General features: G+C 40.0%; 17 protein-coding genes, 1 long non-coding RNA gene and 2 pseudogenes across 40 annotated transcripts; 10 read left to right on the top strand and 10 right to left on the bottom strand.

The window, feature by feature from the left end:
- The first annotated feature begins 12,894 nt into the window (after nucleotides 1-12,894).
- LOC110986919 (uncharacterized) lies at nucleotides 12,895-70,147 on the top strand. 2 transcript variants are annotated; one of them, XM_022249245.2, is made up of 21 exons: nucleotides 12,895-13,148; nucleotides 20,895-21,070; nucleotides 26,733-26,751; nucleotides 32,189-35,745; nucleotides 36,283-36,411; nucleotides 37,024-37,075; nucleotides 37,426-37,502; nucleotides 37,683-37,806; nucleotides 38,283-38,360; nucleotides 43,213-43,310; nucleotides 43,961-44,114; nucleotides 45,467-45,607; nucleotides 46,197-46,310; nucleotides 47,811-48,758; nucleotides 50,278-51,237; nucleotides 51,528-51,764; nucleotides 52,297-52,413; nucleotides 52,920-53,056; nucleotides 58,132-58,312; nucleotides 61,273-61,374; nucleotides 67,096-70,147. In XM_022249245.2, exons 2-21 carry the CDS (start codon nucleotides 21,036-21,038, stop codon nucleotides 67,240-67,242), a joined length of 7,407 nt encoding a protein of 2,468 aa, XP_022104937.2. In that variant the 5' UTR covers nucleotides 12,895-13,148; nucleotides 20,895-21,035; the 3' UTR covers nucleotides 67,243-70,147. The 2 variants fall into 2 exon arrangements, with proteins under 2 accessions (XP_022104937.2, XP_086990192.1); XM_087134066.1 differs by having other exon boundaries at nucleotides 12,896-13,148; nucleotides 51,531-51,764.
- Nucleotides 70,148-71,161: 1,014 nt separating this feature from the next.
- Nucleotides 71,162-73,500, top strand: LOC147799581 (uncharacterized; annotated as a pseudogene). The gene is made up of 2 exons (XR_015424642.1): nucleotides 71,162-71,864; nucleotides 72,189-73,500. The product of XR_015424642.1 is annotated as an uncharacterized LOC147799581 (transcript).
- A 6,610-nt stretch (nucleotides 73,501-80,110) lies between these two features.
- LOC110986465 (uncharacterized) lies at nucleotides 80,111-97,448 on the bottom strand. The gene is made up of 7 exons (XM_022248353.2): nucleotides 92,995-97,448; nucleotides 92,291-92,509; nucleotides 91,914-92,036; nucleotides 90,981-91,083; nucleotides 86,812-86,933; nucleotides 84,965-85,093; nucleotides 80,111-82,089 (listed from the first exon to the last, which is right to left on the bottom strand). Exons 1-7 carry the CDS (start codon nucleotides 94,097-94,099, stop codon nucleotides 82,082-82,084), a joined length of 1,809 nt encoding a protein of 602 aa, XP_022104045.2. The 5' UTR covers nucleotides 94,100-97,448; the 3' UTR covers nucleotides 80,111-82,081.
- A 139-nt stretch (nucleotides 97,449-97,587) lies between these two features.
- LOC110986889 (tumor necrosis factor receptor superfamily member 16-like) lies at nucleotides 97,588-121,665 on the bottom strand. 2 transcript variants are annotated; one of them, XM_022249173.2, is made up of 5 exons: nucleotides 121,146-121,665; nucleotides 103,521-104,025; nucleotides 102,637-102,844; nucleotides 102,221-102,357; nucleotides 97,588-100,831 (listed from the first exon to the last, which is right to left on the bottom strand). In XM_022249173.2, the coding sequence occupies exons 1-5, from the start codon at nucleotides 121,212-121,214 to the stop codon at nucleotides 100,539-100,541; spliced, it is 1,212 nt and encodes a 403-aa protein (XP_022104865.1). In that variant the 5' UTR covers nucleotides 121,215-121,665; the 3' UTR covers nucleotides 97,588-100,538. The 2 variants fall into 2 exon arrangements, with proteins under 2 accessions (XP_022104865.1, XP_086990896.1); XM_087134770.1 differs by lacking the exon at nucleotides 121,146-121,665 and adding an exon at nucleotides 104,160-104,300.
- Nucleotides 121,666-127,786: 6,121 nt separating this feature from the next.
- Nucleotides 127,787-144,984, top strand: LOC110986553 (uncharacterized). Its single transcript, XM_022248502.2, has 4 exons — nucleotides 127,787-127,994; nucleotides 133,499-133,556; nucleotides 138,217-138,310; nucleotides 141,654-144,984. Exons 1-4 carry the CDS (start codon nucleotides 127,952-127,954, stop codon nucleotides 141,798-141,800), a joined length of 342 nt encoding a protein of 113 aa, XP_022104194.1. The 5' UTR covers nucleotides 127,787-127,951; the 3' UTR covers nucleotides 141,801-144,984.
- Nucleotides 144,985-156,202: 11,218 nt separating this feature from the next.
- LOC110985176 (uncharacterized) lies at nucleotides 156,203-161,306 on the bottom strand. 2 transcript variants are annotated; one of them, XR_015424822.1, is made up of 5 exons: nucleotides 160,795-161,306; nucleotides 160,404-160,561; nucleotides 160,170-160,217; nucleotides 159,338-159,619; nucleotides 156,203-157,504 (listed from the first exon to the last, which is right to left on the bottom strand). XR_015424822.1 is itself a non-coding variant. In XM_087134771.1 (4 exons), exons 1-4 carry the CDS (start codon nucleotides 160,800-160,802, stop codon nucleotides 159,456-159,458), a joined length of 378 nt encoding a protein of 125 aa, XP_086990897.1. In that variant the 5' UTR covers nucleotides 160,803-161,306; the 3' UTR covers nucleotides 156,203-159,455. The 2 variants fall into 2 exon arrangements, 1 of the variants encoding a protein (XP_086990897.1); XM_087134771.1 differs by having other exon boundaries at nucleotides 156,203-159,619.
- A 4,735-nt stretch (nucleotides 161,307-166,041) lies between these two features.
- Nucleotides 166,042-207,204, top strand: LOC110985143 (uncharacterized). 5 transcript variants are annotated; one of them, XM_022245977.2, is made up of 15 exons: nucleotides 166,042-166,168; nucleotides 167,078-167,211; nucleotides 179,526-179,697; nucleotides 179,989-180,132; nucleotides 184,350-184,434; nucleotides 188,718-188,854; nucleotides 190,364-190,467; nucleotides 191,950-192,114; nucleotides 192,821-193,117; nucleotides 193,724-193,845; nucleotides 194,576-194,959; nucleotides 195,936-196,230; nucleotides 197,126-197,265; nucleotides 197,924-198,215; nucleotides 198,594-207,204. In XM_022245977.2, exons 2-15 carry the CDS (start codon nucleotides 167,158-167,160, stop codon nucleotides 198,975-198,977), a joined length of 2,775 nt encoding a protein of 924 aa, XP_022101669.2. In that variant the 5' UTR covers nucleotides 166,042-166,168; nucleotides 167,078-167,157; the 3' UTR covers nucleotides 198,978-207,204. The 5 variants fall into 5 exon arrangements, with proteins under 5 accessions (XP_022101669.2, XP_022101660.2, XP_022101676.2 ...); XM_022245968.2 differs by having other exon boundaries at nucleotides 166,052-166,260; XM_022245984.2 differs by lacking the exon at nucleotides 166,042-166,168 and adding an exon at nucleotides 166,342-166,360.
- Nucleotides 207,205-209,206: 2,002 nt separating this feature from the next.
- Nucleotides 209,207-223,653, bottom strand: LOC110985912 (uncharacterized). The gene is made up of 5 exons (XM_022247372.2): nucleotides 223,408-223,653; nucleotides 219,911-220,816; nucleotides 217,175-217,240; nucleotides 215,454-215,533; nucleotides 209,207-214,821 (listed from the first exon to the last, which is right to left on the bottom strand). Exons 2-5 carry the CDS (start codon nucleotides 220,743-220,745, stop codon nucleotides 214,681-214,683), a joined length of 1,122 nt encoding a protein of 373 aa, XP_022103064.2. The 5' UTR covers nucleotides 220,746-220,816; nucleotides 223,408-223,653; the 3' UTR covers nucleotides 209,207-214,680.
- A 3,650-nt stretch (nucleotides 223,654-227,303) lies between these two features.
- On the top strand, nucleotides 227,304-229,198 carry LOC147799580 (uncharacterized; annotated as a pseudogene).
- Nucleotides 229,199-241,372: 12,174 nt separating this feature from the next.
- On the top strand, nucleotides 241,373-315,227 carry LOC110986744 (electroneutral sodium bicarbonate exchanger 1-like). 5 transcript variants are annotated; one of them, XM_022248935.2, is made up of 24 exons: nucleotides 241,373-241,745; nucleotides 245,231-245,377; nucleotides 273,755-273,839; nucleotides 276,943-277,113; nucleotides 278,137-278,275; nucleotides 278,899-279,059; nucleotides 284,137-284,349; nucleotides 288,745-288,792; nucleotides 293,690-293,853; nucleotides 295,179-295,521; nucleotides 295,995-296,139; nucleotides 296,891-297,065; nucleotides 297,702-297,835; nucleotides 299,318-299,530; nucleotides 300,101-300,341; nucleotides 301,351-301,464; nucleotides 301,855-302,019; nucleotides 302,901-303,079; nucleotides 304,575-304,647; nucleotides 304,894-304,962; nucleotides 306,128-306,301; nucleotides 307,072-307,221; nucleotides 308,006-308,223; nucleotides 308,890-315,227. In XM_022248935.2, the coding sequence occupies exons 2-24, from the start codon at nucleotides 245,342-245,344 to the stop codon at nucleotides 309,077-309,079; spliced, it is 3,600 nt and encodes a 1,199-aa protein (XP_022104627.2). In that variant the 5' UTR covers nucleotides 241,373-241,745; nucleotides 245,231-245,341; the 3' UTR covers nucleotides 309,080-315,227. The 5 variants fall into 5 exon arrangements, with proteins under 5 accessions (XP_022104627.2, XP_022104635.2, XP_022104601.2 ...); XM_022248943.2 differs by having other exon boundaries at nucleotides 241,373-241,845; XM_022248909.2 differs by lacking the exons at nucleotides 241,373-241,745; nucleotides 245,231-245,377 and adding an exon at nucleotides 263,581-263,996.
- Nucleotides 243,252-257,268, bottom strand: LOC110986772 (uncharacterized). Its single transcript, XR_002599189.2, has 3 exons — nucleotides 256,931-257,268; nucleotides 244,258-244,332; nucleotides 243,252-243,594 (listed from the first exon to the last, which is right to left on the bottom strand). It is a non-coding gene; the product is annotated as an uncharacterized LOC110986772 (long non-coding RNA).
- A 990-nt stretch (nucleotides 315,228-316,217) lies between the features above and the next one.
- Nucleotides 316,218-323,373, bottom strand: lrrd1 (leucine rich repeats and death domain containing 1). Its single transcript, XM_022248566.2, has 3 exons — nucleotides 323,256-323,373; nucleotides 319,574-321,863; nucleotides 316,218-319,186 (listed from the first exon to the last, which is right to left on the bottom strand). Exons 1-3 carry the CDS (start codon nucleotides 323,301-323,303, stop codon nucleotides 318,891-318,893), a joined length of 2,634 nt encoding a protein of 877 aa, XP_022104258.2. The 5' UTR covers nucleotides 323,304-323,373; the 3' UTR covers nucleotides 316,218-318,890.
- A 1,200-nt stretch (nucleotides 323,374-324,573) lies between these two features.
- Nucleotides 324,574-334,050, top strand: LOC110986903 (uncharacterized). Of its 2 annotated transcripts, none has more exons than XM_022249207.2 (2): nucleotides 324,574-324,740; nucleotides 329,129-334,050. In XM_022249207.2, exon 2 carries the CDS (start codon nucleotides 329,151-329,153, stop codon nucleotides 331,209-331,211), a length of 2,061 nt encoding a protein of 686 aa, XP_022104899.2. In that variant the 5' UTR covers nucleotides 324,574-324,740; nucleotides 329,129-329,150; the 3' UTR covers nucleotides 331,212-334,050. The 2 variants fall into 2 exon arrangements, with proteins under 2 accessions (XP_022104899.2, XP_022104890.2); XM_022249198.2 differs by having other exon boundaries at nucleotides 324,575-324,734.
- Nucleotides 334,051-335,091: 1,041 nt separating this feature from the next.
- Nucleotides 335,092-349,074, top strand: LOC110986477 (tRNA (guanine-N(7)-)-methyltransferase non-catalytic subunit wdr4-like). Of its 2 annotated transcripts, none has more exons than XM_022248364.2 (10): nucleotides 335,092-335,277; nucleotides 338,196-338,345; nucleotides 339,558-339,692; nucleotides 340,980-341,136; nucleotides 341,864-341,976; nucleotides 343,166-343,226; nucleotides 343,759-343,916; nucleotides 346,225-346,423; nucleotides 347,311-347,395; nucleotides 347,541-349,074. In XM_022248364.2, exons 1-10 carry the CDS (start codon nucleotides 335,204-335,206, stop codon nucleotides 347,732-347,734), a joined length of 1,326 nt encoding a protein of 441 aa, XP_022104056.2. In that variant the 5' UTR covers nucleotides 335,092-335,203; the 3' UTR covers nucleotides 347,735-349,074. The 2 variants fall into 2 exon arrangements, with proteins under 2 accessions (XP_022104056.2, XP_086990952.1); XM_087134826.1 differs by lacking the exon at nucleotides 335,092-335,277 and adding an exon at nucleotides 335,302-335,608.
- Nucleotides 349,075-352,763: 3,689 nt separating this feature from the next.
- LOC110985778 (acyl-CoA 6-desaturase-like) lies at nucleotides 352,764-383,130 on the top strand. 2 transcript variants are annotated; one of them, XM_022247086.2, is made up of 13 exons: nucleotides 352,764-352,911; nucleotides 353,631-353,882; nucleotides 357,873-358,019; nucleotides 359,068-359,214; nucleotides 361,704-361,805; nucleotides 366,484-366,543; nucleotides 367,067-367,205; nucleotides 369,364-369,440; nucleotides 371,190-371,287; nucleotides 372,039-372,135; nucleotides 374,954-375,033; nucleotides 375,441-375,566; nucleotides 376,622-383,130. In XM_022247086.2, the coding sequence occupies exons 1-13, from the start codon at nucleotides 352,891-352,893 to the stop codon at nucleotides 376,683-376,685; spliced, it is 1,410 nt and encodes a 469-aa protein (XP_022102778.2). In that variant the 5' UTR covers nucleotides 352,764-352,890; the 3' UTR covers nucleotides 376,686-383,130. The 2 variants fall into 2 exon arrangements, with proteins under 2 accessions (XP_022102778.2, XP_022102788.2); XM_022247096.2 differs by lacking the exon at nucleotides 352,764-352,911 and adding an exon at nucleotides 353,035-353,281.
- Nucleotides 383,131-383,262: 132 nt separating this feature from the next.
- On the bottom strand, nucleotides 383,263-412,316 carry LOC110985404 (cyclin-Y-like protein 1). 6 transcript variants are annotated; one of them, XM_022246431.2, is made up of 9 exons: nucleotides 411,914-412,316; nucleotides 409,127-409,370; nucleotides 402,856-402,924; nucleotides 401,968-402,130; nucleotides 393,956-394,043; nucleotides 393,126-393,245; nucleotides 392,100-392,266; nucleotides 391,662-391,824; nucleotides 383,263-390,161 (listed from the first exon to the last, which is right to left on the bottom strand). In XM_022246431.2, the coding sequence occupies exons 2-9, from the start codon at nucleotides 409,320-409,322 to the stop codon at nucleotides 390,042-390,044; spliced, it is 1,086 nt and encodes a 361-aa protein (XP_022102123.2). In that variant the 5' UTR covers nucleotides 409,323-409,370; nucleotides 411,914-412,316; the 3' UTR covers nucleotides 383,263-390,041. The 6 variants fall into 6 exon arrangements, with proteins under 6 accessions (XP_022102123.2, XP_022102131.2, XP_022102139.2 ...); XM_022246439.2 differs by having other exon boundaries at nucleotides 411,918-412,316; XM_022246447.2 differs by having other exon boundaries at nucleotides 411,996-412,316.
- LOC110985385 (2',3'-cyclic-nucleotide 3'-phosphodiesterase-like) lies at nucleotides 399,265-427,027 on the top strand. 3 transcript variants are annotated; one of them, XM_022246371.2, is made up of 6 exons: nucleotides 399,265-399,394; nucleotides 400,862-400,989; nucleotides 415,107-415,328; nucleotides 422,471-422,632; nucleotides 423,269-423,641; nucleotides 425,348-427,027. In XM_022246371.2, exons 1-6 carry the CDS (start codon nucleotides 399,313-399,315, stop codon nucleotides 426,004-426,006), a joined length of 1,626 nt encoding a protein of 541 aa, XP_022102063.2. In that variant the 5' UTR covers nucleotides 399,265-399,312; the 3' UTR covers nucleotides 426,007-427,027. The 3 variants fall into 3 exon arrangements, with proteins under 3 accessions (XP_022102063.2, XP_022102073.2, XP_086991286.1); XM_022246381.2 differs by lacking the exons at nucleotides 399,265-399,394; nucleotides 400,862-400,989 and adding an exon at nucleotides 412,415-413,028; XM_087135160.1 differs by lacking the exons at nucleotides 399,265-399,394; nucleotides 400,862-400,989 and adding an exon at nucleotides 415,721-415,835 and having other exon boundaries at nucleotides 415,217-415,328.
- A 960-nt stretch (nucleotides 427,028-427,987) lies between these two features.
- On the bottom strand, nucleotides 427,988-441,591 carry LOC110985398 (acyl-CoA Delta-6 desaturase-like). Its single transcript, XM_022246394.2, has 11 exons — nucleotides 441,209-441,591; nucleotides 439,843-440,058; nucleotides 439,026-439,121; nucleotides 436,061-436,258; nucleotides 435,790-435,891; nucleotides 434,793-434,979; nucleotides 433,497-433,573; nucleotides 432,309-432,406; nucleotides 431,712-431,888; nucleotides 430,580-430,705; nucleotides 427,988-430,196 (listed from the first exon to the last, which is right to left on the bottom strand). The coding sequence occupies exons 2-11, from the start codon at nucleotides 440,041-440,043 to the stop codon at nucleotides 430,145-430,147; spliced, it is 1,314 nt and encodes a 437-aa protein (XP_022102086.2). The 5' UTR covers nucleotides 440,044-440,058; nucleotides 441,209-441,591; the 3' UTR covers nucleotides 427,988-430,144.
- Nucleotides 441,592-444,145: 2,554 nt separating this feature from the next.
- LOC110985906 (acyl-CoA Delta-6 desaturase-like) lies at nucleotides 444,146-456,395 on the bottom strand. Its single transcript, XM_022247359.2, has 11 exons — nucleotides 456,177-456,395; nucleotides 454,359-454,565; nucleotides 452,908-453,000; nucleotides 450,900-451,097; nucleotides 449,570-449,671; nucleotides 448,706-448,895; nucleotides 447,828-447,904; nucleotides 447,144-447,241; nucleotides 446,229-446,405; nucleotides 445,636-445,761; nucleotides 444,146-445,368 (listed from the first exon to the last, which is right to left on the bottom strand). The coding sequence occupies exons 2-11, from the start codon at nucleotides 454,557-454,559 to the stop codon at nucleotides 445,317-445,319; spliced, it is 1,314 nt and encodes a 437-aa protein (XP_022103051.2). The 5' UTR covers nucleotides 454,560-454,565; nucleotides 456,177-456,395; the 3' UTR covers nucleotides 444,146-445,316.
- A 615-nt stretch (nucleotides 456,396-457,010) lies between these two features.
- Nucleotides 457,011-480,610, bottom strand: LOC110985855 (fatty acid desaturase 2-like). Its single transcript, XM_022247275.2, has 11 exons — nucleotides 480,404-480,610; nucleotides 473,646-473,889; nucleotides 471,893-471,988; nucleotides 470,185-470,382; nucleotides 469,681-469,782; nucleotides 467,531-467,717; nucleotides 465,802-465,878; nucleotides 465,561-465,658; nucleotides 464,182-464,358; nucleotides 462,336-462,461; nucleotides 457,011-461,543 (listed from the first exon to the last, which is right to left on the bottom strand). Exons 2-11 carry the CDS (start codon nucleotides 473,844-473,846, stop codon nucleotides 461,492-461,494), a joined length of 1,314 nt encoding a protein of 437 aa, XP_022102967.2. The 5' UTR covers nucleotides 473,847-473,889; nucleotides 480,404-480,610; the 3' UTR covers nucleotides 457,011-461,491.
- Nucleotides 480,611-481,199: the final 589 nt, after the last annotated feature.

The raw sequence follows: 481,199 nt of genomic DNA, 5'->3' as shown, positions 1-481,199 counted from the left end.
CAACCTACGACAAACATACTCGATCACATATATTTGGCCGTTTATAGGTTTATCGAATCTCAAGAGTCTAATCTCCCGTCTAATACCGTAAACGCCTGCAAAGCCAGTCGTGATATCAATGAATTGAACAAGATCGAATATGAAGTTAAATCACCTTACACGGCTAAAAACCAACTGTATGTTAAAAAAGATCCCTATGCCTCTCTATTTGATCACCAAAAAAGACCCATCGACTCGTCAAATATCGATAAATTTATCAATAAGAGATGCGACGCGCAATCATTTATTTGTCCAAAAGACATATACTACGGTACCCGCGGTTCGTTGTCTTGCGGCGCCAGCGTTCGGTATAGAGTGACAGCGGCAATGTTGAAAATTAGAAACGACGGACTAATTTCAAAGAATTCGGCGTTGCAAGCGTTTAGCATATCTGAATCTTCCGTGGAATAAGAAGTCGATTCAATTACAAATGAATTGAATTTTAATTTCTCGTGTAAATAAAAGTCGACTTAACCTCTGTTATTTTTCGGAATAACTGGGGTTGTTTTTACGTCAGTCTTTCCTTAAATAAATAAACAACATATAAATAACAATGACATACGCAGAGATTTGCCACCTACTCGGTTACCAGAAAAAACGTGCGAACACGACATATTTGAAATAGGCGAAAGATATGTATGACGACATTGCGGTCTAATTTTTGAGTGGGTTCCTTCATACACCCCTGAAGAGATGGGATATAGATATTACTATCATCAAGTTTGGAAAAAACCCTCCACGAAAATCAGAGAAGATTTTGAGAGAAATAAACATTGAATTGCCCAGTGAACAATCGAGCATAGAATACGTGTTAAATCGAGTTTTAGATGGTAAGATATCTAGAGGTAGACCGTTGAAGGCTTTAATTGCGGTATGTTATCAAAAGGCAACCGGGGAGGACGATTTAAAAGTAAAGGATTTGTTTCAAGTTTCGGATAAGTATTGGAAAACACCCTCGACAAATTAAACCTAGCCAAACAAGATTTTTCAAACCGTATATAATAGAATAGAGACTCCCGCATTTTACTTGACCAAAAGCGAGCAGGCGTTTATAAGGCAATAAATAAATAAAAGTCAGAAAAGTAAGCTTTCTCCTCGGTTACTTTAACATTACAAAATCCACCAAAATCGAATGGCAAAGTCAAATGGAAGGAAGCCCCGCAAAAAGAGCTCCCGATGGAGTTAGACCAGCAATACAGGCTGACTCACCAATATGTTATTAACACGGATATTATAGAAGCACTTGAGCTGATAGTACCGTTTTCAGATTTGCAGATGGATACTTTGGTTCTGTTTTACGACGTAATAAGAAACTACATTCGAGCTTACGAGGCGGGTACCTTAGAAGAATTCAGTGTCTCAATTAGTCAAAATAGGCCTTGAGAATCAAATCAGAACGTTAACAAATAAACGTTCGGGATCAGACAACAAGACAGAAAACGCGTTAATTTATTTAATACTTTTAACCCGAGGTCAAGTCGATACTTACAAAGAAGCTCGCCGCATTGCTTTACAATTTTTTCAAGAGCGATTTTTAGGCGACGAAGGGGTTTTCCAACGTGGATTGGTTTGATTTTATCTTAACCGCCATTCCGGGTGTGAGTTTTAAAGTTCACGAAAAGTCAAATTTGGTAACGATAATGATAACTGATTCAAATCTCAGATTAAAGTTGGGTAAGGAAGTCGGCAAACTTTTAAATCTGCCAAGAGGTAGACTCGTGCCAAACGTGATTTATAAGGGGAAGATAGATATAAATCCTTTTGACAAGCTTTGGATACACTGCCGAGAAATAAACGACAATTTTAACGACCTTAGTACGCGTTGTGTACCGCGTCAGACTTGAGCAAAAGCGTTAAAGGGTGACTTTGTCTATTACCAACCACAGCCTTAAGTTGCGGCTAAATAAGCAACTGGCTAACTTATTAGATCTGCCAAAGGTTAAACGTTTACCCCTTGTCATTTATGAAGGCAAGTGTGATTTAAACCCCTAGAAATTTGTGTTTGTACATTGCGCCCAGTTGAATACCGGTATCAATTTTTATAACGGCAAATCTTCGGATATGTTGAGCGTTTTCAATGCCAATCATAAAGATAAAACGCCCAAAAGTTTAAGTGACAGAAACATCAGTGAATTGACCTTTTCTTTAAAATACAAGGGAGGAGAACTAGTAGACAACAAAGGCGCTGAAATTTTAATCGGGCTAGACATTTTTTAAAACGCGTATATAATAAAAAGATGACTACTAACATTTACCCAGATTTGACTTTAAACTCGGTCGAACAATCAGAAACCAAAGTCTACAGACTCAGAAAAATCGAAGAAATCAAATCTCAAATCCAAAGAGAACGCGACGTGCGGGAAACTAGCTACAAGAAGATCAAACGGGTACTCACCGCACTCGGTTACGTGGAGTACGGGGTAGAAGTGCTGGGCGCGACCTCGGCAGCCGTCGGCGTTTCCGCAATTTTAGGCGTCGTGACCGGGCCCGTCGGACTTGTAATGGAAGGCATCGCTTTCGGTGCGTTTGGTACCTACGCAGCGCTAAAGTACGCCACTCGCCGTTTAACTCACAAAACCAAAAAGCACGATCAAATCCGCGTACTTGCCGATGCTAAATTAAACACGATCGAGGAATACGTATCTCACGCAATTGAAGACGGTGACATATAGCAAGAGGAATTTGTGTTGATCTTATCTGAACTAAAAAAGATTAACGAAATGAAAGAAAAGATCAGATCGAGTACGTCTAAAAAATTGCAAGCGAACGATGCGAGCTCGACGAATAAAGAAAAAGAAATTCAAATGTCAAGTAAACGAGAGAGCAGAAGCGCTAGCCAACGAACATGCGACGGTTTTTAAAAAAGATCTTATGAAAAAACTTGGCGAGTAAGTTTAACCAAGTCGGTTAAGTACGAAGTGAGCAAAGCGAGCGAGCCACCTGCTTATCAAGCAACCCAACCAACGGCACCTCCTTTAAAATAAAATAAAGACGTTTAAAATAAATGGGAGCCAACTTTAGTCATTTATCAATCGTAGTCGATAAGGACAACTCGCCGAGTTTCCAATTTTAATGCACGCGTATAAATTACCAAAAGTCACCACGGACAAAGCCGTCAACCGCTGGGTAACCGATTTAATTTTGCGGTCTATTGCGCGACGACGGCTTGTGGTGTGGGTTTTGATTTGCCGTCTGATCCCAATCCACACGTGTCGGCTTTATTCAATTTTCACGTATATTATACCGTACAAAAATATTTTATGACTGCATAATGCCCAATTCCGAGCGACAACGTATTTGACGCGTTACACAATTATTACGATCATTGGAAGTTTACAGACACTTGTTGTCTATTTAACGTCGATTCAAACAAGTTGTTTAAACAAACTCGTGACACTTTGTCAAACGGATTAGGCACTGCTTATTATTACGACAACGGTTACGTATCTGTCCCTAATAAAAATTATGATGCATACGACTTACACCTCTCCAACGGCAAATACGCGGGATCTACTTACATGGGCTTTGGCTGGGCTAAACCACCTTAAGGCTTGGGTCATGCGAGTACTTACACGGTCAATTGGATTTCACAGTCGGACGCGGCCACTTTGGCCTGGTGGGATTTCATCCTAAAAAGAGTAGCTCGACGGACGTGGGGATCACCAAGGTAAACGAATCCATTAGGGCTTACGTATACGAGTTACACGGTGCACAAGCTCAAACCAAGACCAGCGTTTTGGACACCGGCACCGGATTAGACGCGCAACGGCAATTTATTACGATCGTGGAATCTTTAATTAATTCAGCCCCCGATCTCGAACAGTCGATATATCAATTTCAAGATTCGTTGCTATATGCCAAAATGCCTTTAGACTTTGTCGTCGCCTCGGGGTTATATTTGGTGCCCTCGGATATGGACTTACGCATCGGTACGTATGAAGGTTACAACAGTAATGTACAAATCACGACTGCGGATATTACGACTGGTTACGTACCGAATTTAAATTTAAGGCCAGGGGTTAAAGATGATTTTGCGGGTGAAACAAGCGAAGCGAGCAAACCAAAGCAACCAGAACTTTTACCCACTCAACCAAAGCAACCAGAACTTTTAGCCACTCAACCAAAGCAACCAGAACTTTTACCCACTCAACCAAAGCAACCAGAACTTTTACCCACTCAACCAAAGCAACCGGTACCAGATAAAAAACCATTAGACATCCATAACGAAGAGAAGTTATCTTTCATTATAGGAGCTATCACCATAGGTGTCCTCCTGTATAAAGTATTAACTTAGAGTAGACGAAAAAGTAAAAGGCATTAAAAAAACGCTCTTTCTCCACGTGGAAAACAAGCGTTGAAATTTTTTTGCCTATTATAAAACGGGTTTACGTTTTTCGTATAAAAGTCAAAACTACATAACCGACCACTAAAAATAAAGTCCACAGGTGATCCGCTATCCATCCAACCGCTTTACTCAAAACGCTACCGATGATTCCAGGCAATTCAAATAAAAAATATTTGGGTCTTTAATTTCTGTTTCGTAATCAGTTTCTTCTTTAGTAGCTGCGTTAAAAATCGTTAACCTTAGGGTCGCGTAACAATTGTCTAGGCTTGACAAGTTGACTTGTATTTCCAGTTCCGTTTCGTGTAGAGGATCGACGTCTTTAATTAATTCATTGTACCGCTTTTCGATCTCTAAACCACCATATATTTCTTCTTCTTCGTTTGGCCCAACGGTAATAGGATGTGCAAAATCAGGGTCTTCTAACAACGACGTTTCATTGTAGTCAGTACAGGACGTTTCTGTTTAGGTCGGATTAAGTATTAAGTCTTCCCAAGCCAATTTCAAGTCTTGATCGGTTTCTTCTTTGTTCTCTAGTGGTATTTCCCAAAAATCAAATCCTCCTTCGGCCATTTTACTTTAACTTTAAAATAAACGATTAAAAAACCAACTTTACGGTTTTTAAGTGGTTGGTAGACTCAGGGAAAATATCCCTTGTGACACGAGCCTACCCTTGGTAGCTAACGCACCGCTAGACAGGGCGGTCAATTGTAACGCGTCTTCGATTGCAAATTTATTGAAATCTGGCGGTTTGATTTGAGCTTACTCGACAACATCGCGTAACCCATACAAAATCCTTAAAGTACGGCACCGTGATAAACCGTATTGGCGATTCCATTTAGGTCGATTGATTTAGTGTTACTCATTTTTAATATATAGTATCTTTAAATTTATTCCATATCTAAAACTTCAGGTGTTTGTTTTTTTGGTTGAACAGTTTGTAGAGGTGTTGCTTGAACTTTTATAGGCGTCGAATTATTTTTCCACATTAAATATAACGCGACTGCACCAATCGCTAAACCGCCCAGGATTAAATTTCTATTTTCGGTGACCGCTTCATAAATTTTATTTCCCGAGCTAGCTTCGCTCGTTTCATTCACTTTTAATTTCGCGAGTTGCTGCTTCATCTTTCTGTTATGCTCGGCTAGTTTCTTACCCTGTTCTACGCGTTTTGGATTTTTAACTTTAGATACTGTTGCACCTGTGTCTTTACCGGGCTGTTCGTCGGCGTTGATGCTGGGATCGCTTTGCTCGCTTCTTCTGTTGTCGACATCTTTTATAATAGAAACGTTTTTATTTATCGATAGATGCTTAGTTGTAATTGGCGTGGCTACCAAGGGCGATAAATAGACCCCGTATTTATAGCAAATCTTGCTTAGGAAATGACTCATTGTTTGACTTATAATCGGATCGTTATTTAGATTTTTTGTCAAATCTTCTTCGGAATTCAAATTGATATTAAACCCGAGGAGTTCGACTGGGGTGGCAATGCCTAGTAAACGCGCGTATAAGCTTAGAATCGCATGGCCAAGCGTATTTACAATTTCTCTGCCGAAGTGTGCTTCATACAGGTTAAAAAGCTTTTCTTGATCTTTTGGAGTTAGGGCTTCAATTTCTTTTACAGAATATTCTTTACTCAGGCATTTTTTAGATTCCCAAGATGCCACTATTGAGCACAAGCGATCTCTTACATTGGGTTTATTTTCGGTCGATTCTGTTTTTGGCTCGTTGAGAATTGATTTAAAATCTTCCATTTAAATATATGGTTTTTAAAATTGTTGAACGTATGTTTACAGTATAAATATTTAAACCTGTAATAAGTTAGATTAGCTGCGATAACTAGTTGGATAACTAATTGAACTAATTGTAACATTGCTTCTATTTAATTATAACAAAAATAAATAAAAACAGCTATAGCCAGACTGTAACAACAAAGCTATAGCAAATGAAACAAATAAATAACTAGTTAACATTAGCTTATACGTCTGTTGACTCGGGTATCATATTGCACTTACGCATTAGGTTACACCTACAGCAAGCCAACACGCAATTCCATTTCAGGTGCCCAAAATCAGTGGGTAATCTTTCGATCGTTGCCTGGTCTTCTCTTGGCTCGATATATTACAATTTTACGTTGCAGTTGTTGTAATAACAAAACTCATGAGCGTCAGCCATTTCTCGGGGATGAATAAGTTATATTTCTTATCACATTGTTTAGAAGTATACAACCAACGATCAAAAACAAATTTCGCTGCGATATCTTTGCTTTTTATGAGGGCAAACGCCTGAGCCGTTACACTGAACACAATAATATCTTTGCTTACCGTGAATACACATCCCAGCACCATTACACTGAACACAATAATATCTTTGCTTACCGTGAATACATATCCCAAAACCATTACAATCAACACAAAAATATCTTTGCTTACCGTGGATACATATCCCAGAACCATTACATTCGACGCGTGCATTGTTTAGTTTACCATGAATGCATTTACGCCGATTATTAGAAATTTTTGCTGCGGCGTTATAACTGATACATCCAGCGCAGATTTTACCACTGTCTGTAACTTTGAACGAATCCAATCCATTTAATTTATGGCAGCGATTACACGTTTTATTCTCCATTTAAATTAATATTACATTAATGCATTTTATCATTTTTACCGAATGACATAATTCACCGGCGTCTCAGTATAAAAAAATCAATTTACTGAACTTCACGTCTCGAAATGCTTTTTAATTTCTTCCCTTTTTTCATCAGGTACGACATCGTTTTCGGTTAAACAGTGGTCAAAAGCTGTTACGATCTTTCCAATGAAATAAAGCGGTCCACGCCGTATTTTCGCGGTAGTCTTTGAGAACCAAATTATATATCTGAGTTAAAAGCCAACAACTATGATTATAATGACGCCCTGAAAACGCCATCTTACTTAATGCGCATACATTGCTCCCTTTAGATCTTTTAAGATACTTAATAATTTGATCTGAAGCACAGTCGTCGATAATAAATAACGTATTTACACCGTCAAATTATTTTTGATAAGGTTCAATCGCTTTGTTTCATTATAGTCGTTCCCGATCTAAATCGCATGGAAAAACGTCGTCGTCTGTGTAAATCCATAGTCAGTCCAAATAAGTTTTATTTTAGACAACGTGGGACAAATAATTACGATAGCTTCAAATGTGAACCTATATTCGGTTTCTAGAAGATCTAATATCCAATTAGTTTTCCCGCTGCCCGTCTTACCGATGATTAAAGCGCAGTGTGGCTTCTTGTACATCTGGTTCATTTAATTTAAACGCTGCTTAATAAACCCGCAGACTTTAAAATTTCCGTCTTCTACAGTCAATTGAGCGTCCATTACTAAAAATACGTACATCATCAACGGACCCGCGGTCTCTGCTTCGCGTTCCATCTGTATCAAAATACCTCCTCCGCCCCGAGCGGCCTACCCGAGCCATGAGCAGATTTATCGTCAGAGCTCCTGAAATCGAGCCACAGACCATACTTATCTTTTAGACATTCGGCCATATCAACCCCCGTTAAATTTAGATCTTTTGCAACCGCGCGAGCCGATTTGGTGTCCGAGTCGCCGAGGTATTTGTTGACTTCGTTCCAGTGTTGGTATTCAAATAGCCCTTGTGAGTAGAGCTGGGTAGGTTTGCCTTCGACCGTGACGACCGTTTTAGTTATATTTCGTTGCAGATTTTTGACCGCGGGATCTTTGAACAAAATCAAAACGCCTTTCAAACTCTTGATCGTTTGGTCGATGCTGATGGTCCATAACGTGTCTGACTTATTAACCGCCTGTTTTTTCCAAGAATGAATTCTGTTGAATAGGTAATAGACGGGGCCTCTATGTTTGGCCCGCAGGGCCTGCGCCAAATCTCGATTGGTGACGACTTCATATTCTAAAGTCAAATCCGAAATTGAGTACTCCGCAGCCTTGTCTGACGAGTTAACCATTTGATCGTGCCCGTTAAACGTTAACTGGTACGTCAGAGGCTCTTTAAAACCCGACGGATAGAAAGGCCCGTTATCCGTATCTAAAGGAATCGCATATCGATTTTTAAAACTGTCGGCGATCGCCTTATCTTTACCGTTGTTCGCGGCTTCGTTTTTATCGCCCGCGTTCAAACGTAACTTAGTGACGTTTTCTCTTTCTTAACTAAAATAAACCATATTTTTCGTCTACGACAGAGGTAGCCAATTGCCCTTAAAGTTATGAAACACGTCCGCTCTCGGTAACTGACAATTTTATTGCCTTGTAAGCTTACATTGACTTCTGAAAGCAGGTTTCGCGCTACGTTGTTATACACGGTACGGTTATCGTCGGATGCACCGTCTAGATCGAGTTGAAAGCCAGTTTCGCGGTACCCGGCACGATGACGTCATCCATGCCTAAAGCGGGGAATTTTATGTTTAACGTGTGACCCACAGCTATGGTGCTCGGTTATGGGTGACAGTTACTTCGCGTCTTTCGCCCTTAATCACGCGAGGTACTTTGAGCCTGCGACTCAGGTTTAGTTTTTTCGTGTATTGTTGCGACATATTTCTTAATATGTACGATTTATGTTTTACATAAAAATTTTAAAGAGAAAAGAAAACGCAATAAAGGGTATGCTGGCTGCGAAAAATAGATCTTCATTATTTTGCTATCTAAACGTTTCACTCTGGTTTTTTAAACCATGTCGCCAACGTGACCGGCTTGAATTTCTACCAGTTGATTTTTAATTTCGGTATTCCTTTTTTAAATTATATATTTTAAAAATGGCTAGTATTGCAATGATGGTTGGAGGAGCTAAAGTAAACGCCCTGGCATTTACGGGCTCGATTTTTTTATTTGGCAGTTTATCAAAAAGTAAAGTCGACGAAGAATGAAAGCGTCAAGATCCTGGCGATAGAGCAATTGGTGCAGGCAAAACAAGAGTGGGAGCAAAACCGCGTTCATATGTTAGATTTTTTAAACGAGCAAATGCGACAAGAACGCGCGAGTCAGCAAACATTTGTAAACGTGGACGAAGCGTTACGAGCTTAGAGCGAATTAACCGGTAAAAAAATATAATGCCGCTGCCGCCAGAGCCTAAAATACTCGATTTTTACGCACCTTCGTTCCGAGGATCAAAAAATTCGCAAATTTATATGGATTATATCCGGGACGGCTTTAGTCGGTTTCTTATCTTATCGATTTGCGTAACTTTATTTTAAAATGGAGCGAGAATTTTCAAAATTATTTTACAGCTCACAGCGTTATTGGCGGGGTGAAAGTGCGGTCGATCATCTACACGAAAAGACGGGTGCAGGCAAATCAGTTATTAGAAACTGGCTAAAAAAGCAAGCCGTTCGGCAAAAATATTTACCCGCACCTGCGTACGTACCGCGACCAATGACTTTGCAATCGGAATCGGTCGAACCTAATTATGCGCATCAAATGGATATATTATATTTACCCTGGGATTATGTTGAAAGAAATACGTTTAAACACGCTTAGACCGTAGTAGACGTAGGTTCGCGATATAAAGAGGCAGAACCGTTGACCAGCAAAACCGCCGAGCAAATGTCTGAAGCCGTGAAACAGATTTATAAAAGATTGCCCTTCACTTGGCGCAAAATTATAATGGTAGACTCTTGATCTTTATTTAAAGGTGAGTTTAAAAAATTAATGACGAAAAATATAGAGTAGAAATTCAAGTGGGTGAGCCGGGCGTTCATAGGTCGTGGGGAATCGTGGAAAGGTTTAACCGTACTTTGGCTGAAAGGTTATTCGGTCATTAATACGCTCAAGAATTGTTAAATGTGGTCGAGCGAAACGTAGAATGTGTAGAACGTTTGCCTCAAGTTGTAAAATCGTTAAACGACGAAAAAACGCGTTCAATCGACAAAGAGCCCGCAAAAGCTATCAAATTAGACCGAGTGAAGCAAACACCTAGTACACCTCCAAGAGTTAGCAAGCGAGAATTACCTCCAAGCGTGGTCGTTCGGTACCTCTATTACGTACCCGGGTGAGCAAGAGGGTGGAACCGTCAGAAGTGCGACCGATCCAATTTGGTCCGTGGACGTTTATCAAATTGAAAAACGCACGAGGCAATTTAAACAAGTAAATGGCAGGCGGATAAAAACGGGTCCTACTTTATATTATTTATTAAACGGGCCAAATAGAAGTTTCGTCAAAGAGGAACTTCAAGTCGAACCCGAGGATACAGAATTACCTCCCGAGTCTTAACTGCGCAAAAACCGAATTTAGGACTTTTTCTTTGTCTTAAAAAATTGAGTTGTTCACCCATGGCTTTATAAAAATTTTTAAAAGTGGGTCGCAGGGGTTTGGAGTGTTTCGATTTTCCGTGGTTTAGTTTTGGTATTTTGTGCTAAACTTGGGGACGATGATTGAAGGTGGGGCGGGTCTAGTGCGTACCGCTCTGAACTACTGTTCAGGGGGCGTTTTCGAAACCCCAGTCTCCCGGGACTCACGAACAGTGTTCTTGGGTCGTTGATTACGAATGCCTAAGTGCAAATGGGGTGCAGCTGCGTTGAAAGTCAAGATAGCAGTCGCCATTTTAACACTAAATGAAAAGATGGCATGACATTTACCATCCCACATTAAATAAAATTCCTAAATGTCCATATTAATGGTCAGGGTAAATTTTATCCGATAGCCATGAGTATTTGCCTTGGGTTCAAGTTTATTTTTCTTTGTGAGTGTTTCCTATTTTATGTAACAAAACCACCATTAACTTACGGTATGTGCTTATATCCGCCATCTTTGTTCTTGATGTTCTTCATCCACTCCCCAGAAAGTGGGGAGTGAGAATCAAAGATCTTATAGCGCTGTACAATCTTTGGTGAGAATCTTGTTCAGGAACAATGTTCGCGTGTTGATCCCCTTTTGAAACCCCGTTCTTGTGTTCGTCAAACACAAGAATGGGGTTTTGAATACGCCCAGGATGAATATAGAGTACCGAAGTGAATACGCCACGCGCACAATTCAGTGTAAAAGGTATAAGCGCGAGAACCAGTGCGTGAACCAATACGTATTCTGTTGCACGTCGCGCACGCGTAAATCTGCGTCGCTCGAGCTCGTTAAAACGCTGACTAAAGTCCTTATTTATTATCCGCCCCGAGCTGAAGTGCACCCCCAATCGGCGAAAGTAGGACAGGTGGTTATAAGCGGGTTCTTGCACGCGTTCTGCACGTACGCAGAGACCATACATGCCGAAATAAATTAGTTACGCGTACTCATCGTGCTCCGCATCAAACTCGCATATACTTCCGTGCCTGATGGCGCGCCTTACCAAAATCACGCCCTCTTTTGTTCCCCTCGGAGCAGGCGCAATTATGGGGGGGGGTGCGTTCCATCAAATGGTTGTATTGCTGCGCGCGAGCTCCTTATATTTTTTGATCCCACGGTGTTTTACAATAAGACATGCCATAACCAGGAGGCATCATAGAAATATTTCTATGAATCACGAATTTTGGACTGACAGATTCCAGTTGGAGGTATTTCTTTCGCAAAAAGCCCCAAATAGCAGGCCTATTTTGGATAGAGGCGGGCGGCTACATTTAGAAATGAGCGCTTAGTTTTATGCTGTTTGGGGTATCTTCCTTGAAAGGCGAATAAAAAAGATTTTCGTGGCTAAGCCCAATAAAATTGAAACGAAAAATGATCTTCTGGCCATAATCTTGAATTTCCAGTTAAAAAAAACGGAGGCAAACTTCTTCACGAGAGTCACCAAGCGGCGCTATCTTGGTCCGATTTGGCACCACGGACGTATATAAAAAAAAAACTGGACTTGCAACGCCTTTGTATGAAAAAGAAGCCAACCAGCGGCCATTTTACCGAGCCGAATACAAAGGCGTGGGTTGGCTCCCTACTATTGACGTCAGGAAGAACAAAGGCGGGTATTACCAGGAAAGCTTTGTATTCGGCTCGGTAAAATGGCTGCGAGTGGATTCAATGACTCTATAAGCTGATTAAGGGCATTGCGAGTCCAGATTTTATTATACACGTCCGTGTTTGGCGCTATAGCATAGGCGCGTATTTGGTTTAATGCACCTGGGCCGTTTTCCAATACTCAATCCGTCTCAGTCGCAGGCTTCGTTCCCAAAACCAATTCCCCATTGTGGGCCTGAAGCGTTTAAATTACATTGAATTGCTGTAATTTTTGGCTCTCTTTCATCTTAGTTGATGCTTTGTGGCACTATTAGACTAATAACTGAGCTTACAGCTTTAAAGTCATCTAGTAAAAAACAGTTGAAGCCGGAGCCGAAAGTGAATATTGGAAGACGACCCTGGGGTTAATCGCGCAAGGCATGGTAGGAACAAACATGGCGTGCCAAGATCATTCCCATGGAAACGAGGTTGGGCTAGGGTTTTTTTACCGTGGGGACGAGGTTTTCAAGGATACCATTGATTTCCCTATTAAAATATATGGGCATGTTTCTGCACACCAGTTAAATCAGTGATACTGACTTGTACCCAGAGACAATCTGCCGTCAATGGGCCGTCTCTTACGCGCGTGTGAACAGCAAGTACAAATGCTGGGAACGCGTACGATTAATACATGCATGTTTCACACATGCAAAGTACATGTACATATAGTACAATAGTACTAGGCAAGTTACTAGGCCAGGAGTAAAGTGACCCCGTGACGTTTTGCGAATCATCGCGGCACGAAAGTGGTGAACTACCAAGTAGACCGACGTTACCGACATGTGTCCTTAAAGTGTTGTAACTTTCTTCAACAAGGCTATTCAAAATCAAGTGTAAGAAATGCTGATTAATCATGCCTAGTTTTGATGGAGGCAAAATGAAACTTTGGCCATGAGTTTGTTGGTTGTATTCTTAAGCCTAGTTTACGCTACCATATCCATGGTATGTGGGCCGGCTTTTTAACTAACGTAGTACTGGCATGACTGGGTCATGCTAATCATGCTAATCGTCAACGAGCGTAAACAAAGCGTTAACAAATTATTCAAGCATTCGTATGAAGAAATGTGGTATTTTTAATATGATGAGGCTCCTGAATATCCTATTCAATATATCACATTTATCTCAAGTAATGTTTGAATGTGGAAAGTAAGCCGACAAAGTAGGTCTTGCGCGTCGCGCTCGTGCAGCAGAACTGGCCGCCATCTTGTTTTTGAGTGGACACACAGCAAAGTGGAGTAAGAAAGATGGCGTCTCCCACATCGCAAAAAGGAAAGATTTTGCTTTAATTACCCCTATCAGAATTTGTCATGAACACCTAAATCTTTGCAAGTAATTTTCCAGTTGTGTTTAGAATTATAAAAATGTCTGCATAATCTGAACTTTTCCAGGTTTATTTCAGTAAAACTGGTAAAAAATTGGGGAGAAATTAGGCATGTTAAAATTGTTATTCATGTTATTGATTGGCTTACCTTAAAGTAAACACTTCGGCGTTAATTACCATTAGCACCCTGTTCCTAAAATAAGGAAAATGGAGTCCAATTTTTTAAATTAACTAACATTCAGACCTTTAGGATCCATTCCTTAATCCTAGTCATGCTAGTACTGAGTAGTAGCTCTAGTTTTGGTAAATTTTGACAATATTTAATTATGGCCTAAGCAAGAAAACCAGAATTTATTACCCGAGTCCGGCGAAAGACGATGGCATCATGCTATTTTGTTTCACGTCTTGTTACCTGACCCAGCCATTGTGGATACATTGAATTTCATAAAAAAAACTGTTGTAGTTCTAGGTCAAGGAACCAGACTACATGCACTGATTCACCTTCGTTCACAGCTCCTCGTTGCATCATATATGCTGATTGTTATACCCCATCATATCCCTCAAAAACAAAGCCCTTCCTTCTTGTCTTTCTTATATGAAAGAGGACATCACCGTCAACTTATTTAAGTGAGTTGTTTCCTGAAGTTAGACTTTGTCTCCTTATTATAGGAAAAGGGTGCTAATGGTAATGAATGCCGACACTTTGACTTTGGCTAGAACATCTAACAAAGAAAAATGGAAATTTCTTCGCCTGTATTGCCGGAAGATTTCCAGATGAAAGTATCGGGAAGAGTTCCATAAACAGACACCAGTCATTATTCCCTAGAGTGATCTATTGGCCATCAGAAAGCAATAACATGTCCAGTAAGTTCAGTTTAGGAGGGAAAATACCCAGTTGTTTACTTAAAAAAACCTAGAATTTTTCAAACCATTCTCATAGGGCTTTTGCACAGGGTGTCTAGTGGTGTCCGTATATGGAACTCTTTCCAAAGTATCAAAATTGAAGGTTGTGTTAGGCCTCATCACTTACACATATATGCATTGAATTCTAAACACAACTGGATTGACCCTTACAGTTAAGTGTTTTGAAGATTTTTCTATTCCTAACTGCAGTTCAGCAGAATAATATCATTGTCATCTACTAAGGGGGATCTGAAAGCATAAATCTAATAATTCTTCCTTCTACATAGGACAGGGGTCCCGAAATTTACAATCACTTTGACACTTTGCCCAGAGATTGTATGATTCATCCTGTTCATGGCATGGTTACTCATAATAGGTCAGTCTACATGTTCGACTGATTGCATGGTTTCTGTGCAGTCGGGGCATGACCTATTGATGTTTCTGCCATCAGTTGATAAGCTTTTCTTTCTAATTTGCAGCTGTGGAAGAATGCTTTAAAAAGAGGAAGTACATGTAGGTTACAGACATGACCTTAATGACAGATTTTCTACACCATATATAGTCAAACCTGATTAATGTTAATGCTATTTTTTCTTACTTTGCAGGTAACCTTGGTATAGTAGGAACCTTGTTCTGTTGGCATGATTTGGGAATGAAAACAATGAAGAACAAAGGATTGGGACCTAAAATTTCTTGATATACGTAGAATGTTGTAACAGTATAACTGGAAATGTCCAGCGCCCTTGGCCCATAATGTGGAAATTAACACTGAGGGCAGGAAAAGCTTAACACCAGGTCAATGGAGCAAACATTCATTCACATTCAAACATTCGAATGATCCACTTAAGTTGTAAATATAATTCATCTGACATGCGTGAACCAGGATAAAAGAGGCATATTCTAGGCATCTTGTCAGCTTGTGGCATTTATAGCCATGAAATATCACCTTTCAAGTTCCTTCCACGATGACCGTTTTATGGCTTAATGTGAAGTCCTGTGTGATGTCAATATTGAGCATTCCATATCATATGAATGTTTGCTCCATGGACCTGGTGAGTGATAACTTGATACCTTGAAAGGGAGGGAACATAATCAGTGATACTATCCTGACAAAAATATCTGAAAAGACAAAAAATCTTTTTGATAAAGAAGTTTTTCCAGCTCTATAGTATAGCAAATCTCATGTCATTAGCCTATACCAGTGGATATTTCCAGCTAGGGATGTAGTATTAAGGCACAATTGCAGAATATTCTGCCACTCGCATAGGGCCTATCCCACAGAGTCACAGTTAACAGCCTACATGTACCTACAGTAAATATGTCGTTCGCCATGCTCTTCCACTTAGGGACGGCATCAAAAATAAGTTTACCGTTTGCACGCGTGCGAACGCCAGGAACGCATTCTTTTGTTCGAGCCACCTCAGATGGCATGCAAGGGAACGGGCCCCCCGTTCCCTTGCGTTCCTTGACAACAAAAGGCCCGTCACGGTCTCTGCACACAGCAAGACGTCTAGGGGGGCAATAGTGGCACAAAACGTATCCGGAGAATGGTATACGCTTACTGACACTTGTCCATTGGTGTGAAATAAAATTCTTGGCAAACACCGAACAGCGGGATAGTGAAAGGTTTGGCCAATATTCTAGGTAGCACATTCCTTTTAATTCTCAGAAGCAAAACACTGTCGGTTGAGCACAAAATGATCAGGGCCTCTTATTAACAAAAAGATACACACTGTATATAGTTATGGAATACAAACACCCGCTGGGTCTTAGGTGGAGGGATTGCGATCGCCCATTATTTTATTCGGCATATGAGGCCTGCCTAGCCAACTTTTAGTTAACAAGTTAACACTAGTTGAAGTTAACACTTCTGACGTCAGATTAGAATTGGGTAGGATTATTGCCCGGCCGATGGAATTCTTTTTTCAGTGCCTCTATCAGACAGCATAAACAGCGTTTTTAACAAAAAATCCTCAACAGTTTCTGAAGACAGACAGCCGAGATAATGTAATGTGTTCCGCGGGAGACAATGAGACTAATTTATTCTTTTTAGTGGTAACGTCTTTTCTTTCTTCAGAAAAGATGAGATTTTTGTGGAAGAGGTTGTTTATAAATTTCGAGGCCTGGAAAATGTGTACTTGTATGTTAGTTTCAATAAATGTCAAGAAAAGGAGGTGAAGGAACATTATTCAATTTATCCAGGGCTGTACAACTAAAGGCAGTTATGGGCTCAGCGCTAAAAAACAAAAGCCTGGCTAGCGGCCATGCAGTGTACAAGACGGCGTGCCCCGGCAGAAGGCCCAGGATTTTCCATGGCAATACTGTTTCTTGGCAACAGTGGCATAACTCTGGGATTGCACAAGTATAACAATCCTACCAATGGCTGCTTTGCTTGCAAAGAATCAACTTGTTAATTGGCCTAGGACTTATGATAAAAAAAATGTGCCCAGCAAGTCTTGGGGCGAAAGCGGTGTCTTCAAATACAGGTGACCCAGACCCAAATTCTTAAAAATATACATTGTGTCTGACGGAACAATAGAGCTGTCAATCAATCCTGGGGAGATTTCTTTTTCGACAGAGCTGGGGTGGATTTATTCTCGAATTTTTTTCATCGGGACTTGCGGAGCCACTTGAAAATAATCATTTCTTCCCACGTATTTTCTATGTATTGGCGTAAGCAGAATTTGAGTTGTCAAGAGTTCTATGATTTAACTGGGTGCTGAAGTGTTAGGAAATGTAAAGATACTTCTGCAGCATCATTTGAAAATAAAAATTCACCCAGACGGTGTTAAATAAACTTTGTGAAAACTCAAACAATTACTTCCATTTCCATGTACACGTACATTTAGGAATTAAAGGTCGAATTTTACGTTGAATTTGCTAAACCCTTAGTAATATTTCAATTTGCCGTTTAAACGTTTGCCAACACAAACAATAAAAGCAACCCCATGTCGGCTCTGTTTCAGCCTAACAAATGAGTTTTTAATGCAGGTGTAGCTCCAAAACAATGCTTTATTAAAAATTTTATATTTAAATTCAACATTAGTTTTTCCAAACTATAATTATGTCCTTGATAACGATTTCTTTTTGAGGATGAGAAATCGCTTACGTTTGATGTTTTGAATATATTTGTCTCTCTTGTCCGCAGATAGTTGAGCCCCAGATTCATTTATTTACTACTTCAGTGAAAAAATAAAAAGTAGTTTATACAAATTGAAATCAAAGTATTAATTTATACAAAAGACATACCGTCTGAAACTGTTACGTCTTGTTCATAATCTTTATATTAATGCATGGAGCCTAGATTTCCGTTTTATAGTCTAAAGTACAGTGTTTGCATGGCACAGTGAAATTAGTGTTTAATTATAAATTTTCTATACTGACAGCCAGCTAGATCTGTATTTATTGGGCGCCATGGTGCACTTTTCTTCTGTGGTCGTCTACATCTGTCTTACTGGTGAACACATACTTGCACCGGGACTTGTTGCACCGACCAAGTGATTTTTTTAAGTACAAGGGCATGTGTTGACATGGAGGGTGTCTTGGGTGGCGCATGTAATCAGTTTATTCATTAGGAGCTTCAGACACACCGCAGATTGTTTCCATCTCTGTAATAATTCTCTTGACTTTATACAACCCTGAATTTTATTTTGTCGCATCCTTGAATTTATATTTTATCCAAAACCTGTACCACCCGGATGGGCTTTTTGACTTCCCAGCCCCATCAAATAATCGTTACTTCTACACAAACCCTCCAATAGTCCCAAAATAGTTATTTCCCTGCTCAGTACACATGTACACTGACGTTTTTGCTTTTGTTTTTATTCGTCCCCATCCCAACAAAATTATTCTTTACTCAAACCTGGACTACGTGTGGTGTCTTTTTTTTTCTTGAAACCTTTTGCAGAAATTTTATTCTGAGTGTCTGATCTGCCAAAAGCATTGTTTCCCATCTGAGCATCTATCTAGAGCCAGACAACATGGGGCTTCTTTTTTCCCTACCCCACTGAATAATTATTATTTTACGTTACAAAATGTCCTTTCCAAACTAATCATTTTATCGCCATCCTAACTTGGACCATATCTGGGGTTCTGTTTTGATCTTCAAACCAGTCAAAAACCTTTTTCAAAACTGGAGCCTCTGTGTAATCATTACATATTACTTTGTTCTTAACAAGCCTGTTAGAAGAATTATGCTCCCCATCACTCGGCAAACCTTTAACCATTTTTTACCCCAAAACACCCAAGTATGTATTCATGCTGCCAGACTGTGTAAAAATATATATTTATTGAAATCCAGACCTTGCAAGGTTCGCCTATCGTCCGACAGTTTTTGTCCCATACAGCACATTCAGCTTGCCGAAAAAATAACTTATCGGTGACCACAACCAGTGAGACTTTTTTACGTTCACCCCTGGTATCAGTACACAAGAATGTATACTATGTAAGACGTCGGTACATCAGAGGGTCAGACACTTTCAGGTTAATAACAGAAAGGCAGAAATCTTTCACATCGGACCAAACCCTGTGAACAACCAACAGTTATTCGGATCTTTTTTGTGACGTTGCCGTTCTCGCACGCACCAGAACGGCTCATTAACATAATGCCCTCTTGGCTACTCAGGCATGCAAACGGTGTGGAACGCTTTCCAAGGCACCCTTTGGAACGGGGGTGAACGGGGTTGTTTGCAGAACGGGGGGGAACGCGTGCGAACGCGTGCAAACGGTACTTGTATTTTTGATGCCGCCCCTTAGCCAGCTATAGGATAGTCTATTTAGACTGAATATTTTCCTGCAGCAACTCCTATTCATTGTAAATTTCTTTGTTCTCAAAAGCATCTGACTCTTGACATGCCATGTCCATAGCCATGTACAGTACATGTATGGTACATGTAGCATAACCCCATTGCTGTACGTACATATTACGTGTTCTCTATGCCATCTTGTAGCCAGTGTTTCTAGGGGCATAACAGGTGTTGGCAGGTGTTTGATATAGCCAGCCATTGCCTGGTCTTGGTTTCAAGACCTTCGCATTCTTCCTTTTAGCTAAAATGGATCAATTCAAACTACAGAGGTTACTTTATTTATTTTGGACCACTTATGACTTCGGGCAAAAGACTTGGACATTTTGTTCAGCAATGATCACATTTTCCATTGTTTTTCTCCTGACTTTCTAGGGGTGCCACTCGACAGCTTCATTTCAAATTTTGTCCAGTAATGTGAGGCTCAAACTGTGAAGTATTTGGTTTGGTTGAGCCAGACAGTTAACAGAATTTACTAGTACAAAATAATGATTCGAGATTAAAGATTAAGCCAAGGCAAAAGATGAAACTGAGCATTGAAAGATGGCCCTGATCATTCTAGCAATTCAGTCATCTTTTTATTCATGTACATGGTATGCTGAAGCAATCTTAGTGACATTATGATAGTACAGCATTACATCCCTTCTTGTACATTGGCATAATGGTGCTGTAATTACATGTACATGTACATCTTGAAATGCACCTACAGAAGAACATATATACATGTATATATATTGTAATATGTAACATACACGTATATGTATATTGTTATGCCATGTGATCATTATCTTTGGGTTTGCAGCAACCGTGAAATGCTTTCAAGGCCGTCACTTCATGATGCTGCTATGCTAAGCACAGTTTTTCTGGTAACACTGGAAAATTTCTGCTCAGCTGATGCCAGCAAAACGAAGTTAATGTACAAAAGAAAATAACTAGAACAAGTAAACGCTGCAGTTACCTCAAAGGACCAGCCAACATTACGAGGCGGAATTCACGCCAGTGAGAAACATTTGAAAGAGAAATTCCCTAGAGAAATACAATTTGACTTAAAGTCAAATATTAACTGGATTTTGTGTAACTTGGGTTAACCTTGTTTGTTTTAGTCAAACTTGTTCATCACTGCAGTGACTCTTCTACAGTGTGCTGCTTTTAAAAGTCTGCCTTCCTTACACCTTAGGAGGCGATACAGTGCACCTTTGATTTTTCTACATTGTTTTGTTGTGTTTTGCTTAATTATCCCATTCACTAATCCCTCATCACAAAATTTAATCTTGACCACTTGCATAAAAAATCTACTTCATTGTATGTATGCACAGTTGTGCTATTGACAGATGTGCATTCGAACCTCAACTTGCCAACCCTAAGTACATGTATGTCAGTAAGGCTCCAAAGTTTATTATCCACATTAAGTGTGCTGAAAAGTAGGATGTAAAATTTTTTCAACAAAATCATACTTTATTAATCTGTGTTCTACAGGTTTCTTTGTCATGCCTTTCACGTTTGGTTATTGTGGTTTTTAATCGAAAGTTATTTCTGTTTGTGTTCATGTTTAGGCCTGTCACATCATCCCACATGGCTTTTGTCAGAAGGATGCCCTGACTATGAAAGGGATCATTGAGGCTGACCCAAAAATGTGATTTGGAAAGGTTTCAAATGAAAATGTGGAAAAAGTAGTCTATCCTCTATTTTGGAAAATGGCTGATGAGTACGATCCAGCATTTCCAACCGAGTGAGTACTTTATTTCTAACTGTACATGTACATTTGATGTTCCATGATCAATATTTGAAAAAAAATTGGTAGTGAATGTATATGGCTTGGAGTTTATTTCTACAAAACATTCTGAATGTGTGTTTTATTTTACTTTGCACAGGACTTCTGATATCAGATTTATATCTTATCTCTTTAAAATCCTCCCTGATCTCGGTCACCACTAATCTAAAAAATGGTTTGCGTTAATGTTAATTGGTCATTTGCCTCAAAAGGTCATGTATTTTGAAGTACATTCATTTTAATTTATCTATACATTATCAAACTCATTTTAGCACAGCCGTGATGTTATCTTGCCACCAAAAAATACTTAAACAGTCACAAAACTGGTTATTAGCCCATCACCTAATTTTCATGCTTTGTAAAAGGGTTCAGAGCTTCCAAATAAACCCCAAATCAACAGAAAGATACATGTATTTTCTCTGAAGTTACAGCTGCTCAGTTTTTATCCCTTAACCCTGACTGCCCAAAACCTGCCATACTCCAACAGCAGGTTTTGGCAGGTTTGGTACCGTACCTGAGGAACCTGCTGTTGAATTTTGTGAGACTTGGGATGAATGGCCCAGGGAGATGGTGTTGGATTCTGTGTGAGTTGGGACACACATGGGTCACTGTGTGCAGTGTCTGGCTTGCTGTACCAATTGTTGGACTATGCTTGATTTTGTCAGGTTTGGTACTGTTCAATGCAAGTCATCCTATACTGCATAGATCCATCCATACCATATCACTCAAACTCCAACGGGCTCATTCTGTTGGAGTTTATCAGGTTTGGTACAGTAACCTGCATGTACAAGTACATAGACAAGTACATGAACCTGTTGGATTTTGTGAGGTTCAGTATGCTTTCTAGTGCAGGAGCCTGGGGTTAGGTTTAAGATACCTGTAACTTTTTACAAGTGATGGACCAAATATATGTAACGAGAAAAATGTAGAGACAAACCAAATCTCTGTTTAAGCTTAAATATGTTAGAGGTTTGAAGGAAATGTTCTATGCACCTACTGTTAGAAGATGTTGAAGATGTGAATGTACTTGCTTCATTTGTTCCCCTTTCACTGCTAAGAAAAAGGCATGTATTCAATAGAATGAAATAATTAAATTAACCCTAACCCCCTAGGCTCCTGCACTAGAAAGCATACTGAACCTCACAAAATCCAACAGGTTCATGTACTTGTCTATGTACTTGTACATGCAGGTTACTGTACCAAATTTGATAAACTCCAACAGAATGAGCCCGTTGGAGTTTGAGTGATATGGTATGGATGGGTCTATGTAGTATAGGACGACTTGCACTAAACAGTACCAAACCTGACAAAATCAAACATAGTCCAACAATTGGTACAGCAAGCCAGACACTGCGCACAGTGACCCATGTGTGTCCCAACTCACACAGAATCCAACACCATCTCCCTGGGCCTTTCATCCCAAGTCTCACAAAATTCAACAAGAAGTTCCTCAGGTGCGGTACCAAACCTGTCAAAACCTCACAAAACCTGCTGTTGGAGTATGGCAGGTTTTGAGTGGTTAGGGTTAATGAGTTTCCAGTTTACTAATTTCTATATGCATGTAGGTTCACAACAACACACAGAGAACTAACCCTGTGTGCATTCAGATAGAAAGTCTGCATATGACAAGATGCTTCACCTTTAGCCTGCAGATAAAATTTAGTGCCAATTTATTTTGAATATCTGCACAGATGGATTTAGTGTTGGAGACGCTTAAAGCCGATTGTCTTGAAACAAGGTCTGTTTAAAGACGGGCATACATGTTGAAGTCGAAGTGGCAAAGTAAACTGAATTTAGGTGGGTTGATTTGGATCATAAACTATTGTGTTGGCTGTCTTAAAGCGGAGAGATGAAAGTGAGATATGTGTACATGGAATCGAGCTGGTCCACGATTCGAAAGGTGAGTGAAGGTCAAAAAGACACATTGTGGTGTTGGGTGGTTTGTGTTGACGGAGGCACACAGTGAATTGCGTTTTTATGGGGATAGTCACCGACATGAAACTGTATTTACTGGTGACAAGAACAAATGGGAAAGGTTTGGAGGCAGGTGGGTTGCCACTGCATTTGAAACGTAAGACATAACATTCATTGCACTGTTTGATGTTGCGTGTAGCGCAGGCCTACACCTACTTGGCATCCATTTCATTTTCGCATGATGGATACTCGGTGAAATGTCTAGTGTGGGATCAAGATCTACATGCAAGTTAGACTTCTTTCTTTTGACTTTTTTATACCCAGTAATTTAGGAGAAGCTACAAATAATTGGTAAGTTTTTGAAGAACAAAGGTTTGGGATCACTGGTCAAACGGAACGTTTCTCTCAAAATGTCGACGCATTTTGATTTCAAGATAGTGGCGTGGGGTCACAATGGAGGTTGCGTGATGTGATGGGCATGCATAGTGCGGACTACACATATCACCTGGCAAATAGACTCAATTGTGTTGCTTGCAAGTATTCGCGGTGTGTAGGCGTACATGTACGTACATGTACATGGACATCATGTACGACGGGGGACTTCATTGAGCTGAGGTTCGTCGTTCGGTAGTGTTGCAGTGGACCTTGGACATGGAATTGTAGTCTAATGAATGGTGTGTACAATGTACTTGGTGCCTGAATCAGAATCAGTTGTGGTGAGTACGCATTGTTATTCGTGGTTTCCTACCTCCATGATAATGGCATGGCTAGGACTTAACTGCATGTTATCGGTGGTCACACGGTAGAAAATGGGAGAAATCACCTCCTTCAAAATGGGGACTGCCTCTGCAATTCATGACATTGGAGCCTGAGTTTTTAATAAGGATCATTTTTTCTGCAAGAGTTTGGTTTGATTTTACATGGAAATTAGAATGATGCTTAGGTCAGTACAACCTCTTATATCCATGAAGGCATATTCCTTTGTACTGATGCACTTTCTTTGCATTCAAAAATGAAATGTAAGATGGCCATTGTTTTGATGACATTATTAATTTGACCAGTGGGGAATTCTGTTTCGCCATGGTTTCGCATACTACGTATCATATAGGCCCCTAACTCTTGTCATTTCTATTTCACTATTGTCATGATTGTGAAAGTCTTACCGACGGCAGCAGTAATGGTAGTACAGTGTATGTGCCAATCCTCCAGTAATTTACAGTAAGCAAATAGCAAACATGTTTAGATTTTTCAATCAAGGCATGATGATGTGATACATTTCTAAAAAGTTCTGCAAAGTCGGTTACACTGTACCATGTAGCTACATGCTTGCAACACCCTGCAGGATCTTATGCAGTATTCTCTATCAAAAATGAATCACTTCACTTGTTCCCACTGTTTTATTAATTAGTAAGCCTATACGGTACTTGAAACAACCATTTCACTTGATGGCACAAGACCATGAATGGTGCATGTCTGAATAATGTCATTGTAAAACATCAAGTAAATAGTGCTGAAAATGATAAAAAGTATTGACATTTTAAATGAACCATACATGTATCTTGGCTTACATGTACTGTACATGTATGTACATGCATTTTAAGTATTTATTTCAGATGGGATTTCACGCTATTCGTGGTGACAGACAACTAAGATGGAAAGCTTGCGGTAAACACCATGCAATAACTCTTTTTTGAGTCTGTGTGGGTCTGATAAGAACCGGAGAGGTTCAACGTTTCGAACAGTGTGCTCTGTCCGTCGTCAGGAGTCTCCATGGTGTTTACCGCAAGCTTTCCATCTTATTTATTTCAGGTACCCATTGGAAGTGTCTGAAGGAGTCCAGCCAATTATAATTTTTCATTACCATTCTATTGTGTGGCTGGTCAGCCTGGCAGCCCATGCACACCGATACCAGCTACAATAAATTTTTCTTGGACGCAGTTCTTCTTCAACTTTGTATTCATCTTCAATGAATGAAAATTCTTTTGCATTTCTATTTCGTTAAATACATTGAAAAGTGCACTTTTTTAAACAATTGAAATTATCCATGCTTTTTTTCTGTTAAAATTGTGAACCCAAATGTACTCCCTGAAAACATTTGTGAGAGGGATTCATGCTACATGTAGCTTATTGCTGTGCACTCACAACAATGAATCAGCAACGAAGTGAAAACTGAGTCCAGTAAAATCTACAAAATTGGAGGACTTCTGTGTACAATGTTATGTATAGGCTTCTTCCTAAGATGACATCACAGTTTTGTGGGAATTCATGGGAATATGGAAAAATCATTAGCATAAAATCCCAAAAGTAAATTACCCTCTGACATAGTGAAACAAAAGTTGAAAATAAGGTTAACTTGGACACAAAGAATCATTTCGAAGGTTTGTATCAAAACAAACTAATTGCTGCTACCATTTAAGGATTCAGGGAAGTGCGCCATGTACATTGGGCGTGTTGGGTGCTTTTGGCCTTTACAGGCGGCAGTGTGAAAGGCTGATTTCTTATTTTTTTAGCATTGTATGCCTTAAATACACTTCTTTGAATGAATACAGATTCTCTAAATTATATTACGGGCTGCTCACTTGTAGAACAAATGTTTTGCATCATTCTGTAAACTCTTACTTGGTTTGTTATTTTCAAGACAAACATAAATGGAAATATTCTTTGAAACAAATGAAAATCTAGCACAACTGGTACATGAGTTCAGGCAAAGCACAATCAACAATGAATTACTTGTTTAGAAGTTTCATATCACTAAAAACACTACTTAATTCCTATAAAAAGTAGAAATATAAGCACATGTTGTTGGGTAATGTTGGTGACTACTTTGAATAATGCATGATTACTGAGACTTAGGCAAGATATGGACTGAAGGTGGTTTGCTTTTGTTCTTCCCGTGTACATATGTGTACAACAATCTACATGGTCCACAGGTACGGTATTTGTACCGGTACCTTTGTGAAGGGATTTTGGGTGCCTTGTCCCCAACTTGCGAATCATCGACCATTCAATTACTAATTTGATGGATTTTTCAGTTTTGTACGAAACATACACATATGATACATATTGAGAAGAATTCCCTTTGAACTAATGGATGAATCATCTCATTTGTATAGTTTTGTGCCATTTGATCTAATACCACAGAAAGTATTACCTACATGTATATATTGCACTGTGCGCATACCGAGTATGTGAATAACGGTGTAAGAAGGTATTTGTGGAGTTAGATAAGTCAATCTCATCCAGTTACATACAGCTTCACAAATAGATTTCAATCATAATTTGCAGACAGAACTCTACTATTTAACTACTTGTTATCTTGACTATCACTGCAGAGATATCACACTCACACATGGATAACATACATGTACAGGTGATACATTCCTCTTGGATCAGTATGGTGATGTGACTTGCCAAAGTGCATGTATGCTTCAGATGAAGGACATATGCTTGAGTGGCTTGCCAATGGCATCGTCTGGGATCAGTCAATAAGCCAACAGTTGTGTGTGTGTTTTACCAGTTGGTAGAACTCTTTTTAATGTCCACCCCCATACTGATGCTAAAGACTGGGTCGCAGGGGAGGGGGTGGGGGTGTGCATTCTTAAAAAATATGCAACCTTTCCCTATGCATGTAAACTTACAATTTGTGACTAGTTTTTATTTTTGATATTTCTTTCATGTACTGTGTCCTGCCATACATAATCTACAGGGAAACTGACATGCTGCAGGTAAGCTTTAATAAGCTTATGTAGAAATGGTTACTCATATATGGGTCATACTATAAATTAGGGTTCAGTTTTTTCCATGTTCCTGTTAAATCTAACGTGATTTTGTTTTTCAAAACACATTCCCTAATTTCCAAGAGTGATGAATTAATGCAAATAACCTGTCAAACAGTTTCAGAGATGTTTCCATGTAAAATTACACAGGTCAGGTGTAACGGGGACACACCCACACTTTCCTTACATACCTACTGTGGACATTCCTTTCTTTTCATGCAGTTAAGAAAACTCAGTGAAAATGCCGGTACTCATTTTTCTTGAACTGGAAACACGATTTTCAGCTGGCTTTTTGTACAAGGTTTCCTTGACTATTCCTCTTCCTTTTATGACTGATGACCCCAACCCCAAAATGCCTCTAAACTTCTTTTTCAGAGAAGGGGAAACATCCTGTGGACGTGTGTAAGTCCACAGAACGTCTTCCTTTTCTGCATCGTGTGGACATCTTTTGTTCACAAGTCCACACTAGGTATGTAAGGTTAGTGCAAAAATGTCACACTTTTGGACCCCAGATGTATAGAATTAATCATATACATGTGTAGGTTGTGACAAATTGTAAAATTGTTTTTTTTTTTAAAAGACAAGTTTAGATAATTAATCAGAATGACATGTAGATCTTCAATGATTAACACGGATATTTTCACGTTTTCAGGTGGATATTTACATTCCAGCAATTTCTATTTTTAGTTGTAGGTTAGGTATGTTCATGCACCCTTATGGCCCAGTGGTTCCTAGTGGTTTTCTATTCATGGGTCATTCCATTGGGTTGGGAAGCAGTGTAATTAAAGGGCAAGATCACCTTTGAAACTGCCTTTTGAAATTATCGGCGAGCATCTGCTTAATCAACTGCAACATACATGTATCTCAAAGAGGCAAACCTAAGCTTTGAAGCAAGACCAAGCTTGACTGCATTGAATAAAATTTCCTTACAAAATGTTTGACATGATTTACAATCAAACTAAGAGGTTTTTTGTCTCACAAAAATGAAGCTTCACAGTTAGTTTCTTCCTGCGGTTTATGTTCCAAAAGGGCCCAAACTTATTCCTAGAAAACAACTTTTGAAATTCTAAATATTTCTTTAAATACACCACCTGTGATCCGAAAACATTGACTATGACGTAACTTTGGTGTCAGTAAATTTTGTGGAATGTTACATCAAAATAAGAGGGTGGCGTAAAGAGACTGATACATTTAATGTAATTTATTGTATGCAATGTTTTCAGTGTGATTGTAATAAAAAAGGAAAATAGTTACAAAACTCATCGGTATTTGTACAAAAAATCAGTGATGGTGTCAGTCAAAATTTTGTTACATCGAGGCACGTTTTGTAAAGTAACAGCGGTATTCACCCCTTTAAAAAATTGAACCATCTGTCTTCAACTGGGGGGTACCCCCAATACAATCAGGCAACCACACGAGGCATCATTTTACAAAGGTACATGTACCTTGTTGTTAGTTGCTGATACACTCAACCTGCAGAGCAAGGCCTCGCCAAGAAAAGCTGTCGTTCTGAAGAGGCAGTCAACCACCAAGAAGATTCATGAAAATGTTTCTGGGTTGCAGATGCGGCTTGCTGAACTGAGAACAAAGCAAAGTGCAAGAGACTGAGCAGTAAAGACTTTAAAGTACAGAAATCTACAAGCTGTCCAAACGAACACAAAACATGAACCTGGTGAAATACAATGTTACTGTAAGATGCCCTCAGTAGAACTAGCAGACCAAAAGGGCGTAAGCAAAAAGACATTGCAGAAGACACAACTTTTGAATAGTGATGCAAGTAGGTGCCAAGGTTCGGGTTCGGTTCGGACACGGTTCAGAATTTTTTCGGACATGTTCGGACATGTACACACATGCACAATATGAACATGTACATGCACAATGCACATCAAGACATTGAACAGCTCGCTACAAACGTGCCGTATACAGTGTATAGTACTTCCCAGTATAAAATACAGGTAGGTAAATACAAGCAATGAATCTCCTCTCTATCGCCATCCATGTGCAACTTCGATTTGAAGTTTGAACTGCTTCCCTTATGTTTGTTTAAGTAGTTAAATTTCCATAGAAAGTTACTGTCGGAGGTGTGACAGTTTGCGACTGCAGTGTTTTACTGACTAAGAGCAGTTGTATTTGGACCACGCTTGACTCGACAAAATGATTGTAGGATATAAGAAAACAAAAACAGCATGCTCTTGTATCCTGTACAGGATACGTGTATGTGTACATGTAGCACCTGGCTAACTTGGTATTGGCAACTTCCCTCACTTGAAGGTCCAGCATGTAAAGAGGAGCTTCCTGTGCCATACTCTGGGACCAAGATGCTGACCCAATACCGACTAGACTCTTCAGATCATTCAAACTTTGTTTAAAGCGTGTTCTGAAGGAACTCTTCCTACTTCGAGATTTTGTTTGAAGCCGCTGTAAAGATCGAAGCCTGGAGTGTGCTGCCTCCTTGACTGCCTCAAAGAACGTATCAGAGTTGACCTCATAATCTTTAAACTCCAATACAGAGCCCTCATAATCACGGGCAGAACTATGTGGGCCCACCCCCACCTGACGAACTGAATCCTGGGAGGAGATTTCTTCTTGCGTTGATCAGGAATGAGTCGCCACTATCACCATCACGGGTGAAATCTTGAATATTATTGCCATGGTTGCCTCCACGTGGCAACCCAGTAACTCACAATGTATTAGAGCCAATGGAGCCCTCCACAGGAGCTGATTGCTTGTTGTGAATAGTACTACGAACCCCCACCAGGGCAGCCTACTCAGAGGAAGGGCACCTTCCCCCAAGCAGAACCTCGGAAAGAGGTTATTTCCCATGCCAAACCTTTCATCATACTTTGCATCATGTGCCGCATAAGTCTTTCAAAGTCAGAGAAACTGTGCTGGAATTCATCCATGTCAACATACTGAGTGAGTGCAAGAAGGGCTATGCTGAGACGTGTGCAATGAACGAGATGCAGCTTCATCAGCTAACCTCTGTGTGGCCTTCTCCTTAGCCTTATGGGCAAAGGAGGCCCACAGATCCAAAGACATGCTACCCATTTCCTGACGTTCATTGTAAATCACAGTGATGCCCATTAGGGCTGAAACAGCACTTAAAGCACAATACATGAGGGTCATCTACACCTAGAATTCTGTGGCATGACCTGCAAGAACAAGGTTGAGTCATTCTAACTGGTGGGATGTCGGCCAAGTTGGCATACTCGGACGACTCGGCCAGCGTCATTATAAGAGCTCTCCTCAAGAGATCAGTAGGCGGGTTGAACTCACAAAATTTATTTTTATTTACTGTCTCCTGCAGTGGCACAGCAAATCAAATGTGAATCTACAAACAACCAAGATACATGTACATGTAAGGTGTACTTATGTCCTACTGACGGGCACTTTTATGCATAAAATCTACCAGCTTCGTAGTTTTTTACAAGAGCATATTGACAACACAACTGATTGGGAAGATGCTAAAAGAAACATGAGTGCGCATGCGAGGAGTGGGTGCTCTGGGGATGGAAGGTGATCATGTGACAGGGTTGTTTTGTTCTTTAAGCACAACTCAGTGGGGGTAAAAGGAAGCATCCTTTAAGTGTGCTGAGGCAGAAGGCCATTTCAAGAGCTTTAAAATAATGTCAAAAGTTTGTTAACCTGTTTCTCAAGAAGTAATTGACTGCTTGACATAAAGTTTTAGTTCTGGGGGTTTCTCAAGGAAGCAGCACACCAAATTTTGTTTTTAATCCATGATGGTCAGTTCCAATAGCATGTTGAATTTACCTTTTTCTATTAAACTTCACGTACTGTTTACCTACATGTACATGGTTATGTGTTCTGTAAATGACATGATGTGTATAGCCCAAATTTTTCAATTTATGCCGGATGATGTAGGTAAGTGATGCTCAATTTAGTCATGTACATGTTGCACTGTACAGATATAACAGATATAACTTGGCGGTGACCAAGGTGTTGGGCGAATCTGACCTACTTCATTCACAATGGTCTAGCCCGTGCACTGCGTATAGGCCTAGTTGTGCATGCCTTCTGCTTGTGTTGTGTTAATACTAATAGTCACAATGTGTACAGGTACATGCCTCGAGACCTGTCTGCAACCCAACTCTTTGATGGGTTTGTCTCAAGGCAAGCTCGGTGGTCGAGTGGTTAAGACATCTGCACTAGTAAGCAGGAGGTCGTGGGTTCGAGTCCCACCCGAGTAAGCTTGTGAGGTTTTTTCGCAAGCTCTCGGACAAGCACTGAGCATACAGTGTTTATTAATATACGTTGGGTAAGGGCAAACCCTTTATATATAATTAGCAGTGAAAGTCATTACGGTTATGACAATACAACCCACAATGACATCCCCTTTCCACTTGTCAGTTTGCCACATTGATCATGTTTAATAAATACCAGTAGTAGTACCATCCGTGAAGGAACGCTGCAGTAGTGGACCGTTGCACCATTGGTGAAAGTTTTTATCTCTCAGTTTGTCCTGTTAAATGATGGGCTTCCACAATTTATTCATGATTCGGTCCTCGTCGCCCACAAAATTTGAATGAATCACCAGTAAACACAATAAATTTCAAGAAAGCTACAATCATTCGCTGTCTCAATCGTTTTGTATTTGGATGTTGCTAAGATGTTGCTGTAAGATGTACACTTTGTCAGGTGTTATTTAAGGGCACATGATACATTTAGATCCACTAAAATGAATCATTCATATTCTTGGAAAGCTTGCTGTTTGTGATTGGCTCCAGATACACGTACATGTAAGTTGTTGATATTCGTAGTAGTACCCAGCATACCCGTATGTCCTGCGGCCCCAGAAATTATCCAAAATGGGATGAAAAAATAAAGACAGACATTAAACCCAGATGTTACTGATCCAACAAGGCAGTCTTTCAACTCGATGGGCCATCCATGACATGTAGATGTACATGTGTATGTATGTGAATGCGTTGCACTACTGCACTGTACTGTACATGTATGTTCAGTCTGTCCACATACATTGTAGCTTATGTGAAGCCCTATAAAGTGCAAAAACTGCCTTGGACAAGGCTAAGTCTCTCTTAAAATGCAATAATGGGAATCTGCTGTATTCTAAGCCATATTTTGAAGCAAGTATCAGTAGAGCAAGTTTAACTATGCTGTACGTTGGAATCTTTTTACTTTGTGTAAATTATATTTGTTCACTCTCCTGTGTAAAGATGCATTCATGACAGAGTTGTCCTATCGGTCAAAATCAGTCAAATGGCTCCTATGTGTGTGTGTGTCTGTGTGCTGTGGCAAATCAAGTGGAAGGAACTTTTGACTATCTCACTGTTGTAACGTAAGGATGGCTAATTTTAATGTCAGTAAATATTTCATTCTCTTTTGGTACTCTGTTTCCACCCAACAGGATCCTCAAGGGATTGCCACATCTCCAGGGAGAGCTGGTAGCAGTTTATTTCCAACTATGGCACAAAAGAGTCCCCCAAAGTCAGACACAGTGTCTTCCACTGATTCAGTGTTTCCATTGAGGCCACACGACATGACAAGATCGGAAGCTGCACAAGAGAGCAGTTTATCTTCTGAGAGTAATCGGTTTCTGCCAGATATTGGGGGAAAATTTCCGAACTTGGGGTCTGTTGCCTATGCACATTCTAAACCTATGTTGGAAAAGGAAATGGAAGAGTTTGAAAAGCTCATGCACCTGGAGGTTGTCCCTGATAAAGCATCAGATGAGCCATGTCTTGATGATTCCTCTCTCTCTGATGATAAGCAGCCACATGTAAATATTGGGGATCTGTGTATACATGCTCTTAATGATCCTTTTGTCTCTGAATCAAATCCTAAAAAAGACTCGGCTGAAGTAAAAACAATTATTGATTCAAAGACAGCTGAAGAAAAACTACCTATATCAGAGAATGAACATGAAAACGAGCGATCAGAAAGAACCAGACAGGAACAGTCAGTAACAAAACCTAGCACATCACCAACTGAAGTCACAGAGACCGAAAAAAAGCCAGCATCCATCCTAAATAGAAATATGAAATCCAAGATACCAGAGAATATGATGTTGCCCAGATCTTTAAAAGTAAATAATTCTCCTGTAGACAAACTGGCAAAGGACACTAAACAACTTTATACAGTTGCAACAAGACGATTTGGTGTTGACAAGGAATCTTCATTGGCCAAGAGGTCATCCAAGCATAAAAGCAACCTAGGGAACTCAAATGGAATTGTGCAAGATCCCCCATCCTGTAAACTTCAGCCTAACAGGGAAGGAATTCAGCTTTCTGCCGAATCGGTCTCTTCCACAAAAAAGCCAGTAGTAGAGTGGATGATGGGATTTGTCAGAAAGGATACCATGAATACAGCCCATTCAGGAAATGATCTATGGGACTTGGATGTAGATATGATACGTTTTACTGAAATTCCACCAGTAATGCTTCCTCCAAAAAATTATTTGCTGCAGTGTAATTACACACCAGGTGCAGATGATAGCAAGCAGCCCCATGATCTGGCTCCAGCAGCTTCCTGTTCAAAGCCACTGCCTGAAACTTCACATCAAGATGCAAGCTTACTATCTGATTCCACACCAGCTGCTGAGTTGGATGCTGAAACGTCAGAAGTTGCAGCAGTTAGAGCCAAGGATTACTCAAAATCAGATATCCAAGGTAATGCCTCACCATTTGCTTCAGAATATGAGACATCCCAAGAAACAAGGGAAATAACAGGGCAGTTCAGTCTCCAGGTGGCTCAAATGAAAAACACTTGGTCCAGTGAACCTTCAGAACATGAAATCAGAGAAATTAAACTGCAGAGCGATTCAAACCAACACTCGACGTCTACGACATCTGTCAGTACTGAATGCACAAATTCCAAAGTACCACCATTAGATAAGCAGTCTTTAAATGAGGAGTCTCACCAACAAGATTCATTGAAGAGGGATGGGAATAATTGGTCAAATGACATTTCACCATTCCCGACCAACAAAACACAAACTGAAGTACATGTAATGTCACAGAAATTGTATTCAGGAGATTCCGTTGGTGATTGTGAAAGGGAGGTAGACAAGGTTTTGCAGAAAGAATCGGTTTGGTTTGAGGTTAAAGAGTCCAAACTACACTTACCAACAGGAATGTCTTTGGCATGCCAATCAAGCATATCAGATTCTTTCAATGAAGGATTGTTCAAGACTGTTCAAACTTTTGAGGAAGACACTAGTTCCCTACAAGATGCTCCTGAAGACAGAGAATCTCAGAGTGTGGCCCAAAAGAGTGAAACTTCTAAGCAGAAAAAGAAGTCATTGCGAGGCAGCAAGGGAAGATGTGGAACAGATGAATCAAATGTTGAAGTTGTGCCCACTCGTAGGAGCATACGCCTTCGTTCAATAGAAAAAAGAAAACTTACTGAATCACCCAAAGAATTTACAGAAACATCAGTGGTGTCAAGTAGAAAACGGCAATGGTCTTCACATAATTCAGATGGATCTCCACTAGATGATACGTCAGAGTCCTTCGTTGCCAAAAAGTGTGCCAGTTGTGACCCAGTCAAAGAATCAAAAGAGGGTCCTTCATCTAGTGAAAAAATGATAACTACATATACAGAATTGGACAAAGAGGATAGGAATGCAAAATGTGAAGCTGTCAGGGATGAAGTCCAAAAGAAGACAATTGCTGAAACTGTTCAAGATGACTCTGTTACTCAAATATTGTCAAATGATACCAAATCTCCAAACATGCCCTTGTCAGCTGTATCACCAGATACCCAGGGGCTTTCAACAGTTACTCAGGAAACCCCTTTTGCAGACACTGGTAATGATGTGGCTCCTGTTAATGGAACTGACAAAGATGTCAGTTCTTGTGATGTGACTTCAGAGCTCATTCTTTGTCATGCAGATGAAGTTAAAGATATTTGTACGTTTGAGGCATTAACCTCTGATGTGAATTTGGCAAGTCAAGCCATTGCTTCAGTAGATGTATCCAAAACAAGTCTTACATCTGAGTTTGTGATCTATGCGGATATGTCATCACCATCAAGTCCTGAAGTAACAACTGCAGCAATCAATAACCCTGAAACTACTGGGCCAACAATCTTGTCAGCTTTCATTCCATGCACAAGTAAAGACACAACCGAAAATGGCCAGTGCAGTGCAGAAGTAGATATGCTGCATAGTCCCCCGACATTGTGTACAACATTGGCAACAGTTGACAGCATTGAACCAAATCAGAATGCCGAACCAGAAAGTGTGGAAATAAGTCAAAAGACCAACATGGAAGTTCATGGTATCTTGGACAAAGACAAACAAAGCAGTCCATTGGAAGCTTCTGAAGATAAAGTTTGGAAATTAACGGTCAACAAAAATAATGATGAGTCTAAAGGACAGGATGGGAAACACATACATGCCCTGAGCAAAGATGATGGGAAAGAGGAACTGACATTGGAAAAACACTTAAATATGCCAAATATAGTTAACAAGAATCGAGTGTTGGATTCAATTCAGCCTACAGCAGTGGATATTGGTCATGTGCAGGCAAGCGGTGTGACCCCGCGAACTCAGCAACAGGAGTGTCTTGGATATGTTGATTTTGTAGCTAAGAACCCGTTTTTTAGCCACTCAGATGAATTCACTTGTGATGTATGGGAAGAGAATTTTGCAGATCCTGATGATGTTACTGTGAAACCACGACCATGCAGAAAGGAAAAAGTGGAACTTCATCAGTCTCAGGCTCCATTACAGCTTCATGAAAGTGCTACTGATAGTGAGACAAAGCAGTCATCCGATGCTACTACCACTTCTACTCAAGATGTGGATGCGAGTTTGAAGGCAGTCCTAGAGGAAAAAGTGATTGAAAGCCCATCTGAAGAAACCAAAGAACATGCAAGCAGCAGCCAATCCTGGGGCATTATCACAGGAGATGAGATCCCTGCATATGAAAATATTCCAGAAAATTGTTACGTGTCAGAGAGGTGAGGGCTACTTTGCTTGTTACACTTCTATAGTAGTTTTTCCAAATATAGTATTTGGATGCTTTGACTTAGTGCAAACCACGTTTTGTAAACTGAGTGAAACTTTACTCTCAGGAAGATTTTTCAGTTACGTGCATTTGGATACTCAAAATTTATAACTTTCTTTGTTCTAGTTCAGTTTGCTTTTGGCAAGACAGTAAGTTGAGAGTGTGTTCTGTTTCAGGAGTTTGGCATAAAATATTTTTGAGTTTTTAGATGCATACATGTCTTTAGAATTACCGTATGTGCTACCAGAGTTCCACAGTGTGAGAATCTTTGGATGTGCACTACAAAATATACATTACCACATACGACCGTATGAAAATGACTGTATGAATCCTCCAATTTTAATATGATTTTGCACTCACCCTAGGGAGTTAAGGTTAAGATCTTGTAAGGATTGTGTATCTTTTACTTTCTGTGGTCTTGTAGGGTGCTCTGTGGAATAAACATTTAAAACCAGAAATTTGTGTAACTGATTAACATTCTTGACTGCAGAAAAAAATCTAAAGCAGGGAAAGAAGCTCGTCGGATGATATGTGACTGCACAACGTCAAAGTCTGAACGTGCCCGTGGTATTCCTGCATGCGGAGACGATTGCTTGAACCGACTGCTGTTGATAGAGTGGTTAGTGCCGGTCAGCCTCTAGAGTACACATACATTTAGCCATTGAAACAAACCCTCCAACATCAGCCAAATATTTAGGTTGTCTAGATTGTCAAACTCTTTTCTAAATGGTATAAATTGTAGTTTGAATCAGACTCTTTATTTTACTTTTAAATTAAGTTCTGCTGATCGAGAGCACATGTGAAATAACTAAATTACGGTATACGACAAGGGAATCCTTTCTAATTTTGTGGTTTTTACTCCTGTGTGTGTTTTTTGCCAAGAGAAACCTCAATTGCCTCAATGTGCACCTAGAATAATTAGATTTGGTCATCTGGATGCTACTGCATTGTCTTCCTGGGTTTTTGAGCTGCAGATTTGCCCATCTTTAGAAGCAGTAAAAACATAAATGGCCTTCATGCCATCTCAACCGAAGCACATGATCAGGGCTGTATTTCAGGTCTATGAATCAGTCTAGGACAATTTAAACTTATTTCTGTCACTCAAGGTAGAGGCAGTTTGGTTCTATACATGGAATTCACTGTTTGATCTGTTGATACTGCTTTAAATGCGTGATTTTGCTAAGTGGGTACTATCAAGGGTATTATTTTAACTTATGTACTTGGTTTCCAGTACCTCAAGATGTCCATGTGGTGACTACTGTACTAATAAAAGGTTTTCAAAGGTAGGTTTTCAGTATGCTTGTGTTGAAGTTTGTAATGAAAAATAATAGCTTAGGGAGACTTTTGTTGCATGTAAATTTTTATATTCACACACCCTGGGGAATTCAAAAATTATGCAGGGAGGGATCAACATGGTTTGACACAAGGGAGGCATTTGTTTACTATAAAGATTTGCACTTACGTATATAAATATACACTTAAGGCCCTATTTTGCAGTATCTGGTAAAATTATGTCGATTGCTCTTGAACACTTGTCTTTTTTTTTATTTGAAAAAGTCACAGAGGAGGGCTTATCACATTTCTTTCATTTGGCCACACAAGCATCAACCATAGTGTTTGATTATTTCTACAGCGTCAATATGCAGATGTTGGTGTGTTTTATGCTGAAAACAAAGGACATGGTCTAAAGACGAAAGTAGATTTGAAATCGTAAGTTGACTCATTTTATTAAACCCTCTGAAGGATTAATTCATTTGTGCTTTCCAAGACCTATTATTTTATAACTTCTTGTAGTGAATCAAATTTTTGTTAAGTTTTCACGTCTCTTTCATCACCATCTGACTGTGGACTTCAGTTTTTCTGATTATAGTCAATTTTTGTTTTTTACAGACACGAGTTTGTGATGGAATACTGTGGGGAAGTGCTCAACTACACCGAGTTTAAGTCGCGTGTAAAGCGATACAACAAAGATAACCAACGGCATTTCTATTTTATGGCCCTGCGAGCTGATGAGGTAAGATTGTGTTTATAGCACAAATGTACTGTGCAGGGATGAGATTTGTCTGGATTGGTATGGTTTTCTGGACTTCTGGAAAAATGTATTCAGACTTGTGGATTTGTCTACATGGCATAGTATTGTAGGAACTAAAAGAAGTATTTTCCAAATATGCATAAAAGTGAACGCAGGACTTATGTAAGTTGAGTTTTATTAGCCCACACACTCGTGTTGTTAGTTCAGCTGGAATGCAATAGAATACTATTGAAGAGTGGGGGGTTTAGGTATTGAACTGTAATGGTCTTGCGACAAATTCTAACTGTACATGTGCCATGCATTGGACTACTCGCTGCGTTTACCAAAAACTCGGGCACCATCGTATGGTTGTTATGTGTGGTTCTTTAATTGTAACTCTGATTGATCAAAATGGCTCTTTTTTCCCTTAAAGTCATCAATTTGAGTGATCTGATTTTTCTCGTGCATACATTTATCAGATTATTGATGCCACCATTAAGGGCAACATGTCTCGATTCATCAACCACAGCTGTGATCCCAACTGTGAAACTCAGAAGGTCAGTTATTTCCCTGCTCTCTTCGTGTGACTAGCTGTGACTCTTATTCACCAGTGTACAGAATAGGTCAGAATTTTAGCCGACACACTATCAGTGAACCTGACACACTGTTCAATACACGCTTTGCGGGTTTTACCATGCATTGCTGGTCCAATGCACGATAAGCCTGACTCCGGACCTCATTACCTCTGCAAGGCTTGTGACCGCAGACTGCAAAGGTGACCGGCAACATGCAGTGAACTACTTCACACGCAGGGCCGTCACTCCAGCTTTGTGTGTGCATGTACACTGCACATACGTGTACTATACACTGTACATGTACTTTACATGTACATGAACACTGTATGGTAGTGCACAGAGTAAGTGAAATCACGGCAAGATGACCGTCTTAAGTATCGAAATGTGTATGATACAGCCGTTTTCTTTTAGTTTTGGAGTGTGAAAGTTATTCAGTCTTATTACATCTGGAAAATGTTAAATTTCATTAAAACTGGTAAAAGTCCACCGTGTGTGTTTAGATATTACAAAACTTTTTCCCAAATGTAAGCTTTGAATTTTAAACTCATGGGATCGACTGGAGTGATGACGACGCTTTTCTTACGCGAGAACTTTTTCACAAATAAACAGTAACCACGAAAGAAATGCATTCCTCAGCCAGAACTATTACAACGAGCTGATTTTACAAAGAAGTTGAGTGTTGTATTTCTTAACTTCTGAAAATTTAGTTCATGTATCAGAATTCCAGTAAATAGAAGAAAAACACTCTTGACTTGTTCATTTGCTGCCACACACCATCAGAGGTGCCGGGACCATGCCGCGACCATGCCGTGAGCAAGCAATCACGAAACTACAACCACCCCAGCGCTTTCATCCCAACCACCAATCATAAATCAAAACGAGTGTATTGCATACTCATTTCGATACAATGCCAACAATGCAAAGCTACAGCCCGTTTATGTCACATTACATTCATATTTATGAAGTTCACATCGGTGCTACTTTGTCCCTTGAGTGAGTGCAGCCGGTGCATGCACGTCTTACAATCTTTGCCGTTTAGTTTGGTCACAATTCTGTCACAATCAGAGCATTTTTTTTGGTAGATTTTCCAGCTTCAAGATTGAAAACTGATGGAAAAAATCCCCACCTCACATCAAATTTATATTCACACGATTTTGAACACACTAAGTGCGAGTACAGCAACCTATCTGTGTATGCTAGGATCGCTGCCGTGGGGCTGTCTTGAATAAAAATGGGCTAGCAGACTGGCGAAGTCAAACACTGTTTATATTTTGTGGATTTCTTACAAAATAGTTTTCTCTGATTTAGGAAATGCTTTGTCATAAAAACTGCTATTTACAGTTGTCTCGTTAAAAAATTAATTTCACACTCGAACATTTTCTGTGCCTGATTCAGTTGTTTTTGAAGCAATTCAGACATTAACCACTTAGCGCTGGTTGACCCCATTAGGCCCATATTCTTCTGACCCACACAGCTGGGTGGCCTCATGTGGGGCCCACCGACTGCTGTGAGTCACCATAGGCTGTGTTCCTCCTATTGTGAAGTACAATGGCATGAAGTACCACAGTGCTCTAGGCCAGCCTGCCCGACAGAACGTGTTGCCCAGTCTGCCCATTTTTTGTCCTTCCTGGCAGGGCTGTGGGTGAACAAAGAAGCTGTTATGTAACACCACAATAAACATAACAATAGCATTTTTTGAAAGCGCCCTGGCCATGCTTCCTTGTCTTCTGACTCTCATTACATGACATGCGTTTCTTGGGTGATTTTTTTCCTTTAAAAGTATGGTGAATAATGGTCAAAATTAAAATCATAAAACATCGCCCACTGCAGGGAATATTTTACCCATTGTTAAGTGGTTAACCAAAAATGTTTGCCTGCGTGGCACTTGATCCTGTATGGCCAAACAAAATGCTTTATCTTCAAAAATTTTGATGCCGGCTACATATAAAATAAACAACATGTGCTGACCACATTTCCCTGGAATTTGAAGATGACTTGAGCTGCAGTCAAACTAAATACTTTTCGTTTGGGAAACAAGGAAAATGACTGTTCCGGTCAACAAAGGCCTGGCTGTTCTGGGCTTTGCGTGTAGCATTTGCATGTTTATACTTGGCAGATCGGATTGCGGTGGTGGCGTTCTCTGTTATGCAGGGATTAGCATGTTTCATGTTTGCAGTTAACTCCTTTCGTGTCTGCTTGACTCGATACATGCTGACACGCTAAGCGTGTTTACTTGTCGGCTAAAATTCAGACCTTTACTGTATAATATTTCAGTCAGATGATTCTGTTTGTATAAAGTAGCCTCTTTAACCACTTCCTGCCGGGGACAGTTATCAATGTTGATGATGATGCTGGTCCGGGATAATTATAATTGTTTTCTGTTTCCAAAATTCTTTAAATATTCAAATTCCTTTTTTCATTTACTGGACACTTACAAACATGTGAAGGACTGTCTGGTGTCCACTCTTGCCTGACAGGCAAAATCTATTGATGCCTGATTATTTCAGTTAGGCCTGCAACCTTGTGAAAAAAGCCCAGATTGTGAGGTGTTATATAACTTTCTTTTGTTCACAAACCTTGCTCAGTGTGCTACTGACCTCTTTTTAATAGGGGCCAGATTAGCATGCAGCGGTGCTGTGTGGCTCATCGCAGCGGAGGGGGAGCGCTTTTGTCCCCGGTGGTAATCAGCTCACTCTAAATGCCCCATACTGTGGTATACTGTTTCAAAACAGGGCTGGATTATCTCCACATTTGAGAGTGAAAAATGTCAGAAATGCCCAGGAGCCTGGTCTTTTGTTCCGAGTACGGTCTTTTGTTAGAAGGCTCTGTCCCGTTTGTCCGGCCACGCATATTAAAGCATACGGATCTGGAATCCCCGGCAGGAAGTGGTTAATGGAGCAAGGTGTATATCAGAATTTACACGGGGAATTACACCAGCTCATATTTTGGAAATACAGAAATAATATTAGTTAGTCCTGTTCACCCTGAGCTAATTGTAGCCTCATTAGCAAGGGAGAGACAGGCTACTGGGATGTTTTTCAACTGGGCTGATGCAAGCGCTTGATGCAAGTGTGTAGGCTGTTATTCCATATCCTGTTCCAAACACTTTTAACCACTTCCTGCTCCGGAATCGGAGCCATATGGTTTATCTGTGTGGCTGGGGTCTCCGAACTCGGACAAAGGAAACAGGGCCCTGTAACAAAAGACCGTACTCCTAACAAAAGACCAGGCTGCTGGGCATTACTGACATTTTTCACTCTCAAAAGTGGTAATAATCCAGCCTGGTTTTGAAACCATATACCAGGGTTTGGGGCATTGAGAGCAAGCGGATTACCACTGGGGACAAAAGCGCTCCACCACTTCAGCAATGAGCCACACAGCACCGCTGCGCGCTAATCTGGCCCCTATTAAAAAGAGGTCAGCAGTGCACTGAGCCAGGTTCGTGAACAAAAGAAAGTTATGTAACACCGCACAATCTGGGATCTGTTGACAAGGCTGCTGGCCTGGCTGAAATACTTGGGCGTCAATGAAGGTCACCTGTCAACTGAGAGTAGTGCTTAAAGATTACTACGTTCGGCTATAAATGCCTGTTAAATGAAATGATGAATTTTTGAAGGATTTTGAAAACGGAAAAAATAAGTCATGCTGGCTCAGCATCATCAACATTGAAAAAGGCCCGGCATGAAGTGGTTAAACCTGTGTGTACATGTATGCACATGTACAGTTGAAACTAAAAGGAAGTAGATGCATCGCGACTGTGGACACATTGTAACATTTGAGTTTTGCACAATACGTTTTACATACACTACCCAAAACATAAAGTGCTAGGGAATGGAAATTAAAATGAGATAACTGCACAATTAGAATTAACTGTGATAAATTTTGATCGGATACTGCCTTACATTGATCGCATTATTAACGCGCAAAGTGGCAATGTAAAAAGTTTATTACATAGTCACTGTTGATTAGCTAAACGTGGCGCTAATGTGTTGCACAGTCTTCCAAACAATGCAGCTATCAAGGGCACCATTGGTTTCTTATAACAAAAAAATTATCTGGCAACATCTTACAATTTTACAAACACTCTTGCACCTGCCCATTTCTAAAGGTACAAACTACAGCAGAAAAGAGTGCAAGTAATGTAAACCATACCAAACAAGGGGTAGATATAAGAAAAATTTCTTGAAAAAGGCTGCTGACTTGCATTATGCTGCTTGTACTCCAACTGAACGAAAAAATAAATCAGTATTCCTTGTTCTATAAACAAATTCATGTTTGTGGAAGCACAGATGCAACATAAATGTCGGGAATAGTTTGTACAGTAAAATGAACCAAAGACGTACTTTGTGCTGAAATTAAAGAATAAACGCTGATAGTGCAAATACAGTTAATCTTGGTAAGTTAAATTTCACAGGAGATAAAGATAAATTGAAGTAATTCCAAATTTGAGTGGCATTACTGTTCCAGGCTCTTTCACAATCAGGTCCTGCGAGTACAGCAATGGTTAAACTGTGGGTCATTGATTCTTATTGCTTCATTTTATTGACATACTGTTTGAGAACACACAGGAAATGCACACAAAGGACTCATAGTTACACATGATTCCAAACTAAGTCACTTCAATATTTTTGATATCGCAGTGATTTCACTCTACTGGCTTCTGCAGAGATGCATTCTTGGTTGGCTTCTTGTAAAGATATTGTCAAAGTCTTACACTCCTGTCATTAGGTTTCCTGTGTTGTTTTTCCCCCAGTTAACCTGTTTGTTTTTGCAGAACCATTTTCATATACAGGACAATCAAAGCTGAATTAGGAAACGATTGTTTTTCTTACAGTGGACTGTAAATGGTCAAATTCGTGTTGGCTTTTTCACGAAGAAGTTTATTGCTGCTGGAACAGAGTTAACATTTGACTACCAGTTTGAGCAGTACGGGTAAGCACAAAATGTATTCCTGCAATCACAGTCAGCCTTACTTTTAGCAAACGCTTATTTTCAATTTTTTGATTATTATTAATATTGGTGTAAAGGGTTGAAGGACTTTTGTACATGTCTAAGGACATTTCATGATTGTGCACTATTTTGTTACAGAGTACTGGGATTTTAAGATGTTTCTATTAAATATTCATTGGGAAGTGATCGGTGTATTTATTTAGCATAATTGTATTATTAAAGTAGCCTACAAATTTTCTGAGTTCAACTGAGTCAGATTTCACCTTTGAGAAGATGGTAACACCTGACTACATTTGATAAGCATGTGCCAACCACAAGTGTTGATAGCCCTGTTTATGTACAGACAATGCATATTTTTGCAGACTAATGCTTTCTTTGAGGGAGATTGATGGGTGTTTGTTTCTGTAAACAGCAATGGGCAGTCTGAAATAATAATAGTTTAAATCACTCACTTCCACTTGAACATTGTTGAATCTTTTTTGAAGGGACATATGAAAACTTCAGACCCCAAGTAGTAATGATATTGACAAGCCTAATAGTATTTAAGATTTTGAGTTTTTGTCTTTTGACCAAAGTGGTCTAAAGAGGGTACTTTTTGAAATGACTGCTGTTTGTTCCACCTTTGTATATAGTGAGCATGCACAGAAGTGTCTGTGTGGTTCGACAAATTGCCGTGGCTTTATTGGAAAGCAGAAAAGAGCATCAAAAGTAACGGGCAAGGATGCAACACCTAAGAGAAAAGAAAATTTGGATCGCAGACGCAAGGAGAGCTTTGAAGATGCTTCTGTAAGTTGCTTGTGTCTCTGTAGATTTTGACTATTCAAAGAAATTTTATAAATATCTCGAGTATCCGTGTAGAGATGGCCATGTGTTGAAGAAGTGAACTTAGAGTTATACATGGATGTATGCACTTGAGACCTTGACTGCCGGCTGAGAGTATACTCGTAATCACAGCTGTACCGGATTCTGCAACTATGAGTATACTTGTAGGAAATGAAAGGCTACTGAAGTGTAAATTGAATACACTGGCATCGAGGAAGAACACAACAAATACACTGGTGGAAGTGTGGATGTTGCACATCTGTAATATGCTCATGTTCAAATACACACTTGAAAGGCACTTGTTAAATATACGCACATGCGTACAACGCTCGGCAAATGGGAACACCCCTTTTTACAGTACATTGCGATTGAAAGTTAACACCAAAATGGGGAAATCTTTTCACACTTTTTCTCTTCCAAGGGAATGTACAATTTAAGCAGTTGATTTTATTTGTCGGTAGAAAGAAACCTTTCGGTTACAAAATACTACATGTAGTATCTCAGTATTTATTATTTTTTGCATGCCAAACTACACCACAAGAATAAATAAAAAGTGGGCAGGTAACCCATGTCGCCACAGCAGAGCAAGTTAAGTTTGTTGTAATACACATATTTCATGTACTTCGTGACTTCATGCCTCCGGGATTCCCGTTTAATTACTCAAATCCAGACAACTTTTTAAAAATGTATTCTCCGACATTGAAAAGTGTTTATTGATGGTAATCCAAGAAAACAACTGTGCCACGACGTCCATTTTATGATATTTTCCTTGTACAAGTTGTCCAAAAGAATCTCCTCATATGGACTAGGTGCAAGCGTGGTTAGGCGCGTGCACACAGACTCTTGACCAATCAGAATCAATTAAACTGTCCTGTATCCAGGTGCCAGGGTGTGACTTATGCAGCAGTCATTATCACTTCTCAGCGGGCATTATCAAATTTTAATACACAGTCAGGTTGCACGTTGTTGAATAGAGAGACTGTCTTAGGTATTTATGAATTGTGCTTCGTCCTTAAACAGTTAGCAAGATGCTGATACTTGCATGAATTTAGTGGTTTTCTTGTATTACTTGGGTTGCTTTTGTTTTAGGCCAAAATGTTTTAAAGTCAGCATTTCCATTTACATGTTTTCTGGAATTTCTGTTTTCCATTTCCTCATTGATAAAGCTCTTCAGAATAGCCATATCACCATATCCACATGGACAGTATGTTGTAGATGATGACTCTGTTTTTTTTCCCTTCCTCGAGTTGAAACTCTGCTTGAAGTATGCAAGGTATTTTGCTTTAGCTAAAACCTGTTTGCTGTGTCTATTGTAGCTGGATGATGAGATTGAGCAGCTTTGTTCTGAGCTTGATGGAGGAGGCTTGAGGACCAACGATCAAACATTAACACTTGCTCGACACATGGTGCTGGCTGAAACAACACCACTTAGACTACAACTTCTTAAGATCTTAGAGGTGATGTCATTTGGTCTCATTGGCACTTGTTAGACCTAACTTTACAGATGCAATGTTTTAGTAATGACTTGCATTATATTTCTCAGTGTACAAAATTGGCTGCTTCCAGCATATTTGAACTGGGGTAATGCTATGCTATTAAAATTTTGTATCACCATTATCATTTCATATTTCTGGCAATGAAACCACAGATTCCTCAAAAGATCTATAGGTATTGTAGCTCACAAGTCTGAAGAAACCTGTAGAGAGGTAACAGTGAGAAGCAGTTTCAGTTTTAGAGGTGGGAGGAAAACCCCAGAGGAATATTCTGGGTACAACCCATGGAATCAGACAGGAACTGAAAACCCAATCCAAGTGTTGACCAAGCTGGAAAGCAAACTTGGGCTGCAGAGGTGGAAGGTGAGGGAAAAAAAACCACTATGTCAACCCAACCTGACATGTAGCTTACATTTCAGAGAGGTTAACATGCTGAGACCAAACTTATAGAAAGTGATGCTAGTAAGACCTTACTTCCTCCTGTGTTTCTCCAGGCTGCAGGCACTTCATTTGAAAATGGCGAAACTCACAGAGCATTATTATTTTCATGTAGGACACGACAGATGAGACATGCTTGAAACATTTCCTGACCCATCATGGATTGAAGCTTTTATGGAGTTGGATGGTAGACATCGGTGATAAACCTGAGCCCGAGTTGAAAATGGAGGTATTGTGATTGTTATTGTATTGTATAGTAATTTTTACCAGTGATCACATGCACGCACATTTGAGTGATTCGGTGTGGAACACAAGTTATCCGATTTTCAATGTTCCCTCTGAAAGTTTTTTTAGAATGGTAAAAGAGTGGCTATTTGTTGTTTGAATAAGCTTACACTTGTTGGGACTTGATGGAATAAACTATAGCTAAAGTAAGTTCATGGTATATCCATGCTTGTGAAATGTGTGAAATTTTTTTTTAAATATAAAAAAAGGTTTTGCAGATTTATAATCTTTGTCCTTAAATTGTGTGCCAATATCACATGAACATTTCCCATTTCAATAAAATTAGGTACATAATCAATCAGTCATGTTTTACAGTGGGGTTTAAAGACTCTGGAGAATTCAATAAGCATGTAATGAACAACCCTAAACATATAACCTGTGGTCGGCATCTTCTATAAGTCATTGGAATCCATTCCGAGTAGAATCATTGTTCCAGGATAGACTTGGAATTGATTTTGAAAATACAGGATTCGTCCAACACTAATGACCATAGTTTGGTCATAACAGATTAGGACATTGTGAATATTTTTGTTGTGTAAAATTCAGAAACCTTCCCTTGTCAATTGTCAGTCATGCTCTAAACATTCGTGAACCTCCTTTTTTCCGTCTGGCTTCTGACAAAGATATTCCCAACTTAAATGGCATGCAATTCATGTAGTTTGTCACTTCACAAATGTAAATCTGTACTTTCTGTTGTGTGCTTGATTGATTTTGTGTTGTTTTGTTTTTGAAACACCGTTTGGTTTTGTGTTATTTTGTTTTGAAACTCTGTTTGGTTTTGTGTTGTTTTGTTTCTGAAACACTGTTTGGTTTTGTGTTGTTTTCTTTTGAAACACCGTTTGGTTTTGTGTTGTTTTGTCTCTGAAACACCGTTTGGTTTTGTGTTGTTTTGTTTCTGAAACACCGTTTGGTTTTGTGTTGTTTTGATTCTGAAACCATGTTTGGTTTTTGTGTTGTTTTGTTTCTGAAATACCGTTTGGTTTTGTGTTATTTTGTTTCTGAAACATTGTGTTGTTTTGTTTCTGAAACACCGTTTAGTTTTGTGTTGTTTTGTTTGAAACACCCTTTGGTTTTGTGTTGTTTTTGTCTCTGAAACACCGTTTGGTTTTGTGTTGTTTTGTTTCTTAAACATTGTGTTGTTTTGTTTCTGAAACACCGTTTAGTTTTGTGTTGTTTTTGTCTCTGAAACACCATTTAGTTTTGTTTTGTTTTGTTTGAAACACCATTTGGTTTTGTGTTGTTTTGTTTTTGAAATACCGTTTGGTTTTGTGTTGTTTTTGTCTCTGAAACACCGTTTAGTTTTGTGTTGTTTTGTTTGAAACACCATTTGGTTTTGTGTTGTTTTGTTTCTGAAGCACCGTAACTTTAATATTTCCTACATTTAACAGTTACCAAATAAGTATAGTTTGTATTCTATTGATCATATTTTGTGTATATTCTTCAGATTCTCCACACCCTCATGAAGTTACCCATACCTCACAAGAATGCATTAGAGGATAGCAAGATCTTCTCCATGGTTGAAAGGTGGTCAAAAGCTAGACATGCCTCTAAAGCAGAAACTGAGGTAGAAGATTCAAGTGCAAGTGAAACTCTCTCTCGTTGTGCTACACCTGTCTCCCTCACAATTGCCAGTCGCAACACACCCACTGACATGGTGAAACTAACAGACAGTCTGAATTCAGAGAGTGACGGTGATTTAGACAAAGCTCCTTTGAAACAGCCAGTCATGGTTGAGATGCCTGAGAATGCTTCGGCATTTCCCATACAGTGTGAGAAGATTGAAACAGTAGCGTATGAGATTGATCAGAAAACTGAAGTTGATAGCAGTACTTCTATTGTTGAGGGAATGGATTCATCACAAAGTGTCCTTAAATCACCAGTGTGTTCGGAGTCTTCTAGTGTGACACAGTCTGAAATTGTGAGCCAGTCAGTTGAGTCTGTTAAGATAAAAGCAACAGTTGAGGTTGAAGCCATGAAGCACTGTAGTGCTACAACAGATGAGTCTCAAATGCCAGCAACCATGACCTCAGAAACACAATCAGACTCACTTGTCACCTCAGTATCTAATCCTGAATCTGATACAGTCACCAATACCAAGAGCTCTTCCCCAGAAGGCAGCAGTGCATCACAGATTGTTGGTGACTATGGAACATTGACTGAAACAAAAAATACCTCATTAGAACCACCAACCGAGCCAACTAATCTAGAAGAAGGAGAGCTGCCTTGTGAACAGACTGAGCTGAAATCAGAAGATAAGGACAAGAGACAAGCCAGCTGCAAGCAGGATATTGGATCTGATTCTGATTTAGCTGATGCTGGAACAAAAGTTGATAAAACAGCAGGAATTGCTTCAGTAGCTGGAAAATTGTTGGAAGCATGGAGGTCTTTAAAGGTTTGTTATTTTCAGTTTAAAGTATGCACATGCCATGGATAATGAATGTAACCACATGCCATCGTTTGTTCCACTTTACCATCCTTTATGTTGGGTTGTGGGTATGGTTTGCTTGATGCGGTGCAAAGGTCATCAAGCAGGGTGGTTTAAATGTCAATATTTGTAACACATGCTAACTTGCCGCAACTAAAACTTTCAAAAGATACAGTGCTTTGTTATCTCCATATGCTGCAAGACACATGTACAATGATTTGCTTTACACGTGGTGTGGGGCACTGTCCTCATATTCGCAGCCTCCTTCAAAATAGATGTATGCTTAAATCCTGTCTGAAGAACTGACTTCATTTTGTTTCCCACGCAACGTCACCAGTCAAAGTAGGAAACCAGCGTCAAAATGGTTTCATAAGCGTGCACATGTAGCATGTATCCAAGATGTCATCTAGGAATAATAAACAGACCTTAAGTGCAGCAGTTTCTCAATGTGTACAAGCATTACATGTACTTGTGATCTGATCATCGGCTGTGTTTTGGACTTCCAGTAGGCCAAAGTTCATTTTGTTGTCCATGTATTTGCAGTAGTTGGTCGTTGATATGAAGTTTAGTTTCACACTTTTGTCAGTCCTCTCAACTGTATTGTGATAGAGACCTATAGTATATCTGGATGTCAGCTGCTTCTTGCTGCTAAGTGGTGCACCTTGCTGGTTTCACCCAATACCTGTCTTTTGGAGATCAAGGCAGACATTTGGGAATGAATTAAGTTGTCAAAAAGTGTATTGGGCTCAATTTGTCATTTGCTTTTGATCGGTAACACTGAATAACAGCAATGTAAGAAAATTAGTGACCATTCTGAAGTTTCATTTGATGAACAACGGTGCTTTGGAAATGATCCATCACCCCATTTGGAGTCAAAGCTTTATAATATCACTGACTGCACAGATCAGTACTGATTAGATTATTCAGTTATTGCCCTCTTTAAATGCAACATTTTGGGTTGAGGAAAAAGCTGATAAAAATAATCAGAGGTTCAGGAATCATGATGCATGTAACATCAGCAATGCACCAATGCAGTAGTTGCCATGAACAAAAAGGCCCATGCACCACTGCATCATGTGTGCACATGATGGATGATTTGTGTTGCTACATAGAGGTGAATTTTGGGTGAGCTTTGTTTGGAGTTGGAAATTATTTTAACTTCATATCAATGAAAATTTGCTTTTAAGAATTTGACTATTCAGATTTTGAAATATGCAATTGCTCCCAACACTCATGAACATGCTCAAAATAAATTGTAAAGCTTTTCTTTTTACTTTGTTTTTTGTTCCGTGATTGGTTAGTAGGTCATTCAGTCAGTGTTTGGTTTGTTGTTTTATTTAGATGTTTGTTATTTAAAAAAATATTTGAGCTGGCAAAACTGAAACATGAAAAACTTCAAAAAACAATAGTGGGTTGTCAGTAAAGTGGCTTTAAGATCGTGCTGACCATCGAAAAGTTGATGAGTATTTAAATTTTATATTGCCAGGAAATCTACAGGATACCTAAAAACAGAGATCGTGAGCGGGATCGAGATTACACCGAGAGAGATCGGGATAGAGACCGTGATAGAGGGCATGATAGAGACAGGCGATATGGCCGGGATAGGGAGTATGATAGAGATTATGATAGAGACAGAGACAGGGACAGAGACAGACATCGTGATAGAGAGAGCAGAAGGGCACGTAGTCGGGAACGTGACAGGTACCATGATAGGGATAGAAAGCGAAGCTGGGACAGGAGAGAAGACAGGAAGAGGCGTAGTCGATCAGCCAGCAAAGACAGAGAAGACAAGCAGCCTGCCCAAACTACAGAGAAAAAGGATGCAGACACATCAAAAGGAACACTTCCAAAGCTGAGAAAGCCCTGGAAGATTGAAGCAGCAACCAAAACTGAAGGATCACAAGGGAAACAGGCCAAGACTGACAGGCCTGGGCTTTCTAAAGAGGAAAGGAGGCAACGCTTTGCGAAACAGGTGGAGCAAGCAGATATGGAGGAAGAATTGCGCAAACGACAGGAAGAGGAATTTTTGAGGCAGCATCCACATTTTATAGATGAAGATGGACAAATTCATTTTGTGGATGCAAATGGCTTTCCAATTGCACCTCCATTTGATGGAGAATCAAATCATCCCATGATGCATATGATGCACCTTAACCAGGGAGTTCCCATGGAACATACTACTGTACCTCCAGATGGGGTTTTCCCACACCAAATGAACCAAAATCATCCTGGTTATCATGACATGATTCCACACCCTCAAGAGATGGTACCAGTAGATGAGAATGGAATGCCCATACCAGTGCATGGACAACCAGCATTTGAGAACTCACAACCTGATATGGGACTACCACAGGATGCACTCATGCATCACCCACATGGATTGGAGGGGCCACCACACGTTGTACCTGCTGAGGGAATGCATGTTATAGCAGACCAAGACCTTCAGGTAGTAAACTCAACTATGTTTTAAACTAAGGAATCGGCACGTTTTTAAAATTCCTTTTTATAATTTCATAATTCTGTGAAAGTTAATTACCAATTGTCGTACCACAAGGTGAAAATCGGACTTTTTTCAACTAATACAGGACATTATTTTGACTCGTATAAACTGGCTGTAGTTAACATTTACCCAGCATTATAAAAGAATATAAAAATATATTAAACATCCATATGTGCGCCTTTTATTACATCACAAAAGCCAGAGCAGCAGACTTTAAGTTTGACGGATTTTTTTAGCAGGGTTGGGAGCCTACCCCACCTCAAGGCCATCACCCTCAGACAGTACTACCACAGTCTCAGTTCAGGGTACCTGCTCCACCAGGCCCCAATCCAAACCATATACCTGTAGTTTCTGGCGTACCTCATCCTAATTACACGGTACCTCAGCAACCCCAGTCCCAACTGCACCAGGTACAGTCAGCAGCACTTCCAGCACAGCCACATGTTATTCAGCAACAGGTAGTACAGCCACAGGTGGGTTTTGCTGCAGTACATACTTGTTACAGCATTCCTGTTGGGACCAAACTGAATTGAGCATAACCACACAGTGTATATGTACAGGTATCAAGTCCTGTAAAAAGTGGAAAGGTTACACCTGCCTCAGTCCCATTAAATTCTCCCAAGCCGCCTGGTAAATTTGGAGGGAATCTAGGAGAACTAGGAGTACTCTCTACTGTACTACAAGAGAATGCATTTTTATGGACAAAATCAGATTAGGTTCATTGTTAACTTGTATTCAGTGATCTTTTTGTATACAGAGCTGTCATTAATTGCCGTCACACAGGTTGAAGCAAAACCTTTGCTCCCTGAAGTATTGTAAATGAGAATGCTGTCATCAGATGCATTGTTGAATTCTTTTACTAAATTCAAGTACATTGTTATGCTAGGTAAAAATTACGAATAATCTACACATTTGTATTCATGTAATACAATTTTAATCACATATACTGCCACCTGGTGATATCTGCGTGAAGAATTGGTTGTGTTTGCTTAAACTTTGTTACAGCCTAAGCCCACTGCTCCAGCACAGACAGTGACCTTTGTGACCCCTGATGGAATGCTCGTCACACAGACCATTATGCCACTTAACACGGAAAGCAATGTCCAGACAAATATCCATCAGGTTTGTAGTTTGACTTTAAAACAAGGACGCAAAATGTTGAATGTTTTTGTAGCAGTGATAACGGCTTTTATAATGGCCATTTTTCTACAGTTCTGTTATGGTCACAAGCAGTAGTTGAGTTAGGTCAGTGCTTCACATTGCAGTGGCAGCTCTCAAAAACCATTCAAATCATCAATTTGGTAGATTGTATTCATTCTGTGGCATTGTTGAACAGAAAAACACACAAATGTTCTTGGGAGGAACCTGTCAATGTAAGTTCTTGTATCTAGACCCACTTGTTCGGAAACAGTGCAACAATGTAAACTTCTTCATCGTAGTAATGTATTTTTCACAATCTGAATCTCCTCACGATGTTGACCTGAATATTACTTTGTGGTAGGAAAATGCTTCTTTAGATATACTGCGTATCAGACTAACATAGAAACCCAAAAGATGAAATGTTTGGGTTTCAACAATGTTATCGAGAGTTATGGGTAATAATATTTTTTTTTTTTCTTAATCCATAGGCACAGCAAATTCAGCAGCAGTTGAACCAAGGCATTCCATCACCACCCTCCAAGCCAAAGACACAGCAGCTGCCCCCTAATTGGAGAACGGCTAGAGACCAAGAAGGCAAGATCTACTACTATCATGCTATCACAAGGTGTGTTTACCTGACGCTTCTGTACATTGATTCCTATGATGTTGCTTGTGAGCTTTATGATTTGATAGAGTACAACTGAAATCCCAGTCATCTGATTGATGGATTGTTGAAAACATTTCATTAAATACTGTGATTTTCAGAATATAGGCTAGGCAGAGTATAAAGCTGCAACATGCCAAAATTTGCAAATTAAGATGTAAAGTCGTCATGTTAGCCACACCGGCACAGAAGCCGCTCTGGGACACTGACAATTTCTAGCCACGTAAGGCACCTTTGCAAAAAGGAGGAACAGTGGTTTGACCGTGTTGGCTGCTATTTTTCCAAGCCTTGGCAGCCAGCCCTCGGCTATAAACAAAAGGCCTTATTATGGAAATTATGGAGAACGCAATGGTCACAGTGAGTGTGTGGTGAAAGCTTTCGGCTCAACACAGGAAATAACTTAAGTTATTGCCGCCGTAATGCAGCATTTACATTCCAGAGATGTGTTATTTTTGAGAAGGATACTATGTCAGCCGAAATGCTGGCTTTTTTTTGTGCACAAAATTTTCCCCTATTGGTTTCTCATTTTGGTCTTGTCTTATTGCATAAAATGAAATGTTCATTTAGTTTTCACTGAACATACATTTTAGTTATTGATGTGTTAGACCTTTGGTGAAATTATTTTAATGCCACAAACCTGTAATTAAAATTCATCAATAAAAAAAAAATATTTGATGTGGTTTATAAACATGACTTCACCTGAGAAATCACTGCTTTTCAGTGATCTCAATAAGAGTGGGAAATACCAAAACTGTGGAGTGATCAATGGCAGGGTATTAAAAGTGGTACCTAGGCCATAGGTGTATCGGTACATGTACGGGCCTACTGCTATGATACTTGCAGAGCGGACTGACAACAGTCACCAAGGTCCATAGCATTGGCGTGGGTTAACGGCTCCAATACTAATACTAATTTCTATGTAATTTTTAGAAAGCTTTTATGTAGGATATTTTTTAGAATACTGAAAACGCATCCAGGCCTGAGCAGTACAAGAATACATGTACATGCAGAGGCATGAAAAATGCTTGATGCTGTATGAGATCAACATTCAATGATCCAATGGCAACATTTGTTAAGTGCTACATGTCGCCATTTTGCCAATAAGAAAAGTTATGTACTATATCATTGGATTGTATGTTTAGATATGTTGACAAAGTGCATCGATTTCTGCTGAGCTCATTAGCATGAAAAGTTTTTTTTTTTAAAATAACATATTATTTGGCAGAAAAATGGTGGGGTTGTGTAGATGCAGACATATTAACTCCCTGGTTTCAAAAGCATTCATCTGAGAGTAGGCTGATAAAATTATGATCTGAAATATGGTCCTAAATGCTTGAGGAAGCAGAGGGATGTCATTTGAACAATGGCTATGAGTAAGGTTTGTGTGAATAACTAAAAATGTGGTCGGCTACCCAACCAAAAATTAACCAAGAATGGAAAAACGAAGGACAAGACAATAATTTCGATTTTGTTCTAGAAACTTCAGTAATGTTGGCTTACATCTTACTGAACCCAGAATTTTGTTGATTTGACGTTGTTTTGGGGCTTGAATTAGTGCACTGCACCCATAAATTACACCTGCACAATCACTGCTCTAACACTGGTTCACCTTGCCAAAATACACCTGCACAATCACTGCTCTAACACTGGTTCACCTTGCCAAAATACACCTGCACAATCACTGCTCTAACACTGGTTCACCCTGCCAAATTGCACATGGTGCTGTATACAAAGATGCCAACCAGTACAATTTTATCGTATTTAGTACGATAAAAAAAGTAAAATACGATAATACAATGTGGCCTCTTGAAAATACGACTTTCATCTTTTAAAAAAAAACACACAATATATACTTCGAAATTGCATGGAAATATCCCAGAATTTCCAACAACGTTGAACAAGGAGCCTACATTCAGACAGTGGCGACACGGAATCGACAGTAATGCGATATCGAAGCGTGCAGCTAGCTGTGGAAGTGTACAGCACTGTACATGTACATTATGGCCACTGCAAGCTAGCACGACGGCCACTACATGTACAGTATACATGAACTATGCGTAAATAAGACCCAGCCCGATGTGATCTTGTGCAAATTTTCTTTTTCTTACTGTTCATAAATATTTTCTTGTTGAAATAAAGTGGTCATTTGCCATAGAGTTACACACACCCAGAAGTGAACAGAAATTTCATGATGTCATTTCTTAACGCGCTGATCAGACAGATACTAATGAATGTGTAATGCCTCACCATATTTGGATTACTCTGTTCCTGTGTGTGGTAGAATCGACTGCGCAGCAATTCATCGTGTGCGTGCACATGTTTATGTTGCCATGTGCTGATCTGTTGTATAAACAACGTTGGTCACCTTGAGCTCAATAACATTGAACTTTGACCATTACATCGAAGGCTAGAAAACAGTCATACAAGAGGAATACACGGAAAAGTGGCTGCATATTGTGCCGCCTAAAAAGGCCACTCATACTGTGAAGTTTGAAATTTGTGGTTGCGATTTCAGCATTGCTCATGGAGGGTTAAAAGATATACAACTGCACATCGGCAGGATCAAGCATCGTCATGCTGCTTCTACCCATGAAGGCAGACTAGTATTGCCATGATGTTTAAACAGCAGGCAGATTTATCAGTCATAAGAGCAGAGACTTTGATGACTAACTTTTGCACAAATGCAAACAGGCTGCTTCAACATACAACAAAAATAAACACTGAATCAGCAAGTGACCATTTGCTGTGGACAGTGATGTGAAATTTGATAGTGTTATGCCTCAATAGAAAATGACTGAAAGAAATAAACTTCCATTGAAATTTCATGAGACTGATGAGAACATTTATTATTACTACAAAACATTTTCTGTGGAGTAATCTGATTTCATTATTAATCAAATCCTAAATAGTTGATAAAAATCTTGTCACATATTGCAATTCGTTTGATTTTTTAAATAGGGCGCGACACTTGTTTTTCTTGCAATTGATTTTATAATGTCAGCTAACAGGAATGTGGCTTATATTTCCATGAGTGTAATGCAAGTCTATACTGTAATTTTTCTCACTTCTGGCTTCAATCAAATTCTGATTAGCCCAAAATTTGCCAGCAATTTAGGTTGTACCATTTTTTCACTGCATTTAAACACCCTTTTTGCATCACAAGAATTATTACTGATGCTTCAAAATTTTCTCTTTATATGAAAGAAACATTTTTACTGGACTGGCGCCAAGAGGCAAGTGGTACTATCAAGTTTTTTGAAAATCTGATTTTTCTCTCCAAAATCTGAATTCTATAGGATATTCAGTCTGTTTTTTGGTGTCAAGAGGTTAGCATCTCTGTGTATAAGCCACCCGAAGTATAAGCCACAGGGACATTTTTCAGCATGAGAAATAACGTATAAGTCTCGACCTACATTCTGAAAATCACTGTAACTCATTCTTTCAAACAATGACCACTTGTCATTTATCATTTTGCACATGGTAGAAATGGTTACTTCTCTTCATACAATGTCAGAATAGTGGGCAATGCCAAAAAGTACAAAACAGTGTTCTGTCTTGTTTGTCTTCTAACAGATGAAGAATTTTCTGAATGCTTAAGTTATACTTACAAGAAAGAAACAAATTTCATTGTCAAATATGAGAGCATTTTGCAAGACATGAGAATGTCCTTCAAAGCATTGACTAATTCAGAACATGGGAACTTCATGTTGTGACTTTAGACTGAGAAACCATATACAGTGTCTTGTTCACACAGAGGAGATATTCAGGTATGGTAGAATATAATGAATTTCTCACATGTGCTAGGAAAACAAATACACTGTAGTTTTCATCTGATTGGGTGGTCAATTCCACTCCGCCTCTTGGAATGGAACATTCAGTCTGTCACCTCATTGACATACTCATAAATAGCTATCTCTCCAGTAAATTTTAATTGCAGTAAGCAGTTTTTAAGTTGCTTGTGCTCATTAACCAGTTTTTTATAGTTTTGCAAAGAGTGGGTCTGTAAATTAAACGTCTTTAAAATGGGGTTTTTGCGGTTAATCAGTCGTAGGTGTCACTTCAAAAATACCATTTTCCTTAAGTATATAGTTTCCAGTGAACTAAATGTTTTGTAATTTTTAAATTATACTTATACCTATCAGGGTTGTAGCTATTTGTGCATTCCAAATCATCCTCTTGCACATTGGATGATGAAGCTCACCAGCTAACCACACATTTTGCTGCACGTTATGGTGATTTGGAAGTTACCGGTATGACAAAGCAAAAAAAGCTAAAACCTCTGAAATATGACATTGTCTTACATTCTTCTTTTTTATTATGTAAGACATGCATACTTGCCAAGTGCCAAGCATTCCTACATACTTTGCATTGTCCCAAGTTTTCAGACTGCATAATATCTGAATGTTCCCATTTCAATAGAAAAGGGAAGTATTAAAAACATCTCGGCAAAAGGGCCTGCTATTTGCAGAAAAAGAGGCTGCTGTTTTCAGAAAAAGAGGCCACTGTTTGGAGAGAAGTGGCAACTATTTGCAGAAAAAGAGGGCAGTGTTTGCAAAACAAAAGGTGGACAGTATTTGCAACATCAAAATGGCAATGTTTCACATGTACATGTAAATTGCTTCTCTTACGTGGCTGCTAATTTGACTGTGGACTCGTAAAATGTATTTTGATTTCTGACTCTTCAGTGTTGGCAGGTACATGTACCGGTATGAGACATGTAGAAATGTATGTAGATGTACTCAGTGGGCCCACCCGTCATTCCTACAGCTTCTGTCCCACTTGCTCAGTCATTCGGCATGAAAACAGCCATCACTAAATTGTTTTAGCTACAACCTTGTCAGACATATAGTAGAATTTGAATAGTTAATGTTATCATGGAAAAATGGTCTGAATAGATGAATACAGGTTATGGTCAGAGGACCTCTTGAAATTGGTGAAGAAAAATATCCAGAAAACGGCAAAATTATTTGAATGGTCTGGAGTCTGAATTGTGCTCCTGTTTGTCAGTGTGATTTACTACCTTCATTTGTTTGTAGACAAACCCAGTGGGACATGCCTAGCTGGGATGGAAATGCCCCAGTTCTTGGAGGGCCTGAGACAGATATGGACCTTGGCACACCTACCTATGATGAGAAATCCAAGAAGCGGACAACTACAGCTGCTGCAGATACATCCAGTGAATTGGCAAAACGATGCAAACTGCAGTTCAGATCTAAAGTGAGTATTTAATTGTGACACAAGGCATCGCTTATAAGTCAGCATTTCAGGCTATGGTTATTAAGCCATATACTGGGAGGATCTAGTTGACTGGTCTTGCTCCATAATTCACAACACATTTGGTGGTTATTGAAACACTCTTGGATTGGTCTGCTGGGTTCATGGTTATACTGATTGAATGGCATGTTAATGTCTCCTGCCCCTCCACCATTAACAGTTTTGAGCACTTGAAGGCTCAATCATATCTGCGTACACAGTAAATGCAGTGTAGAGCTAAGGCAGCTGCTGAATGGGTTGGAAGTAAATGCAGTGTAGAGCTAAGGCAGCTGCTGAAGGGGGTTGGAAGTAAATGCAGTGTAGAGCTAAGGCAGCTGCTGAATGGGTTGGAAGTAAATGCAGTGTAGAGCTAAGGCAGCTGCTGAATGGGTTGGAAGTAAATGCAGTGTAGAGCTAAGGCAGCTGCTGAATGGGTTGGAAGTAAATGCAGTGTAGAGCTAAGGCAGCTGCTGAATGGGTTTGAAGTAAATGCAGTGTAGAGCTAAGGCAGCTGCTGAATGGGTTTGAAGTAAATGCAGTGTAGAGCTAAGGCAGCTGCTGAATGGGTTGGAAGTAAATGCAGTGTAGAGCTAAGGCAGCTGCTGAATGGGTTGGAAGTAAATGCAGTGTAGAGCTAAGGCAGCTGCTGAATGGGTTGGAAGTAAATGCAATGTAGAGCTAAGGCACTTCAGACCGTGAAGTAGGGTTCTTGTCTGCTGGGGCAATGCTGACATAAAGAAGGGACATTATAATGAACACTGCACCGAATATCCCCTTGGCTCCTGAATTTTCTGTGCACTTTTACTGAACATGATAAATTTGCCTTACATAAAGGAAACATTTAGAATGGATGGTAATAACTCAAAGTTGAGGAAACTGCTCTCACAATTGAAAAACGGCCAACACATAGCACAGTTTCTATCCTCCTTGGATAGCCAACATGCATGTTTACGTGTGTGTGTGTCTGTGTCCTCTAGAGCTATATATATAAACTAGAGCGCTGACTCATGTACATGTACAAAGTGATGCCTGCTGGGGGCGTCCATGTTTGTCCACAAACCTATGGAAAACTGGAAATTTTGTATGACTATATGCATATCTACATCTGTATTGAAAAATTATGCATTAACCACTTGCTGCCGGGGTTTTCGTTACCATACATGTACATGCCATACATGTAATCATTTATATATGCGTGGCCGGGGTCTCCGAAATTGGACAAAGGGAACTGGGCCTTGAAACAAAAGACTGTACTCAGAACAAAAGACCAAGCTGCTGGGCATTACCAACATTTTGTCACTCTCAATAGTGGAGATAATCCAGCCTTGTTTTTGAACAGTATACCACGGTTTGGGGCATTTAGCACGAGCGGATCACCATCGGGGACAAAAGTGCTCCACCACCACAGCGATGAGCCACACCGCACCGCTGCAAGCTAATCTGGCCCCTATTGAAAAGAGGTCAGCAGCACACTCTGCCCGGTTTGTGAACAAAAGAAAATTACATAACACCACACAATCTGGGCTCTTTTTACAAGGCTGCAGGCCTGGCTGAAATATGCGGGCATCAATGAAGGTCACCTGTCAACTTAGAGTAGTGCCTAAAGATTACTTGGTGTGGCTATAAATGACCGTTAAATGAAATGATGAATTTTTGAAGGATTTTGAAATCGGAAAAAATGATAGTCATGCCGGCCCAGCATCATTAACATTGAAAAATGCCCCGGCATGAAATGGTTAACCACCTCATGCCGGGGCATGAAAAACCATACATCTCCTTTCCTGGAGTCCCCGGCAGGAAGTGGTTAAAAGGAAGGATCATGTGGCCAAACAGGATAACCCTGGGCCTGGCCAGCTGGCCCTGGCCAAGCTCGCAAGCACAGGGCTGTAGGCTTTTTGCCACAGTGTTCTCCAAGTGGAAGAATTGTCACAATTTCGGTGCTCTGTTTTATTTATCAGTAGAATAGAAAAGCTTATGTACGAAAAACAGGAAATCTTGGCAAACTAATGATTTTTAGAAGATTCTTGGACATAAGGAAATAACCATATATAACGTCTCCAATAGCCACCATGGGGCAAGTGAGATTACTTGTGCGCTGTGTGTGTATTTCTGGGCAAGACTTGGGGAACTTTCATTAGCTTGAAATCCAGATACTTTGAATTTTTAATCCATTCCCCTGAGGTAGAGAGTTTACTGTACCATAGAGGGAAGATCTGTTTAATACAAAAGTACCTGTATAAAAGAATTGGAATGCATTACTTTGGTGGAAGAGCACTAGTGGACCGGTGGTATAGGGGCATTACTGCCGGGTGTGTTAATACCCTCTTTGACCAACAGGCTTCATGATTTGCCCAAAACATGAAAGGATGGTGTGCAGTTTTTATAAGCTTGCTCCTCAGGACATTGAATGCAGAGATGAGAAGTTGCTACTGATGAATTTGTTTTGTGTGGTATTTCATGATATGAACTGATTGTTTGCAGCCCTTAGAAGTGTACAGTTCATACCATAGAGTTTGAGTGAAAGGGGCTTTTGTCTGGTGATTGCTTACGGCTAATACTGGGCAATTTATTCTCATTCTTTGCAATTCATTTTACCTCCTCAGCATTGATAGGAAGTGGGGTGACAGCTTTTATCTCTTGCTGCTATAGCATGAATAAACTACAGCTTTGCCAAATGTTATTCTTGCATAATGCTCAATGCGCTCTTGTGAGCACATGCATGTGATAGGGTATACCCAATCAGGGAGCTAAATGCTCGGGAAAAAAAAGCTTCCTCTTTTGATCATGCTGTATTGACTGATACTCAGGTTATTTTCCTGACAGTCACATTAGAAGTAGGTCACTTTAATGACTTTCTAAAATATCCTAAAAAGTAATACATAAAGGCAAAGATTTCAGTGAATGGTAACCGTTGTGTTTTGCAGATGTCTCATTATGTGATAAGCTGCCTCAACACCTATCGTAAACCAGACTGTAAGGTGGGAAGAATTACTAGCACAGAGGACTTCAAACACTTAGCACGCAAGGTATGTCCAGATTACTCTATAGAATTTGGATCAGATGTGCCAGGCCTCTAATCCCAGTCTCTTGGGTCTTTGCATCATGCAGGGATATAGGTCTATAGCAAATACAACATCTCTAAGCCTTGCAGCACCGGGTGGTGGGAACTGTGAGTGCATATGTACAAGAAAGCGATACCAGTTTACCATGCTCTTCTTTTGAGATTTTATTTAAGTCAATAAACCTTTTACAAGTTATGCTGAGTCCTTTAAATTCACATGAACATTATGCTTTGAATGCTCAATACTAAAGACACTGCTATACCTCGTGATTTGGGGCAAGCTTTTGCATGGTTACATAAAGTTACAATGTTGTCAATAGAAAAGAAGGGCACAAAGGGACCATTTCATTCCAGAGATGGTGATTGATATGCAAAAGCTTGCCCTGAATCACAAGGTGTAGCAACAGTGTATTTAGTCTGTGGAATTCAAATCGTTAATGTGCCGGATAACTCGGTGTACCAGATTTTATTGAAATCTAACTCCCAAAAGGCTTTTTAAAGTGTTATGATTTAAATCTCCTTTTGAGATTTGAATCATGATTTAAATCTCCTTTTGAGATCTGAATCATGATTTAAGTAACGTACACTACAGTGCTAATATACTGAAAAATCAGATACAGCAAACATTCTCTTGGTTCCCAAATTTTCTGTAGGCTATTACTGACAGCTGAAAATTTGCTTTGAATTAAAGAAATACATTTGATAATGACTCAAGAGTTCAAAAAAATCTTACCCACGTAGGAGCAACATCCACCACAAACATGGTCAGAGTCATTCATGGGTTCATGTACAATGTACAGTACTTACATGTGTAGGATTCATGTACAATGTACAGTACTTACATGTGTAGGGTTCATGTACAATGTACAGTACTTACATGTGTCGGGTTCATGTACAATGTACAGTACTTACATGTGTAGGGTTCATGTACAATGTACAGTACTTACATGTGTAGGGTTCATGTACAATGTACAGTACTTACATGTGTAGGGTTCATGTACAGTGTACAGTACTTACATGTGTAGGGCCATTTAAACCAGACCAACTACTGTATACATGAAGAGGTTTCCAAAAAGCAATAAGCATCATTTTGGTTTCCTTCAGAATACTACCATCATGTTTGTACTGTACTTGTATTATGAATGAAAATTAAGTTGATGTGAAGTGGCCAACTCTGAATTAAACATGCAAACTGTTAAATCATGTAACAAGAATACAGGCTTTGGTTTCATCAATTAGATTGGTTTTAACTTCTGTGGTATTAGATTTGGTTCCGCACAATGAGACTTTGATATGTTTCATGGCGGCAGACAACTGGTCCTTTTGCCAGTTCTGGGCATGCATGTACAGTTCTAGGCATACACGGTAGTTCTAAGCTCGTAGTTCTAACAGGGGTGTGAAATATCCAATTCTACACTGCCCTCTGGAGTTGTGATAACAGAATTCACTGGGAGGTGATCATGCAAGCGCAGACCAGATTGCGATCGTTTCTTGAGCAGACTAGACAAACTTTTTCGAGCCCAGTCAAAGATTTTGACATTGGGTCACATTTTCAGGTTTTGCCTTTACTGAGCCAGATGGCCAAGGATGGTGAGAATGATAAAGATAATCTGGGTGCTGATGGCGACCCGAAAGACAAGGGGAAAGATGGTGAAAATTCTCAAATAAATGTTAGCTTACGCAGCAAGAAGCAAACCAGTGCTCCCGCATGTAAAATTACATGTGTGATGAAAATCTTGACAAAGTCGACTGAGGTAGCAGTCGATAAACTAAACGAGAACATCAACCTGCTAACGTCCAACTTGCTGAAATTAAGTGACGAAGTGGGTAAGCTGAAGGCTGCCAGATGAGGAAGCACATGAGCACAGATTTGGTTGGGAAAGGTCATACCATGACGAGGACTATTTTTCTCCAGCGCAATATGATACACGAGTGCCTATGCTGGTTGGCACCACGAGGATGAATATGATTATGACGATTATGGTGAGGTTGCACCGGACATGCGTGGTGACCTTTGATGAGGATTCTCAAGGCAACGGAGGCAATGATGACACAGCTGATGGCGGCCATGTTAGTGATTCTGATCATAGCAGTTTTGCCCATCATGCCACGGTTTCATTGCCCGGGACTAGTGACGATTCAGAGACCGTATCCAAATATGACAAAATATCTGAATTAACTGAACATAGCTGAGCAAAAAGATACCAGGCTGTCAATGCTCTGCTGTTGGCAAAAGGAGTGAACAAAGTGTTCACATCAGGTATGGAATACAGTTTGTTTGAGAAGACTATGGCTGCTATTCTGCACCCACAAAACTGTACAGCATTGACCACAGTTAAGGTTGATGAGTTAGTGTGGAGTTTTTTGAAGGGCCCAAAAAAGAAATTTGATGAAAGACTTCAAGCTGTTCATACAGCTGTTGTGAAGGCAGGATGCAACCTCACTAAGCTGGTTAACAATATGCAAGGCAGTTTTTCGGCTGATAAAATAATTGAAGATATTAAGCAGAGCAGCCAATTTTGACTGAGTGGCAGGGGCAAGTCATACCCCAAGGGTCCACAAAGGCTGTACTTGCACTCTGGACACTTTGATGGTTATGGCTACGCACATGGCCCATCAAGATTTGGCCCAGTCCGTTTAGAATGTGTTGGCATGTACAGGGGCAGACCACCTTAGCATTCATACACTAGGGGATGAGTTGCCATGAAAGAAACTTCCAGTTATGGGAATGCCCGGAGCTCAACACCTCAAGGTGAGGTAGGCTGTCAAATCTCAGTCTCTTTTGGTGTCACTGTGATTGATTCTGAAGTCACACAATTTCAAGCAGGAAGACTGGACCACTTTGTAACACAATGGCAAGCAATCATTTCTGATGCAGAGATTCTAGAAACGGTTACAGGTTGTACCATTGAGTATGAAGCAAGTGTCCCAGAACAGTGGATAGACACCTGTGTATTTACAGAGTTGGAAGAATGTATTCAGCGTACTGCCCCTTTAAGACAGGGTGAATCGAGGCTTTTCACATGAACACCATGTTGTAAGAACCAGTTTGTTCTGAGGAATTTTCTGCCGCTCCGCATTTCTCTTGTGTTCATGTTGAAGCACATTTTTATTTTGTTATTGGAGCTCAGTTTTAGGACTTGTTAGTTGCTCTGCTAAATAAGTGTTCTCTCCCGAGTTGTTCTGAAAGAAAATTGTTCTTGCGAATTTACAGAATGAAGCAAAGTAGAAGGAGCATGATTATCCTTGGCTTTGTTTTTTGTTGGGAAGGTGTTGTTCTTTTATGGGACAGTTCCAGTTGGCTTTGAAGTCCCATGGAATTCTGTTATCACAACTCAAGAGGGCAGTGTAGAATTGAAAACTTGAACGAAACTTACCTGAAATTGAAGTTTGATTGAAATTCTACACTGCTCTCTGAAGGAATTACATCCAGGTTCTCCCTCCCATTGAATTGTAAGCAGATCTGGGCTGGATCGGTCCCATATTTGTTAAAGTCTGGTCTGCGCATGTGCAATCGTCTCCCTTGTAATTCCTTATATCACCTTCAAAGATTAGTGTAGAACTACAATCAAACTTTAACTTCAGGTAAGTACCGCTTTTTGTTGAGTATGGCAAATTTCATTTTCTGCTTTTTTGCCATCGATGGCGGCAGATTTCCTTGTTTTTTCTTGCACAAGTGCCGAGTTTTTTGTGTCCGTTTTTCTGCCAACGCGACAGGCCATATTTTGCACGTCCTCTTGCCAACAATGAACGCTTGCGACCAAACACAGTACTGGAGTGCTGTAATGCATAGGATTGAATCTACTGTACATACGTGACATGTACAAACATGCGTACAGTGTATACAAATCTGTGCAGGCATCTTCAGTGCAGCTCTTGTGTGTAAATAGCATCCTGGGAACCATCCGGTTATTGTGTTGTGATTAGCTGCAAATGAAATATCAGTACTCATATACATGTATGTGTCAGTGGGGCTCATCACAGGTGTTCCTGCATCAGCACAAGTAGTGACTAATAATTTCCACTATAACTTGTGGTAGCACATATGTCACTGTAAATTTGCAGCTTGAAATAAGACCAGTAAATTTTTGCTTTCACCAATAGACCACTTCATGACAACTGGTACTGGGCAAAGTTCTTGTGTCATACATTATTATTCAGTTTTTACGTGCCCTATGTGCATCTTTTTGTACGAGATTTCAAACAAGATTTGGACATAAACACATCAAATTGTCTGTGCAACACAATTGCATAATTGTCCAAAGAGGCTCTGACTTGGATACAACCAATTTGACATGACTGACCCTCAAGTTACAAATCCGTGGAAATGGACATGGATGGAATACATCCAGCCCACCATAGACAGGCAGCAGTCAACAGTTTTGTGTTCGAGTACTTTTCCAGTTCTTTGCCAAATATTTAACTATTTAGGAGCAAAAAAAGCTGAAGTACGTGGGCATTTGATGGTGCATGCACAAAGGTAAAATTACATATTGAAATGATGACTTGAGACTATCACTGTTTAATAAAGATTTAGTTTTATGAGAGTACTGTTTGAAAAGTTCTCGAAAAAGTACTCGGCCAAGTACTTTCCGAGTACTTTTCTCTTAACGCCTTAAACTTTACAAACCTGGGAGTGTCCGAAGTCTTATATTTAGTTCATAATTGCTCATTTACCTTTGTGCATTTACCATCAAATCCCTATGCACTCTGTTTCTTTTCCCTCTTACCCAGTTCAATATTTGGTGTAGAACCTTGTTACTTGAAAATCTGAAAGAAAATCTAAAAACCTTGACATGCCATGTGCATTCTTTGTAACAAAGAATTGAAAAGTGGAAAATGTGGTCGAATCAGGTGGGAAAGGACCAATTCACACGTCAAACCTCGATCTTTACAGTTTTGGTATACCTATTACTGGTTCATTTTAGTCTTGAGGAAGTTCCAGGCAAAATATGAAGAAAAAAGATGAATTTAAAATATGCATAAATTGCAAGAAAAAATGACCAATGGTTGATCCTGGAGGCTGTAAAATTCACCATGGAGCATCTACATTCCAAAATGTTCTCGGGCTCCTTAGGCATGCCCCTTACCCTACACCGCATGTGCTTTGGCACTTCATGCTTGCAATTTCAGCTGTTCTCAGCTATTTTTATGCTCTATTGACACCTCTGTTCTAAGCACATGCACAAACTGTGGGAAAAAGACCGCAGTTTGTCTGTCACCACCTGGCATCATGAAGTTTGGGGATGCACTTACGAATATGGTTTGATATTTTACCAGATGTTTGCAAAGTTATATGTACATTTACATTGTAGGTCAACATCCGGGATTTTCTCATCGTTCATTTATTTGAATCTTATCTGCCTTATGTTAAGTTCACCTTTTTCAGCAAAGAAGAGACAAGCGGGTTGGAGGTTCTCAACCAAGCTCATTTACATACCTGGTACACATGCAAAGACTATTCACTCTAAGTGCAGAAATGGGCTGTACCTGCTTATTGCGCTCTGTGCCTAAAGTGCACAATTTTGTGTGTGCATGCAGTGAGTTCCTACCTGAAGGGACATACATGTATTTTCTATGTAAAATCATGCCTCTCTTGTCCCTCACTTAGGGCATATATCAGTTATTGAGTTCTTAAAAGCAAGTACGAATAATTCATCAATGTTTCTTGGCTTCTTTTTTGCAGTTAACGCATGGCATCATGGACAAGGAGCTGAAACACTGCAAGAATTTTGAGGACTTGGAAGTCAACTCTAATGTCAAGCACAAAGCTAAAGAATACATCAAGAAATACATGATGCACGTTGGTCCAGTCTACCACAAAGATGATTAGGAGTGTAAGAAGTTTGACCAGGTCCAGGCTTAATAATGCAAAGTAGTTTGTAAATGCCTGAGATGCATTTTAACACATTAAAACTTTCTAATGAGTTTTCACTCCAATTGATGTGGATTTCTGTTTGCTCTTCAGATGCACTCAATTCTTTTGACTGGAAATAAGTCATACTTCAAACTGTCATTAGGAATTATAATAGACAGTGGACCTATAGCATACCTGCCAACTGTTCCAAATTCGGAGCTGTTCCGATTTTGCTTTAGACCTAAAAAAAATTGGAACGTTCTGATTTCCATAAAGGGGAAATAAAAAGTTTTGTCAAAAGAGAGTGTTGCTTTTAAAAAGAGGGTACTGTTTGCTGTGTCAAATTTGCAGTTGTTACATATACATGTATGTACATGTAAATAATTTCTCTTGCATAGCTGCTTGTTTCATTCACCATGGGTGAGGTAAAATGAGTATACCGAGTTCTGACTTCTCCATGTTGGCAAGTATGCTACATGTATAGCCAGAAACCGGCCATGCATCAACTTGTTGAATAGTTATTGAGGATTGCTATTACCCCTGCTTTTGCCAGTAGCCAAATCATTTCAAAATTTTCATGTGAGTAAATGGCTTCATAGAGAGCAGGGGGCAATATACATGTAGTCTAATAAATGGACTTTGAGAATGAAGTGCTAGTACCTCTCAACTCGTTTTCCTTTTCAGTGCTGCAGACTATTGTTTGATATGAAGCCATTGACTGTCATGAAGATGTTTTATAGATGTTTTGTATCTGTTTATATACTGAATGGTACTCCACTTTGGCCAACATTGCATTTAAAAATCAAGCACTGAGTAGTGGGTGAAATTATGTTGATTACAGTGTTGATTACAAATGCCATTTATGCATTAATGTAATTGATGATTTCAGGAGCAATGTTGGTACTATAAATATCAACCCTATCTTTTGCTACTCTCATCAAATAGATCAATATTTTCAAGTTCATCAGAAGCCTGCAGAGCAAGGGTTGCGTCTGATGTCTTTTGTTCTACTGTGTGTAATTGTTCAATGTGGGATCCTTCCATACATGTAGTCTTATCGCTGTCCCTCGCATCTCCGCTTTGCGTGCCATGCATCCTGTTACTTCCAGTCTTAGCCTTTTGTCAGGATGTACCTGTTGATAAAGGGGTACATACAGGGTTTTTGTTTTATTTCTGAATGCCAGCCACATGGACAAGAATATTTGGTGCCATGTTTGCATTTTAGCAGTAAAATTGTGTAAATTGCAGTAGCAGTGTGGAAAAACATTTGCATCTTGGTTGTTTTTCAGGGGAGCTATGTAAAATGACATGATGCTTTGTAAATATAAATATTTAACACCAGAAGGTTGTCAAAAGCAGTACCACTGGTTTAGACTTTCACAACACTCCAATGAGTCCGTTGTATATCATTAGGTACCAATTTGTTTTGACCCCTGCATTTTTACAGTCTGAGATCTCTCTGTCATGGGTGCGAGTGATCTTACAAGTATTAGCATTGAGTGTCTCATTTTAGTATGTTCCAATGATTATTATTGATGCCAAAAAGGCACAAGCTGTTAAACTGCATGCTTGATTTTTTTGGAATTAGGTGTTAAAAATTCTGCACAAAACAGACTTTTTTCCCTCTCATGTAAAACCGCAAGCACGAAGACAATCCATCATCTTCAAATTAAATTATAAGCACTTGTGTATTGCGTCCCGGCATAGTAATGTGGAATTAATTGGATAACTTTGTTTACGCGTGGCCGTGTGACAGGAATTACCCGATCCTTCATTTTCAGAAGTTAAGGGCATTTCATCATGAAACTACATAATTTATATAGAGTATGCTTCATTGTGTATTACTCACGTTACTCATAGTACCCCGCTGCCTCGTTTCAAACTAGTGACAGCTTTTTCCATCATTGCAAATACATATTGAGGTACCTTCCAATATGCATTCAGCGTTGTGGGAAAAAATCAAGCATGTCACCATACAATCTTAGAAAACCATTTCTTAGTTTGTTTTTTTTTATTATTATTATTATGTTTATCAGTGAATGCCCTCATATTTCGGATGTGGAGATTGCGATTTACTTTGTGAAGATAGTTGGGTCCTGGTTCAATTCTGTAAAATAAATGAACCTTTCCCAGACACTCAAGTGCTCTTGTAGTGTATGCTCAGTTATGAGTAGATAAGTCGAGTTGCTCGAGTAGTGTGCCCACATCCTCACGTGAATTGCATATTTTATTTATCGTCTCGTGAAGTTGTCTTATATTAGCTCAGTACTACACATGCCTATTAAATCCTTTTTGGTTTTGTCAGACGAAATGCTACCTTGGGCCAACCTAGTAATTGAGAAGTTTTTATACCACGTTAAGTTTTAAAATATACAAACTCCGAGAAAATGGACAGTTGTCCCATGTCCGTACCCGCCATGGTTGGCCAATTTACTTTCAAAATTTTATCACCCAGAGCATAATCCCTCAGAGGAAGTGTCATTGTTGTGAGAAGTCATTCCATTCACGTCAATTTCTGCGCACTGGTCAAATGACCATTTTGTCCATAATGCTACTAGACAATTCTACTAGAATCCAGCTGGCTGTGTGGTACGATGTCATGTCATTTGTTTGCATCTTTTGTAGAATTTAGCAAATTAGATCTGATGTGTATATATGTAAATCTGTAACTTTCATCGAATTATCGTCAGACTTGTTCTTTTACCTTATCTTTTGATTTGATTTTGAAATTAGTTCTCTTTTTTACTAGTGGTTTCACGGAGGTTTATTATTTCCTAAATAGAATCTGTGTATTGCCTATATTTCTACAATTAATTTGGGCATAATACATGTACATGTTAATAAAGTCGCTTGCGACACGATTTGTATTGTATCTATAAAACCACTCGTAATAGTGTCATGTGTGTTTGACAGTCCATAGGACCGACTGATATGTACATTTGAAGCAAGATATGGGACGGAGAGAACCTTCCCCCCCGCCTTTGTGTTGGTCATTGTTTGATTGGAATCTCAGGAATTCTTTACAGACTTCGGGGGGGGGGATGTGTTAGGTAACAATAGTCTAGAGTGTGTATAGGGATTAGACAGGTAATGGGGGTACCCTCCGTCCCATATCTTTCCTGGTATAGATATGTGGTCCTTCTGTTTCTTTTTCGATAAGCCAGAGTGTACATCTTGTGGTCCTTTGCTATCTTCTCACCATCTGCTTAAAAACCACTTCCTGCCGGGGATTCCGGTACCGGACACGTATGCATTATATGCGTGGCCGGGGTCTCCGAACTCGGACAAGGGAATTGGGCCTTGTAACAAAAGACCGTACTCGGAATAAAAGACCAGGCTGCTGGACATTACCGACATTTTTTCACTCTCAAAAGTGGAGATAATCCAGCCTCGTTTTGAAACAGTATGTCACGGTTTGGGGCATTGAGAGCGAGTGGATTACCACAGCGTACAAAAGCGCTCCACCTCCGCAGCGATGAGCCACACAATGCCGCTGCACGCTAATCTGACCCCTATTGAAAAGATGTCAGCAGTATGGAAGTGTATTTAGGACGTAGTTAAAAAAATTACTATTTCGTACGTACGGATTAGTATTTCGTACGTACGGATTACTATGTCGAAGCACGTTGCAGTACACAAACAGCAATACACCTCTATATACTTGTGCTCTAGTATATGGTAAGGCAATAAACCTTGTCAGATGTTATTGATGGTGCTTTCATTTGAATGTGAAGTGCTGAAATTCATGTCCAAAACAAATGTTTCGACATGGATCGTCAAGAGATCATTACTTTGTTTTTTCTGCTTGGTTTCAGTCAGAAGGAGATACTCTCGTGCCTTGCTCTTAACCATGGAATGGTTATCAGTCAGAGACATCTACGTCGTTATTTAAGGAAATACGGATTGAACAGGAGAAAAGTATTCGGATATTCTCCAGATCGCATCATTTGTTGAAACACAACTACAGACGTCAGCTCAGTGCTATGGCAACCGCTGGATGGACTCTAGCAGCATCGACGAAGGGTTCGTAGTTTCACTGAACACCATTCGTGTGCTACAACAACTGCTGGACCCCGATGGTGTTGCTGCAAGAAGGAGACACCGTCTGAGATGCAGGATCTACGTAAGTGCTGGGCCCAACCAAACGTGGCACATAGATGGCTATGATAAGTTGAAGCCTTTCGGCATTGCTATCAGTGGATGCATTGATGGATGTTCCAGGCACTTGATTTGGTTATAAGGCCTACATCACCAATAATAATCCAAAAGTAATACCAGGCTACTACCTTGAAGCAGTTGCTGCGAGACAGGGATGCCCACATGTTCTGCGAGCAGATATGGGTTCTGAAAATGGCCACGTTGAGCAGGTGCAAATGTTTCCAAGAAGAAAACAACGACGACAACACAGCAGGCCCTAAAAGCTTTCTTTATGGAAAAAGCACAACCAACCAAAAGATGGAGGCCCAGAGGAGCTTTTTCAGGAAACACTGCACTTATACTGGATGGATATCTTGCATACACTCAAAGAGGATGGACTGCTCAGTGGTGACATGTCAGATACGAACTTGGTGCAGCTTTGCCTTTCGAGATTAGTACAGGTGAAGCATACAATAATCTTGAGTCCAGCAGTATTATCTCAATGTAACGCACGAAAAAAATCCCCCAAAGTATTTTATGGTAAAATGCATACGGTACAGGCCGATGGGTGTAAAATAATCTAATAATGCACGGGTACAAACGTTGAGAATCTGTAAAACGAAGAGATGCACAAATACCATGTTTAACATTGGAATCGAAAACGGATTTGCAGATGGCACTCACGAGTGCACGTTGATGCCAATTTTCATGAATATTGCCCTCGATTGTGTGGCACACATCCTAACCATTTGTTCCTATTGACTTTTTTATATTAATATTTATAGGATGACCCGGACCGGGTATTAACATTATGGAACAGTCACAGAATGAGACTGGATCGTAAGACCAACGGCAATGGGGGCCGTCCAATTCTTAGATATACTCTTCCGGAGCTCCACGGTGCAGAAGACAAACTTGTTGAAGTGAACATGCAGGAAGTCGAAAATAGCAGGACGCAGAGCACCAGTAAAAAGTCAATACCATGTGACCGTGACATTTTTGACGTGACATGCATTCTTATGGAGGAAAATGGATGGAACGTTCCCAGCAATGGATACGAAGCTGCTGCCCTGTATATTCGTCTGAGAAGAAAAATCCACCATGACCTTGAACTGACTTAGCCAAAATTAGTTTACAATTTCTGTAATACAATGCTGTAAATCTTTAGCTCTGAAAACTACCTCAAAATAAAAGAATTAGCAATCAAAGTTCCTCCCAGGAAAATAAGTATTCGCAAGAAAACTTCTAAACAAATGTCAGTATAAATGCCGTAATTTACCTATTCTACATTACAGTGTAAGTGGTCCTACTAACGAAGGAGAGTAATGTGAATCTGTACAAGAAAGCATGCAGTATGGTACCATAAAATTAAACGTGTGAGCATGCTTCTAACTAAAGTATGCAAAAACATATCTAAACATTTTTATGAAAAGAACAAAGCGGTATAAAATGTGATCGTGAACCTTTCTTACAAGCTACATGTATAGGACTCCAGGCCGATACATGAGATACTCAAGAGTTTTGAAACAATTGTAGCTTGATGTAAACTTTTGATTCAATGGTCTGTTACTGTACACAAATAGGTACACTGGTCTGATATCTACTTAGAAAAAGGAGCTTGAAATTTGACCGATATTTTTCATGATTTATTTTGTTATTATTTCTCGAGGAAAGATAATGTAAGGGGGGTGGATTTTCAGAAAGCAAGGCTATTAATTTGTCCATGTCTTAGTATTGTGATCTGGACAAAAGCAACTTAACAGGTTGTCTTAAAGATGCGGTCTATTAATGAACCTGCCTTTTCTTGGGTGTGCTAAAATTACTGTTCAGTGAAAATATCTGCAGATAAACACCATTCCAAAGACACTACAAAATAACGATGACTTGTAGCCCTGCTAAATAATTTACAGTCGTAAATGCAATCTCCACGGTAGCAGAATCCCAGAATAACAATAAATTTATACAGAAAGAGGAGAAGCTGTACGTAAAACATACTCCAAAGGGCTTCACATTATACAGCCGTGAATTGTAACCGATTGTGATTGTCGTTGGTGTTCATGACCATTGTTGGAAGTTCCTTCATTAATTAGGCCGAATATCCACCATGAGGATAACATTATGGAATTTAATAAACAAAAAGGAAACATATCGGACTTTGTGGTTCCTAAAGCTCAAAAAGGCTTGAAAGAACAATCATGAAAATGATACATTTCCCATAATCCCGGTTTAAACAAAGGATCTTCTGGCCATAAAAGGGCAATGTATTCATCTTCAGTTTCTTAACAGTAGACCTGTAAGATGGATCCGTTTTATAAAATATCTATCTGAAGATAACCACTTTCCAAAATGTTTGCAAACTATGCTCTTAGTTCATTGTGTGAGCAGTAAATTGATGATACGGTAACTCGAGAAGTGGCCTGCACGTAAGGGCAATGCTCTGCTTAACCCTTTTCGCACTTTGTTGAACTGGACAGTGATTTTGTCCATGCTCATGACTTCTGCTGCGGTCAAGTAACGGAGGAACTTTCTGAGATACGAAGGATCGAGACTCTTGATATGCTGCTTTAGATAGGTTAGCGAGGAGGCCTCTTCTTTGGTCAGTGGCGTACACTGTAACAGTTTCAGTACCTTTCGGTTTGTAGGTGTCTTAGCTTGCAACGTGGTAGGCTAATTGTTGCAGATGTGTCGGGCAGATATAACTGCAATAACTCGCGTGCAGTTTACGCTATGTGATCCACATCTCTTTATGGGCTGCATTCAAAAGCGATGACTTCAGCTCATCTTTTGGCGGGATGGAGCGACAGTCAACTCTGGAAAAAAGGTTTTGCAAATCTTCCTCGTCACCCTCGTTGATATCCCCCCTGCCAGTGCCTTCTCAACTTCGATCCTCTCTGACTCTGGAATAAAAGCCAAAAAGGAGTCCATCAATAATATTTCTGGCGTCACTGCTTCCTCCCCATGAACTAATGCAACTAAAAATGCGCTTGCAAGTTGCGTGGGGAAGAATCCTTGATCAGTGTATCCTTTCACCAGAATACGACCGACAGCAGCCCAATTTTGTGCTCCATCCTCAGGAAACAGTTACGGAATCCTCTCACGTTCACCACTCATTGATGTAAGGTACAACTTCCAGAAACGTGAATACGCTTCACGCGAAACGCCATCGCGATCTACGCCAGCTTCGTCAACAAAACTAAATCGAACTGGCAAGTGCAAAATGTGCGAATTCATGAATTTTGATACCATTTCTTGTTTCACCTTTATGCGATTCAGAGTTATTGTCAATTCTCCCTCAGATGGTGCAGGTTGTGTGGGTGAACGGGGTTGACGATTTGGTGAAGCCTCGTGGATGTGGGGTACTGGTTGGGGGCTGGATTGGCGTTCCTCAAGTAGTGGCAACGTATCTGACAAATTGCTGCCAGTACTTGGTCAAGGGCTGAACAGGATGTCCTCATCTGAGGCATCGAAACTGTCAATGGTGACTTCGTACGGTTGAAATAACCGTCATCGATAGCAACAAACTGTTGTCCCTACTCTGGTGCAGGCTCATCACCATCAGACCGTGTTACTTTGCAAGGGTTGGGTGTTGCCTCCTTGGTGAGTAATTTACGGACAGCGTGACCCTGTCACGCTGTCCGTAAATTACTCAGGAGGAGTTCCCCAATTCGGAGGTGGCAAGTTCGATGTCTTGGTGATTCTGTTTGCTCCTCGGAGCCACGCGCTGCATCTCGGTTTATGTTTGGCCCAGCTGAATAGACAAAAAACCTCAGAATTCCCGACATCCGTACAGCCTCATACATTTAACCGACATTGTCATCGTCAGTCATTGAACAGTGGCTAAAATCCCTAATCTCAAAGGTACAAGACGACGCTTTCATGCCTTTCCGTGAAACCCCATTCGGAAAGAAAAGTAACTGTCCCTCTCTCAACAATTCTTTCTCATTAGCAGTTTTGGCAACACACGTTTTTCGTGTTCACCCGCCATTTATTTTGCGCACCCCTGTTCAATTATGGGTGCAGTCCACTAATTCAAGTGAGAATTTCTGGCCTGCTCATTAGCATTAAAAGTGCCCCCCGCAGTATCTTTTGAACAAGGAGATTGTTTGGCCCCCAAAATGGTGAGATTGCGTAAATCCTTGTCAGGATCAACTCCCTGGGTCTTTGAGCTTTCATATGAGAGCAGAATGGCTAAAAACTACGGTTGAAAAATGGTCCAAAGTGCCCCGTAAAGTTGAGGTTTGCCACTTGAAAATGGCTGCAATCAGATTTCGGAAAAATCACTTTTGGGGGGGATATTGTTTTGCGGGAATAATTTAAAATGTAATTGGTTAACCCACAAAAAATTGAAAAGAAATTGAAAGATAAGTGACCAGACAAGAATTTCATTTGTGTTTCAGAAATCTCAGGGATGTTGGCATGCATGCTATTGGGCCCTGAACAGTGCTAATTTTACACTGTTTCCAATGGGGCTTGAATTAGTGGACTGTACCCTTATGCACCCATCCGAACTCTATTTTGCGCTCTGTCTTAGACGCATTGGCTGAGTTCGGGCGGCTTGTTCTCGTTTGTTCACGAACAGCTCGATTTGTTGTTCGTGGGTCGGTCGCTCATACCCCGGGAATGTACACCCGGTTATTAGCGCTAGTAGTTATTTGTGCCAAGCAACATGCAAGATTAAGATGGCAGCGTCCTTGAGCATTCTTCGGGAGTTAATATTGGATAACTGGGATAATTTCTTTTCCATTTTAAAAATTCATTTCTGTCATGGAAATTTATTAATGTTAATTTTGCAAAACTTTCCATTGTCTTCGGCTTTGTAAAGCCATATCGGTACTTTCTGCGGCTGTTCAAAAATCAAATCTCACGAGTTTTTCCGTGTGTTCGTGTAAAATCCTGACAAGGAGGTGGTGCGTGAACCTGTTCCGAGAACAGTGTTCTTGGGTCGTGTTCCCGCCGTTCAAGCGCGAGAACACGAAACCCCTATCAAGAACGGACCGGCGAACTCGACCATTCTGATTCTCTCGCAGCTTTTGAGACTTGTTTGTGTCGTTTTCTTCCTCTTCTTTAGTGTCTGACAATTTTCCAGATGCGAGTTGAAGTTTCTCACGGATACTCTCGTAACAGCTACACTTCTTTGCGCTCTTTTAGCATGTTTGGACTTGCGGCAAAATCGAAAAGTGGGGACTGGTCACCAAGTTGAAGAAAGCTCTCCGGGGTTTTATTATCAGGGCCGAGATTAAGTGCAACATCGAAGTCGATCTGTACATGGGAAGCCAACAATAAAAGAGGTTATTATAGTCAGCTTACGCACCGGGAAAATGACATTGTAAAAAAAATGGAGCTTTCACTTGATAAAGAATTCCCTTCTATAATATGTTTCTCCGTGTGAATTGTGCAACTGCGTCCTTTTAAAACAGGTTCAGAATTATGCGTAATAACAAAATGCTCCTCGGTGCTCAGCCCAACCTGGCTGTATAGATTACACTACTTCGCTTGTGGTCTTTAACGTTCTCAGAAACTGAGAATGAACCGCAGAGGCCAACATTCGTGCTACGTCGAGGCCATACAACAGTACAGCTACTGTGTTTGCCTCACCATTAAAGAGGGTGGATCCTATACTTTGGTATTGAGGCCCCTCAAAAAATGTGTGATTGTTATCTGAAAGCCCAACTCATGTAAAAGAACGTAACAGCAGAAATCGTCATGTGAAATTATTTTGTCTCATATACCACCATTGATCAGAATTCAATGAAAATGTGCCCAAAAATTTGAATATCCACAAGTTCAAGTTGCCTGCAGACCACTTTTGGAGATTTCAATTTAGACAATTTCAATACTGCCCTCTTATGCTAAGAATCTGCTACTGCAATGCCAGCATCTGGAGCTGATTTACAGAAGGATAGGTACAGTGTAGATCATAGCCAGAAGGCATTGACCCCTCTGTGATAATGAGGGGGAGGGTTATTCACATTACCACTATTGTGCTTTATCTTTGAGGTGATCCTGAATGTATTTAAAAATTTGGACGAAAACACTGAGACCATTTTGCTGTTTTCTCTACAAGTAGGCACCTTTATGGCACTGAAACTTTTACAGGTGACTTTTATTGTGTCTTTCTTGATATTCTGCCTTCAAATCAGCTTTCCTGAGCAAAAATGAATATATTATCCAGCCTGTACATGCACTGCCTCTCCGATAACCAACAAAAACCGAATCTAATACTCTAGAAGGCTAAATAGGCGCACAGGCTCCGGAACAAGACGTTATATGGAGTCATATGGAAAAGGAGCCTGAATTCCGACTGAAAAGAGCTGACAGTAACCCCTTCTGGTGGAATCTCGCGTGAAATGTCAAACAAATGGAGTGAAAAAAGTTTCAATATAATTCATCCAGTCCGTAAGTTCAATCTCCATGATCGGAGCTAGGGACTGAGATTTAACTGGAGTAGAGCCTACCATGGTGAAAGGACACAAGGGCCTACAGTGAATTTTCACTTTTTTGAATGTAGTGATACATGTACATATACATGTACAAACATACTACAGGTAGAATGGGTCTTACCTTTTCGGCTTTCATCCTTGACAAAGTTCCCCTCCTTCCTCCATGGTTGCATCTTCTACACCTCTCCCACTCAACTTCTGCGTGTTCCGTGGATTTATCCAAATTTGAAGCCATCGACTGCAGTTGACAGGACGAGTGATTGTGTTGTGCGGCTATCGAAACATATGACTTGAATGCAGTCATGTGTTGTGGTGGGTACGCCGTTCACTCTGGCAATGCAACACGCAGATAACTATGTCGTACGTACGAAATAGTAAATCGTACGTGCGGATTGGTAATCCGTACGTACGAAATAGTAGTTTTTTAACCATGTCCTAAATACACGTCCGTACTATTGCGCATGCGTGGAAACGCAAACTAAATGCATGCACAGTCTACAGGTTGCACTGCACCATATACGCGCCCATAGAAAACAGTGGAAAATCGGACCGAAATAGCATCGCCTGTTGACTCTCATGAAGAGACTGGCCTCTGTTTGTTTCACTGGAAAATCAAGACTATGCCAGAAGATCACTTTTCGTTTCAATTTCATGGGGGTTAGCCACGATTTTTTTTCTATTCCCTTTTGAACGAAGATACCCCAAAATAATAGTAAAACTAAGCGCTCGTTTCTGAATGTAGCCGCCCGCCTCTATCCAAAATAAGTCCGCGATTTGGGCCTTTTTGTGAAAGAAATACCCTGAACTGGGAAATATCAGTCCTAAATTCGGGATTGATAGAAATATTTCTATGATGCCTCCTAATTATGGCCTGTGTTATTGTATAAATCCTGCGGGGTCACAAAATATTAATGAGCTCGCACGCAGAATTAGAAATACAGCGATTTGGTGGAATGCACCCTATGGGGACCAAACATACGTGATGGTGGGAACCAATATGGCACGGCAGGATCGTACCCATGGGCCGAGGTTGGAGTATAAGCGTGACTTTGAAAAGTATCCGGTTCGTAAATGACTTTGTCACAAAGGGCGGACGCGCCACGATTTGCAGGCTTCCATAGGGTCGCTGAAGTTGCACCTTAACTTTCGTCCATGGTTCCATGTAAACGGCGATTAACGCATGTAACTCATTATAGGCCTAATGGAGATCAATAATGCAACTTTATGCGTAGTGCATCTGCAGTGCGCGTCGTTTAAACAAAAGTGACGTCACATTTACGAACCGGATGGGTAAACACCGTTGATCTCCATTATAATGGAGATTATAATGATCTCCATTATAATGGAGATCAATGGTTAACACAATCTCGACTCCATAGGTTGCGTGCACGTTCCTTCCCCAGTCACTAGCAAAGATTGTATAGCGCCGCGCAGCGGCGCTGCTGCGCGGCGCTATACAATCTTTGGTCACTAGCCCCTGGTCGTGTAGAATTCGAAAATGACGCTGACTGGTTATTCAGAATACTTAACGTCAAGTCAATCGCACGCGTATTTCAAAAGCTACATGCTCATGGCCTTATATTCTCCTGCACGTCATGCACGCGTAAATCTGCGTCGCGGGTAAACCAGCTAAACGCACAGATAAACGCATAGACCGCCGGTCTTACGCGTAAAACCGTGATTTTGAAAAGTATGGGCAAACAATGAGCGAAGCGACGGATGGCAGCGTGTCCAGTGTGCATTACGCTCAACGCATTTACATTGCTAGTATTTGATTACATGAGTTTCCAAAATACGTTCACCTTTTTTGCTCTTCGGTACTGCCATCTATTCTTTTCAAATGTTGCAACCGCATTGTTTCGAATCCCTATGGGCCAGATTAAGTAAAGAAAGGGTGTTTTTTACAATCAAAGTATGGCTTCATAGAATTTTATGGCTGGAATTCTTGAACTGTGCGTAAATTCCCTATACCGAGGGGTAAATTTGCCCACAGTTTTGATTTTAGTCGGGCGCCGTGCAGATCACGAAATACTCCTGTAGTTTCATAAAGGATCTGGTGGTCTATGTGTTTATATGTCTGTGGCGAGTTTGTACCAAATGACTTACAATTTCATTTAAAAACACGCCCTCCTTGGTTCCTTCTCAGAGCAGATAGGCCAATGGACTTTACCCACAAAAAACGGAACCTGTAATTTGTTGTCGTCTCTGATCGTAGGTCAGGTACCCCCCCCCGCATTATACAAAACAGTAGCAATCAACGCCAGACATTGATTTTTTAACATTTTTTTATTTAATTCAAAGGATTAAAACAGGTGTTTGGACTGTATTTCGTCAAACAAATGTACACACACAGCATCTATAAATTGCTAGGGGGCTGTAACGATTGCCGTTCCACTTCAGCTACTGACAACTGCTTCTATGAAACTATAGCTAGGACTAAATAATGAACTCCGTAAATTGGGCCAAAATATAGGTTTCCCCGGCCAATTCTGGAAAATGCGATATGCACAATCTAATTTGTAAAATGAAATTTCAATTTAGCGTAGATTTTGAAAACGACTAAAAACCTGGTTTGATTTTCGCAATAACAAGCATTCTTCTTCCTTTGCATCCTTCAAATAAATAAATGTGCATAACGTTTCATTAAAGAGGTTACAAATACGTGACTGGGATTTCGGATTGAATTATTCCTTGCTAATTACAACAAAATGTGAATTCTTATTCGCTGAAGATCTGTCTTTTACCCCGTTTCTTTGGAATTGAGTATTTATTTCCGTTTGCTATAATTTAAAATCGTAAAGCATACGTTCCATTTGATTAGAATATTAGAATAGGATTAGAATAGAATAGATAGGATAGAATTAGAATACAAGGTTACACAAATCATGACCCCACTTTTATTTATAGTGTGTTTGTTATCAAACTATAAAAATAATTAAGGTTTCTATGATTGAAACGCAGTACAAAAAGGAATGTTCCCTTAGCGCCGGTCGGTAGTTTCCATTGACAGCATGAATGGTTTATTTCAATCATGAACATTCAAACATTTAACCAATCAACTAAACACCTCTAAGAATGTAACCTCTGTTATATACAAACAAATTCTAGTTCTTGATCAGGTACACCTTAAATAACACACAGGCGAAATGGCTTGCATATTTTCCGAATTAGCTTGAGTTCAAATTAAGATGAATGCGGGATTGCAGAGGTGCATTCAATTTCGTGCAAAAATGAATGTCAACATTCTAAACCTGTGCAATATCAGGAAATTGAAGCTGACTCTATATGACTGAATGAACCCTGATTGAGACTGGTATTTGTTAAATAGAAACGGGTATTTGAATGTTGGTTCTATTTTGCTCCAAAACGAATGCTGCTATTACTGATTCATTTACAAATTTTCCGAAATTACCTAAAACCTATATTACCTGAAATTATAAGTTTCCTTGAAGGATCCATGCAATGGATTATACTGAGACTCACATCTTTATATTGTTCTTCAATGTATAAAAAATGGTTGAAATCCTTTTGGAGTTAAATGTTCTGAAGTGTGCAGTTTTAACATTAAAAACTGTTCAAGCTTTTCCGGACAAGTACTAGTGCTGTTGTGTTGTAAATTAGGGAAAGTGTTCAGTTTTCACGTTACATGTTTCCACGTTTATATTCGGAACCTCAAAGTTGCTTTCTGAAACCACTTCTGAGAAAAGGATTCTCATGATTATGCATTAGCATAAAAGCCAAAAAGGCTCCAAGGTACAGATTTAATAGCACTGTTTAGAGGCGCGCTCTTGTGAATCGCCCGTATTTATTCTTAAATGGCCAATAAAAGCATTACATGTAGTTTTCAATATTTTCCAGAAAATGCCCGAACGTACCCCTCACGGACAATATATAACAACACGCTCTTTTGCTGAAAGCTGATCCGGTCCTGATTCAAAGTCACGGAAAGACTTTGTCCATGCATGATCGAATTTTTCCGTTTCACCGTGACTGTGAGGACAAATTGTCGCGTAAGACATCACATGCCACATCGTCAGCAATTTCATAACTTTGACTCTCAAAAATACGACTAATACATACGATGAACAAAATTAATCTTCAAAAAATCTCTAGATTTATGTTTTCTATATACATGTACATGTGTAAGTCCTTTGGAATTGATAACATGGAAAATAAACTTGAATGACAAGAAAAGATGCACTTCCCTGTCTCAGATGTCAGCTCATCGTATTGGACCATTAAGGATCTGTTCGAAACAAGCAAAAGTTTTCTTATGAGCATACGATTTAACTGGAGACAACAAGACAAATGCAAAATAATAAGGGAGTGGAATTGTGCTTGACCGGTTTTAAAAGTTCGTTAAAAACTGGCTCAGGAGAATAGTCACAAATTAAATGACCAGAGCCGAATGGACGTTGAAGGGTGGATATAGCCCAATCCCTTATGAGTCAGTCTTTAATGTCCAGGCACATATTTATTCTTTTTTTTATAAAAAACTTCGTAATTTCATCCGTATACAGAGCTGGGTATTATCATAAACTATTTCATCTTATAAACAAATAAATATTTATTTTGTAAGGTTCAATGATATTAATATAAAGTCCTTTATTGCATTGAGCCGCTTTTAAATGTCCAGGCACATATGGATTCCTTTCTCTTAAAAACCTTTTGAGTCCAAAAGCCAAAACAAAATTAAAAGTTATAAATTTGAAACGATTTGTTCATTATTTATGTTTTTTGCCAAACACCCCCTTGCCATGTTATCATTTGTGCCTCTCGTGAGTAGTTGCAAACAGTCTCCTTATTTGAAGATTAGCGCACGCGTAGTGCGTTTTCCATGAGGTATACCACAGACATATAAACGTTTGGGTAGCACAGAACTGGACTGGTCCCCGTCCCTATGGCTGCACTGCACCAAATACGCGCTCCCACAGTGCAAAATCGGATGAAATAGCGCCGCCTGTTGACTCTCAGGAAGAGGTTGGCCTCCAGTTTTCCACTGGAAATTCTAGATTATGGCCAGAAGTTCATTTTTCGTTTCAATTTATCGGGGTTAGCCACGCGATTTTTTTAAATTCACCTTTCCCCAAAGACACCCCCAAAATAGTAATAAAACTATGCGCTCAGCTCTGAATGCAGCCGCCCACCTCTATCTAAAATAGACCCACAGTTTAGGAGTTTTTGTGAAAGAAATACCCTGAACTGGAGACTACCAGTCCCAAATTCGGGATAGAACTATTTCTATGATCCCTCCTGATTATGGCACGTCTTATTGTTAAAAAAAGAAAAACAAAACCTGTGGGATCACAAAATATTAATCAGATGGCGCACAAAAATCCAATGATTTGACGGACTGCACCCCTATCCAGCTTGAGCAGGGGCACCCCCTCATCGGTTGAAAAGAGCTACTTTGGCCGGGAGTGGTCATTTTGCTGGTAGCCACGCGCCCGTAGCGCGTGTATTTTATAGTCGTCTGTGAACCAGCGAAGTGCAGTTCTCATCAAAGGAGCTGCCGTTGCCAGGAAAAATAGGACCTCTCTTGATCCAGCTCGGGGCTCATTGACCTTTTCACTAATAAATTCATAATTATGCACACATGTACACAAATAACCTTGACGGCAAGAAGTGTGGGCGTACAGGGGTGTGATTATTTTCTCTCAGGTTTTTTGTCTTTGTTCAGCTCCTTCAGAAAATCCCATTAAATCGTTTTCGCTATTAGTTCCTAACCTAAGCGGAATTTTTAGTGCTCTGTGAAGACTTTACAATTGTGAATTTCCTGTGCGTATACGAGATTGCCGTATCTATAGCCAGTCTCCTTCGTGTTGTTTTAAGTGTTAAAGATCAGCTAGTTAGTGCTATATCAGTCTTGATTCCAGGACCTTCGTACATTGCTTTTAGTCGAAATGGATTAATTAAGACCACAGGGCGCCGTTTACTCAGGTCCTGTCACAGACATAAAAATACCCATTTTTGGCCTATGTCTGTGGGTCCTGTGTCCGCTTCTGACCTTCCATTCATGTAAGACTAAGAGCGGTTGTTAGAGATAGCGCCCTCCAACAGTGATGGTTCGTGATCGTGGAAAAAACTGCGGAGAGGTCTTGCAACCAAGACAAAAGACGATTTTATCAACCGTTCAAGACCAGTCGCTTGACAGGGTCTCAAGCAACATGATAGCTAACTTATTTATGAATGATGATTTAGCATGATATCAAGGAGCGTGAAGCCCCATGGTAGATATTTGGTGGTGCCATATTGACAAAGGTTTGAGAGGAGCCCTCCCATGCAACTCAGATCACTTCATTTTGTACATTAATCATTTCCTGTTTTGTCAGGCAACTGGCCGCTTGGAACGGTTGCAAGATAATCAAAGGGCTCCATATTTCACCTGCGACTGAAGTGTAGCCTAAGCAGACCTGTTACCACGCATAAAAGAATCAATATAATGCAATCTTCAGATAGCATCTTTTACTAGTTATAATATTGTGTCATTGCAACATCGCCTTCTTGTCGCGTATAGCAAAGGCATTTCCTTGGAGGGAGAGCCAGAGTCATTTTGCTAACTTGTAACTTGTTCCCTAACCTTGTGTCATTTACTTGAATGGAAATTCGTGGTACGCTACATTTCATGCTTCACGAGAAATGTCAACTTCAAAAGCATATCGTGTATGTACCAGTTTTGGATTTTGGAAGCTCCATTTGCCGACTGGAATTAATTATTGGGATGCTGCTCCCCCACACCCCTGGTTGGTGCGCCCAGTGGCGTATCCCCCGACGATTTTTTCATAATGCTTCATAGGTGAGTATAGAAAGAAAGCAATCGGTACACTTGTTTAAAAAATATTAGCACCAAAACCCTTAGAAAACAACACCACGAAAGCAAACATGTCGGGACCGTAAGACTTTTGATATCTTCTCTCCCCCCACATTATTTTGAATGCGCCTAAAGCCGCATTCGCTTTGGAATTTCCCCCACCAAAAGCTAGATACGCTGCAAACGAGCTCAAGATATACGTTTCGTTCTCCCTTGTCCCAACTGATTAGGAAGTGACAAAAAGTCGAGGAATCATGTCTTCGTTAAAATGTATATTTTGCCTCGGTTTAGAATAATTATTATTCCTCACCATTAACGCAGCCGTCCTCGTCAATGCCACTGCTGCAGTCGTATGTTGAGTCGCACAAAGCTGCCATGGGATGGCACAGACCATCACACGCAAACATGTCGAAGACTTGACAGTCACTGTTGGTTCGATCTCAAACGCAAAATCACCCAAAAATGAAATTAGCAGCTTTGATATAGAAAGACCCGTATAATCTGGTATTGACATTTCCCCCCGCACGATGCTGTGTTTAGCTGCACGTATGTTGCTTTACACGTGCTGTATATTCGAGGGTGTTCACTGAAATACGGGCGATTCATAATAGAACGCCTCCAAGAGTTTGCAACGCGTTGGCCAATCACAATGCTCAAAACCTGTTGACTCAATGGGCGAGTTCGGGCGGCCTGTTCTTGACACGGGTTTCTTGTTCTCGCTCTCGAACGGCGGGAACACGACTCAAGAAGACTGTTCTCGGAACAGGATCACACACCACCTCGTCGTCAGGCTTTTACAGGAACACACGGAAAAACTCGTGAGATTTTGATTTTTGAACAGCTGCAAAAAGTAGAGAGATGGCTTCCAAAGTCACAGACAATGGGAAGTTTTGCAAAATTAACATTAATTATTTTCCGTAACACAGAAATGAATGTTCCTGTTTATAGAGATAAGAATTCAGCCCATCCAAACATCAACTCTCGAATAACGTAGCCTACATGGACGCCGCCATGTTGCATATTGCTTGTCGCTAACTACCAGCGATAACCGGTTGTTTGTTCCCGGCGTTCGAGCGGCCGACCAACGAATAACAAATCGAGCTGTTCGTGAACATATGGGAACAAACCGCCCGAACTCGGCCAATGCGCGTTTGGAAAGGGTCGGTGGACTTTGCGCGTTGTGATTGGCCAACGCGTCGCAAACTCTTGGAGGCGCACTATTGTGAATCGCCCGTATTGTCAGAGAGCGTTTTCGAAACAAGTGGATTCGGCAATGACTTTGGGTGTCGCTGGTACTAGCCATGTTGAAGCACCGTTCGACACCACATGTTCAAGCTCTGACTGAAACCAGCGAAACTAAAGTCTAAGCCGAAGCCACTCGTTTCGAAAACGCTCAAAGATACTGGAGAGGGGTACAGAATGGACCAAAACACGTACATATCGATAGGTGCCTTCAGGGTTCAGGTCTGTGTACAACAAAATGTTGCCTATGTACTCGAAAGCAAAACAAAATTAAGGTGTACCTGATGCATAGGCTTAATCGCGTACGCTATCAATCGCGTATATATGTGCATGGGTGTTGCCAGGACTTTTACGTGGGAGGCAGGATTTTGTCCGGGGGAGAATTCAACAGTAGCAAACTGATTACCATAACCGGTGCATGAAGGGGGTCAATACAGGCGTTTTTTCGAAAGGGTCGACAGGTTTCGCACATAGTGATTGGTCAACGCGTTGCAAACGCTTGGAGACGTACTATTGTGAAACGCCCGTACTTCCAGGAATTTTCAAATAAATTGGTGATTTTCATTTTTTGTAGCCCCTTTTTCGTTTCTCTCGCTTTTTTATGGCCACTTCAGCTTTCATTTTTCAACATTTCAATCTTCCGCAACACTCATGAGTACGCAATGATTAGCATAAATGCAAACGACAGTTACTGTGCTTGCGAAAACATAAATGAACTGTACTTACAATACTGTAAGTATACTTTTATAAATAGAAAAAAACCCTCGGGGGGAGAAACTTAATCTTCCTTGTAAATATTTTTCATTTATTGTGAGGTGTATGAATAGTTCATAGCGTGCAAGTGGTATGACTTGTGTAAAACTCTCAGTATGAATTTAATGTATCGTCTGAAATATCACATGCCAATTTACTTACCACAGTCCACCTCATCGGACATGTCGTGACAACTATGCACACCATTACAGAATAGTTCTTCTTTCACGCATTGTAAGCCATCTTTGCACTTGCGATAGCCAGGAGAACAAGGCATCTGACACCTGAGGGAGACAGCAATTATTTTTGTAAGGAAAATACAACGCTTGCTTATTTCCCAGCTTAGCTAACTTACTAACTAACTAACTAACTCACTCACTTACTCATTTTACTGTAAATTCAAAGGTGGCGCGTTCGTGTGTATAGGTTCCTATAGTCTTGATTTCAAGACGTTGGTGCTTGATAACGCAGACCGTGCATAGTGCGCCCCCTAACGACTCATAATTAAAGTGTGCACCAGTGAGAGTAAGTAAAAACTAGTTGTGCGAGGGCGCTCTTCAACAGAAATAAAGCAACTATCGATCACTGACGTCTTGGGCAAAGACTAAGGTTCCTATCACACGAGTGCAAGTGGGACACAGAATAATGTAGCGCGTCTGTGTCCCGTTACTTACTCCCTTATCCACCCTGTGTTGAAGTGCACCCTCACTTGCCAAAAAAGAAAGGCTGATGAGCAGTTTTCCAACCGGGTTCCTGTATCATGCGTTCGGCGCACACGCAAAGACTATTAAGCCTGGTTTCCGTATGGTCGTTCGTAACGCCAGACGTGAAGACCAGCCACGAACGAAAGAGACGGTGCGTGACGTCATTCCACCCCAAAATTGAAACAAAACGGCATCTGAATCTCCGTGATTTTTCGCGTACCTCATCATGATGCCAAACCTCTACTCCAGTTTCATGCATTTCATTGACCGTCAGCTGTTAAGTTAATTACTGGGGTGTAATTTTTAAGAATTACGGAGAAAATGGTCAAAATTCATGGAACTATAAAGTGAGAGGGAAATCGTTGCACGCTGGTCATGCCAGCATTCGTGTTTGCATGGGGATACCACGGCTATTCGACGCAGACAGTCGGCAAAGTTGAACCGCGGATCATCTACCCAGGGATGTGCAACTGTGAGCGGCCCCAGTGCAAACACATGTGCGACCTTGGTTCCATGCGTGTTACGGATTGTTATTACCCCCGCAGGCGCTTTTCTCGAGAAAACTCGCGACCACATGACGAGCTAGACGATGCGCGGTGCTTAAATCTATTTAATGAGGCAAAATTCCCCAATTTTGAGGTACACTTTCCTCAGAATGTACAGGATGAAATATCTTGAGCAGCATATTTTTTAAGAAAGGGTGTACCCTGACTTAAAATATTACAAGAAAACGAAACGTTTGGTTTGCGTTCAGTGACTCCGTTGTCGGTGATATTTCCTATTGATATGTCTCAATGTCCGCGTTGCAGTTTGCGTCTTGATTGCGTTCCTCTTTGCGTCTCTTACGTCGATATGGAAACCAGGCTTTACATTCCAGTGTAAATTCGTTGCGTGTATTCAGCGCGCCTTGCGCCAAACGCGCATAACTTGGCCCGCCTACGCGGCGGGTTCGTACCAAAGAACCGTCATTGAAAAACACGCACCCTTTTGCTCCCGCTTGGAGCGGATATCACGACGCCGAAGGCCGTGTGGTATACGGGATAAAGACGCACTACATCATTCTGTATGTTATTGCCATAAAACCATATGTAACAACTAGAGCGCTAACTTTTAATTCTCTGCGCGGAAAAAAATTGACGCCGTCCTGGGCGGAGACATTTTGAATCCATGTGTGTGCTTGTAGAACATTCGAAATCGGATAAAATGAATATCGAATTATGCATTCTAAATGCCACGCGCAAGTAGGCCTGCAACACACATGAGCGTCAGTGCGTCTTTTGAATTAAGACGCACAGGTGCATAGCAATGGCACATGTTATTTACACCCACAGCTGATTAGTTTGAAACGAATGATTCCCTAACGTGAGGGCAAGGTCGTCTAATTTCGTATGCATGTCTTTCGGTGGCTGTCTTTCGAAGACTGAAAAGTCGTTTCCTTAACTTAGTCAGTGTTTAGTGAATTGACGGCTCTGTAGCCTGTTGTACGCATTGGGTACCAATAAAATCCGATTAACACGTCAAGGCAAAATTCATATGCAGCACACGCATTTGTATTTTTTGGCGCAGAGCAAAATGAAACGCTCATTTGCTGATCGTGCGCAGGTTGTTTGCGTATAGGCTTTGTTGACTATCGTTTTAGAATACAGACGCAGATATGCAAATAGCCGTACAAAAGCGCTACAAGATTTTGATTTTTCCTCATAGAGCTATATATAAAAAACTAGAGGGCTAACTTCTCATTCTCTGCGTGGAGAAAATTTGATGCCGTCCTGGGCGCCGCAGGCATTGTAAATCCATGTGCGTGCTTGCAGAACATTCAAAATCAGAATGGATACCGAATTATGTACTCTAAAAATGCAACATTCAGGTTTATACGCGAATGTCACCGCGTCTTTTACGAGAGCAATGGCACATGGTCATTTACATCCGTAGCTGATTATTTTCAAAACGAATGTTTCCTTAACATTCAAACGGGGTCGTCCGATTTTGTATCCACGTCTTTCGATGGCTATTTTTCGATGAATAAGTTAAAAAGCTAAATTAAAAAGTTGTTCGCTTAACGCAGTAAGTGTTAAGCGAGTTGACAGCTCTGGAACAGCAGCTATCGCGCGCATCAGGTAACTAAAACCCTCGCGCAGCCCGCAAATAGGGATTTCACATTGGATCGCCTTATCACATTCTTTAAATTTTGGAAGAATAATTTCCAACTGAAACCATCTCAAGAAACAGTCATCTTTGAATATTATTTGTGTGTTCTGTTAGTAAAATGTAAAGAAGTCAGTTGGACTTGGTTAAAAAAATCATTCACAACCTTTCACATCGGACATTGTCGTAGACAATAGGTCTTCTGATTTTTGCACGTTTGTTTCACATCATGCCCTCACGTGAGAACGAGAGTGTGTCACGTTCCGAAGATTTACCTACAGCCGATGGGGTCTAGATTTAGTCGGGTTGGCCTGGGAGTAGCTCTTAGGAAGCGACTTAATACTAGCCCGTGAAACCTGGTGCGCTACTTTTTTTCAGTAGCTGGGGTGACAAATGATTCATGAAGAGGGGACAATGCAATACACCATTTAAGATATTTCAAAAACGCGAATCCATTACGTCGCTTCGATAGCTTAGTTGGTAGTGATTTGAACTACAGATCTATAGACCCTGGTTCGAATCCGACCCATTTATGCTATTCATTTTCCAATTTTATCATTGTGTTTGGGATTTCCTTTTTCAATTGATGCAGAAACAGAGTCCAAGCATGAACCCTCTAAGAGTCTTGAGAAAAATAGCAGACCAGGTTTCACGGGTTAGTATCTAGTCTTTTCCTAGCTCTTATCAGCAAAACGTTGATGATGCGTTAGATTCTTTTCATGAATTTCGTAAAAAAAACCCTGTTAATCAGAGTGCTCGCCTTATGTTTCAGTTTTGATTTTAAGATAAAGACCAAAACAAAATTATTTGTAACTTTTCATCTATACACTGAGTTGCACTCGTTATGTACTTCAGATTTTCGGAAGCGAGAGGTTGCGTTTTGGTAGGACCTTTATCTTCCACGTCAGGCAGTTTATCGGTTTTCCTAAATTAATATAAATACTAAATACGTAGGGCCTATAAAACCATTTTACGAAGGTGATTCTCTTGAAAAATATATAAACTATAATGGTTGCAATTCTAATTTTTTTGCAAGTTTATTTCCTATTCAAGGCTTCGGGAAGCGCGGCATCAGGGGTCAAAAGGCTCTATTACAAGTTCAGTTTAAAACACCAACGATGGCCATCAACGAAGACTCAGTATTGTAAGTCAGATTTGTAACATTCCAATTCGTCTTATAACTGTAAGTGGTAAATTTGCTTTCGCTGCACAACGTTAATCACCACAGTTGACAAATTTTACAAAATCAAGACGAAATAGAAACAAATCTGAATTGTACTACTTCTTTGTCTGAAGTTTCAGTAGCCGGTTGATCGGTTAGTCGGACTAAAGTGAGACTTATGCCTGCAAATAATATGCCATCAGAATAATTTTACGATGTGACAGATCGAATATACACGGGTTTCGGAAAATGATATGCCGCCACTGCTCTCCCAAGACTCGAATTACGCCTTAAATTCTACATGGCGGAAGTGGGTATACCTTTGTTTGATCTCATCTGAGCCATCTGCACAATCCTTCACGCTGTCACATAAATCCTCCACTGTCAGATGATGCATTTTACCGTTGCAATCCTCGCAGGTCCCTGGAATGGCAAAGTATACTCGTGCGTTAGTTTCGAATAGAGCTGTGTAGTATTCTCAACTGAAGAAGCTGTTAATCGGCCTGAGTATCCCCACATTTAAAAAATATGCCTTTTCATTGAAAATCATTCCTAGGTAAAGAAAACCATCCCCCAGTGTCGATGAGGATTAATAATGTACATGTGAACAAGAGGAACAAAATTAAAATACAAGTAATTGCATTTGAATTCGTGGGCAACGCGGGGTAGGAGGGGAAAGAGAGAAGCGAAAGGAATGAAAAAAAGATATGAAATGGGATGAAAATCATCAGTTTGTCTGAAAATATCTCGAAAGTGACTTGGTTCCATTCATAGTGTATCCTCCTGGTGTCTAAAATCGTGTTTAGTGGATACACTTGGTGATTGCATCGTGGCGCTGGTCGATGGTGACCTGTTGACTCGCACTCTGACTTTTCCTTCTTTTTATTCTATTCTGTTCTTTTTATTCTTAACAGTAACGTGTTGGCAGTAAATCAGTATGGTAGACATTCGAAAATTGTTAAGTAAGTTTATTGTTTTTATGTGTATATCTGTGATTTTAAAAGTACATGTATTTGTTATTTAATTATTTTATGCGAGTCTAACAAGATGAATTCCAACGACTGTGTTTATGATCCTTGTCGGATAAAATCAAACCGTATTTAATAAACAAAACTGAACGCCAGAACATCAATAAGTCATCCAAAGACCTGAAGCAGTCTGAGCAAAACTGCCTAAATGCGTACTTCATAAAAAAGAATTTGAATATTTTTCTGATGAATTGAGTTTGGAAAACTTGTAGTATTAGTACTCACAACAGTCTTTTTCGTCTTCCCCATTTGAGCAATCGTAAATTCCATCACACCTGTTCGCTTGGCTGATACACTGGGCACTGGAACCACATTTAAAAAACTCTGCAACGCATTTTCTTGATGACACTGTTAATGAATAAAATAAAAGGATCAGTCCCATGACCTGAAGAAAACAACTAAACATCCTTTTTAGACTACCACCTGCTGTAATGCCCTCAGCTCCCCCAACCTTGTTCCGCATCAGATCTGATCACTCTGAAAGACAAGGTAAAGGTTTGTGTCCAGCACTGGATTGGAGTTCATGTAGTATAGGGACTCGAGAATAATTAAGAAGGCTAGATGGCATGGTGGAAAATGTAGTAGTTTTCTAATCTACTCACCACATAAGAAAGGGTCTTCGTCTGATCCATCTTCACAGTCTTGGACTAAATCACACACGTTTTCGATACGTAGACACTGTGACCCACTGCTACAGGTAAACTGATTGCCAAGGCACCCAATGTCCTGCCTGTTTGGATTCACGGTCCTCACCGATGATATTAGAGGAGGTATGTCATATCCTCGAGAGAGACTGACCTCTACTGAATCCGGATTTGTAGCTGGTGGTAAAATAGTGGGAAATGCTGGCTACAATATTGTCAGTGTTGTCAATGAAATCAGTGAAAAGAAAGAGCGTCTTTAACGAGTCAAATCATGTTACTCGTGATTTGTTGTGATTCTTTTAAAGGATCCATCATTTACAAAAAAGGAGGACTGCAATGAAGGTAAAACCCGACAATACGAGCGGGGCGTATATTTGGACACTTGGTTTCATTTTCTTAATCAAGCAGTTGAGAGGAAACAGGATAAAGACAAGGCTCCACCCTTCCAATCCCCAAAATTGGCAGGGGCGCCCACTCATGGATCCGCTTGTGTTGCCCATGTAGTTTTATGCGCTGCGTATTGAAAACATAAACCTTACGGATTGTTCGGTCTCTTATGAGGGATAATGAACATCGTTGATGTTGCTTTAAGGTCAAGACATTTCTAAGAAGGATGACATTGAGATAAGGTCGTTTGCTGGAATGAATATTTTTGTGCATACCTGTGGTTAATTCGAGTGACGCATCATTTTCCACTTGGTTGCTATCTACTGATGTGATACTACCGACCACAAGACTCAATCCCTCTAGCTCCAACTCCAACCTCTCATCCACTGACAGATCCGTATTTGTCTTCTTTTCTTGTACTTTGGCAATTTCGGCTAAGCCCAACTCACTCATAACCTCAGCATTTTGTTGGTCTTTAGTTTGTTCCGTTGAAAAGGCTTTTTCTTTCCGGGTCTTGCTACCAGGCTGCGGCACACCGCTAAGCGTAATATCCTCATACACTGAACCGTCATCAGCTCTGGTTAAAGCGGAAAAATATCCTGACCCACTTATCACAACATCCGAGGAACCTTTACCAAAAAGAGAATGTTTGGGAATATTCAGACTATCCCCAGGGTGTCTCAGTTCGGAAAAATCCATATTGTTGTTGGTTTCAAGCGATGGATAGTCGTCTAAGCAGCCGTCTCCACTGGCAGACTTCCCAGAGCCGCTGCTTTCATCGGTTATGTCAAAATCGTTAAGCAACTGTGCATCCATATTTTCACCTTCGTGTTGAAGCTGCCCCGATAGATCCTCTTCAGTTGTACTGACCGTGGGAGGGGACAAAACAGTGTCAGTGTGAGACAGCTTCGGCTTCTTTTGGAAACGCTTTCCAGAAGACTTCTCAAGAGTTATGAGTTCGTTTTCTAAGTCCACTGAATCCGAAGCCTCAGATGAACTGAGCTTCTGAAGCTGGAGTGTCAACGAGTGGTACTGTAGCTCCAGATCCAAGTCCTTATCTGGCCTGTCATCAGTTTCCAGCTCCTGTCCTGTCAGCGTTTCTCCTATGTCGGTGTCGTCAAATAATCCTGGAAACCTCTTGACTTCACTGGCTTCATCGAGGTCATTTTCTCCACTGCCATGCTGCTCGGAATTGGAGGCAATGATGCCCTGCCTAACGTGCATTTTGTGGATCTCTAATCCGATGTCGACGCTAGAGCGTCCCTGTTGCTGGTTCACACTGTTATAAGTGGACAACTTTTGCAGATGTAAGGGTGACGCGGCAGCAATATTCGCGACGACAATGAGTACAAGTACCACAATCGCCCCGTGCAATCCCATGGCGTCTTTCCTGCGTCCGATTTTAGACGCTTATTTCAACATACACTTGTGTTCTTATTTTAGTCAATAACTTGGATATGTTTTGTTTTTGATCATAATGATCCAAACACTGACACTACAAGAGAAAGTCTAACTGTGAACACAGAGGCACACGTTCACAATAGTCACTGTATTTAGCAGAGGTCTATACGGCAACTCGGTCTCTCAGCTACATTGATCGTTAGCACAGAAAGTCACTTTGCTTAATCCGTCTTCAAACAAAGATGGGCTCTCAATGGACAGTACAACAAAGGCGCAACTTAGAAACCTGTTATCTATGGAAATGAATAATTGATTCCATTACACATCAAATTTAAACACAAGAAACACCTCGATGGAATGCGTGTGCAGGGAAGGTCAAAACTTGAAAGCACTGCACCCAATAATGACTCCAGTTGGTCTATATTGCATGTTTGTTCCTTTGCTATGAGTTGATTCATCCTTGTTGTCCCTTGGAGGATGTGGGTGGGTGTTTGGAAGGGGAAGAATGGTCCACAGTCACATAACATAGTTTTACGTGGTGGTCTAAATATAAAAATCGCATGCATGCAATTTTTGACTGATTAGACTACTTCTCTACCGTACGTTCATAAAATACATATATGTCATTTGAAAGTGATTTCGTCTCCAAACATTGACCGTGCATTCTAAGGTTTCTAATTTCAAAGTACAGGTATCATTCGACGGAATTTGTGTATTGCTTTATACGACAGGTGCAAATAATGTGCGTAAAATGACCGCCCTCTGGCAGCAGCTGCCTATCTGTAAATCTCATCTGAAGTGTTATCTTTAGAAAGTAAAGAAAATCAATGTCATGCTCTATCACTTAAGATATTTTACACATAAGAGGCTAATTGGTGTTTGCAATATAGGCCAAGCCAATAAAATCAACCAACGTACGATGGACATTTATATAATGGGTTTTTGCCCTTACCCAACGTATATATTAATAAACACTGTATGCGCAGTGCTTGTCCGAGAGCTTGCGAAAAAAGTCACAAGCTTACTCCGGTGGGTACAATGGACACTTTACTACGTCATTAAAACATCGCAAGTAAAGTCAGCGGTACAGCCCTAGACAACGAGACGTAGCGTAATACTACAAGAGATCGATAAAATCAATCAGAAAGCCAGACCCGCAGCATGAAAAATGCATCACGTCACTTGAATGGCAGCAAAGATAGGAAAACAAAACATTTGGGACATTTCTACTGGATACATGGAAACCAGATAAAATCTCAGGACAAATCCAAGCAATTTTCTCACTATAGTAAAAACAGGTGTCATGATGAGAGAAAACTTTCTGTTTTTAATTAGTTTCTTCAGGAGAGATGGCTCAACATGAAAATTGCAACGCTGGTACCAAACCTACCAGTAAATACCCCCACGGAGGCAGCCTACAGAGACGATAAAGACGGTGGTATAGATTACTGGCTTGAAGTTGCGTAACTACAGTCTCGTTTGTTAAGGAGTAACTTGGAGGACCATTTTCGGACTCAATGGGTTTACGGTGAATAACGGAAAGCTCTTTTTGTTCGAAATCTGCATTTTCAGCAACATTAGCCAGGAAGGGATGTCAAGTAGTTTTCTGCAATTCAGAAGAAAGTTTCATAAAATGAAGATCCTTTACTTTTAGCATAATTATTGATGTAAAGGGGATCCATGGGCCAAGTAGGGAGTTCCCTTATAACAGCACTCCAAATGATGTCCAATATCTTTCCACTTTCCGATTTTTCTAAAGCTGAGTAGACCTATCCGCTTTGCCTGACTTCAGAAAAAATAGAGACTGCAATAATTATTTATGTATGGTCCCCCCAAAATAAAGGTTAAGCAGACTGCTTCAGATAACAATTAGTGGGGGACACGTTTATCTAAGTAACCGATACGACTTTAATTAATATATTTGAATGAATTACAAGGTTTACCAATAAATGTGGAAAATAAGGAGATGAGTCAATAATGCTAAAAAAAACTGGAGGTAAGGGCACCCTGTACTCAAACCATGCTTCCCGTGTCCAATCTACCCAACGCTTGACTTCAAAGTACCTCAACCAAACGACCCACACTTTGTAGGGCATCAGACACTGCCTGGTAGATTTTTCTTTCTTCCCAATAACGCCCCGCCCCCAAAGAAGGAAGAACAGAACAATACCGAGAAAGAAGGGGCGAAAAGGATCCCGATAAATTGCACTTGCGCAAATAACTCCGAAAATAATGTTAAACTTTTGCCAATCACATCTAACATTCCCCCACCCCAACGCCAAGCAGACTGCCGCATACCTGTACATGTATATGTATTTTAATTGATGGATTTCAGTGCTTTTTGTTAACTCGCAGAAGGCTTCACCAGTGACGAGGACAGCAGCGACAGTGGACAGCAGTGACAGCAGTGAAGACTCCTGCGATGAATCCATCTAAAGCTGGTAAGATTTGGCAAATTTGTCTGTCTGTCGGGCTGGCTGTCTCTCTGTCGATCGGTTGATCGGACTGTTTGTAGGGCGGGCTTTCTGTCCGTCTATCGAGCTGTCATTTAATTTCTTATGTCCTCTGCTTGCCTACACATTAATAGGACAGCTTGTTGGCGCCATACAATGCAGAAAGCAGGCATCTCCGCCATCGAGACGAGTGAAGCGTCTAATGGAATCGAAAGTATACTTTCTGTACATCTGTACTGTATGGCTGTGAGGGTCTGAGCGTGAAAGTTGGCGTTCACTGTCTGAATGGGAGACTTTGAGGCGCTTGGTGGTGACCAACATTCCGGTCCTTTTTACTAGTTCTGAGCATGCGCGCATTGGTCTATGCGTGCGTGCACAGCTCTGAGCACGTGCAATACCCTGAGGGTGCACCACTACAAATAAATTCCCATAGACAGCAATGATAAATCCCCATACTTCACAAAATATTTAAAAAATACAACTCTCACAGGTGTTCAGGCTGCACAGAAAATGATGTTTCACATGCCCCCTTTCATTTTCCTTTCAATTTTCGGAGGGTTGACCAATGAATTTTTAAGAAATTTTCACCAGAAGCAGACCACCCCTAAAATGAAGAAAATGTCCCTGTCCAGAAAAGAAGCCATTTTGAAAAAACATCCCTCTGCAAAATGGCTCAAATAGTGCCACTTTTGGACCCGATTGCATTCAAATTGCTCAGAATTGGAAGCCCTGAGTCCGGCCCAGAGGTTCAGTCTCAGATTTCTTCAATTCCCCAGTTCCATGGCTCTCAGAACCCTCTAATATAGAATATTTTGAGTGTATAACTTTTATTAATGAGCTCGGCGGACATAGTATGATTTCTGGCCTAAATACGACGGTGCACCCTTGAAAAAGGACCGATATGTCTGCTGCCACCAGCGTCTCAAAGTGTCCCATTGGAGTCCATTCATATGCACGTTACCCGTGTGCTATGTCTGGCATTGGACATTATGCTAACACAAAAACAAACAAAAATTTTATAACACAACTATTATATTATTACTATACAATAAATTATACACTCTTAAAAGTAGGTGTACATTTAAGAAATCTACCATGCCTGACTGCGTAAAGAAGTGTAAGTCACGTGCTCTAAGTCGTCTCAAAATCCTCGCTGTAAAATTGAAAATTAGAATACTTATAAATTACATATGTAAATTTTTGGTACCTTAATATTTATCACTGTTACACTTGGAGACCTTAGGCTGTTGGACCATTTGTTACAACAAACTCCACCCCATCCCCATTTGCAATAAAGAGAAAAGAAAATCCTTACATTTTATGTCGGTAAAATATGTACTCCCTAACATTTTCATTTGATGAAATGCATTCTGTGCATTTGATAACGTGACACTTTTATGCTTTAAGTTTTCTTTAGAGAACTATGACAGAGCAAATGTTTAACAGCTCATGTTTTACGTTTTCTAACGACAGCTTGCCCGAAAGTAAGATTTATTCTAAATCTAGATCGCAACGTTTCCTATCTCTATCAACAGTCTCACAGGACTGTTTAGGAACTGTGCCAGTGTGAAATAATGTAGGCTCGTGTTACAAACGTCGGATATCATTTTTAAAACTATGCAAGGAACAACGCTGCTCTTGTAAAAATACCAGGCGATTCTGAATGCAAAACTCCCTAACTTGGGAAATATCCAGTGAACATAACCATGAACACATTAATGAATACATTAAAGAGATCATGTAGTGCATTACATTTACTTCAAACCTAGAAATATACCCGTGTTTCAATTAATCTCACTTTTATCTACTTTTGAAAGGTATTTGGGTGCCTTTTTGGATTTATGCTTATCCAAATTTAAATATTCATGACCAAAACTGTGATGTCAGGTAAACAAATCTTGGGCAAGTTCGGGCGCGAACTGCAGTTCAACAACTTCTTAACAGAGCCTGAAAGTAAGAGGTCACGCAGCGAGCTTCCGGAATCCTTGCGGGTCCTCCTAAAGGGGATTTCTACATGGGTCATCCTATCATATCCTATAATTTTGGGAAGAATGATTTCTAATTGAAACCACCCCAAGAAACACTCATGTCGGAATTTCCCCCTTGTCTTCCTCAAGTAATATTTAGCGAAAGTCACCTGGAGATGGGTAAAAAACGAATTTCATCAACGAACTTTTGCTTCCGGCAGTATCGTTCCTAGGTCTCCGCTCATGCTCGTTTATTTTCATTTCCCGTGCTTACGTGGAAACGAGAGTGTACAAGATTTACCTACCTGCAGTCGATGGGTTCCAGATTCTGTTGAGTTGACGTGACACAATTCTTGTCAGCAAAGGTTAGCTTATACATCAAAATCTTTCGTAAAAGCATGTTATTGCTTTAAGTTTATTTCCTTATAAATTTCAAAATCCTTAAGATATTTAGGTTGTTTTTATTTTGGCTTTTACCCAAAAGACTACCATGATCTGTAATTCCGTAATACGGGTGATTCACAATAGTACGCCCCCAAGAGCTTGACACTTGTTGGCCAATCCCAACGCGCGACTTCTGTCGACCCTTTCCAAACGCGCTTTGGGTTGACAGATTTTGTGTATTGTGATTGGCCAACGCGTTGCAACCTCTTGGAGGCGCACTATTGTGAAATGCCCGTATAGTTCATATGCGTACGAAACCACCGAACTGCACTGTTCTCCATGTATTTTAGATTTTCAGAAGTGAAGTCTCTTTTAGGTCAGGTCATTTTTCATTTTCCATAAATTGATATGCTAGCGAATATAAGAGTAGAGTTTTTAAGAAGTAACTGAACGAAAAAATATGACAAATTCTGAAATTTCCTATCTAAGGGTTCCGGAAGTGCGCCATCAGGATTCACCTTTCAGGCTCTATTGCTTAAATATACGCAACATTAGTATGGTCACACACGAACTAACCAAGTTTTATTTATGTGCGTTATCGTTGGTTGCAACTCTCGCTGTGTTCAGGGTTGATGAAATTCCGTACAATTATTTTCTTGTAACTGGTTCGCTTGTACTGATAAATGAAATCGGGTACTTATAACCTGTGGCATGACCAGGACCTGGTTCCAAAAAATGGTCAAAACTATGCATTCTTTGGGCTACTTGGTCGAACTACGGTTCGAACTAGTCGTACTCGAACTTGCTCCTTAATGTTGCCAGTGCAACAAATCAGTATTTGTGCACCAAAACAAAAACTGTTGCAGTTTCAGATATTACTTTTAGCTAAATCTACTTTTCTTTAGTGATTTATATCTGTTGGAGTACATGGCAACAAGCCAACAAGCAACACTTTCCCGAAAATGCTTTTAATTAGCAGATTAATAGGCTTAACCATTTGAAAAAACCTATACTGGGAGCAAGTCTTTCCCAACTGACATCACAGCACTGCACCCTCAGTTGTATAGGAAAAAATGACAGTTTTTAATGTTTAAAAAGTCAGCGTTTCAATATACATGTATTTAATGTAAAAAGGATGTCAATTTGTTATAAATGAGTATAAAGTTGGACAGAAAGTGTCTGTAAGGAAATGTCATCACCTCAACACTTTAAACTGAGATCTTTAGGGCGTATAATTTCATACTTCTGGGGCGTATTTTCGTGACCCTTAAACCAGAAACGTTTTTGAGACGTCAAAGCAAAAAGCAGTAACATGTTCAAGCTGGCCCACAAAAACGAAGAACAGGAAACCGTGAAGTCATCTGACATTGAAAAAAAAATCAAGAAAGCAAACGATTTTCTCGACGAACGTCATTTTCACTCAATATTCGTCATATTTCTGCTGCTCTCTAAAATGTGGATGCCATTCTAAAAAATAACTTATAAAATATACATGCGACCTAAGATGTTAGAGGTCGTGTACAGACCCTTGGGTCTAACATTGGGTGTATTCCCTTATGAACATGTACAATGAAAATTCTGAAATATGAACTCAGTCTCTTTAAAGTTTTCAGCTCATGCAAATACGGGTAATTTCTGCAGCACATCCTGTCTGTTCAGACTCTTTAAAGCAGCTACCAACACGCTGACAACAGCACCCTCTCTATCCGACCATACCGTCAACATGCGGTGAACAGGTAAATCATCATCGGAAGTTTTGATGAAATGCACGATGTCTTTGTCTGAGAATCCTAGCTCATGAGCAAGTCCCCTCCAATCTCGCCTATCCAGCCGTGAGATTCCAAGTAGAGACTCCACTTCGGAACGTGTCGTTGTGGATAAATCTCGGTATAAAGTGGTACTCGGAACTGTTCGGCGTAAAATATAAAGTACTTCAACTTAAGGTCATCTAGAATAGAACTTCTATTCTATCACCTTATAAAACTATTCTTACTTACTACTGCATCCATAAGAATTTATTATTTTTATGAAAAACGCACACGTGAAATTAATGTTGCGCCCAGGACGGTTCCGAAGTATCTCCGCCTGGGGAATGAGGAGTTAGCACTCTATAAGAGCCGGGGCGGAATTCGCCCTCCCAACATTTTCCGATATCGTCGCAGTGCATGATCTTCAAGCGCCACTCTTGCGGAAATCTTTTTTACATATACACAATAACAATGACTGCAATAATTGTGTGGGTTTTTTTTGGTTTAAATTTTGTATTTTTGTTTTGGGTTTTGTGTTTTTAGCCGAAACGAAGACACACACTAGTCAGTGCCCACTTTATGGCTAGATGCTTTTTTGACAACCCAAGAGCTGGTAAGTTTATGACAATATTTTCTGGAGTCTGTGAATACCAGATTGTCTTGCCACTGCCCGGCAATGCTCCTCTCAAGAAGTCACAGGATACATACATTGTACATTCCCATGAGCTGTCCTGTTGGTTTGTCACTTCTTAGTGACTGAATCAAACACTTTGCACAGCAGTCACGTGACAAACGTGGCTTTATATGACATGCTAATTGAACACAAGCAGTTCTTTTTACTGGGACAGATATGAAAAGGGGAACTCCGAATCAATGCTGAAGGGTAGATAGGGTCTTTCAGCAGTTGCCCAACCACTGTCAAATGGAATTGTGGGAGGGATAAGACGCCATCTTCACATAGCAGCAATGTTCATATACATGTAGTTATTGATGTGTATAACTGGGCAACTGAGCGCTGGTGACTGAGGGGCTCTGGTGAGAAAGGGCGCTTGTTGGAAATTACCAGGGAGACAAATAACCCCTTTCCATCGATATGCCATTGACGGAGGCACAAGTGAATTTTAAAGAATAAATAACGTAGACCTCTGCTGAAATTGTCTGCCTGCATTTCCAAAATTTATCGGCGAATTCGAACGACCAATCCGCGGCTTTTAAGAGGCGTGCGCTCGTTTGGCACTTTACCGCCTTGTTAACAATAAAATTGGACCCATAATACGCGCACTCAGCGTACCCGTATCCGCTATTTTGGCAATTTCACGGCTCAAATTAAAGATCGGGTAAACTGTTCTGAACGAAATAACCGAACACTGTAAACAGGGTTCCTTTATTAATAGGTGAGAGTTCCTTTCAAACTGCACCTAAACCTACTTTAAGCACGACAACCACTAAATCCGGTTCGAATCCAAGAGTATACTTATAAGTAGGGCATTGTGGTGGCAAATGTATATTATATCCAAAGACATTGACACTCCCTCTTGATATACTTACCGGTCATAAGAGGCGTTTGGTCAGTCGGTTGCCTGCTTGGGGCTAAACTAGGGGGCAAATCTGCAGATTTCTTAATAGAATGCGCTCCTGCACTGGACACATCGATGTCAGCTTTAGATGGAGATCCTAAAGGTGACCTGCAGAGATCGACATAGGACATTTTACATACACAGGTTTAATTCAAGTATTATTCAAATGACCATTTGGCCTATTTGTTCTTTATACAGGAAGGTAGTAATATCATTCGTCAAATAAGTACAGTATTGGTCCGGGGGATCACTTTAATACCAAACAAAAGGGCGGGGTAGTGACCATTTCCAAATATCCTTATTGGCGATAGGATCAAGTTCAATGTTACAGAAAAATTAATATCGAGGCAGATGTAAGTACATGCATGCACATGTACTTAGCCTTACCTTGTTTGCTTTGCATGAGAACGCAGCTTTACTTTTCTGAAAGACCATCTCTTGAAGATCACATAACCCAGGAGACCGATTACTACGAAAGCTAAGATGGCGCAGTAGATGGGCACAATGCTGGGAGGTCTGCTGTTTATTACGTGGGCAACAGTGTCTGGGGTTTCGCTGCTATGTTGGTATGCTGTGGTTGTTGACATCACTGTATCTGTGTCATAAGTGCAAGAAAAGGTTTTATTACACGAAGCTAGTTCGGAGAGAACCTTCATATTGTCATTTATATATTTTACTTCTTATATCGTGGACTAGTTTTTAAGCATATTTTCATATGCTCGTTAAAGTTTGTTTTATTATAAATTTGTCAGAAAATAAGAGTCTACCATGATGGAAATAAAACACTTTATCACAAAAAACATAATAGCAAAAGTGTGTAAAACGTAGGCATCACACAATAAACGAACAAGGCATTAAGAACAAATCGATGCTGCCACGTTCAATCCGAAAAACTTAATCCAATCGTTAATGACAGCTGCTGTCAATTTTGTCTGAATCTTTATCGGTGGATTAAAGTAACTGTCTCATCTCTTTATAATTCAAAGAAACGGGACTTTTTTATTTCTTTTTTTTTTCTTATGTGATGTCGAGGCATGGGAAATCACTGTTTGCTGCACAAAATCACTTTTTTGAAAGTAAGACAATGAATGAAATGTACGGGGAGCAGCACTGCTTCTAATTATGCAAAAACTCATTCAAATGGCAGAGGCTTGTTTAGGCCCTTTCAATCTAACCACAGAGCATAGACACATCCAACCGCTCAACAAAGTACAGCTTGAGTCACACAGCATGACAGGAATTTTGACATTAATTATTAATGGTATTAGCACCTGAGCAAACCGTGTCAGAAAACCTTGTGCACATTTCCAAGACAACAGTGCCTTCAAGGCAAGTACTGCAAGGCACACAACCCTTGGTGGCGCTCGTCAAGTCAGAGTATGTCCCATTGGCACAGGACTCGCACTCGGTGTTGTGCTGAGTGGCGCATTTAACGGTAGCACCGAATCCTGGAGGGCACGTATTACACTGGCTACAAGATCCATCTGCCGTATGGTAGTAGTTCCTCCGGCATTCACAAAGGGTATCATGGGTGATATTGCAGGAGTGCCTGACAAACTCATTTCTAGCACATCTTTTGCAGGGCATGCAGCCAGCTGTATGGCTGGGCTCGGGCGAAAAGGTTATATCGGCGTAACAGTGCATGCAGATAGTGTTGTTAAAGGCTGAGCAACGGGACTGGACGCCCCATCCAGGAGGGCATTGCAGACAACAATCACCAGTAGAAGTGGTCTCTTTGCTAGGACATTCAGGTGACGGAAGCGGAGTACACTCAGCCTGTAAAAGATTGAATCGAATAAACATTAGAAAATTTTCGTTAGATTTCATATACGTGTGACGCCCATTTGTATTTGAGTTATTTTTTTTTACTAAGTGATTGGGTAACTTTATTATTAGGTGATTGGGCTTACCCAGTCACTTTTTGGAATTAATACGATTCTTGCTTTTCGTCGTCGTCCAATAATTCTCTGAGCCTTTTTTTTCAATATGGTGGAAAGCATAAACTTGAAAGATGGTATAGGCATCATCCTGATCCCGAGGTGTATAGGTGCTGTATGATATGAGGCGCCCTTTCTTAGTACAAAAAATTAAACGAAAATAATATATATGTGACGAAACTAATATATGTAGGACGAAAGTGAAATAAATCTAAAACGAAACGAAGAAGTGCATACAGGACAAAGCTAATACATAAAGTAGGAAACCAATATATTAATAGGACAAAAGTACATTTAAAGGACGAAGGTGATTGTATATTGGACGAAAACTAATAAATATACAACAAAGCTCATATATAAACGACGAAACTAATAGAAAACGAAAATAAAATATAGGACAAAACCAATATAATTATATAGGACGAAATTAATGTATATAGAATGAAACTAATATAAATAGAACGAAACTAAAAAATATAGAATGAAACTAAAAAAATAATAGAACTAATAAAAGTAGAACGGAACATTAGAACGAAACTAATATAGAACGGAACTAATAAATATAGAACGGAATTTATAAATATAGAACGAAACTAATATAGAACGGAACTTATAAATAAGACGAAGCGCCGCCACCTCGACGCCAGACCAGTTGTGATATAGACCAAAATGTAAGAACGAAAACGTAAACATTTATAAGACTAAGCGCCATTTAGCAACCGGTCTTGCCGCGAGTGCGCGCCATTCCCGACACGGAAAGAGATACACGGACAACAGTTGATGCCCCTTTGCACAAACCATTATTTGACTTGTCTGAAAAAAACTGTTTTCTAAGTAAATGCTTCGGAATTTTCATCGCTAAATTTCACTTTTGGGATATGTAAAATCACTTTATGACGGCTGTTGTAACATTTTAAGGGAAAATTAGTGTTGTATGTAACTCTTATGGAACTCTTTCTCCGACACTTTTGATGATAATTACGGACGTCGGACGGTGGACTAGGACGTCACTTGTCGTAGAGATTTGTCAAAACGAGAGCTGTGATCCTGAACCATGGCTCGAGAGTTGAAAAATGTGAACGTATGCCCCTATGAAAAGTCGTTGACAACCTCCTCCAAACCCTGCTTTCAATGCAATGTGGCAAAGGGCCTAGGCCTACTGCTACGAGTGCCAGTGTTAATAGCGTAATGCCTGACACTTACAGCGGTGCCCCTGGCACTGGAGCCCGACTGTCAACAACGTGGTCAATCACAATCGGCATGATCAGCAACCGGAAACGTAACAGTGTGGCCTAACCATGATGCGGTGCTTCTCAATGTTGTTCTGTATGGTCCTAACATTTCGGAGCATTATTGAGAAAGCTCCGCATCACTTGAAAACAATTGAAAAAGCTCTGCATCATGGTTAGGAGCGACGTCCGCGAACCAGTCGGTAAATGGCACTTCGTCTTATATATTTTACGTTTTCGTTCTATATTTTACGTTTTCGTTCTATATATTTTACATATTGGTCTATATCACAACCGGTCTGGCGTCGAGGTGGCGGCGCTTCGTCTTCTTTATTAGTTTCGTTCTACATTTGTTAGTTTAGTTCTATATTTATTTCGTTCGTTCCATATTTATTAGATTCGTCCTATATACCTTAGTTTCATCCTTTACATATTAGTTTCATCCTATATGGCCTATATTGGAATTGCCCTACAAAGTATTGTTCGTTCTAGATTTATTAGTTTCGTCGTTTTATATGAGTTTTGTCATATTTTTATTAGATTTCGTCCTATATGAAGTACCTTTGTCCTTCAAATGTAAAACTTGTTCGATATACAGATTGGTTTCGTACTTTATGTATTAATTTTGTTGTATATATACTTTTTTCGTCCATCATAAATGCTATAAATGCCCTTGGAAAACAGTGCAAAATTGAACCGGAAGGGGTTTGTGCGTGATGTGCGCACAACGGTCTGTAAGCCTATTCCATTCATTGGGTGCGTTCGATTAGCTTCCCTGAAAACACCAGTGTTACACTCAAGGGAAGCCTCAAAATGAGGCTTATCGAACGCTGCAGTGTGTTTTCCAAGGAATTCTGGGAAAAAGGTCAAGTCACCGCCACGTTCCATCAGGTACGTCATGCACGAACAGTCCATCCGTGACGTCATTACACTCGGGCAGCCTGCAGAGACCCGCTCGCCAGCCGGGGTAGTAGTGGCTGACACCAGGGCAGGCACGAACATCACGTGATGGCTAAACGAACGCTCTCGTGTAAGTTTGACTTACACGTGTAAGCTAATCGAACGCACCCAGAAAAGGGGGGTGTTACAATATCCAGCGTTTCCATTCTCTACAAGGATTATTGAAGAACTTGTTCTGTTTTTCAATATGCACACCATCCCTTTGTTTCATGGAGGTCCTGTAAAAGGATTCCTATTTCAGCTTCTCGATCCAGCTATGGATCCAGCACGCGAACGCGTTTATAATGCACACACTGCGCTGTGATGTCCTCAAATCAACACGCCTAAACCCTGCATAATAATTATTTAATTTGTAAAACTCCCGCCTTCAACACCTCACCCTCAAACTGTAGTCGTTTATTAAAAGGAAATCCTTCCCTTCAACAAGAACCTTTTTCCACAACGTTATAAAAAACGAGTGATGCGTCCCATTGAAATTTTGTCCATTGCTTTAGGCCTATAGTAAAAAAATTCTTCACCTTCGATCAAAACTTACAGCGCGTGGAGATGCAGCACGCACAACCGACCGCCGCACACAAACGCGTGTGCGGGCAACGCGTTGACAAGTTGGCACGGCGCGGTCAAAAAGGATTTGCAGGTAAATAAAATATCTCTCCCGAAGACAAGTTTCATCTCGAAAATTAACTTTTCTGATACAAGTGAAAGTCCCATATAAGAAATATATCATACAGGTTTAAACACTCCGAGTCACGGTTGAAATAAATTATCAATAAAAATTTTTGCCAGCTGTTCGTGGATCGTGGTCCATCTTTACACAGCTAAGAAACAAGGGATCTGCATGTCATCGCAGCACAATACTGAATGAGAGGACTTTGAACGTAGGGGGCGCTTGTCGCACAACACGCTTCAGTCCCTACCTGTACCTGCACTGAACAATCCCATGTGTTATTAAACTGCACGCCGAACCGCTCCACGTACGCATTGCGAGGAAGTTGGACTACACTAGGCCAATTGCCTACTTGATTTCAAATCTAGGCTTTGGCAGGAGGGCAGCTATCCGCCCCGAGTTGAAGTGCACCCCCAATCCGCAAAAGAAACACAGATGGTAGTAAGTTTTCCAAGCGGGTTCTTGCAAGCGTTTATTAAGGAATAAAATCGTTACGCATGCTCAGCGTCAAACGCGCCACTGATCTCCATTATAAACGCGTGCCATGTGGTGAGTATAAAAAACACCCCCACTTTTGTTCCGTTGCAGCTGATAGAGGCTGCTTAACGCAATGGGAACGAATTTGCTGGTACTGCACTTACTTTTAAGAGTTGCGTTCACTCGTTCCCATCGCCCTTAATGGACGCTTGGGAGGGCATAATACGCCTCCCACAAAGTTTAGTGAGAGACACTGCTCCTAACTACAGACGTGCGATGCTCTGTGCAGCAGCTGCTGTGGGGTACCGGTACTTGCTGCCCAACTTCGTGCATTTTTAGCCAGTGTGCTTTCGTGATTCGATTGTTGCGCACGTTAGACGTGTATACGTGCACGTTCGATATTGTTAAATTCAACATTGTCCAATGAATAGGCTTAAGGCCGGTTTATATTTCAGTTGAATGCGAAAACGAAGCGATTATGAGGTTATGAAAAATTTGCAGCGAAATTTCGCCCGAGTTGAAATGTGTTCAACTTTTGCGAATTCGCTACGCCAATGTTTGATCTGGCCTTCACAATTCCGTGATCGCTTTTACGCTGAGTATGAACTGGCCTTTACTCGATAAAAACTACGCCACCTTGAAATAGCGTAGTTGCCTTTCCTAGTACGGTACCCCATGAAGGCCCTTGGAAAGAGTGAAAGAGTTACGCTTGTTTGGTCATCTTGGCACTCCTTAAAAAGCACACGTAACCAAAAGACAAATCCACGGTATGTGCAATAATGTCTGGGTTTTTAGATATGCAAAACATTTGTGTGGGCAGTTTGACGTGGTGGCATACTCTGCCAGAACGCAAAATAATTCTGTGGTTGGTGAGTACCTCATTTAAACAGCTGATGTAGTTAGTCAAACAGGCTGACAACCAGTCAAGGTTGACGATTCCTGCGCAACATGCAGGGATTTGTTTTGTTGAAGTGCTTAATTTTCACTTTTCTGTAACATGTGCATCAAATTAAATAAGACAAAAAAGGCAACTTGACACCGACTTACAGGTATAAACATGGGTATGTAATTCCATCGACATCCGTAACTTCCAATGGTCACAGTTTATTGTATAAGGCGAGTATGTTGTACACACAGTCACAGATGTTTGGGGGCATTCGTTGAAGTTTACGAGCAGAGTTCGTTCTATCCCTTGATACTCAGGGATTATGATACCTTACCAAGAATGCAACCATAGTAAATCACATCCAAAAACCAGGACTCGCGGTCTACCGTACAGGTTTACACGGATTACGATGCTTAAAAGGTTAAATTGTCATTTGCACGCTTTTGCACAACAAATTAATCTCACGATCGGAGAGTTTCTTCATGCCAGGATTTGGACATGAACCGGACAAAAGCACAAAGCAACTATTCAGTCACAAACGCATGGGTTCAGCACTATTGACTATGCCTTGAGACGATTTGGCCTTGTATACGCAGACGTTGGTTGAATGACCAGCAGTTAAGCTCAATTAAAGTCGGTATTAAAAAGGAAATATACTCCGGCTCTTGTCAAGGATACACCAAACTGACACTTTGCTGGATTTTTCATTCGAGTGAATAGTGTAAATCATCAAGAACATAGAAGGCTTATTTTCAGCACAACAGCTAGTGGAACTCGGGTGCAATTTCTAAGGGAACCCGGGGTACACACATGTTCTTTCAGGGGAACTAAAACCAGAAATACTGGGCTCCTCGAACTATATTGTGTACATACAAGATTGTAAATGGGGTGGGGGACGGACCGATGCACGGCCCCCCGCAGGGGGTGGCCTACCCCACCCCATAGTTACGCCATGTGTGGTAGCTCAACACTTTGACATAGAGCCTACCAGACAGAAAATTCAACACCTCGTGTCTTCAGACATGATTTTACAGAAAAAAGATTTAGTCCCAATATGGGTTCAAATTATAGATTTGTGATTTCTGTTTTACCAAGCCCCCCCCCATCACTTCAATCTTGGATTTCTAACAGAACTCGTTGTACGTAGAAATGATTCCATGAGTAACAATTTACCTGATTATGACACCACCCAGACAGCAGGCTATACCTTCAATTACATTGCTTTTGTTTTGTGTGGTATTCTCACGTTTATAGCGCAAAATATTTCGTACATTAAACCTAATCCAAGTATTTGTAGTTAAGGATGCAATTGTTCAGTTTAGACAAAAATGATGCCAGAGTTTGATGAATCATAGAAGAAGGAAACCGTTTGAAACAGAAATGTACGGCTGCATTCTATTCTTAACATCGAATGTGAGTTAAAATATGAACATTCGCTAAAACTAAAGTCTTATTTGACGTTTTCCCGTGGCCTTCGACTAGTTCTGTTAGGAATTATTTTTCCCCTACAAATTGGCATTTTAAATTTCTATATAGCATTCAAATATTGTGAATGGGTAATGAATTAATTTAGCCAATCGAACCACAATTTGACAGCAAGGGTGTTTTCAATCGAAGAGGCTGGTTCGACACACACATCATGAAAGCACGGCACAGGAAGTAATATGCAGTCTATTCCTGACCAATCATCTAGTATTAATTTTCAGTTGAAATATTTCGATTGCACATAAGGCATTATTTTGAAAAACAAGACATGATTTTGAAAAGCCATCTCTACTCTAGCACTTTGGCGGTGTTCTCATTAAAGCAAAACTGAAGATATAGTGAAATTATGGTGGAGTTCAATCATCCCTGTTTTTTAATGATTTCTTTGACAGATTTGTCTGAGTTCATCTAAGATTGCTGAAAAACACTTTCAAAACATGCCCCCTAAAATAATGTTGGGACAAGCACAGTCGAAATGAATACCACGTGAAAGGGATTTATTAATGTCTGTAGAGCGAACGACATGCAAGGGAGCCCGCTACCTGATATGGTGCCCAATTCCCGGACATCCGGGTAGTCCTTTGGATCTGGACTAAGTTTCAACACACTCAAGATTTGCCCACTATTTTCCCTTTTCCCGACTATAAAGTAATGAGACGTAGTTGAATTAATAGGTTTAAAGCCCTAAACAAAGACGTTTGGCAACACTTCTTGAGGAAACTTGGGAAACTCAACTTGAGCAAAGTGAAGGGACTCTAAAATCGTAGTGCTGCATCCGCCAGTGGTAGGTTTTAAATATTTTAACTCTCTGACCCGCCGGTCGTACTCCACCGGACTTTCCAAAAAGGGGGAAAATGGGACGATATGACAGAAAATGACCATAAAGTCTGTATCCCAGTACACACTGCTCACACTTTTGCCGACTCGGTCATTTTGTGAGCATGCGTTCATAATGATTTATCAGGGAAGAGGTCCATATTACCATCAGTTCATTTGCATTTACACGTTTACCACAGCGTCATTTACTTAAGGCTGTAAATAAGAAAATTGCCAAATATCCAACTTTGTGCAATCATTACAGCAAATGCATAGTTAATGTATGTGGGTGAGTGTGTATCCGCGCCGCCGGCATCGTATTAGAGGAACACTTTTCAGGAAACTTTGTGCTGACAAATAGGAAATAAATTGAAATCAAGGGCGTAGACCGCGGCCAAATTCCCCACAATCCGCTTTTTCAATTCTTCACTGTCGTTAGATTTCAGGAATATTGGACTCATCGTAATCTTCCACTTCTTGGCTCAGGCCTTCGCCTGTTGTTAAAAACAGAAACTTGTGAAGAACGTACGTCAGTCTGGGTACTGGTCCCCATGTAAAGTTTGTGGACAGCAACCAGTCTTAAGCAGCTTTCCGGTAGTGTTTTCCCTAGTCGAACAAAATGAAGGGTGATCTGCAGTTAAGTTTAATGGGCTTGGCCTTTTCAGCGCGGCTTCAAAGAGGGGCAGTTTGATTTTACTGAATAATTCAGGCATATGTTAGCGTAACTCTTCCGCAATGAAGAATATTGCACTTCCTTTTGATTTAAGGCTTCCTGTGTTTTAACATACTGGAACAATAGGCGTTCATTCCTGAGACTAGCATCACAAGTGGAAAAACAAGATAACCTTATGTAATGTTTCACGCTCGACTAATACCGTTTCACGGTGAAAAGTCAACTATGGACGTTTTTCCCCCGGCTCAAGCACCGTATTGGCACGGCGTATAGGCCATACATGCATGACACATGGTTTCTCCCAGGAGATCTTCACACAATGAGCGGTGGATGCATAACACAACCCAAGAACTATGAACTTCGCATGCATGATCCGGAGTTAAATTCTGGTAATTTTCAAAACTGCACTGATAAAAGAATTCCGTCGTCATGATTCACAGTCATGATCAAATTTGCATTTGTAATGGGTCACGAAAACCATGCAGTCTTATGATCATTCTTCCATTTCAACACGGAACGAAAGCATGATGACCTGAGGGAACGAGTTTCGATTCCGCACCCTTCAGTAGCATCTCGGATCTCCGACACTCGGACATCAGTGCTTATTATAGAGGCCAATATATGATTTTTATTTTAAAAATGCTCAACTTAAATCTCTTGATTTTAATCACAATTTGTTTGATATTGTGATACACCAATAGCTAAATTTGCTTGTTTTGGAAAAGATAGTAATGCCAACTCAACCCAAATTTTTGGGGAAAAAATTCTGATTCAAATAAAATCTAGTTTAAAATTTTAAAAATCCGACTTTCATTTCTTTTTTTGTAAAAAAACGCTAACCCATGGGTAATTACAGTGTGTTTGGCTGATTTCCTCACATTACTTAATAGTAAACATTAATCTTTCGTTTATTTGGGGCCGGTACATGTAATCTGTATCGATGCACCGCAGCGCAGCAGAAGTTAGAAAAACACCGATATAAGATTGATAGTATTGAAAAGTTGGACCGTTATTAGACACCTCCAAACAAAACTGTTTGTCACATGTTCCATTCCATCACAAAATAATTGTGTCATGCTAGACCTCTTAGCATCAATGGGGAATAAGAAAAGCCAACCGATTCAATTCCACAGTGCAGTGTAATGGCGGTCGTTTTTTTGATGGAATATCGGAGGAAAATAAAAGTGGTCCATTTACGCATGACTCATTGCCTTTAATGTCCCGCATCACCTTGATCATAAAATATCAACCGCAAATACAATTCCTGTCGGTGCTAAAGCCTTGTTCTCGTGAATTTTCTGGGGAGAGAGACCGCTCCGAAGACCGCCTTCATCAATGGGTGATTAAACAACCGCCATCTTTCATTGGAAGCCGCAGCGAGGATTTCATTACGGCTGTGACCGGCATACGCACTACAATCTCTTTGATGTCGCCGCTATCTATTTAACTCATTCATTTTTCATCGGAGCGAGCGGTACGGCAAATGAAATTGGCGGAGAGATGGATAGAGTTGACCAATGTATAACGGAGATGGGGATGTCATAATAAATGGAGATTAAATAGAGAACAGACAGAGAAAAGCTGCAAGAAAATGAGACGAGATATAAGTTGAGAGGTAAGCAGAATGGAAGAAAATGAAAGCTACAGAACGTAGACGCCAGACATTTTTAATAATACATACGACATACTTTGTAGTGCTGGATGGGAATATTTAAATACTGGCTACAACTGCAGTTGGAATATGGACTTTTACCGTGTACTTACATGGATGGCCAGTTTTGCAGAAATATACACCTTGATTGTGTCAGAATTTGCATCCAAATGTATATGTACATGCTCCAATACATGTAAAGGGGTAACATTTGGTATTTCAAAGCTGCGTAGGGTTTTTCTTTCTTACATTTTGTGAATTCTTCTTTTGTTTCAGTTACTAGAAAATAAATGAAATCGCCTATGACGTAAAAGGAGGCCCATTGGGCCCATTGCACAAATTCAGTGTAATTTGATTGTTGATGGGTTTGATAAGTTTTCTTCTTGTCTTTTATCCTTGGTGGGGGCACTGCACAGCTCAATGGCGTATCCAGCGGGGGGGGGCGACTTACCCCCCTCAACTGATTTTTTTTAACAAAGAATACTTCATGGTATGAAAGAAAGTAATTGGTATATTTATTTATCAAACATTTAACAATAAAAACCCTAAGAAAACAACACTCCAGCAGATAAAAGCAAGGATGTCAGGACCGTGAGTAAGGCTTTTGATTTGTCTCCCCTAAAATCATGTTGAATGAGCCCACAAAGCTGCATTCGCGTTGAATCCCCCCCCCACACACCCAAGTGTGTATTTGCCTGCAACTGGGGACCCCCTGTTGTTCCTCTTTTGTTTGTACTTTAACTTTTTACAAGACCACCCGTATGTTTTGTACACAGTTGTCCATCGGGGACCTTCTGTCAATCGGGGACCTTATTGTCCTCTATTGTTCAAGGTCCCCAATTGAATGCAGAAACAAACTCACACACTTCCACACACAAAGCGGGATACGCCGCTGGTTAAGCTGTTTTATCGGAGATATAACTAAACAAAGGACACCTAGATTATTGTGCGGCACAGAATCAACATATTTATGAAATAATTCATCTCCACGCTTTTAATATGTCTAACTCCTTCAAAAAGATATCCTAATACGTCTGAGGATATGCCTATTTGGAAGGGCCGATGTGATGCGTGAATTAAAGTTGATGGACGGACCGAGGGCAGATGTTGCAATAAACCGGATTACTGACAAAAATCGCAGCCTTCAAAGCACTGGCAGCTGCTCTGAATGCTATGCGGAATTTATCTGAATGGGAATACCGATTCAGCTTTAGTTCCACCAACCATGAGGATAAGAATTTTAAAATGTACTACGTGTAGGCAAGTAGCAAATGGGCATTGGCAGATCAGGCGAGGGGCAAAAGAGAGGTAATTTGTAAAAAAATGACTATGTAAGTTCATTTCCTTTCTTCCAGCCTCACTCCTCAAATGGACCATAAAAGGGAACATAACGAAATTCCCATATCAATTGAAGCACGAAACAATTACCGCATCCCCCCCAATTATGTTTTGGATCCGCCCATAGGGGAAGGCGTATTTTGCTCCCCATGCCCAGTGACATTCTGCTAACTGGCTGATCTGGGGGCGGGGCAACGGGGTTCTAAATTCAGCAGTTCAGCATTGAACAGTTCTACTTTCTAAGACAAGCTGTGTTCGAAGATGAAATGTATAGCTTCTTCTTGTTCAAAATTTGTAGAAGAGAAATTTTGACCACATTTCCGATTCGCACTTCGACATTTTTGAGGGTTTGTCAAAAATCATGGGAGCGAGAAAAATGGCAAAAATTTCGGGCGATAGGTCGCTCACTTTGTGGGGTTCTAAATATGTTTTTCATATTCAACAGTCATATAAACATTTGCCTCTATTGTCTGTTTATTCTAATAACTTTTAGAGTTTGCCTTTTTTAAAATTGGCCCAAAACAGGGGCGGATCCAAGGGCGTGGGGGCGCAGGCCCCCTTTTTTCCCCTCAGAAAATTAAATAAATAAATTTTAAGAAGAAAAAAGGGAGGAGAAAAGAGAGGGGTCACACTGCCTGAAATTGCACAGCAGAGCGCCTAAAATCCAAAATGGCTCCGCGGACTCAACGACGTATGGACATTTACCATTACTGTTTTGGTTCAGCCCCCCCCCCCATCAGGAAACTCCGGTTTGTGCATTCCTTGCTCTTTGGTTTATGCATACCAGTGAGAAAGGAAATGCGCTTGGCAGTGATGATTCTTAACCCTAGAGTTATGATACTTTCAACGCTGTTTAAAGCATTTTGGTGGCCTTTTTTAATCAGAAACTTCAAAATATGTGGGTATTGTGGTGTGGGCTGTGTTCGAGTTATATAGGTAGTTTTGTACATAAAAGCCTTTTAACCACTGACGTACGTACATGAAGCGCTGGTCTGGTGCACACGTGACACAATCAGCGCTCACTCTTTGTGCACGTGCATTCCGCGTGTACACGTACATGTACGTGGTGGTGCAGCATCCCGAACATTTCCTTAGAGCGGTAGCTGATGCGTAGTTTGCAGATCTGTCGTCTTTTCTGATGTTCCTCGTCAAAAAATTTGTTTTTCTGTTTCATATACTCACAGGAAAAAGATTGTACAAATTGAAGGTAATAATCTCGTTTGATAAAAATCTAGGGGAGACTTATCTGACGTTTAGAATAATGTGCTGCTTCATAATTATGTACCAAAAAGAGCCCAGTTCACGGTCCGTTGGGAATGTGCGCTATACCATTTGTTATTAAGTGTTCTCTTTCACGGGTGCCCGGGTAGCTGATGTTGAAATAAAACGAGTACCCGGTTCCAAAAATACCCGTAAATGCAAACCCCACCCCAGAAACTTGTTTCTGGATCCGCCCATGATCCCGTCATTCATTTTAAATTCGTCTAAAAAGTGCATGGCATGTCATTTCCCATGATAAATTTTCAAATCTTCCACCACACATCAGTTTAAGTTCAACAACAGACTCCTCAACTGTCTGCTATTTTGTTGTTTATCACTAAATTTCCTGCACATTTCAAGCTTTTTAAGTTTGAATTTATAAACGTTTAATTCTAATTCCTCACTATAATATATGACCTTTGACATTTTCCCCTTCATTCTATGCCACTTGGTTTCCCTGGACTAGGGTACCGATTGCCAATATCTTTAACCTGAAAAGGCACGGCTGCGCATATCAAAGGGGGATATTTTCATTTAGCACTTAGTACCAGTATATATCATTTTATTGTTTTAAAAGGTACGTGAAATTCATTAAAAAACTCTGTGACTGATATCTCTGGTAACTGTACCGACATTTACACGCAAGTGATTTTTTTGTCAACCAATGGGTCGGCTAAAAACTGTGACTGTGAGGTAGCAAAAGACAGGTTTGCATTTGCAAAGGTTTAAAAGTCGAGAGGAACCGTGCTGATTTATTTGACGAGCATTACCATGGACACAATGGAGTTGAATTTGTGCATACAGAAGTGCAAAACGTCTCCTGTCATACGCAGCAAGGTATGAGACGGAGAGAACCCCCTGCTTTGTGTTGGTCATTGTCTCGCAGGAATCTGGGGAATTCCTTTCAGACATCTTGGGGGATGTGTTAAGTAACAATAGTCTGGAATGTGTATAGGGATTGGACATGTTGGGGGGGTGCCCCTCGGTCTCATTTCTTGCTGGGTATATCTCCTGTCCCACACCTCTGTCAGGTTGACTACACAAGGAAAGGCTTGGACTGGTCCGCCGCTTTTTTCTTTCTTTCATTTGGCGAGCAGACTACGTAAGTACCGCGCTAGTAAAACTCAGGTTAACTCAGTTTCTTCGGTACGCGGCGCGCGTGGATTTGGTTCCACGGTAGTGTCAAAAAACAGCTCAATTGCTCAGGTACCTGCAATGTATGAGCAGGGACGGATCTAGCTTTCCGGAAACTGGGATTTAGTGGGTGTACTGAAGGGATGTCCTGCTAAGGGCGGGAATCGATGTAATAGATGGATAGATGGACGGCGCAATCCTCGTCCAGGATTTTTTTGGGGGGTACCTCTACTCATTTTCCCTCATTTCACTGGAAGTTCCATTTAGTCTGCGGCTGAACGGCGGGGTTGCAAACCCCCGCTAGATCCGCCTCTGCTGAGGCACAGCAACACAAGGAAATATCTAAGGAAACCACCCGAAATATCAAGCAGATAAGTTGAGCATATTGCGCACCACAACAGTGAAACTCGGCAAAGTTCTTATTTTTGAACAAGTGTATATAGAGTCAATCAAGTCCAGAGAGATCCCGTCGAAAAACCATTCCACTCGACGCTCATAAAACTTTTGAAAGGCTGGGAATCAGTAAAAATCGCCGGTAGCATATCCTGTCCACGCGGTAGCCATTTTGAAAAAGGCTTATGTAAATTTAAAATTCTTGACAGACCTAAGGATCTCCCCTTTTACAAGATCTCCCTTTTTACAAAATGGGAGATGTTGCCAAACCCCCCCTTTTTTACACAGAAACGTGTAAAAAGGGGATTCGCATAAAATATATCCCCCTTTTTACACAATCAAGCAACCAATCAATCAAATACCACCCAACCCCAAAACAAAAAATAAACAAACTCCCCAACAACCCAACACTAAAACACCCCAGCAAATTAACAAACAAAAACCCAATTAGGTAATCCCATACGGCTCCGAGATGGGATGAGAATTTTCTAAAACAAACTTTGTTGATGTATACCTGCTCTTGTGTATTTGCACATACCATGTTATTTTGTTATTCACCCGTAAAGACAAACGGCCGTTTCTTTGCATTTTATTCCTGAATGATGCCTTGAAATATGATTTCTAAAATGAGTTGCTTTGGCACTCATTATTCAGCAATCCAATTCATGATGTGCCCTCTAATTCCCGTCTTTCCATCTGCAATTCTAGGCTGCCAACCTATAAATTTCGGGAATAAAATAAATTAAATACTGTAAATGCTCATTTGAATTATTAGCATCTACTTATAATATCGTGTCAGGCCTTATTGTTAAAGCCATTGGAATATCTTTACCTAGTGTTTAGGAAATACATGTGCTTGCGCATACAAACCCATCAGTTGTTAACAACCGATATAGGCCTACACCATCGCTCTCTGCTTTGAAAATAAGAACATTTGTTAAATGCGGAGCCAATTAAACTACAAGCTGCATATCACTTTCACAGACCGCCAGCAACTGCTGTGAACAAAATTTAAGTTACACGTGTTACTTTTTATACAACCATGACCTGACAGTGCATGTACGCATTGCCACAAGGTTAAAAAACAAATTTGGAAGGTCAACGTGAAGTCACCTTGGCATAATCGAAACGCCGTCGGGCCTGCCTGATGAAAAGCCCTAAAGTTCAATATCGGACAAGCTAACATAAGTGTAAGTTCCTCCGCTCGCTTACAGCTAAATCAACACTGACAGGTGCTAGTAGGAGCTCATTGGAAAAAAATTCAGGGACACAGCTCCAGTTAGCAATGGCTACAGTTTCAATTTTGCGCCGACATGGTGTCCCGCATGTATGCCACTTGGTGTATCGCTTATTTTTAGGACTCCGCGGAGACTTTAGGAACACTACAGTCGGCTGCGACTGAAATCTAATGCGTGTAGTTAAAATGTAAGGCGACATCAACATCACGAAGCCATTGCAATTATCATTGCACGTTTCGTTTTAATGGAAATAATTATATTTGTTATGCACCTCTGTCCAGGTGATCAGGGTTGTCAAAAAAGATATTAGACCTAAAATGTGTCTACGAGCTAGGCTTTTTGCCATTCAGTCCTCAGTCCTGAAATTTGTGATTATAGTTAAATTTCATTTACTTCTGAACCAAGCAAACTACTGATCATTTCCAATCAACCCGATTTTGGCTTCTGACCAAAATTGAGAAGGAAGGTACATCCTTAGGAAAAAACTTCAAAGTATGAGGAATACACGATGACTACAGACGCGTATAGAACAGAAAGGGAGATCACAAGTAGAAAATACAATTGAGGTATGCCCCACGTATGGCTTATATCTATTTATACATCTCAAATTACAGATCGGGATACTAATTGACTGTTTAATAAAAAGGCAGAATTGAAACTCACCCTGGACCTTCATCACGGATGCTGAAAGACTCTCCCTTAGATGCACTTAGGCCCCTACGGATTTGTAATTTCTTTATTTTCTATTCTATACAATAAACGCACATTATCTCCATTTGTGCTGAAAAGCTCATCCTTTGACGTCATTTTATAGAAATATCTACCTGTGAACGAAACTCTTCCTTCCGTGAAATAATTTTCACATACTTATTCACACAGAAAAATACGAATATGATGGTTAACGTTGAATAAAAACAATGCACGAATCTCACAAAATGCTTGCCAAATTCAATAAATTGAAAGCCGACACAAATGCCGCTTGAGTGTCCGCACGAATGTGAATGCTCATGTTCTTTCTAATTCCGACCATTCACTCTTTGAATAACAAGATTATGCAATCGCATAGTATTAAACTGAATGATCATTTTGCTATTTGAACGGCAATATAGATCATCAAACAATGTCGTGCTGAATTGAATGTTACTGTCACTGATTTGCATGAAAGACGACGAATTCGACCGGTAAAACCTATGTGTCCTAGCTTTAAACTGACCATCCCAGCTTCTTAGTTTATCGTGAAGGTATCATTGTATGATATCGTAAGGTTTTCTTCAGAAATTCAAGCGATCTGGTGAAAAAACAGTATAACATTTCATTCACAGAGAAAAACATATAAAATAGTGCATAAATTGGTTGAAAAGCACGTTTAGAACGTTTAGAAGACATTACTCGAATTCTTGTCCAATCTCCTTCAAAGCCTGAACATCAGAAAGATAATTTAAACACTGCAAAAACTGTAGTATTAATTCAACATACTGGGTAGACTACCTCAGAGTGAGTGTAGTCCTCTGATAACACTGAGGTTGTGGAATGAACACCAATTTAACACCAACGTTGTTATTTGTTTCAGTTAAAGGTTGATATGGCCACATTATAGACATTTACCAACATAAAGCTGGCTGTGCTGTGATATCTATGTCACCATTATTCAAAATATGTGACACAAACTCGGCGCTTGGGCACTTTATCTTTTTTACTTTAACCGAAGTTGACAAAATCTGACTGAGGACATTATTTTGAGATGAAGGAGCACAAAGGCAAGAAACTGGACGACTCAGATTCTCGTTCAGTTATAACAATTGTTCACGTGTTACAGTTCCCAGCATGACCACCTGATCTTCTCTCGTTCACTAAGCCCTACCCATGTTCACTTCCCCTCTTCAACACTGTTGACATCAGTGATGCATGTTGTCCATGGCCCGTCTCATCACGACACTGCATCGAGTCGCAATATGCTCATGCATCACGCACTGGCGCTTGTTCATATGTACTAGATGTTGCGAGTGGAGTGCTGAATATTTTCCCTCCAAAAGACGCCAAGGAAATTAATGGTGCATGACATCCCATATCATTTATCGTTTACTTGATGGTGATACTTTTGGGGATGATGAGGGTATAACTTTCCCCTTATTAATTTTAGTGAAGTCAGATTACTCCTTTAAACAACCTCAACATACACAGCACACCTTATGTTCAAAAGATAAAACGTGCTTTTCCCCATTTAAAAGTGCATGAAGAAATCTCTTGTTAACTAGACAAGTTTTCATCTTGATATCAAGACTGATTATGCACTGTATGTCCAGTGCTTTACGAAAAATGCTTGCTCCGATGGTTTTGAACCCAAGAAAAGCACAGGTAAAAAAGATATATGCCAACTGTAAATAAGTACTACGGCAATCAAGACAACGTCCATAAAATACTCATTTTTCAACCACCGGGATCATAGTGTGCCGGTAATCGTCACTAGAGCAATGGACAAAAACGGAAGGTCATAGAAAAGTGATTTCTGTCACTCCTGTAAGACCGGAGTGGCCTAATTCTTTGTTATATTCCACCCTTCCTCCATGATTCTATAAACATTTGTTATTTCCGGATGACGCGTCGACAGTAGGCTACGTTTAACAAGTTCTAAACACGGGTTTTGATCCGTTTGTCGTTAAAATTGTAATCTCAACACTAGTAAATATGAACCGAAAACAGTAATCCAAAAGCATGCCTAACTACGGAGGAATAAAAACACGCAAACACTCACCAGGTACCGGTAGGTCAGCCAATTTACTACTGCGAAGCAAATTAAAACAGCCTTCTTGCGTAGAAACATATCCAACTGTATGACGGTTGTATTATTACACGGACATGTGGAAAAGTTCAGCTAAAATGAACTCGTCGTGTTCACAGCACCGGTTTACTTTTCTCACCAATCTCTAAGCTCAGCCTGAGCTGTGTCAAAATACGAATGTACGTTCAAAATGGAAGTTACCGGAGTGATGACAGAGATCAACACTCACTTAAAACATAATGATGTCCCAGGGATACAGTTTCATATGACTTGGACAGTCAGGACGATTGCTGTGACGGTTGCCGATGTAAACGCCTGCTGCACTCCCGGGGCGCATTTACAGGCGCTTCCGTGCATAAACGAGACCGGTCGACACTGCTGTTTCAGAGGGGAAGAGTTTAGAGTCGTAAAAAACCAAAGGCAGCAGTCGTAAAACATCGACCTGCGCTTGTACTGAACGCGTGAACGACTGTTGGCTGACTTCGCTAAAAGCCCACCACGTTGACCGATCTGCGAGTCAAGGCTTTATACAGTTTGGGCCAACAGATGGCGCTGTGCATTTCTACGGCAGAGCTGCAGTCGTATCGCCTCGCGCACTGTGCATGTTCTCTCAAATTCACCACAAATGTATTCGTCATATTTATTAAGTGATATTGCTGAAGATGCTAATATATTGGTTCTTATTCATTCCACAGCATTCAAATTCTATCCAAATTTGAAATTGGATCATTTATTCAAATATTACCTCCTAAGTTGCGTGTTCCGGACACGTGATTAATGGCCAAGGTGCTTTTCATGAAAATTTACAAAAGGATGTTAAGGCAAAATCCCGGTGCACCAACAATATACATGTATATAGGCTAAAGTTTCTGGCACCAAACTTTGGATTCAAACAATCTCATAATAATACAATGAAAAACACACTGTACATGGGTACATACATGCTATGAATACAACCAGGGTAAAAATCTAACTTCACTGCCCCCAGTGAGATTAAAAATTACAATTCAACTCATTATTATGGGTGCCGATTCAACGTTGTTTACATCAAAAACCAAGATTAATCAGCAAATTATAATGGAAACTCACTGACAATTATGGAAATGCACCTTCAGTAAAACTGCAAAGAATTCCCCTGCAAATGCGAAAATAAACAATTGGCTTAGGCTGAAGGATCTGTCTGGGTCGGCTGCCGTCTGGCGCTCAAACATGGCAAATTTCTGGAGGGGGGGGCATTGACAAAATGAAACTGCGGTCAGCACACTCCCCCTGTGATGTGAGACACATCGCAAACTGCGTTAACAAGAATCCACGACAAAAATGCAAGTATAACTATAAAAATTTGAAAATAAATGTATACATATGTAGTGACCATCTTCATTCGGCCGCACTTTAGATTTCATCAAACTTAAAAACTGTATCTCTTCTCTTGAGGGGCTGATTGAGTCTTCACCCAAATCGAAAAGGTCAGAAAACTGGGCGCTGGCTGAGGTTACCCTTGCAGTGGTCACAGACTTGAATGAGATTTTGGCATGGATCAAAAACGGTGCTTGGGCGTCCAGTGTTGTGAAGAATGTCGGTCTTGTAAACTGATATGTACCAGCTTTCTTGTGGAGGCCAACTAAACAAACGTCAGTCGCCAACAATTACCAATCCAAGGTCCAATCGCTGTGCAAATGGAGCATCATCAGGCTAATTGATCTGCTCTCTAAACCTTTATATGTGCTTGCAGCGCATCTCTCCCAATGAGAAGAAGAATCAATGCGTTGACTGGCTCTATCTCGTTGGCAATTCGTTGGAGTTGCGGGTGGTGTTGAGCAACTTCTGGTGATGGTATCTCATCGAGCTTGTCTGGAATCATCTGACGAAGGGTAACTTGATACGTGTTGCGCCATCTATGGACTTGATCCAAAGCTTCATTGTCTCGTTCTGTGACCTCATTTGAGCCAGCGCACATTTCCATGGCGTAAGTCAAGGGTGGAGAGGATATTCGAAAAAAGATCAAAGAGTTGGCCCTTTGCTAGGGTCGAGTTGCTTTGTTCGTCAATTACTGCATAAGTTGGAAGTGTTCTTGCCTATCTTCTCTGTACACTTCCACCTTGCATATCTTCGCACAGGATTTTCCGCCAGGGAAGAAGCCACATACATTTGTGCAAGTACACAGACGTGTAGAGCAGTGACATCAATCTTCACACTTGATTTGCTTTTCGCAGTTTTTGTAGGCATGCAACAGTTATAAAACACCCTTCAACTCTTTCAACAGCTTTTTCTTTCGGAATTCTTTCGGAAGAGCCGGCATTAATGCAGTGAATGTTTTGAGTTATGCAGAACACCATCTGCAAATTCGCCTCCTGTAAGTTTGGGAGCATTGATGACCTCCATCTTGTGAACAGTGACTGGCTTGGTTAACTTCACCATCTTGCTCATGGAATCGGACTCTGATGCTGTACAAGGTAGACCAACACAACAACTCTGGTCGTTTTGCATTTTTGTTTCTGTGTGGGTAAAACCGTGAAACACTTCGAAGGGTGGAAGTAACCTTGCACTGGAACTCGTGTATTTTTATTCATGCCTCATGTCTCCACTTATCTTGGAGCCCAGGTAGTAACTTTTAAACTATGCATTTGGCTAATGCTATGGGCTGAATCCAGATTTCTTGAGGCACAAGACCTCGAGGAGCAAGTGGTCAAGCTGGAGAAGTTTGTCGGAGTTCATTGCTGCGATCTTTTCAAATTCCTGAAGACGTAGCATGACATTTGATTCAGTGGCCTCCGGAGAGCCGTACGTTTCATCCAGCAACCCCCAGATTTGTTTCAATGCTTCCACACATTGGTCAATATACACTGAGTGTAGTGGCTCCAACATTTTTCTAGAGTCATTGCCCAACCATTTTATGACCAGATTCAGTTCCTGTGAAGGTGGTATGTTCAGCTCCTTGACTGTGCTCACAATTGATGCCTTCCAGGTTCTGTACATGGATGTGGAATCATTGAAGCTTTGAAGGCTCAAGGCCAACAACTCCTTCCTGAAGATGACATTTCGCATTTCAGTCATGGCATTAACTGGTTGCAGCTGAAGGTGGAGGGTAGTGCTGATGTGATGAGTAAGAGCGGAAAGTTGTGGGCTTGAGTCGGTTGACTGACTGACAGCAGGGAGTGGTGGACTGGAACCAGCAGGTTTACTGACAGTTGGGAGTTGTGGGCTGGAACCGGTTGGTTGACTGACAGCCGGGTGGTTGTGGACTGGCACTGGCAAGTAGACTGACAGCACACGATTGCAGGCTGGGACCAGCTTGTTGACTGACAGCAGCCAGTTGTGGGCTGGAACTTGCTGGTTGACTGATAGCAGACAGTTGTGGAGCCGGGTGAGACATGGCTGAAGGGGTTTCGGTGGTAGGCATTACAGAGGACGGCAAAGTATAATTGATGAATCACTACCAAAGATTACTTGATAACCGTGGGGAAGATGCTTGTATATTTTCTGGGTTTGCATCATAATCAAATTGTTCAGTTTCTGGTGATTCATAGACCTGTTCTAGCTTCAGCTTCTGCCTCTGCAAGTGCTGTTTCTTGCTCAAAACGACTCCTCTGTTGCTTCAACTAAGTTCTGCCTGCTCAAGTTGTTCAATCTGAGCCAGTCACTGCAAGCAACCTTCATCGCGGCTTTCTTTGCCGATGCATTTGCCTTAGACTAACAACCTGTCGTCCTCATGATGGACCCCCAGCAACCCCGGAACTATTGGCCGCCAGCGAAGGTCCATGAAGTGTTGCCTGGTACGGATGGAAAGGTCTGCACAGTGCGGGTGAAGATCATTGGAGATGGTATCTACGCCCGGCCAGTGGCTCGCCTCATCAAGCTGCCTTCCGAAACATCTATGGGGGCAAGTTTGGGACCACCATGTCATCTGAGTCTGATTAGGGTGACTTTACCATTGCAACCTTTTCCCCCCATGATCATTCACGAGGCGGCTTCTCCTGTTACCCTGTTGTTTTCTTGTATACCTTTATCATCTGTTGTTTAACTTTCCTTATTGACTCTCACCATTCGTGTCACCTGATTGCAACGGCGTATGCACACTGTAAACTGTTTCGCACAGTTTAGGGGCGGCTATTATGTTGCGACTCTAACGGGTCATAGAGGGGGCTATCCACCCACACCACTAGTTAGAGCTTTTCTAGAGATCAGGCCAGATGAGCTGTCTGCTCTCCCTATGACACGTCTCTCCGCCGGCCAACTACATGTTTAGACCAGCCATCAGGATGTTGCCACCAGCATACATGTGGTTGTATTGCCAGTACTAATAAAGAAAAGGGCAAATCCGTGCTCACTATGAACATGCAAACCGGCAGCCTGACTCCTCTTTGTTAGTCCACGCCCTTTGCCACAGCTTCTGTCTTCACTCTGACCATGACGGAGACCCGCGGGTTATGAAACTTCTATTGGTGTACCCAGCTATGCTTGTGGAACATGCGAATGTTCTGATCACTGTTTCTGCTGCGATCGCCATTGCTGTTTATATAAAACGCTCACGTAGTTGTCTCTCTGCTCTTCAATCTTGTCAATGTTGAATTTCAACCAGTCAACAAAACCCCAGTGCTTTATGAATTTCAGGGTTCTCTAATAAGCCAGTTTGTTATAAATCCTAGATTTCTCCCCCCCCCCAAAAAAAAACCAGGTCAACAAAGGACATCACAAAAAACATTTTCCTTATAATTTGATATCTAGTTTGCTGTTCAAATATTTCAATTTGTCAAGGTGTTTTCAGTTTATCTTGCAATGAAATATGCACATATTACCCATAAGACCATTTCAGTGTAATACATGTATGAGACCATGGTTAACAAAACAATTGTTGCCTGCTTTGACGGGGTCCATGGGTTTTGTACACGGGGGCAAATGGCACCCTCGGCCTAGCCTCGAGTGCCATTTGCCCCTTCAGGTGTACAAAACACCACGGGCCCCTACATCGCAGGCAATTGTCGCACAGTCCATGTCAAACCCTTCGTACGTAATGCATTGTTCTAACTCCACGAAATGCGTTATTTTTACGCTGAAAAGCAAAATGCACAATTGGAAAATATACTGTTAATTCAAAGGTGGCGCCTTTTTCGTGCACAGGCCAAGACAACATTTTTATTGTGCGACGAGTTTGCTTGAATTATCGTGACTCGCGCACGCGCACTCATGTGATAAATATGGATTAATGCTTACGCGCACTTAAATATGGGGGAAAGGAAACACTGTTAACCAAAGATGTTAAGCTTGTTGCTAAATTTTTTACTTGATTGGGCCTTCTTTGGAGTTTTCAGCCTTGGGAATTGAAGAAGTTCTTCTTGTCACTTGCACCGTACCTGGGAGCGTTTAGGCCCATAGAGTAACGTGCACCAGTGACCTCATTGCCAGTAATATGTGTATGCTGTGATCCTCAATCTAAATACACCAAATTAATTCATGTGTTGGTCAATCACTGAAGCACTGTCATTGAGAATCAACCAATTCCAAACATAATCGTCTTTTGCAAAAATGGGCAACCGTGACGTAGGCCTAAGTTATGTTGTTGAAATTTCGGGGAAGCATTTTTTTTCCGGAGGGAAGAAACAGAAGAACGTGGACAGAAGACCTGCTGACACGGGAGCTAGCCCCGGGCTTTTATCACCCGTGTCACACACCCCGGTTTAGCACCGTCTGCGCATATCTGCTTCGAAACCGAGGCTCTCTGTGTTGAACTTTGTCGCGCACGCCCGCGGAGTCCACACAGTACATGCAGTATCCGGGTCGTAAGTGTGACACCACTTCAGTTTAAACCACGCCCACTGCACAAGATACACGACCATCACAGCTACTAGTACGCCAGTTCGCGGTATATTGTCGTTATTTTTTCTTTTGATTTTACGTGTCTAGTCATCCTGAAAGACTCTTCCACAAAAAATTGCAGCCTGAAAAGTCTGAATTTAACATACTTTTATGTATTTGTGTCTTGACTCCTTACTTTCAATCATCTGATCGTATTAAGAATTCATGCTGACATATACAGCCTCGTTTTCAAACGCGGAAGTGCGCAGATCGACTCTAAACGCATCGTATTAGGATACCTCTATAGGGGAACGGGTTAGCGTATCGGTTCTATCCTGGCTTTGCACCAATGAGGCCCGGGTTCGAGTCCCGGCTTTGGCCCAGGCTTTAAGTGCATTTGGTTTCCAGTCCATACTCGCTCTCACAGGTTTTCTCCGGGTACTCCTGTTTTTTCCTGCCTCTAAAAGTGGACTTTCTTCCTTGCTGAAAGCGCCATTAAAACAAAACAACAACAACACAACTCGGTTCAGTGCGTACAATCAACCACTTTTCGAACCTGCACGAGCGAAAGGACCATTTTACTCAAGGAAACTGAAGAAGATGGAGGAATAGGATGGAAATATTAGAAACTGTAACGTTCTCAATGAGCAAGGGAATGGTTCCGAGTGCGGAGCATTAACAACGGTTCAATAACCAATATGCCATCGTTGTTCTGGTGCTCGTCCGGTTCAAAGGATAATTGGGGACCGGGAACCAGTCTACAGATTGCACCTGCGTCATCTTTGGTTTGCATTCCCATAATCCCGCCAATTTCCGGATTGTGACGCAATGTACGTTCATTTGTAATTGTAACGCGACAGTGCCAGCCCCTGCTAAAGTACTGCTGCTAGTGCTATTCGGTAAAGAAATCCACCGTCACCAGTGATTCGATATTTATTTCTCATCAGAACTATTTTCTTATTAATAGTATAAAGAAAGGGATCGACATGGATGCTGAAATAAGTATCGAAAACTTGAGGATGACGTCGGGTAAGACACTTTTACACAGTCATGACAGTAACGTAACGGTAGGTAGGCCTACCCCCAGGTCCGACCATGGAGGTGTGATTCTACCTCCATGGTCCGATATGTCCGACGTCGGGTCATGCTATTTAGCGTCAACAAGTTATTCAAGCATATTTATGCAAAATGTTTTTATATCAAATGTTAATTACAAGGATCCTACATATCAATTTCAATATATATCTATCTGAAATGATATTTGAGTGTTGAAACTGAGTGACAAAGTCGGACCTGTTTGTGCAGTCCGACTGGCCGCCATCTTGTTTTCGCCATGTTCGCATGGATGGCAGAGGAAAGAAAGATTGCAGCCCCCGTCCATCATGAAAAATTTTTGTTTTCCTGCGAGAATCTGGAAGCAAATTTGGTGTTTCTCTCATAGTTATAGAGTGGCAAAATGTGAATAGCCTGTCAACAGTTACGTGTACGTGCAGTACTAATTGGTACAAATAAATACAGCCCACTGCCGTACGTTATACCATGGTTATACACGTACATTACCTCTCTGTTAAATAAGTATTGATCTGTTTTGTTGGCATTGATTTCCCCTACCCCTCCCTGTCACTTCCCCCTTTCTTCCATTCCCCTCCCCTCCCCTTCTCATGTTCCCAACACCCTCTCCCTTTCCTTTGATTCAGTGTTAGTGTAATATTTTTTTTTTTTTTTGTGTCTGCCTTCCCATATAATATGTATATATATTTATTTTATTTGTGTGTGTTTTATGTACATGTATTTCGTTTCTGTATGGGTTTTACAATAACTTAACTGACGCTAAATAGCATGACCGCCGAGGTCTGCCATGCTCCCTGTGATGGACGTTGGACCCCATGCCACAGCTCTTGGGGTAAAAGTTACCGTTTGTACATATTGTACATGTTGCATAGGGGTTATGCTAACCATAGATGACCCTAGTCATGCTAGTCTGCGTAACTTGGACCCCACAAATTGCCTTTTAACATTTGGACGTAAGCCTTATAGCTGATACCGCATGAGTGATTTTGCACAATGGTAGAAAGCTACTTCTGAACAGTAAGGTACTAATCTGTAGACCTTACTGCACTCCACCTTTTTGATATTTCCGCACGCTTTGGCATTTTGAAAACCAGCTAATAGAGCCAATGATTTTCCACGATCGTGGAAAACAGACGGAATACATGGAAACAACACTTTCAAACGGAATCTACTGCTTGAAAGAGAACTTGCAAAATTTCCCTCTGAGAGTGGCTTAAACAGTAAAGAAAACTTTCTGCAAAGTACTATAAAATAAATCTTACCAAACCCTTTTCAAATGCTTGCTTTTAATGAACGAATTACGCTGGATTGCTAAATTACACCACTCCACCACATGACTGTGCCGGTGCCGATACTTCGAAGCACTAAGTCGTGCGGTGGCAGCTGGCACAGTAGTGGTGCGGAACAATACATGCACCCTATTAGCAATGAAATCAAGGTGCAAACAAGTTCTTACTCACACATACATGTATGACTATTGCACATGTGGGCAATTTAGTCTGTGAATCCGAATGGACGCCTTGAGACAAGGCTAGTACCCCATTGCGAAACAATGAAACCGCAGCAGCGAAACGGAAGACTAATTTCATATTTCTTGAAATAAACGAAACCTTGTAAGCTTGGTGTACCGTAGCTGAATGGACCCTTGGAAGTTTTCAGTCACAAACAAAGGCTCAGATTTTAATTTTAAGGCTCAGATTTAATGTTAACTTTCTGAATTTTGTCGTACTCCTGCCAAAGAAAATGGTGGGTCGATGTCCAACATTAACATATATGTATTGTGATCAACAACTGTTACATGCAAGACCTACTCTGTGACTTCACTGTACATGTACATGTATGTAATCTGATTTCATACATGAGGAGTGGCACATGAATTGTCCATTGATTAATCGTAGCAAGTTTTTGCTGATCGCACACCGGTGGGAAATCAAGGGGTGAGGTGTGCAGTATTTATTGTCTGGAGTTTTTTGTTATTTTCACAACAGAAATTATAAAAAAAGTTGGAAACATTGCAGAATATTTCACAACAATATTGTTGCTATTTTTGTTTATTTAGGGGAGGGGGAGTTGAGAGTGGTTGAGCAAATGGTTTCCATGCATAGTTTCAAACTTACTCTCCTATTTCATGCTAACGAAGGTATGAAAGGAAATTTGAAATGGAAAATCATTGGCTCTACCAGTTGGAGTACCAGATGAAACATCTGTTAGTGCTTTCTGAAGCAAATCTTCCTCTAAAGACCCTATAATAATAGCTAGCCTATATGGAACTACAGGGCATGGTAGTATTTTGTAGCGTTCAACCTGTATTATTGGCAAAAAATGAAGTATTTTCTACCATCCCCATACTGCATCTCTCAACAATCTGCACACATCTGCATTCTCTCTTATGGCTGTGTGTCATGTGACAAAGACAGGCACAGCGTATTCGCATAACAAACGTTCATGTTGTTGTTTTGTGTTGCAACAATTTTGAACTTGGAACAATAATAACATATAATTTATCATTTTCACTTAGGCCTATAAGTTGCTGCATCAGCAAAAAGACAAGTTAAAAGGGATCAGTGTTTTCCATGACAGGTTTTAGACCACCTTGCTAAAGTTTTGCCTCCCTGTCAAAATTCTCACTGCTATTTTTCTGTTATATTTTCCCTATTCTCCACAGTCTTCACAATTTTTATAAATGGAAAGAACCACACTCTGTGGAATGAACATGATGAGTTTGCCATTATTATTCAGCACAATAGCACTTTGCAGCGTTAGTGATCAAAGCCAGACGCAGTATAATACAAGAACACAAAATTCTGGACTGGTTCCAATCTCCCTGTCATAGCATTTTCATTTTGTAAGGTCAAGAACCAATACCTCAAATGCATGTTTTTTTCTTCAGAAAATACAGCCAATTTCCTACCTGCAGTTCTGGATTTTTCCTAGATACGGATTGCTTAAAATGAAATTTCTTTCTTCTGCTTCTAAAACTACTTCTTTTGTGTTCTACATTCTCAAACAAGCTCAGTTGGGTGAAATGTAAGGTTCTTGTACAAAATTTTGTTTTCAGAAAAGTCCAGATAAGCAACCTTCTGCCAGCTACATGTAGATTTCAGTTTCGAACTTTGGCATTTTTCAACGGTTTGTCAAAAATCACAAGAGCCAAAAAATTAACCAAAAATACAGGTTGAATGGTCATTCTGTACATGTGCTTCCAAATACTTGTTCCCTACGTAACTGTCTTATTTACTTTGCCCTCTAATGTGTGTTTAATCAAAGTAGATTCTAGAGTTTACTTTTGAACGTCTTGACTACTGACTATACATGTATTTCACCGGAATAATAGGATTTTGTCACTGGAATCTGACCATGGAGTTACATGTATTATTGAGATCTAGAATTAGGGAAGCGACTGTACATTGCATCATCCACTCGCACAGTGCCCACTTACGTATATGTAACCCCAGAACCATCTACTTGATGGTGAGTTCCAATCAGTAAACCAAACAAAATGCCCCAGAAAGAAATCGACTTTTGACGATCTCCCGATAACAATTTTGCCTTCATTTCAAATTGTTACCATGAGCAAATATGATTCAAGGAGTCAGAAGAAAGTACGGCAGAAAATACCTGAGATTGTACAACAGAGCATTAAGAATCCAAAATGTCTGAATGTGGCAAACTACACCAAAGGAGTACTCTTAGTTCCACCCTTTTTAAAATTTTCTTGGAGATTGAAAGGGGTACTACAGCTCGAAAAGAGAACTGTGTTTCTTGTGTGGTCTGTCCCTTTCCTGAAATCATGATTTAAATTGTTTAGATAAAAATGACTTTTAAAAAATCACATCAAAGAAACCTTAAATTCTTTGGGGCATTTGAAAGGAAGAAATGGCTGAATTAAATATACTGATGTCTTTGGAGCACTTCCACACTACCAGAATTGGGTCATTTTGTGTATAATGTTTCTCTTTACACTTATTTGACATTTACATGTATATGTGTACCTGATGTACATGTACGTGTACTTGTATCTGTACACCACTCTCTATTTTGTATGACTGGATTTACGTTTACATGTATTTTATGGAATTCAATAACCCTTCCATCTACATACATTTAGATAAAGCAGAATTGCCAAATACCAGTTTCATGGAAAGTGGTATTGTCAAATACATGTATCACGAACATTGGAATACCAATGATGTGAACTTGTGTAAGACATGTGTTAGCAAGTACAGAAGTTTTATACCAACTGAAGAAGCAAGACACTGATCTTTACTCATCTTGTTTTATCATTGAAATTTGCATAAACAGTTTATTCATACCAAGAGTTTGTGTGTATTTCAGCATACAGGAAACTGGACATAGCAAACTTGGGTGTTTGATTAGAAATACAGTTCAACATCTGAACATATGATAAACTTAACCCCAGCAGTCAGCACTTGGTCCTTTAGTCATCACCTGGTATTCACGTATCATGTCTTGAACTTCAGGACAAAAAGCCTTCTGGACAGCTTTAGAGATCAATTTTAAAAAATTGATTTAAATTTTAAAAAATCTGAATAAAGAAAATCTTTAAAAAAACGATTTTTATGGACCCTGGTGCGGTATCGCTACTTACCTCACGTGCGCTAGCACTCTGCATTCATCGCTCTCCCCTGTGCATCACAATCATCATGCCTGCAATGTACATGTAATCCTCTTTTCATGTCTCATTTGTCAAGATAAGTTACTGTTTCAATTTAATAAAAATCAGATCTCTACAATATTGTGTATAATTATACTTCTTTAATCATTAAAAATCTATGAACAAATTAAACACTTCAAAGAGGATCGTTGATGAACTTATTTCCATACAAGCACCCTGCTTATAAAGCCAGCTACACTGACCGAGGTCATTCTTATAAAACAACAGGCTTTGCAATGATACAGCCATCGTGATTTGCCATCATGACTGACGTGGTGTGCACGACTTCATTTTTTTGTATGTTTGTAAGAATCAATGACTTCAGATTTGTTTTACAGACAATGCTAGGTTTTGTCACTTTGAGATTCTGTTTTGAGAGCTTGTATGTCCAAAACTACACATCTTCAATGAGGGTTCTCTGTTCTTGGTCACCCCCAAAAAAATCTCTTGACATTTAGATAAAGAATTATCCCCACATGTTTTGACGGACTGGTTTCCTACAGGAAACTAATTAGCGATAGTCATGACCACCAATGACTACATGTAGTCAACTAGTCACACTAATTGTATGGGCCTAGTTAGGATGTGCACTTTATGAAGGATACATGTACATGATTGATCTCATGTTGTCTTCCTTTGTACTTGCCTGGCATATTGTTGGATAAAAGTAAGTAACCTTGTGTTGATATACCGGTACAGTTGTACAGAACAGACACATTTATGAATGTATACACGTACATCAGTGAATTTCCTTAGTTTAACTAAAAACTGATGTTTTTACTTCCAGCTTGTGATGATTTTCAGGACAGCAATGAAGATGGGACAATGAACCTAGTGCATGTGAGGTAAGTTACCTACAATATGTAAAAAATGTGATGAGGTTTACCTGTATGTAAACATTATTTTGGGAGGGCAGTTGACCAATTTCAGTATTCAGTATTATATTTACATACCAGTAGGATTTGAACACTGCTCTTCTTATCCAGCAAATTGATACATGTGTACATTTATGCCTTAACAACAGAGCAATTTGATTTGAAAGCACTTACATGTACCATTTGCACAGCTGAAGTTGTAGTTTAGATATGTCAAGCTACTGATTTCCAAAGGTACCATATATAGCAACACAATAAATGGAAGTTCTCTTGAAAAAAGAGTCAGTCCATTCTTTATAGCAAACACTGTAGAATGATGTTCGTTAAAGGAAATATTTGAAATAACATATTTAGGACAAACTTTATCAACTGAAAGTGCACTGAAATAGGTTTACATGTATGTATTCAAGGGTATTTTGGGGACCAGGTACCCATTTCTGTAAAGATCAGTATATGTACCCAGACAACCTAAACATTAAGGGGGAGGGGACACCCCTTCAGTAACCCAGTATAGTCACAGGATTTTTCCCCAAACCGAACATTACTGATCGATGTATGCACAGTTATGTAAATGTACATATATGTCATTGGGTCCCAGCCCTCAAAATATCTAGTCCGAACATGGAGAAAGGAATAGAGCGATTAAAACATGCAACATGGTTGCAATGCCGTGAAGTTTTGACACACGGATTGGATTTTGTGAAGCGCAGCGGGCCATCAGTGTGAACACCTGTGCCTGCATACATGTGTATGGGCATGGACTGGTAAATGGTGAATTCGCCCTGTGACAGCCCAACAAAAATCACCTCTCCTGTGTGCCGCCGAAAATATGTGCACTACATGTAAAACCTTCAAAATACTTGTGGAAAATACCTTTGCATAAAGGGGAATCTACTTGTTGTTTCTGTGAAGTGGCTCTTTCACGGAAGTGCATGTACCTGGTATTTCAGACATTTTGATCATTTCACATTTTTTGGAGTGTCAAATTTGGAATGCACTTTGAGTTGACGCAGGGGTCTCTGACTCCCAGCCATTCCATACTGTTCTTGCTATTTTTGGTAGTAGGAACCCGTTTGCCATACATGCAGGCCTTGTGCCAGGGCTTGCAGAATCGGTAGTCCAATGTCCTGGGACAACCAAAATATTTTGTCGGGCAACCAAATGTTCCAGGCTGCCAGCGCGACGGGCAAGCACCTTTTTCTTTTTTTTTTGCCTGGCGTTTTGACATTTCAGCACCGTGCACTGAAAAAGATCGCAAAAAAAGATCAAAGTGGCCAAACAAATACTTCTGGTTTTGGTTTCCCCACCGACCCTAATTTTTCGGCGTGACCCTAAACAAGTTAGAAAAACAAATTTAAAAAATTGAAAAAAAAATTAATGCCAATGTCTTTTCTGTCCTCACTAAACACTTTCAACAACCCTTTCTCATGTTAAAATGCTTGTTTTCATATGTTTTCCTACTTACATTTGCAATTTTTGAAAAGAAACTTCTGTCATTTTCACGAGTTCCACTCGCATTTTGCTGTCGCAGTGGTGAAAACGTGCGCAAAGCTCAACGCATGAAAGCAAAGCTGCGCTGGTTCCCACCACGCTGTGCCCATGCAAAAGAACGCGTGGTGGAAATGTGCTAACCAGCCTTTACGTCCAGGTCTATAAAATTACATCGGTGTCGTACACGCATGCAACCATGCAGCTGCAGGTCTAAAAAACATCGATGTTGCAAGAGGATTTCTGCAAGTTAATTCACAGAACTTGGTCTCTTATTTATGTATTTATTGTCTGTGCTCACGAGTCTGAGCACACGGTTTATTGCACGCCCATCTGGATGTATCATGGACGCTTACCACGCAATACATGGACATTGCTGGCCAGTTTGCCCTTGTGATTACCTGACTACCATTGTGTGATTTGTCCATAATTCTTGTGAATTGTTGACTGCGGAAATTTTTACATATATTAAGACGTGTTTTATCACTGTTTGAGACAATTTTTGGAAGCTTTCATCCCCATTCAGGCTATTACATTAGCACAAAAAATTGACCTAACAAAATTCTGACCTACCGATACTAGTTTTGAGAGGCATGTAATCGGAAGCAGAAGTGGCATAAACAGTGAACGAGAATAGTGTACTCGTGTGGTATCATGCCCTACCATGTGCTAGGCTTTGCCAGTACAACCCACCAGTCTACTCTGTTCGTGGCGTTCACGATCACTTATCGCCCTATCGCGCCAGCATCACGTTTCAAAAACACAAGTGAAAACACATCCACAACGACTCAGTTTTTGTGATCTTCTACATGTATTTATTATCACGAAAAGCATAATATTTGATCTAAGTTTTAACAGGCAGGCCTATTCTGAATTTTTCACTAGCCCACCTGGCAACCAAGGAACCAAGTTAAGGTAGTCCGGAGCATTTTTTGCTAGAATTTGTATGCTAGGCTAGTACTATTTTGAGGCCTGACATGCTTCATCTAGTCTCGTGTGCTTCCACCACACTGCACTCGCAACGCAACTTGTCTCATGCTTGGGCCATGGGAGAGCAGAAATTATCAATTATGACTCCGCGTACATATTATGTATGCATATTTTTTGCAGGAAAAATCCATACAATTTTACATAGCAAGTACATGTGATATCCTAAAAATATACACTTGCTGGCGGACAAAGGCCGGGATCCGTCCATGATAGCAGTGCATGCAACTCCGTACGGGGATGTGTCCTAACTGTAATGCTACATAAACACCAATGCAGCAATCAAGGACCGTGCCAATAAACGGACGTTGCCATTTGACTTTTCACTGACACTTTTTGCCAACTGTGGCACAGAAGTCAATGCCAATGCGGGATTTTTTAAATGCCCAGTTACATGTACACAAAGGATTTCGCTGTGCTTTTTGTGGAAATGGAACGTTCATATCTCTGCATAATGAAGTATAGCACAAAAATTTGTCTGTATGTTACATGTACAAGCATAACACTTGAGCAAGCTTCATTTGGATAAGGCTAATTTGAATGAAATGGCCATGTAAGGAGGTCAGAACAACATAAAAGGTGTAGATGGCCTAGGGTGTGGCCATGCTAGCCTGCATCCTTCACTGCACTACAGTCGGTTACTCCTTGACCACTTCTTTGATATGTGATCTTATTCATTTGGAAGGCCATAAGGTTTTCCAGAGCCTTTTAGCTCATTGATTTTTCTCTGGTTTTTTACCCTAGGCTGGAAATTTGCAACCTGTACAATGTTTACATACGAAACTACAGTTGTCAATTTATTCGCATAATATTGTACAATAGCTGGAAGAGTAACTCTACAGATCAAGACCTATAATTTCTGTTCTGATATAATCAATGCAAAGGTTAATTTAGCTTAACTGATTTCAGAATCAATAAGTTCAATATGTTCTAAAGAGCCTCGTCAGTGCTTTGTTTACAATGAAGTAGGAATTTAAAATCGTTAAAGGAAGATGGTGCGCATAGAACAGACCAAGAGCAACACGCCGACTTTAGTAGGCAAAATGATGACTTACATGCACATGTATAAAAGCAGGCTTTAATAGGAATAAAAATTCTAATGGAAATGCATTAGAGACAATCAGGACTTTCGTAAGACTGCCAACTTGAGCGATTTGCTACATTGTACGATGTTGGCTTAGCCAGAGTTTTATACTGTACCAGAGAGAAGTTGATAGAGATTCCTTGTAAACACCAAAACATACATGTAGCACCAACCAATGCGGCTCAAAGATGCTAAAAGGTGCATCATGCGATCTACAAAACACTACACTTTCTATTCACTATGCTCAAGATGGAAATATAGTAAGGGGCATGAATGGGGTTCATGCATGCCATAGCACTTGCAAGGCACCAGCGCAGCGAGGATGACCCAATCATGTGGTGGAGTGGTGCAATTTAGCATGTTTCAGCGTAAGTTGTTAATTAAAAGCAAACATTTGAAAAGGGTTTGATAGGTATTTATTTTTTGGTACTTTGCAGAAAGTTTTCTTTACTCTTTAAGCCATTCTTAGAGGGAAATTTTGTAAGTTCCGTTTCAAGCAGTGAATTCCGTTTCAAAGTGTTGATTCTGCGAATTCCGTCCGTTTGCTGCAATCACAGAAAATGATGCGCTCTACGAATATAAAGCAAAACACCTTCACATTTTTTAACATGACTGTTTTATGGGTACTAGGCCTGAAAAAAGAGAACAGATATTGACATCAGTAGTCAAGTATCCAGGCACCTTTCACTGGCTTATAATGAAAAGATTTTGATGTGTAGTTAAACGTTCATTTAAATTTTTCTGCCAGAGGTAAAAGTTTAAACAGAAAAAATTGATTCTGGTCATTTTGGGTTACCTATGTTGATTATATTACATGTACACACATGATGAAACACACTTGTTTTACACTGTTCTACTAGTTAAAATGGAATTTTGGAAATTGTTGTTTGTGACAGAGGGAGTCGTAAGCTTTAGTTTGTATAAGATAAAAGATCATTGTTCTAAAATCCAATTTTGTTTTAGGGGCATCTGACGTACTCTTTTGTTAAAAGCACTGTAAGGGAGGGTGGTAGTTTCGTTTATTTTTTACATTAATTAACAGAAATATAAACATTATTAACTCTTTTTCAGATGTCAACAGCGAAATGGCCGTAAAATGATTACAACAGTAGAGGGAATTCCACACATTTATTCACAAACCCGCCTTGTCAAGAAAATGAAAAAGGTTTGTACCGGTATACATATCTTTGTATTTCTGGTAATGAATTTAGTGTAGAAATGTGTTGTGACATGCGACAGTTTCTATAAACTAATCCAACGACCATGATAACACCATCAGTGGTAATTTGTAGTGGGACCAACTAAAGGTGGTAAAGCATGGTAGTTACAGTCCCATGACAGTTGCTCAGCCTCTGAAGGGGGCCATTGGGAAAGTCTAGTGAAACATCACTCATTTATACAGGAATAATGGCATAATAATTCTCTGATGCATCGATAAAAGTTTCACACATGGTCCAGTTTAGCGTGTTCACCAGCAAAATGGATTGCAAAGGGTAAGATGTCATACAGGGAATAATTTTCCAGGTATTGTATCTCAATTAGCAATGCATTTTCAGCCATTTACTATACACTTTTTTTATGAATTGCAGTTGCTCCGATGCAACTAGAAACAAACATGTTTATGGGAGTTTACGAGAGAGTGGCACTTTCTGCGATCGCTGACCCTCTAATCTGAATTACTAAGCTAGCTGTGAAGTGCTGATAACACAACTAAAACACAGTGTAAGCCTATAATATACAGTCCACTCTCGTTTGTACTACAAAATCGGCCATTACAGAATTAAATGCTTACCGCCCGATCACTTATTCATAATGAGAGTGGCAGAACTGGAGTAACCTTGGTCAAGGCGTTTGTCATTTGTTGCAGCGCAGCGCTCACCAGCCACTCGCTGACCTAGAAGGTACCAGTACCTGCGTACGTACATACCTGCACATATTGCAAAATCAAGGCAAAGAGCAACCTCACACAGCCAAAGGAATATGCACATCAGCTGAACCAGGACGAAGGTCTTGGTGTAACTGTCCATGGAAGCTGTATTGGGCAGTGCTTATTACACTAACGACAAGGGGCCGATGTTTTAAATATGCTTTTGGATTGGTTCATTACTACATAGTAACTGCATAATTCATGTCGGTCGTAAGGTGAAAGGTTAACAAAATCCGACTTGCAGGAATTGGCCCTATTGCTACGGTGTACCCATTGTAGCCAGTGCATCGGCAGGCCAACAGATGGCTCTTTGCAGTGGCTGCGGCAATGCATTGGAGATCATTGTGTATGCCGCACGCACCACACGTACGGAAGTTAAGTCTGGCCAAATGGTCTGGCCCAACTGCTTGCGCTTGCCCATGCGATGGCTGCCCAATTAGAGCCACAAACCACAACATGCCCATGCGCAGTGGACGAACCATGTGACTGGAACGCAGAGCTTTTGTGTAGCCAAATCTCACTCCCAAAAAATAAACAAAAGTTTGGGAAAAAAAGAACGAAGAACAAAAAATAAAAACAGACACCAATAGCATTTTCGTTTTTACGAAATTTTATTGAAGCGAAAAAGGTGCGCCCTCATTTGATGAAAAAAGTAATTTGACTCATTGGGAAACCCCGCCCGAGTACGCATGTGCAAAGCGCTGCGGTGCGGTATCAGAAATTGGACCACCACAAAGCGTCACACATGCACAACGCAAAAGAAAGATTTGCCACACAAAGGTACACAGTTTAAATGATTTACAGTACATGTAATGTGTTATTTATCAGCCGATTGACAACAAAATTCCTCCGCAAAAATGTCTTTCTATGAACAAAAACTTGTGGCACCAAAGTATAAAATAACCACAATATCATTTCGTCGTAGGGAGATTTACGGTATGGTAACTGTGCGTCAGTGTATAGGTACATGTAATAATGACACAAAATTGGTACATAATGACTAAACTTCAAAATAAATCGGGACCTTTTAAATCGAATTTCTGATAACTTGAATTTTTGTCCATTGCCCAGAGATTGGAGGTATCGAGATTTTACTGTACATGTATACTTAGCTGCGATTGGTTACTGTGCACTCATTGCATGCCTGCATCTATTCATATTCACATACAAGGTCGTGCACTAGAAATCTAGCGCAAACATAAAGAAAAACATAGGCTTCCGTGGACGGTTGCACCAAGGCGTTCGTCCTGGTTCAGCTAATTTGCATATTTCTTAGGCTGCATGAAGTCGCTCTTCGCCTTGATTTTGCAATGTACGTGTATGTAGGTATGTGTATGCACTTACACAGGTATGTACTAGGTCAGCGAGCGGCTGGTGTGCACTGTGCTGTGACAAATGACGAACGCCTTGACCAGGACTAAACTGGAGGGACCTTCAACATGTTCAATGAGAATGTGCGCTTGCATGATGTACTCCTGGCCAGACATAGCTATCCAATCACAATGTCACCTTATGACATCATGCCCCTTTCTCGCACGCGTGCGGCCGGGGTGCTTACTACAAACTCAGATTAGACCAGCTTATTAATTAGTTGTGCCATTTTCCAACTGGTATCAAACATTAAAAGACAAATTATTAAATTAAAGGAAAATCATGTTTTTCCATAGCACAATTTGTGCAGGAAAGAATACATTAATGAATGGTCCTTAAGCTGCTAATCAATCTCAACTTTCACACTAGCCATTGCACATAGCGTGCTAGTGGCAAGGAGTACTAGGGTAACCTTCTAATGGGACTGTGAAAGTTGTTTTGATTCATTGCCTGCAGTACAGTGGCAATGCACATGCAGTCAACTAATTTAGGTTGGGAGTTTAAGATTTCATTTCGCAGAACCACTTTGCAGACATGATGGCCAAACGATGACATGAAAGTTAAAAAAAAAACACTGAGGATGACATTGAGGATGCAATATCATCACAAAAAGTTTTGGCTGGTAACCTGATTTGTCAAGCAAGGCTTTCTCACGCTCAAACAATTTTTTTTCCTGATATCTTGATTTCTGGTCACAGTCTGACTTGCTTTATCATTCCCAATATCAAGATTTTTGCCTAAGAAATTTATTTCAGCGATATCAGGTTTTTAAGTGATATTGAATAATCAAGTAATATTGATTTATTGATGGACCCAAAAAATCAATACAACACATGTAAATGTAATGCCATTTTGCCGCCTGAACTGTAATTGGAGTTTGCAATAAATTTGATGCAAATGAGCCATTCAAAACAGGGAGAGAGCAAAAGTTTATTTTTGTTTATGTGGGTTTTGTGAAATCCATAGCATCTTATCTGTGGAAAATTGTGTACTCCAAAGTTGTCAAGGAACTTGAGCAAACAGATTTCATATGCAAGTCCACTATTTTCTGTTTGAAGAGAGTGTCTGTTTTTATCCAAATTGCGTCAATTCACTGTGAGAATGAATACACATAAAAACGTGTCTTTGTTGAGAGAGTGAATATACCATTTAGAATTCTTGCTTTTATTTTTGTATTTATTTGTTTGTTTGTTTTAATTCTTACATGTAGTTCTTCAACTGTAATGGAAACGTGAACAACGAAAAGGATTTTGGAGAAGTGATCCAGTTGCAAGGAGATCAGAGGAAGAATGTCAAGGACTTCCTTGTCAAAATTGGACTTGCCAAAGATTCTCAGGTTAAACTCCATGGCTTTTAAATCAGCACCCTCCTGTTTATTTAAAATTTATTGTTTTCTTTTTCAACATTGTGAATTGTTTAAAAAACGAAACAGCTGTTCATCTCATTCTGACTTTGCATGGTAAGAATGATCAAGGAGAGTGTTACCTACATGTACATGTAGTATGTGCTTCTGGTGTCATGGCTCATCAAGAATTTGTGGTGTCAAGGTTGAGGTTTGTTAATAGAGGGATCCCAATACGACGCTTTGAGCGTCGATCTGCGCACTTCTGCGTTTGAAAACAAGGCTGTATTTGTCAGCTTCAATTCTTAATACGATCAGACGATTGAAAGTAAGGAGTCAAGACACAAAATACATAGAGGTATGTTAAATTCAGACTTTTCAGACTGCAAATTTTTGTGGAAGAGTCTTTCAGGATGACTCGAGATGTAAAATCAAAAGAAAAAATGATGGCAATTTACTGCGAACTGGCGTACCTGCGATGGTCGTGTATCTTGTGCAGTGGGCGTGGTTTAAACCAGATACTGCATGTACTGTGTGGACTCCGTTGGCGCGCCCGATAAAGTTCAACACAGAGAGCCTCGGTTTCGATGCAGATATACGCAGACAGCACTATTGTGAAATCCCTCTATGTTTCATAGTAAAATTAGTGCTTGTGAAAGGTCTAGGTTCATCTAGTCAATAGGAAGATACATACCATTCTGAATTCCTCCATTTTTGTTGTGTTTCCTTTTTAAAATGAGCTCATTGATTTGATGCTGAATAATTGCCGCTACACATGAATGAAAAGATAAATGAGCTGTAGATATGGCAACTATGGCTAAGTTTTCCAAACTGCACAATTACATGATAGTACGTAAAAGAATTGCTAATATACGTGTACGTAAGGTTTCAGATTCCCAAAGCCAGTGAGATGCTGTGGTGCCTCGTCGGTACATGCTGCTTACGATGCACATAACACTAGGTTGGAGGACCACATCAATCTTTTTCTTTCTGTTTTGTTTGTTTTTTGTCCATCTTTTCTTTAATTTTTTGACAGTCAAAAACACCTAGTGTCCACTAGGTGTTTTTCTTTTTTTTGGGGGGGGGGAATTCATATCCCTGAGGGATTTGTTTTTAAGGGAAAGAAAGTCCAAGATGGTTTGTTACAGACTAGTCTGGTTCCTGTGCCCAAATGCTGTGGATTGATTTAAGGGAAGAACAGCAGCCAGTCTAACGTGTCATTACTATGGCTACTGCATGATGAAAAAGCTAAGCCAAACAAAAATGGTTGTGTTTCTGGTTACCTGACCAAACCTAGACAACCATGCAGGACGACAATGACCACAAATAACACAGTGTCAACTCCACAGTGTAATTCTGTTTACATCATCCTAGCTGGTCAGCTTAAAAAAAACGTGGCCTGCTCCTGTGATTGGACCTGCAATCAACTGGCCAACAGACATTGTTTAACCACTCAGCAAGTGATCAGACAGAATGGTTTGTAGAGTAAACACATACAGCATTAAAGTCCAAGTTCTCTCTTAATTTTTCCAAATGAGTGCACAAAAGAATTGACCAGCATATTACCCGATTTGTATTGGATAAAATAATTCAGAGAACAAAAAGCCAACCCACCTTATTCTTTATTTGGTAATGTAATAGGAAACACAGCTATTTGGAGTTAGATAATTAGAGAAGAATCAAATAGAACAAGCTCCATTATGCAGGAAACCATGAAAGAACTTGAAATAATGGTATGAGGATCAAACAATTCAGTCAGAAATTGAAATGTTCATGTTTATTCTATTCTTTTCTATCTTCCAGCATTTTGTTGTTTCTTGGTAAAGTTGGTGTATATTCTGTCTCTTGATTATTTTTGAGTAGAAATAGTTTGGTATTCTTTTCCCCTGCAAGTAGAAAAAGGCCAAAGGAAAGGCGAGAGGCAATCCTTAATTGTGATAAAATTTATGAGTGTGACAGTACAATGGAGAACATACATGTACGTGTATGCTGCGTGTAGCAGTTGTGATACAAGAATGCTGCAGTATTGCATCATGATAAAAACAATTGGTGTTGTAATATTTGGCTGTGAATAAATTTCAACCGAAATGAAAGAAGTCAGACCGTTCCAAGTAACCAAAGTCTGAATGTGTGGACATCACATTTGTAAATACATGGAGTGGGAAAAGCTACTTTATCAAATGCCTCTAGAATGGCCCTTGAGAGCAAGGGAGCAGCTGTAAGAGTGGCATAGTTGGGTTGAACTGAAGAATGAAACCTGTGCACATGCACTGCATTTGTACAATTCATGAATGAATACAAAGATGTCAGTTACCACAACTGCACACATTTTGTGACCTCAGTATTGAGATGTTTATTCTGTTGTAAAAAAATGGTATCGTTAGTCTTGTACGAGTAGAGATGAGAATGTTATCTAACATACTGAAAGACGGTCTCTCAAAAGAGTCATATCCTATATGTACTGCAGTTTCATGGTGAAAACTAGCACATTTTGGGCCTTAAAGGTGTTGCATCTGCAGATCTGAGGGTTCATTAAAAATCCAGAATTTGGACCTTTTGCTTTTTTAATTGTAGTAAAAAGTCTCATTAGGCAAGTGTATATGATATTACAGAGCAGGCCTGTTACAGAGTAAATTATCTTGGGTGCTTACAATTACATTTAAGATTTGGAGGAAAATGCAAACATTTACTCTGAATACTTAAATTTACATTGCATTCATCGTAGGCATGATATGAGGTGGTTAAACCTCAACAGTCAACTCGTTCATAATAGTGATGCAGTGTGATGCATTATTGCATTTGTTTGAAATTTGTTTCGTTTTGTTTTGCTTTCATACTATCAAATAGTCGCAGCTTGCTACACGAAATTTTGCAGTTAAAGGCCAAGTTACTCTTCCTTGCTTCATAGATATACAAAAAATGGCCAAGGGTTAGTCATGAGATGTGGAACTGGTCGCATCATTACTGCCCTGCATATCCAAAACAGACTTTGAAGTATGCACACATGCTGAAAACCTGCCCCTGCTTTGACCCATTTGGGTAGATATCCTGTCAGTCCTAACCATTTGGAGACCGTGGGATGCAAGGGGTTGTTGCACTGCGTCCTTGAAAATAACATGCAAGAGTCTTTTCCTTTCAATTAAGCAGTTTAATTTGTCAGTTACTGTGTCGAAATAATACCTTAGTCACAAAGCAAAAATAGATTTGTCACCCATGACTTTGTACTTGTGTGTATACCGTAATTACTGACTTCAGTTTTTCTGTGTGTTTGTTTTGTATTTACAATGTACATGGAGGTCCTTCAGTATCTTTTCTCACCATCAGCGTTAAATTGTTATACCGCCAACCATAACTCCTTTTGACCGATTTCATCCAACTCGGCAATAATGTGGTGCACTAAGATCAGGTCAGAGGTCACCTAGCAGTCACTAGTGGTCATTTTCTTGAAAATTACAAATGCTTCTCTCAGTCTTCATCCAGTGAAGACAAGACTAGGTCGGCTCATTATAGGATGTACACAGAATTTGCCAAATGTTACCTATTGGTCAGCAGGTCGTCAATTACTAGAAGATGGGCACTTCTCGACGATTTCAGCCAAACTTTTTCAAGGGCATTGTGTCAGTTTCACGTGTAGTTATGAAGATTTCAAAGGACACCTAGTGGTTAGAATGTGGTCATTTTATGTAAAGTGGACTAAATGGTTTCGTTACCCCAATTTTTACCACAATTTAGACCAAACTGTCAGTTATGGGTCTCTTGAAAACTTCAAGTATGCTATTTGCAGATTTGGGACAAAGGTCACCTGTAGCGGTCGGCATGTGGTCATATTCTGGAAAACAGACAAAATTGCTTTGTTTCTTTACTTTTTAAATGATTTCTGCTAAACTTTTTCAGTGATTAGCCTTTTGCACGCTTGGTGACCTAGTGGTCAGTGTGTGACGCGTTTGTCGGCCAGGCTGGCCTAGAACGCTGCGGTATTTCATGCCAATGTACATGTACTTCACAACAGGAGGATTACAGCCTGTGGTGACTCATAGCAGTCAGTCTGGTCCCCACGTGAGGCCGCCCGGCTAGCTGTGTGGATCAGAAGAATATGGGCCTAATGGGGTCAACCGGTGCTAAGTGGTTAAGAGGGCGGGCACCAAAGATTAAGATGAGGCTGCTCCTCTTCTGAATCCCTATGAAGGAGTCAAAGGGGCCTTATTTGATCAATCAGTGCTAGATTGGTGGCAACAGCAGCGAACTAATACGCTTGATCAGACCAAGAAAGATGAGTTGCTGGGGCCTCACTCCAGCAACGAAGTATAATCGTTGATTTGCAAGGTACTTACCTCCGCATGCGCAGTGAGTACCCCCATTTTTTGGGGGGGGGGGGAGATTTGACCACTGATATCTATACACTGGATAGGCAGCTCATCAGTAACTGCCTATGGTTGCACTACACCAAATACGTGCCCATAGAAAACAGTGCAAAATTTGGACCGAAATAGCGCCGCCTCTTGACTCTAGTGAAGAGGATGGCCTCCATTTTTTCACTGGAAATTCAAGATTATGACCAGAAGATCAATTTTCATTTCAGTTTTATGGGGTTAGCCACTGAAAAATAATTTATTTACCTTTCCCCAAAGACAACCCCAAAATAGCAGTAAAAACTAGGCGCACATTTCTGAACGTACCCCCCAGCCTCTATCCAAAATATATATTTATAGAAATATTTCTATGATCCCTCTTGATTATAGCCTGTCTTGTTGTAAAAATCCCGTGGGATCACCAAATATTAATGAGCTTGCGCGCAGATATACAACCATTAGCTGGACTGCACCCCTATGTGTGAATTGAAGTGACCACGCGGCCATCTTAGGATATCCAATACAATGGCCTCCAACTTCAGTCCATTCACTAAAGTGAATTCATGCATGGCGCTTAAGCCGGAGACTTGGGAAAATGCCATTGTATTGAACAGCCTAAGAAGCAACAGTGGTTTTAGTGTTGAGAATTCAAGTTATGTTCACGTGAATTCGAAGAACTTCAGATTTTATTTAAATTTAACTCGTAAATGGCTTATTGCATTGCCGGACTCGCTTTTACATCGTTCATATCTGCATTATAATGAACGAGTTGGCAATTCCGGCTACTTTGGTGGAAATTCTGTATACATTATGCATATGTAACTATGAATAACTACATATCACCTGACCAGCACCACGTATCGCAAGCCTACCCACACCGACCAGTACCTGGCCTTTGACTCACACCAACCAGTGTCCGTCAAGAGGGGCGTGGCCAAGTGCCTACATGACCGCGCCTCACGCCTAGTCACCAGACGCACCACACAGCCGCCGAGAGACGCCGAGTCACCGCTGCCCTCACGGCTAACGGGTATCCAGCGTCCTTCATCCGGCAGTCATCAAGACCCAAGACCAGCACCGAGGTGGAGCGACAGGAGTACAAGGTTTTCACAGTTCTTCCCTTTGTGGACGGTATCTCCGGACGGCTGAAGAGGATCCTGGAGGACCACGGCGTCCACACCGTGTTCCGATCATCCACCACCTTGAGGAACCAACTAGTGCGTCCTAAGGATCCCATCCCACCCGGAAGACGCGGAGGAGTGGTCTACAAGATACCACGCGGTGACTGTGACAAGGTATACATCGGCGAAACTGGCAGACCAATCGGCGAGAGAATCAAGGAGCACCAACGCGACGTGAGACTCTCACGTGTGGAGTCGTCAGCGGTAGCCGAGCACACCTGGGGAGCTGGTCACCACCCCAATTGGGACAGCGAGCAGTGCGTGGACCAAGACCAGCATTGGTACACAAGACGCGTAAAGGAGGCCATCCGCATCCGCCTGAATGGACACAACATCAGCAGGGACAGCGGCATCGACATCCCCGGGTTCTGGCTCCCCACCATCCGCCAACACAACCACCGGAGCGCAACGGAGCCACACCGAGGACACGCCCCCTCACGCCCATGGAGTGGAGCGTGTGACGCCCGCTGAAGTCACCCGTACTGCGTCCGCAATACACGGCGGGGGGGCACGCGGTCCAGCGGTATATAGCGGACTCTGCAGCATCCAGACTTCAGTTGCCTGATGAAGGCTAGCAGCACCAGCAGCCGAAACGTCGCTACCAGCAACACGACACCGCGTTTTATCGATTATCGTTTTCCTGTATTTACACACCGATCTCTATTACCCACTGATATAAATAGATATGACGCAGGGGTCAGAAGGTGAGAGCCCGGGTGTTTTGAATGTTCTCGATTTCATCAGGGCAACATCTCAAAAATTTGGCTTTTCCCATATCCAGTGGGCAATACTGCAGGTGTATCCCTGCTGTGAGCATGTTTCAAGCACAAAGCCTGCATTGGTCGAAGAAAGTTACATTCTGCGTTTCGCCTGGCATTTCGGCCAAGGCGACCTTTGATTTCGATGTATAAAGTCAAATATTGTAGGATAACAGCTACCATTAGGATACGGAAGTTTACATTCAACAGCTAGCCCACCCAGCCGGCTGGGAACAACCGAACATCAACGGTACTATCCAAACATGCCGAATATGGAAGGGACGACTTTGGAATATTTCGACTATTTCCGGAAAACTGGAGGAGTCCCTCAGTCTTGGTCAGACATTGAGGGATACCGGACCCACGATTCGTAGAGTAGTCAGAATCATCGGGTCTGGTATCCGGCTATGATCTCCATTATAAAGTACGGAGTATGGTGTACTGTTTACGACAAACATTTCTCTCTCTCTTTAGCCTCCCTCCAGGCGACGCAACCAGGCGACACGACGGCTCCCGTGCGTCGTGCCGTCGCCCGTCTCGTCGTGCCGTCTAAGGTCCTTTCCTTGTTGCATTTTTTTCTGCCTATACGTTGCCCCTTCCGTCGCCCGTTGCGTCGTGCTGTCGTGCGTCGTGTCGTGCATCGCGTTGCCTGAAGCGCGACGCACGACGCGACGTGTGCTGTCGCCCTTTACTGTTTTCTTTCATTTCTTTCCCCCGGCCCGTGCTTGCACAGTACATGCCATAGGTACCAGGCCTTGATTCTGTTGTTCTTTTTCGTGGATTCTTTCTAACTTTGTGTTTTCATTAAGAGTGAGTTGTTGAAGAAGACTCTTCCCTTTCTTTTTTTTAAATCAAATCAAATGTAATCAGAAAGAGCGTTGCGACTAATCAGCATTGTCCTCAGGAAATATATAACATTAACGTCAGCCACAACAATGTTTTAGCTTTTCCTGATCTAATCGTGATTTTTCTAATAATAATTGTAAATCCATTCTAAAATACATCAATCATTATTACGTGCTCGCAAAAATGTAACATGCGGATCTGATGAGAAATTAAGCGCGAGGCCAAACAGAAAGGAAGAAAAGACACCGTCACAATGGCAGTAGGATCTACAGTGTTTAATCAAGAAATACGCCGGCGGACCAATATCATTGAAAGTGTGGTGCTGATGAAGTTAACGGGGAAGACAAAACTGAAGGAAGACTGAAGACTGAATATTCTGAAGGTAATAATATAGTGCAGGCTGGATGGTAACTACCTGAACTCCTGTCTGTCTGGAGGAGTGGGAGAACTACTTGGAAACTGCTGGCATGGACCACAGAGAAATATTTATAAGGTTACAGATCTACCACAAATGGGAACTTCATCAACAGTCTTAAAAAGAGTAAATTAAATAGTGACGAATTCTGGGCTTACACTTATTATGTGAGAGCACCTACATACGCGGATTTTCTTTTTGCTCGTTTTCATTTTTTTCGATAAAATATGACAAAAAGTAATTCAATTTGATGAATGGATGAAACAATCACCCCCCCCAAAAAAAATCAACGCTTGCGGCACAGGGCATGTATTTTGCAAGCGCAATGGGCGGAAATGAGAGAAAACAAAATAAATCATTGGCTGGGAAATTAAGGAGTGACGAATTATGAGCTTGCGGTTTTCATTTATTTTGAGGGAGCAATTCCTACTTATTTGGATTTTCTTTTGCTCTTTTAGCATTTTTCAATAAAATATGACTGAAATTAATCCCAATTAATGAATCGAAGAGATAAAACAATGAAAAATCCACACTATAAAACAATGAAAAATCAACACCAAAGAGCGAATTGCGTGTACCTTGCAAGAAAGGTGGACGGAAATAAAATAAAACAGTAAAGGCGACCTCTATAAACGCCATGAAGTAAAGGGTATGGTGTACTATTTACGACACACATTTCTCTCTCTCTTTAGCCTCCCTAAAGGCGACGCAACTACACGACGCGACGGCACGACGGCTCCCTTGCGTCGTGCCGTCGGGGTGCACCGTCGCCTTCTTGCCATTACTTTTGTACACACGCGTCGTGCGTCGCGTCGTGCCGTCGCGTCGTGCTGTCTCAGGTCCTTTCCATGTTGCATTTTTTCCCGCCTAAACGTCGCCCTTCTGTCACCCGTCGCGTCGTACCGTCGTGCGTCGTGTCGTGCATCGCGTCGCCTGTTACGTCCCCTGAAGCACGACGCGACGAACGACGCATCGTGTGCTGTTGCCCTTTGCTTCATGGTGTTTGTAGAGGGCGCCTTTACTGTTTTCTTTCATGTCTCTTTCTTGTCTCCCGTGCTTTCAAAGTACATGCTATTTACTCTTTGGTGTTGATTTGTTCTTGTTTTTATCTCATCCATTCCTTGATTAGGTTGATTTCTGTCATATTTTATTAACAAAATGAAAAAAGGGGCAAAAGGAAAATCGGCATATGTAGGAACGGCTCTGATTTCTAAGTAGTACTCCCAATTCTCCAGACAATTTGCCTAACAATTGTACAGCTGCAAGTTTCACTGCGGGATTAGGGAGTTACTACCGTGCCCGGTCACTGGCTAGGGAAGTTATCAGCTCCTTCTCAAGGACTCTTGTGGCTGGTTGCAAGTTCTGCTACCAACTGCCCACACGCGCTGCCCACTTGTATGACCTAATTATGGGGAGTTATGATTTCAAAAATTGGGGGGAGCAAAATTAATTCTATTGCGTAATTATTAGAAAGATCAAAATTAGAGCAGGAAAAGCTAAAACAACGTTGTGGGTCATGTTATTTATTTCCTGGAGACAAGGCTGATAGTTGGTCGTGACAATCTTTCTAATCACATTTGATTAAAAAAACAAACCTTTTCTTCAACAACTCACTCCTCTTGAAAACACAAAGTTTGAAAGTAACTTAATATGCATAAAAAAGAACAATAACAGAAACAAGACCTGCCACCTATTCGCTCTTTGTACGCTACCGCCATAGGCATGCAGAGCCTCGATATGGTAGCTTTTCCGTGTATGTTGGTAAGTAATTTTGGGCATGATGTTGCGTTAGTTCTTCTACCATCTATACTATACGATTGGACGATATTTCGAAAGCTGTCAGATCAAGGCTCTGCATAACGGCAGCGTACAAAGAGCAAATGCCATGTCCTGGGTGCATGCAGTCCACTATTCAAGTAAGAATTACTGCTCAGCCATTAGCATTAAAAGTAGCTGCCCCGCATTTTTCTGAAAAAAGGAGATTGCTTGGCCCCCGAAATGGTGAGATTGTGTAAATCGTTGCCAGGATCAACTGCCTGGGTCTTCGAGCTGTCCTATGAGAGCAGAATGGCTGAAAACTACAACTGAAAAATGGTCCTAAGTGCCCAAGAAGGTTGAGGGTTGCCACTTGAAAAATGGCTGCAATCAGACTTCGAAAAAAATCACTTTTCGGGGTGATTTTGTTTTGTGGGAATAGTTAAAAATGTAATTGGTTGGTCCACAATAAATTGAAAGGAAATCGACAGATTAGGGACCAGACAATAATTTTTTTTGTGTTTACGCAATCTCAAGGATGTTTGTAAGCAAGTTATTGGGCCCTGAATAGCGCCGATTTTACACTGTTTTCAATGGGGCTTGAATCAGTGGACTGTACCCTACTATTCAAGTAAGAGCGGAAAATGAAATTTTCAGGGGGCGGAAATGAAAGAAACAGTAAAGGCGCCCTCTACAAACACCATGAAGCAAAGGGCAACAGAACACGACGCGTCGCGCCGTGTCGTGCGTCGCGCTTCAGGGGACGTAATAGGCGACGCGATGCACGACACGACGGTACGACACGACGGTCGACGGCACGACGCGACGCAAGACGCGACGCGTGTGTACAAACGAAATGGCAAGAAGGCGACTGTTCGCCCCGACGGAACGACGCAAGGGAGTCGTCGTGCCGTCGCGTCGTCTGGTTGCGTCGCCTGGAGGGAGGCAAGAGAGAGAGAAATGTTCGTCGTAAATAGTACACCATAGTGAAGTGTGACGTCATTGAGAACCACCAGATGCTGTACAAACGCTTGTTGGTTCAGGCGCTGGTTCTCGCGCTAATGCATTTTACAGACATACTTGCACTCTATCCGGTTCGTAAATGTGACGTCACTTCAGTTTAAACCACGCCCACTGCACATGCACAGCACATAAGGTTTCACCACACCAAAAACGCGCTCATAGAAAACATTGCAAAATCGGACCGAAATAGGGCCACCTGTTGACTCTTGTGAAGAGGTTGGCCTCCATTTTTTCACTGAAAATTCTAAATCATGGCCAGATCACTTTTCGTTTCAACTTCAAGGGGTAGCCCCGAAAATGTTTTTTATACGTCTTTCAACGAAGATACCCCCAAAATAGCAGTAAAACTGAGCGCTCATTTCTGAGTGTAGCCGCCCGCCTCCATCCAAAATAGGCCCGCAGTTTGGGGCTTTTTGTGAAAGAACTACCCCGAACTGGAAAATATTAGTCTGAAATTCGGGATTTATAGAAATATTTCTATGATCCCTCCTGATTATGGTCTGTCTTATTGTAAAAAATCCCGTGGGATCACAAAATATTAATGAGCTCGCGCGCAGAAATACACACACAGAAAAAAAATACACAAGTTGTGTAAAATTGTACATAATTCCAATGTGCTATACGAACCCGCTAATAATTATGTACAATTTTAATTTACACAATAACTTTTACCTAAGCATCTTCATAAAAGTTTTTTAAAAGTTTACTTCGAAAATAGGTACGTGTATTTGCCCCATAATTTGGTAAAAGAAGTCAAGAAAACCTTTACCCCAAAATTTGGTATAATTCTACATGGTATCTATGTTAGTTGATGACCGGATTTACTATTTAATCGGTATTTTTACTGGTTTTTCGTGTAAACAATTTACAAATTTTTCATGTATTTTTATGTGATAAATAATGTTTCATTAAAAAAGATTGTTGGACGTATGATAAAATAGCGATAAACATGAATGTTAAAATTTATCAGTTAAATTTTATTGTCAATTATACTAATAATTGTAACAATATAAAAATTTACAATCATAGTTAACCAGATGGCAATTTCGACCATGAAATACAATTCAAGTTCCTTGATGAGCTTGATTCAAAACAATTTGCAACAGTAACAATGAACACTAATTCTTCTGAAAAGTATGAAGAAACACAACCAGGGATTTTTAGAGACTACACTCAGATACTGGCTTCTAAGGCAACAAAATAAAAAATAATAATAAGGATGCTTTATATTTGTACGCTGGTTATAACTAGTTGGTCTTTAAAGGTTTGAAAAAAATATGTCTCAAAATTTCACCATAAGCAAAGATAATGTTGATAGCCAAAGTCTGAAACACATCTTTTCCAAAATTCTCTGCTTAAGTTGACTCATTTTCATTTTACATCCTGATGATCTGAAAACATTTTGATGGGCTCAATTTTTACTGAATCCAAAAAGTCATACAAGAATTTTTCAGCATGAAATGTTCAATGTAAAAGTCAGTTTTCATTTGTATAGAGATTGAATGCTTCCATTAAGTGAAATCAATTAATGCAGCACAATCAGGGATTTGCTTCTTTGGTAAGGCAATCACGGTTGCTTTAATTTTTTTCTTTGGTAAAAACCTAGTCCAGCGGCCGGTTTCACGAATCCTAAGATGCGTCTCGTCCTAGGATCGATTTCACCAAACTTGGGACATGTTCAACGCATCCTAACTTCCCTAGCAACGCGGCCAAACCCGTCTTATCTACATGTATATGCAAACGTATACATTTTTGTAGAAAACAGCGAAACGGCACTTATGCTTAATGCTGATCGCGAAGCTCGGCGGGCAATAAGGCGACAGAGAATATTTAGAGACAGGAGAAATCCACTAGCTTGAATGTGAGGAAGTTTTCTGACGATATAAGTTCACGCGAGAAGGGATATTTCGAGTTCTGGAAAGAGTAGAAAATGACTTGGAGCCGGACACCCGGGTCAGTAGGCTGTATTGTTGACGTCCTCGACGTGGTGCAGTGCGGCCCCTAACGTGGCGCACTTTCATCTTTCCTATAGAGTGTTTTACAACAGCGATATTTTACCTCAAATTTCCCTATTATAACTTCATGAAATTTCCGATACTCTGATTGATGAATTTTGATTTTACCAAAGCAAACGTGCTACACAGTTCCGATTAAGTGCGATTTCCGCGAAATTCCGAAAAGCAAAATAAAATCTGAAATAATTGTACTCCCTCAAGGAAAAACACGTAAAAATTTTCTTACGGACGAGTGGATGGGCATGTGGGTGAAAATAACGAAAATTGACCAACTTGAATTTCTTAAAGTTTAATGTGGGATCATCTGATGTTTGCCTGTTGCGCCACTTAAGTCATCTCAGCGGAACTGGAGCCCAATTTTTAGATTGGCGTATGTTACAGAATAGCAGGAAATCGTTGTTTCAGACCGTAAAAAAAGAACCACTCTGAAAAGCACCGGTCAATTTGCCTACAGTTTCGTAAATTGTGAAAAGCTTTTCGGGATCAGCTGGGTGAAGCTTGAAATTGGACAATCCGAGTAGATTTGTTTCAGTAGTCAGTATCATTGATTGAACAATTATTTCAAATGACCAAAATTCAGGTTTCCTTTTTGTTGGAATCATTGATTCCATTTTGATTCAGATCCAATTAAGTTAGATGCAATTATAGTCAAATCTCATCATTTTTCTATTTAGTCTGACTTAATCTGTTGTATCCATGCTTCCTTTCATGAAATATTACACAAAACGTAACACTTGTTTTAAATTCATAAACGTAAAACTTTTATTCAAAATTCAATTTAACGGACCAATGTAATGGATTTTTTTTCGAGAATCCCAGACATTGCACATTTTTTTCAATTGACCCCTTTTCAATTTTTGTTTGGGCATTTATTTCTAGCTTAAAAGGTCTTTGAGGTTCACGCTAATTCGAATTTACAAATTCAGTAGAATTCAGTGATGCAGATCAAGGTACGAAATATCAATCTTGCATAATAAGTGCACCAAAATCTCTTTTTCTACTTGACAATTAAAATTTTCCATTTTCCTTTGGCATTTAAGTAAATGGAAATTAGCAACCTTTTCTCAGAAATGTTTTCAAAGGGCATACTCTAGGTTCAACATTTTATACATGAAATAATGTCCACTGGCAGCAGTCAAATTTCTTTGAAGTAAAGAAGTGCTGTTTCGATGACAGACTTGCATTCTGAAGGAAGTCAACACATCTATGAGAAAGACTTGCTCATGCTTCAGAGCCCATCCACAGAGAATATTGACATTGTGTAGCTGCTTTTGAGACTTCTTCTCCAAGTGCACAGTCTGCATGGGAAGTTAGTGGTAATATGCATTAAAAATAAACAATGAAATATGCTAAAATCATATGCAAGATGCAAGATGTGATGAGGACCAAGCAAGGAATTTTTGCTCTGGCAGGCTTTCCCGGGGTAGTTGATGCAATAGATTGTACCTATGTAAGATTGTATGGAGCCCCACTTGGCAATGATGAGCCTCTATACGTGAACAGAAAAGGCTACCATAGCATAAACGTGCCAGTGGTGTGTGATGCATCATTCAAAATGACAAATGTCGTCGCACGGTGGCCAGGCAGCACCCACGACAGTGCGATTCTGCATGGAAGTCGTCTGGGAGAAATGTTCGAAACTGGAAGGTTTGTTAGGTTTACCCACTTTTTATCACTTTGAAGTGATGGTATATCCATTACAAAGTTATAAAAAGGTGTTGATATCAAGTAACTCAATTTCACAAGAATTTCTTTTAAATAGTCTCCAAGGATTGCTGATAGGCGACACCAGCTATGATCTCTGACCATGGCTGATGACACTCGTGACTGATCCGACAACAAATGCCGAGAGACAATACAACAGGTATGCTGCTAGTTTTCACGTGCATTTTCATGAAGTACCAAAATGAATGTAATTCTTCTTATAACAAATTTAATTATCATGTAAAAAGTGACCATTTGTCCTTTATAGTGCAAGTGGGCTTTCATATCATTTTTTCTATGCTTGCAGCCAAAGTATTATCGCAAAAAGCACAATGAAAAATACATAATTACTGCAAGAGAGAAATCGGGTGTATCGTTACATTCAACACCGACACCACTCATTTTTATTGTTCACTATTTACTTGCAAACAATATCAAGTCCAACTACTGTTCGGCTTTACCAATAAATACCAGCAAAGGAAAATTTCTACCTTTGAAGATTATTAAGAGGGTACATACATCCCCACTTTCTGCATTTCTCTCCAAAGTCAAAGAATGACATAAATAATCAAAGGTACATGTACATGTAAAGCCTTTTGATTTCTTCCTTTGCTACAGGAGTCACAGAAGAGTTAGAGTGACTGTTGAACAGGTGTTTGGTCAGTTGAAGTGGAAGTTTCCCTGTCTATCACTAGGACTTCATGTGGCCCCCCGCAGAGCCTGTCAGATCATCAGGGCATGTTGTGTTCTGCACAATATTGCAAAGGAGCTAAGAGAGCCTGAAATGGATGGGGAGCCAGTACAATACGAGGATGATGAGGGCATACCATATGATGGCCCAATCCAAGATGGCACGATACAGAGAATAATTGACATAATTTCTCTATTCTTCCCAGGCAGTTGTTTCCATCAAGAATTAGTAAACCCTTCTGTTTGTCTAATCCGTTGAGACTACATCCATTCTATTGAAGCAGTAATTAAATGGAAAGGAAAAGAACACCAACCACAACTGTTTTGTTTGTTCAATGTTTGCAAATTTTTGTGTAAATCCAGGGTTGATATTCAGACTGTGTTACAGGCAGTAGAGATGCTTAATTATCAATGAGTTTTTGCACTCAAGAGAAATAAGCTCCATTTAAGGTTATGTCAAACTTACAATTTCCATGTGCAGTAACATACAATGAGAGACTTTGGATACATGGTAGTGGCAGACAAAATGGCTCTTTTTCGTTTTGAAGTATGGGCATGCTCATGCAGTTCTTGACATGTACCTTAGTGCTGAGCATAACAAGGAATAACTGTTGAAAAGGGTCCATTTGTTTGCCCCCATCATGCATCTCAAAGCCTGTTTTTCAATGTAATTACTTGTTCCTATTATACCAATATAATTTGTTGTTATAATTTGCTTTTATTACATGACTGCTTCTTAAGTTTCTTTCTCTAATATGTCACTGACCAACAACTGAACATTGTGGCTTAGTTCACTGAGTGAAACTGAAATCTGCTAAGAAACTTTCAGCTGCTCCTTATCAACTTTGAGCCTCTCCTGCTCCAAACCAAGTTTCTGTTTCTCCCAGATGGAGTCCACCTTGTTCACTCTCTGTCCTCTAAATCCTGGTTTGTTTCTTCTGGAAGGTAGGGCTCTTTCAAGATGACCTCACCAAGGCTGATGGCTTCAAGTGACAAGGAAAAAAATGAACTCAAATATGAGTATTGAGATGCATTACAGTCTATACCTGTCTCCTTCCTCTTAGTAAATACTCATGAATATGTAGTATTCTTTAAGTACTCAATTCAAATGAACACTACTGAAACAATTTCAGGCACCAATAACAATTATTGCCTCCAAAGACATAAGACGCTCTAGTACCCATGTCGCTGGGGAGGGTGATAAATGAAAAAAGTTCCCTCTAAATAAAAGTCCTTTATAAATACGTAATATATCTATCTGCATACATCCCTACATAGAATGGTGTGAAAGAGGCACCATTTCCATTTGAAATTCAATAAAAAGAAATGTGTTTTTGTTCAAACATATTGTCAATGTACATGTACATAATTCAGAGCTCAGAATGTAAACTTTTTGACACGTTTAAAACTTTAGTACATTTAACCTAGGTCTATTAATTAGCAGGCCTAGGCGTACTTGGCCACTATGCTATTACCTTATTTTCGATTCAATGGTTCTTTTCAGAACCACACGAAGAAACCAGAAAGCGATTTATTCCATGGTGTAGTCTACCCACAGCCTAAATGTACTTCTTAACCTTATTTTCATTAAACAGAATATCCCATTGGCCTTCATCTGATTCTTCAACTTGGAGTAGCCCCTAGGCTACTTTACTTCTTCTTTCCCTTTGAAAAAACACCCTCCCAACTTGCCAAGCCAAATACATGTACGTACAATGCATAACTATCATAACTGGTGGAGTGGCCATGCATTCTATATAATAATTGAGATCAGATGTTTAATGCTCCCAATAAAGAGTACGAAGTAGGCCAACAGATGTATGCACCTGTTCTGTTGCATTCTCTGCGGTATGACTGTGCTTGACTGGTAATGGTTTTCCTTATTTTTTTCCAAGGTCGCTCCACCCCTCCATTCTCTACCAGCACAAGTCCGGCCAGACGAACTTTTGCCGTGCATCTTTCACCCAATCAACCATCTTGAATTTACTTTGCACAGCTACCAACGGCTGTTGCGCGTATCGCAGAAAATATCTTTATCAAACACGACACAGCTGCGCACAGAACACAGGTCATCCTCGTCCAATAATGAGCAAAATATTTAACGATATTATGCATGCGTCTTGCCTAAGAAGCGTTTAGTGAAATCGATCCTAGGACGCATCTTAGCTAAGATCGATCTTATCGCAGGGACTCGTCCCAAGTTCTAAGATGAGTTGCAAGATAAGACGAGTTTCGTGAAATCGGCTGCAGGTTGGATTCATTGCATTGTGCCTAGTATGCCAGTTTTCCCTTTCGTAAGCTCACAAGTGCGGTACCTGTCCAAATCTTCCATGCATCTAAAATCAGTCAGTACAGAGGTAAGGATGCATGTCCACACTTGATATACTAGGCAAGATATAGGACGGAGGGGTACCCCCCTTACCTGTCCAATCCCTACACACACTGTAGACTATTGTTACCTAACACATCCCCCCTTGAAGTCTGTAAAGAATTCCTGAGATTCTGATCAAACAATGACCAACACAAAGGCAGGGGGGTTCTCTCCATCCCATATCTTGCTTCAAATGTATAGTTGAAGCATCTGCAGCAAATTGAGTCTATTCAGGTATTCAGGTATTTGGGGAGTTAACAAGGTGAAAAAATTTGATGTCCGTAATGTCGCTATGGTTTAAAACTTGGACTTTAGTTAAAATTATGTAATAAAGCCATTGTCCAACCGGGGCTACCAAAAAATGTTATTTTACCGGCCTGAAAAAACAATCAAAAAAATTTCTAGTTTTACTTCACAGTCTTGCAGTGGTATGCATTCTGCTTACTCTTTGCAGGAGCAGAAGACTCTGAAGTCCCTGATGGCGCTGCTCTTCACATTGCCTTTGATCCCATAAACCACAGCCTCTAGGAATTCCCATGCCACGCAGCACTTGTCTTGATATTTCAGGTCACATGCGAAGTACGATTTAAAACACACATCCAGGGCCTCTTGATGATAACACTCATTGCTGAGGTGAAACAGATGACCCTCCCAAAGCAAGGATGTAGGACTGAGACTATGTATGGATGTAAATATCTTTTAGGTACTGCTCCAAGCTTGAGTTTTCCTGGAGAAGTTCCAAACAAGGAGTTGGACTAAGTAAAGTATTTCAACATATATGGAAATAACACACATCAAAAGAATGTCAACAAAGAAAAGGGAATTCCAATATGCTTTCATAAAATCAGTGTCGGTCATTTGGGCATAAAGTTTCTCATGTTAAACTAGACAGATCTTTCATAAGGCTTTTCAAAACAAGCTAAAGGAGAAGTAAGTTCCCCTGGATGTGAGCTGAGGGCTTAGAAAGGAGCAAGATGGGCTAGACAAGGATTGATGCATAGCAAGTTTCACATGCAGTTGTATGGTTGTCCAGTTTCCAAAGTAGATTTATAAAAGAGTGGTTCATAGCAGTACATGTTAAAACTGTGCTAGCTCTACCCTATTACCTCCCAACTGGAGGTTTTAAATGTGATAATTGTATGACGATTGTCGACGAGGCTGTCAACTTGACTTGTTCAATTGAAGCTTAGGAGTTCTGCAAATTACACACTGGAAGTCCATGAAGGCTCTTGATGACTCCAAGAGGTTAATTCAACCGCCTTTCCCCTTCCTCCTACCTGTAAAAGGGATCGGCAGAACAAGCACAGCCAAATTCTTCCTTTGCTCTGAAAAAAGAAAAATAAACACTTTATCATATAACAGTGCCAATGGAAAATGATGCCATGCAATATCTCAAAGGGTGCACAAATCAAAAGGGTCAATGGACAATTAAAAAATTAACTTGACTATACAAGACGGCTTTCTTTACATCATCTGTCTCCATGAAAAATAACATGACAACATAAATTTACCTGATGTGAGATTCTCCAGCTCAATATCCTGCTCTAACACCAATGACTCCCATGATGGACACGTCTTTGGACAGTATGTAAGCAGATGTTCTGACAGTGTAGGCCATTTACTGTAGAGGTTGTTGGCAGCATCAGGTTGCAGAATTGCAAAGTCGGATCTGTACAGAGATATTAATTATTACAAGAAATCTGCTTTACATTCAAGAACAGAGGCAGATCTGCTGTAAGCATTTTCAAAGATTTTCCACCCATTCCGTCTCTCAATCATTGTCTATAGTCCTAATACATATTGGTTTTTCATTAGATTTACATTCACAGGCCCACTTTTCAAGTCATAACGTTCTAAAAGATAAATGATGGGCATAACCCACTTCTAAGCAATGCCACGTACATGTACATAGGCTAGACTTGGTCAACACAGCCTGGATTCCATGCCACATGTGTAAGCCTAGGCTAGGCAAGATAACAGGCCTAACATCAGGCCTATACAGTAAACCATATTACTAAATAGTGGTACTGAGCCAACTTTGAACTAGTGCAGCAGTGGTATACATGGTGTTTGGGTCTGCTACTCAAGAAGGAATATAGGCCTACCATGCTGACTGAATTCGAACAATAGTTGAAGGCACTGTGGAAATTGCATTTGGACCATTATTTAAATTCAGTCAAGTATGCAGGAAGCCCTAGCCAAGAGACTAGCGTAATTATCTTACTGTCACTGCTGGTTTGCGAGTATAAACGTGAACGAAATACTCGTACAGTGCACACGGCCTATGCTATGCATGTCACGATGGTATCAACGCACAAATCCCGATACCGCGGTACGCCTGGCCTACCTGCCCACATGACTTTCTCAAATAAGCAGAAGGCTTTCGTTCCAAGATGTAATCAAGTTGTCTAATTAAGACCAGATTTACCTTCAAATGTGGACACCAAATGTGCGAATCCCCAATCGCTCAGAAGTTGCTGCATGATTCCATATTGCAAACTTCAAGTTGAGCGATGTCACGATGGCGGCGCAGCGCTAGCGGCGAGCGCACATGGGGATATGGAGAAATTACCCTTAACTCGGTAATAATTTACATAACGGTGTATGCATTACATAACGTTTTGTAAATTATACGTAGTTACAGTAAGAGTTTATCCAAATTTACATTACTTTTGTAAAATAAAAAAATTACATGTAAAACATGAGAATTTAAGGTTACAAAACAAATACGTATTTGTTTTTGGCAAAATTTACTTAATTTATGTAATACTTTACCATTTTTTCTACATGAATTTTTTTTACTACACATTCTGTGAGCGTACTCTGTACACGTACATGTTCATAACCCATAGAGACAACGCTTATTTAATACGAGCATGTATGCGCACAGTCAAGCAGACAAAAACGGTGTTTCGTACAAGCAGACAACGTTTAGCGTGGAATTTTTCAACGACTAACCTCGTAAAATACCAAAGTGTAGAAGCATAAGTAGATTTCGGAGGATCTAAACACGACACCACGAACAACGTAAAATTTTCCTCCATTTGTAAGATTTTTAAATAAAGGTAAATCTCAGAGCATTAAAAAAAAAGTGGATTTCACGGACCCTTTCTAACAACGAAGAAAATCTAAATTGCGAAATTTGCACTAATTTCAACAAATACGTTTTCTGATACAAAAATCTGGCATCACATTGAAAATTAACCCTTAATGCATTCATTTCAGGCATTTGTAATTTAAGAGTGACGAATTCTGGGCTTACACTTTACACAGGGGCTCAGTCTGCAGAATTCAATTTGTCTAGATTATCCTTAGTGTAAGAATGAAAATGTTTAAAGTTTTCAACTTTCGGACGAGCATGATTGGTCATTGGTATTGTTGTACAGACTTGAAATTGGTCTGTTAAATTAGAGATTACAACTACAGCGTCTGGAAGGGGCAAAATATTTGCATAGATATGATCATTTAAAGTAGCAGACTGACGAGATACCCTCGTGAGTGAGATAAATGAATGGGATACTGAAGTGTCTGTAAACAGAGTTATCGTTGTTATAGTCCAATAGGTTGATACTAATTTGTTTTCTTTGGATAAACGACGGGTTACATCACAGTGAAGTAGTTATATTTGCAGCTTGAGGTGGTTTTTATTATTACTCCAATTATTAAGTTTTTGAGAGGTTTTATTAATCTCGATAAAATGTGATTCAAGGGTGTCAGTAGTGTAACTAAGATCCTGCCTTATATTGTACCGAATATCAGATTGATTATATAAGGCAACACCCCTACCAAGTTGAGTTCTATTGAGTTTATACTCAGGCAAGATATGGACAGATGAAGAAACATCTTCAAGCTATGTTTCAGTTAGAGCAATAACATAGAATTCTTTCAGCGAATGGAGGAGTAATTTTAAGTTGTCAAAGTTTTTAGGCAGACTTCTGAATGGCAGAGGTTGCATGCGACCAAACTACTAATAGAATCTTATTATTCATGTTATGATTTATCAATTTAGTATTACCTTTATCTAATTATAACCCTTCTAATCTTAATAGAGCCTGAAAGTAAAAGGTCACGCAGCGAGCTTCCGGAACCCTCGCGCGGTCCTCCTATGGGGATTTTACGTTGGGACGTCCTATCACGTTCGATAATTTTTGGAAGAATAATTCCTGACTGAAACCACCCCATGAAACACTCATGTTGGAATTTTACCTTTGTCTTCCTCAAGTAATATTTGGAAAAGTTACATTGAGATAGGTAAAAAACGAATTTTCCTAACGACCTTTCACGTCCGGCGATATTGTACCTAGGTCTCCATGTTCATGCACGTTTGTTTTCACTGCCCGTGCTGACGTGAAAACGAGATTGTACAACGTTGCAAAGATTTACCTACTTGCAGTCGATGGGTTCCAGATCCCGTTGAGTTGACACACGCAGTTGTCAGCAAAGTTAGATAAAAGATCAGAATCTGAATGAAGTAGAATGTTGCTTAAGGTTTACTACTTATGAATTACAAGAATGTTTAAAATATTTTGATCTGTTTTTATTTCGGTCGACCAGAAAATTTCAAGCCGTAAATATTCAACTGGGTACGAGACTGTCGCATTTCACTGTTCTACATGTATTTTAGATTTTCGGAAGTGATGGGTCAATTTCTGGTAGGATATTTCTCTTTCAGGTCAGGTGATTTTTCAGTTTCTATAAATTGATATACTAGCAAATATTTTTAAAGTCCCTTTCCGAGTTGGTTTTTTAAGAAGTAACTGAAGGAAAAAAATATTACAAATTCTAAAATCTTTGCACGTTATGTTTCCTATTCCAAGTGTTCTGGAAGCGAGCCATCAGGGGTCAACTTTCAGGCTCTAATGAAATTCGTTTTTCACCCATCTCCAGTTGACTTTTCCAGATAGTAAGTTTAAAAGTTTAAAACTTCGTCGTATAAAAGTTGATAAGCGTGGCCTGACAAAGAGATGAGTTAAAGTTGTGAACTGATACGGTCCCAATGATACTTGGATCGACGATGTTTTATTAGGTAAACACGGACTAATATCATTAGACATCAGCGAGGAAGGCTGACTTTTGAAGACGGAGGGAAGACAAGCATGAAACATTTCGGGGTGATTTTAGTGAGTGGGATGTAGACTAGGTGGTATAACTTCCTGAACTGTGGTCAAATTTGTGGCTGTAAAAGTTATAGCCTAACTGAGTCTTGGGGTGGGGCAGTGCTTGGAAATTGACCACAAACGGGAACTTCATTAGGATATTAATTACCAAGACATTAAACGGAGGTGGGATCAAGGATACGTGAGTGACCAATGACTAAATGACAAATTCTGGGCAATTACTTGAGGAGGACAAAGGGAAAATTCCGACATGAGTGTTTCTTTGGGTGGTTTCAGTTAAATCATTCTACCCAGACTTGATAGCTTGGTCCTACGTAAAATCCCCATAGTTGATGATCTGTCAAGACGTCGTAAAGATAAAAATCTTTTTATCTAATTTTTTGGCCAAATACTGTCCCTCCTGCCAAATTCTGTCCGTGTCTTCCTGTTCGTTCCTGACAAGTTTTTTCTTCAGTCTCCTGCACTCCATCCTGCACTGCGGAAATACATGCGTTTATTGACGTACCTGCACACATACCCATGACTGCGCTCGTACACGATTTCGCACTAGACACTATTTGACACCTATGTCTGGCGTCTACTGCGCATGCTCATCGGACACAATGAGCATCCCGGCTGACCATGGCCCAGTGGCTTATTACTCCACTAGGCTTGCTGAACGCCCTCCTCGCCCTCCCGCGGCCCTACTTGGCGGCACTGTTGGAAGAGAGAAAGTAGGTGTCCTGTTAATACGAAATTTGGATGAGAAAACCTCATTTTTGCCGTTTTTCGTTTACAAATGGAAAAATGATAACTAACATTTTTCCAGTTTCTCTGGTAGAAAACAACACTGAGCTTGAAATGTTTCTAATTTTTAAATTGAAATAAATGTTTGTTTGTATGTAAGCTTTTCGATAAACAGATAACTAAATAGACGTCAGAGAAGAAGAAAAATGTCATTGAGAAACAAAGTAATTTTTCGCAGTTCATTTTCAAAAACAAATTAATGAACAAAACAGAAGCATGGACCTGGTTATTATTCCTACCTCCATGCCAGCGGCTCATTGACCCACCCCGCGGTTTACCTATTCCAAATTTTAATCAAAATAAGACCCGTAAAGTAAAAATTTAAAAACAACTAGAGGGCGACAACCGTTCTGCAGCTATTATGTAAATGCCATGTAAACGTACAGGTGAGGCAAAATAATTATCACACTTTCTACATGTAGACGTGCGAGCACATGTACATGTACATGTACATGTACGTACATGTACATGTACGTGCGTTTGCAAACATGTACATGTATAGAAGTAGAATGAGTGTTCATGTGTGGTGTGCACTTGCGTGTATGCACGGAGTAGATACATGTACAGTACTGTGGATATTCGTACAATATTATACATGTACATTGTTGTACATGTACAGTACATGTACATGTACAGTACATCCACATTAACTACATGTACATGTACACATACATGTACATGTACATGTGCATGCACACCGTACCTAGTACCTACCACAAAGCTAAAGTTATGATGGACACACACATCATGCGTCACGCCACACGTGACATGCACATATTAAGCCGGCCCACTACCACCATGCATCCAAAATACAATATTATCATATCATGAATATATACATTTTGGTATTTAAATCGACGGGTTTCTGTAATTGTATTCAGGGGCACTGAGCCGCATTGCGCACCTTGAAATGGCATTATTAATTCAATACTGTACCCCCCAAACGAGCGTACTAGGTTGTGTGCATACGTATACATGTACATGCATGTGTACGTGAGGGCCATATAGTTGGGCATCTCCAGTACTGTACATGGCGTCTGGGAAGCCAACAATACCGGCAAAATAGTGCCTTGTAATGTGGACCCTGATTATAAATTTCGGAATTAAAACAAAAGAGATAAACATAAGTTTATTGCTTAAATATCGTAACTTATTAATTACAGATTCTGTGAGCATTGTAATGCAGTACTAGAAATTTCTCGCAAAGCGTAATAATTCTTGCAATGATCCGCCCCAGGTTGGCTAGCGTATTTGCGCATGTGCGAAAATCGTCCCTGCGAGATAATGTCGTACGTTCCAAGAGGAAGAGCCACACTAATCACAGATTTCATGAGTAAATATTGACCTGAACGGCGACGATTTTTTTCTACCAGGTAATTTCTGCATATTACCAAAGGTCCATTCTTACTTCTAGCCGTTTTTATACGCTGACCGTGGTCTGTAAGCTTCCTTTTCAGCTGCCAAAGTGAGTACAAACGGTCCAGTTGTTCGGCATGTTTCGCATACTGTGCGCCGCCATGTCTAGCTAATCACGTGGGGTTGTTGAATCTCTTGGAACGGGGGAGGTAAAAAAACGGCTCAAATAATGCTGAAATTCTAATGAATTAATGACTTCGCTCGCGACACGGCGATTGAATATTAGCAAGCCTCACTCCTTACTGAAATGACTGACTGTTCGCGTAGGGGGAAATACTGGACTGACCCAAGTCTCGCCTTGTCGGTTCTCTTACGTGGTCATTACGTAGAACACACGCAAGTGTACAGAAATCCCCGCGTAGGCGTAGACACTTTCGGCCGGTCCTGTTTCTACATTTTGGAATGGGCCTACACCATAATACAGCTACTGCAATGCACGGATTTTTAATAGCATCTCGTGAGCTAAATATAGCCTGGCCAGTAATCAGTATCCTCGATTTTTGACTGTTTGAGAAAGGCTTTCTGTTCAGCTTTTTAGTCTTTGTAGGCAACAACACTGAAAATAACTCTGCCAGGGATGTACTGTTTGTGTCCATTCATGCCAGTTTTAGGTTCCATATGTCACTTGTTTTGTGTGGATGTACATATGTCTGCACATATGTGGAAGACATGCGGGGATGGATGCTGAACTGTGACACTCTATGTATTGCTTTGTATAGCACAACCAACCACTGGCTGCTGGTGTGTGCAGCATTGTACACATGGTCCAGATTCCAGATGGTGGGGTGTTCCTACTTTTGAGTACTATGTTGGAGGCTCATATCACCCATTACTGATGCCAACAATGTTAACTTTCCCTCCACAAGGAATTTGGACGGTGATTCTTGCCCCGGAAAACGGGTCAGACAACGAAACTGCCCCAAAGGTGAAATTCAGTCTCCTTCCCATGACTACCGACCGCTCTAACGACGGGGACGACTTGACTCCTTCAACTGTTACAGTAAGCCAGATTATTGTTTCTTGTCTTCTTAACAATACTGTTGCTAATGGATTACCTGATTGAGGCTATTTTAAAATCTTAACTCCCACAAACTTTGGGTTTTTGTTGTGAAATTCATGAGTCCTGAACTTAAAGGGCATCAAGCACAAATAATATGTTGGGGGAAATATATTTTGAATGGGAAACAAGTTCGAAAATGTACTCGCCATATGCTTCATTTTCCAAACTGACAAGATGGCATCCTAATGTGGCATATACATGTAGATGGAGTTAGTGGATTGCAGTGAGTAGCATCATGTACATGTATATGCAGTGCATGCTGTAATTGTGACAAATGAAGCAGACATCTGCTAATGAAGCATTATAGTGGTACTCTATATTGCATTTCTTGTCCCGTTATGCCACTACGTCTCCATAGACGTGGAACACGATGTGTATGACTGTGTTGTCCATGTGTACAGCTAATGATGTGCATAGTGGGTTTCAATGTATTACAAGCCCTTTTTGTACATATCATACTGCACAAGCTGGATATAACAGAATAATGTTGTTCTACTCTGATATAAAAATGTGCTTAGAAATTCAACATCCATATACGAAATCACAGAGGTTGTATTTTTTGTTTGGCCTTGGGCTTTGATTTGAAAAACTACTTGGTTCAATTCATGTAAAGAGAAACAAGCAGGATTAAAAGTCCTCTGTATTTTGTGATTGGAAAGATGCACAGTATTCATTTAGTCAATTTTACCTTTTCCAATTTCGACCAGAGGGTGTACACTGAACAGTGACTTTGTTCTGATGTTCAGGCTACATGAAAACACCTTGTAAGTTGCAGCCTTCAGAATGTGGTATCCACAGAACAATGTACATTTTCATTTAGGCTGAAAGATTACATGTCCTAAGCATATCTTTTGAAAATGTCTCAAGGAGGGAAACACCAAATTCATTTGTTGAAAGACATGTTTGTGATGCATTGAAAAATGTACGTTTACATGTAGGTGGGTCGGTGGATGAAAACTATTCTTTTTACATTTTCTAGCCAAAATATCAGGGAAGGGTGATACATTCTGTCCCCCATTCATTTGTGAACAGGTGACAATATCTGATGCAGCCAAACTACATGTACATTAGCTTGGTATTTGCTGGCTTAGTAGTCAAAGAATGCATACATGTGTCTGAATTTAGAAACCACAAGAGGAAGCATTAAAAAAGTGCATACAAAAATAATTCTTTGGGGTCAGCACTGTGATGAGAATCATACTTTTAATTTTTTGTACGTTTTCCCAAAACAGAATGCAAGTTGTGTGTGTGGTTTTTTTTTTTTTTTTTTTTGAGGTTGGGTAACCAAAAGTCCAACCGTGTGTTTTCTTCTTTTGACCTAAGGGCGCATCTCCACAATTTAATAGTAATTCAAAAACACTGACAATAGTTTACATTTACACACAAGGCAAAAACCTTGCACCAGGGCTTCTCCAGAACTTATTTACAACTGGATGGTGACCATCCAACCAATGCAGTCAGGTGTCTTGTACATGTATATGTCTTGAGTTGTCCATCTCAGTTTGGACTGATCTATACTGCATGCATTTTCGTGTATATTGAATATAAAAAGACAATGCTTTACAGTAAAAGGTGACAAATTTGCATTAATTTCCCCATTCAACTGAAGAATAGTGTTTTGAAGTGTTGTGCTGATAAAATAGATTCTATAGCAGAACACAAATTTACGTGAAAATACCATCACAAATTGACCTTTTTTGGCATCTCCACTGTCTGTAAATTAATATCCCGCAATGCTGAATGTGTTGGGAATTTTCCTAATGGAGGCAAACAGGCTCAGGATATACATGTAGGCATTAAAAATAACATGAAATAAATTTGTTAAAATTTTTAAAGATTGCCCTGCATCTTTGTTCATTGGCATTTCAATTCAGAGCCAGTCATTTCAGAACATGCCTTTTCACTTTCAGCAAGTGTATGTACCGTACATGTAAGCAGTGCAAGTACATGCAAATGTGCAATCAGTTTTTTTGTTCAAGGGTTTAACCCATACTACCCAATTTCCTCAAACTCCAACTCTACATGTAGGTTTGGTCAAGTTTTGACTGATTCAAGTTCATATGGAATCAACTTGTTCTTCAACTTTGTTTGATTGAGGAACAAAGGCTTAGGGTAATAGTGTTGGATTTTGTTGAAGTGAATGGCTATTGGTACCACATGTTGGATTTTGCATGATTTTGTGAGGTTTTGTACTACTTAGGAATCAACCGATGATCGAATTGGACATCAGATCAGGCTGATGTTTGGCAGCATCCTCAAAACATCTGATCGGCAAAATTTGACTGTCCTTGCCGATGTGAGTGCCGATGCTAACAAGAAACAAACTCTGCTTTGGCAAACGCAGTAACAACTGTGGTTTATTCATTTGGTGTGATAAATGAACAGTTACGTCCACCTAAATTATCCCTGAGAATTACATGTACATCTGCATGCAATCCATACCGCAACAAAACTAAACTCAACGCACAGATTACAGCCTGGAAACAGTCAGTGCACATGTATACTGTTGTTACTGAACGTCATGAGTGGAGCCAGGGAGCTGTACCATATGGCAACACGAGGCACTGAGTGTCTACTCTGCATATTGTACATAAGATAATTTTTGGAATATAAACACTTAAACGTTGGTTCTCATGCTGAAAAATGTCTCTGTGGCTTTTACACTCTCCAGCTTATACGGCAAACTTTGAGGTATAAGATCAGTCACAAAAGCCGCGGCCAGGCCATACGTACAACTAGCAGATAGCTCAGTCATGTTTTCCTTGGATGCCGTTTACATCTGATAACTTAAACCTCGGAGAACAAATAAAAATTCGAGTTGTCCGGATTTCGAGTGAACAGAATTCCCCGAGTCATGGAGTCACAAAACACATGTATTGTGTACACAATCTTATACATGGATCTACTTTACTTGCTCTGCTGTGGCAATATTTTTGAGAGATTTTTTGCCGCTTTTATTCATTCTTATGTTTTTTTTTGGCAGACAAATAAGCATTTTACTAAAATTGATTATTGTTGTTACCTCAAGATTTCTTTCTACCATTAAATAAAAAATCAACCGCCTCTGTGGTGTACCTTCGTGTGGCAGATCTTTCGTCTTTTCGCATGACATGCCACAGAATTTCAGGTTTTTTTCACTTGTGTTTACTGATGACAACACTTTCTGTGGTCACATGTTTATTGGAAAGAGTTGGCAATTGGACTGTCCGTGAATGGGTCTGCGATCGCGGTGATGTGTGCAGTGTTTGTGCGGCATGCAGTGGATTTTTCATTTTTGAAGCAATTTTGTATTGTGCAAGTAGTGGTGTGCCATGTGATGTGTGTATGCAGTTTATTCGCTCAGCTCAGTGACACAAAGTGAAAATAAAGGCAAACAAAAGAAAACCTTTAAAGGAATTTATTATCATTATTGTCTGACTGTGTATATCGACACTTTCAGGGAATACACTGTTTTTGTGTTATTTGAAGTAGGCGTACATCATGTACATCATGTCAAGGTTTGTCGACATGCGTTATTAAGGACATTGTTACTGTCGTATCAGACACCAGCTGATGTTCCAATTAAAATATCAGACGTCAAATCGGCAGTTAAAACCAACATCAGTTGATCCCTAGTACTACTACTCTGCAAGTCCGGCCAACAAAAAAATACTTATGTTTCTGGTTTCCTGGCCAACATTAAGTTTTTGGCTCGCCGCGTTTTAAATAAGCATGTTAGAAAAACAAATTTTAAAAATTAATAAAATAAAAAAGATAAATCCTGTGCGCAAATCTCAATGCATTACAGCAGTTCTGCGCTAGTTCCCACCGTGCCCATGCAAAAGAACGTGTGATGGAAATGTGGCAACCAGTCTATACATCTTGGTCAAAATAGCCTCGTTACACTACCAGTACATCAGCCATACACATGCAATCCCCACAGCTGCTGGTCAAAAAAAATTGATGTTGTAAGAAGATTTCTGCAAGTTAATTCGCAGAACTTGGTCTCTTGTCTATGTATGTATTTTCTTGGTTCAGGAGCTTAATTTACTTGAGGCGAACGTGTTTTCACAAAATTTCCTGCCGTGGCACAAGGTTTATAGCCCGTCTGCCTGGATGTGCCAGTATCATGCACGCTAACCATGTGATATACGGACATTTTTGGTCAGTTTGCTGTCATGACTAGGGATCAACTGATGATCAGATTGGACATCTGATTAGGCCGGAATCAACCAATGATCGGATTGGACATAGGATTGGGCCGATGTGCGGCAATGTAGGCAAAACATCGGATCAACAAAATGTGACCTTCCTTGCCAATATGAGTGCCGATGTTAACATGAAAAAAGGAGCAAACACTGCACTCACTTTTGGCAAACTAAAATCTCGCATTTTTTTTATTTTAGCACGAATACAAACTGTGTTTTTTTTCATTTGGTGATAATGAACAATTATGAATTGTTAAACCTACGTAAAATATATATCCTCAAAAATTATACCTGCACGATCCGTGCCACAGCAACTCAATGCATGGACTGTGGCCCTAAAGAGCAGTCAGTGTACTTGTGTACCGTTTCCATTGACAGCCATTAAAACAGCCAGGGAACTACACCATGTGTGGTACCAAGCTCGAGGTGCTGTGCGACCGGTCTGAAGGTAGCCCGCAATTTAGCCTTTATTCAAGGCACGCGTGGCTTCTTGAACATACGACGTGCACCTCTGCCGTTGGCATGCACGATGAAGACACCAATGCAGTGGTGCAACAGTGCCATGCGTGCTTTGACTAAAGGCTACCGTGATTCAGCCTGAGGTGCTGTGCCTATAGAGCCTGAAAGTAAAAGATCATGCAGCGAGTTTCCCGGAACCCTTGCACGGTCTGCCTATTGGGGTTTTTATATTGGGCCGTCCGGTCACGTTTGATAATATTTGGAAGAATAATTTCTAATGGAAACCACCCCACGAAACACTCATGTTGGAATTTTACCTTTGTCTTCCTCAAGTAATATTTGGAAAAGTCACATGGAGATGGGTAAAAAATGAATTTTATTAATGACCTTTCACGTCCGGCGATGTCATACATGTACCTAGGCCACCTTGTTCATGCACGTTTGTTTCCACTCCCTGTGCTTTCGTGAAAATGAGATTGTACAATGTTGCAAAGATTTACCTACCTGCAGTCGATGGGTTCCAGATTCTGTTGAGTGACATCACCCAGTTGTTGTCAGCAAAGGTTAGAGAAAATATTAGAATCTTTCGTAAAAGTAGAATATTGCTTTATGTTTATTACCTTATAAATTATAAAAGTACGTAAATATTTTGATCTGTTTTATTTCAGCTTTTACCCACAGACTACCATAAAATTTCAAATCGTGAATGTTCATCTGCATACGAGACTGCCACATTGCACTGTTCTTCATGTATTTTAGATTTTCGGAAGTGATGGGTCAATTTTTGGCAGGATATTTCTCTTTTAGATCAGGTAATTTTTCAGTTTCTATAAATTGATATACCAGCAAATATTTTTCAAAGCCCTTTTTCGAAGATGGATTTTTTAAGAAGAAACTGAACGAAAAAATATTACAAATTCTAAAATCATCTTGTATGTTATTTTTCCTATCCAAGGGTTCCGAAAGCACGCCATCAGGGGTCAACTTTCAGGCCCTATTACATGTACATAAACTGGTTAGCACCGCGTTTTTGTGGGTTTGTGTGATCAGTCACATCGGTATCGTGCATATGGCGATTGATGTACATAATTTACAGGATTTATTCTCTCAATAGTGACTGAAGGCAAAAACTAATCCTATTACGGGTTATGTGTAACTGACATTCTAAGGGAGTACATTGGTTTTGTGTTGTTAGTAGGCCTACATCCTGTTAAAGGATCCATGAAATGAATTTTTCTCAGAATCACTTTTTGTGTTTTTCTGTACTTTTCTTCAGTGTATGAAGACGGTTTGACATCTGTTTTGCTACATGTACATGAACTGAAAAGTACACTTTTTAATCATTCAAAATTGACCGAGCATTTCTGGACAAGGGAAGGCGCTCTTGCTTGGATGTAAATCCAGGAAGATGTGGTTCAGTTTACATGTCGTTCAAATTGTGAACTCCAAATTTATTCTCTGAAACCATTTCTAGGAAATGCTTGCTAGCTTTTTGCCATATACTTACACAATAATAACTTGTCAAACGAAATGAAATCTATGATAGCAGTGTTAAGAAATATCCAGAAATTTCCTGTGCACAAATCAGTGCAACATGTAGGCTCAGTGCTTTGGATGACATCATAGTTTTGCTCATGAATATGCAAATAGCATTAACATAAACCAAAAAAGCTCCACAATATGGGTTAAAATTGGAAAACAAAAATTTTAAAGTGGGGTAAATTGAAACCCAAGGGTGCAATTTCAAGGAATTTAGTAAAGTATTTCTGTTTCATGGTCCCTTTAAGGCTGTGTTGCAGTTATTGTCGGTAAAAACATTGGATCAAATCGGACATTGGCCGATGTTCCGATAAAAATATCGGACATCAAATCAGCAGTTAAAACCTACATCGGTTGGTCCCTAGCCATGATTACCCGACTAGCTTTACAGTGTATGCATCATGGTGTGAATTGTCCATAATTCTAATGAATCGTTGACTGCAGTACAAAGATTAAGGCAAGTTTTTATCACTTTTTGTGGCAGTTTTTGGAAGCTTTTGTCCCCATTCATGCCATTCCCTCAGCACAAAAAAAAATTGACTAAACAAAAATTTTCTACCTACCGTACCAACCTTATTTTTGAGAGGCATGTACAATGAACATGTAACTGGAAGCAGAACTATTTTTTCTTGGCCTCGCCCTTATGCTGGAGAGACCTATCCATACCAAATGACTCAAACTTCACGAAATATGGAAACTCCAAAAGTCATTTTGATTAAACTTACATTATATGCAAACATTTATACACTGTAGGACTGTTAAGTAAGAAACAAGTATTTGGAATCGCATGTACAGAATGACTTATCACCGGGTATCTTTTGGTCGATTTTTGGGCTCTTGTGAGTTTTGACTAACCGTACAAAAATGTCATAGTTCGAGACGGAAATCTAGCTGGCAAAAATTATCTTTTCTAGATGTTTTCTGAAACAAAAAGTTGGTACAAGAAGCTTACATATCACCTGAACTTGTTTGAGAATGTAGAACATATAAGTATTTTACGGGCATGCGACTTATCCACGGATTTCCGCGTTTTTTAAAAATCCGTCCGCACAAAAATAATATCTGCCTTTTTGATTGTTTCTGTTTGCGCTTCAGTGCTGGCTGTGCCAGCGTAGCGCGCACAGAGTTCCACTTTTTGGTACACATTAATGAGCACAAAAACCTTGTCTGGCGCCTTGTTTTGTAAAATGCACTAAAGAGTGCAGGACACAGACTCAGCACAGTCCGTGCAAGCGCCCTCTGTCAACGACAAGCCAGTAGTCCTGTGCCACATCTTTTCCTGACGTTAATGAATACGTCATTTATGGATACTATACCACTTCCGCGGCCGGCCACAAATGTTTAAAAAAAACGCTGTTGTCAACGTGCATTGTGATCGTTGATCACTCACGCGTCAAAACTCAAAATGACTTCCGAAAGGAAGAATATCATCGATCGTGATGGACAGGATATCAAAACCATTGGTAAAGGCGTGAAAAATGCTTGGAAGTGGGACTGGTTGGAAAAAGCAGTTGATGGTGTTCCTCTAGCTGAAGAGTCCGAAAACTGGATCGGCCAGGCATGGCATATTGCTTGGTATGCAAAAAGGAAATGAATCATGGGAGACGTGGACTCGTAACGCTGACCGATCAGATGGTGAAAACATCCAAAAGAAAGATCCATTAGACAGGTGGGAATATCAGTTTCATGTCACAGGTTTATTTCACAGAATGTACCTCTCCTAATAAAAAGTTCAAAAAGAATCAAAAATAAGAAGCATTTTGTGTATTTTTAATGTAAAGGTCTAAACATGTTATTTAATGTAAAGTATGCCATAAAAAGCTTTATATCTTTCACTCACATTTCAATTCAACTGGGGAGCATAAAAAAATCAAAATTTGCTGGGGCCTTACGGCGGGCCTGGACCCCACACCAAATTGGCTTCGCACTGCGCCCAGGCAGTTTTGTATGTAAGAATATTTTCCTCTTTTTTTCAAATTGAAGAGTTGCATGCCTGATTTTAGAAGCAGAAGAAAAGAAGTGTTGTTTCAAGCGATCCGTATCTACGAAAAATCTGGAACTACATTTAGGAAATTGGCTGTATTTTCCGAGGAAAAAACAACCCATTTGAGATATTGGTTCTTGATGCTACAAAATTAAAATGCTATGAGCGGGAGATTGGAACCAGTCCAATTTTGTGCTTTCATACCACATGTATACTCTGCTGACTTTGATCTCAAACCGTGTGAAGTGCTTTTCTGTTGTGCTGAATAATGATGGCAAACTCATCCTGTCCCTTCCATAAAGTACGGTAAACTTCTTTGCATTTAGATAAACTGTGAAGATGGTGGAGAATAGGGAAAATCCAATAGACAAAATAGCAGAGCAGTGAGAATTTTGACGGGGTGGCAAACATTAGTGGGACGGTCTAAACTTTTGGCAGGGCGGCCCACCCTGCTTAAACCCCTTATGGAGAACACTGTAAAGTGTATGCAATTTGTGGTGGCATTTGGCACAGTTTTAAGCGCAAGCCGCATTTGTAAACAGTATCCTGGCACCATCCGGTCATTGTGCTGTGATTGGCTACAAATGAAATACCAGTATTCATACAGTGTACATGTATGTGTTGGTGGGACTCATTTCAGCCGTTCCTGCGTGAGCGTAGTGACTAACAGGCTTCACTATAACTTTTCATAGACACCTTTCTCTGTAAATTCGCAGCTTGAAATAAGGTTAGTAGATTTTCACTCTTGCTGATAGAGGGCTTTGTGATAACTGGTGCGGGGCTTCGCTCATCACCCAGCGCCGATAGCTTTGTACTGTGATTGGCTGTGTTGTGTACATCCTATGACCATGAGGTTATCATTTCCTGTTAGCTAAGCGATAAGCCTAAAAAAGTCTCTGGTTTCTGGTCAAGGAATTGTTTCAAAAGCGGTGCGGAGATGTGCCTTTTTTTTTTAACCATCACTGTTTTTTCTGGAAATGATGTTCGCATAACGCGTGATGTCCATCACAACTGCATGCACACGTAATGCCGGCTGCTACCATCACTAAAATAGACCGACCCCGGCAATATTTACTGTTTAAAAACTATTAAACATTTTCAGCTTGTACATGTACACAGAACATAACACCACCTCGTTTGTCTGGTTCCCCAGATGTAAGTGTATAATACAGAAATTACGTCATCTGTAAAAGAGTGCCTGACTAAATGTATGTGTAGCAGTATGGGAACTAGAGGGATTCCTTCACTGAAAAGTAGGAGGATTCCAGTCTATTAAGCAAGTTTGGCAGCTTTTGGACCTCGTTTTACACATGTATACCAAATTAAAGGGCACGCAACACAGTCTATGCCCAGAAAATGCAAAACAAAAGACTTGACATCTGAAACACATTCTTAAAACACTACAATTAGCCTACTTGAACATTTTTCCTTTTAACTGTGCCGAATGGCCGAGTGGGTAGCAAAAATTGATGTGCACAATAAAATTGCAGGTAAGACCATGATAAGTTGCATGCACCATTGTACCTTGCGAGCGAGTGCGACCCACGGTGCTACCACGAGGCGTGACCGACCAGCGCAGTGGCCACCCATCGCAGGCTCTTTGTAAAATATGAATGACAGTGCAGTCACAGCTTGACCAATCGCTGTAGATGAGCAAATTTGCATGTACATAATGTATGCATCATGTTTAAATTGTAAATATTCATTACTCATTGCTGACGACATTGTACATGTATGTACATGTACTGATACATATCCAAATGACATGCCAATCGTTTTACGATGCACACACACACAACATTGCTACTTATCACTATTGCACATATTGTGTGCATGCGCGGTTTCAATGGAAAACGTGGCATTGGAAATGCATGGTTTGACCACAGTTTGAATGATTTTTGGCGGTTCTTGGTACTCAAAGCTTGAATTATGGCTGCACGAAAGCAGTTTTGGAAAGAAAGGACGAAGCAAAAGCCAAGACCGTCAATGTATCGGTACAAGATACATGTAAGTGGTTTTGGAAATGGACTGCAAATGAAGTTGACGGCTGCCTTGCAGCCATGTGCATATTAATTATTATACGGAAGCTAGCAGAACTGGGGAAGGCTTATCTTCCTTATATCCAACAATAAATTTATTCCAAAAATCATCTGTTTGCTGAGTTTTTTCTGTTGTTCTTACGTAAAATTTTCTATTCTACTGAGAAATAAAACAAACCACCCAAACTCTGTACTTTTGTGTGACAGTTTATTCATTTGCTCACATCTCTGCTGGACCACACAGCCCTGTGCTTGTTGTTTGCCTGGCCAGGGCTGCCCAGGGTTTTCCTGTTTCACCACATGATCATTCCTTTTTAATCACTTGAGGGTGCACCATTTTGTATTTCAAAGCATTCAAGCATAAATTTTTGTGTGCTTTTGGTTGTCTTTTCATTCCCTTACCTTTTCTTTTTACCATTTAGTAAATATTCGAGTGAGATTTTGTGATGCAAAAAGTGCATTTCCAGCACCGCGCCAGGAACGCATGTCCATTTTCTCTACACACGGACTGCGATTGGACAGTCGGCATGTGAGCAGCACACATTTGGGCAGGCAGCAGCAGCCAGGCTTTAGCCACGGCACGCACAAGGCTTCCTTCAGTGCTGTCACATGGCCACCATAAAGAATCAACAATTGGACTGCCAGTTTACATGTACATTTGGGCCGCGATAGCATTGGGCTTTCTTGAATGCCACGATTTGTGGTCATGACGAGTCAATTACAATGACATTGGCAGCAAGTGCACACTCGTGTCCTCACACAAGAAGACGAAGTGCAGTTTCCAGAAATGACTCATAATTAAAGTCAGGTGTTTTTTATCAACCCTTGTCAGTGGTTTGGTGGCGGTCTTTCTGGATTGGCCTTTCAAAACTTTGAGTTAAATGGATGAAGTTGTATGGACATTTCAAGTTGTGGAGGTATTTTCATACATAAAAGCCTGTTCTTTAAACGGAAAGGAAGAATGTCAACAAGATAAGCAGAGTTTCGAGTGAACCGACTTTGAGTTATGAAGAGTTTACTGTAGATCAATTTGAAATTGTTCCGAATGGTAAAGAGGGGCACAGAATACAGGATTGGTTTATTGGGAAATTTGGAGTAAATGTACCAATGGACTATATGAAATTCATTTTGGGCCTTAGCGAAAATGCTCACTTTTGTTTTAGGCACTAGAATTTTGGCAAAATGTGTATGACCACCTCACACATATCAGTACCCCAGGGGAAACCCTGATCTTCAGACCACCTGTACTATAGAAGTACTGTATTTGTTTAGCTTGAGTCCGAGTATCTGACCTTATGGTAGGGTTATAGGTCTTTATCTCACAATAAGAAGTTTGGAGGTTTGAATCCAGCTACTGGCCTCAAGCAACATCTTTGGGCAAACCTATTCACCCCTACTTCTCTACACAAATACTTCGGGAAGCAGGTCTGGGCTTAATGCAGTAAGTGTCTGATAAGACGCACAGCATCACCTTTAGAAATATTTGTAGTATAATTTTAATTGACTCGAAAGGTTTTTGTAGAATGAGTTTTAAGATTTGATTGAGCAAAAGCAGCCTTTGCTCTTGCAGCAGAAGCTCCCGCGTTTTTGGTTTGGTCAGATATTCAGTTTCAAAATTCAAAAGAGTACCGTAAGTTCAATCAGAATTGGATTACAAAATGAAATGAATTCAAGTCCCTCCTCATTTAGAAATCTTATTTCCAACTTTTGCGATGCTGATTTCTCCAGTGTTCTTTTTGATTTCATGTTATGTTCTTACATGTACACGTGTGTAACATATATTGTACAGTGTATGTAATACTTGTAATCTGTTTAGTCTTGTGAATGGCACTGAAATATTGCCATGCAAAAAGTACAGAGATGTACTTTAATGTACCATCCAATTCATTACCATGTGCACTGCATAATGCCATTATGATCATAACCCCTTGGAATTAGATTCAATGGTATATGCACAATCTTGCATCTGACATTTGTATTATTATCCTAGTCCAACACAAAATATGATGTGCATGTTTTAGCTCAAATGTTCTCTTTTTTCAACAGGCTATTCCAAAAAAGACTACTCTAAATCCCAATGCCAAGGTTTTCCAAAGTCCGAAGCTCGCTAATTCTGTGACTTCCTCAGCAGACTCAACGGACAGCAGTCCAGATTGGCATGACAATGAGAATAGGAGTTCTCAGGCATCTTCCCCACAGACAGCAATGACCACACAAGGTTAGAGTTGAAATGTTCTTTTTAACTTTGCATTACTACATCTTCCAAATCACCTCAAAATTACCAAACCAAACCAACCAAAACTAAATAGAGCAATACAGAATACCAAATTAAATATTCTGTAAAATTTTTGCCGGTTGCAATTTAGTGACACATGATATACTGCAGTTGTCCATAGACAAACGTGCGATGTAACATCTGATCCAACTTTGGCAGTTTTTATTTTCCACACCATATGCCTATAGTAAAACACAGTTTGTTAACCTTGTTAAATAATTTGATGATTCATAGGTCCTTACCAGGTGAATGGAGATGTTGGGAAGTTCTCAGGATTGGGCTACCCACCCTCTCCAGAATCGCCTGTCTACTCGATACAAAATGGATACATCAGTGGACCAGAATACCCATATTTACCAGATGGACAGTTGGTCACATGTAAGTAAGGTTTTTCGACTGCAACTTGGTCAGCCAACGTTGACAAAGTTTGCAAAGGTTTCATTGGTGATGATGGTGGCAGATGCTGTCTCCTTAAAACTTTCTGACAGAAAACAAAATGGACTGTTTGTGCAGTAAGCTTACAGTAGGTTTCTGTTAGCTTTGTTGGCAGACACTTTTCAGATCGTGTAAATGAACGATTCACATGCATGAAGAAGTGATAACACTCATGTTTATCATGGTGCATGCTGTGCTGCAGTGCTAGATTTTAAATTTCCATGTGCAAACTTTGAACAACATTACACGTGTAACAGCTGTTGACTGCTGCGACACAGGGCAGTGCTTGTTTTACACCTGGTGATTTGGAGGGTGACATTTATCCTTGATGGGGTAAAAACACTGTTTAAATATCAGCCGTTAACAATTGTTATATTGTGCCTGTGAAATAAAAAAATGGAGGGTTTAACTTATTCTACTGCAAAAGATATGGATCTTTACAGTGTAGCCTTTTAAATAAGTGATTGCATCCACTAAGTCATGTGACCTAAAGTGGGTGTTAAATATCAACAAATATGGTATCCACCAAAATCAAAGTGTTTCATAAGTATCATTTACCAAAAATAAAGGTGACGGTTGGCACAGTTCTCTGACTACTGATGTGCTGGGTACTGTACTGTAACTTGGGTGTATAGTTTGTAAACAACACTCAAAACACACGTTGCTATGGGGTTGATACCCACAAAAGGTCACATGATTTTGCCGGCACAATCGGTCTATTACTCTAATCTTTCTAATGGTGGGCAAGATATCAAGGGTTGTGTGCAGTGCTGAAACTGACCAATCATTCTGCAGACCTGTACGTTTGTCATCAAGATTTGACAAGCCGTGGACTGAAATGTCGAGTAGAATTGTAAGTATGCTCAACATGAGCTGGACCAGCTGGGCACCATCACCGTCTCAGCAATGGACGTACATTGGCATTCCACTATAACAAACATGAGGGAGTCCACACAAAACATTCGGTATAGCGATCTTCAGGTTCAGAGGTACACACCTGTTTGGAACTCCAGCCCATTCAAATGGGCAAATCAAGTTTTCCCAGAGTCATCGGTTAAACATTGCATACAACCTTCAGAACGGTTACACTGGTTCCTGTTCATTAAATGCCACTTTAATAAATAGACCACTCCCTCTCTTGGTCCCACACATGTACTTTTCCTAAAGTTAGTAAATTATTATAGCACTAAGTCGCTGTACAAAGTGAAGCCTATTGAACTTAACCATGTCTGTGTGCAAAGGTAATGGAAAACTTCAAATTCAGCACAGTTCAGTACAGCTGTGCATAGACTTTTATTCCAGATTAATGCATCATCAAAGCTGATATGCGAAACACTCAAATGCACAATCAGTAAATGAGTGTTTTGTTTTGCTCTGTGTAACACGTGTGTAGGCATGTACACTGCAGACAAATTTGCCTCAGTTTTTAATGCATCATATCACAGAAAACCAGTGAACTTATATATTATTTATGGTGGCATGCATTTCATGGTAACTTTGCAGCTTGAAGTAAGGTTAGTAAACTTCCACTCTTGCTGATAGAGGGCTGCTTGACAACTGGTGCAGGGTGCGGAAGGTTCTTGTGTTATGCATTCTTGCGCGGTTTTGCATCATTTTGTATGGGCTTTCAAACAATTGTTAGACCTAAACTCATCGTAATAGTGCAACATATGTACAGTGTCCAAAGTGGTTCTGAGTTGGATACAGCCTTTGATAAGACCGATCCTCAGGACAGGCAACACAACCTGGTCTGCAACCGGAGAATGCTTGGACATATGATGTACATGATGTACGCACACAATGTGCATTATTTCAAAAATTGAAATTTTGAAAACATGCTCAGATCAGGTGGGAAAAGGCCAACTCACTCTACCAACCTCAATAGTTAAAATTTTGGTATACCGTTACCTATTACTAGTTCATTTGGAAAGAGTTCCATACACGGACAACACTTCATGCCTCTGTGCACAAACTTATGAGACTGTTCTGAAAAAAAAACAACCTGTTTTCTAAGTAAAAGCTTCAGAATTTTCTTGGCTGTTTTTCACTTTTAGGATGTTTTCATTTGCTGATGGCTGTTATAATATTTGAAGGGAAAATAAGTGTTGTCCATATGCATGTATGTGCAAATGTGCACAGCCTAAATTGCAAGAAAAAAAATGATCAAAATGCACTACAGGGCATCTACATTTCAAACTTTTCCTGGGGCCCTTAAGCAGGCCCCGGACCCCACGCCGTACATGCTTCGCGCTTCATGCTTGTGATTTCAGCTATTTTTTGTATTCTACTCACACCCCCTGAAGTATTCAATGGTAATTCAAGCATTACCATTATTCATGTATTTGTACTTGCGTCTTGCATTAGAGTGTATTATTATTATTAAGGGAATGAAAGTGTGGTGGAGCGTGTATTAACCTGTACATGTAGGTTAGAAATGGTAAGGGGCCTGGTCAGCAATAATGGCCTGAGCTGCAGTGGGTTAGCTACTGTTACAACCACTCGTCAGAACACAGTGGTGGCTTGTATTGAGTCAATGAGTGTATGAAAGGCATTTGACATGTCCCTTTTTTGCTTTTCAGTCCTATCATATCAGTACAGACTACAGCAGTGTTTCACTGAGGACCCATTATGGTGGCCAGATAGTAACATGACTCAGATATCATTTCAAAAAGCAAACGATAGTTGTTGCAACTTCCTAACCTTCCTAGTTCAGGATGAATAAATTACCCATATGGGACAGGTTGAAACATAAGTTAGTTTATAACTGGTCTTAAATGTTGAAGCTTTACTCCAAAAAGTGCACATTGTTATATTCAGGTTCTTGGGCCCCTTTTTACACAGCAGACATTATTTAATTGCAGCAGGCATTATCAAATGTTAATGCATGATCACATGGTGTACTGGCATTGTCAACCAATTGGAATAGTGAAACTGTCACAGGTGTTTGTTAATATTTTACATTGATTTTGATTTTGCTCTACAAACGTGCACATGAAGGGGGTGTGGATAGTGCTCTAGCAATTTAGTGTAGCTTCATGACTTTTGCATGACTGGCCTGGCAAAATGTTTTCCTATCCTTTTTAGTAAATCATGATATATCCTGTACTCTTTCCATCACTTCATGTACACTGGCATTATAAGCTGACAGTTTACATGTATAGCTGCATGTATGGAAACTGGACCTCTGTAACACAAATGCAGTGGACATAATGCAGCATATCACTGGCAGCCACTAGGGCATATTGATATTGATGTGTTTAAAGTAGGCATACAATATTTATAGTGATGTCGAACAATTGCTGGGAGCAAAAAAATGCTAATGCTACATTCCATTAGATAGTCCCCGAAAACAGTGAAGGTAATGCGCATGGACTGGGAATTTCAGATGTGAAATGCCTCATTAACCACTGCATGTAACGTACATGTAAGAAGGAAATATTGCCTCCATTTTCTTTGTACATGAATGCAAGCATGGAGCAGAAGAGTACATGTACATGTACTGTAGAATGCTGCTGAATTAGATGATTTGCTAGTTTTGCTACTTCTTATTTTGGCCCTGCATTTCCTTGAATTTCTGCTAGTAATTGTGGCCAGTTGCTTTCAAGTTTACACCCTTGAGATCCACAGAATGCATGAAATATGTCAATGTTATTTACTGGTAAATGTACATGTAAATGAGTCATTCCATCCCACACACGAGACCTTTTTGTCTGTGGCTCTTTTGTTTTGTAAAATAGTCACTGGAATCTAGAGCAGATACATGTAAGTTAGTCAGTTTGAGTGAAGCAAAGGCTTTCCAGCTACACTGGTAATATTACGCACTGTGAATTGAATTGTTACACATAACATGGTGAGATTTGTGTTTGAGATCTCTGTTAAGGTGTTTTACTGAAAGAAGTTGATACTAAACACGAAAAATGGGTATTTTGAGGGATATCTTTAGGCAGACACAAGACTGTCTGCTGTCGAGCCTTAAAAACCACCAGTGATTATTCTGTGAATATTTGATTTTCATCCATTCTCACCTCTGACATAAGTTGTCATCTATTCACATGACAACTTTAAGAATATTAGGATTGAAATGTAATGGAAACCTTAATACATGTACATTTTCCAGTACATGTACTTCAATAATGATTTGAAGTCACTTACCATTACAGCTGATGACCTGTTGCAGCAAGAATTACCTAAAGGGGAAGATCTTCGTAAACTATTGCAACGCCAGTTGGAGTACTATTTCTCAAGGTTAGTCAGTTTTTGCATGTGATTAAGTTGAATTGGCACTTCATTGTCAATTAGAGGAGTTTTAGGGAGTCATTTTAATGGATTTAGTAGTGTGCCGTGAAAAACAGGAAGGAATCAATATACTGGGTGACAAACACAAACATTTGAAGTTTCGCTTTTGCTTTTTAAGTTTTTACATTGTTACCACAGTGTAACAAAAGGGTAAGCTGAGCCGATAGACACATGTATTGTTTACAGCTTATTATATTCGACCAGTGCTAATTGCACATTATTCCTCCCACCCAAACTCACCTGTCCCATGGCCAATCTCTTTGCCACTTGACATTCAAGTAAAGGCATCCATTTTAAGTACCCGGTACATGTATAATATTTTTATAAAGCCACTTACGGTATAGTACCTGCTCGCATGCATATTGGCCCATGTATTAAGTACACGGTGATGATAGAAGTTAACATTTCTGGCTGACCTACCAGTGAGTATTTTGCAGGATTGGTAGATTAGATTCATAAAGGTGGTATCAAACTGACCACAAGGCATCAATGGAGAACTCCCTAAGGCCAAGAAGTGGGAAGCATTAACCCCAAAAATTGGCCTTTACAAGGAAACAACCATTGAAAGGTTGCTTATTTTCTTTTTATTCAGGTAGCTGAGAAAAAACCTACAAGATTATCAGACATTTGATTTATTTGAAATTGAGTGTTGGCTACAGAGTTATTAAAATATTTTTTAAATTTTTTTTTACCAAGGGAATTGGATCATTGGACAGATGGCACAAGTGAAATTTCAGGTTTTTCCATCAGTATTGCCAGAGGCCAGGACAATCAGGGCCTACATGTATACACTCTGGAAATCTCCCTCCCCCAACACACACAGCACAATGCATGTCTAGAGCCTCAGGCATTGCTTTGGATATTATGTCATATTTTCAGATAAGATTGTCTTGATTTCATTGAATTTTGGGGGCTTTTTGTGGGAGGGGAGGATTACTCAGAGACACCAGGACTAATGACTGGTACATTTGTAAAGTTTTATTTTTTATAGGTCTTGTGGATTTTTAGTGAAGATTTTATAAAATATTTGGTTGCTATGTTATATGCTGATATCCATTGTGTTTGTCGAGGGGAAGTCTATGACTCTACTGCCCATTATTTATTTAGGCTTCATTGATACCAAGTGATGCTTTTAGGCATTACTTTTTACATGGGGGACAAATATTTTGAAAAGTCTGGTATTGACAGAGCCTACAGAGACATAGGAACTCTCCTTCCTACCAGTAGCAATTATGTTTGGTACCATCCTGGATCCCCAAATGAAACTGCTCAACTGAACAGATTGCAAATGACATACATCTACTCATTTTAAAGAGACTCATTCCTTATTGAGATGCCATAAAACCGTGATTATTACTTGCTGACTGGTGATTTTAAAAATGGCCATTTTTTATATTCATTTTCTGTCATTGTTTACCACTCAGACTACACAACAGAAATTCATATGAACAAATCTGGTCCGTGTTTTTGCAATCTTTACACTTCGGCTAGGTGAACATGTGCAGTAAATAATGAACTCTGGTAAACATTGGGCGTGATGTGAAAAGTTGTTCAGACTTTGACATCTGACTTATGTTACATTGCACATGTGTAAAGATTCGTGTTGTAGTACAAATGTGGCTAAGTGTTGTGTCTGTCAACCATGGGACACTCTAAATTTCATCCATTCATTTCAACACCAGCCACACAGGAGTGCAAAATCTAGTTTTATGTCCTGTATCACAGAGAGAAAAACCCAGGTACATGTACCAGCACGATTTGCAATTCTCCAGTGTCTTTCATGAGCATTTGCTTGTTTAGTAATTTACCCCACATTAGAAGTTGGATTCCAAAAAGAGAATTAGCTGCAATTAACTTGAAGTGTCATAAGGAATTTTGCCGATATTTGTGTCCTTGTATTCAGACTTTTTCTTGATTTAGCATCCTATTGCCTGGTGCAATTATGCATGGTGCAAAAGTACATATGTAATGCACAAAAAAATGAAACAGTCACTTAATATTGCTTTTTGGACAGAGCATAGCTGTTCTAATTACAACATGAGCAACATACATGTATTGAAAAAGTACTAACACATGTCTGTATACCATAATATTTAGAGTATAAGCCACAGCTTATACATGTACGTCCATTCCCCACTGGAAACTGTCTCTGTTGCTTATATGCCGGGTGCCTTATACGGCAAAGTTTGAAGGATAAAATCAGTAATAAAAGCCGTGCCCAGGCCACGCATATATGTACCATGTGCATGTGGGATTGTCGTTTACATCTGAAAACTTGAACCTCAGAGAATAAATAAAAATTTGAGTCGTTTGGATTTCAAGTTATTAGTGGAATTCCCTGAGTCATGGAGTTACGAAACACATACATGTACATGAAATGTGTACGTAATCTTAAACTTTAATTACCGTGTGGCAAGATTTCTTAGTGATTATTTTCCCACTGTATATTCAATCTCATGGTATATTTGTTGCAGATAAATAATCATTTTACTCAGATTGTTTTATTGTTTTAACGTAAAGATTTCTTTCTACCGTTAAATAAAAATCAACTGCCTCAGCGGTGTACATGTACCTTCATGTGGCAGATCGTTCGTCTTTTTGCTGATCATGTTTAGCGTGACATGCCACAATATTTGGGTTTGTTTTTTTTCACTTAAGTTTTCTTACACTTTCTGTGGTCACGTGGTTATTGGAGTCAGCAATTAGACTGTCCATGAATGGGTCTGCGGTAGCAGTCAGGCAACCCTGAAAACAGGGTTTATGAGATTGCAGTGGTGCTTGCATGCGTGTGTGCCATATCACGTGCAGCATGCATGCAACACAAGAGGTTCCAATGTGATGACTCGAACCAAGGGCTCACGGCAGATTTTTCATTTTTCAAGTAAATTGGCAGTTTTTTTTAATCAGTGTCACAAAAACTGGATATAGTGTTGTGGACAGTCACACAGGTATTTTTTTTCATAAAAGCCTATTGTTTTAGCAAGAAATAGTCAACCTACAAAATAAAGCAAGATCTCATTTACATCCCTGACTGCAAAACTATTGCAGGCTGCTGGAAAAAAGGCAAGCGCTCAAGCACAGCCCATGTAGGACCACCATCCAGTCTACAAAATATTTAATTTGTGGACATAAAGTTCACTTTTTGTGGCGACACTCGTTCGCATTTTGCTTTATGCTTAATTCCATAAATTAGGGGTCGAAAAGTGTGACATTTTTGTGTCCCTGTTACATCTGACCTTTGTTATTTGACAGAGAAATATCACCAGAATTGATTTCAAATTATTACTAGTTGTTTGGCAAGTAATTTGCATTAATTCCTCACTCTTGGGAAATTAGAAAATGTGTTCTGAACTTAAAAAATCATATGTCAGATGTGACAGGGACACGAAAAAAAATACCCTGGTATTTTTATTAGGATTTCTCGTGTAGTGGAACCATTGATGTACTGTACATGCTGTATTGGCACTTCAGCATGCAGTACAATGATCTTTGTGGTTGGATCATCAGAACTGCGGTGTGGCTTATACGCTGGTGCAGCTTATACACCGACTTTAAATCTTAATTTGCCAATTTTTGCATGCTGTGGCTTATATACCAGACGGCTTGTATTCCAAAACTTACGGTATTCACCCTTATGTATTAATTTGTTCATGTGCACTATTTTGCTCTTCTGCAGGCATTTATTTTATGTACACATTTTTATTTCTGCAATGTAATCTGGCTGTCTGTTGGTACATATAGATTTACATTCAAAGGATAAAGGAGGTAGAAAAAGCTACAAATGTACATACTTTTGTACTATCAACCCTAGAGGAATTTCGGTCACTCTAGTCACATGTAAATAACTCTTCAGCATTGATATGTATATTTTTACCTGATTCCCATGTACATTTCTCTTCGGTTGTCACTGGTCACGTTGTTTGCCCTGGGGTTAGGCATATGGATACATTGATGTACATGTACTACATAGGAATGCAGTACAGGAATGCCGTAAGTCTGCACCATAGTGGAAAAATTTGCACATGTACATGTACAGTACTTGATGGGATCCTCGGCTGTGAATATTCATGAACAAAATTTAGACTGTTCTACATCTAAGTAACTTATTATAAATCTGAACCTCAAAACATGCAACAGTATTGACTAGAAATGGCCAATGTCTCTTTCTTTCTTTTGAACATAATAAGAAAAAAGTTGGCTTATTGAATTTTTCCACTTCATGCAATCCACAGGGAGAACTTGGCAAATGACAGGTATCTTCAGTCCCAGATGGATGCTGACCAGTATGTTCCAATTTCTACCATAGCAAACTTCAATGCTGTCAAGAAATTAACCAAGGATATGCCACTTATTGTTGAGGTCCTACGAGGTTAGTTTTCCTGTTGATTTTTCTCTGCCGTCAGAGCTGCAAGAAGCAGAATCACTTCCAAAAATGTGGTCCTTAGACAAAAATCCACCATTTCTCATTTCTTAATGCAGTGTCTGTCATGGTAAATTTATGTACTCGTATGTGAACATAGCTGTAGGAAATGCTTGCCAACATCATTTTAGCTGAAGTGCATGCCTGTGGTGAGGGGTTTACATGTAGGTATGGTTTTCTTGAAATTGCATATGGATCTGTCTATACTAAATGTTAAAACTTCACACCACCAGCATCCTCTCTTTTAGGCAAAAAGTCCTTAACCACTTCATGCCGGGGCATTTTTCAATGTTGATGATGCCTGCATGGCTATCATTTTTTCCGTTTTCAAAATCCTTCAAAAAGTCATCATTTCATTTAACGGTCGTTTATAGCCGCACAAAGTAATCTTTAGGCACTACTCTAAGTTGACAGGTGACCTTCATTGACGCTGGAGTATTTCAGCCAGGCCTGCAGCCTTGTAAACAGAGCCCAGATTGTGCGGTGTTGTATAACTGTCTTTTGTTCACGAACCTGGCTCAGTGCACTGCTGACCTCTTTTCAATAGAGGCCAGATTAGCGTGCAGAGGTGCTGTGTGGCTCATCGCTGCGGTGGTGGAGCGCTTTTGTCCCCGGTGGGAATCCGCTTGCTCTAAATACCCCAAACCCTGGTATACAGTTTCAAAACAAGGCTGGATTATCACCACTTTTGAGAGTGAAAAATGTTGGTAATGCCCAGCAGCCTGGTCTTTTGTTCGGAGTACGGTCTTTTGTTACAGGGCCCTGTTTCCTTTGTCGGATTCCGGAGTCCCTGGCAGAAAGTGGTTAAGATTAAACCCACATAACTGCCAAAATACTGCTTTACATTAACTGCCTGGGGTGTGTTTGAAATCAGATGTACGTTGGAGGATTTATCCCCATCACATTATCTGTTATCTGCGGTCTTTCTGGTGTAACAGCCATTAACAGGAAAGCACTTGAGCAAAAAAGGTAAAGTTTTGCAGTTGAAAATTCATACTTGTTGTCACTCAGTTGTAACATGTAGTGTGGACAGACCCATATGTTCTCTTTACTTTAAGGAATATGAATTATTCTTTTCCTCTAGCTTAACAAACGTTTAATAAGGAATCATATTCCAGAAAAAGTCACCAGTGAGCAAATTGTAATACTTGAGCAATAGTAAGATTGCCAGTAACAAATGAACTTTAGAACAGTTATTAGAACCAGAGGTTTTGTCCATTTTTCCTTGTATGCTAATCTATACTGGGAAAAAAGTTAAATTAGAAATAACATGAACATATGCCCATCTAGAACTAGAACATGACAGCAGCTGAGATGTACAGGTTAATTGAACATTCCTATTACTGGCAGCATTTCTTGTAGATCCCATTATGTCTCTGATTGTGGCATTCTTCTTGTATGTTCACAAACGTCGTGCATAAAAAAGGCACTACTTAATTGGAATATTCTTCATTACAGAATCACCTTGTGTTAAAGTGGATGACAAAGGAGAGATGGTCCGACCTAACCACAAGAGATGCACTGTCATCTTAAGAGAGGTTTCAGAGGCAACTCCTCTTGAGGTTTGTTACCTTTCAATTACACATCAAAATTTATATAATGTCCTTTTATTCTGTGTCTAAAGTTTAGAGGTAGAATGGTATACACATGGGAAAATGGCAAATTCTTTTTTAAGTTTCACTTTGAAGAATTGTTATATCAGATGGAATTTCCAAGAACTAAATACAGGAGTGCTTCAGGGGGTGCTGCCTCCTGGACACCCCACTGGGGGTTTAAAGGTTAACTGAAATAAAGATCAATTAGTTCACGTGAAGTTTTTCAAAATAACAATAACTATGTTACCATTTCACAAACATCATAATTTCAATGTGTACCCCATTAATCATGACCCCAAAATGATTAAAAATGTCCTGCGTTCCCCGCCCACAAAAAATCCCCTTTTGGTCTTTCAAGTTCAAGTTGATTTGATGATGTCATCGCCAGAATGCCTATAAGTACAGTGTACATGTAAAGTGCATGATCTCACACAGAACATGCAGTATCGAACGCTTGCAGTAGACTTCATTGTGTTCGATGTAGCTTGGCCCACAGGCAAACACTGCCTCCATTCAAGGGTGAAATTAAAAGACACAGTCCTAGCTAGCACAGTGTTTGCCTGTGGGCCAAGCTACATCAAACACAACGTGGTCTGTTGCAAATGTGCGATACTGCATGTACTGTGTGCAATCATGCAATGTACACGTACACTGTACATGTAGGGTTCTGGCGATGACGTCATCAAATCAGCCAGAGAGCGGGTACGGCCAAACAGGGATTTTTGTGGGCGGGGAAAGGCAGGATCTTTTTATTCATTTTGGGTTCATGATTAATGGGGTACACATTAAATATATGATGTTTTCGAAATGGTTACGTAGTAATTGTTATTTTGAAATACTTCACCTAAACTAAATGTTTTCTATTTCTGTTAACCTTTAAAAGCAAGAAATTTGGGAGCAAACTTCCTTACCGGGGCTTTGCTAAGTTTGCAGTGGCAAAAAGGGCCGCATGCGAGAAAGTTCTCCAAGAGCCAACGCCCATTGTCCATGAGGCCGTGTCTGAAGTAAGGGTTCTTACTGAACATATTACTCTGTTGTTCATTCAGAACAGTATTTGCAAATTAGTTATTAATACTTGAGCATCAATCAAGGGGCATAGCCTAGTCGAAGACGTGAATTATGAACTAGAGGAGACCATTTGCTGCAGTGGATGTTGTGGCTCTGTCCACGCAAAGGCATTTGTGCAAAGGCGCAAGTGATAAGCAGAACTAGCCAGTTTACAGCTGTGATGTGAGTTTTGTGTGACTCAGTAGCCCAGTAGTTCATGTCAAGGAAAACAATCTTTGTCAAGAGAATGGTCATGGAGATGGCTGGAGAGAAATGTTAATATAAGTCCTCAAGGACTTGGAAGAAGTACAGATGCAACCTTATCAGTAGTTGTCACGATATTGATTGCAATGGACTAATTCCACTTATTTATTGTATTTTACCAATTCCTCCTGTTCTTAGGAAGTGAAAGCACTTTTCACCGGTGAAAACTGTCCCAAATTTGTCAGCTGCGAGTTTGCACATAACAGCAACTGGTACATCACTTTTGAGTCTGATGCAGATGCTCAGAAGGCGTATCGATACATTCGTGAGGAGGTTGGAGTGTTTCAAGGGAAGCCTATTATGGTAAGCATAATCACTTCCAAGCTACAAGCTGAAATGATAAAGTTTAGTATACCCATACACTTCCATCATAGTCTGCTTTCGGTGGAGTTCACAGTGACAGCTCTCTCACCATAGACCTTTTTATAATAAATTCATAATTATGTATAGGTGCTTGTTTCTTTCAATATCATGCACTCGGGATGGAAGCAATGTTAAAAGTCTATTTTGTACACCAAAAACCTCACGCCTAGAAGAAATAGCAATAACATTTTGTGAGGAGTTTTGGCGGAAAAAAGGACTTTGCCATTGTACATTTTCAGTTGGTTACTCATGCATTTTGCTACCATGCCCATTTATATGTGTTCCTGCATAAAATGAATTATAAGTGAAAAGGACCCCAGGGTCAGGTTAATTTGGCAACAGAAGGTTTGCAGCCTTGATTTAAAGCACACGCTGATAAGGACCTTGACAGAAACTGAATGCATTCAACTTTATAACTTGATGCACAGGTAGTTTTTAATTTACTTGATTTTTTAAAAGTTCTTGACACCCGGTTCAAGTCTTTACACAATTGTCAGGTAAGTTAACACAACAAGGTGGGTCACGTTTGTGACTTGTCTTCTGAGTTTTGGTACATTATCTAATCTGAAGTTCAGGGTTTACTATTGGCGTGTACATGTAGATGGGAGTACCACAACCGCAGTGTGATTTTTGTTTCCTTCAACAGGCAAGAATAAAGGCTAAGCCACTTCAGAGAATAAACTTCTCCCCCAAGCCATCACCTGTCAATGGGTACACCAGCACAGGCCAACAGATGTTCACACAACAGTTTCAGTACCCTCCATCACATCTCAACAATATCAGTCAGCAGCCTCCACAACAGCAACAACAGTCCTCCCAACAGCAACAGCAGCAACAAAGTCAATCGCAGCAGCAGCAGCAGTACCCATTTTATTCTGCAGGAGTTGGACAATCGCAGCAGTGGGGCGTGACAAGTTCGTCTTATTTTGAGACACCACCAATGGTGAGTGTGCATTTTTGTTTTCAGGGAATATGAAACTTTTTTTTTTTTTCCAATTCAGAGAAAAACTTAATTATTTCCTTAGAATTTACCTTGACCGTGCCAAAAATATTTGAGGATTAGAAAAAAATGTTGCCTAACCCTGAAGCAGTTTTAACCACTTTTCCTCCTGGAGGAATTGTGCAAAAAGTCTGGCTAACTGTGAACACTGATGGGCTGAAACATCGAGCGAGCCCTAACTCACCTATGGCTGATGTTTAAATGTACTCATCCTTAATTATTTTGTACATACAAAGTCCAAGAAGTCTGGAGGCAGGCAGGTATTAAATTTGAATATCATTTGTCCATCACTTAATTAGCAATTCTATACAAACAACAGGGCTATATTCAGCAGTTTTAGGGTATTTAGGAGAATGCATGCATTCTAACAATTTGCTTATGAGCAATATTGATGAGAGCTGAAGTAACCATTATCTGTAAAAACGTAACAAGTACAGTTGTCAATGTTTGACATTGAGTGTGCATTTGTTCAGACTGATGTAAAGGTTGGTTATGGAAGGCAGTAATGAGTCGTAGTCTGATACGTTTGCTGCTATGTTTGGTTTACAGCAACAGCCTCAGGCCTTTTCTCCTGGTGCCTTCCCTCCTCCACCACCCCCACCCCCTCCACAGAACAAGTTCCAGGCAGTCAATGTCAATCGACAACATGCATATCAGGGACCTCATTCAAGGTAGGCACAGGTCATTCCTGACCCTTGGGTAGTTACAAGTAAATCTACAGTGATTCTTAGACTGAATTGTAGAGTTGCACACCTGACTGAAATACTGTATAGAATTGCTTCATTCTTGACACTTTTTTAAATGCATGGTTCTGCATACAGTGTCTACTGCTTGATTTTAACTCAAAACTGATGTATTTCCTTGCAAATCGATATTGACTTATACAATGTTGACCGTAATCTCTCCGCAATGTGGAAAAGTAATACTGATATTGGAGGACTCTGAACACTTGTTGTTAATAAACAGTAAGGAAGGTAGGTATTTGATAAAAAGGTGAAGAGCAATATCCAAGAAAGCTGTAAAGCTTCAACAGAAACAGCCTGGACAGAACAAAATACAAACTCTGGGAGATACGGGTAATTCCAGAAATTAGGGGTCCATTTTTTTGCTGTGTCCCTGTCACATCTGACATGATTTTGCAAGTTCAGAACACATTTTCTAATTTCTATAAGTGGTGAATTAATGCAAATTACCTGTCAAAGAAATAGTAATGTTTGAAGTCAATTCCATTGATGTGTCCTTACAAAGGTCAGATGTAACAGGGACACAAAAATGTCACACCTTTGGACCCCTGATTTCTGGAATTACCCATATATGTTCCATCAAGGTGTCCAGTAATTGTAGGATCTGATTTTTCTGCAGTATTGACCCTTGAACTTTTTTGCTGTGAATGAAATACAGGCCACATCAAAAGAGCCATTCACGTACCTCCAGCACGCCTGAGCTGAGGACCACAGACCGTGTCAACAATTCATTGTTCCAAGAAAATTCCATCCATCGGTCACACTCAGAGAGACGAACCACTCCCAATGGGCCACAGGTGGTCAGCCCCAGGGGCGTGTTCGACTCACTGCGAGGGGGAGATGTGGCTCCAGAGAGACGTGATGATCGAGATAGGCGGGATGACAAGGAGAGAGATCGAGACAGGGAGATGACATACAGCAGAAGGAGAGATATACCTCCAGCATCCACTCTGCCTGTTGCATCATCCTCTACATCAAGAAATCGTTACCAAGATGAATCCCCTAATAGTAGTGCCAATTCCTTACCGCCAAATTCCAGAGGGTATGCTTTATCTGAGACCGTAATCATGACATTAGTCAAAGTATATATACAGGTACAACTCGGTCATGGTTCATTCCCTTCAGGAGAAAAGGATAGTATGTTAAACAAAACCTCCATAATTCAAAATGCCCTTGTAGTACCTCAGTTAAAACCCAGTAGTTTGTTCAGCAAATACAACAGAAACAGCTGCCAAAACAGGAAAAGACAGTAAACAGATAGTACAACATTTTTATGAGATATCACTTCCCAATACACCTTGTCTTTTCACATTGGGATATGGTGGATACGCTACCACTATGAACAGTCACAATATCCAGCCTGTAACTGCCGTAGTTATAGTCTTTGCAATTTGCTGCTCACCCAAATGTGACCTGCAGACAGGCAGTGCAATATGCTGTGTCTGTTTTGGAACCTTTAGTACAGCTTGCGTTCCTGGCTTTAGGCCAATCGCAACAAAGTGCAGCAGAGTAAAACAGCAAGAAGTATAGATTTGCTGTCAGCATGGTGAGCGGTTTGGCTGGAGCAGACATGTTTAGAGAAGAACTGTTTAGAATCTGACAAAAAGGTTTTTACAGTCCACAAAGAGAAAGGAAAATGTGTCCATCCCCTCCAGGTATAGCAAGTTACAGTGAGTCAGACTGGAACTCAAAACTGAAACCTCGCTTAACTTGAACTCAGGATGTATCAGGTTTTTCCTCTATTACCTGAGATTTAACTAGACAAGAGTTTATCTACTGGGTTCATGGAATACTTATTGTTTCCTGCTGGACAGAATTTCATATTTCTGACGTGGATACACGGATACCTGCAACTACACCATTGTTGACATATTGTAGATTTCCCCATACACATCTATTTACTTTATATTGCAATAGCTGTATTCAACAACTGCATGTAGCTTTCATCATACAGTACCTCAATTCTGTTAGCTTTTGGCTCAATTTGCTCTTAATGAAACCTGTGGAACTCATTGCAGGTCCCGTGTTGGTACCAGCTACCGTGATCGACGGCCTAGACGAAGGGAAGATGAGCTCCAGAATCGCCGAAATTCTCGGGATATTCGAGACTCACGAGACAAAGAGCAGCTTGCACAAACAGCAAAGGAACTGCCCAAGGCACCTTCACCACAGATAGACCTTGCCTCCTTCCCACCACTGCCTGGCCGAACGATGATAGAGAGTGAGGGTAGTGACAAGAAGGAAGAGGAAACTAACAACAATGACCTAGTCACACCCATGGCTGACATTGTCAAGGGAGTGAAGGATCCTAAGGTAAGAGCAACCATCAGACCATGTCAAGTACAGTGTATTGTAGTACGTAACCACTTCATGCCGGGACATTTTTCAATGTTGATGATGCTGGGCTGGCATGACTATCATTTTTTCCGTTTTCAAAATCCTTCAAAAATTCATCATGTCATTTAATGGTCGTTTATAGCCACACCAAGTAATCTTTGGGCACTACTCTAAGTTGCCAGGTGACCTTCATTGACGCTCGAGTATTTCCGCCAGGCCTTCAGCCTTGTAAACAGAGCCCAGATTGTGCAGTGTTGTATAACTTTCTTTTTGTTCACGAACCTGGCTCAGTGCACTGGTGACCTCTTTTCAATAGGGGCCAGATTAGCGTGCAGCGGCGCTGTGTGGCTCATCGCTGCGGTGGTGGAGCGCTTTTGTCCCCAGTGGTAATCCGCTCACTCTCAATGCCCCAAACCCTGGTATACAGTTTCAAAACAAGGCTGAGAGTGAAAAATGTCGATAATGCCCAGCAGCCTGGTCTTATGTTCGGAGTACGGTCTTTTGTTACAGGGTCCTGTTTCCTTTGTCCGAGTTCAGAGACCCCGGCCACGCATATAAACCATGCATCTCCGATTCGAGAGTCCCCGGCAGGAAATGGATAATAAACATGTGACTGTGTTGTCTCTCTGTATATCAGGTGGCAAAAATTGACAGTTAATAGTTAACAACTGAACCCTTATTCTTTTTGATAGCTCAAAAGACACATTGCATATGCAGCCAACTTGTATTGTACCATACATGAATATATGCCACGCCATACTGCTTTTGATGGAAGAGTACATGGACATCCCCACCTGTCACACTTTATAGCAACTTAGATCTTCATTATTTGGGTTGATAATTTACTGATGCTATGATTCCATGTTGACAGCGTGCTGCCAAATCTCAGGAACCATGTAAGCCAAACCATCCAGCAACGAAGGACAGTGCCACTAACACAAGTAGCACGGGTGACAGCAAAGAACAGCCACCGTCCACAGCAGCTGCTAAAACACCCACCTCATTGCCTAGGTATTGTTGTGTTCAGTTCTAATGGAGCCGTTGGCCTACAGCGGCCATCTAGGGGTTGTTGTAGTACACAAGCTATGAAGGCACAAAAGAATTGTGCATGTGTATCTTATTGAACAAAAGTACATGGCCCTGGACAGCTGTTGTGCAAAGGATTTGTTTGGACAGGGAGAGAAGATAACTATTTGTATGAGTGGATATTTGTCAACTCTATTTCTTCTGTTGGAGTTCATACTAAGAAGTACTTTACAAAAACTATAACTACTTTACATAATCTTTGACCAAAAAAGTGTTTGTAATTTTTTACTGTGCTGTTGTAAATCTGCGTAAAAGCAGATCTGTGGTTGCTCAGTTGTCAGTGGCTAGAGCAATGGATGTTTGTATTAGCAAGCTGATGAAAAGCAATACAAACAAGATTTTCTCATTGTTATCCGGCGTGTTTGACATAAATTCATTAGTGACCAATAGAGTTATACAAGAGACAAAAATAAAAACTGTGACCCAAGACATGAATAAGCATTTACAAGTTAAGGTAAACCATCTTGAGATAAAAGGAAAGCTGGATGTAAATTGGTATAGTGGTAAATTAGGTTACAAATATGTCTTAACATTTGTTATTACATGTTGTGTGATTGGCTGTTGTGTTCATATTGTCCGTTAGCAAACAGACACAAGTACCAGTTGCCACCCAGACTGACCTGGATCTGTCTCCCAGTCCTGAAGCTAAGTCAGGACCAGTCACCAGCCAACACCATGCCAAGGTTAGCCAGACTACCAGCACAGCTGTTAACACAACAGTGACTGCTCCAGTCTCTCCTGCTGCAGTAGTTGCCAGAACAACTCCCACAACAGGAAGCACACAGACAGTGAGCACAGGGAGTCAGACTACTGATTGTCAAACTTTACCATCAATTAGTGCCTCATGCTCAGCCAGTACAACCACACAAGCAACTGTGAGTATGCTAGAGGGCAACAATCTCAAGGAGTTTAGTAAAGCTCATTGAGTATCGTGTAGTCATTAGAGAGGAAAAGGCTTGGAATGGGGCTTCATAGTGCAGGAAAACATGGAGTTGTCTTAGAATTGTAAACAATTATGGCACACTTGACTCTCCATGGGCAGTACTTGGGTGTTTGGCTTCATTTATTTAGATCTGGTGGGTAAATATGCCATGTTCAAAAAAACTACAATCTCTGACCAAGAGTAATCCCATGTCCAGAGCTTTGTTCAAGGCAAAATAACCATATAGGAAATCTGTAAGCAACTTGGATGCTTATTGATATGGAAGTAGCGCTGGTCATGATGAATTGTTTATCCATTGTTCTTCATTCAGGACTCGGCAGTGCCACGTCTTAGCTACGCTGCAGTTACAGGAAAAAAAGCAGCTAAGACAACTGCTGCATCAACATCCACTGCAACAGTGTCTCAAGCATCTACGTCGAGTACCACAGCTACTTGTAGTACTCCAACCACTCATTCCACTGAGTCCTCCATGCAACCAAGACAGAGCCAGCTACCACAGGCATCAACTTCATTGCAGACACATCCACAGGCAAACACATACACAGGGCCACCAAATAAGCCCTACATTCGGCCAAGGTATGGTATGCGTGGCAATGACAGAGAGCAGAACTTTGATCCCAGCTTCAAGTACAGGAGAGATTACTATACTGGTCGGAGGTCCCCACCACAACCACGGTATATGAATACGAAGTAAGGAACAAGCTGGCTGTTTACATGGGTTGCCTTTAGGATTTGTCATGTCAGTTGGAATCACAAGGATTGAGGTCAGACGATGGGGCTTATAATTGCAGTTACTTTTCCTCAGGGTTATTGCTGTATCATTTACCTTGAAGCATTGTCCATTGAATAGATGAGTCCTGTATCAGTAGCCAAGAACATTTGGATCAAGTTTCACCAAACGCAGTCTTGTTGTGACTGATTGGTGGATATCTGTATTGCAGCGGTGTACTTGTGTATCACATGAGGGGGGTAGTACAGGTTGTCAATGGGACATCTCCATAGAACTTTGTCTTCAGCCCCAAAAGAGATTGCACTTTGTGCGAGACGCTCCCCCCTTATGGCAAACAAATGGACAAAACTCAAAAGTTTTTTGAGTATCCATAAGATACATATGGTAGGAAAGCTGGAACAGGGGATGTGATCAAGTAAACATTGATTGCATGATGATGAATAGTGCTTCATTATTGAGGTAGTAAAATACCAGTGTTTTGACTGAAAGTCCTTACGTGTTGGTACATAAGAAGATATGACTTATCAACATCTGTAGCCTCATTGGTGCTTCAGAATTTTGAGTGTATCAGCAGTCTAGAAGATGTGAGAAGTCTACTTTGTATTTAAGTCTGTCACTTGAAACTATAAATCTCAACAAGGGACTGTGGTAGCCTAACAATTGGTGAGAGCTCTGAGTTTACACAATCATTGTGTAAAACAATAGTAGCGTGCTGGGTTTGTTTCAACAAGTTAAATAAAATGACTACATGTACAGGTGTACTTAAGAAAAGGAACTGTGAGTTGGAGTCAAAGACCAGTGTTATGCTGTAAATTTAATTTGATGATACAGAAAGAGTAAACAGATTGAGGTGCAAGAGATTTGGAGCTACGATAGTCTAACAAAGGCTGTAATTGTTGCTCCAGCATTGTCACAGCACGTTAGTGGCACAAAACATGCATGAAACATGTTTTAAAAACACTACTGTTGCTCTCTAAGATCTCTGCCAGTACGAGTAAAGTTCAGTTTCCACAATACGCATGGTTTGTGTTGCAGCCAATAATTGGTTTGCCACTCTTTCCAAATAATAGCCAGGTTTTTTACATGTAGTCTACCCTGTTTTCGCACTTTGGAATGATACCAGAAACTGACTTGAAATGTCAAGTCCAGTGTGGATGCATGATAAATAGCCTGTTTGCTATTTAGGTTGCCAAACACTTTCATCTGATGTTCTACCAGACGCTTCCTGTTTGCACTAACTTATCCCTACTGACCAAGCTTTGCTAATTTGACAATGGAGAACTCTGTCAAGTTGGCATACTTTTTCACAGCTGTTGGGTGAATGTGAACAGTTCCCAGAATTGCTCATTGTGTCGAAGTGCCCAAACAGAATTCACAACAATCAAGGTAAACTGTTGGACTACAGACATTCTTCTTGTTCTAACAAGTAGTTCCAGTGACCAAAACCTAAAGGGACAGGTGCTTTGGAATGTCAACTTGCCATTTCAGGTGCCATGTTGATTGTCGAATGTTGGTCAAGTCTTACATTTTTTCATTCGTAATGCTTCTGGTAGACCTCCATTTTGTAGATTTCACTATTGGTAAATTCTAATTTTATTTATCTTAATGGTGGTGATGTTCTGGGCGTATTTTAATAAAATATGGTAGTCAAGTATTTATGCCATTTCTCCCATCTTCAGATGTGGTGGTTCTGAGTCTTCATTTGGCCTTGTTTTAGTTTTCGCATAAAGTTTACCCATTTTAAATGTTTGCTTAAGCCATTCTGCAAGTCGGTGTTATATGTATATAATTGTTCCTATTACCTAGTAATCCCTTATTGATTGATGTAGCTTAAGACTGAACCATCCAGTTGGGCAAATGAATACTGGCGATTGAACATAAAGAAATTCAACAAAATATAGTGGTTTTTTATTTGTACTCAAAAAAAATTGTGGATTTAATATATTTTTGAAAAATGTTGACATTGAACAGGGTGAAGATGTTTGTAGTTCACCATTTCACCCTTGTCGCACATCTGGAACTGTACAGAGAAAATGTGAACTTCTCTGTGAGCAGTGCAAGGAGTTCCAACTCTCAGTCAGGTTCATTTCATATCATCATTTAGTCTGTATTTTTTGTTTTATTTCATTCGGTAGTGTCCAGTTTACACAGTGTATGGCATGCTTCAAGAGAACAAATGAATGATTTTAGGTTGCATTGCGAGTCATGAAGTGGCTGGCTATCTGGGGAAGTGGTACAGTGCAGGGTAAGGGCAAACTGTCCTAGCTTTGCTGTGCTTTGCATTGGGACTATTGGACACAGATGAGCAGTAACGGAAAGCAGTCAGAAAATGTGTCATGTCACATGATATTGTACAATTTGCATTTATACACAAGGTGGGAAACCCCCATTCATAATAAAACCTGTTAACCTTTTCAAAGCAGGGTGGACACAGTAGAAGGGCACTCTTCAAAGTGGTTTAATTTGGAGTTAACTCAGAAGATTTTGACCCCAACCAAATAGCACCCTCCTATTGTGTCGCCCTACCTCAAATAGGCTAATTCAGTTTGCAGAAGGTTATGGTCATAACTTTCCTTTATACTAACAGTGGTATCACATAGGAACAAATAAGGACACAGTGGAAGGTATGCCTGCTCTCACTCTAACAGTCTACCAGCCACCATGAGTCACAAACTTGGACCCACATTGCCCTTCACCAGGGCATAGAGGTCATTGAAGCCTCCAGTGGCCATCATAATGTGCTGAATACAAAGCTTATACAAAGGCTCATTTGCCACTGTTAACCAAATTACTTTGTGGCATTAATAATTACAGTGGTTTCCAATGGCTTCTTTTGGTGCACAAAATTGTGAGTCCAGATTTTTGTATGTGTACATTTGTGGCATGGGTGTCGGGGGAAGAAGTTCTTGGCCCCTGCCAGAAAAAAATTGAAAGAGAAAAGAAGAGTAAATGGAAAAGAAACAGAGAGGAAGAAAGGGGATGAAAATGAACAGTGAAAATACGATGAATTGGCCCCATACTCTGCTGAGGGTTGGTCAGGTTACTACTGATAGTGATCACCTCCCCCCGCCCCGCCCCGCCCCTTGCTGGTAACATCCAGTTAGACATACCATACACTTGCTACAGCATGCTGGGTACAGGTGTGCCATTTCTCAAGAAAACAATGGTTTTGTCACATCTCTTCTCTCTGCCCCTCAGCTTTGTCAACTGATCTGCAGTGATTGCTTCCCACACATATTTGTAAATGTAATGCGTGCATTACAAGCAGCAAGCTTTTCCTTTTGACACTAGTGTTGGTGCATGGTGGACTATTACAGGAGCCAATATGTGAGAGAAATAGTGCAGGGATAGTTGACATTGTCCAATTAACAGACTAACACGGGAGAAGGGTTTTGCATTACTTGCCTTTACTTTGGAATGTTTGAGGGCAGAATTACATGGATGATTGGTTGATTAATGGACTCTCTAGTATAACCACTGAATTTCTAATCACACATATAAATCCTAGTGATTGACATGCCATGTTTGCACACGGGGTCATGGGTACAGATGCAGCAAAATATGCTGAATTAATTTTCAGTTGGCTGTGTGTTTATAATGTCATTGTGTAATCATGTGCAGGTACACCATCTGAACCTTAGCATGTGGTGGAAATGACACTTGACACGTAAGACTCCTCCAGCAGTGGTTTTCATTTTAACTCTGAGGGTATAGTTGGGTACGCTGTCCACAGTTTAGACCACCTAAGAGGATCAAACATTACTTCACATGCTCCTTGGGGAATTGATAAGACACAACCAGTTTTTCTGATCAGGGATGCTGGCCATGGGTGCATGAATGGGGTGCTGGTGCTATGGTAGGCCATCACTATTAATCTAATAACAAGAGTTTGCTGTTGACACAGTCATGCAGAGACTCTATAATAATACTTCATGTAGCTAAGCTGGAAAGTAATTTTTCATTTTTGGGAATCCTGCTTGAGCATACATTCCATTTCATTCAAACTTGTCCAAAGAAGTTCTGAGAAGATAGCTCTTCGTGTTTGTAAAAGAGGAACCCAATCTTAACCACTTCCTACCAGCTGGAATTTGCATAGGCGAGACTAGTTCTTGGGTGATTTTCAAGATTTTCCATTTTTAAAATTCTTCAAAAATTCACAACTTCATTTACTGGACATTTACGCCCACACGAATGACTGTCTGGTGGCTACTTAAATCTGAGAGGCAACCTCCCGAGTATTGTAGCCAGGCCTGCCACCCAGTAAAGAGAGCCCAGATTGTGCGGTGTTACGTAATTTCCTTTGTTTCCCAAAATGGCCCAGTGCGTTGCTGAATGGCAGATGCAGCCAGATTAGCGTGCAGCAGTACTGTATCACTCATCACTGGAGTACTTTTGTCCCCACTGATAATCCACATGCACTGAATGCCGCAAACAGTGGTATACTGTTTCAAAACAATGACAAATTACCTTTGCTAATACCAACTGAAAAATGATGGCAATTCCCAGCAGCTCAGTCTTTTGTTCCGAGTATGGTCTTTTGTCTCAAGGCCCGGTTCCTTTGTCCGATTTTGGGCACCCCCCCCGGCTATGTGTACAAACCCAAGGTACCCGATACCGGGAACCCTAGAGGCAAGTGTTTAAGAGACCTTGTTATGCAGTCACCTAGTGTGCTGTCCAGCGTTGAAATAACATCCCTGCTTGAAATTGTATGATTTGTATTTAAATTTAAGGGGAAAGTGTAATATCCTTGGTAGTGTTATTTATTTTCAAATAAACCACAGTCGTGGTCTTCCGTAACATTTCTGATAATACACAACCTGCAGAGGATTCATGAGTAGATAATGCCTAGGAGACTACTAAATCTGTGTACATAATCCAAATATGAATGTTAAGGCTTTGAGTATGGTTTGCATGATCTAATGGAATTGGCCTAGTCTGTGTCTAGGATTCTCGTAAAAAGCTGCTACTTGGGCTAAGTTGTGCATGTGTTTTGGTTTTTCTTGTATGTCACACTTTGTTCAACATGACTGAAATGCAGTCCTACATATGTGTGAACCACAATTTTGTATGATATTATATGGTGCATTGTTACATTACTGCTTGGCTTGCACCTCTACCTGATGTAGCATAGCCAGGCCAGGAGTGAACACTTATGTGAAGATTAGTTGGTTCCAACAAAATGTTGCATTCAAATTCAGTGACATATTAGACCCGATAAGAAGACAATAGATATCTTGAAGAAACTGGTAACAAAATAATATTGTTTATATGTTTCCATATTAAGGAATATTCAGAGCTAAATGTATGATATATATTTTTTGAACAGTGATTTGTGAATTTTGTGAATTTCTCTTTTCAAGTAAAGCTAACTTTCCTGTTAAGCATTGGTCATCTGCAGTTTGTTTGCTGGTATTACAAAGGTAAAGATGCTTGTTTTCACTTTTCTTTTCTATTTTGTGTGTTCTTGGGTGTGTGTATGATTGTTTGACTTGCCAGATTCACTGCTCAACAGGTTGATTTAGAATATCCACAGCTGTTTAACAGCCAACAGTTTAGAATTCTGATGATACCTTGTTTATGTTCTATTTAAGGACACATGCATGACCCATGATAAACTATATGCAAGAGCTGAAGATGCTTGACCAAACCTGGGAAAGCTAAAAAAGGATTGAACAAAAAAAATGAGACGCCTTTAAATCTTCCTCGCCTTTTCTGGTACACATGGGTCTTTAAAGTTTGCCTAATTTGCAGTTAGTAACAATTTTCACAAGAAAATGACTTCAAATTGCAGAGAAACTAAAGACCATTAATGGAAACCTGAAGGTGTAAGTGGTGTCTGTAATTGACCGATTGCACCTGAGCGCTGCAGCGGTTTGCAAGGCATGTATGAGTGGTTAGGTAGGTTTTTGGTTTGTGGGGTTTTTTCTCATTTCAAAGAAAAGGTCATAGGTTTGAGGAAAAATGAGGATAAATGAAAAAAAATTAAATGGATGGATTAGATCCATTTCTATTTAAAGTCATTGCAAAAGTGAATATGTTTACGAATGATATGTAACTTGCAAAGGCAAATTAATTCATCCTGCTGCAGCAGTGAGCAATTGTGAGACCTTAAAACATGGCTTTAACAACACTGACAAACAGTCATGAAAGAATACTAAACATTGTACCTACTTCAGTTGATTGTTTAGCCCAATTAAGAATAAAACCACCAATGTGCATTCATGTTCTAATCCAGTACTACCATGGATGGAATGTGTGGTAACCGTTTGCTGATCTGATCCTTGTGGGAAGGTCTAGATGTGGCCTTTTGGAGTATCTGGACTAAACTCATAGAGCTATAATTAGACACTGGCTCCTCCTATCCGCTCATAGAATGCATTGAAGACATCATGGCAGCAGATATTTGAGATTTTCATGCTCTAGAACATGCTTCAATGAGAAGAAATAAAAACATCTGGATATGTAATACCAAAGTGAAATGCAGATGAAACCAACCGGATACAAAGTTGCATAGGAATCTTAATTGTACACACACGTATGTGTTTGCCTAGAGCAAACTGTGCATTCACGCCAGTATCACTGCATCAATCAGGCTGCTCTCTGTACAGGCAGTTAGAGCTCTAGTTAAGTAATTCTGTATCTCAAGCCTGTCTGTTTTAAGTGATATGTTACTGCCTTGTTTTTTCTGGCTTCACTCACTTTTGGGGTTGGATTTTATTTGGCTCCAGCATGACGCTGCAGTAGAGGCAAGAAGTTGAGAACCAAATCTAGAAAAGCTTTGGTAGTTTTGCTTTTACTTTTATTGTTGTGGTCATAGTGTTGAGAAGAAATGTAACTTTAACTAAAATACAAAATGAAATGTAACCAAAAAAAGGCAAAAAGCAAAAACAGATTAAAAATGAGCCAAAAAAATCTCAAGTACCCTCTGTGTAAGTTGGTGCTGTGAATGCAATGCTGATGGCACATATTTTCATTGAAAAATGCCTTTCAGTTTTCACAAAGTTGTTTAAATCAATTATATTTACATTAATTTTACGGTCATTTAAAAAATGCTTAATTCATTCTAATGTTATAAAGAAAATATGATTCAGTCTAAAAGTTTGTTGTTGCTGAAGCTGGAGTTATTTCAAGCGAAATTTTGGAAATCAACTTTGAATTATCAACCATTTCATTAATTTTCATGATGGAGAAATGTGATGAAATCGAACATTTGCTAAACGAAATGGACTTATGCAGTAAAAGATTTTTAATGGAAGTGTTCATCATCAGATTAGACAGTGTCATTTGATAACGGTAAAAAATAATTACATCATTTACATAAATGTAAAAGAAACAGAAGGGTTTTAAAAACAATTGTAAAACCATTCATTTAGTTGTCTGTGCAACAAAGATGCAGAAAGGGACAATCAACTAGATAGATGAATGTCATCCGTCATTGGTCAAGTGCTTCATCTCATTAAGGGTCCTTGTCAATGCTATAGCAGTGCTATTGCACATATGTATTAGTCACGGATCAGGCGTTATTCTATTGGTACTGGATGGATCTCAGTTACTCTGGCCTAAGCTGTCAAGCACGACTGATGAGTTCTCATTTTCTAGTCATTCCAATTTGTACCCACCTTCAAACCTTCACCATCACACATGGTATTATTTTGGTGGATTTGCTACCAGGCTGTTTGGACATAATTTTACTTTGAGCATGTGATAAGTTTCTGAAGATTAGGGAATGCAGTCCTTTTGTCCAGACTTTTCACCTCTGTCTTTGAAATCTAAGTTGCTTTTCATCATGAAACAAAAATGATACCAAACAGACTTTATTGTAATTTGATTTAAACTGCTTTGTGAAATAAGTAAATTACTTGCAAAATAAGTTTACAGTTGAGTAAACTACTAGCTAATTTAAAAAAGTCATCCCGCCTGTTATGTTTTTAACTTCTGAAGAAAAGTATTATATATACATATATATATATTTTGTGGGGTTTTCTTGGTTGGGTATGGTTTGAACAAATTGCAAGCGCTACTAATGTAGTATTACTTGAACTTTGCAAATTAATAATTGTACATTAAATGTTATTGTTACTCCTCTTTCAAGGGCTGTATGGTAACAAACGAAGCTTATGATTGTGTGAAATGATTTATTCTGTCCTGTGGTAAAAAAAATTAAATAAAAAGTTCTGGTCTTTCTGCTTAACTTGTGGTCTACCCTGTGGTCAAGTTATTGAAGCACCAGTGTACCTTATGGGCTCTGGCACTCACTGGAGTTTTTTTTTTTTAGGATTATGTCGACATCACAATCACACAATTAGGATCCTTGATTAGTGTGTACCACATTTATCCCCATTTAGACGTGTGCCTTGGGGCAGTTTTTCACAGTTTAATGGAGCAAATGGTTTCATTACACCTTTCTACCAGGCAGCAGACACGTTTAGCAGAGGGAAGCTGTTTGGTAACCACTGTCATGTTTACTGGTGCTTTTCATGTTCATGGACTCACCATGCTCCAACAATTACCTTTGACTCACACAGTGAAGGTTTGATTAGTTTGGCCGATTTCTTGCTCATGATGGGAGAGGGAGGCCAGCTGTTTATGTCATTCAGGTGCAGGCACGGGTAGCAATGTTGTAGTACAATTTCAGAAGCATTTTGTATGGTTTATCACAGGGTGCGTCAGGGAGTCTCACAAGTATAATATCCGTTTGTATGCCATATTCAGAAATTAACGTTAATGTATATTGTACGCTAAAGGGCATCAAACTTTGGGGATGAAAAAATGTAAATTTTGAAGTAGCCACCATCAGTATTGGTCCGGGTTAAATTTGAAATGACACATGAATATTATAACAAACGCGTCCACTGAGCTATTGTGTGAGTGGAACTTGTAACTTCTCTCTTCAAAAAGTGTAACAGAACGTGGTATTGGCTTGAAGAGTGTAAGAACTTGTGCCCTGTTGCTGTGTGGAGGAAGCAAGATGCTGCCTGCCTGGTACAGTGATTGCAGTCAGTTGATTCACTGCCAGCGTGAATTGAGGCTATGGGCATGAGGGATTTCTACCCCATCTTCTCTGCACAAACCTGTCAGTCCCTTAGTGTGATCACACCTTAAGATTCTCACTTTACTGTTGTACAAGTTGAATACCACACTTGCTGATCACCAATGCTGGGTAAGTGGGTATCCTCCAGCGGTGAAAACCTACATTAACATGTACATGTATATTCAAAGGAAGAAGTCTTCAGCCATTTGAGATAATGAAATCTTCTGCAGCACTGGTTTCAACCATGGGAGGCGCTTCTAGCACTAAAGAGTCAGCAGCTCAGATGGCATTTGAGGGATTATTCCAAATCTTGAATGCAGCCACTTGAAATGATCAAGACCCCCCCCCCAAGTTGTTAGCCCTGTGTTCAACCAAAAGAAGCTCACTGTTTGACCCAAAATTACTTTGCAAAGAAACATAGGGCTGAGTCAAATCAATAATACATGAAGGGGAGACATTATGAAGAGCTTTGTGGACAGTATGCCTTAAAAACAATTCCCTGCTAACCAGTGGAGTTGTTTCAAGATGGGTGTCTGACATGAATGGCTTCTCTGAGTGGGTGATGAGTCTGGCCGTCTTAGTTTGTAAGCACTGCAGTCAACTGATTTGCAACTTGTTCAGGCCATGTAGAATTGAGTTGCCCATGTCAAGTCTAGATGTGATGAACATGTGGATCATTGTGTTTTTGCGACACGTTTATTGATCTACTATACATGTAATTGGAACCAAGACTATGTAGATGTGGGTTGGACAAATCTCACTCTAAACAGATGTGTTAAGTGTTCAGCCTCAAGTAGTTTTGTTATGAAATACAAAAAAGTATTGGTGCTAGATTGTGCTTCATTATATCAGCCCTGAGTGTCGAGTCCTTGGGAAGCAAAAAAACTGAGTTTCACTTGGGTGACAAAGATTTTACACAAAGTCTGGTCTTATCAGTGAAAGTCTTTTACAGGTGGATAGCTATTTCTGTCTGTAGTTCAAGACTGTTAAATTCATTTCAATCACCCGACACAGATGCATTTCCAATCACATTTAAAGCAAGACGTGATGAAATTATAAGTGCAGAAAGTGTCTTAAACCGAAATGCACACCGCGATCTTTTTTGAAAATTGTTGTCTGGTACTGAATGTATTGGAAGGAAAAAGACAAAGGACAAGACAGCTGGGCTGCTTTTTTCATCTGAGATTTATTTAAGCATTTAGCAAGTAAAATTCGGTGGAAAGAATAATGTCAGATACATGTATTTGCCAACCAAGCATTATAGCTCATTCACCTTTTAAGTGGAACTCATTTACCTTTTGCAATATGGATCTGTATTGGCCACAATTTACATTTGATGCATATAAAGTTAAAGGAATGTTTTGTATGATATATTTCTGGCCTCTAAAGCCATGAAGTAATGTTTGTCATATCATTGAACTTTACATGTACATGTATATTAAATTCTGAAGTGTATTATGCATGACACTGAATGTAACCCATCTGGTAAAACATCATTTGCATAATTACTGAATCATTTGAAGGAGCCAATGGCAAATCTTTTATGCAAATAGTGCACTCTATACCAGCACAACCAGTTGGACACTGACAGCTCTTGAATGTCACTGGCTGCAATGTACACCTATGAATTGTATATCAGCAGGCTTTACATTGCCTTGCCAGACTGGGCTCATGAAGGGTAAACCAGACCTTTCTTTTGCCATGTCAAGGTGTAGTTTTTGCCAACCACTCATTGGCAAAGCTATGGCAGCCTGTGAATACAAATTCCACAGAATAATTCACCAAGTGGTAATCATGCAAATATTAAACACTACATAATAAATACTTCCTCCCAGAACTAAATTAATATGACTCTTATTTCAACACTGGTGAAGCAAAATGTGTTTTAGAAGCAAAGTTGTTGCCAACTATGAAAGTATGAACTTTCTGGAAAGTTTAACTGCCCACACGATATAGAAGTCAAGGCTTGTAAACAAAAGGTCCACAAAGTGTCCAAAATGAACGGTGGTTGTTCACATTTTTACTGTGAGTGGATGGCTGCTGCCCTCAGCTGCACAAATGTAACAAAATTCTTGGCTGTAAATATAATTGCTCATCAACACTAGAACAGCATTTTATCAGATAACTTCATATTGTTTGTGTACCCTACTGCTTATCACTGTGTGAAGAAAGCTTTTTCAGCCAGATGCTTTGTGACACTGCAGAGTGTACATCAAATATTTCCCAAATGGACAGACTTTCAGCCCTGTCTCAAACCACTTGTTAAAGCAAAAGGTAAACAAAGGATAGAAAGGTTGCACTACAGACTGAAATTTCTAAAATAATATTTATCAGTCATAGCAATGCATTAAGAAAGTCTTCCTCAACGATTGATATTCTGAATCAGTAATAATTGTTGTTAATCTACACAAGTCCAGCTGAAAATAAACATCTGGTAACGGTTGCCACATATCTGTGCATGCTCATATGCACCTATGCATTCAACAAAGACTATTGTGATAAACCACATCAGATGCTGAATACATAAAAAAGATATTAAATATTTTAAAATAAAGCATAAGAAAAGCAAACCAAGACTTTAAATATTTCCAAAATAAAGCACAAGACAAGCTAAAATTGCCACAAATGGAGCAAGTGAAAGAAACCATTGCAACTGAACATCAAGTTTTGGAAAGTATCAGTAGCAGATTCCGTACCCCACAGAAATACCAAATTTTCATCTTGGGTAAAAAAAAAGCTAATAATTCCATGAGCAATGCAAATGAATGGGTAATATACCACTGAACCCTGCTACACATAGAGCTGATTTGCCCTGTTGTATAAGACAATATCTTTGTAATGTTTTGTTTAAAAATATTCAAATAGAGGGTGCTATGTAACATTATAAACCACTACGATTTCACCCAAGTACATGACTCTCCAGTATATCATACTACTAAGTGTACTATTTTTTCAGACTTATTTTTCCTGAACTTGTAAGCTGGTTATTAATTCAAACAAAATTTCTCAAGAGCATAAATACTTTGCACAATGATGACAATAATGAAAAATATACCCCAAACTTTGGATAAATTAATCCTGTACATTTATTTCTAGGAATGACAAAGAAACGAGTTTCATTAGTACTGACAATTACATGAGAAAATACCAAACCAAAACCCAACCCCTTAACCTCCTGCCATTCAATGTCAAATGTTTACGAAGCTGAATTACTTCATAGATGATGGAACATTTCAAAACCAGCCTTTGAGGTTTTGAATCAAAAATTCAAATAAAGGGTGCTATGTAACATTAAAAACTGCTAAGATTTCACCTGTGTGCATGTGGAATAAACTGCAAAAACGTTCCTAACATCAGTTTTAAACAACAAATTTTGTTAATCAATGGCAGTTACGCAGGCACCAGATTCAACAAATGGTCCTAATGGTCTTAGATGTCAATTTCACTCCAAAAAAGTCCGAGGTGATAAACTACTAAAGAATTCACGATCAATACGTGTACATGTACTTTTATTCTTTTCCTACTGTTGATTCTTGTTGATTTGCTTTACCCTCATGTTTATTCATTGGGTAAATTGGTCTTTCCTTCTTTTTATTAAAGTGTGTACTTGCAACATGGCTACAACATACAATATATTATGTATCTAATAGTCATGCTGACCAAAAATAAACATGACCCATTTTTACTATTGCGTATGAGCACTGAGAGTAATCCTGACAGACTGCTTATCTGAGGTGAATATGGTATCATGCATTCTAGCATTAATCATTCACTCAAAATGTTGTAGTCTACATTAAACATGAAGGCACAAGTATCAAATAAGTTGTGTTCGATGTTCTTTTTACAGGATAAAGCATGAACGATAAGGCCCCTGCAGGTTCAAATAGCATTTGTGTTTACATCAACTGTGAAGCTGTTCCCCTTTGATCCCAAAGTAAGGCATAATTTCTCCAAAGCCCCATTATGTTGCATGTTTTCAGCTGGATCAAATGTTCACAAGACCAGCTCCAGTCTCCACAGTGCCTCGGTCTGCATGTTCATATTAAAAACTAGCAGCGACTTGTATTCAATGAAGTGTGCAATAGCTATCACATACATGTATATGTAGGTCTGCAATGCAGCATGCAGTGTGTGTGGAATTCTTAGCACATTGTCTGCTAATTTTAAGGCACATCAGGTGAAGTGACATCTGGAATATAACACTTCACCAATCATGTGCTTCTGAATTGGTCAGGCATCAACAACATCCTCTGATTTCATACAAAAAACAAATCATTTTGAATGCATGGTTTACATTAAAAAAGCACCTCTAAGGAAAACATGTCTTCTCTGATTTTATCTGTTCAAATAAATATGGAAGCAACCAAATCGAATGCTGTGTCATTTGTCTTTGAGCTCAACTATAACACCCAAAAATGGGCTCTTTTTCTGTTCATGCCAATATGCGAATTCTGAATGAAGATTGCGTCACTGAGGAGAAAAACAGAGGAAACAAGGTGAACCCTCACCCTGTGTTCATCACGGTAGTGGACAAACCCTTGTGCATCCCAAACAATGGCTACATGCATTGTTTCCATATGCTTCCATATTTATTTGAACAGATGAAATCAGAGAAAACACGTTTTCCTTAGAGGTGCTCTAATGAGACCAAAATATTTCATCAGTTGGATTACAAACCCTCCAACTCCGACAAGTGCAATTTTCGACAATAAACAAGTTTTTTTTAGTGTTTGAAGAAATAAAGACTAAAATCAATTTTTTTTCTCTTCAACCTGGATAAGTTACAGTAACTGTAGGAGAAACTGGAACTTCAGAGTTGTTTTCTTCCCTCTGACCCTGCAAAATTTGATGCCACATTTATGTTCATAAAATGCTGGCCTGAGACTCTAAAGGATATTATGCATATGTGTATGTACATGAACAGTATACATGTACATTGTATATGCACGGTGTACAGCTGTTTATATACACACGAACTTGTTACCGGGTTATGGGGACAACACACATATTGAAATACCAGGTTTACACATTGTTGGGACCATGTTATTTGGATGATTTTTTGCAGCTCAAACATGGCCAAGTAACTAACCCAAAGCACCCACTCAACCTGTCACACATACTTTTCCCTTTCATTTCAGCTCTTTCAGCAGCCATTCACCTCATAAAAGAATCCATCTTGTTTCCTTTCCATGTTCATCTAACCAGCGACGGTGGAAAGATTTTCAAAGTGAGGGGGGTGCCAGTTGAGAGACCATTGGGCATCAGCCATTAACAGGCTGATCAATTAAGCCTAACCCCATTGTAGGCCCTGCAAAAAGTGGGGGCAGCATACCCCCAGTTGGAAATGTCCCCCCCCCCACCGCTTGCGCTGCAAGTTCATCCCCAGAACAGTAGACGTTTTCCATTTCAGGAACATCTGTCAATTTGACATTCAAACTGAGCATAAAATACACACAAACTACACATGATGAGTACTGAACAATGTTACTGAAATATTATGTGACACCTGCCAAGTATCAGTACTTCATTTTGCCTTTGGGAAAGATTCTACTAGGATCGAAACATCAGGCCCTCCGTATCTTGTGATAGAGATAAACTTGTCAAAGTCAAATCTGGCAAACTGATGGGGCTAGACCATGGTATGCACATCAAACATGTAATGGGCATTATAAAGAAAGTGTGACATCATGATGACATCACTGTATTACATTTGAAAGATTTTTAAAGAACTGAATATTTACAGACTTCAGACTTCAAACTAAGTTTCAACAGCCCTATGTACTGATGACACATGACAGTGATTACTGCAGTGATATGATGGGATAGATTTTGAGTCATCGGTCTGATGTACATGTACGTGGAAATCATTTGCCAGAAATAGGAGATAAAGTAAGCCTATGAGTTACATTATACATGTATCTCAAGAAATATAAAGGCTCAGTCTTACCACATCCAGCTCTGGAAGATGATTCCCTGAAAGATTGAAAAACTTGGTTAGAAAGAAAGTTTCTTCAACACAGAAATAATCATATTCACATGCTTATGATAACATGTACGGTTAAACCCTGTTCTGTCCCACCAACCATGCATGGTGGTAAACACTGTAATACATCATCAGTACATCTGGCTATTCTAATAATACATTTGTATGTCACAAAGATGTACATGACGTTAAAAAAATATATAATTACGTATGATGTTACGACAGTATCATCAAAAATGAAATTTGTTGAATTCATAATGAGAAGATATGATGGCACCATACACTGGATCTCTGTACACACTTTAAATATTCCAATTTTTTCCCTACCGTTCAATTCTGATCTTAAAACAGTAAATTCAAAAACCATTGTCCCACCTGTGACATGTCATTTTATCATGTTACTCCATCTTCCTTCCTCCTCATCTTCCTAGAATTCCCCATCTTTCTTGAATCCATATGTTTTGCAAAGAACGTATCAAATACAGTCTGAGTGCAAACAGTCATACTGCACAACTCTGCCCAGTTTGCAATGATGTGATTGTTTTTTTTAATCTCTGCCACAATTGATGTCTTACGTGAGGAAAACCTCAAAAGCTTTCCTGATTTGTGGAAATGTTTCACACCTGGATTAGATCTGTTGCCCTTTTAGCCTATCACCATGGAAATGTGGATGTCCTGCCACGCTGCTCATCTCGAAGTTGCCGTGCTACCTGTGCAAATGAGGATGAATGGTCCCTCATATCTTGGATGGTATCATCAAGTTGGCCAAGACGCTCTCCTCGTTCCAGTGCAGCCTGTGCCAAATCAAAACAAGGCATGCGTGCATCTTTTGGGTTCATCCACTTTGCATTCAAAACGATCTTTCATTAAATGCCATAAATGTCTCTTTTTTTTCCACAGAGTTATTCCATGCTGAATGGTGAAGATGTGATTGGCTAGGTTACACAGATTTTGTCATTTTGTCACTGTCCTACGATAGCAACAAAATTATCTCCCACCTTTGTGAATGTTAAGATACCTCATTCTAAAAAATACAGTCCTTAAATTCCCATATTCTCTCACAACAGTGAAGTTCTTTGCATTTCCAAAGACCCGTACCTAACAAATTGCTCAAACTGGGATGAACATGATAGCTTCACCCCAAATCATGTCCTCCATGTAAACATCATGGGTAGAGTCAACTGTACTTAACAGAAAACACCACCCAAATTAAGTGTTCAGTAAGGCCCCATTATATTATTACACTAAATCTAGAGCATCCTCACAGATGCCCCTTTCCCAATGTTTGCGTCCTCACTATCATTGTTCATGATGATTCATTCAGACTGTGAAAGCCAGACACTGCCTTCTGTGGGTGCCGTAAGATTCTTAATACCTGGCTCCTTTCCTTACAGTCCATTTCACCATTTTGACTTTGTTAACCAACCTTTCTGGGATCACTTGCTGCTTTGTGGGATGCAATTTTCTCTCTGACATCACGCTCAACTTCATATTGAGCAACCCGGCCTGAAACAAAAAGGAGACAGAGAACTGTAGTCACTGAAATGTTCATGCAACCGTCGCCCATTTCAAGCCTTCCCCTGACAAAATGTAAGGCCTGCGGAAATTCGACAAAGTACATGTACAACTCCAAAAATGAGAAATATGTTGTGCTTGTCTGCAATGCTGCTGCATGGTTAAAGTTCTAACAGATAATATTGAAACTCCAAAAGAAGAAATCGTCCAGTTCAGAGTCATTCTACATGTACATGTGTACAGCTGAACATGTACATGTGTACAGCTGAACATGTACATGTGTACAGCTGAACATGTACACAGCTGAACATGTACATGTGTACAGCTGAACATGTACATGTGTACAGCTGAACATGTACACAGCTGAACATGTACATGTGTACAGCTGAACATGTACATGTGTACAGCTGAACATGTACAAAGGCTAGATCCCTACTGTTAAGGTACAGTGCACCATTTTGCAGTTTATCTAAAAAGTGACGGACAAAATTATGGCTACATGTAAAAAGCATACTTGGTGATGGTGAGAAGAATAAATTCCCAATGAAATTACCATTTCAGGTAAGCTGTCATTTTGAGGAAAAAAATGAAAGAAGACCATTTCCAACAATGTGTCTAAAGATGCATTTTTGGAAAAATGCCATTAGAAGCATGCACAAGTACTGACACGACACACGTACATGTACCAGTACGTTCATGGTTACTATACGTGTTTATGTTCATGTACATGTAGTTCATTATTTCACTACATGATAACATGTAGCTGCCTTCCACTGAACATGAGAATGTGTCCCAGATACGGAATTTTGGCTTAATTCAAAACATAACTGAGCAACTTGTGATCTTAAATCCAATTCCTACAATACTTTTTCTCGGAATATATACAATATTCACTGAGCTGAAACTACTTCACCCTTCTTTAGATTTCGAGTAATTCTACACAAATGACAAATGATAATCTGTAGATGTACCTTTAAAATAAGGCATGCCAAACCAAAAGCCAACAGAGACCAGGCAGTCTCAATAAGCTAACAATGAAGTCCCGTATGAGGCACATACCTTATGTCTATTAATTTAAATCTAATAAATGCCTGACAAGTACACTACAGAGTATGTACATGTATAACCCTGTAATCAACATGTACTGTGTGACCTTCATCAAAAACACTTTAAACATTTTAGCCAACATGATTACACTACATGTACATGTGCATTTACACTTGCACTGATTAAACTTCTTGGCTTTTGGCATTTCGTCACTATGGTTACAACGTACTTCTCATGATTCAAACTTACACGCTATCAGACATCTCTTCTCCCCAATCCTTCCTCATGCCTCAAGTAAAATTTTAATTTCCTATGCATATTTAAGCACACGCCAGGTGCCGTATGTTCTCCCTACTCCAGTCAGACACTAACGGTATGTCCACGGATATATTAACATCTATCAACGGATAAGCAGTTTACATGTACATTTGAAAGCACAATGTAAAGGTAAATATAACAGAGTAAAAGAATGACAGGGAGACATACATGTTCATGTACATGTATTTTACAGGTGTCATACATGTACATGTACAGAGACATGGGCAGCCATAGGGTTATTAGTTCAACTTGAATATGTCTGTTTACCTTTGGCATAATGTGACTTCATCCCCTCCCCGGCTACAAATTCTGTTCTCCGTTTTGCTGTCCTTGCTGCAAAGAATACAAAAATGCTAACTGTAAAGAACTTTGCAAAAACATCAAAGTATACTACAGTAACAATGTAAGAAAACACATTGGAGCCACTGCAAACACGGAATACAAACAAAGTAGGAATTAACCTTTGTAGCAACTGGAGAGAGCTATGAACTTCCTTTTCTCTTGGTAAATTAACCCTCTTATCTTAGTCTTTTTTTAAGGAACCTTCCAGAATCCTGCAAAATCGTTCACTTTGTAGGAATCCAACAGCATGCTCTTTATACTGTAGTAACAATCAAATTCCCTTTACAGCAAGCCACCTGGCTGGGAATTGAACTCCCACAAAAAGTCTTGGGTCAACCTCTACAGACTGATACCTTGCACAGGTTGGACACAATAGCATTTACACAGTCTAGGAGCTGCCTCTACTGACTCCTTTGCACTGTGGAAAGTCAAGACCATCAACCATCTCATCCATGAAAGCAGCATCTACAAAGCACCTAATGGCTCAACCAGAATGATGGCTCTTGATGATGACATCGTCAACTGAGCTATCTACAAACCTGCCAGTCTAGATTTTGATGGCTTAGCAATCCACACAAGCAAAAACAGACATATACATGTATGTTCTACATGAAGTCACCATGGCTTGACTTTGACTTCATCAATTCAACTGCAAAAATGCTCAAAATACCTCTGACAGATTTTTAAAAAGCTCAATTCCTTGCAGGTAATGCTTTTCACTATATTAAAATTTTCATTCTGAACAATTCTGTTCTCTTTTTAATACATGAGTACCTTGATTTTCCCTTCAAATGTAAACAAGTCTCTAAATACCTACATGTACATGTAAAGGCAATTTACATCATGAGCATATTAGTGACCCACTCAGAGCCCTTTGGAGTAAAAGGTGCTTTCAAATAATTGTGCACAGTGTAAATCAATAGGAACCCACAGCATTTGTCACCACGGAGTATCCACTTTCATCAGGATGCCAAACTGAGTTCAAAACAAAAACTTAATTTGCTCTTTCCAATGTAAATGAAAACTCAAAAAGTGGCTCTGGCGACTTAAGACTCATTTTCACAGAGTGGGTCACATTTGCAGTGTACACATACATTTACATGTATGTACAAGAAAGTAATTGTGCGTACAATGCAGCTTACTGTTGTCTGTATATTTACATATAGCACTGCACTGGCTCCAGCTGCAGTCTTATCTTTATTACTGCATGAAAAAAGGAGAATAATTATAATGCACAGTAACAAGAGGTAAATGGCCTTCTGCTGCATTTCACACTGTCCAATTTGTATCACTGCATGTTCAACAGTATGACCATCTAGAATTACATGAATATGTGCCATGTAACTATGCATGATACCAACAGTACTAAATGTACCATACCGATAGATATACATGTACAAACATGTACTGTATATGTACATATGTAAGTACACACAGACACCTCCCCTAAGTGTAATCTGCACGTGTGCACATTAATAAGAAATGTACAAAACAGCTTTTTTGAACACTGTACATGTACATACATGTATTGTAGGTGTGCATGAATACTGTCAAGCATGTCAAGCCAGCAAAGACTGTGACTGTAGTCGTCAATGTACTATACTGCCCGCATGATGATAAATACAAAACCAAAAAGTTGTGGTGAGATTAGCACTCAGCTTTCATAAAAACAACAAAACAAAATTGTCAACTTCCATTACAGTTTGCCACAATGCATACTCTCCTGTGATAACATGGCGAGTCACATTAACTCTTTTATAAGGAAGAATCCATTTCTACAGGTAAGTGCAGATTTTTTTAAAGGCAGTGGATTTTTTGCCATCGCTGGCTAACTTCAACTAACGATATGTACATGTAGCTGGGCACATACATGTAGGCAGTAATGTTTTGGGCACTTGGAAATTCTCACTGTGACAAATTTTAGTTAGTTGGTTCTGCGCAACTAAAGTTGTCATGACTTTGTAGTCATGGAAAGGCAGACCATTTTAAAATATCAGACTTTTTCCCCTTAACAAAAAACCTCCACAGCCACGAATCTGAAAAAAGGAAATGTAATACTCTGTAATTAAATGTTTTGTGCGGACAAAAAAGGAAGTAACGGTTGGGAACCAAACCCAACTGGGAGCATCGCATTTAGGCTCCAAATACATGTACATGTATGTACGTGCAATCCATTAGACTACGACATGTGCTCTAAAATCAATGGTAATTTAATAACTTTAATAGGTTTCCCCATGCATCAAAGAGGGCGCTATCTTCTAGTAGTAAGCTAAATATCATTTACTTAGGGCTAAATATCCATTGTCTTTTTCAAATGTCCCCACAACATATTACTCCCATAGTTCCAATTCATTCAATTGCTAATCGCTGCATGATACTGTATCTTGACCAGTCAGTGCACTCTGAGTAAATTATATGAGACCTTTCATTAGTTACCATACCATAGATTACACATGTTAGATCATTCCCTGTGATAACTGATGACAACACAATCATGAGCTATACGTAGCATAAATATTAAACACTGGGCATTTTTTCATTCAAATTTACCAAAGCTCATGAGAAATAGTTTTCATAAATTTAAGAGAATAGAGAAAGTTCAAACTATGTGTATACAAGTATTCTTTCATAAAGGCTTTTCATTCAAATATCAATACTCACTTCCTGATTTGCTGGGAGCTGTCTGTGATTCTCTGCTGTTTTTAACATACAAAGGTTTCTTGTAATCTCTCTCTGGAGCTCTCTCCTCCATGCTAAACTTTTTCTTCTCCAGGTGAGATGACTTTTTCTCCTGAAGACTATGCTTTTTCTTTCCAACCTGCTCTCCACTGCTATTCCGAGACGGTATAGACACCATTGAAGTGGCCCTAGCCTTAGCCCTCTTGAATGATTGCTGCGTTCTCTTCATTAGTGAGAACCCTTTATTGGGGCTGGTCTCTTCATCACTGCCTTCATCTTGATCTGATTGGTCATGGGTGGGTAGGGATGATGGTTCATTACCCGAGGCTGGACTAGGAGATGTACAAAATGAAGATTCTTCTTCTTGAGTTGCGCTCGGTGGGTAAATGACTTTGGCAGCCATTGCCACTGCTACTAGCTGATCAATCTCCCTGTCTACGTCACCTTGTGACATGTCATCACCTGCCACTGTGACAGCAGTAACACCCTCATTGGGATTTTCAGCCACCTCTTGCTCAGCAAGTTGACTTTCTGATGCATGCTGCGGTGATATACTGCTGTGTGATACATCACTGGATGATGAATATTCATCACTCAATTCCTTGTACTGTGTGATCTCTTCTTTACTGGGGCTTTGTTTGATGTTCCTGTTTGCTTGCGGTTTCTCATCATATTTCAGTTCACTTTTGTCCTCTACTGTTGACAAGGAGCCATAATCCCTTGATGCAGGCTCTGGCTCTTCATTATCCACTATAATGCATTTTTCCTCAACGCTTTCTTCCTTGGCATCATCATTATGGCAACAACAGCCACCCATGATGCAACCTTGCACTTCCTCAAAAAGCCAGAGTACATGTACAAATGTATGCACACTGCACCTGCCGTTACCTTTGGGAAATGATGATATGCAAGAACAACAATTACTGAAACATAAATTTCCAATGAATTCTTACATGTACATGTCTGTGTGTTTTACATCAAAACATGTACTGTATGGAAGTACTATGACTTCTTGTGAAATACTAAGGACCTTGTCTTTGAAGAATGTTAAGGAATGTGAGCATGTGTACTTCTTAGGACAATACATACCGGTACATGTACAGGGAATCCAAGACAGGATTCTGCACTGTTGTAACATTAGAAACTTGGTCTTCTTTAAGTGCCAACAATTGTCAGGAATTCCAAAATTTCTCCTTATGTCCTCCATGAAAAGATTCAAGCTTAGGACCAAGTTAAGAAACAAAGACTGCCAAGTCTGTCGTTTCCATGGTAAAATCTACAAGTAGTAGCCAGTCAGAGAGATGAATGTCCAGCAAGAAAAAAGTGCCCTCTTGTGGGTGCATTTGTCTATAACATTGGCCTTCATTCCAAAACCACCTTACCCGGTATATGCCATACAATGAAAACATCAATTTTTATTTTATAATGGGAAAATATGAGGTCTACATGTAGTTCTCCTCTTGCTTGTACATTGATGCTCCAGACCTACAAATGCGGAGTGCATGATGCTGGACTGTTCTGACAAAGCCCTGTTTTTATCTTGCCCACACCACACAAGGTGTACTACGCTGCTGTCTAACTGCTACATGTACATGTAGCATGCGTACTCTCACAGTAATTGACAATCTGGACCAATTGGAGATTAATTTAAGCTTTCTAAATGGAACTATTTGTTAACTAATCAGTGAAGTCTATTAATCCAGACAGTACATAATTGCAGAATATCCTGCCATTCGAAAATAACCCCAAAATAGTGTGCAGTCAAAGGGGCAGCCCATGTAATCTTTGACAACAAAACAGATTCTCCACAAGCCCCACCTAAGCACCCCACTGGTGGAAAGTCCAAGAAACTAGGACTCTACATTGCTTTTTAGCGGTTTTGAACTTGCTTGATTTTCAAACCCTCAGCCTCACATAGGCCTATTTCCATTTGCCTCAGATCAAGCAGTTGGAAACTTTCACATGTAGTATTTTTGGAGTCCTCTGTAATCATCAGTGCCTTCCGACATATTTGTCAACGTTTTTCAATGAAAATTTTTCAATGAAAAAATGTCGCCCAACATCTATGTCTTAAAATTCACCGTCTTATTTTGGGAGGTTAGAGTTAATGGTTATGCTGGCACTCTCTCTTTATCAGGCGATGGATCCCACAACAATATGCAATTTCAAAAAACGTTGATAAATCTGAAAGATACATGTATATGATTTTTCATTTTTAAGTTAAGGCCCAAAAGAACAAGATGCTTAATCACCATTACTGACTCTCATATACATTGTATTACAACAGTGTAGTTTATTTTAAAAAAACGTTCTCCGGCCCTCAAAAATGTATTTGGTATGACTTTGCAAATGGGACAACTCTTCAATAATGAGTAAATCACTAGCGACAGAAATTTGCCAAAGCCTTGCAGGATAATGCTGGAAGTCCCTTAACTTTTAGCAGATTTTGTGGATTTGTGTCAGTCTTTTTCAAGTCCACCTGTTGACACATGATACAAAGGCTTGCAATGTAAATGGGGCAAAATGGCCAAAAACTTGTACAAATCCTAAATTTCAGCTTAGACACAGCAGGCTTACATGTACATGTAGATACACAGGCCTACTGTCAACAACGCACGTAACAGCCTCATGCATGATGTTTACGTACCCTGAGAATCATGTTGCACATGCTTAATGTGCATGTACGCAGAGCGGATTCTCGTACGCTGAATAGTTGCACGCGCACAATGTACGAATTACTACAGTGGAGAACAACTGAAAACAGTCCAAAACAATGACTAGAATAAACGTTGCATGATGTGTCAAATTTTTTAACCCACCAGCGGTGAAGATAAGGATGCATACATGTAGGAGTTACATGTACAGACGTGAAATTGGCTTCTTTAAAAGGTAGAAGTGTTGAAAATGTTAGTTACAAAATTTCTGTGTTCCTTTTAGACCCTTCATATCCTGACATGCCTGGACATCCTCCGTGATGTAGGCTTAGTACGGTCAGGGGAATCCACTGGGCTAAGTACATGTATGTTGTGTGCATTCGTGGCTGCTTGCTCATTTTCGAAGTTATTACCCCATAATTTCCATCAAAATCCTGTCCACTTTCTACAAAAGTAACAATGACAGGCCCCACTGCAGGTACATGTTAGTGCATGGTGTGACCTCTATGTACAACAAACATACATGACGATGTAGCCTACATGTTCCTGGACAAAATAGTCGGGACACTTGGTAGTACCGGCACCATACACTCTGCAGCTCCCTCCTACCCCTCGTCAACGCGTCAATGTTCAGTGGCATGTCCGACCAGATCGCAGACCACAACCCAACATTGAATGAAAGGGGGTCTGGCTGGAGGCAAAACAAGATTCGTCCGGGATTGTAGCTTAGTCAGCCTCGTATTTATTACGCTGACGTTGAACATCGTTACGTTACACAGGTCCCAGCCCCGTTATAATTCATGGTTAGTGTTTATGATTGCTTACCTAACTGTATGTTTCGTCGATGTCATTCAAACACTTGTCCTTATTTTTTTCTCCTCCAGGTCTATGTTCTCGTCGGGGACGATTGACTTTAGAGGAAGCTTTACAGCAGAAGAACAACCTTTCGTCGGCCGGCAGACGCATACGGCCTTAGTACCGGCCGCGCCGTCACATATCATGTCAGTGGAGGTTCTGTGATCTTTGATTTGACGTAGAGCAGACGTAGACATGACAAGCAATGCACGAACAACATAAATAAGCACGCTGAGTAACGTTAATCTTACATTGCGCCCTCAACCACAATACTTGTAGTTAAAGGTAGGCCTATTGGCAGAAGGCTCATTTCTGGCAATGTTTTCATAAAAGAATGAGACTGTAATTTTATATTTTGGGACGTGGTTGTTGCCGCATGTTTTTGTTTAGGGATTCGTCAGCTGAAATATCCTTCACTGTGATTTCAAAGTAGTCCTCACATAATTAGTTCGTGAGCTTGCGCTTACCGTATACGCGTACCTCCAGTCCGTGTTTGATGTTAATGTTGGAGCATTTTTTGCTGATTAATTTACTCCAGCAAGTTATTTCAAGCATTTCCTGACACTGACATGTTTGTAGTAGCAATTCCCGTTTGAATTTGTTCCATTCAAGATGGAGATGTTCATCACTTTTACTAAATTGCCCAGAATGGCGATTACCGACACTTAAAAATAACGTACCGGCGCCAAGGTGGATGGTGGTGCGTTAGGTGCCGGTGGAGTAGAACCGTGCGGAATTCATGCATCACAGATGCAGGGTCATCTCACCTAAAAAGAGCCTTTTTAACGATTAGAGAAGACCACTTTTTGTATCTATTTGCCATCCTTACAAGAGTGTGTAAACATCCCTCAAATGTAGCCTTGCCTCTCATAAAGGCCATACAAGATTATATTGAAAAAAAAAATCCAACATTTTGCCCCCCCAAAAAAAGAGTTTTCCCGAATATTTGTATCGATGTGAGTGGCAAAAGCACTATAATGCCGTCTTGATAACAAACTTTTACGACCTGATAAGGCGTATGGATTCGAACATCATAAAAATATAGAATAGTTTTCTAAACTTGGATGATTTTTTTCATCGTGACTTTACAGTAACTGCAAGTGCCCCCGGCATTTGAATGCTCCTGGGGCCGGGTGGATCCAGAACTTTGTTGTGTGGGGGAGGTAGATTTGCCAGAAATTTAGGAAAATTTCGGTGTAATCTTTCTTGGCCCTTTTGAAAAAGGAGTCAGATTTTAGTTCGCGAGCGAGGGTGGATATTGTATGCAGTTGTTCCGTTGGTGAAGGCATTTCTCTTTGTCTTGTACCGTACACGCAAAGTAAATAACAATCATATGAAAACTACTCCAGAATCTATATTTTTCTCACCACGCAAACAGTGGGGGTGATCTTATAGCCCATTCCCTCCCCCTGCAAAATCGGGCAGAAGCAGTGCCGCCTGGTGACTCTCTTGAGGAGGGATTGGCCTCCGCTTCCTTTTGGAAATTCGAGAACTTAGTTTTGTTTGCTACATGGACTAAATTCCTCAGATTCCCATTCTGTCTACCTTTGTGCTTTTACCTTTTGTTGAGCACTGGACCATTACTCATAAAAGCGCGTGTCTCCGTACATGTCTTCACGGGGGGGGGGAGCGGGTTAGCGTAGCGGTTCTTTCCTAGCTTTACACCAATGAGGCCCGGGTTCGAGTCCCGGCTTAGCCTAGGCTTTAAGTGCATTTGATTTCCAGCCAATACTCGCTTTCGCAGGTTTTCTCCAGGTACTCCGATTTCCTCCTGCCTCTAAAACTGGATTTTATTCTTAACTCCGTAATGTGATGCTGATTAATATAGTGTATGAATAAACGTACGGTTATTAGCGCAAATAGCCCGAGACGCTGAAAGCGCCATTAACACAAAACAAAAACACGTCTTCACTTCAGGCACATGCGTAATAGGCTATGCTGAATAGGCTATCCGTCGCTGTTTCTCTTTTACTTCATGTGTGGCATAATTCCCACCCCACCCTCACCCCAATTCTGCTTTGTCTGGTATTCTTTTTTCTTACAGGCATGTCGGGCTTTAACTGCTTCAACTGCGGCAACCCGTGCTATTGGTCCAGATTCTGTCCATTCAAGTACTCAAATGTTGCACGATACGAAGGTGGATCCAGGTTCAGATATCAACCCTTCGCTACTCCTGCCAGAGACATCCCAGGTCAATTTGCACTGCCCTTCCGCCCCTTTACTCCTTCCATTGCCACTGCAACCTCCAATCATCCAAGTCCTAGCTCTGTCGCTGACAAATTTTCCGACATAATACAGGTACATTGTGGTTGCTATCCTGATTTAAATTCAGACACTATCAACGTCAAAGGTAGACTCAAGTTGCATGCTGAATTTTGGGTCAGTATTGGTGCAGCGAATATGATTCTGTCCTTTGTAAGGGATGGTCTTGTGTTATTGTTTCAGAAGAACCTCCATCTTATTTCCTCCCAAATAACGCTTCAGCTCTCCACAATTACGGTTTCGTCACAGAGTCGGTTTCCGAACTCCGGGCCTCCAATAGAATTAAGGAGATAGGGGCCCTCTCTTATGTTATTAGCCCACTTTTAGTGGTTTGTTAAGCCTCGAATAAAAAGCGTTTGATTTTAGATCTGCAGCACAAAGTATCATTTCAAATTCGAAGATTGGAAGATTGCCTTGCAGTATTTCGAGCCAAATGCTGTGTCATTTTCATTCGATCTCAAATCCGGCTATCATCATGTTGACGTTCATCCTCAATTTAAAAAAAAATTAGGCTTTTTCAGGATTATAGGTGGCATTCAGAAGTATTTTCAGTTCACAGTTTTGCCGTCTGGACTAACTTCTGCTCTAGTTTTCACAAAGCTAATGAAGCCCCTTGTTTCTCATTGGCGTTCATGTGGCATCTTCATCGTGTTGTATTTGGATTATACCTTACTGTTGTTCCTCGTTCCAAACTTCCTCCTGAGCATTTTAAATTAGCTGCCGATATATCGCTTCATGTAAAATCAGATCTCTTGAAAGCTGGTTTCGTTTATAGCATTAACAAAAGTAAATGGAACCCTTCCTCATCCATTGTTTTGTCAGGTATGTCTTGGGATGCTAATAGTGGAATCCTTAAGGTTTGGATCGTCGTGCTCACAAACTTCAATCGGCTATTGTTTCCTTACAATCATCCCCCAATTGTCTGGTTAGGAAATGAACAAAATCATCTGCTTAGACGGTAGTTCTTTCGCCTCAGGAGCGGATATTTGCAATGATGGTCACATGGCTTATAAAAACTTTTCCTAAGATGATAAATCAAAATGTTCAACTTGGTGAGAGTTGGGAACAGTGTATATTTACGTTCTTTCTTGCCACTGATCGCGAAATCTCATGTCAAAGTTTTCAAGGTAATCAGGCGGCTTCCAAAATAATTGAAGTTGGCAGCATGGAACCTCATCTCCAGTCTTTGGCTTTGGGTATTTTTGATTTTTGCTTAGAAAACCAAATCTATATCGAAATTAAATGGATTCCCCGCTCTCTTAATGAGCAAGCCGATTTTGTCAGCAAATTATTAGATGTTGATGATTGGGGTCTTTCTGATCAATTTTTCAAATCCATCATTAACAGGTAGGGTCCCTTAGGCCTAACCGTTGACTGTTTCGCTTCCTACTTTAATGCCAAATAGCTCGTTTCTTTCCAGATTTTGGAATCCGGCGGCCGAAGCCATTGGCGTTTTCGCGCAAGACTGGTCTGCTGAAAATGCTTTACTAGTTTCTCCGGTTTCGTCAATTCCCCGGGTTCTGTTCATTTTTAATACGCTCTTACAGGGGAACCGGTGTTCTTGTTTTCCCATGGTGGCCGCCCAGCCCTTTTTGGCCTTTATTATGGACTACCTTCTAGCCCTTCATGGTAGACATGATTACAGTGCATGGAAAGTTTGCCCTAATTCATGGAAGAAATAAAAATTCTTTGATTGGTTCATCTGAATTTGAGAGTCTGGTGGGCGCCGTCGAAATTCAGATTGTTTAATGTATATAGTATCCGCTAATGCTCTCCTTTGTTTTCACACAGATCACTCTCCAGTAACCTTTTGGGCTAGAATTTCACCTGCAATTCCCAGTCGTAAGGAGCAATTGTTGTATGAGGTTATTGCTTCCAAGTTGGAGGGCACATGCAATTCAAATTTTTACAGGTGTCGACTTTTTATAAAATGGTTGATTGAGAATACATTTCGTCTTTCGTTTCCAAGAGGGAAGATGTTTTGGCAGTTTATTTTTCTGAAATCAAGTCCAGGTCCAATTCTGATAGTGTCATCACAACAACCATCAAATGGCTTCACTCCTTAATGAATGTTCACACATCAATCATGTAGATTCTCCTCTTGGGTTCAACAAATACTGATTAGTTTCAGAAAAGATCTTCACCACCCTCCGGCCCAAAAGGTTCCTTTAACTTTGGAGCAACTTAATAAAATATTGGACATATTTGCCAAAGACGATTGTTCTCTTATGCAGTTTCGTCCTGCATGTTATGTGTGTATCAAGTATGCTTTGTTATTAAGCCATAATGAAATTACAGAAATGAAATGCAATCATATTTCGGTTGTTCCCAACAGCAAAGATTTTAAGATTTCCATTCCTAAATCAAAAACTGATATGTTCGGGCAGGGTAACGTGACGTTTATCCCTTTTTCTCATGAGAGTCATTCGCCATTTTGTATTTTGCTAAGGGTTTTGCACAGATTCGGTACAGGTATTGGGGACGACGAGTTTATTTTAACCCCCTTACGTTTTGTTCATCCACCAAATCATACAAGCGTACTCAGAACAAACCACTAACGTACATTAGGTGCAGAGAATTATTTTTAGATGCTCTCAAATCAATTGATAGTACAGATGCTAATGATTACGGCTTTCATAGTTTAAGGTCAGGAGGTGCCACTCGATTAGCTTTAAATAATGTGCAACAAGGTCGTTGGAAGACAAAAATGGCTAAGAATCGATATGTTGATGTGGATTAAGACTTGCGTCTTCAGGTTGCCAAAGCGGTATTAACTTTAATTGTCGTTTTTGTCAGTGCTATTGTATAATTTATGCTATTGACGGCTGCCCCCTGCAAACTCGCCGCTAAGAAGACCTTAGCCTGCTTGTCTGTCAAATCGTTGGCCAGCTTGCACGCTTCAAAGTGCTGAATGTAGTCTCTCCAAGAAGACTTCCCATTGTACCGATCGGGTGTGATGTTAGGTCGTCTTGTCTGTCCACCAGCCTGCGACTCTCCTTTTGATTCAATCCCCGGCTCTCGCCTATTTAGGTCAGTTTCGCTACCAGTCGAAGTTGACTTATCTCCACCTTGAGACTTCTCAGCGTTCCCCAATGTGAAATTTGTCCCCATAGACCAACCTCTCGTTGCGTCGACCGTCTGCACAGACACTGAAGTGCTTGCTGGCGTATTGGTAGGTGCCAGGAGCGAACTCCCCGCAGAGAACTTTGTCCTTGATTCTGGCGTCGACCTGTAACATGTAACGACGATATCGGGCTCAACTACCAATATCTCCTACTGTCTCGAAGCGCCGAGGTCCCATCGGCAGCGACCCCTTTTCATTTCCCTTTCAGCACGCAACTGCTTATCTTCCAGTCCGGACTTGAAACCTCTTATCGAGTCCAGTTCCCCTTGCAAGTGACTTATTCTCAACTGGAGCTCTGCCTCAAGTCGCTGCTTCCTGTCTACTTAATCCAAAATTATTGACGAGTCCTCCACGACTCGTGGTTGCTCATCCGTCCCTGCTGCATTCTCTTCTTTCTTTAGCCCCTCCATGCTGTCCTGTATAGGTGATGTGCTGTTCCTATCTAGGTGATGTGCTGTTCCTATCTAGGTGTACTGTCCTATCTAGGTGGTTATTGGTGTTACTTCTGTTCGATGTAGGTTATGAGATGTGTTCTAAACCTGGTGCCTATCCCACTTCTGACATCATTTATGGTGGAATCCTCTCCTAGACTCGCCAACGTTGTCGTCCACCTGGGGCAGGCGACTTCCTTCGGGCGAACCTGGAAAGGGGACGTACCCTGAGCAGGGCCTCGGCCGTCCTACGGGCGGTCTAATAAGAAGGCCTGGGGAGCAGACTCGTTGCGGGGCAGTCTACCACTATGCACCGGGGCATACCCTCACGCGCTCGCACTCGGCCCACCACACACGAACAAAGGGGTTGGATACAAATAACTAACGCATCAAGCCAAATGACTCTGGGACAGACCGATGTATTTATTTGACACGTAGGTGCTCCCTAATTGGGTGTCTGTTCTGCTTCTGGGTAACGAACAACTCAAAAATGACCAACAGGGCTGATTCCTCCTTCTTGCCTCCACATTAGGGTTCAACTCACCCTGGTACACGGCTCATCTTGGCTTCACTCGGTGCAAACCCAGTCACCAGAGCACAAACGCGGAGGTTGGGCGCAAAAAGAGCGGGAAAGTGTGGCGCAGCGTCAACAAGCGTGCAGCCCGAAAGAGCGCTGGGACAGAAGAGGCAGACCGCACGCAAGCCACGCGGTTATATATCCACGCCGGGTACCAACGCCCAACGCAATTTGTGCGCAACACGACGAGCTTGAGCATGATACCAGTGTCCATAAACTTCTTTAATGCTTACAACTGTCCCGCTACACTATCTTTGTGAGTTCTCTGCAGTACAGTCGTAATATTGTACAGAACGCAATTTGTCAAATTATAATCGTTTTTTTTCCAGGCGGTTACTTTATTGCAGATTGTAAGCTTGTAAATTAAGGCTAAAGTTTAGCTGCGGTATTGTGAAGCCACCGAGGCTGTTGTCAAGCCACCGAGGCTGTTATCAAGCCACCATGTCTTGGTCGCCAGTATTGTTTGTAAATTTTCGTTGCTATTACATTTATTTGGATATTCAGATTGTAGTGCATGCAGGCCCATAGTCCCATGTTGTCTCAATAAAATGACTGAAATGCAATTCTCTTCTCTTGCCTCCTCCTTTAGAGTCGGCGTAAAACACGAAACTGTTTTTCATGCGTATGAGCGCAGCGAAAGAGCATGAAATTATCCTGATCATGTCTTTGCTCGGCTGTAGACTGGTACCCATCCCGTATATGGTCTCCAGATGTCTTACAGACGTCCTCCGAACGAAGAGACCTGTAGCAGGTAATGAATCCGGTAGAATCCTGCCGAGTGTACGTAAAGGAGAAACGATGCCCGTTGAATGGATCAAACACTAGCTGATAGCATATTTTGCCTTTTCTTCTTCTTTGCTGAAAACAACTTGACCATCAGTTATTCTTTTATCGAAAATTTAACATAATAACCCCTGAGTTTAAATAAATTGCCGTAAAACAATTTCTTGGTGACAACCACTGAAAATAAATTATCACACAGTGATTAACAGAGGCTAAGCAGGGATAGGTATTTGTGTTTTATTCGCCCAATCCCTGCAACATAATTCATGTCAATATTTACTATCCTGTTCGTAAGTGTGACGTGACTTCAGTTTAAATCACGCCCACTGCACTTAGGGTGCGTTCGATTAGCTTCCCTAAATACACCAGTGTTACACGCAAGGGAAGCCTCGAAATGAGGGTAATCGAACGCTTCAGTGTACTCGCCAAGGCATTCCCCGAAAAAGGTCAAGTCCCCGCCACGTTCCATCAGGTACGTCCATGCACGAATAGTCCATCCGTGACGTCATTACACTCCCGAGTGTAATGACGTCACGGTCTCCAGAGACCCGCTCGCCAGCTGGGGTAGTGGTGGCTGACACGAGGGCAGGCACGAGGATCACGTGATGGCTAAACGAACGCTCTCGTGTAAGTTTGACTTATACGTGTAAGCTAATCGAACGCACCCATAGAGTTATATGAAACCGGAAGTTAACGCGCAATTTGTCCATTCGTGGTGCGTGTGCGCTATGACGAAGTCACTTTAGGAACCGGATAGGCCTGACAGAAACTTAAGTATTCAGCATTCAAATTTAAAAGGCGAATCGCACCCGTGAAACCGCAGCTAGCTACCGGTCCCTATATAATAGGGCCGGGACCAGTCAGCGCTCGGCGGTTGAGCCGGCTGCTGGGCGACGCATCGACGAGCGAAGATTTAACAGAGCCTGAAAGTTGACCCCTGATGGCGCACTTCTAGAACCCTTGGAAAGGAAAAGTGCAAAGATTTTAGAATTTGTAACATTTTATTTGTTCAGTTACTTCTTTAAAAAATCTCAGAAAAGGGGCTTTGGAAAATGTTTGCTACTATATAAATTGATAGAAACTGAAAAAAAATCACCTGACCTAAAAGGGAAATATCCTGCCAAAAATCGACCCATCACTTCCGAAAATCTAAAATACATGAAGAACAGTGCAATGAGGCAGTCTCGTACGCAATGAACATTTACGGTTTGAAATTTTATGGTACTCCGTCGATAAAAGCCGAAATAAAAACAGATCTTAATATTTTGCACTGTCTTTTAATTAATAACTAATAAACTTATTCTACGTCAAGTACGAAAGATTCTAATCTTTTATCTAACCTTTGCTGACAACAACTGCGTGTGTCAACTCAACGGAATCTGGAACCCATCGACTGCAGGTAGGTAAATCTTTGCAACGTTGTACAATCTCGTTTTCACGTAACCTAGGAACGATATCGCCAGACGTGAAAGGTCGTTAATAAAATTCGTTTTTTACCCATCTCCATGTGACTTTTCCTAAATATTACTTGAGGTAAAATTCCAACATGAGTGTTTCGTGGGGTGGTTTCAGTAAGGAATTATTCTTCCAAAAATTATCGAACGTGATAGGACGGCCCAATGTAAAATCCCCAGAGGAGGACCGCGCGAGGGTTCTGGAAGCTCGCTGCATGACCTTTTACTTTTAGGCTCTATTGATTATGGCCAAAAGTTTGTCATGGTGCGAATAAAATCATCTGATGATGAAGCAAACTTCGGTTTTTGTCAGAGGCAGAGCCGCAATATTGATTAGCCATGTAAGACCTTTTGTGCGTCATACATCACGGGACAAAGTTTGCCACCAGCTGGTTGTTAGGGTAACCCTACACATGCGCATGCATAAATATAATATAATTCGAGGCAGTGTGAAAGTGGTTCTCGGTCCGTTCACGTTTCCACTAAGCAAGCTTCAGGCTTACTTATAGACTAATGCGAGGAGACACCGTAACTGCTGTGGTACCACACACACCCGTTTCTTCAGCTTGACCCGCGCGTGCATTTAGCAAATTACGACGGGCCAATCAGTGGAAGAGGCATGTAACAGTGTTGTAGTCGAGTACTCTCCGAGTACTAACGTTCTCCGCAAAATACTGAACTGGGTAAGAGGGAATAAAGCCAGAGTGCACAGGCATTTGATGGTAAATGTGCAAAGGTAAGATTACAAAATAAATGTTAGACTTCAGACACTCCCAGTTGTGTAAAAATTAAGTTTTAAGGAGAAAAGTACTCGGAAAGTACTCGGCCGAGTACTTTCCGAGTACTTTTGTCCTAAAAACTTAATCTTAATCAAACAGTGATGGTCTGAAGTCATGATGTTGCTTTGTAATCTTACCTATATGCATGTACCATCAAATGTCGATTCACTTCAGCTTTGTTCCCTCCTAACTAGTTAAATATTTGGTAGAGAACTTGGTTCTCAAAAAGTACTCGACTACATCACTGGCATGTAACGCGCGCGTACCACCTGTCCACAGGCGTTGTGCCACCGCAGTAATGGCTTCTAATTCTGGTGGTCAAATCACACTGTATAATTCCTTTTTTATGTCATCATTTTTCGTGGGGCGCCAGAAATTCCCCCACGCCTCTGCTTCGGATGTAGACTTGACGTTTTTTGAATGAACCAGTCTGGCACCGCGCCTAACGATCACGCTGGCTTCATCACCTTACTACAACTAGAAATAGCTCGTGTGGAGAAAGGGGGGATAAAAAAATCCTAATTATGCCCAGATGTGAAATTCGAAAGCAGGGACTGGATTGTGGATAGTCTGGTCCCCTGCCAAAAGATTCCCTGACGACTCTTGATAAAAAATCTTAGGTCAGGCATCACCCACGGATATAAGCATATGCAGCAAGGTATGAGACGGAGAGAACCCCCCTGCTTTGTGTTGGTCATTGTCTCGCAGGAATCTGGGGAATTCCTTTCAGACATCTTGGGGGATGTGTTAAGTAACAAAAGTCTGAAATGTGTATAGGGATTGGACATGTGGGGGGGTACCCCTCAGTCTCATTTCTTGCAGGGTATAGATATAAGTAGATATGACGCTAGGGTCAGGAGTCACAATTTGAGAGCCCGGGTGTTTTCGATATCATTACAGTGGTGCACCTGGTATGTGTGGGTAAACTGCCATTCGTCAGGTTCCGATACTTCCTAGATTTTCCTCCAGGAAGATTACTGAGGAGACTTTCAATTTCAGTGTAAAATCAAATATTATAGGGTCAACAGCTGCCATTAGGATACGGGAGTTTACGTTCAACAGCTAGCTACCCACAAAGGCGGAAAAACCGAACATCAACGGCACCATCCGAACATGCCGAATATAGACGGGACGACTTCGGAATATTTCGACTATTTCCGGAAAAGTGGGGGTATTCCTCTAGTCTCGGTCACGTGGACATTGGGTGATACCGGACCCTTGGTTCGTAGAGTAGCCATAATCATCGGGTCTGTTATCCAGACTAGATTGAAGAAAGTACGTCAGCCTGAGCTGGGGGCGCTGTTTATGACACAGAAAACCTTAAATCAAAAACTGAGACAGTTTTACATGTATTGTTTGTTTTGCTATTTGTTCTCCATTTTCAGTACCATTAAATACATTTTGAGTTTTGAAGTTCTAAAATTACCATTCCTGGTCAACAGTTGGGAATACGTGTATATCCTCTATTCCCCACTTTTTTTAATTCAATTTTTTTTAGCGCGCCCTGGCGTGGTGGGGGTCTCGTGAGGCTCTATTGACTCAGGATGCTATGCGAGGGGGACATAGCCGTTACAGTCAAACTAGTCAGACAGGTCGGCGCTAGACTAAAAAAACATAGGGCGGTGGGCAGCGGCGCCATGTTACTTGGTGTGGCGGAAGCTACGACACTTCCCGTTCCCTGTCCCTAGGGAACGAAGTTTATATCAGGGTCTTCCTTTCATCGTACCAAGCCATCAGCACCAGGGTACAAGCCCCTGACCTGTCCCCTGCAGACCCCTGGCGATACACACTCTGTAGATGTTGGCGGGGACAGGTTCGCATTATTCACTCAACCGACGATTGTACAGCTTATCGGCATATATTGGACGCAGCAATAAGTTTGGACAAAATGAGCAGTATTATTAATACAAGCACCAGCTGTCCTTCACAAGGTTATACGTCTGTAGTCCACGTGCGTCCAATTTGTGCCACAACTTGGAGCGGAATCCTTGACACTACTGCAGAGGGACATCATATCAAGAGAATACTGACATTTGATAGGGATGCCGGTGCCATGCAGATACTGGGTATCCGTTTTTGGATACGATTACATTGCCAATGTCGAAGCGTCCCGCAGGACTGGTCTGCGAGATGTTGCTGTCGCTCGCCGCTGACCGTCACTGTCAACGTTCATGACTTTTTAGACGAATGTCCAACTCTGGGGTTCGTCGTCCGCCACGAGAGCGGCGGACGATGAATCCCAGAGTTCTGAGGTAAGACGAATTGACATCGGAGCATCGGTCACCTCTGAAGCTTGTCCGCCTCAGCAGTCGCTTGAGTATAGGAATGTCAGCGTCTGGCGAAGTTTGCGATACCTGATGATTGGCTGAGAGCGACGAAGGGCGCTACGGCCCCGAGTTTGTCAAAGCCGCATTTATAGAAAGAGTAACGACAACCCGGGGGCTTGTTTGTAGTTTCTTTTTCACACAAATCTCGATCTGTGATCCCAACGCTGGTTCGCTCTATCCATTTGGAGGGCTCTAGGATAATGTGCCAGTGAAAAGTCTTATCACTGATCGCGATCCAGATCTGCGTGCAACAAAACAGACCCTCACACTTCGGAACCAAAATAACTGTTCGTAAATATGTGAGCGGGCTTTGGCTAAGCGTCACCAGGGCGAGGAGAGAGGGAGTGAGCCCCCATTGAATGCCAGAAATTGGGGGACGTGGTGCCCTCCTGCCTATGGAAGCAGCTATAGACCTACCATCGAATGGACCTATACTCTTTATTCATGGGTCTACCACATTGAAATCGAAAGTTGGGTTAACTCTTAATTTTTGAAATTTAAGGGTGGACATAAAAGCAGTAAGAAATTCACAACAAATTAGTACCTGCCTACTTTGATGAATAGTTACAAATGTGTGACCTAATACCTTACCGTTTTAATCCAGATTTGGAAGAAAGTGGAAGAGGGGCTTGGAATACACGTCAGTCATAAAAAAACTCTGGTATCATCCTAATCACCAGTTTACAATTTATCAAACAGATCCAGAGAATAAGACTAAGAATGCCTTCCACGTGAATTCTATTCCCTATCCGCCTCGAGCAGAAGCACCCCCTCATCGGTTGGAAAGAGTTGGGTTGGTCGGGAGTGTTCATTTTGAGGGAAGCGAGGCACACGCAACACGCACATCTCATAGTCGTTCGTGAACCAGCGAAGTTCAGTTCGCCCACCGGGATCGTCCAGAGCTCGAACGGGGCGCTGGCAAGGGCTGATGGCTTTGCACTTTGAATTGTGCACGACCTGTGGCCACAAAGTTATCATTTCCTGTTAGCGAAACGTTGTTTAAATTAAAATTTTTGGTTCACCAATGGCAATGCTTTGGCACGGGCAAAGTGTCCGTGTAAGAATTTCCAGTGTTACCCCTATAAGTCTGAAAAGTTTTATCCAATAGCGCAGACTGCACCATTTTGCACCCCAGTCTTTGTTTGATACAGTATCTAGTCCAATTGTTCATTCCTTATCCAGCTGTGCAGCATTCAGTAGTGTTTGTGTTGCTTTGTTTGCGGCACTCAAAAAGCCATGGTTGTGTTAAGATGCTGATTTGGTCCTTCCAACCCTTTTGTTCAGGTGTCTGAACAAAGGTTTCTTGGGAGTTGTTTTGCCTACAGTGATAGAACATTGGAGTGATTGGGTGTGTGTGGGTTCTTGATTGGAAGAACGAGGGAATCAATCAGACTAGATATGATTTGAAGAAAAAGAAAAAATATCGAATTAATAACCACCGCTTGTGTCACGCATTGAGCTCGCTCGCTCGCCTGGCAGAAATTTACTCACAATCAAAGACTGTATAGTGCGGTGCTATACAATCTTTGTTCACAATACTCAGCGCGTCGTATGTTGTGACTCCGTGTGACATATTTCCTTCACTAAAATCTGTGCAAGGCCATCACTACGGAATTCCATATCTGCCGTCGCCCGTCGTGCGTCGCCCATCAAATGGGTTGCATAGGACCTGCAAAAGCCGGGGTTTAACAAATGACTATGTGATGATTCCATTCACTTCTAAGGATTTTTTCCCAATATGGCAAGTACAAATCCCACCTGCAAAACTAGTCCCATAATTAATGCCCATAGTGCTAGACTACCCCTGCCCCTTGACAAGAAAATGTCGCCTTTCTGATAATTCAACCAAGTGTTTTTTTGGGGGAAAACATTTTCAGCAAAAATGTTCAGGCCAACTTATCCACAGTTAAATTCTAATTTGCATATTGTAAAAATGTGCCGACTTGTTTTCATCAAATTCTAGAAAGAAATCTGCCAGCCGATACAGATATTCCATTTTGTCCTCTCAATTTCACCTTGAAATACAGAAATACTAGACAGTGCTGTGGATAACAAACTGTTTATTAAATGTATTGTTAGGGGGCAATTACCACTTGGTTTAAGTTTCAGAAAATGTGACGTGTTGTTTTTTGTGGGCGTGTATGCCATGGTAGATAGACCAATGAGAGCAGGTTGTCCAGCATATCAGCATTATTTATGTGGCTAACAAGTAACTTTACTGTTTAAAAGACTTCTGTGAGCCTACCTGCAACTCAAGTCATGTCTAATTTGGAGTGTACAGCAGATTTCATCATTGGTATACCCGCCCTCAAAATAATGTTAAATCAGTTCAACTCTTATGAAAGCTATTAAGGAATCAAACATTGTAAATAATTTATTATTTACAATCAGTTATGTGAGAGATTGTGCAGGACAGACAGAAATATTACATAGGCCATAACGTCAGGGTGTTAACGAGTAAAGTTACGTCTAGAGTAACTAAGTTATCGAGAAAAACAATCTACCCTGACAAAAGTCTATTTTGTTAATTTATTTATGTAATAAAAAATGGTATTATTTCATATACACGTCACTTTACTGATGTCAGGATATTATTTCTTCTTTCGATTGGAGTTCGGCGCAACTTAAAAACGAATACATCTTCTAGTTCCACTGCTAAAATGAGAGTCAGGCATGGTGGATCGATCAAACAATGATGTGAAACGATCAAGGTTTGATACCACTGCGCAATCGTGACAAAAAAAAAACCAAGCACGACGGGCGACGGGCGACGCACGACGGGCGACGGCCGATACGGAATTTCATACATCACCCCTTCCCAGAGCCCTGTTCGACCGTTGGGCGATGAGCGAAATAGAGCCACGTATTGTTGCCGGTTACATCAAAGAGCCTTCACCGAGGCGCACAAATGGTAAATACGAAGCCCCAGCCACAGCCCTGTTAATTCTAGAGCCCTTTGCAAAGTATTTTCCTCGTCTGACCCTAGACCAATCGATTCCATTGCAACTAGTACCAATCTGGGGTATGGTACTGGGTACCAGGTAAAATGGCTGTGTTACTCGTGTGAACACGAGTGCACTCCTGATCCTGAGCACACGAATGTATAGACTTCACTCAAGTCGGAGTGTCTGTGACGTCTTCGTTCATGCTTTGGATACATACCTGTATATCCAGGCCGCGCGTCGTTACTTGCTTCGTACCCTCTTGTGTCCTCTTATTACTGTGAGTTCTGAAATCCCGACTTGACGAATCTGCCATACCAGTCGTTTGTACACAGCGAATGGGTTCATCCACCAAACGTGGTAGCAGCCAATCAAATTGCTGGACTAGTTATAACATTGTTCATATTTCTTTTTAATAATGAAAGAGTCTACAAGTTTGACTATTTTGATTGGTGGAAAGGCCAAGTGTGCCTACTTTGATTGGTGGAAATTCCGTACACATTATGCAAGATAATAGAGTACCGAAGTGTGACGTTCACTGTGAACCAGAAAGTGCAGTGCAAACAAATGGAGTACGCACGTGTGTTGGTTCTCGCGCTGGTTCTCGCGCTAATGCCTTTTACACACTAATTCTGCGCGTGACGTATTCACTTCGGTACTCTATGAGGTTCATATGCAATTATGAATAACTACATAACTTATCACTTGATGGGAGGTCTGGTTGGCTCAATATCTGTCAAAACAGACTTGCTGATTGTGGCGTATGACACACGTTGACACCGGATAACGCTGAAAAGTTATCAAATGAAGGCGCCTTATAGAAAAAAAAAGGTTATGAGAGCGGCCGTGTATGTGAAGGCCGGAAGAGCAACGTTAGTCCGACTTGATTTCAGCCTATAACGAACGGCAGGAGCATTGCACGTGGGTAGCGAAACACCTCACCTTTGTATTCGGTGTCTTGATTCAGTTGACTGGCCGAGAACCAGTGGCATTCGCTATTTTAGCCATATTGCTGTATACGGCCAAAAGATCTGTATCCGTAAAGTACTATGGGCTCCTACTGGGACCGAAATAGGGCGTAAGTTTTTAGCAACGGAGGCTCCTTTGGTAATAACTGCGCATTCGAAAGACTATGAAACGCAAGTGTTGCAGTCGCATCACTACCAACAAAATGAGCACTCCTGACCAAAATGACTCTCTTCAACTGGTGGAGGGCGTGCTTCTGCTCAGGACAGATAGGTAGAGATCAGTGGTATACCCACAGTATACCCTATGCAAGCGTTCTCGCGCCACCTAATCCTTTTACACACAATTGTGCACGTGACGGGATGATCGCCAGCTCACGGGCGCACAAATACAGTTGTTTTCTGAACTAACCCCCAGAGCTCAACTCCCAAAGAACTACACGTCTGAGATCAGCCAGGGTGGATCAGTATTTTATGATGCTAAGGTCTGAAACACAACAGGAAACCAATAAATACAAGTAAAATTGAATTAAATTGTTTCTCACCGTAGCTCCTGCGCGTGCGCATGCCCTTGCGTCTCTAGCAAAGCTTTGAGAGGCCGTATCACTCGGCCAACTTTTAGATCCTTGAGCCATCTACCTGACGTCTCCAAATACCCCTTTGCCTTCGGTTTAAACCAAGTTTCCTCACAGAAAAACTATAATTTCAATCCCTGTTCAGACTAGATCTCATTGAGAAATAAATTAAATGATTAAAGAAGTGAGTTACCTCATCATAACTTGCAAAGACCCAGTACCTAGTTTTTGTTTACTGGAGGACCACAAAATGTTCAAAATCCGCACAAATATTTGCAAAGATATTTGCGGCAATATGTGCGACATCGCAAATTTTATCGCAAAATATTTGCTAAGATGTTTGCGATGTTGGATGTCCCTCCAGGGCCAGCATAGATAACCCATTTCTCCACAAAACCTAAACGCACAATTAGTAAATAAACGTTCTGCGCAAACAACACAAACGTGTGCGTATATGTGCAGCAGATGAATTTTGCGGTGACATTTTGCCGCCTGGAGGAAGCCCTTTCTAAGAAAGCATTGACCATTAATGTAATAGAGCATTTTCAGTCACGTAATTTTTGACGGTAAGCGGTCAATTTTTTGACACAGATGTGCGTAGAAACGCACGCACCTTTGAAATTTCTCAACAGTCTGGTGTAAAAGGGTCTGATTTTACTGTCCTTGTTACATGTGGCATTAGCCCAGGCTGGAAGCCAGTGTTCATTATTACACGACTCCCTCCGTAACATAGTTCGATCAGGGAGTCCACCGGGGTTACATTTGGCGTATATGACTTTTTTAATGTTTAGAATTCATTCTTTAATTTCCAAGACTGAATAAGTACTGCAAATTACCTGCAAAAAACACACACACACGCAAAATAGTTGGAAATAAATTTCAATGATATATCCCTTGTCAAAGTATTGTAACAGGGACGGGAAAATGTCACACGTTAGACCTCAAATTTATAGAATGACCGATATGATTTGAAAATACACGCGCCTATTCATGGTACGTCACGTTAGGCTGGTTCCCCTTTCGTCACGGTAACTACGTATACACAGTACGACGGCAGGTAACTGCCGATGACGGAAATAGAGCATGCGTGGTGTAATCATGGAGCTATTAAAAGTGGTGTAATGTTTTAGGGTTCAATGGTTTAATGACCTAATTCAAATGCAAATTTCTTCCGAGCTCATTAGCATAAAAGTGCCACCGCAGTTACGTTTCTGTTTAAACAGGATATTGTTTGGCCGGGGAAAAAATGGAAGGATTGTGCGGATAGATGGGCCAGGATCAATTCCTTGGGTTTTGGAGCTTCGATCCGAGGGCAGAGTAGACAAAATTACCGACCAAAGCGGTCCACAATGCGCTAGAAAGTAGAGGGAAGCCATTTGAAAATGGCTGCGATTAGACTTTGTGGGAACTACCATGATGTGTATCATTTTTCGAGGGGTGATGATCATGTGCCACGCTGAAACCGAGGACGCAAATATTTGGGAGGTAGACTTTTGGGGGGGAGGGGCAAAAATTTGGAAAAAAAAATTATACAAGCTTTTATGGCCTTTCTAAGAGGTGAGGCTACATTTTGGAGCTTTTTGGAAATGAAATAGACCAAATTCTGTTTTCTCTTATTTTTTTAAAATAATAATACTGATAAAAGGCCTTTGGGGGGGGGAGGGGCTTGCTACAGTTGGCAACCTCCCCTGGATGCGCCTTGATTAAAACAGCTATGACTAAAACAAAGAAAATTCGGGGTCGGGTGGGGTCGGTAGCAGTCGCGTCGAGTCGTCATTTGTCGTCCTAGCTATACGCTAGCTGGAGATTTTGAGGGTTGTAATGGCAGGTAACCAGTCTATAATTTGCCATTAAATCGCCAAGATGGCGCTAACCGCAAACAGCCTTGCATGCGCAACGTGTGTTTGGTGGTGACGCACACTAAATGCCATATTGCCATCCACATGATCTGTTTTGTGTGTAAAGCTTATGACAAAAGATCTCTAGAGTTTGGCCTAGTCAGTCTTGAATTGAACAGAGCAGCAACGACGACACATTCAGAAACTCATATGACTAGGCTTTGAAGTTGCAGATTAAGGACTGACGTTAGGTAGGTTTGGAAAAGAATTTTCGAAATTTGGCCATGGCTTGCTAGGCTTGGCATTGTACATGTTGTAACGTCAATGGCTAGTTAGTATCACACCATCAAGGTAAGATAACACGCAAATGACGCGAGCACAGTAGGCAGACGGCTTATTTCAACCCCATTCACTTACAGAAGTTACATTACAATTATGTATCCTGATGGTCAGATGTTATCCTAAATCATGGCGTGGCTGTGTGACTGTTGAGGAGGCCATGGCAAGTATGGAGGAAAGAGTCATGTTATACATGTAGAGTAGGGCTAGGGCCCCTAACTTCACCCCAGTCCTATGGGCAAGAAAATGTGCCAATGCTTGCAATGTGATCAGGGGATGGATGCAACATTATGAACATGGGGAACAATAGTTCATATAGTACCAGTACTACCACTGACTACCACTATGGCACTAACCACGTACATGTAGTCCGAGTAACGTGGACACTACAAATTGCCTTTTTAAACATTTGGACATGCAGTTGACATGAGCATGATGGGGCAATAGGCCCTAAACGTTTGGACATGGTCGGGTGATAATTATTTAGACATATCAATCGGGTGATAGTATCGCCAGACTATGTCCCAATGTTTAAAAAAAGCGATTTGTAGGGTCCAAGTTACTCGGACTGCTAACCATGGAGGAATAAAACATTTCTCTGTGTACTAACCAGTCCTGGCAAATTCCTCATTACCTTTGCAGTGATTAAATAGACTACGCTAGCCCCAGACTTGGGCCAGTCTACTGGAATCCCTCCGTATCCTTAGCCCCACAACAGTCAATCAAAAAAGTGGAGACTCTTCAAAAATGCTTTCTATGAAATCCCTTTTGCGTGTATGGATCACTCACCCCATCAAACCACCGATGTATTACTTTGGCCGATTTCCAGTTTGTAGAAGTCTGTGCAATTTTGGTTTCGATTTGGGCCATTCGTTTACAACAGCAATTAACTCCTGATCATTGACCGATGCCAAACATGGTTACCAACAAATTTAGCAGTGATAGCCAGTAGTGGCAATTTTGTTTCATTTTTTTGTTCAACATTTTCCTTGCTAAATTCGACTTGACATGTTGGTTGGACATGTTATCACTTTCTGACGGCTAACCACTGTGAGGGTAAATATCTCACAATATTTCTGGGAGTAATTGGATTTTTGTAAGGTCCACATACACTCTGGGCCTACATGTTAATAACCCTGAATGGCTATAATACTGCAATATAAATTCCTATCCAGTGTAAAATCAGCAGGGAAGATTAAAAAATTGAAAGTCCAATGAAGGTTCCCTGGATAGCTACAAGTGTGTATACATGTACATATACATGTACGTGGATTGGGGAGTTAGGCCTAATACCATGTACATGTGCATGTATGTACATATATACTTGCTTCACCGTAAATTCAGTGTGAGAGTCGAAAAGGTTAATACTAGACCAGTCTACATAAAATGAGTCACAGAAAAAAACCTGAAGGGGCAAGACCATTCTGTAATGAATTGATATCAGATTTTATTTCCCTTTGAAAAAGCGCTTCCCGAAGTACCGGTATAAATCCACAAAAGCCTGATTGTGTTGATGAACAACTTGGTCCAATGTGCATGTACCATACATTGGTTAGTCATGTATTTAGCTTCTGTACATTCATCCAGCTACAAATTGGGGTGAGTGGCAGGCTATTCTTACAACTGCCTTTATCATAACCTCATTGAGTTTTCAACATTATGAGGGTACCCACAGGGCTATTCAGCAACAGGCCTGATTAAGGGCCAAGTCCAAGTTCAGCACACAGTCCGCCTCTATGGACATCTCAGGCATTGTGTGTACTGTGTATGCAAAACAAAAGAGAGTTTAGCAAGTTTGGACATCAATACCTTTCTGCTAAATGTAGGTATACATGTATGTCATTGATTTGGCATGTGAGAGCTGTAGAATTTGAACTGTATTTTGTACAGTGATTGTGAGTGGCAGTAGCAGGAATTGAAAGATTGTACATGTATCTCCAACAACACTTTTTTAAAACTGAGGATGTTTCTTTTTAAAACCTGTTCTCTCTAGGCTCTGTACCCATCTTGCTATTAAATTTCCCCCAGAAGTCATCCCCTTTTCAACTTTCTGATACTTGTAAAAATAAGATTTTTTTTTATGGCCAGATAAGGAACTCTTTCCTTATCCCAGGTTAGACAGTTTCTTTCTCAGTCATTGCAACCACTGAAAATATTTCTGAGACTAATAATTTAATTTTGCACCCTATATCCCATGCTCTCCCCTCATGCCCTCAAGTGTGGACCATAACTCTCCCATTGATACAAATAGTAGACTTGAATATTTGTAGAAATACATTTGGATTTAATAACTTTTCCCCTAGTTTTTTACTTGCAGAGTGAACTTTGCAGTTGAAGCTTTTTCTAATTGAAAGTTACATCACAGTCTGTAGAAAGTTAAAAGGAAGGACTTCCACTTTTTTTTTTACTTACACGTTGACTTACATGTATATAATTATGTAATTTTTTCAATATTCTTGGACTTTCTTTACTGTAACTGTAATCTATCAGCTTGCGTTCCTGGAAACAAAAATGAAACAAACCACTGCATTAAATATGCATCCCTTTGTTAATACTTCATGTGTACATGTAGACGTATAACATGATCTGTTTTGTGCATATTCTTCTGTGAACAGAAGGATTCATAATACTGTTTCTTTAAATGTTGACATTTGATGCAGTAGCTCAGTTGTAACGCATGTTAAATGGATTACGGATGTTAAAAACATCAAACGTGATAGTATTGGAATATGGTACACGCACATGTATAAAGTTCACTCATTTTACACAATATACTTTATATCCGACACTATATCATATCAGACATTTCCAAAATTATTACAAGACTCGATCCTTTTTTGGTGGGATAGACATGCAGTGCAACTTGCATAAATTGTAAAAAAAAACCAGGTTTTGAAATAACATACATTTATTCAGTGTCTTTTTTTCCTTTCAGCCTTTATAGTCCCAAATCAAATTTGAATATGATTTTTACATACATGTACATGTACACCTCAGGGGGTTAGGGTTCTTCAGTACTTTAAAGAATTGCTGCAATTTACATGTATAAAGGTTTACTGCCTGGCCAGGGTGGATACATTTGTTGAAAATGGCCACATATGGCCTTGATTAGTTAGCTTTTTGTGATTGCAGTTTTGGTTTCCACGTAACCAGCCATCTTGCACATCAGCTGAGGTGGACCTTCTGGTGTGCACTTTTGTTAGAGGTGGACATGTACATGTACTGTATGATTCATATTACATGAATCAAAGTGCTGTAACCATTGCTTGGAATCTGGTGGTCATCAGGTGTTTAAAGTATACAGTGTATGCCAGTATATTTAAACTATTTAAAACCCCAAAGTCTAGTAATCCCCCCTAATCTTTTTCTATTGGTCTTTTGAAATTTCTGTATGCAGGATTTTATCAACCCAACCAATCACTTGAAGAGTATGGGCAGGTAACATTGAGTAACGAGTACAGCATTCCACTAAGACAAGCCAGCCTTCAATATTGCAGTCTGTGAATGGATGACAGATAACTTCATCATGAATCCAGTCTATAAGGTACTTCGTGTATGTGTGAAATTTGTGTTGTCGTGTGTTAGAGCTGAGTTAATTTGAATAATTCACTATTTGAATATTTGACCTTCAATTCGATCGAATATCCAAATAATCAGTCGTACCGACTGGCAGACTATTGATGAACAAACCATATACAAAATCAGTTGCAATAACGCACACAACTGTACATCATAATCTCTATAAAAGCTTTTCACGTCTAGGAGTATCTCCGGCCACAATGTAGCAAGATTTAGAGATGATCAATACTTCTTGTCCTGTTGAAAATTTCTATTCCTTCAAAATTTTTTAATGAATAATTTACTTTTGAATCATTTTGAGATTTCATTTCAATCTGCTGGAAACGAGCCTTTAAAGTGCAATTTTTCTCATTTAAACAATAGAAAATTATCCCTTCATTTTCATGAATTTTGCATTCGAATATTTAAATTAAAATAATGATATTCATATACTCGATACTTGATTGAATATCCAGATATTGGGATCTTTGGCACAGCCTTATCACATGTAGTACAAGCCCGCATAATTATGTGCTCACAAGTGTACATGTGTCACTAACTACAGAAAGTTTATACATGCACATGTATTTGCCGAACCAGTTTAACATACACACTGTACATATGTTCGGAAGATAATTCGGTTCAACCATTTTATTTGTGAACCCTTTCGTGTAAATTATTGAAATTAAAAAAGAAATAATCCTGTTGTCTTTTCTGTCTTCCAAAAACACTTCTGAACAGCCTTTTTTACGTTAAAATGATTGTATTGATTTGTCTTCCTACTTTCACTTGCAACGTTTGAAAAGAAACTTCCAGTTTTTTTACTAGTTCCCTTCGCATTTCGAAATGTGTGCAATAATGATCAATGTATTGAAGCAATGCTACACTGGTTCCTGCTGCACCGCCCCCACACTAAAGAAGGTGTGATGGAAATGCGGCAACCAGTTTACATGTATGTATTCTAGCCAAAATAGCATCATACACGCACGCAGCTGTACGACTGCATGTCGTAAAAACATCAGTGTTGCAAGAAGATTTCTGTAGGTTAATTCACAGAACTTGATCTCTTGTCTATGTATGTATTTTCCGTGTTCATGAATTTAATTAATTTAATCATTGTTCATACTTGAAGCGAGCATGTTTCCACAAAATTTCCTGCTGGACACAAGGTACCGGTATGTTGCCCACCTTTCTGGATGCATCACGCATGCTTACCATGTACAAACATTATTGGCCCATTTATCGTCATGATTTTCTTACTAGTGTTGCACACAGATATTTTTACATTGATTAAGGCAATTTGTATCACCTTTTGGGGCAATTGTTGGTAGCTTTCATCCCTGTCAATTAGCACAAAGCTATTGAAACCAGCCCTCCCAAAGAAAAACCTCCTGACCTATATGTTCCGACCCTATTTTTGAGAGGCATGTAATCGGAAGCAAAACCTAAATTGAAAATGAGTTTAACTGAGACACAGAGGTGCATTTTGAAGGTTTGTATTAAAATACATGTAGATTAATTGCAACTACATGTACATGTACCATTTAACAAAAACGTTGCATGACAGTCCAAATTCCTGTCATTATTATGGGGGGGGACATTGATGTTCACTGAAGAAATGGTATTGTTGGTTAAAAGCTAATGGATTCCAATTCAGTAAAATGGGTAGATCTGCAAAATTTGAGCTGTTATGCCAAATGCATTATTTAAATGATTTATGTTTGCAGTTTGTTAGTTTCCCCCGGGTAGAGACATATATTCTGCATTATTGTTTGCCTGCTGGCATTGCCATCAATTATTCTTGGCAGAAGTGTGACACAATACATGTACATTCTTGAAAAGAAGGTTCTGACATTACATTAATTGAGGTATTTGCACACATTGTGAAATGGGATGAGTTCATATTTTCAGTTTATTGAAATTTGTTCTATTTATGCCTGTGGCATAAATTGGATGTATGAATGGAGCTTACTGACTTACCTGTATGCATACATGTAGGCTTACTAGAAATGTACAATGTTCATGCAGCTGTAGCTGGCTCTGTAATGTACAGTGTATTGTGTGGGTGGTTTTGTGTATTGTGTGGAAGCTATTTTATGGATGGGACGCAGGCAATGGGAACATTATATTTCATGATGACACCGCACAAAGATTCAGTGTTAGTCATTTTTACAAAAAACTGCAGTCCAGTAGCAACATGTTGATATTTAATTCCCTTGCATGTTTTATTATTATTATTAACTCTCCTGGTTATGAAACTAAGGATTCCTCAAAAGTGTCCAGGGCACTAAAGCTAGCAAGCCTGAAGAAACCTGTAGAGAGGAGACAATGAAAACAATTTTAGAGGTGGAGACAGCACAGCACCGCATTATAAAACTTCTCCTGACTCCTTTGTACTTAATACGTGTAAGTGCCCACATCGTTATTTTTTGTGACAGTACATGTACACATGTGGACATGTCCATCCATAAACTGCAGTCATTTTTGTCATTTGCCCTATATACAATGCAAGTAGGACACATTTGAATGAGGCTGAAAGTCAGTCTGGATTCATGCAAGTAAAATCAGTTTTGGTAGAAACAGGGAACATTTTGACCACACACCATAACTACCTGAGTAGCATGGTAAATGACTAATTGCTAGTGTGTGCTGTGCCACTGCAGGGTACACACTTTGGACATCGGCAATGCACTGTGCCACATTCAACATGTTCAAGCAGTCCAGCGACCATGCGTGGAAAATTAACGTTCTACTACTGAAAAAAACACCGAAAGAATGTTCACAGGAAATTGTTTAAAAAGAACTAATTGATGATGGTACTGTCCAGACTACTTTTACATGTACATGTATGTTGCTCTGTGGTTCAAGGTATTTGAGCAACTTACCAATTACTGATTTTGTCCCAACATCTTGGCACAGCAATACCACTTTTGTTTGGACCACAAATGGTGCATACTTTTTTCATGGTCTTCCACGTAGTGGGCCACATTGCGTGGTCTCCAAGCATGGCCGAATTCAGCATTTTTACCCTTTCGTAACCCATTTTTACCTGGCAGGGTGGCTATGTTGGACCACAAAGTGAAGCCTTACCTCAAAAATATAACCTTAAGAACAGATTCTTGTTTTGTGTTCAACTTCCAACTTTACTGTAATGTTCCCTCAAATTCAAGTGTATGACATATGGTCCCACCCTTCAAGTATTGCAATACACAGTTTTGTGTCACAAAACCGTATCATGGACTTTCAGTACTGCAGTTATCAATGCATCATTGAATCGTTACGCCCCTATAAAAATTAGGAAACAGAACTCCCAAACCCTTTTCCCTCAGCCAGCTTTGCTCATGCACAAATGACAAAGTCCTGTAAATGGGAAAAGAGGATTGAGAATAAAATGAATGAATACTGGACGGAAAATGCAGCTCCTTCCCCCATAAATTTGAAGCTGTGATTGTACGATGTACACATGACCCTAGCCTTGTGGGATGGGATGCTGAGTGAAATCTTCTGTTGATGAAATTTCATATACGAACAAAATAAAATGTGTTTCAAGTACGTGTGCATGTACATGCAGATATGAATAACAACAAACGGATTATTGAGAGATGCGTGTATCTCTGTAGTATTCTTGCTATTGGTACATGTACATGGATTTGGGTGCTAGTGGTAACTTCTGCTGAGATTATTACCATCAAAAGTGCCCCTGCAGTTTCTTTTGAAAAAAGGAGATTGTTTGGTGAAAAAAATATTGTAGAAATATACATGTATGGTACATGGAGGCCAGGATTAGCTCCCTGGGTTCGAGGGCTTCCATCTGAGGGCAGAACTGTTAAAATTATGGATGAAAAAAGATTCTAGGTATCCAAAAAAGTAGAGGGCTGGAAATGGCATTGAGCAGGTTTGGAAACTACATGTATCGGGGGGGGGTTATTTGGTGTTAATTTAATTAAAAATTGAATTGGCCAAATCACCAAATCATAAAGAAATAGAAAGACAAGGGACAAGACAACAATTTAATTTTTGTTTGAGAAACTCCAGTAATATTGGCTGGCTTATTATTTAGCCCGGAACTTCATTAATTTTGCATTGTTGAGTGGGGTTTAAATTTGTGCTCTGCACCCCATTTGCACTTATGCTTATTGGATCAGTTGAGGGCGCTATCACCTATCTGACCATTAGGTGGCACTCATATTAAGTCTTGTTAAAAGTGTTTACGAAGTTCACTGTCAACATTGAAAATACATTTCCCAGGTTGTTACTTGGCCTTGGGATTATGAATGGTAACTCCCTTATAGTTTTTTTAAGAATAGTCCCAAATGGTATTCCTCAAAATCATTTGCTCTGCACGAACCAAATAACACATTCATGTACGTATACATACAGGCATACATGTCCTTTATTTTTCAAGGAGCATTGGTGTCATCAAGCCCATGTAAAGTGAGAATTGAAGGGTTGTACCCTGCCCAATCCCGCAGAATGCTTAACCTATGCTGCCAGATTTAACTTGAAGTTGCATGACGTATTCTCGGGGGATTTTCAAGATTTTCTGTTTCCAAACTTCTTAAAAATTCACAACTTCATTTACTGGACATTTACACCCACACAAATGGCTGCTGGTGGCTACTCTAATCTGACAGGCAACATCTATTGATGCCTGAGTATTTCAGCCAGGCCTGCCACCTTGTAAAGAGTGCCCAGATTGTGCGGTGTTATGTAATTTTCTTCTGTTCCAAAACTGGCCCAGTGCACTGCCAGCGCCTTTTCAAATGTGGACCGGATTAGTGTGCAGCTGGATTGAAGCTCATCCCTGGAGTGCTGTGTGTCTCTGGTGGTAATCCGCTCATGCTGAATGCCACAAACAGTGGTATAATCATTCAAAACAATGATGGATTTCCTCCGCAATTGACAACTGAAAAAATGTTGGGGATTCCCACCAGCCCTGTCTTTTGTTCTTAGTATGGTCTTTTGTTACAAGGCCAAACTCCTTTGTCCAATTTGGAGCACCCCAGCTTTGCATATAAAGCCAAGATCTCCAGTTCCAGGCACCCCAGCATGAAGTGGTTAAGAAGCTGCTGAATGAGAGGATTAGGGTAAATCACTGCACCAAACCTACATACCGGTATGTACTGTATGTATCCTGGGTTCCCTTCAGAATGAAACCAACCAACATGGTAAATATGGTCATGATACTCTCAAGTAATGACCATTACGATGGTTTGTATGGTAAGCTAAGGGTAATAAGCTGCCAGTTGATACATTAGATGGCTTTCTGATCATCTGTCACTGACTCTAAAATGTCTTGGGACCACTTATGAAATCTTTTCTCAAGTTTTACAGGGTATGTACATGTAGCTTGGCTGGGCATCATGATGGCTTGATTGGATTACAAATGAAGCTATGTTGTTAGGTAATGCAGTGTTTGGTTCAAGAGAAGTGTAATAGACTGAGAAAGGGTAGCATTAAGAGACTAAGAGTTTTTGGTACAGTGGAATGCCACTATAACAAACACTATGGGGTCCACACAAAATGTTCAGTAAAGCGGTTGTTCGGTATAGCGATTTTTAGTCACAAATCAGATGCTCACAATCATTCTGAACACCAGCCCATTCAAATGTGTAGCAGCTCGCACCGTAAAACTTTTGCCAACACGCAAAAATTGAAAGTTAAAAACAAAGAACATTTAAATTCTGGCATCTTGTTAAATGAATGTTCATCTCCTGTCACGTTTCAGCTTTCGGGTAGTCCTCAATGAAAGTAGAATTGCAAAATGAAATCATGTTTTCCTTGAGGCATCGCCTAAAATCATATGCCACATGTACGGTTACATTTGTTCCTGTTGGTAAAATGGCACTTTCATTAATGGACAATTTTTGAAAGCATTTTTGAAATGATTGAAATAGCAAGATATTTATTGAAAAATATCTGCAAGTTAAGTAAGAGATGTCATGGTCTGCTGCATATGTCATTTTCTGTTTTGGTTATTTTTTAGGTTAAGTCTTGTGGCTTTGTAGCGAGTTTTCCTGCACAGGGTCACCAGTCACCAGTGTCTGAAGGTTGCATGATGTACATGTACTCGGTAGATGGTCTACTGGACATGACCACTTGTAGACAGACACAGACTGCATGCAATGTGCACGTACTGTAGGCTACCTACGAACGATACAGACTGTGCCATGTGTTGGCCGTTGTTCCATCGTGAGAGCAATTTTTCTCAACTCTAAGTTGTTATCATCAGTTCAAAATATGTTTCTTTTATTGTAAAAAAATTTTTAATGTTCGGTAAAAGTTCACAGAAAATCCGGGAGCCAAGGGTGATGTTCAGTGTCCCCGAATGTTCGGTATAGCAGTGTTGTTTATAGCGGTGTTTCACTGAATAGAAATTTCAATAGACAATCTGTGCACTGCTATTGATGGTTCAGGGACCTGCAATTATGGAGCCTGCTGTGTTGTGTGGCCTCAATATACATGTAAGGACAGCAAAAGTCTTCTTCTGAGGCAGGGTAACACTTATACCAGCCATTGGCACATTGCAGACCCAAAGTGATGACAGTTAATCAAACTCTCTTTGCAAACATGTTATTGCAGGAACTTTTTACAGTATGCAAGTACATGTACACATGTACACTCAGACACCAGGTTCTGCTGTTCAGCATCATGCATGTACCACATGTAGGCCTAACATGAAACTGAAGTGAATACCTTTTTAGACTGCTTCACTCCAGATGACGTACGGTGTAAACATGCAGGGATTCCTTGTATCATAACTTGGATGTTTAACAAATTCTGGATGCAGTGGTAGATGACGTCTGCAATATATACTCATCACCTTGCTGTAAACTGATACCCATTGAGTTTGTACACACACATGCTCAAACTACATATACATGTACTGTAGGCTACATGTGGTCCATGGATGTTGAATGTGAGTGAGGCCCTCAAGTACCCATGGGCTTCAGGCTCTGGCTGAGTGCTGTAGCAAATATTGCTTGGTAACATAATTGTCTCAGAGTTTTAAAAAGTGACGGTGTGATAAGATATTTTTCACAAATCTCCAACAAGTTGAATTACATGTACATGTACTGACCACCAGCGGTCAGCATTTGTAAAATCTGATTGTATAAGACCTTTTGCATGGATCATGCAACCTCAGTCCTTCAAAATCAGCCTACACTTCCGTGTCAAAATTGGATACAACCTCAACCTTCCAAAATCTTTCATTATTTCTTGTGTGTGTTCCTTGGAGGGGTGACCACTTCCTAAGTCCTCCAAAATCTTTCATTATTTCTTGTGTGTGTTCCTTGGAGGGGTGACCACTGCCTCAGTCCTCCAAAATCTTTCATTGTTTCTTGTGTGTGTTCCTTGGAGGGGGGACCACTTCCTAAGTCCTCCAAAATCTGTCATTATTTCTTGTGTGTGTTCCTTGGAGGGGGGACCACTTCCTAAGTCCTCCAAAATCTTTCATTGTTTCTTGTGTGTGTACCTTGGAGGGGTGACCACTTCCTCAGTCCTCCAAAATCTTTCATCGTTTCTTGTGTGTGTTCCTTGGAGGGGTGACCTCTGCCTAAGTCCTCCAAAATCTTTCATCGTTTCTTGTGTGTGTTCCTTGGAGGGGTGACCTCTGCCTCGGTCCTCCAAAATCTTTCAATGTTTCTTGTGTGTGTACCTTGGAGGGGTGACCACTTCCTCAGTCCTCCAAAATCTTTCATCGTTTCTTGTGTGTGTTCCTTGGAGGGGTGACCACTGCCTCAGTCCTCCAAAATCTTTCATTGTTTCTTGTGTGTGTTCCTTGGAGGGGTGACCACTGCCTAAGTCCTCCAAAATCTTTCATTGTTTCTTGTGTGTGTTCCTTGGAGGGGTGACCACTGCCTCAGTCCTCCAAAATCTTTCATTATTTCTTGTGTGTGTTCCTTGGAGGGGGGACCACTTCCTCAGTCCTCCAAAATCTTTCATTATTTCTTGTGTGTGTTCCTTGGAGGGGTGACCACTGCCTCAGTCCTCCAAAATCTGTCATTATTTCTTGTGTGTTCCTTGGAAGGGTGACCACTTCCTCAGTCCTTGAGAATATTCCAGCAGTAAACACAGGATAGGATTGTTCAGGTCACAAACATAAAATTATTGGCAGCAAGCTTAAAGAGGCAATAAAAAGAAACCCTTCCCCAATTATTACCTTTATACAACAGGTTACAAGACCACCTTCCAAAATCAACAGAACAGTTTTCCCATTTACGATCGAAAAAATGTAAAGAAAATGGGCTCCCGTGAGACCCTTCTTTGCCATTTTCAGAAATGCTTATTATGTATTGATGATATGTTGGTGACCCCAAAATGTTAGGTGGAGCTGTAAACAGATCATGTGTAGGGTACTTGTCTATATGCCAGTCTTGCAGCAGAGGGATGCTCAAAATGCAGTGTTCTTGCATCGTTCTTATCCACTCCTTTAATTGTGCTATCCATCAAGTTCAAGTGCATGATTATTTGGGATTGTGTCATAAAATAAAACATACCCTTGTCTTTTGTAAAGTTTATAGTTTCGGACAGGAATCTCATAAACTAAAATTTGGTGTTCTCCAGGTTTCCATGCAGTAAACATGTTGAATTGATTGTCCCCAGACAGTGTTCAACACAATAAGGGTGGATTTAAACCTTTCCACTTGTCACAGATATGGTACATTGTAAGTAATATGCCAAGAAGTTTGGGCGGACAGCTTAGAAAATTATCCAGCATCTTCAGGAGCAAAGTGAATTTAGGAAAGCGATGAATCAGCGTTGCCAACTGCTTGTGTTGTGGTGCACCTGTGGTCATGGCTGGGCCACCACCAGGTTTCGAACCACAAACCCACAACGTGGACAGTTTCTGTGCTGTTATCATTATCATAAATGAGTAAATTATAGTTGCTGTCATAGGAATCAAATCCACTCACTTTCAGTGTAAGAATCTGAAATGTGTTTCCTACTTTTGCCGTGACACATTTACTGTTGTACGTATGGCAAACACTGACTGTTATTCTCCATAGTGTTTAGTTTGTTGCAACTGCACGTTAACTAGGCTTGGGCGGTATTGCCTTTTTCGATACCGCGTTATCCATGAAAAAAATACCGCAGTATTTACTAATACTGCGGTATTTGTTGCAGAAGGCAATAACGTCATCAAAAAGCAGCGGCGATGCTGGCATTCAAAGGCAAACCACAAACAACACTAGGGACCAGCATAAAAAAGGGTTTTTAACGACACAAAACCCCCTAAGTTAAAACCCCCCTAATAGTTAATAACTATTATAATTTATCTGTCCATTTGATGTCAAATAAAAATTATTTTTTAAAAAGAGGACGGCGTTTTAAATACCGATTTGTTGCTCCGCGATTCCTTTATCTGTGTGGTCACTCGTACATGTTTTATTCCTCCATGCTCGTACGGTGTCAAGATCTGCACATGTGCTGCAGTCAAGTTGATACTCGCTGAGTTATTGTAATGATTACGTGCGGGTCACCAGTGGCTGCTCCTTTTAGCTGAGACCTAACACTGCGCATGTGCAATGGTAAGGTGGCTTTCAGAAAACTCTGCGACGCGTCAGTCGACTCTTATTATGAAATCGGTTGTAACAAAATTTCGATTACAAGCACAAATCTGTGGTCCAGGTGAAAACATGCATATTTCTATGGGGAGAAAATATGTTTTCGAAATAGCGTTGTACAAAATTCCTGGTACAACGAAAGGTTTTCGTGACTCCGTTGCCTGAAAAACCATTCTTGACAACCCAGTCATAAAGCGTTTGCGAATCGCGGTGTTGAAAACGTGTGTGGTGCACCACACTGGTTCCCGCTGAGCCGAACCGTTGCCAATGAAGGCATGATGGAAATGCGGTAAGCAGTCAATCTACAGATTCTGCCAAAAAGGGTCGTACGTTCCACTACATTGAATGCAGCTCTATAGTTGCAAGTCAAAAAACACTGCCGTCACAAATTTTTCCGCAGGTTCATTCATAAAAAAAAAATGATCTTATGTTTATGTTTGTGTTTTCTGTGTTGATGAATTTAATTTGAAGTTGTACTGCTTGTACTCAAGTGAGCGTGCTTCCACAAAATGTCCAGTCGTGCAACACAAGGCTTATCGCACGCATGCTTACAACGCGATATACAGACATTGGTTGCCAGATTCCTGTCGTCATGACATGCATAGTGCACGATTAAAAAATCCATGATATTTTACATTCATTACACAAACGCCAAAACAAAAATTCCCATCCCATTTCCGATAAAATACGCCCCAAATAAGTTCACATGACTATTCTCGTATCTCAAGAGTCCAAATAATCGCCCAACACTGAATTATTCATATTGCTGCAAAGAGATCTAGCGTGCCCGCCAATGAGACTGTGTGCTTTCATGACGTACATTTGGCAAGACACAGCTATCCAATCGCAGTACTCGTTCATGACATTCTGCTTCTTCAGCGACCATCTCGCACGCGGGCGCGACCAGCTAAGAGTAAGATTTTAGGTTCATGCAGCCTAGCCCTAACAGTCCTTAGTCCTTTACCTGTTGGAGGACTGAGGACTGTTAGGGTTAAGGATTAATGTCTAATATTGTGTGTTTTCTACACATCATTAAAAGTCCCCATGTTACTGCATTTGGGAAGCAATGATGCCAGCTTATCTTCATGCATACATGGAAATACCCCCCCATTACATCATCAACTCAACACAAACACAAAATGTGACCTTTCATGTTTCTGAAATTGGCCCAGTTGGTTGTGGAAAGAAAATGCCTTTTACTTCTCTTAAAATTCAAGTCTTAAATTTCTGGCCAATGAATTCATTGTTCATTGGTTTTGAGTGACCAATCTATCTCAAACTCTAGATGTCAAAATATTTGAAGGCTTTTAAGTACCTCTTTAAACACTCTGAAGTCAGGATGTGCATTTTGTAAAGTTACTTACAGACCAATGATTTTGACACATTCTAATTTGCTCTATGTGGGAATGAGATGGCATGCTTTTAGTTACGACAGTCCTGTGGTGGAACTCATCATTTGTGCATTTTGCACAGATCATGCTAAACATGTATGACAAGCTGGTGCCACAATGTGTAGTCACTGCAAGTACACAGGGCATCCAAATGAAACAACCTTCATCCTTCCCAACCTGCCTCTTCTTTGCTGATTAGCGGATGATACACCTACACCATACATGTACTGATTCCAGAACTGACATTACAACGTAGTACAATTTTACATGTACATGTATGCAATCATCTTTTCCCATAGTAAAGCACGTACAGTTGCATACATGAACATGAATGTGTTTACAATTTACACAGTTCAACTTAAGACTCTACATTGCATAGTATCACATGTCATCGGCATAGAGATACAGCCTGCAAGCTGTCTTTGGCAGTGACAGGCTCTATACATGTACTTACATGTATACATCAGCATGCACAGATTTGTATTTTGTGAGAATTGAAAAGGATCACGACAGTTTGAGTTCTTTCCCATAAATAAAATGTTATTCTCAACAAAACATCTAATAGTACTCAGCACTCACCAGCGGTTACCTCACACTCGACGACGCTGAATAGAAAACCTTTAGGTAGAATGTGTGAGACACCAAGTAGACAATGTTGCACATAGTACGCTACAGGACTTTTGGAATTTGACCTCAAAAATATTCCAAGCAGCTTTTGTACAGTGTACGTGTAAGTGTACATGTACATGTACGATACGATATGTGCATGTTTCTTAGATTAAAGAGCACTGTGAACATTCCACTAAAAGTGTTCCATAATCCATCCATACAAGTTTCCATCTTAACATCAAGTCTTGCAAAAAATGCCTGTCAGTCTTTTTACGTGTACACTGGAACAATATAAGCTGTCTACATTTTCTAAAGCCCATATATAAAACACACGTAGCCCTACCATTTGGGTTGTGTGTATTGGTAGATCAAATATTGATTCACAAATAATGCCCCAAAAATTGTTTATTTGTAAACTTAAAATGCACTATGTACAGTGTAAACATGTTTGGTAATGGTGTGCCTACACTATCTGTATTTATATTCTTGAACATGGCTCGTTCATACATTGTAGAATTACTAGTATGCTCCGAGTTTTTGGCCATTTAATGGTAAGGTTAATTTTGTATCACCACATGCTGGTGGTGTGGCCCCTACTTGGGAAGTATCAAGTGCGGCATACGACACATTCTGGGCATGTTCATCTCAGCATGGCTTCAACTTGTGGTGTAAAGCCACGTCATACCACTGAAAATATACACGTATCACTTATAATGAAGTAAAGACCCGCTGGCCTTCAGTTTTCGGGTCCAATACTTCTGAGACAACAGAAGTGAGAAAGTTCTGTAAAAGAGAGACATGTACACTGTAGTTCTTAAGTTCTACATGTGCGTTATTCACTGAACTTGTCAGATGAAGTGGGGGGCATGTGGCCAAGTGGTTAGGGTAAAGTCAAGAATTTTCTGCTTTCTGAAAGTCAAATTCTGCTCTCTTCTGCTTTCTAAATTTCATGAACAAAAACTGCATGTGACTGTACTTATGTACATGTAATGTAGGCCTACATTTACCGTACATCTACAGGTATCTTTGGCATAATTGTACATGTAGGGCTTACACACACCATGCCACTGTGATCTTGGACTGGTCCCTGTCCGTTTTGATTTATTCATAAGCCGTGAGATGTGTGGGCACTATGTAGGGAACGGGGACAAACTGACAACGGGCTAATAGCGATAGGAAAACTTCGATTCTACGTGGCTGGTCCGCGTCCCTTGAAGCACGTACTATACGTGACACGGATCAATGCGGAGTGCACTGGTGGTACATGTACATGTATATGCAACAATGCATTATGGGACACTCCGATTAGCTACACGTATCCGTAAGGGTACGGGTACGGGTTTGTGCTTGCGAACATGCAGCAGATCAATGCGAAAGTGTGCAATAGCGGTATATGCAACAATGCATTATGGGACACCGCGCTTAGCAATCCGTAAGGGTGCGAGTCTGTGCTTGCTAGCACGCACGATGTTCATTGCTACATGAAGTTGGACAGTCAACGCTACCCCCTCTGGACAGTCCATGTAGCGCACACCTGGCCTGGCCTGTAACGCAGGGGTGCGCATAACTATAGTAACGCTCGCTGCTTAAGAAATTTTTCGTTTGCATGAGTGAAGGCAATGTGGCCGTATACCATGCGGTCTGCGCAAGCCCGATTGCTCGTGGTGTGGTCTCACCGACCAGCGTGGCCGGCGAGTGCTAGCGCTGGGCTTAATTTATTGTTAATTATTTTGACAACTCACTGGAAAGGGCACAATGGCCAAAGTGTGCCTAGGGCACAGCAAAAGTGGCCATGGACAATGCAATTTTCCGAGGGGCATCACGGCAAGTAAAAGGTATCGACGGCACTGGCTGTCGTGGCCGTCGTGAATTTCAAACCCTGATTATTTGCATTTGGTGCATCTTTGCTGCAAGCAAGCATGCAGGGGCTGCTTTATCACTGAGGGTTGTTGCCCAGGTTTGGAAGAAAGAAGTTTGCAGAGAGAAAAAACAAAATATCACTCTCTCCAAACAGGCAGTCTAAGCAAATCACATACAAAACATTAAAAATTCAATCAAAGGCAAGCTACATTTACCGTGTTTAAAACGACCAGCAAATATAGATATGCAGACGTAGCTATTCAACGTATTGTTTTTGGTCCGTGTCAGATCATACAATGGAGTTAGGGTTGTAATCATTGACCAAAAATATTATCAGGACAAGCTCAAAGTCAAGTTTAAACAGTACAAAGGCTCAAGGTGTATCCAAATTTATTTTTTGATTTGGTTTATTAAAATAAAATGTCATCGTTGCCAGAGGCAAAATTACAATCACAGACAGCAATAAAACAAACGTATAAAGTTTATTATAATGTAAATGAAATTCACGAAAATTATGAACATCGCAATGTACAGAATAATTTTGAAATATGAAAAATGAGAAAAAGGTTAATAATACAGAAAGAGAAGTAGTCATAATGCTGTATAAACATTAGAGAACACTGATAACATTATAGCCTACACACCATTGAGTGACATTAGACATACCGTATAATACATCTATAAGTACAATCATATTAATGCACTTAAACAATTTTTATATTTAAAGATAAGATTAAACAGCTTTATTCCATCCTAACAATGATACTGGGTACATTACTAAAAAATTGTATGTTCAACTAAAGAGGTAGCATAGACACTGATTTAAGTATTGATTGATTGGTCGATTGATTGATTGATTGATTGATTGATTGATTGATTGATTGATTGATTGATTGATTGATTGATTGATTGATTGATTGATTGATTGATTGATTGATTGATTGATTGATTGATTGATCAATTGATTGATCAATTGATCGGTCCATTAGTCAATTGATCCAATGAACAAATGAATGATCAAACAAACTTGTAATATGTGTACATTGTACATACAGTAGCTGCAGGCTCACCCCTTGTATTGTTATTTCAGTAAAAAACTTGAACAAAATGAGAAACTTGTGTGAGTTTCCATTAACAGACATCCATCTGCCAATATGGATGACTTAAAAAAAATTATGTGAATTTATGTCATGTAGATGATTCAAGCACATGTATGCAAGTGTATAGATCGTGGTACCAGTATACATGGATGTACCTTTAATTAGCTGGACAAGCTGCTCTGCTTCTTTCAATTTAAATTAATGAAAAATGGCAAAGACAATGGTTATTAACATCATGACCAAAATTATTGTGAAAAACATTTAACAAATGTCTGTGTTGTCATTGCAGTTGTTGTACTCTTGAAGTATTCATCATCATAAGACAAGATGGCTGTGCCTTTAACACTCTTCAAACTTGCAGTTGAAAAAAGTGGCCCTAATACAGTAGAGACCACAACTGTACTGCTTGTAACTCTTAAATAAAGTAAAATGAGACATGAAAATCAACTATATAACTAACGGACAGTTTGTTGACAGATCAGTTTGTCTTACTTTCAATACCGGTAATTTCAATTCAGTTAAATGAACAAGAACATCTTATAAAATATGTGTACATGTACCGATGTGTGACCGATAAATCTGTGGCCATCATTATTATAAGAATTCATATAACAGTCTGCTGTAAAGTTTCCCAGGTGCTTTAAGCTCTCATGCTCTTTTGCCCATACTAAAATCTGACCGACTTACCGTACAATAGACCAGTATTGGCTAAACACTGTTCCTACCTGGGCAGCAAATAGACCTGTATTGGCTAAACACTGTTCCTACCTGGGCATCAAATAGACCTGTATTGGCTAAACACTGTTCCTACCTGGGCATCAAATAGACCTGTATTGGCTAAGCACTGTTCCTACCTGGGCATCAGTAACTGGGTCATATCAAGCACACTTTGTAAAGCTTAAACCATATTTCCTACTGTAGGGGGTCCATGGTTACATGAAATGTCATGCATTCATGTACATGTACATTGTACAGTATGTATACAAAAGAACGCAATTATTTGATCTAATGAAGCCATTGTAATTCTACATGTAACTCATTAGCTGCAGCGTACATGCACAATCCAAGGGGAATCTCCAAATCATCTCAAATATGCAGACCAATCAACATTGAGAGGGGCATCATGACACCACTCTTGAAGAAAGATCAACATTCTCTGTGCACATCTTTAGGACTGCAGTCAGGGCTCCAAGGAAACAATGACGACAGCAGCCAGTGCTGTGGCTGTTCCCTTCTTACTGGTTGAGGTACCCCACAAAAATTGCCAGCTTCATGGCCAGTTTTGCCTTATGCCCTGTATAACATGCAATGTGTACATTTACATGTACCAGCACAATGACCTTGGCAATCACATCCATTTTGCAAAAACATCCATACGCCTTATGGTCCTCGATATCAGTTTGTTTTAAACACACCAACACTTAATTCGATGTCATGCCAGCCAGATTGGTTGTCTTGATATCTCTCTGAATCATTCACACATATACACGTCGCGGGGTCATTAACATAAACACAAACTGTTCAAATACAATGTGTGGCTTGGTGCTCAATTCCACACTAGCAAAAATGCTTAAGATACGTTTGTGCAGTGTATGTATACACATACATGTATGTTCATGTATCCCAACTAAATTTGGTTCACTTGGAGAGTGTTTCAGTACCTCAAGCAGTGACACCTCCCGCAGCAAAAATAAATAGCTGTAGTGTATTCATACACCCACATTCCAAGAGGAGTACTGTACATCGTACATGTACATGTACATGTATGTGCGGCAGATCCTGCATGTCGGGTACCTGTACTTCCAATATTGACCAACTTTCTCTTTCTTGGTACTTGTGCATGTGGTACCCAACACTCACGGATGGTTGCGTACTTGTACATGGCAAATGACAGTTTTAACATGCGTGGTGTTCAGTTGTCAGAACTTTTTTGGATAACTAACTTACACACTCAAAGTTCTGAAACAACAAAATTTGGCAAATCAACATGCCATGCAAGAGAGGTTAAAGTGGATGGCCCAAACTGAACTGGAGAGGTCAGCCAACAAATAAAAAAAAATTGATTTCTTTTTTATTACTTTTATTACATTTATTAGGATAAATACTCCCATTTACACAATACACATTGTGGTCTCCATGCCCCTTCAGTCAATATGCATTGGCATTGGTGCACCCTATATGTACATGTATCTTCTAGTCTTAGTGCCTTCTATAATTGTCTTATTTACGTGTAAGGCAAGAGTGGCCTTGCCCTAAAAATCACCAACTTCAAGGTCTTTTTTTTTTATTACTGTAATAATTGCAAGCAATTCAGATATCTTTTCCCAAGCTTGGTCACCAGATGTGACCTTGTGCTAAAACTGCAGAAAGTGCAAACAATAGTTCTAAGTGTGGTGACAAGGCATTTTTGGTATGTAGGATTTGGCTGATGTGTGGGAAATACATGTACATGTACCGGTACATGCTGTCCCCTATAGTTGATTCTCAGTATAAAGAACACTGTTATTTCAAAATACTGTTTTAAAGAATCTCAATGTCTTGAAGTCTCTTGTTGTTTTCCACTCCTTTTATAACAAAGTCCTAGTTGAACTTGTCTGGTCCCTGTAACTTTTTTATAACGATAGTTGACTGTAAATGTATGCTTTTTGTTAAGGGCAGGTAATTTATTTCAGTTTTCATTTATTTCCTTAAAGTTGATGTTTGTTAAATTTTGAATGAATGAATGAATCATTTATTTCAATGCTGTCATTCTTTACAATAAGCAAACATGATTCACATTACTTAAGTACTAAGTACATTGCCATTAACTTGAGCAACATTACATAATGTATCATTTTACATTTGATGAATTAGATGACAACATTTAGGTTTAAGGTTAAGTAAGAACGCTTGGTACCCCAACCTATGGAGAGACAAAGAAAACGAAGCAATCTAACCTACTAGGACAGACAAATGACAAACAGGACAAGACAAAAACAAGTGTGAGACAACACTACAAGTGGTTTACATGCAAGTTTCATGGTAGCCTATTGAGATCATTTTATAGATATAATAGACTTCAAACATGAATTATTATCATTATTATTAACCCTAAATAAAGGTTTCTTTGCCAAGAAATTGCTCATTTCTTAACTGAATTGTCAGGGTCTTCGTAAATTTATACTGGACTGCCATAATTGACCAGTTATCGGTCAGTACACGTATACGGTATATGCAGACTTGCGTGGACATATCTTGAGGCTTCGGCATGTGCAGCAAGTTATCACTCTTGAAATTTAATATACTTGTGCCTGGTAGGTAGGTAGGTACATGTAGATGTGCAGTAGCTCTGACATGTCTGAGGTAGTACTGTGGAACTGTTGAATGGTTCATAATTTGCTCCAAGTACTGTACCAGCACACTTTTACATGCAACAACACAATTTTGTTATCTGAAAACAAATGTATAGAGTAGAGACTTTATGGAAAATTATCCCTTCCACTTCAAAGGAATATCAATGGCAGCAACGTACATATCACCAATCACTTGTAATTGATAAGCCTTCGCCACATCTGCACATCACGGCATATCCTTTGCTCCCTGTGCAATTTCCTTAGCCTTTACAGCCAATGGAATGCACTGTGGAGGAAAGTGTACATATACATTGTAAGAGAGCATCTGCGCAGAGGAATATTACAAGCATATGCCAATGTACATACTATGTGAATGCTATCCCTGGGCTGTCTGGTGTTTTCACCTACACATTCAATGTATATGTTCTGGCAGGTGTACCTGTACAGTACTTATACATGAATGCACACCTGATGTGCACTACATCTTGGAGAAACATTTGTTTTCACTCGTCAGCTTTGATGGAAGTATCAACTTGACGGTCGGAAATTTTATTGGCTTGTTCTGGCAAAGGACACAGTAATTGTCTACTGTAAAAGGAAAACATGGCGGATGAGGATGTTGAAGAAGCTGAAAAGAGGAGACGAGCCAGCACGGATTCTGTAGGCAAGAGAAAAGTCAGTCTTGATTTTGGCAAGCGGAGGGGAAGTTTATCTTTTGCTAGGTGGTTCCGCAGAGACAAAGAGGTTGGTTAGCATGCTATAACCAAAATACATGTACATGTGCCTAGAATGTCAACACTGATACAGTATGTTTTATCACTAAAGCTTTTTTGTGTGCACGTACTTGCAGCCTGCACCAAGCTTGACCAGTGAGTTTTACTCATATTTACTTGAATGAAGGGACTCTGCGTTTTCTGAAGATTTTGAAGTTGAACATCAATGTGGCTCCTTCTCAGCAGTAGTTCCTAATTTGCCGGACATGTAGTCTATACATTCACCTTTTCTTATATTTCATAAATGTGTTTTGCAAACAGTAGCACCACTGCTTTTTGATTGAAGTCTGTAGATTGGCAATAAAATTGTTCATTGCAGGTCAGAGATAAAATTTTAAAAAGTACAGGTACATGTTTGTAGAGCAAAGGACAAATTGTTCATGTGCATCTACGCTATTGGATATTACCATTACATTTGTACAGCATTACTGTATCAATAAAAGTCCTCAGTTTACAGGGTCACTTACTGTGCTCAAATCTACATGTACTCTATTTGGGATTAAGGTCCATTGAGTGGCTATTGTTACTTCAGTTGCATTCACTGAAGCATGTCTTTCAGTACTAGTTCCACTACGTTGACAGGGTCACTTACTGTGCTCAAAGCTAGTCACCAGTAAACACTGCTTTCTGGGCAGTCAAAAAACAAATTTCTGCCTGTGTGCATCGTAGCCTACATGTACATGTATGTATGCTTTTGGCATTAAACTTGTACTGGTAAGCATACTTGTGTGATGACAGCAAGGCAAGGTAAAAGATATCCACTTGAGAGTGAGGTAAGGGTAAAACTGTTCAGTCAAGATCTACTTGGCATGGTATGTGTATACATGTACTGTATGTTGAAAGTGTACATGTACATGTGCCATCTATGTGTATGCAGTGTTACATATTAAATGAATTATCTTCACACAATGTCGAGCCTTAGGTGTTTCAGGTGTCTGTTCTGAAGAGATGTTTTAGCTGCGACTTGTTAGGCAGTTCAATTTATGCAGAGGGAAAGGGGTGGCTCGTCTGAGGGTAATCATACACAGTAAATTTATCTTTTTGATGATGACCACTCATTACAAACATCTGATACATGTAGGCATGTATCTGGACATGTATACATGTATTCAAATATATGCACCTCCTTCTATTGGTCAGCCAGAGCCAAAGGTAAAAGTCGCGATGCACTCTACTGTACATCTAAGTCAAAACAACACTGAGGCTGTTAAATGTCAGCTGCCCTACGATATTGCACAAGGAATGTAAAGGACAGTCTCATTGGAGAGACTGCAGAAGATTCTTCCAAGCGGGGCAGAGCTTTTTGTCAGTGCCAGACGTTCACAGCTCAGTTGGTTTTGCCCCGATAAAAAGTGATGGTTATATGATACACTGTTTCAAAGGACAAGCATGATGCATTTGAGCTTTCCACTAGATATGGAATTTTATTTTTTATCATGTCGATGCACCATGATTTAGGGGGAAAGATGTGTTAAAAAACCAAATTAGGGTCAAGTGACGACAATGGACTGATAGGTGCAAGCCCAAGCTGGTTTGAAACATACTAGTTAAAAGCCAACACATTGCACTTTTATATCTATCCTACTTGTTATGGTGAACAAATCTAAAAGGCTTTAAAAACTTCAATTTCTGTCAACCATTTTTGTACTGAATAGCTATCTGTGTTTTGGGCTGTTTCTGTGAACAGAGCTCAATGTTCTTGTTTTTTAACTGCATCTTCATTACATGCTATATCATGGGGAAACAAAACAGGTTGAAATCTGCTGCAGTCTGGCTTTCTTATCTGTCACATTGCCAAGTTAATGACATAAAGCAAGTGCTCATGTTCACAGTTATATTAGCACATGGCAATAAGGCCAGTAGCTACCCTTTCTCATAAGATGTATTCAATGAACATAACTGTGCAGTGCCCATTTTAGAATGGCATCACGGTACCTCCGTTAACCCAGAATAATGCAGAAGCTTTTAAGTGCAGCTTTGAGTACAAGCTAATAAAAACATCTTTACTGGTTTTCACTCCTGCACATTAACAGTGCATACCACTAAAGGCATACAGTTGTACAAAATGGTTGTCTCAGAAAAATTCATCGCATGGACCCTTTAAAATTGGTTCAAATAGAAGAGTAATGATTACCTCATGATATTTTTCTACATGTGACAACTTGGACTTTGGGATTGTGAATGCATTCAGCATTAATTTCATTGAGGCATCAGATATTTAGTAGTAACCTGATGAAAGGCTTTGTGCAAATCCTGTTAATCCACTACTGTCAGCAAGGGTAACAGTTACAGCCAATAGTTGATTCAGCTGACATAACTCAGTGGCTGACTGCATACTTTCTCAAATCCTCAACTCAGTTCTTAATCCTAACCCCATTAACACAGTTTTAATAATAATCCTGTTGGATTCAGAACAGTCAGGAAAACCGAATTCTAGGGTGTCGTATCCTTGGCATTTTTAGTTCCGAGACAATTCTGCCAACTAACATTTGTCAGTGCAGTATGCTGCTGATAGTCAAAGGCCTTTATGTGAATAAGAGAGAGGACAGAACATATTTCCAAAACTTTGCACAAAACATCTCATTTGCCTGACCGATATGTGGAAATGTATTTATTTTTTGTGATTGTCTAACATCAGGTTTATTCGCCATCCTGAACCTAGTCAGGAGAGTATTTGAATATTATGTACATGTGAAATTGACCTAAGTTAACACGTCGTCTGGGATGACTTGGCAAGATGTCCATATTGCTGAAAAAAATTTTGAAAAGTGAAAACTAACTACTGGCCATGTTACATGAAGTTATTGATAAACTGTTACTTTCCCCTTTCCGTATTCCATCACTGCCTTTAATTTTTTTTTTTTTAGATTTACAAGCATGTACACGTATGGACTTGCATGTATATGTAGCACAGGATTGTTCGTTTGTCTTTACTTGGCAATTTAGCCATTAGATTTTTGAACATGTGTATGGGGAGATTTATCCACCCCCCCTTCTTAATCCTTAGACACACAAATGATACCATCTTTAAAGAGTCACATAAAGACGCCTTTCCATATGCATGTTAACACTTGCACCAAGCGATGCGCGTCCATCAAAATTGCTTCCGGGATGATTTTGATGGCCAAACACAATGCGCACATGTGTTATTTTAATGGAGTCAATTTTTGTGTCAGTAAAAGTGAAATGCATGAACACATTGTGTACACAACGCACCAAAAAACGTGCACGGAAAGCTTCCTTAAGAAGGCTGATTTTTGTGCATGATGGTATTTTTGTTTTTAACCCAAGCAATTTTTAATCCTCCAATTTTTATATTTCCCCATACTGCTGGGATTAGGGTTGAGAAAATCTGTCATGAATTTTGGTGTATACACACTGATAAGTACATTGCAGGTTCAATTTGAACACAGTTTTTGTGCGACTTTTATTCTTCAGTATATGAAAACTTTTCCTCTCTCTATTTGATTAAATAATCCATGATTTGCTTGGCCACTGAGGCTGCTGTTGCTGTGATGTCATCAAGAGAAGTGTAGTTCAGTGCATATATTTTCTGTTAAAATTGTAAACCCGAAATTTACTTGAAAAAACATCTCTGAGAAATCCATTGGTGCTTGCTTATTGCTATGCATATTAATAACAATGAGTCAGCAAAGAAGAGAACCTTTTGGGGTACAGTGTACGTGTCACATTAAAGCTTTCGTCCAGGGATGACATGACAATAATTTTGCTTATGAATATGGAAATACTCATCTGAAACTGTGACACAAGGGTGCATTTTGAAGGGTTTTTCAAAAGAAATCGATCAGTTAACCTATATATACATGTACATGTACTTGTAGATACAGCAACATGTACTTGTAGATACAGCAACATGTACACTGTACTAGTACATGTACATGTATATGTGTGTTTGTGTTAAGTTTTACTGTGTTGTGTCCTGTAGAGAGTAATTCACAATTCAATTGACATCCTGTTCAAGATGCGATTCCATTGTCAGTTAGACGTGTACAGACCCAGAGAGTACCTACATGTACATGTACATGGACCAGTACGTGTAGTCTTTATAGTGGTAAGGCAAAGGCATACAGATAATCAGTGCAGAATTGGTAGGCATCAAAGTTTGATATTTACTGGCTTACATGTAGTAGCTATGGTTACAATTCAAAGCAGACTTCTGTCATGGCTGCTAAGCAAAACAGAAATTATAACTGTGAACACTGCTTTGCATCTTTGTATTTACAGAAGTAAGGTTTTGACATCATGGTCAACATCGTACAAAATGGTTTATAGCTACATGTACAATGTATGCGTACATGTAGGTAAAAGAAATGAGGATCATTAAAGGGCTACATTTTATTGATGTAATGAGGTAGATTTCCCTGGGAATGTTGGTGGTCTTCATACCATTCAAAGTCTTTACAATACCAGTGTGCTGATCCATTCCCCATCCATGCCTTGTACAAATAACCTGAATTCAGGACAGAAATGTCAAAGATGTCTGTGCCATGCACTGGCACAGGGTTCACATGTTATGCGCAAATGTATGCAGGCATAACTTACATGTCAGCAGGCTTTTAGGAAAATGCTTTTCATCATGTGTATGGTCTACATTTAAATTATATTATCATTCTTCTAGACATTATTTTAGATGTAGTTGAAATGACTTGGACCCTCCTCACTGCCCTGTTCAACATTTGGACATTATCTGGTGATAAAGTAGGGTCCAAACAAGTTACAGTAGCAGCAACATTGTAACACCAATGGCAGCTTGTACATGTGCATGTACCTCAGGAGTCCTTGGATATTTTTTAATATATTTAATGGGAAATTGCACTTTTCACTTGCATTGTAAACGTGAGAACCTTCAGTGTAATCCTTAAACTCTACGTGTATCACAGGTGCTATATCCAGTATTTTTGCAGCCATTTTGAATTAAAATGTGTACTATTACAAGTGCATGTGATTTGCAGAAAAGTATATGTAAACATACGGTACATGCACCCTTACCAAGAAACTTTGAACTCCATAAAAAGATAAGATTAACCCTAAAGAGCTAAAGGGGCCCCCCAACTTTTTTTTCAGATTTCGCTACACTGCTTTTTTTTTGGGAGCTGAGCCTTTATGAGTTTTTAGAGTAACTCTTCTGGTCATTTTGACATTAATGTTGTGAAAATCAAACATACCATTCTTGCACAGCACACATTCTTCCAAGGCAAGTCTGCCAAAAATTTAACCACTGGGAAGCTTAATGCACACAGGCTGGTGCACGTGTAGCTTTGAAATTCAAATGACCGTAACAGCAAACCCATATGTCTGATTGAGTTCAAACTTCACATTTGTAGATGATAAGGGATGTCATAACATGCATGCCAAGTTTAAACAAAAATTGCCACTTTGTTCTTATGGGGGGGGGAGAATTCCCTGGGCCCCCAGCTGTGAGATGGGCAAAAATAACCCCCGCTCTTTAAGAGTTCATGCATTTGGAGGATGAAATCGGATGTTTTTGTAGGGTTGTTATCAGTAAAGCTGCTAATTGCAAAATGGACTCATGCAGTAGCAGTAGGTACCATACCAGTACTTTGCATTAGTGTACATTGTTCATGTACCAAGAAACTTTGAACTCCATAAAAAGACAAGATTAAGAGGATGAAATTTGTTGGGCTGCTGTTCATTGTGTATTGGACCCAGTAACAGTGTAAGCAGGATCAGTATGACGTGCATGTAATTTGTACATGTGTGTACATACATGTACACTTACCAAGAGACTTTGAATTCCATTTAAAATGTGGCATTTATACAGATGTGACCCACTAATTCAAAACTAGGTAGAAGTACAATGTAGGTAATTATGATGTTTAGCTGTTCCTCACCCCTCCTTTTTTTTACACCTCAAAGTGATCGAAGGTCTCAATTCTAGCAGCAGAAAGCTTTGGTAATTACAGGCAATGAAAGTTGTGGAACTTCCATGCACACAAACACAGGTAATTCCACTACATCAGGGATATGATGTTTCTTCAACCTGGTTGTTGGATGGCGGTTCGCAAAATACATGATGTATAATAAAAATCTTCAAGACTTTGTTGGTTTTGATGAGGACTTTGTCCTGCAGTCAATGAACAACTGATCATCAAACACTGTTCATGCATCTTCTCCAAGTTCTACGTGAATTTTAAACTTTGTGGGGGTTGATGAAATTTTGACATTTGGGAGAAGGGGTAAAGTTATGTCTCCCTTAATGACCCTTCAAAATCTGGTACATACATGTACTTGTCTGGGCATGTTTGCCATCTTTGGAATTGGAAGCAATTTTCAGCCATTCATTGGAAGTTTCTTCATCATTCTTCATGAGTGAAATCTATTATGTTGGTACCAGTACTTCCACTGTATCTTTTGTTCTGGCTTTGTACAGTAAAGTTTCTAGTTGAGAGGGACACTTTAAAGGGAAAATATCTGATTTTTCATATTTAAAGTGTCTCTCTCAACTAGAAGCTTTGAAACCAACACAAAACAACGGATGTTTAGTTTGTGAACTTTACACACAGTGCACATACAGGTAGTTCCTTAATGTCAAATGTGTGAAGTGATGATCAGTGCCATGTGATTGTGGCATCTCATCTCAGAAGATTAAAACCATTGGCTTGTTGATGCTGATAATGAAACACAGATGCATCCTTGTTATCACAGTCAACTTACCACATGTACATGTAGGAAGTGTTTGACCTTCAACTTTCCACAATACATGTACATGTATATTTTTGTTTTCAGAAACCAAAACAGGATGGCCATATTCCATTAAATTCCACAATTATATCTTCTCAAAATATGCACAAAGGCAAAAAGCTATGCATGCAATTATAAAGAAATTCAATAAGTACTATACATGTGTGTATGTACAAGCACACAGGTAAATGAAACACAAGATATTGAAAAGTAAGCCTATGTCTTTCATTCACTACATTTAGCAACAGATTTGTAACAGTCTTGAAATGTAGGTTCAATCAAAAGAAACTATAAAAAATTAAGTGAAAGCAATAGAAAACATCATCAAATAGAATTGAATAAAAATAATCTTTCAAGAATACAACATACAGAAGTGCAAAGTACTGGAACCTAGCAAAACTGTCAATATCATTGATCAATGTTACATGTACACGTGAGAAAGGAATTGGCCATAACTTTGTGCGCTGCGAAATGCCATAAGTCAGTCTCAGTTGAGTTGAGATTATGCCCAGATATCAAACATTCCTGATTTGGTCTGATAGAAAACTACAGACAGTAGGAAGGACGGCTGGATTAATCCCTAATTGTAGTAGTTTTTACCAACAGTTGTACGGTTGATATGATCAAAGTTACATGCAATGTGAGTCTGTGGCCACTCAATTCACCTTTGTGCACATAAATTTGATCTGTATAGTATGTATGTGCAATACATACATGTACAGTGTATACAAGAGGAGAAAGGTTGCATTCAGCTTTTTATTGGTTTTAATCTTTGATAAATTGGTGGATCAACTTTGTACGGGAATGATTTGTGTATTTATTGGCAGATTGCATCCTTTTGTTTGAATTGGGGTTTAACTGTGCAATACGTTCATACATGCAGAAGGTAAAAGTTCATTTGGTATAGAGGCATATGTTTATGTAATTTCTCAACTACGGTAATTGAGGTAATGTTAAGTTAATGGAGTTGTTGAAGCAGTCATCTGGGGTTGTCTCTAGCCTCCTGTCCTTGACACAATAGACTGATTGCATCAGCTAAGTCACATACATGTAACCTATAATGGGTATCAAACTAACATAACGGCCTTCCATAGCAAAGTGTGTCATAAGTTTTGTTTACCAAAGATTTGGTAAATTACACTTATGACACACTTTGCTATGGGAGGACGCTACATGTATGTTTGCTGTTTCATGTTTCATACCAACTATACATGTAGGTCACGTGACTTAGCGGGTGCAATCACTGTTATTTGATGCAGAGATGACACCTGTATTCCTTGGGAAGAGGAAAAGTGTGAAAAGAATTTCCCATTCCCAGGTTAGCTTGCAGTGGGTACCCGTAGATACATGTAAAAGGTTGTTTCTTCTTGATAAAGGAAATTTGAAAAAGCTACGTGAACATATGTTCCACTTCCAATGACTTCCCCCAGTGCACGTGTACAGTGTCTCTCTACCCCTGTATTGATGCATGGCCCCTTTCCCCTTCCAAACATTCCTGGTGAATTACACATCATTTACATGCACAATATACATGCCTGTTTCTGTACTCATACATGTTTGTCCCCATGCTCACTCTTATACCCCTGTCTTACATGTAAATTTCCTTTGTTACTGTTCCACAATCAAATCATTTATTATGTTGGTTTTTAGTCACAAGGAATTCTGTGTCCGAGAGCAGAACTTCACTTATGTAAATTGAATATTAAAAAAACTTTGGGGGAAAAATGCAACCAATAACTAACAGCATAAAAGGATAAAGCATCAAAACCCTCCTATGCTAAGATACATTCTTGACACATTTGTCATATCAGTCAAAATCAGTCAAATTTCCCATATGTGTCTGTGTACTGGGGGAAATCAAGTGGAAGGCATTTTTGACTGTTTTTGACGGTTAAAACAGAAGGAGGGTTAATTGATAGGAAATGCACTTGTAATCGGGATTCAGGAAGGGAACTCTTTTTTTGGCTGTAGACAATGAGTATTTCTAACATACATGTACATGTACTTGACATGTTGACAGATCAAGTGTACAACACCTGAGTACAAATCTGTTGGTGTTTCATGTACACACAACACATATTGTATCTGTTCTTACTTGTCTTTGGTCAAACTGTTGGAAAGCTACTGTAACAGCAGGCCAGGTTTGCTCTGTAGCTACTGCTGAATCCTGGTATCTGTAATCACACGTATTAGACATGTACTTGTATTAAGTGTAGGGTGCATGTGGACTTGTTTATGTATTTGGAACATTGCACTAGGAGGTCTGAAAGCCTCATTCAATTAGTGCCTCCTGAGTAAACTGAAATCAGGCCAATAGCTGTGAGAGATGAGGATAGTACCACAGTATGGACCTAATGTGATTCTAGTTCATTGCATTAATATTGTGAGTGCATTGCAGCTGTAGGAATCTAGATTTCTGCCTCAGTTCCATGCAGATGCTGGCGATTGTTGTTCAAATGTTGGACAATTTTGGGGGGCCATTCATTCTGGCCCTGATTCAAAAACATTTGCAAAGCCAGAGGGAATTTTTGCCCTTTTTGAACAAAAGAGGAACAATAGGAAGTCATAGTTATTATATTATTTATTCTTATTTACCATGGTGAAACCTTGTTTTCAGAGGAGCACTGTTTTCCAGAGGACAATTAATTACAATAAAAGAAAAACACTTAAAGTGAAAAATCAAAACATTGGGGTACAGTAAAACACATCTATAATATATAACAAAGAAAAGAACCAGTACTGATAAGCATTAATGAACATTAAAATAAACAAACGCTAGAAAGACAACTACCAACAATCATGCCCATTCATGCTTTACAAAGCAGGGTTTTAATACATATGCTTTTAAAATTGGCTACAGTAGTGGGCAGAGAATATTTGAGAGAAATAGGACGTAATATTGACGTCAGTGGGTGTGTAAACTTATGTAATGTTCTGAATTGCGTGCAATGGTATACATACATGTACTTTACTATTTATAATGCTTATTGCTTGTTTCCTTTGCAGAAAATTGATGAGAATGATGTGGTTGTGGATCATGGCATCCACTATCATCAGCCCCAACATCCAGTGGATGAACAGGACAGTGCAGGTACATTGACATCAGTGTATAGGTCATTAAGAATGTACAGTTTAAATGTAGTTGTACCATTGGCTTGTGCCATTATTCTATGGAATCAACGAATAGGAAGGTTTTTGATTCAGTCAACTTGTTTTGAGTGCATTACTTGAAGAAAAAGCAAAATGCTTTCAACAGTCAAAGAATATTTTCAAGGATGGATTTTCGCCAGGGGGATGTTAATTAATTTTAGATGCCCAGATTTTAGATGTGTTATAATACATGCCCAACATGTATTATAACACAGTATACTCAGTGATCGTCTCTCGGGCACAAATCCATCCTTGGAAATAGTTGTTCACGATACCCTCTGCTTCAATTGATTCAAAACCAGCCAGCCAACACAGGCAAGCTCAGTGGTCGAGTGGTTAAGATGTCTGCACTAGTAAGCAGGAAGTCATGGGTTCGAGTCCCACACGAGTACACTTGTGGGTTTTTTCAATACACATCAGGCAGGGCAAAAATTTAGAATACCGGTAAGTCAAAGCATAGTTCACTTATTTGAGTGTGTACACAAGGCACACAGGGGACAATGAGGGACCAGTTTTTCTCCTAAAAGTGCAGTTTCCTATACATGTCCAAGAATGATAGTTTGCAACTTGAGCTTAACTTTGTTAACTCTTCAAACATGAAAATGGTGTGGATTTTTTGAAAGATAAAATTCATTATACAATGTGTCGACCAGTAAGCAGAGTGCATGGATGATCACTCATGTAGACACCTCAAACACCTACCTGTACATGTACCACACACAAATTGGATTACCTGCTTCTAATGCAGACTTCAACAGTTCACAGCTTTTATAGTGCCCCATGCAATTTGGAAATTGAATTATTTCATTATTATTATTATTAAGAAATAATTACAAATTATTTCATGTGGTTTTGCAAATGGTGTTTATACTGCCCTAAAAGGTAGAGTCAATTATTTGCAGTCATCCAAAATGTAACCGATGAAATTGTGGAAAAGCATAATTGGTTTAAAGATTGTTATGGGACTAAACTCCTTGTGAAATTATTCTTCTTGGCAAGCTGTAATTTTGAAGAAACTATTAACACGGGCCATTTCCAACAATGTGTCTAAAGAAGCATTTTTGGAAAATTGCCATAAGGAGCACAAGCATTGATACACTTGTCCATGGTTAGTATAATTCATTGATTCAGTGTGTGGCATCGCGTAGCGGCATTGGACTGAACTTGACAACATTTCCCAAACACTGAATTCAGGCAGAATTCCACACATGAAAAAGCAACCTCTTATCTGACATCGAAATCCGAGAATATTGTTTTTCTCAGATTATACAGTATTCACTGAGCTGAAACTTCTGCAGGTTTGTTCTTAGACATTGTTCTTTAGATTCTGAGTAATTTTGTTACCTCAAAGAAATATAACAAACATTGACAAATGATACCTGTATGTCTGTGGCCTTTTCGCTGTTGTGGCTCAGGCACTGTTTACTTTATATACATGTAGTATAAAACTGCACTGGTGCTGTATGTTCCGTATGGTTTCATGGTTAGGGGGAATATTTGATGATTACATGTACAGCACATCATTATGCAAGGCTGCTCATCCCTCCTTGTGGCTTCTCTTCATGAGTACATGTGCCTGTATGTACGTGTACATGGTATTTATGTAGTGCCATATTGAAATTGCATATAGAGGGATTAATCCATAGTAATGGGTATTGCATACACAGCAGGCACGTGTAGTGAAGATATTTTTAGATGCTTCTTTGTAGTGCGATGATTGCTTCACAGAAAAGCTAAGTACAACTCTATGTTATTGTAGATGTAGCTAGTGTGAGGGAAAATGTTGGTAGGTTGTGGGGACTACTGAGTGTCTGCACGTCATTGGACCACACATTAGCCATTGCTCATCAGATGCATGGTCCAAATAATTCAGGGACATGTACACATACATACATGGGTGTACATGTACGTGTAAATTAGAGGAAATAAGCAGTTTTAAATAATCAATCTTACTTTATTTTCCACGTAACATAACAATACACAGCAATAAATGTGGACGGGGGTCTTTAAAAAGCAGAGCTTATCGAGTGGTGACCCCAAGAAATTAAGTTAAATTAAATAATAATGGTAACACACACACATCAGTTTCATGGTAATCTGTGCCATCTTGTTCATGGGCAAAAAGAACGAGCACATACTTGTTTCACATACAATGTGTTGACATTCCTTTGTTTTCCAGTGGCTAAGGTAATTTGGGGAAAATGCTCCTTTCTATCCCACTAGAATAACTCCTTCGAACTGGGTTTTGATGTTTATTTCCCGGACTGTTCCTCTTCATTTTGCTACAGATAACCCTGACCCTAAAATGCCCCTGATGCTGTTTTTCAGAGAGTCAAAAACATTGTGTGGACGTGTGCGAGTCCACACAACGCCATCACACCCGTACATAATGTGGACCTTTGTGCAAAGGTCTACACTATGTACATGTATGCCGCGCCTGCGCACCTGTGCTGTTCCAAGTCATCATGCTTTCATTCTAATACACACTTACATGTAGGTCTACATGTAGCAACACGTACACATATCCTTTTTTTCCCGTGGACAAGATGGCACATATTACCGTGAAAGCGCATATTCCATTAACCATCTTTTCAATGGGCCCTTGGTGAAGTCTCTTATGTTTACATAGGCTACATGTATATGTATATCTTGCAATACATACATGTAACTGATGCATTGCCGGTTTAATATGCCCCAAAATGGATGAATGTTCATTCAATTCAAAGTTTCTGTGAGTGAAATGAATATTAGCATACACGTAAGTGTCCAAGGTTGATTTACATGTATCTCACCTAACACTAGCAGCAATATTATTGTTGTGTATGGAAACCAGACAACGTACAATTGTTACACTTCACCATTGTACCGGTATGCCGTGGCAACAAGAAATACATTATACATGTACATGTACATGCAGAGGTACATTGTACGTATTCAATTCTTTTGAACTGAAAGTGTGAAACATGCTGCTGCTTGTTTGTAATACATGTGTGCAGATTTCTTGGTGATAAAAGCCATGTATATATATCTTCTGTTGATTTCAGGGCATCGTGCTGTCTATGTTGGGGTTCATATGCCCCTTAAGCCCAGACATCACCACAGACATCACAGGCATAAACATCATAAACATAAGAAGAATGGCTTAGATGAATCGGATTCCAATCAAGACATCGGCCCGTCATCTGAGACGCCATTGCTGAAAGAAGAAAAGCAAGGTACCGCAAGTGTAATATTGTAAGACGGGGCCTACATTTGTAGTTCAAATGGTTATATCACAACAAACAATACTAAATTGAATCGTATCAGCAGTGATTTTCTAGAAGCTCTGAGTCTAAAAGCCCCCTCAGGATAAAGCAGTCTGTATGTTGTGTGCTACGTGTTATTTTCAAATGTCACACGGGCCCACATGGAATTACTTCATGCAAAGACATTCTAATACATTGCTCAAGAGCCTACACATGAGACTATATGAAATCCACATGGGCAACATTTGGCATTTATCAAACTGGCACAGATGAATAGTTTTGTTTCAACACATTGAAACCAACAATCTTCATCAAAGTGAAATGCTTGCGGGAGCACGACCCAAAAACCCTTTGCATTTATGCATAGACTCTACAAGTTCCCAGGATTTATTGATTCTCGACTGTGCCGATGCATGCCCACTAATCTGGTCATAGAGATAGTACAGCCATTGTTTTATGGGCATAGTCCTTTTTAAACCTCATCCGTAGATTCTGTCTTGATTGGCCAAGAGACAGAATGGTATTGCCTATTTGACCATTTCTTGTCATTCAAAGCAGTACCTTACAAAGCTTTTACATAACAGGAGCTGTGCCTCATTTTGAAACACGCACGCATTAAACCATTAACAACCACTGTTCTATACATCAGTGTATTAGTTCATACCTACATGTACATGTACTACATGTGCACTGTTTGAGACCTTTAGCTTCATTTCAAATTGAAACACCTGTAGATGTCCATTTGTACACTGAACGTTATGAAATTGTTTTTGAGCATTATGTACATGTATTTGTTATGCATGTACCTTTTGAACACCCCCAAATGGGATGTTAAAGATATGTTTTTATTTATTTGAAAAAGGAAGCAATATAGATATACATGTATTGAGTATGAGTCTGAGTGGCATTTTTGCACAGCCAATGCCCTTGTTTGGAGTTCAAAGTCATCTTTGGTTGAAGATGTTGAATACAAAGATTATGAACCATTCACAGAGCAACCACCCCAGCAGAGAGTGAAGTTCATTCTCGGTGATGAAGGCGATGAGGAACATGTATCTCATGAAGTCTTCACAGAATTGGAGGAGCTGACTGTAGGTGGTGATGGAGAAGAGTCATGGAAAGAGATGGCAAGGTAAAAGAATATGTAGGCCAGCATAGGCCTCGGGTATCACAAGGTGTCTTGTGCATAATGTGGACCCATGAACCACATGCTTCATGTCATTATTAATAAGCATGAGAAATTTGGTTTGTACATCAAAATTGATCAAAATAGATAATATTGTAACTTGCTCATGTACATGCATGCCTAGCTGGTTATTTGTTAATCTTTTTAAAATTTGAATCTTCAATTTTGGACGTTGGTTGGAGGGAGAGGAGACCCGTTATTTCATGCATTGATAGGAAGATGTGCATGATCATGAATACTTTTGTGCATGTGGAACAAACGGTGAACGGTGTATGTTGCCGTTGTTGGTGGTTTGTGAGAATTTGAGCTTGTAGCCAGTAGCTTGAATGTTTCAGTTAACTGAAAAATAGACACACTGAAACTAACATTTAGATGCCATCATTACATTCCACAAACAACCAGATTGGTAAAGAAATATAGTAACTGGTTGTTTTTTTTTCTCTTTTTTCTCCCTTTTTTCGTAAGCATAATGTGAGAGTAAGCTAATGTAAGAGTAACACTAATGGGCCCATTTAAGATTCACAGTACATGTACCTGTATGTGACCAATGTTGATGTGTCTGTCTTCAGATGGATCAAGTATGAGGAAGATGTGGATGTTGGAGCAGATAGATGGAGTAAACCTCACATTGCCACACTACCTCTACATAGTCTGTTTGAACTCAGGAGTTGTCTGATGACAGGCACCGTGTGCTTAGACATGGAAGCAGAAGATCTCTTACAGATTGCAGGTAAGGACTTGCAGTGAATAGAATGTGCCATGGTGAAATGCAGCAGTTTTTTAATGTACCGTAAGTTATTTTGTGAGCAAAATTAGACATTGCTGACACATTAGGCTTGTGCATGCATCATGCACGTTCGTAATTATTAGGCTCGTGTGCATGAAAGCATGGCACAGTACCACATTGGCGACACATTATGAATGAATTGTCTGATTAATCTCTACCTGAATCTAGGCTTGTTATCACTGCACAGTCTCTGGACACTTGAGTCCCCCAGTCATGCAGTATATATACACTGATAACTGTTACAGCAAAATGGAAAGTGAACACACCATTAGCAGAAAGTGCATTGATTGAGTGTATGTCAGTTCTGGCACCTGCATTAGTTTATGTGTTGTTTGTCCCTTACACTGTCAAGCTGACTTCTGTACCTTGTTACAGTTTAAGTGTGTGTAGTCTATGCAGTAGCAAGCCATTTCTAAATTACAAAAGCATATTTGATGAGTTAAAAACATGATGGCACATTGGCAGTGCTACGTTTGCACGCGTGTTTAATTCACTGCAAGCAAGACGCACCTGACATGCCGCACCTTTATTACATTAATTCAAGCTCCATGCGACCCAAAGGTGTGGGTTCATAGTGTGGTGCTAGCAGAATGCTGATGACTGATGTTGGATTGATAAGGGTAGTATATCCTTTTAGTTTCAGAAATGTTATTGCCCATTGACATTAGAGCATTTCACTTTCAAATCTTCCAAAATCTAACACTATGCTAAAATCTAATAATGCGGTCTTTATGTAATTTTCAAAGGACATGGAAGATTCACTTGCACTTTTTGTGCAAATTTCTACTCCTTTGTGTAAAAAAATCTGATACCCTTTGTGGGTAAAGCATATTGAACACTTTTTGAAGTTAAAATTGTCCATGCGATTCCTGAAAACAGAGAGCACTGTTGCCGTGACATCATTCAGGGAAGGCGCTGATCAGTTTAAAGGTTTTTCTGTTCACACTGTGAACCCAAAACATGCTCCCTGAAAAGACGTCTCACAAAAGCTTATTCATTGGCTTTTTGTCATGTATTTGCATGTACGCAACAATGAATCATCCATTAAAAAATGCATCATGTAAATACATGTAGTTCCAGCAATTTTTTTGTTCACAGATCAGTACAATATTGAATTTTCTCCAGAGAATGACCTCGCAGTTTAAATAAATGTAGAAATTTGCATCAGCATAATGCCAAAAGTGCACCAAAAAGCATTTGGAAATAGCCAAACAAAATTTTAGAATAAGGTTCATTGAAACATAATGATTCCTTGTCAAGGGTTGCATGAACCCTTTAATCCCAGTGTATATTTTTAGTGACTTGGTTGTACATTATGTACGTCAGGTGGATCGTGAAGAATGGGGGAAGGATACATGTAGATTTAGAAAACTGTCATACATGTAAGTAAACACAATTAAAAGGAGTACATATCCTTCTAGCAGCTTCCCTGATGAGTATAAGTCAATAATTGGCCGAAGTGATGCGGTTCAGCCAACAATTGTGAAGTGATCATCCACGCGAATGTGCATGAGTTCATCCTCATCTAAACGCATCACATTGCGCTTGGTTGGGTAGAAGATAAAGGTCATGATTCAGGGTGCTCAGACTCGACCAAGTTCCTTTCCTGGCTGTAGGTCTTGCGTTCTAACATGGTCTGGTACGGTCGGTACTCACCTGCCATGATCATTGATCAATAAACCCCAGTGGATTCTTAAAATTGATAACACAGCTCTATTCAGCAAACAAATAACCTGCGTTATGCTTGCACTTTAAAATTGCCGTCAAATATTTCCATCTGGTTTCCATTTTTGTTTTCACATTTGTACTTGCACCTTGAATCCTTCAAAATTCTTGCTTCAGTGGTGTTCTGATGGATTAGAATATTTCTGTAGTTATTGCATATTGTCTGATTTGTGTTCAGGAAGGTTCCCACCTGAAGCATACTGTAAATGCCTCCAGGGATTGGTTAATATTACACGACATTTTGGAAAAGAGGATTCTTCACTGCTCCATATCATGGTTGGGTGACACTGCTGTGATATCATTTCATTGTGAATTATACTGCCCCGTACACTTTCTGTCCTTGCACTGACTACAGTACAGAACTACATTTATGTGGATATTTGTAATTCCACAACAGTATGGAATTCTATGATAATGCCTATCTTTCTTCTGTTGCATAAGATGATGACAGTATGGAATTCTATGATAATGCCTAGCTTTCTTCTGTTGCATAAGATGATGGCAATGTATTTTGAAAAAACCATGAAGTTTAAGGTGATAAAACTTTCATTGTATCAGTGAAACATTTTCAATAATTTGTCCAAACAAACTTGAAATTCTACATAAATGTACACAAAGACAAGCCTAGATATTGTAAGTCTGTCCATTCTTGCTTTATCATTTAGAGATATCCTGTTATGTCATAGCAGCCAGGATGCTGTTCACGACAGCTCTTCGTGGTACCACAATGTACATGTAACAGAAATTTTCCAAAGTCGGCACATTTGTACATAATTGTTAATTTGCAGAATGTACCAATCTCAGCAGTGGCGATGTATGAATAGTAGTTGGCTATGCGCAGGCCTTCGTGTGCTGCCAGTCTGCTTGGACATGTACATGTATACTCTGGAGGTCATGTACACGTACATGTAGCAGTCAGTAGAGGAAAAACCACTTTGCACTTCTGGCAATAAAGATTTTCAAATGAGGGAAATGTACTCTGCGGCTTGAGGTACATAAGGGCCAGAGAATGTCAGGAATTCAATATCAAAGGCCACCTGCGACCTGGCAGTGCACACGTATGTAATAGATGCTCACTTGCAGAGGAGTGTCTATAACGTGCAGATTCCACAATTACTTATGCTAGACAACCTCGTAGTGCTTCCCAGATTTTGACCAATGAGTGGGCACCAACCTTTGCCTGGAAAACACTGCGCATGAAAGTACCTAGGGTAGTCAGGGTGGAGTTGGTGTCTCGTTAAATTGTTTTGCTATTTCCCTCTTCTGTTGTTTTCAATAGATTTTCCATAGTATTTGCTACACATGTACACTATTTGTTAAAGGAAGCGCAGAAGTTTAATCCTTGCTTTGCTGGTTGAATCCGTTTGATCATTGTGGCTTGCACTTGAGGTGATCAATTCTCATGCATGTCATAACAGTGAAGCATACTTTTCACTGACACTTTTATGTCTGCCGAGTCAGCTGACACCTTTTGACCAATCAATGTCCTTTGTCACCATTCAGACAAAAAATGACTTTATAATAACTCTGTTTGGCTGATACACTGCTTTCCATAAAATTTGCTTGCATTGATGTGTCAGCCATTCACGCTGAGCACATGGCAGAGCAGAGCAGGTGATACTCAGACTAGCAATTCCGCTGATCAGATCATAATGGAAGCCTGGCATGGTTCTATCATGCTGTCAGGAGGGTTTTGTTCCATAGAAATATGTCTGAATGAGTCCGGATGTTTATGCACTCTGCTCTGAAAATATCCTAGACTGGGTTATTAAGCTGTTCAGTAAAGCCTGGTTTCCATATCAACGTAAGAAACACAGAGGGCAATGCAATCAAGACAAACTGCAATGCGGACATATGGAAACATGTCAAATGGTGGTGTTGCTGACAACGCAGACAAACACAAACCAGCCTGTGAATGATTGGCAAAGTTGAGCCAGGTTCAACTTTGCTGACTGTCTCCGTCGAATAGCCATGGTATCCCTATACAAACACGCATGCTGGCATGGCCGGCGTGCATTGATGTCCCTCTCGCCTAGTTCCATGACTTTGCCCATTTTCTCCTTAATGTTTAAATATTACACCCCAGTGAGCAACTAATGGATGACCGTCAATGAAATGCATTGAACTGGAGCAGAGGTTTGCCATCATGAGGTGGTACAATCAATCTAAAAGCACATTTTCCGTGAAAAATCACAGAGTTTCGGTGCCATTTTGTTTCAATTTTTGGGAGGAATGATGTCATGCACATCTCTTCCGTTCGTGTCTGCATCTTCACGTCTTGCGTTCCATCTGCATTACAAACGGCCACATGGAAACCAGGCTAAGTGCTCCTTTTGAGACTGGAGACTAGCTACATGTGATTGAGCTATCCAAGGTTGTTTATAAGGTTCTTATTGCAGACTGGGGATCAGTTTGACAAACTGGTCCTACATGTAGTACTTTCCTCGCCTGCTACATTTGGGTAATTCCAGAATTAGGGGTCCATTTTGTTCATGTCCCGTCACATCTAGCATATGATTTTGTAAGTTTAGAAGACATTTTCAAATTTCCAAGAGCGATGAATTAATGCAAATTACCTGCCAAACAAATAGTAATAGTTTGAAAACAATCTGGTGATATTTCCATGTCAAATAACAAAGGTCAGATGTAACAGACACAAAAGTGCCACACTTTTGGATCCCTCATTTCTGGAATTACCTTTGTACATGTACCTCTGTAATCCAGCTTCGAATTCCACCCAGGCAGACCAGTTTTAGAGTCCCAACCTGATCCTGTTGATGTTCTCCAGAACATTTGGAGTTTCCTCCCAACTGTATCAGTGAACTTCCTTCAATATTTTCTGCTCAAAACAAATGTGGAGAACAGCTTATACATGCACATGTATGTAAATGATATGGCTTTATCCTGGGTAAATTTTTTTTATTTAAAAAAAGTGTACATGTAAACTCTGTCTGCTGTTCTATAGTCTGTTAACAAAGGCAAGATTCTGGCAGGATAGCTGTACTTGAAAAATCTTTCAAAACTAATGCTTAATTCCATTTAACAAATCTCTTCTGTTTATTAGGTAGCTTACATGCTCTTTGCTGTACTGTACTGTATGTTGTCTCTGCCGATAATTGTGTTCTTTGAAGCACATTGAAATAGGGTCAAGCCCTTTGCAAGCCTCATGTTGTGATGCTTCACATTTACAATGGGAGAAGAATACTTTGAAACCTGCATTTTGTTCTTGTTTTTCTTGATTTTGGGTTGTCTTATGGACTAATCACAGTCAGTACATCATGTACATTACTTTCAGATATTGTGCTAGACAAATTGATTGCATCTAACCAGCTGGAAGAGGAAAAGCGTGACCAGGTGCGAGAGGCTCTCTTGCGGAAGCATCATCACCATGGACAGAAGAAACACAGAGAGAAACGGGGGAGCAGTATCCTACCCATGATACGTTCACTGACTGACATTGGCAGGAGTCTGTCTGGATCTGCAGGCTATGGTAGCAGTATGGAACAAGGTATTGAAGAACACAAATGAAGTCAGTTTTGTGTACTCCGTGCACTTACTGATTATGTATATTGAGCTTGTGCTACCATATCTCATACATATTCATGATTGAATGCCAAAGTCTCCTTGTACATTCATTATCATGAGCCAATCACCACTCTTGCAGTTTACCAGGCATGCAAGCATGCAAGCATCCGTAAGCAAGTCCAATATGCAAGCACTGTAAATTCTTCCCTGGGAACAGACAACATGTGTAGTTTATGGAACTATTATGAAACTATTGTCTGGGTGAAGTACGCATGCGCAAGCACTTCTGTATCTATTCATGTGTAACAAAGGCGACACTTGTGCATGCGTACCTAACATGGGTGACTGACAACGTGTGTGCATTATGGAGGTATTTTGAAACTCTTTGTCCAGGTGAAGTGTGCATGTGCAACCATACTACACATACATTTGTAGATACATGTAAATGATACATGTGCCTGAAATTGCCGTTGAACTGAATATGTATGAGGTATGGTAAGACAAGTATAACACTGGGTGATTTGATTGGCCTTGAGAACTTTTGTGTCAAATATCAATACTTCATGGAGGTGACATCAACTACTCATCCTCAAACCATACACATGGGTCTTGCTAATCAGGGACCATCATTCATACTGTTCATTGTGAATGCAGTCTAATAGCTGCCTTGGGCAGACAGAATTGATTGAGGTCAAATTTGCACGCAGACACATGGAATGTATGCCATATGCCTGTGCTGTGGTCCCCAGTCTCAAATTTTAGGCATGGATGCATTTTATCATCTTGGCAACATTCTAGTGATTGTTAAACCATGAGCACATGAAAGAAATAATGCTCATCTCTGAAAATAATATGGTACATGTCAGTTGTAGCCATATTCAATATTCTGCACATCAGTTACATGTGTGTTACAGTGTCCCTTCATCTCAAGGTGACTTTTTAGCCAAGTAGTTTTGCCAAATGTTATATGGATGATGATGCCTTGGGGTGTTTTTTGCTGTTGATTACTAAATATACCCGGTAATGTTTAGAAATTTTAGTTTTGTAATACCACATTTTACCAGCAAACCCAAAAGCTGGCATCTGGAACTGGGTGAAACATGGACACAACGGCTGATCCAGGGGGTAGGGGGGCCAACAGGGGAAAGCCTCTCCCCTCCTCCCCGCCCCCCCCAAAAAACTGTTTTTTGATAAAGGGAAAGTTTACTTCCTCTTCCTCCAAAAAGCATATAAGCCCCAAAATATAGCCTCAACCTGCAGAAAGGTCGTAAAAGGTTTCATGAAAAAATTTTCAATTTATTTCGTTCCCCAAAGCAAGCCCCCCCCCAATTAGATGGGGAGGGGGTTCCTCAACAAATCTAACTCGATCTCATTTTCACCTTTAAAGTGTTTGCCAAAACTTCCCTCTAAGATTCTGGCATACTTTTTATTGATTTGTTTGAAATTCAACTAAGTGAAACTCAGATCAGGAAATTAAGTTTTAACCACGTAATGCCTTATTTTCTTACCCAAAATAGCTGATGGACCAGGTTTTTTTACCCGCAAATTTTTCAACCTTGCAATTACACTTTGTCCCAAGCAAGCATGACACATTAATATGTTAACCACAGAAATGAAAAAAGAATTCTGAAACGAGTGTACACATCCTCCATAGAACAAATAAGGAAATTACACATGTATGTGTGTCTACACGTCATCAGGCATCAAGGGGATAACTAGGTGTCACTCATAACTCAAAAACGGGAATTATTTCAATGCAATGAAACTTGTACAGATTGGTATAAAATGGTAGAGAGCCAAAAAACAAAAGAAACATGTGTTCCGTGTTTGGATATCCTATGTTAAGTGGCATACAAATACATATTGTTCAGACGTTTTGAAAGGATGCTTTAATTTACATGTACTGATAGTTTTACTTCAACTTCAAGCGGTGATCTCAGAAATAAAATGTTCCTGTTGAAGGATTTTACATAAATGTAATATTATCCCAGTCATGACCTCTGACGAGTTGCAAAGTTGTTTCAAAGTAATTGGCTTTGATTTTCCTCTGGTGATCCTTTTTTGTATACAGGTGCATGTCCATCCATATATTGTACATTTCCTGTTATGCCTCAAATACAGTAGATAAATCACTTTGAAATGTGGTTCTCTGACTGCAGTGTTGTAGTCCAGTCCATCACAAGTCCCTGTATGTCCATCACAAGTCCCTGTATGTCCATCACAAGTCCCTTATGTCCATCACAAGTCCCTTATGTCCATCACAAGTCCCTTATGTCCATCACAAGTCCCTTATGTCCATCACAAGTCCCCGTACATGTATGTCCATCACAGGTCCCTGTATGTCCATCACAAGTCCCTGTATGTCCATCACAGGTCCCTGTATGTCCATCACAAGTCCCTGTATGTCCATCACAGGTCCCTGTATGTCCATCACAAGTCCCCGTACATGTATGTCCATCACAGGTCCCTGTATGTCCATCACAAGTCCCTGTATGTCCATCACAAGTCCCTGTATGTCCATCACAAGTCATTCAGCAAATTCACAAACTACTCAAATGAGCTGTGACAAAAACATTCTTTTGTCATTGTTCACCCTGTTACTTATGACTGGCTTTGTGAAGGGACTTATGAAGGGACTTGTGAAAGAACTTGTGATGGACTCAAATACAGCACTGTCTAACTGTGAAAGTGAAGGCTTCGAAGATTCAAAGTGCCGGTACAAAGAATCGGTAACAGTTACGCACATATAACTTTTTTTTACATAAGTTAGTCGTCTCTCAATATACTGGTACATGTAGAAAAGTGACACTGAATTTCCAAAACACCAAAGGTACATGTAGATTACTCCCTGTTATCTACATGTACATGTATTTTATTTGGCTGTCTGAAGCACCCAGGCAATTTCCTCAAAGATACATGTACACTGCGTGATATCTTGTGATACTAGCGTGTCTTAATACAGTGTCAGTACATAGTGTGTTTTTCTTAACATGTCAAAGTTTACACATGTACATGTACTATGATATTTGTGGGAGATGTTTCACATTTTGCATCATTCCTTGGAAGTTTAAAAAAATCGCATCCACAGTGTTTAGTTACGGTACAGTATCTTTGGCCTTTTCACAAACTATAGTGTGAGTAATTCAGCAGGAATTGCATGTATGTACTGATACCACATTTTGAGTTATTGTCCATTGGGGGAGAGATTACTTTTTTCAACATGAGTTGGAGTTACTAGGCATACTTGAAATTTGTGCCACAATCAAGTTATTGGAGTGATGCACAACATCCATGTCTCACTGATGTAAAAAAGGGTCTGTCCATTTCATGAGGTCTGTTTTGTCCATTGTACATTGTGTTAACTTGATGGACTGTGAACAGTTGATATGTTTTATGTCTTGAACAGCTGTCCAATTTTGTCAGAGGTGTCATGGCACCCAAATCAGATGAAGTTGACAGGATTCATACAATTTACAAAGGGACAGGCGGCACTAACTCTTTTGAGAGTTGAGTAATTCCAGAAATTAGGGGTCCATTTTTTTGTGTATCCCTGTTAAATCCCACATATGATTTTGTAAGTTCAGAACAGATTTTCCAATTTCCAAGAGTGATGAATTAATGCAAATTAACTGCCAAACAACAGGTAATAGTTTGAAAACTATTCTGATATTCGGGTACCACAAACAACTACTGGTATTTCAAGGATGGATTTTAACCGGGGAGATGTAAATTAATTTTGGATTTTTGCCCTTCCTGACGTGTATTTTAATTAACTCTGTATACTCAGTGTATGCCCCGAAGGCTTGTGAAAAAAAAACGCAAGCATGCTCGGGTGATATTCTGATGATATTTCCATGTCAAATAACAAAGGTCAGAGGTAACAGGGACACAAAAATGTCACACATTTGGACCCCTCATTTCTGGAATGACCCAGTTACTTGGCAGCGTAGCTTTTGTGGGTTTAATGTACTGGTACAAGTGGTAATCAAAGCTGGAGCCAATTAAAGCTGGTAGTTGACATACCATATCAGGCACACATAACTGAAAATGGTATGATAGCAACTTGGTAAGGTCATTGGTTGTAAATGTCATAATACTGAATGAACTGTTGCATCAGGTTTGTGTGGTTACCAATATAGTATATTTGTACCTGAACTGGGCTGTACATGATTAATACAGTTACTTACTATGCATTGCTCTTAAAATGAGTTCACACATCTTAATCCTGATCTCTCAAAAAGTCAAGAAAACACATTGTCAAGCTAAATTCCTAAAAGAGATAGAGAAATTCCTGTGATTTCATTCATGCTTGGCCTGGTTGCCCAGTAGTTGATGGAAGTCTTTCCTTTTTTGTTTGTCTTTGATGGAATCATTGAAGGAGCTGAGGCATCAGTTCAAGGCCACATAGTTGGAGCTGCCATTCATGGTATTATATCATTGTGTATATAAAGCTTGCAGGCTTCAATTCTGGTTTCAAACTGTGCCAGTTCCATGTACATGTACAATGTATGTACACAAATTTCATGCACAGTATATAGCCCAGCACACCATTTACCGCAAGTTTGAAACTTTTGCTAAGCCTCATTTGTGATGGCAATGCTCAGGGCTGCAGTGGAGCAATAACTATTTACGGTACTTCCTTGCAGTGATTACAGTGATTGATAGGTGCATTTTCAGCATGTACTCTCATTTTTTGCATGAATGTGGCGAGGCTTTCCACTGTTCAGCTTCTCTTCTGCCAGTGTTGAGATTGCGCTGCCATGGTTACCGGTTACCTCATGGTAACGGTTCCAGTATGCCATCTTGCCCTGATTGGTCATCACCAATCATACTGTAGCTCATCCCTCTCTATTCTCTCAAGCTCATTTGCCATGGAGCTATTCATCTGCTCTGTCACCTTTGTGAAATTAGATTTTGGACCCATTATCAAAAGATTGCATTAGGGTCCCAATGGCCAAATAAGCAGCATTCCATCACTTGATACTTGATACATGGCCACAAAAAGTGCAAGCATAACTATTACTGCCATGCTTTTTCTTAACTTTGGCTGACTGAGATATTTCATCTTTTTACTTGATGGCTGATTGAAGAATGGCACATATCACAAATAGACAAGAGCAGATGGATCAACAAGTTTCAAACCAATTCAAAAGTTTTTATTTAATTTCTGTCGCTTGTATTTTATGGAACTGTACCGGTATTTGTTAACCAATCCATCGGTTCATCGCTGTTGTGACCTCAAGACTTGAAAGAGACATTGCAACTCACACATAAGAATATTTGATTTTATTTACCAAAGGAAAACACATCCTGTTAGTGCCATTTTATCCTCAGATTTGCAAACCCAGCTGACCTCTCCTGATGAATTTTCGAGTACTTGGTTCATAGAATACCTGGATATTTTTGCTCCTTGGCCTAAATACAAGCCTAAATACCTTAACAAGTGGTTTATTTCCTCTCTTTCCTTTGGTTTTTATTTTACCATGATTAATGGAGAAGATTACTTGCACAAGTGTCGGATTTTGGTTTTTGAGTTCAAAATTATAAATTGAATTAATTTTTCCTTGCAAACACATGTTATCACCTAGCTAGCACCCATCACTTGGTTTATCTTATTTCAATTACATTATGAGAATTTCCAAGCTCATTTTTCATTGTTAGAAGTTGTTCCTGTGCGGCACATGTACTTGTTTGATTTACCTATCCATATTTTCAGAGTATTTACTCAAAACAAAATCAACATAAAATGCAAACTTAAGACTGTGATGTGCACATTTCCAACCCTGAAAAGGCTGGGTTTATTTAACCTTCTCACGGGGGCAGGATCTTGGCTGTCTCAATCTTTTTGAAATTTCATATGCGTATATAAAAAAAAATTTGTTATGAGTATATTTCTTAGTCAGTTGGAGAAGATAACATTTTTGGGACAGCGGTCTCACAAGAATGGATCCCCTGGAATGACTTTTTTAAAAATGAATTGTGCTGGCATCGGTGAAAATGTACTGGAAGGTTAGAGGGAGGGATTCCCTTTCTCCTCCTTCCAATCCTGCTCTTTATTGGGTTATTATCAGTGATTCAAGAACACCTCCCCCTCCTACATTGACAAGAAGCTTTGTGGGTAAAAGGATTCTGTAACCTTTAAGGTGCATGTAATTCTTCAGAATCAGCTGTTATAGATAAACATGTACATGTATTCATTTTCAATTAATGGCAAAACAGATGTTTATTTCCATCAAATCCAGGCATTTTCATCCAATGCTAAATTTATCTCTCTTGCGCTTACACCTCTAAACCAGCAATCTATTTTATCATTTCTAAGCATGATGGCTTCATCTCAGAATTTCTCATACACTTGCCGTGTGCATAGTGCTACAAGGTGTCAATTCTTTCATGTGGTTGTAATGATGCAAAATGAACGTATGTATGCATTGATTATGATTGAATGAAACAGACATACGAGCAGATATTAGAATGAGCAATTTTGGGTTTGCACTGGAACAGTGTGAGTGTAATCACATTCAAGTGTGACATTCCACTTGATGTAGATGATGTCACACATAAAACACATCAGTAAGTGCATGTACAGTGTAGGACCTAGTAACTTGTCGCTGAACTAGCTGCTTACGTGTACATGTCGCTGTACATCATGTCTGTTCTGAATGTCCAGTGTAGGACCTAGTAACTTGGTACTGAACTAGCTGCTTACATGTACATGTCGCTGTACATTATGTCTGTTCTGAATGTGCAGTGTAGGACCTAGTAACTTGTCGCTGAACTAGCTGCTTACATGTACATGTCGCTGTACATTATGTCTGTTCTGAATGTCCAGTGTAGGACCTAGTAACTTGGTACTGAACTAGCTGCTTACATGTACATGTCGCTGTACATTATGTCTGTTCTGAATGTGCAGTGTAGGGCCTAGTAACTTGGTACTGAACTAGCTGCTTACATGTGCATGTCGCTGTACATTATGTCTGTTCTGAATGTGCAGTGTAGGACCTAGTAACTTGGTACTGAACTAGCTGCTTACATGTACATGTCGCTGTACATTATGTCTGTTCTGAATGTGCAGTGTAGGGCCTAGTAACTTGGTACTGAACTAGCTGCTTACATGTACATGTCGCTGTACATTATGTCTGTTCTGAATGTGCAGTGTAGGACCTAGTAACTTGGTACTGAACTAGCTGCTTACATGTACATGTCGCTGTACATTATGTCTGTTCTGAATGTCCAGTGTAGGGCCTAGTAACTTGGTGCTGAACTAGCTGCTTACATGTGCATGTCGCTGTACATTATGTCTGTTCTGAATGTGCAGTGTAGGACCTAGTAACTTGGTACTGAACTAGCTGCTTACATGTACATGTCGCTGTACATTATGTCTGTTCTGAATGTGCAGTGTAGGGCCTAGTAACTTGGTACTGAACTAGCTGCTTACATGTACATGTCGCTGTACATTATGTCTGTTCTGAATGTCCAGTGTAGGACCTAGTAACTTGGTACTGAACTAGCTGCTTACATGTACATGTCGCTGTACATTATGTCTGTTCTGAATGTCCAGTGTAGGACCTAGTAACTTGGTGCTGAACTAGCTGCTTACATGTACATGTCGCTGTACATTATGTCTGTTCTGAATGTGCAGTGTAGGGCCTAGTAACTTGTCGCTGAACTAGCTGCTTACATGTACATGTCGCTGTACATTATGTCTGTTCTGAATGTCCAGTGTAGGGCCTAGTAACTTGGTACTGAACTAGCTGCTTACATGTACATGTCGCTGTACATTATGTCTGTTCTGAATGTCCAGTGTAGGGCCTAGTAACTTGGTGCTGAACTAGCTGCTTACATGTACATGTCGCTGTACATTATGTCTGTTCTGAATGTCCAGTGTAGGGCCTAGTAACTTGGTACTGAACTAGCTGCTTACATGTACATGTCGCTGTACATTATGTCTGTTCTGAATGTCCAGTGTAGGGCCTAGTAACTTGGTACTGAACTAGCTGCTTACATGTACATGTCGCTGTACATTATGTCTGTTCTGAATGTCCAGTGTAGGACCTAGTAACTTGGTACTGAACTAGCTGCTTACATGTACATGTCGCTGTACATTATGTCTGTTCTGAATGTCCAGTGTAGGGCCTAGTAACTTGGTGCTGAACTAGCTGCTTACATGTGCATGTCGCTGTACATTATGTCTGTTCTGAATGTCCAGTGTAGGGCCTAGTAACTTGGTGCTGAACTAGCTGCTTACATGTACATGTCGCTGTACATTATGTCTGTTCTGAATGTGCAGTGTAGGACCTAGTAACTTGGTACTGAACTAGCTGCTTACATGTACATGTCGCTGTACATTATGTCTGTTCTGAATGTCCAGTGTAGGGCCTAGTAACTTGGTACTGAACTAGCTGCATACATGTGCATGTCGCTGTACATTATGTCTGTTCTGAATGTCCAGTGTAGGGCCTAGTAACTTGGTGCTGAACTAGCTGCTTACATGTACATGTCGCTGTACATTATGTCTATTCTGAATGTCCAGTGTAGGGCCTAGTAACTTGGTACTGAACTAGCTGCTTACATGTGCATGTCGCCGTACATTATGTCTGTTCTGAATGTCCAGTGTAGGGCCTAGTAACTTGGTACTGAACTAGCTGCTTACATGTACATGTCGCTGTACATTATGTCTGTTCTGAATGTCCAGTGTAGGGCCTAGTAACTTGGTACTGAACTAGCTGCTTACATGTACATGTCGCTGTACATTATGTCTGTTCTGAATGTCCAGTGTAGGGCCTAGTAACTTGGTGCTGAACTAGCTGCTTACATGTACATGTCGCTGTACATTATGTCTGTTCTGAATGTATACAGTGTAATGTATTTCTTTATCTCTATCATGCATGTAGTTGTGAAGAGTTGTTGGTCCCATTCAATGCTGAAAAAGTTATCACTGCAATGGTAGAAACTCTCAGTTTTGAACATGAAGGGTTCATTTGCTCATTTCCTTAGTCTTTGATTTACATGTTTTTTTTTTACTTGGACAATTCATTTGCCATTATGAATTGAGGTGAACTCTCATAGAAAAGTGGTTCCATGTAGCATACAGCCTTTGATGTATATAGAACATTGTACAGGATATTTTACACTGTTGCTTCAATCGGAGAAGTACATTCATTACCATACTCCTGTGAGTTACATGTACATGTATCCATAGTTTGTGAGTGCATTATTTTATCTGACTGTTTCTCTTCCTTATCGTGCAACAGACTGAAGGGAAGAGAGCACCACCTTTCATGTAAAGTGTTACTTATACTTCATTATTGTGACATTTTGTGTAGCTGCCAATATGCAGGCATCAGGAGCATCCACACCTAACTTCATGCATCACCATCACAACTCAGGCACCCACCTGTCTGTAGAAGGCAGCGAAGAGGCTTCGAGGAAAGACAGCAGTGCATCAGCAAGTAATCTCCCTAAAGTGGCTAGTGCTACAAGTATGAAGGTACAAACTCTCTATGTGCTAAATCACCCTGCACCCCAAGTTGCATATCAGCTGTGGGTAGTATTCTCTCACTGACAAAGAGGCAGTTTAGTGGAGATCGTTTTAACAGGGTACCAGGCACACATAAAGACTATACATTCTAACATAACATGCTCACATGTTGCCAAATGTGCACAAACATTTACTGGTATAACCCTAACAGTACAAAATACTAAAAATTACTACTTAGTAGTAAAATGTAGTATACATTGCTGTCACTTGTAAGAGGACATGACCATATTGTTATCTGAAGCCATAAGATACAATAGATAAGACAATGTACCATACAGTGCTGTGGCATGATGAATGCATGGCTTTATTGTTCTTTGTTTGAGTAACAATGAGGGGTGCCCTAGCCAGAAGAAGTAATTTGTAGCGCTAGGTCCTTCAGGAGCGAAGACCTAGACCTAGCTCTAGGCAACAGATTCGGATGCAACCTCAGACTACTATGTAGTATTTTATAGTACTGAGTTCTGTAAGCCAAATGATACGCGGGACTGTTGGGGTTAAAGTGAGTTTATACCAAAGACGTACATGTATCATTGCTATCCAAAGCTCAACATCTCTTGTTCCTTTATAGAGCAGATAACAAAAAATGCTGTACAAGTGCATGTACCTTTGTGTACAGTCCAAATACATTGCTTTTGATTTTGTCAATTTTTTTCTAGGGATAGTGCTTGGCATATTTCCTGCCATTGTTATCAAGCCATGACAGTATCAAAATTTGCACTAACCCTAAACCATGGTCACCCCATGACAGAAGCTCAACCTTGAGCATGCAGTTAAGCAGCTCCTATCTGCCATCTGATGAACCATCTTGTGTTCTGTTGTACCATTGTTTTCTTTGAAACATGAAGAGGAGGTGGGAAATTGATATAAGGCTAAGGTCATGAATTCAGTGGTTACAATGTATTCAAATCAGTAAAACTGGGCAATATGCTTTCTTATTTGATGTTATGACTACATGGCATAAGCAGCACCAGCCACCAAACAAGACAGGACTGACAATGAAATCAAGACAGTTGAGGCAGAGTTCTAGAATCAAATTCAACACGAATTTAATCGAACACTGTCTACGAACTTTTACAGAAGTTGGGCCTGAGCGACCCAGCATCACGTTGAGGGACATGGACATAGAGAGTCTTAACTCCAGCCCAGTTATAACAATCTTAGTAAAAGTATTATGTAACAAAATATTTGGAAGATTTATTAAAGGCAAAGAGGGTTATATCGCACATGCCAAGGAACAAAAACGTTCACTGGGCCATATCAATGTTTTCTTCCAGGCGAGGAGCAACTTCATGCGCAAGATTCCCCCTGGGGCTGAGGCCTCTAATGTCCTGGTTGGTGAGGTGGACTTCCTGTCTCGTCCTATCATAGCGTTTGTCCGGCTGGCACAGTCTGTCCTCCTAGAGGACCTGACAGAGGTACCTATCCCAACCAGGTTCCTCTTCATCATGCTGGGTCCCCACTGTGAAGAAGAGACCAAGTACCATGAGATCGGTCGCTGCATTGCCACACTCATGTCAGATCCGGTCTTCCATGGTGTCGCCTACAAAGCCAAGACAGTAGAGGACCTGCTGGCCGGTATTGATGAGTTCATGGATCAGGTCACAGTCTTACCTCCTGGTGAGTCCTGGCTCTTCCAGGGGTTTGCCAGATGAACCACAACAAGATTGCACAGGTCTAGTCTAATTCCACAGACCTTGTTAACAAATAAAGAAATGATAAGATGCCAGATCTCTAGTCTTCCTGAGGCCCGGCAACAAGCTCTGCTGGACCTGTTGAGGCCATTTTATGGCCTGCTGGTATAAAAATATTGACTGCTTAGAGTGGTGCAGTAAAAACTGGCCTCCCAACGTGAGCCGTGAAGCAGGCCAGAGACAACCACTGTTTGAATTTTGTACACCAAATTTTTCTTTTCTGCAAGTTGACAACATGTAATGAGGGAATGCTTTTTTCCCAACTCATTTGGGCAGTTAGCTTCACTTGTTAAGCGTAACATTACCATTTCAAATTTTCAAATTTGGAATGTGAAAAAGGAGGCTTAAAAGCACTTTCCATTAACCATTAAACAACTCTGTTGTTTTAAACTATTACAGGTGTTTGGGATCCAGACATTCGCATTGAGCCACCTAAAACAGCGCCATCTACATCCCATCGGCTAAGCAGTATCCAACCAGCTAATGGCCACATTGAAGGATGCGAGGAAGAGAAGAAACATGAAGGATTGGATTTCACTGGAAGGTAAAAAGTTACACATTGGTGCAGCATGACTAGCTCATCACTGTAGCTCCACCAGGCACTGTCGCACTATTTGTTCTCAATTTTTACTCAAGAGCTTTTGTCGTCGTACCCAAGTAGGGTTTTCTTTTAATTCCATCGAACTCATACTTAAGTGTGTTTATAGCAACAGCCTGTAAGTGAACTTTCAAAGTCTCAATCATGCTTAACAGAAACCATGTTTCTCTCTTAATTCAGTGTACTGTTGAAGGAAACTGGCTTTTTTGTGTTAGGAAAAAATAGAGTTGGCCCTTCACATTTCAAGTTGGGAATTTGGACTCATTCATTAATTCAGGGTAGAGATGTCAACAAATTTTAGAATACCATGGCAGTGCCAAATTCTTTCATGTGTTAAGAGTGAACCCCAGGAAAGCAATCAGCAGAAAAATAACAAAAAAGAAACAGGTTCAACTTATAACAAGATTTGGAACCAGCCTTTCAGAGAATGCAGTTATGTGTGGAATGTCAAGTGGTCAGAGACCATTCAGATCTTAATCCTAAGCCAACACTGAAAGGGCATCTGCATTGTAAGTTTGCATAAAGAAAATGGATGATGTGTACTGAGTAAATGAAGCTTTGCAGCCATGAAACAAATACATGTGTAGTGAATTTGTAATTATCTCCAGTGTGACACCATCGTAGTCACAACTTGTCATTGGCTGTGTCACAGTTCAAGTATACACATAACTGGATTCTTTTCTTTGTTTTCCTTTAGACCATTTGGTGGGCTTGTTGCAGATGTTAGACGTCGACTTCCACACTATCTGAGTGACTACAAGGATTCTCTTCACTTACAGTGTCTTGCCTCCATCTTCTTCATGTACTTTGCTTGCATCACTCCTGTCATTACATTTGGTGGGCTGCTTGGCGAAGCAACTAACAATCTCATGGTATGTAAGAGATGCAAAACTTGGAGTTATAGACAGGACCATTGGGTCAGGCAGTTGGACAAGTCAGGAGATTTGTGACACGGATCCACTGTGATATTCAATTGTAGAAACTGACAGAGGAATGTACTGTGTACTTCTTGCCCCAAGTGCAGAAACATTCCACCTCTTTTTCCTCAACCCCTGTAATATTATGTGTCTGGAGCCGTTGTCAAGGAAACAATTTAAAATCTCAAAAAATTGTACAGTATACAGTTTACCAAAACTCTTTTCTTGAACTAAAAAAATAAGCATCTTAGAGCATAAGTCACATTTCTAGCCATGAGAATGTTTTTAGGTAAGCATTCTTAAGGATAGAAAAGATACAAAGTTATTGTCTAAGTTTTCCATTTATATGGTTACTTTACATTCAAAGAGTGCTTCGGATAACAAAACAGACCTGTTTTGTGGACTTTTGCTTGACTTGGGCCGAGTCCTTGAGGATTTTGGCCGTAGTCCAAGTCCACAAAACAGTCCAACAAAAAGCAGACTTGAGTCTGAGTTAAGACTCAAAGACTAGAACACTGGTAACATACCAATCTGAAGAGGACAGCACATGTACTTGGTAAAAGTTAAAAACTTGTTTTCCTTTCGTGACAGGCCACATTAGAAGGTCTACTTGGGTCAGCCATTTGTGGAGTTGGATTTGCATTGTTCTCAGGCCAGCCACTGACTATTCTTGGGAGCACAGGCCCTATTCTCATTTATGAAAAAATCCTGGTTGCCTTCTGCAAGTAAGTGTTTGCACGGTATTGCTGAACACATTCATTGATGTAGTTGAAGCGTTGGATTTTTAAGACAGCTGTCATTTCTGTATTTTTTATTTGGTCATTTATTTGATTCATTCTCAATAATTGTGGACAGACTTTATCACTGGCTATCTACAGAGACTGCAAACAAATTATTCTCTGTATCACTTGACCCATAAGCCAGTTGGAATAATTTGCCTATTGATAAAGTGCCTTTGCTGTGTGAAGTTCACTACTGTTAGCTTTTTCAGGCCATGCTACCTTTGTACAATCTCAGTGGAGTAGTATGCTCCATTGAGTCTGAAAAAAATATGAAATTAACTCTGGAGAGATGTCCAAGGCTACTTGAATTAGTCAGAGGGGAAATTTGAAGAAAAAACAGGCAGAAGAGGGGACTGCATTTTCATTATGGGTCAGAAATTATGCAGATATGCATTCATGGCATGTCTTAAAGCCTGCCTGACATCCTCTGATTTCATCTTTCAAATGGTCTTCAGATTATCCAGGTGATCAGATGTATAGATCATAAAGGTTTACACTGAGAATCAGACCAATCTAAGCCCCAACAACTTGATGAAATCAGCAATTTTTTTGTCACTGTATCTGAAAATAGTGGATAGATATGCAGGCAGCTCTCTTGATTTCACAAGATGCAATATTAGGTTACATGATGGCAGCCCTCATGAAAGCAAATGGCTGAATGGACAAATTCTCTCTGGAATTGAATTGATCTGTGGCAAAGCTTTGCATATTCCTGTGATACGACTGGAACAATGGTTTGGGTATGCCAAGTTGGCCAAGATGGGTTTACACACTGTCAATGCATGTAGTATAGGTATTGCAGTTTGTGATGAGACCTTTACATAGCCCAGAACAGGCTTCAAAATACCCACTGCCCCAGTAGAATAAGGCCAATGATTTCTAACATTGGTCGTGCACCATTGATGCTTGTGCAAGATACTGGTGCAAGAACAGTTGTCAAGTGTTGTGTGTTTTTTTTTTCCCTGACATATTCATAAACAAAGTCACAGGTCAAAGCTGGTATTTACAAGTCAAGTCACAAGTCACAAAAATGGCGACTCGAGTCCGACTTGAGTCCAAGTCACATGACTCGAGTCAGCAACTCTGCAAAGCAGACATAAAGACAAAGTACTGGTCCTACAAACTAAAACACAATGCAAGTGTAATTTTTTTTACACAAAGGTACTTATGCATGTTCAACCATGTGTATAACGTGCATGCTATATTTTTTCCTCTCCAATTCCATACAGCAGTGCATATGCTCTCATGGGAAGCCTGGAATCCTTATGTTCATGTACAGATTGACATACAGGCAAATCGATTTGAATTAATATGAAATATAACTACATTTGTACAAACATTTAAAAACCTTTGGTATTTTTATGAAGCTTTACTCTCATGACTCTTAATTTAATAAACATTGAATTTGCCAACTTTACCGGTTAGGTCAAATGAGCTGGATTACCTGTCATTTCGCTTTTGGATCGGCTTGTGGACTTGCCTGATGGTTGTCATCCTGGTGGCCTGTGATGCCAGTGCTATGGTCAAATACTTCACACGCTTCACTGAGGAGAGTTTCTCTAGTCTGATCTCTTTCATCTTCATCTATGAAGCCATCCACAAACTCGTCAAAATTTATGAAACTAACCCAGTGGAAAAGTAAGAATTTGACATTCTGAGATATTTCAAAGTACTACTTTTGTCTAGTATAATAACGGGATTGTGTTTAAAGGTTGTTGAAAAGAACCATGGAGGAGATTCCTTCCTCTGTGATACAACTGAGAATGTTTAGTCGGTTTTATGTTTGTGGGTTCATCATTGGTTTGTTCTTTGGGTCATAATGTTAGTTCAGGGATACGGTTAGTCTTTGTTGGTCGATCAGTTAGCCTTCTGTGGTCATATCTTTTGGGGATTTGTGGTATTCTTTTGTTTTCATGCCGTTTGTTTTGGTTCCCCCTGTATCATTGCGGGAAGGCTTTTTTTTTCTGTTAAATTTTTTTCTTCCCTTACGGCTTTTCTGCACAGTTGTGGTAAAGTCCATCAGCCTAAACAGGTGTGGTTTTCACTTGATTATTTTATGGTGTCCGTGAAGGCTGTCAAAAGTAGACCAGACTGTGCTGACCAACATGGAGTTCAGACCAAATGGCCACAGTACTGAACATTTGCCATTAGCTGTACATGTATGTAGCTGATTTCTAACTTCCTTTTACGTTCTGTGGTTGCTTTCAGATGGTCCAATGAGACTGCTGTATATGAGTGTGACTGTGTGGTGGAGAATTCAACTCTAGATTGGTTGGACAAAAAGACAGATGATTGTGATAAGATCAATGGCACAGCTATGGGCAATTACTGCGATTTCCATGTACCAAAAAATGATGTGTTTCTGATGTCTGTCATCCTGATGCTGGGCACATTCGCCATAGCTTTCAGCTTAAAAAAGTCACGCAATACACCGTATTTTCCAACAATAGTGAGTTGTTGCTTGTTTTTCTCCCTGTTGGGATGGAAGGAGGACTAAAATTTTTTTATTGAGGTGTTTGTTTTTTGCCATCTTGCATAGAGGGCAGGCTTTGGAAAAGAAAACACAAAAAGACCCCATAGAGGCCCATTTACAAATCAATAATGGACATTATTGACGGACAGTGATGTGCCACATGACATGTTGCATTTCTGCCCAAGGCAGTGTGCAAATCATAATGCCACAGACTGTCCACATGGACACAAGGGCCCCACAGGACGAATCAAAGGTACAGTGAAGCACTCAACCATGCCAGGCAGTCTGTGATGCCATGCCTAAACAAAACTAAGGATTGGTCGGAAGTCACTATTTCACCGCATTATCTTTGAAAAAGCACTCAGGTGTCTTAAACACATCTCCCCATCATGTGGTTTGTCTGCTCATGGTGTAAACAGTCCTATTGACAAATCTGGCAAAAAGAAGTAGAAGCCATTAATGTGGGGTCATTCTGTTGGCACGCAGGTGGTATGTGCGTATGTCATTCCCCTCTGACCAGTAGGGTGTCTTGACTTGCCAAAGTATGCTTGTGCAATAAAGTCAAGACATCAGTGTGAGTGCAGTGGCCACACAAGAATGGCATCTCTTCAGATTTGTCTATAGACCACTGTGTTTGAAATTGTTTGCCGTGTGGAATATCTTTTACTACTGGCTGTGTAAATGCTGCATGAGGGGTATTAGATATATTTTTATTCCCGGACCTACAGGCATCAAATGATATTTGCTCAAACAAAAAGTAGCATAATGCCCAGTAACAAAAGGGTTCATTATATTAGTTCTGAAATATGTTTACCCGTCAGTGAATTTTAGGAAATGTTATATATAGTCAGATCTTTCTGAATGATTAAACTCTAATGGCACAAAACAACATAGGCACTTTCTTGGAATAATTGGCCACCCGTTTGTTGTGAAATATTCAAAGTTAGATTTTTAATAATATTTAACATCTTATTTTCTTACACAGGTTCGCACAACAGTAAGTGATTTCTCAGTATTTTTGGCTGTTCTAATAATGATTGGAGTTGATATCCTGTTTGGAGTAAACACACCTAAACTTCACGTCCCAAGCACCTTCCAGGTAAGTTCATTGTCGAGTCAGTTTAGTTCATTTGAAAGTCAATATTGCATGTGGGCTTTTAGCTTTACATGTTGGGCTCTCACCTACGTTCATTCGCTTCTGTAAGCACATTCAAAAATACCTCAGACAGTTTACCTATTCTTGTGGGTTGAGAGCCCACCATGCAGATGGTGTAAAATATATGATAAAAGTACCAACCGGTTGAAATCATTTCTTGGTTTTGTATAAAATGTTGACTCCTATGTTGTGGGCTCTTACTCACATACATGACATCGTCACTAAAGTTATTTTTGGCGGAGTCCATTATCCTCCCCAGGCCCCTATGCTAGTTTAGAATTGTTTCATTATACTTTGACACCTTTATTAAAGATGACTTATTGATTTCAACAGCCCACATCCTCGGAGCGAGAAGGCTGGCTTGTCCCTCCATTTGGAAAGAACCCATGGTGGACAGCACTAGCTGCGTTTCTACCAGCCCTCCTGGCTCTCATACTAATCTTCATGGATCAGCAGATAACTGCAGTCATTGTCAACAGAAAAGAAAACAAACTCAAGGTAAAGACAACTGGCTTAAATCTCAGCATTAACCTTGGAAAGACTTTCAGAGACATACCACTTGAACTGATTGTCCTTGCAGAGTAACCCTAAAAGTCCTGATCCTCCAATTTTAATATGGTTTTGCACGCACCTTAGGGAGTTACAATTGAAGTTGACACTACAGGGTGATCGTCAATTACACTGCTGTTGAAGGGATTGACCAATCAGAATTCAGAATATTCAACTTTGCAGAGAAATTACTTTCATGAAAAACTACCTTGTAGTTTTAGTTGACCACTTGGAAGGCATTTTAACTGTAAAAAGAGCTACCCAGGCGGGGGCTAAATTCTGCCCTTTCTCCACCCCACCTTCCTCACCCCATCCCAGTTATCCCACGCCTGATCTTTTTACAACTTGACTTGCATGTGAAAAGCTTCGGGAGTAATTCCATGAAGTTTCAATTTGATCCAGCACAGGTTTATAATGGCTATTTATACTGGCCCAGAAAAAAATGTATTGCGGGAATTTTGGAGAATAGGTCGGGGGGGTTGGCATCTGGCTATTTTAGAGTTCCTATTGTAAGCATTTCTTTGAAACAAATGTTCCCATTATATGTTATCCTTAAATAAATTTTGATTTTTTTACTTTAGTGTTTTGTAAATAAGAATGCATTACATGCTGAGGGGCATGAAGGTGAAATGGAAAATTCACATTTGTCCTAGAAATGCGAACTGACTTTTAAGCTCAAACCCATCCAAAATAGTGTGTATGTGTACATGTATGTGTCCTTGTCAGAACAGGTTATTCTTGTCAGTTCATGCAGTAGGTATATATAAAAAACTGGAGATATGTGAGTTCATTTTCAGCTTAATGTTCTATCTGGCTTTGTGTTTGAATAGAAAGGAGTTGGCTACCATTTAGACCTTTTGGTGGTTGGATTGTTACTGGGTCTGTGCTCTATTCTGGGCTTGCCATGGTTTGTAGCAGCGACCGTCTTATCTATCAATCATGTCAGCAGTCTCAAAGTGGAGTCTGAGTGCAAGGCTCCGGGGGAACGACCTAAGCTGATTGGCTGCAGGTAAGCCATTACTGGTATTGGGCCCTTCACATATTTTAGCCCTTTCTCCCTGTGCATATATGACGTTGCCCCCTAGATCCCCCTCCTCACACACTACGCATACATTGATGATATAGGAACCATTGGTTAAGTCTTCGATAGGGTTTGGAGGAAGCCTTGATGAGAAAATGCTGGTTAAGGTTTGACAGAGAATAAACAGAAAACTTGCACATTTTCTTTTTGCAGTCGTATTTATTGTGGTTGCACATACAAACACCATATAGGTGAGTGGATGTCAGTATACTGGTGCCTGGTTTCTTGTATGCAAGACGCGGGCATGGCACACAGCCTGCTATGCTGCCTATGTATTATACAAGCAGCCCCTATCCTTCTGGTCTCATACCTGGAGATAAAGCAACTGATCAAGGACAACAGAAATTGGTGTAGTCTGAAAGTCCATGCGGTTCGATGTCAGATGTTCTTCATTCACATATTAAGTCTCAGTATAAGTAGGCGTGTTCAGTTATATTGGCAAAAGGCATATGAAGTCAAACCCTCATGTATATAACTCCTGAAAACGTGGCTGTTGCTTGGTTGATCATGTGTCGTGAGTTATTCATTCCAAAGGCACAGCTGCACTGCAAAAACAGAAGTTTGGATGCTTGGTGCCTCGTAAATTGAACATCTCATTGCCATGTAATTAGCATTACAGTGTATATGGTGCCATACTGCTCTTCATTAACCCTGACCCCCTAGGCTCTTGCACTAGAAAGCATACTGAACCTCACAAAATCCAACAAGTTCATGTACTTGTCTATGTACTTGTACATGCAGGTTACTGTACCAAACCTGATAAACTCCAACAGAATGAGCCCGTTGGAGTTTGAGTGATATGGTATGGATGGGTCTATGCAGTACAGGATGACTTGCACTGAACAGTACCAAACCTGACAAAATCAAACATAGTCCAACAATTGGTACAGCAAGCCAGACACTGCACAAAGTGACCCATGTGTGTCCCAACTCACACAGAATCCAACACCATCTCCCTGGGCCTTTCATTCCAAGTTTCACAAAATTCAACAAGAAGTTCCTCAGGTACGGGACCAAACCTGCCGAAACCTCACAAAACCTGCTGTTGGAGTATGGCAGGTTTTGGGCAGTTAGGTTTAAAAATAGCAAATGATAGCAATAAAAGCGAAGCACTGTTCCTTGCAACAAATTTATAAAGGTATTCATCAATGAGAAAAGTGTGATGGATTACTTTTAAACTATGTTTAAACCAGCTGTGGGCCCAGCAACGATAATGGACATCTTTGGCTCAGTCCATTATCATAGCCAATTTAAGACCGTCCCATTACACTTCTACTTCCTTATTGAAGCACAATTGATACAGGACTTGACAATTTCTTGTTGAATTTGTACAAATTATTCTATTTCCACAACTCAACACAAACAGTTTTTGTATCTCTCTTTCTCCTAACATTCAATGTGATTGTTTGATTGGTTTTGATAGAGAGCAGCGAGTGACAGCATTGATTGTATTCATTCTGATTGGTTTAGCTACACTCATGACTTCTGTTTTGTCGGTACGTATCCACTGTCTTATACTTACATGCATCCTTTCCTACATACAAGGACATAAATTCACGTGGAGCTTTTCAGACAGAATTTATCATCCTGCTTACTCGTGGATGTTTGTGAAATGTAATTGTCAAGAAATTGTTTATTTTGTAGCACTAAGTGGATCTAAGTATGTGCATTGTTGCATGTATCTGTCAGTGGTAAGGGGGATTTCTGCTCATAATTGTAGTCTTTTTCTGTTTGTTTTCCAGCTTATTCCAATGCCTGTGTTATATGGGGTCTTTCTCTTCATGGGTATCTCCTCATTAGCTAATGTGCAGGTATGATTTCTTATTTGGAATAATTCTGTAGAACATTGAAAGTTCACTTGTTTTCAGATTTGAAGCAGGTTTTGGGAACTTTCAGCATTTTGGGTCCCCGTAGTGTTGTATCTTGTATTTCTCAACATGGGAATGCGTTTTTGCATTCTTGGGTGTGCAATGTTTTGTCTGGTATCCAGTGTGATACATACTAGAACTTGCTTCCATACAAGCCCAAACCCACAGACGTTGCATGTGTGACTCCTACTGATGTTCCAAAATATAAGCGTTGTTTCCTGCAAAGCCATATTTGGGAGTCAAGTACTTCTTTCCTCACCTTTCACCTCTGCAGTCCGGGTTCAATTTGTGGCTGAGTCCACATATGGATTGAGTTTGCAGGCCCTACCTGAGTCCTTGGGTTTTACCCACAACATTCTCCTGGAGTTTTCCTCCCACATCTAAAATTGTAACTTCTTCTCATTGTCTCCTCTCTACAAGTTTCTTCAGGCTTGCGGGCCACAGTGGCTTGGGCAGTTTTGAGGAATTCTTGGTTTCATAACCAGAAAGACTTAATAGTAATATTGTACAGTTGGTTTTCTTGGAATTCCATATAATTGTGCTGACAAGGCACGTACACCAAGTTGATATCTGTAAAGTATGTTCCTGAAACTGCTAGAATATGCTAGAAATTATTCTTTCCAATGCTTAATTTGAATGCAATAAACAATTATTTATGCACCTAAATTTGGGCCCTTCCTGTAAACTCAAATGAGGAAAATTATATCACAGACATGTATGTCGTTGCCATTGCACATGCCAAATGCTAAACTGGTACATTTGTATATAAACTGAGAGTTCAATTTGTCTCATTATGAAAAGATAAAACTTAGGTGGAGTGAATTTTGCCCTTCATTGCCTAATGTAATTTTCAGTGGACTGCTGATTTCTTCCTTTGGGAAAATGAAAAATGCATTTTAGGTGAAGTTTCCTGACAGAGATCATTATAATTTGCTCACTTCTATATATTTGTTACAATGACTTCACCAAATTGTCAAACCTGGTCAATTTTGCCCCAAAATAGAATTGTGAAAACCGACAATATTCAACCAGATTTGTCTCTTCATGAAAACAGCGATGATATTAACCATGCAATGTAACTTTGATGCATTTTTCCTCTATGTTATAGTTTGTGGACCGTTTACAGCTGTTTTTCATGCCCCCCAAGCACCAGCCAGATTATATCTACCTTCGTCATGTTGGACTCCGCCGAGTACATTTGTTTACCGCCATCCAGCTGTCATGTCTTATCATCCTCTGGGTCATCAAGTCAACTGATGCAGCTCTGGTGTTTCCCATCATGGTGAGTCATTTGCTCTGTCAGTGGCTGTCCTTATATATTGACCCTGTGACTAGAAAGGTCCCAAAGTTATCCCAAGAAAGGGTGTGATATTTGTTCTTAGCAAATGTTAGGCTTAAAGCAGCCATGGACAGCCAGGAACAGTTGTATGACAGAATTACGTCCAAGGAGTGGGTTTTAACCCCAGTCTGAAAGTTTGCAAATATAAAATAGTTTGAGGTAGGATAGTCGACATCGACATCTCAAGTTCTTGAGACAAATCAAATGATCAGACATTATATTTGTTTTGCTACATGTATATATATTCATACATACCTAGTCACAATTACAATTGTAGGCACTTATTTAAAACACTCATCAAGTACATCAGCATGTATGTTTGCTGCCTTATTGTATGTGTAGCCAGGGCGACTATTGCACATGCATATTTCATTTATTTGGTTATATCAGCAAGTGGATTGTGTAGCCCATTCAGGCTACCTACACTCTACTCCATGCATACTTGTGGCATATCAAGTTGGCAGGGCACTGTTCAATGAGGGAAAAGTACACTAACAAGTCCATTGGAAATAAGGCTTGTTTTGGGGTGCCAACAAGACGAACTTGTTTAAGAGTTTGCAATTTTTCTTCAAGTTTTTTTCTACAGGACTATTACTTTTTGGTAAATCTCCATCTAACACGAAATATGAGCAGATACAGCAAAGTACAAAACTGAATTTAGGTGCTGTGAATTTTATTTGGAAATAATCGCAGCTTGAACTGTTACATTTTAGGTGCTGGCTGTTGCAATTGTGCGTAAGTTGATGGACCATGTCTTCTCTCAACGTGAACTGGAGAATTTAGATGATGTGATGCCTGAAATTGTCAAGAGAGCTAAGCATGACCAGAGGAAGGCTGCCGAAGAAGAAGTAGCCAAGACTGGGGTAAGGCATTTAGGGACGCATACAGCATACTTACCACCAATCCTCAAATGCAACTCTTGGGATAACTGGCACAATATTTGCACCATATACTTTGCTGTGATTTAAGTTCCTCTTTGCAACTCTCAAAGGCTTTGTCTTAGAGCAATGACCAAGTCAGGGTATCACACCAAGTCGACCTGCTTGGACCTGCCTGACAGCATGTGTGTGCAAAAACCAGCGAGGACCATTGCAGGTTGAGGGTGTGTGTTTCACTCCCTGCTGTGGCAGATGAGGTTTACACGCTGTCTAGGAAACTAGAAAATCACCAAGGTCTACACAAAGTTACATTGAGTTACAGTGCACAATCACCAGCAAAGAAAAGACAGGCTGGTGGGGCGTTTTCCAGCTGGTCTCGTTCAGGTGCATGGTGCACATGCGTGGACCTTGTATTCAAGCAGAAATTGGTCCTGTGTGTTAAGTGCATCATAAGCAAAATGTGCCCGAATCTGTACATGTGCATGGTGGGTTCCCAGCAAAGAACTGTCCTGGCTATATAAAAGATGACCTTTCTTGTTCTTACCCTGAACAGATAAAAAAATTCTGCTGATTAAAAGCATGTCCAAATGAACAAGAGTCTGCAATTCCTACTGTTGGTGAATGGTGTGATAGTTTGGAACATGTCAAGGAGCTGGTTAAGTATCCCATTGTGTGGGGCAACCATGCATGATCCTGGATTTCAGGCCACACCTCTTAAGTTTTATAAGCATTTAACAGTAGTAACTATTTTGCATTGGGGGTTGTGTAGGACGCCATCGTTGACGGCCGTGTTCAGCTACCACTCGCTGGAGGCAATGTCCTGACAATACCTGTGGACAAGGTGCAATTCCATCACGAGTCCGGCACCCTTAACATCTCAGAAGAGATGGCTAAGACTGGTATCTGGAAGACATTAGCATGCAACGCTAGGGAGAAAGCAGCAGCGGCCGAACGCAAGAAAGCCAGTGGAAGGGATGAAACCGATGCGTATGTATATTGCTAATCAACAGTTGTGTATAGTAAAATCCCATTTTCGATAGAATACTCTTCTGGATTCAAAGTCTTTGTTTCCACATCCCAAGCTGTTCTTCCATTGATTGCATACCTTAAACTGTGATTACGATGCTCTCATGTTGATGTTTTCATAGGTGTCATTGGTGTTCCTATGCCCTTTACCTTGCCCATGCCTTGGTACTGTTAATAGCAATAGAAACCTGCACCATGCATGGTTGCTCGTAGATTTTCTCTGATTTATTTATTGGGAGGAATTCCGTGCAATAAACAATAATCGTAAAGTTCAGTATAGTTTGAATACAGTATTAGGAAACTGATCACAGTTTATTTAAAATTCTTTGACCATAGTTTAAAAAATCAGATTAAAATAAAGATTGCAAACTAAAGAAAATTCTGATTGTTTAAATGTGTGAAGATGTTGACAAACAAGTTTGCACCGTTCACAAAAAAACAAGGTTCGGCATGTATTGAACACATCAGTAAAAAAAGCAGTTTGAAGTGAAAAGTGATTGCGAGATGGGTGTCCTTGGACAAAGAATAACTACTTGAAAGAGAAGACAGGGTACTTTGATGCATCACACTCATCAATGACTCTAATATGCGGTACATGTTCTTGTCTACAACTGTTTCCTCCAACAGAAAGAAACGGATGCATGATATGCCACTCAAGCAGGAGAAGTTCAGTCCTGACACTGAGAAACTTCCGACCATTGATGATGAGGAGGCAGCTACTATTCCCTACCGACAGCCGACAGGCAGCATATCTGGCGAGATCACCTTCAGTGTGCCCAAGTTTACGGTGGGCGGTGACAGTGAAACATCTGTGTGATCATACCAAAGTCACGGCTCAGAGTTCATTGCGCCATGGGATCACAACAGTCTCGACATTTGGGGTTGATTATGCCGAGTCCATTTATATTAGACTTGTACTGATTTAATAACCTTGAAGAGATAAACTGTTAAAAATCGGACTTGGTTTGCAAAATTTGAGTTGGCTGAGAAGCTCATCTCATTATATATTCATATATCGTGGAATGTCATCTTTTTGTTTGTTTGTGATTATAAACAAAATTTACATTTTTTTCTTTCTACTTAAGATTGGATTTTGTTTTGCATTTTTTCGCCAAAACTGTTTGGTTTATTCACACAGGCTTTAAATCCACACTTCTATGAGTCCAGTTTGAAACTTCATAAATGTGTGGGTTCAGAGGGATTAAAAAAATCAAACATTCTTAAGTTGTGAAGTGAAAAAAAATTGATACAATGTAACAAAATGACAGAGAATATTGGCCCAGAGGTTATCATGGTGGCTGGTCTGAAATTTTGGGATAAGTGTATAAATGCCAGTATCATGATGTAAGTCATTTTTGTAATGATATTTCTGGAATGCTTTGGTTCTTATTATTTTTTCTGTTCTTGTGAGTACTTGATCACGGTACGGGTTTTCATGTCATGGCCATTACCAAAAAAAATAGAATGTTTATGATGGCCATTAAGGGAGCGTTTTTGTATATAAGTTCTTCGACAATGCATTTTTTAATAACGTCGGCTTGGGTATACACTTGTATATATGTACAGGGGACAGATTATTCAGTGTTATTTCCCCAGACAGAGGACTTCATAAAAGCAACCCAAGAAGTATATCTAAGTAGAGTAAATCTATAAAAGTATTAAATTTTATTCTCAGTGTGAAAGTGAGAATGGATCAGCCCCCCAAAAAATCCAAAAACAAAAAGGATGTTTCTTGCGCTAAATGCAAAGGCAAAGCTTGGACAGCTTGAAGAGAGCATCAAGTTGAAAATGAATATGGTGGTGTGGCAGATTGCATCCAAAATCGTTCATTGCCTGACTGTCTACGGTACTTCACTGACACTGGGCAGGTACCTATGAGAATACAAACATGACAGATATAAACTATTGACGTCCAACCCATTAGCTGTTTAGATCACTTAGTTATGTTGTTGAATTTGGGTGGTGTGGATAAGTTTTGAGCAATTCCTGTTTTTGTCCAAAAGAAATACCAAGAAACTGAGGTAGATACCTTTAGCAGTGAAAAATGTATGCACCGTTTTTGCTGAGATCTACATGTATGTGCATGTGTGTGTTATCAGCATGGGAGTAAAGTTGGAATATTCTGCTCTGGTATTGGGCTTAATTCCAACTGATTAACCAAAGTGACATGCTGAGAATCCTGTGTGTTGATGTGTGTCAGAAGCCATTTTTAAAATTTGCATGCATGCTTCAATCCTTTCTATACCCCAAACCTGAGTGATCGAAGTGTGATGATACTGTTGAAAGATCTGTTTTACGTTGTAAGCCGACATTTTATTTGATTTTACTTTTTGTGTGCAAGACTCCTAAATACTGTTAGACAGCAACTTGCAATGACTAGATTTAGTCCATTTTACCTGTTCAATTTTTGTTTTATTTTATGTCTGAGGTGCATAAAGTTAACATTGAACTTTTTAAGCTCAGTGATTCTGCAGTAGACGACATACAACACATTATTAAAAGTAATTTTTTTAATGATTAAAAGTAATATTAAGGTAATGACTTAAGTGAATAACATACCAAATGCAGACAGTTGTGAGGTCTGTAATGATGAGATTGAAAGACAGAGATTTCTTGTACTTTGTTCAGTACTATCTTTTCTTCCAAAGCCCTGCTTGATTCAGTGGAAAACCAAACTTTAGATAAACCTACATGTATTTAACCAAAACTAGATTTTTGAAGTATCGCTAAATTCTTTTGTATAGAGAATCTCTTTCCAAGGAAATTAGCTTTAACTTTGTTTTCATAGTTGGTTTTGAAAGTACTTGACTATTGCTAGCTTGCATTTGATAGGTTCATGTCAGTAGCCTTCACAAGTTAAGGTAATTCATTCAAAAGTAATCAAGTACTTTGAGGTGGTTGTCTCATGTTTGGCTGTCATACTGTATGAAATAAATAAATTGCAAACTAAAGTTAAAATTGTGGATATTGTACAAAACCAAGGACATTTGAACATACACCTGCTACTTAAAACATACTTTGACCATGTCATCATGGACTTTGGATATTAGGCCATCATGATTTGGTAAAGCAGAAACCGGATTTAGCCAAGACTGCATGTAAAAATGTGTAGTCATAACTCACTTTATATTGTCAAATGTTCAAAGTCACTGTAGGTGGTTACTGTTAATAATTCAAAGTACGTGTAGCATGTAAGGGACAATGCCTCATTGATTCTTGGCAGTTTTCAACCTTACACATGGCAAACATAACTCTTTGGAGAATATGCAACGTCTCCAACATTTTATTTATAAATTCTGTTTCTGTGGCTTGTTTTTAGTTGTTCTGGGTTAGATTTTTGTCGTATTTAAAAGTTAAGCCTTAGAAGTAGTTTCATCTGTCATTGTACAGGTATGGATCCCCACCTTCCTAAGAAAGTAATGTAAAGATTCAGGAGTGAGTGTTTTCCTCAAACCAAGTAGACTGTTATTCATGCTGTGCATGGCACGAAGAGCTGTGTTCATTTTTCAGGATTTTCATAGTACAGTAGAATACCAACAAGTGAATTACATTGTATTGATGAGAATGTGTCCAAGATTTGTTGGCATGTAATGTTTATTACAAACCATTGTAATATTTATTAACAAACCTAACAACAGAAAAATGTTGGCCCATGTTTCATGTGAATGGTAGATAAAAAATGTTCAAAGTGAAATTTGCCAAAGTTGGAGTGTCTTCAACATCGGCCAGTGTGCACCTACAGACTCACTATGGCAACCCAGATTCTCATTTGGTTTCGCTTTTGCATGGAGTGTCAACTGCCCTCTCTATCAACTGGTGGTTTCCCTGATATCTCTATCAACTGGTGGTTTCCCTGATGTCTCTATCAACTGGTGGTTTCCCTGATGTCATAGTGAATGTTGTCAAAATTCATTTTGTGAAGCTGTTAATTTGTTTTAAAAATGGTGTGTCAGAGTGGCAACATTTGGGAGAAATTATAACAGTGACAGGTTTAAACTTCTTTATAATTATACCGTCACACTTGTTCTCCAGCCATCACAATAAGCGTTGTGTAATCTGAAAGTTGTGTGTGAAGTCCTTTTGTCAGTTTATGCAATGGCAGACAGTATATAAGGTCACTAATGCTAGTTTAAAATATGTTTTTGGGTGCTTTTTTGTAAGGACGACAATTAGTGTAGCAGTCCTAGAAACTGAGCACATTCTTTAGTGATTTTTCCCCCCTCATGAAAAATGGAAACTTGATATGAATATTCTTAATATAAACTCCATGCTGGTAATATAGGCCCCGTAGGATAAAGCCTGGAACTCTTTTGTATCGGCCAGTAGAAAGATTAGCTAGAAATGTGCAATCCATAGAGAAGACTGGAAGATTGGGATAGTAAGGAATCCAACAGCGGAAAGCAATCATAATAGACTGAATTTTGTCTTGTGATGATATTGAGTAATGTAGAGTTCACAACAGATGTGCTACCCAGTGACTGTTATATTCCTGTGATATGGGTGCTGTGTATGACTAGGGTAGACACCCCTCTGAATGGTACCCAGAAAGCCATAGTCAAACTGTAAGTTCATATTAACTACAGGTGTATAATGCTCTGATTTTTCTTTCGAGTGATCAGAGAAAAGTGGGGACAACTTTTGTGCCCATTGTGTGAGGTTCCGACTCAAGTGGCTTCACCAGTAATGTGACATTTGGTGAAGTAGACCTTAAGGTTGTCAACTGAATACTTGGTTTTTTGGTCACCACACTGAACAGCCATGGTTTTAAGGTGTAATAATAATTTTTTAAAGTCCAATGTTAGTGTTGGTGCATGAGTAAAACGTACAACCCAATCAAGTCAATGAATTGATATTGATGTGTTGGAGGGTCACATCCAGTAACTGTACCTTACAAAGTATTTAATGTTAAAGGTTTATTGATTAATACAGATCTCTAGTGAAATGTAGCTATGCAGAAATTGACAATTGAAATTATATGTCTCTCCCTGTACTGCCAGTGGCCCATATGCCACGTTTACAGTGAGAATTGTGCACTCTGACAACAGAGCGTATGGACTGTGACAGTGATCTTAGGAATTTCTGAATAATAATGGAGGAATTTTGCCATGGTTTGAGCTTGGGATAAACATTGGTAGTAAACCAGTTGTGTCTTGTTTTGTTTTTATATTTATGTGTGGATGTGATATTTTTTAAGTTCCATTTTCCACCACAGATTATCCATAATCCCAGTGTGATCATTGTTGGGCGGTTTACCAAGCAGACTACCTTGTCTAGACTTTAAACTATTCAATCATAAATATGACTTGTTGAATTGTATCATTGCTTGTATTTGGCCATTGTATTGATAGGGCACCGTGAGGGTGTTGGTAGAGCAGTGTGCTCAGTTCCATTCTGCTAACTAGAAGCAAAAAGAGAAGTACTCCCACTTGTTTCCCATGTTGCTATGTGGATTCACATCATTCTGAAGTTTTTACTGAACAATTGAACACCTCCTCCCCTGTGTGTAGTGAGCATCTAACAAAAGTATGGTGATTTGCTATAGTCTAAGATGGAAATGCATGGCAGATCTTTTGTGCAGCTTTATATGCATGGCACGAAGTTGTGTGGATAGAGCAGCAATAAGAGTGTCCTGACACCTTCTCCTGCCAAAAAGGAAAGCTTGTAAGGTTAGGTATCACACTTTGTAATTGTTCATATTCATTGATATTGGAGCTCTTTGAGTTGTACATTGTAAATCCGTGGTGTAGGTATGCCCTTGATAAATACAGGTTACTGTTTGGAGTCTAGGTGGCCAGTTCATGTTGGCCACAGTTAGAGATGATGAACACAACAATTATATGAATGTGGGTGTGAATACAGTGATACACAATGAGATCTACCTTTTGCTACCTCTGGTAACATTGGTCAACTTATGCACAGTTGGAAAGATTGTTTCCAAAGCATTGATCTGGATATCCATGTTATACAAACCAATGTACATGTACCCCTTAGGATTCAATGGCACTGTGCACACTAGCAGTACTTCCCCTAGATAATACAACACAGGTAGATAATGGAGAAATGTATGCCGACATCCACCTGTTTGCTGGTGGAATAGCACAGGTAACCAAATCTGACCAGGTAAGGGAAATTCAGAGCTGTTTAGCATCGACTGTGACAAGGCAGTTTGTTTACAAAAGAGAAATCAATTGAAAAGCTTCAATCTTGTTGCACCAACATTTGTCTGTGACTTTAATACGATGAAGCTGGGCAAGACTATTTGAAAGGTTACCTGGGGGAAAAAAATTAATGCTGAGCAAAATTTATGGAAGATGAATCAGTCTTTAGGTATTGTGGTCAGTTGAAAGTGCGACCTGTTTGAGGTTTTCTACGTAACTTAATGCTTCTTTGAATGTCATTGAAAGTTGGGCGGAGCTTACAGTATTGTTTTGTTGGGGTTGGAATTTTGCTAGAGACAGCTGTACAGTTGTGATATTTTAAGCAAGATGGCATGGGTTTTGTGTCTAGGGGTGGTACTGCATTACAGCGATTGGAAAGTATCCATGTTGAAGTTCTTTACCAGTCATCAAAAGCCAAAACAATTTCAAAGGGGGGCTTGGCATCTTAACTCAAAATACTTTTTAAAAAGAAAACTGGTTTGAGTTTCGACTTCACTGTGCTCAGGTTGAAAGTACGATTGATTTTTGATCGCGAGGTGTACTCATACATTGCACTGATCAACAAAACTTGAATTTGGATTTATTGTTTTGAATATCATTTGTTTACCAGAAAATGATATCACAAGAGAGAAACACTTGAATTCAAATTTTTCAAAGCGATTCTTCGGTAAATTATTTTTCTAGGTACTGTCTTCAAATGAGTCATTAGAATATTGGCTGCTTTTCATTTGAATATGAGTGCTAAGAAATGATCATGAATAATTACATTGAGAGTGCATACTTCTAATTAAATAAATTCAAAAACAACATGGTGTGATGGTTGTAATTCATGTTGGTAAGTTTCACTGTCGTGTCCGAGTATAGTTAACATTTGGAACTTTACAATCAGTCAAGCCAGAGAAGTGAACCAAATGAGGCGATGTGAGTTGAATGGAGGCACTGTGAAAACTGAGTCACTGGCGGTGTTGTTGAGTCTATCACAAGTTCTAGCACAAGACAGGTCATATGTAACAGGTTGACCTATGATAGAATATGTCATTTGAATAAGAGAATAAAATATACTTGGCCAGTCATAAGCATTAAGTACCTGCTAAGCACATTGCAATTCATAAATACCTTTGGAGTCAGTTTAAAAAAGTTTAAAAATTGCAAATTATCAATGACGTTTCAAATTTTTAGTTTTGGTTTTTTAAAAATGCCCCTCTATTCATGTTGGGGTTATTTTCCTCTTGAAAGCAGTAAGAAGCAATCTCCTTATATAGAAATTGGCATGTGTGGGGGGCGTACTGCGTAAGGTGTGTACAGCCAGCCGGTGCTTTAAGACTGGCCATGTAACAGGCTCACGACTGATAGAAATAGCTTAACTGTCCTGCCTATTTATAAATCAGTGTTACAGGCTATATAACACTGATGCATAAATATGTAAGACAGTATACCTATTCCTATTGGTCGAGAGTCCATCACATGGATAGGAGTCAAGTTCACTTTCTAACAGTTTTGGGGTTGGGGGGACTTGTGTATGTCTATCTCGAAATGACTGTTTCAGTATCCTTAACAGCTTTTCAAAATAAAATAAGTAAATAAATGGAAAACTTAGCTCTGTATTCATTTCCATCCAATGTTTCCTGATTTTTTTAAGATTGGTATATATGAACAGATACACACAGTATTTTATTCAGCATTCCTGAGGGTCAAATCTAAAAGATATTGGGCAGTTTGACTGAATATATTGAAAACTGCCCCTTAACATTGTTCAAGCTTACACCCTTTTTTGTTGATGAATAAGCTGGACATTACTTAAGCTGGAAGTTTTAATACTTGAAACAATTCTCAATGCAACAGAATGCCTCCTAAAATAGGGCTGCAGTTAAATTGGTGCTTTATTTCACACATCTTCACTGCAAAACACAACCTACACATACCAGTTCAACTTCAATTTTAGAACAAAATTAAAACATCTGTTCTGAACATTTTAGAGGGCTCGTAAAGGAATTATTGGAACCTTGACACACCTGCACTGTAAGATATTTGTATAACATGATTTTCAGTAATATAATTTATACCTTCGTACATGTATGGCTAGCATCAAAGCTGGACTATAAGATAGATAAAAACAAATCCTCTTTTCAGATCATACAAGAAAATACAGAGTCAAACTTGCTATCAAGGAACTACTACAGGAAAGAACCTATCAAGGTTCATGACTAAGTAGTGAGTTTGTAATTTGGGATCTTTACAACAGTGTCTGCAGATAATTGGTATATGAAACCAAGCTCCGTTTTTAAAACTGCAAATAAAAAATGGTCGGCTAATATTTCCACACAAAGGAGGCATAGATGTCTGCAAGATACAAAAACAAATCTCTCACTGCTGCCACACAGAATTCCATAGACCCCTACTTTTAACCTGTTTCATAAAGTGGTTTTCACCTTGCCCTCTCAATAAAGTTTTGTGATTATAAAAATGTCAGTTGATGCACAACTACAGCGGTCCATCCTCAGATCAACTGGAGGGAAATCCCAAAAGTCTTAGTATCAGGAGAGCTATCAAAAACCCTTTCACAAGTCCTAAGCATTTGTGATGATAAACAGGTCACTGGCATAGATAAATCTCAATGGAGAAGCATTTTTCAAAGTTGTGAGAAACTCCATACTTGTTCACAAATACTTACAAATATGGAAGAACCAATGGACATAATACCAACCATTAAAATAATTATGGGAACTTCTGTTGTTTGAAATGAATTTTTTGTTCTGGCCTTATAAATAATATAACAATTTCCTATAAATAACTTCTCTGTCCAACTTAATTTCTAAAGGTACCCTGTTCACAAATTTACATTTTGCATATGTGTATCTGTAATTTCACATGGAAAGTAAAAATCTGCTAAGGACAAATTTAAGGCAACATAACCTGTCCTGAACCATGCATTTAATGCATGATACTGTACTGAAATACACGTACAAAGACATGCTGTTGAAATAAAGTTGAAAATTACTGCAGGGTATGTGTATTTTTTTTCAATCTTGCTCCAAAAAATTAAATGTTTAAAAAGAATTTTTATGGATTCTCAGGAATGTCCATGGTAAAACTATATTTTTTTAATTAACTCAATGCCATCGTAATACTTAATATGACTGACCTTTAATAGGATTTTAATTTGGTTTTTCTTGCTAACTTCTGTTGGTTTTTCTCCAAAAACAATTATTTTAGTTAAAATACCGGTGTAGGTTAGAAGGGCTCAAATGTTGAATACAATTCCAAGGAGGTTCTAGAAATTCCCTTGGGGGGACCATTGTACCTCTTGTGTTTCACCATTGTCAAATTTCACTGACTGCAACGCACTTACAAAAGGGACCTTATCATTTTGTTGAGCCTGAAAGGCTAAGGTGATGTCAAGCATTTTTGTTAAACACAGGTACTTTTCTTTAAAACAAACGCAAATGCCCCATCAAGCGCATGCCTACATTAACTCGTATTTTAGGATCACAAACAGATTGCCTTACTTTTCTTCAGCAGTTATGACCTTTACCCTTGAGCTTTCAAGTTATAAATGCAAAAGGCTTGTAGGACTACACAAAACAATGCTCAAGCCATATTTGAAATTCCCATGGGAAGTATTTATTGTGCCAATAATATTTCTGTTGTTTTAGCACTTGTGACCTTGATCTTTGACCTTTTGGCCCCAAATGCAACACACTTCTTAGGATTATCAACAGCGATGCACAAATTAAATCTGAAGTTCATACATGAAGTCTTTCTGAAGTTATTGTGCTAACAAGAATCTTCCGGACACATTGACACGCATGCACACCCACCCAGAAAAGGGCAGAAAACGCTATGCCCCTTGGACTTCATTGGCAGGGCATTAAAAAACTAGCACACATAGTGAGATATCTTTTCTATTGAATAAAGACATTAAAATTTTAGAGTGTTTCACACTGGGCAAAGAATTATGTTAGCGATTAGGAAGCTAAATATACATGTATTTAATGCTAGCTGTGTAGAAAAATATGAATATACCAAGTCTGAAAGATAAAAAAGTCATTTCAGTTTCACTGCAAACTTTTGAACATTTGAACCAGTTGCTGACTCATTTTTGACTGGCCTGGATGTTGTGTGTGTACACAACAAATGGGTATCGGGCATGTACACACGTCCACTGTAGGAGACTCAACAAACAGTCTGCATTTTACCTGTCAGCCACCCCTATATAGATTGTCTGATCCTTTTACATGGACTCGGACACAAACAGGTTAATTGTTCAATCTTTGAGGGCTTGTGGCATAAGCCATTGAAGGCAGTTACTTTGTTTCACATTGCACACTGTGGGGATCTTGATTCTCCCCTTCAAGGCGAAAGCAAAATGCCAAGCAATGACATGGTAAACTATTTCAAACATGATTGTGACCTCAGACCAATTTTGAGGGCTCAAGTTCAAGTCCTGACGCCTGGAGACACCTGCAGACCTCACAGCCTGTGCGCCTGTGAGTAGACCTTCATGGCTTTGATCTTACTCGCCACAACTGGCATTTCAATCAGTCGCAGGTATCTCGCCAACTCATCTCCATTGGCCGCCCGCCCCTTCATGTCTTGCCATTTCCTCAGTGCAGCAAAGATCATAACCTCGGGAGGATCATTCTTGTACGTCTTCTCAATGTGCGACATTTCCTCTTTGCTGAAGTGGAAGACACGCATGAGGTCATGCAACTCACGCTGGCGGACATTAGCTGCGACACACTGGAACATCTTTTCAAGAAGAACAGCTGCAAAATAAAATGTTAAATCAGTCACAAATAGCTCACTGAATGAATTTTTAAAATCCAAATTTACTTACATGTAGATGTGAAAACTGCTTTTTGTTAAACTGTCAATAAATTCTTCAAACTTCTTTTTGCACTTCTAAAGTCCAATATGTTAATCATGAGCAAAATAATTTCAAGCTTGTCAAAATGGTGGCTCCATGGGAGACTTGTTCAGGACAAGGGAAATATTTAGTTCCCACACACGTAAACAGATGAGTTTCATGGAACAAACTGTGGCTGCTGCCTGTGTCAGTGGAAACAGAGTTATCTGATGTGTGAAAATATTCCAAGCAGACAATCATTAATATTTAAAGTTTATCAGATTTTACAAATATAGGTCATACACACCTGCTCTCTCTTCAGCTGAGAGCAGGAATCGTGTTATAGGCTCCATGGCTCCACCATCACAGACATCAGTAGGGGGATGGCACAGTGGGTTCTCCTGCAACCTCAAGTCAGTCAGGTTAGTCAAGCCATCAAATGTTACTGGCAGCTGCCGCAGCATGTTGCCCTCCAGGTGGAACTCTTCTAGGTGCTTCAACTGGGATATGGATTCTGGGAGCTCTACCAGACGATTGTCTGTGACATCCAGTTTGATCAGATTCTCTAGCTGTGATATCGTTGATGGGAGGCCTTCTAAGGCATTGTGTGACACATCTAACTCTTCAAGGTGTTGGAGCACTTGGATAGTGGATGGCAGATAACTGATCTTAGTGCCCTCCGGTTGGGAGAAGCGGAGGATTCTTAGATTAGGAAGGCCACAGAGCTGCAGTGGAAACATTCCGTAGCAATTACTGTCAAGATTCAGCTCCTCCAGCAGCTCCATCTTTTCCACATCATCTGCCATGTCCATCAGCCGGTTGTCAGACATGACAAGTTTCCGAAGCCAGGACAGAGAGCAGAGCTCCTCGGGAAAGTTCTCAAAGTGATTGTGGCTCAGGTCTAGTTGACGGAGGTTGACCAGATTTGTGACTGCAGATGGGAGGGAGGATATGGAATTCTCTGTTAAAGAAAGGTACTCCAACATCTGAACTTCACAGACTTCAACTGGAAATGTCCCCAGGCAATTTTTGTTCATGGTTAGCTGCCGCAAACAGTACAGGTTCTCTACTTCCTTGGGGAGACCTGTCAACTTGTTCTGATCAAGTGTGAGGAGCTCAAGCTCTGATAAAGAGCACACTCCCTCTGGAAGAACTTGGAACTTGTTGTCATGAAGCAGAAGTTGGTTCAGATGCCTTAAATTGGCCATTTCAACTGGCAGGCCCATCAACTGGTTTCCTGAGAGGTCAAGTATGACGAGATTGTGGAGAAGACACAAATCATCTGGTACTTCTTCCAGGCAGTTTTGTCCAAGATAAAGCTCCGACAGGTCACTGAGATATCTGACAATGGCTGGAAGTTTGCTGAGTTTGTTAGAGTCAAGGCCAAGAATCTCTAGGTTTGTCAGATGCTGGATTCCATCGGGAATCTCCTCCAACTGATTGCTGTTCAGTCCTAATGTTTTTAACTTGTCAAGATGTCTAATTTCGCTGGAAATCTCTGTGATGAGATTGTGTGAAACATTGAGTTCTTGCAGCTCGGGAAGCCAGTACACCTGCACAGGGAGGATTCGGAATGCATTCTTCTCCAAATTGAGTTCTCTCAGATTGAACAGGTACCCAATGTCAGCTGGCAGTGTCTGCATGTAATTTCCACTCATGCTGAGCTGAACCAACTGGTCCAATAAGCACACCTGCTTGGGAAACTTTCTGAAGTTGTTGTTATTCAGACCAAGAATTCTCAGGAAGTGTAGCTGATTGAACTGTAGTGGTAGTGCCTCCAACTTGTTTTGGCTGAGGTTGATGACATTTATTTCTGACAACATGCAGACCTCATCAGGCAATTCCCGCAGCTGGTTGTCATTCATGTGGAACTGGCGGAGCATCTTCAAGGCTGCCACATCACTTGGTACTTCTTGAATGTCATTACCACTGAGATCAAGAACCTCCAAGTTTGTTAGCTGACAAAGCTCTGAAGGGAAGCTGGTCAGTCCACATGCCTGTATAACAAGAGCTTCAAGACAGCTCAGCTGGTGGATCTGCTCAGGAATGTCACATAGACTGTTGTTATTCAAAAGAAGACAGTGGATGTAATTCAGTTGGAATGTCTTTGGTGGGACTTCTGTGAGAGCCTGATCACTCAGATCAAGACAGTACTTGCCGTTGGGACTCAAGAACACCTGCGAGTTGAGATCCTCCATGGATGCACTCTCCAGAACTTCTCGCAGCAAACTCAGCTTTCCCTGCTTATCCCCTACTGCTTCATCTGATACACCATTCATGTTGGCCCTCCAGGAGACTTTCTCTGGACTGATACCATGGCGTGCATCATAGGATCTCCTGTTGAGTTCCTGAGTGATGAATGCATCTTTTTCATCATTAAAATTCTCTCCTTCCATCTCTATGTTACTGTGAAGGGGGGTATTTTCGGAGACCATATTCCCATTTTGTTGTGCTATTTCTCCTTCAGCCATTTGACTCATTTCTGAGATGTCTCTGCTTTCAGAGGCAGTCTCTGTCGCTGTAGAGGCTTCTAACTTAGCAGATACATCCATCCTGGATTGTTGAGTCATGTGACTGATGACAGCATCACTGGCTAACTGTGAAAAAGATAAGATAAAATCATACCAATTAACACTGGCAATTCGTCATGCATGACACTGCCAATCATTCAATGATTGAATAACAGTGCGATCGTACTGTCGTAGTGAGATGACACAATTGTTGAAGTAAAAAAGGGGGCAGTGGATGATCATATAGTCATGATAATGTTAATACAGCTGTTCAGATTTTAAATACTGAACTCACAAAAATAAACGTTTGGCTATTAGCCAACAAACTGTGCAGCAATCTAGCCAAATCTAATTATATGATATTTTGTACTAAACAACAAAAAGACATTCAAACTTTCCCTTTGGTATTAAATGGCAAAACGTTGAATAAAGTAACAAGTACAACATTTTCGGGTATAAATATAAATGAGCACTTATCTTGGAAGAGTCATATAAGTGTAATCTCGAGTAAAGTATCAAGATGTATTAGTATAATGAATTGTTTAAAGTCTTTTCTCCCATGTAATATTCTGTTAACTCAGTACAATTCTTTTGTGCAATCGTATTTGAATTATTCTATTTTGACATAGGGAGGTCCTTTATCTAATTGTGACCAATTGTACATCTTACAAAATAATTTACTTTTATTCTCACTGAATAATTTCTCATGCTGGATATTATGACCACACGGTCCCATTATTGTCAAAACATAAAGTGCTAAAGGTATTTGACCATAATAAATATCAGTTGGGTAAATTTATGTATAAATGTATGAATGATAAGCTGTCACTGTATTTTAAATCATACTTTAAACTTACCTCAAATGTTCACTCATATCATACCAGAAGTATCTCTCAAAAGAAATTATACAATGTATGTTGATACCAATAGAACTTCATGACACAAAATAGTCTTGTACAATGCGGTGTGCAATACTGGAATAGCCTAAATGAAACTATAAAAGCAGCGCCCACTTTATTAACATTTGCTCTAATGTGGAAAAATATAATTCTTTCTGCATATATCACCTGTAGAATTGTATTTTGATTGATGCGTTGTATTATCTCCCGCCTGTCAGTGTTTGTCCGTATGTGTATCATTGCCAAAAACATGTTCATGTCTTGTATTGTTCTATGTTATAATATGTATGTCTGTCAATAGGTTAGGGAACAAAAGCAAATGCATGCTTCACCCTTTACCTAAATGTTGTTCTTTAACGTGTACTTTATCTTTCTGCTTGACATTGTACATTCTAACGCAAACTATCATGACTATTGTAAAACTTAATTCGTCTTCTACTCTGTAACCATGGTATGAACAACATTAAATAAACGTCTGTCAAATAAAAAAATATATATTAAACTGTACATAAGTCACTATTAAGTGACATACAATTATTTATACAGTATGACTGATTATATGATGAAGAACAGAACTTACTTTCACAAGTTCCCTGAGCCAGCAGCACAGTAACACGTTCGTTTTCATGTAACCGGGCAACTGTTTGCCGAGTCCAGGACACAGGTGTCTGGACTCCCACTTTCGACTTTTAGCACTATTTTAGCGGCGGAAACCAGATCATACGAGATAGTTGATTAATTGATGAACAGCGCCTCCACTTGTTAGACTTCTCGGACCGTGCCGTGCGCCACCGGTGGCAGAACGATTTTCAAGGGGGGGGGAGAGTTCTGCGACCGTCAGGCATGCATTAATCGAAAAAAAGTGTGGGGGAGGGGGGCTACTGGCCCCTCTGCGAGCTGCGTCCCCTTCCGCCGCCAGTATAGTGCCGCGCTCACCAATGTTGTTGCAGAACTTGTGCGTTGGTGACGAAACTGCTGATGATGAGATCTGTTTGTATTGTCATTGCGTGTTTAGTTAACGAAAAAAGTGCGTTTATTAGTCAAAACTCAGACATGGAATAACTTACCACAACATCTGAAATCTTCACGTCCAACAAGCGTCCATTTTTTGTCCGACAGTTAAGACAACTTAATTAGTTTCCTGTATATTTTGTGATGTTATTGTATTGCATAATCGTGTTGAGGTACATTGCCCCGAGTGGTATTTTGTCTATTTTTGTGAATTTTTTGTGCAATTTCTTCTGGTTAAATCTGAACAACAAGTTCTTATCTATTTTGCTACTTTTAATCCTTGTTTAAAATTTTGCTTGTAATTTTGATATTTTTAATATTCTTAAGGTGTGTAAGCTGGGATCCATGGGAGATCATCAGTGAACTGGCTCACTGAATGGATTACCTAGGATAAAGAAGAGATCAGTAAATAAATTAATAAAACGCGTTTAAAAAAGTTATCGTAACGGAAGTATTTAACAATAATAAAGTGCGACGGACTAAGCAAAACTACAAGACAGAAATTGGATGTCAATAAGAAACAAATCGCACAAACAAGAAATTTTTATCAACTTTGAGTAAAAGCCATGGAGAGCCGTAAAGCTATAAAAAGGAAAAACCAATAGTTCAGGTGTAAAAACGGGGGCGTGTACTCAAAGCCAGTTAAATCTCGGAACAAACAACCAAAAACTCTTGGGTGAAACCTGAGGACCTCTAATTTACTTGGAAATACATATGAAATCTACCCGCTGGGAAAATCAAGACTGAGGGACAAATAGTGAAAATCAAAGATCGGCGCAAGATGAGCAACTCGGTAATACCACTTGATTCCTCACCGTCGCGCAGTACAAATGCATGCCCGACGTTAGGGCACTTGGTGAAATGTTAAAAATGGAGTCGCTTGAGGGCGCTAGAGTATTTTGCAGGTTAACCATAAGAAGGCAAATGAGTACTAAAGTTAGTCACCCAGTTTTGCATGTTTTGTGTCAAATTGTTGCTGCTGCAGCACGGCCTGCGTTTGATCTGAATTTCCTCAGTCATTCTGTCGAACCTCACGGAAGGCAACAGGGTAGGCGTAAGTTGTTTCTTTCAATAAATAATATCGCATGCCATTTGTGGTAGGGAGGCTCATAATTTTTTCAACTAGGCCTAGGGCCTATTTTTGTCTGTTTTCTTTTTGACTTAATCTTGGAGTTGGAGAGAATATCATAAGATACATTTTGATATTATAATTTTGGATTCCATCCGTCCCTGCAAAGCAAAGAAATACTGATTTAAAGTAGGGATATTTTGAGATGTTTGGGAACATTTTTTGTACATGTGTGATGCAGAGCAAACTAATTTTTGTATACACAAAAATGAGTGTGCAATTTCACTGAAATGCTTAAAATCCATAGGCCTATCATTCTTATTGTCATAAAATCTTTGTTCTTATTCATGCCTTATTTCAATGAATTAAGTAGTTGGCTTCTCTGGAAATTAAAAAAAACACGAAATTGGAAATTAAATAGACATGATAGAGAAACCAGAGCATGCGGGAAAAAAACAAAATTTTAATCACAATTTCCTATTTAAGAAAATGAGTTCCAAATAAACAGCACCCTCACTCATTTGGCATGTTTCTAATTGTGGTCATAATGTGCCTGACGGTATAGTCACCACCAGAGCAAGAAGGATTGTAGACCTATGTTTGGAAAGAGTTCCATATACAGACACCGCTTGACACCCTGTGCACAAACCCTATGGGACTGGTCGGAAAATTCTAGGTGTTTTCTAGGTAAACAACTTGGTTTTTCCCTCCAAAATTGAACTTTTCTGGACATGATTTTCTTTCTGACGGCTATTAATAGGTCATTGTAGCCTGGTGTCCATATATGGAACTCTTCCCGTGCATGCTGTATGTCTTAATTAGTTGTTCTTTACTGGTCAAAGATTTTATGATTGATAGTTTGCCGACTGATTCACCCAAAAGCAGACGTGTTATTCTGACCTCATGCTATAGCATTTTCCAACCTCAACCAATCATGCATATATGCAAATGAGCTGTTTCGACCGCTCAGGTGACGGTGTGAAGCAGCGTACCACATGTCATTCAAGGTTGGGTCCCACCTACATGTACGTTCTGAAAAAGTTGCTTTGCAGTTTCTTTAGGTTTACTCCACTATGCCAATAGATCGTTTGAAGAGGCATTAGATAGTGAAATTTGTGAAATTTATTTGCTATTGGTCCCCCCTCCCTCAAAATATGATTTCGTCCCAAGCAGAATGCAACCAATCAAGATTTTCACCCATTTGCATTGCCAAAACTCTGCGGCATTGGGTGCATTTATTTGCCCAGGTTTTTTGAATGAAAATGAGGCTCCTCCTATAGCAATGCACGTGACTCATCATTTGGCTTTTGGAATAAATATATATCTCCCCTCCATTTTTCTGGTGGGGCATCAAGCGTTTGCACCTAGTATGCAGTTGTCATCTGTGCTATTGATTTTCCAGAATAACAGGCACATTTAACTCATGGCAAATAAGCACACATGCAGCCCTAAAGTGGCCACCTAAGCATGGCCGCCTTAAATTTATCATCAGAAAGACATCTTTACGTCAACGAAGAATGAACCATGTCGCGATGGAAGCAGACTTACCGGTATCAAAGTATCTTGTTATAACCTGAAAACAAAACAAAACTATATGAGTGTTAAGATTTAGGCCAAAATTCAGATTTGGGTGGTGACTATACTGCCATGCATCATTGCACAATGGTAGAAAGGCAGTGTGGGAAGGAATGTCTTTCTGCCATTGTACAAGATCACCCATGCAGTATTAGCAATAAGGCTTATGAACTAAGGGTGGAATGTTTATGTGTTTAAGATTTTCCCAAACGTTTAATCTGAACAGCCCGTTTTAGAGGTTTGCTGTTTCGATTGATGCAATCTGGCTTTCATTTTTATTGTAAACGATGCCCGTTACCTACTGTTTTTTCCCTTTCAGCATAAAAGGGTGATTGTGCAACATGAAACATTGCTTGTTTTAAATGCCCCATCATCAATCTACATGTACACTTTTTACATAGGTTGGACCATGTGCATTGTTGATCTATATAATTATGCATCACCGAGCTAGGCAGCGACGGCCTCTGTAAAGCATTGGCTAAATGTTTAAATGGCCTGGGAAAGTTTCTGTAAATATTTTTATGTTTAAATGGCCTGGGAAAGTTTTTGTAAATATTTTTCCAATCAAATGTAAATTCCCATCCTGACTATGAACATACCGGAATGCCATCTAGAAATTTGGAAAACCTACATGTACATGGATGAGCAGATGAGACTTCATTATTTAGACAAGAAAGTGACACCTGTTATGCTATTAGTCATCTTCCCATACCTGCAAAGAAGATAGGCCCACTAATATTAATGATCACTTGCATTGCAATGTTCTCGCATGCAGAGCAGCACATCTAAGGGCTGATCATAGTTGGTATACATGTGCCGTACTCTGATTACATAGCGCATACATGTCCAAACAAAGGCAGTGATTAATTTTTATGCATACAATTTTTTTGTTGGATTTATAAACTCTTTTTACCATGCGGCCATATTTTGCCCTTTCCAATGGAAAAAATAATGATTTTGCTTAAATAGGCCTAATGAAATTTTTTGAATGAAGGAATATTTTTGGCAGCCATTTCAGCGGTATGCAAGCGGTGCATGGAAACTTGAGAAATTCATTCTGATGGCCTTACTTCCAGAACTTTGAACTGTAAGGTTTTCACAAACTTACACAGATAGAAAGATAGACATGGACATGTACAACTATCATGTGGCCTAATACCAATGACCTAGCACCAGACTAGGGCCAGTCTATTGGACTCCCTGCGTATCCTTGGCCCTACACCCAACCTCCTTTCAAAAATGGGGACTCTGTGAAAACCCTTTGTTTGAGCTCCATTTTTCTTACACGGCTTCACTCACCCGATTTGGTAATTAAGTCACCATTAGTACATTTAGGGCTATTCTCTGTTATTGATGTTTTGATCTCTAACTTGTCGTCTCAACATGGCCATTTGTTTACTACACCGATTCATTCCCAAGTCATTGAATGAGTGATAAACACAGTCAGGATCTCTTTGGTCTCTGAACCAGACAGCATTGGTTTTTATTTTAATAAAATAGGCATATGCAAACACTGAAACAGCTATTTTGACAACTGACAGTAAATTTGAAACAATGTTATGCCTTTGCCATTCATAGCATTGCTAGGGTTCTTTCACGAGTTCCCTCCTCCCTCTCCATTTCAGCAAGTCTTGTTATCCTGAAGCTCGCCCAGTCTCATGCGCAACTTGAGTGTGTCACAATAGACATCTAAACAATAGCTACCCCCAGAACTACATGTATGGGGCTCATTGTGCTCTGCTTTCCAGAGAGTGGAACACGCAATGAAGCCCTTTGTCAAAGTGGTGACAGTAGCTAGACCGGTCATAGCCCCTTTGCTGTGTACAAACAAATGCGACTTCCGTTCCTTTGTGCTTTTAATTCCCCTCTTTGAATTTAAATTAAATGTCAGAATGTGCATTGTGGATAATACGTAAATGAATGAAAATGACTACCAACTTGTACCCTCGTAGGATGGAAAGAAGAAAAAAGAGGATGGGAAATTGGATTAGGCAGGGTAAAAAGGCAGGAAATGATCACATAAAAGTGGCATGAGGATGCCACACTCTACTGTGTAAATTCTAGCGGTACACATTTGGCCGTGGTAGTTCAGTATTGATGTGGACATTTATAGTGAAACAGTATAGGCTTACAGAGTGTGACCTGAATTTGTAGCACTACATGTATGTCACCAGTAGGCCTATTCATGTATCCAGCTGCTGCCTAAGGACAAATGTGTGGGAATTTTTCTTTGTTTTTCTAGTGCAAGTACCTAAGTCCTTACAAATGTCTGTATGGAATTTCATGTGAGATTTACAAATGTATGTATGAAAAGTGGTACCAAGGACTTAGGAGGAATGGTTTTTATCCTAGCATTCCTGGGTATTTGGGCTGGAAACCCTGCAAAATTTTGCATCATATAGTGCACGTACAATGTATGTCAAATGAAGAGTCTACATGTATGGTTGCCTGCCACTATACATGTAGGATCCAATTGTGACATTGTTCAATGGGAATCTAGCTCACATAGTCTCAATATCAGCAGTTTGTTTGCCTGCTGTTGATTGCCCAGTGATAGATACATGTACTAGGTTAGGGTTAAATAGGTCAGGATTATGAAATCATATTTCATGACATCTCTGGTATGAATTTGTACGTCATAAAAAGGAAAAAAACGAGAGAGTGCCGAGTTGGCATTCCCAGGACTTTGGTAGCTGATGGCTCTGGTATAAAATTGCTTACATACTGTATACATGAAAGTGATATAAACAATGTTCCTCTTAGGACTAATAATTATACTTGTGTTAATATTTTTTCAGCAAATTGGAGCACAGCCCCATTATGGATGAGGAATACCAGCGATCCAGTGTGGATAATGATGCTGTAGCTGAGCCGGTGCCCGATCCTCCTGTATCCCTATTACAGTCGGGAGATCCAGAAGTGACAACATTGCCATCCCAACAGCCAACAACTCCATGCTTGTCCCAACCGTCAGAGGCTACAGTGACATTTCCACCATCTTGTAGTACCTCAGCATCATTTTCTTCTAGCTACCTTCGACAAGGTGTGGATTTGACAGCTTTGACTCCCGGTGACATGCCGAGTGGATTTGGTGGAGATATGGCCCACAAGTGTGTCAAGTGCAGTTCCAGCTTCAACTCCTCGTATGAACTTTCCATACACTGGCAGGAAGAGCACAGAGAAAATTACAAGTGCAAACGCTGTGAGCGCTGCTTTGCCAAGAAGCATAACCTCTTGAGGCACAACTGCGTGAACGCCTGCAATATCTGCGGTCAGCAATTCACCCGCCGCTACAACCTGAAACTGCACATGCAGGTGCACGGAGACGGCTCCAAGATGTACAAGTGTGAATACTGCGGCAAGAGCTTCACACGGCGGTACACGCTGCTGACACACACACGCTCCCACAGCGGCATCAAGCTATTCAAATGCAGCATCTGCGGGAAGGCTTTCACGCGACAACACACGCTCAATCTGCACCTCAAGCGCCACGTACAGGGGCAGTCCAAGGCCAGCTTTTTCTGCAGGAAGTGCTACGCTGTCTTTAATGATGCAGTTAGCTTACAGTTGCATCGGGAAAATGAACACTCCAAAGCAAAGAAGGAACAAACTGTACAGAATTCTGCAATGTCTCAGGCTGTCCAGTCTTCTGCAAATGTTGTGTTTCCAAACAACTGTGCTGGTTACATTTATGGAACCGAGAATGTAAGTCTTCCTGAGTCCTATCACGTTGGCCCCTATTACCAACAACAGGATGTAAGCCAACTTCAAAACATTCAAAGAGATGGCAGTTCTTCCAATCCCAACATTGAGCAGGGAAGCTTTAATGACAGCAGGGATAACAGCTTGATGCTTGAAAAGTCTAGGCACCCAGCATCCTTGGAAAAGCAACATTGGTTTAATGAGAAAGATGATAGTCAAGATTCTTCCCCTGGTCAACATGATCCACCAGCTTTGGAGGAGAATTCAGCTGTACAGGGTTCCTCAACCAACATCGTCACTGTAGTGGACAGTGAGGATGAAGCGTTGAAAGAACCTCAGTGTTCAAATGAATTGGTTGATGTCAGTCAAGGCACTATTGGTCTTGATGATAGTGGTCGTGGTTCAGAGGTGCACGTTACGGTTGGCCATGACACGGAACCAGTAGAGGAGACACGGAGGTCATTATTTCCCATGGACAACAGCAAACGGGACAAGAGGATGGGACATCGCATGCACCGTCCTTTCTATAGTGGCTGGAAACACGGGGACAGAATGGTGAAAGAAACCTCCGAAATCCGAATAGACATCGTGGATCCCAACTCTCTGGAGGAGATCAACCCTCCCTTGACGCCTCCACGAAGTAGTGATACCTCAACCCCAAGATTAAACCAAGCTTCCTCTGAATCTGGAAGCCCAAGCACTGCGTCGATCCTGGAGATGAGCCCAACTTATACCAGTCAGCATCATGCCTCCAGGATGAAACAGTCACAGGGTGCCACAGCCGGTGTTTCACAGAACAAGTCTTGTTCTTCAAGTAGGTTACCTAGTCAAGAACAGCCAGCCCTTCACAAAAACACTGCATATCGCAGTGGCGATAAGATGCACAGTGCCTTGCAACCTGGGGGTAACAGTTCTGACTGCAGCTCCTCAGAGATGGCTGCCCAGCATATAGCGAAGCATAGTAAGGACAACCCTGATGGTGACGTTGACACGAAGTGGCGCTGTGCCCACTGCGGAATCACATTTGAAGAAAGTCTGATGTATGTTGTACACATGGGTTGCCACGGGCAATTGGACCCATTCCAGTGCAGCATGTGCGGACTTAAGTGTTTAGATCGAATGGCATTTACTCTGCATATAATCGGTGGAAAACACATACATGTAAGACCTAAATCTTGATGGCCAAAATGTTTACTATATTTTGTGTTCGAAATACAGATGCGAACCTTGTACAAAAAAGTCTCTTGACTTGACTAGGTAAAGTCAAAAACATTTGTACTTGGAGTGGAGTAACCTACATACATGTACATGAACAGTGTATCTTGTATTTCACTTATTACGCAGCATACATGTACAATAAATATGTTTTGTTACAATGCAAAATATGGACACTCTACTTTTGTGGTGAATCTCTTGTTGAAAGCCACATTGTCGGAGAACTGTCACAATTGTATTCAGGCTCAAGTACTGTAAATTAGTGACTGTTTAGTGACTGTTTTTTTATTTTGCTAAGGAAAAATGCAATGTACAGTTGATCTACAAGGAAGGCTGGATTTATTGTGCCACTTAAAGCAGTCAGCATTTGTTCATAACATCTCACCCACAGATTCTGCAGTTGTAGACAGTCTAGTAATTGAAAACTTGAAATCCACACATACATGTACCTTAATTAAGATAAAAGAAAGTGCTGCCATCCAACTTTGTGGGTATCTGTATTTGCAGATCTAAATCACGGGACTATGTAGTTACCTAGAGTGTAGTACTGTAGTGCTTTGCATAGCATCTACATGTACCATGCACGGTACATGTACATTTAAGGATGATATAGAAATTGAAAAAAACGAGATGGTCTCAGCCTATCAAAAGACAAAATTTGTGGGTGAGGTGTTAACATGTTTAGTATACATGTACATCCAGCATTTTAGCAGTATTAATTTATTATCTAAGGTACATGTATTAAGCAGATTTACTTCATTACTGAAGCAAGTTCTACTGAATTGCACATTACTGCTTATGCTCTACATGTAGGTCCTATGAATACTAGTCGACCAAGCTACCCTCTGTCTACTGACGTAATCTTGGTCAGTGTGTGCAGTAACGTACATTTATCCACTGACAAGCATTATTTCTTCCTGTTTACGCATTGCTTTTCATGCACAAAACACTGTAGTTGATGGTTTTGTGTGTCAAAGTTAAATGTAAATATACAGCGCGGTTGACCATGTCTCAGTCAAGTGTGATATAAATACATGTGCATGTCGCTCTGATAACACTCTGAAAAGACGTTGTCTTGTTGGCTGATCAGAATTCTAGATGCGGAGTTGTGATTCCACTTTTATTAGGAAATGGTCCCCATAGTGAATAATTGCATGTTGTTGAGACTTAGTTCTGGAAGGTGCCAAACAAATGCAGAATGGATTACACAGGCCTACATGTACATGTATGTATGTTCAGTTTCCTTTAATCTTGTGCTACAAATGAAACACCAGAATTCCAACAATCTTAATCAGTCATGTTATAGAGAGACAGATTAAATGTCTTGATGAATTCTTACATTGAGTAATTAAATCATTGTGCACACAACCTGCAAATTTGTAATTGTTGCTAGTGAATAAGGGTGGGTCAACAAATGGGATCATTTGTTTTTTAATGTATACTGTAAGACTACATGTGCACTTGTGGCTGGTGACACTGATTCGGTTCCAATCTGTTCGTGACCAGATTTTTCAAAACATTTAAACGGAACCACCCTTTTTAGAGGTTTGACATTTTAATTGACGCAATGTGGCATTCATTATTATTGTAAACGATGCCTGTTATGTACTGGTTTTGACATACTAGTTTTTCCCATGTACTTTTGGGAAAAAAGTGGATTCTAAATAATAAACAATACTTGTTTTAAATGCCTCAACATCAATCTACATTTATACATACATGTACATGTAGATTGAACCATGTGCATTGTTGAACTATATATTTATGCATCAGAACGAGGTAGGCAGCAGCGGCCTCTGTAAAGTGTTGGCTAAACGTTTAAACGTGTAAACAGTATGGGAAAGCTTTCTAAACGTTTTTGAAATCAAACGTAAATTTCCACCCTTACCATTGAAAGCTGAAATGGATTCCTGGATGGAATTTAAATTGTTTCCAAAAATACTGGAATTGACCAACACTAACAAGGTCCACCACCGGCAAATTGTTTTTAAGAAAATAATTGTGGAAGAGTGAGCCTTGATCAGATGACTGTAGAAAGTTTCCTTTGTTTGCAATATCAATGTTGCCAGCATCAGTGGTTTATAATCCTTAGCCATGTAAGATGCAGTTTTTATGCCTTCGTAGTTACCATTTGAACCTTGAAAAGAAGTGCGTGTACATATATTTCTACTTTTGGGACATGACTACATGGATTGAGACAGATTGCTCAGTTGCTCTATGCAAACTACGGTTAATGCCCTAATGAGGGGATTTTTTGTCTTTTAAAATCTCACAAAGGGAGGGCTTCGGCTAGTTTTGGCCAAGCATTGACATTCTGATTTTATTGAAACTTTACTTGAAGTTTAAGTTATCTGTATAGCCAAAGTGTTAGCCAAATTGGACATTGGAAAATGAGTATTTTACAGTACCGTCCATTGGCACTTCTTGACGTTGTAAATGGCTTTGAAATATTGTTCCTTTGTTTCAAAATTTTAATACATGTACATGTTGATTCATTGTTTATTTATTCAGTAGAAACATTTTCTGGATTAATATATTATTATTTATTCCAAACCTCATTCATGTCCTGTCACCCTGGGTGTACCTTAATAGTTGCATTTTCTTTTCACATTTTGTGAATGTAATACTGTGTTGCTGATGATGCAATTACTGTCTGACGTTGGACTTTCCCAACAATTTATAGGATTTACATGTATTTTGGTAAAAAGCCTTGGTGCAAGGCCAAATTGTGTAATAGAAATTAAGAATAAGCAGCCATATTACAAGTACATACAAGTTATGCAATAATAAGCATGAAAGATTATTACATTTCTGCACATGTATGACTTTATATACTAGTTTATATACTGAAGATGTCTGCTCACCTTTTGAGTCTGATTTTACCATCATCTCACAATGAATTTTGGATATATCAATATTCCACTCTGAGGATCTCAACAAGTTGGATTGGTACATGTACTTCCATTTAAGCCGTAGGTCTGTATCTTGCCTTTTTAAAGTTGACTTGGCAGGATCATTGATCTTAACAGGTCATCATCCCAAGTTCCTTATACTAGACTTGGTGAAGTAAAATGTCATATGACATCAAGCATGTATGTGAAAAACCAAATAGTTTGGGGGAGGGTGCCAAGTTTTTTTTTCGCGGAGGGCCAGTGAATTGACTAGATCGTGATCTTTTGATGGGTTGATCCTTTCTGATGGATTCAAGCTGCATTTATTAATACATGCTTTGGGGTGGAATGGAAGTAAAATGATCCTAATTGTCTCATCCCCCCTTCAAAAAAGGGCAAAAACACACATTTTCTCTTTTTCTGCAGAAATTGAGGGCACCCCCTCAAGTCTGTCAATACATAACATTCTACACTCTGAGTATTAAGGATCCTACAGATGCCTTGTTTAACACTTAGACATGATCAGGCAATATATTCTAAATGCTAAATCCACAATATGTAATGTAGGGTCTATGCTTAAATTATAGAAAACACATTTCATGTACATGTACACAAGTACAAGTTCAGTTGGAAATTCCATTCAGTTTAGTGCTTCCTCCATCCATAGAGGGGGGACAAACGTTGCTAGCTCCGACTCGAAACTCACAGCGCTTTAGAAAAGAAAATCAAGTTTTCAAAACTGGCTTGTAGGCTTTAGTTTTATGCCTTTTCCAAATTTCATGAAAAACGGAGACTCGACACACCGCTGGCGTCAGCCTTGGGTACGTAGCAAAGATTGTATAGCGCCGCGCGGCGCTATACAATCTTTGGTACGTAGATAGAGCTAGCTAGCTAGAGCCGGCCTAGCTAGCCGGCCAGCCCTTTCAAGCATTGGCCATAAATCGTCACTTGGTGGCGCTGTATGTACGTTGTACATGCATCGGCAAAGATTCGGCATGTTCGACTCCTCAGACGAAAAAGATTACATTCGTTAGCGCTGTTACAGAAATACAGCATTTCTTCAAGATGGCTAGTCTTTTATGGAGTAAAGGTACCTTACTCTGCGTATGTGGACCATCGTTTCAGATTCTTTGCCAAAGGTAAAAAGGTGATTTGCACCTACATGTACATGTATGTACATGCCTACCGTGTACGCGTAGGCCCCACGTCCACTCGGCATGCTCGGACATTAGGCCTCGGGGCCTAAGCTACATAGTCTTAGGCAGCATGTTACTTCAGTGTACTTAGGGCGGCCTAGGCGATCATACTAATTAACACTCAACACACTGCCAACCTGCAACGGACCGTCAACACACCATCAACACAGCGTCAATACCTCCAAAACATGTTTAAAAAAACAAAAGAAGCAGTACTCGACCATAAACATGATAAAGTGTTTGCCGAAAGGATAATTTGGCTAAACCTCAACAGGTTAGACTTTGGAAAATTGCTGTTTCAATTTTGCCAAAATTGTCTCCTTGCTTGCTTGCTTGGTCAAACCAGCTCAGAAATCTGCAGCCATGTTGCCTCTGGGACAGCTGAGACCATACCATTATGCCAGTACGGAAGTCTGGAAGTGTGACGTCACTGTGAACTAGCCCCACTAGTGTGGCACGGACTCTCGCTACTGCTCCATCCTTAACCACACATCCGTATGGCTTGCTCTCACAGTCGCCATCTTTAAAATAAGGTCGTTGAATATTAAGTCACTGGACCCCTCATCGTCTCGACGGCTGTTCCATGTCAAGACATATCTAATACACAGACTGAGCTATAAGATACTACATGTACTAAACTTGGGCAGCAGTTTAGATATGTCTTGACATGGAACAGCTGGAACAGCTGTCAAGTGACGTAGTGTTCAACGACCTTATTTTAAAGATGGCGACTGTGAGAGCGAGCCCATGAGATTGAGGAAGTGACTAGATACTAACCCGTGAAACCTGGTCTGCTATTTTTCTCAAGACTCTTAGAGGGTTCATGCTTGGACTCTGTTTCTGCATCAATTGAAAAAGGAAATCCCAAACACAATGATAAAATTGGAAAATAAATAGCGCAAATGGGTCGGATTCGAACCAGGGACTATGGATCTGTAGTTCAAATCACTACTAACTAAGCTATCGAAGCGACGTAATGGATTCCGTTTTTGAAATGTCTCAAATGGTGTATTGCATTGTGCCCTCTTCATGAATCATTGGTCACCCCAGCTACTGAAAAAAAGTAGCGCACCAGGTTTCACGGGCTAGTATTAAGTCGCTTCCTGAGATTGAATGGGTGAAGGCAAAAAGACTGGAAAATATCAGAACAACATGAGTGAAATCATTCAATAAATGGCGCTAAGAAAGCAGAGAGGCTAAGGATCATCTCTGTGTGCAAAAAAAAATTGCGCCTACGATTATAAGAGGGTACGCCGAACTTTTTCACTATGCCAACACACAAATTGCGTGTACGGATGTGTGGCTAAGGATGGAGTGGTAGCGAGAGTCCGTGCCACACTAGTGGGGCTAACTTTGAACAGAAAGTGTAGTGCAAACAAATAGAATACACGCGCGTGTTGGTTCGCGCACTGACTCACTAATGCCCTTTACACGCACAATTATGTGCGTGACGTAGTCACTTCAGTACTCTGTAGAGTAAAGAAGTGAATACGTCACATGCACAGTTATGTGTGTAAAAGGCGTTAGCAAGAGAACTAGCATGTAAACCATTCCATTTGTACTCCATTTGTTTGCACTACACTTTGTGGTTCACAGTGAGTGACGTCACACTTCACTGACTTCGGTAGTCTATATGATAAACCAACAAAAGGCAGTCGTTGCATGGATTACATCTTCGGATGGAGAATCCCCTCCTACATGTATGTCCTTTCCCAAATTCCCCAAAGCCACATCGCTGTATTTCTTTAAACTTACTGTGATGCCTGTATTACCTGTAAACTTTGCTTAGGGGAGGGAAGTGCATCAAGCCATGTAATCCCAGTCAGTTTTAAAATTACCATAATTCCTACTCCAATAGGCCTACTGAAGGATCAACCTATTAAAATTAAAAAAAAAATTGAAATTTACAAAATACTACTCACAACATGATCCAAGCAGTGCACCAACAATCTGCCGCTAGCGGTTGGTACCCTCTGTTGTTTGTGGTATTACCTGCATAACCACACCTAAATGGTATGGTCCAAGATCTATGAGAAGGCAAGATGGCGGCAAACAGCTACACTGCTAGAGATCATTTTTTTCATGTGAAAAAACTTCATTTTGAAAATTGATTTGTGACCTCCAACTACTGGAAAGTCTCTTTCAGCCCAAGTATTACACTTCTATGCCTCTTTTGTCAATGAAACATTTTTGAGGTGTTGATGTTGATGTCAAGATAAACGATGATTTGAAATATATTGCCAAAGACACGTGATTAGTGAGAAGACAAACTTACCACACTGCGATTGTACCAAGGCCATGTTTTTATCATATAGCCGACACTTTGCCCATTCCAAAGCTTTGCCATTGGCGAACAAAAAATTCAAATAATGCTTCGCTAACAGGAAGTGATAAGCACGCGGTCGAAGTCAAGATGATTTGTCACCTCCATGCCAAGATGGAGGTTTGACCTGAAGAATATCTGTTTTGACCTTTTATTTCTTTCCCTTCAACTTTTACAGACATTGTTGCTTGTGAAACCATGGAGGAACACGGTGAAGAATAATGGAAGAAGTGTTATTAAAAAATAGTGAATAATGACAAATGAAAATTGCCTCATGTGTGTTCAAATTTTTCCACATAGAAATCTATGACTTCCCATTCTCATGGCCTTACAAAAAAGCATGTACAAGAATGCAATACATGGCTAGTTTAATAAAAACACAAGTTAAAAACTGAAAATGTGTTTTGGAAAGAATGTTACAACCTGGGTTTTATTATTTGAAAAATTCCCTGACTTCAGTAGCAACCACAAAGCCCCAACCTCCTCAAAAAGTCAAAGTGCATTCTGGTTTTTGCCTTTTTCTTGATTTCCTTATTAGTGCCGAATCAAGTGGACATGTTGTGTACAGAGAAACCCACAGAAGACCTGGGCAACTTTCCCTATCACCGATGACCCAGGAGACAGGTTTGTCAAGACAACAGTCCGAACCAGTAGAAGAACCAACTGAAGAAATCACAAGCCAAGAAGGGTAAGCAAGCACATGTACATGTATGTGTTAGAACTCTTTTAAAAGTTACAGCATTTCATAACAAACACATGTTGTCATTGAAACTCCAAGGGTCAATTCCATACATGCAGCACTGCCTACATGCAGACTTTGATATTTCAAGTGGTCAGATGGCTCTGTGTGTCTCTCAGGACTTTTGATGTCGCCTAATGTGGCTCTGTTTAAAATAATGTTCACCCTTACTGGGTTTAAACCTCTCAGTGGACAGTGGACCATTCCCATTGAATTTGATGTGATATTTTGTTCAGTGGCAGTGAAAGAAAAAAAACAATCGGTCACCTACTTCAAACAATACAGGATACACCTGCCAACAGTTGTGCATACATGTATGTGGAGTTTCGAAAAATTTCTGCCCAGTGCCTCTTTGCTGTGATGTCTTTGAAGGACGGATTTCATGTTGGAAGGAAATCTTGTGTTTTACTGCTTTGTGAAAACTGGGAACAGGTGTTGCAAGACTTGACCACACATGCACACTTTTAACTGGGGAGCAACCTATTCTGGCTGAAGATATGAGTTTTTTTCCAAGGAGTGCTCTTAGAGTCACAGGAATATTCTGAGGTCTGAGTTACCCTTACAGAAACCTCTGTGTTGGCTGCACCACAATTCTCATTTTTTGGAAGATTTTTCTTAAAATTGTAGATATTAGATCGTTGGCCATATTCTCGGGGTAATTGTTCTTATAGAAATTTCTTCCCAAGGCAAGCACTGTATTAGAAAAGTCAGTGTGTGTGTGTTGTGATTAAGCAAAACAACACTTTTTTCAGCTCTGGGGTTTTATAGGTTTGTAGACATTGAAAGAGCACAATAATATCATCTTCATTGTTGTGAAAACCCTCAAAAGTTTGTGTGTGGCATGTAGCTACAGTTAGGCTATGACTTGTTTGACTGTTTTGAATTGAGGTTTCCAAAGGCAAAGTTATACCTACAGGTACAGTGCATGTACTTGCTACAGTGTGGTAAGTTTGGGCACTGAAATGAACCGCAACAGATCTGAAACTAAGATCACAGAAGAATGTAGTGCCTGGAATTTTTAATGTAGATACAGTATATCTCGAATTATAAAAATGACAAATTTGGCTTGATTATATACACGTATTGTGCTTTACCCGTCTGTTTGTTAAGTATGTAAAACTTTATGAATCCAAACTATTTCTTTCACTTTTGGCCCTCAAGTGATCCCAGCCATTCTGCAACAGGCACAATTCTAGCCTTTTGCTTCTCACCAAGTGGACGATACTTGGCACTGTGTGATGATCACAAGATACTCTCCTTGTATGACACCCAAGATTGGCATCTGCTCAGCAACAGGTATTTTCTGGACGCAACAAGTATGTTTCGAGATGGAGACAGCAAAGGAAAATTGACAAAATATGAAACAAAAACCCCATTTGCCAGAGATTCAAGCAAACAGAAACTGCTTTTACACATTTAATATTGTGTATCAGTTGCTTTTTTTTAAATTACTGTTTGAATTGAATTCTCTGTTTAACCACTTTGTATGGAGGGTGCTTTTGACATGGTCTAATCCATCCACTGATGGATTACTATGTCAAGCCCACTCATCTTTGGTTAACATCTAAGCCTGCTATTCCCCTGTTTGTTTTGTACACATGCTTACAAGTCTGAAAAGCCTGTGGAGAAAGGCAGTGTGTTGAACTTGAACTTGGCAGCTGTGCACAGCCCACTGTGGCAGCAAATATTGCTCTGTGGGTAGGAGTACTGAAAAATAGGTTGTTGCAATAGGACATGTGGTGAGTGGTTACATTATCAAAAGTTGGCCTCCTTATGTTGTCTTTTTCAAAAGTTGAAAATTTCAGTCAAGAAATATCCTTTGCAAGTGGTTGAAGATATTTTCTCTCTTGGCCTTGCCCTGCAGTGCCTTTTATTGATATCACCTGTAGTTACATAGATGAAGTAGCACATGCAGTCAATGCATTATTTGTCCTTTTTGTACATTAATCCTAACAGTCCCAAATCCTTTGATTTCAGTATGATTTCACATACACCTTAGGGTAGGGTAAGGGGTTAGGGTTATCTGTGATGCCAGGTTATTTGTCCAGATACATGATTGCTGAACCTAACAGTTCTAGCAGCATCGTTAGCGTAGCTTCCAAACATTTTTTTCTTCTTTTTACCAAACACATGTGAATCCTATTGATTTCTTATTTCTCCTTCTCAGACTTGTCAGAGAGTAGAACATAAAATTTGAAGTAGGTCTGCAAGTTTTCATTTATTTTTTCAATCAATCAATTGTTGATGGCCCTTTTTGTCCTCAAATTTTCATGCAAGGTTTAATCAAAAGTATTTTTTGCTAAAACATCTGAACAGTTCATGTCATCCACTTATTCCTTTCGATTACAATCTGTCTTTTTATTTTTCCCATTTTTTTCATTAAGAATGTTCCAGATTTTTGGTTTTAAGAATCTTTTGGCAATTCTCGTTCACCATCTGAAGAGATGTATTGATTTTTCACAAAGCAGTTTTTGAGTTATCGAGTAGAAAAATGAATACATCAATTGATTGAGTAACCCTTTAATACTTGTGGGCCTATGAAAGTACTTTGAATTTGTCATTGTTTGGTTTTCTTAATTTCAGGGTGACACTAAAGCGATGCATGGCTGTAGCCTTCAACAATGCAGAGAACATATTGTATGTTGCAGATAAATTTGGAGATGTCCACAGTTTCTCAGTGACGGAACCTCAAAGCGACGGAAGTCTCATTTTAGGTCATTTGTCAATGCTGTTGGACATGGTAAAACTTAAACAAAAAAAGAAACAATCTTTCATTCCAATTCTGTACTGTTTTATTTTTTGGTCAATAAGTTTAACCACACAGTGAACCATACTTACATTTGTTACTCTCTAGCTTCCTGTGAATTTGCAATTTTCTTCTATTTTTGTTTCCAGCTCTGGATATATTTAAGAAAATGTTTTTCCTCCATAGGAGACGTAAGGGTTGTTCATTTTTTCAAGGAGTTACAAAGCAAATCTAATTATAAGCATCGAGTGTGGGGAAGACTCATTTAATCATGTTGAACTGAAAGCAATCAATTATAGTGAATGTGAAATGAGTTTGCAATAAAAACGTCACCCAAAACCTACTTACTTAAACTAGCCAAGGGAGTCAGGTTGGTACAGGGGAGTTAAGCTGATCTAGTTGTTCTTTCTGCACTTTCCACTTCTGCGGCCATGGATCCAAATACCGCCTACTGGTAGATCAGCGTGTGGATTGGGTTTTCAGTCCCTACCTGATTGCGTTGGTTTCTCTGAAACGTTTATGTAGGGTTGTCCTTCAACTTGTAAAGTTGAAGCTTTCTTCATTATCTTCTTCACTGTCACTCTTTTTCATCCCGTCATTGGTGCTGAACTACTGTTGGGAGAAGAGAAATAAGTGAGTGAGTTAACTTTTCAAAAATAAATAGGTCCAATCTATCCGTTTATTGGTTGTCAGCATTAGAAGTGTTTAATTCTTCTTTTAGGTGGTGTCACCAGATGACAGGTACATCTTCACTTCTGATAGGGATGAGAAGATTCGTGTCAGTTGTTTGCCAAATGCCTACAACATCCATGCCTTTTGCCTTGGCCACACAGAGTGAGTCAATTTGTCGGGTAGGGTTTGTACTTGATACATCCGTCCAGCATGTTAGAGTGGAAAATAGCTGCACAGTGCCTTGTTTGAACCTACTAACCTATATGTAAGACATCATGAAATTGCTGCACGTATTATGTACATATTTAGATCATAGGGCAGTAGGCTACCCAGAATGCATTGTGTTCCCCTTCTCAGTATTATGATGTTAGGGGAATGTGCTGTTACATCAGGTGATTTGCAATTATTGCAACTTGCACATGTGAGCAAGGGATACATATTGCATGTACACTAGTAGACATGCAATGAAATGGGAGCTCACTAGTGAGTGGCTGGAAGTGGTTATAGCAGATTTTGAACAGAATGTGCACAAAAATGGTGAATGAACATAAATGAGAGCATAATGGCAGAAGTGACATATCCAGGTTTGACTCCAGGTCATTGTAGTTAGAGTAGAAGTTAGAAATTGTTAGAATGAAATGCCTTTTGATGTAGCAAAATGCTACAAATCTTACTGTATCATTTTGAACAAAAAAAAGTCACAATTCAGCCTCCCGAATCTTTTGTTGAGAAGTCTTGAAAGTTTCCTCATTTTGGAAGTGTTCTGGGCATTTGAAGTGTACGTGCAAGTACTCAACAGTGTAAAAGAGTTATGACAGACACCTACCGGTAAATGGCATTGCCACTGTGGGAAAATGTCACAGCCTAAAACTTAAGCCATGCATAGTCCTTACTACACTAGCCTTGGTCAAGGCGTTCATCATTCGTTGCAGCGCAGCACACACCAGCCACTCACTGACCTAGTACGTACATGTTCCTGCATACGTACATACCTGCATACACTGCAAAATCAAGGCGAAGAGCGACCTCATGCGGCCTAAGAAATCTGTAAATCAGCTGAACCTGGATGGTGTGCACTGTGCTGCGCTGCGACAAATGACAAACACCTTGACCAAGGATATTACTACACTCACATAAACTAGTGAGTGTACTTGCAGTTTGGCATTTAATTGAATAGTCACAAAGTGCTGCCTGCTTGTACTTGTTTTTGATGGAGTCCTTAGCGATGTACATGAAGAGTATGGTCAAAAATGTGACATACAATTGACCTAGTGTGTCACTTTTTTGTACATTTATAGTAATAAATGTAAATCTTTTTGAAACTGACAATTTACGGTGTATTTCCTTACAGATTTGTCAGTAAAATAGCCATCTTGCCAGGCTTGGAGAATACCCTTGTCACAGGTGGTGGGGTGAGCCGTAATTTCTGCTTTATCAATTTATTTTAAAGTCCAAGCAGTTTTATATGGTCATCTTTTCGTACTGTGTCTAATTAGTTGGAGCCCCTCACAGATGGCTCATGGGGTGTTTCAGCACCACAAAGTTGAACCCCCAAGAAAGGAAATAGGGGGGAGGCTCTGTACCTTTCACTATTTTTTTCAACTTGGAAAATGAAAATTGGAAAAGCAAGTCAAGGTATTTTTTGTTGTTCCAATTTGAAATTAAAAGCAATGAAATCCATTCACTACACATTGTCAAGAAATTTAAAAGAGTAACATATTGTTTGTTTCTTGTTTTTGTTTCAAAATAACAAAAAATTAATTAATGATGAGTTTCATACTTCATTTTTTAAATTGAAAAACAAGTGAATGAAATGTACATGGACTAGCATGGTTGCTGCTTTCAGAAGTGTCCTTGACTTAAACTGCAGATACCCCTTCTTTGAACTCATGATTGGTACATGAATAAGTCGTTAAATGTGATTGGTCTTTTGCACAAGCCCAGGATGCAACTCTCCGGTTCTGGGACTACAGACAAGGGAAGCAGCTATCATGTGTACACCTGCAACCTGTGAATGAGACAAGCAGTGAAGAACAGCAGCTGATTGTCACAGGGATCACTTGCTGCCGGAGACACAGGCTGGTTGCTGTCACAATCCTAGGGTGAGAGTTACCAATGAATCTTTGTCAAACTAGTTCATGCTGGAGGTCGAGGACGTGTCAACACAATCTGGCAGTCTACTTAGACATGGGTGTCTGAAGGGTTAATATACCATGTGTGTACTGAGTTACAGCCAACGGACATGTAAACTCAATAATCTCACATTTTGCTTTGTATACATAACCAAAGTCCAAGAAGCCTTTGGAGGCAGACCATGTGTTGAACTTAACTGCTGTACCCGGCATGTTTTTAGTAAGTATCACTGCATGGCGGTGTCCCAGAGTGTTGCAAAGTATGAGGCTGGAAGAAGAAATGGTGTGGGAATATTGTTAAAGTGACTCTGACGTGTCAACATTTGTGGTATTTGGCTGTATCTGAAATGTTGGCTGCTGTGTCTTGCCTCTTTTGAAAGTTGAAAGTTTCAGCCAAAATATACCACCTGCAAGTGGTTAAGCTGCATAATAGTTGAATCCACACCGGTACCTATCCACAGGTGTGATTAGAATGCACCTTGGTGTTAGCACTGGTTGGGATGCATGTGGTGGAAGAGCACCGGTACCTATCCGCCGGTGTGATTAGAATGCACCTTGGTGTAAGCACTGGTTGGGATGCATGTGGTGGAAGAGCACCGGTACCTATCCACCGGTGTGATTAGAATGCACCTTGGTGTTAGCACTGGTTGGGATGCATGTGGTGGAAGAGCACCGGTCCCTATCCACAGGTGTGATTAGAATGCACCTTGGTGTTAGCACTGGTTGGGATGCATGTGGTGGAAGAGCACCGGTACCTATCCACAGGTGTGATTAGAATGCACCTTGGTGTTAGCACTGGTTGGGATGCATGTGGTGGAAGAGCACCGGTCCCTATCCACAGGTGTGATTAGAATGCACCTTGGTGTTAGCACTGGTTGGGATGCATGTGGTGGAAGAGCACCGGTACCTATCCACAGGTGTGATTAGAATGCACCTTGGTGTTAGCACTGGTTGGGATGCATGTGGTGGAAGAGTATGCTCAACTAATTTCATCTAAATCAGGGTCCATTGATATGAGATTTTTGCAATAATTGATATATGGGAAATCCAGTATCGAGTACATGTAATATATTAATTACATGTATTTGCCATGTGCAGTAAACTCTTCTGTAGTGTAATTCGACAATAAGGATTGGAGGCCGTTACCGCGGTGGCACAACGCCCATGGACAGGTGGCAGCGCACACATTACATGCCTCCTTGACCAATAGGGTGAAGTGATTTGCGAAATGTACACACGCGTCAAGCTGAATAATGTGCAGTGCCACTGCAGTTATGGTGTCTCCTTGGATAAGTCTACACTCAAAACTGGATAAGTCAAAACTCCATTTACCTGAAAGCTACAATTTATTCCCATCATGAAAATAGGATATCTACATGAGTACCTCCATAGCTCGAAATGCCTGCACGGTACCTTTGTTTCGTGTGACCAGTGTGAAAGCAGGGGTGCAAATATGCAAGAGTGTCCGTTCATCGGGGGGGGGCGTATGGAGGAATAGGTCATACCCCCCTTATGAAAGGACATTCTTGCATATTTGCACCCCTGTATGAAAGCAACCCCATCCTGAAGAGTCATAGGCCATGTTTGTTTGACACAGATCTGGAGCATGATCAGTGATCCGTCGTTGGGTAACGGACACCAAAACTAGCCTTATACATGTAGATGGAGCAAACCAGCAATGGGATCACTAATTGAGATCCAGATCTGTGTGAAACAAACAGGCTCATAAACAAGTGTAAACAGATCGCCAAACATTTTCATGAATCATTCCTCCCCAGTACCTCACATCCTTTCACACTGGGATACATTGTGCATGCCATATGCTACCACAGTATATGGACAAGATGCCTAATCGCTATAGTCCACCCAATTGTAGTCTGTCCATTGACAGTCCAATCCCTAGCTCTTTGTGGTGGCCATGTGACTAACTGCACTAGTAATCTGGCTTTTGAAATCGCCTGATTACTATTGCTGGCCCAGATGCAGTTCTTGGTTCATTCATTATGGAGCAAAATGTTAAGAAATAAAGACTTGCTACACACAATTGTTGTCATTTTGAGGGAGCTGGTCAGAAATGCAGTTTGGTCTTCTGATAGCGCATGAAAAAAAAATGAAATGTATCATTAGTCATTTGGGATTATCAGTTTACATGCACAAGATTGGCCGCATCAGCCTGGCCCACATGCCATGAGGTGGCATGGCATCACTTGTTTGTTCCAAATGACCTCATTTTGTTGAAGTACCAAAATGTTTGTAGTTGTATTATCCTTTTTATCAGGTCACATTGTATTTGGCTGTTCCGTGTGACATCATCTGAAGGAGACAGCTTACTAGTGGAAAGACTGCCGTTGCTTGATGTTCAGGCTGTTTGTTGGTCAGCATGCTTTGATGGTCAGGACCGTCTCTGGATACTCAGGCAACTTGAGTCACAACCAGTGGAGGTTTATTCAGTCGTTGAGTCACATGAAGGTTTCTCAGTAAGTAACATAGCATTGTTCATTTTGCTGTTTTGAGGAATATGCATTTTTCCCAGAACAAAGCACAAACACATCCCCCATCAGATCAGTCAGTAATTTTTGTACCATGCAACTAAGTCTGAAAGACAAAGGTTGATATGTATTCTGTAAGGAATAAATTAAATCACTGTTGCGTAACCTTTTGTTTTCCACAAGATATTAGTGCACAGACCTCACAGACATACATGTACATGTACCTTACAAGGCAGTCAAGGCAATGCACAGGAGGTCATTTGTATGCAACACAGTGTGTGTTGTAAACAGTCATACTGCCTTGTTCCATAGTTGGGAGACCACATGTATGTTGTGAAATAGTTATTTTGGGTTCTTCAAATGCGGTAGGAACTCACAAAAATCAAATTTTTTTAACAAAAGAAAACCTTCCTTAAGCATGGTTTCAGCCAGGGTTTTTTTCCCCAGACTGGACATGTGACCAGTCTAGACCAACCAAATTAAAGTGTCCCAAGATATGAAGTTGTGAAATTCTTAAATAATTTTACATTTTTCTGGAACAGTAATTCTCAAATGATGTTTGGGCTCAAGCTTTACTATTCTTCAAAAGATTTCAATACTTCACACCAGTGTTGTACTACGGTGAACAATGACAGGCGAATTCTTTTGGCCCACTTCATGTCAACGGCTTGTGACTCAGCTTAACACTGAATAGCTTCTGTGCGACTTGTAGAGACTTGTGATGGACTTGACTGCAACACTGCCTCATACATTAAAATTAGCCAAAAGTTATATTGGTTTAATATGCTAGCAAGCAGAGCATAATGGTAGTGTACATGAACGTCAAAACACTACCTTAAATAATGGTCATGTTTGAATTTTTCTATTTAATATAGCTACTGGCTGTTGATGAATCAGAGGAAAACTCCAGTTTGACAAGCATAGTGAAAGACCTGAACATGGATTGGAGCTTTTTCCAAGGTAATGATAGTGACCCGTCTCCCAGTTACAAGTACTCATTAGCAAAACTGTTCCCGATGTCATTTTGCCAGATTGATATGCTAACTTGCCCATATGATGGAAAATGTATACATATCGAAACGATTAACTGTTGATCTTTGTCCAGGGGCTGTCAACACACCAAGCCTGTATACTAATCTGTACAAGAAAAGCTTCGACAATACACAGGCGTACTTGAAACGGAAACAGCAAAGGATAAAGGACCAACAAGAGAAGAAAAGTATGAGGAAGAATAAGACGCAGTGGTCTCCGGTGGGAAAGAGGGCAAGATTAAAACAGGACAAGGAGAGCAGCAGATGATTCCCAGATTTGGACATTGAAAAGCTGACTTGGAAGTTGAGCAATGGAAAAAAATGATTCTGTGAATCTTTTGTTGTCAAAGAAAATTTGACAGATGTAGGAGTGGAACATTAACAATCTGGAAATGCAGTTAAGCTGTACCAACGTAGCTATCCAAGTACATTCTGATTTAAATGTGCTGAGTTCCCCTTGAAGTTTATTTTGTCCAAAGGACGTAAGCACGCTTGATCACAGCAGAAAAAATGTTGCCGGCAAATGGGTCTCAGAAACGCATTGTCTTTATTACAATTTTAGTAAAAACGGGTGAAGTTTACTACAAATCAACATAGGCTGTTCAAAAGGCAACCTTTGAACAACTTATTAAACGACTCGGGAACATTTTGCAAAGAAATATTTATTTTTCATTAAAATAAAACAATTGCGTACATACGTCCTTTTGCCGCGAAAAATATTTTTTTAGTGATCGTGCTTCCCAGCAGGTCGTAAGTGGTTACGTCCTTCCAGGCAATGAACGATTTGAACATTAACCTCAACCAGCTGGCAGATGCTTGGGAGATTAAATGTGCATTTGACCTCTACAGATATCATCACTTAAATATATTTTCAATATTTAAGGCATGGATTTTGTTGGACTGCCTGGTGACTTGGGACATAAGTTGGAAGTATGGACAAAGGGAATTCCCAGGTTAGTCAACAGAGGACAATAAGTTTGATAGATGGAGTCAGGGATGAGTGGTCAGTAATAGTGGTTAAATATCTTAAGAATGTTGTACAAAGATTGAACTCTGAAAGGCTCGATAGAAGGGTCATTCTATAAAGTAAGGGTCCAAAAGTGTGACATTTTTGTGTCCCTGTCACACCTGACCCGTGTAATTTGACATGGAAATGTCACTGAAATTGATTTCAAACTATTTTTATTTGTTTGGCAGGTAATTTGCATTAATTCATCACTCTTGGCAATTAGAGAATGTGTGCTGAACTTCCAAAATCATATGTCAGATGGGACAGGGACCCCTAATTTATAGAATGACCCAGAAGCAAAGTTTGTGAATGAGAAGGTCTTTTAGGAGTGGCATTGGTCAAGTGGTTGGTAGAAAAGTTGAACTTTTTGGAAGTTTGGAATCGGGGAGAAGTTAAAACTTGAAGCAGCAACAGAAGATATGGCAAGAGTTAGAATTTGCCAAGAATACTTGAACAATGTAGAATTCTTACGTAGATTGTTTTAAGAAATCCTTGAAATTGTGTGCTTGATAGCATACAAAGATTATTAGGAGGAGTGGAGTTTGTGTATTTTTGTACAAATCAGTGATAAAGGAAAATAAAAGTTGAAAACAAAGGCAGTTCAGGAATGCTCAATCTTTTCAAATGATGGGTCCGAATTGTTTATTTGTGACCAGCTCTGCAAAAAAGGGTAATAAGTTGCACAATGCCAAAACATGTTATGGCCTGTTCTATTTGGAGATGGCAACCTTTCTTAAAAAATGTGATTTTGTGTTTTTTCCTTTAATGCTTTCTATGGTATTTATATTTCCAGAATTTGCTACAAACATGGATACTGATGAATAAAGATGAAAAATTGATCATTTAGTAGGAAATCCTACATAGCATTGTGTTTCCAAGCACTACAATTCAAGAGCTTTTTCTCAAAAAGTGCTTTTATTGAATCTAAATAATTGTGGATACACAAATGTCTATATATATCCAGAACGCAGCGCACTACAGGGGTCATTCATGTATCAAATTGTAGCTTTTGATGTACAGAATCCAGCCATATCCAAAACTCATAACCTGAATCTGGCGACTTATTACCCATTTTTCTAGAGCCGGTCACATTTGTTTTATGCCTGTAGGCTTTCCTGGCAAAAAAAAGATTTAATTTACATCTACACTGGTGTTGGGCTTGTAGAAAAGGAAAATTCTGCCTTAATACTGTGAACAAAATTCAAGACAAATTCTGAAGAAAGAAGGTATAGACAATACATTCAAGATTGGCAGTGTATTTTTAATTCAACAGTGATAGAAAACAAATGAAACCCAAGTTGTAGTGACCATTCTGCAAGTATGTTCAGTTTGCTAATATGTCTGCGAAGTAACACAGTCAAATTTCGAGTCAATTAGTAAAAAGATATATATATTTGGTGGGTTTTAATGAGTTGAGGCTTGGCGTATTTTCAAGATGTCCATGATTTTATTTTTTCACCTACTAGGAGTGGTTTCTCTCTTCGAAGACAAATCAAAAACATGTTTTGCTCAAGTTTGTTTATTCAGTAACATAGTTTCACAAGAATTCCCCAAACAGCCTTTTCAAGCAGTACTGCCTACAGTCATAGCTAAAAGTTGGAGTGGCCGTTCAAAGACTTTTGTAGAATGGACATTACACTGCGTACTTTGTAGAAGTGACCCACATAGTCTATGTAAGGTTAGAAGTTTTTTTTTTATACATTTTTCCACTTTTTTTTACATTTTCCCAGAGGTGAAAATAAAAAGTCAATGTAGGCGGCCTCCAAGCAACATAGGCAGGGACGCTGTTTTTTTACTTTAATAAGAGAAAATATTTTTTTGATTGATTTCATTTTTTTTACTTCGCTTTATTGAAACTTCCACGAAAACAAAATAGGCGAATCCAAGATTTTATTAAAGGAAGCAATAAAAGTAATACCGGTCTTAAACGTTCGGCAAGGGACAAAGTTATCGTAATGATGGCCACTCTCCGGAGCCAGCGAGATTCGTCCAGGCCAGCCAGGCATTTTGTGTATGAAAGTCAAAACAAGTTCAACATTATTACCAACGATTTTATTAAATAATCTAACTTCATATTTTCAAACGCCCGCCATGTTTCACGGTACTACCCGTGAGGTGGCGCTCGGCCAGCCAGTGCCTCAGGGTACAGAGATCAGTGGGTACAGTCCACTAACTCAAGCCCCATTGAAAACAGTGTAAAATCAGCAATGTTCAGGGCCCAATAACATGCATACCAACATCCCCTAGATTTCAGAAACACAAATAAAATTATTGTCTAGTCCCTAATCTTTCAATTTCTTTTCAATTTTTTGTGGGTTAACTAATTACATTTTTAATTATTCCCACAAACAAAATCACCCCCCCCCACAAAAAGTGATTTTTCCGAAGTCCGATTGCAGCCATTTTTCAAGTGGCAACCCTGAACTTTCGGGGGCACTTACGACCATTTTCCAACCTTAGTTTTTAGCCATTCTGCTCTCATATGAATGCTCAAAGACCGAGGGAGTTGATCCTGGCAAGGATTTACACAATCTCACCATTTTGGAGGCCAAACAATCTCCTTTTTTCAAAAGATACTGTGGGGGGGGGACTTTTAATGCTAATGAGCTGGCCAGCAATTCTCACTTGAATTAGTGGTCTGCACCCCTCATCAAACGTTTAAGACCGTGCCAAGTAACGGGTTCTCCACTGAGATATTTATGAATTGGATTGGAATATTTCCCTGCCTGACGGGGAACATATAATACACTATAAACGAAGGAGCTAGGTACGTTTGGTTTATTCCTCCATGGTTTGTACCTGTACCAGGTTTGAACCAGACGCCAACCCCCTTTGTTACATCGATCAGTCCAAACAGTTATATGCAAATCATGCGGTTTGGACCTCCACATTATCACACTCCCCCCGTCTCCCCTCGATGATCGAACATGGATCGAACAAGGTTCATTTGCCTATGAATTAACGGATTTCTCAGCCTTTTGTTTGTTTGTTCAAACCACAGCCTATTATTTTACTCAAACTTACACGATGCGACATGCGATTTCAAAAGGGTTTCCCCATTCAATGACGTCTTTCAATGACATGACAGGCAACGCTGCAAAAAAATCACCTGATGTATCTATGTATGGAAAGCCAAAGTAACAAAATAGGTTGTACAGAAGGGGTGTGCTGCGCATGCGGTATGGTATTCACAGTACATGTACATGTATCTGTACAAGTGCAGTACATTGTACATGTACAATGTACATGATGGTGTAACAAAGCAATTGAAAATGAAATGGTGTGTAATCAATGGTAGAGCTATACTCATGCTGAAACCGGGGCAATATTTTGGCCGGGAATTCCCTTTCTTTATTTTTCTCTAAGGTGTTACCCTCTTTTTACCAGCATTGTTCAAAAAAAGGTGGCACCGCGATATTTTCCCAATCAGAACACTGTTCAAAAATATTCTGCAACAGAAATATTTATTGACATTCGTGTTTAAGGTGATGAAAGGACTCATTTATATGTTGCTCATGAGTCCAAAGATACACAGAATATAATTCATTACTCTCATTTGAACAACCTGTCTCTCCAGTTCATAATACACGTACATGGGGCATCTGCTCCCCCAGTCTGCACATCCACGCTCCATTGGCCAATGAGACCAAATTAAAATGAAGGGCACTTTTGTATTTGTTTTTGGAAATATCACGAGAAAAGGGTTTCTTTTTTCATCATTTCTCATCATTCCAAAACTGTTAAAAGTGTCTCCAAATCAAGCCTCACTCGTTAAAAGACTATTATGGAAGATTAATAAGGATATCGACGCTTAATTCGTCCGTACTTCTGAAGATTTTGCCTTCACGTGCATATACATGTATTTCTAGAACTAGAAAGCAGCCCCCATAACTTGAAGCCTCCTGGTCGGCACAGACGTTTATGGTGCCACAATACGCTGTGAGTTTTAATGCCCACCGTGTTCAATGATATAACTGACCGTGTTTCTCTTACTTTCTTGACCAATAAGTTCTCCCAAATGTGGGCTCTCGCCGATTCATATATACCCTATGTTTGCCATTTTAAGGCTCTTTCTTCAATGTCATCTTAAGCAACAGCGCAAGTTTCCAGCAATAGAATACATTTAACTCACAGACGACGACCAATCAAAAAAAAAATGGTATCCTAGGCAGCCTGCTGTGATGTGTTTGTCTTGTATGTGGAATTACCCAAATAAGTGTTATTATTTGTCTCGCGTTCGCACGCCGTGGTGAGTCCCGCAAATGGATTGGTTGCTACAGTGTTATATGTGTACATTTTCGCGCGCCATCAATATGAGAGGCATGCGGTAAACGCATGCACGTGAAGGAGAAGCCTGAGGAATTCAACATAACACATCCCGGTGACTGCAATCGCAACGCATTGAAGGACAATACATGTCTGCTCACAAGATACAGGTAACGAGGAACTTATAGGAGATAATATTACATGCAAATGATCAGATATTGCATATAAAGTTTGTTTGTTTTACTACCAGAAATTATCATAAAATCTGTCTACTTCCTTATAATGGGTAAAATTGCACATGTTCCGGTACGGTTAAGACTTGTTCATTGCACTTTATGCTACGGTGTCGTGTGAGCACGGTGCCGGTCGTTAATTGAGCGCTTGTCATGCTAGCACCGGTAGCAGTCGGAGCTGGGGTTACGTATTGAAATTACCGCCCATGATTCGACCTTCGTCCAAATTTTCCTTACATAAACTACGAATTTCATATTGTACGCCTCATTTTGGGAATACAGCATCCTACGTCTTTGTCTTTTCTGGGTAAGGAAATCATCAGCCAGTCTCAGAAGCAATGTGAACAAAATAAGTTAATTTGGGGCTGTCTATGTAGATAGAATGGTATTCGCTCTTTGCACGCTGCCGCCCCGAGCCCCGATCTAGCAGCTGTACACAATAAATATAGCTGGTTCAGTGTTTCATATGTTGCTGCTCAGTAATTTTGCACAGTCTGCATTAGTTCTTGATTCTGACATGATTGTACAAGTTGCCAGTCCGAGGCTAGGAGCGTGCAAAGAGCGAATAGGCCCACATATACATTGTGCAACTTAAAAAGCACAAAATTTATTCAGCTTATCCATTCAAATTCGTGATGTTTTCTTTTCTCTGGCAGACCCGTTGCATCACCGATGCAGGTAAGATGGGTAAAGGGAGCAACCGTACACGGACCAAAGCAGAAGAGACACAGGCATCCAACTTGAAAATCATATCTTGGGATGAAGTGAACAAACACAATGGCAGAGATAAGGAAGACCCAAGCAAGTGGCTGGTGATTGATGGTCTGGTGTATGATGTGACAGAGTGGTCTAGAAAGCACCCAGGAGGCTCCAGGCTTTTGACACACTATGCTGGCCAAGATGCTTCAGTAAGTGACAGTATTTTTTGTTGAAGTTAACAATTTTGCCATTTTTGGTATCTTTCACTACTGTATGGTTGTTTGTGTAGAGGATCTTGTCATGCCCTGACACATGCTAGAAATTGCCAAATAAGTAATTTGTTGTGTTTGTTTTTATAACTACTGTGTTTTCGTGTTGACAGATATTGCACAGCTGATCTGTCAATAGTTTGAAATTTGACATATGTCTTTTAGTTTTCTACAATTTTAGCTTAAGCCTAGACCGATTAACAAAAGCCGTACTTCCTTAAAAAATTGCAGACAGTATTATTTTGACGGAAACTTTGATATCAGAAAGGTGTAATGCTGAGGCCAACTTGTGATATACAGCCAAATGTGAATACTGACCCGTTAGTGTCATTCAAACAATACTTGTGCAACATTTTGTACCGCAACCTTATATTTTGCAACTCTGCGGTCATGCAATATTGGTAGCAACAAGGCAAAGTAGAGTAGCCAAGAACACGTTCAGTATACTGTACGGTATACCTCTACAGACTTTTCTACATGACTGAGATGCCATTACACATGTATATTCACGTCTGTTGGAGTCTTGGAGATGACTCAGAGTGCATGTGGCAGTGTACCTGAGCAGCCATCACTGTGCACACGTATACAGTAGATGGCTAGATCATGTTCACATGTCCTGTGGAACCTACTGCTACTCATTAATCATATTTTCCTGTAAGTGGGCTTTCTCGGGATGAGAAGCCTCAATGGTTAACTCAGCCTAGTTGTTTTTTTCATCATTGTCAGAATAGACTTGAAAGATGCATTCTGAGGTTGAGAGTGGTTGTACTTATGGCAATTAGGTTCGAGAAAAGAATGTAACTGTCTATTTTTCAGTATGTTGTGCTGAGACAAATAACCCCTACACAGTCATTGTTGCAGCTACAACTTGTTGAAAGCAAAGGCAAGGGTGACCATAAATGCGAAGTCCCATACAGGAAACCCCCCGTACAGGAAACCCCCGCACACACACTTAATTTATGGCTGGTGAGCATGGCACACTTGCATATTAGAATTGTTTTGAACATGTACACAAATTAATGCTGCGTTAATTTCATGGTCTGCCACTCTGAAGTTGCTATTCCTTGTGTACAATGCTGCAAGCTCTGTAGGATGTGGTTATTTCACAAAACCTGTCAGGGCATACAAACTCCAACGTCAAACATTTTTATCATACTTTCCCTCGGCTTTGGATAAGTAGACTAACCTTGTGTATCTAGTCCTTTGTGTTCAGCCATTGCACCGTGTAATGGCGCACATTGTATATTACTAATTCCATAGAAGCAAGAACCTATGCTACATGCGGACCATGCTAAAGGAATTGTGAGGGCTAGTTTGGGCAGATTTGATACATGAACATGTGTATGGTATGGTCACTCCTGCAGTGCTTTTCATAACCTGCATCAAGTACATGTACATGTGCATTGGTGCCACTAACCAGCGATATCAAGAGCTGCTTCAAAACAACATTGTCCAATCCCTTCCATTCGCAAAGTATGAGATATGAATTTGAAAGAGTTGAAAACGTCTACCTTATTTGAAGTTTTTCAATATGGGCTTTGTTGGGAGAAAAGTTGTTTCAAAACGGCAATGAATCCACTGTACACAATGTTTGACTTATAGGACTCTACTTTACCACTTGGTCTCTGTATATAATGTACATGTAAAATGAACCCTGGCCTGCCATTTGCTGCCAATAACTGTCTTCTAAATAAAAAGTGGCTTTGCAAGGTAATTTCAGGCCAGAGCTTGTGTAATTGCTCTCTCCAGGGGAGGACAAAAGGGTCAAAACAAATGGATAAAATACCGGTACATGTAAAATATAATTACTTCAAGAATGTTTTGACACAAAAGAACAGTTAATGTGCTTGGTTGATAGATTGGGACTTATATGGGACGGAGTACACTGTGTGAATAAATCTAAAGTAGAGAGTTGGTTTACAAAATAAACTGTTTCAGAAAACAAAATTTGAAAATGACATGTTTCAAGTTGGAAAGCTTGTTGAATAACTATAGGTCTAATAGCCAGGGCTAGGGTAACTCAGGGAGCTGTCCAAAGAGTGTGTGTGTTAAGTTTATGTCAACATAACAAATGGAGCTGAAATGTCACGTAAGCCACATTTAGGACAAAAGTTTGTCAACCTCAAATCCCATTGACCTTTCATCAAGTTGCAGTATTGCATCAAACAACAATGCATGATGAAATCATGATTGATTGTGTACTTTGTAACATGTTTAAATCTGGGGGCTTTTTTTGAGGAGGTGGGTGAGCAACCTTTTTTCTGGTATGGTTCAATAAGTTTAGGCTGGCATACTTGGAATACAAAGACTTGACCCAAGATTATTTGTGGGTTCATCTATGTTACAAGTCAGCTCTGCATAATTGCCATTGGCCAAATGGTGATTTGTAAACTTCAGCAATAATCCTGAGTGGTTGGGAACAGAATAAAAAGCGGAATTTAGCACTGTATTAATCAATGTCAAATTTGTCAATGTGTATGAATAAATGGAACTTTTGCTGCCATTTAAACTTCGGCAGTTGGAAGCCTGTAATCCCCTGCTGCTGTGGGATCAAGAATTGAGATTGAATGGTGTTGCCATTGTAGAAAATAACATTACCGACAAAATGCATAAAGAAGTTTATCCAATCTAAGTTGCCTGATAGTCTGTGCCACGATGAGTGATGAGGAAGATTACCCAATAACTGTCATCCAACATTACTCTGTCAGTGGATTTACGATATCTGTGATACATGTGAACATTGTGATAATGAACTCCAAAGTCAACCTTCATTATGGTAGTGACCCACAACCCTGTGGTTGCTAAGGCTACTGAGAAAATACACACATTCTAGGAAAAGGAGGGTGCTATTTTAAGCCCTTGTCTTATAATGATACCATTTTTAGCACGTATTGCACATACTGGTTCATGTAGGTTTTATGACCAGTTTGAAAGCCCAAAGTCAGAGAGATTTCTGTCAAACTGAAGGCTTTCATCAACGTTAATCTGATTCAAAATACATTCATGTACTGTTCTCATGCATTATCTGTACCACTAACGTATGAGATTTCTACAAGATGAACTTATTTGTTTGAAAAATGGTGAGCAATGATAATAACATGACTTTGTAGATGTTTAGAATACAGGACTGGGAAGCAAATGGTCAGTTTCTGGATACAAAACCCCAGTTTCAGAAATTGGGTATATTTCATTATTCTTACCATTGTTTATGTGTTAGTGGGCATGGAATACTTAAGAGAAACAGGTTTAATTATGACACAGCCCCGGGGGTGGGACTGACTTTTGAAAGTCACGCCCTCTAACTTCTTCATCAGTCCAGCCTAAGACAGCAGCCGCATTTTAACAAATACATGTATCTGTTTCTTTTTGTCTGGTGAAGTACATACATGTACCTGTGTGTCAGTGTCCGTTTTGATGTTCAGTCCCTCCATTTCTATTTTACTAACCCTCCCAGACCCTTCAAAATCCATTAGGAGGTTTAGAGGATTTTGTAGGGTGAAGACAGGCACCTGTACATCCCAGCCACTTTTGCTCAGTGTCCAATGAAGAGTTACATGTAGTCCTGTGTAGTATCGATGGATTTTATCCTAGGCCCAATGTCATGATGCTGCTTTTACAGAAAATTTCGCTCACTGCAAGCATTAACTCATGGCGGTGCTGGGCGTGGCTGTGCTTATGGTTATGTGTGCATAAAAATTTCAGTTGTTTTGTCACTATGTTAAGCAAATTTTTAAAAGGTAAGCACACCTTTTGCCGTGCTTACTGCTTGTGGTCTTCATGAAATACACAGAAACTCTGTGTTTATAAAATCGTGTGCTTAGTAGCACCATGAAATTGGGCCCAGGAGTTTCCATGAAACTACATGTACCAACAGAAACATCACAGGAAAACATCCTACATGCCTCATGTTCTGTGCTTTGTTCACACCAGGAACCATTCACTGCCTTCCATCCCAACAAGGAAAAAGTCCAGAAGTACCTAAAGGCACTGAAGGTTGTGGGCAAGACACAGCAAAGAGAGGAACGGAGGGACATTGAAGAGGATTTCAAAAATTTGAGAAGCACAGCTACAAAAATGGTAAAGACAATAATTTCAACCCGCTGTTAATTTCTTGGAGCTCTACGAAGCACAAAAGAAATGAATTTGCTCAGCTTGTAAGTCTCAAGATATGTACATGTACCTGGTCTTAATCTAATTTGTGTTGAGGTAATACATTTGTGAAGCAGTTCTTTGTCCTCACTGTTGGAGAGAAAATTCAGAGGACTGTAATATGTGATTGCAGGCTCATTTGTAACTCAAAGGAAAATTCAGAGGACTGTAATATGTGATTGCAGGCTCATTTGTAACTCAAAGGAAAATTCAGAGGACTGTAATATGTGATTGCAGGCTCATTTGTAACTCAAAGGAAAATTCAGAGGACTGTAATATGTGATTGCAGGCTCATTTGTAACTCAAAGGAAAATTCAGAGGACTGTAATATGTGATTGCAGGCTCATTTGTAACTCAAAGGAAAATTCAGAGGACTGTAATATGTGATTGCAGGCTCATTTGTAACTCAAAGGAAAATTCAGAGGACTGTAATATGTGATTGCAGGCTCATTTGTAACTCAAAGGAAAATTCAGAGGACTGTAATATGTGATTGCAGGCTCATTTGTAACTCAAAGGAAAATTCAGAGGACTGTAATATGTGATTGCAGGCTCATTTGTAACTCAAAGGAAAATTCATAATCCCACGCATGGAACTTTTTTCTCAGGTCAGCTGATTTCATTTTAGCTCCTCATGTATACCATCACTTTTTTTCCCTGAATTCTCAACAATGCAGATATTGTTTCATATAATTAAAGACATAATGTGCCCAATACACTTACTGAAGTCCTAACTAGATAACTTACTGAGTACAATTAAAATGTTAATTTATGGTTGCTTAAAAATCCTGCCATTTACATTTTCATATTTTACTCCATATTCTAAGACTTTTCTGCACTTACCAGTTGTATCTCATCAAAAAACTTATCAAAGAAACTCAAAAGTTTGAGCCACCACTTCACTCTCAATCACTCTCTTCATGTTGTTAAACAGTCTTATCCCATGATTTGTGTTTTTTCGTTTGTTTTATTTTTCAGGGCCTGTTTGAAGCCAACTACTTTTTCTTCTTCCTTATGACAGTACAGGTCATTTTCTTTGACCTCTTTGCATACTTTAACATGTGTTACTTTGGGGCTGGCTGGGGGACCTTCATTGCAGCTGCACTTCTGACTTCAACTGCACAGGTAGGCTGACCTTCCTTATGGTGCATTCATTTCACTTATGTAGCTGATGATTTCCTCTTCACCTTAGTAATGATCAGGAATTCTATTTTGACCACAACCAGCTTGTATCACGAGATAGACTTGTAAAGTATTTTGCCATCTTTAGATTAACATTATACAAGTACCCTGTTTTTTGAATGTAAGTTTTGTAGTCACAGTAGCACCCATATCCGACATGATTCAGAAGGATTCCCACCTTCCTATCCCAATTTGTTTTCCTTTAATGTAATAGGAAACCCTTTTTTTGGCTCAGTGCGTGCTCCACTTAGCCTACAATCAAAATTAAAAACCATGGTACTGGGTAGTCAGTCATATAAGAACTGCCAGAATCAACACACCATACATGTATGTAAGAATTCTCTCAGGGTTGCTCATAATGTTAGGGCTTCTTTCAAAAATTCATTTTTATCTGATGTGAGTTCTAATTTGAAGGTTTGGGACAAGTAAATACAAAGATCTGTTGGAGTTTGTTTCACAAGAGTATTTTTGTACATGAATGGACTAGCTTTTATTACACTAGGTACATGCACATGTACAGTACATGTTGTGCCTTGACGTCAGTATTTTGCTTTGAGAGATGTAATCTGAGCTTACAAATGAATTATGCAAACATAGCTTAGCTGTCTTCGAAGATTCCCCCCAAACTTGTTATATTTAAAATCAATTACAGACAAAGCTTGCACATGCACCTGGGTCGGTAAATGTGTTTGTATTAACTGAAATTTCATGCTACCATTGTTCATCTACAAAAAAATTATTTCCCAGTAGAACCAAAACTGTTTGGTCGGAACTGTCGTAAAATATGTTTGTTTCAAGTGGAACTTCATCTTGGCGGAGTTTGGTCTAATGACAGCTGACTAGGTGCATAAAGTCATGCTGCATTTTGAGGTAGATTCTTTTGCAAATTTGTTTGCGTTGTAGATGCTTTAAAATTCAATAATCTTCAGTCAGGTAGCTGTGTAATGGGCATTCCCACATGATTTCACCCATCAGTAATCCAGCCTTAGAATGCCCTGTAGGTCTGTCTTGCAGCTGCTGAGCTACAGTAACTACCATAGTGACTTGACATTCAGTGTCCTCCAGTGAGCCTATATGATTGCCCATGCCTCCCAACTGTAAGGTGTGATACGTCTAGCTGCATTTATTATGTAAAATACTGTACCCCAAAATGTTAGTTACCTTTCAATTATGCCAGGAGGGAAAAAAGAGAGAACAAAAAGAATTTTCCATGTCTGCTAGATATATGTCTTTTGTCTGTACGTTGCCTTCAAGGCAGTTGCTAGTTTACTCATGAGGATTATGAATCACCCCATGTTGAAGGGCATTGTTCATTATGCAACTACATGTATAATCGTAATGGCTGTTGGTGTTAAATTGACTGGTACCGTATTTTCAATGTCAATATTGTGATGGTCCACTACATTGTTTCAAGTTCTTATGGAATTAAGGAAAAATATTTACTTACTTATAATTCTTTTGTCATAAGATGTTTACTTTCCCCATGAAGACTATTTGAATCACAGCTGGAAATACATTGTAGCTAAATCAAATTTACTAAGATGAATCTCTTGAGTATCTCTTTGTTCTAGTGATGATGTTGACAGTCAGATCCTATCAGTTCTTCTTTGTCACCCAAGGGATGACATTGTTGAAGCATGAAGGGTGTCTTTGGCTAGTTACTCAAAGGAAGGAAATTTAAACAGCATAAAGGATGACTGTCTAGACATCATAAAATAAAGACATTTATACATGTACATGTATGTGCTTGACGCAAAATTAAAGAGGGTGCCTTGTTAAAGATTCTGCATTATGATTTCATTCATTAACAAGAAACCTACATGAACTACATGTATTGTCTTGATGTTTTGTGCAAACCTTGCCAGTCAGACCGCTCTGCTAAATTTAATCCCTCATTAAAATATTTTTTTCATTTTTTTTATGGGTACATTAGTTGGACAATTCCATTAAAGGTCTCTCTCAAATGACATCACTTCCTACAAATTTTGCCAGGTGCATCAGTATATTGGATGTCAAATTTTCATGATCTGCATGATCGGCTGTGCCGTATTTAGACGATATTTGGATCAGCATGTGCGTAAAATATTTGCACACTGCACACACTTGCACCTGATAGCATTGAATACACAGTTGTAATTTTTCTATGAATATGGTATCCTATGAGAGAGATCTGTAGCTAAGTTGAAACATGTTGAGTGATGGACATGTACGGTATGTCTAATGGTGGAGAGCCCATTTGCTCTTTAGCTGAAGTACTGCTACATGTGTACACATAGATACTGCATTATCTTGCATGCATATCAAACCTTTGTCATGTTTTTCTTTCAGGGTGGTGCTGTTTGTGTTCAGTGTTGTAACAGAAGTTCTGGATAGTTATGAAGATGTTGAATGATTGTTCACTGATGGATCTGTTTGTATTCTCTGTGCTGCAGGTTCAAGCGGGATGGTTTCAGCATGACCTGGGCCATCTGTCTGTCTTCAAGACTGGGAAGTGGAATCGTGCCACCCATGCATTAATTATGGGACTTCTGAAGGTAAAAGTTATATTTACACCGTACTTCTAGAATTCTGGGATTATCATAGACAGTTGACCTGTGGTTGTCAGTATCTGAGGAGACATTTTTTCTTTTCAATACTTCCCTGACTTTTATTCAAGAATCCTCTAACTAGTGTAGTTAAGAGCCAAATAGTGGCAATCTCCAAGCGAAATAGTTTCAAGATTTGGGGAAAAACCATCTTATGGCATTTTATGGAAATAATAAACTAAACAAAACTGTTTATTTCCTACCCACGTGGAGAATTCTAGAGTTGATTGTTGTCATTGTCAACAGTGAGCTGACATGACAACACTCACCTCCAGCAGAATAAAAGCATTCTGTGAATATTCACAAAGTTGGCATGTTTGTATACACTTGGCCACTAGAGTACCTCTTTCTGTTACTGTCTGGGACCCATCCTACACCCCTTCATTATCAAACAGAGTCAGTGCACCTCTGCTCTGTCTCGCTTTTGATAATTGTCAGGAATTCTATCTTATTGTCTGTCATTGAACTTTGAATGTTTGCCAGGATGTGCAAACATATGATTATTTATAATGTGTTCATGATAGATTTTTAATGTATAATCGAACACAACACACATAGTAACTTAGTAACATAACAAAGTAATATTAGCCAAGTCTTACATGAATTTAAAAAGTTACATTCTGGATTTCTTTGGAACAAGAAGATTTTAATAAAAACAAGACGGAATGGTGCGCAGGAGCTCAGGCTGAGACCCAAGACTGCAGTGGGTGCTTTGCATAATAAAGCATTAGACATGCTACAGTGTACATGAATTTACAAAGTTACATTCTGGATTTCTTTGGAACAAGAAGATTTTAATAAAAACAAGACGGAATGGTGCACAGGAGCTCAGGCTGAGACCCAAGACTGCAGTGGGTACTTTGCATAATAAAGCATTAGACATGCTACAGTGTACATGAATTTACAAAGTTACATTCTGGATTTCTTTGGAACAAGAAGATTTTAATAAAAACAAGACGGAATGGTGCACAGGAGCTCAGGCTGAGACCCAAGACTGCAGTGGGTACTTTGCATAATAAAGCATTAGACATGCTACAATGTACATGAATAGAGGTGATATGATCAATACACAGACATGTGCCCAACCCTTAGGTGTTTATCTCTACATGGTGTATTATGTAAGATTATAGAGTGACTTTAGCTGTTCCAAAATGCATTGATTTTTTTTTGTTCGGTGGTGCTTATAGTAAGTCTGGCAAATAATTTAAAAAATCAATCAGTATTAAGAAGCCTTTTACATGTTTATATGTATTAGTGAGTTGAAAATCTTCAAATGAAAAGCATGGGTGTGTTAATTGTGGTATATTCTTCCAAAGATGCACCAAAATGCAACTTGTCATTTTGGTGATAATTTGGCAGACCCTGCCTTTGTACATTTGTTGGATATTTGGTTGGCTACCAGTGCAAATCTAAGGAAGTTGAGCTCATTTAAAGTTTTAAGTAAAAATGTTTGTACCAGATAATTTGATTCCAAAACGTTTCTCAACAAAAAAGAAAATTCAGCATGTTTTTCAACAGATTTTATTTAAAGCCCCCAGAAAGATCTTCAACAAAAAATGAGCCATGAAGAAATTAGTACAAAATTGATGGAAAGTGATTAGAAAGATTTAGCTCTCTTCATTCCTTTACCGTTTAAATCACTCCGACTTTACTCCCACAGGTCTCATACATGTACCTATCAACCATTGAAAATAATCTGTAAGCTTGGTTGCATCAAAAGTATATAATATTAAAATAGAAATGATGAGTACAACATGCTCGTTGTGAGCGTCACATTTGACAGATTTTTGGTGACGTTCAAGACTTTTAATGGAAGATTCATGATGTGCAGCATTACCAAAAAGCTGTCACGTGTATTTCTCAAAAATCCCATACGCAGTTTTCATTTTGCTCTGTTTTGGAGATACCCCTGCTCAGAATTACATGTACATCAAAATTAAATACTTAGAGCTGTGATTTGGAAAGATTTCCTTTCGAGAACCCTCAGTACAAAGCAAAAGTGGAATTGGAAAGTAGTGAGCAGTAAGTCGGTACTTATCTTGTGTGTATATGTAATTTGAACATCTATAACCCTTAGTAGACTAGTCTGTACTTACTTAGGTTATTGATTACCTGGGTGGTTGTTAATACCTAGGTAGACCTAACCCAGAAAATTGGTTTCGCACTACAGAATTCACCCTAAAAATATAAGTAAAAAACTCTTTTTGGTCCAACTTGCCAAGACGATGGGTACAGTTTCCTCATTTTAAGTTCAGTGTGGACATACCAGGAACTTTTCCTCTCAATTACTGTAACTGAGTCATGATGTTATTTACTGGCCAACTTAAGCCCAGGAAAAATTCCCAGGGTTGTCAGCTTTGTCCAGTGTGTTAACCATAAATTCCAAGCAGATGGCAATTTGCAAATGTGGACTTACATTTAGCATGTGCAAAATAAAATTACTGGCTGGGATACACTGGTGTCTTCCATTAAAATTATACATGTTATAAATAAACCTACATGTACTATTATAACAAGACACCAACTGCCGCAGACATCTGCAGCATGTGCAAGGCTGGGATGGCAGCGCTGTTCAAACTTGATAAACAGCTCAGGATTGGAGCATTCACATTACCGAAGGTAACTGGGGGAATTGTCACAGGGCTATGCACAGGTGACCCTGAGATTGGTGGGTTAACCCACCTAGTGGCATTTTAGGTAATTAACATTGAGATATTTCAACCCTGTTAAATTTGGGGGTTAAATTTTTCATGAACCCCTGAGATTACCCGGGTAAGTGCATAGTGCGAAAACTGCTTATTGTCTCGTAAGCGGGGAAGTACATGTCAGTCGTGTCTCACACTGTTCCATTGGTGACAATGGTTATGGACATGGCATTCAAAACAAATTATTGTATAACTGACAGCATGTAATTAATTTCAACTTAAAGCCCATGTGGCCTTAAACTTTTGAACCCACAGGAGTGGCAGTCTAGACAGCTACTTGTAGACCAGAGGTCTAGTCCACAGTTCAATCTGGCTGATGAGTAGAGAAGAATAAACACTAGCGGTACACATGTACATGTATCACTCCAGAAAATGATCCTGTACAATTATCCCCTTGCATCATCCTACAATAACTCCATTCAAAAGGTTTTCTGACAGAGCACTGACAAACTCTTCACCATGAGTAGATGGGTTGATCAGTGTGTCAGTGTTGTGGTGCAGTGCTGCATTCAACAATGATGGACCGCTGTGATGTGAGATATGTAATGTAGTAACACTCAAGGGAGTCATAGCACCTGATGATGCCAATCCAAAGGTGTTATGCATCCCTTATAGTGTTACAACATCATGTCGCACTTCACAGAGTCAGTAATTATTTTGTAAATATCTCTCTCCTGTATTGTTTTAATATTTTCTTCTCCCAAAGGTCTTAAATTTAATCAAAGCAATGAACATCTTTAATTTAATCAAAGCAATGAGTATCGTGGTCCATTGCTGCCTAGAAAGCCGTACAACAGGCACGGACTTGACGTGTCACTGTTTCCATTTGTGTTGGTCACGTATGTCTTCCTCAAAAGCGATGTCTTTGCATTTAAAACCGTTTGTAGGAAAGTCTCTGTGTGGCCTCAAGCTCAACAGACATTATGTTACTATGGAACTTTCATATGAAGAAACAAACGTTTGACGAAAGTTGCAGCACTCCAACAGCTTATCGTATTGTGTGCCAGGTCACTGCTCCTGTAGAGTTAACTAGCATCAACTGTATGGTAAAGGTTGCAGAAGCACCAATGCATTTGATTTGTGATCCCCCAATTTGATATACATGTAGATTGGGAGGAAGGACTAGTGTGTGATATCTTCATGCAATGTTCATTCATGAGGGTATGCTTTTGTCACCTGGTCTTACTACCATTAATTATCGGTACGATTGTGAAGCTTTATCTCTATTCAGATTATCATTTTGAGAGTACTTACAAATTTCCTTGCCTATAAAAAGGGTGTTTGGAACTTGTACTGACAAACCTTGCAAGGTAGAGGCAGTGAATGTACATGTATCAAGAGTCCAAGATAACACTTATTTTTTTATACTGGTATACACGTAGGTTTTCTGTTTCTCAGTTGAACGTGGAAATCGACATCAAATTTGTCATCTTTTACTATAACACTTTTTAAACTTGATGCCCAAAACTGTGAACAGGATTAGCATGGACCAGTACAAATTGTGATGGACCTGCACTGTCAAGCTGTGTCTGCACTGGTCTTTATGATCAGTAACTGATGTTAGACCACAATCTGATCCCCACCCTCAAACCAATATCCACACTGTGACTTGGTTTTGTTAGACCAATCCTCAGAGTACATGTAGAATACTCTTAAATGTAGATCTGTGTGTTTAGTGAGGAAAAGGACCAATTATCAAATAGCAGTACCAGTATTTGGTGTCAAATACACCAGAACCCACCCATCCCTATCACCGCCATTGTCAACAAGATTGCTAAATTCACCCATGGTCAATCAGGAAATGTGTTTTCAACAGCCCCGACCCCCAAGAAAAAGCCTTCAGTACGCCCCTACATGTATGTTCCTCCTGTAACAGCAATTATTCATTTCATTAATGATGTATATATCTTTCTCATTCATAGGGTGCCTCAAAAAACTGGTGGAATCACATGCACTACCAGCACCATGCAAAACCAAATGTGGTGAGTGGCTTGTATATAGGCCTATTAAAGTGACTTGTCAAACAAATCTTTTATCTACTTTTTGCTGCCAACCACTGAAATCCTTTTAACCTCAAAGCCTACCCTTTTCATGTTTCATGCAGATGCCTCCATAGAATATAGTGAGGTTAAATTACATGTACATGTGTAGCCAAGGGTGTAGCCTGCTGAAGCCAGTCCAACAAAATATAAGACCTAAAACAGTTCAAACAAACAAATCTTCTGTTTGTCATCCGCTAAAAATATGGCAGTACTTTGTATTGAATGAATATCATATTTATGTTAAATATGGCAAAAAGATGCCAATGGGAATAGTGAATGTTCAAGAATCTGGGGAGATTTCAGTTTGTCTGCTCAAAATAACCACTTTGTGAGGAATGCACCGGTACTTGTAAATTTCAGTTAATGAGAGAGTCACCTCTTATTGGACTCCACAACCACAAAAAGACAATCGTTTTGTAACCTGCTACCGATCATGTCCTCAACCCGTAATGCCTATCTCCAGATGAATAAGGATCCTGATGTAAGACTGGAAGCCCTCTTTGTGGTTGGTGAAAACATGCCCAAGAAAGTTGCCAAGAAAGATGCTGCAAAGGGAAAGGCTACCATGCCTTACAACCATCAGCATAAGTACTTCTTTATCAGTAAGTCACTCCTGTTACAACCCCTGAAACTTTGTAGTTGTTGCATTTTGTCTGGAATCCATTTGCCGCTGAAATTTCAAGCAGAGGAAATTGTTAATCTGTTTGGCTCACTGTGTTTTCCCTAAACTTGTTATTTTGCTTTTTTAAACTTCCCACAAAATGCCCAGTATTGCTACATGTACGGTACCTGTATGTGTAGAAAAATGTTGGATGAGCCTTGTACAGCTAGGAATTTTCATATTTGTATGCGTATTTATTGTATGCCTTTTTCTTTTTTATGCAAGAGACAATAGGATGAATGCAGTGGATTCCTATTGTAGCACTTTATGGGAGACTGAAATTATTTGAATGTTGTACATCAGGCCTCACCATTAATTTTTGTAACTACTTGTCCATTGGGCAAGTACATGTACATGTAGCATTGCAAATCTTCTTGCCTGAGGTAAGATTTTACTTGCCCAAACCCCGGTTTAGTTGCTCATTGCTTCCTGGGACAGTAAGATCCTTCCTTCAACCAATCACCATGATGAAATTGCTATGCCACAAAATGACAAGAGTATATATTGCCCCAACGTGCGCAGGACTCTGATGCATCATTCATACAAGTTCGGGCAATGGTGATTTCTTAACCACTCAATGATTTTGCCTGGTGTCATATGTGCAATTAGCACACACACAAGTACCCTGTAAAATTCACTCACGTTGAAGTCATGGCCACATGTAAATCAGTCTTCGAGCTTCCGGCTGTCAAAGCTCTGCTGCACCGTGGGTGCGTTAATAACCAGTGGGGTATGGTACCCAGACACGAGGGCATTTTACAGTTTTCCCTTGCTATATGTACAATGTACATGTACTTAATACACGCGAGTTTGTACATGTACGTAACGATGCAAAAACTCATTGTACAACACATAGCTGTTTACTTTTTACTACTTTTTATAAGCTTTTGTGGCCTTACAAGCTTTCTTTTGGCCACGAAAAACAGGCTTTTTTTTTTCAAGAAAAAAGTACCTGTCCATCACGCGATTCGTCCCTCATTTTTACTTGCCCTAAAGAAGAAATTACTTGTCCCGGGCAATCGGACAACCGTTAATGTCGAGGCATGTTGTACATGTACAACATTCTAACCAGTGCCATCACATTATGCATGCTTCACACTGTGCACATGCAACATTCAACATACATTTACATGTAATCTGATGTTTAAAGGCTATACACATTAAGTGATCTACAGAATAACACACAAATATCTCATCTCAAATGGTATGAATTTTTTATTTTACTGTAATTTTTTACATACATGTAAATGATGGTGTGTATGCAGTGTGGTAGAAGTTGAGGTGAGGCAATGCATATGCATAAGGTACCCCCGGTACTGGTTCCTACTGCTAATAAAAGCAATATGGAAGGGCTGGAAGCCAGCCTCCCCCCCCCCGGGCAACAATATATGTGTACATTTCACACTTAAACAGCCCAAACACCATGAACTAATCAAAAATTTAAGAAATATTTCTGTACGTTAGAGTCTTCTTTATGTATACGTATTTTCTGCTTTCTTGTCTACCTTTTGAAGTCTTGATACATGTATTTTTAATGAACAAGTGACATGCAGTTTTCTGTTGGAGTGTCTCATCAAGGCTTTGGTAGCAGTAGCCTGTTCATGAGGGCACTTCATCTATGCTGATTTACCATTGCTCTTTATGCCATATCAAAACTTTGGAGCATTGTTACAGAAGCCATGTCACATGTTTTTATTATATCTGGGACTGAAATTGCATTGTATCCAAAAAGGTCTGTAAAAAACTGGTTACTAAAGTTAAATGTATGCAATAAATGGGAGAAGTGCCCGGGATGGGGACAAAAAGAGCTTTCTATTTAGAAGAGCCTTACAGATATATCAGGGAGCGCTGTCATGGGAATCTATTGTGCTCTCTTGATTACATTTCTTTAATCATTTCCTCCCAATCAGAAAACATCTTAAGCAGAATCCATTGCTCTTGTTACGAGTCCTACATTTAATACAAACTTTCATAAACAGTGCAGTTAAGATCTTATTCTATTAATATATTGCACCGGCTGCACCCTGAGTGAGCGAGGCCTTGCTTAAGAATGTCACAGAGCAGGTACGTGTTCATCTTATAATTTTTCTTTGTTGCAGTTGGCCCACCTCTTCTGTTTCCAGTCTACTTCCAGTTCATGACATTTTACTACTGTTTTACCCGCAAGGAGTGGGTGGTAAGTCTGTGCGGCGTAGCTGATAGACTACTGAAGTTCATGTCCGCGGTGTAACACTGGTTTGTGTGTATTTACATATATTGCAGGAACCTCGTACCTGATTGAAAAACAAATGAATAACTGTGAATCCATTCAGGCAAACCATTATTGAAATCTCAAAATCATGTTTACAGATGGTTTATTAAGTTCTGAATAATGCCACCGCCTACATTGTTAAATCAATACAACAGCAAGATAGAAATAGCGAGTGTGTGGAGTGAGTCTAACATATATGTGACCGTACAGGGTAAATTTTGGCATGTGTCATGAACATAAATCCATTTTGACTTTTCTGTGTTGTCTGGTTTTCATTTTGAAAATTCTCCACAAGTGACCAACACTTTCCTGTTCATCGTCAACTTACAGTGTAAAACGTAAATTTATTTATGGATTCCACTTGATCGGCTCCATAATCTAAATCAGGTTCCTAGCATGATAGTTCAGCTACTCAGTTATGATGCTAGCCTTATGCAACATCATTGCAGTAGCTCCATATCCCAGACTTCCTTATTCCCTCTGTAGACAATGTCACCTCTAATGCAGTACCAAAACAGCCATTGCTGCATTTTCTTTTTCACAATACAGCAAAAGATTTAAGGCACCTTTCCATATGCGCGTCATTACTTTCACCATGAGTTTTATATCCATCAAGATCCCTCCTGGGGTCGATTTTGATGGCTGAATGTTAATGTAGTCAATTTTTGTGTCCGTGAAAGTGGAACGCATGAAGGCATCATGTACACAATGCGCCTGAAAAAGTATGTACGTGCCTTTACAATTCAACGCCATTGTATGATATATCCACATTACAAAATTTGTGTGTGTGGCAAAAGTCTGCGTCAAATGACCACTGCACACAATTCATGGAGCACAGTACACTATGCTCAATACAACACTTCATACCTTACCTAAAGAAATGTCGGTCATCTGATTGGTTGGATGGTAATCATGTGCCATGAATTACATGTATTTGGTGTAATCAGTGAACCAATGGTTACACCAATAATATACTGGTATACAGCTTGCATGCATGGTGAGCACAATTGCGAGTTTTCACACGACTGCACACGGTAGGTGCATTGATGGCTCTTCACACATACACAAAAATTGGGGGCAATACTATTGTATGCAAAACACCTAGCATTTTGTCTTGTCAGATGAGGAAATTTTGGAACCCATAAGTAATGGTTATGGTTCAAGAGTCACAAGAAATGATTAGAGCAGATTGTAAGATTCACAGGATCATCTGTTACAGCGTGAACTAGTGCGGAACGTGTAAACTTTGTGTTGTGTTTTTCATTTGGACAAGATTATATGTACAAGGTTTTCACTTGATTCATTCAGGTGTTGTATAAAACTAATAATGAATATGTATGGAACTGTTCTTACCATTGCAATCAGAAACATTTATCAGTGTGTACTGATCTGGATCACACAAAACTGTTGACATGATGGGATTTAGTCAGGTTTTTTATGAAACAAATACCAAAGACTACACAGTCATGATAAGAGTAATGTCATTTGGTGAAAGATAATCATCTGTTGATATTCCACAGTTTTCTCTGGAATGTGTTACATTTCCAATGTACTCTTAATGTAACTTGTATAAAGCAGTACAGTTTTACAGAAATACATGTAATCAGCATGTCTGAAATTCTGCCATTCCATCCTGGAGCTGAGTGGTTTCTCTGGGGGCTTTTTTTCTTGCAGGATCTATTTCTTATGGTCACGTACTACGTCCGGTTTGCTCTGTTCTATGTGCCCTTGCTTGGTGTCTGGAAGACTCTGCTGCTGTTTGAAACTATGAGGTAATGGGGTGGGGCTTTTGTGGTGTATGGAGGAAGCCAGTCAAAGGAGCATTATAGAGTCGCAATAGCAGCCAGAACCAGCTGTCCGCAAGTGGTTGCTTTGTTTCAAGCTGTCCAACTCTGGAAGTTTTTTAAATGTTTGAAATATCTCAAATCCAATTTAACTGTCACTTCCTCATCATTTTTCCCCTAAGGAGCCTCCTATACTCTCAATGTCACTAGCAATGCATTCACCAAGGTCTTTGTACTAAGACTGTGCATCAAATTCTATGCATGGTCTCCCCCGCTGTTCCTGCTTTAGTTTGTTGATAAAAACCACAGAGTATATTGTGAGGTGTTTCTGTCTGTGTAGGCTGTAAGTTTAAACTTGTTGCTGTGATTTGTCTCTATGTTCAATAGGTTGCTTGCCAACTTGAGAGACCACAGCAATTGACATACATGTAATTGCCACATGGGTTTATTCACTCAGTGTTTGCATGGCGTTTAATATCTTTCCCCTGTCAGACCCATCCTACCATTAAATCAATTGTACCATTAAATTAAATTGTGCTTAACCAATCATCAATTTGTTGCCAAGCACAAATGTTGAGCACTCCAGTCTGGAATAGGTTGAAGTTTTGTTATAAAAGAAAACTGAAATTAAACTTGAGCAGACTGAAAGCAACTTGTGAGTAAAGATCACCTTGGTTTCAATTAATGAAGCACTAACAGATTTGTACCCATCTTGGATTTTTTTTTGCTGTTGTTGCAGAGTGTTGGAGAGCATATGGTTTACCTGGGTAGCCCAATCTAACCACATACCCATGACTATAGAGGAAGATCAGGAGAAGCCATGGCTGGAACTGCAGGTAGGTTCAGTGACGAGCCACTTGTAGGTTGTGTTACTGTGGTGGATAAGGTTGATTTTCATAACAGGGATTTAGTAGCTAACTCTTGATGTACAGCCAAACATGACGGATATTGCCTCAGAGTCATTTGAAGTGTATTTGTGTATTATTTCTCACTACAACCTTCATATTTCGGGGCATAACCACAGGATGATTTTTACTACCACAATAGGCTCTGCACAACATTCAAGTTCAACATGTGGTCTTTGCTTCCACAGCCTCCCTGACTTTTGTGTGTAAAACAACAGGGGGATTAGCATGTATAGCGGTGAAGTAGGATACATATGGCGGTTTAACTTGTCAGGCTCGGCTATGTACAAGATGGCCAGATCTTGTTTACGTGTTTCTAGCATAAAAGTACTTAGAGACCTGTATACATGCAGACAGGCAGTGATGTCTAAGATTCTCCATGAAATCACATTGTTTGCAAGCAGCTTTGTACCTCCTGTGTCTTATTGGCCTTGCTCTTTCAAATGTACATGTGCATACCAGTACATGTACATGTACATGTGGAATTCACAGTGTACAGTGGTGTGTATCAGGATTTGAAATGTGTTCACCCCATCAAAAGGTCATAGGCACAACATGTTGGTTGTCAAACTGGTGGCATTTGAGACACACATTGAGGCCCAGCCTCACCATGTGGGTTCATTAATGCATAGGTTTTGTGTTGGTCACCGGCTTTTGTTCACACCAAGTTTACAGATTTGCATGCTAGTGTTCAAGCATCTCTTCTGCAGTACAAAAATGAGGCACTTACAACATTTGGCAACTTTGAGATGCAAACATTCTCAAAAGTCATTGGTGCATAATGAACTAGAATGAGAAGTGCAACAACACTAGACCGAGGTGGAGCAGGGTTAGAATGAGGAGTGCAGCAACACTAGACCGAAGTGGAGCAGGGTTAGAATGAGGAGTGCAGCAACACTAGACCGAAGTGGAGCAGGGTTGGAATGAGGAGTGCAGCAACACTAGACCGAGGTGGAGCAGGGTTAGAATGAGGAGTGCAACAACACTAGACCGAAGTGGAGCAGGGTTAGAATGAGGAGTGCAGCAACACTAGACCGAGGTGGAGCAGGGTTGGAATGAGGAGTGCAGCAACACTAGACCGAGGTGGAGCAGGGTTAGAATGAGGAGTGCAACAACACTAGACCGAGGTGGAGCAGGGTTGGAATGAGGAGTGCAGCAACACTAGACCGAAGTGGAGCAGGGTTAGAATGAGGAGTGCAGCAACACTAGACCGAGGTGGAGCAGGGTTAGAATGAGGAGTGCAGCAACACTAGACCGAAGTGGAGCAGGGTTGGAATGAGGAGTGCAGCAACACTAGACCGAGGTGGAGCAGGGTTAGAATGAGGAGTGCAGCAACACTAGACCGAGGTGGAGCAGGGTTAGAATGAGGAGTGCAGCAACACTAGACCGAGGTGGAGCAGGGTTAGAATGAGGAGTGCAGCAACACAAGACCGAGGTGGAGCAGGGTTAGAATGAGGAGTGCAGCAACACTAGACCGAGGTGGAGCAGGGTTAGAATGAGGAGTGCAGCAACACTAGACCGAGGTGGAGCAGGGTTAGCATGAGGAGTGCAGCAACACTAGACCGAGGTGGAGCAGGGTTAGAATGAGGAGTGCAGCAACACTAGACCGAGGTGGAGCAGGGTTGGAATGAGGAGTGCAGCAACACTAGACCGAGGTGGAGCAGGGTTAGAATGAGGAGTGCAGCAACACTAGACCGAGGTGGAGCAGGGTTAGAATGAGGAGTGCAGCAACACTAGACCGAGGTGGAGCAGGGTTAGAATGAGGAGTGCAGCAACACTAGACCGAGGTGGAGCAGGGTTAGAATGAGGAGTGCAGCAACACTAGACCGAGGTGGAGCAGGGTTGGAATGAGGAATGCAGCAACACTAGACCGAGGTGGAGCAGGGTTAGAATGAGGAGTGCAGCAACACTAGACCGAGGTGGAGCAGGGTTAGAATGAGGAGTGCAGCAACACTAGACCGAGGTGGAGCAGGGTTAGAATGAGGAGTGCAGCAACACTAGACCGAGGTGGAGCAGGGTTAGAATGAGGAGTGCAGCAACACTAGACCGAGGTGGAGCAGGGTTAGAATGAGGAGTGCAGCAACACTAGACCGAGGTGGAGCAGGGTTAGAATGAGGAGTGCAGCAACACTAGACCGAGGTGGAGCAGGGTTAGAATGAGGAGTGCAGCAACACTAGACCGAGGTGGAGCAGGGTTAGAATGAGGAGTGCAGCAACACTAGACCGAGGTGGAGCAGGGTTAGAATGAGGAGTGCAGCAACACTAGACCGAGGTGGAGCAGGGTTGGAATGAGAAGTGCAACAACACTAGACCGAGGTGGAGCAGGGTTGGAATGAGAAGTGCAACAACACTAGACCGAGGTGGAGCAGGGTTAGAATGAGAAGTGCAGCAACACTAGACCGAGGTGGAGCAGGGTTGGAATGAGGAGTGCAGCAACACTAGACCGAGGTGGAGCAGGGTTGGAATGAGAAGTGCTGCAACGCTAGACCAAGGTGGAGCATGCTTAGGAGGAGTGGAGCAAAAAATGTTCAGTATTCTTCCATGGAATACCAAACGGAGTTATTGTCATTTAAACTCTCAACAGGTTTCCAGATCTTAGGTTGCATGTAGTAAGCAGTGGGAACAGCTGCACAGTAGTACGCTATTGAAATGCTTCAGGTCTGATAACATGGCTATAGGACCAGTCCATGTTGAATGAAGGCATATTTCATTACATTATTGTTTCATATTATCTGTCATTTCTATCACAGCTGGGTGCCACATGTAACATCCACAAGTCCTGGTTCAATGACTGGTTCACGGGACACCTCAATTTCCAGATTGAACACCAGTAAGTACATGACATTAAACACTGGCAGTGGATGATGGTTTTGATCAATTCTGCACAAGTAGTCCAGTGCAAAGTTATTTTCAAAATAACGACAAGAAAATGTGTCATGCTTGGCACAAATGTTAAGTAAATGATATGAAATTAAAAGAACATGGATGAATCAGTGGAATGATGTACATGTTGTCAAGTTTATGAAATAAATTCTATTTTCACGGGAGAAAAGACTAACCCAGTCATGCTCAATTCAGCAAGCCGCATTTTAACAAGATGTTTATAATGTTCATTGCATATCTGTAAACTGTTGGACTAAATAGGTGGCAGCAAATTGACTGTAGATTTGCTGAAAGGCAGCGTATAGTTTTTGTATCTCATCTAATCTTAAAACCTTTGTTTTTGTATTCTACCAGCCTTTTTCCCACCATGCCACGTCACAACCTTCACCGTATCGCTCCACTGGCACAAGCACTCTGTAAGAAACATGGCGTTGATTACAAACTGAAAGGCCTTGGATCAGCCTTTGTAGACATCGTGTCGTAAGTCACAGTTTACATGCATAAATCATGCCTCCCTCTCGGCCCAATTGACAAATCAATCATAAGGATCGATTTTGCCCTCCATTATCAACAGGAAAACACCAGGGATGTGATTTCTTGAAGTTTTTCCAGATTTCTGTTTTTTCTTTTACCGGCAAATTCCAAAGTTTTAGAGTTTGACGTACATGTATTTGCATTTTTCAAGAGTTTTGCATTTGCAATATTCACACTCTCACGAGTTACTTAAAGTCTAAGAAGGTCACAGCATTTTATTGGCATTTAATAATTGCTCAATCACGGGTTTGTCTTGATCACTCATCATTACCTATAGGAAAACAACTCTAATTTGGCACCAGTTAGATTTAAGTCAGGTAACAATAAACAAATGTATAGCTCTCATCACAAAAACCAGCATCCCCCAACCTGCGAGAATTCTTACATGGCAGCCAAGGTTTTCCTTGTGTTTGTTTCTTTTTTTCACTAGTCAGTGATGCTTTGTGTGTTTAACCTTTGTGGGTTGCGATAGCTCTGCATTGTTGAAATATCTGAATGGCATTTGATGTACATGTAGTTTAGATGTATATGTGACCTATGTTCTCAATAATGAATTAGTCTCATGTCATACGGGACACAGTTACAAGAAAATAGTTTCAGCTTGATATCTGGAAAGTTTTCTTTTTGTTAGCAGTGAAAGTTTGGATGCTGTGCCAATTTGTTTGGCACACATTAATCTGTTGTTTATTTTGGCAACCTGTAACATAGGTTGAAAGCTGAAAATGGTTGTTTACCAGAATTGTAAATTCTGAAATATGGAGGCAAATAACTCTTCAAATCGGAAAGTTACGGACCTATAAAATACTCAATTTGTATGCTTTTCAAGTTATTTTTCCAAATTGTTGGGGTCCACAATATTAACAAATATGGTTTTCCCTACATATTTAGGAACTATTCAAAGACGAACATTGAATCTTGATAAGGTCATGCATTTATTTTGAATTCACATGAATAACAAGTAACCTAATTGTGTTGTCTTTCTCATTTCTCCCTTTTTCAAGGTCCCTGGAAAAGTCTGGCAAGATCTGGTTTGATGCCTACTACAGCCTTAGACATGAACTCTGAGTTGAAATGTCATGGCTCCATACATTCAGTAGTAGATGCATGCTACACGCATGTGGAAGAGCATTAGTTCAGTTCAAATGTAGCTGCGATAACCAGTCTGTATATTCAACGTGTAATCGCAAGCTTTTTATTCCAGACCCCCAATTACACATAGCTGTCAAAGATATAACATGATATTAATTTGTGAAAAGTCTGCTGGACAAACAGTAAGACCCAATGTAGCAATGTCTTTCACCATCAGATTTTCGCTTCCTGAAAGCAATGTAAGGTGCATTACTCATAGCAATTAACACTGTTTATGCAGTGGACGTGCTTCAAGGTGAAATCTATACACAGATATATCAGAAAAATATTGTATCGCTGTTTACTGATGCCTATGATGAAAAATAAGATTGAAACCATTTACAGTTTGGATGTAAGGTTACAATACTTAATATGATGGTGTCACATTTTGCTAAAAGGTATGCCAGTATTACAAGAAAATTATGCATTTCAATATGAAACTATCTTGATTCCAAGTAAGTCATGTGACAGTCTATATATCTGAACAAAAACAATTTTTTTTATTAATTTAAAGGTTTAAATTATTTTCAAATCTTAAAATACCTTTCTTGACGGATTTACCCAGTTGTTCATCCCTAGTTAACCACTTGATAAATCTTGTAATTCAAGGTACTCTCGTAGTGGTGTGGATAGATTGTTATATCAGTTAGTTCACTATTTCACAGATTCAATTTAAGAATTGAATTTCCAAATTCTCAAAACGAGGAGGGACCAAAATGTGTGTTCCAAATGATAGAATGTTTTTATGTACAAGGTGCGGTGATCACATGTGTTTCTTCATTTAAGAAGTATCTTTCAGTATATTCATTATATAATAGAAGATATTTAGCTGTCGTTGACCAATTTAACTTACCGGTATTTAGCCAGCTACAAATAGACCGTGCCCTCTCTGATGCATATATGTAAGTAAGCCTGTAAAGGTTATTAAATTCCCATAGAATGTTGAGTAGGTTTGGTGGTCATGTGGATAATGGCACATTTTGAGATCACATGATATGCTTCCAGCTGGATTCAATCCCCAGCAGCTACCCTTTATTTTCATCCTCCAAAATTAAAAATTTTCTCATTACTTTAGTTTTAAATTGACTCCAACATTTAATTACAGAGTATTACATTTTCTTTTTCTGATTTATGGCTTTGGAGGATTTAGTTTAAAGATCAATCACATTGCTTTGACATAAAATGGTTATGTAACAGGTAATTGGTCATTGCTACCCATATCATAACTAGTGTAGAAGATTGTTTTCACATTTGTAAAAAAAAAATGGTCATTTTGGAGGTTCAGTACCACCGCATTCTGCTCAGAGTAAAAAAAATGTGTCAATGAGGGCGGCAAACAAATTTATCAATTTGATGATGTCATAATGCGGCTCTCGTTCCCCAGAGTTTCTTGACATTGTGGCCGTAATGGGGCACAAGAAGAGTGAAAAAACAGGTGAAGTAAGTTAGAGGTCATTCTCGGCAAATGACCACGGCCATCTGCCTAAAATGTATCAGGACGTTACTCCGGTTCAACTTGGGACGATTCAACTTAATCATACAATCCAGTGTTGATCAATATTATCGACGTAAAAGCAATTCCAAGTCACTCTCACTGTCCGACCTCTTTTATCCACATCCTTCCGGGGGCATTTATAAATGTTGATTCTGCTGGGCCGGAGTATTTTTCATTTTTTTCTGTTTTCCAAATTCTTTAAAAATTCACATCTTCATTTACTGGACACTTAGACCCACAAGAAGGACTGTCCGGTTTCTACTCTAATCTGACAGACTACATCTATTGACGCGGGAGTATTTCAGCCAGGCCTGCAGCCTTGTAAAAAGAGCCCAGATTGTGCGGTGTTACGTAATTTTTTTTGTTCCCAAAACTGGTATGGTACGCTGCTGACGTCTTTTCTATAGGGGGCCAGATTAGCGTGCAGCGGTCTGTGTGGCTCATCACTGCAGCGGTGGGGTGCTTTTATCCCGGTGGTAATCCGCTCGCACTGAATGCCACAAACAGTGGTACACTGTTTCAAAAAAATGCTGGCTTGCCTCCGCTATTGACGGTGAAAAAATGTTGGTAATTCCCAGCAGCCTGGTCCTTTGTTACGACTATCGTCTTTTGTTACAAGGCCCAGTTCCCTCTGTCTGATTTCAGACACCCTGGCTGTGCATATAAAGAATACATGCCCCAAACTGGGCTCCCCAGCAGCAAGTGGTTAAATTACAGTTAAGTGCGAGCAAGCGCAGCGCCCATGCATGCGGGCGTGTTCACCCGAAATAATGAAACATTTGTTTTCTGTTTGCCTGATATGGAGGACTTCAACTAGTGCTTTTGACGTCAGTAGCAATCTTTACCTACTAGACTGTTTTAAATACAACTAGATTTCATTAAAATTGAAATTGTGAATTACCATTGTGATTGATCTTTAAGAGGAAAAAGTCTAAAATTGCCAAATGGTCTGATTCCCACCTCATGAGTACAAAGTCACAACGACTGTGTTGGCGATTTGTTTTCCCCACCCTAAAAAAAGTGAGTACACATGTGCCCCTGAAAATATTGTTTAGTGAAATTTGTTGGCAACAGCTAAATATCCACTGCCTTTATTTTTTCATCCTTTATATTAATTTCCAGATTGCCAGTAATTTCTTAATGACTAAGATATGCAATATCACTATTCTAGGTTTATACCAAGTTAGTTACCTAAAGTGGTAACATATCCAGAATATCCAGAATTTCTTTTGAAAAGAAATTTAAAAATCTAAAGTATCAGAGTTTATTTCATTTAGTGTATGCTATGTGTGTGGTGGATTTTGGTTTGGTTTTACATTTTGCAATTATAATTGATAGGAATTAAGAATTTATGGTTGTAGTGAGATTGTATGAGTGAAAAGAACCTGAAAATGCTGTTCTCGGGAGGTAAATTGTTTCTTTTTTTATTATACCAAGGTGGTTGAGGATTTATTACACATCTTGGACTATAATATTGACCATAAGATGTCCATTCATCTGAGAAATGGCGGTGAAAATAACAAATTGGTGGAGCTCATTACTTCAAATATTATCAAATACTTCCTGTGTCAGTTGATAATCTGTAGCATTGAAATATGTCAGTGTGTCCAGTGTTGGTTCTGTTTGGCTTAAAGATGCTGTCTTGGTATTGCCCATCAATTGCCATCCTGGCAAAAATTGTTGGAACATGTGTCTATAGCCATACCCTCCCAAGGTTCTCCACTCCCCTGGTCAATGCTGTGATCGAGAGCTGGAGCCTAGCCTGTGCATATTGAGAGGGGTCCCAATGAGATTTGGCCAGGATTGTAGGTAAAAACTGTCAAAAAGTGTGCTCATCAATTTTTCAGTCGTCTCACAAAGAGTTTAAAAAAGCTGAATTGTTTTTGTTTATAGTTGTGTCACAATCACAGTTCCTTTACTAATAACACCTACACTTGCCAATCTAACTTGATAATGCATCCAGAGACACTGCAGATGCACACAGTCTCGTGCAAGTTACCTGTAACAGATCTGTTCAACAGATGTATAAAGAGGTGTGCTGTACAGACCTTTCAATATTGTCTGATAGTTCTATGATGTATATGAATCAATGGACATTCCTTTTAGCTAGTCGTAGTCAATAGTAGAGTTGAGGAATGTAACATGAAGGTTTGAGAATTAACAGATTATAAATGTACTTTAGTTTGGTGTTCAGTTGGCAAATTAGATTTTGTAAAGTATTGCAGTTTTATCAGTAGTAAATACTGACGCACCAGGAAATTTGTAGTTTCTTGTGTTGAATAATGAAGCCTCAAATGTACTCCATTATTTTATCCCAAGTTCAAAGGTATCCCTACCTTTTTGGCGTACTCTTTTGCATTTACAATCCCTGTGTAAAGACTGAATTTGCTAGTGGAATCAATGACATGAGTCAAAATGACATGAGTCAAATCAAATTAAAGATGAATATAAAAACAAATACATAGATGTGCTATTGTTGAATGTTGTGATACCAGAATAAGGTCACTTGGTTATTGGGTTGATTCTTGTATGCTATATTTTTTTTATAAATTATTATTACCGAAAATGGGTCACATGGAAGACATTCCCATAGGAATGTGCACAAAATTTTTCAAACTTTACCGTCCCATAATTCAATATTCCCTAATCCGATCTTAACCAAACTGTGCATGTTTTCCTTTCAGACCCAATCTATCATCTCTCAAAATGTGGACAGTAAAAATTTTCCTCCTTTTGGTAGTTGGAGCATTTGGGAAACATTGAAATGTCTCCCTAATGACCGATGTCTCCCTAATGTTGAAAAATTTACCACAAAATGTCACAAATGTGGAAATATTGATGTAACCATCTGGTCATTCTGCAGTTCATGCAATTTGTGGTAGCTACTACAGACTCTCAAGAGCCAAGGTTCATTTTCTGAGGAATAGAAAGACGTATAGTGTAGAAGTGTATGGGCAAGTCTATATGAAATGCAAAATACATCATTCACAGGATTATTTGTTTCTTATCATTAAAAAGTCATTTCAAAAATGAAAGTGGAAATGATAGGGAGTATTGATACTTTGTAATTCCACTTTAAAAACTTCTTATTTGCAAAAAAAAAGAGTAATGAGGAATTTCATACTGGAAAGATGAATTTCCATTTATGTAAAGGCTAGTTAGTAACTTGCACATAAAACCTAGTTAAATGAACCCCATATGCATGTGCATGCCAGAGAATCAATAGGATTGTTGCTTTCTAGATTACTTCATTAGTGAGACTTGTTAGCATGATATCACAGTGACAGCCAGGAGGTTGAAGCTTTTGTTAGCATTTCCATGGGCTAGTTTGGTCTTCAGACTCTAAAAAACTTGCTGATGTTGCTATCATAGAGTCTAGATCTAGGAACTTGTTGCGAATGCCTTTTATATACAGCAGAGGGTGGACCAATCAGGCAAGTTTGGGTGACACCCGTAGGTTAACCACTTGTTTCTTTGTAATGTACAAATGTAATACAGTTTCAGTTGAACAATCGTAATTGTTAGAGCATTTTTGTAAAATCTTGTTGTCATTCACATTTTGCCATTGGTTGTACTGATGTTTCTTAGTCTATACCAGCTGGCGTAACATTTTTTATTCGCTTTTTTACCCACAAAGGAGTGTATTGATAACCAATTATGTGATAGTGTACCTAAAGGCCAGATTCCAAATACAGAGATATTCCAACCATCTATCATTCAAGTGACATTGGGCACATATGATCCAAAGGTTGTGATGCAAACTCCAGTTAAGTATGCATAATAGTTAACTGGAGTTTTTGCTTGAAACTGCTTCTCATTAGCCTTTTGGATCGTGTGTATTTGTAAGAATGCCTGAATTAATTGTTTGAAACTGTAAATTAGCTTAGGATTAGTTGAAATTCAGTTTGGTTTGGGTTTTTGGTTAGTTAGGGTGCTGTTGTCATGACATTCTCCAGAGGCTTTTGATGTTTCTTGAAAGGTGTTTTTAGGTTTAGTCTGAACCTCTGTGGTACCACACTTTTCCAGTATAGTATATTAGTGTATACTAATCCATGGATTTCAACGGTAGTTTACACCCTGTGCAGGTGACCCTGAAACCTGAAATTGGAGGCCAACCTGCTAATTATGGATTGTAATTGGAGTGTACTTCAAATGAATTACATGGCTAAGTGAAGTTGGAATGTGTACGTTGCTGTAACAAGTAGGAAACGTACATTAATGAAGACTTTCTTTTTTGCTTTAGTGAGATTTTTTTGGTGGGGGTCTTTGAGTTAGGGGAGGGGTTTAGTCCTGGAATGATTGTAAAAGTGAGTCTTTTGTAGTACTTGAGCTTCAGTATTTTTGAATCAGTGGTAATCATGTGGTTATGCACTGAACTTTATCCTGTAAAGAGATTAGATGTTTACTGATGTTTACTGCCCATGATGGCTGTACAGCTGAAAATGATTTTGAATTGAAGTTGGAATGTGTACATAGCTGTAACAAGGATACGTACACTGATGAAGACTTTCTTTGCTTTGTTTTGGAGTTTTGTCACCCGGGGTCTTTTGAGTTTTATTGGTGGGGTAGTCCTGGAATGAGTAAGTACAAATTTATAGTACTTACTTATTCCAGGACTATTTTGAATAAATAGTACCCTGTAGCTTTACTCTGGAATTTATTGATCTTGGACAGACATTGGATGTTACCAGTTCCTCATGATTCATGTGCAGCTAGAAATGGTAATTTGGTCACTACTCATACAAATTTCTACTCATTTATGTTAAGCGCAAGAATCTAGAAACTGTTTCAAATACGATGTCTGATGTCGAGGGAAAATTCATTGGTGATGCTTTGTGTTGCAGACAGTGGAAACATTAAAGCTGAATGTATCATATGAATTTTAAATTGGCTGATTTAGTTTGTCAATTTTTCGCAAACTACAACTGACCTGTGGATCATGTAGTCTTAATCCTCCCCCAAAACCCAGAAAAATTCAACCTGGGCAAATAAAAGTCAGTAACATTTCAACCAAACGGCTTACCAAAGAATTAATTTATTTCCATCCATTATTCACAGGTGTACAGTTTAACATAAATAATATTTGTGGGGAAATACATTTAAAAAAACTTCCTTTCAAAATTTTACACAGTTTGTTCCACCATCACTTGACCTGTTGCTGGTAAATGCCTATGGGTTCAACTCGTAATCTTCAGCTAAAAGTAACACTGACCCCCCAAAAAAATGAACCAAAAAAAAAAGAAGCCAGCTTCAGTGTTCAGTTACAAGCACAGGGAAAGATAAGTGACATTTTGGTCATGAAAAATCTACAGAGTGAACTAAAGAAAGCACATTCCAAAAATGAATGTTCTTTCCACATGAAAGGCTTGGTTACCTCCAGTGGAAACAAAAGCGATTCACATAGCCACAACTATTCAATTTAATGGAGTAGATTGATTTTAATAGATCTCATCTGACTTTGCAATATCCAAAAAATTCCTCCCTCCCCCCCAAGAATGAGAGTGGAATGATTTCTATCATGTCTATCAAAGTTCCCTCAAGTGTTTCCTGTTTGGTAACAACCATGAGCACAGGCCAAAAGCAGCTTCAGGCCGTTGTCAGCGCAATATATAACTTACAATTGTTTTCAATTTCTTTTCACTATACAAAATTTAATTTTTTTTTCCAAGATGGCTGCTGGCATGAAAATTAAATCAACTTGAAACACTGAGTTTCTCAGTTTACCCATGTCTTACAGGTAAAAGAATCGTTGAGTCCCTTTTTAACATCATTTTGTTCTGGCATTACGTACAAACACCATACAGCTTATTTCCAGCAATAACAAAAGCAGACCTTGTGGTACAAAAAGAGAAGGCCCTAGCCCTGTACAATCTATGCAATCAGTGTAAGGTATGTCTTTCATCCTAAAGTTACTTGTCATGGGACTAAAATATCTGTCCCAAATCAAAGTGTATCCTTGAGGTTGCTCATCCCTGGCTCTTTCCCAGATAGCCAAGAGAGATAATCTCAAAGAAAACCCATTATGAAATTCTCCAAGTAACACATATCTCAAACAATGTACAATTTATATTTGTTGGCGTGATTGATTAATCTGCAGGATCATTCTATCTTTGCACAATATGTTGATCTTATTGCACAATTTATTGATAATTCTGCCGTCGGCCAATCGCTTTTTCAAATAAGAGACCATGGAAGATAGTTTCAACGGGAGGGAATTTAAGTTGGAGATTTCGTACAAGATGGACTGATAGCAAAACACAGTTATGCTGATTGACTGATCACCCAACATTCTGTTTACTGCCAACAGGGTGATCAAAAATTCCTCATCATTCCTGAATTTCATGGATAGAATGCAATATATGAGAGTTTTTTACAAGGAGCTTTTTGTTCACAGTCACTTTGAAGAAATAGGGAATCAGCCAAATTAAGTTGGAATATTGATACTTCCAGAATTATGCAAATTTTTCCAGGTTTTGCAAGAATAGGTTGTATTTAGCTTTTCCTGTTTTAGGTTCGTGGAGCAGAAGTGGGAAACATGTATTACACACATTAACAATAAACTACACAACATGTACATATGTAGGCTTGATGTGGTTAGCTTTGGTGTGACTGCAAGGACACATCACAGCCTTCTTTACTTCTTTTAAGGTGTATACAAGATTACATACCGGAAATCCTTATAACTACAATTTGGATACTTCAAACAAGTTCAACAAAGTTCCATAGCCAGCAAGTAGAACTTAGTTGACTGACTTGGCTGCTTTGTTAAAAAGGCTTGTGATTACATTAGGTTTCAGATACTGCTGTGACTACTAATCTGATTCTTCAGTTTACCCAGATTTTGAACAAAACCTTCCCTCCACTATTTTTCAGGCAAACTTAATACTGGTGTCAGTGCTGAGTCAAATCCACCACAAGTCCCACCACATGCCCCTCACATATAGTCACAAGACCTTTCTCGAAATCAGAAAATAATCAACAGGGTGAGCAGTGATAACTAGTGATGAACCTGCAATGGTTTTGACTACAACGTGGACTGGTGTGACAAACATATTGAGCATTTTTGTAGAAGATGAAACAAATCCTGTACAAAATTTCCTGAAAAAGGAGACGAACCTGTAAGTTTCTAGTTATGAAAAAACAAACCAATATCACCAGAGTTTTTAAAAATAATTATATAAATACAGGGAACATTTGGGTAAAACTTTATATTCTACATATGTCAAACCAAGGACAATTACTTATACCATCACAAAAAATAAATATCTTGCCATGATTGACTTGAAAATTACATTTATGTTCTAAGATGTGAAACGTTATCTCCATGTATCACCTGCTTTTGTCACACCAAGTTTTAAAAAATTGCACTTGCAAAATATTCAGCTAAAAAAAATTTATTAAAACATATTCATGATTAATCTGTATACATGATTGAACGGGGGAGCAAGTAATGTATGGAAATATTCTCACAAGTCATGTGCCAAGAACTTTGCTGGATATATTTAGCATTTCTATATAAATAACATATTTGAGGGCTGATTAAAAGCATAAGAACTTAAATTTCACGGATAGGAATTTTGCCTTCCAGTGTGTTTTTCCTTGAAATTGTTAAATTAAATCAGTATTTAAAATGTTGAATTACAGTTTAAACGCAGGATTTCAAATTTAAAACTGCCGGATTCAATACTTTCAAAGTGTAGTTATTGACTGCGCGCACATGGACCGTAAGTATTGCTAACATTTCTCATCTGAACAGAAAGTGTTCTCATTCTGCATTGGAGACACACCCTTTTGAGTTCCAGTACAAACAGAAAGTGGTGAAAAGGTCTCATGGCAGCAAAATCCCCCATGAAGATCGGTTTCATACTTTGAAAGAAAAGCCTGCCTTGCACTGAAAGGTGTAAATCAGTGTGTTTTCAAAACTTAAACATTTAAAAACAAATATTCAGTTTTTTGTTCACGTCAAGTAGGGATCGATGCTGGAACAACTGTATGGCTTTAAGCATTGTTCTCACGAAGGGACAGGCAAGCTGATTTTAATGCACAACACATTTTCAAAATACAACACAAGAAAAATTTATCTTACTTGCAAAACTGTGAGAAGTACAGCTTTCCAACAACTTCCTGTGATTAAAAGCTTTGTACAGTTCTTGGAAAGCTTAACACTGATAATATGCTAACAATTAGAATGTATACACGAGTGATTTAGCTCATAGTAATTTTTAAAAAAATGCCTGTCCCTTTGTGAAAACAAAAATGCTAGCTGATCAGCTCTTGGCACAATAAGTCCTGCCATATTCATGCACACATGGCTAAGAATGTAACAAAAATGCCTGTCCCTTTGTGAAAATGTAAATCTCAGTTACATGTATCTCACTTCGATGCCCTTAAGAGCTCTGGGCATTTGTTCACGTTCAAGGGCCACATGACTATGTTTGCATCCCTACGTGAAAATGTCACCAGCAGCTCCTGAGCATCAGCAAATGCCTGTCCCTTTGTGAAAATGTAAATCTCAGTTACATGTATCTCACTTCGACGCCCTTAAGAGCTCTGGGCATTTGTTCACGTTCAAGGGCCACATGACTATGTTTGCATCCCTTCGTGAAAATGTCACCAGCAGCTCCTGAGCATCAGCAATGTCTAGACCCTTTGCATCAGACATATCAGACATCACCTTTTAACTTTTGCTACTGCTCTGTCAGATTTTTAGTTTTGGGTGCTAGAGCCCCCCCCCCATAGAACCACACCTGACGCCCATCCCTTCATGAAACAGGTGACAATTTGGTCAAATTGTTTTTTCTCAATCAAGGAGGTTTTCCCTGCTGAAGCAAGTAATGGCCCCGAGACAAGCTGCCAGCTTGTATTGAACTTTTCAGATTTCTGAGATAGAAAACAGTACGATGGCACAATAAAATACTATGAAAGCTAAACTCTTTGGGGCTTTGGGGGGCAAGGAAACCTGTTGAACCAATATACGTGTAGCATTGTCTACAACAATATTCAGAGTATAGTGGCTGAGCTGTGGAGTGTTATCTACATCAAAATGCTACAATCCAGATGGGCACAGTTTGAAGATTTGGAATAATGAACACAAAAATAAACAGATTTGCTGTGCTGGTGGTCACTGTACACGGATGAAACTAAAAAAAGAATTATTACAAAATAAAAAAAAAACATTTATGTTTTGTAAACAAATGAGAGCACAATTACATACTGGACAGAATGTCCTGTAGATTCAGTTTGATTTGACAACATTGAAATCAAAAAAGTCCTACACTGATACACTAAGCACATAAAATAATTCCCTTACTTTATTTTAACTGATAACACTTCAGATATTTTCTGAGATTTAAAAAAGCTTGAACATTTTCAACCCATTCTGCATTCTTCCTTCCTCCAAAAAAAGGGAAACAGTCACGAGGTTGTTTAATGATCTAATAGGAAATTAATATTTGATTTGGGGGTTATTTTTCTGTGCATATATGTACTTTACAGTGTGTACTACTGGAATATATAAGGACAACATCATTAAATTGGTCGAAGAATGATCACCTAAAAAGAGAGGTTTTTATGGCCACACGTGAGGCCACACCATACAGGGGACAACACTGGTAAAGCCAGCCACAGCGGTTAAATGGCCATGATGGGCAAGTGGCTGCACTTGACCACTGACTAGCAGTTTAAGTGACAGAAGTTGACCGATGATCTCCCTGGCCACATGGCTCCACAGTGATCAGTGGCCAAAATGACCAGATGGCTGGAAAAAAAGGCAGAGCGTGTGGACAGATAGCCGTATCTGACAGCCACATTGTACCTGTGACTGCAAAGAACACCAACCAAACCTGAAATACATGTAGTGACAATGTCAAGATGGTGCCAGCCGGACATTCAAACACAAGAACAGGTGGACTAAGGTACACAGGTGGTTAGACTGCATGGCCTGTGGCCCTAGGGAGGGGAGGTAACCACAGCAGTAAAATGGAAAGGCCACACACTGATAACACCAGACATGAGGTCACAATATAGATTGAAATGGATTGGATCTAAAGGCCAGTTGGACACCATACAAGCCATTTCTTTCAATCTACTACTCAACGAAGTACCCGTCAATTCCTAGTAAACTGACTCAAACAATATCAAAAACAAGACTATGGATGTAAACACTTTCAATATTACCAACCTACTGGCATAATTCATCATACCAGAAGTGCATTTGTGTAATAGTAATTGTTTTATGGAGGGTGTTTACTAATACTCTTGTTAGGTTTAAAGCTAAATCATTTCTTTAAACTTTGATCTTTTTGAATAAAGCTCTATATGAATCAAAAACAGAAGTGACTGGAATTATGGCAGGAATGCCATTAGCCTGTGTCACTGTACAAGAAACCTTACGGCAGAATTCAGGGGAAAAAAGAAAATGCAAATGTGAACCTATATCCAAACTGCCAATTTGGTTTTCACCCAAATGATCATTAACAACCTTTCAGGTATACAATGTGAAATCTCTTTTGATATTTCATGAGCCCGGTTTGTGTCTTCAAAATTTCCTTCCTTTCTTTGAAAAATTACTACATTTTTATGGGTGGATAGGCATAGATTCGGGTACAAGGTTGTATAATTTGGAGCCAGTTCCTCACATCAGTTCCTTGGTTACCTGGTTCTGATGCATGGCCCCATGAGCCTCGAGCTGGACCAAAAGAGGGAGCAATTTTCTTAGCAACGGAGGTTCCCTTGGTCGGAACTGAACTTCACTGGTTCACGAACGACTATAAATGCATGCATTACTGTCTCATCACTACCAACAAAATGAACACTCCTGACCAATATGGGTCTTTTCAGCCAATGAGAGGGTGCTTCTGCTTGAGGTGGCATTAACTGGCGTTAATTTGAATACTTCATTATAATGGGTCTTCTTCAACTTCCCACTAACAAGAGTACTTTCAACACCCTCTGCAATGTTCAAGTGTGAAAACAATTTTTTTATGCCAAACATTACAATGGCACCAACATACTCCGTAGTAAGCCTAGTCACAGCCACTTATGCAATAAACCAATCTGTGAGTAACACATGGAAGAATACACCACTTTCTCATATTAAAACAACATTTACGTTCTAGCTGGATGATCCAGAATTAGTTATTTTATTCAATTGTGATTTTTGTACATGAAGGGTAAGAGATGCATGTTGGAAGGTGAGATAAATGAATATTACCCTAGGACGTAAATATTTGTAGACAAGGAGATGATTTTACACGAGTCATGGGAACCAGCTAACAGACATGCACAAATCGCATAACACTTTAGCTGGTACTTTGGTGTCAATGCCAAATGTTAATCTGCTTAGCTAATATGTGTCCTGATAGCTTGACAACATTGGCATCCCACTCAGTGACATCCATCCGTAGCTGTCATCTGTAGCATACCAATGACAGCATTGTGATGTCCTTGGGCAGGAGGGGGAAGGGACAATGGGTCAACATGTTCACAATCTACAAGCTGGCAAGAAAATGTTCAGTTCAAATGTCAAGACACTCTGTCACTTGTTCTATGACCACCATGAGCATCTCAACTTTCATCCTTTGTCCCTGGTTCGATTCCACGTCGACCTGGCAAGATAAGTATTACACTGATATGTCTGCCCCACCTGCTTCATCTTCAACATCAAAGGGGAGCTGCCTTGCCACAAAGATAAAAACTGGTTCACCAAAACCAAAAGGCCAGTTTTTTGTTTAGGTACTTGCACTTTTATATGTCCCTGGTTCGAATCCAGACGGATGTGTGACTCTGCAAGGCAGGTGTCATGAGATGATGGCAGCAGTGAACTTGGGGCCTAAGTGAATGCCGTCCATGCTGGAAGAACGCTTCAGGTCCTGGTACATTTGGTCTCGCGTCTTCTCTTCACAAAGCCTTGAAATAGCCTAGGATGATGGATATAAAAATGATACTAGATGAAAAAACAATCATAATGATAATAAACAACAGAAAACTTAAACAGGGGTCGAAATGAGCTTCAATCTCTTGGTGGCCCACAGGGCCAGTGGGGAAGTGCCATCTCTTGGTGGCCCACAGGGCCAGTGGGGAAGTGCCATCTCTTGGTGGCCCACAGGGCCAGTGGGGAAGTGCCAGTATTTTCACAAGTCCCTTTGCATTTCGTTATCACAGTGGTGAAGACATGCATGCAATATTGCTCGATGCACAGAAGCAAGGCTTCACTGGTTCCTGTTCACCGCACCACTGCCAAAGAGGGCATGATGGTAAAGCAGCAACCACTCCATGCATCTTGGTCAAAATTGCATGGTAAAACTCACCGTACACCCCCGCAACTCTACAGCTGCACATGAACAAAAATTGATGTCACTGGAAGATTTCTACAAGTTTGTAATTCACAGAACTTGATCTGTTGTCTATATATGTATTTTTTTGTGTTCACAAATTTAATTGGAGGTTATATTGCACGTACTAATGATCAGACTCGACGCGACGCGACCTGTAAAGGTTTCAATTGTGTCTATGGGAGATAACGTACAACTGGCATTGTTAGAAAATGATACCAGCCAACATACCAGGGCAGGCACCTGTCAAATGTGTATGAGCTGTATGCACGACCGTGCAGTGAACAGAATGTCGCGCCACTACATGTCCATGTGGCATACGAACCCAGCTGCACGGACTGTGGATTGAATGTTAATACCGTGAACTCAAAAGTGCTGCGCAGGTGGTTTGAAACACGAGTCATAAAATGTGATGAAAGTTTTGAAGACGTGGCAATGTTCCTCAAATGACCACTATTCTACTGGGCCATTGTTTTAGGAGAATGCAGTGGTGGGATGAATTTTTTGTGGCCTCGGGCCAGCGGACCACTCTTAATTTCGACCCCTGTTAAATGAAACAAGTCATGGCTAACCTGTTCTCTTAACCACAGAGACCTTTAATGGTAGAATTTGTCTTACACCAAAACCAAAGATTCAGAGAAACGCTGGCCAAACAAATGGATCTGGTAACTCCAAAAACTTGCTACCCTGATGAAAACCTTATTATTTCTTTTATTCTATTCTCCTATTCTTCAGTGCCACCTAAACTCTTAAACCAAACCCCAAAACCAAACACTTAACCAAAACCCTAAATCAAATCCTCTAACCCAAACTCCAACCCCAAGCCAAAGTAAAACTACCCTTTGACCCAAATGGTAGTTTAAAATTGTATGACACTTAATCATGCCTACACAAATGATGAAAGTGAATATAATTATTTTCATTATTTCAAATTTCAGTCACCCCAACAAAATCATCGATAGTTCTGATATTCCAAAGGTGGCTGACAGTGTAAAAGATTTGCTGACTATTAGTGTATTTTTTTCCCACTAAAAAAGGAGAAAATGTATGCTATTGTGAGAAATCTCAGTGTTCTTGGTACAGTACCTCCAATGTCTGAGCTCTTTCTTTGCTGAGTGGCTCTGAGGGGAAGGAGATTTCGTAGGCATCTGCCAGGGCACGCAGATCAAAGTAGTACTTAGCATAGACACTGGAGGGAACGTTGATGTTGAACTGCACCATCTCAAGAAACTGTCTCTCAAGCTCATTCCTGCAGAATGGAGAGTGGGGACAGAAAGCAAGACCTTTGAATAAAGACGATACCTGGGGCTAGTACAAATTATGGCTGGCCGTCGGTGCGAAACCGAGAGAATCACCAAGTACCGGTAACAAACACAAGTAATAAAATTGAGACTAATGGTATAGTCCCTGTGTCGGCATCAGACTAAAGTTCTGGCAAAGGGCCGATACAGTGATTTTGCTCACAACCATGCATATGTAAAGTAGGCTTTTTACCACTGTGATTAAAGCCCATCAACCACTCACATGTCTTCTACAGTCAGGTCTTTCAGTATTTGACAGTAGTCCACATTCCATACGGCTTGATCATCCCACACCTTGGATGCTAGGAGGATTGCTCCCAACACCATTCGCTTCCAGTTAGCAGGAGTAATGTCTATCTCAGCGTAGGTTAATAACCTCTCCAGATACACCTGAATTTCAAGAATACAGTTTCATTACAGAGTATGCAAATATGGGACTAAATTTGCCGTGATTACTTTAACCAAATGAATTTTTAGGAAATAAGATTTTGGACCTCCCGTGTATACATCACTTCTGCTTGTATTTTGAGATGTTGCCAAGAATTGGGTAACTCAAAGCCTACACGTATTATAACATAGCAGTTTGATGGCAACAAACATGACAACCACAATTGAGGTCTACTAAATTTTACCAAAGGTTATTATAAACATGATGGTACTTGCCCCAAACCAAATTGCTATCAAATAAAACAACTGAAATCAAATAAACCACATCTACTCTGACCACAAGCACGTCCAGTCCCTTGCAAACAGAGACAGCCTAATGGAAAAGATTTCAGCTGATCCATATGAAGTGTTTCCCCATCACAGAGATGTCGTTGCTATGTAAAAACGTGCTATCTTTTGTTCTTCCATGGAGTGAAAACTAAAATTGACAAGATGATCACATGGTCACTGTTTATGGACAAAGCCTTTGACTGGAGTGAGATTTGAACCTGCAACTTCCAGATTATCACACCACCACTTTACCAACTGAGCTATCCTGCCCTATGTTAGGGCTTCTCCCATTTGCCATCTTTGTTCAGGAGGCATTTGTCAAACTCTACTGAACCCATAGACAGATTAGCCACACTGGCAACATTGTTGCAAACCTTAAAGTTGTGAACAACGACTACTAAAAGAGGATACGGCTTTTGGAACCCAAAAATCAAATAAACCATATGGGGAAACTGACTGGACGCTTATGGGTTCATTGGCTTCTAACAACCAAATCGTGTATCATCAATGACACTTTGAGTTGACAACTTACTAATGTGACAATGGCACACTCAGCAGTCAGCTGGGCAGCGTTGAACAACATCCGAATGAATCTGTAAATGTGCTTGTGTTCAGGATTGGTTTTGAAGTAGTCATCTGGCAATGGATCTTTCTGTAGGTTGGACAGGAAAAGAATGAAGGAAATAAGAACTTGTAAACACAACGATGTGTTTTGTTTACATGGTGGCGCCTTTCAGTGAACTAAAAACCACCATCAGATTTAAAACGGAGTGCAAAACAATGGAGAGATCAGTTGATTTAATAAACTTGTGTACTACAAAAGAAGGTTGGAGCAAATTCTGTTGAAATGTACAGCTTCTACATGTGCCTCTTCTTTGCCAGAGAAGGCAATGCTTCTACATGTAAGTCAGAGCAGTTAGCCGGCAGCCCTTTGCAGTAGAGTTTTCTCAGTGTGACAGGTCAGTGTGACTTGCTAAAGATTGAAGTCAATGATGGAGAAATTGAACCAAGAACTGGGTCTTACTGTGTTTCATTCCACTACCCAGCATACAATCTGCTTTCACAGTCCACTACCGATCTTAAGATTTACAATATAGGTCCAATTTCAAAGAGAACTTGTGCTTACTATAGCAGAAACAACATCATACTGCTGCTTAAGCATTCTTCCATGACATGGATGTGGTTGGCCGTGTGACATAAAATTGGGTTTTGCTTAAAAGGTACACTTTGCTTAAAACACACACTGTCATAACAATATCCAGATGCATGCAAACCATGGCACATTTCTGACATAAGCACAAACATCTTATGCTGACTGAGCACTGTCATGTACCGGTAACTGTCCCTAGGCATGACCTTTACCGTAAGCCGATGCAACTTCTCATCAAATATATCCATCTGCCGGTCAGACTCCCTGTTTTTGATGTGGTAGTAAATTGCAAGAGCAACACTGAAAAACAAAAGAAAAAAGAAAGAAAGAAATAAACACATCAATCAACATGACATCCACCAATGGAAAACTTCCATTCCCGTGTCAGATCGGAGCACAGAATAGGGTGGTGGCATGACGACTGCTCTCGTGAGAGGCAACCCATTTTAAGCCATTATCATTAGACAAAATGTTAGCTGGCAAGAGCGAGTTCAAAGTACCAAAGTTTGGCCATCTGGTTCCTGTAGGGTCTGATCAAAAGAGGAGAAGACCACATGGTTTCCCCCAGATCAGCCACTGATCAAGAGAAGACCACATGGTTTCCCCCAGATCAGCCACTGATCAAGAGGAGAAGACCACATGGTTTCCCCCAGATCAGCCACTGATCAAGAGGAGAAGACCACATGGTTCCCCCCAGATCAGCCACTGATCAAGAGAAGACCACATGGTTTCCCCCAGATCAGCCACTGATCAAGAGGAGAAGACCACATGGTTTCCCCCAGATCAGCCACTGATCAAGAGGAGAAGACCACATGGTTTCCCCCAGATCAGCCACTAATCAAAAGAGGAGAAGACCACATGGTTTCCCCCAGATCAGCCACTGATAGAGGAGAAGACCACATGGTTTCCCCCAGATCAGCCACTGATAGAGGAGAAGACCACATGGTTTCCCCCAGATCAGCCACTGATCAAGAGGAGAAGACCACATGGTTTCCCCCAGATCAGCCACTGATCAAGAGGAGAAGACCACATGGTTTCCCCCAGATCAGCCACTAATCAAAAGAGGAGAAGACCACATGGTTTCCCCCATATCAGCCACTGATAGAGGAGAAGACCACATGGTTTCCCCCAGATCAGCCACTGATAGAGGAGAAGACCACATGGTTTCCCCCAGATCAGCCACTGATCAAGAGGAGAAGACCACATGGTTTTCCCCAGATCAGCCACTGATCAAGAGGAGAAGACCACATGGTTTCCCCCAGATCAGCCACTGATCAAGAGGAGAAGACCACATGGCTTCCCCCAGATCAGCCACTGATAGAGGAGAAGACCACATGGTTTCCCCCAGATCAGCCACTGATCAAGAGGAGAAGACCACATGGTTTTCCCCAGATCAGCCACTGATCAAGAGAAGACCACATGGTTTCCCCCAGATCAGCCACTGATCAAGAGGAGAAGACCACATGGTTTCCCTCAGATCAGCCACTGATCAAGAGAAGACCACATGGTTTTCCCCAGATCAGCCACTGATCAAGAGGAGAAGACCACATGGTTTCCCTCAGATCAGCCACTGATAGAGGAGAAGACCAACATGGTTTCCCCCAGATCAGCCACTGATCAAGAGGAGAAGACCACATGGTTTCCCCCAGATCAGCCACTGATCAAGAGGAGAAGACCACATGGTTTCCCCCAGATCAGCCACTGATCAAGAGGAGAAGACCACATGGTTTCCCCCAGATCAGCCACTGATCAAGAGGAGAAGACCACATGGTTTCCCCCAGATCAGCCACTGATAGAGGAGAAGACCACATGGTTTCCCCCAGATCAGCCACTGATCAAGAGGAGAAGACCACATGGTTTCCCCCAGATCAGCCACTGATCAAGAGGAGAAGACCACATGGTTTCCCCCAGATCAGCCACTGATCAAGAGAAGACCACATGGTTTCCCCCAGATCAGCCACTGATCAAGAGGAGAAGACCACATGTTTTCCCCCAGATCAGCCACTGATCAAGAGGAGAAGACCACATGGTTCCCCCCAGATCAGCCACTGATAGAGGAGACGACCACATGGTTTCCCCCAGATCAGCCACTGATCAAGAGGAGAAGACCACATGGTTTCCCCCAGATCAGCCACTGATAGAGGAGAAGACCACATGGTTTCCCCCAGATCAGCCACCGTTGTTGTAGGTAAATGTTTGGTAAGCAACTACATATACATGTATGCACCACACTTTGTAAACAACACAATGAGGCTCAGTTTCATGCAAAACAACTTTGAAGTCTATGTACAGTCATTTGTAAAAGTTTAAGACCCCCTGGCATTTTATTGGTATTTCTGTCACTGGGCCTGCATTACATCTCATTGAATGATTACTTAACATGATTTTACAGTGGTGCATAACATCAGTGTAGTGCTATATGCCCATTTGAATGAAATTTTTTGCAAAGGCAGGTCTTGTATGACATTTTGCCTGTAAGGCACCACGGGTAAAAAAAGCCAGTCTTAGTAATCAGAAATAAAGGAGGGCACACTAAATCTTAGACTGTTACCATTTCGAATCATGGAAATGTAGTCAAATACATTGTAGCTGTGTAACCAAGATACTAAGGTTACACAATAAATATAAGTTGACCTGAATGATTGGTTAAAGTTAGTTTTTTTTCAGGTTAATGCATTTTGTATGGGTGGTCCTAAACTTCTGCAATTGACTATATATATAATTGACTATGAAATATTGTGTATAAAAAATCATCATGGTACGGTATTCCAGAGGTCGCAGGTTCGACTCCCACTCCAGTCAATTTCTTTGTTCATCTTTATAATCCCTATATACAGGTAGTTTCTTTCATTATAAAAAATCACATCAGTCAACGTTTTTGCCACAAACAACCCGTTTTTTTCTTAAAGGTTTTACCATTTATCAAAGCTTTGAAGGCTTGCTTAATACCAACAGGTACATTTAAATACTGAACAGTCAGAGTGCCCTATACAGTACTACATGATTTCATGGGAGTGTTCCTGGGGTATCCCTGGACTGGAACTCACAAGGCATGTCACACAGAATATCTGTATTGGGTTCTTCCAATGATACCTGTTGAACAAGCCCATGTCAATACACCACCAGTAGAACAGTTGGACTAAAGTATTACACTGCATGCACTAAAACCAAAAGATCAAATTGCTGACACTTCTACATCATGACCCAAAGCCACTTCACACTTTAGCAGTCATCTCATCCATGAAATTGGGTATATGTGCAACTAGCTACATGTGCATGCATTAATTGATCCTGTAAGTTGTGGTTCACATGGATACAGGTTGATGTTGAAATGTTTACATGTATGTTGTCCACACGTACCGTACATTGCAACATGTGATGGTTAATCCAAGTGTATGATTCTTGGTGTATTCAAAAGGGAATTGCAATCTCGTGGATCAATGTCACAAGATCAATATTTAAATTCTACATGAATTGCCGGAGTGTCTGGAATACACACAGATCAGTACATGATGTATGATTTCTGTTTGCTCTAAGTACAATTTAAATTCTGCTTTAAATATAGCTGTCAACTCCACATGCGGGACCACTGGACTTTCTCCTTTTACAGGATATGTGTAATTGCAGAGGAAACTATTTTGGGTACCAACGTGAAATTCAATACCACTCTTCCTGATATAGCTACAACCTCTACATGTAATGCCAGATCTATGGTATTAGTGATAAATGCTGTAACTATATCCTATCTGTACCATCCATTATTCAGGTGACCAGACTCCACTGAATCACCTGCTGTATATATATTGTGAATGTTTATCTTGGCTCTCTTTTTACAATAATTCTTTGGGACTTTTCTTCAAGCTTCAAACTTTGCTTGACATCATAATGTATCAAATTACCACTAATTTTAATTTAAAAAAAAGAAGACTAAATTCTTTCAGTTTAACCTTGTGAACTAAGGTATGTACATGTAAGATGTGAATTCATAATTTAGAATCTTGAGTTGGGCAATTCCTTTGGTGTTGAGGGTAAAAGTTGCCCGACATTTACATCTGCGGTTACTGCAAGGGCAAGCCAGGTACATTTTAGATTTGAATGATGCAAAAAATTCGTATCAAAACTTACGTGTTACTTGATATTTTCCAAATGCCAGTAACATAAACAAAAATGTGAATGACCAGCCACATACACATGAACATGCCTACATACTTGTATATGGTTTGTTGGGGTGCCAGAGAGTGTGCAAGAAATACGTGTACAGCACAGAGTAACGCCAGTGAGTATGGTTATTGAAACAAGCACCAAAAACAACTAAACACACAAGCACTGGTACATACACATAACACTTGTATGCTGGTGGGAATATTTGTTCTCGTGTACGCATTTATGGTGCCTTCTGGGATACCAGAACAATAGGAAGTACATGTACCGCAGAAGGAACACTGGTTGTCCTAGTGGGGTACTTAAATGGTACACAAAACTGATATTTGGAATTTACACAAAAAAGGAGGAATTTCCAAGGTATGCTAATCTGTCGCAATTTTTGTAGGGGAGGGAGAATACATGTACATGTATGTTTGACATGTAATGAACCTTCCATATGTGTGTACAGCTTCCTACAAGAAACAGTAGGCCTACATCTACATGTATACATGACATGCCATTAAATGGACTGTACCTTCCATTGGGGCAAACACCAGGTGAAGCGGAACCTTCAAATACTTGACACAATCTAATTACTAGCTCCAACGTACTGTACATTACAATCCACAGGCTGGATTGCTCTCTAATCTGTTTCCTGCCTTAAGGAATCAGACAACTGTGCATTTTCTGGGACAGCTGTGAAGTGTAATCAGAGACATTGGAATTGGGGATAGATCAAAGATATTCATTTCATACATACATGTAAACATATACATGTACATGTAGTTGGCTCACAAACTATGGCAGAGCTCAGTCTTGACCAGATTTATTGAATTTATACTTTTCTTTGTTTTTCTGATGAACGGTCACCCTATTTTTACTTTTTGATCTGTTTCCTGGCATTTTCATCATCAACCTCAATCAAAAACTTGAAACAATGTTATAATGATGTGTGAGCGTATCTTAGGCAGAGGATCCTTGACCATTTTTTACCCATACATGTATTTGAAGCATTACTGATGTGAATTTGGCAGTGATGTATCCAGGTTTGAAGTCCACGGATACAAAATGAGAATTTCTGTTGAAATGACCGTCCCAATTTTTTATCTTTTACATGTAGTTAAAAACAACAAATCTTCCACTGAAGAAAGATGCCTTACATCCTTCTATTCCTTAAAAAAAAATCTTGTTTAATGTCAGGTGGGGGGAGGGGCCAAATCAGGTGCCTGTACCCCCTCCCCTACCACTATGCCCAACACAATAAAAAACCCTGGATGTTGTTGGCACAACATACATGTACCGGTATGTACACACATGTACACATTTGTTTGTATACACGCAACGTAGAGTGCACATGTTATTTTTATCTGAATATTCACAAACCTTTAACCCACAGGTACTGAGCTCTTAACAGACCAGTGCTCTAATGTCTGCCAAGCCTCTCCTTTTGTCAACACTGCAGGCATACTTGTGGATGGAATTCAAGAACCTTTTCAAAAATTTACGGGGTAAGTTTGAGCGACAACCACAGTTAGCCATAGCTGGACCAATGTCGCCTGAACAAAAGAGGGTTCGGCAACGATTTGGAACCAGGGCCTTGGGCCATTGCCATACTGCTGGTTGTCAATGTTGCCAATTACATTTAACAGTATGGAGGGAACCATTCACTTGAAAATAACTGTACGGGATGTCACAGACCATGAACGCCACAGTGTACAGCCAATGGCAGTATGTGACGAGATCTTAGTGCATGTAGTTTAAGTACGACTGTACTGTGTGTGTGCATTGTTAATAAAGCAATATCAAACCATAATTCACGCCCAAACTTGTCTTCCATGCGTCAGTACATCTACATGTACATAGTATGTACAGTGCAATGTGCATGTGCAATGCCCCTCGGGAGGCCAAGAAACCCATCATTTCAGGATACACTTTTAGAAATTCTTCTTTCCAAACACAAAGCATACCAACTTCCTGTTACATGTACAATGTATATTAAAAAGTACAAGTGCATATATATGCACGCTCATGTACATGTATAATCTACCGTACATACTGTAACAATGATACCATAAGATTGGCTAAGCATGGCATTATTGAGAGATTTCCATTACCACATGGGGGTTTCCAAGGAAGATCCATTAGTCACTGTCCTTGGCCAAATGTCCCATTTCAGGATGCACTTCAAAGATGGGTTTGTAAAAACATACTGATTTCCTGTTACGCATACTTTTCCAGCATCTGCTCACAGGCACACAATATCTAAAAATCTGGCCATAATAATGCCAGTCATAGTACAATAAGCCAATTTGGCAGTGCACATTACTTCAAGGCAAGGTCATTTGAGAACAAAGCACCTTCCACGTAGTGCGTCATGCCAGCTTAAACATGTTCAGTGTGTTTTGAGTTGGCATATGGCAGCGTTGATAAGAAACAACCTCACTCACTCGTACTGATGTTTTCAAATGACCCTCTTTTCAAATTGTGCATTGTTGTACTTCATTTTGTGCATAAAACCACTTTTGAAATATTGAACTAGCTAAAAAAATTCCCTTAATTAATTAAATACGGTGCAAACACAAATACACATACATGTGGGTATATGTACATAAACACATGCACAGTGAGCATACATGTATAAAGACCCATTGAGTGACATACCGGTATCCAAAATATTATGGAGAAAGTACACATACATGTACATAAAATACACGAACATATTAGACTTATGGTACATGTACGGTACATGTATACGTACCGTACATGTACATGTCATTGTTTATAAACTTGGCTCATTTGAATCAGATCTTCTGTATCTGTCAATAAAGTCTATATACATATCAATACTCATGCGAGGGAGTATTTGTTAAGTTAAATGAAGTATGCTGATTCCAAAAGTTTCATTACTGTGCCAACTTCTCTGGGTTTCGACTATCATGATTTTGAGGATTTATTTATTTCTGTTCATCCAACAGCGCTTTCAGAACCAATTTACAGGATGAAAAGGAACGACAATAAAGAAGATAATGAAGAAATGTTTACAAGTAATTTACAAATGGAAGGACAACCCTGGACAACATTTCAGGGAAACCAACCGAATCAGGTAGGAACTGACAACCCAATCCACCTGCTGACCTGTACAGTAGGTGGGATTCGAACCCGGGCTGCAAAGGGAGAAGGTAGGGAAAGAAACCCCTGTGCAAACTTGACTCCCCTTAGGTGTTGTGATTATTTTAATTCTTATCATTTCAGTTTGATGTACTATACACAGTCATACATGCACAAGTCCATAAATTTGTATACTACAGTACAGTGCATAGATGCACAATCAATGTACATGTACGTGTACATTGTACATACTGTATGCACATGCTAAATGTACAATGAACAGAAAAACCGGTGCTACATTTTAAAGGGCAAAAACAAAGTCCTTGAAAATGCATTTCCCAGTCACATTTAACCTTTTGTTTTGCCATTTCAAAGGGCACCTTGTGTCTTCTGTGCTGCAACGTTTTTTGTTGTTCCAGTTCTTGGCAGTTTGCCCATTAACAAGGTTTTCATTTTATTAACCCTAATGCCCAGGTCCTTTTGGCTAGGGGGCACTTTCAATCGTTCACATTCCTCCTACACCCTCTATGGAAAAATTGGATACAGCCTCAGTTCCCAAAAATTATCCGATATTTCTTAAATAGGTTCCCTGAACGAGTGCCCAGTGCCTAAATCCTTCAAAATTCTCCAGCAATTCATCACTTTATGAGGAGGCAGAGGTATCCTATTCTAAAGTTGGCTTGAATTTGTGTATGGCGGTGTACACACAACACAAGGTCTCACGTAAGACCTTGAGATAATGCACGCTTCACAATCGGCTACACAATCAGCTCAATTCTTCCAAAATTCTCAAAACCAAACAAATAAACAAATCAGTCTGGAGGATTTTGGGAGATTGAGGAAGGATAGGGATAATGAGCAATTGGCTTTTCAATTAAGAATGTCTTAATTAGCCAAAATGGTCCATTTCACTTTTATGAGTGATCCTCACAGAGCTTAACTTGCTCAAGGTCAAATCCCATACACCACTCACCATTTGATGGTGGCCTTGAGGTTGGGCTGAGTGACAGTGCTATCATCGATATATATCGTCGAGCAAGAGCTGGACTTAGTCAGTAACCTGCTCCGCCTGTGATGGGCAGCCTGCTCATTCAGACACTGTAGTTGGTTCTGTTTCCGTCTCTCACGAACCACTTCTGATATCACATGGATTGGCAAGAAAAAGGAAATGAAATAAACTCGTTTACACTGACTTCACAAAAGATTTCAACTAATTACTTTTACTGAAATTCCATTCAATCTTAAAAGTTTTGCATGTTTATTGACAATTTGTGTTCAAAAGCTGAATGAAATTGAAAATCGTTACTGACATTTTTTGATGAAACTTTGCTGAACATGTTTTTGGATCAAAAGGTTCTAAAGATGTCAGTACAGCCAAACCTGAACATTTCTTTTGGTAAACAGTGACGTCTTCTCTGCTATGTTAATTAGTTTACTCTAAAGTTCCACCCATGTAAATGTATCTCCATGGCTATACATTAAGTTCACACTCAAATTTCAAACGATCTGCCAAACAATAAGATTTCAAGCAGTTTTCACAAGGAAGCACTCAAAACATATTACTCTAGTTCTGTTAAACTAGAACATGTCTCTAACTCAATGAGTATGTTGGGCCAATTACATGTACCAGTGTACTGATCATTTAGAGAAAAGGGAAGTAATGACTCAGAAAATGACCCATAAATAGTTAGCTAACTCCAAGCAAACCAACAGTCATGAAAATCTGTGAATTTAAGGTCAACAAAAACACGTTCACAGAATGTGACATAAAAGGGCTTGTCCAAGACTAGCCTTTGAACAAACTTGCCTTTTACATGTATTCTGCGATTTAAAAATTAAAGTTGTCTGGCTAAAAACTCACCAAGTGTTTGCGACTTGGTCATAAATAACGTGCTCGTTTTGGGATGGAGGGAAGGATCCTCGGTGTCTTCTGCAAGAATGACCCAAACAAAAAAGACCAAAAATCAACATGAGATACATCTTGTCTATCATTCAAAGAATTATCTTCATGACAGTATATTTAACAGATTGACATAACCCTCTACCCATGAACACATACAGCAGCAATCAATCCGCCCTGAGTTGAAGTGCACCCCCCAAGCAGCAACAGAAAGACAGGTGGTGGTAGGTTTTCTAAGCAGATTCTTGCACACATTCTGCGCGTAGGCAAAGACCACACATTAAAGAATAAATTTGTTATGCGTACTCATCGTGCTCTGTGTCAAACATGCCATTGATCTCCATTATAAACGCGCACCTATGCAGTAAGTACCAAAAAAAAAAATGCCCTCTTTATTTCCTTTCGGAGCAGATAAAGTGTACATGCACACAGGTCATTCATACATGTACATCTCAAAGGTACAATCCATCAATTTGCAGGTGTCCAAAAAGAAACTGACTAAATTACTGCTACTAAAACATAGTAACATACTCTGGTACTTGGGTTAAAAATAGTTATAGGACATAACTCCATGTGAAATTAATGTCTCTGGCAAGCTGCCATTTTGAAGAAAACAAATGGGGAGACTGTTTACAACCTCTCTCAAGAGGACTGCACCATAACATGGCTAGAGGGATGTTAAAAAAGAGTAAATTTGTTGAACAAAAGCACTCGAAATTTTTAATTTTTCAAACTTCTTGTGGCTTTGTGACATTTATGAAAAGGAATAAAGACATTTAAATGTTTATTGTCTAGATAACAATCATGTCCCTCGCCTTCGCCTCAGGCATAATCACCTTTTATTCTCGTGAGCCAGTCTTAAATGAATGTTTAAGGCCAGTCAAGCAATATGAATGTATTTTTTCCCTTACGAATATGTACATGTACATGTATGTACGTGAAGTACAGTGTGTTTCTACTGTAGCCACCGACTACAAAATGTGGTACAGTACAATCAATCGTTCCATTATTTTTATTCATATTTTGGGTAATTTCACAATTTGGACAAACAATCCATGCAAAGAGTGCTTGTATAAGGGGTACCAATGGAAACAGATTAAAAAAGTTCCAAAATGTATTAAAGATTGAAAGCAATTTTTAAAAAATTGATTAAATGCCAAGCTTTCAACCAAATTTCATATTCCTCTTTGATGGCTGAAGAATGAATTTGCAGATATTGGTTTAATAATGCGGCCACAGACGCACACGCTTATCCCCGCTTTGTGCTGATTGTTGCCCTAGATCAACCATTTGAATCCATAAATCTGCCAGGTTCACTTATTAAGGAGAAATTATCTTTCTGGCAAATACATGTACCGTATACTCGAGGACAAAGATGATTCATCTTGCAATGAAGACTCTGAATATCAGACTCACGCCACAACCTGATCTTAAGGAAATGCTGATTTTTCATCACTAGTCTCGTAACCACCTTGAAGTGTATATTTACTTTAATGTCGGGTCTTTGGATGAAGACCTTGTAAGCACTCAGGGGAAAAAAAATCAACTTTACCTGGTTACGTGGGGAAAATGGGAAAATGTCCGGGAAAAGTCACAAGAAATTGAATTGACTCATAGAGGACTGTTAGCCCAATGGGACACACAGTCTTGCTAGTGAGGTACATTTAATACAGATTGATAGGGTAGAGAGGCTGACAGTGTTTATTTGTGCAACTTTGATACATAAGTACAATTCAGGTTTCTCTATACATTGTGCCTCAATAGAAAATAAACTGGCAATCGCATATGTTTACAAGAGACATCAGAATTAAGAATGAACAATGGTTGGACGGGCAGAATTGGAATTCTATCCCTGGAAATTGTGGAGGATTTCTCATGCAATGTACGTGTATGCAAGCTCTAAACATTACTGAAATTGAAAACTGACTGTGTCAAGAAAATTGTCTTGGACATTGAGAGATACTGGTACATGCATGATCCAGGACCAAGACTTTTTAAAACATGATGAGCATTTAGCCACAAAGCAGACACACAAAGAATATGTACACGTATGCACATGCACATGTATCAGTACCGGAACAATGTACATGTACATGTACATACATGTAGATACATGTACATGTACATGTACATACATGTAGATACATGTACGTGTACATGTACATACATGTAGATACATGTACGTGTACATGTAAAATATAACACAGGGATGAATGTGCATGCATCCATGTACATGTACATGTACGTGTACATGTACATTGTATGAATCAATGCTGCATGCAGATATGTGCATCCATGTACTACACCATTGAATGTAATGTAAATGAAAGAAAAAAAATCCTCAGATGGACTAATCTCATTCATGCATTAACCCCATCCAGTTGTCAATAACCTTGTTAGCTACTGCTGCTAACGAACCTCACCTACCATCCATTAACATCCTTTTGAAGATAAAAGCAACATAGCAAAGATGGAATCATTACAGGTTTACTTTGTACATGCAAATTCACTCAGATCCACATCAAAGGACATTTATGTTTGATTTCTCTCTTTCTTTTTGGTGGCTTTTAGTTTTATATTGTACATGTACATGTACCGGTTACTCTGATGTCAAAACATCATGATGTGACGTGTAAAGACCCATTAACATTTTTCACTTGACGACCAATACTTAGACAAATTCACACTATCAAGAACCACCAAGGGAGGATGTATCTAATTACATGTATATTGGTAATTTTTTGTACGTAAATAATTATGAATGTGCATGTAACGAGCCGTCCCAATGCACGAGTGATAGTACACACAAACATTGAAGACTGAGTGATACACTACAGGATGACATGATGTATGCAAGATGTTGACGTGTAAAGTTGATTCCTGGGTTGTTAGACGAAACACTCCTATTAGGTCTAAATGAAGGGGGCAGGTTGTCCAATGCCAATAATGACCCAGCTAGTGCTTGGGTTTCCTTACTGATACTGATATAATTTCTTAGTGATTAACACTAATGAGGCTCTCAGAAGGAGACATACCTGTAAATGCCACATGTCAATGCCAAACTTATTTGATTAATTTGCTCAGCACAGTTTTCGGCAAAGGGGGCCCATTTCATCCCCAAACATTCTGTGTTTAGGTTACAGAGTACAAATTACATGCATCTGCCAAGAAAGACAAACACAGTAGAAAGCAGCAATGCGGGCAATGAGACATAACAAATGCTAATTTAATCTGACCGTCAGCTATGAAATGCTTTCAAGTCCATTTGTTTCCCAGTGTAATTTGATTTCAAGTCACAACAGGACATTAATAAAACAGGTCAGGGTCGTCAAACATCCTCAAAAATTCCTGCCCTTGCGCAGTTAGCTAAGAGGGATATAATACATGTACTGTACATGGCAGATCTTGGAACCGCAAATATCACTACATTTATAAACACACAAAACATTTAGGTGTATGTGTACATACATGTATGTGCATGGCTGCACATTTGCTCTGTACTTGTATGCTGTATACTGTACAATGTACATGTACTGTGTAGGTGTACAGTACGCTATGCCAGCATAGGTACTGTACATGTACAGCCATAAGTTTAAGATACCACCCATATGAAATGCATTAACCTGAAGGAAAACCAAACTTAAACCAATCAATCATGGCAACTTATGTTTGTTTTCAATGTGTAACCTTGGTTGAACATTTTGACTACATTTCCATGATTTGACATGTTAACAGTCTAATATTCAGTCTTCCCTCCTTTATTTCTAATTACTTAGACTGGCTTTTTTCCCAAGCTGCCTTACAGACAAAATGTCATACAAGTACAAGACCTGCCTTTGCAAAAAAAACGATTTCATTCGAATGGGCATACAGCACTACACTGATGTTATGCACCACTGTAAAATCATGTTAAGTAATCAGTCAATGAGACAATGTAATGCAGGCCCAGTGACAGAAATGGCAATAAAATTCCAGGTGGTCTGAAACTTTAGCAAATGACTGTACATGAGCATATTGGTTAAGTGGCTCCTGCTAGTGAATAATGAAATACATGTAAGTACATGACCCACATTAATGTCAATGAAATTTATACAATGTTTTCCTTCCACTTCCTGTACATGTAGTTTATAAGTTCCCATGTAATGTCTAGAATCATACATGTACTGATAATTTGCAAGGTATGCAAGAAACTTCCAAACCTGTACATGTACATGTATGTTGGTGTAACTGAAATATCCAATGACAAACAGTTAATCATCTCATGATCTACATGTGGGTAACTCCAGAAATGAGGGGTCCAAAAGTGTGGCATTTTTGTGTCTTTACATCTGGCCTTTGTTATTTGACATGGAAATATCGCCGAAATTGATTTCAAACTATTACTACATGTATTTGTTTGGCAAGTAATTTGCATTAATTCATCACTCTTGGATACTGGAAAGTGTGTTCTCAACTTACAAAATCATATGTCAGATGTGACAGGGACACGAAAAAAAATGGACCCCTAATTTCTAGAATTACTCCTGTACAAATATACAGGTGCAAGTACATATGTGCATATACGTGTACATGTATACATGTACCGGTAACAATGAACATTTGACATTTAATACAACCACATGTAACTAATTCAAATCCTCTTATTGGCAAAATGTTGATCACACAATATCTATTATTCATCCTAACAAATTAGTGCAGCAGGTGATGCAAATTTTTTTTGCAGTTGATTTTTTCCGAGTATTTACCGCTGAATCGCTGATACTATGATGATATCACTGCATACTATACATAATACTTTGCATGATAAAACCTTCGCAACATGCACAGTCAATACGGCTTGGAAAACAGTGGCTTGCTACAAACTATTACATGTAGCTGAAGGAGAAAGATTCTTGGTTTCGTTTCTTAGGGTACATATAAGTTGATAAATACATGTCTGTCTTGCCAGATTTTACTTTCCTCAAAATCGTCACTGTACCTGCATCATCAGCACCACAACCCACTTGGAAAGTATTTGTCAACATGACAAAGGGTACATTATTAAGCAAACTGTTACACAATGTGAACGGTGTTAACAAAACTGCAAGACGAACTACGTAAGAGCCCATTTCTCCTGGACTTTTTCAAGTCTCATCGATTTACACAGGTCTCTGCTGTATGTCAACTTTAAAAAGTAAGTAATGAACTACGATAACTTGTAGGACATCTCACTCAATGTGTCACTTGGCTTTAATACATACAAAAATACATCTTGATAATCACTTGGCTTTGTCGTATCAAGCTTAATGATGTACATGTATACAGAACAGTTTTGAAATTTATATATAACATCTTGAAAATAGTTCGCGGTACCCGCTGCTTCATTTGACTCGGACCGACCAGCCGACCCCAGCAAGCTCGGTGGTCGAGTGGTTAAGACATCTGCACTAGTAAGCAGGAGGTCGTGGGTTCGAGTCCCACCCGAGTAAGCTTGTGATGTTTTTTCGCAAGTTCTCGGACAAGCACTGAGCATACAGTGCTTATTAATATACGTTGGGTACGGGCAAACCGTTATATATAATTAACATCTTCCCAACGCAAAAATACATCTTGAAAGTTTTGAAATTGGCATTAAATCAAATACCTCATTTCTTGACAATGCTTTGATTCAAGCGGTTATACATGCACATGTATCTACAAACATCTTTCATAAAATTTCAACAAACAGAATGCCAAGTCAACATTCCAAAATAAAACGTCGCAGTGACATCTCATCTATTCAGGGACAGAAGATACAGGAAGAAATCCTGCAACATGGTCACACCATTGTGCAAAGATTGCCCAATAAACTCCTACAACTTTGTGGACAGCTGGTCCTATTTGGTGGAATACATGTAAATGGCGTAAGTTATATTACAAGTGTGAGTGGAACACGAAATCACGTTGTGCGTCTGTGTTCCACATACCACGAGGTCGAAGGTCAAGTATTAGGTGGAACACAGACACCATATTTTTCCATTTTGCTGGATAACAAATTTATCCTCAAGCAAGCTTGATGCACTTTAAAATGGAATATGTTCATGTACGGTAGGCTGTCCATGAGAAAGTACCAAACGCGCACAGGTCAAATAACAGTAACAGGCCACCACCTGTACAACAATTCTGTAATATTATATATTGGTGAACAACACAAATTATTGATATTTTACCATGTGCCGAAAAGAAGACAGTAGGGCCTACAACACTGTCTCACCTTCAACAAACTGCTCCCTGTCACTTATATGCTGTAGGTTTGGGAATGATTCGTTCACCTCAAGTTTGAGGCTGTCTTTCTTGCTGATGGCCTTGTAGCTGGTGTCATTGTGCTGCTGGGACCGCTGGACATTGTTTGCCCCCCTCGTCTTCTTCTCTGCCCCCTCGTGGGACTTACAGTCCAAGCAGTTCCCCATTGAAGTCTTTGAAGTAGCCTCTTCACTGGTCAATAGCTCACACTGTATCTGTTGTGTGATGTCAGCACAGGATTTGAAGAAAAACTCCCGAAGTTTTGTATAAATCTGCACACAGTTAAACATACGTACACACGATGACAGGTGTAAGAGGCATTAAACCAATTATCAGCATGAGAATCGATTCTCATTTGATTCGCTGGTTAAGTCAGAGTTAACAATTATGCACATAAACACACATGTAGGGTGGAAGTGGCATTAAGCAGTAATTAAGAGTTTGCATGTGACCACCACAAATGATATGCGTATTATGGTCACATGACACAATGGTGACATCGACTGTCTATCCCAAAAGCGTGAAGAAAACGACTCAGTCCTTAAAATGAGGTCTCAGAAATCTGTTGAATTTGCAAAGCAAAAGGCGCATTCTCAAGTCCTGACCTACTGGTACATGTACATGTACGTGGCGCTTGTGAATTCCCTTCCCCTCCAAAAAAATCCATGAACTCATGCAAAAAAAAGCTTCCCCTAGGATCTTACCTTCTCAAACTGCTACAAACTCAAAAAAATAAATTTTCTGTCCAAGTAACAAAACCCTAGCTTCTGGAACTAATATATCAATTATGATCATGTAAAAAGCTTCTCTAACAAGAACAACTGATTTACATCACATCTGACTTATTGAAACAAAAACAAAGGTCATTTGAAGCAAAAATATATATTTGTTGTGACCGTTCTCTGAAAAACTGTATGGCATCTGAAGTACAACAAAAATCTGTTACAAAGTTGTAATATTTATAAGTTTGGGGGCAAAAATTGAAGGGTACCGGTGAGACCATAAGTGCTCAGCACTGATTTAAACTTCAGTGATATTCTGTCAAGTTGCGCTGTTGCTTTTCTTTTTTAATAATGACATTTTTTGATGCGGGCCCAAATCACATGCAGGCACTGACGAGACACAAATCTACTTTCATTAGCCTATTTTAGTATTATAGAGGACAGGCAGTGGCATAACTAGGGCTAAATATTGATATGCCACGTTGGGCAAGGACAGCACCATGGCACATATCCTCACACTGCTGAGGACAAGAGAAACATAACAGCACACATACTTGCACCTGTCATACCAACACTGACTAATAATTGCACAATTTGGCATACGGCTTGATCAGTGTACGAGTTGGCACATGAGTTGACCAGCATTCCTACATGTACATTGTACAAATGAGGATGGCAAACACTACTGCACACTGCAATAGGACTGACCCAACTTACATGTAAGTGCCTTCGGTTGGGACCCTTTTATAATACTTATGGCATAACAAAATTACTTGGTTTCATTCTCAGATATGTCAGATGAAAAAAATGTTACAGAAAAAAGGGGGAAAGAGTTCCATATGGACACCACTTGTATGACAAAAACAAGGGTTTTCTAAGTAAATGCTACGGAATTTTCCTAGCTAAATTTCACTATGTGGGACATGTTATCACTTTCTGACGGCTGCTTTAACATTTTAAGGGAAAAATTAGTGTTGTCCGTATATGGAACTTCCCAAGTACAGTTGTACATGTAGGGGTCTAATGTGTGTGATCGTGTAGTCACCAGGTCCCTTATTTAACAATAGGTGGCAAAATTAGGGACCTGGCGACTATACCATCAGGCACGTTATGGCTACACTACTTTGCTAGCAATATGCATGCCTAGCTTTAAAACTGACCCAAGAACTCAGAGTTTAACATGTCATGACATGTCAAAGTAGGCTTGTGAAGCATGTGAAGTAGGCCTACAGCATGGTATTGTTACGCCCTAACTACAGCATAAGTCCCAACTATAGTTGGGACAGTCCCAACTGCAGTGCTGCATTTGGGCTGGCCCAACTATTGTTGACCAATGTCTGTGGGAAATGTCTCAACATTATCCAAGTCAATGTGTCTCACACTTGACACAATTCATCAAAGATGTGGCACTTAGCCCTATGACCAATGACATGACATTTGTAAACAATATGACTTTGGCACATGCTGGGCACATCACGCACACAGGACCTCTCTGCTGTACATGTAGTTGGGCCGGCCCAACTGTAGCACTCTAGTTGGGACGGGCCCAACTATAGTTGGGACTGATGCTATAGTTAGGGCGTAATAGCATCATTGCCTCATGAAAATCTCAGAGAATTTTATCACCTAAAATTTCCGAAAGAGTGAGTAGGTGTGCCCTATTTAAAAAGTTCGCTTGATCTTGCTTTCTATGGCCATTTTCCATTACTCAACTTTGTCTCCGTCTCAGGCTTCGTTCCCAAAACCAATCCCCGATTGTGGACCTGAAGCACTTAAATTACATTAGATTACTGTATTTTTTGGCATTCTTGCATCTTATTTGATGTTCTGTGGCACTGATATTAACCACGATACATGTAACTGCCATGACTGCACTTACATGACTTACAGCTTCAAAGTCAGCTAGTAAACAAACAGTTGAAGCCTGAGACGGAGCCGAAGTTGAGAACTGGAAAACGGCCCATGTTTTCCTGCACTGAAGCCTCTTAACTAACAATGCTACTGCTAATGTTACCTGGTGGTAGGCGTCCACTTACCTACCTCATCATGCTCATCGATGGTCCATCATGATCATGTCTGTGTTCAGATCACATGGCACAAAGAATCTAGTTCACAAACCTTATTTATGAACGAATTGAATTCCTCCTCTTTAGCATTATCGGCATTTCACTTCCCCTGCCATGGGACACGTCGATGTAAGAACCACAACTTGGATATCAAGACAGTCCGAGCCCGGCTTAAGTATGTTTAGACCCTGGCAAATCGCATGTGTCACCAGTCAGTGAAACATGTACATGTCTGATGTACATGTACGTTGAACGTTCGTTGAACCACAGCACTTTTACGGTGTATTTGGGAGACTGGTTCCTGATTTACAGCAGGCAGCATAGCCTTTGCTAGGAGGCTCGAACCAGACTAATGCAATTCCACTGCTACTCGAGGTAGCGGCAGCGGCTCTGTGCATTTCCTATGGATTGACGTGCCAATTTCTAGCCGTAGCCAAGGCTTGCGGACATCGAGACGGCCCATGCATGGATTGGCTGAAATCATTCAAGCGTAACGACGTCTGGGTAGAAAGTCTGCATTGGGTGGCTACGGAAATTGGTGTGTTTTCTTTGCATAGAAGTCCATTGCCGCACCGTGCCCTTGTGGGTGAATTCACCGACTCGACCCAGCGTTGCGTGTGGATGTCGATATTCAGAGTTAATACCGTGCCGGGCGATATTGGCATGTTGGAAGGCTAAACTTTAAATTGTTTAAGCCATGGGATGCAAGTGCACGTCAACTTTTCATAAATCATGTGCTGTACTCATCGTAGACCTACTACTGCCAGTAGTACTGGTCTAGTCCTACGACTAACGTTAAGGAGGTTGCTGCCAAGTTCTAACGCTATATGTTCTAGAAGTCGTGTTCATTTTGCCTTTGACATGTTTACAGTTTGAGAAAAATTCTTCCAGGCCTCGGCCTTTTTTAATTTTTATGACATATTGAACCGCCTGGCTGGACCTGTGTCTTCGTTCATTCATGGACACACTCACAACTGTTTAAAAGTGTTTGCCATAACGGTATTGGCCAGCTAACGTTAGTAGGCCTAGGCCTACACTAACTTGACCAAGTTTTCTGGTCACAAAATATGATGGAGCTGTATGGGGTAGGTATATCATTGATTTTATATTAAATTTATTGCAATATCACTAATCCAGCCCTGCAGTTAGCATGGTGATGGTTCGGGGTAAGACTAAGACTAGTTCTGTAAACAGACATCACTCATTTTTCCTTGCAGTAACATATCAGCCATCAGAAAGTGACAACTTTTCCTTAGAAAATGCCAAATTTATCTAGGAAAATATTGAAGTGTTTACTTAGACAATACTGAGTTTTTCAGACCAGTCTCATAGGGTTTGTGCACAGGGTGCCATGTGATGTCCATGTGTGGAACTCTTTCTTGGTTTGGTGCCATGCATCTGGCAGCATTAATGCATGTAATGTGCATGTGTTGGACTTTAAAGTTGTTTGGAAGATCTCATGTTTGTGTTATGTCCCAACTGTAGCATCAGTCCCAACTATAGTTGGGCCCATCCTAACTAGAGTTGGGGCCCGTCCCAACTACAGTGCTACAGTTGGGCCGGCCCAACTACAGCAGAGAGGTCCTGTGTGCATGATGTGCCCAGGATGTGCCAAAGTCATATTGTTTACAAATGTCATTGGTCATAGGGCTAGATGAACAGATAAAGTGCCACATTTTAGATGAATTGTGTCAATTGTGAGACACATTGACTTGGATAATGTTGAGATATTTCCCACAGACATTGGTCAACAATAGTTGGGCCAGCCCAACTGCAGCATTGCAGTTGGGACTGTCCCTATAGTTGGGACTTATGCTATAGTTAGGGCGTAACATTTATAATAGTAAAAAATAGTGATTGAGTACTTGCATGGTCTCTTAAAATTTGGATAAGCTGAAATCAAGAATCAAATAGGGTTGTGATTCTTTTCCTTTTGCCAAAATGTTGTTTCCTTTTAAATTTTCAATGAAATGTACTTTTTGGGGCTATTCATGACTTTGAACATGTTGGGTTTTTTTTAAAGGAAGTTAAGAATAGGAAATGATTCCTAACATTTTAGGCACATTTCTGACCACTGGTTATTTATTGCCAAACTGCTAATGTCTGTTGGACATTTTGGGCATATGTACGTGTGTATTTGGGGCATGATCAGCTGGTGCAGTTGGTCGATCAGGCACAAAGTCTCCAACATCCCTTTTTTTTAAACAGTCTTCACAACCATGAAATACAAACAAAAGGTGCTTGGCTGATGGTGGAATTATTCACAAATCATGGACTAAGATCAGGTGATCGCACATATGTTGAATGATCACACCCACTATGTACAGGTACATTTGCATATATATTGGTTTGATCTTTTCATAATCTGTTGATATTATTGCACAATTTACCAATAATTCTGCTGTCACCTGATTGCCTTTTCTTTCTAATTTGTGGTTGTGGAAGATTGGTTTAAAACAAGGGAAGTGAAGTCGCAGATTTCATACTAAATTGATTAATAGCACAGTTTGATCGCATCATATGCTGATGGACTGATCGCATGTACATGTACTTTGTACAGGTACGTGCACAGCTGTTTACCATTGTATGCATTTGGACCATTAATGCCCTCCTTTAAACTTTGCTTCCATCCAAATGCCTTGAGATCCCATTGTTATATTTTTCAAGCACGGATACAATTGGGACTTTCTTTGAGCAAAATTTCCCCCCAAAAACGTAAAACTTTGCAGCTCAGGAGGGGCCAAAGATCAAAGTCCATTTTGTATGACCTTATGTCGAACTTTGATCTGTTATCACATAATATGCAAACGGGATGATTTCTTGGTTATGAGCTTAAATTTAAGATGAATATCATCTTTGTCTGACATTCTAGTCTGAAAATACAGGAGTTTAAACTTATGGAGAAAAATTGGTCAAAGTTCAGACAACCTGTAACTCACATGCTGCATGACCCAAAACAGTAAAATTTGGGTTTGGGAGTTTTCTCATCGTTGTGTGAAAACAATCTCAGCAGATTTCACACAAACCCTCGAGATTGACACCAGAAAGTGTTTGATTTGATAGGGATTAGGGAATTTGATAGGTATTAAGTTGAAAAGACACTTTTTCCCTACAGCTGTGCCTTCTGTCCTGTAAGTCTCTCTTCATTTTGTTCATCCCACAGATACCGAGTTCAGTGCGGCCAACTCTCCCATCCAGACTGATTGTACTTGCTACCATTTCTCTCATGGTCCTCCTGCAGACCTGCATCCTCATGATGTCCAGCACAAAACAGCAGAGCAACTCTCACAAATCAACCAGTGCTGGAGCAACAGATCATGGCTTATCTAAGTACCCATTCTTAGACGACCCTCAAGCCATCAAATACATTTCCACACAAATAAAGGTAGCATGCTCGTCATTTGCAAGATACATGAATCTGACATTATCTGTTTGTAAAAATTAGATTTTCTCTAATCCTCCTGCAGTCATATGAAAATTCTGTGTTGTGTAAAGGCTGATTCATACCTGGATGTCACAAAGCCTTTGTGAATATTGGATACGACATTACAATTTTGTGTTTGTGTGTATTTTCACACAAAGTATCAGTCAGGTTTATTGTGTGTTTTGATATGCTTAATATTTTCCAAATCCTAGTTTCCGTGTGGTCACTTTCCATTGCCAACAGCATGGAAGATGTCAAAGTGTAGACAGTCACGGAAGAGACCTTGTGTGATGACATTCGACAAAAAAATGAATGGAAAATCCAGCCATTTTCTTTTGTAATGACTTCTTCAGGTGGTACATCATTTCTTTGAAGCTGAACTGGTGATACCCATCATGCCACTGCGCATGCTTGTACGGGCCGACTCTGGCAACTCAACATAGACAGTCGCCAAAGTTGAACAAGATTGTACGTTGCCAACTGTCTGCGTCCATGTTTCCATCAGTCACACTAAAGCATTTCCAAACTTTACACATCATTGCTATAATCGTGGTCTGTTCAGTGATGCCATCTGCATCTCTTTGCCTGGATGTAGAAACTAGGCCTAACAGTTTTATTGCAGCAAACTAAAAGTTAAGACAGAATACATGTACATGCTTTTACATGTACTAGTACAACTATGCAAACAAGGCAGAGATGGAAAGTTGATGAACCACCCTTTAAAATAAAATGGAAACGGCATTCACAGTTGATTATGGACAAACCATTTGAAGATAAGTTTGTAATACATCCTGGCCGTTTAAGAAATGTGTGAATAAAATTTCCTGAGATGTTACAGTAAGACGTCTCAAATGCTTTGCTATGTAAACAGTTTGGTAAACAGTATTTCTTGACAGCTAAGTACACACAGGGCCCTTTTTAAAAATTGTTTGCAATTTAAACATTTTCATTAAAACCGTGGCTGGAACATTTGAACCTACAGATTTGACATCGATAATCCATTATGGTAAACTGTTGTGGCATGTAGAATTTGTCAAATTATTTAGTTTTTGTTGGGGGGGTTAAGGTTGACACAAGCTCAGCACTCTCTTCTTACCGGACTCAAACGTTGCAGAGTCACTTCCTCAGCAGCCATTTTTGGCGAGCTGTGAAGCAAGTGCGAGCCTATGTAATACCGATTTCCGTCTTCTGTGCGTCCGTCCGTCTGTCGGGGCGGCCGGCCGTCTACCCTCAAATGTTAAAGTTTTTCCTTGCAGATCCATAGGTGTTAAAATGTGCCATTGAGTGCTTGTTTGCTTCTTGGAGTTCCATCAGTATTTAAATAGTTTCATATTGCATTAATGCTTAGAAACTTACAAATTTGATGAAAAAATTATACAAGTTGAATGTTAACCTTTTGAGTTGTATTGTGTACTTAACCTTAAGACGGACGCATTGCATTCTTGGATGTCGAGGTTTCAAGACTACCAGACGGCACCCTATCCCGCACAGTGTATAGGAAGCCAACACACACCGACCGCTACCTGAACAACCGGTCATTCCACCACCCCAGCATCAAGGCCTCTGTCAACAGAACCCTTGTACGTCGAGCATACAACATCTGCGACCAAGACCACCTACAATCAGAACCCCATCACATCTCCAAAGCACTACAGCGGAACGGGTTCAAGTCAAGACAGATCAAGACCCTAGACCCTAGACCCCCCCAGACCAGCGGGTCTCCTATGCCCAAGGTCAACCCATTAGGCACATTAGTTCTGTCACCCTCCCCTACATAGGCAATATATACCTCCCACTGGATCCAGCGCATCCTTCAACACCATGGCATCAAAGTCTTCCATACCGCCCCCAACAAGATCAAAGCAACTCTCCAGTCTCACAAGGACAAACAAGACCCCAAGACCAAGCCAGGGGTCTACAGGATCCCCTGCGAGTGCGGCAAGGTGTACATTGGCGAAACTGGCAGAGATCTCACTACCAGACTCAATGAACACCGAGCCCACGGACGACGGGGGGATCTCGAGAAATCTGCCATCATCAAACACCCCATCACTGAAGACCACCAAGTCCACTGGCAACAAGCCCATCTCATTGCCAACATAGAGCAATGGCATCCACGCCGTGTTCTTGAGGCAATTGAGATTCACAAGAACAGAACAGTTCCGCAAGACACAGGCTTAACCATCAGTGACATCTGGCGCCCCATCCTCAACCCTTCTTAGTCCGCCTCATGGGTCATACCCTTGGCACCCTGCCCCAGATCTTCCCATGTTTACCCATCCACACCCACATCAGTACTGCCACACCTGAGCAAGTTTCCACCACGCATCACTGAGCCAGCCTAATCCCTTCTCCAGACTTCCCGCCTTCACGCATCATCGGACTAATCCCTATCTCCAGAATCCTCCACCAGACTACTTAAGCTCCACTCCCAGTCAGTATCCGGCATTCTCCTGATGACGAGCAGAGCATACTGCTTGAAACGTCGAGTACCACTGGTTCTTTTCAGAACCACAAATACTCACGAAAGAGATACGTCCATGGTGCTACCACAAACCTACTTTCTATTGTACTTAACCTGTCGTACGCTCAGTACATATGTACTGAGCACTCCTGTAATGTATGCATGTATGTATAAACATTGTTTAGACTCATACAAATGTACATGTACTGTATGTGGGAAAAATGTAATCTGTCACTCCAAGTGACAGATTAGGATGTTTGTTGGGGGAAGGGGTATCTGTAGGAGGAAGATCAAAGGGACAAGGTACATGTATGTAGAAAGGGGATGAAATGCTGAATAAGGTTGGTGTAATGGTTCGGCTGGATTAGTGGGATGATGGGACAGCCAGAGTAAGAAGTGAAGGGAATGATGGGAAAGGGATGGAGTAAGAGATGAATGGGATGATGGGGAGAGGCAGAGTAGGAGATGGATAGGATGATGGGGAGGGGGCAGAGTAGGAGATGGATAGGATGATGGGGAGGGGTCAGAGTAGAAGATGGATAGGATGATGGGGAGGGGTCCAGAGTAGGACATGGATAGGATGATGGAGAGGGGCCAGAGTAGGAGATGGATAGGATGATGGGGAGGGTCCAGAGTAGGAGATGGATAGGATGATGGGGAGGGGCCAGAGTAGGGGATGGATAGGATGATGGGGAGGGTCCAGAGTAGGAGATGGATAGGATGATGGGGAGGAGGCTGAGTAGGAGATGGATAGGATGATGGGGAGGAGGCTGAGTAGGAGATGGATAGGATGATGGGGAGGGGGTAGAGTAGGAGATGGATAGGATGATGGGGAGGAGGAAGAGTAGGAGATGGATAGGATGATGGGGAGGGGGCAGAGTAGGAGATGGATAGGATGATGGGGAGGGGGTAGAGTAGGAGATGGATAGGATGATGGGGAGGAGGAAGAGTAGGAGATGGATAGGATGATGGGGAGGGGGCAGAGTAGGAGATGGATAGGATGATGGGGAGGGGGCAGAGTAGGAGATGGATAGGATGATGGGGAGGGGGCAGAGTAGGAGATGGATAGGATGATGGGGAGGGGGTAGAGTAGGAGATGGATAGGATGATGGGGAGGAGGAAGAGTAGGAGATGGATAGGATGATGGGGAGGGGTCCAGAGTAAGAGATGGATAGGATGATGGGGAGGGGGAAGAGTAGGAGATGGATAGGATGATGGGGAGGGGACGGAGTAGGAGATGGATAGGATGATGGGGAGGGGACAGAGTAGGAGATGGATAGGATGATGGGGAGGGTGCGGAGTAGGAGATGGATAGGATGATGGGGAGGGGACAGAGTAGGAGATGGATAGGATGATGGGGAGGGGGCGGAGTAGGAGATGGATAGGATGATGTGGAGGAGGAAAAGTAGGAGATGGATAGGATGATGGGGAGGAGGAAGAGTAGGAGATGGATAGGATGATGGGGAGGGGGCGGAGTAGGAGATGGATAGGATGATGGGGAGGAGGAGAGGGGATGGGGTTGGATACAAAGTGCAGAGCTGTACATGTATCTGGTACATTAAAGGAATTTTCATTATGCACCATCCATCAAACTCACAAATGCACTGCTTATAGAATCATCCAGGTCTAGTCTGACTGTACTAGCTGGACCCACTTTCTATAGGCATTCCTCTCTCCTGTAAAGAATTGTGAAGCCTTTGTACCTGTATCTCCCTTGTTGGTGGTCTTTGTTGATTTACTTTTAAATGACAGGCGCCTTTTAACACATAGTCTGCACACAGCACTTACTATACTTTTTTTTCCTAGAGTATAATGAATTTTATCGCTAAGGTCGATAAAGTATCTTGTACATCTGTATTTTGATGGTTAGTATTTTCTTGTTTAATTTAGTAACCGTATTTGTATAACTTGGATGTCTCTTTCCTGTTGTTACAGAAAAGAAATTTAAATTCATAACAAGCAGCGAGCCATTGTAGCTTTGCCGTTCTAGTTAGTGTTCAGTCTGCATGATTTGATACATTTGCAATTTGACAATGGCACTGAAGGAAGTGAAGCTCTGAAATGAATATATCTGTTTCTAATCCCACAAAGCAGGAAACAGATCAGGAAATACTACTTTGTACACAGCACCATGAACTATACATTATGTATGAGACAAATTAGTTTATCATATATGCATGTATTGTACATACATGTAATGAGCTCCATAAACCCTGGGTTTTTTCACTGAATGTTAATTTTATCCTAATGTTTGTAATATCAAACCCTAACCCCCTCAGCCTTTTTACTAGGGACCATCCTAAATCCTCCGAAATCTTCTGGTTATCAACATCAACAAATTGCATTCAGCCCAAATCCTCCAAAATCCTCCAAAGTTTCTTGAAAATGTCATTTGGAGGTGTGCCTAACTGCCCAAATCCTTCAAATCCTCTGGTACTTCCTGTCATTATGTTGAGGCAGTGGGAATGGCACTCTTGAGCTATGCAGCTGATTCAAAAGAAATGTTGGGCTGAAATTGTGCTTGACTAAGCACAAACCACATAAGGTCTAATCCATGACCTTCACATATGGCGTCCTTTGAAATCAGCCATGCACTTTTGCCATACACCCTGAACCCTCCAAATTCTTCCACTTTGCAGAAAAAGGATTTGGGAGGATTCGGGGGGTTTGGGCTAAAGTAATTTTAATTTTAACCAGTTTTCGAAAGGATACGGTAATATTCTTTTGACTTTGTAAAGATGAACCAAGAAAGTTCAAATGGATGCCCTTTGAAATTTCTGGAAAAACACTATGCAACGTTACATGTGGCTTGGACTTCTGGATTTCCCTGTTTTCTAAATTCCCAGCTCCATATCAGTAGCCAATTTAACCAAACTTACTTATGCTGTTGTGTGACTTCTCTTATAACGCGTTTGATTGCGTAAGTTGCACAACAAATTATAACACCTTGATCATATGACATCTATTTAGATGGAGTAAGTTGCACCAAACAATTTGAAATGAACAGCTCATGCTGGTTAACCCTAACCCCCTGGGTCTTTTTGGTAGGCACCATCCTCAGTCATTCACAATCCTCCAATTATCCATGCAAGAAATTGTATTCAGCCTCAGTCCTCCAAAATCCACCGAAATGTTACAGTTGAGTCGAAATAAAGGGCACCCATTACCTCAAATCTTCCAAACCCAAACAAGGGCTGCTGAGGAACAGTAGAAAGGTATTACCTCAGTACAAAATGGGAAGCAAAGTAAAATACGTGCATCTACCCTTAGGTCTCAACAAAGCGCCTAGTTATGACCAGCAATAAAAGATGGAAGACTACTGTGTGTGTGTTGAAACTATGCATGCACATTGTGAAATGTTGGAATGAACAATGTATGTAGTATGCTAATGCAGGGACAATTTCCTCTGTGAAGTACATACATGTATGTAACTATGATCTTGTTACAGGTTGAATACACCTAACATAAACCATGCCACACAAATCCTTCAATTTCTTGCACTGCATAAATCACACCACTAAGCAATCCTCCAAATTCATGAGTAATACTCGAACACCATTCAGCCTTAATCCTCTATAATCCTTCAAAACCACCTGGAGGATTTTGCAAGATTTAATGCACACTATTGCTCAACTTAACAAGGTTTCTGTGAGAAATGCACTTTTTGTTGTTGAAATAATGGCAACTTGTTTGTCTGTGAGAGAACTCCAATCTTCATAATGGCAAACAGAGCTAATTTAATACCAGTTTGGTGACTGATATAACATTGGTAAGGAATAGCCATTATAAAAGCTGCAATCTCTTCTCATCCAAAATATTTAATGTATTGAAACATTGCTCAGTTGTGTAAGGTCTAATGAAATTGACTGCATAAAGTACATTGCACCATCCTATCAAACAGCCATGCCCAGTCATCATCCTAAGATTCTGCAAAATCGACCTAGCGGCTTTGGAAGATGTTGCAGGATTGAGTAAAATTTAGTTCCCAACCATTGTGAATCCCCAGTATGTTAGGTTTGGCACACACCTTGCCAATTTGACCTTTTCATGGGACCATCACATTACTGGTACAGTTTTTGTCACCATCAGGGTATATTACTACTTTAACCACAGTGACTCACATGCCCAGTTTAGTTTTCAAATCAACCACTTGATCATTAGTTACATGCTAAACAGTCACATGATGGCCATCTGTGTCTATGAGGGCTTCCATTTTTAATCATGTGACTTTCCCTTGTGAATCTGATTGGTTAACATGAATTTCACATCCAGTGGAATTGGAGTGTTGCCTAGACATTGGCCTAAAAAGGAAATCAAAGAAGTTCGTTTTCATCTGGTTGGCTGTTGTACATGTATGTACAGTGATCAGTCAAATTTTTTGCTTGCATTTCTCAACTTCAGTGCTTAGAATGATCGAGTAGGGTAGTGAACTGGTCAGATTGGCAAGGTACGCAGTGAGCTTACAGTACCAAAATGTATCATTGGGCTCCTGCATAAAGATCAATGTTGGAAGACTCAGTATGATTACTGTACATATCAGGTTTATTTAGAAGGTTTGGGGAAGGTTCCAACTCCAAGCAACAGTGCACAGAGAGGTTGGGTTAACATTGGTGTCTTGATCGTGCATTTTTTTTTTCAGGTGATGTTTTTTCTACATATGACATCAGGCAAGGAGACATCAGCATTAGCCAAAGACATCACCAACACCTACAAGAACTCGGCCACTTGCTGTTTTTATAATTCCAGGGGTTCTAATGACAGCCCTGCTTTGGGAAATGTTTATCAGACATGTCAAAACCAGGTAATCATAGAAGTATCCCCCAAAATTATTTTAAAAGTGATTATACAACACAATTTAAAGGCCAATATGATTGTTGGCATGTGTCCAAAACCAGACTTAATTTCTAGAAAAGTTTTACATGAAGGAATGCATAAGACTGGCACATGTACAAAATACTTGTAAATGATTCTGTCTGATGCAGTTTGAGTTTCACTGAAAAGACACTTCCATTAAATGCCAAAAGTTAACCCTAAAAGAACCAGGAAGGGGGGTAATCCTGTACATTTCCTCTGATTTGGTTACAGTGCATTTTCTTACCGTATCAAGCATTCAGGAATGTTTCAATTGAAGTGTCATTCTGACATCAATTTAATGAAAATTAGACACACCATTCTCGGGAAATGCCAATTTTCCCGGTGACAGGTTGGCAAAAGATTTATGTTTTCTCAAAAATGTGAACTATAAAATAACGTGAAGCTCTTTCCCGTGTTTGATAGGATTGAAACTTCACAGATGCATTCATAATGAAAATCTTTACAAACATGCTATGTTTCATAGGAAAGCCAAGATCTTACAGAGCCCACCTTGTTTTTATTTCTTATTTCAACTATTCATTGATTTACTGAAGTTTTTATCTGTTTGCTTTGGATGCAACAGATAGAGGACAGTTGTAAGAAGGGCCTGCAGGTCATCGTTGTAAATGGCACAGACAGGGAACACTTAGAGTTACAGGGTTACTTCACCGTAGCGCATCAATACAACTATACTACTGTCGTTGTGCAACCCAATGCAACATTGGATCACTTTGGTGCACAGAGGTCGCCCTCAGAACCCATCGGAGATGCCTCCAAGGGGCAGGACCTACCCAAGATTCTGTACCCTTTTTTCTATGGGTGGTTTCTCGGCTTTAACATCTCCGTGGACACCCAAAATTATGGGAGGAAGATCTTCCACGAGTGTCGTCAGCAGCCCAAGTTTGTGGAGATATTCAAGAAATATGCTCTTCCTGGGTCACCTCGCAATTCAACTGGTAAGCCCAGCAGAGCAGTTTGACTTTTGTATGAGGGTCATTCCATGAGGTTGGGGCGCGATTTGGGACGGTGTCCATTGTTGTGTGGGTTGCGTTATCTAACAGAGTAAATGACCTACTCTACAGGTCATGACAGGTGGTAAAATTACCCGTGTAACAAGGACACCGTCACAAATTGAGCCCCAACCTCATGCAATGACCCATAAGACAATTTTCAGGATCATCTTTTAGGGGTAGGGGTATCAGTTTGATTGTTATCTTACATGTAATTTGTTTGAAAAAGGTAATTGGAAAAATACATGAAGGTTTTGGAGTTATGAATTTCAGTACAGTCAGAACGGCTCCATCTTGATAGGTGGTTTAACTTTGCATTTATACCTCATTTGGTCCTTTTGTAACTGGTTGAATGAAAAATACTGATTTCAAAACAAGCTAAATGTCTAGTCTAAATGAGCTGTCCTAAAGTGACTGTTTTGAATGTTTGATGATAAAGTGCTGTGCTGTGGGATACATTTTAACACTGAGGGACTCGAAGGCAAGCGTGGTGGTGCTATGCATCGGTGAAGACGGTAGAAACATCGTGTCCCACATCACAACAGACAGTAGTTGTTTTGTTATGGCTCTGTCTTCAATTATCTGAAGTGTCTTGATTTTGGCTGTAACAAAGAATGTCTTGGTCCAATGCTGCAATCTTTTAGTCACATTGGTCACACGCAAAAGCAATATCTTATCTTAGTCCTGAAAGGTTGCGTGCAAAGGAACTTGTATGAAGAAACAAACTTTACGTAAATGGGTTTGATGTAGGATTACTCTGACAAAATCACTGTTCTCACTTCAGTTAACTATGTACATGTACAGGCAAAAGTAGCTGAGGTACATTAGCAGACACTTCATTATGGTTTAGAATCTGGGACAAGGACTAGTCTATGATGTCACAATGTGATATGCGTAAGGATGAAGTTAATATGCTGTTTTATTGACCGGTCATGTGATCTGTCTCGGCCAATGAAAATGCAGTTTGCAAGACAGGCATAACAAGTGTAGGTGATGCTCTATCAATTGCCTTGTATATTGAGCAAAGGAATAAATTTCCTTAGGGGCGTAAAATCCATCACACTGCAGCTCCTCTCGAAGTTGGAACATATTGGGCCAGTCTTCAACAAGTACACTGGCTTCCCATTGAACATCACATTCCAACTTCTTATCACCTACCCAGCTGGAACAGCACTCATGTACATACAACTCATAGTGCCAAAAAGCCTGTGCACCAACTGAGCTCCGGTCATGCGCACTCACTTGTTGCACCTTGTGAAAGGATGAAGGCATATGGAGACAGTTCACAACTTGATGTGATGTCTTTCAAATCATGTCTCAAGTTGCACATTCTCTCCATTGAATCATTTCATTACATACATGTATCTAAGAAACCTGTACATCGATTAGGTTTATTACACTGTACCAACATTTTTGTTATAAACACTAATATATGCACCTGTGCAGCTTCACAACTTTGAGAGCTTTTAAGTGTCATTTCTAAGAATTGCCTTACATCTTCCAAGTGTCCAGCTTCTTTTTCAGGGGGCTTCAGTTAATATGCATTGATGAAAGCATAGCCAAATTCCTTCATGTTGAAAAGGAAAAATAGTAAGGACAGCTTTGAGTTGGGTGTTAATTTAAAATGTCTCTTTTGTGAATAACCTCTACAGGTGGCCTGGACTTTGATCGTTACTTTTCATTGGATGGTTTCATCACTGGTACTACGCTGCTCCACTGCACATCATTCTTTAGTAACTACAGTGAGAGAGCTGGTTCCCAGCAATACGCGACCTCCCCGGCTGTCAGACAAGGGACAGGAGATGTCTACAATCTGTTGGTCATCGGGTTCTTGATTACACCCCGAACCTTCGGGGCCCGCATTCGACTCAGCAGTGAGGAATTGTGCCTCTGGGAGAGCAACAGTACCTCAGGGAATTTGGCGGCAGTTGGAGCAGCTAGCAATGCCGACAAAATCATGCAACAAAAACAACTCCAGAGGCTTAGCCAAGAGAAATTAACGTTTGACCTCATAATAGACAATGAGGTTCCATGTCCCAAGGATTGGCACCCGACAAAATTCTCGCCAACATGTGGGCGGGGGAGTCGGGCTCATCTAACTCTAGGGACGGGGAAGGACATCGAAGCACAGCAGACGGGCTCAGACCTGAATATGATCATCCTGAAGGAGCTGGAAGCAGTTGCTAAGAAAGAGGATATCTTGACTCTCCGTCTGGAAAGTGGAACAGTCCGTTGCTATGGAGAGGGCAACTGGGCTGTGTATCTAGACAAGCCATTCGAAATTGGTGCCTTGTTTACTGGATGGTACTAAATACAAAAAGTGCACAAGTGTAAAGGCCACAGGGTTGCTTGAGTAACTTCTACATGTATATGTAACTTGCATTGGTAACAAGTCATAGATATAAGTCAAATCAAGTCACAAGTCAAAGCTGATAGTTGCAGAAGCGAAACACAAAAATAGCAACTGGAGTCCAACTTGAGTCCAAGTCACATGCAGTGACGCCTTGCAGAAATGCTTTGCTTAACACATTTCAGCTGAAGTATGAACTTGCTGCTGTCGCTGGTCGACTTGAAGATTGGAATCAAATTTACAAGGGTCCCATGGCTTGGACAAAATGGAAAGGACGTGGAATTTTATTTTCTGTTTCCAGGCCTGGAAAAGTCGTGGAAACGTACTAAAAAAAAACAACAGATGCTATGGAACAGTCACAGAATTTTGTGAGGACCAAATCATTTTGAATTTAAAACATGGTATACGTGTACGTTCAATGGGAAGCTAATTTTTGTGTTTGACAAAATGCAACAAATGTTGACTTTTTACACAAACTTTACAGTTGAGCTAGGTCGTGGATTTTTCATAATGTGGTCCTTGAAGGGTCATGAATTAGTCATAGGTACAAATATCCTAAAGATGGAGTAACACCCTGGTTTGGTTCTGCAGTTTGTCTAAACTTTGGGATTTAGTTTAGCAGCAATTTCAAGCGTAACAGGAACCATTATTGTATAAAACATGCTCCCACACTAGTTAATTAATTGTGGGTAAATATGGACCAATTGTATGTTGTTCTACATTGGACTGCAAGTATTCTGCACCATTTTCCTCTTCAATTTTTGTGTCATTTTGGAATATGCCAATATGGCCTTTTTATCACTTTATTACTCATCGGCTACAAGGGATGTGTAACAGTACATTACAAAAAAAGTCATTTTCTAGGTAAAAGTGAGGAGCCAAAGTTTCTAAAGAAAGCTAATTTATTTTGGAGACATAGTCTCACCCCCCATCCAAAAGGGGGGAAAACACATTTTCTAAAAATAAGGAGAACCGTAAAGGCAATTTGTACAAAGTCTTGTCTAACTTTGAATGCCTTCATTTTCCCCCCAAAACTTCCATCTGTATGGTGCAATGATGGCTGGCAATGTGAAACCACTGGTAAACAGTAAATTCGTCTTTAAAAAAAATATCATTTTCCAGATCTCTGTGGCAAGCAACTGTTCAACTATGATGTCATAAAGGTTGATACATAGACAGCACATTTAGATAAAGACACTGCTGTCATTCTTCATATATGTGTACATGTACATTGTATCACATTTACTTATACCTGCTACAATATCTCGGTCCTGTCTTGCTTTTCAAAGTAGCCCACCTACATGTACATGTATCCAGTTGGCCCTTGCTATAGAGTTACAGACACTGATCTCTATACACTGGATAGGCAGCTCAGCAGTAACTGCCTATGTGTGAATTGAAGTGACCGCATGGCCATCTGAGGATATTCAATACAATGGCCTCCAACTTCAGTCCATTCACTAAGTGCATTGATGCACAGCGTTACAAGCCTAATAGCCTCAGATGAGCGCGCAGTTGCTTCAGTTCGCAGAGCAAAGCTGCCTATCCAGTGGTTACAGATCACTGGATCTCATGTAAATTTGAAGTGCTCGACTTTTCTTTATTTGTCTTAATCAGCCAGTTCCATCTTTCAGAATGGCAAGGTTGTTTGAGAACCAAGCATGTGTATTGGGTTGGCTGTTGCCATTGTAATAGGGCAGACTTTGCACACATGTAAAGCTGTTCCCAATGGCCATGGACATGCTTCATTTTGGGCATATTCTGTTTGAATACTGCATTGACATACTGGGAAATTCAATCGTACATTTTATATGTCTGACGGAAGTGGTAGCAAAGGTTAGACAAGTTGGCATGTACTGTGTAAGATAATCTTCCACTGGAGGTGGAAAATTGGGAAACTGATCAGAAAAACAAATACATGTAGATATATTTACCAGCTGCATGACAAAGATTTTTTTTCCTATTATGACAATGATACAGTTCTTTCAGTTGCCATTAGCATAAGAATCTCCGAGGCCAATGAAAATTTGGAATGCTTATTGTGTGTGGCACCTGTTTTCAACTGTCACCTTGCCTACACTTTATGCAAAAGGTTGCTTGCTGTATAATTTATTTCCATGATAAGGACGATTAATTTATAAAATTATGAATGCACTAAAAGAATGACTTTGAAATTAACTTCATGGAACATGTGTTTGTACATGAAGAAATTTGATAAGAAAATCACTAGTATTTAATAATACTCCGTTGACCAATATTATTCACAATTTTAGTCTGAATTGCTGAGACCAAAGTACATGTAGCTATTGGTAACTCATACAGTCAATGAAAAAGAATTATGATGTCCTGAATTTATTGCCTAAAGACACATAATATTTTTGTGTAACAAACAGTAAATTAAGTTGGTCTGCAATTTATAAACAGTAAATTAAGATGGTATGCAATACTTGCTTGTGTTTAAAGCACACGTTTATGTAAATGCAATTTCATTTAGAGAGGTACTGTGAATTCAGTTCTATCAACAAGTAGGTATTTTGGTTGAGACACAAGTCTGTATATGACATGCATACTGAGGCTTATGATCAAGAGTAGCCTGGTGCCAGTGGTGCATTGACTTACGACACGACGGTGTTAAATCTGACTACAAGGAACATGACCAAAATCATTGAGATGTTTCAATCTTCAATTGGGTTTTTCTAACTGGTATTATATTCGTATTACGCAGGAAGTGCTGCAAATATGTGAGTGCTCGCCAAAGTAGAAGGCAATCCTGACATTCAGGATACCTCCCCTAAAACTGGCCTGTCTTCAACTGACAAAAATAGTGAGAATTCAGGGTTTTTTGTGTTATCATTGTCTTCCACACAAGAATGATTAGAACAGTATCAATGTAAGAAATGAATGCTACCTAGGCTGCAACGACTGGTCTTGAACTTCAAAAAAAGCTGCAAGAAGTTGAAAAATGGATGAAACAAACAGGTGTCTGAAGGCACTGCCAACTATGGACTGCCTTTGACATTCAAGAGGCAATGTGGAAGCAGCACACTAGAGCATGTTGCATGTATATTTAAACTTGAGGAGTCGATCATGTTTTTGCAAGTCAAAGCAAATCCTTTTTGCTGGATAAGTTTAAAGCTTCAAAAAGCAATCAATTCTTTGTATAATGTGAGGTCAGAAGGAGTAATTGATGGCCGTTGAGGTCATCGGAAGTTTTTAAAAAGTGTTTCCCATTGCAACTAAACTTTGCTTTTATTTCTGTACAGCTTGGAAAATTAAAAAACAAACAAAAATGGTGCTCATCTGAAAAAAAGTAAAAATGCAATGATGGCTGTTTAAAAAGAGTATTTGGAAGTATTTTGAAATAAACTTTGGACAGTTGGGTGAACTATATTGAAATGTGACCCGAAAGATTTGATTTTCTTCTTGGGAGGAGAAGTGCTGGGTGGATAGCAGGATGTTACAAAAATAGATGAAATGTCCAAGAGATAAAGGAACAAAGGAGACTGGTCAGTGAAACTATCATTCCTGCCGTGGGTGTCATGGGGAGAGGACAAAGGGGGAGAAGGCTCATGAAACACACAAATCTTAAACCACTCGCTAATTTTTGCACAATTAGTACACACTCATGAACTCATACCTCCAACCTTAATTCTAGCTCTTAATCCGCTCAGAGAGGAACAAAAGAGGGCATGGGGTTTTTTTTGGTACTCAACGCACAGGCGTGCATTTGTAATGGAGATCAATGACTCGTTTGACCCTACCAACAACCCCACATAACCCAAGCCTGCCTCCTACCTAACACTTGAACAGGTTACTCTGTGCATAGAAGTTGGAATGCTTTAGAAAGTGGAGTGAGAGACGCTCACAGATTTGGGCTTAAAGGAACAATTCTGCCCTTTAAGCCCAAATCTTGGGGCAATGTAAACTCCATGGCCACATATGCCTGATCCTATATTCAACAGAAAAAACCACCTCTATTTAGTGTTACACTCTTTCATATGAAGACGCTTTAAAAACAATTATACTCTTTGAGCTGTCAACAAACAATTCACTGCTTTAGCAAGTCTCAATAGAGTCCTCTTGCTAGATCTGCTACTGTCTATCTGTGGTAGTAAGCATCATGCCAAATCTTTCCTGATCGCTTCAGGGAACTGCAAAGAAAATAAACAGACACTTCTTGTGAAATGAAGACTTCAAGCAGTTCCTTGCGTTTCTTTTTTTAAGCAGTGGCTAAGAACAATACCATCAGCATACTGCAGGTGCTTTGTAACTTGTGTTTTTTCCTAATTCAATGGAACTATGACTTTATCCATGTTACGCACTTGACCCCTGCACGCAATGGCTGCAATCACCTACCCATTTAACTTTCCGTGCACTCGTATGATTAAAGCCAATTGGGAAAAATACCCGATTACTTGTGAATCATTTAAAACCAAGAGGTCTATTGATGAACAAGGTAAATTATTTTGCCTTGCAATAGCCCAGTATTAAGGTATCAAACGTTGACAGCTAAAAGCAGTAGGTAAGAACTTACCGGACAATATCAGCCATGGCAGTGAAGAGTGGTTTAGTTTGATAGGGTATTCCATGTTTCCTACACAGGGCCTGGACATCAGGTGCTACCTTGTAGAAGTTGTGCCTTGGCATGGTGGGAAACAGGCTGAAATGGTTCAGAGATTATTCAACATGAAAAAAAGGAAAATAACAAATTATGCAGCACTTGTAATGTTGCTATTTATTGTGAGCTCCAGGGCGGATTTCACCAACAGAGGATAAATAAGGACAAGAGGAAATCGTGGCTCTGTCACAGGTCATATCTAGAAGGTTAGACTAGAGGATCTAAAAAAGATAAGAACCATAAACACTGACTTAGTTTTAGCAACCCCTTTTAGGATCCATAAACATTGGTGTATTAATTGTTGCTTAACTCACTGAAAAGGAAACTGGGAGCCATTGTATAATTTTACAATATGAGTACAATAAGCCAAGGTCACTTTAGTTAATGATAAGATCAAGCTAGGAAAACAGCAATCTTGGCCAAAATAGTTTGCACCTGTCAGAGTAAGCATACCCTCCCCAGGTCCCCCCACTCCAGTTATCTTGAGCTCTCAGTGGTGTTCAGATAACACTGACTGGGGGTGGGGTTACCTTGCCAGATTTTGCCGGGACCAGCTCAAAATGTATGTCACTGCAGTACCGGAGTCAACCTCTAATTCTGTGCTTCAAGATCCCTAAAATTGCTAGAAGTTTTGGCTTTCATATGACAGTGATCAGATGTCACACTGACCCTTCCTGTACTATCACTACAGCACTGGTATCCGAGAAAAATGTGTCAACTAGGTACAACCGAGTTTCTTCTAACGGCACTTAGGACAAAATAACTTCACAAAGTTTTCTGAACTCGGCTTCTGCTCCAGTGAGCTTTTTCTCTATTTTTTCCAGTTTGTCTTTTTGTCTGTATTTTTGGCCTTTTGGGGGCGGTGGAGGGTGCTGCCTTTGCAGGTTTTGTGATTTGGGGGATTTTGCTTGGGATGGTCGTTCGTTTCTGGGTTTTGGTTTTGGTTTGGCTTTGTTTCAACTCGATGTATTGATATATTCAGTGCGATATGTTGAATTTGAACTGAAACCCATCAGATCACACAGGGAGTGAGTGATGATGATCTTACTGGTGTTCAATCTGGTAGTTGAGGTGGCCGGTGAACCAGCTATTGAACCATGAAGGCTCCACATTGCAGGTAGCCTGCAGCTGCATTGGTAACCACTCCTTATGCTTGTCACTGTCTATCTCCATTGGGATGTGGTTCATCTGTGTCACCCACACAAACCAATGGCTCTCCATAAATCTACACACAGAGCAAATAATCATGGATTGAAAGTGACATACAGGGCACTTCAAACACTTACAAACAGTATAGCTTAGGCCTATGGCTACAAAACATGATACTTTTAACTCGGACACCACAAACACGGAACCATTGGGGTCATGTGTACAATATTTGCATATTTAACATGTCCATCTCTCACGTCCAGGGCCTGACCTTTGTTGACACATCCTCCAGGATAACACACCAAAATCTGGTGTTCTATCCACCAAATATCCCGTTTTTAACATTTCCACCACAAGCACAAGCAGAGGAATGCACTCTTTAACTGTATACTTTGTCAGAAAATGGTAATTTTTAAGAGGTCTTCCATTGAACAGTGATTTTTTCCTTTTTTTGTATAGCACCTAGCTGACAAAGTTACAAGAAGTCTGTTGTTACCTGATAAACATATAGAGCCAGAAAGTACCAGACAAGCCTAGAAGGGGCCCATAAGTCAAAAACAACTTGCCAAAAAAGAACACCATCCAAGCCAAGTCCTGGTAAATAGAAAACAGATGGGGAAGGGTAGTTAACAGGAAGTTACCTCGGAATAACCAATAACTACATATAAAGCTTATAGGCAAATGCGTGCCATTTGCAACTGTAGGCTAGCTGTCTACCTGACAGCATGTTCTTTAGTACAAACCTTTTACAAATGGTGCACCATGCACGATCAGTTACAGTTCTGTGTACATTTCACTGAAACTGTGTTGAGACAACCACGTGTGAACATCAGTCTTGATGTGGGTATGGGTCCCTGGAAGCATGCTCACTTTTTAACCCTGAGAAAGCATCGGCAGCAGAAGTGGGGCCAATTCCTCCCTCGCAGGAGGAGAGCATGGCCTCTTACTTTTGCTGGGGCCTTTAATGGGACAGGGCTCAATACCGGTTGCTAATGCCTGATACCTCACAACTATACCATAATCTCCACTTTGAAAATCATTCTGCTGTCCTTGCTAACAAGTGGCCGACACAGTGCTTTTAATGGTTGCTGGGCACATCATAACTCATTCCAGTGAGGCGAGTGCCAGTGAGTTTTAAGAGTAATTGATACGTGACCAGTGGCCTCCCCCCCCACATTTTTTTCAAAAATTTGAAGTTCCAACACTTCAGAAGCAGTTATACTGACTTTCTTTTGAGACTGAGGATTCCTTTACAGATGAAAATATTTTGGACAATCATTCTTGAAGACTATCCCCATTTCGGAACTCCAGACCATTCCCCCCAACTCCAAACAGTGGATGATCACCATTCATTTGTGTAACTGTATGCTTACACAGCCAATCAGCATGAAACTTCGGAACTATACTCCAATGCATCACTTGTTTGTTCCACGGATGTGACATCCCATAAATCAGTTTCCAATTATGGGTGAATGTGTTTTGTTTTAGGATTTATTTCTAGGTTTTTGGGAGTGGTTTTGGGCTGAGTTAGGTTTGGGTGTGAATTGAGGGCTGGGTTTTGGTCAGATTAACATAAGATGGGTTACTTTAGGTTGGTTAATTGCATCCAGTTGGTTGGTTGTTTTTTGCTTGTTGGGGTGTTTGTTTTTTTCTAAATTTTTTTAATATACTACCATGAACTTACAATCCAAATTTTCTTCTTTATCACATGGGCAAAATACTCGTAGTGAAAGTAGACAGGCAACAGCAATGGTGGTAAAACTGTCAGATAATAAAAAAGGAGGAAATTCACAATGAGTTCCTGTGATATGTGATGTATTCCGTCCATGTTAGATGATTTTGGAATGGACTTGAAGTGCAGAGATGAACAAAATGGGCATTGTATTATATTCCAACTATAACAGCCATTTCAGTTTGAGGTGTTTTTTTCTAATTTGCCAAATACAAGCAATTCATTTCCAGGTAAGCACTTTTCCAGTAAAGTCATACCATGGTGTACAATCCCTAATCCTGTTTTCAGCCAGTGTCTGACATTGTGGCCAGTTAAATGCTAACCCTTAAAATACCCAGACCTGACTCATCATACTAATCTGATAACACTAGTTCAAATAACCACGGGATAACACTGCAGAAGGTTTATAGCCGATTGGCAAATAAACTGTCTCAAATGAATAGATTCACAGAGCTAATGGGATTATTGTGTTGTAAGTTTACAGAGGTCAATTTTCACAAGGAATGACATAAGGCAAGTACCTGGCTAGCTTACAATTCATTTTCCGGCTAACAAGTATGGACTAGGCTCAGATACACCTCCTGTGTATGATGGTTTTAATTGCAATAAATTGGTGTAGAGTGTGCATGACTGATTTTCATACGTGAATGTTGACATATCCAAACAAAATCTTCCATTGGGTGTATGGCACACGGATACAATGACATTCCCATAACAACAGCCAAAAAGGGGCCATCCCACCCCCAAAAGGGACACATTTTTTAATTTGAGGAATGATTTGAGAGAGCAAATTTTTTGGGACGATTTCCTCTCCATTACTTCCCAAAGTGTGCAAACTCCCTAAATGTAGCCTCCCTTCTGAGACAGATTATAACAGGTTACATAAAACTTCCCAAGTTTTTTGCATCTGACCCCCTCCCACAAAAATTGTTCAGGATCAATCCTTGTGAGGGAATGGAATTGCTTGACAGTCCACTGGAGAACACCTGGAATTCTTAATGCACTTTGAATGCTGCAGTGAGGTTGTTTGCTATGATGCATGGAAGTTTTCTCTCAGAATGGCCAAATTAAAGTAACACCCCTAATGGAAATGTGTGCCTAAATCAATGCACCCAAAACTGGACAATGCTGGTTCTTGCTGTAAAAAAACACAGTGTCAGAAAGTTGATCATGTTGGAAGGAACCAGACTGTTCAAGCTTTGAGAAACTACCCAGGTTGCCTGTACTGAGGAAGAGACATATACTCACTGAAAAAGAAGTAGCTTTGCTGGTAGTTATATGGCATGAAGCCCTTCTTCCTATTGGCCCAGCGCACTGGCATCTTGTCACCGAGCATGAAGAGGTACTCCATCCTGATGTCTGGATCCTTGAAGACAATGTTGGGCTTGGCATGGTGCTGGAAATGACGGTAGTTCCACCAATGGGCCGAGGAACCCTATGATGTGGACAGTGTGGACGCAACAAAGCCCAAAGTTAAGCACCAGCTCATACTTCATTTGAGAAAGCCAAGCGAGTTTTATGTCATGAAACATTTGTTGCAAAATTTGGGTGAATTGAAACGAGTTCAACTTGACTTTCTGAAATCAGATGTCACAAATTCGCATTTGTGTTCTCCTTTGCCCCAGCATTTAACGTGGACCAACCCCACAAATCAATTTCAAATTGTGCCATGCAAAAATGGATAGACGAGACTCTGTAAAGGAAACAAGGGTATTTTTCACTTTTGCCATTTCTGTTATTATTTGGTACAAGTCAATGAGCTGTGGCTACTGTCATATGTGTCACCAGGATTTCCTCGGGGGGTGGGGGGAAGCACTCAGTAGCAGCAAACTGCTTGAAGTGGAAACGGGTTGATTCTGAGATATTTCCAAGCAAATTGGTGATGAGCAAAAGGGGATGCCCTTTCCTCCTTTTTTTGTTTCTTTTGTTTTTTCTCTTTTTTAGCATTTGTTATTTCAGCATTTTTTTCAAGGGAGGCACTGTTTTGTTTAGCATAACAGTGTTTGTTATAGTAATTCCAACTGTAGCTTGGATATTACTTTAAAAACATAGCTTAGGGAAGGAAAAGCATCAATTGTCCACATTTTTAGCCCAACCTACTATGTAACATGATGTACACTTCTCTATTGCCAATTAGTGTGTCCAAACTTTTGACACATTAGATTGTCCAATCATGGTTCTGACTGATTAAAGCATATGACAAGGCAAGTCTTACTGAACCTGTCAAGTATTTCAAAGAATATACCTTTAATCCACCAAGGATAAAGCCGTGAAGTAAATGATTCCAGCGAGACTTTTTGAAGACAGTGAGATGACCCAGATCATGCTGAAACCAGCCTGCTTGACCCTGAACATTTAACAATGAACAAAACAAGCCAGCAAATCTTAGCTTTTGTACCTAATATTGAATTTTCTGTCTGGGAAATTTAAAATGTTAAATTGAACCCATGGCCCAGGGTTCCAAACTGAAGCACTTTGACCAAAGAAAATTTGAAACCGTCCATCTATCCATCTACCTGTGCAAGAAGTAAGAGAACAGAAGCCGTCAGGTATGGCACCCATCCCGTCCCATAATACCACAAGACAAACCAGCCTAACACTTCAAAGGCAAGGATGTGGGCCATCACAGCTGCAAAGAACCATGGGTTGGTTTCCAAGAGTCCTCTCTGCTCCACCTTGAGACGGAGAGCCTGCATGTCAGTGACAAAGGACTTCTGCAGGAGGGGAAGGACAGATGAAGGGAAGAAAAGAAAAGGTTCGGTTTGATGACGTTGCTAAGTGCATTCACTTTTTGCCCATGTTTACCAACAACTCCTTGCATGGGTGTCACCAGGATTTTTCTACGCATGGGGGGAGGGGAAGAGGTTTCGAGGGGGGGAGCACTCATCACCAGCATGTGATATTAAAACTATCCAGGGTGAAAGGTTATGCTGAAACTATGAAAACTTAATTTAAACTAGGTTTTGCCCTTACTCTGATGTATATATTCACATTTGATTCTCACATTTTAAGCTTGTTCGGGTGGGATTTGAGCCCAGGACTTCCTGCTTACTAGTGGAGATGTCCCTGTCCCTATTGAGTTTGCTGGGATTGGAGGCTGGCTCGAATCCCATGTAGCAGTGGACAAGCAGTCAATGTTAGTAGTCAAATGTTGGATCAGTGGAAATCTATTTTAGTAAAAGGGCAAAACCTAGTATAATATTTTTCTTTTCCCTTTTTTTTTCTCTTCATTATCTTGAAGGGGAGCAAGCGACCCCTTTGCCCCCCTCCCCCCACAATGCCTTAAGCAAGCCTATTCAACCACTCAAACAGCTACACTGAGGGGAAAGTTTCATCAGTGACAAATAGTCAACCAATGGTCCATTTTGACTGGTAACCTATGCATTAAATATATATCGAGCATCAGTGAAAATCGACCAGTGGTTAACAAACTGCTGCTGATCAAACTCGGCCCAGGTTTTTGATAAAGATAAAACACTGAATTTTCAGTAAGTTTGAATACTTCATTAAGTAATGAGATCTTCATTCAGTTTGCACTTTTATCAATATAACAAATGGAGACTTCTTTACAGCAAAAGTACTGAACAATGACAAAGTTACAAGTGATAATTAGATGCACAGTCTTTCCCATCAATTTGCAAACACTTGAGAAGAATACACTGGGCTTGCATTGAAACTTTGTTTCGCTACAATTTTCGTCATTCTTTCTATTTCTTTAAGCCTAATAATTTCAAACATTCTCCTCTATCAAAAGTGTCTGCAACATTTTCACTTCGGATGACTTCATTCACAATTTCAATCAGAACATGACAAAACCATTGGGTCATAGGTTTACATACAGCACACTCTATATTGTCTGTTACAAAGGATTACTTTGGAATGAAAGGACTGATGATTATTACAGAGAAAAAAAAACGGTACAAATGGAAGTCAACTGTATTCTGCTCAAGTGTATGTCAACTTTTGGTCAGGACTCTACAAACATAAAAAGAATAAAAATTAGAAAACAAACTGACTAGGTGCTCTTTAATCTGTGACTTGTCAATCTCTGTCCCTCATTAAACTTGTGAACTGACAAAGTTCACAAGTTCATGATAATTCCCCAAAAGGTCCAATGATTTTAAGATGGTAACAACCCTGGCCACCATTAATAACCCCCGTTTGTATTTCGTTCATGAACAGTATTAATGTATGAAAAGAAAGGTTCAAAGTTTAATTGGTGTGAACCAATAAAATGTAATTTACAAACTGCAGGTTGGTCCAAGGTTCCAAATTATGGCAAAATGCCAATGCATTTTAAAAGGAACATCACATTTTGAAAGTCAAAAGAACAACTGTTACTGTAATTTTAACTACAGTAACAGTTAAAATTTCTACAATTACATGTGTTAAGCAGTTATCCTCTAGGTGGCCAGAAACTGAAAAGTTTTTTTAAAGACTCTTAATGTCAATCAAAATAAAATAGAAATAAATTATATTACATTTTGACTTCTGACAAAATCCACTGATACATGGAAACAAACAGACTTCCACAAATCAAAGGGTCTTAAAACAAGACTTTTGTCCATCTCGGGTCAACTTCAACACCAGCTGAATGGAAGCATGATTTGCGTATTACTCAGGACTGGTTCCCAGCAGTTAGCCGATATTCTCAGCTAGGACACTGTTTATGGTTAAAATCTATGTAAAAACTGGCAATGTTGTTATCAAGTTATTTTCTAAAAGTCAAGCCAAACACGAACTGAAATGATAGCATGACAAAGTTTGATGAAGTTCCCAGACACTCCAGGCAGTGTACTTATTCAGTCATAATGATACAGGAGAGTGGCCACCTGCTGCGCAGTGTGTTAGTGCGCACGGTGCAATATAGTTCCTCGCTTCATATTACATCAACTATTCCCAAGTCAAGTCACATCTTTTCTTCACGGATCGAGAAAAACGTAAAGTCCTGAGTCCCAAGACATTTTTCAAGCCTATGTGAAATGACATCTATGCTTTGCAAAACAGGTCAAACCACTTCTGTGTGGTATTACTTTGATGTTGATTTTGTATGATTTTGATGTCTTTTGGGCAACTACATTTGTAAGTAATTGTAATTTTATATATGTTAATTTGTTTTGAACTATTGTGCAGCAAGTTGACATCTTTTTGTAAATGTAAAGGGCTTTAAATATTTCATTATTACTATTGTTATTATCATTATTATTTTTAACCCATCTGCCTACTTTCAACTATGGATAGTGACATTTCTAATGATAAAAAAAACAACCAGATAATGAAAACAGACAGGCTTGTTTTGCACATAAAGTCATCACTACTTTTATTTTATTTATTTGAACAAAAGTTGTTATAGTGAAAAGTCAACGTTATGGAGCAAGTCTCGAGCCATTTTCTCCCAAGCCAAGTTAATAGTCTTATTCTTTCCGAGCCAAATCAAGCCTAAGTCAGCACTGCAGGTCAACAACACTGATCTCAACCTACCTTGGGTTGGTTGTCTTGTTCTAGCGAGCCGATATACAATGGCTTCAAGTATTTTCTGACCAGGTTCTTGTCAGGGTGAAAAGCAACAAATGCTTCCTGAGAAAAATGGACATATGCAGGCAAACAATTTTAAATCATCATAGTTCATTTATAATAAATTGGTTAAAATGTAGCTCTTCGATGACACAGTGCTACAGAACAAGCACCACTTGCTCAGAATTTCCTAGGAGCTTGTAAGAAAACCTGCCTTAAGCTTGCTTGACATGCCTTTTTTAATGCAAGCTGGCAAAATGCACTTTACTAACCTCATTTCAACTTCAAAGATATATTTGGGTACTTTGGTGCCTTTTTGATTTTTGTGCCAAAGCTAATTTCAATAAATTTCAATATTCATGCACAAAACTGTGATATTGATTTGGTGATAACAACATCCACATGTGTGGGGTGACAGGTAATGTGCAATGAGGATCCCAGTAGAGCAGTTGAAAGGAGAAAGCAGCTGTATTAATTTCATGTCAATTCATTAAAATAATATATTCATATGCATATGCACGTATTGCTTCACAGCCTTAGCTCTCTGCCTGTATGCAAAGTATAAGCAGTGTCACCCCCCCTGGACTGCCCTTTATGGATGGCCCCTTGCTGGAGTTGGCTGCCAGATCTAAAACATGGTGATCCAAAGTAATGAAATTTGAGAGGACAATTGGGACTCATTTTGTTAGTAGGGCACTTGCCCAGGTCAGACACTGCAGGTTCGAACCTCACTCTGGTCCATTTTCTTTGATATGAATGAACTTCTACAGAATCTCTAACTTACAGTGGCATCTTCCCCAGCATAGTGGGATAGCACTTTGAATCCCCCTGGGTGTCGTTTCACCCACTGGGAGACATCATACACTCCATCCTCAATCACAACCCATTTGTCTGTCTGTGTGCTGTGCTGACGGACTTCATCCCAAGTGTAGGTGCTCTGCTTGCTGACCCTCATGGAAGTCTGACGTTCTTGGCCTTTACCCATGATGCAAAGATGTCACTGCAGGACACGGGCACAGTAAAATCAAGTCATCATTCTTTGACTGAGTTCTTGTCTCTGTGTGCATCCTCTTCAACCCTGCACACTTTCACTTTAAATTTTCTTTGAAGCAAAAAATCTGAGTTGCTATAAGATATTTCTTTCCTCGCCTTCTACCTCTGGGGGCCTGGGTTCAAATCCAGCTAGGTCCACATGTAGATTGGGTTTTCAGTCCCTACCTGAGTCAGTGGGTTTTCCCCAAAACATATATCCAGGGTTTTCCTCCCAACTCTTAAAAATGTGCTGTTGGACGAACAGCACATTTAGTTGTTTTGTCTGTTTTAACAGACAGTTCTATTAGCATTAGACAGTGGACATTTGGGCAGTTCACGATTCTTGTTCAGTCATAGGTATAATTGTGTCAGACTGTCATTTCTTACTTTATTGTGCGCGTGTATGGAGGGGCTTGTGGGATACCGGAACAATGGGAAGTACCCCATAAGGTACTTGTGGGGTACTGAGAAATAGATATTTTAAATTTACTCAAAAAGGAGGAATTTTGAAGTACCATTTATTTGTCACAGAATGAAGTATTTCAAATAAGGGACGTTCAGTCGAATTTCCAAAGTAGGAAAGAGAATTTGGTTTAAATTGGAGTGATTTGAAATTTTCTGCATGTTGTGAGGGAGTTTTGTACACAAGAACAAAGGAAATACCCCACAAGTATAGCTGTGTAAGGATGGGTGTGCATGTATGTGATTATTTACAGTTCAGCGTTTTCTCCATTTGCCAACAGGGAAGGGAGCGAGGATTTTTCATGGAGCGTGCGTACCCCACGCACCCCCCCTCCCCCTCGGCCCCACTAAGCCGCTGCTGGAAAGGTTGTGTGCACCGGTGGCCTATTCCTCCGTGATGGTACACAGCACAGAAACAGGACACACGAGTACAGAAAACTCCAACCAAGCTACCTGGTCCCTTCCCAACCTCACCTCAATGTTGACGCTCCAGTGGTTCCATTACAATTAGGCTACATGCCAACAAAATGACAACTAGATTGAAATTCAGCGGCGTAGTCACAATTAACAATGTCAACAATCGTCACTGTGAGCGACATTTGTTGGGATTGTGTATATCTATAACTTGATGTCAATTCATGGTGGGCGCAACTTACCGTCATCAGCTGATATTTAGCCTACAGAAGTTCCAATAAACACACAAAACCGACAGAGAAGAACCTTCTCTTGTCGCCAGGTCGGACTCTGTAACGAACAGATGCCACCACGCGTGTCCAGTTTTCATTCAAGGACACGTGCACTCGGGCAACGCATGCATAGATGACCGAAGAAAATCACGCCATAGTGGGTCACATGACTGTCATTTTGAGCTCTGAAAAGTCTGAAGTATCGTCCGTTGTCGTCCGGCTGACAACGGACCATGGTCAGTCAAATGGTCATCCGATAAAAACAAACTGTAGTCCCGCACGAGGACAGCTGGAAATATTAAAGGACGAGAAACACCGGGCATCACGGCCTTGCATATCATTTGGGATTGCATTGGTTGCAATTAAGTGTGTCTTCGGGTAGGGCCTATAGGGTGTGATTAACATGCAATGTCTCTGATAAAGCGCGCGACCAGCTTTTGAGTGAGGATATAAATGATGCTCAGACGTTTGCCTACCAAAGCAGTCGATTTTCACGTCTTGTACCCCTCCAAGAAAATAAAATGACCGAGAGTACCACCGAAGCCCCTTAGTTAACCACTGTCCAGGGTACTTTTGTAAAGTATTTGGTGTAAGTTTGACAACTTTTTTGCTGGGCCAGTGACACCTGCATATTTTGAGTAAAAAAATACTCCCAATGAGGCGTTTGTGCGACCGATCATGTCCGAAATTCGAAGTTCTAACGCCCCATACCAGTTAGTAGTGGGTCTAGGTCCGGAGGGTGCGAGTCTTTAGAACCCGGTTGTCTAATGCCAATTGCCACGGCCGTGAGGTTAATTGATAGCCCCTTTATTCAAACATTTATATCTATTGAGGGCTGCAAACAGACTCGACGGTGAACAAAAAGGTTTGGGATGACAGAGACCCATTCGTAATAAAAAGACCAGGATGGTGATGTTCTGAGACGAGGATTGGGAGAGGGTTGGACGACCTATGAGGGTCACCGTGACAGTGCTTGAGAAGATATCGCCCAGCAATGTGAAGCCCCATTGGAGTCACCTTCCTTATGTGATGTGTGTTTCGCAAGGAGGCAAATGTCTTTCAGTAAGATAATAACTTGTCCAGAAACTTGCTTTGGCAACTTACTGTTCATTTGCCTCCTTGTGAAAAACACATCACAAAGGGAAAGTGACACCAATGGGGCGTCATTGCCCAAAGACAATAGTTTTTTTTAGGGGGAAAAGAGCTAATAAATGCGTTTGCAGTGCACGGTATTAGAACATGGGACTAATTTATAGTGCACTTATTACAGCCTTACTAGGTAGCAACACCAAAATGGGCATTGCACAAAAACCGCGCGCACCCAGTGTCCTTGGGGTTTTGTTTACACCGAGGGCACAGGTCTACAAGAGTATAATGTCGGGCAAAAATTTACACAATGTGAGGGCCCCTGGAAGTTCGAAAAGTTCGATTGCCTACAGGGGACAAGGACGTAACTTGCTCCGGCACTGCAAGATGCTACCGCTGTCCTGCAAGGGAGACTAAGCAGACCCACTCTTTATTGTAGAACGTTTTTTCACTGCAGGTTCTCGAAAAAAGTTTCTGTTGGGGACAACTGACGGGTGACATCTGACCAACAGCAGAAGAGATCAAACTCAAATGCATGTTCCCACTCATCGGCACTGTAAAATCTGGCTAAATTTGAATGTTGAGAATGTTGACATCCGATATTTAATTATATTGAACCATCAGCTTACGGATAATTTTACCCCAGATAATTGCAAATAGCCTAACTTTTTAATAGACATTTCGCTGAAGATCAAGAAATCAAAATTCACACAATTTTTTTGGATAGGCCCTACTAAAAGCTAGAAAATGAAAACAACTGCAATTTCTTACATATGGTTATCTCTAAGCCCAAAGGCAACTTGTTTGACGTACTATTTAAAATGGGAATGGTCCTCAAAGTTATCTTTGCAAATGAAATATGATTCCTCACATTCCATTATTAGGCCTATAAGAGTACTATCATATCATAAACATATTAAAATGAAGTTGTATTATTGTTGTTGACCTTTTATCTCAGGAGTAAGAGAGTCAATCTCTTTCACCAGCTTATTTAAAGGCAACAGGCACTGATTTTATAAGTGAGCAATTCTACGAAAGCTCACTATTCCCACCAAGTATACATTTTCAAACAGTGGCATATATTTTTCAAAGTTTGTTTTTATGGAACACATTTTCTTTCAAATTTGTGATACTGCTTTGTTTTGAAATTTGTTTTATATCTTAAATTTGTCTATAAACGAACCTGGAATAATTAATGTATCTCATAAACACATTTTTTCACAGCAGCAGTATTTCTGAGCATATCTTGTTTTATTCAATGCACTATGTTAACTTGAGTGGTGCCAGACTATTTGGGTTCCAATCCTCACTTTTATTTTTCAAATGTGGCTTAAAAAGTAAGGTATAATTAATCACGTTTTCAATTATTTATCAGCATAAACTTGTGCTGATTTCATAATTAACTTTTATACTTTTATTTCAAACTCTCAGATTCCTCAACTGAAAAGTTAATCTTGATTTTGATTCGGTATTGATTACTGAATTGTAAATATACTCTCTTCAGGTTATGCTCTGAAATCTGAAGCACTGAAAAACAACTTGGGATAAGAAGAAATCAAACTTTTGCAGCATTAAAAGGCGGAAGGACAAGTCTGGTTATGCTAGCATCAAAGATTGGTATTTGCCCTCAAAGTGGAGAACTAATGGAAAATTTATTATCTCTTTTCTCTCAAACATTTTTTTAAAAATTCAAATACACTCACTGAAATGAGAAATATGAAATGAATTTTGAGTGATATCTTTCTCAGTGAGAAATTGCCAGAAAAAGATCCCTTCCCCTAGAACTAAACTCTGCTAAACAGAGGCCAGAACACCAAAATTAAAAAAAAAATAAAATAACCTTTTAATGACAACAAATGTTTTCCAGCATAAATCAAAATATTCTGAAGTGTGCATATGCCACAAAATACACCTTTAATACTGACGGTTGGCATTAAAATGTACAGAGAACCTATCGAAAGTTACATTTCAGCTGCGATGAAACAACACAGGTATCAGCTGCTCTGTACACAAAACATTTGTGAAAAAGAAACTTCACTCCCAACTAGAAAAAGTTTTGTATCTAGCTACAGGTCAGATCAATGGATTGTACTCATTACATTGATTTTTGAGAGAGGAATTTGCATACAGCAACTCCAGTGATACATTGAGTTTGATTTTTCAAGCAAGGTCTGTTGAAGCGCTCTGAAATAAGCCAGTTGGAGTAAGCTGGATTACAAAGATATCTTCTTATTTGTTGATTCTGGTTTCAAGTACTGGTATTATGCATCTAGTATTTAGAACTTCTGTTGTCTGTATCTATATATCATCATTTACAATTTCAGTAGCGGCATTAACCTGAACACTCCTCAATATCAACATAATTCTCCACATATCCTAAAGGGTTAGGGTTAATGGACTATTTCAGCAAATTCCTGACAAGCATTAACCACAATTCAAAGTAACCAAAATCCAACACCAGGTATGAAGTATTTAGCATTTTTGGACTACGTTTCAAATACATTTCTTATAACTGCACCTTTGTTTCCCAGTTAACCTTATTCTCATGAATCTTTTCAGTGAATAAATTGCGGGCTCACTATTTGGACAGGAAACTCCCGAAGTAAATTTTTTTTCTGTAATGACATTACAACAGTGCTTTAACTTGTCCAAAATGCATGGACAACTTGAAATATTTCAAAGGAGCATTTTTAAACAAACTCTCAAAAGAAGATGTGAGATCGTTTTCTTAAATACAAAAGGATTAGCAAGTTGAACAAAACATGTTTCCTGGCACAATTTGCATGATGGACTCCTTAAATGGGCCTTAATATCCCACTTTCATCACATGCAGAGAGTGTGGGCTGTGATTCTGCTGTGGATCCTGAATGTCTCAGCAGAATGTCTAGGGAATCAGAGTAGATTAAAAACTGACCCATGTGAATTAGCAAGTCACACTACCCAAGTAACTTCAGATCAAAGAAGCAATTATCCAGCGAGTACTGGATATCAGTTAAGTGTGGTGGTAGGCATCATACCACAGCTGTCCAGAATGCTTCAAGGAACTGCAAAATGAAATACATGAAACTCAGTTAGGTCAAAAGAAAGAATTAAAAAGAAAAGACCTCATCTGAAGTGTTGTGACGCAGAACATTTCAAAGTGAGGGAGATGAGGTGTTGAAGTCCAGAATATTTCAGGGCAGGAGAGCTAAGGATATGAAATGCAGAATATTTCAAGAGAGAGCAACTTGCCTGTTGCAGAATATTTCATATCACACTGGTAGTAATTTGTCCTTTTTCGAAACTTCTCGTTTCAAATGTTATACACTTACCGTACAATATCAGCAAAAGCCTGACTCAGGCTCTTAGTCTGATAGCGAATGTTGTGTTTCTCGCACAATGCCTTCACATCAGGAGCAATCTTGTGCAAGTTGTGCCTTGGCATTGTGGGGAAAAGGCTGTGAGGCAGAAAGCATCAATCATTGTTAAACTTAATGCTTCAAAATCTCTTATGAGCAATTTCAGTTATCAATTTTTGTATTTTGTTCAAACAGATGTTAAAAATGAATAATTAAAAAAACAAGTGGTGTCGATTCAGAAGACTAACATAAACAGCTTTATCTTGATGGATTTAAATTGACAATACACTTGTTGGCAGTTAATATCCTGATGAAAGTATCTACATCAACAAAAGGGGTAAACATCCTGAAGAACTACTGTGACTCCAACTGGTGGCAGAATTGGGTCCTGGCCCCCACTTTCTGCAGGATCTATAATTGAGTGGGGCTCCATGGATTGAGCTTTTAATGACTGATCCCTGATGGTTTAGCAACTCCCCCCTCCCACTTTGATAATCATTCTGCTGCCAGTTGTGACTACCTTCATCTTGTACATCTGGATGTAAGTAATATTAGTTCACACTCACTGGTGCTCAATCTGGAAATTAAGGTGCCCAGTGAACCAGTCATTGAAGAAAGATGACTCCACATCGCAGGTAGCATGTAGCTGAGCTGGCAACCATTCCTTACGCTGATCGTGATCTATCTCCATGGGGATGTGGTTCATCTGGCTCGTCCACACAAACCAGTTGCTCTCCAGGAACCTACAGACAAATTCATTGTTAGCGAATTAGCAATTGCTTGATGTCTGTCTTTGTTTGGTGCGAGGGGTTCGACTGGAGGACTTGTGATGGGTTTTTGTTGTGACAGACCCAAGCATGGCACTGATAGCTTAGATTGTGACGTACCCCAGAGGGCCTCCAGGTTTGTGAAGACTCCAACAGCTCTTCCCCAACCACATTCTTTTTAGGTGATTGGGCAAATTATTTTATGAATTTTCAAACTGGAAACATCCCTATCATTGAAGTTATTAAACATACACTTTCCAGATGATCAGTTTTCTTTCTATTTGACCTTGTGATTTAAAATACATAAACTTTTTGCAAAAATGACAAATATCAGAAAGACTTTGCAGTGACATGCATTAAAGTTCTAAGATACTGTCAAACCAGAAATCGTGTTTGTGACTAAAACAAACATGTCCTGTCTAAGTAAGATTCATTTATAACGGGAAAAAAGTAAGGCTCCTAAATGCTTGTAAGGCCTCTGTAAGGCCCCTAACGAGAAAACTTGGGCAAATACAATTTCTTCTGGCTACTCTAAGCCTTTTAATTTACGTTGGCTTAGCACATGCCCCAACTAAGAAGTTTCAGGAGCAATTGAGCATGAACTTTATTGGGTTGAATACAAAGCAGTGATTCTTTTTCAGTTTGACTAGCAGGTTTATGATGCTGTCAAAACATGCAGGCACTGAAAAATGGTCAATTGAAAGATATGTATACTTGATGAGCATGTAGTTTAAGAAGACACCCCAGCCACCAAGAAGAAGACCAAAGAGCAAAGTATGTTTGACGAAGAAGACACTCATCCACGCCAGGTCCTGTGTCAAAAAACAAGAGAGGGTAATGACTGTGGGCAGTATTCACAGCAAACTGGACATTAAACTGCTAAGCTTTGTTGATGTCATATCTTCCATAGTCTGTTACAGACACAAAGATATTTGTAATTATGCCTTACAAATTTTCCCCATTTGAAAATATCCTTTCTTCAATCTATATAACACAGCATTTTGCAGCTTTTGAAAACATCCATTTCTTTGTATTTCAGAAATTGTTTGTCTCCATGTTTTTCCATTAAAATAAACATTTTCTCAGAAAATAAATATCTATTGTTTTAGCAAAATGGTAAAACAGTGGTTTTAAAGTTCGAGCCAGTGAGCAGGAGCTAACAGGGATTTCTCCTGAAAACAAATAATTCATCAGAAGAATCCTCAATTCCCTTTCCACAGAGAGGGCAAAGTACTATTTCTAAAATGTTGATGCTTTCATTTCTGTTAAAAAATGGCAAAATGTCTCAGCCGGGGAACCCCCCCATATGCTACTGCGGAATACAAGTGAGTCTCGCGTTTGAATATCATTAGTCGTGCTATTTTGCCATTTTACCTGACATACAGTAACTGAGTTTACCTTCCAGAGCTTTTTCCTGATGACGTGAGCAAAATACTCATAGTGGAAATACAGGGTCATCAGAAGAGGCGGCAAGGCTGTTGAAATACATTTCAATATTTTCAAGATTTACAGTTCATGTCCTGAACAGATGAAATTGTACAATCAGCTAGTCAATAGATATCAGCTAATTCCAAATGTAATAATTGAAAATGGGTCTAACATTTTATCTGTCACTATTACTCAAACTGTACATTTACAAAGCTCCCAATGATTAATGGGTCCATGCAGTGATTTTTTTTTTACAATTTTTTGGTGCAAATTTCTATTATTCTTAAATTTATGGATAAACTTTGACAATTTTTTGGTCATTTGTATAGCAAAATACACTTTGTAACAATCAAGCGCTTTCCATGCCCTTCTTGACAACTGGGCACTCCGTTGCTGTGATGCACTCCAAGGAAGAAAATGTTCATTACAAGGGGTTTTATCCTCAAACTGTGAAGCAAGCTGTGATTGAAAGTCTTGTTTCTGATGACTTTCGTTACAGGAGTACTGTCGAGAAATGAAACACTACACCAAAGAGAAGAACGTCTAAAATATCAAAACTTCCGACAAATCTGGAAGCTAAAAAATCGTAATATATCCTGGAACGATCACACATTTGGTCGTGAATATGCAATTTGCTTTAGTACAAAAACCGAAAATTTTCCAAAATAGCTTTTATAATTGCAATCAATTATTGGTAATAGAATTACATGAGACACAAAGGTTCAGGGTCAAAGATTCAATTTTAAAATTGGATTGCCTATTCCCTTCATTGTCTTAGTGCTTTTTGCTTTCCAACCTGCCTTATTCTATATCACTTAGGCTTGTTTTTAACTCTCTGTATGACTTACTAAAGAAGAAGTAGATCTGTTGGTAGTTGAACGGCAAGACGTATTTCCTTTTCTTACTGCCCCAGGTGACCGGCTGCTTGTCTCCAAGGACGAAGAGGTAAGGCATCTTGATATCGGGGTCCTTCCTGATGATGTTGGGCTTGGCGTGATGCTGGTAATGACGATAGTTCCACCAGTGGCAAGATGCACCCTAGCACGTTGTCAAGAATTTTGTGAGTGGAGAGAATGGTATAAGTGCTGAGGATGTCACTAGGATTTAATTCGGGGGAGGGGAGGGGTCAGAGTCTTCTGCAGGAGGGGAGCACTCATCACTGGCAAACTGATAAAGTATTAATAGTTGAAGGGGTGAATTCTAAGGTATTTTCAAACAGAATTGTGATTATTATCTTCTTTCATTTTTTACTTCTGTTTCTCTCTCTTTTTTGCCCACAGTGATCGAGTATTCCTTATGATCCGGACACTTGTCTTCTCATCAACCTTTGTGAATTTGACATAAAATTGCACATTCTTGTTACTTCAACAAGATCAGAGTAATGTAGCAGCCAGGCTGTGCACGCCTTCAAGGTAAAACACATCACATGTTTGGGCTGTAATTTTTAGAAATGGATGGATTAACAGCTGATTTTGGTCTAACCTGCTTCAAAAGAGTAAAAATAAAGGAGTCATTATTAAGGCCACAATATCAAAACTGTTAAAAACCTATACGTTCCATCAAAGCATTCATACAAAAGCAAAGAAAAAATACTGTTTTAAACAATTTTACAACCAATGCACACAGCTAAAGAATGGAGCAAATGATAAAAACTAGCCATCCTGTTTTGAGTGCCCAGTTGTCAGAGGTCTGAGGAAACAACCGTCACCTACCTTAAGAGCACCTGTTACAAAGTACTGCAAGAGGTGATTCCAACGAGATTTGCGAAAGACTGAGAGATGGCCCAAGTCATGAAGAAACCATGAGGACTGGGCCTATATAAAAGGAAAGCAGAACCTCTACAAATGCTGAAACTGCAAACTACATTTCACTTTTGTGTATAATGACCTTTGTGAGTTACCCCTCTTAAGTACAATCAAACAGAGAAGGAGCTTGAATCAAAATTGATTATTTTTATAATTATTTTTATTGTGAGCATTTTAAGATTGCATTGCAGTACATTCCCATCAAATTATAAATTTTATAATTTATAGGTTAATTTAGCAGTTCTTTCATTTAGAATTGCTGGAATGAAAGTTTAATTTCGTCAAAGAGGGGTCACTTGCCCTAAATGTTAATTCCAATTTCGAAGTAACGCAGATAGATTTCACTTTCAGAGCATTGTCAGTCCCAATAAAACACACTAACTCGTCCCATTTATTGTCATTTTCGTCTCACTCTGGGAATGGCGTTGAATTGGAAAAGCAAATTTGCTTTTTGTCATCCATTTTAACGATTTAATCATTCAATTTTGTCATAGAATGTATTAAAGATGGTTTGAATTAGCAGTTATTTGGACGTCATTTTTGTTGTGATAGACAAAAAATGAATTTTAAATGAAAAAGTGCTACATTAACCAGGAAAACCTATAGTATCCACTCTGACAAGAAGGTAACCCTCAACAGCAAAGAGGATGAAATATTATACCTGTACTTACTTTGGTAACAAATTTAAAAAAGACCCTGTTTTCATTCTTCAAAATATTTACTGAAATTATTTAATTTTTGTATAATTTAAATTGTTTTTAAAGACTTGTGTTATTCATTTTCAATTTGACAACAAAACAAAACCAACTTTTTGACTTTTTTGTTTAAGGGTTTTTAGTTGAAAAATGAAAAGCAACAATTTGACAAACAAGTCTTCTCTCTTTTTCAATTTGAAAATTAAAAACAAGGAAAAAAAGTTTTCATTTTTGGATAACAAGATTTTAGCCTGCCATGGCTGAGATCAAAATCAGGAACAATTCTTAACAAGGTAAAAGGAAAAGTAACTAACAATCAATTTTCTGATATTTTGAACTAACACAACCACATCACCGAACGTATGTCATATTCAAATGGGCAAATGAAAAGTGAATAGTTTTCCTGCTTTCTTTTTGAAATAGACTATTTTTTGGAATTCCCATTTTTGATTTTTAAATTGAAAAACAAATGGATGAGTGAAGTGTATAGAACCAGAACCTTATTTCATTGAGAACCTCCATCTGGTCATTGTCTGTCATACCTGTTCAACGGTGAGTAAGACTGTGGCCAGAAGATAGGGCAACCAGCCTACTCCAAAGCACCATAGCACCGCCCATGCTAGCACCTCTGCAGCTAGGATGTGGCCCAAATGGGCAGCATAGAACCACATATTGGCTTTGAAGAGGCCCATTGCTTCAGCCTTCACACGGAGAGCCTCCATGTCTGTAACAAGTTTACTCTAAAAGTCAAAAAATGGGGAAAAAAATAATAAATTTGGGAATTTACAGCTCATGGGGTTGGAGCAGTGTGTGATGTTTGACCTGATGAGAGCATCTTCTCAGATATTATTGCGTTGCATTTTTATTCGTGCCAAGTCTGTGGGTGTTTTTCCAATAATGCAGTGAAATCATTGATACACTGTACCAATTTTATTATATGAAACACACTGTTCTTGTGAAATGCCCATTTTTCCCTCAGAGGTTAGCCCAAAATGTTAACTTTTCCCATTGAAGTGCTCAATGCACATGGGTACTGGCGGCAGAAGTGGGGGGCCCAAGCAGGCCAATGCCCCTATCCCCCATTTTCTGCATGTCCCATAATGAGGTGGGGCTTAATAGATTGGCTTATTAATGGCTGATACCCGAGGGTCTCACACCTATCCCCCACTTGAAAACTAATCCACAATCATAGGGGGTTGACGTATTCGACTATGAAGACGAAAACCCTATTATACAATGAATTTAAACTTCACAAATGTACTCCTAAGGAACGTATTCATATGGATAAAAGATCCAATATCCCCCAGTTGTGAGACAGAATGAAAAAAGTTACTATTTCAGGGTTAGAAAGCAAGAGGCAGTGGCTAGTCTGACATTCCGGTGGCAAGTTCAACCTTAAAACCCACATCTATTTTGAGGAAAAGGTCGGTCAGCTTCATCTCATCATTGAACTTGGTAAACATTAGGCTGTGTTTGACCATTGTTTGAACGTACCATGTTAGCTGGGATATAGGCTTTGATCTTTTTGAATGAGCCACAAAGTTTATTGAACTTCAGCCAAACTAATTCACATCTCAAAGTTCAATGGCATTACACTTAAACTCACTTCACTTCACACAAAATAAAGAGTGTGCCATACAGCTGCATGGGTGTAAACCACTTTATTTGCAGTAGGCGCCGAGGAGAATCCAGGCAATCAAAGACACAGTGTTAGGCCAGCCAGACATTACAATGGTACAAGTTATAGACAAAGTTTTCCTTGATCCCTTTCAAAAACAAATGTCAAATAGGAAAAACAGTAATGCATCTCATCATGTGTCCATGGAAGACAAGTATAAGGGATTTAACATGTCACAATATTCACAGGATGCATACTAGGCTAGCTTGTTCCTGCAACCCTTCAACCTCATTCCAAGTCTGAATTGCTTAGGATGGGCTTTTAACATGTTCTCTTTGAACCAAGTACCCACTTCCCATGCAGTTAGTAGTACTTAGCCCATGTAAAAACCTACAGCCAGACTTGTTTTGTCATTACTGAGTTCCCAGCCTGCAGACTGCACCACACCACACTGTGAAAAATTTTATTACGCTCTGCGAAAAGTAATAAACCAAAGGAAGGTTTCTGGAGGAAGTCTATGGATGCATACACAATGCACATATTTCATTTTTACTGAAAAGTTGCTTGGGGAATTTGTAAGATGACATTTGTGACAAATACAAGCAACAGAAAAAGACATGATGCCTGCAGTTTTGCTGGGTATTTTGGAGCTAGGTACTTGGCACACTGGTTCAAGGCAGGGTGAATGTGAAAGCACAACAAATTGGATGTCAAGAAGTATTTCCAGCGAAGTTCACTTCACTTAAAATGCGTTTGACTTTTGAGAATTCTCTGGGTGAATATTTCATTGGACACCACAAAGTTGCATTCGTGTTGGCATCTACTCTCAGTATGAAAGCAGCTTTTATTTTTCCTGTTAAGCCTAAATAGATTTGCAATATATTGAGGTTATCTTCCATGATAGAGCATTCTTCCAAGGATGAATCACATACCTTGGGTGACTTATCTTCCACAGTCCCAATACAAAGAGGCTTCATGTACTTCCTCACCAACTTCTTGTCAGGATGAAAGGCAACAAAGGCCTCCTATCGGAACAAAAATCAGATGGTGACAGTAACATTGGTGTATTGTTGCTGCATCATTTGAATGAATCTGTACGAATCCAAAATCCTGAATTTTGGACATGTCACTGCTGTAAAGTTTGTTTACTTTGGGTGATTTGTGAAATTTAGTTTATGGCAGCAGGCCAGTGAGTGGAGGTTTCTCACAAATAGTTTTGACTTTCGGAGCAAATTTTGGGTTCACAGTGTGAACTGAAGATGCCTAAATGTGGTTCTGGTGTAACAATAATCCAACATTTCGACACATTTTAGAAGCAGAAGTAGCAAAGACTTAAGTTTCTACTTCAGATGATAATATCCATTTGCTCAAAAAATACAAATTTGCTTTGAAAACAAAAAGGTAAAACATCCTTTAAACTGGCACAACAAAAATTACAAATCAGGTTAAATAGTACCGCATAAAGGAGTATTTACCAAAATACATTTAAGAATTCACTGCCTGGACAAAAGTAAAAAATGTAGATGTAACGTTTTGTTAAAAGTGCTCAATTTCATTCAATTTTTGTTTGATTTCTGATCGGGTTCCTACTGTGAATTTTTCTTGGATACACACTTTCTTCAAAAGTCTGCTTTTCTTACAGGAAAAAGTATGATATCCCTTTTTGGTAAGACTTAATGAAGAGTGCAATTCTTGAACATTAAAAGTTGTTCCCATCAAAGGGTTTTCTCAGCAGATAAAAGTTGTACTACTGTGACGCCATTTCTGGAAGACACTGCTCAATGGGGGGGGGCCAGTTGAAACTGTTAATTCAAAATCTACTCACTGAAATTTTATGACAAAACTAAACTCACATATCTCCTTTCATTTGCTGAAAAACCAACAGTTTACAACAAAAAAGAATAAAGACAACCAGGTCAAGGATGGATCCAGAACCCATTTATCAAGGCACCAAATTTTTGGGGGGCAAACATTTCAGAGGATTTTGTATGAAACCTGTTATAGCCTTTCTAGGAACACTTTGAGGCTTGTTACCAGTACATACTTTGGAAAGGTAGAGACCTGAAAAAGAGTTAAAAAATCGCCTTTCTTTTTCTTTACTTTTAAATTGTTTTGAACTCCATTTTTGTTGGGGGGGATGACATTATACATCCCCAATCCACCCTTGAGCCAAGTACCCTGAAATTCTAGCGCTTAGTAGCTATAAGATGACATTATAATTTTTGTCAAATATGCAAATTGGCATTAACAGAAATATTAAACTGGCACAAAAACGCCTCTATAAATTGCAAAATAAACTTTGAAAACAAGGTAAAATGGGACACAAAGGTGCACTCAAGAGGACTGCATGAGAAGCATGATGTAGAGAGGTGTCAAAACTTACGGTAGCATCTTCCCCTCCATAGTGAGACAGCACCTTGAATCCACCTGGGTGTTTACTCATCCAGTGAGTAACATCATACACACCATTCTCAATCACCAGCCACTTGTCGTAGCGACCGTTGTGCTTCTTGATTTCATCCCAGGTGTAGGTGATGTCCTTGCCAACTGGGGACATCACTTGACCTTGCTGACCTTTACCCATGATTCCCTGTGAGGTATATGAGTATAGCTGGTTTGTCAAGAATAACTTGATTGATAACATTTAATATCAGAATTGAAGATTCAAGAGTGTTTTTTATCAAATTTGTTTTGACATGACATAATCTTTCTATTTTCTAAATTAATAGAAAATAGATATATATAAGATATAAGATATAGATAATATAAGATATATATTTTCAAGTTTGGTTTTATATCTAGTGATAATTTAGGGCTGTGCCAAATATCCAATTAACCAAATATTTGATCGATTGTCGAATATACTAATTTTATTTTTAAAATTTGAATATTCAAATGCAAAATCCATGAAAAGGAAGGGAAAAATTTCTTTTGTTTTAAATGAGACCGTTTGCACTATGGAGGCTCTTAATTAAATCTTGCTAAATTGTGGCTGGAGATACTCCTAGATGTGAGAAGCTGTTATATTTATCATAATGTACAATTGTGTGCGTTATTGCAACTGATTTGTATATGGTTTGTTCCTCAACAATCTGCCGGTCAGTACAACCGAATAGTCAGATATTCGATCATATTGAAGGTCAAATATTTGAATAGTGAATTATTCGAATTGACTCAACCCATAAAAATCAACTTAAAAAAATAACCCCTTGAAATGATTTGTTTCCAAAAATAGAAACAATGTTTCTAAAAACTGATCCCGTAAGAACAAACTAGAGAATATGTCTTAAACAAAGAAACTTTGGAAAATTTTTTCTCATAATAATTAAGTTGACAAAAATATACTTCATAAAACGAAGTTGGAAAAAATACACATCACATCTTGAAAATATATACTTGATGGCACCACAGGGCTTTCAAACAAAACATTTTTGAAATGGAAACTATGGGGGTCATTTGAAATCCCCAGCTTTGCCAATGCAAAACCTGTTTTGCTTTTTTTTTTTAGTTTGGCGCTTTAGTTTTTTACCTCTTTGTTACTTTATTATTTATTATTTTTATGGTGTGTTATAGTAATTTGTGTCTTTTGACCAAGTTTCTCGGTCCTTAGGCCGGTCTGCAGCGCCTGCACTTTTGAAGTTTTATTTTTCCTTACTAGTTACAGTACCAAATTTTTGAATACCAGGTATCACTAAATAAAATGCCAGACACGAAGAAGTGACAAAAAACTGTCTATCGACGGCACAATATTTTTCGGGGGGGTGTACAATTCCATTTTATAAACATCTATTAATTATAAGTGTACTTAGTAAAGCGATTAAAAAATTAATGAAATGATTCGCTTGACTTGACTGAAAACCACTTAAATTAAAAAAAAATTAACCACTTGTTGCCGGAGAACCCCGTTTCGAGCACCATGGGTTTCGATTACGGCATCAAAAGAGCTCTACGGGGTTAGCCTCAACGAAATGTGGGAAATAGTTCCATAAACGGCCACAGCTTGACACCCTTTGCACAAATTTAAGTGTTTTCTAAGTAAACGACTGTTTTTTTCCCTTCCAAATTGAATTTTTATGAACCGTGTTTTGCTTTCTGACGGTTAAGACAGGTCACTGCGGGGAATAATTACTGACGTCCGTAGCCTATATGGAACTTTTCCCGAAATGTGCATAACGATAAAGAAAAAAAATTCAAATCTTACGTCTGCAGCTCAGCGTTTGAAGAAATGTAGGCCTACTGACGAGCTGGTCCAAACTTATTGTGTACACACTTGTAATTTATCGGGATTACTACTATGGTCGCACTCGGCAATGTGTACATCTGTAATATTATTAGCGATTCAGCACGGCAATCAGCACGCGACTCGCTCGGCCACGTGGGACACTTCACTACAGACCACCAAATATCACGCCACGTCTCATCACCTGACTCGTGACAACCCCAATGCGTAGTGCACGATGAGGCGACCGCATTGCCGTGCGCGCAAATTTACAAGACTCATTTTTGTACGCATAATAAAAATGCATCTCTTTTTGTTGCCAATATGAAAGAGAAAAACTCGCAATCGCAACACTTAAAATAATAATAAAAACAGCATATAAAAAACGGCCAAATAAAATTTGCTATTGAATAAAGTGTATAGGCATGAACTTCGTTCCATAGGCCTATGCCATGAAGTACTTTCTGAAGAGTTCTCAGGGCTGTTTCAAATAGTATCCGGTAAATGTATAAATATGAATACGTGACATAATTAGTTGGGATACCTACGGGCAATAAACAGGAATACTCCCCCCCCTCCTCCCAAAAAAAAAAAACAAAAGATCGAACCAAACCAAGACACGTATCGGGACAGGCCAAGGGGTCCACGATGGGTAAAACGTGGGAGCGTTGCGGACGTCGGACCGGGCCCACAGTTCTGGGGGTAGGGTAAAACTAAAAACCACAGGTGACCAAAACAGAACTATTATAACTAATACTTGCCGGTTGACATTTGAAATATAAGACACAAAATGCAACGGATACAACGATCGACAGGTCGTTTATAAGGTGGCGCTTGTTTATTGAATTTTTTCCCTCTGTAACATCTACGAGTATCACACCAAACAAGACAGATAAAAAACATGCACGTATGTCAAAATGACGAGCACCGCTCCAAACAATAAAATGACAGGGATATACCGTCGAAAAAGTCCAAACTTTGTCTCATCGCACCCCACACTATGCATAAAACACTACTGTTTAGCATTCTATATGCACGTACACGTATACTTTCACCTCAACGTGTTTGTTTTCTCATGAATATCTTATGTTGCGCCCCCTTTTGTTTTAGACAGCATTACAGACCTTCCACAAAGCAAACGGCAAAATTTTTCCTGTTTATAAATTCGTTTTAATCTACTAATTTTTGAATTAAAATTTAAGACGTTTGATGTTTACTTTTTAAACTTGCCTTTGTAGTTATAGCAATCACGATATAAAACACACTCATCCATAAAAAGACTTCAATTTCATTCTTTAGAAATACTTATTAAGGAGATACCAATATCATGCATAGCATTATTTCTGAACTAAAAACTGTATTAAAAAGCAATGCAGGTGCTCAATCTTCTACCACGCTATTAAGTACATGCTATATCTAGATTAATAATGCACTTAGGCAATCAATCTGCATCAAAGCAACACAACTGGCGATACATTAAAAATTCACACAGATTCACACTTGTATTTGGTGTATATATTTTAAATTCAAGATATCCTGAGTAGTATGACGCAAATCAGCTTTTTTTTTGGACAAAATTTCAAAGTACTTCACTTGCAAATTTAGCCTGAATCTGGCTAATAGTCCATATGCAATACAGACTTCTAGTCTAAGATGCTGCCTACAAAATATTTACTTTAAAAAGTGGCAACGGTCAAGAAAGATCCATGGTAAAATTTCATTGTTTGCAAAATAAAATACATTTCAGTTCTGATTCATTACAACCCTAAAATTTGTAAACTTGAAAATGTGAGATGACAACGGACACAGTGCATTAGTGTACACCTAGTGGTAAACGTGTAGAACCTCACTGTTAAAGGGCGATTGAAAGTGCTATTTTAGTTATGCTGAGGTAAACTTATCCCAAAAGATGATGCAACAGGTTTGTAAATGCAACAGAAAAACTGGTGGTGCGTGCACGCAATCATGAGTAGGTGCATGCACACCCAATCCAGTGTGTGTGTGTGTAGCAGCATGGGCCTGATAACAAAAGATGTCCACACAGCTGAAAAATGGGTTTAGAGGCCTTTGGGGGTAAGGGTTATCGGTAGCAAAAGGAAGAGGAACACTCAAGGAAGCCAATTACAAAAATCCAAAAAGAGTGTACACTGCATTAAAAAAAAATTTTGCCATTATTGGAGATTTCATAATTACATTATTCATTCATATTTTGTCTTCATTTGATATCAATGAGTGGTGCGATCACACAGTCACAAATTGCATCTTAAATGCAAGATTTTTTTGGCAAATAATAACAAGAACGACGACAATAAAGCAATGAAAACCGTGGAGTCCTCTACCAGAAAGTGCGCTACTTGAAAAATCATCTTACTACAAGGCGAGGCATAACACCCAGACACGAGAACAGCAAGTCACTGTAGGAGCCTGATGTTTTTAAGCATTGCACACTATGGCAAGAACAGGAAACCTTATTAGTTAAACTTCAGCTGGCTTAATTTCAATCAAAAAATCTTGTTGGGTAAATAATTCCCTAATTTTTCCCCAATATTTATATAACTGTCTTTGATTATATTCTACTATTTGTAAAGAATAAAACTATTCTTTGGTCAAAAATAAGAATGTAATATATTTCTAAAGCTGCCATGTTCTTATTTCAAATACAAAAAGTGCTATAGTGAAACTGATCAAAATCCTTCAAGTGGAATGCATATGAACAGGTGAATTTCAGTTACAAAAGAAATTCACATTTAACTAATGGCCAAAAAATCGTGCACTTACACAGAGAAAGACAAAACACATAAGAAAAACAAGAGCAAATTGCATACTTTTCAGATCTTATGCCTGTTTGAGAAGATCTGAAATAACTCTTTTTAACTTTCCAGGAAACAGAGCCATCAATTTTGAAACACTTAAATTTTCAAAAGCCATTACAAATCTTACACAATGATTCCTGGAAGACATGCTATGGGCTGCATTTAAATATGAGGAGGAACATATATCTTCCCATTACACGTAAGGGTAAGTCCCACATCTGATCCCAATTTTGGTAAACTTTAACCTCCATTAAATTCCTCAACCTCAGCAGTACCCAAGGCAGATTATCTCAACCTAAATAGGATTTGAAGGACTGCATGGTGGACGTAGCAATAAGGGGAAGGTTCATGATAGCAACACGTCTCTCTTGTGAGTGGGGCTCTGAAACTGACCAGTAGACTCAATGTTTCGGACAATATACTGTCGTCAGGAGAAATGGACCCAGCCTGCCAATCAGTAGGAATATGGCCTGATTCCAAGTTCTCGCTAAGGCCAGCAAATAAGATCATGTGATATGAAGCTAAGCTTGAAATCAGATGACCTTGTCCAAGTTATTTGACAAAGGGAACGCGGCCGGATTAATTTTTTTGTGGGGGTGGGCCTAAGCACCAGCACGAACTCAGGGCCAGGACGATTATCCAATAGGTACAACAGGCACTGTGCTACAAAAGCAAGAGGGAGCTACAAAGAATTTTAGGGATGGACTAAAATAAAGCAGTTGACCATGCAAGTCTCTGTGAAATTATTAGAACATAACTAAGTGTATTGAATGTTTACAGGACCTCTTCCATGAAGTGGCTTAGAACTACTGTACATGTACATGTATGACTACACCTTCCTATTCCACTGCATACAAGTGTTTTAAAAGTAACGATTTTTTTTTCCAGAAATGTGCCAGACATCTGCTCATTAAAATGATTACTTCACCTGGCACTCATGTATAACTGTACATACAAGTGTACAATTTACATGCACATATTGCCGATCTGAGTTATTAGTTTGGCCTGATTCGCTTAGCAACAGCACCATGCAGCACTGTGAAATTGAATGTCGCCTGCTCCCAGGGTGGAGTAGGGGGCCTGTAAACACTGGGGCCTGGGGTACTGTTAATGCAACCCTGACTCAAGGCTAGTAATCACTGAAATCTTGCATGTCATGTTTATGCCTAGGCTACTGCTGGCTACTTTAAAACTTTCCAAACGCCACCAATTCAGAGAGAGGTGATAATACATTCAAAAAGTTATGTTGTTAGTGTGTAGGTTTTGAAGTGTACATTTACAGTAAATTGAAATGCATATGACAAAAATCCCTTCCTGTCTGAGGATAGGTATCCAAAACACAAAACTAATGGGAACTATCAGTAAAGCGTCTGGACAAAAGGCGGCAAAGGAATGATTTACACCATCTGTATAATACTCCTGTGTGGGTGTTCATGTATTTCATGTTCAGGTATGATATTTGACCCTGACAGAGAGTAGGAAAAATGTCCCTGCAGACCTCCAAAAGTAGTTTGACTAAGAATAGAATGGAGAAAATAACAAGAAACAACAGGACAACAAAATCCAAGATGCTTTTACCCCTCCTATGATGTGAATTATCAAATTTCTTATCATGTGACATTCTTCAGAGGGAAGGGAACAGTAAAACCAATATCATGCCTTATCACTACGGTGGGTTTTTTTGTAGTTTGTATTTTGTAGTTTGTTTTTAAATTTGTTTGTAGTCAGTATGGGCACAGTGCCCAGTGTGCCTGTTGGATAATCTGGCCCTTGTGGGAAGTAATGAAGCATGTTACCATGGCAACTGAAAGCTAACAGCCAATGGCAGCAGTAGTCCATGATATGGACATGGCAATGAGTCAGTTGGGCACTCCAACGGCACAGGCACAATATGATGCATGACGTACATCAGCTTTGAACATCAATACATGTGACTACTGTCAGTCCTAACAATGACCTATGCGCATTGAACACATTTGAGCTAGCATGACGTCGGGTGCTTTTGTACTTGAATGACCTCACCTTTGGGAAAAACTGAAGTGGCTCATTCCAGCAGCGCAGGCATAAAAATTAAGCATGTCCCGGGTCATTCCAGACAAGCAGAATGAGCGTGCTAGGTTGGCCCTTTCAATGCGGCCAAACGCCAACTCACACGTATACACACTGAACATGTTCATGCTGGTATAACATTAGGTGCGACGCAATGTTTTCATATAACCTTGCCTTTCGAAAATACTGCACTGACTTATTCTTAACACTTATGATCATGTGACCTAACATCCTCCTGAATCAACAGCATTCTGGAATCAGAGGTTGTGACCAGAACTAATAAATTGTGTACATTTACCTTAATTCACTCTGGAAATAAATGTCAAAATTATTGGTCCCCAAAAGAGCACATATTGCCACTCAGGCACTTGACTTGCTGCAGAGCACTTCTTGCATAGAGGCATGGTTGATCACCTTCCTGATAGTACACCCTGTTTAGGTGTGGTGGTAAGCATCATACCACAGTTGACCAGAAGTTCTGAGGGAACTGGAATCAAGAAGATGGACAGAGAGAAAGAGAGGATAATAAGCTTATATCGTCCAACAGTAAAGTCACCAAGTCAAACACCTAGCACCAAGGTTCATATAGAATCAACCTCATCCCCAGCAGTTATTTATTTCCTTCTTGGTTCTCTACGGTAACTAACCCCCAGAAAGTTGTAAATGTGAAAGTATTCGCTGTGAATGACGTCCACTGTCCCTGTTAAGCAATCCCTCTTTAAAATGTGAAAAAGCACACTGGCTGGATGGGAGTTTTACTTATTATTGATATAAAAAAATCTGCTTGCTGATATATCACGCCACAAAGAATTGACTGCTTTTATACCAGACATCACAGAGTAAAAAACACTGACGAAGAGCATGGCCTGACACTATTCCTCATTGACAAATGTTTCCAAAGTTGTGGATATGCGAAGAATCCAATACCAGGGTGCAAAGAAGGTAACCATAGTGATATACTGTTCAAACCATAGGGACAAGGTTGACACAGAGCATAAAATCTAACACCGATAGCCATTTTTCCATTCCCTAAATCCCATATCTTCTTGTTTGAACTAGAATGTTCCATTTATCATACAATCACCGAACAATTAACAATTCCTGGGGAGAATACTTCCACAGGCAAACCACACCCAACATAAGTGTTAAGTTATTATCGTATTTTTCCTCAAAACAAAGAAAAATGGTGATTCTTTTCCCAAAATCCCTAACTAGGTTACTCAAACAAAACTTCAATCATTCATCTGACTGGAAGGAAATGTGAAAATAATGGACTTACTAGACGATGTCTGCAAATGCACCCAGCAGTGTCTTGGATTGGTACCTCAAGCCGTGTTTCATGCACAGAGCTTTGACGTGGGGCACTATCTTCATGTAGTTGTGCCTCGGCATGGTGGGAAAAAGGCTGTAACCAAAAAACCAAATGGGCTTCAGAAACTAACATCCGGTAACATCCACATATTTGGGAAAATGAAGGTTGAAAAACATTGGCTTATTTCAAAACACTACAAATATTCCAATGTTTCTGATTTGCGAAGAGTATTTTCACAGCAGTATTATCCTGACATTGTCAAGCTCTAAATATTACAAACATGTCACATGTATGAGGAAAAGACAGTACTACAACTGTAAACTACTCTACAAGGTCTAGTATCCAATGACCATCGGTGTGGCAAAATTATCATAATTCAACCAACTTCAAACTGATCTTAGCACACTCTTTGTACGGATGATACAACTTTCTGTGAACATTGCTTTTGCACGCTATATGCACCAGCATGAGTGGTAATTATAAAGCCATTTGCGAGTTAAATTTGAATAAAATCTGGTACACCAAGTTCTTTAAATTCACGTGAACATAACTACTTGAATTCTCCATACTAAAACCACTGTTGCTATACCTTGTAATTTGGGGCAAGCTTTTGCTTTTTTACATAAAAGACGCCTTGCAACAATACACTGTTCTCAATGGATAAGAACGGCACAAAGGAACCAGTCCATTCCAGAGATGGTGGTCGCTATGCAAAAGCTTGCCCCGAATCATGAGGTATAGCAACAGTGTTTTTAGTCTGGGGAATTTAAATTGTTACATTTCTGTGCAATCAGATAACACAGTGTACCAGATTTTATTCAAATTGAACTCCCAAGTGGCTTATCATTAAGAGTGAGAGGAACACTGCATAATTTAGTGCGTCTGTGTTGCATATCCGGCCTCATGGTATACGAGACACAGATCCACTACATTATTCCATGTTCTACAAGCGCAAGCGTGATAACGAATTTATCTTCAAGCAAATTTAACACATACTGAACATGTTATATTGACCTCAGCGCACAAACGCCCACTCTTGAATTTACAGTAAATTTTGCAGATTTATGTTTGCTCTCAGGGTCTAAATAGCACAAAGCGTGGGGTCAGAACAGCGCATTACACAGTGTTTGATATGAACCATGCAATACATTATTATACTACTTGTTGGCATGGATTGACTAATCAGAATTGAGAATTTGAGTTTGCTTGAAGATAAATAGTAGTAGTACAGAGTACGTAATAGTCCCCACTTCTCGGCTTCAAGTAAAATTTAAGTAAGTTGGGTTTTTATTGGGCACATGAGGTCCCCTTATTAACCCTGCCACACTTCTCTGCTACATGACATGATGATGGAGGTGTGGCTTTCAAGAATACTCAGTGAGCACAAAGAGTTAAGACTGCCAGTTCCAAGTGAGAATTGAGTGTGAGAATAAATGTTGCCATAGCGCTGGACACAAAAAATACATACGGCATCATCGCAACCATAACAACCAATCAAGTTATCCGTTCTTTACCAATTATGAGCTTACATATAAGCACAAGTTTCTATTAGTCAATAAAGACAGGATATAAAAATGCATGTAAAGAGAAAGATATTTCATTTACAAAGCAAAAAATTTTGGGTCTAGAGGTTTCAATCCTAGCAAAATGTTTTCAATAGACAGCAAGCAGTTTTGCTGGAGTTGATGTATTTTTATATTGAATTTACTTTGAGAAATTTTTTATGGGCATGAAAGCATAAGAATAACATGAAATTAGTAAATCTCATACTCAATGTTAGAGTCGGCAGCCATGAAGGAAAAAGATTTCTTACTGGTGTTCGATCTGATAGTTAAGGTGGCCAGTAAACCAGTCATTGAAGAAGGAGGGCTGAACATTGCATGTGGCTTGTACTTGCAATGTCAACCAGTCCCGACGGTGGTCAGTATCTACCTCCATGGGGATGTGATTCATCTGGGTCACCCAGACAAACCAGTGACTCTCCAGGAACCTGAAAAGGTGGAAGGAAATGGTTGGAGATTTTGCATAGGTTTCAACCAGTCACCCTTCATCTACCTGGTGAGATAAGTGATACAGCATGGTTTGAGGATGGATAGTCATTGTCAGCTCCAAAAGGTACTGAAGTCCACCTTGCGAGCTAGTTCGTCAACTTTCAATCCGCTCTGAGCAGGAACAAAAGAGGATGTGCTTTGAAATGAAATTTGACAGTCCTTTGGTACTCACGCACTGCACAGGTGAACAAGTTAAGTGGGCTTGACGTGGAGCATGCTGAGTATGCGCGACGATTTCAGTCTAGGAAGTGTGGTCTTTCCGTGCACGCCGATGTGAACTAGAACCCAGTCGTATATACCAAGGTGCAAACATACGCATATAGACTGGCAATGAGGTCACTAATGTACGTTTATGCACCCTAAAGGAATGTAATTGACTAGGGCCGTGTTCATTAGCAGGCCTACAATACAAATATGCCAGTCTTGGTGTACCCTATATTCCTTTATTGCTGGTGAAATGCGTGCATATGCAAAGTATTGTGCAACTGAATGTGCAGTAGAAGAGGGTTCTAGTTCCTGAGGTGGTAGGCCGAGGGAAATATTTCCCCTTCCCTTCAGCACACAAACTGACATAAAAAGATTCATTGCCAACATGCTTAAAAGCACACACTACTTGCTAGCCCCCGACCGCAGCATATCAGGTTGCAATGTTCTGATCACACTCATATCTACTGTCTCCATGGCATAACCATCTCATCTTGCATGAGAAATTACAGATCACAGATTTGGTTTCCACTGCCCCCCTAAAGTTGTGTACCTACATCCATTTTACAGACCCCATTTTACCTACAACTTGTATGAGGGGCCAAAGTTGGCAGAAATATGACTTCCCCCGCCCTTGAAATTCATTCCAAACAGACACGATTCCATTAGAATTCAATACGGCTGTATTTTCATTTAGTATTTAATAGTACAGGTATCATTATCTAGTGTTCTGATAGCTGATGGGATTTTAATGCTTTGTGGATTACTCTTTGACTTTTGTACTGAGGGCCAGCCATAGTTTTAGCAGCCACTTGTAAGAAAAAAAACCCACAATTGTAATGCCAACAGAGCAGACTCTATTTATCCCCAAATTAAGAACAGCAAATCTTCATATGCACATGTGCAGTCCTACAAAACTGGACTGGTTTATCTATACCTGACAAACATGTACAAGCCAAAGGCACTCAGACCACCCAGCAGAGGTCCGTAGGTTGCGAAGAACCGGACAAAGAAGATGACCGTCCAAGCAAGATCCTTGGGAAAGAGAAATCAATTTGTTTACAAGCAGTCTAAACAGCTCCGTCTGTCCAGAAATAAAAATGTCAGTGAAAAGTGAATCTGAAAGGCCTTTTCACAAGAAAGCACATTTCGTGTTTAACAGTCGGTAGGATACTTACAGTCCAGACCTTCTTCGTAAAGATGTGGTACATATTCTCCACGTGGAAATAAATGGGGAGCAACAACGGTGGACCAACTGCAGAAAACACAATAAACCACGTTACATATCAAAGAGTATTTGGTCAAACAGATCAAAAAAGGCTGTTACCTTACTGTGCCTTTTATTCTTTACAACAATATAAAGATTGAAGTCTTTAACTTGGACAATTTTGAACTGATGGTTGCAAGTAACACATTTAATAAGGGAATAAATATTTGCTTGGCCAGTCTTAAATGTACATTAAAGATGGGTTCAGGAGAATGGACCCGACTAATACCCGAGCTGCAGGTCGACCAAGCATATATTTATTCCCATTCACAAATGCCGTTTTAGTCAGAGAGTCAAAAGAGGTCAATATATGACAAATTTCCAAGCATTTTGTTTAAGAATTTTACTTTCATTTTGCCACACACCCCCATCCATTTTATGGTATATTCTTTGTGCAAGTGATCCAGTAGAATCTCCATAGACTTGGTGCGCGTGCCACAGCACGCAGAGACTTTTGGACAATAGGAATGGATTAAACCGTCTCATATCCATGTGCCAGCGCAATTTTAAGCAGAAGGCATTATAACATCGCAGCGGGCAATATCAAATTTCAATACATGGTCATGTTGCACGTTGCTGAATGGATGCTTGTTTCATGTGTCTACAAGGGGACAGTATAGACTTGTTTTCCAACTTAATTATTCAATAGACTAAATAATCAAACTAAGCTTGCAAATTACACAATACTTAAAAGGTCCAACTTGAAACAAAGTTCAGTCTTCTTTGAGAGTAAAGACAAGACCCAAAATTAACTCCAAAACTGCACGGAATTCAAACAAAGATTAGTATGCTAGCTTGGGTGAAATAAAGGTCCAGGAATTGCTTGATGAAAATTTATTGCCATTTCAAATTTAAGCTCCAACCAAAATTTGAAGTATTTTTCAAAAATGACCAAGAAATTGAACATATTTAAAATGGTTTAATAGTTTGTTTCATATGTTTGAAACACTGTTTCACAGGAATTTTACAAACAAAGCTGCTTTCATAGGGATGTGTGCAATTCACAGCCAATGTTAAGAATTCTGATATGACCATATAAAGACATACTGGGTCAACTGCATGATGTGGAAAGTGACCACCAGTCTAAAAGTAGAAGTTCTGATTTGCATTTTATTTTCTGATGGATTGGTTGACTTGTTTTAACCTCAGTTTCCCTGTGGAAATAAATTTTCAAATCCAGACAACCTCAAAAAAGGTAGGAGGGAAGCTAAACATGATTTTGGCTTACTTCGCCTATTGATGCATTAAACATGTTACATGTATAATCAATATAATAATTGATTTGTAATCCAGCATACATGCAAATTTTGTTAGGATGATTCAGAGAGCTTTATGAAATCAAATTTTGAACAACAAGTGCTTTGTTGCCAACAGAAAGTAATATACAAGATTGGAGTTGTCAGTCACCATTATCAACAAATGGCAAATATTCACTAACCTTGCCTACAATCTTTAGTGACTGGCAAGAAATATAAGCCAAAAAGATTGGCAAAAAAATGCATTTAGCCACAACTTTAGCTATCATTTACAGCTTGCTTGCTGGAGCCCTCCAAACATATTGTGTACTGCAACTTGGACCAAAGAAATACCGAGTCAAATGTTCCCATGGAGACTTCAAAGGTATCCACTGGGTAGCTTACTTAGGAAGAAGTAGCCCTGTTGGTAGTTGTAGGGCATGAAGCCTCTCCTCAGGCTTGCCCACTTGATGGGCATTTTGTCTCCAAAGAGGAACAGGTAAGGCATGGTGATGTCAGGGTCCTTCTTGACCACATTAGGCTTGGCGTGATGCTGGAAGTGACGGTAGTTCCACCAGTGAGCAGAAGCAGCCTTTAGAGAAGAAGACACCCATGGCGCAAACAATCAATTTCCCTACGGCTGAGGGGCCTACAATCCGCTCTTTTCAGATAATGTCACAATGCATTTTGTTTCTTTGTGCTGAGCCTTTGAAAAATTTTCCAGACTAGCTTACAGTCATGTAGACTCCAATTTTGGGGGAAAATTTGACACAGCTGCAATATGGCCGTTTTTCCTAGACAGAGGTTGACATGCTCAAGGCACACGGGCCCGACATGCATAAGGCCGTGCTCCACAGGCAAACTGACCATAACAAGAAGTTGAGACTGAATTGAAACTTCAAAGCTGTGATCATATTGAATATTTTCACATGCAAGCAATATTTCAAGAAAGATTAGGCATGGTACGGCCCCAACTTCCCTTGCCTCCCAGCTGTGCGATGGTTCGGAAAAGCTAAGTTCTATTTTCACCCATGCAGTGCCACATAGCAAATAATAGTCATTAAAGTTTGGATTGAAATGATGATTTCATTTCCAACAGGTAATTCTGACAGTTTTGCCAAGACAAAGTCTTGCACTCCTGATCTTCTCATTGTCAACACAGTGCACTTTTGACAATGCACGAACACCTGAGAAGATTAAATGAGTTCACGCAGGGGGGGGGGCTTTGGCCAAGCCACAGCAATTTCTATACATAGTACCAAGTGATGTATATGTACTCATTCCATTGCGTTTGTATGTGCACTGTGCATCTGTGGAGGTTTAGCATTTTGGAAGCCCTAAAGCATCTTTGTGTTATGGCCACACCTCATTTCTCAATCTCATCTATGTCATTCTTAAGAGCTTTTTCTGGCAATGATCAGCAGCTAATTCTTGGAAATTTCAACTAAAGTCAGACAAATTTTTCCTTTCTCTTTCGTCCATTGATTAAACAGAGTTTTTCAAAGATAGCCACTTGTAGATAGCATTATTTGACAACAAAATAGCCCAAAAACACTAATTTTGGCCTTAAAAAAGATCACTTTTAAGTGGGAAAGAACAGATGCCAATTCAAGAGTAATTACAGTATGCGGCATGCAAAAATGACAGTTATCCCAAAACGGAGATATCTTGATTAACAACAGAGATATCTCTACTGTTAACAGAGATACCTCTATTTCTCAAAGTGCAAAGTGAACATTTAATTGTGAAATACAGATATCTGTATTTCACGATTTAATGTTAACTTTGCACCTCTAGAAATACAGATGTCTAATACGGAAATCTCTATTTCCAATGAGATATCTCTATTTCACGATTAAATGTCAACTTTGTACCTCTAAAAATGGCATAAAATGTCAACTTTTCATGCTGTGAGAGGCATATCTACAAGATTTGTATGGCATTTCATATAACATCTCATACATATTGATGACCGAGAGCTAAACTCTCACTGGTCCCATCATCCTTATGTGTGAGTTGGTATTTTTGCTGTTTACCAGGCACGGACAGGCCAGTACAGAACTTTTCCCTGGGAACAGTTCCAGATTGCCTGGGTGCTGAATGCTACATGTATGCTACATGCACACTACATGTACATGTGTGAACGACCAGATGGAAGCACACTTATACACGTGCTGCTTTTCCCTTGCCCATGAAAATTTAATACCTACTGAATATGTCTGAGGTATGATAAACAAATTCAACGTGGCCAAACAAACCATGCTATGTTTATATATCATGCCATTTTTTTTTTCCTTCATTCTAAGGCAATGCCGCAGAGTGATATTTCCTGCAGGTCAGGGTACCAAAGGTTTACAAGTCGTCTGGCTGGAACTGGTTTCGGCTAAAACTTGAAATTTGGCTTTTAGTTTCAGCCATAATCACCAAGTACCAAATTTGAACCAAAATGAATAGGGGTGGGATTTAATCCAGTGAGTGCCGTGACATGGAATGACCCAGCAGCTATTACATTGGGCCCTGGATTCACAGGGGATTCTGAAGTCTGCTGACCTTACCTTCAGACCTCCAATGACAAAGTAATGCAGCCAATGGTTCCAGCGGGATTGACGAAAGACCGATAGATGACCCAGGTCATGCTGCAACCATCCAGCTTGGGCCTGGGGTCAATCACAACACTAAATCATTTGAAACACACACATCATGCAACATAATTATTAGGCTTACAAGGCTTATTCAGTTACTTGATTAATCAATTTGTGTATGAATTTGTCAGTTACATTTTTTTTACTACAAGTATGTCAATAACGATTCCATGCAACTAATCGATATAAAACTTCTGTAACTTCTGTTTTTTATATTGGACTGAACATAAGTCCTGGCTAACAAGTCAATATCACAGCCACAGTAATGTTATTACCCACAGTCAAGCATCTATCTAAGCATATACTAAAAGGCAAGTCAGGCCATCTCATGAATTCACTGCTTGTGTTTTATGGAATGCATGCATATTGCTGGAGCGGGTTAACTATCCAGCTTATAATTGAAGGGTAGGGAATCACCTGTGAAATCGTGAGCAACACAGCTGTGAACAAATAAGGCAGCCATCCCGTTCCATAATACCACAACACCAGCCAACCCAGAACCTCAAGGGCAAGAATGTGGCCTAGGTGGGCAGCGTAGAACCAGAGGTTAGGGGTGAAGAGACCCATCTCCTCCGCCTGGGTTCGAAGGTCACGCATATCAGTCACGATGCTTGCCTGGGTGTTAAAGGTGATGGAGACTACGATTAGCTTAAGGCCGACAATGGATGGGTTAATGGTCATCGAGGAAGTACATGTATGTGAGAATATACATGTAGTTGGTGATGTCGGCAAGTATTAAGTCTTAGAAATTGAAGAAAATATGGAGTTCTGCTTAAATTGCTTACAATTTCTCTAAAAACTTTAAAGACAGTTGGTCAACAAGAAAGGATATCTGCTGAAAATGTGCTGGTGGCAGGTGGCTCACTCCCACTGCGTGATTGTTATGTGCCATATCAAGTCAGGCTACCTTCAACACGCTCCACCTGAGATTTGCTTGAAAAAAATCCTAAAAACTACCGCTACCTTGACATACGAGTACCAAACAAAGGAAAATAAAGTTTCAGAGTGTTATCTGCCATAGTCTTTTTGTTACAGCCTCTGAACACTGAGGCTAGGAGCACATTGCTTTGGTTTTGGTAGCATTTTGGTAGGCCTGTACGTATCTTCTTTTTTAACCCTAACAGTACCGGGTGTTGTTTGGCTTAGACTACTCAGTACTACAAAATACTACATAACACTCTAAGCCTGAAGGACGTAGCGCTACAAATTACTACTTTTGGCTAGGTTTATTCCATTGTTACTCGTACAGAGGACAATGAAACCATGCATTCATAGTGCCACAGCACTGTATGGTACATTGTCTTCTCTGTTGTGTTTTATGGCTTCAGAGAATAATAATGTCATGTCCTCTTACAAGCGACAGGGCTGAGTACTATATTTTACTACTAAGTAGTACTTTGTAGCATTCTGGACTGTTAGGGTTAATGGTAAAAGTCTGAATGTTGGTGTGAAGGATGATCCTTGTAGTTACATGTACTTTAAAAACATTAATAATTCCTGCTACAACTGTATCCTTCATGAGGTATGTCAAGGTACTAGTGTGTTTAAAAATTTGTTTTCCGGCAAATCCGAGTCTGGTGATATAAGATTGACTTTCTTGTAAATTTTGCTGTGGGAAATCGTCACAATCAGAGGTTGATAAGTTAGACCTGTGGCCACTGGTTACCACAACCAAAGGAACACTAATGATCAGTCCATTGATTTTCCTTTTGTAATCAAGTAAATCAACTGTCAAACAGCACATCTTGAATATAATGGACTCTGAACTTCCTTCATTGTGAATTAAACAACTAGAACAAACCTTACATGTATATCTGGGAACATAGGTAATTTAATATCCAACGATCTTGACAAAACACTCCCCCAAATAGTGAACAGAACAGAACATAGATGAATAGGATATTGTAGAAAGGATAACATTTCAGGACTGCAAATGTCAACATTATATGCTTTTTTCCTTGAATCGTCTTAATTTTGTCCAACTCACAAACCGCACGACCACAAGTGCCAAAGTCACTTGAAGAAAGAAGTAATTAATTACATGGCTTGTAATTTGAGACGTGTTGCTGGAAAGTCACTTCCATCTTAAAGGTCGAGAAAGTTGCTAGGGGTATTGAGTACAAACCTTGACTGTGTCATCCGGTGACAATGATCCGATACGGAGAGGTTTGAGGAACTTCCTGACGATTTTCTTGTCAGGATGAAAGGCAACAAAGGGATCCTAAAGGTGACAGGAAATTGGAGATGACACTATTCAAAGTAGACTGAATTGAAGTCATTTGTCACTTCTGCAAGGCTTTACGATGCCTTAGTCAAAGGGATTTAGAAGAAATACAGGGATTTCTGTAAATTGAACATTTCTACAGATAAGTTCTACTTTCATTTTTTTGAGGGTTACTTTTGGGGTCTGACCCATCTGTCATTTTTTTTTCCATTATAATACAAGTATAACTGTATGCTGATATTTCTAATGACAAAACAGTAAAATGAAAGCAAAATGGTTTACTTCTGGACACTAAAAGCCATAGATTAATTGTTTAATGTATGTTCTTCAACAATAGTTGGCAATGTCTACAAGGCAAAATTTGTACAAGGCAGGTCAAAGCCTCAAGTCAAAGTGTAACTGGAGTCTAATTCCAGTCTTTGTGACCAATTCCATAACACTGCCAATAAGCCACTTGCGAGTTAAATTTGAGTAAAATCTGGTACACTGTGTTATCCCATTGCACAGAAATGTAACAATTTAAATTCCCCAGGCTAAGACACTGTTGCTATACCTCGTGATTCGGGGCAAGCTTTTGCACAGCGACCACCATCTCTGGAATGGACTGGCTCCTTTGTGCTGTTCTTATCCATTGAGAACAATGTATTGTGGCAAGGCGTCTCTTATGTTACTAAGCAAAAGCTTGCCCTGAATCACGAGGTATACCGGTAGCAACAGTGGTTTTAGTATGGAGAATTCAAGTTGTTACATGTATGTTCACGTGAATTTAAAGAACTCAGTGTACCAGATTTTATTCAAATTTAACTCGCAAATGGCTTATTGTAGCCAACACTTCTTGTTGGTGACCAATCCCGTTTTTAACCATTTGGCCATTGTGGCATGGTTTCTGTTATTGCCACTTGTTTGATGAGGCCACCAAGGCAATCAAAGTCACCGGCCAATAATGGGCAACATACATGTAACACAACACTGGACTTGTGATATTCATCACAATTTAATGGCAACTTCATTTACACATGGCAATTATAGCAGTCTTTAGCTGGGGGAAGGGAAGAGATTCACCCCATGGCTGTGAGGAGATCTCACCACTTGAAAATCAGACCTTAATGTTAGGCCACTAGGCTGGCACCTGCGAGCTGTATCATACATGTATGTGACCCGCTCTGCATAAAAGGGTATTAAGTCACGCTGTGCCTAAACACGTAATGACCTGTTCTATTTGAAGAGGACAAAATTTCTTCAAAAATGTGGTGCTGTATTTTTTCCTTTAATAGCTTCTATAATATTTATATTTTCAGAATTTGTGACTACAAACACTCATACTGAGGAACAAAGATGAAAAATTGATCATTCAGTAAGAAATCCTGTAAAGCATTGTGTTTCCAAGCGCTACACTTTATGAGCTTTTTCTAGAAAGGTGCTTTTATTGAATACGAAAATGTGGATATACAAATGTCCATATATCTCCAGAACGCAGTGCACTACAGGGGGTCATTCATGTATCAAATTGTAGCTTTTGATGTACAGAATCCAGCCATATCACAAGCTTGTAACCTGAATCTGGTGACTTATTACCCATTTTTCTAGAGTAGGTCACATAGCACTGCTCAATGTTTACAATGACCTGCAATGAAGCTTGTTAAAGTCTACTTACAGTGGCATCTTCCCCAGCGTAGTGGGACAGCACCTTGAGTCCCCCTGGGTGTCTCTTCACCCACTGGGAGACATCATACACTCCATCCTCAATCACAACCCACTTGTCTGTCCGAGTGCTGTGCTTTTTCACTTCATCCCATGAGTAGTAACCGTGTTTATTGACCTCTGACACACCTTGACCTTGATGACCTTTACCCATGATGTCAATTGCCCTTGATACAGGCACACATACCTAAATTTACCTACACACATGAGGAATACAACAACAAACATTTTGACAAAGGTTTAAATTCATTAGGAGAAAAACCCCAGTACAGAGTACATGTACAAAGTAGGTGGAGAATTATTTTGAACTATTTGATGAATTGAAAAACACATTTTTTGGTTTTGAATATACGTGCACATCATGTATGTAGAATTTGCAAAATCATAAAAACTAAATGGAACAAAAAACCTCTTACAATAGCAAAACAAGCAGGTTCATTTTCAGAGGGGGGGTGTTAATAAACTGCATCACAAAGACCCTACTGACAGGGAGTTGCTTGGAATTTGCTTGTTTTTGTCCTTTTTAATATTTAACAGGTGTTCCAGTGTGCAAAGCCATCATCTAGACACAATCCTGCATTCAAACTCTCTTGCCTGCTTACACATTTCAAACAATTTTTTCTTGACCATTTTGGGTATTGTGTATACTGAAACACAGAAGTGAACACCGAGCTGGCAGGACCTTGTGTTTGAACAGCCGGTTTCTATGAATAAAGGGAACCAATGCTAGCCCATTACATTTATACCTTAATGGTTATACAACTTCTGCATCTGTGCTGTACAAAATGCCCTATTGGACTATCACAGTTTATTCAACTCATCTGGTTTAATCAAATGTTTTCTTTGCGTAAATGTACACTGTACATAAACTGCATGTGTTCACACCACAGAGCTACATTTAATTACTAAAGCGCTGACTATTCATTCTCCGCATGGAGCAAATTTGACACCATCCTGGGTGCAGACATTTTCAATCCATGTGCGTGCTTTTAGAACATTCGAAATCCTATCTAATGTGTCCAATTAGGTACTCTAAATGCAACACGCATTGGGAATTGGTAAAATCTACTTAAAAAAGTCACAGCCAAATTATCTACAGACCATACACGCATGCGTTGTTTACTCAGAGCAAGATGAAATGCTCATTTATTGACTGTAAATGCTTAATGTACAGCGTGTACGTACATGTACATAATGGTGCACAAATTTACGCCGCGTAACTGAATATTTTTTATAAGCTTTTGAGAAGAGGAATAGAAAATCAAAGGTAAATTGGCTTTGCCCCTAACCACATCGCCCCATTGCCACTTCTCCCCATTTCCACTTTGCTCCTAACCACATCGCCCCATTGCCACTTCCCCCATTTCCACTTTGCCCCTAACCACATCGCCCCATTGCCCCTAACCACATCGCCCCATTGCCACTTCCCCCCATTTCCACTTTGCCCCTAACCACATCGCCCCATAGCCACTTCCCCCATTTCCACTTTGCCCCTAACCACATCGCCCCATAGCCACTTCCCCATTTCCGCTTTGCTCCTAACCACATCGCCCCATAGCCACTTCCCCCATTTCTACTTTGCCCCTAACCACATCGCCCCATTGCCACTTCCCCCATTTCCACTTTGCCCCTAACCACATCGCCCCATTGCCACTTCCCCCCATTTCTACTTTGCCCTAACCACATCGCCCCATAGCCACTTCCCCCCATTTCCACTTTGCCCCTAACCACATCGCCCCATAGCCACTTCCCCCCATTTCCACTTTGCCCCTAACCACATCGCCCCATAGCCACTTCCCCCCATTTCTACTTTGCCCCTAACCACATCGCCCCATAGCCACTTCCCCCCATTTCCACTTTGCCCCTAACCACATCGCCCCATTGCCACTTCCCCCCATTTCCACTTTGCCCCTAACCACATCGCCCCATTGCCACTTCCCCCCATTTCTACTTTGCCCCTAACCACATCGCCCCATTGCCACTTCCCCCCATTTCCACTTTGCCCCTAACCACATCGCCCCATTGCCACTTCCCCCCATTTCTACTTTGCCCCTAACCACATCGCCCCATTGCCACTTCCCCCCATTTCCACTTTGCCCCTAACCACATCGCCCCATAGCCACTTCCCCCCATTTCCACTTTGCCCCTAACCACATCGCCCCATTGCCACTTCCCCCCATTTCTACTTTGCCCCTAACCACATCGCCCCATAGCCACTTCCCCCATTTCTACTTTGCCCCTAACCACATCGCCCCATTGCCACTTCCTCCCATTTCTACTTTGCCCCTAACCACATCGCCCCATTGCCACTTCCCCCAATTTCCGCTTTGCCCCTAACCACATCGCCCCATTGCCACTTCCCCCATTTCCACTTTGCCCCTAACCACATCGCCCCATAGCCACTTCCCCCCATTTCCCCTTTGCCCCTAACCACATCGCCCCATTGCCACTTCCCCCATTTCCGCTTTGCTCCTAACCACATTGCCCCATAGCCACTTCCCCCCATTTCCACTTTGCCCCTAACCACATCGCCCCATTGCCACTTCCCCCATTTCCACTTTGCCCCTAACCACATTGCCCCATAGCCACTTCCCCCCATTTCCACTTTGCCCCTAACCACATCGCCCCATAGCCACTTCCCCCCATTTCCGCTTTGCCCCTAACCACATTGCCCCATTGCCACTTCCCCCCATTTCCGCTTTGCCCCTAACCACATTGCCCCATTGCCACTTCCCCCCATTTCCACTTTGCCCCTAACCACATCGCCCCATTGCCACTTCCCCCCCATTTCCGCTTTGCCCCTAACCACATCGCCCCATTGCCACTTCCCCCCATTTCCGCTTTGCCCCTAACCACATCGCCCCATAGCCACTTCCCCCCATTTCCACTTTGCCCCTAACCACATCGCCCCATTGCCACTTCCCCCCATTTCCACTTTGCCCCTAACCACATCGCCCCATAGCCACTTCCCCCATTTCTACTTTGCCCCTAACCACATCGCCCCATTGCCACTTCCTCCCATTTCTACTTTGCCCCTAACCACATCGCCCCATAGCCACTTCCCCCCATTTCTACTTTGCCCCTAACCACATCGCCCCATAGCCACTTCCCCCCATTTCCCCTTTGCCCCTAACCACATCGCCCCATTGCCACTTCCCCCATTTCCGCTTTGCTCCTAACCACATTGCCCCATAGCCACTTCCCCCCATTTCCGCTTTGCCCCTAACCACATTGCCCCATTGCCACTTCCCCCATTTCCACTTTGCCCCTAACCACATTGCCCCATAGCCACTTCCCCCCATTTCCACTTTGCCCCTAACCACATTGCCCCATTGCCACTTCCCCCCATTTCCGCTTTGCCCCTAACCACATCGCCCCATTGCCACTTCCCCCCATTTCTACTTTGCCCCTAACCACATCGCCCCATTGCCACTTCCTCCCATTTCCACTTTGCCCCTAACCACATCGCCCCATTGCCACTTCCTCCCATTTCTACTTTGCCCCTAACCACATCGCCCCATTGCCACTTCCTCCCATTTCTACTTTGCCCCTAACCACATTGCCCCATTGCCACTTCCCCCCATTTCTACTTTGCCCCTAACCACATCGCCCCATTGCCACTTCCTCCCATTTCTACTTTGCCCCTAACCACATCGCCCCATTGCCACTTCCTCCCATTTCTACTTTGCCCCTAACCACATCGCCCCATTGCCACTTCCCCCCATTTCCACTTTGCCCCTAACCACATTGCCCCATTGCCACTTCCCCCCATTTCCGCTTTGCCCCTAACCACATCGCCCCATTGCCACTTCCCCCCATTTCCGCTTTGCCCCTAACCACATCGCCCCATTGCCACTTCCCCCCATTTCTGCTTTGCCCCTAACCACATCGCCCCATAGCCACTTCCCCCCATTTCTGCTTTGCCCCTAACCACATCGCCCCATTGCCACTTCCCCCCATTTCCACTTTGCCCCTAACCACATCGCCCCATAGCCACTTCCCCCCATTTCTGCTTTGCCCCTAACCACATCGCCCCATTGCCACTTCCCCCCATTTCCACTTTGCCCCTAACCACATCGCCCCATAGCCACTTCCCCCCATTTCCACTTTGCCCCTAACCACATCGCCCCATTGCCACTTCCCCCCATTTCCGCTTTGCCCCTAACCACATCGCCCCATAGCCACTTCCCCCCATTTCCACTTTGCCCTAACCACATCGCCCCATTGCCACTTCCCCCATTTCCACTTTGCTCCTAACCACATCGCCCCATTGCCACTTCCCCCATTTCCACTTTGCTCCTAACCACATCGCCCCATAGCCACTTCCCCCCATTTCCACTTTGCCCCTAACCACATCGCCCCATTGCCACTTCCCCCAATTTCCACTTTGCCCCTAACCACATCGCCCCATTGACACTTCCCCCATTTCCACTTTGCCCCTAACCACATCGCCCCATAGCCACTTCCCCCCATTTCCACTTTGTCCCTAACCGCATCGCCCCACTGCCACTTCCCCCCATTTCTACTTTGCCCCTAACCACATCGCCCCATTGCCACTTCCCCCCATTTCCACTTTGACCCATCACCACTTCGCCCTGATGTACATGTAAACTTTAACGTCTACGGGTTTAGTTTTAACCTAGGAGTACTGCTGAAGGATGCAATGTCAACAGTTTATCTGCCCAGCTAAATTAAAGATTCAAATTCAGGCAGTTTGCTAAAGAAAATGTTACAATAAACATGATGAAAGGAGAGACGCATTTTATTCTGTCTTCTAAAGTCAACTTTGTTTGGAAACAGAGTCACAAGGAAGGCCTAGTGGCTCCAACGAAAGGATTAAAATGGAAGAGAATACGGAGCCATGGCAGCCTACATATAGGGGATCACTAGAAGACTACATGAGAAACTTAAACGACAATTTTAAGAAATGACATCTTTTCTTTCATTATTCCAATGCTATTATCAAATCCATTGTCACGTGGTGTCAATCAATGCCACAAGAAAGATGCCTTGTTTGTCTTTGTGCCAGAATTTCCTGGGGAGAAGCGGCAATGGGGCAAAGTGGGGGCAGGGCTATGTGGGGATGGGACGAAGTGGGGATGGGGCGAAATGACTATGGGGTGAGGTGGTTAGAGGCGAAGTGACATGGGTTGAAGTGGAAACGGGGCAAAGTGACCAACACCCCTCAGAACAGAATTCATGGAATTGAATCGTATGTTCGTCAATTTGCTCATGAATGTAATCTTATGAGGTGTAGGTGCATGGTCTATTTCTGGGAAGAACGTGGGAATTATTGGTCCCTACATCAAAGAAACAGTAATTGCTGCCACTTCCCCTCAACCATGCCGTAGGCCTACATGTATTTCATTTGATTGACTGGTCTACAATATAAACCATGATGTACATGTAGGGCCAAGCCCAGCGGACGTTGGCTACAATGCACTGCGACTAACATCCAAGATGTAAAGTCTTCCTACCAAAGCGAAATTTGTTTCAACTTTTCTTTCTCATATTTTTACCTGGCATAGGCAGCTCAAACATCATTTACAAATGCCTTGTATCCCAAATTCCATAAATGCTGTGTTGAAATTTCTAACTACACCCGCTGACGACGTATTTTGCAGGAAATTTAGCACAACTCCACTCTTTCCGTCGTGCACAATCTACCTTCGTCCAGTAGTAAGTTGCACATGCGCAAAATGCATAGCAACTGACCACCCATTACACATGCACGGAAGAGCCTTGGGAGTGAATAAGTTACAGATAACTGACAAAATGTGGGTCGCCGGGCCTTAAAGTCAATGAAAATTTGTGGTTTTGGGGCTGATTTTTCTCTATTTGTGTGTTTTGAGTACAGCACCATGTCCACACATGCGTAAGGGGCAGTCAGTTGCTATGCATTTTGCGCTTGTGCAAATGTATACGAGACGAATGTAGCTTATTCACAACGGAAAATGTGAAGTTGCGCTAAATTTCCTGCAAAATATGTCATATGTGGGCGTATTTACTAAATTGAGTCATTTCAACACAGCATTTATGGAATTCGGGATACAAGGCACTTGTAAATGACATTTGAGCTGCCTCCACCAGGTAAAACTAAAAATGTGACAACAAAGTTTGAAAAAATTTTGCATTGTACGAGCATGACGAGGACTACATAGGCCTACCCTGGATGTCAGTGGTAGTGTAATGAGAATGTTAAATGAAGACAACGTCCAAACCTGCCAACCTGGCCCTGGGCTAATGTAGGACCTAACGTTAGGCCTAAAATAGGCTGAGTAACTTTTTTAAAATATGGACATGGTCAGGCGATAGTACCACCCGACCATGTCGAAATGTTTAAAAAGGCGATTTGAATTTGTATATGTAGTAGGGCCAGCTCTACTAAGTGGAGCATTAGTACTAGTAGGCCTGTTCCCCTTTTTCGATTTTGGACGGGAGTATGACGATCCCGTCCAAAATTGAAAAAGATGAATACTAACGCTCCACTTACAGGTGGTAGAGCTAAAGTAGGGCATGATGATGTACGCCTGGGTCCAAGTTAGGCCTAGGCCTACTCGGACCATGGAGGAAGGTTCCTTCATGCTCGGACTAAGCCTAACCATGGAGGTGTGATTCTACCTCGATGGCCCAACTCAGTAACTGACATGACTGACAAAGCACTAGTGCACTAGGCATGCTAGGACCATGGACTGGGCCGGGCCTCCTTACCTCCAAAAATTTTTCTTCTGTATCCAATCGCTTCCAGGAGAACCAGAAATGCTAGATTACAGCACGGCCATGGGCGGTAGAGGTGCACGTATTTATTAATCAGACAATGACATGCACTGAGCTCATACTATGTCAAAGAGCAGGGCGTATCTAGGGTAACGGAAAAGGAGGCCATTATCGGAACAGCACTACTTCCTTGGCGCTTTTTGTTAGAACACATGATGGCGCCCTGCGGCTTGTTCACACCAAGGCTGCGTCCAGTCTGTATCTGCAAGTGTTGTCCAGCAATTATGGAGGACGAAAAGTGGCCATCTGCTTTTCTGCTATCAAAGTAGTAGAAAAGCTGGTAACATGCAATTTTGACTTTTCTGCTTTTCTGCCACCTCAAAAAGCAGAACGAGCATTGTTTGGTTAGGCCTATGCATTTTTTCATTTTTCTGCTTTTCTGCTTCAAAAAAGGCAGGTTTTACTTTTTCTTTGTTCGCTTACGGCCGAAAAGCGGCCATCTGCTTTTCTCCTTTTGAACAGGCAGAAAAGAGGATCGAACGTTTGACAACAACCGTGAATTCTACTTTTTTGCTTTTTTGACACCGGAGGAGTAATTTTACATTGGCGGCCGAAAAGTGGCCATCTGCTTTTCTGCCTTCCAAGGGTCGTGAACGGGGTCGTGAACCTCAGGTTATGACCGTTTCCTTTCTTGGGGATTGAAGACGCATAAACCAATAATCACAGTCCACCCTATCTTTTACAATGAAAGATTCACATGTTTTCCTTGGACCAAGCAAGCTTGTGTGTC

Source organism: Acanthaster planci, linkage group LG03 (genome assembly GCF_054643075.1).
Source record: "Acanthaster planci isolate LZ-2023a linkage group LG03, COTS_SCS, whole genome shotgun sequence".
Taxonomy (NCBI): Eukaryota; Metazoa; Echinodermata; class Asteroidea; order Valvatida; family Acanthasteridae; genus Acanthaster; species Acanthaster planci.
Note: the sequence above shows the minus strand (reverse complement) of the source record. Positions and strands in the feature narration are given on the sequence as shown.

Bases quoted from the DNA above. Each gene is read 5' to 3' on its own strand.
- LOC110986919 (XM_022249245.2), top strand. From the start codon at position 21,036: ATGGCTGATGAGTACGATCCAGCATTTCCAACCGA. The intron at 37,503-37,682 runs GTAAGTTGACTC...TGTTTTTTACAG, and splicing joins ACGAAAGTAGATTTGAAATC to ACACGAGTTTGTGATGGAAT. The intron at 46,311-47,810 runs GTATTGTGATTG...TATATTCTTCAG, and splicing joins AGCCCGAGTTGAAAATGGAG to ATTCTCCACACCCTCATGAA.
- LOC110986465 (XM_022248353.2), bottom strand. From the start codon at position 94,099: ATGGGATTGCACGGGGCGATTGTGGTACTTGTACTCATTGTCGTCGCG. The intron at 92,510-92,994 runs GTATGCACAAAA...TTTTACCACCAG, and splicing joins GTCACTCGAATTAACCACAG to CTACAAATCCGGATTCAGTA. The intron at 91,084-91,913 runs GTGAGTACTAAT...TTGCCATTCCAG, and splicing joins GGAAGACGAAAAAGACTGTT to GGACCTGCGAGGATTGCAAC.
- LOC110986889 (XM_087134770.1), bottom strand. From the start codon at position 104,276: ATGATGCCTATACCATCTTTCAAGTTTATGCTTTCCACCATATTGAAA. The intron at 102,845-103,520 runs GTGCTAATACCA...CTTATGACACAG, and splicing joins TTCTGACACGGTTTGCTCAG to ATACAGTGATGTCAACAACC. The intron at 100,832-102,220 runs GTAAGTATATCA...TACGCCGAACAG, and splicing joins CCAAACGCCTCTTATGACCG to TTCCGAGTACCACTTTATAC.
- LOC110986553 (XM_022248502.2), top strand. From the start codon at position 127,952: ATGGATGCTGAAATAAGTATCGAAAACTTGAGGATGACGTCGG. The intron at 127,995-133,498 runs GTAAGACACTTT...TTTTACTTCCAG, and splicing joins AAACTTGAGGATGACGTCGG to CTTGTGATGATTTTCAGGAC. The intron at 133,557-138,216 runs GTAAGTTACCTA...ACTCTTTTTCAG, and splicing joins ATGAACCTAGTGCATGTGAG to ATGTCAACAGCGAAATGGCC.
- LOC110985176 (XM_087134771.1), bottom strand. The intron at 160,218-160,403 runs GTAAATTTATGT...TTCTTTTTTCAG, and splicing joins GCTGGAGAATCTCACATCAG to AGCAAAGGAAGAATTTGGCT. The intron at 159,620-160,169 runs GTAGGAGGAAGG...GAACTTCTCCAG, and splicing joins TCTGCCGATCCCTTTTACAG to GAAAACTCAAGCTTGGAGCA.
- LOC110985143 (XM_022245949.2), top strand. From the start codon at position 167,047: ATGCCAACAATGTTAACTTTCCCTCCACAAGGAATTTGGACGGTGATT. The intron at 188,855-190,363 runs GTTAGTTTTCCT...TCTTCATTACAG, and splicing joins TATTGTTGAGGTCCTACGAG to AATCACCTTGTGTTAAAGTG. The intron at 197,266-197,923 runs GTATTGTTGTGT...ATTGTCCGTTAG, and splicing joins ACACCCACCTCATTGCCTAG to CAAACAGACACAAGTACCAG.
- LOC110985912 (XM_022247372.2), bottom strand. From the start codon at position 220,745: ATGGGTGGCTGTTGTTGCCATAATGATGATGCCAAGGAAGAAAGCGTT. The intron at 217,241-219,910 runs GTGAGTATTGAT...TATTCTTTGCAG, and splicing joins AGCTCCCAGCAAATCAGGAA to CAAGGACAGCAAAACGGAGA. The intron at 215,534-217,174 runs GTAAACAGACAT...TTTTTGTTTCAG, and splicing joins GAAGTCACATTATGCCAAAG to GCCGGGTTGCTCAATATGAA.
- LOC110986744 (XM_022248909.2), top strand. From the start codon at position 263,856: ATGGCGGATGAGGATGTTGAAGAAGCTGAAAAGAGGAGACGAGCCAGC. The intron at 296,140-296,890 runs GTAAAAAGTTAC...GTTTTCCTTTAG, and splicing joins GGATTGGATTTCACTGGAAG to ACCATTTGGTGGGCTTGTTG. The intron at 299,531-300,100 runs GTAAGAATTTGA...GGTTGCTTTCAG, and splicing joins GAAACTAACCCAGTGGAAAA to ATGGTCCAATGAGACTGCTG.
- lrrd1 (XM_022248566.2), bottom strand. From the start codon at position 323,303: ATGAAAACGAACGTGTTACTGTGCTGCTGGCTCAGGGAACTTGTGAAA. The intron at 321,864-323,255 runs GTAAGTTCTGTT...TCTTTTTCACAG, and splicing joins GGCTCAGGGAACTTGTGAAA to TTAGCCAGTGATGCTGTCAT. The intron at 319,187-319,573 runs GTGTGTATGACC...TTTATTTTGCAG, and splicing joins CTCAGCTGAAGAGAGAGCAG to CTGTTCTTCTTGAAAAGATG.
- LOC110986903 (XM_022249207.2), top strand. From the start codon at position 329,151: ATGGATGAGGAATACCAGCGATCCAGTGTGGATAATGATGCTGTAGCT.
- LOC110986477 (XM_087134826.1), top strand. From the start codon at position 335,523: ATGTTTAAAAAAACAAAAGAAGCAGTACTCGACCATAAACATGATAAA. The intron at 339,693-340,979 runs GTATTTTCTGGA...TCTTAATTTCAG, and splicing joins TGGCATCTGCTCAGCAACAG to GGTGACACTAAAGCGATGCA. The intron at 341,137-341,863 runs GTAAAACTTAAA...TTCTTCTTTTAG, and splicing joins TGTCAATGCTGTTGGACATG to GTGGTGTCACCAGATGACAG.
- LOC110985778 (XM_022247086.2), top strand. From the start codon at position 352,891: ATGTCTGCTCACAAGATACAG. The intron at 358,020-359,067 runs GTAAAGACAATA...TTTATTTTTCAG, and splicing joins GAAGCACAGCTACAAAAATG to GGCCTGTTTGAAGCCAACTA. The intron at 359,215-361,703 runs GTAGGCTGACCT...TCTGTGCTGCAG, and splicing joins TTCTGACTTCAACTGCACAG to GTTCAAGCGGGATGGTTTCA.
- LOC110985385 (XM_022246371.2), top strand. From the start codon at position 399,313: ATGTCTGCCAAGCCTCTCCTTTTGTCAACACTGCAGGCATACTTGTGG. The intron at 399,395-400,861 runs GTAAGTTTGAGC...TTCATCCAACAG, and splicing joins CCTTTTCAAAAATTTACGGG to CGCTTTCAGAACCAATTTAC. The intron at 422,633-423,268 runs GTAATCATAGAA...TGGATGCAACAG, and splicing joins ATCAGACATGTCAAAACCAG to ATAGAGGACAGTTGTAAGAA.
- LOC110985404 (XM_022246431.2), bottom strand. From the start codon at position 409,322: ATGGGGAACTGCTTGGACTGTAAGTCCCACGAGGGGGCAGAGAAGAAG. The intron at 393,246-393,955 runs GTAAAGGTCATG...TCCAACCTACAG, and splicing joins AGAAGTTGCATCGGCTTACG to AAAGATCCATTGCCAGATGA. The intron at 391,825-392,099 runs GTGAGTGGTTGA...TCCATTCTGCAG, and splicing joins GACCTGACTGTAGAAGACAT to GAATGAGCTTGAGAGACAGT.
- LOC110985398 (XM_022246394.2), bottom strand. From the start codon at position 440,043: ATGGGTAAAGGCCAAGAACGTCAGACTTCCATGAGGGTCAGCAAGCAG. The intron at 435,892-436,060 runs GTAGATGGATAG...TTAAATGTTCAG, and splicing joins TTCTCTTACTTCTTGCACAG to GGTCAAGCAGGCTGGTTTCA. The intron at 430,197-430,579 runs GTAAGTTCTTAC...TTTTCTTTGCAG, and splicing joins GCCATGGCTGATATTGTCCG to TTCCCTGAAGCGATCAGGAA.
- LOC110985906 (XM_022247359.2), bottom strand. From the start codon at position 454,559: ATGGGTAAAGGTCAGCAAGGTCAAGTGATGTCCCCAGTTGGCAAGGAC. The intron at 449,672-450,899 runs GTATGACAGACA...CCTTTTATATAG, and splicing joins TCTTACTCACCGTTGAACAG to GCCCAGTCCTCATGGTTTCT. The intron at 445,762-446,228 runs GTGAGTGTGAAC...TCTGCCTCACAG, and splicing joins AATTTCCAGATTGAGCACCA to CCTTTTCCCCACAATGCCAA.
- LOC110985855 (XM_022247275.2), bottom strand. From the start codon at position 473,846: ATGGGTAAAGGTCATCAAGGTCAAGGTGTGTCAGAGGTCAATAAACAC. The intron at 467,718-469,680 runs GTAAGGTCAGCA...TCTTCTCTAAAG, and splicing joins TTGTCATTGGAGGTCTGAAG to GCTGCTTCTGCTCACTGGTG. The intron at 462,462-464,181 runs GTAAGAAATCTT...TTTTGGTTACAG, and splicing joins AACTATCAGATCGAACACCA to CCTTTTTCCCACCATGCCGA.